A 539,874-nucleotide genomic window follows, 5' to 3' on the forward strand; every position below is an offset into this window, starting at 1 on the left:
TCTGCTTTCAAAGCCAGCGATTTAGCCCTGTGCTAAGCCCTGTAACTAGGCTCACATAAGGAAGTAAGGTTGGGAATTCAAACGGGAATGTCGATGAAGAGCGATACAAGGAAGTGATCAGAGATTGCCATTACCTGTGATTGATGGGAGTGGCAAAGTCAAGGAGGCCACAGGACTATCAATTTAACAGCTCTTCAGGTTATTTCATGGAGGAGTGAACTATCTTGATTGAATCTAAGACGTACAAATCAATGGGGTTCAAAGTCCAATCTCTGATCTTTGCAGAATTTACTGATATTTGGTCAGGAAAATATTTACATATCAGCTGTGGCTCAGTTGGTAGCAGGCTCCTCCCTGAATTACAAGGTTCCATTTTCAAATCTCACTCCAGGGCCTGAGCACAAAGATCCAGGCTGACAATCCAATGCAGTGAGCACTGTACTCATGGAGGTACCATCTTTCAGATCAGATGTTAAATCAAAGTCCCCGTATTTCCTCCTCAGGTGGATGTAAGATGTCCCATGCCACTATTTCAAAGAAGTGGAGATGCCGGCGTTGGACTGGGGTGAGCACAGTAAGAAGTCTTACAACACCAAGTTAAAGTCCAGCAGGTTTGTTTCAAACACGAGCTTTCGGAGCACTGCTCCTTCCTCAGGTGAATGGATTCACCTGAGGAAGGAGCAGTGCTCCGAAAGCTCATGTTTGAAACAAACCTGTTGGACTTTAACCTGGTGTTGTAAGACTTCTTACTATTTCAAAGAAGAGCAAGGAAGTTGTAATGTTTATATCTCAGACCCATGCAGAGGTTACATGTTAGCTTATACGTGGGTAATAGGTTTTATTCACAGTACCTTACAATGTTTGCTCCATGCTTACCACACTTGCTTACAGCAACTTATACATTTTGCTTATTTCCCTCTGGATCCACACCCAGGCTTAATAATCAAGCACAGTGCAGTAAGAAGTCTTACAACACCAGGTTAAAGTCCAACAGGTTTGTTTCAAACACGAGCTTTCGGAGCACGGCTCCTTCTTCAGGTGAAGCCCTGAAGGAGCCGTGCTCCGAAAGCTCGTGTTTGAAACAAACCTGTTGGACTTTAACCTGGTGTTGTAAGACTTCTTACTGTGCTCACCCCAGTCCAACGCCGGCATCTCCACATCAAGCACAGTGGGCATCAATAGTAAACAGGCTCACTCCACAGGAGTTATACTGGTGCCCTGGCCAATATTTATCCTTCAATCAACATCACGTTATCTGGTCATTCTCACATTGCTGTTTGGAGGAGTTTGCTGAGTGCATGCGGGTTGTCACCTTTCTTACATTACAGCAGTGACTAAACTTCAAAAGTACTTCATTGGATGCGAAGAGAGACAATCGGTGGTCATGGAACGCACTGAATAAATAAATGCAAGTCTGTCTTTCGTTTTCTTTCAGGACTGTTTAATTTCTTGGGTTAATCAAAAATAGAATCAAGACATAATTCTAATTTCAAATCATTGACCAAAGCCGTCCCCCTCCCCCCACAAGTATGTGTGGGTTAACACTGGCACCCCACCGACTTCCACGCCCATAGTTAACTTGTCTGTTAGCACTCACTAAATAAAAAGGATAACTAGCCTTTCACCTGCGGAATGGTTGAGTTACTAAGTACTGATAAACAGTAGCAGTTCCATCTCCAAGAAAATTCAGGAGATGAGTGAAGAAAATTTCAAGAGAAAATGACAAATTATTTGACATTGCTTGACTCTCCTTGTTACTAATATTCTTTCTGAAAACGGATTCCGTATTGCCTCGGTGTTTAAAAAAAACTCACTCATACACGCTGTTTTTGGTTTGATCTGCTGAAGGCCATTTTTAGAATACGTTTATAATAGATCAGCCTAAACTGGTTTTTAAATCCGAGTGTGTGTACAATTCAATCTTCAGCCAAGTCATGTGCTACTCCCAGTGTCGCTCCAAAGTTTCCAGATTCTGATTGGCTGTCATTAACTCCCCCGGAGGTCCCCCTTCCAACACCACCACAATCCAGAGTTCCTCTCAGAGCTCTCCTCTCCGGCATCTGCCTGCCCGCCTATGACTCTGACACTTAGAATGGAATAACTTGAAAAGAGTTGCGGCAGTCGGCTCACAGAGGTTGTCAGTGGAGAAGTCTGTCCCTCCCCTTTTTCCTCTTACAGACACCTCACCCAGAAAAGAAAGTAAAAGTCCCCGAGACAGCAGCAGGGGCTGTCTCAAGTCTGTTTTTTTACTGTTTTATAAAACTGTAGTCCCTTCATCAACTGAGCAGGAAGGCTATCACTGAAAGTTAAAGGGTACGTGGACTCTGCTTATTTATGTTATCTGCTCATTTTCCTTTATGATTATCTCAGGCTTGAGTGTTGATGACTGTTTTATTCAAATGAACTGGAGCAGCGGTTGCTGCTTATTGTACCCAAGAAAAAATCTCTTGTTAGAGAGGGCTCCCAGTGGCATGACATTTACACCTCTTGCTGCAGGCGTGTTTTCTGTTTAAGTAATAGAGAAATGAAATTAGGAGGCGTACAGGCTCAGAGTTAGAGACGAGAGAGGTGTCTGGCTTGCTGATTTCTAAGATGTAATCAAACAATTTTACATTTTGCTTATACTTTGTGACAATGATTGCGTTGTGTTGAACCTGTCTGCACCCCACCCCCTCCCATTGAAGTGATATTCGCAGTATTGTAGAAACAAGTTTAGAACTTAACCGTGCGAACAGCATCGAAGTTGGTCAGACGATCTGATTTAAGCAATTCCAGCCATATACTTCGGTACGTTTATAAATCTGCTGCAGTTATCTGTCGAACGCAGGGATTTTGAACTGGTGTCACCTCATGCACGGATATGCTTGCTAATACACCTCATACTACCGCATCTGTTTTAGCTGTGTCATGTTAGAGCTATCTCCGTTCACACAATATAGTTATAGCAACAAGACAAACAAGTGCAGCTGATGTTCAGCGGTAGCAAATAATGTTATAGTTTAGTGAGCAGAATCCATGTGATCAAAGTTCCTGTTCCTCTACAGTCTGCACACAGTAACAGTGGTCAGAGTTTTTTTTATATATATATAGAATAATTGACCCCAGTTACTAGACTGTAACTTAATCGAGGGAGTTCAGATGGCATCATAAAATGCAACAGTGTAGCCCAAGCAGTTTTTAAATGTTATCTGAAACCCCTACTAAAGTACTAATGTTAGCCTTTACCTGACTCCCGGGTATCCGGTATTTAAAGGGACACTAACTTAATTTTAAAGTATTTTGGCCTCTTCCCATTTGTTTAGAACTCCATTAGTACAACTATAGGTGGCGCATTGTGAATATTTTCTTTCCCCAGAATCTCTACAGTGCAGAAGGAGGTCATTCGGCCCATCGAGTCTGTACTGACCCTCCGAAAGACTCTTTCCCCCCCCCCCCCCCCCCCCAGGCCCTCTCCCACGGTGCCACCCCTAAACTTTTTATTTCACGGTCCCTTTAGCAAACATGTGGAACGTTGCCTTTTAATATTTGTTGAAACTTCCATTTTCTCCCTCATTTCTTAACTGAATGTCATCCCCAGAAAGGTATTTATTGTATCATACTTTCATTCTTTTGTGTTTGTTGAGAGAATGGTTTGCAGCGCACTTTTGGCAATAATTGCATGCATGATACATGTAATAAAGGGCTGTCTGAATGTACACTGCTGAACTTTATATCCATGCCATCACAGTTTTAAATCTATGTCAAGTTTTCCCGACTGGCTCATTAACCATGTGCTCAGACCTACGCTCTGAAATCGAAAACGTAAGCGTGTTCATGATGCTTCAGATGCATAGGTTGCAATCTGTTTTGCCATATGCGCCGTATCTGTTGGTGCCACATCCTTTGAATATGGCTGTAGATCCTGGTGGTTCTAATGGTGTGTGAAGGACTGACGAGTTACTGTGTGTGTGGGAGGAGCTGTTAGCCGAGCTCCAAAGGTCGTAGTAATTAGATTCTGTTCAATCTCTCCGAGGAAATGCCTGAGAGGAATTAATTACATATTGTTGTTGCAAGAAAGCAGTTTCACAGAGAGAGCGCCTGGAATGACTTTGGAAGCAATTCTGTTCACGTTTATATCCAGCGGAGCTGGGACAGAGAGTTCTCTGGGCGCTTTCTGTAAACTCCAGCGCTTGTCTCCTCTTGTTTAATTCAAATGCTTTGTGAGATTAATTTGTGGGGGAAAGGCTTAAAGACATTATAAAACGTCATGTCCTTTAGGCAGGGGATTCAAGTCTCAGCAGGACCATGCCTGCATCAGGGAAGTTTCAACTTTGGTGCCTGAGGATACAGTGTAACAAAAATAACTAGGTGAGGTTAATTAGATTCTGTCGAACAATCGCTCTGCAGTGTAACGTCTCATGCTGGGTTTTTTTCACTTTGGAATTTGTGATAAGAGTTGCGAAAGAAAACGATGAAAGTCTGTCATTCAGCCCATAGGTCGGTGCCAGAGTTTGAGCTGCACACAGACCATCTTGCACCGTATTCTATCTCGCCCTATCCATGGACAGTTAGCAGGCCAGGCAGCATCTGCGAAGATCACGGACAGGTCGATGTTTTATGGACAAGGACCCTTTTCCGGCAAAAAAAAACCTGAACATTTCCCAAATGTGAGGGTTGGGGAATGCACTTGTTGAGGGCAGTGAAAGGGAGCGTGCCTGTTACATTTCGGGGTCTCGGGGAAATCAACAAGAATGTTAGCTACCCGGAAGCGTCCTCGTTTAGAAACGTGACTTTGCAACCATAAATTGGGAGGGATGATGGCTAGGCAGGTCAGTCCCGAGTTAAATCCGGCTCTGGCCTTCATTTAAAAGCTGCCAGCTCTCATATAACGCAGAGCTGAGGCAGTTGAGCCTGGGGGAAAGACAGAGGGTCGAGGCAATAAGCAGAAGTGTACAAAGCTGCTGACAGCTTTCAGCTGCTGGGAAGGGAAGGGGGGGGGAATGCGGGGAAGGAGCTCACAACTCGTTTGCTTCCTTCCCCTGGACTGATTTTTAAAAAGAAACAGTGCTTAGGCCATACAGTGCCCTCTATATAATCTATAATCATTATTATTGTCACAAGTTGGGTCACACGTTTTGGGCAGTACGGTAGCACAAGTGGCTAGCATTGTGGCTTCACAGCGCCAGGGTCCCAGGTCCGATTCCCCGCTGGGTCACAGTCTGTGCGGAGTCTGCCTGTTCTCCCCATGTCTGCGTGGGTTTCCTCCGGGTGCTCCGATTTCCTCCCACAATCCAAAGCCGTGCAGGTTAGGTGGATTGGCTATGCTAAATTACCCCTTAGTGACCACAAAAAGGTTAGGAGGGATTATTGGGTTACGGGGATAGGGTGGAAGTGAGGGCTTAAGTGGGTCGGTGCAGACTCGATGAGCCGAATGGCCTCCTTCTGCACTCTATGTTCTATGTAAGTAGGCTTGCATTAACACTGCAACAAAGTTGCTGTGAAAAGTCCATCGTCACCAGATTCCGGCACCTGTCCAGGTACGCAGAGGGAGAATTCAGAATGTCCACATTACCAAACAGCATGTCTTTTCGGGACTTGTGGGAGGAAACCCACGCAGATACGGGAAGAATGTGCAGACTCCGCAGTCAGACAGTGACCCAAGCCAGGAATCGAACCTGGGTCCCTGGTGCTGTGAAGCAGCAGTGCTAACCACTGTGCTACCGTGCCGCCCATATAAGCTTCATTAGTATCACAAGTAGGCTTACATTAAAACTGCAATGATGTTACTGTGAAAATCCTCGAGTCGCCACACTGTGGCGCCTGTTCAGGTACACAGAGGGAGAATTCAGAATGCCCAATTCACCTAACAGCACATCTTTCGGGACTTGTGGGAGGAAAGCTGAGCACCCAAAGAAAACCCATGCAGACATGGGGAGAACGTGCAGACTCCGTACAGACAGTGACCCAAGCCGCGAATTGGACCCTGGTGCTGTGAAGCAACAGTGCCACCCAGCCGCCTGGGCATGCACAGTGCAAGCACAGTTTGTAAAGACTTGAGTTTTAATCGGCACCTCGAATCCAGTGTATAAGGTGTTACTTTTATTCTATCATCAGCCGTTATGTGTGTTTTAAGTGACCGGGCTACTTTTTTCAGTCCTGCCTGAATATCATTAAGCAGGGTGGTTGAGGGTTGAATTCCGCAGCCAGCTCATCCAGTTCAGACCACTACCCGTGCAAAAAAAGCCAAAAAAGGGTTGGAAAATCAAATAAGGGAATAAGAATGATACTGGCTCAACTAAAATTCAAAGAGGCACCAAAGAATGCTGAAGGGACAGGGGAAGCACAGCCCGAGATGCTTGAACCATATAGGAATCAGCAGGGTGGATGTGAGGAAGTGATTTGTGTGGAGGAGGGGAGCGGAGAGAAAACGGAGGAGGTGACTGTGGAACTGTGGAAATCTCTGGTCTAAACCTGACTTCAGGAGTAATTACTCCCCACTTGAAGCTATCCGTATGTTGTAGCCTGACACTTGGCTTCACCACAATCATTAACAGTCACAGGAAATGGAATGAGGCGTCTGATATCTCGAGTCTCACTCTGTTGAAGGACACAGATTACGGCAAAAATGTTCTGGATTGATTGCCGACTTCAATTATAAACTTGCTTCACAGCAATTCATAATGTGCTAAGAAGGACAAATTTGAATATATTGGGTTTTTTTTTTTGTTGCATTGATTTAAGAGAACTTGGAGAAATAAATGCAAATGAAATCACAACTTTTCTCATAGTATCCTAGAAATTGATCAGACTGAGGTTTAATGATTACCACTCCACAAAATCATAATTTAGGTTTCTAATGATCATGGTTTATAACCCCCTGGATGGAACATTTAGTGGCACCACGGTGGCACAGTGATGCTTCAGCGCCAAGGACCCAGGTTCAATTCCGACCTTGGTGACTGTGTGGAGTTTCCACGTTCTCCCCGTGTCTGTGTGGTTTCCTCCCAGAGTCCAAAGATGTGGTTAGGTGGTTTGGCCATGCTAAATTGCCCTCAGTGTCCAAAGGTTAGGTGGGGGGTTATGGGGATAGGGTAGGGGCATGGGCCTAGCTGGAGTGCAGATTTAATGAGCCAAATGGTAACACAGTGGTTAGCATTGTTGCTTCACAATGCCAGGGACTCTGGTTTGATTCCTGGCTTGGGTCACTGTCTGTGCAGAGTCTGCACGCTCTCCCCGTGTCTGGATGAGTTTCCTCCGGGTGCTCCGGTTTCCTCTCCCAAGTGCCAAAAGACGTGCTTGATAGGTGAATTGGACAATCTGAATTCTCCCTCGGCGTACCTGAACAGGTGCCGGGAGAGTGGCAACTAGGGGATTTTCACAGTAACTTCATTTGCAGTGTTAAAATAAGCCTACTTGTGACACTAATAAAGATTTATTATTAGTAAAAAATGGCCTCCTTCAGAACTGTAGGGATTCTATGATTCTATTGAACAGTTTTAATAGGATAATAACAAATAATCATACCACCTTTTCAGTTTGCTGAATAAGTGTGCTAAGTTTGGTAAGGTCAAGTGATGACATGTTGCAACAGTAGAGTAATGGCTTTTCAGTTTGACATGACCTTGCTGAAAGCTGACCGCAAATAAGACATTTCAAATGAATCAACCTTCAGAGGACGAAGGGTTAACATTCAACCTGACCACCAGGGTGTAAACATGGTCTTGCTGATCAACCATCCATTTGACACCTAAGTGGCAAGTTAAAAATCTACTTTTAAACCAGTCATAAAGTAGAATTGGATGATGTCCCATTTAAAGACTTGCAACTAATAAAAAGCACCTTTCACAACCACCAGATATCCCAATGTACTTTACAGCCAATTTCATACTTGTGGGATGTAGGCAATTCTGTAATATTGCCAGGAGAGAGAATTCTATGAAGTTTGCCTGACTTTGTAAAATGAGCTTCTATCATTATGGATGTTGAGGTTGCGAAACATTGATGTAATTGAGGACAGGAAATATTAAGTGGATCTTGTCAGTAAAAATAAATAGTCAGGCCTTTGAATTATTTTCACATGTAACTTAATAAAGTTTATTAATAAAGTTGTTGGCAAAAATTACGGCGTCAAAACTTCCTCTCCAACTCGGGAATTACTTGGAGCAGAATTTCCTGTTCCTGATTGCACTGTTGTTTAATCAACATTGATGAAGAGTGATGATGGCTTGCTGCTGGATAGATTTTATTCAACGGTGTGCACTCCTTAGCTTACTGTAGTATCACAAATTGAAGGCCCAGAGGAAACCTTCCTGGACTTTGTCAAAAAAGCCAACCATTTAGCACTGGTAGTCATGCTAAAATTGCCCTTTAATGTCCAGGGATGTGCAGGTTAGCTGGGGTTACGGTGATGGAGGAGGGGAGTGGGCCTAGATGGGTGCTCTTTTGGAGGGTCAGTGCTAATTCGATGGGCCAAATGGCCTCCTTCTGCACTGTAGGGGTTCCATAGTTCTATAGATTCGATGGTTCTATCTTTAATTGAAAAACTTCATATTACCCTGGCAATAATTCTCCCTCTGAAATCTTCAGGTACCTGTGTCGAGAATCAAAATGAGGAAAGTGTAATTCTGCAGGGCTGGGGTGGGGGAACAATTTCATTAGAAGCCTGTTTCTGCCATCGGGTGGCCCATGTCCCCCCCTGCTTATGGTCGGTGGCTGGCAGACTTCCATCGCTGCCCCAGCCTCTACCCTGACACCCCAATTGCCCACTATCCATCCCCCGGGCCTTCCATTCCCTCCCCGCCCTGAGATTGACCTTTTCATCCAGTCCTTGGACTTAGGCTCTGATGTCTTTGGGAAGTACCTCCTCTGTCCATAGCAGCTTGCTGCAGGGACGAGAGGGTTGTCGGACAATCTGAAGAACCTACTCCCAAGTGAGGGGCAAAAATCCCACCTGCAGCCAATTGATGCTCATTCAAGTATGTAAAGGTTGCAGGGCAGGCAGAGTCAGCAGGAATGTGTGCCCCGCTGACTCTTCGGATGGCAGGACGGGAAACCCCACCATCCAAAATATCCTGGCCTACATTTGTTGGTCTCTCGACCATTTCTGCAGTAATGTTCAATGAGTAGTAATAATGCATGAAATAACTTGCATACACAGCTGTCTCAGTATAATAATGCAGAGCATGATATTATTTTGGTATCTCTCAACCAATTATGTTGTGTTGTGACAGACATGTAAAAACTCTGAGAGAAATGTACACTGTTCCCACAAATAATCAAACTCCAACAGGGAGAACCGTGAATTGAATGAGGTGGAAATATCCAACACCAGGTGTTCTGTTAGTTAGTTATTCTAGTCAAGTTAAGGAATATGTCAGTCAATCAGAAGTGAGGAAAAGAAGCTCTGTATTGTACCATAGCTCCACAGCTACAGAGATCAGTTGTGTTTTGTTTCCTTTCTATACTAAGACCATCTAAGATTAAAGTTAGTAATGTTTGGTTAGCTGTTTCCTCATGTTGAGAGACGAGAACCAATGAGGTGCAGGCTGTTTGAATGCATATGCATGAATGCCAACTGAAGCAATAATTCATTGTAAAGAAATAGAGAAATGACCAGTTGAATAGCTGCACTGTTGACATTATACCACAGTAGCATCGACAATATTTTAGTTCCCTGACGTTGAATTATATGAGCTTGTCGAGTAGAGTTAAAGCTCTACAGAGGTGGGATAGTCTCCCATTATCTTTGTCGGACTGGGTCCAATGAAGATCTTGCTGAGACTTTGTTTTTATTTCCATATCTATGGAATTCCTTGCCCAGTGATGCAGTTGAGGCTCCTTCATTAAATGTTTTTAAGATAAAGATAGATAGCTTTTTGAAGAATAAAGGGATTAAGGGTTATGGTGTTTGGGCCGGAAAGTGGAGCTGAGTCCACAAAAGATCAGCCATGATCTCATTGAATGGCGGAACAGGCTCGAGGGGCCAGATGGCCTACCCCTGCTCCTAGTTCTTATGTCTCCCATTGTTCCTGCCCAATACCTTTTTCCGAAGGTTCGAGTGGCTTGTCTCCAGGACGGATAAGACCCCGAGGATTCGGAAGACGGTACTTCAGAGGGACAGATAGGCAGCGGGTCTTGCGCTGCTAAGCTTGCTATTTTATTACCGGGCAGCCAATGCCAAGGAGGTGTTGAGATGATGTGGGAGATCCAGGGGCTCTCTGTGTTCTGACGGAATCTGGGTCATGTAGAGGGACAAGCTTGGGGGCATTAGTAACATTGCCCCTCCTTTGGTGCTGGCAAGGTAATCAGTAAACCCAGTAGCGGTGTCTGTCCACGTTAAAAGTTTGGAGGCAACTCTGCCAGCATTTTTAGTTTGGAGCAGCCTCGAGACTAGTTCCCCTTTGTGCAATCACCTATTTGAGGCGGCAAGGCTGGATGCCAAATTTGGTGCATGTAAAGAGAAAGGTTTGGAAAGAGGGAGGGATTTGCCAGCTTGGAGGAATTGAAGGAGAAATTTGGGCTGTCAGGCTCGGACATGTTTAGGTACCTCCGGGTATGGAGCTTTGTTAAGAGGATGATCTTGGATTCCCCGGTGGTGCCGCCATCTTCCTTAGTGGAGAGGATTCTCCCCTGTTCGGGGTCCGAGGAGGGCAGTAAGTCTGGCATATATGAACGGATCATAGGGGAAGAGTTGAGTTTGATTGAAGGGTAAAGGCTTAATGGGTAGAGGAGTTGGGGTCAATACTGGAGGAGGAAGTATGGAGTGAGATGCTGCGGAGGGTGAATGCCATGTTGTGTGTGCGAGACTGAGCCTGATCCCACTAAAGTAGTGTTTCGCGCACACCTCACTAAGGCTAGGACGAGTCTTTTTTTTTGAGGTAGTGGAGGATAGGTGTGAAGACTGTTTAAGAGACCCCGTGCACCACGCACACATTCTGGTCCTGTTCCAAGCTGATGGGTGTTTGAAGGTCCTTTTTAGCACCATGCTGGTGACCCTAAATAATGAGCTGCAGCTCTGTCCTTTGGCGGCTATATTTGGAGTTTTGCATGTGCTGGATTTGTGGGGGGGGGGGGGGTGGCCTTGCCTTTGCCTCATTGGTGGCACGGAGGTGGATCCTATTGGGCTGGAGATTAACAATGCTGCTGAGTGCGCCGGCATGGCTAGGGGACTTAAGGGAGTTTTTGGACCTCAATGGTCAAATACACCGTGAGGGGGACAATTGAAGTGTTCCACCTGAGATGGCAGCCGTTTATATCGTATTTCAGAGAGCTGGTCTGTTAGAGGGAGGTAACGGGGCAGGGCAGCAGGGAGGGGGTTAAGTTGGGGGGGGGGGGGTTCTTGTTTCTTGGATTGAAGGGTCATTTTGGGGGGGGTTTTGTTGTGTGGTTAAGGGTTATTGTTTGTATGTTTTTGTAATTTCGTATAAAATGCTACAACTTTAATAATTCAATTTTCAGAAAAACAATATTTTAGTTCATTTTTGCCTGTGCAGATAGATTGTGTGTACCACAGAATGGTCTTTTTATTACCAGTTGCGAATTTGACCAACTCAAATTCCATTTAAAGAAGAGCAGTTAAGTGAAATATTAAGATTAGGTGATGATAGGTGCACAAAAGGTGCACAGGGGCTGGTTTAGCACACTGGGCTAAATAGCTGGCTTTGAAAGCAGACCAAGGCAGGCCAGCAGCACGGTTCAATTCCCATACCAGCCTCCCCAAACAGTCGCCGGAATGTGGCGACTAGGGGCTTTTCACAGTAACTTCATTGAAGCCTACTTGTGACAATAAGCGATTTTCATTTCATTTTCATTTCAAAATGGGCTGACTGGTACAAGTCTCGTGACAGACTAGCACTTCCTTCAGTTTATTGCTTGTCGCAAAAGATTACCTACAAATTCCACAAGTTTCAAACAGGAATGGACTTACTGCACAAACTCGTATTTATCGTGTTGGCCTGTTTATCAATTTCAGACTGCATCTCGGACACAAAAGCGGATGTCAGAAAGTTAGCTAGCAAAACGTTGCCAATCTCCAGAACTGGAACATTGTACAATGAAGATGTAATATATATTTATCAACAATGCAACTTCAAGGGACTTGTGAACAATTCAACAGGAAGAATCTTGGGTGTCTTGAATTATTCCCGTCACGTAGAAGCAAAGAAGGCTGCAGCACTACCAACTCGACATTTTATCAGCGTTTTCAAATAGCATAACATATTTGAAAATGCTTAAAAAATAAGATAGAACAGTGTTCATGGAATCATAAAATTTTGCAGCAGCATGGGTGGACGACATTTGATTCATTGTATCTGCTCTGGCTCATGGAAAGAGTCAATTAGTCCCACTCCCCTACTCTTTCCCGATAGCCTTGCAAAACCTTTACTTTCCAATAGATAATCATTATAATTATTAAATCTGCTTCCATTATCCATTCAGGTAAAGTAATCCAGATCATCATAACTCGAAGCAAGAAAAATCCTTATTTTCTCTAAAAATCATCTTAAATCTGTGTGCCTTTGTTTGCTGACTCTCGCTATATGTGGAAATAGAGCAAATTGCTCTATCCAAAGACCTCTGGTGAATTTTTCCACCTTTCTGGGAAAAATAAATTCAGGGGACGTGGTTTACGTCGTCACTATGGTGGAGTGCGGCCTGTTAGCGCCGGCAAGGCCTGCTCCACAGAGATCAGGGAACTCTTTTAAAATGCAGCACAGAAAAAAACATTAGAACATAAGAACTAGGAGCAGGAGTAGGCCATCTGGCCGCTCGAACCTGCTCCGCCATTCAATTAGATCATGGCTGATCTTTTTTGGACTCGGCTCCACTTTCCGGCCCAAACACCATAACCTTTAAACCCTTTATTCATCAAAAAACTATCTATCTTTATCTTAAAAACATTTAATAAAGGAGCCTCAACTGCTTCACTGGGCAAGGAATTCCATAGATTCACAACCCTTTGGGTGAAGAAGTTACTCCTAAACTCAGTCCTAAATCTACTTCCCCTTATTTTGAGGCTATGCCCCCTAGTTCTGCTTCCACCCGCCAGTGGAAACAACCTGCCCGCAACTATCCTATCTATTCCCTTCATAATTTTATATGTTTCTATAAGATTCCCCCTGCGTCCTTCTAAATTCCAACGAGTACAATCCCAGTCTACTTAACCTCTCCTCATAATCCAACCCCTTCAGCTCTGGGATTAACCTAGTGAATCTCCTCTGCACATCTCCCAGCACCAGTACGTCCTTTCTCAGGTAAGGAGACCAAAACTGAACACAATACTCCAGGTGTGGCCTCACTAACACCTTGCACAATTGCAGCATAACCTCCCTAGTCATAAATTCCATCCCTCTAGCAATGAAGGATAAAATTCCATTTGCCTTCTTAATCACCTGTTGCATCTGTAAACCAACGTTTTGCGACTCATGCACTAGCACACCCAGGCCTCTGTGCACAGCGGCATTTTTAATATTTTATCATTTAAATAATAATCCCTTTTGCTATTATTCCTACCAAAATGGATAACCTCACATTTGTCAACATTGTATTCCATCTGCCAGAACCGAGCCCATTCACTTAACCTATCCAAATCCCTCTGCAGACTTCCGGTATCCTCTGCACTTTTGGCTTTACCGCTCATCTTAGTGTTGTCTGCAAACTTGGACACATTGCACTTGGCCCCCAACTCCAAATCATCTATGTACATTGTGAACAATTGTGGGCCCAACACTGAGCCCTGAGGGACACCACTAGCTACTGATTGCCGACCAGAGAAACACCCATTAATCCCCACTCTTTGCTTTCTATTAAGTAACCAATCCATTATCCATGCTACTACTTTACCCTTAATGCCATGCATCTTTATCTTATGCAGCAATCTTTTGTGTGGCACCTTGTCAAAAGCTTTCTGGAAATCCAGATATACCACATGCATTGGCTCCCCATTATCTACCGCACTGGTAATGTCCTCAAAAAATTCCATTAAATTAGTTAAGCATGACGTGCCCTTTATGAACCCATGCTGCGTCTGCCCAATGGGACAATTTCCATCCAGATGCCTCGCTATTTCTTCCTTGATGATCGATTCCAGCATCTTCCCTGCTACCGAAGTCAAGCTAACTGGCCTATAATTACCCGCTTTCTGCCGACCTCCTTTTTTAAACAGTGGTGTCACGTTTGCTAATTTCCAATCCGCCGGGACCACCCCAGAGTCTAGTGAATTTTGGTAAATTATCACTAGTGCATTTGCAATTTCCCTAGCCATCTCTTTTAGCACTCTGGGATGCATTCCATCAGGGCAAGGAGACTTATCTACCTTTAGCCCCATTAGCTTACCCATCACTACTTCCTTAGTGATAACAATCATCTCAAGGTCCTCAGCTGTCATAGCCTCATTTCCATTAGTCACTGGCATGTTATTTGTGTCTTCCACTGTGAAGACCAACCCAAAAAACCATTCAGAATCTCCCTTCTCATCCTCTAAACTAAAGGACCAATATTTACCTTAGCCACTCTTTTTTTGTTTTATATATTTGTAGAAACTTTTACTGTCTGTTTTTATATTCTGAGCAAGTTTACTCTCATACTCTATCTTACTCTTCTTTATAGCTTTTTTAGTAGCTTTCTGTTGCCCCCTAAAGATTTCCCAGTCCTCTAGGGCAGCAGGGTAGCATGGTGGTTAGCATAAATGCTTCACAGCTCCAGGGTCCCAGGTTCAATTCCCGGCTGGGTCACTGTCTGTGTGGAGTCTGCACGTCCTCCCCCTGTGTGCGTGGGTTTCCTCCGGGTGCTCCGGTTTCCTCCCACAGTCCAAAGATGTGCAGGTTAGGTGGATTGGCCATGCTAAATTGCCCGTAGTGTCCTAATAAAAAAGTAAGGTTAAGGGGGAGGTTGTTGGGTTACGGGTATAGGGTGGATACGTGGGTTTGAGTAGGGTGATCATGGCTCGGCACAACATTGAGGGCTGAAGGGCCTGTTCTGTGCTGTACTGTTCTATGTTCTAGTCTCCCACCAATCTTTGCCACTTTATATGCTTTTTCCTTCAATTTAATACTCTCCCTTATTTCCTTAGATATCCACGGTCGATTTTCCCTCTTTCTTCCGTCCTTCCTTTTTGTTGGTATAAACCTTTGCTGAGCACTGTGAAAAATTGCTTGGAAGGTTCTCCACTGTTCCTCAACTGTTTCACCATAAAGTCTTTGCTCCCAGTCTACCTTAGCTAGTTCTTCTCTCATCCCATTGTAATCTCCTTTGTTTAAGCACAAAACACTAGTGTTTGATTTTACCTTCTCAACACAGAACACAGAACAGTACAGCACAGAACAGGCCCTTCGGCCCTCGATGTTGTGCCGAGCCATGATCACCCTACTCAAACCCACCCTATAACCGTAACCCAATAACCCCCCTCCCCCTTAACCTTACTTTTTAGGACACTATGGGCAATTTAGCATGGCCAATCCACCTAACCCGCACATCTTTGGACTGTGGGAGGAAACCGGAGCACCCGGAGGAAACCCACGCACACACGGGGAGGATGTGCAGACTCCGCACAGACAGTGACCCAGCCGGGAATCGAACCTGGGACCCTGGAGCTGTGAAGCATTTATGCTAACCACCATGCTACCGTGCTGCCCATCTGTATTTTAAATTCCACCATATTATGATCGTTCCTTCCGAGAGGATCCCTAACTATGAGATCATTAATCAATCCTGTCTCATTACACAGGACCGGACCTAGGACCACTTGTTCCCTCGAATCGTTCCATTACATGCTGATCTAGGAAACTATCGCGGATACATTCTATAAACTCCTCCTCAAGGCTGCCTTGACCGACCTGCCAATCGACATGTAAATTGAAATCCCCCATGATAACTGCTGTACCATTTCTACATGCATCAGTTATTTCTTTGTTTATTGCCTGCCCCACCATAATGTTACTATTTGGTGGCCTATAGACTACTCCTATCAGTGACTTTTTCGCATTACTATTCCTGATTTCCACACAAATGGATTCAACCTTATCCTCCATCACACCAATGTCATCCCTTACTATTTCCCAGATATCATCCTTAAATAACAGAGCTACACCACCTCCTTTACCATCCACTCTGTCCTTCTGAATAGTTTGATACCCTTGGATATTTAACTCCCAGTCGTGACCATCCTTTAACCATGTTTCAGTAATGGCCACTAAATCATAAGTCATTCACGATGATTTGCGCCATCAACTCATTTGCCCCATCAATGAAACCGCATCCCCACCCCCACCGCCAACAGGCATTGGGGTCTGCCTCCCCCAACAAAAATAACGTGAACATTGTACACAATGGGACTCCACAGAGGGTCCACCCCAGGGGTCCCCTGGCACAGGTTGGCACTGCCTGGGGGCATGTCCCTCGCCATCTGGGGGCTAGAACTACCTTAGTGTCCCCTTGATTGATTCCCGTTTTTCTAAACCTGTAGTAAATCTCCCCGATGTGAAGTCTCATTGGCTAGGTTTGAATATTCAGCGAGATGTGGATTATGTGGCGGGGTGCTCGTTAATTATATTATTTATTAAAATGTATTACAATGTGTTCTCACCCTTTGTGAGTGTAAACGTTGTTATGGCACCGTCAAGGGGTGTGGAAAACCCTCTTATGGACTGGCCTGATTAACACTACACCTCTGTATGCTTCACCCAATGCCTGTGTTTATGTAATTACTTTGTTGCTCTATTACGTATTTTCTTTTCATGTACTTAATGATCTGTTGAGCTGCTCGCCGAAAAATACTTTTCACTATATCTCGGTACACGTGACAATAAACAAAATCCAAATCCAATCCAAAATCGGGAAGTGAGATCTTCCCAGCAGGAATCCAGTTTCCCAATTATAACAAGATTTTATGCTCGCGTCGTCATTCTCGCTGACGGTGGACGAGGATCAAAATCACCAGTCATGTCATTTTGAGCACTCCTTTCAAATCTCCTGCAGTCTCTCTGCATAAGTCCTTCATCCCTTCAGCTGAATCACTCAAAGATCTGTTTCCTTAATCAGGCGGTGTCAGTGAAGAGTGGTGCTCACCGGGAATGCTGATCGAGAAATTGTGGGCCTGTGGATTTCAATTTTTTATTCCCAACCACTTAAATGAATGACTGGAAAATTATGGACTACAAGCCTGTCTTGACCATCATTGGATATGATTAAGGCCTGCATTGAGTATGTTTAAGGTAGAGATTGATAGATTCCTGATTAACAATAATGTAATGGGGATGGTGTGGGTAAAATGTATTGAAGTGTCCATTCAGCCATGATCGTATTGAATAGCAGAGCAGGTCGGTGGGCTGAATGGCCTATTCCTGTTCCTCGGTTCCTATTTCTTCACAAAGATACTGAAAATCTTATGATTAATAAGAATGCATCTGAATTATAGACTTGTTATTTCTTGGCTGAGATTCTTCATAAATTCATGATGAAAATGAAATTCTGCACTATGTTATATCCCTGTTATACATTTTTACTTTTAAATGTGTATTTTTTTTGCAGAATTTTAGATAAAAGAAAAGTGAATATTCGGTTGCTGGAAGTGTGGTTTTATATTTGTCCTTGGGGTGTGTGTGATGGCAATGATGCATTGATTGCCCTGCCTTGGTTGCCCTGAGAAGGTAGTTGTGAGCTTGCTCCTTTTAACCGCTGTGATCCCGTATTGCTGCTGTTCCATAATAACGTTAAGTGGACAATTCTAATATACTGGCCCAGTGACAAACCTATAATTTTAAGATAGAAAAAGGAAGTTAGTTTGATTTTCATTGTGCTAATAATGATGTGAAAGAATGCTGGGAATACTCAGCAGGGCAGGCAGCATCTGGAGTGAAACAACTGGAGTTAACGATGCATATCATTGACCTTTGGTCAGGAGGAGGTTAAATGAAAGAGGTGGTGACACATTTGGAGTCACCTTGACCAAATCCAAAGGCTGGCATTGTGCTTCACCATGTCCAATCATAATTACCATCAAAATCAAATTGGGCTTGAACTGCCACACTCCCACCAGGCTAAAGTCAGGCTAAATTAACTATAAGCTGAGCATCCTGTTGCTTAATATTTTAATTCTCCACTTTTTTTTCACTTTGACCTTTTGGCCTACTCCAATGTTCCAATGAAGTAAAACTCACACTTGATTCATTTTCCGACTTGTCTCTCAACAGTCTTTGGGATTCAACAGTGAGTTCAACGGTTTTAGTGCTGATGTCTGCCTCCATTTTGTGTTTTTTTTTTTCCCCCAGTGCATCAGTTTTTCTTGTTTCTTTCTTTATTCCTTTACTTTGCATTCAGATGGCTGCTATCCAACCATTTACACCTCAGCTGGACACATAGTTTGCCTTTTCCTTTACCCATTACCACAAAACCCTTTGTCTCTCCTGCCCTCCACACGTCTTCCTTTCTGTTCTTCCTCCCCTCCCCCTTTTCACTCACTCAAAATCTATTGCAATTTTATCCTTCTTCAGTTTTGATTAAGTCATAGTCGCAACCGGAAAGATTAGCACTGTTTCATTCCACAGATACTGCTGCTCTTTAAATTTCAGATTTCCGGCATCTGCAGTATTTTACTTTTGCATATTCAGAGCTGATGGATTAGTGTGTCAATCACAGAGACACCAAATGCTAACAGTACAGAAAGAGGCAATTCAGCCCATCAAGTCTATACTAGCTCTCTGAAAGAGCATTCTTCCTAGTCCCACTCTCCTGCCTCGTCCCCGTAACCACATTCTTTCTTGTCAGACAGCAGGCGAATGGAATTTTGTCCTTCATTGCTAGAGGGATGGAGTTTAAGACTAGGGAGGTTATGTTGCAATTGTATAAGGTGTAGTGAGGCCACACCTGGAGTATTGTGTTCAGTTTTGGGCTCCTTACTTGAGAAAGGACGTACTGGCACTGGAGTGTGTGCAGAGGAGATTCACTTGGTTAATCCCAGACCTGAAGGGGTTGGATTATGAGGAGAGGTTGAGTAGACTGGGACTGTACTCGTTGGAATTTAGAAGGATGCAGGGGGGATCTTATAGAAACATTTAAAATTATGAAGGGAATAGATAGGATAGATGCGGGCAGGTTGTTTCCACTGGTGGGTGAAAGCAGAACTAGGGGACATAGCCTCAAAATAAGGGGAAGTGGATTTAGGACTGAGTTTAGGAGGAACTTCTTCACCCAAAGGGTTGTGAATCTATGGAATTCCTTGCCCAGTGAAGCAGTTGAGGCTCCTTCATTACATGTTTTTAAGGTAAAGATAGATAGTTTTTTGAAGAATAAAGGGATTAAGGGTTATGGTGTTCAGGCCGGAAGGTGGAGCTGAGTCCACAAAAGATCAGCCATGATCTCATTGAATGGCGGAGCAGGCTCGAGGGGCCAGATGGCCTACTCCTGCTCCTAGTTCTTATGTTCTAATCCAATTCCCTTTTGAGTACCTCAATCCACACCCTCTCAGGATGTACATTCCAGGCTCCGACCACCCTCTGGATGATTTTTTCCCCCTCCTCATGCCAATTATTCCTTTTGCCAATTATTTTGAATCTGTACCCCCAAGTTCTCGATGTTTTCTTGAGTGGGAACAGTTGCTTGCTGCTTACCCTGACCATGCACCTCAGGATCTTTAATAGCTCTGTTAAGTCTCCTCTCAAACTTTTTTCCAGGGAAATAGTCACAGCCTTTCCAATGGGCATAATATCCCACTTTATGAGTATCAGATTAATACACAAAACTTCAGGTAACTCAACAGAGTGTAAAATATCAAAACTCTTTCTATGGATTTCAGGTGACAGCAAGGCAGGTGAATTGAGGCAAAATAGTTTCTTATGTAAAATTAATCATAGTGCATGTGGAAATCTTTACAATGGAGACATGCTGACTCCGCAGTCATCATGCCACTTTCCAGATTTTCCACCAGAAGGTGTCCTACGGCAGAGAATGTGCCTGCCTAAATATTTCAATAGCAGAGTTATGGTATCCAATGTAATTTCCATTTTTGCATGCTAGCAATAATGCACCGTGAGAATACCAGTGCATTCCCAATGTACAGGCTGATCGGAATGGTTGAGGGGTGGGGGAACTGGTTGGAAGCCGTGTGGGAACACTGCCTGCAGGCCACTGACTGTGTACAGAAAATAAAAATTGTTATCATGTGTGTAAACCTATGAAGAATGAGAAGCATTTAGACGAGTACTTGAAACCCAGAGCATACAAGGCTGCAGATCCAAGTGCTAGAAAATGGGGTTCAAATAGATAGGTATTTGATGGCTGGCACAGATACGATGTGCCAAAGGGTCTCTTTCTGTGTTGTAAAACTCTGACTCTTTAACTCAGTGTTCCATTGGTCCAGAGAGATTTTTGTAGATGGGATAATGGTGTCACCTGAAGTGTTAATGTAAGCCTACTTGTGACAATAAAAGATTATTTTTTTAAAAGATTATTATTATTATTAGTGGTTGTGTTACACTAAGATGTAATCATTAACCCTTTACATGTCTCTATATATAAATAGATAGAACATAGAACATTACAGCGCAGTACAGGCCCTTCGGCCCTCGATGTTGCGCCAACCTGTGAAATCCCTCAAGCCCATCTACACTATCCCCTTATCGTCCATATGCCTATCCAATGACCATTTGAATGCGTTTAGTGTTGGCGAGTCCACTACTGTTGCAGGCAGGGCATTCCACGCCCTTACTACTCTCTGAGTAAAGAACCTACCTCAAATTAAAGCTATGTTCCCTCGTGCTGTACATCACCATCCGAGGAAAAAGGCTCTCACTGTCCACCCTATCTAATCCTCTGATCATCTTGTATGCCTCGATTAAGTCACCTCTTAACCTTCTTCTCTCTAACGAAAACAGCCTCAAGTCCCTCAGCCTTTCCTTGTAAGATCTTCCCTCCATACCAGGCAACATCCTTGTAAATCTCCTCTGTACCCTTTCCAATGCTTCCTATAATGCGGCGACCAGAACTACACGCAATACTCCAAATGCGGCCGCACCAGAGTTTTGTACAACTGAAACATATCACTACAGCTCTGAATCCCCAACTGAGAGGAACATTAGCCAGGGAATTACGATAAGGGCTATCACTAACTCTTCACTTCACTGTTTCCATTGCTTTCCCAACCAATTTTGGTGTAGGACTGTGGAGGGAAATTCCAGCTTTGAAGTGTCCGCAGACACCAGCTCAGCCAGGATTTCAACATCTCAAAGGCCGTTATGGATGGGCAATAAATGCTGGCCTTGCCAGTGCCATCTGAATGATTAAAAAGGAACAATCACCCAGGTTCGTACACTGTAATGGTCACTTTTGCCACATTATACTCTTGAAAAGGAAGAAAATTGGGAGTTAAAAAATGGGGCATTACTCAATATTGCGTTTTGAACAATTGTGCTGTTCTTCATGGTTACATAGAATGTGTCGTTCAACGCAATATAATTAAATATATTGTTGGACATGGCAAGGTTTTCTGGCACAATTGGCCTCTATAATGTAGTCTATGGTTTTTATTTAAATAACTGTACAGTAGCTTCCGGTAATTTCCTATGAACCTTTTTGTTCTGCCACACAAAAGCTCCAATTAAAATACATAGGTACTGTTGTTAAACTCTTTTGAATGTTGTCTTTGAAAACAAAAATGGCTTTTCCTCCTAAAAGGTTGTTGAAGGGACAGTGTCCTGATTACTGTGGAGGGAGCACTGTAAAACAGTTTGACATTTGACTTCGATGTGAAACAACATGCCTGTCATGCTTTCTTGAGTCATTTCAATACAAGCTGTGTCAATGGATTGCAGTTTGTAACCGAGCAAGAAGGAAAGTTAGCGGAATGTAGTCGTAGTTTGGGATAATATAGTTTGGGGGGGATGGACATTTCTCTGTAGCCAGGAACAAGAATCCCAGCTGTGTTGCCTGCCCCGTGCCAGGGTTCAAGACATCTACTCCAGGCTGGGGGGGGGGGGGGGGGGGGGGGGGGCGGGGGGGGGGGGGGGGGGAGACTTACAGTAGGAAGGCGAGGATCCCATTCTTGTCATCCCTGTAGGTACAAATGACACAGGTAGAATGAGGAAAGAGATTCTGCAAAGAGAGTTTGCGGAGCAAGGCACTAAACTAAACAACCGAACCTCCCAAGGTTATAATCTCTGAATGAGTACCTGAGCCACATACAAATTGGCATAGGGTGCATATACGTGGCTCACAGACTGGTGTGGGAGAAGTGGATTTTGGTTCGTGGAGCACCGGCATCAATACTGGGGAAAGTGGGGGCTATTCCGTTGGGACGACCTACATCTAAATTGTGCTCGACCAGTGATCTTGCAAACCTCATGACTAGAGAAGTAAAGAGAGCTTTAAACTAAGTAGAGGGGTGGTGGTTCTGTAAAAGGGCTATGCAGGCTTACAAAGGAAAAGAATATGATAGCATTGTAAGGCAGCTACTTAGGTAATGATACCCAGAGTGTGACGGGAAGGGATAGAGTGTACAAACATTTTTATAAAACATCAACGAATAGGGCCAAAAGGAGAAAAAATGGTAACAAGGGAAAATTATTGGTTATTTACTTAAATGCATGTAGCATTCAGCACAAAGTAAGTTAATTTATGGCAACAATTTGAGGTTAATGGGTAATTATCTTATCGCCATAGCAGAGACAAGGGGCAGGATTCTCCGAACCCCGCCGGGTCGGAGAGTCGCCCGGGGCCGGCGTCAATCCCGTCCCCGCCGTGTCCTGAATTCTCCGCCACCTGAGATTCGGCGGTGGCGGGAATCGCGCCGGTCGGCAGCCCCCTGCGGCGATTCTTCAGCCCGCGTTGGGGCAAAGTCCTGCCGCTGTCAAGCCTCTCCCACCGGCAGGAATCAAAACCCTGGGGGCGGTGCCCCCACGGTGGGCTGGCCCGCGATCAGGGCCCACCAATCGGCGGGCGGGCCTGTGCTGTGGGGGCACTCTTTTGCTTCCACCTTCGCTATGGCCTTCACCATGGCGGAGGCGGAAGAGACCCCCTCCCCTCCGCATGCGCCGGGATGACATCAGCAGCCGCTGACGCTCTGGACCAGAGCATGCGCGGACTTACGCCGGCCGGTGAAGTCCTTTTGGCCCTGGCTGGCATGGTGCCAAAGGCCGTTCACGCCAGCCGGTGAAGCGCCAACCACTCCGGCGTGCGCCTAGCCCCTCAATGTGAGGGCTTGGCCCCTAAAGGTGCGGAGACTTACGCACCTTTGGGGCGGCCCGATGCCGGAGTGGTTTACGCCACTCCAACACGCCGGGACCCCTCCCCCCTCCCCCCGCCCTGCCGGGTAGGGGAGAATCCCGGCCATGGTTACAGGGAGATCAAAACTGGGAACTAAATATTCAGGGGTAAGTAACGTTGTGTAAGGGTAAGCAGGAAGAAAAGGGTGGTGCGGTAGCTTTGCTAAGATCCCCAAGGTGGAATAAGTATGATGGAAAGAGTTAATTTTGGGTCGGAAGATGTATAAACCATATGGCTGGAGGTAAGAAATAACAAGGGGAAGTAGTCATTGGTGGGAGTAGACTATAGGCACCCAAACAGTAGTTATACTGTAGTGATGGGAATAAATCAGGAGATAATAAAGGCATGTAGCAAAGTATTTTAATCATGGATGACTTTCATCTTCATGTAGATTGGGAAATCAAATTGGCGGAGATAGCTGTGAGGAAGAATTCACAAACTGTATTCAAGACAGTTTCTGAGAACAATATGTTGTGGATCCAACAAAGGATCAGGGTATTTTGGATTTGGTAATGTGGCATTTCATAAACAGCCTCAGAATAAACATCACCTAGGATGCAGTGACCATAACATGGTAGAAATTAGCAATCGATTGAGAGTGAGGAACCTGGGTCAGAAACAACTGTTCTACATTTAAATGAGGGTAGAGTTAGCTGGAGTGGACTGGGAAAGGGGTTTAACAGGAAACACAGTTGATCAGCAATGGAAGACATTCCTGAAAATAGTTAATGATGCTTACCAAAAATATATCTCAGCGAGGAAGAAGAATTCTAGGCAGGCAATCAATCAACCATGGTTAACCAAGAAGGTGAAGGATAGTATTAAACTGAAAGAATAAAAATAAAATGTGGCAAAAATTAGTGATAAACCTGAGGATTGGTAAAGTTTTTAAAAAGCAACAAAAGATGACGAGAAAAAAGGGGCGGAGATAAACTAACAAGTAACATAAAAATGGACAGTTTTGTCAAATATATAAAAAGGAAGAGAGAGGCCAAAGTGAACATGGACCCCTTAGGGAATGAGACAAAGGAAATAATAATGGGGAACTGGGGAATGGCAGAAGAGTTAAATAAATACTTTGTGCCTGGATTTTACAGTGAAAGTCACTAGTAACATTCAAAAATAAATAATCGACGGGTAGGAGCAGGGAAGGAAATAAATACATTAACAATCGCTAGGAGAAATAATGGGGATAAAGGCCAATCAGTCCACTGGATCTGTTGGGTTGCATCCTGGGATATTTTAGGAAGTAGCTGCAGAAATAGTAGAACCACTGGTAGTAATCTTCCAATTATCCTTAACTTCTGGAAAAGCCCCAGAGGATTGGAAAACTGCCAATGTAACACATTTATTTTTTTTAAAAAGTAACTACAGGCCAATTAGCTTAACGTTTGTCATTGAGAAAAAGTTAGTCTGTTAAAAAGGGTGTAATTGGAAATGCATAATATCATCAAGCAGTCAGGATGACTTTGTGAAGGGGAAATCATGCCTGACAAATTTATTAGAATTCTTTTTTGAGGTGGTAAGGAGCAGGGTAGATAAAGGGCTACCAATAGATGTAATATGCTTGGATTTTCAAAAAGCTTTTGAAAAAGTACCATGCAAAAGGCTAATTAATAAGGTAAGAGCCCACGATGTTGGGGGGCAGCATATTCACATTAGCTAACTGATAGACAGAGTTGGGATAAGATTAGTGTTTTCAGGATGGCAACCTGCAACTAGTAGAATGCCAAATGGAACCTTGTTGGGGCCACATTTATTCACAATGTGTATTAATGATTTGGATGAGGGAAGTGAATGCACTTTAGCATAGTGGTTAGCACTGCAGCTTCACAGCGCCAGGGACCTGGGTTTGATTTCTGGCTTGGGTCACTATCTGCACATCCTTCCTTGTCTGTGTGGGTTTCCTCTAGGTGCTCCGGTTTCCTTCCACAAGTCACGAAAGACGTGCTTGTTAGGTGAATTGGACATTCTGAACTCTCTCTGTGTACCCGAACAGATGCCGGACTGTGGCGACTATGGGATTTTCGCAGTAACTTCTTTGCAGTGTTCGTGTAAGCCTACTTGTGACACTAATAACTATTATTGTCTGCCAATTTTGCAGGCAATACACATAGATGGGAAAGTTAGTGGGAAGGATGGAACAAGAGACTACAGAGGAATATAGACAGGTTACATGAGTGGGTAAAAAGTTGGCAGATCAGGCACAGTACGGTGGTGCAATGGTTAGCACTGCTGTCTCACGGCGCCGAGTTCCCAGGTTCGATCCCGGCTCTGGGTCACTGTCTGTGTGGAGTTTGCACATTCTCCCCATGCTTGCATGGGTTTCACCCCCATGACCCAAAGATGTGTAGGGTAGATGGATTGGCCACGCTAAATTGCCCCTTAATTGGAAAAAATAAATTGGGTACTCTAAATTTATTTTTTTAAAGTTGGCAGATGGAATATAATGGAGGTAAATGTGAAGTTCTGCATTTTGGTAGGAAGAATAAAGGAGCTGAATATTATTTAAATAGAGAAGACGGCAGAAAGCTGCAGCACAGATGGATTTGGGGATCTTCATGCGTAAATCACAAAAAGCTAGTGTGCAAGTTCAGGTAATTGGGAAGGCAAATGGAATGTTGGCCTTTATTTCAAAAGAAATGGCGAATAAAAGTAGAATGGAGGATAAAAATAGGAAAGTCCTGCTAACATTATACAAGCACTAGTTCGACCACACCTGGAGTACTGTGAACCGTTTTGGTCCCTTTTATCTAAGACATACCGGCACTGGAGGCAGTCCAAAGAAGGTTCACTAGGTTGATCCTGGATGGGAGGATTTTCTTATGAGGAGAGGTCGAGTCGTTTGTACTCATTGGAGTTTAGAATAATGAGAAGTGACCTTATTGAGACACATAGGATTTTCAAGGGGCTTGGCATGGTAGACGTTGAGAGGATGTTTTCGCTTGTCGGAATCAAAGGGCCAAAGGGCATAATCTCAGAGTAATACCATTTAAGACAAAGATGAGGAGGAATTTCTCACTGAAGCTAGTGAATCTGTGGAATTCTCTACCCCAAAGAGCTGTAGAGGCTGGGTCATTAAGTATGTTCAAGGCTGAGATAGGCAGATTTCTAATCAGTGAGAGAATCGAACGTTATGGGGAGAAAACAGAAAGTGGAGTTCAGGATTATATCAGATCAGCCATGATCTCATTGAATGGCAGAGGAGACCTGATGGGCCGAATGACTCACTTGTCTTATGGTCTTATGCAAATGAAAGTTTCCTAGACATTTGCTTGGGCTGCATCTATTTTTCAGATGATGGTGTGTGAGCTCATTCCACACTGGAAACACACTGTTACCACTCGTGCCTGGCAGACCACTGACTGTGTATGGAATAAGCAAATCGTTGTCATGGCACCTCCTCTAACCAAGCTGTTCCAGTACAGCTACAACACTGCCATCGACTCAGCAATGTAGAAAATGGTGCGGGTATGACCTGTACATGCACGTAAGAACAAAGCTAGCCCAGCCAATTCATGCCCCATACACTCAACCCATCTGTAAAGTGATAGGAGTTTAAGCTCCTATCAAGCGGTACTTATCAATAACCTACTCACTGATGCTCCATTTGGGTTCTGCCAGGGTCATTCAGCTCTTGACATTACAGCCTTGGTTTAAAAATGGACAAAAGAGCTGAATGCCAGAAGTGACATGAGTGACTGCACTTGATAACAAGGCAGCATTAGACGAAGTATGGCATCAAGGAACCAAGTGAAACTGGAGTCGATGGGAATCGATGGAAAATTCTCTGCTGGTTGTTGAAGTCATATCTGGCACAAAGGAAGATAGCTGTGGTTGTTGGAGGTCAGTTATCTTAGCTCCAGGACGTCACTGTAGGAGTTCCTCTGGATAATGTCCTAGGCCCAACCATCTTCAGCTGCTTTGTCAATCACCTTCCTTCCATTATAAGGCCAGAAATGGGTATATTGGCAAAGTTTGCACAATTCTCAGCACCATTCATGAATCCTCAGAAACTGAAGTAGCCTGTGTTCAAATGCAACAAGATCTAGACAACATCCAGGCTTGGACTGACATGCAGCAAGCAACATTCGTGCCACACAAGTGCCAGGAAATGACCATCTTGGACAAGAGAGAATCTAACCACCTTCCTTTTCCATTCAATAGCATTGCCGTCACTGAATTATCAACATCCTTGGGGTCACCATTGAGCAGAAACTGAACTGGACTAGCCATACAAATACTGTGGCTCTAAGAGGAGGTCAGAAGCTAGGAATTCTGTGGCAAGTAACTCACCTCCTGACTGCCCAAAGCCTCTTGTTATGGGAGTGGCGTTTTCAGAACCCCAAAATGTATCATGGAGTTCAACCAACCTCTCCCTTTAATATATTGTTGCTTTTGAAGCACTCGGCTTGGTCTCCAGGTGTGGGATTACAATTATGGACACGTGGGTTTTTAAACACAAAATAATGTTTATTCCATGAATTCAACTTAACCTTTTTTAATAAACATTGGATCACTTAGTACCCCTTACTTCAAAGATAACCCTGAATAATACTTGCGGTTCAAGTAACATAAAAATGGACAGTTTTGTCAAATATATAAAAAGGAAGAGAGAGGCCAAAGTGAACATGGACCCCTTAGGGAATGAGACAAAGGAAATAATAATGGGGAACTGGGGAATGGCAGAAGAGTTAAATAAATACTTTGTGCCTGGATTTTACAGTGAAAGTCACTAGTAACATTCAAAAATAAATAATCGACGGGTAGGAGCAGGGAAGGAAATAAGTATATCAACAATTGCTAGGAGAAATAATGGGGATAAAGGCCAATCAGTCCACTGGATCTGTTGGGTTGCATCCTGGGATATTTTAGGAAGTAGCTGCAGAAATACGTAGTAGAACCACTGGTAGTAATCTTCCAATTATCCTTAACTTCTGGAAAAGCCCCAGAGGATTGGAAAACTGCCAATGTAACACGTTTATTTTTTTTAAAAAGTAACTACAGGCCAATTAGCTTAACGTTTGTCATTGTTAAAAAGGATGTAATTGGAAATGCATAATATCATCAAGCAGTCAGCATGACTTTGCTTGGATTTTCTTATCAAACAGAAACACATCAGTTTAAAGACATTACTATTATGAGTTTAAATCACCCAAATGATTCAGAGATAGTCTTTGCTGGCAGAGATCACCGCAGACCCAGCTCCCTGCAAACAGACACACCCAAGCTCATTTTCTTCATGCAGCTCTCAGCAAACCAGCCAGGCACTTTTCAGCTGCTCTCTCAAACTGAAACTAAAAGCAGAAGTGAGGTCAGCTCTCTCCCCCCCCCCCCCCCCCCCACCCTCTGACATCACTTCAGTAATATGAGCTGCTCCATTTCTTAAAGGTACATTGCTTAAACATCCATTTCTTAAAGGTACTCTCACATGCCTCGATGAGTGCAGCAACATTCCAGAAGCTGAACACCGTCCAGGACAAAGCAGCCCGCATGAATGGCATCCCTTCCACATGAATTCACTTCCTTTACCACCGGCACACAGTAGCTGCAGTATGCACCATCCACAAGATGAACTGCAAAAACTGACCAAGGCTCCTTAGAAAGCCCCTTTCAAACCCACGACTACTACCATCTACTACAAGGCAAGCCAATGCATGGGGACATCAAAACCTGTTACTGTTCATTCACTGTTGCTGGGTCAAAATATTTGATCTCCCTCCCTAACAGCACTGTGGATGTACCTACAACACATGGACTGCAACCATTCTAAGAAGGCAGCTCACCACCATCACCTTCAGGGCAATTATTTATATTAGCTGAGCCAGTGAAGCCCATATCGTCTGAATGAATAAAAAATAATTGTTCTGATTCCGGATGGGATATCCCCAAATTGTTATGCTGCTGGGTAAGAAGGGATTAACAGGCTCCCCTTCTTTATGACCCCCCCCCCCCCCCCCCCCCCCCGGCTCGGTTGATCTCAATAAGGTTCATTTAAAAAGGATCCCTTCCCTGTGGATACCATCTCCCAGTTCAAATGTATTTATGTTTTAGAAGGAGCCAATTTCACCAGGATTTCTTAAGTTAATAAAAGAATGAGGTGATTAGTGAATAAAATGTGAGAAGAAAATAATAAAATGCAATCTACCTTCCCAAGTTTAGAAATGAGAAGTGGGTCAAAAATAACAGTTTTTAAAAAAATATGGAAATCATTCTTTGGCTTGTCTGTGAGGAGTGGGTGGTGAAACATTGTGGCCATTAAGTTGGGTGATTCCAGTAGCACTGACCTCTGCAGTTGAGCAGTTTCCTTTGTGACTGGCTTTGCTGACTTGCGTCCAGCAATCAGTGAGCGTCTTTAGCTGCCAGCACAGAGGTACAATGTTCTTCTGTTTGTTATCTTCACAGCACAATGGGAATAGAACACCAGACTAGTACACAAAGACCAGAGTTGGAGTTGTTTTTTTTATCCTTTAGCCTTTTCCTTGTGTATTTCTGGAAGAGGAAAAGCACCAATGTGTCTTTCGACTAGAAACAGCTTTCTTTCAACACTCATCATGCCCACATGTTATGGACTCACATGAGATAAATAACTCACAGGGGATGATTTTTTTGCTGAGATGGTAATCAGCTTCCATTATCGCCAAAGGAAATTACAGTTCAGTTTTTGCATTGCATCTCCTCTTTTTAAATGCCTCTGGCTGATAAAGGGTGCAATGTCCCATTGTCTCTCTCAGGATTGAGCATAATCCAAAAAGGAATTCCAACAAGTGGTTAGTTTGCAGTCTCAGCCAATTGTTACCTGCCTGCCCTTGTTTAAAAATCACATGTCTTATTTAAAAGTTCAATTTTTCAGTATATAATTCAGGGTTATGATCCATTGCCATAATAAACCAAATAACACATTGGCCAGGTTTCCCTGTGATCACAGTGCCCACCTAAACCAATTTTTGAGTTCATTACCTGTGCATATCTGGGACTGAGCACTTTTCTTCAGACTCATTTCTATGTGTATCTGGAGGTTCATTTTCTCAGGCTCATAACAGCCAAACCTATAATATTTAAAGAAAACAATGGAAGCTGCCATGGAAAAGCTAAATGAATTTTCAGAAAATATTTACAGTGCAGAAGGAGACCATTCAGCGTATTGGGTCTGCTGCGACCCTTCAAATGAGCCCTGAAACCCTATAACCTAACCTGCACATCCTTGGACACTAAGGGTCACTTTATCATGGCCAATCCACCTACCCCATACATCATTGGACTGTGAGAGGAGCCGGAGCACCGGGAGGAAACCCAAGCAGACCCTGGGAGAACATACAAACTCCACACAGACAGTCACCCAAGGCCAGCATTGAACCTAGGTCCCTGGCACTGTGAGGCAGCAGTGCTAGCCACCGTGCCACCCTGTTTTGTTTTTTTTAGTTACCTAAATATGGACCAGGAGAGTGCTCCAAGATTGCTTCTCCCAGCTCTCCGTGCTTTTCTCCCATCGCAGAGCCCTCATTCTTCATTCACGCCCCAGTCTAAAATCAGGGCTAAAATCATGTTTGCTCACCTGAAACAAGGCTACTATGGTGCTAGCCTGTAGGATTCAGTCTGATCATACGGAACCGATTCAGCATGGTTATATCATCCAGGATAGGCAGTGTATTCTGGAGATTAGATCGTAGGCCTCAAAAATATGGTGCAAGTACAGCACTATATTTTGCCACTTGGATAGGTTTGCCCATCAACCTGAATCGATGTTTTGAATTGATTCTTGCCTTGAAATAATGATATTGTATCTATCCTGTGAAGATGAAGAAGGAGAAGAGTCAGTAGAGCCATTGGTGATCTACTAGGGTGGGATCAAGATGTTTTGATCTGCTTTCATTCAACATTTAATCTCAACCAATTTTGTCAAACATTTTTCAGTTGTTAAAGAAAATTATTCTGTTTAGGGCCAATACTCTGGATAATGTATAAATCAAGAGGAAAAAGATTATAGTTGACATGCTATGAGTCTTGGCTCCAGTTGATGGGATTTTGGCAAGCTTAGTTTATTATTGGTTGTTTGGGGACATGCTCTGTCAACACATTTTTGTTACAACTTCAGAAGTACAAGTTCTTTGGTTTACAATCAGAAAATAGGCAATCCGAAGGTAAGGTTTGAAATTTAGCATTTTTAAATGCAATCTTTTTTTGGATGTATTAAAATAGCAGAGCTATCCTATAGGTTTGGTCAAACAGAATGATTTAAAACTAATCTGCCAAATTTGCCTTGGGTATCATGTGATGCAATTTACACTTTCAAATGATATAGTGGAAATAATCTCCAATACCCTGCTTTCTGATTGTCGCCTGTGTAAAAAAAAAAAAATGCAAATGGAACTAGATATAAGTCACAGTAAATGTCACAGCTAATGATGAGAATTTGGGTTCATTTGGCATGGCTTTAAAGGGCCTGGAATTGAACTAGTTCAATTGAACGTGAAATGTCAAATATTTTTAATAATAGATTTAATTTAAAATTCTGAATGGTTTTTGCACATGGTAACAGCAAAAATGAGTCTGCTGTATCTGGTTATTAGGCAAGAGAGCACAAACTAAAGATCAGGGATTATTGTCATCAGCTCACTGAATTGCGTATGCAGATTGCACGGGTGTTGCTAGTAGTGTAATTGCTTATCCTGAAGGCAGATATGTGAATAAAGACAGCAATGTCATGAAATGCTCAGGTCGTATCTCCTACCTACTAAGCACAACACTTAAACCTCTAGTATAGAACATAGAACAGTACAGCACAGAACAGGCCCTTCGGCCCTCGATGTTGTGCCGAGCAATGATCACCCTACTCAAACCCATGTATCCACCCTATACCCGTAACCCAACAACTCTCCCCCCCCCCCCCCTTAACCTTACTATTAGGACACTACGGGCAATTTAGCATGGCCAATCCACCTAACCCGCACATCTTTGGACTGTGGGAGGAAACCGGAGCACCCGGAGGAAACCCACGCACACACTGGGAGGACGTGCAGACTCCACACAGACAGTGACCCAGCCGGGAATCGAACCTGGGACCCTGGAGCTGTGAAGCATTTATGCTAACCACCATGCTACCGTTCTGCCCCAAAAGGGGTACAGGGGTACTGCCCCGTACAGGCAGTATACATTATATGCATTCACGTTCTCATCAGTTCGAGTATGCTCATTATTACTATTTAGATGTCCACCCCCCCTCCCCACAGAGAGAAGAAAACTTGCAATCATCTAGCGCCTTTCACAACCTCGGTATGTCACAGAATCCCTTCAGTGCAGGAGGAAGTCATTCGGCCTATTTGAGTCTTCACTAACCCTCGAAGAGCACCCTGCCCATTCCCCACGCATTGATCATGGCCAATCCACCCAACCTGCACATCCTGGAACTGTGGGAGCCTTATTGTGAAGCACCTTGCAAGAATGTATTCGCTTTGAAGGGGAATTTCTGTTCTACTGAGACAGCCACTTTGTACACAGCAAGCTCACACACACAAGTATGAGACAATAGCCCAATAAACTCAGCAGGTCTGGAGGTATCTGTGGCGAGAGGAACAGAGTTGGTATTTTGAGACCGATAGAATGGAAACATTGGGCAGTATTCTTCTCCTCCTCCTCCCCCCCCCCCCCCCCCCCCCCCCCCCCTCACGCCGGGTGGGAGAATCTCCGGGGCACCGCGCGAAACATGCATTGCCGCCCCGACCCCCGCGCGTGATTCTACCCCCAAACCAGAGCTGCGGGAATTGCGCCGGGCCACTCGGAGCAGCGATTCTCCGGCCCACTTGGGCCGAGCGGCCAGTGGAAAAAAATGACAGTCCCGCTGGCATCGTCCACACCTGTCCACTGCCGGCGGGTACTCGTCGCGAAGGCTTGGGGGGGGGGGGGGAGGGGTCGCCTTCACCGGGGGGGGGCCTCCGAAGGGGTCTGGCCTGCGAACGGGGCCCACTGATTGGCGGCCAGCCTCTTTACCTTCCCCCCCCCCCGGGCCTACTTCCCCCCCCCCCCCCCCCTCTCCCCGGGCCTACTTTCCGGCACGGCTGGCCCCTGAACACCAACTCCATGTTGGGTTGGGGCCGGCGTGTGTAAGAAGTTCCCCGCCCATGCGCAGGATGGCGCAACCCAACTGCGCATGCGCAGGATTGAGCTGGCCCAACTGCGCATGTGCGTGTTGGCACGGAGCCCATTTGGCGCCGCGTAAGGAGGCTGGAGCGGCGTGAACAGCTCCAGCGCCGGGGGCCAGAATAGGTCATGCGCGGGCCCTGTTTGCACCATCATGGAACGCGACGGCGTTCACGACGGCGCGAACACTTGGCCTCAATATCGGAGAATTGCCCCCATTAACTCTGTTTCTCTCTCCACAGATGATGCAAGACCAGTTGCGCTTATCCAATAATCTGTTTTGGATGTTGCTTGAGAGATAGATGTTTTAGATGCTTATCACTACTGCACACATTCATCTCAGCATCCATACCTCATTTGTATTCCGTCATTGTTCTCTTTTTGGTGGTGTCTCGGTTTCTGAATTTTATAGCAAAGCCGGTCCCTTGACTCTCTTGTAGATTCTTCTTTTCAGTTTGTGTTCTTATAGGCATGTCAAAAATACAAGGAAAGGAAGCGGGACATTTTGCCTCCCAAGCCTCTTCACCATTCAGTGAGGTGATCATGATAGATCTGTGACCTAACTTCATATATCCACCGTTGTCCCAATCTGGTAATATATTTGGTCAATAAGACTCTTATCAATCTTGGATGTAAAATTAACATGGGTCGAGCATCAGATTCTAAGCATCTATCACTCTGAAGTTTTTCCTCATGTCCAGAGATATGCATGTTAGGAGGATTGGCCATAATCAATGTGCGGGTTACGGGGATAGATTGGGGGGAGTCAAGGCCGCACATCAAGCGTCACGCCATGCGCAGGTTGGACAACGCCAACCCGCGCATGCGCAGTTGGCGTCTTTTCACCCAGCCGCCCCGCAAGACGTGGCGGCTTGATCTTGCGGGGCGGCAGAGGGAAAAGAGTGCGTCCGTTACGGATGCACGGCCCGCGATCGGTGGGCACCGATCACATGCCTATGCCCCCTTGGCACGGCCGTGGTACTGACGTGCCAATCGGGCCCCCAGATGCCCCAAACGGGCATCTGGCGCCCGTTTCACGACGGCAGCGAGCAGGTGTGTTTGCTGCCGTGTTGAAACGGGCGTGAAGGCCCAGCCGCTCGGCCCATCGGCCTCGTGGCATGGGTCGGGCGTGGGGGAGAGAATAGCGGGAGGGCGTGAAAAATGTCAGGAGGCCCTCCCGCTATTCTCCCACCCGGCCTGGGGGGCGGAGAATCGTGCCCGGGATCTTTCACCTACAGAGGGCAAACACACTTTGTGTCATGCAATCACTGAATTAGTTACCTAGATTTTGTGTTTGGAGCTTAGAGTGGGAATGAACCTCCCTGGGTAAGAGTGCTGCTAGTGAGTCCCGGCTGACATGTAACATGCATTGATCAGCTATGGGGAGTGCGCTCAATACTTGCCCCTCGCTTGTTCATTGGAACTTGAGAAATAAAGAAGAACTGCAAAGGATATTGGATGGCACTAGCAGTTGTCTTGCCACACCCAGTTTATCTGCATGTTCAGGCATGGTTACTTGGCACCAACTGAAAATCAGTGACTTCAGAATCACAGACCAAATACAACAAAACAGCAATGAATGGCCCCCTGTTAAAAATCTTCTTAAAAGTCAGCAATGCAGTTGATTTGCGGTTCAGCAGGCAACAGTTGCAGAGCTGTGCCATTTTCTTCAAAAAGAACTGCAGACAATATCCAACATAGAAACAGACAACATCCTACATAGAAATTGTACAGGCAGTGGCTGCCAGGGTAACAGTAAAGATGCACTTTCACAGACTTAATTCATGAACACAAAAGCTATTTATTAATAAGAATTGTACAACAGCCGCATGGGCTGCAAACTCCACATGGACAGTGACCCAGGGCCGGCATTCTAACCAGGGCGCTTAGCGCCATAGTCCCAGTGCTAACCACTATGCCATGTGCCGTTCCTCACAGGATCAACATTAACAGGAACTCTAATAATGGGTACATCTTCTGACACAGGCGATTCATCACTTGTTGCTTCCACGGAGACATCAGTTAGTCAATGACCGGCTGAGCAGGTACTTCGATGTTTAACGGGTTTGAAAACATCTCTTAATGGCAGCACTGACTGCTGGAGCATCTCTCTACTCCTCAAGTGGTCCACATAATTATGAACGATCCGTCCCTCCATGCCCACTGGTATGAAAGGGGTCTGATCTTGGAGACAATAATTGCAGGGATCCAACTTGATCCACTGTCAATGTTTCTCACGTATACTGCTTCATTGAGCATAAATCTTCGTACTGTGCTATGTGAATCATGGCTTTCTTTCTGATTACTTTGGCTGACTTCTAAAGTTGCCACATTCCCAGATGATCATAGGCTGCTTTCCCCTTTTGAGGGGACAGGTAGTGATTTAGCCTAAGGGTCATCACACCTTGGGTGAGGCGCAAGACTGAGAAGGCAGGGCCTTCATGTACAACCTCAGGTGGTTCGGGAATTGAACCTGCGCTGTTGGCCTCATTCTGCATTACGAGCAACTGCCCCAGCTAACTGAGCTATACTAGCCCCCTTTCTACCTTCCCTGGAAAATTTGAAACAGGAGGCCCAGTCTCGTTCTGAGATGGTGGAACTCTCATTGTTGCATGTGGAATCGGACAATGGCTAAGGAGGAATTGTGAGAATTTGATCTCCCAAGTGTCCTCCTGACAGTTTCTTTAGGTCAGACTTGAAGGTTTGGACACCTCTCAGCTAGTCTGTTTGATGTTGGGCGGTAAAGCACAGTTCTAATGCATTTAATACCATTGAAAGCAGTGAAGTTTTGGAATTCAGCCCTTGTGAATATGGTTCCATTTTCTGATGCCATGACCTTGGGTAATCTATGAGTTGAAAAGCATTGGCACAATCTTTCGATAGTAGTGTGCGATGTAGGTGACTTCACCTCAATGTCCATTCATTTAGAGTGGAGTGTGCATCAAACACGAGCAAAAACATTATGCCCAGGAGCTTAGAGGGGGCTTTTCGTGTATGGCAGAGGGCGAGAATTGAGAAGATAGGGGACCTGTTTCTGGAAGGGAGCCTCCCTAGCTTGAGGGTGCTGGTGGAGAAGTTTGGGCTGGCACCAGGGAATGACTTCAGATATCTGCAGGTGTGGACTTTCTGCGCAGGCAGGTATCATCCTTCCCACTCCTGCCACTGAGAGGGATTCAGGACAGGGTAGTGTCAGGGGATGGGTGGGGGGGAGCGTCTCGGACATCGACATAGAACATACAGTGCACAAGGAGGCCATTCGGCCCATCGGGTCTGCACCGACCCACTTAAGCCCTCATTTCCACCCTATCCCTGTAACCCAATAACCCCTCCTACACGTTTTGGATACTAACGGCAATTTAGCATGGCCAAATCACCTAACCTGCATGCCTTTGGACTGTGGGAGGAAACCAGAGCACCTGGAGGAAACCCACGCAGACACGGGGAGAATGGGCAGACTCCGCACAGACAGTGACCCAGCAGGGAATCAAACCTGGGACCCTGGCGCTGTGAAGCCACAATGCTATCCACTGTGCTACCGTGCTGCCCTACATCTACAAAGAATTAATGGGGGCGGAGGAGACACATAGAGAGGAGCTGAAATGTAAGTGGGAGGAGGAATTGGAGGGTGTGATGGAAGACGTCCTATGGGCGGAGGAGCTGAGCAGGGTCAACGCGACCACTACATGCGCAAGGCTCAGCCTGATCCAATTTAATGTGGTGCACATGACATTGGCCCGAATGAGCAGATTTTTTGGGGTGGAAGACAAGTGTGTCAGATGTGCAGGTGGACCAGCGAACCATGTCTGGGCATGCCCAAAACTTAGGGGTTACTGGCAGGGGTTTGCAGATGTCATGTTCAGAGTATTGAAGACAAGGGTGGGGGGAGGGGTGTGGGGGGGAGGGGGGTTAGGGTAGCATAGAGTAGGGGGTTAAATACGCGAGCCTTGGAAGGATGGACGTCAGTGGTTGCCTCATGAATATTGTTCTTTGCACTCCATTTTTTTGTACAGTGGTTGTTTGTTATGCCAAATATACATCATTACAATGGTTGTTTTAAAAAAAAAAAAAAAAATTATGCCCAGGAATGGACCAACATAATCAATATGGGTTCATACCCATGGCTGGCCAAGCCATTCCCAAGGGTAGTGGGGCTGCAGCAGACAATCTTGGTTGCAGTTGGCACTTTTGGCAGTGCTTGACTAGCTTCTCAATATCAGCATCAAACCAGGCCATCATTCCTGGCATCTTAATTTTTAGAGATTCCAGGATGAACCCTGTGTAATTCAGTTAGGAGCATCTCTCTGCCTGGTACTGGAATAATTACGATTGCTCCCCAGAGTATGATGGCATCCTGACAGTTTATTTCATTCCTGTGTGGAAAGAATGATTTCAGTTCTTCATAAACTGGTTTATTTACCCATCCTATAAGTATTTTGTGTCTCGCTTTGGGAAAAAAGTGGATCTTGATTAGTCCACTTCCTGACATGCTTTGCCGAGACTGGCAATGCGCTGAATTAATTTAATGCCATGGCGGTTTTTGTGGTACTGGAGAACAGGTGATACTTCCTTGCAAGTGTAGGTGGCTAAGAGCATCCGAATTTGCTTTGTGCATTCCAGATCATTGCTTGAAAGTATATTCATAGGACAGAATTAACAGCCATCATTGAATTCTTGCCGAGGGGATCAGTGGGATAGACTTTAGACTTGTCCTCTTTGAAGAGACCCAAGGGCAGTTTGTGGTCAAAATGATGTGTGTACTGTACAAGTGCTGGTGGAATTTGTTGAAGCCAAAGACAATTGATTGCCCTTCCTTCTCAATTTGTGAGTAACCTTTGGCGGCCTCTTGAGAGGGTTCTTGACACATACCCTATCGACCTTTCAAAGCCGTTGTCTATCCCATGGGACAACATCGCACCAATACCAAATGGAGAGGCATCGCAGGTCAGTTTCAGTTCTTTAGATGGGTCGAAGTGTACTAACAGGTTTGAGGAATGCCGTAATTGCTTTACTCTGCTAAAGGTTTCCTTCTGAGCCTTCCGAAATCAACGATTATGTATGAAAGGGGATCAATATCATCGATAAGTTTGGTTAACCATCCCCAAAAGCGCGATTTGAGTTCAGTTTTGTTTGTGAGGCCAGGCACCTCATTTATCGTCTTGACCTTGTCATCTATGGTGTGCATTTCTTGTGCATCTACACAGTGACACAGGTAGATCACTTCAGTGGTTTGAAAGATGCACTGCTCATTCCTGAAGTGAACTCCAAACTCCTGAAATCTCTTTAACACCTCTTCTAAGTTTGCTCGATGCTCAGCCTCTGCCAATCCAGATATAAGGACATCATCAAGATATACTGCAGCCTGTGATAGCCCATGTTGCAGATTCTCCATTGTTGTTCAAATATTTTACATGCCAAAGTCACACCAAAAGGCAAGCATGTGTACTGGAATAGGCCATTGTGTATGTTTATTGTAACATACCCACAGGAAGCACCATCTAATTCGAGTTGCTGGTACATGTGACTCCTATCCAGCTTTGTGCAAGATTGACATCCTACCAGCTTTGCATACAGGTCTTCAGTTCTCGGAATTGGGAAAGTATCCAGGTTGGCCACCTGATTAACTTATAATCGATGTAAATACAAATTGTCTTGTCCGGTTTCAATACAGTATATGGACTACATATAGGTGCTGCTCAGTCTGAACTGAACCAGCTGGATAATGCCTAGTTCTTCCAACCTGTTTAACTCAGTACCCACATTCTCTCCTAAGGCATATGGTACCAATCTTGCACTAACAGATGGGGGTGTCGCCTCTGGATCCACATAAATCTTCGCTTTTAGCCCTTTGATTTTGCCTAATGTATCGCCCAAGACCACTCTTGTATTTTCTTTTCAGTTGAGGTAGTTCCCCTGCCCGCACTTGAAAAATCTCAGCCCAATTCATCTTGATTTCTTTAAACCAACCGTGGCCGAGAAAGTTCGGTCCTTCACCTGTCACTATTATTACTGAGAGCTGGGTAGATTGTTATCCGTAGTTTACAAGTATCATTGTGCTGCCTTTTATTTTTATTGCATCTCCATAAAAAGTGTTCAACTTGACAGAAATGCTCTTCAAGTTCAATGGTTGGACCCCCTCTCTTAGGTACTGAAATGTATGCCCACCCATCACTGTGGCTGATGCCCCTGTATCCACGACCATCTTAAGAGGCTTCCCATTTACCCCGAGCTTTACATTAATTGGGTCGATATTGCCTGTTTTTAGATTAAACAGAGAGTGAAAATCAGAATCACCGGTGCTAGGCTCTTCCACATTCCATATTGTAACATCTTGTAATATCTTAGTTGATCGATTACTCAGCAATCTTGACTTTGCATTATCAAATGTCCTCATTTGTAAAAACACTCATCCTCCTCCTCCTTTAACTGACATGATTCAGGAGTGTGGTTACCTCCACATCGGTAACATTTTCCTTTAAGCATTACTGACTAATTGCCTATTCTGTACCTTTTTGTTTCGCTGGTGGAAGAAATTTGTTCCCACTTTGTGGCTGCTGAGGCGGTTTTGGCACTTTTGGCTGGCTGCAGGTTCATGCCCTACATAGAACGCAGAAGGAGGCCATTCGGCCCATCGGGTCTGCACCGACCCACTTCAGCACTCCCTTCCACCCTATCCCCGTGACCCAATAACCCCTCCTAACCTTTTTTGGTCATTAATGGCAATTTATCATGGTCAATCCATCTAACCTGCATGTCTTTGGACTGTGGGAGGAAACCGGAGCACCCAGTGGAAACCCACACAGACACGGGGAGAACGTACAGATTCCACACAGACAGCGACCCAGCAGGGAATCGAACCTGGGACTCTGAAGTCACAGCGCTATCCACTGTGCTATCGTGCTGCCCAATTGTTGAACGATGCCATTTTGTATGTTCTGCAGCCCTTGTGCATCTTTTCCAGCACTTTCCAATGCCAGTGCTATCCACATTGCACTTTTAAAATTTATGTGGACCTCTGAAAGCAATCTGCATTGACTAGCATGGTTGTTCACACCACAGACTAACCTATCCTGAATCATGACATTTAAGGCAGCTCTAAAATCACAATACTCCCATAATTGCTTCAGTTTAGCAATGTAAGTCGCAATCAATTCACCTGGAGCTCTCATCCTCAAACTAAATTTGAATCTTTGGAGTGTGACTGACGGTTGAGGTTGCAATTGAACCTCCAATAAATCTACAAGCTCACAAAATGATTTGGAGTAGGATGCGTTTGGGGCTGAAACTGTGTATACGGTTACAGGTCTGAGTTCCACAAACACTTGAATTTCTTTGTTTCACTTTCTCTCCTGTTTTGTTTGCTTGGAAATAATACCCAAGGCGCTCGAAGTATTGTACTTCTCCGTGGAGGAGTCGAATGGGTCAATTTGCCCAAAGAGGGACACTCTGGGGAGTACTTATTTTTAGACTTTGATTAAAACTTTGACTTTGAGGGAGATCGAGAACCTAGTGGCATGGTTATAATGACGCTAATCTCTCCCTCAACGCCAGAAAAAATAAGGAGCTGGTTGCTGACTTCAGGAAGCGAAGTATCGTACACATGCCCTGTCTGCGTCAATGTTGCTGAGGTGGAGATAGCTGACAGCTTCAAATTCCTAGGTGTGCACATCAACCAGTAGTTTGTCCTGGCCCACCCACGTCGGCGCCATGACCAAGAAAGTACAAGAGCACCTAGACCTCCTCAGGAAACTAAGGAAATTCTGCATGTCCACATTGGCTCTCACCAATTTTTATAGATGTGTCATAGAAAGCATCCTATCTGGCTGCAAATCCAGCCTGGTATGGCAACTGCTCGACCCAAGATTGTAAGAAATTACAGAGAGTCATGAACACCACCCAGTCCATCACACAATCCCACCTCCCATCCATCGACTGTGTCTGCACCTCCCACTACCTTGGGAAATTAGGCAATATAATCAAAGACCTCTTCCACCCGGGTTATTCTCTCTTCCAACCTCTTCCATCAGGCAGCAGATACAAAAGTCTGAGAACACGCACTAACGGATTCAAAAACCGCTTCTTCCCCGCTGTTACCAAACTCCAGAATAACCCTTTTATGGACTGAACTGATCCCACACATCTTCTCTACTGAGTAGTACTGCACTCCATACGCTTCACCCTATGTCTATGTATTTACATTGTGCATCTATCGTATGTCCTATGTTTTCATGTATGGAACGATCTGTCTGGGCAATACTTATCACTCTACTTCGATACACATGACAAACCCAAATCTAATATAATCTAAATGGGATACTCAAGTGTTGGGCCAGAGGAACTGTCAGCTTAACTTGTCCTCATTGCCAGTTGTAAAGATGCACTTTCACAGACTTCATTAGTGAACACAAAATGGTATTTATTCATGAGAATTGTACAGCAGCCTCATGGCTGAAGCTTGCTCCCAAAAGGACCCTTTCTCACTATGGGGTCATTCCACATTCCCGAGTCCAAATTGGTCACCCACCCAGGCCAGGTAACCGTTACTCTACTGTGTTGCATTTAAAGGAACAATCACCACAGTGACCATCTGCCATTTGTACGCAGCGCTTTGCAAACTAGTTTGAAGATATCAGCAGTATCAGTTAACTGCCTCTCCACAAATATGTTAATAGGGGTCATTGCTCAGGTGGGTCAATTCTCTACCTTTTGTTTCTCACTCATCAATCAGCATGACCGAGCACCTAGAATCAACTGTATTGCCAATTTTCAGAAGTACAAGGAATCGTTTGTTGTTGCCTTATTTGTTGTGCTTCTGTCCATGTCTTGTGCCATAACCAGGAGTGAAGAGGGAGACAATTAAGATTTTGGGTGACTTGACTTCCCATTCGGACATATTTGCTGCTGTTGAAACCACACTCTGGCCATTCTCTGACGCACTTACGAAATCTTGGATGGTCCGACACCTTGTCACCCTGAAAGATAGCAGCCAAAGCTTTATCCACTCTAGCCATATAGTTGGTATGAACTCTCTGTATAAACCTTATGATGCAAATGAAATCTCAAAGCCCTGTTCCAAAGTTCGCTCAATGTGATCCCCCACCACCTTGAAGCCAGATCAGAGAGACTGGTAAATATTGAAGTCCAAATCCCTGTCGCCTGAAAATTCGATTGATGTGGCAAGTTGAATTCAGACCTCTGCAATGGCAGTGCTCTACGCCAGATGGCGTCCGATTTTCATGCACGTGGAGACAACCCTTTCTACGTGACAGCTCAGTTGTAGCTAATAGATTTATCCACACTGATGGCCTGAAGTTCCCAATATATTTTGGACAGACTCAAGTGATTTTCTACAGTGAATCCTGCTCAGACAACAATCTTAGTTTATATGGAGGCCTTGGCATCACAGCTGAGGAAGGAGCAGAGCTGGCCTTCCAACCAGCAGGTGTCTGCTTTTCTCTGGCTGAACCAGCACTACCTCTTCAGTCTGTCTCAGTGTTAGGCAATTTGTGGCCTGTCAGTCAGGGCTCTTGAGTTGGTTGTTGTCTACAGTGCAGAGGAATCACGCTGCAACAGTTCATTTCGGGTGCAGGATTGCGCTGCCATGAGATGACACTGTTCAAGCAGTACGCCCAGTACATTCTGGGTACGAAAGCACAGGGAGACCTTTGTGTTCATTGCCAGAGCGCACATGGATGTTGCGCTTCTTGCTATTAATTCCTTTGGCGGTTATCCACTTTGCTCCTGTCATTGGCTTGTTTTGCGTTGTAGTGGCTTGGTGAGGAAGGAGAATCAAGTGCAAAATCAAAAAATGCAGAGGAAGGAGTAGCAACAAAGGGAAAAAGCAGTGATAAGGACAGAATGGTAAAAGACTGTTGGGAGCTGCATTATTTTGTTACTCAACTGAAAAGAAGACCATTGTGTTTAATTTGCAATGAGGGGATAGCAGTTTTAAAAACAATACAAAGCGAACGGACATTATGAAAGATGTCATACCTCTCATAGGGCAACATTTCCAGTAGGTTCTGCCCAGCATGCTCTGCAGCTTCCAAATCTGAAGGAAGCCATGAAAACACAGCAGTTACTTAGACAAGCATTAAATGAGAGTGACTTTCGCTAGCTTTCGTATTGCTTTCTTACTTCCAAGAAATGGAAAATCATTCTCAGATGGTAAATTAGTAAAAGAATGCATCTACAAATCTGTAAATGTTTTATTTGCTGGGCTTAAAATCCAAGAAGAAATTATCAAACGTGCTGAATTGCGAAGAATCTGCACATCACAAAGTCCTAATCTAAGAGAACTTGAGGAGGACAAATCAACCAGAAGTCACATTCATAAAGTAAGTATAAATCTTTCATTTGTTTTTGTCATTTGAAGGTGATGACAGTTCTATTAATTTATAATTAAACATCTTCTGTAATTGGTTGAAATATTTGGCGTGTAGTAAATGTATTTTGGGGAGAATGGGATCAAAGGCTATGGGGAGAAAGCAGGATTAGGCTATTGAGTTGGATGATCAGCCATGATCGTGATGAATGGCGGAGCAGGCTTGAAGGGCCAAAAGGCCTCCTCCTGCTCCCTTTGTGGGGTTGTGGTTAATGCAAAGGCCCCATTTCCCTCATGCAGTCCATGAACATGATGGAGGGCCACTCATGCAGACCGATGACTAGCCTAAGTTGCTCATTACTGGCCTATGTCCTTTAGGCTGTGTGTAGCTGTACTGCTGCTGCTTGCAGACTTGTGAGAGAGGGATTCAGGGTGTTGTGAGATGCTGGATTACTCAAGACCATAATGCTGACAGGATAGTCTCCCAAGCCCAAAAGAGAGGAGTCACTGTCAACAGTGCTTTGATTGCAATAAGCTGTGTATGATATCCTTGTGCTGAATGTACGCCCGTGCGCCAGTGATTGAGCCATGGATAATTAATGTGAGAGAAACACAATAGTACCGGCTGTAAGTTGAAGAATGGGCCTCTCCTTTCCTCACTCCATAAATACTTTCATACACAATAATGGCTTCCTGAAAAGGAAATCAAGGAATTGTAAGTTCTAGATCCTCAACCAATACAAGTCTTATTATGATCCCAGACCAGACCCCAACAGTGGCTAGGATACTGGACCGAAACCCAATATTTTAGTTTATTTTGTGAGACTGTGTGGAAAGAATGATTTGCTCCAGAAGTGATTTGCATGAAAAAATTGGGCTTTGGTATTTCTAAAACAAAACTTTATTATGACTGCAATGTTAAACTTCTTAACTTCACACCTGAAAAACAACCGCTTACAATTACCCCTTAACACTACTATTCCATTTCCCATTAAACAACAAAAAAAGAAACATACAGCTCTCGGTCCAGCTTGAAATTCAGCAGGGAATATAGTAATCTTGGTCTTACAGAACAGCTTCTGGACCTTGTTAGAACGCCTTCAGACTCTGGCTGAATATCTTCAAATAGCTGCTTCAACTGAGTTATTTCAGCCTCTTCCTTGTCTTCGGACAAGACTGCTGTGCTTTCAAAATATTATTCCTCTTATTATTAAAACTACTGGAAATGAAAATTTCCTTTGTGGTCTTAAAAAAAAAAACTAGGGTCGCCAGATCAGACTTCGCTTCCAAAAGCCTCTCTCTAAAAACATCTCTCTTGGCTCCACCCAGCACTGACATCATCTCCCCAAGCTAGTAAACAAATTTAACTTTCATGGGGATGATAGCACATTAACTCCCCAGGGACTGTCCCCAGGCAAATCCCTATGCATTAGTCCAGACTGAAAAACACATTCCTTTGCCAATTACACGTTCTGGCTGCAAAAACCACCCAGGCTCTGCAGAACAAGATTTTGTTTCTTTAAAAAACGTGACCATTGCAGTCGGGCACATTTTTAACCCCAGGCTTTTAACCCTTACATTGCCCAACACATTTATAAACCAATTTTTCTAAAATCTTCCAATCTTCACAGTCTACTTCAATTTTTTTTTGGGGGGGAAGAGTTATTTTGTTCTGCACAGGAGTAAGAAACTCTCGAGATGCGAGAAGTTTTATAAAACTACATAAGTGACAGATGTGCAACATCCATTGGTGAATCCTGTGTGTCAATAAATGAACAAGTAAATAGCTTCTTAAGGATATGCTGTGTGAAGCACCTTTAAGATTTCAACATAACATTGTTTCAGATCGAAGTCGCAATGTGTGTTTGTTTTTCTGCTGCAGCATGGCCATGCATGCTAAGCAGTTAATGGGCTGTAAAGTTATTTGAATGTTTTGGAGCAGTAAATGATCAACAGACTATCAGAAAAGACTGTGACATGCATACTTGGGTGAACTACTTGGCACAGAATCCATAATTTTGTTTCACCGTGGCAGTTTTCTTCTGTTTTGCCATTTTGATCCATATTGCATTGAGGTCCCTGCCCGTGTCACAGACGACATTGACTCCTCTGTCAGCAACCCCCTGCTAAGCTTGTTGCATAAGTCACTTTTATGGACGTTGCACAGCATTCCCAATGAGAACAAGCTTCCTTCCCCTTAATTCCTGAGGTATTAGCTCCAATGCAGCAGCATCAATCGTTGAAGTGCGTGACTGGAATTTTCTACTGCAGACCCATACTGATCAACCCCAAGCCAGAATCCTGCAATTTTAAAGGCAGTTCAAGCCATTTATACAATCATAAAATGGTCACATCATAAAGGAGGCCATTCATCCTATCGTGTCCGTGCTGGTTCTCTGCGAGAACAACTCACGCAGAATCATAGAATCCCTACAGTGCAGAAAGAGGCCATTTGGCCCATCAAGTCTGCACTGATCCTTCCAAAAGAGCGCCCTCCCATCCCCATAACCCCGCGCAATGATCATGGCCAATGCACATCTTTGGATTTTGCGAGGAAACTGGAACACTCAGGGGAAGCCCACGCAGAGACACTGGGAGAACGTGCAAACTCCACACAGGCAGTCATCCAAGGAGGGAATCGAACACTGGCCCCTGGTGAAATGAGGCAGCCGTGCAAACCACTGCCCATAGTCCAACTCACCAGCATTTTCCCAATTATTCTTTTCGGATAATTATCTAATTTCCTTTTGAAAGCCACAATTGAATCTGCTTCCAACACACTGCATACAAAATGTGTCCTTTGTGTTGCGTTTGGTTCTTTTTGCCATTCCCCTGAAAACAATGCATGGCCTCAGCTGAGTAAATACATTCTTTTGGGCAGCATGCTGTGTGGGGCAGTGCTTGGGTGCAATCTGCATCATTTATAAACCCCAAATGTCAAGGATAAATGTTCATTCAATTCTACTCAGGAAAATGGACCACATTATACTGTTGACCCTGATTTGCAGGGCTTTCAAGGCTACTATTATCACAGGACACACAGTGTACCTTCCCAATACACTCAGTGGAATCTAATAGATAATACCGCAAGGTCACACACTCGTAACCACTAGTACAATTATTGCCTCAGCATCAGTACAAGGATATAAGATCGCTGGTCGCTTTTGGTTTTGCATGAAGCATTCCATGATCGGCCGCACATCACCTTGCATTGCAAGAAGGAAGCCTATTGACGAAGAGACTAAATAATCACAGACAGTAATTCAAGACTTTGAATCACTGCTGTCTATCTAGTCTATACAGCCAGAACTATACCTAATTCATGGTTTGTAAATAAAGTGGCCCATTTAGAGGATCCATTGGTTTGCAACTCGAATGATGTCGGTCTGGATTTTCTAATTGGCTTCACACAATTTTTGAGCTTGTGTCAGGAAATCCCAAATAGAAAAAAAGGCAGCAATCCACAATTCCAAATCTCTGCCCACCTTTATATCAGTCAAGGGCAGGCACAGCCTGCGATGTAAGATCCCAACAGAGTAAAACTACAGTCAAGTATTAATTTGAAGCTGGGGACACCTTAGGACATGCAAAACGTTCACACAGAATCACGAGCATGGGGACACCTTGGGGATGCAAAATGTTCACTCGATCATTAGCATGTTAAGTGGGCATCCAAGGTAAGTAGCCTAGGTCATTGAGTTGATTTAAAATAGTCAGGTTTGGCACAGCATGGTAATTACACTATTTGATTACTGACATCAGATATCACCTTTTATCCATGGTGCAAATACGAATTGACAATGCTATAATTTTTCAAATGATTGAAGGAATGTCAGCCTTTAGCAGGGCCCTATGAGCAGAATTATTCTCTTTCAATGTATTCATAATAGTCATAAAAAGCAGTTGAAGTTTTGAAGCCATTTTCTTTCCGCAATGAACAACATACTGCTGTGTTGAGTGCTTCTGAATACATTTGGTGTTCAAACAGTGGTTTTCATTGTTCTCTGGGTGAAGCGTGAGATTGAGATTTTCTGCAATCCTGGAATAAAGAGCAAATTCAAGCAGGGAAAAAGAAAGAAAGTGAACAAAGACATTGCTTGATATAATACAATTTCAATGCCCGTGTTTACTGTAGGACAAAAAGGATGAATTTCAGTTCTTCAAGGGCAAGGCAACCTTGACGAAAGTTCAGATAAGCTGAAAGATCGACTCATTCTTGCAGCTCGATTTTGTACCGTGCCAGGCAAAGTCGCTCTGCCTGAAAAATGTCAGGTAGCTCATAGCAAGGCTCTACGTGATCAAAAGGCCATTAAGCATCGGTATCCATTGCTAATGATGGAGCTGGGTCTGTAATAACGAGTGAACCTACATCTTGCCTACCATCAATCATTGGATAGTTTCCCACAGTGGCCAGCTAAAGTAATAAAAATCACACTGGAGTCATCCTAGCTGGATAATGCATGTCCATGGAATAAATGTTAAGCACATGTTGGGCTTTATAAATGACAAATGGTATCCACTGTTTACAAGTAACTCACTTGGAAATGGACCGTGTCACTTAACAACACTCATCATGTCCTTTATAGTTTTGTGAGGCTCCAATACTGTTTAACCCCTAATCCCCAAGAAGGTTTGTCACTTCTGAAGAAAGCTTCTCCTGCAGTCGACAATGCCAAAATTAAAAAATAATAAAAGCATTATTCTCCCATTTATATTTCCATTTTAAAAAGTAGCACCATTTAACTATCCAGAAATGCCTGGTTTTGTTTATGGGTAGGTCCCTGTTCCGTCCGTTAAAGGAGTATTGACGAGTGAATCAAAGAGCGAGTCAAAAGATCATTTCGAGTTCCATTTCAGACAGTGGAATAGTGACTAGAATGTGGTCACTAACCTTGGGTTGTCATCCAGTAGGGTACTCAACTGGATGGGAATTCTCACCTCCAAATCGGACGGTTGGTTTTGGGCACTTTTCCAGACAGCCCCAGCAAGCAGAGGTCAGAGCATCTGCTTTTGAATACTGGACTAATGTCCAGCAGAGCGACTTGTGTCCAATGTGTGTAGGCGTCCCCTGCAATTAAAGGATGCCTGAGTCTCTTTGGACTTGTAGTTCATATGATATAGGAGCAGAATTAGGCCATTTAGCCATCGAGTCTACTCTGCCATTTGACTTGGTTGCAGCCCTACTTACGAGACACTTCATTTCGGTAAAAATAAACTACAGAAGACCGCTTAATATAAGTGACTCAGGGCGGTCATGTGAAAAACATGATTTTGAACTGGTTTGAGGGAAGAATTGAACGTATTCACAGACTTTCACGGCATTTTGATTTATCGAAATGTAAGTGGTTCAAAGTGATAGTTCGATGAATTCAAATGAATGATTGTCCAGGCTAAATTTACAATAATCTCTGCCATGTTGTCTTAAATCCCACTAAATGTGATTTCCCCATATGACTTGAACCATGAGATTGCAGGACAAAAGAAGCAAATCACCTCATGGTGGCCAACGCAGGAATTACAGTGGCAACATTTCAGGAGCGGGTTTTTTTTTGATCCTCTGAACGCTTCACATAAATTAGCGTGGAAAAACAATATTAACAGTCGTTGGCCACACCAATTTAAAACCTTGCACTATCCCGAGAAAGAATGCAATCTTGTAGTAAGTGTATATAAGTGGATTAGAACATAGAACATAGAACAGTACAGCACAGAACAGGCCCTTCGGCCCTCGATGTTGTGCCGAGCCATGATCACCCTACTCAAACCCACATATCCACCCTATACCCGTAACCCAACAACCCCCCCCCCCCTTAACCTTACTTTTTAGGACACTACGGGCAATTTAGCATGGCCAATCCACCTAACCCTTAATACTTAATACATTCTTAATACATTGTCTGTCTTTCTGCAAGGTTGCATATCTTCATCTTTTCCACAGGGAATTATGATGGAAATTTAACCTCAATTTAAACCAAATTTAATGAATTTTTGTCTCATGTCCTTGCAGGCATGAAAAAGTGCATTTAAAGAATGGAGTTGTGATTTTATTTTTAAACAAGTTTCATTTAAATTTCTCTGGAGGTTGAAATTGCACTGAGCAATATCAATAATGGATTCATTAATTTTTAATAGAAGCAGAGGAATATTATATTAACATGGCACTGCATTCATTATAAAAATGGTACAGCACGATTTAAACCCACATGTACTGAAATGATTATGCTTCTAAAATAGTACAATGGAAACACTGCTGAGAGTGAGGTTCAGCACCAATGGTGGTGTGGAACGTAACTGCATTTAAGTTTTAAATTAGTGAGTCATGTTGTGAAGTTTGGAGTCAGGTCATGTAGGTGCCCCTTGACTCCGTCCTTCATTCTCCAGTTGTGTGCCACCTTCTCCTGCACAAAGGAGGGCAGAGTGTCATACAATGTGTTTTGGTGGTGTGGCAATCATAGTTGAATAGTGTGGAAACCATATCTGGGTGTGAGTCTTCTAGCAGTGAATAGTGGCCTAGGTTTTCCCACGGTCGATGTGGCGAGCCATTGGTTGACAGCAGAATCTTCCAGTCCCTCCAAAATTTAAGGTCTTTTGCATGGATCATCCATCCCACCTCATGAAACCTGCTTATGTTGTCTTGTCTAAATAGTAAAGACCAGGACAACCCATACCATCTGATTTTCTCCTTTGATCCTACGCAAGAGCAACTTGAAGTCCCTGCATGTCTCGATTGGTCAAAACACAGGTGTCAAAAAGTACCTGATGAATGGTTTGAACAGTTCCAAGGAAGGATGGTTGACATGAGGACACTGGAGTCATTAAATAAATGGACAGATGATGGAAGAGTTAGCATCCTGGAATGGGCAGATGTTGTGAGGGTTCTACAAGGGGTCAACTTAAGCAGGACTGCAAGATTCCACCAGCAGGAGGGGCCAGAAAATCCCACCCAGTGTTTGAGAGTGAGATGAAGCTATGAGTGTAAGGTATAAATCCCGATTGATGGAGGTTGTTGGTAAGCTAAAGTCATCATAGTCCCAGATGGCCATTGGCTACTTTTCAACTTTTTGAGGAGGAGAGCTGACTGGTGGTGACTTAACCTGAGGAGCAGCAAGTTGAGAAGTTGGGCATTCATGAATAACCTCAGCCGGTATGGGAATTGAACCCGCGCTGTTGGCATTATTCTGCATCACGAACCAGCTGTCTAGCTAAGTGAACAGTAGGTGAGTGATGGAAGTGTGGTCAATTAAGTACTGCCTGACCCCAGTGGTGCAGTCAACATTTGTGGCTGCTTTAACGAACCTTGATCTCTCATATGAGATCAGTGAATCTCTTGTGGTACTGGATCCAGAACCTAAGAATTAAACTGACCTCAGGAGTTCTCTGTTCTCCCTGCCTTTGTGTTTTGTGTCTGGAGGATTTTCTGGCCATCATTTCCCTTTCCTCCACTGCAGGTACGAGATATCTCTGCTCCTTTCCAGCTGCCCCACAACGGCTTCCAGTACAGCATTGGACAATCTTGGTGCATGTCCTCCCATAGTCGGCCAACGTTGATTTTGCACAGCACTATTCCAAATGATCTCAGCACCTTGAGATGCCACCATGTGCTGTCTCTTTAAGAGTTAGAGTTTCTTTAAGCAAATAATGATATCTGATATGCAGCCAACGAACAGCAGCGCAGTGAGCAATCGATGCAGCAGCAATCATTATAATGAGTGTTCAGCATGAGGTTGGTGTGCTGCTTATGTTACACTCCACAATCCCCCTGGCCATTTTCGGAGCCTATCGAATTTAGCCTCCCAAAGCACTTGTAAAAGAAGGATTGTAACCTCACATTTTAAAATGACTCCTCTTCAAACAGCTCTGCCATTCCTGTGTACCACTCCCGAAACAAAAGCACAAGTGACAATCATCTCACCTGCTTACATTGTCTTGTCTGAACAGTAAAGACATGGACAGCCCACACCATCTGATTTTTTTCGTTGGTCCTAAGCAAGAGCAACTTACAGTCCCTGCTCATCTCTCTTGGCCAGACACATGCAGCATAGATTAGAAAGTACCCTCAGAGTGATAAATCGTTGGCACACATTCCAAGGAAGGATAGTTAATCACACGGGGGTCATTAAAGAAACTCACAGAAGGAGGAAGAGTTGGTATCCTGGAATGGGCAGATGTTGCAATGGCACATCTGGAATTGGGAATTCTAAGGCATATAATTGCTGAAGTTAAACACCTGCATCACCACACATGATCTCATAGATTTGAACTTAACGTCAAAAGGCAAGTACAAGTTCAGACTTTTGAATCACTTGTAGAACAATCTGTACAAAATCGTGGGGGCTATTTGGGCCAAAGGATGAGAATAGATGCTAAAAGTGGTGAGCTAATAAAACGTGCCAATTTGAATATCTGGGTTTAGCGCACAATTTTAATCCTAATTGTTGTTTACTATAATTTGAACTTGCCTGGTTGCGCTGAACAAAAAATTTGCAGATTTAGTACTGTTCACCTAGCTCATGGCAAGGCCACAGAAATAGATCATAGATCATAGAATTTACAGAGCAGAAGGAGGCCATTCAGCCCATAGTGTAGACACTGGCCCCTGAAAGAGCACCCTACCTAAGCCCACATCTCCCCGTAACCTAACTTTACCTAACTTTTGGCCACTACGGGAGAAGTTAGTGTGACCAATCCACCTAACCTGCACTTCATTGGACTGTGGGAGGATACTGGAGCACCGGGAGCAAACTTACGAAGACACAGGGAGAACATGCAGACTCTGCACAGACATTGACCCAAGCCAGGAATCGAGCCCAGGTCCCTGCCGCCGTGAAGCAACAGTGCTTCCACGTGATACAATACTGCCCAAATCAACTAATGTATTATCCTGCATTCGGTATTTCTGTCACATGCCATTTTGTATGAAACATCACAAAATCGCAACTGAACAACTTATAAAAATACAGAAAAAGAAAGCGAAAAGCTAGTGATTTGGCATTGATTTCTTTCACCTTCGGATATTTCTGCCTCAAAGGAGATGAGACAAGTGGCTAACAATCCACAGAAGCTTTAAACACCAATACCTTTGTAACTATCTCAGGACGTGCCTATTGACACCATTTCCCCATGTGGAAAGGCTCGATCTGAACAGTGGACTTGTACAAACAGCAGCTCCTTCTCCACATCCTAGAGCACTTGGAAGCACACCACGGGACAGAAACTCATATTTTAAATTTATTTTTATGAACATAAGTCACAGCTGGCTCCCGGTAAGTGTGTGTCATAAACTCATTTCTTGAGAATAAATGTATCAAAAGACGATCAGCACAGACAAATTTAGATTCAAGAATGTCAGCAAATTGTGAGTTCAGCTTGCATTTGTAAAGAAGAACGAGAGAGGCTTTGCTTTTCATTGATGGAGAGTATTTATGCTTTGGTACTGCTCAGTTCAAAGTAGATTTCACTGTAAAGACTGTTGCCACATTGAAGAATACAGCTGTACAAGAGCAATGTTAGACTCATTGAAAATAAACAAGCACTGCAATTGTTGTTGGTTATGTTCCCTTTAGGATGCAGAGAGGATGTGAATCAATGCTTGATTTGCCACCGAATAAGTTGTAGCAGAATATTCATTGTGGGTGCGCTCTTGATAATGAGGAATAAGGGGCTTGATTCTCCCAAAATGGGGCTATGTCCCTATGCCGGTGTAAAAACACAGGTGTTGCACTCCCGAGTTTCCTGAAAAAAAACCAACCCAATTCACTTACCGTCAGGGGGCTAGCAGGGACCCAGAGTGCTTCACGCAGCTTTGGCTACGGATACGGGCCGCCGCACGTCCGGTTCTGAGTCCGCGCATGCGCACGGCGGCGGCCTCCAGCAGCTGCGTCGAGCACCATGGCGGACTCTAACCTCGATCCCACACAAATAAACTAGGCCCCCTCCCGATTGGCCGCGCGCCTGAGGATCCATCCGGCCCGATCTCTTTCCCCCAATCCCCACGCCCCCCCACCAGGGCGGCCACGGACTGAGTCCACAGCCACCACTCGAGCATCCCGACCGGCCATACCATGTTAGCTCCACGCCGTCGGGATCTCGGCTAGTCGGGAGTGGTGTATCGCTGGGCGGGCCTCTGGCAATGGCCCCCTAGCCGCACGGCCTAATTTGCGGACGCGTGGATATTCGAGGCCCATAGAATCGCCGGAATGGCACTGAGCCTGATTCCGGCGGAAAATTTGATTCCCCACCCCTGCACCAAACGCGATTTTGGCGCTGGGTTTTGTGGAGAATCCAGCCCAATAACTGTGAGAACTTGAGCGCAAAATGCAAGGCTGACACTCGTAATACGATAACGAGGGAATGCTGCACAGTCAGCGGTGCTGTCTTTCAGGTGAGATCTCGAACCACGGCCCCTCCTGCCATCTCAGGCGGGTGTAAAAGTTCTTCGGCATCATTTCAAAGAAAGCAGGGAAATTCTGCTGAGTGTCCTGGCAATACTTATCCCTCAATCAACATCAGGAATTAAAACAGACTGTTGAATCCTATTGCTGTTTGGAGGAGCTTTCTGTCTACAGCTTGGCTGCTACATTTCCTACAGTGACTACAGTTCAAAAGTACTTCATTGACCGGAAAGTACTTTGAAAAGTCCAGTGGTTTTGAAAGGCTCCATCTGAACATAGTTTTTTTTAAAAACTCTGCTTTGTGCTTCTGGTCAACAATAAAACTGTCACCAGTTGTGCAATTACGTTAATATGTGACCACATTAAGCATGAATCTTTTTACCATCAGTTGCCTGTTTATTGATTAGACAAGAAGACTGATCCTGTGATAGGCTGTTCCGCGTACAAAGCATTCTCAGCTGGGAATTTTCAGACTTGCTGCCTGTGACCTTCTCCTCATTTCGATCATGAGCTGCAACTCCACAATCTCCTGACCCCAGCTGCAGTCCCCAAGGGTGCTGCTGCTCTCTGGAAGCAGAAAACCGCAAAATGAGCCTGAAAACGTGACTCAAGTCCAAAATTTTCAAAGCTCACAAAAAAAAATTATGGCCCTGTTTCTTCAGAGATCGAGAGAATCACAAAATGGTTACAGCCCAGGAGGAGGCCATTTGCCCCATCATGTCTGTGCCAGCCCGCCGAATGAACAATTCGCCTAGTGCCATTCCCCCTGCCTCCTCCCCATCATCCTTTTCAGATTACGGTCTAATTCCCTTTTGAGTGCTTCAATTGAACTTTCCTCCACCACGTTCGGAGGCATCGTGGAGCCAGGTCTGATCATTCATCGGGTAATTGGGATGCTAAGTCACACAGGAGTCTCCCAAATTTCCATTCTGGTTTGTGCCCAATAACCGATTTCTCAATTGGACTGTGTGTGTTCCTACTCGGTGTCTTCCTTCCCCTAATCCTCACCATGCAGGTGGAGGAATAGGAGTCACACTGGGTAAGGACAGGTTCAACAGGGGTGCTGCCCAACAATGAATAACCTTTTTATGACCATGTCCGACGCTGAATGGAGAAGTCCAACAATGAAAATGTAGAATGTCAGCTGGCATAGCGGTCCTACTTAAAAAATTCTGTGTCAGTGAAAGAGTTACCATAGATATTTAGGTGAAGTATTGAAAGACTGTTGGCACCAGTGGAACAATATCCAGCATGAGACAGGTAGGAAAAATTTAGCAACATAATGATAATCATTATTGTCACAAGTAGGCTTACATTAACACTGCAATGAAGTCACTGTGAAAAGCCCCTGGTCGCCACCTTCTGGCACCTGTTCTGGTCACAGAGGTAGAATTCAGAATGTCCAAATTATCTAAAGGCACATCTTTCAGAACTTGTCGGAGGAAACGAGAGCACCCGGAGGAAACCCACGCAGTCATGGGGAAAACGTGCAGAATCCACACGGGTTCGATTCCCATTTGGGCCACTGTCTGAGACCCTGGAGCTGTGAAGCAACAGAGCTACCCACTGTGCTACCATGCTGCCAGAATATAAGCCAGAATATGCATACCTCAATGTTCATAGACTTGCCTTTATGTACTTGGCAGTTTCAAAGACCTCGATCTATAAAAGGTAAATTGACTTATTAGTCATACAACCACTAGTTGTCAGGGACAATAAAGTTTGATGGCATCTTTAATAGCAGAATGTTGAGGCGCTGAGAAACTGACTGTGTCCCAAAATGTAAAGAACAATAGAAGAGAATCCTAAACTAGAATGGGGCAATGAATCAAATCTGCCCAGTGCTGGATGAAGCAGTCTGAAAAACATTGAATGCCGGCTAGTGTGGTGAGAAAATCAGCAGACTTTATATTAATCAAAAGTTTACAGAAAATTGTGGGTAAAACCTCACCTCATAATTGGCTGTTACTCACACCAAACTCCATTATGCGCATGCATTCGCTGTTCAAAATAGGACAATAAACAACAGCATTTTAAAAAACTATACAAAGACCTGTTCCGTGAATGCACTGAGATCAGAGGAAAGTCAACTGCTGGTTAAAATCAATGGGTAGCACTGTTGCTTCACAGCTCCAGGGTCCCTGGTTCGATTCCCGGCTTGGGTCACTGTCTGTGTGGAGTCTGCACATACTCCCCGTGTCTGCGTGGCTTTCCTATGGATGCTCCGGTTTCCTCCCACATGTTCCGAATGACATGCTGTTAGGTACCTTTTCACGGTAACTTCGGTAACTTCATTGCAGCAGTGTTATTGTAAGCCTATTTGTGACAATAAAGATTATTATTATTATTATTATTATTATTAGAAAAATGAAGTAAATCCTCCGAATCTAGGTGAGGACAAATTTCAGTTGTGAGAACTGAGAGAATGAAAGTCTCCATGCACTGAACAAAATGACACGGCATAGAAAGCGGGTATGTTGAATGGCATTACAAAGAGATTGTTACTGGAATTAATACTCTGTAAATAAGTTACTTGGAGAACTGGAACTAGGTGTAGAAGGTGTTCAAGGATAAATTTGTATCAGAGAACTGGAACTAGGGGGGCAATTCTCCAAAATGGAGACCCAAGTGTTCGCGCCGTCATGAACGCCGTCGCGTTTCACGACGGTGCGAAATTAGCCCGGGTATGACCGATTCGGTCCCCCACAGGGGGCCAGCACGGCGCTGGAGTAGTTCACGGCGCCCCAGCCTCCCTTCCCAGCGGCAAATGGGCGCCGTGCCAACCTGCACATGCGCAGTTGGGCCTCGCCAATCTGCGTATGAACGGGGGGTCTTCTGCGCGCCGGCCCCGACTCAACATGACGTCTGTGTTCAGGTGCCGGCTGCGCAGCAAAGTAGGCCCAGAGGGGGGAGAGGCCGGCCCGCCGATCGTTGGACCCCAATCTCAGGCCAGAACCCATTGGAGCCCCCCCCTCCCCCCCCCCCTTTCCCCCCCCCCCCCCCCCCCCCCCCCCCCCAGGATCACTTTCCCCCGCCCCACAGGATGCCCTTTGAAACTTCACGCAGTGCCCGCCGGCAGCGACCAGGGGTGAATGGCGCCGGCGGGACTCTGTCGTATCCGCGCGGCCACTCAGCCTATCCGGGCCGGAGAACCGGCGGCCCCGCCGATTCCAGCGACGCGCGGCGCATCAAATGCGCCGGCGCAAATGCCGCCGATTCTCCGCACCTCAGAGAATTGCGCATCATGGCGCGGTTGCAGCGATTCTCCGACTCGGCGCGGGGCTCGGAGAATCACCCCCTCGGTAAGCGAGGATAAGGTAAGCGTGGATAGAAGGTAAGCGAGGATAAATTCATATCAGACATAAGGGTGAGAAGTATCAGTCAAAACAGCTTTGAAACTGAAAGGAGTAAAATGGAAGGTGGATGGGTGAATTATGGAGTATGTATCTAAAGTCACAGGTCATTAAAGTCAGTCTATGGACAAGAGGTTTACAAGTCACCAAGGAAAAGGTAAAGATATTCTCATTAAGTGTACAATGAACTTTTCTTTCGTGGAATGTGAGCGTTGGTGGCAAGGCCAGCATTTATTGCCCATCCCCAATTGCTCTTGAAAAGTTGATGGGGAGCTACCTTCATGAACAGCTACAGCCCATCTGGTGTAGGTTAACCCACAGTACTGTTGGGGAGGAAGTTCCAGGATTTTGATCCTGTGACAGTGAAGGAACAGCAATATAATTTAATTTTCGGGTGGTGTGCGGCTTGAAGGGGAGCTTGGATGGGTGGCGTTCCCATGCGCTTGTCTAACTGATAGAAGTTGCGGGTTTGGAAGGTGCTGTCAAAGGCACATGTTGTTACAATTCACCTTGTTGAGATGGTACACATTGTAGCTGCTGTGCAGTGGTAGTGGAGGGTGTAAGTTTTTGTGGATAGGGCGCTGATCAAGCGGGCTGCCTTGTCCCAGATGATGTAAAGGTTCTTGAATATTGATGGAGCTACAGTCATCCAGGCAAATATTACATCACAATCCTGACCTGTGCCGTAGAGATGGCACCTATGTGATTCAAACATTATTTACCTCTTATCAGCCCCAAGTTTTAATGTTGTCCAGGTCTTGCTGCAGGCAAGCATAGACTACTTCATTATCTGCGGAGTTATGAATGTTATTGAATACTGCAATCATCAGCAAAATGTCTGACCTTATGATGGAGGAAAGGTTATTGATGAAGCAGATGAGGATTGTTGGCCCTGAGAGATTCCGGTAGCGATGTCTTGGGATTGAGTTGTTTGCCCTCCAGCCACCATAACCGTTGCTCTAGGTATGACCCCCCAACCAGTGGAGAGTTTTCATCACTCAAATGATCTTCATGAGGGCTTAAGGAGATTAACTGTAAATGCAAAATAAATATTCATGTCTCCCACAGTTGGTGGGATTTGAAAGGCGAGATAGAATTTCCTCATATCATTAGTTTGAAAGTGATTCATTGCCATTATATATTACATAAATATTAGCCCACAGCTCATCAGAATACTTTTAGTCCACTGTTCAGACATGTGCACTGGCAGTGGTAGTATATAAATAGCAATTCAATAACATAAAGCAATTATAAAAGCTGCAAGCTTTGCTTTCTTGAGGAATCTAATTTACTTTAAAGAAACATTATTACAATAAATTTTCTTTGCGATTTAAAGCAATTAGATGTGGTAGTTTTTAATTTAGCAGATCCATGAGGTGGAACAGACTTTTCTAGGAATAAAATCTACCTAATGAAACAGATAGACAATATGAGCTGAACGTAACTAATTCGGAACCAAATTGCAGAAGTGTTGGTAATCTAAAACTGTCCAAACACAAAATTCAGCTTTGCTTCAGCTCTGCAGAAATGGAGTTTAACTCCAACATTTGCACCGTCCCTATTATCATCATCACAACTTGATGGTGTACCAATGTGTCATTAAGTATAGCCAACAGCAGTCCTCAATTCAATGGTTGCAACTAGGACAGGACAGTGCAAAGGAATTCTTGCCATTTTGTTCCTGTCTGTTTTCCACACCATTTCAAGACCTCGGCATGGTCCTGTCAACAGCACTAGGCAATTTGAGAATGAATTCTCAGTGTCACTGACTGATATCCAAATGCCTTTCTGCACCAGTTTTAAAACTTAAAGGAAGAACAGGCTGTGCGGTGAGTGATTGCCAAAGTGCTCTAATATTTCATTACTTTATCCTGTAACCTCACTTTGACATAGAGTTGAAATGCATGCCTATGTGTTTCAGTGGTGACTGCATTCAAATTGCCATGGGTGACTGAAATGATAATCAGCACCATTAACCAAAAGATAATTTCTGTGATTGAAAAACAGGAAATGCTGGATAAACTCTGCAGGTGGGGCAGCATCTGTGGGAGAGAAACAGAGTTAACGTTTCGGGTTCATATGATGCTTCTGCAGAGCAGTAGAAGAGTCATATTGTCTCCGGGCCTCACGGTAGCATGGTGGTTAGCATCAATGCTTCACAGCTCCAGGGTCCCAGGTTCGATTCCCGGCTGGGTCACTGTCTGTGTGGAGTCTGCACGTCCTCCCCGTGTGTGCGTGGGTTTCCTCCGGGTGCTCCGGTTTCCTCCCACAGTCCAAAGATGTGCGGGTTAGGTAGATTGGCCATGCTAAATTGCCCGTAGTGTAAGGTTAATGGGGGGATTGTTGGGTTACGGGTATACGGGTTACGTGGGTTTAAGGAGGGTGATCATTGCTCGGCACAACATCGAGGGCCGAAGGGCCTGTTCTGTGCTGTACTGTTCTATGGTCTATGGTCTCGAAATATTGGATTGGGGGGGGGGGGGATTTTCCACAACCCTCCTGTGCCCCCCACCACCGTGGTGTATTTCGCGGCAATGGGAGGCACTGGCCAGCAGTGGGATTGTCTGCTTTCGATGGGATTTCCCATTGAATCCACACCCCGCTGTCTGAAAACACACCGCGGGGGTTCACCATCAGCGGGGCGGAAAGATCCGGCTGCCGAGAACGGCCGGAAACTGCCTTCCAGTAACTCCAGCATTTTCTGTTTTAATTTCCGATTTTCAGCATCTGCAGTATTTTGCTTTTGTAACCATTTCTGTGCCTTGTCCTTTTCAAGCAGCACGCTGCTAAGGGTTATTCGAATCCTGGACTGAGCAATTTATTCATTAAGAGACAAAATGTAGACAGAAATTATTTTTACACTTGGGCTTCCAGAGGAGATGAAAGTGAGGCAGATGATGTAATATACATACAAACTGACTAAATCGGATTTAAGCATGTCTGCAAATCTCACTGAGATAGGTACATATATACATCTTGGATGAACTGATGATACTGATGTTGCATTCATGAAGTTCTTCCAAATCCATGAACATTTACCTGTATATTTAGGGTCCAAATCGTTTTGTTGTGCTCCATGTGTTGCCTTTTTCAAGCCATTCTTGCAGCATAGTGAGTAATGCTTTTAGGTGGTCAAAGAGATTTATTTTAGTTTCCGCTGATGTTTGAAATAATTATTTTTACTCAAAGAAAGATCCACTCAAAAGTCTTGTGCGCCATCATTGAAACTTATAAGGAAGGGTTGCCTTTTTATAAACCATATTGTGAGAGGTCAATGAAAGCTTTGAGCGGGTCTTGCTTGAGATTCCACTGGAAGCACCAGTACTTGTTTCCATTTGCATGGTTGTACATACGCTGTAATGTATTTGTGAGAGTCAACACCATGGGCTAGGTTTTATAGCCTGCCGCTAGGTTTGGTGGAGGAGACACGCAAAATACGTCGGGTGGCTAGCCAGCCACCTTCCCACCTATTCCTGACCCAGTCACTATAATACATGGGGGTGGGTAAGGTGCCCACTAGGCTTCCAGCCCTTAGGCCTATTTGAGGCCCTACTGGAGGCCTCTCAGTCCACCTCCATTGCCATAATACAATGCAATGCAATGGAAGGTGGGTGAGAGGGAGAAGCTTGTTTTGCAGCAAGGTTGGTGTGTGGGGGGGGTTACAGCTTTAGAGAGTGCCAAATTCACATTGAGCACGCCGCCATAAAATTGTACAGCCACTTTGTGCATCCTCACTTGGCTTCCAAAGCCGCACTCACACGTGCACACACACTCACACGCGCACACACACTCGCACGCACACACGCGCACACACACACGCATTCTCTTCTGTTGCTGCTGCGATTGCAAGAGCTGCTGCTAGGTCTCAGGGCAGGACTTCCTTTCACTGAAGGGTGGAACCCCAACCCCCCTCTCAGGCCAAACCACAGCATGTTATTGCTGTTTTGGCAGCAGATAGACTTTTCATAGAATCATAGAATCCCTGCAGTGCAGAAGAAAGCCATTCTGCCCATCGAGTTTGCACCGACCCTCTGTAAGAGTACTCACCCATGCCTACTCCCCCACGCCTACCCCCACACCCTAAACCAATAGCATCTTAACCTACCCACATCTTTGGACGCAAGAGGCAATTTAGCATGGCCAATCCACCTAACTTGCACATCTTTGAACTGTGGGAGGAAACGGGAGGAAACCCACACAGGCACAGGGAGAAAGTTCAAACTCCACATTGTCACCCAAGGTTGGGATTGAAACCGAATGTCTGGTACTGTGAGGCAGCATGCTAACCACTGTGCCACCATGCTGCCTCTGGTAGGGGTTGATTTAAAAATGATGTCCCGATCTCTCCCTGCACTGAGGAGTTCCGAAGCCAAGCTCCTCAGGCCAGGCAACGGGACGAAGTGCAGCCTAGGCAGGGTGTTAACCGCTGAGGCCCCGAAATGCAACAAAGTCCCGATAGATAGCATGGTGTTTCTCAGTGCTGTGAGTGCCAGGAAACACCCGGCTAAACATGCTCGTCACGGGACATTGTTGCAATTTAGTTAGATTGTGCCCATTGTAAATATCAAGCACATTGCTTTGAGGCACCTCAGTGAAACATACTGGACGGGATTCTCCGTCCCACCAGCCGGCCAAAGGGGTTTCCCATTGTGGGCAGCCCTGGGCGTGCGCGTTGCCGGCGCAACGGAGAATAACGTCAGCAGAAAATCCAGGAAATTGTGTACAATCAAGTTGAATTTTATTGCACCTTCCATAAATTTCAAGTGGAAATGTTTTGTAATGTACTTTTATACGTTTTATGAATAAAATATACTTTGCGTTAAAAAAAAACCTGCCCAGAAGCTGAAGCAGAATGAACATTAATGCCAACGGTTCATTTACAACTGTGAAAATGTGCTTGATTTCTGAAGGTTCTACTTTTCAAAATGCAGAGATCATTTCAATGATGTGGAAATTCAACTATTGATGCTTTCCACAGATATTATTACACTGTGATGGTTTCCATTGCCAGAAAATGTTTTTATACGTCCCTATAATTTACCAACAGTTACTAAAAACTTTAGTAGTTTATCGGGACAATACTGACAAACTTGTTGAATAGGATATTAATGCTGGCAGTCGTCATCCCTGCCACACAGTCATGTAATCTTGGTAGTTGTATATGTATCAGAGATACAATAGTTTAATGGTGCTCACTTAGAACAGGAATTTCCTGGTGGTGAGATTAGATAAGTCACAGCTTTTATCACTTTTATGTAAGCATTTAAAGTGTGAATTTTAATGCATCCTAAGAGCTTCAGGACTGCTGCGATCGTGTGTAGACAAAGGAACAGTGGCCCAATGCTAAATTCAACATTTCTAACAAGGTACAGTCCAAGATATTGAATACGTCTTGCTTATATTTGTGTATGTTCTCACACTCCACCAATACACATTTCCCTTTATTTCTTGTCAAAGAAATGCAGTTGTTCATTTTTCTGTCAGAGGATCTCTCGGTAGCACAGTGGTTAGCACTATTACTTTACAGCGCCAGGGACCTGGGTTCGATTCCTGGCTTGGCTCACTGTCTGTGCAGTCTGTACATTCTCCACGTGTCTGCGTGGGTTTCCTCCGGGTGCTCCGGTTTCCTCCCACAAGTCCCGAAAAACGTGCTTGTTAGGTGAATTGGACATTCTGAATTCTCCCTCAGCGTACCCGAACAGGCGGCAGAGTGTGGCGACAAGGGGATTTCCACAGTAACTCCATTGCAGTATTAATGTAAGCCTACTTGCGACCATAATAAAGATTTTTATTCTTATTTCGATTCCTATACTCCACCAATTGGAATTTCAAATCCATCCTGCTGTTCATCGTTCCCTCCAGCTGTGAAGAGATAGCTGTCAGGAAACTGACAGGCTCTTGAGCTGCTCAAACACTTACGCGGTCTACCGCCTGTTCACGCCGGCAGGATATTCCGGTCCCATGCTGACGCGTGGGTTTCCCGGAGATGAGAGGTGCAGTCACCGGGAAATCCCGATGACAACCAAGGGGCCAGTAAATCCCATAGGCGGGTCACTGAAAAACGCGCAGCCGAATGGTCAGTAAATCCCGTCCTTAAGATACTCTGCTAATCAGGGGGATATGGACAACAGTGCACCCTAAGATGGATATGCACAAGAGGCATTTGAATCATATTTTGCCTCTGTGCTCCCAACTCTTAGGCAGCAAAGTTGATTACGAGATGCAAAATTATTTTGTTAACAAAATGAGCAAGGCAAATGTTCCATCCCTCCGGGTTTCTGACATAAAGAGAATAGGCTTCTGCTGATTGACTAATGGCTCTCAATAGGACCATCAATAATAATAGGTTTGATTACTTGCTCGTACCCAATCAGTGTCTCAGCAGCTTGTGGCAGAAGGAAATCATTTCAGATAATGTTTTAATGGGAACAAGATTTCCTGCATTACCGGTTATTCAAATCACTTTAGAAATGGATACTTTGTGAAAGAAATTGTTTGGTACTGCGAGAAGGCAAGAACTGATGCAGATTCTGAAGAACGAGTAAGTGTGCTCGAGCTAAACATCCAATACCATTTGTCAACTGCAATACAATGTGATTATTCATCTTTTAGGTCGCAAAAGGCTGTGTTTCACAATGCTGCCCCAGGAGGGACATTGCCGCAAGATCCACGAACATTTATTTCTGCACTTTCACCAATTTGATCTCTTCTCCCCTCCCCCCCCCCTCAAAAGAAATGTCATTTTGCTTTGCAAAAAATGATGCACCAGGCTAGATTTGGTTTCAGTGGTGTCTAGAACGATGCTTTTCAACCGGTGTGCCGTGAGAACTCTCCAAAGTTTGCCGTGAGATTTTGTCCTAGGTCCTAGCAGTACCATTGCCTTTACCCAATCAACTTTCACATAACATTTTCAAAACGTAAAATGTGCCGATGAGGAAAAAAAAAATGGCAAAAGTATCCTTGCTATGATTGCTCTGTTTATTTCTTGCTTTACAACACACACACAAATACTTTTGGCAGGTTCCTGGTTATTTGTTCAGTTTGTGTGTGTGTGTGTGTGTGATTTAAAATGGATTGCTGTGGGTTTATTATTTTTTGCTTTTGTTTTTTTTCCTCCTTCACTTTTGCCCCTTTACCGCCTGGTCGTTCCCTCGGTTTCTCTCCGCTGCTGGTTCATATCTACTCCACCTTCCTGCCCGGTGGCTGGATCACCTCCTCCCGTCGATTCATTGCCCTCTTTCCGGAGTCACCCACCAAACCTCCATATGACGGTCGCTTTGATGCTTTTCTTCCATCCACCGCCGGCCCCCTTCCTCCGGCTGCCTCCTCCCAGTTGCTTCTTCTCCCAGGACGGGTTCCTCTTCTTCTTTGTGCTGGGGCTGGCAGTCAAGCTCTGTTGCTGCCGGCTCTCCCCCTCGTGGATGGATCTCCCACCACATTCCTCACCGCAGTGACCAAATTGGCTGCTGGTTGAAGCTCGGAGGTAAAGGCAGCCGAGTGACTGGAGAGGGCCCGCTCCATCACTGATCACTGGAGGAGCCGGGTCAGCCTGGTGAGAGCTCTGTTCAGCAAGACTGGCCCGATGCCCAAACAATTCCTCGGCGCCTTCAGGTCCAGCTCGTCCCTGTTCAGCTCACTAACAACAGAGTCTCAAGTAAATTTATTTCACATCAGGATTATTGTCCACCTGTTCCTGCATATTCAGAACCTCGCTCCTTTCACATCATGTGCCCCGCTCTCCCCCACCCCCTCACACCACCACCACCATTTATATTAATTGGATTCATATTGAATTTGTCTTTATTGCTGTTGTTCTTGTGAATTCCTCATTTATGGGTGTGTATAATTTATATCCTCTGACCAATGTTTCATGTATGGTTAAAGTCATATTTAAAATTGCTTCAACAATAGAGCTCTTTAATATTGGCTTATGTTTCTGGGAACAGAACTGCAGGGCCATTGGCATCCAGGTGTGTAAATGCTGTTTGCAAGGATATCTTGCAGCTCCTCTGGCACGTTGCTTCCGAGCGAATGAGCGAGAAAAGAAAGCGAGGTGCCTGGGATCAGAGACACATACATTTTTTATTTAGTTTTAAACAGGCCACTGGTTGGAGCTAATAAATGAAATTGCAATCTTCTAAAGTTTTAGCTGATGACAGATTATATTTAGTTTGTGGTGAACAGGTTTGCTGTGATCCACTTGCTGTTTGCTCCCCCTCTAACAGCAACAGCACTTTTTAAAACAAATTTAACATTTGAATGGTCTGAAGTGGCAAATATCCACTTGGAACCCGCCAAAAATGCAGCAGGTGCCAATGTTCCATCTCCACGGTGACGAGACACCCGCCTATTGATACAATTGGCCACTTTCTGCTCACCACGACATTGTGGGACATTTATGAGCAATCTGTTCAGCTGACAAAAAGTGTGTGCGCTGTGGAATTGTTTGTCTCATTGAAGCGTGCCATGTTACTGAAAAGGTTGGGTATGGGTACCACTGATCTATAAGGCCACAAGCTGTTTCTTGGGATTTACGATAACACTCTAGAATTGGTTGTATTCTGGCCATTCGTTTTTAGGCAGCAATTCAACATGTTTTATTTGCAATTAACACCGACTTGAGGACTGTCAAGTGAGACTGGGGGCTGAATCCCACGCAACCAACATCCTGGGGGTTACCATTGATCAGAAACTGAACTGGACTAGCCACATTAATAGTGTGGCTACCAGGGCAGGTCAAAAACTAGGAATCGTACAGCGAGTAACTCAACTCCTGACCACCACCCACCCCCCTCCCCCTGCCCCAAAAGCCTGTCCACTATCTACAAGGCACAAGTCAGGAGTGTAATGGAATACTCTCCACTTGCCTGGGAGGGCAGCTCCAACAACACAAAAAGCTCAACACCATCCAGGACTTGATTGCTCCCCCTTCCACTAACATTCAAACCCTCCACCACTGATGATCAGTGGCAGCCGGATGTACCATCTGCAAGATCCACTGCAGTAACTCACCAAGATTTCTTGGACAAACCTTCCAAACCCAACTCCATTACCATCCAGAAAGACAAGAACATCAGATACCTGAGAACCCCACAACCTGGAGGTCCCCCTCCAAGTAACTCAACACCCTGACTTGGAGATATACTGCCGTTTCTTCACTGTCGCTGGGGCAACATCCTAGAACTCCCACCCTAACAGCACAGTGGGTGTACCTGCACTTCAAGGACTGCAGCGTTTCAAGTAGGCAACTCACCACCACCTTCTAATAGGAAAGTAGGGATGGGCAATAAATGACGATCTAACCAGCGATGCCCACATCCTGTACATTCATTTAAAAAAAGTTATGCTGCAACCTGGCATCCATCGACCTGATCAGGAGACCACAGCCAGGCATCATTGAGCACTAGTCTGCACAAACGGGGACCGGGGGAACAGCACTTTGGATGGAGGGGGGTGTGTCTCCCAGGCGATTGGAGGTTCTGTGGGAAGGCTGGTATTCTGGTACTGCCAGTCTGGCACCCTGGCAGTGCCACCTGGGAGCCAACATGACACTGTTGGGGTGCCCAAGTGAATTACCAGGATGCCAGCCTGTCAGTGCCAAGCTGGCATTTTGCCCATCCAGGGATGCGGAAGGGCTCACGTACCCCCAACAGGTGAGTTTGGGCTTTGGGGGAGTCCAGATAACACGTCACAGGTTTGAGAGATCGGGGCGGCATTTAAAAATGGCGTCCAGATCTCTTCCTGCACTGAGCCCAGCGATGGCGAGATCCAGATCGCGACATCTTGTGAGATCTCATTAAATCTCGTGAGGCATTTCGAGGTGGCAAATCTTGCGAGAGCTCTGTCGCGACATTCCAAGTCGGGCACGATGAGGCCATTAAATCGCGTCCATGGTCTTTATTTATTCCCTCAGGAAACGTACAAAGTCCACCAGAAAAAAATAGCCAATTGCCTTCAACAAACTTAATGGCCTAAAGTCAGACATGTTACTTTCTCATGGTGGGCATGTTTGTATTCAAGTCTTTCTATGGATTAACATGGCCATGCTGCTGACTCACCTTGGGTTCTGTTACACTTTACCTGCAAATTCACACCTCCTCCTGTCCATTACAGGAGGTAAAGACCAATGCCACTATATAGACAACAATTCTAATTCAAATTCAGAAAGAGCTACTGATCAAATTTAAAATCAAATCAAATCAAAATTAAACGTTGTCAATTTGTGTAAACCACTGAGAGAGATGATGTAATTCCTGTAAACGCATAGCCTTTTGAGACTTGGGGGACGCGATTCTCTGACCCCCACGCCGGGTGGGAGAATCGCAGGAGTGCCGGGCGATTCCCGCCATGCCACCCTGGCACCCGAACGCGATTCTCCCACCCACCCCCAAAACGGCGTGCCGAGCTTTACGACAGGCCGCTCGGAGAATCGCCGCTCGCCGTTTCTACCGGTCGAGCGGCGAATCTCCGGCCCAGATGGGCCGAGCGGCCTGCCCAATCCGACCGGTTCACCCCGGCGCCAACCACACCTGGTCGCTGCCGGCGTGAACAGCGCACAAACGCTACATGTGCAGCCTGTGGTGGGGGGTGGTGGTGGGGGGGGGGGATCGAGCACCAGCGGGGTGCTCAGTAGAGGTCAAGCCTGCGATCGGTACCACCGATCGGCGGGCCGGCGTCTCTAAAAGACGCACTCTTTTTCCTCCGCCGCCCCGCAAGATTACTCCGACATGACTTGCGGGGCGCCTGCGGGGAGGACAGCAACCGCGCATGCGCGGGTTGGCGCTGGCCAACCTGCACATGGGCTGGTGACGTCATTTAAGTGCTGCCAGCCGCGTCATTTATGCGGCGCCGCTTTGACGCAGCGCCAAGGCCCGGCGTGCGAAATTGACACGGCGCCGCTCCTCGCCCCCTGGCGGTGTGAGAATAGGGGGCGAGGAGTGGCCTCCGACGAGTGAAACACTCCGGTTTTCACTCCGGCGTCGGCACTTAGTCTCCCGTTGGGACAATTGCGCCTGGGGTGTGATTTAATGCTCCCCCAACAAGTCCCATTTTGGGCACCTATGGCAGGTTTCTCGGTACCTGGAGTGCAGAGAACGAGCTAGCTATCGAACAAGACTTTTTTTTTGCCTCAGTCAAGAACACCCCACTGAGGCTGCACTTCCCTCACTGCCATTTTTAAATGTCACCCCGATCTCTCAATGCTCCACGGACTCCCCACTGGTTTCAGACCCCCCCAAAGCCGCAACTTCCCTCTAAGGGGGTCCTCAAGTCTGGGGGCCTCCGATTGCCTGGGAAACCGCTCCCCCCCCCCTCTAAGTGCTGTTCCGCCGGGTCCCAGTTTATGCGGACCAATGCTCAACTGCGCTTGGCTGGGGTCTCCTGATGAGACTGATCGATGCCAGGTAATGCCAAGGTGTCCAGGTGCCAGCAGGAGTGTCAGGGCACCACCCTGCCCAGAGCCTGACCACCAGGGGGCCTGCAATGGCCTGGGAAACTGCCCGCAGGTGCCGTTACGCTTGGTCCACGTTTGTGTGAACCAGTGGTAAACAGAGCCCTAGCGAGCTCTCCCAGGTGCGGGGCGTTCGTTCCAAGGACCAGGGGGTATCGGACTTGGACATACTTAAATGAGCCTAATGGCTCACTTAAATATATGAATCTGTGTCTCGTCCTGTCTTTCGCCTGGATTCTCCTTGCTCTCTGTTCCTGTAGATACTAAGTTTGTTATCGTATCCCGTGCTCTCCTTCCGGCTATCATTTCCCTGCCTCCCCCCAACCTCCCTGGTTCTCCTCTATTGTTCCCTGTCTCTTCACTCTTTCCCCCCGCCCCCTTCTGCCCTCTTCCCCCCCCCCCCCCCCCCTCCTGTGGTTCACCTTTCTTTCCTCTTAGGTTTAGCTGCCCCCCCCCCCCCCCCCCCCCCCCCCCCCCCCCCCCGCTCCCGGTCTATCTCTCCTTCTCATGTCTTGGCTACTTTCTCTTGATTCTTGGCTACCTGGATATTCCTCTGCTTGTTCGTTAGCCACAAACAGGTCCCGGCACAGTCGCGTGAATGGCTCCCACGTTCTGTGGAAGCCATCGTCTGACCCTCGGATGGCGAATTTGATTTTCTCCATTTGGAGAGATTCCGAGAGGTCGGACAGCCAGTCTGCAGCTTTGGGCAGTGCTGTGCCAAACAGGAATCTTCGGCGGGCGATCAGGGAGGCAAAGGCAAGGGCGTCTGCCCTCCTCCCCAGGAATAGATCTGGCTGGTCTGATGCCACTTTCGGGCATGGCTCCACCCTCATCCCCATCACTTTGGACATAGCCTCGAAGAAGGTTGTCCAGTACCCCGCAAGTCTGGGGCAAGACCAGAACATGTGGGCATGGTTGGCCAGGCCTCCTTGGCACCGTTCACATCTATCCTCCACCTCTGGGAAGAACCTACTCATACGGGTTCTTGTTAAGTGGGCTCTATGTACCACTTTTAGTTGCGTCAGGCTGAGATTTGTGCGTGTGGAGTTGGAGTTGACCCTATGCAGTGCATCACTCCAGAGTCCCCACCCTATTTCTATCCCCGGGTCCTCCTCCCATTTCTTTCTTGGTGCGTCCAGTACGGTGTCGGCCCTTTCTACCAGTCGGTCCTGCATGTCGCTACAGTTTTATTTATCTAGTATGCTTGCGTCTAGTTACTCTTCCAGTAATGTCTGTCGTGGCGGTTGTGGGTACGTCCTTGTCTCCTTTCGTAGGAAGTTTTTGAGTTGCAGGTACCTTAACTCGTTCCCCCAGGCTAGCTGGAATTTCTCTGTCAGTTCGTCCAGTGTTGCGATCCTGCCATCCGTGTATAGGTCCCTGACTGTCAGTGTCCCTCCGTCCTGTCCACACTTTTTGAAGGTGGCGTCAGTCGACGCTGGTGTGAACCTTTGGTTGTTGTGCTGGTGTGAACCTATGGTTGTTGCAGATGGGAGCTTTATCCGACATTTTGGTCAGGCCAAATTGCTGCTGTAGTTGGTTCCAGTACTGGAAGATGGCTATCACCACCGGGCTGCTGGATCTCACGTAACTTGATCATACCTGCGAGGCGTACCATGTGTCGCAAATCTCATGAGGTTACCAATCTCGTGCGTCACTGAGTTAGGTGCGATGAAGCCATTTGATCGTGTCCATGCATTTCTATGTTAATAAATGATGAGACTGAGCAGCCTTGGAGGATTTGCCAGATATTGGAATTTCAATTGGGAGAAAGGAAATTTATTTCTCACTACAAATATGATCTGAATATTGCCCCTAGCTGAGAAAAAGCAATGCTGTACTAGGTTAATACAACTGCTCAAAGATGCATTTCTTGCTATTTTGCTGTAGCCAAAGGCCGGAAACTTCAGACGGGATGCTCTAAACTGCAAGTAAGCTGAGATTCATCTTCACAGCCTAACAATTGCATATCTATCTGTCATGATATACATCCATGTATATAATGGAGTGCAGACAAGCAGTGATTGACACATAGGATGACCAGTAAGCACACAGAACACAGCAGCCAATCACCAGACAGGACACGACCACTGTAAAGCCAGAGGGCACCAGTTTTCCTGCTCTCTCGGGATCCAGCCTCGGAGACAGTCAGAGCTCGTGAGCAGCAGCCAGTGCAAACACCATGTGGTAGTCAGTAACTCTGGTCAGGCTAGCATCAGGTCTCCAGTAAAGTCAGCATAGTGTCAACCCACAGTTGGGCATTTAAAATACTTAGATGTTAAATAAAATTGTGTTGCATCTCATCAAGTGTTGGAAGTCTGTCTCTCGCTACACTGCATCAAGCGCAGTCCACATAGACCCAGTCTGCCCAACACATCACTATCCATCTATGTTTTTGGCAAATATGAACCCGTGCTTTGAGCTTGGTGCCCAATGTTATTTGATCATATTCTTGTGAAGTATTTTAGGAAGTACTGTGGGAGACTTTTATATGCCAAAGGTGCTGTTTAAATATAAGTTGTAGATGCTGTTTAAATATGAGTTGTTGTTGTTGACCCCATGATATGTCTTTGGCTTGACTGGGCCAGGCAGAAGTGGAGCAAACTCTCAGGAATTTTAAGATCATTGCCTTCAAAATTGTGAGAAAAATGAATGTTGGAGTAATGCAATCTTACACATGAACACCTTTCCAGAGCTGCTGTGATCAAATTCAAACCGAACTAAACATTTTCACATTCCCAAAATGGAGGCACTGATAGATGCAATTGGAAGTTAAAACAAGTTCAGAGGGAATGCAATTTTATCCCTTGGTGAGTAATGCTTGCCAATAATAAGTAGTTCAACAAACATATTTACTTACTACTTGAGGAAAGCTTTTGCAGATCTTTCTGCCCCTACCCCACCACCCACATCCTTTAATAGAATTTGGTGGGACCTGACACATGACCGTACCCCTAGACCACAGCCAATACCATTTATGGACAACAGCCAAATAATGGCGAGGGCAGTCCAGCACTTGCTCAATGTCTCCCACCCAAAAACAGAGATGACCAGTTTCTGCTTAGCACTTTCCAAAGTGGAGTAGATAGATTGAAATGGTGTCACCCCATCCCATGGCACTGTGATGCTGCTCCAACACACAATGTCACCTCTGTACCGATTCAGAATAATCCTTAACCCAACTTCCATATGGGACCAATCATCTTAAAGAATTAAGAGATCTCGTATAGCATAACGGAGATGGCCCGCCAAGCAGAGTCCTAATTTATGATGAAAGGCACATCTATTCATGTTGTTTAGGGCACTAGGATCATGAGGACTGGATGGTGGTAGTCAGACCATCTCCTTATGTCACTGTAGGTGTCCCAATTAAGGAAAACGAGCAAGGAGTTTATATAATCCAATATTTCAGATTAGGGGCAGTTCTTCGGAGAAATAAGATGAAAGATTATGAAAGTGTCAATGTGGACCCAATAATAAATGTGTTGAAGTACTCAACTATCTTTGGTTGACTTAAGTTGAATCAATGTTGAAAATATAAAAGGGTGGTACAAAATGCTGATTTAAACAGAATTGTGGACAATATGCAATTATTTCCACCCCCAGAGCTGCCATTAACTTAATTGTGATTTCTTGTGAAAATATTTTCCCATTACACATTCCAGCTTCATGTTCTGATTATTTGTTCTGTGGAGTGTTTTTAGTGGAATTCCCAAATGATCCATTAAACACAAAGGCTTATTTATCAAAAAAAAAGTCCGTTATGTTGGGGTAAACAAAATTTTATTCAGATGGAACTATTTGTACTGTCTGCAGTGGGTTTGCCAGTTGGATGCTTGGCAAGAATCAGTGATGTTAAATTAATCGCCTTAGCTCGCTCACCCAGAGATAGGGAATCCTCTCAGTCATTTGAACCGAGCAGTAGGGGGTGAGTTACACTCACAGCATAAACAACAAACTTAAGTCAGTTCATCTTATGGCACAGCATTGATGTTTTCATCTGAAAACATAAGAGGTTGAGTTTCTAGAACATTCAATTTGAAGTGTCTCTGTTCAGATCTGTGTTGGAGCCGGCATTTTCCAATAGAGAATGTTTTGGGGATTTATAGTTCCCTCAACACAATTCCCGATTGGGAAGTATGTTGGGTAATGGGGAGGAACGTCTTTGGGGATCTCAGCTCTTTAAGGCTGTTTTGGTTAAATACAGGGAAAAAAAAACATTGCCATCTATGGCAGGTCAATTTGTTCCTTCAATTTCACCATTGAGTTTTCACATTCCCACAGTGTGGAAGCAGCAAGTCTCATATAGCAACAGAAAACTGACAGAAGTCATCCCAAATCACTGCTAACTCATCACCTAGTGTCCAATTTTAAATGCCTTTAGCAGGTCCACACCCTCCGCTGAAGTTCAGAGGAAGAGAGCGAACCGAATTAAAATAAAGTCTAAATAATTTCTGATTTGGGTAATGAATCCTTTTTCAAAAAATATCATGGATGGTGAGGATTATCAGACTACGTTTTCAAATTTTCACCTTCAATCCCGTCAGTTAGGTGGACTTTCTTTATAGAGGATTGTGAACTGGTAGAATGTATTACTATCAAGAGCAAAGAATGCAAAATCTGTTGAATCATTGAAGAGTAAGCTGGATGTGTTCCAAGTTATCGAAGACCAAATGTTTGGATCAAGGATGAGATGGTGACAAAAATCTGTGTCTGGAACACACAACCCAGAGTCACTCCAATGAGGCAGTGATGCCAACAAGGTTACTTTCATTTCTAGGAGGTTTATTTTCTCAGAATGGTATTGAAGAGGAATTCATGCAACCTCCAACTTGAACTTGTGGGTGTTAGCTGGAAAGCATAAATGGGGTGATCACGTTCATGGAGAGTTTAAAGCACTTAGAATTTAGAACAGTACAGCACAGAACAGGCCCTTCAGCCCTCGATGTTGTGCCGAGCAATGATCACCCTACTCAAACTCACGTATCCACCCTATACCCGTAACCCAACAACTCCCCCTTAACCTTACTTTTTTAGGACACTACGGGCAATTTAGCATGGCCAATCCACCTAACCCGCACATCTTTGGACTGTGGGAGGAAACCGGAGCACCCGGAGGAAACCCACGCACACAGGGGGAGGACGTGCAGACTCCACACAGACAGTGACCCAGCCAGGAACCGAACCTGGGACCCTGGAGCTGTGAAGCATTGATGCTAACCACTATCCTACCGTGCTGCCCACTTACATTGCCGTCCTTTCAAATGTAACTGATCTGCATTGATTCTACACACCTATCTGGATTAAAGTTTTAGGAAAACTCAGTAAGTGAACTTGAAGTAGATGAAGAAACAAAAGGAAACAAAAAGAGTGTTGTCTCATGATTGTAATTACATTTCAATCCAGTGCATTAGATTTATGGCAATTCAGACATAAGTGAGGTATGAACCTTTTTATGTTGAATTTAATCAATTCTTTTATGCCAATTCAGCGAAACCTCTGCAACTCATTAGCATCGCTCACCACCAATACTGTACTCCCCTGTCATCTGGTAGCTCATGCAAATTGTCTGAGTCCATGCCAGTTCTCAACAAGCTGTAAATTTATGTCTAAAATTCTGTATGTCCATTCCTATCCACATGGATACCTATGCATGATCTGAATATACATTCATTCTTGAGTGTTACTATTCCATTCAGTTGTTTACAAGCAATGTTGTGCTTTGTGCATTTTTTCTATGTCAGATGATTATTTTTGTCACTGTAATCCTGTTTCCAAATATTAAAAACAGCTTTATATGAGCAAGTAGCAAAGTTACATTAGAAAAGGCACAGCATGCCAGTGTGTGCAGTTCCAAAGTCAAAAAATAACTTCCTATTTAAGGGAAGTTGGCTGTAAGATCTTGAGCAAGTTTAAAACAAACTTGATGAAAGAATTATGTCTCATTTCAGCTTCGGTAGAGCTTTAGAAACTGAAATTTGCTTGTACAATTTTTGAAGTATTTTTTATTTAGATAAAAGCTCTTGAAATATTTATTTATTAATTGGTTCTTGCTGCATTTAAACACGTGCTTTTGCTTTTCTTTAGTTAATATAGTCAGAGGAAGACAAAAACAAGAAGGAACCTCATAGAAGGAGCATGGATGTTCTCGCTGGAAAATGCCCCTCGGACATGGGCCTGAATTTTTACATGCACTTGGCAGGCCAGGAAGTGGGCGGGAAATGCATTCCCAGCCCCGGTTGGCCCAGTAGTGCAAATTCACACTGGCTGGGCAAGTGAGGGCCATCCAGCAGGAAATGCGCTCTGTAAAAATGCTGCCGGGAGGACGGGAGAGGGCAGGTGGCGAGAAAAAGGCTGATGCTTCCGATCTACTCACTCGGGGGGACAGCCACTGCAGGAGACGTCTCGGGGAGCTGCAGACCAATGAAAAATATCAATGTTTAAACTATACCACAAGTATTTTGGCAGTACATTGACTCAGACACACTTGTTAATATTATTTGAGCCCCGCGTTTAATCCCGCCCTGGATTGCAATTGCACCTTAAAATGTAAAAGCTGCCTTGCGAGTCGGCTTGCCTGCCATGGGTAAAGGCAGACGGTCAATGTAAAATCCCAGTCAACAGCTGTTTAATTAGGTTAAATTGGCTTCTTGATTGTGGGCGGGGGCATGTCCACCAAGTTTTTTTTATTCGTTCTTGGGATGTGGGTGTCACTGGCTGGGCCAGCATTTGTTGTCCATCCCTAATTGCCCTTGAACTGAGTGGCTTGCTAAACCATTTCAGTGGGGGATAGAATCAACTACATTGCTGTGGGTCTGGAGTCGCACGTTGGCCAGACCGGGTAAACATGGCAGATTTCCCTCCCTAAATGACATTCGTGAACCAGATTGGTTTTTACGACAATCAACAATGGTTTCATGGCTAAAATTAAGCTTTTTATTCCAGTTTTTATTGAATTCATATTTTAGCGTCTGACATAGTGGGCGCGATTCTCCACTCCCCACGCCGGGTGGGAGAATCGCGGGAGGGCCGGGCGACTCATGACACGCCGCCCTGGCACCCCCTGCGATTCTCCCCCCCCCACACGCTCGCAGAATCGCCGCTCGTCGTTTTTCCCGGATGGGCCGAGCGGCCTGATGTTCCCGACCTGTTCACGCCGGCGGCAACCGCACCTGGTCGCTGCCGTCGTGAACATGGCACCATGTGGCTTGTGGGGGGCAGAGAGGGGAGTGAGCACCACGGCCGTGCTCGGGAAGGGACTGGCCCGCGATCGTCGGGCCGGCGTCTCCAAGCGACGCACTCTTTCCCCTCCGCCACCCCGCAAGATCAAGCCGCCACGTCTTGCGGGGCAGCGGAGGGGAAGACGGCAACCGCGCATGCCCGGGTTGGAGCCTGCAGTCGTCGTGATGTCAGCCGCGCATGCGCGGGTTGGAGCTGGCCAACCTGCGCATGCGCGGCTGACGTCACTTAGGCGCCGCCGTTGCGTCATTCTCGGCGCGCCGCAAGCATCAAGGCCCGGCGGCCGAGATTTACGGAGCGCCGCTCCTAGCCCCCTGGGGGAGGGGGGGTGTGTGAATAGGGTGCGAGGAGCGGGCTCCGAGGCAGTCGTGAAACTCGGCCGAGTTCACAACAGCCTTCCCGATGCCGCGCGGGAGCAGGGAATTCTGCCCGGTGGGTTTCGAACCCGGGACCCGAGAGGATTACCCTGGGTTTCTGGATTACTAGTCCAGTGACAATACCACTATGCCACTGCCTACCTTTATATCACGCAAGGGTATAATGATGTCGAGACAGGTGCCCGGCGTCGTCTCAAGTGAATTTATGCACTTCCAGGTTGGGCACATGCTGGAATTTTCTAAGTAAAATCCAGGCCATGGGTTCTGCTCTTAAAAATTCCACTAATACCGCCATTTTTAACCGCCACTGCGTCTGCAAACCCCAAATCTGTGACACTAAGCTTTCTTCAGCACTTTTTGTTAATGAACTTGATGTTTACCAAGATAAAAGGATAAGGAATGGAACATAAAATCTATCTTTGTCACTAGTACCAGCACTGATCATTCCCAGGTCAGCCAAAGTAAGGCAGGGTGTAAAATAATGCTTACTTTCTCCCAGTATAACGTTCATGGCAAAAATGCTTATGCTTTAGCACATCATTGTCACAAGTTCTGCCACTGCAATTAAAATAGTTAGAAATCTGTTTCACTAACAGAAATCATACCTTATTGCAACTTATTCTAGTAGTCATCTTGTAATTTATATAAGGTAAGAGCCAAGCTACTCAATTCAAATACAGTATCTGTTTCAGAGTTTCTTAATGTCGAATTTGCAACAGAGAAACAGGCCACTTAGCCCAACTGATCAATGCCAGTCTTGATGCTCCACATGAGCGTCCTCCCAACCTACTTCCATCTAACCCTATCAGTATATCCTTCTCCATCCCTTTCTCCCTCACTTATCTAGCTTCTTTTTCTGATATTTGCCTCAACTACTCCTTGAGGCAAGAAGTTCCACATTCTAATCTGTGGTAAAAAAGTTTCTCCTGAATTCCTTACTGGATTTATTAGTGGCTGTCTTGCACACAAGATTGTAGATGTGAACAGCTATGCATTTCATGAACCTCTGCTTACCATTTTGAAGTCACTTGGCTACACTTTTAAAACTGATGATTTTGATGTGGAGCCCTTAAAGCAATATTGGATGATGAGAACTATTCAGGAGAATAAGACAAGCCATACCACTTCTCTGGTTTGTGAATGTTGCTGAAAACAGAGAGATGTGACTGAAGCCTTTCATCTCGTATTCATCAGGACAAATGTAAGAATACCAAATTTCAAACAATGACAATTTATACCAGAGGAGAAAAGGGTGCCGACTGACTGGCAAGTCAGCTCTGATTGACGAAGACATTGCCATGGAGAAAGAAATAGGGAACTCTAGACTCTCCAAGCCCCTGGGTAATTAAGAAAGGCACAAAGATTGAATATATTCATTTTGCTTGCAGGGAACAGATTCCTGCATATGAATGTATGTCGCTTTTAGCAAGCCGAAATGAGTCATATTACAAACCCGATTGATTTGCTTGAAGTTAATTGTTAGTTTGGCTATTAGCGCACTCAGGATTTTTCAGTAAGTGCTGCCCAATCGCAGAGTCACACCTAATATAAAACATTTTGTTTTGGGTTGAGTCTGTACTCACCCTGTAAAGAACAACAAAGGAAGATGTTATTTGATTTGATCAGCCGATCATTGGGATATATGACGTACGCAGCTGGCATCACACCAGCATTGAAATTCATACAAAATATTGCTGAATTGTGTTGGCAGTGGCTAGACCAGGAGGCATCCAGGAGTTTAGTGATTAGGCCAGCACCGGTACAGTTTGGGTGTGGGCCATCCAACTGCTAAGTTGGTGTGCTTCATGTCCATTTTATGTCAGGAACACAAACTCCATGCATATCAATTGCTACCCTTTTACCTTTACAATTCTGTCTCTACATTTTCTACATCTACTGTTTTTCAACTTTAAATTAACTGTAAGTAAATCGTGGTGCTTCTGAAGACTGAAATCGACTTCAGTAATCTCACTGCATGTTCCTCATCAACCAGAGACTGCATGGCTCCAGTTAGGAAACTGAGCCCCTGACATTAGAAACCGAATAAATCCCACCATGGAAATGAATCATACGTGCCAGCAAACTCCCAGATCAGTCTGTGTTGAGTTAGCTGATCCCAAACTAGGCAACAGTTGGGACACTGTTACTGGCCTCGGACCTTCAGGCTACCCAGAAGGAAAAAAAACAATTTGGATCAGAACTTTTATTTCCCAATGTTAGTGGGGTTTTTTCCTTCTGGGTGAGTGAAGGCAAAAGAAATCTAAGATTTCTCACACCTGATCATTGTGTGGGGTTGTCTGCTGCAAAGTGTGTAAGTATCGGCTAAGAACAGCTCAGCATTGTTTCTACATTCCTTCCATGATCAAGTGGCCTGGTGACACTCGTTTTGGTCTGCACACTCTCAAAGGTACTAAGGGTTACCAACATTTAAGTTCCGCTACTGCATCCTGTGTTGGTTTCCTCCGGGAATTGATGAGAGTACATATCCAGAAGTGCGATCAAATGTGTCAGTGAGTTTTGCTCCAGATTTAATCTACACTCAAAGCATTGGATGTCCTGAAATAGATATGTTTTTGTAAACAAATCACAGGGCAGTCGAAGAGAGAGATCTGGCAATGATTACAAGTTAGGTCATTAATTACTCCACACCTCATGCAGCCAAACAATCTTCCACAAAGTCTCACCCCATTCGGTAGCAGCACAATTTATTGATGGCACTGATATGATAAACAATACTGGAATAGTACTCTGAGCTGCACATTATTAGACCACATTGAGAGCACTGCAGATAAGCATGGTTTAAATATATTGAGAATGGAACAGCATTTAAGACTCAATTAACATTTGATACTTACACATTCTGATTACCTAAGGAGGCTATAATAGACCAGTGATAATTGTGCCTCTGCAGGACCATGGTGGAGATTATTAAATTCCACACGAGTAAGGGTTGCAAGTTGAACTTCTCTACTCTGCCCAGTGAAAGTATTGTGTCATATTAACAATTGATTCAATGGTATGCAGTAAATCCAGTGACCAGACTATGAGGTCCACGAAGAATCCAGCACATGTTTGTAGAGTCAAACAGAAAGTAATTTTATTTACAACAATAGGTACACAGCAGCGGTAGTTCACCACTGCTTCCTTCTCCAGCTGGTACCACACTGTCCAGCTCTATTGAGACAGCTGCAACTACTAGTGATTGCCCCCCCCCCCCTTCCCCCCCCCCACTGGAGGAGCTCATACTCTCCAAAATGCATCATGGGATAAACAATTGTCCCCAACCAATAGGATTCGGGCAGATTATAACACATTGACACTCACTCTTTCAGTTTAATATCAAAGTTGGTAAAATCATCACATTTTTATAAATAGGTAGATGTGCAAAGACGGCGGGAGCAATTCTTCCCAAAAATTTCCAACTGTGATCTCTGGCAGGAAATATGGTGTGATTCCCTTGGTGGGTCGGCGCAATCCAGATCACAATCCATCCACACTTAGAAACTTGTTTGGAGGTTGGGGTGATTTTCACTATGAACGAGGTGTGCAGGACAAAAGACATATCACAGGGGGCGGGGGGTCCCGACCATAAGACAACCCCCCAATCATTGTCATCAGGCCATTAGCCCCACCCCAATGTGAGTGACACCCCGCTATGGGGGTCGCTAAAGACCATCCTCTTCATACACCCCCTCTTCCCCCATTTGCCATGTTGGCACTGCCAGTGTTCCTGGGCAGTGCCAGAGCACTTTCCAACCATGCCCCTGACACCCAGGGATTCAATGGCCTCCAAGCCATCTGGTGTCCATTTTTGGGCTGGCTGGTGGGAACTTTTCAAGAGCCGGGTGAATTCAGCTGAAAGACGATTTGGCATACTTCATTTTAAACATGCTATGCTGGGCATGAACCAGATTACATTGACAGCTGGGGGGCCAGGAAAATCTCAAAATGCGTTCTCGCTTGCGCAAATCGCGTTTATGGCCCTCTCGCAAGTCTCTGGCCATAATATAATTTACACCTGTGTGCCGCAGAGTGGTCTCCAGTGTTTTGCATTGAAAGCCAGCAATGCTTCTTAGCCTCTCCCGGGATCTACTTGGCGTGCCATGCTCTTGCTCGAGCACAACGCGGCTAGTAGATCTTGTCTACCCTTGTCTTTGAATTGTGCAGCTCTCTTAATTGTTCAGGGCTTCATTTTCATTGGCTATTCATCTGGGTGATTTCAGTGTTCAGGGAGTGTCATTCTGTGGCATTTCTTGATTTTCCATTTCCTATGTTTGGGAAAATTGGAACTCTGGGGGTGATGGTTGCTCTGTATAGCTGTTGAGCTCCCATTCTTCCTGACTAGTCGACTGCAGTGAGGGATCAGCTGTTTATATATGCCTGGGGTCGCAGTGGTATATTTGGTTATGCACTTCCACTGTGTACGATCAAAGGAACAACTTCTCCTACACGTTCCAAGTTTCCACGTGGGCTTACTCCTGTTAACAGAATTGAAGATTTGTACCCTGACTGGCTCTCCAATCCTCAGCTCTGAAAATGGTTTGGCAGTGCAGTCTTGTCAAAATGAAATTTGCTTTACAGCCGTTTCATCTTGGATTTTTTAAATTCACGCCTGTTACTACTTCTGGTTTCAGGAGCCTTTTTTTTCCATTGGAAGAGTACTTTAAGTGAGGTGTGACGTTAGTCTTTTCGTTCATTCAGCTGGTTTGTTTCTCCGCTCAGGAATTGCCTGCTGTGCTAGATTTGCTCAATTTCTTGATGATTTCTTTGCCAACTTTGCAGCCTCAGTCTTTCCATTTGATTGGGATAGCGTGTAGATGATGTGTAGTGCTGAATTTCCCAATCCTTTTGTGAAGCAGCTGAAATATTTACTTGTGAACTGAGTGCCATTGTCACTCATCACAATGTCTAGAATGCCATAAAGACTGAAGTGTGCTTTCAGGCATTATACTATCTCTCCTGTCATTGGTAGTCTACAGTGAGAAGAAATCAGTTCCTGTATGGTGAAGGGGTTCCCAGCTTCATCCATTGTCTGTCTAGAATGGTATGCATCGTCAACAGATCTTGCACTTGGTACTTGTTACAAGCACCACACTGGCCAAGGGGGTCTTTAATTTCATTGCTCATGTTTGACCAGCAGAGCACTTATCTTGCCTTTCTCCGACTTGATGACTTGTGTGGATGTGCTTCAGTATCTCTCCTCTCATCTCTTTCGGGATGATGATTCTATTTACTTTGTAGTCTAAAGGCTCTTTCTGTTGATCCCCTTATTTCCTTTATTTATTTTGCTGTTATCATTTTGATCCATGGATGCTTCATGGACGTATATTGTTAAGTCGAGCAGAGGAAGTGAAGAATTCAAAAGGAGAACACCGCTAGCCTTTGGACAGCAGAAATTGGACTTTACGGCACCTGACAGATCGGTGGGACTCGCATCAATTGGCTGGCTGGTGACCAATGAATTGGCCAAAAGGCTGTATTCTGCCTGGTAACAGGTGGTGATTTGATCATGCCTAAGTGGGATGATTATCAGAGAGCCAGGGAGAGAACAATTTTGAGTCCTGGATGCTCAGACTCTCTTGCTCTCTCCCCTCTCTCTCTTTCTCTCTCTCTCTCGCTCTGCTCTCTCTCTCTTTCTCCAGAAATGCAGCTGTATTTCTGAAACTGCAGAGATCTGAAAGAATCTACAATGAAAACCATTACAGACTAAAAGTAGAAAACCTCTAACTGAAAGCCTTGAAAGAAGGTGAGCGAGAAACAACCATCTGAATCCAGGAGGAGAAAGAGGCAGATGTTCTGCCCTTTGCTTCCCTGGTAGCCCAGAGACAGATACTATTAGCATGGAGGGACTCAAAACCCCCGAAGTCGGAGACCTGGCTATCAGACATGGCTAGCTTTCTCTGTTTGGATAAAATCAAGTTCACCTTGAGAGGGTCACTGTTCGGGGTCGCCCGGAGGTGGCAACCGTTCATTGACTTCTCGTGGGGTTAGTTTAGCTCAGAGTAGGGGGTTAATAAAGGTGGGACCTGTAAGGGAGGGAGACGACTTTTGCACTATGTTTATAGTTTCATGTACAATGTTTATTTTGTTGTCTTAATACCAAAAATACCTCGATAAAATGTTTCTTTTTAAAAAAAGAAACAACTATCTGAAACAAAGCCCCTTATCTTTTTAATTTCATTATTATTTTTACACTGCTCTTCCTCTGTGCTTGTGTGTGTGTGTGTGTATGTATGTATAGAGAGTAGAGTTGGAATTAGATAATAGTTAACCTGCTAGATATTTAATTATAGTTACTGTTATTACTACAATTAATTGTGTTTAAATTTACAAACCTGGTGACTGTCATTATTGGGTAGCTAAGGACCAAAGACTTTGGTTGTTTTTCTAAGAATTATTTATTAATTTTAATTGTGTTGCAACTCTGTCAAGTGGGGCTGGAATTGACTGCGCACAAGCCCAGAGGGTCATAACAATACAAAATGCCATCTTGGGCTGTCAGTTCATCTCAATATGCCCAATATTCTCTTCCAGGGGTGTGCCGTGATGCTCTCAGGCCATTCTTCCATCTCTACTCTCTGTCGCGTTTGGAAAGTTGCTCCTTGCTGTCCAACAAGGCGCATATCTGTCAGATTCAATGTCTCTGCTGGGTGATAACCTTCAGATCAAATTGAGATTTTGCTTCACATTGAATCTGGACGATTTCAACTTCTGTTGTAACATCCTCAACTTTCTTCATGGGGAGTGCTGCACTTGAGAGCGTGTCAGCGATGTACATCTGCTTTTCTTGCTTGTACGTCATGTCCAGATGATATCTCTGCAAACAAAGTAACATTCTTTGCAGGCACTTTGTCACATATAGTAGCGGTTTGAGAAAAATGCTTTGAAGTGGTTTGTGGTCGGACTCCTCTGTTGCCTTGTCTCTCCCACTCAGATATTAATGAAAATGCTCACAAGTAAAAACAATAGCCAGGCACTCTATCTCAAATGCGACAGGTTGTCCTTGCTGCAATGGGGTTGCTCCAACATCTTACTGACAGCACATTGAAAGGTGACTTCAGCATTGATACTAAAGTAGTTAAGCACTGGCCTTGTTATCACTGGTTGTTTTATTTTGGCGCTTTCTGCTTCTTGTTCTCTACCCCAATACCACCGCCCCACTTTAACAGTGAGCTTGTATGAAGGTTCCTACTCTGACAAATTCGGCAAAGATTTTGCTTAATTCAACGATCCAACCCATGAATCCAACAAATCGTTGCATTGTTTTCACCTCTGATGGTTAATGTATCGCTGCTACAGCTCTCGCCTTGTCGTGATCAGAACAAAGACCATTTGCGGTCAGTACATGACCCATGTACTTTTCTTCAAGCACTTTTTTCGTGTTTAGTTTCTGGTTCTGCTGACGCGATTTCTCCACTCCCTCCCTAGCAGTGTAAGACGACGGTGTGGCTACTCTTCACAGCTATCCTGCTCCTGTTTATCATTTGCTGCTGGGTGTGAACTTGGTGCTCGGTGTGCGCTGTTCAACACTTAGCTTCAAAATTAATGGACCCAACTTTTGTGTATTGCTGAAGATCCTGTCTGAGTCAGGTGGGCTGCCAAATATAAAGAAGATCCAGTTGTGATGACAGCAGGTGGGAGGCGAAGGGAAATGGGACATTAAGTTCTGCACACTTGCTCCATTCTTGTCGAGTAGCATGGGCTAAAATCATCCCCATGTTTCTGTTCTACACCAGAATCTAAAACTCGTTACCAAAAGAAGTCACTGAGATGAATATCATGGATTCCATACAATGGGAAGCTAGATCGGTTCATGAGGGGGGGAAAGGGGAATAGAAGGATATGTTGATGGGGTGAGATGATGGGATGGGTGGTGGCTCCTGTGGAGCATAAACACAGGTATGGACCTGTTTCTGTGCTGTAAAATCTTATGTATTTCTCTGTTCTATGGGAAAATTCTTTGATGGGTCTCTTTATTTCGATCAAGTGGAAACCTCTGGGGATACGACTCATTTATGTCATTTTCTTAGAGATTCCACTGTTCGCCATTAGAAGTTACCTCGGGGCATGAGGAGGACTACTGTGCATCCTATATTTTATGTAGTTAATTTTTACAATGTGCAGTGTTCAGTGTATGTCATGAATTAATATACCATCTACTGCTCATCAACTTTAACAAGATATTTGCAAGTTCCCGAAGACAGCTGTGGCTCTCTTGTTTATACAGCACCCTTTACTGTAACATCTGCAAAACATTAGCAAATTTTACAATAAATTATTTATCTGACCACTGCAATATTTACTAATTTCTGTGGGGTCAAATCCCAGTTTTGGACAGCAGAAAGTCAGGCGTACAGGGACAGCATTCTTCACTTGCTGCAGGATTGAAAAGTACTTCAGTAAGAAATAGATCTCGACAGTTAATCACCTCGACCCTCGGAAGTTACCAGATCAAAGATTAGGATCACGAGTGCATGGTTTTCCATGTGGATTTTCCACAGAAACAGCCATGGGAGATAATACAGCTAATGCCATTAATAGGCTTGAAGTGGATCAATGAAATGAGAACTTGCATTTATGTAACTCATTTTACAATCCAGGATGTCCTTGCGTATTTTACAGCCTTTGAATTATTTTTTTGAAATGTAATCACTGTCATACTGCCGGAAATTAAAACGTCCTTGATGTGTTGGGCAGGCTCGATCGCTGTGGACTGCACTTGATGCAGTGTAGCGAGAGACAGACCTCCAAGACTTGATAAGATGCAACACGATTTTATTTAACGTCTTAACTATTATACATGTTCAACTGTGGGTTGACACTATGCTGAATTGACTGGAGACCTAGTACTAGCCTGACTAGATTTACGAGCTACCGCATGGTTTTTGCACTGGCTAGCTCAAGAACTCTGACTGTCTCGGAGGCTGGGTCCAGAGAGAGTGGGAAAACTGGTGCCCTCTGGCTTTATAGTGGTCGTGTCCTGTCTGGTGATTGGCTGCTGTGTTCTGTGTGCTTACTGGTCATCCTGTGTGTCAATCACTGCCTGTCTGCACTCCATTATATACATGGATGTATATTATGACAGTCCTCTTTAAGTTGGTCATGATAATTTCAGAGCTTCACTCCTCTTCTCAGCTGCGAAGGGGATGGAAATGAGAACTCTTCAAAATAACTTCAAAAATGCCGGGAGACCCCACTCCGGGGATCTACCCAGCTCGCTACTCTTCGCGAGATCTAACGTGATCTCGTGAGACTTCGCAACGTGAATCCCAATGTGGACGGGATCATTTTTTGGCAAATCCGCACATGAGAGCGAGACAGCTAGTCTCACTCTAATATGCAGTTCCCTGAGGTAACAGAGGCATTTGTATCTATTCCCTTTGCCTCGGAAACCTCAGGTGACCACCGTTCAGTACTGGTGGTCAGAAATGGGGACCAGGCGAAACGGCACTTGTGGGGGTCTCGCAGGCCCACAGGTATTTGCCCTCTGGGCAGGGTGGCACACTGCTACTGGCACCCTGGAAATGCCATTTGGGTGCCATCCTGACGGTGCCAAGGTGTCCAGGTGGCACTGTCAGCTAGCCGAGGCACTGCCAGGGTGCCAGGCTGACATTTTTTTACTGACCAGGATCAGGCCCAGGAGTGCCATGAGGTGGGTTGCAGGGGAGGGTGAGGACCCTCTAATAGGTGAGTTGGGAGTTTGTGGGGTTTGGGGGTCACGTCAGGAGTTTGGGATACCATTTTAAAATGGCATCCTGATGTCCTCCTGCATTGAGGAGCTCCAATGAAGGGGGATCCTCAGTACAGGAAATGGGACTAAGTGCAGCCTCGGCCTCGCATTCTTCGCTGAGGCCCCGTATCTAACCGGTGTGCATTAGGTAGTGTTCTGTTTGTCGGCTCTGTGAGTGCCAGGAAACACACAGTTAAATGCGCTCACTATGGGACTTTTGTTCCAATTTGGTTAGATCGAACCCTATGTCTAAACAGTCACCTGATGAAGGAGCTATGCTGCAAAAGCTAGTGATTACAAATAAACCCGTTGGACTTTTACCTGGTATTGTAAGACTTCTTACTGTAAACAGTCACATTCATTGAAAAACGTATCTATTAAAATAATTTCTCATCCAGCTTTCTAACAGCTCTCTCACTGGCTCTTCCATATTTCAAAATACAACCTGTATTTGAGATTGATTTTCCAATATATTCTGGAACAGCTTGGGTAAGAGAATAATTCTATTTCAAAGCAGAACTTCGTTAACACAACGAAAGCACACAGGCACAAACCACACACGTGAAGTACTTTTCTTCTGGGTTGTTGGCCGCATGTCAAGAGATTAATTCCCCATTCCTGGAAAATCCCAGATAACCCATGAAGATTGGCAACCTTGACACACACACACACACACTTAAAGACCATATCACGAAATGATGGAGAAAAATATATTCAGAGGTGATTGCTCTTGACTTCAAGGCAACATCTAAATGAGTGTGGCATCAAGGAGCACTAGCTAAAGTGGAGTCAATGGAAATTAGGGGAAAATTCTCCATTGGCTGGAATCATTTCCAGCATAAAGGAAAGTGGTAGTGATTACTGGAGGTCAATCACCTCAGTCCAGTTACATTGCGCAGGAATTATTCAGGGTAATGTTCTCGGCCCAACTACTGTCAGCTGCTTCATCAATGACATTCCCTCCTTCATATAGTCAGAAGAGGGGATCTTCGCTGATGATTGTACAATATTCAGCACCATTTGCGACACCTCAGATACTGAAACAGCCCATGTCCTTCTGCAGCAAAACCTGCACAACATTCAACTTTGGGATTGATAAGCAGCAAATGACATTCACACCACAAAATGCCAGGCAAAGATAATCTGCAACAAGAGAGAATCTAATCATATTTCTTTGATATTCCCATCACTGAATTATTAGCATCTTGGGGGTTACCATTGACCAAAACTAAACTCAGCCATATAAATACTATGGCTACAAGAGCAGGTCCAAACCCATGAATCCTGCAGCAAGTAAATCACCTCCTGACACCTCCCAAAGCCTGTTCACCATCGACAAGGCATGTCAGGAGCAACCCCGGGGCATAACATTTCAGCTGGAATCTAATTACATTTTCCTGAATATTTATCCATAGGTTTCCCCAGAATGGGTTACTCGACAGTCTTGTCTTGGCCCATCAAGCACAGCACCAAGTAAAGTTGCGATGCCCTACCAAACAGGAGGGAAGTAGGACCGGCCGGTCATACTTCAGCATCCCATAGACCAATATTAGCATGCTGCCTTAAAAATGTCCCCAGTGGGGCAGCACGGTGGCGCAGAGGGTTAGCCCTGCTGCCTCACGGCGCTGAGGTCCCAGGTTCGATCCTGGGTCACTGACCGTGTGGAATTAGCACATTCTCCCCGTGTTTGTGTGGGTTTCGACCCCACAACCCAGAGATGTGCAGGTTAGGTGGATTGACCACACTAAATTGCCCCTTAATTGGAATAAATTAATTGGGTAATCTAAATTTATATTTTAAAAAAACATCCCCAGTCTGCTACCTATTCTCTAAACCTGCGTCTATGTTGCATAGCTTGGGAGGCCGCAAAGGGGGAAGATCAGTAATGAAAGCAATTTTTAAAGCTTAAGAATGGCTGAATAAATGCAGAAAAAAATTAATAGTCAAACAAATAACTTCTGATTCCACTTCTCCTGTTATGAGGGGCAGTCTCTTTGATGTCCCACTTTTGATGATTTGCTGCTGTATCGAGAAGGAAATTAGTCTGTTTTAAATTAAGTAGTTCTACCTCCTGCTTCCATTTTTCAACCAATGCTTTGACGGCCCGAGAAGACATTTCCCCTCGTGAGATTCCTTCAAAAGATTTTGCTCACTTATAGGGAAACAGTTCAACTCTGGGCTGTAAAAAACTGTTCCTGAGCAAATCAAAAACACAACTGAGGGAAGGAACTTTCCCTCCCCCTACTGTCCCCTCTAATCAGTTTACTTCTAATTGCTCATGTTAGATTTCCTTTACTCTTATGGTGTTTATCCCAAAGCAAATAGCAACTGCAATTTTGGGCCACTAGTCGCAGAATAATGAGTAGACAATAAGTTCAAAAAATTAAAAATACAGCTTATGAAGAAGACTGGTAGACATTAAGAAAATATCTTGAAGCTCCAAAGAAGGACAGCTACACAATGTTCATCTGTGTATTCAACTGCAGTATCATTAAAAATGACCAGATTATCATCAAAGAATGTAGCACATCATTTAAAAGAGTTGATGACAAGAAATTTACGACTTATTTCAATCTTTTGTAGAATTATTTTTATGCAGTTTCCTGCGTTATTCATTGTCGGAGCTTAATAAACTTGAGACCTGAAATGGCAAGAACTACAAGATATGCAACTCAAATTACTATAAAATTTTCAAGATTAGGCTGGAGCTAACAGTTGAATATGGGTTTCTCTTCCTTTTAATGGGAAATTTGACAGGTCCAATATTGGGTGTTGGCTGTTAATTTATAGAAATTGCCTTGAGCCTGTAGTAAACTTGCCAACTTCTGCAACAAGTATCTGCATGGATTGGGTTAAAGGTAGGTCATTAGAAGAAATCACAGGAGGATAAATTACCTTATATGTATTACACACAATTCTAACCTTCAGAGCTTTGGGCAATAATTTGACAGCTCAACTCTCAAAAAGCATTTTTCCTTTCCCACGTGCTCCAAAAGCTGACTAGCAGTTTCTGCACCCGACATTATCCCTATTATAATCTCAATGTGTTGTTGATGTATTGCCTTCAATATCTTAAAACATAACCTGAACAACCTTGTATGACTCAGGTACTTCACATAGCATCTTTCACAACTTCAGTGTGTCCAAAATCGTTGTACAACTAACAATGTACCTTTGAAATGTAGTCACTGCTGCATTGTGAGAAACATAGCAATCAAGTTTCACACAGAAAATTGAGTGTTGGTCGAAGGATGAATGTTGGCTACAGCACTGGGAGAACTCTTCTCCTCTTCAAATAGTGCAACACAATCTTTTACATTTCCCTGATGGGGCAATAAGGGCCACATTTTAATGCCTCAACTAATAGACGGCTCATTTCTAACAATGCTGCTCTCACCACCCCCTCACCCATCAAATTATTCGCTCAAGTCTCTGAAGTGGGGCTCAAATCTATGACTGATTGACTGAAACAAGAGGGCTACCATTAAGGCCAAGCTGAATCTTGAATTACAAATCCACAGTATGTAATTCTTCGCGTGATAATCTTCCTTGTCTCTCAAAAATAATTCAAGGACTTTCTCATGTCACACTTCTTATACAACCAACTTTTAGCTATTAGTATTTTCACATTGCTGTTTTGTTTTGGCTTGACTAAAATATATCTTTGATTAAAGTGTAATCATATGACATGTATTTGTCACAATAGTACCTTGATCTACCTAATGACCTGGTTAAACCACTCGTAAGTGATGTAATAGCATGGTACAAATAATTAAATATCAACTGGAGTTTTCTTATCATGAATATGAAATGAATACTTCTCAAATTGTAACTTAATCATTGAGCGTGTCCCCAGCTTGAGGTACTCCAGCATTTTCTCAGCCACTTGCAACACAAAAATAGAAAAGTGGAAGATTCTCTGAGAAGATTCCAATCTCAAAAGAAAAATGTTGTACTTCCCATGCACATACTTAATATCAATGGCAATGTAGATGATTCCAACGTCAGAGGTCATGTTCTGGATAACTTTGGACTTCTTGCACAAATCTGTACCGATCATCGAGAATGCCACTGGGACAGGAGGAGGCAATAAAGGGGCATTAACCTCCCAGTTTTGTTTGATCTGAGTTTTCTCCTCACTTGGAATTATGAGAATTTATGTTGATGTCCCTCCTGACTTTCAAAGGTAGTCGCACATCTGGTGATCATCTCTAGTTCAACACATTTTAGGTATAAGCGTGACAATAAGCTTGTACGACTACATATATTACTTGAAACTCAATCCACATACATGTATGCATGCACATCAATTATTGATTAGGTGATCACATTCAAATTAGCCAAATACCTAAATATTTCTCCATTCTAATTCTAAAGAAATGAATGATCCTATGACTATGCTAACATTCTGGTCACCGGGCATACTGAAGCAAAGCCTTTGGCTTCAAACTATAATTATATCTTGCAGCTTGTTACCTCCCCCACTGCAGGTTGTGTTCACCCATGTTTGTCTGTTTTTCTGTAAATAATATATCTCAAAAACTAATGAGTGGATTTCAATGAAACCTGGTACACAGGGTGTGGCCCATGAGAGAACGAATTAGTTATTGGCAAAGATGCAGATTTGAATGCAGATCCTGGATTTTTTTAAAGATCCAATAACATTGGGACATGGGGCAAATTGATTCTTTGGTTTTCAAATTTTGTCCAATCTTCTGACCTGATCTTCACAGAATGTTTTCTCTTTCAATTTTATATTATCTTTTATTTCCTTAGTTACCACAGACGCTGCATCTTTTCCCTAGAGTCATTCTTTCTAACTGGAATGCAGCATTGCTGAGTGTTACGTGCAAATTTAATCAAATGCATTGTTATGGTTCGTCAATATTAATTACATTGTTGAAGTTTGTTAATGTCAATTGCATTGTTTAGGGAAATTGGGCAATGGCTATTTGAGCGCATTGAAATAGGGAATAGCTGGGACACTGGGGGAATATGAGGTGGGGTTGACACTGAACAAAGTTAATAAACCCTTTAAGCAAGGAAGGGCTCTGTGTAATGCCTTTGGCTTCACCAACCGCGGTGGATCCAGCTAACATGGGTATCAGAGGATGGTTGGCCCAAAGGCAAAGGTTGGAAACAAAGGTACCTTTTCAGACAGGAAATTGTAATTGGACTTATTTTGGAGAAAAATGGCTGAAACCAAGTGTATAAGTGGGTGGAAGTATGAATTTTCACCGTTCTGTGAAGCTGAACCTTCAGATCAATGGACGAAAAATGTGCACATATGGACATGGGTTACATCCTTAACGAAGGAAAAGTGAGGTATGGACTTGGCACTTTCACTTCCCACTAGAAGCAGGATCTGGTGCAAAGTATTTTCAAGCTGGAGGTTCATCATTTTGACACTGATGAGGATTTTGACAATCTCTTAAAATTTATGGACAAGAGGTAGGATTTTCCGGCTGTTTACGCAGGCGGAATATTCCAGTTCCAACTGGCGAACAGGTTTCCCGGCAACGAGGGGGCAGTCAATGGGAAATCCCATTGATCACTGGCGGGACCAGTAAATCCCATTGGCGGACCACCTGTGCCACCGAAAAACACGCGGCTGATTGGTTGGTAAATCCCGCCAAAATGTAAGAGGAAGTTGATCTGTTAACTACACACGAGAGACGTGGTCAGGCTTAAATAAATTTAGAAGGATGGATGGTTATTCCACAAGATATCAGGGAATTTGGCAGGTTATATAACAGTTTGCAGAAATTAGATTAGAAAAGCCTAAAAGGTCTGTGCAGAGAGGGCAATGCACTCTCTTAACAATAGCTTTCTTAAAGTCAATGGGGTGAATTTTACAGGGGTTGTATTCCTGTTCCCCACAGGGCCTGCTTTAAAACTAGGCAATAATGCATTGGGGGCAGATTTAACAGCATGGGAGTTTGACTTCCACCCACCAGGCACAGGAGGTCCTGCCCTTATGAGCTGTCGGCCATTCTGATTGGCAAGAAGTTGAGTAATGCCGACAGTACCAGAAGCAAGTAGCGCCACTTCAAAGCATGTCCGGGGCTAGCAGTTGAGGAGGGGTAGGGGTCATTGGCGAGAAGCGGGGGGGGAGGTGGCAAGGGGCTGGGCATATGAGTGTTAGAGGCCAGAGGAGAGTCACAAAGGGTGGTGGGGGAGGGTACTATCTTGGGGAGGTGCCCCTTATGAGCACAGTGGACTCTCTCAAAGGAGATACTTCCCTTCTGGCCTGCATTTTAGCCTCAACTACCCACTTTCTGCCCAATATATGACAGCCGAGGTAAAATTGTGTCCTTAAATGGCCTTTAGTTTCCAACTTGGCCTGGGGATAGTTGGTTACCATGCCTCATTCACCCATAGAACAGCTGCAGTGCAGAAGAAGGCCATTCGGCCCATCAAATCTGCATGCCCTTTAAAAGAGCATCCTACCTAGGATCGCTCCCCTGCCCTATCCCCACAATCCCACCTAACCTGCACATCCCTGGACACGAAGGGGCAATTTTATCATGGCCAATCTACCTAACCTGCACATGTTTGGCTATGGGAGGAAACCAGAGCACCTCGAGGAAACCTATGCAGACACAGAGGGAAAGTGAAACCTCCACTCCCATCATTTGTGAGATGACTCCGAGGTAGGCAGGAAGGTGGTGGGCCGGCAACCCACTTTACTTTATGGGCCCCACCCACCTTTAAATATATCAGCGAATGGGGACGAAGGGTGTGAAACACCCTCCAACTATTGCTTCTGCTTGAAAATCATCACTCTCACTCATTCTGCATCATTAGATAATTAGATCATTGGCTGTGTGAAATCATCCTAAAATGTTTGAAAGAAACAAAGATTTAGAAAAGTAAAATGAACCTTGTGAGTAAATTTAAGCTTAATATTTGTACAATGAAAGCATGAAAATTATCCTCTTCGTATTATCAGATTTTTAGATTGATTATATTTTTGCTCATAGAAGCACTAAACATTGTAAGTTGAAACAGGAGTATGCCATTTCACTCCTCCAGCATGCTCCATCGTTCAATTCGATCACGGTTGATCTAAACCTCAACTCCATTTTCATACTTTACTCTATATCCCTTGATATCTTTACCGAGCAAAAATCTACCTATCTCAGTCTTAAAAGCTCTATGTCCCAGCATCCATAGTAACCCTTGTGGTGGAATTGAGAGAGTGTGAAATTTCTACCACCATTTATCTGCAGCAAGTGCTTGCTGATTTCTATTCTGAATGGGCCAGCTCAAATTTGAAGATTATGTTCCCTAGTTTTTGATTCCCCCAGAGAGGAAGTAGATTCTCCATATCGACTCTATCAAATTCTTTTAATGTTTTAAATACCATGATTGGATTCCCCTTTAATTCCTGCACTCAAAATCATATCAATGAAATTTGCGCTCAGAATTTAAACCTCTAAGCCCCAACTTTATTCTTTTCTCAATCTTAATTCCTTCCGACAATCTGTATTTTCTAGAATATATATCATCTAATCTCTCTTTGGTGCTTTACTTCATCCAGTCTCTTCTTAGTGTTGATAATGTCCTACAGTGAATGAACTTGGCTTGCTGCCTACATTTTTCAAAGAACTTCAATGTGTCAGTAAATTATTTTGTACTATATCAAAAACAATATTGTTATGAAAGTTTAGAACTAGTTTAGATGTCAGGTTGTGTTTTTTTTTTGCATGGGGTCACTGATCTTTGAGAATAGGTGCATGCTGAATGCAGATTCCATGTAAGCATTCAAAAAAGGAGTTGGATGATGTCCAGGTTAGGATAAGTGAGGTTATGTCCCTCACGGTCTCTGTGATCTCCTGGAACATGGGAAAACTCCAGGGGTTAGAGAAGAACTTTGCTGAATTATTTTTCCTTTGAATTAGCCTAGTTTTATTTTAATTGCTTTTTATAGGAGGTGACATGGCTGTTGGTGGGTGGTGAGCATTGGGAATCACGAGCCTGAGTTGCAAATCGACTAGGATTAATGGACCAGCTGGACTTTATCTGCTATTGCCTTTATTCTGCCAGAAGGTGAAAGTTCAAACCTACCTCGATGTAGTTTGTGTGGCTCAGGGGAACTGGCCCCACCACCATAAATCTGAGATCCTAAGAGTAGACCCATTGCAATATCAAGTAACAGTGATTATAAGCGCTATAGAAGTAATTTCATCAAGTAAAATGCAGCAACATAAAACTGGATGTTTACTGATCAAAATACTAGAATTTTCTAGTTCTACTCTTACATTAAAAATCCCACGTCTTTTGCATCACTGTTCAGAAGCTTAAACAGTGCTAGCGTTATATCCTGTCTTCATTGCATTGTCTAGACAATTATTGTCTAGAATCACTTATTAATTTTAGTTCTGTAGACCCCCTTTATAATGTTAGCTTTAAAAGTCTTACAAAAGACCTTGTTAGATCTTTTGGTAAAACTTTTATAAAGCAAGTTAGTTTCTGTGAGCTTAGGAGGGAGGCATAACGTGTGCTTTGAATTAAAAATAATGTTGCACCAAAGAGTCTTGTGCAGAGGTTGTCTTGCCAATATTTGCATAAGTAGCAAACAAATATTGTCTGCTGCCTGAGCAGGCTGTATCTATTCATAGTAAATGAAACTACTATTATCTGGCACAATACATGTAAAAGAAAAAGATTTGAGTATAATTTCTCAGCATCACCCTCCCCTTTAACTTTTTTCATTTTCTCTACTGAAGGCAGTGACTGATGCTGAAAGTAGAATTCAATGACCGACATATTATGGCACCTAACGCAGCTATGTCGAAGCGGGAAGGTCTCAAAACCCCCATCGACCATCAGTCCCCGGGTAAACGTAAAGTCCTATTGGTCTACTGGCACGCTAATGCTCTGTAAGGCTGTGGAAAGCTGATTTATTTCTACTGCACAGGCCAGCAGTGCAGAGGCCACATGCGGCATTCCCTGCTGAAACCAGGCTGAGATAAATGAGCATGGCATCAGAGCAGAGATCAGACTAGAGAGTTGAATTTCGAACCAACAAAGTCACGTCCTTAAACAAGGGATGTGACCGACATTCCTGGCTTGTTACCTGAACATTTTTCAGGAGCCAGTTGACAGAATCAAAGATGGTGATCCCCGTTCCCTTTTGTGGTGATATGCCTGTGCACAGTTCTGCATATAGTTAGCAATGCGACCTCCAACCAACTGGTTGCGTTCAAGATCTACCATGTGACTCATTACACCTGCTAGTTGGTAGTAATACGTACAAGAAGATAGTCGCACTTAGAATAGCTCCAGGAGAATTCACTGAATTCATTTAATAGCCATCATCTGTATTGTAGTTCCTTAGTTATCTTTTACACATGTTTATTAATAAATCATCTTTATAGTTAAACAACTGTATGTTCTCTGCACATCCATACAACGGTTACATCGCAGAACACAACACCGATCTGGTGGCATAAATATTTTTTTGAAATGCGTTTCTTTCCTCCAAAAAGTTTTTTCCAGGAGAGTTGGGTTTCTAAGATTCAAAGTCAGGCCTTCATCAGACTTTTCCTGGTACTTTCTTTGGTAGATTCATGAAGTATATTTTCTGTATTAGACCACAGCAAGGAAAGAATGGAAACAATTTAACTCTGAAGATATTGTGACCCAAAGTGCATGAGTCTATGAAAATTACAAGTAAAGTACAGCAAAATAATGGTAGTTTGCAGAAAATAAACGTGCTCATTAATTGTGAGGGGCACAAATATAAGATGAGATAGTCACTAATAAATCATTCAGCAGAAACCTCTTTGCTGAGAGAGAGATTTCTCCCGCATGAAGTGGTTCAGAGAAGATCTAAGGGGCAGCTGGATAAGTTGCATGAAGGAAAAGCCTGTAAGATAGAGTTAGATTAAGTAGGTTGGGAGTAAGCTCGTGTGGAGCATAAACACTGGCATGACCATTTGGGCTGAACAACCCAGTTGAGTTATAAATTCCAAGTAATTCAATGTTATTAATGTTTTGATTGAAATTCTCCTGCTCTCTTTTTGTTTTTCACTTTAATTCCTTTGGTATCTTCCTAGTTTCAACTTTGGTCTGGTTTCCGACTTTGCTTTTGAGGTTCAAGTCAGGTCAGACATTAAGGACAATCCTGTACATTATCAGACATAAATCTGAAATATGAGTGCCAACCTGACTGAACTCTAATTTAAAAAAAAGAGAGGGAAGGTGCCCATAAAGTGTGTGGCAGCTTTGCTAAGTATGTTCTGCTGAGATACACAGGTGGTAGAGGTGTTGCTGTACTATTGAATAGCAGCAGGCCCCAGTTAGCATCTCCCACGAGTTCCTAAACCTTAATCTTGCTTCTCCTCAGAAGAGGTTCTGAGTAATACTTTAGTGCTTTCCCCGTAGTGACTGTGATGATCATGTGCCTTTGAGAGGCTGGACAGAGTCTTTAGAGCAGATTGTGTACCTTGATTGAAAAATATAATGTGGTGTGGGGGCAGAAAAGGAAAGAGAAATAACAAACTAAATCAAGTTTTCTTTTTTTTTAAAGTAAGGAAATAAAAAGAAACGTGTTCCTAAAAGATTTAATTTATTGAGATTCTTAAGAGAAATGGTCAGGACCCATTGTACAGGATTCTACCAAGTACGAACAGTCTGCCTATTGTAATCTATCTCGAGGAATAAACAGTTACTTATTGAAAATCTTTTATTCCATATCCAGTGGGTAAAGGGATACTATTAAATGGCTATTTGTATATTGTTACACTATGACCACAGAGCAGAAAGAGCAGCTTTATCTTTTTACAAGTGTAATGATTGGTCGTGGTGCAAAGTTTACTGAGCACCAGAGTTGAATCACACAGTCATTGCGGCAGCTAAATGCAGACTTGTTACCCTGTATGCTTCCCACAATGAATTATTTGTTTCTCTTTTAAATGGGTCACAAGATCGCTTTGAAGTGAAGAGATCACGTGCAGGTGTGCTATTGTCCGAACACCTGGGAAGAACAAAGTTATTCTTTCCAGCTGTTCATAGCAGGACTATTAAGATCAAAGGAAAGTGAAAGAAATAATGAGCTTAATGGCTTTCTATCTTGTATGGGTTAAGGAAGCAATGTTTAGAACCCATGTACAAGACAGGTAATGTCATGTACATATTATATGATGGATAGCAGACGTCATTGAGAAGGTATTTATGTGGTTTTTTAATTTGTGATGGAGTGAAAAGTTATGTGAAGGTCACTGTATAACAGTAAATGCCACTTAGAATTATATAATCTTTATTAATTTTTATTATTATTGTCACAAGTAAGCTTACATTAACACCTCAATGAAGTTACCGTGAAAATCCCCGAGTCGCCACATTCCGGCGCCTGTTCGGGTACACAGAGGGAGAATTCAGAATGTCCAATTCACCTAACAGCGCGTCTTTCAGGACTTCTGGGAGAAAACCGGAGCACCCGGTGGAAACCCACGCAGGCATAGGGATAACGTGCAGACTCAGCAAAGGCAGGAATTGAATCTACGACCCTGGCGCTGTGAAGCAACGGTGCCACCATGCCACCCAAGGAGCACCAAGGAGCCTATCGAGCCCATCACATAACGGGAAAGCAATATTAATTTATCAAAAGCATGGCTAAATGCTCAAGGAACCAGTAGATCCCCCCCCCCCCACCCCCCCCCCCCCCCATCCCCCCCCCCCCTTCCCCCACACACATACACCCAGGAGTCGTATCTTCCGGTGGTAGAGGCGGTTCGTCATTGGCTTTAGATGGGATCTTCGGGTTCTGCTGTCGTCTGCGATGTTTTGCATGACTCGCCCATCTTGCCATCAGAGAACCCACTGCGGAATCACCTTTGGCAGGACTGGAAGATCCCGCCAGTGGGTAGGGACAGGGAATCTACCCCCCCCCCCCCCATCCTCCCCGAAGTTTTTGAATTGGCCACTGTGCGAACAATGAAGGTCTGTGCACTCTTATCACCTCAGTAATCTGTGACAGCCTTTTAAAAGAGCTATTCCATTAGTCCCACTCACCCACTCTTTCCACATAAGCTGGAAATTCCTTCTTTTTCAAATACATTAATTCATTTCAGAACATTATTTTTGAATCTGCTTCCACCACCTATTCGGTCATTGCATTCCAGACTATAGAGTGCCGAGTAAGAAAAAGTTCCTCAACCTGTTCCAGTTTCTTTGCCAATTATTCTAAATCTGTGACCTCTTGCTACTGGCCTTTCTGCAAGTGAAAACCATTTCCCCAGCCAATTCTATCAAAACCCCTCAGAGTTTTTCAACACCTCTATTAAATCGCCCCCCTTAACCTCCTTTTGTCTGAGGAGAAAAAAAATCACCATCTCTAGTCTCTCCAAATAACTCAATTGCCTGATCTCAGGTACCAGTCTGAGAAACCAACTTTACTCTTCAACATCTGGTCAGAGGAACAGGAGGATGCCATTCTGTTCCTTGAGTCTGTTCTGTTGAGCAATAACTTCATGTTAGGCAATGACATTGTGTTATGGGACCAACTTCGAAACTTTCACTTTTTAAAGCCTGAGGTTGTGGGAGTTTTACAGTCCTGGAAAACAATGAGTTCAGTGGATATTTGGAGGAAGGCAGTTTATTTTGATCTCAGTAAAAATAAGAGTAAACCTCAGAGTCGATCTGACCCGAGCAATATCAATAAAACATATCAGGATAGAAAGGTTATGATAGAGGGAGAGAGATTAGAAGCTGGGAAATGAAAGGAGAAAGGAAGATGGCTGATCAGACAACAAGCTTCTCTTTATATCCTGCTCAGGTATGCCAGTGGTGGGGGGGGGATGATTTTCAGCCTGCGAACAACGTCAGAGACAACGGTGCCATGATGGAAAATCAGAGAATTGGGAAACGTGATTTTCTCCAGAGAGATCTCCTTGCCCGATGATTTATTTTTTCCCCACCCCTCTCCGACGATGTCACAAGGTCCACAAAAGATGGGAACTTCATTTAAATGGATGATAAGTTTTAGTATTATTAAAGGGTCTCCTTGTCACATGATCCCTCTCACTAAATATCATCACATCGGCGAGATTTACAACAGCTTTTTAAATATAGGATTCAGTCAAGGGGATCCCTCTGGGGGCGCAAAGTAAGTATAGCCCCCAGGAGAAGATGGGCATGCCCCTGGCAGTGCCAACCTGTGCCAGGGGGTGGTGCCATGGGTGAGCCCTTGTGGTATCCCCATGAGGAGCTGATTGGGGGGGAGTTTGCTTATGTGTGGTGGGGAAGGGAGCAGCCACTAATGGGGAATGCCAGTGATACTTCCATGGTGGTGGTTGAGGGGGGCTGGTCCCGAATGATTGTCCGGTTGTTGGGTGGGGTGGGGAGTTTCCGATGGTTATACGGAGGGCAAGGGTGTCCCTGATGATTGATTGTCTGGTTGCGTGGGGGGGGGGGGGGGGGGGGAGAAAGAGGTTGAACTGGGCACCTTTTAAAAATGGGCCACAATCTCTCTGGAGCCTGGAGCCGGGTGCCAGCTCTATCAGGCCCTACCAGAGTGATGCCGTTAAACACACCCAATCATTTATATTCTTTGTAGAGATGCGAGGTCTGGAGTGAAAACCGGTGAGTGCAACCAGAAAGCTACACGGCAGCTTTCAATATGAGCCTAACACTTTGGAGAAAAAAGATGGTAAGATCCCACCCAGGGACTCCTTAGATGTGGAATCTTCTTTAATTTGAAAAACAAACCCTCCTGACAGCCAACTGCAAACTGATGGCCTGTAAATGATTTGTCCACTTAGTCTCTCAGATGGGGAGATTTGCAAGCCGTGAGGGGATATGAAGGATGAGGGTGGGGGGGGGGAGAATCATAAGAGTTAACTTCTAGAAGGGAAAGTAAAGCAAATCTGACACCCTGAATCCCACTACCTTGTGGGACATCCTGCCCATGTGCCCAAAGATCCATGGGTCACGAATCAGCCTGTTCAGCTGCATGAAGACTCATGGCAGAATCTCATGACCCTGAGCTGGGTCTCACCTTCGAATACAGGGACAGCTGCTGCCGATGGTATATAGACCCCAAATTTGAGACCTTCTTAGGGGTAAGAAATATGATGGATAATAAGCTACAACACCAAGCAAAACTAATTTTTATTGCAACCTATGCGTGAATTGAAATGGTACATTAAACACATGGTATAAGCAGCATCCGCACAGAGATCAGAATTTAGTTTTGGGCAATATAAAGTATCTCTCATGAGCTCATTGCTCTTGAGGTATGATGTCAAACACACATGTTAAACAGATTTATATCTCACCATCAACATGCAGCCTTACTTGAGTCTCCAATGAAAGCCTGCAGAAAGGAGAACAGAAAGTTAGTAGTAATTTATTGACCCCAGATGCTAAATGCTCCACATGAGGCAGTGTAAAAGTATACCATGCCTTTAAATTTTCCATAAATTCATAATTTCTCTCCATCATGTCATAAATCAAATCCACACAAAAACAATTCCAATAGCAGTAAATTTCTTCATTGTAAACACTTTGGTACTCAATGCTAATTCATTAAACACTTGAAAATATTATGCCATTCCACAAATATGTCAAGTACACATTAAAATGCTGAATGACTATATTCATGCGTGCATTTGAGAGAATGTAAAGGCAAGCTTTTGAGGAAATGGAACAAAAAAAAACACCAAAAGGTCACCTCACAGAGATAAGCAGACTGTGAAGGGGCAAGTTTTTGAAGAAAGATGTTGCTTCAAGATAGAACCCTTTCCTATTGTCAAATCATCTTAAAGTGCTTCCTGAACAGTGAATTGTTTTTAAAGTTCTGTCATGTGACAGTATCCAGTTTGCAGACAAGGCCCAACAAACAGCAAAATATGAAGGACCAATTCATCCATTTTTTTGAGGCTGGTTGAGGGACAAATTTCCACCAAGGCATGAGGAGAATTTTTGAACTTGTGCTGTGGGGTCTTTAGGTGGACATTTAGTTTTGCTTCACATTTGGAACGTATCGAATGGGGTTAATTTTAACCTGAGGTGTTTGGGTGCGTCGACCCTTTTCATGTCATGCCCAATTTTACCCTGGAAAATTAAATCGGCCAAGGTGCTAAATCAGGCACTTGACCATAAAAAGAATCACGCAGAGACCACAGAAACTACTGACAAGAAATTTCCCAAACTTTCAACCAAAATGGGTCATTACAGACACCAAGAAAGGGACAAAGCGATATATGAAAGAAAGGTAATGTATCTGGCTAGATCATTAACACATCACCCAGGAAAAGCCTTGACCGAAAGTTTTAAGCTCGTCACAGATTCACCATGTTTTCTATATCCTTTGGTGTCCAACAGCTCCAGGAAACAAACTACTTGGTGTTACCTTTCCTGTACAGGGTTTAGTAATCCTGCATCATCAATAAACCTTAGGGCTATGCTTGGGGAACTTTTGATCCTGTTGGTAACTATATTTTAAGGGAATCATCTCCGATAGTATTTTCTGCAGCCTCCCAGTTGGCACAGATCTGCAAATGCTACATACGAGCTGATCTAGGCATCTTTGCCACCACATTAAAACAGAATTTTCCATTCTACAGCAAAGTTAAATTATGCCAAGTGACGCATTGGGAATACCATGCGTCTGTGAAAATTCTACAAATGATGAGTTGTGAAAATCCATAAAGCACAGACTCCGAGGAACCTATATGAATATGAGCTCTTGATGAGCAAGCTTTTTTATTAGCAACTATTTTTATTTATGTCAGTCAGGTAGGTACAACTGGATTCTACCATAATTGCAGTTCTACATAGACTCACCCCTCATGTGCTTCTGTCACACAAATGCTGATCGCTGCCTTCACTTATTCTCCAGGAGATGAAGTTGGCTGCCAAAATGCATTAGGAAAGCAGAGCAGTTGAATAGGCCACCAGCTTCAGACAAAGATTTTTTTGTTAACAATGAGCTTTTGTTTTGGGGCTCGCGAACAGTATATCAAACAGACATCGACAGGTGATGAAGCGCTTGTTTTATTTTTAGAAATTTGAACGTGTTTCAAACAAAATTGGGTCACACAGTTCTCACATTCCTGAGATTATACTTTGTTCCTGTTTCTGCTTTTTCTGTCTCCAACGGAAGTCCCCAAAAGCCAATGGAATTTCAAAAAAATCAATTCTATTTGTTTCTTATGGCCTTTGCATTCTTATGACTAATAATCAGATCTTAAAATGCCATTTTGGTTTCACCTAAGCATGGCTAGTAAACATTTGGTGGAATTTAAAAAACAATATTCTCCACCAAAATTAAAAGTGGCTCGAGAGATGGTTTCGGAGAGAGGGCTTAGATTCCTGACGCATTGGGACCGATTCTGGGGAAGATGGGAACTGTGCTAGCTGAGTGGGTTGCACCTAGCAGGATGGGGACCAATGTCCTCATTATTAGTCATGTGGGGGCGGGTTTGAATTCAAGTGGCAGGGGAATGAGAACCTGAGCACGGAGACACAAGAGGGGGACAGATATGGAAATGAGAGACGGAAAAGGGGAAGGCGGAGGAAATGAGGGCTGACAGCAAATAGGGCCACAGTACAAAAAAAAGTAAAAATAATTGGCGGGATTTACCGAGCAACCCGCAAGGGTTTTTTTGGCGGCAGAGGCGGGATTTTCCACCTGTTACAGACAAGTCTAAAGGTATTGTATATGAAGGCACAAAGCATTCACAATAATGTAAACTAATTGGAATGCAGAGGTAAAATATGATTACGGAGTCGTAGCTGAAGAGTGACCAAGGCTGGGAACAGAATATCCAAGGATTTTTGATATTTAGGTCGGACGGACAAAAAGGGAAAGGAGGTGGGGTCGCATTATTAAGGATTAAATCTGAGCAGTGGTGAGAAAGAAAAGAGGCTCAAAAAATCAAGATACAGATCGGTCTGGTGGAGCTAAGAAGCAACAAGGGGTGGAAAACATTGGGTGAAATTCTCTGTTTGGGAGACTAGGTGTTGACGCCAGGTATGAATTGCATACGGTTCGTGTTCCCGTAGGTGACACTGTTCGGTGAGAAATTCAGGTACAGGCTAATGGGTCAGCATTTTGCTGGTGCAAATTCTGAACAATTCCTGCCCAACGGATGTTCTAACCGCTGGGGCCGGAGTTAGCACCAAAGAGCCTGACAGCTGGAGCTGTTTTTAAGCACTCCACTTACTACACACTCACTGTAGCTGATGTCCAGAGGGGTGGCCTGGGTGGGCTCCTAGATGACCAGAAGCCTGCTGAGCATTTAAAGGACACGATAGCATTCAGCAATGTGAGCAACCAAGAACTTGGAAGTAGCACCAAAGGGGTGCGTTTAAAAGACAGACTGCAGCAATGGTGATCTGAGCCAGACCACCCCGATCCCAAGGAGACACCCCACGTCCATGGACTTGGCACCAAGTCACTACCCACTACTGCCCTGGCCTGAGCAGCCATTCCTCAGCAGGCCCGGCAGTTTTCAATGGTTTTTCTCTGGGTTTTTTTTAGCCTCTCGCTTCCCTTCCACAGCCATGGTGCCCAGTCCACGTTTGTCAATACTTGTAGTAATTCACGCTCGCTAGACTTCCGCCTGAGAGGGGCCCGGGGAGTGTGGGAAGAGTGCGGGAGCATGACATTGAGATAGGATCAGCCACGATCATATTGAATGACAGAACAGGTTCTAAGGGCAAAATGACCTATTCATGATTCAATGTTCTACGTTTCTGTACGTCTTAAAGGTCCAGTTGGTTCTGCTCATTTTAATATAAAATAAAAAGAAGAAAGAGAAAATGATAGAAAGAAGTCAGAATTTGTATCGTGCCTTTCACAAACTCTGGGTGTTCCAAAGCATTTTACAGCCAATTAAGTACTTTTGAAGTGTCATCATAGTTGTAATGTAGGCAATGCAGTGTGATAATAGCCAGATTATCTGTTTCCGTGATGTTAGTTATGGGATAGATATTGGCCAGAGCACCAGGAAGAGCTCCCCTGTTCTTCAAAATAGTGCCATGGGATCTTGTCCATCCCCCTGAGAAGGGAGCTGGGACCTTGGTTTCACATCTCACCTGAATAACTTCCTGGGCAATAATTGGGTTTGTAACCCAGTCATGATGTTCACCACATATATTAAAAACATGTTGTAGAAATTTTAACCCAAAAAATTGCTTTTTACAGATGCATTCTGAAAAACACAACCTCATTAAGCATTCTTCACTGCTGTACACTGATAATGTTGTAATTTACTGTGTGTGGAACCATTTCATCTATTTTGGTTCACTGGAAGAGGCGCGTAGTCTTTTAGGCAATAGTCTGTTTCGGCTGCTTTTCATTCCAGCATAAGTCCGCATAATTTGGTGCAGTCTGATTTATTTTTAGATTTTCAATCTTTATAAACCACCGGATTTTCCAGGCTGTGATATTGGCAATATTTAAGTGCACAACATGCATAATAATGTATTGTGGCTTAGGATATAATCACCATGTTTTTGAGTTTAAATTAGTGTGGAGTCCTAATAGAACAATCCAAAAAGCTAGACCTAAAGAGGTTGCATTGAAAAGGATTAGAGCTCAAGTCCGCATCATACAATTATGAAAGAATTGCGATGAAGACATTAAACAATATTACTGTTTCACAGCTTTGTGGTTTTATGTTTAACACTGGCCTCTAATAAATTTTAGAGATTCCAAACGTTATACTCCTGGCTAGATGGATATTAAGTCGAAATGTGTCTGGCCTTGGCAGAAACAGACAGGTCTAACTGAAAATGTGACTTCCGCCTCTTGCACAATGTTGGCTGGTCCCAACGTCGGATGTGAACTCAACATTATCCTATTTAATGATGACAGATTCAAAGCAGAAATATTGACCTGGATTTTGAAGTCAACAGTGAAAGTGATGGTGCTCGCTGTTGACGTCAAAGAAAGCTGACAATCTTTCAGGGATTTTCAGTGATGCCATTGAGTGCCAATGGTATTTAGACTTTTGTGGTGTGAATGTTCCTTACCACTTCTTAGTCCAAGCTTCAATATTGTCCAGATCTTGCTGCATGCAGTACAGACTTCTTCAGTATCCAATAAATTACAAATAGAACTACCAATTGTGTAACCATCAGTGAATTGCCCCTATGTCTGACCTAGGAATGTAATTGATGAAATGGCTGAAAGTGATTGGACCTAAGATATTGGCCTGAGGAACTCCAACAACCAAAGATACACGATTTACATAACACCATTTTGGTGCCAGCTTTATGGGATCTCTGACATCAATAATGGCGGTGTCATCAATTAGGCTAAGTAGCCAATCACACTGAAGAATCCTCACAGGCAGCAAACCAGGAAATGACGAGCAGGTTTTATCATTCACTTTTTTATGACTCTTGATGTCCTATCCAAAATATATCATAGAATCCCTACAATGCAGAAGAAGGCCATTTGACCCATCGAGTCTATACCGACCCTTGAAAGACCACCGTACCTGGATCCAATCCCCGGTCCTATTCTTGCAACGCCACCCTAAGGGGCAATTTAGCATGGCCGATCCACCTAACCTGCACTTCTTTGGACTGTGGGAGGTAACTCCTGAGCACCTGGAGGAATCCCACACAGACACTGAAAGATTCCATACAGCAGTCACGCAAGGTTGGAATCGAACCCAGGTCCCTGGCACTGTGAGGCAGCAGTGCTAACCACTGTGCCAATGTCCTGCCCTGTTTCCCCAGTACTGCACTGAACTGTCAGCCCACATTTTAGTGATCAAGTTTCTGGAGTAGGACTAAAAACCATACCTTGTAACTCTTGAAATGAACTTTAAAATCTACTGTTGTAGCAAAATGCATTTTGTGGAAGGTATACTCTTACAATTTAATTCAAACTGTGACTAACTTTTCAAAATATTGCTGGTCTCCAAGGATCTAGAGCAGCATGACCTCTAGGCATCAATATTATTTACAGTTGCTATGTGATTTTTTTTATGGTTGAAAAAGCATTTGAATCTTCCATAGTGATGAATATATTGCCTTCCTTGTTTGTGGATGAAATTTGGCTCAATATTAGCAATATCTGTCTCTAGCCAAGCTAAACGTCCCACTACCTACCATATCCAAACCTCTATAGTGTCAGTATGGTCCTTATCGCCAAGTTACACCTCGGTTTCTCCCTTAATACTTTTAGAACCTTTTCCTCCTGCAAATATTTCGCCCTGTTCCGTAAGTCTATCTAACCTTTGAAATCCGTGTTATTTTTATGTTACACAAATCCCAACCAAAGATTCTCCCCAAGATGTCCTCCCTCCTTGCCTCAAACAGTCTAGTGCACTGTATAACTCTTCATTCTTTCAATCTCCTCCTCAGCTCTCCTTGGCCTCTCTGCATTGAATTCAAAACCACACCTCCATTTTCCTTGGCCTGTATGTGCTTATAATTAAATATGGAAACATCAAACAGAGCTGTGGCTCTTTCATCAAAACCAGCTACCCATCCAGGTTCATGATCATAATTCCAGTTTCTTTTTTCCACAAACGATCTCCTCAGACCTATCTCCCTGCTCCCTCCATTTTCACTTGTAATATGTGTTGCCAGCTCACAAATTTTTGTCCTCAAGAAAGAGACCACGGGTGGAATGTTACCATAAGTGTTGGTTCTAGTGAGATAACCAATAAGAATCCCATCAACACGGATTCACCAAATATTGAGACTCTTTGACAATTTTTTCCCCATGTGATTCACCCTACGCTAGTGGCTGCTTCGCTCACCCAGGAAAACCTAATCTCTCTAATCAGTGGGGCGCTCCTTCTAAATGCCGCCCCAGCACTCTGCTGTACCTTTCCCATGTCCAATCAGGGGATGGCTGCCAGGAAGACAGAACCAAGATTTTAGGAGGGAACGCATACCAAACTCTTGATTGGCATGGATAGAGATGTGATATCCTCTACCTGCGTTCCCACAGATGTCCATCAAGCAAGGTCACTACCCAGACTTCAGAACAGTGACCACGACACCACACAACCCTCCCATGGCAATCGCTTGCAAGACGTGCCAGATCATCGACATGGATACCACCATTATGCGCAAGAACATCACCCACCAGGTACGCGGTACATACTCGTGCAACTCGGCCAACGTTGTCTACCTCATACGCTGCAGGAAAGGATATCCCGAAGCGTGGTACATTGGCGAGACCATGCAGACGCTGCAACAATGAATGAACGGACATTGCGCGACAATCATCAGGCAGGAATGTTCCCTTCCAGTCGGGGAACACTTCAGCAGTCAAGGGCATTCAGCCTCTGATCTCCGGGTAAACGTTCTCCAAGGCGGCCTTCGGGACGCGCGACAATGCAGAATCGTCGAGCAGAAACTTATAGCCAAGTTCCGCACACATGAGTGCGGCCTCAATCGGGACCTGGGATTCATGTTGCATTACATTCACCCCCTACCATCTGGCCTGTGCTTGCAAAATCCTACCAACTGTCCTGGCTTGAGACAATTCACACCTCTTTAACCTGGGGTTACCCCTATCTCTGGATCTGTAAAGACTTAATTACCTGCAAATGCCAGCATTCTAAGTATTGTCTTGCATCTTTGAATTTGTCTCTATATATGTTTCTGGAACATACCTCTTCTTTCACCTGAAGAAGGAGCAGTGCTCCGAAAGCTAGTGATTTGAAACAAACATGTTGGACTTTAACCTGGTGTTGTAAGACTTCTTACTGTGCTCACCCCAGTCCAACGCCGGCATCTCCACGTCATGACCACTCTGGGAGGCAGTGACCGCAATGGTGCAGAGCTGCACACCTTCACACACCCTTCACAACTCCATAGTGATCTTTCTTCCAGCCACCTCATGGATTCCCAACACTTCAAATGGAGCACCCCCCAACACCCCCATTCCTCATGTTTCCCCCAGTAGATAATCTGCTCCTCATAGTCCCGCTGCCATTCACGCCAATGCATCCCAGACCTCACCACTATCTGACCTGGCAGGACTCCCGCCTACACTTACCCCATCTGTCTCATTTGAGGACAAACTCGAGCACAACCAGTGTGAGCGGGCACATCCACGAGATGAGATGTCGAACGCCCTTTAAGAAGAGAGCCCTTGAGCTGGCAGGTGAGGAACAGGACCGCGTGTGTGCAGAGGGCAAAGTAGGGCAACAGATATAAGTGAGACCATCAACATATGCAGCCATAGTACAAGCTTCACATGAATTAACGTTCTCCTATCATTTATACCTCCATGACACACCAATGCCATCTCACTTCCCTTGCAAGACAATCAGTCGACACAGACCATCCTCGGATCCTCTGACACCACAGGCCCGAACAGGTCTGAGGGAGACATCTCAGAGACGCAAATCGAGGAGGCGTCACATCTGTCACCTGCACCCTCCACCAGCGCAGATACTCACACCTCAGTGGGATTAACGAGTCAGCAGGCCTCTGCGTTACGGACTGGTGAGCTCCACATAATTGAAAATCCACTGCAAGCAGAGGAAGGATCATCCCAGGGAACCAGCACATGGAGGGATCCGGTCATCCCAGAGATTCTGGAACTGCTAAGGCATCAGGAAGAAATAACATTATCCCTCCTTGGGCTGCAAGGCCGATTGGAGAAGTCCCATCACCTTCTGTCCGAGGAGATGATGCTGTCACTCCAACGCAGCGAGGCCAACACTGCGCCGCCTGCAGTGGAGACCTTGCAGTCCATGGTGGGAGATGTCCGTTCCATGGTTCAACTGACATTCATGGCTGAGGGCATGAGTCCAGCTTCAACTGCATGGTGCAGGGCTTCAACTGCATGGTGCAGGCCTGGCGGGAATCCATTACTGACAGCACCAGAGGACGGCGAGGCTTCTGGATCTCACTCTAGCTGCGCCTCTATCCCTGTGGACCCGGGGTATCCGGAGGGAAGAGGGCCGGCAGGAGCACAGTCCAACACCTTCCAACCAGCACACCCTGGGTTGGCCAGATCATCTGGTAACTCCTCTCTGTGAGCGATACACCTCCAGCTCCACACATCGAGGTGCAACACCTGTGCAGCCTAAAAATAGGCTTAGACACTCTAGCTGCAAGCTCTCCAGGGGACACCCATCAAGGTCACCTCAGAAAACAGGACATGAAAGCACCAGGCTGCCTCAACCTCAACTGGGGATCCTGAGGACACACCTAGATATACAGGGAGGGTGAGGCAGATTAGGAAATTATTGGCAACTAGTGGGCACTGATGAGGCAATAAGTCCACCATTTTGATATCGATCTGATATTAAACATCACTTTGTTCACCCATACAGATCCTCCCATGCTGTCATTTCAGGACGCCATGCTCCGCGAACCCTTGCTCACACTCAGTGCTTCATCCCTGTGGAGTGTGAGAATGACCGTGCAATATCTATCCCATATCCCGCACTGACGACACAGTAAGATGCACTACTGCTGGCAGAAGGCCCCCAATCTCCTATAAACAGAAGGTAGCTCTCCACCCCCCCCCCCCCCCCCCCCCCACCACCACCACCAAACAATATCAACACTCCTGCCTCTCATGTCTCCCACTCTTCTCTGGTGATGAAGATGCCAAGGGCTGACAAGTGTTGAGAGGCTGCCCAGCTGGACCCCCGAAGCGGCAGTCGAGCTTTGAACCCCTTGATGAGCCATCTCACTGGCAGGACACGTTCAGCTCTGTCAGGCAGGAGTCAGGCATATCACCCGAGGATGAGAGAAGCAGCGCTCTGTCCTCAATGCAGGTCATTGTTATTCTCCTTTAGCGCCCTGCCCATGAATGTTGGAACCATTACGAGTAGCTCCTGCAGGTCACCCCACCCTCCAAGATGCGAATACTGAACCCACCCCCATCCCGGCCAACCTGGATAGTAATTGCTACCCAGGTGCTCACCTCCAGTATCCCCTTCGGAGGTGCGTTTGGCAGGTTCTCGTTATCATAAAGCTGTTGAAACCGGCGATCAATGAATATTCAGTGAGTGGGTAAATCCCAGAGGGAGGGCTCACTATTTAATATTATATTATCATAGTATTAAAATGAGGTGTCCAGCCTTCCATGCTGCCAGCCAGGGACCTAGAAAATTAGAAATCGCTATCGCACCAGAAAGAACTGCGTTTTCCGATTCTCACCAAATTTTTCGTCCATGTCGCTGTTCCCACTGACGTCAAAAGTGGGCTCAAAGTCGGCCCCCATTTGTTAAATCCTCTCTGGTGGTTCTCCCATTACACCATCCTCACCAAACCAAACCTTTCCCAGTCTCTCCACTCTAACGCTGACCCCTGCCTATCTCTGCCCCGTTTCTCACTAAGCAGTTTGTATAACTTTCCTCCTGACCCTGGTGCAAATTGGCATTGTAAAGCGTTCCATTACCTCAAAAACTGGCTCCTTTTTAAAATGCAAATCCCCTTCCACCAACACCCCTTCCCACCCTCTCCTCAAAAAGCTTCTCAGCCCTAACACACCTTTCGTCTCCAAAACCATAAAATGATGCTGCACAAATGCAAGCTGTTTGTTGTTCAGTTAAAGGCAAGCTAAAATTTTTGTTCAAATATCCAGTTTTCATGTAACGTGCTTGAGAGGAACGATGAATAATCGATAAAGATTCATTTCTGAATTGGATTGCTCTTCTAGCTCAGATATGCTTGTGTAGAGTGCCATGTTCGGGTCTGTAACAATGGAAGCAAATTCTGACCCAGCAGGGACTTTGATACATCAGCAGTTTGGAATGTGAATTGCAGGACTCTTAACCATGTCTTGAGAAACTGTTCCAGTTGGCAGAAACCAACCGGGCTTTCAAAGGGGAATTGGATAAACACATAAAGAGAAAAGGAATTGAAGGGCCACATGGCAAGAACTGGGGAGTGGAACATGCCAAATTGTTCTTGCAGAGCGCCTGCATGGGCTCAACTGAATGTCCTCATTCCATGACATGAGTCCGATCTGTTCGAATGCTAAAAGTAGAAGGATGCTCTTAAAAAGCCTGTAGTTTTTGCATAGTTTTGCATAATTTTTAACCAAATGCTGTAATCATTGACTGTTCTTTATATCAATTAAGAATAATGTTCATCCAATGCACAATGTTTTATTCCAGAACTTAACTTCTATCCTTCAATTTCGGAGGGTTGATTTGTTTCACTTTCTGCACATTGATCCTCTATGGACAACATGAACCAAAGACATGTTGGATTGAATCAATAGTTCCCTCAACAGTTTTCTCCCTTCCCTAGTTTCCTTCCTTTTCAAATAGTACTGGCTCCTTGCTGGGTTACAGTTTCAACACCCCGCTCAAGCAGTCAATCTTTAGGGCAGCACGGTACCACAAGTGGATAGCACTGTGGCTAGACAGCGCCAGGGTCCCAGGTTCGAATCCCCGCTGGGTCACTGTGTCTGCATGTTCTCCCCGTATTTGCGTGGGTTTCCTCCGGGTGCTCCGGTTTCCTCCCACAGTCCAAAGACATGCAAGTTAGGTGGATTGGCCATGCTAAATTGCCCTTAGTGACCAAAAAGGTTAGCAGGGGTTATTGTGTTGCGGGGATAGGGAGGAAGCGAGGGCTTGGTTGGGTCGATGCAGACTCGATGGACCGTATGGCCTCCTTCTGCACTGTATGTTCAATATTTATTACAATTGCTAATTGGTTATTTTACGTGAACCTTGATGATGAGTTTCAGTTGACTCCTTACCACCAAGAGCATTAAAGCTGAGCATAATTCTATCCTCCGTTGATTATAGCAAATCTTCCGTCACTGAACAGCAATCTGGAACAGAACTTTTCTAACCCAGGTGGCAAATCTTAGGACCATTCCTATTCTTCTGGCTAAAATCAGCTAATTCTACAAAGAATGCGGGATCTTTCTAATCAATGGATAATCTTAGAGAGTCATGAGGAGAGTTAAATAATATAGAACTGTAGAATTCAGGAGAAATAACCAATGTATTAACTAACAAAAAATTATTTTAACAAGGCAGACATGGTGAAAGAATTGTGTAAATGTTATTTAATCTTTGTATTTATTAATGAGGCACTGTGGCTTTAAGTCAGAAGCAAAGAGATCATTAGTCCATGTTAAGTCAAGAAATTTATTTTCTGCCTTGGACAAATGTAGGTCACCTGCCACATTGCATTTCTATAGTACATCAGGATAATCTGCCCGTGGTCTATGCTTCCTACAGTGATATAAGCCATATCAAACAGATATACTTTAGTTTCAACAATCCATTTATAAATGAAGTGCAACTTTAATTTGTAAGGGGCACTGAAGCGATAGCCGAAGGCATATCCATAAATAACTTGCGCCAGTAATACAAAAGGAGTACACTTCCCATTTGAGGGACTGGTTAACCGCCCATGAGGTATGTGCTAATTTTTAAAATTTTGCTTTCAGCTATAGCTAGCATCTCGCCCAAAAGTAAGTTTCTTTACATGTTTTATTTTATGATTTTTCTTCAGAACAATCAAGTGTGTCGAGGCTGAATTAGGTCTGTGCAAAATGCCATCTCATTCAAGGTATGACATTGAATATTTAAATTGCCTTCAATTAATGAACATGTGCTCTGCGTTTAATGTTGAACTAACGTGTGCTTCTGTGTTGATGGTCTACCTTGCCTGTTTTCCCTGACTGTGGAAAACAAATTTTATTAGGTTTAAATGAGATTTCTCGTAGCATCTTTTCGTAGCCATAAAATATGTGAGAAAGATAAATCTGGAAAATGTATCAGCTCAAATTGCAAGATTTGGGAAAGGGGAGGCAGTTTTAAGAACATAAGAACTTAAGTACTAGGAGCTGGAGTAGGCCATCCGGCCCCTTGAGCCTGCTCCGCCATTCAGTGAGATCATGGCTGATCTTTTGTGGACTCAGCTTCACTTTCTGGCCCAAACACCATTAACCCTTAATCCCTTTATTCTTCAAAAACTATCTATCTTTATCTTAAAAACATTTAATGAAGGAGCCTCAACTGCTTCACTGGGCAAGGAATTCCATAGATTCACAACCCTTTGGGTGAAGTTCCTCCTAAACTCAGTCCTAAATCTACTTCCCCTTATTTTGAGGCTATGCCTCCCTAGTTCTGCTTTCACCCGCCAGTGGAAACAACCTGCCGGTATCTATCCCATCTATTCCCTTCATAATTTTATATGTTTCTATAAGGTCCCCCTGCATCCTTCTAAATTCCAACCAGTACAGTCCCAGTCTACTCAACCTCTCCTCGTAATCCAACCCCCTCAACTCTGGGAATCTCCTCTGCACACCCTCCAGCGCCAGTATGTCCTTTTCTCAGGTAAGTAGACCAAAACTGAGCACAATACTCCAGGTGTGGCCTCACTAACACCTTATACAATTACAGCATAACCTCCCTAGTCTTAAACTCCATCCCTCTAGCAATGAAGGACAAAACTCCATTTGCCTTCTTAATCACCTGTTGCACCTGTAAACCAACTTTTTGCGACTCATACAGTAGCACACCAGGTCTCTCTGCGCAGAAGCATGTTTTAATATTTTATCATTTAAATAATAATCCCTTTTGCTGTTATTCCTTCCAAATTGGATAACCTCACATTTGTCAACATTGTATTCCATCTGCCAGAGCCTAGCCCATTCACTTAACCTATCCAAATCCCTCTGCAGACTACCGGTATCCTCAGCACTTTTTGCTTTACCACTCATCTTCGTGTCGTCTGCAAACTTGGACACATTGCACTTGGTTCCCAACTCCGAATCATCTATGTAAATTGTGAACAATTGTGGGCCCAACACTGATCCCTGAGGGACACCACTAGCTACTGATTGTCGACCAGTGAAACACCCATTAATCCCCACTCTTTGCTTTCTATTAAGTAACCAATCCCTTATCCATGCTATTACTTTACCCTTAATACCATGCATCTTTATCTTATGCAGCAACCTTTTGTGTGGCACCTTGTCAAAAGTGATGTAACCATGTAAAATGCAAATGTGTGACCAATGTCCGGAAATAGTTATTTGTACAAAGAGTGGTTAATACTCCGATTGAATGTTTGGTGGAACAGTGGAGGTAAAAACATTGGAATTATTTAAACAGGAATCAAATGCTGGGAGAGCTGTAGGATTTTTCTGGATGAATGAACTAAGATGAATCGAATTACTTCCCTCAATCACATTAAACGTGTGATCTTGAAGATTATTCAATCAAACTTGGTTAAATTGATTCCCTGAAGCTGCAATTGATTATAATTTGTGACTTTCTGATAAACTTTTTTTTATGCCCGTGCCAGCTTAAACTTAATGCTCGAGTCATGTGAAGAGGTTTAAAGTCCAGCAGTAATAATTTAATAAAGACGATGGCTGGGGGTTTCTGGTCTCCCACCCACAGTGGGTATTCCCTCAACGGATGCAGCAAGCCATTGGCCACCGGCCGGATCTTCCCTTCCCACCAACGTCTATTCCATTTTGCATGGCTTGCCCGCCCCACCGCCAGTGAACCCGCTGCACAGGGCGACATTGGTGGAACAGCAAGATCCCATCGACAGGAAGGGCTGGAAAATCCCACCTGATGTTTTTAACCTATTCAATATCAAAACATTTAGGGCGCGATTCTCCGCACTCACGACGGGGCGGAGAATAGCGGGCGGTGCAAATTTTTACGCCGACGCTGGTCCGACGCCCTCCCGCTATTCTCCCCCCCCCCCCCCCTCCCTACGCCCGCCCCCCGACACGAATCGCTGCTCGCCGTTTTTTTACAGCGAGCAGCGATTCTCCCCTGGCCGATGGGCCGATTTCCAAGGCCTTTACGGCCATTTTCACGAATTTGAATACACCTGCTATACAGGTTCATGAAAACGGCGCCAAAATGCCGTTCTGCACAACCATGCCACCGATTGGCACGGCCGTGCCAAGGGTGGCATGGGACCGCGATCGGTGGGCACCAATCGTGGGCATCAGGTACTTACCCCGCGCACTCGTTGTTACTCCGCCGTCCCGCTGGATCAGTCCACGGGGCGGCTGAGGGGCATTACGGACCGCGCATGCGCGGGTCTGACGCATATGCGTGGATGACGTCATCTGCGCATGCGCAGGTTGGAGTCGTCCAATCCGCGCATGCGCGGCTGACGTCGTCATATGCGTAAGCCATCGCTAACTTTGGCGCGCGGGCTTAGAGAAATTCGTTACGCCCGCGATACCGTAGTTCACGGGGCCGCGATGCTAGCCCCGACCGGGGAGCAGAATCGGGTCCCGGGAGGGGGCGCGGAGGCTGCCGTGAAACACGGCCGTTTTCATCGCAGCCTTCACGACTCTCCGCCTTTGCGGAGAATCGCGCCCTTAATCTTTTACCTTCAGTTTTTTGGGGGGTATTTTGCAACATGCTTGAATTCCTAACCTTCGCACCACAGATAATGCATTGTTTCCGGGCCTACTGCATTTCCAATCAAATTTAATTATTAGCATTAAGGAAGTTATGTCACTCATTTATAAATCACTGGTTAGTCCTCATCTGGCATTTGTGCCCAATTCTGGGCACCGTACTTTCAGAAAGTGGTCAAGGTCTTGGGGAGGACATAGAGGAGAATGATACCGAGGATGTGAGAATTCAGTTATGTGGAGAGCTTGGAATTGTGTTCTTAGATCAGACTTAAAAGGAGTTTTCATAAGGTAAATAAGAAAATACCATTTCAAACAACAATCAGTAACTAAAGGAGACAAATTTAAGATAATTGGCGTAAGGACCAGAAAGAAGTTGAGAATTATTTTACACTGCTAATGGTGATGGCCCAAAGTGGACTGGGGAAGCAGATTCAATAGTGACTTTCAAAAGGGCATTTTATAAATGCTTGAAAATAAATATATTGCGTGGCCATAGGGAAAGATGGAAGGAGTGGGACTAACTGGATGGCTCTTTCAGAGATGAGCAGAGGAGTCAGATGCTCCAAAAATCCCATGATAATCTCAAGCTGCACAAGGTCGATTCTCCCTCTCTTATACTCCCTCTCATTTTCGGAGGTAGTATTTGACTCGTACTAGCACACATCGCAGTGAACTCCTTTTGAATATCAGCCATGGTGTACTTCATCTTCTTCCCCCTCCATTTGGCGATATCACCAAATAACAAATACCCGTCCCCCTTGTGCTGAGCATCACAATCAATCCCCCCACATAGAGGGTAAGACTGCTGCCAAGGAAAAGATTTCAGCAGCAAAATCAGGACATGCCACTCATCCTGCACAGGTAGATGTAATTGCTAAGACTAGATTACTTTGCGGCACAAATTAAATGGAAGATTTAGGATCTTTTGATCGCTATTTTGAAACTGGGAGAAACAATTATCAAATGGAATAATGATCAGCTCATTTCGAACAGTTGGCCACATGCTTGTTAGAGAGTGACAGGAGGCTCAGAAGAGGCAGAACTTTGAATCATCTAAAATAACTATATGGAAGATGAACTTGAAGGGAGAAAAACAGGATTAAACTTCAACAAGGACTGCCAGATGGCCTGTATCCATGCTGTAAATTGTATGTATTTCTATGGGGAAGGAACGATCTGATAACTTATTTGGAATGGTTCAGTGTTATGGATCACACGATGGTTCATTATATTCAGAGTTTTATTTGGGATGGAGCTCTGACTTTCTCAGCAATGCAAAGCACCTGCCTTGTGGCAGGATTGTTCTTCCAACAGGATAGGTGTGTTGAAGAGAGCTATTTCTCATTGCTCTTTTATTTATCTTCCGAAATGAGAGTCGTACACACCAATTTCATGGTAATTAGGATGCACTGATGTATCCTTTGTGGGTTAGAGGTCAACATCAATAGTTGTTTTCCAACGTCAGAATTGACTTCGCTGACATTTTAAACAGGTGTGCCTGTGTTTTCCAGTGTCTGCGATTATTTTACTGGAGACCTCAGGCATGTATCAAATTTCTATCTGGAGTTTATTTTCAGTCTTGAAAAATCCTGTTGATTTTTGCAAATTACTCAACGTTTCTTTCGAAAGAGCTGTCGGTGTGCGTTCATGTCTGTGAAATGCAACTTCACCTCATGATATTTTGAGACATTTTCTTACATAATTTGATAAAATAGTCATACACCATGTCCTCAAGTTGTGAAGAAATATAACGCAAGCCCATCCCTTAATGCTAATGGCTCACAACGTGTTGCAGTATGTTTTTTGTCACTACTATTCTGAGCAAAGTTGAACGTTTTGCCACAATTGTAAAACATTGAGAAGGCAGTAAGACTGATGAAGCCATGCTTTTTTTGGATGTCGACTTTGTTTTGTTCTCCTATTCTTAGTCTCCACCTGCCTTGGATCAAGGACATCTGATCTGTTCCAAGGCCTCCCAGCTAATGCCCCTCACAGCAACACAGGATGGGTCCAACTATTCTCTGTATCTTCCCACATCTGAGTTAAGAAATTCAATACTTACAAGGCACAGGCAGAAACCACTAATTTCCAACTCTACAGTGCAACATATTGGCTGTTCATCACGACTGTACGATGACCTGCTTTAATGAAGGGTCCCTATCATTTACCTACCTACAGCATGATGTCCATAAGACAGAAACCCCCTGGGCCTCATCTGAACAGGCCTTGTCACTCTGCCTCCAGATGTAGAAGTTGACTGGCAGGCAGGAGCAGAATGCCAGGTGACAAGAGGCTGCCACTCTTGACCCAAGTGCTCTTGGCACTCGGGTTTAGAGGCAGATCAAAGGAGCCTCGCGGTTGAGGAGAGGAACAGAAGCCTGAAGCCTGATGGGGAAGCAGCAATGCTTCCTCACACTAAAATGACAGTCGACAGGTCCTAATTTGCATTTAAAAGGTCAACCCTGTTGGATTCTAACAGTTTTTTTCCATCTAGCCTGCTCCGGTCCTGTTTAAAGACCGTGCAAGTAAATCCCATGGGCCATTTTAAGCACAAACCTATACTTTCTCCATTCCTTCAATCGCCCTACCCTCTCATTTTGTCAGTTTCAGCCTGCCAAGCAGGATTGCAGTTAGTCCTCAAATGTCACGACTCAACATATAAGAGGCAGAACAATTTTAATAAAGTGAAAGAACTGGCACGTTTGCCTTTTATCATCTCAGGATGCTCTGGAGTGCTTTACAACCAATTAAAATGGCTTCTGAGGTGTTGTCACTTGAGTCATGTAAGGAAGCATGGCAGGCAGTTTACATAAATAGCAATCATCTGTTTTAGTGATAAATATTAGGCAGAACACTGAAAGAACGTGCTGCTCTTTTTTGAATAGAGAGGAATTGAGAGGACAGACAGTGTGTCAACCTAATGTCTCATATCAGAAGATTGTGACTCCAACGGAGCAGTACTGTTCCTCAGTGTTGGTGTAGATTATATATACATACCACAGGCTGAACAATGAGGGTGGGTGGGGGGGAGGGGGAGGGGGGGGCGGATGCAGACAAAATGCCTGCCCTCCCACCCACTGTGACGATGTTGCCGTGAAGCTGATATGCTTTTACAACCTGCCCCACAGCCATAAAGCACTGCAGGGTGGACCCATGAGGGCAGAATGGAGATTCCACCCTTCATTGGGACATTCTGGAGCTGCCAGCCAATCCGATTGGCCAGCAGCTACGTCAAACTGGGAGTGCCAGGAAGCTGCCCAGTCTACAGGAGAAGAAAATATCTTTGGAGCAGCTAAATCCAGGGTCTTGGGACAGGAGGGTTTGGGTAGGTTAGGGAGAGGGGCAGAGTGGGGGCTTAAGGGAGAGAATAGGTAGGAAGAAAGGCACAGTTTAACCTAAAGGGGGCTGCCCCATGATTGGCAACGGGCAGCTTCTTAGCGCGACCAATGATGGTTCCTCCAGAATGTCTGTCCCAACTCCCTGGATTTAAGCATCTGAGTTAAGAAATTAGGCTTCTCACTGGCTGCCTACTCCCGTGTTTTATGGCATGAGCTGTACATTATTGGGGTCATTGGGATCGATAACAATCCTAACTAACCCTTGGTTATTAATTTAAATATGTGGTGAGCCAGCTGCTGATTTTGGCACCCACCTGCCCCCATATTATGCGGCAGAACAATGTGGGCAGAAGGGGGTGAGATGGGCACCTGCCCTATTTGATGTGCCCCTCCACGTGGAAAACACACCTGTTAAAGCCACTTAAAATTCAGCTCCTTATATCTAGGGTGCAACTTGTACCCATGACCTTGAGAAGCAAGAGCGCTATCACCTGAGTCAGGGCTAATTCTGGGTTCTCAGGCCAGGAGTCAAAAATTACAAGCAACAGTCATTGCCCCTAATTGACTTCCCAATTACCAGGCAGCAAGTATCAGTCTTTGGACATTTCAAAGTTAAATGTAACTTTTTTTTCAGCAACTAAGCACAATATACTTTGCTCCACACTATCAGTAACATTGGGCAGCACGGTAGCAAAGTGGTTAGCACAGTTGCTTCACAGCTCCAGGGTCCCGGGTTCGATTCCCGGCTTGGGTCACTGTCTGTGCGGAGTCTGCACGTTCTCCCCGTGTCTGCGTGGGTTTCCTCTGGGTGCTCTGGTTTTCTCCCACAGTCCAAAGATGTGCAGGTTAGGTGGATTGGCCATGCTAAATTGCCTTTAGTGTCCAAAAAAAGGTTAAGTGGCGTTACTGGGTTACGGGGATAGGGTGGAGGTATGGGCTTGGGTCCAAGGGCCGGTGCAGACTCGATGGGCCGAATGTCTCCCTTCAGCACTGTAAATTCTATGAAACCCATGTGTTATTTCAATAGCTCTCATATTCCTGTCTTTCTCAGCAGTGTACACCATGCTATGTAAAATGGGCAGCTGTGTTCTTCCCAGGTCTATTCCAGCACCAAGCGGATGTGTAAGAGCAGCTTACGAGACTCGTTCTTCCAATTTTCCATTCATCTCCATTGCAACTGCCATGTCCATGCTCTGTGAATAATAGCAACTCAAAGCATTAAAGTGCTCAATATTCGACCTTTAACTGATATCAGTTACTGTTGTAATTCACATCGCCTCGACAATTCATAAGCTGCGTGCATTCAAGCTCTAGTCAGTTCATCTTCAGTGCCACAAGATCCAATTTCTGTACAGATTGCCTTCAGCCTCACATTTAGGAGCTGAAAATGCATAAGGCATGTATTCAACTAAATCCTCAGTGCAAGGTTAACAAATTACCAGTGTACAATGTAACAATAGAAGTCCTTCACTAAAAGCAGGTCATTGCAAAACATGGCCCGTAGCAGTGTTCCGTGGACAGTTGATATATCAATCAGACACAGCAAAAATAATTTCAAACTACAGAGTTGTCATCTTCGAGAGGTGAACCTCAGCAAATAATAATTAGTGAGAAAACCAATCCCTGATTCTAGTTCTCTCACAGAAACATAGGAACACGAATAGGGCAGCGGGCAACATGGTAGCACAAGTGGTTAGCACAGTTGCTTCACCACTCCAGGGTCCCAGGTTCAATTCCCAGCTTGGGTCACTGTCTGTGCGGAGTCTGCGTGTTCTCCCTGTGCTTGCCTGGGTTTCCTCTGGGTGCTCTGGTTTCCTCCCACAGTCTAAAGATGTGCAGGTAGGTGGATTGGCTATGCGAAATTGCCCTTTGTGCCTGAAAAAGTTGGGTGGGGTTACTTGGTAACAGGGATAGGGTGAGGTGTGGGCTTGGTTAGGGTGCTCTTTCCAAGGGCCAGTGCAGACTCGATGGGCTGAATGGCCTCCTTCTGCACTGTAAGTTCTATGACATTTAGCCCCACAAACCTGTACCACCATTCAACAAAATCATGGTTGACCTGTGACCTAGCTATACGCAACCCCTTTGCTGCATATTCTTGAGAACCTTCGGATAATAAAAATCTCAATTGAAATTTACAGTATCAAATATGGTTTATGGGGTGGCATGGTGCCACAGTGGTTAGCACTGCTGCCTCACAGCTCCAGCGACCCGGATTCAATTCCGGTCTTGGAGGACCGCGTGTGTGGAGTTTCCACATTCCCCCCGTGTCTGCGTGGGTTTCCTCCGGGTGCTCCGGTTGCCTCCCACAGTCCAAAGGTGAGCAGGTTAGGTGGATTGGTCGTGCTAAATTGCCCCTCATTGTCCAAAGATGTGCAGATTGGGTGGGGTTACGTGGATAGGGCAGGGGATAGAGCCTAGGTAGGGTGCACTTTCAGAGGGTCAGTGGAGGCTTGATGAGGCGAATGGCCTTCCTCTGCATTGTAGGAGTTCTATGATTCTATTAAGTTCCAAGCATCTAACTTCCTTTTGTGTATACAAATGTTTCCTAATTTCACTCCCGAAAGGTGTCTCCACACATCTGCAAAAGTAATTTGCTCTTGGGTACAGACTGGAGATGTATGTATTGAGCATTATTTTAAGTAATTAGAAAATAGGATCATACTTCACAGAAGGAGACCATTAATTCCAACATGCCTATCCTTGCTCTTTGAGGGACCTATCTCATTATTATCACTCTCCTGCTCATTCCCCAAAACCCTGACAAAATTTCCCTTTTGCAGCACGGTAGCATTGTGGATAGCACAATTGCTTCACAGTTCCAGGGTCCCAGGTTCGATTCCGACTTGGGTCACTGTCTGTGCGGAGTCTGCACATCCTCCCAGTGTGTGCGTGGGTTTCCTCCGGGTGCTCTGGTTTCCTCCCACAGTCCAAAGATGTGCAGGTTAGGTGAATTCGCCATGCTAAATTGCCATTAGTGTCCAAAATTACCCTTAGTGTTGGGTGGGGTTACTGGGTTATGGGGATAGGGTCTTGACTTTGGGTAGGTGATCTTTCCAAAAGTTGGTACAGACTTGATGGGCCGAATGGCCTCCTTCTGCACTGTAAATTCTATAAGTTTAACTATAAGTTCAGGTATCTATGTAATTCCCCATTGGGCAGTTATTGTTGAATCTGCTTCCAACACCATTTTAAGCAGTGTGTGCCAGATCATTTTTTGCACAAAGGTCCACACTTTCAAACACAGCAAAATAACATCATTTACTGATGTAGAACATTTTAGAGGTGGCGAGGGAGCGTTTTTGTGATGACAACATAAATACTGAGGCTTACTGAACATATGCGACACTCCATTTAATCACAGTCATTACTACAGCACAGGTGAGACCATTTGGCCCATCGAGTGTATTCTGGCTCTCAATCCAGTCACTCCCATTCCACTGCTTTTTATATCTGAAATCATGGAAGCTTAGGGGGAGGCAGTGAAAGCGTGGTATGGTCACTGGACTAGCAAGTTAGAGACCTAAGGTAAGGCTCTGGGGACCAGGATTCAAGTTGAAAATTTTGAACTCAATAAATATTTGGAATTAACTGTCTAATGACAGCTGTAAAAATCCATCTGGTTCACTAATGTTCTTCAGGCAAGGAAATCTGCCATTCTTACCCATTCTGGCCTACATGTGACTCCAGGTCCACAGCAGTGCTGTTGACTCTTCAATGTCTTCTGAAATGGTTGAGCAAGCCAATCAGTTCAAGGGCATTTAGGGAAGAGCAATAACTGCAGACCCACATCCCATGATTGCATTTTTCAAAAATCTATTCACATTTTTTTTCAAGAACTATTTCTAACATCAGATATTACAAGTCATACACAATAATGTGTTTACAGGCCCGTGCTGATATAAAACAATAACTATTTTCGCTCTTTGACTTGGTTGGTTTGTTATTGGATTTCCAACAATTGCCCATAAATGAAAACAGAGCTGCAGCTTCCAGTGGTACACAATTTATTGCCATAGCGACATAAAACAACAAAGAGACTTCACTTTGGAAGTCATTTGAATTTTGACTTGAATGACCCATTCATTGGCACTGTTTTGATATAAACTACAGCAACACTGGTTGACCTGATTGGTAATTAGTAAGTGATCAGTGGATTAGTGACTAATATTTCATTTGTTGTTCCGTTAGTGACTAATTAGCAACAAGGATCCAATTAGCATTAACTGGGCTTTCATCTGTGCCTCATTAGCACATAAATCACCACACTGATTGCTAGATTAGTTTGCACACACTTGACAGACCTTTAGTTCATCCATATTCTCTAGAGGGCAACTATTAAAATCTGATATGGAGATACTATGAAAGTTTCAACTGATGTGAATTCCTGATTCCATTTTCTGATTTTGTGCAGAGTTTAGTTTTGTTTAACATTTATATTGGCATTATTCAGCGGAGTAATCCCCACTGAAATTAATTTCCTTTTGCAAATATTACTGACCATCGGTTTATTTTGTAAGGAAACTGTGCAAGTTGGATGGAGGGTACAGGGTGCGGGGCAAAATCTGAATCCAGTTTGCTTCTGCCCCTCAGACAGTGATACAATTGCATTTGTGTGGTGCCACTTCTGGGGGGGGGGGGTTAAGGATTTCATCAGAGGTTGTCACTGGATCCCTGAGCACAAGTGAGCAGAGCAGGATGGGGATCATGAAAATGAAATGAAAATCGCTTATTGTCACGAGTAGGCTTCAATGAAGTTACTGTGAAAAGCCCCTAGTCGCCACATTCCGGCTCCTGTCCGGGGAGGCTGGTACAGGAATCGAACCGTGCTGCTGGCCTGCTTGGTCTGCTTTCAAAGCCAGCGATTTAGCCTGGTGAGCTAAACCAGCCCCTACTCATGGGGTGAGTGTCACCAGAGTGGGTGTGGGGGAAGGAGGTTCGGAGACGTGGAAAGTGGCCCCCTTACCGATGCCAGGTACCTCAATCAGGCACTGAGTACCTGTGAATGAGACACCCCACCAGAGGCAAACCTGACGGTGTTTGTTGGGCAGTCTTCAGAAGGTGCAGGAGAGTTATGCGACTCTCATTTAACCCCTGAGCCATTGCTAAATTCTAATTGACTCGGGGATAATGGATATGATGTGGATCATAATGAGCTTAATTGACATCCTCCGACTTAATTGTGAGATGTTTTTTCCTGCCATTGTCAGATTGATAAACAACCTTCCATGCAAATTATTGGGCCAGCATCTTTGGTTCCGCCATAATGGCCTGGATTAACATCCGCCCTTGGTATGCTGAAAGTAGGTGTCAATCAACGTCAGGGCCTACCGAAGACCCCAGATATGGTTTACAAATGGTAAATTATTCCAGAGTGACCCACTATTCCCTGGAAGGGAAAGTAAAGACATTTTGGCATCTTTTTAGTTGACTTCAACAAGTTATCGTTTACCTGTTGTGGAGCACAAAGTTGTCATCCTGAGTTTCCTCGGCCTTGGCGAATGAATCTGCATGCTACTAATGTAAAAGAAACTACCCCATTGGTTAAATGCTGCACTCTCGGACTTGGTACAAGATCAGGCTGAGATGAAAGCAATAGGCAAAAGCTGGACTTGCAAGTACTAACCTTCTGTGAGTAGAATAGGGCCCCAGGATGCTTTTCAAGCATTAATCATATGCGGATCTAATCTCACCTCATACTTCACGAATTTAGATCATTTGAATCTGATTTCATTGATTTCAGATTCAATTTCGAAGTGTTCTGGCTGCTGTCAACATGGCCAGTCCAACTCCTGCATGCAAGTACATCAAAGTCTTGGCCCATTTCTGGGCCACTATCAGCATGAGGGAAAGAAATTAGCTTTTCATGTCTCTGCCAAGGCAGCAAGAAGTCTGTTTTACAAGCTGTATCTTGTTTTGTTAATAAAGTGTAACCTTACCACAGGCTTTCACATTTGCCAGAAATTGTGGGGTTTGCGTCACTGCCTAGAATTGCTTGCAAATGTCCAATCAAGGTAATCTTTTGTGTTTCTACATTCGTCATGTTTATAGTAGATAGTGCAGCTGTACGATAAGAATTTTAACATGAATATAAATTCTTACTTTTCATGACTTGTATAAAGCGCCCCACGTGTAATCTTTTTTCAAGTCCACACCACGGTTACCCATATTCTTTACCCTTTCAGTGAGGCGCTTCCAATTAGTCATCCACTTGCACTGAAAATGATTCAACACACCTTCATATGCAACATGTTGTACGCATACAGATGATACAGGAAAGCTAACATTCATGAACACGTGCATACATAGAAACATAAGAACAATGTGGTAATTGCTGAACAAAAGATTAAGTGAACATTTGTAGCAGAATATGCAGTTTATAGATTTCATAGAATTTACAGTGCAGAAGGCTTCAATTCGGCCCATCGAGTCCGCACCGGCTCCTGGAAAGTGCACCCTACCCAAGCCCACACCTCCACCCCATCCCCATAACCCAGCAGCCCCACCTAACACTAAGGCCAATTTGGACCCTGAGGGCAATTTAGCCTGGCCAATTCACCTAACCCGCACATCCCCGGACCGAGGGAGGAAACCGGAGCACCCAGAGGAAACCCACGCACACACGGGGATAACGTGCAGACTCCTTTTTTTTCTTTATAGATTCACTCCCATTTGACACATATTCATAGATTTCATACTCTTTGAGTAGTTAGTTTAACAGCAATCCGCTATCGCTTGGCACAAGGCCTTGAGTCGACGGCAGGAAGAGCCGGATTAGAGGGGTCTATTGTGTAATTCCATCAGAATTGGGCACCGACCTGGGTGGGGAACGACTACTTCAGCTCCACCTTCTACACTCTGTTCTTGTTATTTAGTGAGGGAGACTTCATATCATCTGTGGGCTGTCCTCTGATTCCGTCACTGAGGATCATATGGTGTAATTATGCCAGTGTGCCATTCTGGATGCTTGAATCTGCATCGTGGATACTGGCAAGGTATCCAGGAAGTTGAAGGTCATGATGACTTTTTCTATCTTCTTCTGTCTTCACAAAGGGAGACATGAATGATGTATCCTGAATAACACAAGTTTCAGTGAGGAGCTGAAGGAAGTTAGTGTTAATAAATAAATGGTTTGGGGGAAATTATTGGGATTGAAGATGGACAAATAGTAGATCCATTGTGGTCATTTTGCAAAGTTCTTTGGACTCTGGAATGGTTCATACAGGTTGGAGGGTAGCTAACATAATCGCTATTGTGTCATGGTAACACAGTGGTTATCACTGTTTCTTCACAGCGCCAGGGACCCGTGTTCGATTCCCAGTTTGGGTCACTGTCTGTGTGGAATCCGCACGTTCTCCCTGTGTCTGCATGGATTTCCTCTGGGTGCTCCGGTTTCCTCCCACAAGTCCCAAAAGACGTGCCTGTTAGGTGAATTGAACATTCTGAACACCCCCTCAGTGTACCCGAACAGGCGCCGGAGTGTGACGGCTGGGGGATTTTCACAGTAACTTCATTGCAGTGTTAATGTAAGCCTGCTTGTGACAATAATAAAGATTATTATTATTATAATTCAAAAAGTAAGGTAGACAGAAAACCGGGATCTATAGACCAGTGAGCCTAATGTCGGTAGTCAGGAAGTTGCTAGAGTCCATTATTAAGGATTTCATAGCATAACATTTGGAAAGCAGTGGTAGAATCAGACAAAGTCACCATGAATTTACAAAAAGAAAATCATGGTTGACAAATCTACTGGAATTCTTTGAAGATGTAACTTGGAGAGTTGACCAGGGAGAACTGGTGGATTTAGTTTATTTAGATTTTCAGAAGGCTTTCAACAAGGTTTCACACAGCAGATTACTATGCAAAGTTTAAGTGCATGAGATTGCAGGTAGTGTCTTGAGATGGATAGAAAGCTGATTAGCAGACAGGAAGCAAAAAGTTGGAATACCTTTTTCAAATTGGCAGGTAGTGACTAGTAGGGTACCGCAGGGATCTTTGCTCGGACCCCAACTGTTCACATTATATATTAATGATTTGGACAAGGGAATTAAATGTATTATCTCCAAATTTGAAGATGATACAAAGTTAGGTGGGAGGGTGAGCTGTGAGCAGGATGCAGAGATGCTTCAGCGGGATTTGGACAGGCTCAGTGAGTGGGCACATGCATGGCAGGTGCAGTATAATGTGGATATCCGCTTCGGTAGCAAAAAATTGGAAAGCAGATTATTATTTGAATGGGTATAAATTGAGAGAGGTGGCTACTCAGCAAGACCCCAGTGTCCGCGTGCATCAGTCGCTGAAAGCAAGCACACAAGTACAGCAGGCAATAAAGCAGGCAGGTAGAATGTTAGCGAGAGTTTGAAGTACAGGAATAGAGATGTTTAATTGCAGTTGTACGGGCATTGGTGAGTCCACATGTGGAGTATTGTGTGCAGTTTTGGTGTCCTTATCTGAGGAAGGATGTTCTTGCTTTGGAGGGGGTGCCGGGAAGGTTTACCAGGCTGATTCCTGGGATGGCGGGACTGTCATATGAGGAGAGACTCGGTCAGTTTGGATTATATTTATTGGAGTTTAGAAGAGAGAAGGGATCTCATAGAAACTTAGAAAATTCTAACAGAATTAGACAGGGTGGATTCAGGAAGGGGGGGGCGGGGAACTAGGGGTAAGGGGTAAACTGGATGTCAAGGTAAGTCAAAATTTACAACTTCAATCATGTAAAGGCACCACAACCAGACTGTGTTTTGCAGAGGTGGACAGATAAAGTGTTTAATAAGATAAGTTTTACAGTACCTATGCCATCACTAGCTATGCATTGAACAAAGATCGAAAATATACCCAGAACATTTCACCCAGAGAGCCGTGAATCAATGGAATTCACTGCCACAGAAAGCCGTTGAGGCTAAAACATTGTGTAATTTCAAGAAGGAAATAAATATAGCTCTTGGGGATAAAGGGTTCAAGGGATATAGGAGGAAAAGTGGTATCAGGGTATTGAACTTGATAACCCATGGTCATAATGAATGGTGGAGCAGACTTGAAAGGCTGAATGGCCTCCTCCTGCTTCTATTTTCTATGCATGTTTCTTCCAATGCCAGCAGATTGGCCAAGCTTGTGGGCAGCAGGAGGCGACTCAGGCTTCCGCATTGTCAATGAGTTAAGCCGAGGTGATGGGGGAAACGCTTTATCCTCTTTGAAAAAGATAATTGTGAAATGTCAGCTGTAGACATGTAGATGGAATTTTGTCAGCCCAAAAATAACAGCCAATGCATCCTTCCTTTTTGAACTGAGAATAGCATATTTACATGCCCGTCAAGGTTCCTGATGCATATGCTATAGGTCCATTATCCATCGATGCCATTATCCCATCGATGGGAAAAGACTGCTCCTACTCCATATGGAGAGGCATCACATGTTAATACCAGTTCTCTCTTGGCATCCTAATGAGCCAGGATGTTTGATGATAGTAACTGCTTCTTCGTCAAGACTTCATCAGGCGCAAGGGACACAGGTTCGATTCCCGGCTCGGGTCACTGTCTGTGCGGAGTCTACACGTTCTCCACATGTCTGCGTGGGTTTCCTCCGGGTGCTCCAGTTTCCTCCCACAAGTCCCGAAAGGTGTGGTTGTTAGCTGAATTGGACATTCTGAATTCCTCCTTAGTGTACCTGAACAGAAGCCGGAATGTGGCGACTGGGGGATTTTCACAATAACTTCCTTGCAGTGTTAATGTAAGCCTACTTGTGACAATAATGTCCATTATGGACTTTATAGAATACAAGTTCCCATGGTGAGCATGCAGACATGGGGAGAATGTGCAGACTCCGCACAGACAATGACCCAAGCCGGGAATCGAGCCTGGGTCCCTGGCGCTGTGAAGTAACGGTGATAACCACTGTGTCGCCCAATGATTTCCCTCATGGTCCCTGTGAAGTTTACCGCAAAAGCCTAGTTGGAAACAGCTGTCTAGACATATGTAAAATGCTCATCTGCTCCTTCAAATATGAAAAGCACAATTTTCTTATCAAAATAATTTGTTCAGTAAATCGAAATTGGCATTAAAGCAGCATATGTTGTTCCGTTATTTATTGAAACAGCAAGGAAATGTTTGGAGACCAGTAAGGGTGTACCTCCCTCTGGTTCGAACTTCTACTTGCCACAGGTTCACAAAAGCAAGAGTGGAAACTTCCCACATGGGGAAATATTGTAAACCATCAATCTATGCCCATTGCATTGAAGCCGATGCCCAACTTACCACTGCTATACTCATGTCACTGCCAGAGAAAACAAGATCAAGATCCACCTAGTTTCACCTTTACCATCCAGCATCTCCACATGTTGCAATAATGGAGTTCTGACTGTAATCATAGTAATCAATCTCTTATCAGTTAGTCTATAGGTATGAGGAAAATCCCAGTGATGAAGTGTTCCAGCGACCGTCGGTCTGCATCTCTCTCTATCTATCTCTAGAGGCGTTCATGGAAAAATATTTAAACATTTAAATACAACCAGTGAAAGGCACGCCTCCTCCATACTACCCCCCCCCCCCCCCCCCTCCCACACCCTCTCCCACCCCACTCCTCGAATCACCACAAAATATAATCGCAACCCTAAAGATGAGTGGATTGTCTGGATCTTTTAGGTAAGACGTGTTATGATATGGGCACAAAAGAAAATATGCTTGGGATTTTTGCATAGTAAAATTTTCCAAAAGAGAAATTCACCATGCTATGTGATTTCAATCCATTTTTTCATTGGCTTGCAATGGGAAAGGAATTGCGCCTTCAGATGAAGAAGGAGAATTGAGGGAAACAAAATAATCCGCTTTGTTCAATGTGTATGAGATCCCCCCCATGTCTGGTCATAGAGACGGGCATCAGGGATGAAGTAGAGTATTGTGCCCAGACAATCCTGAAGGAGGAGGTTTGGGGAAGCATGTGATATTTTCAACAAGAAATGGTAATGATGTTCTTTGATTCCCTATGAATGCAAACATCCATCAATCTCAGCATGTGGTGATTTGAGGAGTGTGGCGGGAGGGGGCGTAGCATGGAGGATGTGTGCCTTTCGCTGGTTGTATTTAAATGTTTGAATATACTTACAACTGGGCATCCACAGCCCTCTGGAGTACAGAATTCTGAGTGGAGAAATTTCTCCTCATCTCAGTCCTCAATGACCGACCTCCTTGGAGTTTCTGGACCCTCATTTTCGACATTGTATGGGAGGGAAAACAGGCTCTTTTCATCAACCTTGTTAAGCAAATGTTTCAATATGACCACCTCTCGTTCTTCTAAACTCTAGGGGCAGCACGGCAGCACAACGGTTAGCACTGTTGCTTCACAGCTCCAAGATCCAGGTTCGTTTCCCGGCTTGGGTCACTGTCTGTGCGGAGTCTGCACGTTCTTCTCGTGTATGGGTGGGTTACCTCCGGGTGCTCCGGTTTCCTCCCACCAGTCCCAAAAGACGTAGGGCGGAATTCTCCGCAAGGCCCAACGGCGTTGTGAAACCCGGAGAGGTTCACGACGGCGTTGGAAGCCTCTCGCGGCCCCCTACTCTCCCCTCCCCGGGGGGATAGGAGGGCCGTACCGGGAAATTTGGCCGCCGGGCCTTGTCCCTGGCTGCAAGGCCTAGCGCGAAAAGAATGATGCCGCGGCGCCTAATGACGTCAGCCGCGCATGCGCGGGTTGGGCAGCTCAAATCCGCGCATGCGCGGTTGCCGTCTTTCCCCTCAGCCGCCCCGCAAGATGTGGGGGCTTGATCCTGCGGGGCGGCGGAGGGGAAAGAGTGCGGCCCCTTGAGACGCCTGCCTGACGATCGGTGGGCACCGATCGCGGGCCCGTCCCCTCCCGAGCACGGTCGTGGTGCTCGATCCCCGATCCGCCCCCCACAGGCCCCACACTTACCTGGCGCGCCATGTTTACGACGGCAGCGACCAGGTGTGGTTGCCGCCGTCGTGAACAGGTCGGGAACGGCAGGCCGCTCGGCCCATCCGGGCCGGAGAACCGCGGGCCGCCGTGAAGAACGGCGGCCCGCGTTTCTCCGAGCGGCGTGTCACAAAACCGGACACGCCATTTTGGGGGGGGGGGGGTGGGAGAATAGCGGGAGGTGCGGGAGCGGACCTCCCGCTATTCTCCCACCCATCGTGGTTGCGGAGAATTGCTCCCGGAGTGCGGGATTCTCCGAGCCCCGCGCTGGGCCGGAGAATCGCTGCAACCGCGCCACGCCGGCATGCGATTCTCCGAGGAGCGGAGAATCCGTGCCATTTGCGCCGGCGCGTTTGGAGCTGTCTGTGGCTGGGCCGCCGATTCTCTGGCCTTGATGGGCCAAGCAACTGCGCGTAAACAGCAGAGTCCTGCCAGTGCCGTTCACGCCTGATCGCAGCCGACGGGAACACTGCGCGTAGGGTTGGGGGGGGCGGCCTGTGGGCGGGGAAGGGGGCTCCTTTACCGGGGGGGGGGGGGGTGTCTCCGATGGGATCTGGCCCGCGATCGGGGTCCACCAATCGGCGGGCCAGCCTCTCCAGCCTCGGCCCTATTTTATTACGCGGCCGGCCCCTGAACCTTCATGCCAAGTTGCGTCGGGGCTGGCGCGTTGAGGAAGTCCCCTGCGCATTCGCGGGTTGGCGTGGCGCCCACTTGGCCTCGGGAAGGGAGGCTGGAGCGGCGTGAACTGCTCCAGCGCCGGGCCAGAATTGGGAGTGCCTGCGCCCGTTTAGCGCCGTCGTGAAGCGCGATGGCGTTCGCGGCGGCACGGATACTCTGCCTCCATTTCGGAGAATCCCACCTGTTCTGTTAGGTAATTTGGACATTCTGAATTCTCCCTCTGTGTACCCGAACAGGCGCCAGAATGTGGTGACTAGGGGCTTTTCACAGTAACGTCATTGCAGTGTTAATGTAAGCCTACTTGTGACAATAAAGATTGAAGTACAAGAAAAAAATACATCTTGTTACAGTTGGTCAGGGCTCAGGTGAAACCACACCTAGAATGCTATGTGCAGATTTGGTCTTCATATTTAAGGGAGGAAATGGTTGCATTGAAGGCCATACAGCAAAGTTTCACTACCTGAGGGGGTGTCTTATGTTGAGAGGCTTAAATTGTGTCTGTATTCTTGGGGGTTTAAAAGAATGAGAGGTGATACATTGCAACATACAAAATTCTCAGAGGGTTTGACAGGGCAAACACTGAACGGTTGCCTCCTCTGGCTGGAAAATCTAGAATATGGGGAAACAGTCCAGGGGTAAGAGAGTTATCATTTAGAACTGCGATGAGGTGAAATGACAGAATCACAGAATACAGCACATAAGAGACCCTTCAGCCCATCAAATCTGCACCGACGCATGAAAAATACCTGACCTGTCTACCTAATCCCATTTGCCAGCACTTGGCCCATAGCCTTGAATGTTATGATGTGCCAAATAATCATCCAGGTACTCTTTAAAGGATGTGAGGCAATCCGCCTCTCCCACCCTCCCAAGCAATGCATTCCAGACTGTTACCGCCCTCTGGGTAAAAACGTTTGTCTCACACTCCCCCAAACCTCCAACCCATGATCTTGAACCTGTGTCCCCTCGTAACACACCCTTCAGCTGAGGGAAACAGCTGCTCCCTATCCACCCTGTCCATACCCTCATAATCTTCTTAACCTTGCCCTGTAATGTCTTAACTCAAAGGATTTTGAATCCTTGGAATTGTCTGCCTCAGATGGTTGTGGATACTCCATCATTGACTATATTTAAGGACTGAAAGACTGACCGAGACAGAATTTTGGTCACAGGGAATCCAGGGATACAGGGAATGGAAACGAAGGTGAAACTGGGAAGGAAGGTGAAACTGAGGCTTAAAGTCAGCCTTGGTGGTGTTGAATAGTGAAGCCGTCTCAATGGATTGTATATGTCTACTCTTGCTCCTATTTATGATGTTATGTCCTACTCAATCTCTTCTCAAAGGACAACCCTCTCAATGCAGGAATCAATCTTGCCACCACCTTCTCAAGGACAACTAATGTTGTCGCGTCCCACAAAGTAATTTTTAAAAATCAGGTGAACCTTCACTTAAAGTCCTCTAAGACAAGTAAATATAATTCCGAACACTCTTTGGGTAGAAACTGAAGTAATTCAGTTTTATGTAGGCCAATTCAGTGACATGCATTCAACTGAGGCCACCCAAAACTTTATTTGGTGTCCTAAATAAGAAGCAGTATTCAGTACGACCTCTGTGCTACATTGAGCACTCAGACAATGAAACATGCACTAATTAAGCACATACTGATGCATTTGATCCTGGTCTTAGTGTAAAGGTTAATAGAATAGTTATGCTAATGAGTGACATAGACCATAATGTCTCAGTGACATCAGGAGTAATGGGCTAGATGAGAGAGAGACGGAGAGAGAAACACATAGAGTCGGGTCTTTCCTATCTTATATGTAGGATGTAATCCTCCGGCCACACTGCTCCGGAAAAGCAGCTTGCTGCGGTGCAGCATGGCTGTTGAAAGGCAGGATACCCAGCTCTCGGGATCTACCAAGCGTGCAATGCCTCACAAAATTCAACGCAATCTCATGAGACGTTACAACGTGAATCCCGCCCACGAAGTGAGGGATCGCTTTTTGGCAAATCTGCAAATCAGAGCGAGGCACTAAGCCTTACTCTAATGTTCAGATTCCCGAGGTACCTGATGTCATAATATACACATCAGTATATCATGGTGCAGACACACACTGATTGACACACTGCATGACCAATCAACACACACAACACAGCAGCCAATCACCAGTTAGAGCACACTCACTATAAAGACAGAGGGCACTAGTTTTCCCGCTCATTCGGGGTGCAGCCTCTAAGAAGGACAGAGCTCACAGCTAGTAGCACAGATCTTTACCATGTGCTCAGAGTATAGACTGGTTAGGATAGGCATAGGTCTTCAGTTTAATCTAACATAGTGTCGACCCACAGTGAAAGTATGTTCAACAGTTCCTAGCTTAATAAAATAGTGTTGTACTATTTCAAGTTTTGGTAGCCTGTATGTGTTACTGCAGAGGTAAACGCAGCCTCCACAGATCCAGAGTACCCAGCACATCACCTGAGGCTTTGGGATTCACATTGCAGGGACGTGGGCGAGCGTCATTCGGTACTGGTCTCCACAAACGGGGATCAGACGGAACGGCACTCATGGGGGTCTCCGAGGGGTAGGGACACTCCCAGCTGCATTCCCTTTGGGTAGGCTGGTGCCCAGTCACCTTGGCTGTGCCAGCCTGGCATCGCGGTAATGCCATCTGGGTGCCAGCCTGGCACCGCCAGCTGGCAGGGCACTGCCAAGGTACCACGCTGACATTTTTTGCACATAATCAATAGGTCTGGGTTTGCCCAATGGTGGGTGTTGCGGAGTGTGGTGGGGGGGGGGGGGGGGGGTTGCCAGTGATCTTCCCATATAGCTTGCGGCCTGGCGGGTGGTTGGGGATTATTTTGGGGGCCTCCGGAGATCAGGACGCCAATTAAAAATGGCGTTCCGATTTCTCGCTACAACGGGGAGCTCCTATTCTCCACCAAATCGCGTTTCACGATTTTGCCGTCGGCCAACGGAGAATCGCACCTGAGGTCTTACAGGTTGGTACAGTGTTCCAATTAACAGCTTCACTATATGAAGTCACGTTGTTCTTTTTTTTTAGGAGTTCCCTATGTTTCGTGCAGAGCAGCATTCAGACCTTTATTCTATTGAACCTATCAATGCAGTGCCTTGTATATTGCTAGTTAACTATAAAGAGACTTCTAGGGAGAGTAACTTGATTGAGTCCACAGAGGATCATACTGCCAAAGCGTTGGTAGCATCTCTTTCCATGGGTGAAAGTAAATCGATGCGCACAGTTCAGCCTCAGCTAAAGTTTCCTTGCACTGCAGCTGTCCTTCAGTGCAGAGGACATGACACAATCTGCAGAGCTAGCCTCACACAGAGCAAAGTTTGGCACCATCTACAGAAAGAGAATGTCCTTTCAAGAACTCATCTTTTCTTTGTTTCCTGGAACGTCTACAGGAACCTTTGTTGTTCTTCTCATCCAGGTTTGTCAGAACCTCCGATCTCCAAAACCAATTTCATCTTCGATGCAGCAGTGAAAGTCTTCATTAGAGTTGAAGTTTCTGCTTCTTCTCAAGTTTTTTTTTTGCCCAACGTGCTTCGAGGGAGCAGAATATTCCTGAGAGGGTCTTAATTCTTTCTCTTCTCGTTCAAAAGAGTTAAAGTGCGGCTGTCCTTCAATCTTCTTTCTTGCATCAGTCTTTCTTTGGAACGCATTCCACAATCCTTCCAGTTAAACCGTTCTGAATTCTACACGCCAATTATCAGCCGCTCTTCAAAGTTATTGACCTATTTTTCTCTTAATGGTGTCCTCCAAGATACAGAGGGATTCCTGCATATCTGCAAGATGTCATGCCTCAGGGCCGAGCAAACATTGGGAGAATGAATCCCTCATAACAGTGACGTGTGGGGGAAGGATCGTCGATCTGTAGCTATAGAAATGCAATGTAAATAGATTGAAACATAATTTCATATTGTTGTTAGGAAGTAGATATATTGTGGTGGGGAGGTGTAGTGTAACAGGCTAATAGAATAGTAATGCAGTTGGTCAGTAGGACTTCACATAGAGTAATGCTCCTCTTCCATTTGCAATTGACCATACTGGAAGGAGCATAATCACATTCCACCTTTTGAACATGTTAAACAAGCGGTTTTCTGGGGACATTAGAATCAGCACCAGAAATAATCCAGCCCTTGCATAAGTGAGACACTCATCCAATTCTTTATTCCAGTGATATCAAAGAAAATGTGTCTGAATGAAGGGAAATATTCATGCTTAGCTGACGTGAACATTGAATTTGCAAATCCATGTCAGTCCATTTAAAACGAGAGCCATATACACCATGAAAGACTGATTCTAAGCAACCTGTTTTACTGAACATATTGCGCATACTAGGATTCCATTAAATTTAACAGCCAAATTGTAAATCTTATTTGCTGCTCATTTAACTCGAGAGTGAAATAGGATGCCTGTTTAGCTCCAGACACGGTTTCATTTGCCCAACACAGATATTTCTTTATAACAGCCCAATAATCATGTTGGAACGCTGTAGAACATTCAATAAAGAGCATGTTCCACTGATTAGACGTCTGAGAGTTAAAAGTAGCACAAAGGCCACATTGAAATTTGCTCAGACTACTGGTTATAGAACATCAGAAAATGCTGCAAAAACTCAGCAGTTCTGGCAGCATCTGTAGAGAGAGAAGCAGAGTTAACATTTCGGGCCAATGACCCTACATCAAACCAATTTTGACAGAAGGTCATCAGCCTGAATGTTAACTGTTTTGCCACAGTTGCTGCCAGGCCAATTGAGTGTTTCTAGCATTTGCTTTCAGATTTCCAGTATCCACAGTGTTTGCTTTTGTGCAGTGTTACTTGATCAGTTCTAGTTATATCACTCTTAAAAATGCTAATTTTGTCACTGGAGATCTGTTTCAGAAATGTTTTTGTAAGCTTTATAAGGTTAACTCCAGAACAGTTTGGATGTGTTGGAGCAGATGAGAGATGAGTCACTATTTGCCAAGTATATTTCCATATTAGTCCCTGAGCATGTGGGTTCACTTAATCTGCCATTCTGTGCTCCTTTTCAGTGAAGTGACAGCAGTTTCACACTCTGCTGGGCCTCATTGCTTTTCTCTGTCACTTCGGTAGCTGACGCCGTTCTGTTAAAAGCAGTTCTCACTTCAAATTACCTCAGCACATTTACTTTATTGAAGGCGGAGAATGATAGACTTTTGTTAGGTAAGGATACAAGGTATATGGAACCAAGATAGATAGAACAAGTTAAGACACAGACCAACCATGATCTAATTGGATGACTGAACAGGCTTGAGGGACTTAATGACCTACTGCAATTCCTGTTTTCCCCATCCAGATGCTGCTCTGCTCGACTACCCTAGTGCGTTGTCATTGACATGTTCACCTCCAGTCATGAGTCATTTACAGCAAAAAATGAGGCCATTCAGCCCACATGCCAGCTCCCCTCAGTACAATCCAGTTCGCCCTTGCTACCAGAACCTTGGGTAGGTTCAGCATATCTTCCCTATTTTTATACTCCATACGTCTCTTTATGAAGCCCAAGATCCCATATTACTTGATAATCATTCTCTCAATATGCACTGCCAGCTTCAAAGATTGAGATGCAGTCTTTAGAACTGTGACATTGGGCGTGGTTTAGTGGGAACTCTGCAGCCGAAAAGCAGTTCACAGTGGGGCAGTGTGGCCTATAGAAGCCTGGAGACCCCAGTCCTGGGATCTACCAGGCTCACAATGCCTTGTGAAATCTAACACGATCCTATGAGACTTTGTGATGTAAATCCTGCTCATTGTGGGTGTGATCACTCTCAGGCAAGTCTGCATATTAAAGCAAGATAACTAGTCTCACTTTAATATGCAGTTTCCTGAGGTACCTGAGGCGCCAGGATCTATCACCTTTGCACCAGAGACCTCGGGCAAGCACCGTTCAGTGCTGGTCTCCACAAATGGGCACCAGATTGAATGGCATTCATTGGGGTCTCCCAAGGAATCTGAAGCCCCAAGGTGCATGACCTTGGAGCAGGGTGATTCCCAGGCACCCTGGCACTCCCAGGCTGACACCCTGGCACTACCAGGCTGGCACCTTGGTGGTGTGACCTGGGTGCCAGCCTGGCACTGCCAAAGTGTCCAGGGGACACTGGCAGGGGCACTGCCAGAGTGGCAAGGTATCACTACCAGGGTGGCTTTATTGCATGGTGGTGCTCGGGCCAGGGGTGCCCTGCATGGGTGTTTGGATGGTGGGGGGCAGGGACAATCCCATAGGGACAATCCCATAGGGACAATCCCATTGGCAAGCAGAGCTCCTCAGTACACAAAACTGGGCTATGTGCAGCCTCTATCTTCCCATTTTTGTTTCTGAACTCTAACTCTGAACCTTGCCCCCTTCAGGGTATCTCCTCTTTCCAAACTGCATTAATCAGCATTACCACTCTACCTCTTTATTTCTCCTTCTCTTTCTATATATTAAGCACCCAGTCCTGACCATTTTTAAGCCACATTTTAGTTCTTGCCGCTACATCATATTTCCATACAGATATGTGCTTCCAGCTCACAAACCTTATTCAACACAGTGTGTTTCCATCATGCATGTAATCCTATCTTTGCTTTCCCTTCAGCCCTCCTTAGTCCGCTCTTATCCAATCTGAAACTTCTGTTTTCTATAGTACTGTCCAACACTCTCACTTACTCACCTTTTCTACTTCTATATGCTGGTGTCCATCCCCTGTCAATTTAGTTCAAACCCTCCCTGAACATTGTACTAAACCTCCGCACAAGACTATTGGATGCAGTCCTGTTTATGCAACATTTCCCTTTTGAATAAGTGCCTTCTGCACCAGAGCTAGTCCCAGTGGCCCGGTTTTGCAGGGCGCATGCGTGGACCCATGGCCGGAAGTGCCGTGCCCCGTATTGGCAGCAGGACCTGCGTGGTGCATGCTGGGGCCCTGCAAGCCCCCTTAAAAAGGGAGAATCACCCCAGACATTTTAGAACAAAGTCCAGAGTGCTTCGCACCCGTTTTCTGCCGGGCTTGGGGACATAGCTCTATTATTGGAGAATCCCAGCCCCTATGTGAATCAATAGTCACATGTGAACAAAGGTTTAATGGTCATAAGCAGTGCAAAATGTTCCAGCTTGCTAGAAAAAGCAACCATCACATCATGATGTGAGTAACCTGCCTGGTCATGGCTATATTCTCAGATTTCATGCAGATTATCTACATACCTCTCAATTCTACCAGCATTAAGGAAGGCCTACGGACAGAAAATAGTTGTATTTGAAACAAGTGTTTTCCAGCAGCTTCACAACCGTAGAGAATGGTCACAGTCCCCTGAATAGATTCCAGATGCTGCTGTAGTCAGAATAACCATTCGTGCTTGTGAGCTGTAGGCAGTGAAGAATCTTCTGGAACTTATTAATGTCATGATGTGGAGATGCCGGCGTTGGACTGGGGTGAGCACAGTAAGAAGTCTTACAACACCAGGTTAAAGTCCAACATGTTTGTTTCAAACACTAGCTTTCGGAACACTTTTTCTTCCTCAGGTGAATGAAGAGGTATGTTCATCAAAGATGCCAGACAATACTTAGAATGCGAGCATTTGCAGGTAATTAAATCTTAACAGATTCAAAGATAGGGGTAACCCGAGGTTAAAGAGGTGTGAATTGTCTCTAGCCAGGACAGTTGGTAGGATTTCGCAAGCCCAGGCCAGGTGGTGGGGGAAGAATGTAATGCGACATGAATCCCAGGTCCCGGTTGAGGCCGCACTCGTGTGCGGAACTTGGCTATAAGTTTCTGCTCGGCGATTCTGTGTTGTCGCGTGTCCTGAAGGCCGCCTTGGATGCCAAGGTCATCCCCACACCCCCACTACTTGCCTTCAAACAACTGCGCAACCTCAAACAAACCATTGTTTGCAGCTAACTACCCAGCCTTCAGAACAGCGACCACGACACCACACAACCCTGCCATGGCAATCTCTGCAAGACGTGCCAGATCATCAACATGGATACCACCATTATGCATGAGAACATCATACACCAGGTACACGGTACATACTCGTGCAACTCTGCCAACGTTGTCTACCTCATACGCTGCAGGAAAGGATGTCCCGAAGCGTGGTACATTGGCGAGACCATGCAGACGCTGCAACAACGAATGAACGGTCATCGCGCGACAATCTTCAGGCAGGAATGTTCCCTTCCAGTCGGGGAACACTTCAGCAGTTAAGGACATTCAGCCTCTGATCTCCGGGTAAGCGTTCTCCAAGGCGGCCTTCAGGACGAGCGACATCGCAGAATCGCCGAGCAGAAACTTATAGGCAAGTTCCGCACACAGGAGTGCGGCCTCAACCGGGACCTGGGATTCATGTCGCATTACATTCATTCTCAACCATCTGGCCTGGGCTTGCGAAATCCTACCAACTGTCCTGGCTTGAGACAATTCACACCTCTTTAACCTGAGGTTACCCCAATCTCTGGATCTGTAAAGACTGAATTACCTGCAAATGCTCGCATTCTAAGCATTGTCTGGCATCTTTGAATTTGTCTATATATATGTTTCTGGAACATACCTCTTCATTCACCTGAGGAAGGAGCAGTGCTCCGAAAGCTGGTGTTTGAAACAAACATATTGGACTTTAACCTGGTGTTATTAATTTCAGCCAGACATCTGTGCTGAATAGTCTGAAACCACTGCTTTAACAAAAACACTTGTTTAACGTGCTCAGTGAAAGCTCCTGCTTATTAACTTATTCCAAGCCACAGCGTGATCAATAATGTTTTTGCATTCTGATTGTCCGAAGAGGTGTGATTGGTCACGGTGGGCACGATCAGTTTGTAATTGGTTTCTCAAGGGTGATGGTCATATAGTGGTGCCATTTCCCATGGTCCTCTGACTGGCCCTCCAGTGTGTCAATTACTGTGGGACCCTCTAATGTCTACTGTGGGACCATCCCTCTTATTAAAGTTTGTTTCTGTTACTTTTTACTAAGACCAAATAATGTTTTGAACTCTCCCTTGCCCATTTGTTCAGGGTGTGGAAAATATGCTGTCACGCCCTTATGATTGATATCTTGTGCTCATCGTCTCAAAACCTCATTTAACTGGTATTAAATCAGACCCCTATCAGTGACTCTGTTTTCGACAAGTTATTTGGAGGTTGCTGTTAGTTCTTGGTGCTTACTTGGAATGAATGAACTTTACTTTTGAAACAAAGAATAGAGTGGTAAAATTGCTTTTCACCTTAAAACTAATAAAGAATTTTACAAAGTACTAACACCGTGCATGTACTATTAGAATATAAGTGTGAAGCGTTTTCATGTCTGCTTTTACTTGAGATAAGACAGCATGCAATGTCTAAGAATGTGGATTTGTTGGATGTCTTATTGATCTATAGGACTTCATTAAAACAGCCGCTTATGTTTTTTTCTGAGATAATATAGTATGTTTTTGTTCTATCTGTCAGTGCTTTGGTGTAAGTCAATTGAACTTGCAGAATAGAACATAGAACATAGAACAGTACAGCACAGAACAGGCCCTTCGGCCCTCGATGTTGTGCCGAGCAATGATCACCCTACTTAAACCCACGTAACCCGTATACCCGTAACCCAACAATCCCCCCATTAACCTTACACTACGGGCAATTTAGCATGGCCAATCCACCTAACCCGCACATCTTTGGACTGTGGGAGGAAACCGGAGCACCCGGAGGAAACCCACGCACACACGGGGAGGACGTGCAGACTCCACACAGACAGTGACCCAGCCGGGAATAGAACCTGGGACCCTGGAGCTGTGAAGCATTGATGCTAACCACCATGCTACCGTGAGGCCCCTAGTTTTGTAAGTTTACAAAGTTACAGAAATTACATATCCGTGTTTGAAAGTGATTGGTCTGCTAAACACAACACAGTACATTCATCAAACGGAGATTACAATTTAAAAGCACTACAGAGTTACAAAAACTAACTACAGAACTTAATACTAAACTTACAAAATCAAAGATGGTTACATAGTGTGAAATAAAGTGACTTCCTTTGCACATCACAAGTTAAACTGCACTTATTAATGCAGAAGTCTGAAAGTTTTAATACTTGTTTTTCTTTGGACAATAGGACTTTGGCTTTAGGGAACAGAGCTCATCACTTTAATTGCAAGGGAGTTGGATGGCTCCGTAGCAGTAATTGTTCAACCTTGACGTATTACATTACCGTCTTAAGGCCAGATGTTCCTTGTCCCTTGTCAAGTTTGAATGTGATGGTATGACCGAGTCATGTGATGAGCTTGTGTCCCAGAATTCCACATAAAAACAGCATTGGGTTGACATACTTCAATTGTGCGTAAACTAAGCTAATCATTAAACATCAATTTCCTAGGGGCGGCATGTGGCACAGTGGTTAGCATTGCTGCCTACGGCGCTGAGGACCCGGGTTTGAATCCTGGCCCTCGGTCACTGTCCGTGTGAAGTTTGCATATTCTCCCCGTGTCTGCGTGGGTTTCACCCCCACAACCCAAAGATGTGCAGGTTAGGTGGATTGGCCATGCTAAATTGCCTCTTAATTGGAAAAGAAATAATTGGGAACTCTAAATTTAACAAAAAAATCAATTTTCTGACATTCAATCTTAACTCCAAGATTATAGCCATGTTGTCAGACTACTCGTCGAAAATAAGTTTGTGAATGAAACAGAATCTCTTGCAGTGCTCAACACTGGCAGAATAAGATCATCCCATTCAAACCCCACCAGCTGTCCCATGTTCTAGTCCCTGATCCCATACCTCTTTCTAGTGCCCTTCAAGATTAACCTGATGGTAACATGCCTTTAGTGTTCTGATTTATCATCAGCTAAGCTTCAAAGAGAGGTAAGTGCAGTGACATCACAAGATTGAGTGATTGGAATGTATTTAGTGTTTGGAAAGCACTTACCTTTCTTTGATGTGATCAATGTTTATAAACATTGGGGTTTCACCACTGAAACGATTGAACCATAAAGGGAGATGAATGAATCAAAGCTGCAATGGTTTGTAGAAACTGTCAATCACTGAACACTACTAGAGTGCTATGAATGTTTTGTTGCAAATGGATCTGTGGAAACCAAACACATTTCACAGCTTTCCAGTGAGGAATGGAGCTTCAAGGTAACTGTTACAGCTGCAATTCCTCTCACTGCTTTCTGGGCTGCTCTCCAGCTTCCAGTCTGGGGTCTCTTTTCTGGGGGTGGATGTGGGGGTTCCCTTTTTTAGGAGTCCATGGGGTGTTCCCCTTACTTTAGGGGTCCCGGTGAGGAACCTCCTACTAGAGGAGTCCCTAGGGGTGGGAGGGGTGGGTCAGGTCAACCCTGTATTTGGGGGTGGGGGATCCCAGGCAATCCAGGAGTGGGGGCTGGTGTGCGGTGCGGGTGAAGGATGTTCGGGGCCGATTTTCGGGGGTTTTCGGGACCTCGCTATTGGGCTGCCCAGTCAAAGTGGATATCAGGATTACCTGGGAATCTCTCGTATTCCATACCATGCATAAATTTGCCTTGGGTGGAACACTGAATTGCTTCCTAGTTTGTGCTCCCAGGGATGTCGTCAACCAGTTGCAATTCAACTCCGGCAGTAGAACTCCGTCCCCCAAACGGCGAAACCAGCCCATAGACTTTTTTCTGCAGTGCGGAACTAAAGACGGCGGCAAGACCGCCTCCTCCGAGATTGGAGCACCATTTTTGAAGGGTGCCCAATCTCAAAGTTGGGTTGAGGGTCCCATATGCCCCCATCCACGGATATTGTGACCCCCCCCCCCTCCCCACAGACATGGGCAACACCCTCCATCCTCAACCCAGAGGAGCAACTTTCACCCCCCCCCATCACTAAACGTCCATGTGACCCCCCCGCCCCTTGCACCACCTAGGCATGAGGGTGACCCAGCCCCTCACCCATCCATTCTCGTGGGCATCGGGGCACGGCCCCCCACCCTCCAAATAAACATACCCTATATGGGGACGATGAGGTCCCCCTTCTTTCACTCCCCTCACCCTTCAAAACCCCTCTTCATACGAACTTAGCCCCCTCTTTCATAGGCATGACCCACCTCAGGCCACGTACCTTGGCAATGACACCCTAGCAGTGATAACCTGGCACTGCCAGGGTGCCAGGCTCTGCTCTCTCACCAACCATGCTCGTGTTCCAATGGTCTCTGAGCCCCCCAGTGTGGCCATCACATCTAAGTTCAGTTTCTGGAGGCCAGTGCTAATTTACACCAGTGTGAGGCCTCGCCGGGTGGCTAGTGAATACCGGGAGCCAGGGGAATGCAGCCTCGAATGGGCTGCAGATACTTACAGGAGCTTAATGACTCGGGCGACACAAGTTTGGTGCATTGCTCGTGTCTCGGCACTTGGCGCAAAAACCTTTATGCCTCTCCCGCTATGCACCCGGCATAATGGGAACAGTGTCAACCGCAATGAAGAGGGAAAATCATACCCAATGTGAACCAATGGTATATAGAAACTAAATGGCAGAATGATTTTGCGTACATAACACAGCATAAGGCAAGACATAAATGGATGACTTGAGTGTATTCATGAGGCACAATACTTATACATTTCCATTTCTATTCATTTATCTAAAATATAATTATCATTTACACATGTTTTGACATTTGTGCTGACATAAATATAATTACCAGAGTGCTTTCGGGGCTTGTTTGTGCCATTACATAAGAGTAATACAAAGGCTAATTCTGGTCACTCATAGGAGACCATCAACTCTAAATCATCAATGTAAAGTCCACTGGCTGGATTCTCCAATCCCCAAAGCCAAAATCGCATTTGGCGATGAGACGGAGAATCCCCAATGTCACGATGCTCCGTCCCCAAAAGCAGTGTACTCAGAGTATCCATGGCCTCCAAACATTGTCTGAGGCCCGCCCCGCAATGCTCTGCCCCCGACTGGCCGAGTTCCTGACAGCACGGGACACGTGTGGTCTCACCCATTGGGAACTCAGCGTTGCAGCTGCAGACTCGGTCCAGCCCCGCCACAGTCGGGGGAGGGCCTATCTGCGGGCAAAGGGGGACATATTCGGGGCTGGGGGCACTGTGGTGGGGCGGTCCAGGGCATGCGAGATGTCCAAAGGGGGGGGACTATATCGCGGGCCTTTTGTGAGTGGCATCTGCCATGAAGCACGGCGTAGCCGCTGCTGTGCGCATGCACGACCATGGACCCAGCAACTCTCCAGGCCGTATAGGCAGTTCGAGCTGGGAGCTCCACACTGCCTGGCTGTTAGCACACCCCCCCCCCCCACCCCCCCCGCCGGAACAGGGAATCTGTGGCCGCTTTGCGCCAGTTTGGAGAATCCAGCCCCATATACCTTGGGCGGAATTCTCCACTCCTGCGCGGCATCGGGAAGGCCGTCGTGAACTCGGCCGAGTTTCACGACGGCCTCGGAGGCCGCTCCTCGCACCCTATTCACCCCCCCCCCCCCAGGGGGCTAGGAGCGGCAAGCGTCAAGGCGGTGCGCCGAGAATGACGCGACGGCGGCGCCTAAGTGACGTCAGCCGCGCATGCACAGGTTGGCTGGCTCCAACCCGCGCATGCGCGGTTGCCGTCTTCCCCTCCGCTGCCCCGCAAGATGTGGCAGCTTGATCTTGCGGGGCGGCGGAGGAGAAAGAGTGCATCTTTTGGAGATGCCGGCCCGACGATCGGTGGGCACCGATCACAGGCCAGTCCCCTCCCGAGCACGGCCGTGGTGCTCACTCCCCTCTCCGCCCCCCACAAGCCACAAACAAAACTTTGACGCCATGTTCACGACGGCAGCGACCAGGTGTGGTTGCCGCCGTCGTGAACCAGTCGGGAACGTCAGGCCGCTCGGCCCATCCGGGCCAGAGAATCGCCGGTCGCCGTGAAAAACGGCGAGCTGCGATTCATCCGAGCGGGGGGTGGGAGAATCGCGGGGGTGCCGGGGCGGCGTGTCGTGAGTCGCCCGGCCCTCCCGCGATTCTCCCACCCGGCGTGGGGAGCGGAGAATCGCGCCCCTTGTCTAAGCAGAATACGCATTGAGATTTATTATGTAAGAGAGATTTTCATTGTGCACCTGTAAATATCGGTCTCTCTCTTTCTTGCTTGTGAGCTATACATCATATAACTTCCCATTGTATATCCTGTAATCGATTTGAGAACATGGCAACACGGTAGATTAAGTAAAATGACCCTCTGTACTTTGAATTTAAGTTTTGGGAATTGGAAATAAGCTTCAGCCAATGAGTTACGGCATTCACTTGGAAATTCACATACATCAGCAAATGATCACATCGTAGAGATTGGCTGGTATGGCAGAATCTGCGTGAAAAGAAAATAAAGCTTTTTAGTATATTTCACAAATGATAATGAATATTCAAAAGTGAATTTAGTGCAGTAATCAGATCTCAGTCCTCGGGCCTTGAACATAACTTTCTGAAGATTTTCTCTCATGGTTTCCAGAATATCTTTTGTTTGGACTATTATCCTCTAACTTGTGTATAAGTGTCCAATATCTTCCAATTATCACTGGAGCTTTTTCTGGGGTCCATTTTCAATGTTCATTACTGCAGCATTCAGAAAAAGCTTTTCTTTTTATTTCAATCATGGCTTCTAATGATTTCAGCATTTATTAGGTGTCATTCCAATGCATGTTTTGAGATCCAGTTATGTGCCAAGTTCAGGATCCTTGGCTTTTTGTAAACATTTAGACTTGTAATAAGTTGTTGATTGAACATTCGTCCTTATTCCAAACTGACGCACTGAAGCTCTGACAAATCACCAATGCATCTTCTACAGCTTCCCAAGAACAGGATTATGCACATTATAAATCAATGGTTATGCAACAAAGATACCCGAGTCCTAAATTATCTGCATCCTAGCCACTACGAAGGGTATTCTGAATCAGCACATTTAATTACTGGACAGGAAATGGCCTGTTGTGTTATGACACATAGGCCAGGATGGTCCCAGGTTTGATCTCCCATCTATGCTGCATTGGTTAATCTGAGCAGGAGTAGAGTGAGAACTGTTGGCAATGGGCATCAACAAGTCTGGGTTAGCCAGAGAAAAATCCTGTGCAGCCATCTCTGCTCCTAAGTGAATGATGGGTGAGGAACAATTGACCTTGTTGGTCCAATGATCTGTTGCCACGCCCAGTCAGACTCTGTCTTGAGCAATGGCCATTTGGATGTGTTACGATTTATCTATGAAACCAAACTCCAATATAACAAACCATCTTCAGGAAAAGATTCAAAAGTAGCATAAATTGGGCAAAATATGTAAACAGGTAGTCCAATGGGGATCAAATAAGAAGGAAAAATGGACAGCTTACATGCTTCAGATGCAATGCTTTAATAGCTAAGAATTAAATTGAAAAAGATTTAGCCAAAATGTATGCTGAATGGTTGCATCTTTTGTTCAGCATGAACGTGAGAATGTTTTGTTTTGAAATGTAACCAGGTGATTGACACTTCTGTCTTTCTGTAGTCATGTGATTATGCCATGAGGCTGCCACTGGAGGCAGACATCTTAAGATCAGTTCAATAAAGACACTCACTGAGACAAGACATTAATACATACCACTATCCTTGTAGATGAAACATTGAATACTGCATCCAGTTCTAGTTGCTTGGAAATAAGATAGACATTCAAGAACCATCAACTGATTGATGCAAGCATTAAGGGTCTGATTTGTAAAGAAAGACGAGAGGAAGTTAGATATGTTGACTCAGTGGTAGTGCTCACAAGGTACTTGGTCCAAGCTCTAATGTAGAAACTTGAGTACATAATCTAGGTGGGCAACTCAGTACTAAGGGAGAGCTGCATTGTTGGATGTACCATTTAGTAGACATTTTTTTATTAAACTGCGGCTCTCTCTGCCCTCTTAGGTGGAGAAAATCCTGTAGTTCAATTTAAGAAAGGGTTCTCCCATTGTCCCGGCCTTTATTTATTGCTCGATAATGTCGCTAAAGCAAATCATTTGCAAGTTTGCTGTCGCATTTTTCCACATTACAATATTAAGTACACTTCATTGGCTGTGAAGTGCAGTGTTGTGATGCTGTGAGAAATACATAATGGCCCAGATTTTGTGATCAGTGGTGAAATAGTGGCGCTCACTGCTGGCTCCTTCTGCCTGCTGTCACACTCTGCCAAATGCAGGGAAAACTGCACCTCTGTAACCACACCCAGATTTGGCCAACAGCACAGAGAACAGTCAACAGACATACCAGACACTTAAATACTATATTTAGGCCATCCTCGATCTGCTGCAGGAGGTCAAGAATTATGGAAAGTGCACTTAAGGCTTTAATCAGGTCAGCCATGATTGAATGGCTGAGCAGGCTTGAGGAGCCACATAGCCTGCTCCTGCACAGCTGTTCCTTATAATACAAACTAGCTAAGTAGGTGCAGCACACAAACAATTTGTTCTTTAAAATTGCAGTCATGTCTTACTACGGAGTAGGATTTGGACTTACACACTTAACTGCTTCCTGCTGAGCACCCAGTTACAGGCCTACCTTAAAATCACATCAGGCAAGTCTTGGGCAGCCAAGCAACAATTAAGATATTCCTCTCTTCCACTGACCTCACTCCCCTTCATTTTCCTCTTCTGCCTGACCATTTTGCAGGACAAGAACCGAGAGCTGCCAATTGAAACAATCTCTAGAATATTTACGATCAAACCCAAGGAACTAATTAGGTAAGTAATTTTTGATGAAACAAATAAGAACTTTAAAGAAAACTATATAGATTGTCTTGACCAAGTAAATGTGCATCATTAACTCACTTCACCCTTGAACTATAATGCAGCTGGTAAACGTATTTTCCTCCTGTGTTATGTGTGTTAATCACAAAGACAGGCTGATAGAAGTGTGCACAAAGCCCATCATGATGCATTGCAGAATATTTTGTCTACAATGGCAATCAATTAAAAGTTACAATTAGTCACTTGATAGTACAGAACTTGAGTATTGCTGAAAAAATGGACATACTACCAAAACCTATCATTTTGCACTTATTACAACTTATTCACAAGAACACCAAATGTCAGGACAGATTCACAAGAACACCAAACCTAAAGGGAACAACAAGTTATATTTTGAGACGAGGGTGCTGATTGTTTGACAGGGGGATTCTGATTAGTAGAAAAATTGCCATAGAGCATGCACCAGGGTACAGTTAACTGTAAAGCTTTTGTTGAATTGCAAACCAGACAGTTCGGCTCTGATTGGTCAAGGCATTGCCATGGGGAATGAACAAGAGAATGGTGTCCCCCAAGCTTTTGTTTAGTTGAAAAAGGCACAGTATGTGGACACGCTAACTTTCTCTGTACGTGAAAATACGTAACTTAATTTACACAAGCTAAGAGCCGTATATAGTCATTTACTGGGCCCAGTCCTTTGCAAATAGAAAGAGCATTCCACGCATTGTTTCTTTTTCATACTAAACAGAAAGTTGGGGAACAACCATTCCCTGGTTCATTCCCCATAGCAAATACCTTGACCAATCAGAATCGGCCTGTCTAATTTGAATTTGAACAAAGGCTTGGCAGTTAACTGTTACAAGGTGCATTCTCCATGTAAATGCCTCCACCAAACATTCCTCTGGCTAGCCAATCAGCACCAACTCTCATGCAGTTTAAATCGTTGATCCCTTTAAATTTGGTATTCTTACAATTCTGTCCTGATGATTACAAGACATAAATCTTTGACAGCCTGTCTCTATTCTTTTCAGGAATACAAAATTTGAAATCTCATGTCATGCTGAATGATATCAAAGTCTTATTCTAGTGACAGCTCCTCAGCTGCTGGCAAAATGAGTACACCCAGGGATTGGCATTAACCGAGCCATTTCATTTTAGCGGCTCGTCTTCTCCATTCCTGCTGAGTATCAAGTTAAAATTTCCCCCATTTCTTTGGTATCCATGTTCCTGGCAGCAGGAAAGTCTTGCAGATTCCTCAATCTCCTCTGGCAGTAGTCTTCCATTGTGAAAATTAGGATAACTACACTGCCCCTTATTTTGAACTTTTTGTTTGAATTCTGTGCAAGTTAACACCAGCCTACTGACCGCAAAGAGTGATGTAAACCATCAAACTGCAAAATCAAAGACCACAATATTAATGAAAACTGGGCTCATTTCCAAGCTTTTTATTAGTTATGAGGTGAGATGACTTGGAAAACAGTGAAATTTAAGCCTAGAGTGAGCTGAACAGATTAATGCTTGATGGAGGTCAAACCCAGCTGGTTGACATCTTACCTCATAATCATATATGGTTGGATCTTTAAAAGATTGACGCCTCTGTTTAGACACTGCCCTCTCGAGGATTGCCTGCACTGTAATGACATTGTATGATATCGTCTGTGACTCAAAAAGAAGCTGACACTCTATAAACGTATTTGTTTTAATGTTGAAAATTAGGTATTTATCCTCATAGAAGACTTATAAATCCTCTGGAGCCTGAACGAACAAGAGTGTAGTGTAACCAAAGGGGGCTTTGTTGAGCCCTCCAATGAGAACATCCAACAGCAGCCATTTTTTAGTAATAAGTCAATAAGAAGTTTTTGAAATAGAGACCGTGAAGGAAGGGTGATATAGTTCCAGGTCAGGATGGTATGTGACTTGGAGGGGAATTTACAAGGGAAAATCATGTATCTTTGTTGCTACCTGTAGGACATTGCAGATCGTTGTTTTAATATGTGATGCAAAATGGACTAATGAGTATTCTCTCATGTGAAACAAAGTTGGCCTTGAACCATACGATGTTCCAGCATTGAACCAAGCCCTAGCTTGATTAAATCTGTACGAACGTTTCTTTTTACGCGAACATGCAATCAAATACCTGTTTGCCCCATAACCTTTAGAAACATATCTTTTTTTTAAATGTTTTTTATTGAGTTTTCATATTTTATATCCAACAAATTACAAATTATTAGAAAAGAAAAAAAAACACGCAAAAATTAACATGTATATTTACAGGTAAGCATCTTCATAATAACAACTGTGGCCGCCCCCTTTAGCCGGCATATATATTTTACATTCCCCAATATGGCCGAGGCACATGTTTATGGGCATTTATTTACAGTTTGGTTTTGGGCCTTAGCTTGCCATCAAACCCCCATAATGAAACCGTAGCCCTCCCCCCCCGGCTACCTTCCCCCGATTCCCGTCCATTTTCCCCTGATTCTTGGCCACCCGACTATTCTTCCTCTTGTTCATTGGCCACAAACAGGTCCCGGAACAATTGCATGAATGGCTCCCACGTTCTGTGGAAGCCGTCGTCTGACCCTCGGATGGCGAATGTGATTTTCTCCATTTGGAGAGATTCCGAGAGGTCAGACAGCATGTCTGCAGCTCTGGGCGGTGCTGCTGACCGCCAGCCAAACAGGATTCTACGGTGGGTGATCAGGGAGGCAAAGGCAAGGGCGTCCGCCCTCCTCCCCAGGAATAGATCTGGCTGGTCTGAAACCCCGAAGACCGCCACTATCGGGCATGGCTCCACCCTCACCCCCACCACTTAGGACATAGCCTCGAAGAAGGCTGTCCAGTACTCCAAGTCTGGGGCAAGACCAGAACATGTGGGCGTGATTGGCCGGGCCTCTTTGGCACCGTTCACATCTGTCCTCCACCTCCGGGAAGAACCTACTCATACGGTTTCTTGTTAAGTGGGCTCTATGTACCACTTTTAGTTGCGTCAGGCTGAGCCTTGCGCACGTGGAGGTGGAGTTGACCCTATGTAGTGCTTCGCTTCAGAGTCCCCATCCTATCTCAATCCCCAGGTCGTCCTCCCATTTCATTCTTGTTGCGTCCAGTACGGTGTCGTCCCTTTCTACCAGTCGGTCATACATGTCGCTACGTTCCCTTTCTCTAGGATACTTGCGTCCAGTAGGTCTTCCAGTAGTGTCTGTCGTGGCGGTTGTGGGTACGTCCTTGTCTCCTTTCGTAAGAAGTTTTTGAGCTGCAGGTACCGTAACTCGTTCCCCCCAGCTAGCCGAAATTTCTCTGTCAGTTCGTCCAGTGTTGCAATCCTGTCGTCCGTGTGTAGGTCCCTGACTGTCAGTGTCCCCCCGTCCTGCCTCCACCTTTTGAAGGTGGCGTCAGTCAGTGCTGGTGTGAATCTATGGTTGTTGCAGATGGGAGCCTTGTCCGACATTTTGGTCAGGCCAAATTGCTGCCGCAGTTGGTTCCAGGATTGGAGGGTGGCTGTCACCACTGGGCTGCTGGAGTGTTTTTTTGGGTGGGGATGGGAGTACTGCCGTGGCGAGGGCCCGGAGGGAGGTCCCCATGCAGGAGGCCTCCTCCGCACGCACCCACTCGGCTTCTGGCTCCTGGATCCATCCCTTACTCGCTCGGCTGTTGCCGCCCAGTCGTAGAATTGTAGATTCGGGAGGGCTAGCCCCCCCCGGATTTTGTTTTTTGTAGGACCTTCTTTGGGATCCTAGAATTTTTAAACCCCCCCCCCCCAATACGAACGCCGTGATAAGTTTGTCCAGCGCTTTGAAAAAGGCCTTGGGGATGTAGATCGGAATGGATCTAAACAGGAAGAGGAACCTGGGCAGTACGTTCATTTTGATCGTCTGGACTCTCCCCGCAAGGGACAGTGGGAGTGTGTTCCATCTTTGCAGGTCCTTTTTTACTTTTTAGAAACATATCTAATGTCCTTTTAAATTACATTATGGAATCTGCATCAGAAGTTAGTGGCGGAAAATTTCCATTCCGTTGCATGAAGAATATTCTTTCTAACTTCCCCATTAATTCTTTTTTTGGAACAATCTCGAATTTCTACTGTTTTGCTCTTTTTATAATACTTTTAACGCAAGTGCTATGCAAAGACCTAATCAGGCAAACTGGATGCTGAGTCAGAAAAGGTGACAATACTCCAAATGGGATCTGACCAGGGCATTGTACAGCCTCAGAAGTACATCCTTGTTCTTGTATTCTAGCCCTCTCAACATGAATGCTAACATTGCATTTGGCTTCCTAACTGCTGACAGAACCTGCATGTTAACTTTTAGAGAATCTTGAAGCACTCCTAAATCCCTTTGTGCTTCTGATTTCCGAAGCCTTTTCCCATTTAGGAAATAGTACATGTCTCCATTCTTCCTACCAAAGTGCATAACCTCACACTTTTCCACATTGTATTCCATGTGCCACTTCTTTGTCCTTTCTGAGCCTGTCCATGTCTTTCTGCAGTCCCCCTGCTCCCTCAATACTACCTGTGCCTCTGCAGATCTTTGTATCATCTGCAAACTTCGCTACAGTGCCCACCATTCTTAGATTTCATAGAATTTAAGGTGCAGAAGGAGGCCATTTGGCCCATCGAGTCTGCACCGACTCTTGGAAAGAGCACCCATCCCAACCGCACACCTCCACTCTATCCCCAAAACCCAGTAACTCCATCCAACACTAAGGGCAATTTTAGACACTAAGAGCAATTTAGCATGGCCAATCCACCTAACCTGCACATCATTGGACTGTGGGAGGAAACCGGAGCACCCAGAGTAAACCCACGCACACATGGGGAGAACGTGCAGACTCCGCACAGACAGTGACCCAAGCCGGGAATCGAACCTGGGACCCTGGAGCTGTAAAGCAATTGTGCTAATCACTATGCTACCGTTCTTCTTCCAGATCATTAATGTTTATTGTGAAACATTGGTCCCAACACCGGCCCCTGAGGTACACCACTAGTTATTGGCTGCCATCCTGAAAAAGATCACTTTATTCCCAATATCTGCCTTCTGCCAGTCAGCCAATCCTCTATCCATGCCAGGACCTTACCCTTAACATCATGGGCTCTTAACTTATTGAACAGCCTCCTATACGGCACCTTGTCAAAGGCTTTCTGGAAATCTAAGTAGATCGCATCCACTGGTTCTCCTTTGTTGAACTTCCTTATTACCTTCTCAAAGAATGCTAACAGATTTGTCAGACATGACCTCCCCTTGATGAAGCCATGCTGAATCAGTCCTATTTTATCATGCACTTCCAAGTACTCCACAAATTCAGCTTTAAAAATGGACTCTAAAATCTTACCAATGACCAGAGTCATGTTAACCGGCCTATAGTTTCCTGTCTTCTGACTCCCTCCCTTCTTAAACAGGGGTGTTACATTAGCCATTTTCTAATCCTCTGGGACCCTCGCTGCCTCCAGTGATGCCTGAAAGATCAGCACCAATACCTCCACAATCTCCTCGGCTATCTCCTTTAGAACCCTGGGTGTAGTCCATCCAGTCCACATGACTTATCCGCCTTCTGACCTTTCAATTTCCCCATAACTTTTTCCTTAGTGATGGCCACTACACTCACTTCTGTCCCTTGATTCTCCGAGAGGTCTAGCATCCCACTGTCTTCCACCGTGAAAATTGATGCAGTTCTTTGTTTCCTATTACTACTTCTCCAGCCTCATTTTTCCAGTGGTCTAATGTATATTCTTGCCTCTCTTCCCTTTGATAAATTGAAAAGAAATTCCTATCTTCTTTTATATCACTAGCTAGCTTACACCCCTTTTTGCTCTTTTAGTTGTCCTCTGCTCTCTTTTAAAGGCTTCCCAATCCTCTGGCTTCACACACATCCTTGCCACCTTAGATGCTTTTTCTATTGCTTTTATGCTGTTTTGACTTCCCTTGCCAGCCATGGATGCCTCGTCTTCCCCTTAGCATGTTTCCCCCTCCTTGGGATGGGTTTCTGTTCAACCTCCCGAATAACCCCCAAAAACTGCCATTGCTGTTCCTTGCTAGGCTCCTTCTCCACTCAACTCTGGCCAGCTCCTCCCACATGTCTTTGTAATTACCTTTATTTAATTGTAATACCATTACATCTGATTCAAGCTTCTCCCTCTGAAACTGCAAGGTAAACTGGAGGGGAGCCCCAAAACAGCTTTCCCGCCAGCGAGATATTGCCGCTCAATTGTCCCTATACCCCTCCAATGATGTAATGGGGTTGCTACGATGGAAGATTGGGAACCCCATTACCACACATTTAAATCATAGTGGGTTTCCCGGATTATCACTGCACCCCCCCCCCCCCCACCCCCACCCTGCACGTGTGTGCGCACACACACACACACACATAAATTCCCCCCAAGTGGTATGACATCATATTGGTGAGGTTTACAACAGGAGCTGACAAACAGGGACCTTGCGTATGGTCCCCACCAGGGACGCACAGGTAAGTACAATCTCCAGAAGGGTGGGGTTCATGCACACACAGTACCATGGTACTGGGCCTGGCAGTGTCAGGGTGCACTGCTGGAGGTGCTGCCAGGGGAGGCTTCCGTTGTGGAGATTTGGAGTGGGGAGGGGTTTCCTGGAGGACTGAAGTGTCCCCAGGCCATTGAGAGGAGATGTGGTTCCGGAGTCCATGGGGGGAGGGGTAGCTGTGTTCCATCGGGTAGTTGTGTTTCTTTTTTACTGTTATCGTTTTCAGATCGGAGGCCTCTCGTAGGTCATGTGACCTGCCTCCAGGATTTCATTTGACAATGCATCAAAAAATACAGTGGGAAAAGCAGGCAGTTCAGCCTGCAGGTTGCACGCTGCTTTCCCTGTTCGAGCTGACAGTCAAAAAAAACGAGAAAATTCTGCCCACTGTTCCTGATTTGAGAAATGATCACGAGAGAAGGGGGAAAGCCAGGGCATGAATCAAAGTTTCTTCTCAATGAGGCCAACTAAATTAGTTTAAAAAGTAGGTTTTAAGAGTTTTTTGAAGGAAAATTTGTGGAATATTTAGTGTTATAAGGGTCTCGGGAGCCGTCTGAGCTCAGGGAGGTAGGTACAGCAAGGGGAACATGTCAAGACCACCCCTGGGCTTTACCCCAGCCTCCAGAGGAAATCAGGAAAACATGGATTACTTCTTCCTTCGAGGCTTGATGGTTTACCCTCTTTATATATATGTACACACACACACACACACACAAAGACAAACAACACAGAGGGGAAAGGATGGTTGAGAGGTAAATAAATTACTGATGAAAGTAAAAGGCTAAAGGATCTTTGAAGTGGGATGACTTCTTGTTCTTGTCTTTCTGAGGTTCAGCTTTCATTTCGGTACTTCTTCCTTCAAGGCTTGAGATGGTTTTCTTTGGCAAGGTTATCTATTTACTCTGCCTATTCGGGATCATTTCAAGTTTACATCATAGATGTGTCAGGCACTCACTGGTTTTATAACAATAAAGAAATGATTTACTTCAGCAGCAAGAGAGTGAGAGTTCCTTCTCCGTCCCAAGGTCTAATCACTGCTGCCAAGCTCACCCAGAAAGCATCACACAGGAACCAATCACTGACTATTGTCAAGCAGAACACTGTCCTTGCCCAACACACAAGTTGCCAGTTGGCCAATCGAAACAACTTCCTCCAAAATCGGTTACTAAGATTCACTTGGCGCCGATGAATCTGTTTGTCCTCTCCAAAATACAGGACCTGGAATACAATGTCCTCACTTGCAAGTTGCTTCAGCTTGAATGCTATGCTTAAAGGCACATTCCGATTATGGGTCCTTAGACCAAAAATAATAAAATAAAATGGGAACAAAGGAAATAACCAGGAAGGACTCTTCAACTTAGGTGGACAGTGAACCAGTGTCTATATCAATTAGGGGCTTTCCCCACATAAAAATCTGCTTTCCCCACCAGAGGCGTAATTCTGGGATTGACAAAGATGTACACGATACTCCGGTTTAGACTGGCCAAGTCTGATTGAACACATTCCAGGAAACTTCATCATACTACCTCCCACCTCCAACCACCCTACCATTTGTTGTCTGACGCATCCATTTGTATGGAGCATCACCTTTCCCATGCTAACTGGAAAGCAAACAAACCATTTGTTACCAGACTGGATGAAATTGTCAGATCAACCATCTTTATTTTGAAACTCTGATTTTTTAAAAACAATTACAATTTATTTTTAATGTACAGTTAACACTTTAATTCTTAGGATCTGAGACAATCTGAGAAAGTTGTCAACCCTGCTGTTTAGGTCCATCAGTCTTTAGTTTAGACTTTCATAGAGTGTATTTTGTGCTATTCTCCATGTGGCTGATGGTCTGATACGTTGTTACTCAGCACATGACTGCAGTATGACAGTGAATAGAGCACCTCCAATACAAGTATTTTATTTATTAAGTGTGGAGAGCAAAACTGCAAACGTTATTCCAGATGTGGTCTCACCAGAACCTTTTACAATTGCAGCAGGATTTCTTTATTGCTGTACTCCTTGCAATCCCCTTGTAATAAAGACCAACGTGCCTGTAGGGTAGGGTAAGAAGTCTGACAACACCAGGTTAAAGTCGAACAGGTTTGTTTCAAATCACTAGCTTTCGGAGCACTGCTCCTTCCTCAGGTGAATGAAGACGTAGATTCCAGAAACATTGGATTGGGTTTGTTTATTGTCACGTGTACCGAGGTACAGTGAAAAGTATTTTTCTGCGCGCAGCTCAGCAGATCATTAAGTACAGGGAAGAAAAGGGAATAAAAGAAAATACATAATAGGGCAACACAAGATATACAATGTAACTACATAAGCACTGGCATCGAATGAAGCATACAGGGTGCACTACTTTGGAGAAGAGCAGTGGTGTTCCACCACCCCACCCCTGTATCCTTTGCAATGGTTCTCTCTCAAAAAAATCATTAAAAACAGACAATCTGGCCATCATCAAACTGACTCCATTACAACAGTGACTACACTTCATTGGCTGTAAACTCTATTGGGATTAGCTGAGGTCATGAAAGATGCTATATAACTAAAGTAAGTCATTTTCCCATGCATAGACTTCATGAGGATCAGGCAGTCCAGAAAATATCAGCAGTTGCCACAGTGTCTGGATAACAAAATTGATTGCTTTGGTAACAGTATGGAATTTGAATTTCCAATTAACTCCCTAGGGGGCCTCACGGTAGCATGGTGGTTAGCATCAATGCTTCACAGCTCCTGTGTCCCAGGTTCGATTCCCGGCTGGGTCACTGTCTGTGTGGAGTCTGCACGTCCTCCCTGTGTGTGCGTGGGTTTCCTCCGGGTGCTCCGGTTTCCTCCCACAGTCCAAAGATGTGCGGGTTAGGTGGATTGGCCATGCTAAATTGCCCGTAGTGTAAGGTTAATGGGGGGATTGTTGGGTTACGGGTATACGGGTTACGTGGGTTTAAGTAGGGTGATCATTGCTCGGCACAACATCGAGGGCCGAAGGGCCTGTCTGTGCTGTACTGTTCTATGTTCTATGAAAGCATCAAGCTTGGAATTTGATTTAATTGAGCAAAGAGCCCATCTTGGACCCAGATCTCCCAGTCAGTGGCAGTGCTGGGTGCGTTACCACTGCCCGCGATGATATCTACAGCCCAATGGAACAAATCAGCTTCTAAGTCTGAGAGCCAAGGCAGTGCAGAAAACCTTTGTAACAGCAGTTGTAAAATATCTTCGATGAACGAGGAAAAAGATGGTTCCCAGATTTGATTATCAACTCTGTATTGTGTGGTAACTATAGCTACTTACTCAATTTGGATGTTGTTTGGGGAACAGGGGACTTCTTACAGAGTTCCAGTATCCTAGATATATTGTGTACCTAGGACTATGTTATATATAAACTGAGTGTTTAAAAATTCATATAGCTTAATTGCTTGAGAATAGAATAGTCCTGTTTGTGTGCATTTGCCTTTTCTTTACTGTGATAAATAGTCTAATAATTGTTACACTGTGACTTACATATTCATTCTCACTGGGGTTTCACTTGTCTCCTCACACCAAAACTATGCGCTCCCACTGACCGGTGTTCCAAGTTGTGGAACCCCTGCAGATAACATCAGTGTGATTCATGAGGGTCACTCCACAGGCAGGAAGGGTATGGGCAAGAGTACTAGGCAGGCAGAGCAGGGACATCCTGTGGTCATTTCCCTATCAAACAGATATACCACTTTGGACACTGTTGGGGGGATGGCTTCTCTGGGGAAAACAGCGACAGCCAAATTCATTGCATCACGGTTGACTCTGTTGCACAGGGGAGGAGTAAGAACATGGGAATGCAACAGTTAAAGGGGATTCAATTGAAAGGGGAATTAGCAGGCATTTCTATGGCCACAAACGACAATCTAAGATGGTTTGTTGCCTCCCTGTTGCTCAGGTCAGGTCCGAGTGGCTACAGCATATTCTGGAGGGGGGAGGGTGATTAGCAAGTGGTCGTGATACACATTGGTACAAACAACATAGGTTTTTTATAAAAGGGCTGAAGTCCTAAATACAGAATCTGGAGAGTTCAAAAGTAGTTTGAAAAGTAAGACCTCAAAAGGAAGTGATCTCAGGATTACTGCCTGTGCCACGTGCCAGTCAGAGTAGAAATAGCAGGATATATCAGATGCAAACATGACTGGAGAGGTGGTGCAAGGGGGAGGGTGTCAGATTCATGTGATATTGAGATTAGTTCTGGAGGCGATGGGACCAGTATGAACTGGATGGGTTACATCAGAGCAGGACCAGGACTGATGTCCTCGGGGGAGTATTTACTAGCGTGGTTGGGAAGGATTTAAATTAAAATGGCAGGTGGATAGGAAAGGCAAAGAGTCAGAGAGGGGGAAACACGAAAAAGAACAAAAGACAGAAAGGGGAACAAGAAAAGTAGTTGGCAGAGAAATCAAGCACCAGAATCACACCGGGCCACAGTGAAAAAGAATTTGAATAAGACGAGGAATGTTAAAAATATGAGCGTGAAGATATTGGGCTGGATTCTCCGCCCCGCCCTGCCACATTTCTGTTTCAGCACACCGGCGGGATGCTCCGTTACACCGGCCGGTCAATGGGGTTTCCCCATTGTGGGGCAGCCCCACGCCATCGGGAAACCCCTGGGCTGCTGGCAAAGCAAAGCATCCCACCGGCAGAGAATCCAGCCCATTGTGCCTTAATAAAAGGCAGAGAGTAGCAATGGAAGGGTGCTTTTCTCATTGGAGGAAAGTGACTAGTGGTGTTAGACCATAAGACATAGGAGTGGAAGTAAGGCCATTCGGCCCATCGAGTCCACTCCACCATTCAGTCATGGTTGATTTCAACTCCATTTACCCGCTCTCTCCCCATAGCCCTTAATTCCTCGAGAAATCAAGAATTTATCAATTTCTGTCTTAAAGACACTCAACGTCCCGGCCTCCACCGCCCTCTGTGGCAATGAATTCCACAGACCTACCACTCTCTGGCTGAAGAAATTTCTCCTCATCTCTGTTCTAAAATGACTCCCTTTTATTCTAAGGCTGTGCCCCCACGTCCTAGTCTCCCCTGCTAATGGAAACAACTTCCCTACGTCCATCCTATCCAAGCCATTCATTATCTTGTAAGTTTCTATTAGATCTCCCCTCAACCTCCTAAACTCTAATGAATATAATCCCACGATCCTCAGACGTTCATCGTATGTTAGGCCTACCATTCCTGGGATCATCCGTGTGAATCTCCACTGGACCCGCTCCAGTGCCAGTATGTCCTTCCTGAGGTGTGGGGCCTAAAATTGCTCACAGTATTCTAAATGGGGCCTAACTAGTGCTTTATAAAGCCTCAGAAGTACATCCCTGCTTTTATATTCCAAGCCTCTTGAGATAAATGACAACATTACATTTGCTTTCTTAATTACGGACTCAACCTGCAAGTTTACCTTTAGAGAATCCTGGACTAGGACTCCCAAGTCCCTTTGCACTTTAGCATTATGAATTTTGTCACCGTTTAGAAAATAGTCCATGCCTCTATTCTTTTTTCCAAAGTGCAAGACCTCGCACTTGCCCACGTTGAATTTCATCAGCCACTTCTTGGACCATTCTCCTAAACTGTCTAAATCTTTCTGCAGCCTCCCCACCTCCTCAATACTACCTGCCCCTCCACCTATCTTTGTATCATCGGCAAACTTGGCCAGAATGCTCCCAGTCCCGTCATCTAGATCGTTAATATATAAAGAGAACCGCAGGGATCAGTGCTGGAGCCTTTGCTGTTCGTAGTATATATCAATGATTTGGAGGAAAATGTAACTGGTCTGATTAGTAACTTTGCAGACGACACAAAGGTTGGTGGAATTTCGGATAGCGATGAGGACTGTCAGAGGATACAGCACGATTAAGATTGTTTGGAGGCTTGTGCAGAGAGATGGCAGATGGAGTTTAATCCAGACAAACGTGAGGTAATGCATTTTGGAAGGTCTAATGCAGATAGGGAATATACAGTGAATGGTAGAACCCTCAGAGTATTGACAGTCAGAGAGATCTAGGTGTACATTTACCAGGATGTTATCTGGTATGGAGGGCATTAGCTATGAGGAGAGGTTGAATAAACTTGGTTTGTTCTCATTGGAACGACGGAGGTTGAGGGGTGACCTGATAGAGGTCTACAAAATTATGAGGGGCATAGACAGGGTGGATAGTCAGAGGCTTTTTTCCCAGGGTAGAGGGTCAATTACTAGGGGGCATAGGTTTAAGTGTGAGGGGCAAGGTTTAGAGGACATGTACGAGGCAAGTTTTTTTACACAGAGGGTAATGGGTGCCTGGAACTCGCTGCCGGAGGAAGTGGTGGAAGCAGGGACGATAGTGATTTTTAAGGGGCATCTTGATAAATACATGAATAGGGTGGGAATGGAGGGATATGGACCCCGGAAGTGCAGAAGATTTTAGTTTAGACGGGCAGCATGGTCGGCACAGGCTTGGAGGGCCGAAGGGCCTGTTCTTGTGCTGTATTTTTCTTTGTCCTTAATGAGCTGGGCATTTTCTTTTTAAAAAATATATATTTTATTAGATTTTTCAATTTTTTACAAACAACACAACAAAGGAAGCAATAAACAATGCAAAACAGGTATAGAACAAGAATTATTGGAGATATAGGAAAAAGAAAATAGCTCAAACTCGATATACAAAATCCCTACCAGCTGACGGTACCTGGATCTTTGAGAAAGGAGTTAAACGGTTGCCATTTCAGGGACAATCTCTCAACGGAATCCCTGATGGTACATTTAATTTCTCCAAATGCAAAAAGGATATTAAGTCCCCTAAGCAGCCAGAGGCACAAAGCGGAGTGGGTGGCCTCCAACCGAGCAGTATCCGCCTCCAGGCTATCAATGAGGCAAAGGCGATAATGTCTACCACTACCCCGGAGTGAATTGCCAGAGAGTCCGAAACCCCAAATATGGCCACTAGCAGGTATGGGTGTAATTCTAATCAGAGAATATTAGACATTTGTGTTAAAAAAGGAAGTCCACAAGCTGGTGAGTCTGGGGCAGGACCAAAAGATATGTGTGAGATCTGCAGGGCAATCAAACAGCAGTCACGTCTGTTCACAACATTTGAGAAAACTCCGTTCATCCTTGCCTTGGTCAAGTATGTCCTATGTAGTACTCGGAACTGAATTAGGCTTAACTGGGCACATGAAGACATGGCGTTAACCCTGTATGGGGCCTCTCTCCAAGCCTTGCTTTTGAGTGTAGGGCCCAGTTCACTCTCCGATTTCACCCTCACCGTTCAATGGGGTGGGATCAGATGAGAGAATTGAAGTGTTGGCTAGTGTAGACTTGAGAGATGAACAGACACTTCCAACACAGATGAAGGTTCAACTCAATTTTATTAACTACTTCCAACTAACTAACACACGATGACTGTGGGTCTAAATGATGCTAACTTGAACTAGAGACCTAAGCCTTGTCCGAACCAGTTGATTCTCTCAGCACGTGTTGAGAGTCTGTGCTGGGCTGAGTAAGTTCCTGTTACACTCCAAGGCAGCACCCAGAATGAGCGGGAACCGTGGTGCCCTCTGCCTTTATAGTGTGCGTATTCTAACTGGTGATTGGCTGCGGTGTTTGTACATGTTGATTGGTCCCTGTGTGTGTCCATCAGCGTGTGTCTGCACCACGATATACTGGTGTATATTATGACAAGAATGTGGCCATGTAGGACTGAGATAGATCCCCCTGTCCTGCTGAGCAAAGGACAGAATCCTCTCCAGTAAGGTGGAGCCAGAGGAAAGGGAGGGAAGGCCTTGCGAATGAAATCGCAAGCTTGAAAGTCGTGGAAAATACTCGAGTTGGGTCGCTGAAATTTGTATGCCACTTCTCTAAAGCTGACAAGCCTCACCTCCATGAACAGGTTACCAAAGTGCTAGAGTTCCTTCAATTTCCATGAGTTAAATGTTGAGTCCAGCCCTGAAGGTAAGAAAAGGTGGTTGTTACAGATAGGGGCGGTGAAGACGAAGATAGGAATTTAAAATGTTGGCGGAACTGTTTCCAAATTCTAAGAGAGGAAGCGCACCCTACTTGAAGTCACGTGAGGCCTTGAATCTCGCGAGAGGCCTCTAAAATGGAGTCCACCAATCTCTGTTCTAATCTCTTCAGTTTTAGCACATGTGCGCTGTAAGAAAAAAATGGAAGGGGAGATGGAGTCGGACCTATTTAATTTAATATAGTCGTCAATAGTGGTGTACAAGCGCGCTCAAATTTTTTAGCGGCCAACTAAGTAGTATCCAACCTCCAAGGTGGACATTTGGTGGGGCCGGACTCCAGCAACAGATCAACAAAGTGTGGGGCATGGTCAGGGATTACAATTGCTGAGTACTCGGCCAAAATTACTCATGAGAGGAGAGCCCTATCCAAAATGTAAAAATCAATGAGAGAGTACATATGGTGAACATGAGAGAAAAAAGAGAAATCTGCATTTCCCGGTGATTCAAAAAAAAAGTATTTTTCGTGGACTGTTACACGAAGGTGGGCTGGATAAATCACCTCAAAGTTGACTCCATTCTTACACAGGTAAGATTTCACTTTGCTAAATGCAGTCCTTTCCTTGGCTAGGTCTGCACTCATGTCCTAGTATAATATGATAGAATGGCCTTCCCAAGAAAATGTTTGGTGCTGTCTTGCCCATCGAAGCACCAACTCCTTCTTAATGCCGTGAAACCTTACAATTACTGCACGAGGAGGATCTCCAGTGGGCCCGGTCCAATTCTGGGGGAAATGGAAGGATGTTCTCATCCACCATTTTGTGGACCAGGTCTGAGAAATACTAGTATGGGTGCAGCCTTCGATCCACTCTGGTAGCCCCACAACACAAACATTTGTCTTCTGGATCTGATCTCCAGGTCATTCAGCTTGGATGTTAAAGCCCTGTTATCCTTGATCATAGCTGCAAGGTCGGACTTCAAGGAGATGATCCTATCATTATGGTCAGACAAAGCTGTCGCCATGCCCTTGGTTGTGGCTCCTTGTGCTTCGATGGTCTGGATGGTGATCTCAAGAGCTCAACGAATGGAGGCCAAGGCCTCCTCGATCGATCATTCAAGATCCAAAGTCAAGCATTGTCAATATTACTTGAGCTCAACGGACAACATTCTGTTGAATGTTTTGGCCATTAGTGGAGTGGCTGGAGAAGAATCTGCCTTCAGCATCTTGCCTCCAGTTGACCCGTGAGAGGCATCAGAATGTGCTGTCAGCATTCGGGCCAATTCATATTGGGCCTTGCATCCCTTGTGCATCGCAGAGATGAGGGAACTCTACCTTGTTAATTTACAGGCTTTTTCAACAATTTGAAGATCTATGGCATTGGGAAAAAGGGTAGAAAGATCAAGTTTCCTATGGGAGTCATCTCGTGTGCTTCCTCCCCTCAAATTCCACCACTGGGTCAGGCATTATCAATAAGGGTAGCACGGTGGCACAGTGGTTAGCATTGCTGCCTCCAGCGCTGAGGACTGGGGTTCGAATCCCAGCCCTGGGTCACCGTCAGTGTGTAGTTTGCACGTTCTTCCCGTGGCTGCGTGGGTTTCACCCCACAACCCAAAGATGTGCAGGTTAGGTGGATGGGCCACGCTAAATTGCCCTTTAATTGGAAAAAAATAATTGGCGACTTTAAATTAAAAAAAAAAAGGCATTCTCAATAAAGTGGATAAATAAATTGTGCAAATAGATGCAAACAGGTATAATATAGTCTGGATTACAAAGACATGACTACAGGGTGACCAGGGAGGGGATATCAAGTGTATTCAATATTTAAGAAGGAGAGACAAAGAAGAAAAGCCGGTGTCATAATATACACACAAGTATATGATGATGCACAGACAGACATTGATTGACATACAGGATGACCAATGAACACACAGAACACAGCAGCCAATCAACAGACAGGACACAGCCATTATAAAGCCAGAGGGCACTAGTTTTCCTGCTCTCTTGGGATGCAGCCTCTGAGACAGCCAGAGCCCATGAGCAACAACACAAACATCTACCAAGTGGTAATAAGATAGTCTGGTCAGGTTAGCCTCAGGTCTCCAGTCAACTCAGCATAGTGTCAGCCCACAGGTTAAGTATGTTTAACAGTTGTTAGTTCAATAAAGTGTTTCTCCAAGTGTTGGAAGCCTGTCTCTCTCACTGCTATGGTAAACGCAGTCCTTGCAGACCCAACATACCCAACACATCAGCCGGTGGGCTGACATTGCTGGAAAATGGAAATTAATGCAATAGTGCGGAAAGATATTCGCTCCGACAATGTGGAATCTGTATGGATAGAGCTGTGAAACACTAAAGAGCAAATAAACGTTAGTGGGGGTTTATGTAGACCCCTAAACTGTAGTGGAGATTTTGGAAATGGCATTAAACAGGAAATGAAAGATGCATTTGATAAAGGGAGATCTGTCATTTTGGGCGTCTTCAATTTGCATTTGGATCGGGCAAATCAAATTAGTAACAACACTGCATATGAGGAATTCCTGGAGTGTTTACAGGATGATTTTCTGGACCAATAAGTTCAGAAACCAACAAAAGAACAGGCCATCCTTGCCTGGGTACTGTGTAATGAGAAATCTAGTTGTGCAAAGTCCCTTGGGGATGAACAACCATAATATGATAGAATTCATCATTAAGGTGGAGAGTGGCGTCGTTGATTCGGAGACTAGGGTCCTGAATCAAAATAAAGGAAACTACGATGGTATGAGGCACGGGTTTGATACGATAGATTGGGGATCGTTATTTAAAGGGATGACAGCGGATAGGCAATGGCAAACATTCAAAGCGCACAAGGGTGAACTGCAGCAATTATTCGTTCCTCTCTGGTGCAAAAATAAAACAAGAGTGGTGGCAAAATCATGGCTTACAAGAGAAATTAGAGATAGTAATAGAACCAAAAAAGAGGCATACAAATTGAACAGAAAAAAACAGCAGACCTGGAAGCAGTTTAGAATTGAGCAAAGAAGGACAAAGAATTGATGAAGAAGAGGAAAATAGTGTATGAGAGTAAGGTTGAGGGAACATAACTGTTTGTGAAGAGAAAAGGATTGGTGAAGACAGTTGTAGGTCCCTTCCAGTCAGAAACAGGGGAATTTATACTGAAGAGAAAAGAAATGGCTGACTAATTAAACACATGCTTTGGTTCTGCCTTCACAAAGGAGGACACAAATAATGTACCTGAAAAGTTGGGGAACAAAGGGTTTAGTGAGAGGTAAACTGAAGGAAATCAATAGGGAAATGGTGTTGGGTTAATCGATGGGATTGAAGGTTGATAAATCCCCAGGGCCTGATAATGTACTTTCCAGTGACCCTAGAAATAATGGATGCATTGGTGGTCATCTTCCAAGATTCTATAGACCCTGGAACAGTTCGTTCAAATTAGAGGGTAGCTAATGTAACTCTACTATTTAAAAAGGGAGGTAGAGCAAAAAGAGGGAAGTATAGACCAGTAAGCCTGATGTCGGTAGTAGGAAAAATGCTTGCGTCCATTATAAAAGATTTTATAGCAGAGCACTTGAAAACAGTGGCAGGGTTGGCATGGATTTATGAAAGGGAAATCATGCTTGACAACGCTACAGGAATTCTTTGAGGATGCAACTAGTAAAGTTGACGAGGAGGAGCTAGTGGATGTGATGAAATTAAATGAAAATCGCTTATTGTCACGAGTAGGCTTCAATGAAGTTACTGTGAAAAGCCCCTAGTCGCCACGTTCCGGCGCCTGTTCGGGGAGGCTGTTACGGGAATCGAACCGTGCTGCTGGCCTGCTTTCAAAGCCAGCGAATTAGCCCTGTGCTAAACAGCCCCATGATGAGAGCAGCAAAGATTTTCCAGATAGATTCCTGGGATGGCAGGACTTGCGTATGGGGAGAGACTGAGTTGGTTGGTATTATATTCCTGGAGTTTAGAAGAATGAGGGGGGAGTGTCACAGAAACCTATAAAATTCTAACAGGACAAGACAGGGTAGGTTCAGGAAGGATGTTCCCGATGGCAGGGCAGTCCAGAACCAGGGGTCGCATTCCCAACTTCTATCCCATCCTCGAAGACCTGAACACTGGGAGGTATGGGCCTATTTCAATCTGCATGGTGACTGTGAATTTTCATTCATTGTGTGCTGTACAAGCAACTTCTTTTACACAGGCTACACATATAGGACTGGTATAACAGGTTTGCGGCCACGATTTTTCACACAGGGAGTTAATGATGTCTGTGACATTGCTGAGAAAATTGTTGAGTGGGAGCTAGCCACTTTCCCACAGGGAAGGTGGAGAGAAATGCTTTGTTGCTTTCAGCAGATATTTATTATGCCACAGGGCTTGAAGAATAGCAGACGCAAAAACAAAAAGCTATGTTCGCCAAAGAAAGAATCCCACTTTATTCCCATTGCTGCATCTGAGAAATTGGGAAAATAAAACAACAGCACATTGTAATCAGCAGCTTCAGGCATTTACTGATCTGTCTGACTTCTTTCAGTCACCAATATTAATTGGTGGGGATGGCCCGATGATGAAGTGTTAGCACTGTTGCCTCGCGGTGCCAAGAACCCAGGTTTGATCCTGGCTCCAGGTAATTTTCCATGTGGAGTTTGCTGACTCTCACCCCCACAGCCCAAAGGTGAGCAAGGTGGGTGGATTGGCCACACTAAATTATCTCTTAATTGGAAAAAAAAAGAATTGGGTCCTCTAATTCTAAAAAAAAATCAATATTAATTGGCAATGACAAACCTGTTGGGTGAAAAACACCAAATTTGGCAATTTTCCTTTTCTACTTTGGTCTTTGGCCCTTGACGGCGAATACTGTAAAACCCTGAACAACAAATGTCTTGCGAAATTAGGTTATTTGATATGCTCAGAATTGCATTTGCAATTTCTAAGAGGCATTACAAGGAAGTCTTTTCAACGCATTTCTTTAGGGCAAATTTAATTACCCAGCATGGAGTGACATCATGATATTAGTACAGAGATCCCGGCTGAAACCGGAATCCCCGTTATGAGCCAAGTCTGGAGTTCATTAACTGAAATCTTTATATGTGACGGATGATACTTTCCTGAGCTGCAACCACAAATCCTTGCAAAACCACCATTTAATTATGTGTCCAGCGTATGTCAGAATGAAGGAAGCATCTAAATTCTTAATTCTGAGTTGTTAAATGTGTGTGTTTTAAGATAACAATTGGATGCATTTGTTCGATGCTTTATAGTTACAGCTCGTGGATCCATGATGACAACTAGATCCTACAAATGTGACTCTGGTGTGGCAATTATGGTGGCTTTATTGAGACATGGAGTGCACTTCTGAAGTGTTGTCTGATTGTTTCTGTCCTCAACTATCAGCCATTGTAACAAACATTGCTTCACCATGAATGAAAATGGGACCATAAATACTGAGCTTTTCTATTATTACACTAATAGTCAAACAAAGGCAGAATTAAAGATCTTAGGAGGGATTATTCGGCCAACCCCCCCCCCCCCCCCCCCCCCCCCAGCCCCCTCCAGCCCCCTCCCCGCTACCCCCCGCCCAACGACCGGAAATTCCTGCCCGAGGTCAATGGACCTATACATGGTCCCCGTCCCGTCCGTGGCAACCTTGCGGCAGGCACGGCGGAAGAATCCAACCCCTTCAATTTGGTTTGGTATTGCGAGCAAGGGAGAAGAGAAAGATCAGGCATAATTACTGCATCTAATCGCGATCCAGGGATTTTCCCCCTCCACCCACCCCCACTTGAAAGAATGCCTGTGTGGACATTAGGTGAGGATCCTGGGTTTGACTCATATTTGAGCAGCCTTATCATCTGTTATAACCCCAGCGGAAGTCACGGGATTGGAGCCATCAGGTTTCCCTTGTCCTCCGGGGAATATGAACTTCCCCGGTAAAGGGACGTTGTCCCCCTAGTATAAAAATCCTGGCTTGGGTGTAGCTCAGGGAAGGAGACCCTCCAGAGATTGGTGGTGGTGATTTGATTGTAAGTAATAATAAACCTCTCTGTGCTCCAACCTACGGCTTGTGCGTGGCTACATGCCTCTGATCTAACACTGACGATGTGGATTCCGTGAAGCTGTCATCGACACCGGTTGCTACGTGCCCGGTCTACCTCATCGGGCCCCACTGAAAGCCATCAACATGCCCATATCGGGAAGTTGGAGCCATTCAATGACTGGGAACAGTACATAAAGAATGCGATTATTGGTATGGAGCGCCAAACTGTAGCCTTGCTCAAAGTTTGTAAGGGCCCATGTACTGTATTATTTAAAAAGTCTAACCAACCCGGACACTTCACACATCTGTCATTCGCTTCCTGATAGCCTTGGTTGCGGAACAATTTGACCCGAAGCCACCACTGATAGTACGCAGATTCCAATTCTACACGGCCACCCAGGCCCAAGGCGAAGGTATTAGTGAATTTCTGGCTCGCCTCAGGAAACTAGCTGAGGCCCGTAAGTTCCGCCCAACCCTGGCTGATACAGGCTAGTACGTGGGATCCGCGATGTGGCTACGCAAAAACACTACTAGCCGAAGCTCATGTAGACCTCCAAAGAGCTGTGGAAATTGTGGTATTCAGGAAAGCGCCAACCAGGGAGTACAAGAAATCCAGGGAGTGGCGGTGCTCAGTGTAAGGCACCAAAATAGGCCTTATGCACAGCCCGCTAGGACCGAAGAACCCTTTCCTCCCAGCATTGGGACACCTACAGACAAGGACCGAGAGGCCGAATAAACCCCTGACCGAGAGGACCGAGACTGGGAGTATAATTACCAGCCTGCAGCAGGACGCAGGGACCCGGGGCACAGAAGGCCTCATGAGGAGCCACCCATCCACCCGTGACAGGACCCACTACATGGAGAATGATGACGACCACTTCCGACAAAAACATTGTGTAGCGGCACCAAAATACCACCCATCCAAATCTCACTCCAGGTGAACGGCCACACAGCCCGCTTGGAACTCGATGCAGGAACTGCCATGTCTGTCATTCGTCCAGATTCATCAGCTGACTCTCCAGGACACCAACAGAGGTTAGCGGCCTACTTGGGGAGCATTTCAAGATTGCGGGCGTGAGCATCACCCCCGTTGAATATGGCAGCCAGTCAGAAAATTTACCACAGGTCGTTGAACATGGGGGTGGCCCAAACTTGTTGGGGGGTGACTGACTCCAGCACCTCAGTTACAACCGGCAGTGGGTTTGCCAAATGCACCCACATGGCGCGGAAGACATATTGGCCAGATTTCCAACCGTATCCCAGGAAGGTTTGGGTGCCATCGGGAGCGGGGGGAGCCAGGCCGAAGCCCGAATAAGCGTGGACCTCACACCTCAGCCATGCTAGTTCCATGCCTGCCCCAATCCATATGACTTGCATCCCGAGGTAGATGAAGAGTTGGACTTGAAGAACTTGGGGATTATAAGACCAGTGCAATTTCCGACTTGAGTGGTGCCAGTTGTACTGGTAATGAAGCCCAATGGGTCAGTGTGTCTCTGCGGGGATTATAAAATAACATTAAACCGGGTATAATGCTTAGACTCTTATTGAGACCCCAGGATCGAGGATCTATACTACAAGTTCAGTGGTGGACGTACATTCACCAAGCTAGATATGGGCCATGTATATCTCCAGCTGGTCCTGGCCCGCGAGTCATAAGATTCGTCACAATCAACATACACCATAGAGCAGGCTCTACCCAGCTCCCATTCGGGGTCTCCTCAGCGTGCACAATATTTCAGAGGATCACGGCGAACATATTGCGGGCTTAACACCCGTTGAGGTCTACTTAAACGACGTATTGATAATTGGTTCATCCAACCTCTGCAACTTGGCAGAAGACCGCTTTGAAGAGGCTGGCGTCAATCTCCGCCGAGAGAAGTGCATCTTCCACGCAGCCGAGATGGTGTACCTTGGGTACCATGTGGATCGCCATGGTCTGCACCCCATGGGGAAGAAGGTACAGGCCATCCCCAGTTCCGGGGGGCCAACGGAAGTTTGGGCTCTTCTGGGGCTGGTCAACATTATGGAAACTTCCTCCCGGGATTAGTCACGACATTGGCTCCCCTCCATAAACTACTAAAGAAAGAACTCTGGCGTGGGGTGCCATGCAAAAAAGGAGGGTTCCGGCAGAGTAAAACAGTAGGTTCCCTGTTCCAGACTGCTTACTCATTTTGACCCATCTAGGCCTCTCTAACTGACCTGCAACGAATCCACTTATGGCGTCGGGGCCTTGCTAACCCGGGTAATGGAAGATGGTTCCAAGCGACCTATCGCATTTGCGTCAAGGACATTGGCCAGCGTGGAGAAACAGTACGCGCAGGTGGAGAAAGAAGGACTGGCTGTGGCATTCTGTGTAAAGGAAATCTACCAGTACACCTACGGACACCACTTCACCGTCCTGACGGACCATGCCATCTGGGGATCTTCAAGGAGGACCATGCGATTCCTCCCATTGCCTCCATCTGTGTCCAGCGCTGGGTGCTATTACTGGCTGCGTACGACTAGGTATTGGAACACCGCTCCGGGACCCACATACCGTAGGTGGCCACTTTGAGCTGCCTCCCGCTGCCCACTAAGCCACCTACTCCTACCAAGGCCGATAAGGTAATAGCTGCCCTCCATTTCATGGACTCACGACCGGTATTGGTATCTCACATCTATGGCCAGTCCCAGACCGACCCACAGCTCTCCCGCTTCAGGCACATTGTGAAGTACGGGGCTCAATACCGGGCTCGGCCTGAGGACCTGAAGGATTGCACGGGGAAGATGGAATAACTGAGCATCGAAGAAGGTGTACTCATGGGACACCCACATGGGGTTCCCAGAGCGTGGATGGCAGCGCTCTTACTAGACCTTCATAATGGACACCTGGGAGTGCCTAAAATGAAGATGCTTGCCTGGATCTACATCTGGTGGCCCGGCATCAACGCGGACTGTGAACGAGTAGCCCAGCGATGCCCCCAATGTCGGGTGCGCCAACGATTACCCCGGGCTGCCCCACGCCACCACTGGGAGTAGCCCAGAAGGCCTTGGGCCCGGGTTCATATTCGGGGGCAATGTTCCTCCTCCAAGTAGACGCTCACTCTAAGTTGTGCCGATGCACCCAGGCCACCATGGTAACACTAAACTGGATTTTCTGTACGCACGGAATCTCTGAGGCACTGGTGTCCAATAACAGCACAGAATTTACAAGCACGCTGTTCGCCTCCGCCAACGGAATGCGACACATGAGAACTGCTCCAGACCACCCGGCTTCGATCAGACTGAGCGAAAGAGATGTCCAAACATTTAAGCAGGGCATGAAGAAGCTGTTGGCTAGACCCTGGGATGCTCTCCTGCCACATTTTCTATTCTTCTATCGCAAGACACCGCATACAACGGGTGGCGCAGCAGCGGAACACATGATGGGCCCTCACCTCCACACTCGCCTGAGCTTGGTCATCACCGATCTGGGTGGCAGGGTCTGACAGAACCAGCACCAGTCTGAGATCAACGCCGGTCATCGTCCGCAAGCCCGCTCATGCGCCCACCACGACGCCGTGCACGTCCGAAACTTCGGCGATTTGGGCCGTTTGGGTCCCAGGTGTCAACGGGATACCAGGCCAATATCCTATATGGTCAAGGCACAAGGGCAGAAATCCAATCACCATGCGGATCATCTTCGAGGCGTGCCCTGCATGTCCCTGCTGAACAGCTCGCCCTCCCTGCGGTCCCAGCTCCACCAGGCTCGCCACTGGCCCGACCGCCTCCACTGCCATCACCACTTCCGTCACCACTGCCGTCACCACTGCCGTCACCACTGCCATCACCACTGCCGTCACCACTGCCGTCACCACTGCCGTCACCACTGCCGTCACCACTGCCGTCACCACTGCCGCCACCACTGCCGTCACCACTGCCGTCACCACTGCCGTCACCACTGCCGTCACCACTGCCATCACCACTGCCATCACCACCGGCTCTGGTCCCGGTTGTGGTTGCGGACAAAAGCTTCCAAACTGAGGATGCTGAGATGTTGGACGAGGATCCACTCAGCTTTGATTCGGAGACCGAAATGAACGTGCTGCCCCTGCCCGAGGCACCGGCTGCCGTGCCAACAACAATGCCTGAGGGTGGCACAGTGGTTAGCACTGCTGCCTCACAGTTCCAATTCTGGCCTTGGGGGACTGTGTGGAGTTTGCACTTTCTCCCCGTGTCTGAGTGGGTTTCCTCCAGGTGCCCCCGTTTCCACCAACAGTCCAAATATGTGCATGTTAGGTGGATTGGCCATGCTAAATTGCCCCTTAGTGTCTAAAAGATTGGTGGAGTTATTGGGTTATGGGGATAGGCTAGAGCAGGGGTGGGCAAACTACGGCCCGCGGGCCGCATGCGGCCCGCCAAAGGTATTTCTGCGGCCCACCAAGTCATTAAAAAAAAAAAAAAAATTTTTTTTTTTTTAAATTTTTAAAAAAAAATTTTTATTTTTTTTTTTTAAATTTTTTTTTAAAGTTAATGGGGGGGCTGTTGGGTTACTTACTGGTATAGGGTGGATACGTTGACTTGAGTAGGGTGATCATTGCTCGACACAATGTCGAGGGCTGAAGGGCCTGTTCTGTGCTGTACTGTTCTATGTTCTATGAGGCGCCCAGAATCATAACCGGGTGAAGTAATTATTTTACTTAATATACTATGCGGCCCTTTGTGAATTGTGAATTTCTGAATGTGGCCCTTGCACGGAAAAGTTTGCCCACCCCTGGGCTAGAGGCATGGGCTTAAGTTGGGTGCTCTTTCCAAGGGCCAGTACATACTTGATGCATCGAATGGCCTCCTTCTGCACTACAGGGATTCTATGAATCTAGTCTACCTTGTTGATCGTCACGCAAGCCCCATTCTCCAGTCCAGTACATGCCCCCCACGAGCCGACACAGAACGCGCAGGTCAAGGAAGGAGACCCTCTGGGGAGTAGTGGTAATTTGATTATATGTAATAATACACCTCTTTGTGCTCTAGCCTGCTCCTTATCTCGAATCTAACATCATCATTCGAGCAAGGATTTTATATCTGGGTCGAAAGCAGGGAAAGGTGTTGGACTGCAATAATTGCTTGGGAGTTGATGTTGAAGGCCTGGTCAAATTTAATGCCCAGGTCTCATGAACATTCCACTAGACAGCTGCCCATGCAGAATGGGCGGAAAGAATCAGTTGACCGACTGCCATTCTGCAAAGATCAGGCATCATAGATACTGACCAATGGCACTCCGGTAAGGAGGGGGAGGGGATTTGGTGGAGTGGGGTGTGGGAGGTGTGGTGAATGTACTTCATATAATTCACACTGTATAGTATTGTGTCCTTGTGGGCTCTGTCTGTGAGCCGTTGCACGGCTCTGCCCACAGGGGGAGATGAGGATCTTGTACAGGGCTCCACCCTCGGCTCCGCCCATGGCCCCTCCCACTACCGGAAGTATAATGTGCTGCAGCTGTGTGAGCCCTGTTCTTCTGCTTGCAGGCAGGCTCAGTTGTAAGTCTATTTAAACCACAGTTTACTTCCAATCGTGTCTCGAGTGAATTGATGGTCACATCAGGAGGTTGTGGGGATGTAGAGGGTGGTGGAGGGGGTCCAATAGGGAGCTTGAGAAAGCAGAGGCTGAATGTCCTTCTTTGCACTTGGAGGGTCAGCCTCCTCAGCACTCTGGAAAGAAAAATATTATGAAATAATATGGAAAAATATTTGGAATAATGGAATATCAATCTCAGGACACTAGTAAAAATCCAAGATATCTTCAGAATCTCTCATTATAAAAACAAAATTCACTCATCAAATACTCATGACCCCGATAATTGCTTCAGAATCATGAACTGATAGTCTGCAAAACATACTTTACAGCAGTTTAATATAATAAAGTGCATTTTTTAACTAGTTCGCAATGATCGTTTAACATGAAAAAAGGTTAAAGTTTAAAAACTTTTTCTGATGTCAATGCAGTCTCCAAGGAGATATTGTTTGCTGGCACTAGATCCTGCATGTTTCATACAATCGTGACCACAATTAGATGGATATTTTCACTCATCACTGGCTCAGCAAGATTTCTAAAGATCCCCAACAAACAAGTCAGTTCTCAAACTCTCTGTTGAAACATGAAGGCTCTGGCTGAGCGATCGCTTTGGAAGAAGACCTCCCGCAAAGCCCCTTCTCCAGAACATTTCTCCACAAACCCTGAAGGGTTGGTGATATCCCAAGTTGGCCCCTAGCCAACCAGCTGTGCGTCATTTAGCGGGACCTATGGACCTACAACAAGAGGAGCCGGCCGCATCTTGCAACAGAATAATTTGATAGAGTTGGCAGAGGATAACCTAGGTCACTGTGTTCTCAGAGGCACGTCTTGCATACTGGATCTATTATTGCTGAAAAAAGAATTTTCTGCCTCGGGGGTTTCTTTGTTTTTAATACTTTTATTAATGACAAAAGGCCCTATTAGGAGTCATCCTTATTACAGTACCTGGTGCCCAAATATTGCAACAGTTGTGTGACTTGAATCAGTTGATGGTTATTTTAACAAAGCAATTGGGAACATTGGTTTTCTCTGCAGTGCATCTGGACATTTTCTCAATGTGGTGAACATATTGCATTAACCATTCACCATGTATGTCACTGTATCACGCTTTTGCCCATGTGGGCTTCACCTATGAACCATTGTAAGATATTACCTGGAATGTATCATGTTGGTGCCTTTGTGGGCTCCGCCCCTGGCTCCACCCCTTGAGGGGAGGTATAAAGAGCAGTAGCCCTGTAGGCGGCTCTCAGTAGCAGAGCAGTCGCAGGCAGGCACTGTTCTAGTCAATTAAAGCCACAGTTTACATCCACTCTCAGTTTTGCGTAAATTCATGGTCGCATCAATTTAATCGACTACAACACCACAATGGAATCGGCCCTCAAACCTGACCAACTGGAACTCGACCTGCAAGCCGCGGAGGCAAAAGGGATTTTTTTGCACTGGCTCCACTGTTTCGAGGCCTACCTCTCCGCCTCCTCCTCGCCTTCCGTCTCTGACGATCAGAAGCTGAGCCTCCTCCACGCCCCGGTGAGCCATCGAATCTCTGTACAACTCGAGGAAGCCTCCACCTACACAGATGCTCTCGTGATGCTGAAGCACCTATTCGTAAGGCCAGTGAACGAAGTGTATGCCTGGCATCTCCTCACTACTCGCATCCAACGCCCCGGGGAATCGCTGGAGGAGTACCTACGCGACCTCAAAGTCCTTGCGCGAAGTTGCAACTACCAGGCCATTACGGCCGCTCAACATATGGACCTCACCGTCCGGTTCGCCTACGTGGCTGGAGTCAGGTCCAACTACATGAGACAGCGCCTGCTCGAGAACGGTGCCCTCGACCTGGAAGACGGTAAAGCTAGCCTCCTCCCTAGAAGTAGCGTTCCAAAGCCTCAACGCGTTCCCGTCTGATCACGCGACCCCCTCGTGGACCCCCGACCAGAGAGTACCCCAGGCCTGTGCAGCGCTGCCCGCCCAACACGGGGGAGCTACCCTGCTATTTCTGCGGCCAGCATCCCAGGCAGCGCTGCCCGCCTCACAACGTGAGCTGCAGCGACTGCGGTAAGAAGGGACATTGCGCTAAACTTTGCCTGGCCAGGTCCAAATCCTCAAAATCGCAGGCCCGACTCTCAGACTCATAGGCCCGCAGACCCAGCAGTGTGGCAACTTGCTTGCCAGCTCTGACCCCCCCCCCCCCCTCCCCCGGACGTGTCATCGACCTCGTGTTGTCCGTGGGGGTAGCAATCTTCAAGCCCGCACAATGCGTGCGACTCACGTGGGCTGCCATCTTGGCCATCCTCGCCCACGCGACCCCCCCACGTGAGACTCATGGTGATTGCCATCTTGGACTCATCTTCCTCGCCACCCGACACGTGCGACCGACGGGGGCCGCCATCTTGCCTGCCATCTGCAACGCCGCATGCCACGTGCAACCGACTGGAGCAGCCATCCTGGGACCACCCCAGCACCTCCGACCATGCCGGCTACCCTACCAGTCACGACCCAAACACCTCCAGAGCTCCATGATGACCGTCCGGGTAAATGGATACAAAATGCCTTGCCTGTTCGACTCCGGGAGCACGGAGAGCTCGCTCCCAATCTTCCCTGCACATCAAACCATCTCCCTCACTTCCGGGTCGCACTCGGTGCAGATCCGGGGATGTACTACCGCAACCCTCGCAATACAGGGTGCCGAGTATGCCGATTTTAAGTTTTATATGTACTCCCCAACCTAACATCAGGAGCCTAACTCTGAAGTTTGGCAGGCCCCTACACCCACTCACCGTATGTAGCCTCGTGACCCTATAGGTCGACCTTCCCCTGCTCTTCACAAATCTCACCGCCGACTGCAAACCAGTCACCACCAGAAGCAGGCGGTCCAGCATCCAGGACAGGACTTCTATCAGGTCCGAGGTTCAGAGACTCTTGCGGGAGGGAATCATCGAGGCCAGTAATAGCTCCTGGAGAGCCCAGGTGGTGGTCGTCAGGACTGGGGAAAAGAATCGGATGGTTGTAGACTACAGCCAAACCATAAACTGATACACGCAGCTCGAACGTACCCCCTTCCCCGGATCGCAGACATTGTTTAACCACACTACCGGGTGTTCTCCACGGTGGATCTGAAGTCTGCGAACCACCAATCCGCCCAGAGGACCACCACTACACAGCCTTTGAGGCAGACGGCCGCCTCTTCCACTTCCTCCGGGTCCCCTTTGGCGTCACAAATGGGGTCTCGGTCTTCCAAAGAACGATGGACCGAATGGTGGACCAGTACGGGCTGCGGGCCACATTTCCGTACTTGGACAACGTCACCATCTGCGGCCATGATCAGTAGGACCACGACACCAACCTCCAGAGATTTCTCCAAACCGCCCAAACCCTTAACCTCACTTATAACAAGGAGAAATGCGTTTTCCGCACAACCAGACTAGCCTTCCTCGGCTACGTTGTGGTAAATGGGGTATTATACCCGATCTCGATCCTCTGCGCCCCCTCCTGCAACTCCCCCTCCCCCACTGCCCCAAGGCCCTGAAAAGATGCCTCGGAATCTTTTCCTATTACTCCCAGTGGGTCCCCAACTACGCGGATAAAGCCCGCCCATCTTCCCACTGGCAGCCGAGGCCCACCAGGCCTTCAGCTGCATCAAGGCAGATATTGCCAAAGCTGCGATGCACGCGGTGGGCAAGTCCATCCCCTTCCAGGTGGAGAGCGACGCGTCAGAGGTCGCCCTCGCCGATACCCTTAACCAGGCGGGCAGGCCAGTAGCATTTTTTTCACGTACCCTCAATGCCTCCGAAATTCGACACTCCTTGGTCGAAAAGGAAGCCCAAGCCATCGTGCAAGCTGTATGGCACTGGAGACACTACCTCGCTAGTAGGAGGTTTACCCTTCTTACCGACCAATGTTTGTTAGCCTTCATATTTGATAATACGCAGCGGGGCAAGATCAAGAATGATAAGATCTTGAGGTGGAGGATCAAAATCTCCACCTATAATTGCGATATAGTATATCGCCCTGGGAAGCTCAATGAGCCCCCAGATGCCCTGTCCCAGTCACGTGCGCCAGCGGGCAAGATGACTGACTCCGGGCCATCCATGATGACCTCTACCACCCGGGGGTCACCCGGCTTCTTCACTACATCAAGGCCCGCAACCTGCTCTACTCCACCGAGGAGGTCAGAGCCATGACCAGGGACTGCCCAATCTGCGTGGAGTGTAAGCCGCACTTCTATCGACCGGATAAGGCCCACCTGGTCAAGGCATCCCGGCCCTTTGAGCGCGTCAGTATCGACTTCAAAGGGCCCCTCCCCTCCACCAACCACAACACGTATTTCCTCAATGTCATTGACGAGTTCTCCCGCTTCCCCTTTGCAATCCCCTGCCCTGACATGACCACGGCCACCGTCATTAAAGCCCGACATAGTGTCTTCACCCTGTTTGGTTTCCCCATGTACGTTCACAGTGACCGGGGTTCGTCGTTCATGAGCGACAAACTGCGTCAGTACCTGCTCGGTAAGGGCATCGCCTCAAGCAGGACTACCAGTTATAATCCCCGGGGAAATGGGCAGGTGGAGAGGGAGAACACGAAGGTCTGGAAGACCGTCCTCCTGGCCCTACAGTCTAGGAATCTCCCAGTTTCCCACTGGAAGGAGGTCCTCCCCGACGCACTCCACTCTATTAGGTCCCTCCTTTGCACGGCCACAAATGAGAACCCTCATGACCACCTGTTAGTTTTCCCCAGGAAATCCACCTCCAGGGTCTTGCTTCTGTCCTGGCTGAAGACACTGGAGCCCGTCCTACTCCTCAAACACATCAGGAGCCATACCTCCGACCCCCTGGTTGAGAGGGTCCAGCTCCTTCACACCAACCCCCAGTACACATACATAGTACACCTGACAGCCGACAGGATATGGTTTCCCTCCGGGATCTGGCACCCGCAGGTTCCGCTACCACAGCCACCCCAACTTACCCCACCCAACCTACGCAGCCCCTCCATGGCACCCGCATCCCCTCCCATCCTCCATTCCCCCTTCACCGAACCACAGGAATGAAGCTCCAGAAGACACGCTCCAAGAGTTTGCGTCTGTGCCCGCACCGGCGACTACCCATGCCCACACGGATGCGTTTGACACCCGGGCCAGCTGCGATACCAGAGCTTCTGCGTTCATAGTGCACGATCCGGGCGCTGGACAGGCTGAACCTGTGAACCCTTCACTCCCCCGCCGGACTTCAATTTTTTAACATGGGGTGAATGTGGTGAACATATTATATTAACCATTCACCATGTATGTTACTCTATCACGCAGTTGCCCATGTGGGCTCCACCTATGGACCATTGTAAAATGGAATGTCTGGAATGTATCATGTTGTTGTCTTTGTGGGCTCCGCCCCTGGCTCCACCCCTTGAGGGGAGGTATAAAGAGCAGTAGCCCTGTCGGCAGCTCTCACTAGCAGAGCAGTCGCAGGCAGGCACTATTCTAGTCAATTAAAGCCACAGTTTACATCCACTCTCAGTTTCGCGTAAATTCATGGTCGCATCACTCAATTCATTACATATCCAAATATAATGGTAACTTGCCTATAATTTTGATCAGGTGCGGCACACTGCACGCACCTTTTCATAAGGCCTGAGATGGCACTTTCAATTTGTGCTGAGACATAATTAAAAATTATTCAAGTGTGCAACTAGCGCTACAATTAGCTATTTTGTTGAGCAAGTAAGAAGTTGGACTGGGGTGAGCACAGTAAGAAGTCTTACAACACCAGGTTAAAGTCCAACAGGTTTGTTTTGAATCACTAGCTTTCAGGGCACTGCTCCTTCCTCAGGTGAATGAAGAGGTAGGTTCTAGACACATAGACAAAGTCAAAGATGCAAGACGATACTTTGAATGTGAGTCTTTGCAGGTAATTAAGTCTTTACAGGTCCAAATGGAGCAACTGTAGAGACGGATAATCACAGGTTAAAGAGATGTGAATTGTCTCCAGCCAGGACAGTTGGTAAGATTTTGCAAGCCCAGGCCAGATGGTGGGGGTAATTGTAATGCAACATGAATCTAAGGTCCCGGTTGAGGCCGCACTCGTGTGTATGGAACTTGGCTATAAGTTTCTGCTCGGCAATTCTGCGTTGTCGCGCGTCCTAAAGGCTGCCTTTGAGAACGCTTTCCCGAAGATCAGAGGCTGAATGCCCTTGACTGCTAAAGTGTTCCCCGACTGGAAGGGAACATTCCTGCCTGATGATTGTCGCGCGATGTCCGTTCATCCGTTATTGCAGCGTCTGCATGGTGTCACCAATGTACCACGCTTTGGGACATCTGTTCCTGCAGCGTATGAAGTAGACAACGTTGGCCAAGTCACACGAGTATGTACCGCGTACCTGATGGGTGGTGTTCTCACGCGTAATGGCGGTATCCATGTCGATGATCTGGCAGAGATTGCCATGGCAGGGTTGTGGAGTGTCGTGGTCGCTGTTCTGAAGGCTGGGTAGTTTGCTGAAAACAATGCTTTGTTTGAGGTTGCGCGGTTGTTTGAAGGCAAGTAGTGGGGGGGTGGGATGACCTTGGCAAGATGTTTGTCTTCTTCGATGACATGTTGAAGGCTGCGAAGAAGATATTAGAGTTTCTCCGCTCCGGAGAAGTACTGGATGACGAAGGGTACTCTGTCAGTTATGTCCCATGTTTGTCTTCTGAGGAGGTTGGTGTGGTTTTTTTTGCTGTAGCGCGTTGGAACCTCGTATGAATGAGATATGGCGCTCGACTCAGAAGACAAACATGGGACACAACTGACAGAGTACCCTTCGGCGTCTATTACTTCCTCAGAGCAGAGAAACTATGACATCTTCTTTGCATCCTTCCACATGTCATTGAATTGTGCCCGAGCCCACGAAGGAGCCGAAGGATAGAGGACAAGTGGCGCAGTGGTCTAGCCTGCCCAGAGATCCAGGGAGGCCATCATCCTCATCCGTTTCTCATAGGACGAGGCTTTGTCCGTCAGCTCAACTGCAACAACCCCCACTCCCCCATTCCCCTTGGTACACACCCAGTCCCCCTGTTTTCCCCTCCCTACACCCCCCCCCCCCCATGTTGAACCCTCTCAGAGTCTGTGTAACATCACCCAAGGGTGATGGGCCTGTGTTGGACTGTCAGTGGGTTATACAAGTCAGGAGAATGATGATAACCTGCTGTGAGGTTAGCTCTCGTTCTCCTCAGTTTATGCTGTTCTGCTGACGGCGTGCTCACACCCACCCTCGGACCGGGGTCTGCATTTAATTTTGGACCATTGTGCCCAGACAGTGGGGGGAGAGGAGGACAACAGGGCTGGGGGTGCAGACAGGCTTGCTGTGGAGATTAACGTGACAGAAACTTGGCATGCTTTAATGGTGAACATTGGACAATCCCATTAGCCCTAGCTACAGATAGTGATCACCCCCCAACCTCCCACCCCATGCCCACTCAGTGACCCTCAGTCCTCTTGACCTTACGTGGTCGACTGCTATGTTTAGGTGTCGCCCCAGGATGCACGTCAGATATGGAGGCAACCTGCTACTTTCCACGCCATATGGCCTTTCATGCCCTTGGCGGACGTCCTCTGGAGGGCCTGGAGCCAGAGGGCTCCAGACAACTTACCGGTGTCACAGGCATCGCCGTGTTACCCTGTTCTGCCTGCTGCCCTTGAGATACGCTGGCGTCAGGGGTATTTGGAAGAACTGGAGACCGCCATCGTCTCCTTGAGGGCAGGCCCCGGGTTGGCCTCCAGCGCCGCCTCCTCCATGACGATGCCCACAGTGCCTTGGGGGTCTCCATGGGATGGAGGGATACCTAGAGTAAGTGCCAGAGGCTTCTGCATCATCTGGCAGCACCAGTTTTGATGCCTTCCCCATGGTGATGACGCCCTCAGCGATGCGCCTGGACCACACACAGCAATGTCCATTGCGTCTGGGACACATCCCTCAGCAATTGGGACATGATGTCAAGGACTGCTACCACGGTCATCACAGACTTGAGCAGACCTTGGACACCACCACTCAAGACATGGACATCGTGCTCCAGCATTTCCACTGCGGACGACACCCTGGTGGTGTTACCCTCTGCGCCAGGCATTGTCGGCATCATCTCCTGCACCCGTAGCCTTTGGGACTCCTCCAATCATCAATGCACTCCCTGGGATGTTGCTGACATCTCCTCCTGAATCTCTCGGCTGTGACCTAGCATCCTCATCAGCTCTGGGATAAACTTGTGCAGATACTAGGCATCTGACTGGGACTCAGCAGAGTCCTGGGATCCAGCAGACCTTCGACTGCTGACTCCCTTGGATGTTCCTGCCTCCACCTGGTGTGTATCAGCAACCATATGTTGCTCACCAGATTGTGCTCTAGAAGCCCATCCACTTATGCACCCCCGAGGTGTGTGTCTCTCCGCTTGTGGAAAGTGTGGGTAACAGCTGTAACACCTCAATGGTGGTCTCCTCTGAGCTCCCCTCTGAGGTGGTCTCTTGGGTGGTGGCAGGGGGGGGAATAATTCCAGATAGCCCGGCCCCATTAGATGGAGAACCTGCAAGACAATGGACATGTGGTGGGTGAGAGGGAAGGATCATTTTGTCTGACATGAACATCTCACATGTCACTGTGGCGCAGGCCAACCTCGCTGTTGGTGACTGCTCTCTCCTCTGCCAACCCCGAGATCGCCAATGCCCGTTCTTCATAGGGGATGAGGAATGATCTTGGTACTCCACCCCCCACCATCTTGGCCCTCTCACGCCTATGGGCAATCTTCTCCTGCGGGGACAAAGAGAGGGCATTGTGAACTGCGTGCATGATGGATCAGGAGGGTCTATAGCAGGTGGTATGTGAAGGGTGGGTGCAAGGGGTGCTGGAGAACAAGCATGAAGATTGGATGTGGGTGCAAGGTGTCGGCCAGTGATTTGTGGGGTGGGGTAGGGTGGTGGTGGTGCGGGTTGGGAATTTGAGGTGTGGTGGGCAGAACTGATGCCAGGAGAGAGGATTGCAGCTCGGTGGGGGTCATTGGTCGTCTTCCGACATTACAGCCTGGTCCTCTTGGTGTTGTATCAATAGGTCGAGAAGCCTGTCCAGGTCAGCATCTCCAAAGTGAGGAGCAGGTCTGTGTCCTGCCATACTTGTGTGGTGACTGGAGTGAGTAATGAGGTAGCTTTTAAAAGTAATTTCCCCTTGGTAGTGGAAGGACGCTGAGGCGGGAGGCCCACATCCAGATTAACATATTTAATGAGTCAACCGGCTAATTTAAATATATCTACACTGGATTCCCCCGAGGCTTGGGAACGAAGGGTCCTGCCTGGGGCACCTCTCAATGGTGCCGTTTAGCGCTGGTTTACACAAACGGCACCATTGAGGTAAGTTGGGGCAGTGGGGAGGGTTCTGGGGATCTGGGGGTCCGGAAGCTGTGGCTGAGGGGGGTTGAAAGATCGGGGCAGCATTTAACAATTGCGCCCCGATCTCTTCATGCACTGACGAAGTGCAGCCTTGGCGAGGCATCCCTCACAGAGACATTCTCTCCACTGCAGGTACATTGAGAAACCCCATTTATAAACACCCTAAACGGGAATTTTTATTTTTTTATGTTAAATTTGGCTCGTGAGCATCTTTATTCCGCTGTCTCTGTAGCAGCGTGAAATATTTTAAACAGAGGACAGGCAGTCTACGGAACATTCCAAGCAGACAGCATTCATGAGCAATGATGACATAAAATCAGTATCTCGTACTTTCTACGTAATGCGTCTGTCTACAAAGTTTGGTTAAATTGTGCCAGAGATTCCTTAATTGATTGCATTTGCAGACAGAAGTACCAGTGCCTCTTCCCCCCCCCCCCCCCCCAGGCAGTCTGCCAGTTATGGAGTTTATTTTTGCGGAGATGCACAATACTTTCGCTTACTTCTGAGCCACAGCCATGTTAGAAACAGTAAATGAACTTCACACACAAATCACTTTCATAAACTCCAAAAATGTATTTCATCCCCTTGCTCATGATGTCCACACTAATTGCACATTAATTCCACCTAGTACAGTTGGATACTGGCTGCTAAAGACAGAAATACTATTTTAGAATGGGAAAGTTGGAAATAAATATTTGATACAGAGGCCCAGACAGAGCGCATGAAACAGATTAACTTTTGATGCAACTTGTTTGAAAGGCTGGCTTGAACCCAACTTTTGCCCCGCTATTTCTAATTTTTACCTGCAAGTGTTTTTACCTTCTGTCTGAGGAATTTGCACCACTCTTCCCAATTGGGTTGGATCACTTTAAATCCCTATTTGCTTTGCACAGAATTTTCCACAGAATTAACCACAGCTGTTCTCCCGGATAATCCTGCTGCTTAAAAGAGTGAGTACATCACCCATTCAAATAAAGAAGGATCCAAGTTCAGTATCCGATCTATTGTGAGCTCATTCAGCTCAGCATGGGTCAACGGTGAGGCACTAAATTTGACCTCGGAGCCACTGGATTAGGAAGAGCAGAAAATGAAGCCGGATCCCAACTCCTGAGGGTGATCCCGCAACATCTGCATAAAGTGTGCTTGCACACTGGTTGGGTAAGGGAAAGATCACCCGTGATGCCCCAAAGGTTGAATAGTCCCCTCTGCTTTATTAACATACATGATGATTGGCAAGCGTGAAAACGAACACGCTCTTCGCCAGGCATGTACTCGCCATTCGCTCTCAACTCCCTGGTGAGTCCATAGAAGACTTCTGGCAGGCCCTAATCCCACTCGTCCGGGACTGTGACTGTCAGGCCGTTACGGCTACCGAACATTCCAACCTTCTTACGCGCGATGCGTTCGCAACAGGGATTGGGTCAGACCTCATACGCCAGAGACTGTTAGAAGGGGCCACGCTCGACCTAGCTGAGACAAAGAAGCTAGCACCCTCTATGACTGTTGCCTCACGTAACATTCAGGCCTACCCTGCCAGCCACGCGGCCCAACCCTCCTACCCCTCATGGACCCCACAAATGCCCGCCCGAGAGGGGGCCTTACCCAGCCAGTACACCTGCGCCACATACCAGCCCACGCATCCCGGGGATCCCCGATGTTACTTCTGCGGCCAGCAGAAGCACCCTCACCAACGCTGCCCAGCCCGCGCTGCTCTTTGCAAGGCTTCCGGCAAAAAGGGGCACTTCGCCACAGTGTGCCAGGCCCGCGCAGTCGCCGCTATCGCCCCAGCCCCTCTAGTCTACACACAATGGGCGCCGTCATCTGCATCTCCCCGGACCACACACGGCCAGTGGGCGCCGCCATCTTCACTTCCCTGGACCATGCGCGGCCAGTGGGCGCCGCCATCTTCACCTCCCGGGGCCACATGCAGCCGGGGGGCGCCTCCATCTTATCACCCCCCCAGACAATGGGCGCCGCCATCTTGTCCAACCCCCGCAACGTGCGGCCCATGGGCGCCGCCGTTCTGCCCCCGTAGGATCTTCAGGCGCCGCCATCTTGTCTCACCCACGGGACATGGACACCGGCAGCATTCCAGGAACTGGAACCTGTACTACAGGTGCAACAGTGGTTTACCACATCCCCTATCTGTGGAAACAAAATTGGAAGGAGCCAAGAAACCAGCCCTTGTGTGCGATTCAGTTTTGTTCACTACTGGTGGAGGCAGTGGTGTAGTGGTATTGTCCCTCGGCTAGTAATCCAGAGACCAAGAGTCATTCCCTGGGGACCATGGTTTGAATCCAGCCATGGCAGATGGTGAATTTTTAATTCAATTTTTAAAAATCTGAAATTAAAAGTCTAGAGATGACCATGAAACCATCGTAGATTGTCCTAAAAACACATCTGGTTCACTAATAATAATAATCTTAAATAATAATCTTTATTGTCATAAGTAGGCTTACATGAACACTGCAACAAAGTTACTGTGAAAGCCCCTTGTCCTTTAGGGAAGGAAATCTGTTGTCCTAACCTGGTCTGGCCTACATGTGACTCCTGATTCACAAACAGTGTGATTGACTCATAAATGCCAGCAATGCCCACATCCCTTCAGCGAATAAAACACAGTGAGCCTGAATGTACGAGTGCAATATATACACGAGAGAAAAGTGCACATTTTATTTTTTTTAAGTTTTAGGCGAAACCTTTTCCGTGTTTGCCAACCAAAAAGACAAATCGCCGTGAGATATCTTGGGCGTGATTGAACTAAATGGAAACAAAGTCCCATAGCGAGCACATTTAGCTGTGTGTTTCCCGGCACCTGCAGCACCAAGAAGCACCCCGCTATTTAATGTTGCCCCAGTTAAATAGGGGGCCTCAGCGGGGAAGCCGCAGCCAAGGCTGCACGTATTCACGTTTTCTGCATCGAGGACCTCAGCTCGCTGGAGCCCCTGATGCAACCCCCCTCCCCCCAAAAGCTCCATCTCACTATGAAGGGGACCCCAGCCCCCCCCCCCCCCCCCCCCCCATCACCACCCCAACACCTACACAGGGCACCCCTGCCCAATCACTGCCATGCAAAAAACTGCCAGCTTGGCACCACCAACCTGGTACACTGGCAGTGCCACCTGGGCACTGTGGCAGTGCCAGGGTGCCACTCTTCCCAGATGGCATGCACCTGGGCGGGGGGGGGGCTCCAATCCCCTGGGTGACCTCCACAAGTATCCTTTTGTCTGGTCCCCATTTGTAGAAACCAGTTGCTCGCCCGAGGTCTTCAAGGTGAAGGAGATAGATCCCAAACCCCTCGGGTGCCTTGGGAAATTGCATATTAAAGTGAGTCGAGCTGTTTCGCTCTGATATGCAGATTTGCAAAAATATGATCCCGCCCACAATGGGGGGGGATTCACATCGCAACGTCTCATGCGATGGCGTTAGATCTCGCCAGGGCTAGCGAGCCATGTAGATCACGAGAGCGGCGTCTCCCGGCTTCTATCAGCCATGTTACACCACGCTGCCTTTCAGGCGCAACATGGCTGTTTGATCGTGACCCTCATTCAATAAGATTGCTATTATTACTGCAGAAGCTATGCATAGCTGTTCTCCGCCGCCACAGTCAATTAAAAGTTTTGTGTCAGGCTACCATTTTTCACTACACACAAGATAAACACAGATGTGGAAGGACATCTGGCCTCTCCCAGTTGAGCTGCCCAGAACAAAAGCCTGCAGTCCCCTGCACCATTTCATTAATTTGCCTCTTAAATTTCTCCTGGGGATTTTCATGTACATTTTCATAGATTATCTCCCTCATGTCAGCTGTAACATTGAGCAGCAGAAAAATGGCAGACAGGTGGGTAGGCTATTTCCATGGGATTTTCCGCATCTCCCTGTCAAAACTACAATGATTGAGCAGGAACATCCCACTGGAAATTTGATGTGCATTATTCTTCACTCTATCACTCTTAAAGTAGGATAGTCACCCAGTCCTAAGTGCTGATCAGACTTTGCACAAAAAACTCCCTGATAAGTGTGTGAAGTTTTACCTTGAAGTCTTGTTTCAGTTTTACCTCAGAGTGGAACTTTAAATCACCCTGATATTGGCTGGATCAATCCTCTATGTCTTGCAGGGCACCCGCGGGGAGGACGGCTACTGCGCATGCGCGGGTTGGCGCCGGCCAACCTGCGCATGCGTGGGTGATGTAATTTACACGCCGCCGGCCACGTAATTTATGCGGCGCCAAGGCCCAGCGCGCTTAATTGACGCGGCGCTGCTCCTAGCCCCCTGGGAGTGGGAGAATAGGGGGCGAGGAGCAGCTTCCGACGCCGGAGTGAAACACATTTTCACTCCGGCTTCGACACTTAGGGCGGAATTCTCCGCTCCCACGCGGAATTGGGAAGGCCGTCGTGAACCCTGCCGAGTTTCACGACGGCCTCGGAGGCCGCTCCTCGCACCTTAGTCACCCCCACCCGGGGGGCTAGGAGCGGCGCTCCGTAACTCTCGGCCGCCGGGCCTTGACGCTTGCCGAGAATGACGCGACAGCGGCGCCTAAGTGACGTCAGCCGCGCATGCACAGGTTGGCCGGCTCCAACCCGCGCATGCGCGGCTGACGTCACGACGGCTGACGGCTCCAACCCGCGCATGAGCGGTTACTACCTTCCCCTCCGCTGCCCCACAAGACGTGGCGGCTTGATCTTGCGGTGCAGCGGAGGGGAAAGAGTGCGTTGCTTGGAGACGCCGGCCCGACGATCGGTGGGCACCGATCGCGGGCCAGTCCCCTCCCGAGCACGGCCGTGGTGCTCACTCCCCTTTCCGCCCCCCACATGCCTCAAACGAGCATTTGCCGCCCATGTTCACGACGGCAGCGACCAGGTATGGTTGCCGCCGTCGTGAACCGGTCGGGAACGGCAGGCCGCTCGGCCCATTAGGGCTGGAGAATCACTGGTCGCTGTGAAAAACGGCGAGCAGCGATTCATCCGAGCGGGGTGGGGGAATCGCGGGGGGTGCCGGGGGGGCGTGTCGCGAGTCGTCCGGCCCTCCCACGATTCTCCCAACCGACGTGGGGAGCGGAGAATCGCGCCCATGGTCTCACGATGGGAGAATTTCACCCAATGTACCTGGTGTACTAATTATTCTCATGGCAACCAATTTCACTCCATGTTGAGAAAACAAATGGCACCTCCCCCAAAACCTATTGACTGTTACATTGAGAATGACATCTCTCTCTGCTCCACACCAGCCATGTATTCACTACACCAAAACAAAATAGCTGCGTAATTCAAAGGGGATGTTTCCTGCTCATTGTGTTAATTATTTATGCCCCCCCCCCCCCGTCATTCCTCCGGAGGTTTTGGCAGTGTTGTGACTGACCACACTTTGTGAGGTCACATGATTATGCTGTACATGTTGGTCTGTGGAAGAATTCACAGTCTATTTCTGAGCTCAGTATATAAATGAATTATTATCATTGCTGGACTTCTTAAATCCAATTGCCACTTTTAAAATATTTTCACTGATGTTTGCTCAAATTGCAATCAAAGTTCCAAAAATTATTCCCCCGATGCAGTATTCTTTGTGAAACAAATACGATCTCCAATTAGTCATTAAGCATCTGAATCTAATTTGTCCGTGGAGTCGGAACTGTTTGAATTCCTCTCTTTGGGGGTCAGTGACTCGAGCTTCAGTAATTGACTGCATCATTGGATGCCCAGGAGACACAGGAACTCTGAATGATTTTATGCATCTGTTTCCTGGATGAGCTCCTGTCTGCAAAGGGGTTTCTCGGTCATTAGGTTCTAAAGGGCACTGGATCTCACTTGAAAACATATCTCTTTCTTCTTTGATGGGCCTACATAGTCAGTACTTACAGAAAACAGAAGGTTTTCTTCACCCTGCTTTGCAGATTATCCAAAGACTGTTGTGCCTATTGCAATTCTGGCAGGTTTGCTGTGCTCTTTATTTTTGCGGATTATATTTATAATACCGATGGCTATATTTTATTTGCATTTATGTTTAGCCCAGTCTGGTACAGCACTGGAGCATATCGTAAATCAATCCTCTCCAGGAGAGGTGAAATAGTAATAGTACTGGGATTGAAATTTAAATTGCACTTTCCCCTTCACCCTCCACCATCCTGCCTCTCTTAGCGCCCCCCCCCCCACCTCCCCCCGGGCCAAATGTGTTGCTGCAATTAGTTCTCGAAAACTGGAGCTTTCCTTCGGTCTGATTTAGAGTGGTGAAGACTGCTTCTTTTGTTTTTACTGTGGAATCAATGGTTGCAGATTTAAATTTGAAAGCGTTGTGGAGGAACAAAGAAAAGTACAGCACAGGAACAGGTTCTTCGGCCCTCCAAGCCCATGCCGACCATGCTGCCCGACTAAACTACAATCTTCTACACTTCCTGGGTCTGTATCCCTCTATTCCCATCCTATTCATGTATTTGTCAAGGTGCCCCTTAAATGTCACTATCGTCCCTGCTTCCACCACCTCCTCCAGCAGCGAGTTCCAGGCGCCCACTACCCTCTGTGTAAAAAAAACTTGCCTCGTACATCTACTCTATACCTTGCCCCTCGCACCTTAAACCTATGCCCCCTAGTAATTGACCCCTCTACCCTGGGGAAAAGCCTCTGACTATCCACTCTCTCTATGCCCCTCATAATTTTGTAGACCTCTATCAGGTCGCCCCTCAACCTCCGTCGTTCCAGTGAGAACAAACCAAGTTTATTCAACCGTTCCTCATAGCTAATGCCCTCCATACCAGGCAACACCCTGGTAAATCTCTTCTGCACCCTCTCTAAAGTATCCACATCCTCCTGGTAGTGTGGCGACCAGAATTGAACACTATACTCCAAGTGTGCCCTAACTAAGGTTCCATACAGCTGCAACATGACTTGCCAATTCTTATACTCAATGCCCTGGCCAATGAAGGCAAGCATGCTGTATGCCTTCTTGACCAACTTCTCCACCTGTGTTGCCCCTTTCAATGACCTGTGGACCTAGATCTCTCTGACTTTCAATACTCTTGAGGGTTCTACCATTGACTGTATATTCCCTACCTGCATTAGACCTTACAAAATGCATTACCTCACATTTTTCCGGATTAAACTCAGTCTGCCATCTCTCTGCCCAAGTCTCCAAACAATCTAAATCCTGCTGTATCCTCTGACAGTCCTCATCGCTACCCACAGGAGGGAGGGGGAAATCACTCCAAGAATAAGACTGACTGACTTAAGTCAGACTGCTGTTTGCACTTTGTTTCTTGGCCAAAGAAAATATTGCAGTCACCAGCACCTGAATGACATTTGAGTAATAACGTTAAAAAGAGTCAAGTCAACGAAGGGAAATTTAAAAGGTTGCCTTACATCTGGAATTAGACTATCGCTGATTTGAAGCTAAAACAAAGTGCTGGTACTTCACTGAGATTTATTTATGCCATTTGGTTTAATTTGATTTGGTCGTCTTTTCACTGGTGTTCTGCACTTGTGCCAACACAAAGTCAGAAATGTGTGGCTTGTTTAATTGGACCTGGGAAGAAATGTTTTCTCTGGTCATTGCATGTTAGCAAGGTTGTAAACTTATCTTGAATAGTTCCTTTGATTATCATTACAAGCAAACTGTTTCTTTTTAGTCCATTGTCCAGTGCACGTAGGACAGCATTGAAGGTGTCGGATCTTTTTGAATAAAATTTCCCATACCCAAATGCTAAAATTTTGAGATGTGGGATGCTCATTACATCACACAAGTGTAAATGTGTCCTAAAAACAACTGTCTGCATGCAAATGTGCACAGGGCAATCAGGCTGTCATTTAAAAACAAGGCAGTGGTCAGTCTCATTGAGCACATTCGCAATTTGAAAATGATGCATAGAAGATTAAAGCATTTATCGCCATTTAATTTCAAAAACATTACAATGAAAGTTTTAAAATGAGGGCATTATAAGGCAATATTATGATTGTGAATTACATCTGAATATTTCTTGTTTACACATTAAGAAACTGATCTTGAAATCGCATTGCACGCAGGTTGTCTGAGATCGAGTGCAGTTGCAATATATAGCTGCAAATGTGGAGCTCAGTTTAACCTGCCAGTCCATGGTCTTTATGGCAACTGTCAGCCATGAAAAGTGAAGCTGTAAGTGCTCAACAAGGTCAGTTATTTTGCAATGCTGCAACATCATGAGTGTTGAAGAGTCCAATTCTCCAGCAACAATGCTCGCTATCGTTGGTGCAGATATAAATCACAAGGCCAGGCGATAAAAGGTCGCACACTTTTAAATCCTGAAACCAGGTGTGTTTTTCTCTTTGCGCTCTTCACTTTCCTCAACTACTGGATTCCTTTCAGCCTCTGACTCGGCTGATGTTGTGCAATTTTCCATGTTGATACCTATATCATCCCAGCTTGTGGCACTAATGTTTTCAAATCTCTCGTGCAACTATTATTAACTTTGAGCGTCAGTTGGGCCAGTGGCTTTGAAGTACTTCCAAGTTCTCCACGTGAAAAATCCTTTTGAATATATCCCATCTTCAGTGTGATTGAGGTGATAGCCACAAGAGAAATGAGAAGTTATTCAGTTTGCCAATTTAGCTCCCTCAAGTCCTTCGGTGTCAGTTACCTGATATTTAGAGCATGGCCAGTAGAATAGCGGAAATGTTTGACCTTCTCTTGTGTTACTATTGATGGTCCAGATGTTGTTAGCTTGCAGCAAACTGTACATAATGCACATTTGGTAGGTCAACATTGTGGTGTTCAATATTAATTTACTATTGAGAAGCTTTGACAAATCCAGACTCGCAACAATAGCTCCCTGTTCTCTCCACAGATTCAGTCAGTCCTGCTGAGATTGTCCTTCATTTTCTGTTTTTGTTCCAACTCTTTCATGTCATACAAACTTGGAAGCACATGAATAACATTGCTCCATTTGCTATCACTCTGCAACCTAGAAGGTCAATTTCGGATGCAGCAAATGCGTATTTCTCCTTGTTGAGTGCCAAAGTCGGTGCAAGTCAAGTCGGTGCCATTCATAACTGCTAATCATGATCTGTCTTCTCCCTTCCATGATTATGTCAAGTAGGCTGAGTGCTCTGCCAATGGCTGACAATAATAAAGAAACAATCTTGTGCAATGCGCTAGGTGCTGAACTTAGACCATTGGGCTTCTGTTGTACTGATGCACAGTTTCCTGAGTAACAAACAGTAAGATATTAGCTTTGCTCTGCTAGTGGTGTCTGAAGATAGCTTTGTCACTTGTGGAGCTTCATGAAGATATGGAGTCATGAAATGATGACAATAGTTCTTGAATCATTGCAAGTGATACATGTCTGGAATTATTGCTAGTTGACTGCCTTAAGGTTGATGCATAGTTTAAGTTTGCCATTTTTGCATTGCACCCTTTGTCCTTCCTCCATGGCCTCCAAAACTGGAACATCCACTCCCTTACCCCTGACCCTAAGGCCCCCAGCCTCACCTCCGTCAAAAGTCCCCGCAAAAGTCTGGCACTTCTGGGACTGCCAAGAGCTGCCAACCAATCAGATTGACAACACCATTCAAGGTCAAGACTTCCTGTCCCTTTGACAAACACCTCTCAAGGTCGAGACTTCCTGTTCCTAAGGACGGAAGTTCCACACTCACCTCATTAATGTCACCTCCAGCATATCATCACAGTGGCAAAACTCTTTAAAAACTCAGTCAGTTCCCGAGGAATACACCCGTTCCCCCACACCCAACCCCAATAAAATTCAACCTCCTAAGTCTGAAGATGCATTTCTATGATTCAGACTTCCACAGTCATGGCTTTTTCCAAATTAAGTTTTCATCCTCCATGAGGAGATATTTCCTAATTCACATAATTGAAGTTTTCTCAATCAGTTCATCAAGGTTAGTTTTAGTGCCAAATTTACACATGGAAGCCACTCGCCATAACGCTGCAATGTATTGTTTTATGGGTTGTTTTATGGGCTCACCATTTCCTTGACATCTCTGGCAGAATATATATTGTTTGATCATCGCACTTGTCTTTGGCCCGTAATATTTTCCAAGAGCACTTATGGCTGTGCCAAGTGTAGCTGTCTCTTGTGTAAGCTGCTTGAATATTTGCTGCCTTCCTGCTCCGTGTAAATGTATGAGTATTGTGGGTTGCTACTACATCCATACTGTCCATCCCCATAGAGAACAAGTAGGGCTTAACCCCAAAATGGCAGACATTTAAAGGGATATTTCAGAATGCGCAAAATAGATGCATTCCATGGGAAAGTAAAATTTCAAGGGGAGGATCCATCACCTGTGGTTAATTAAAACTGGTAAAGTCTGTATCAAACGTAAAGAAAAAGCATATAATTGCACAAAGGTAGGTGGCAGGTCTGAAGATTGGACAGAATATAAATAATAACAAAGAATAGCAAAAAGATTAATAAGGAGGGAAACATTAGAGTACAGGAAAAATATGGCTATTTATAATCCAGATTTAACTTGAATGAGTTAAAGTTTATCCATATGACTTAATATTGCTCCCAGTTGTTCAATGTACCTCCAAACTGTTTCTGGTGTGTTGACAAATGGTCCCAGCATACTTCCTCCTGCAGGCAGTAAATCGGGAGAACTGTTCATGCCAGGTATAAACTTGCTTTCTGTTTCAATTCAGCAACTGCATTATCTCAGGAGGAAACATTCGCTATTTAACCACAGAACTTTCCACAGAACCGTACCATAAAATCCGGCAAATCAATCATCCTCGCTGGCAACCAAGGATCCTGCTAGAATGACAACTTAAATAAAGCGATATTTTCCCCCGTCCACCCCAACTCCCCCTTTAACCTTGACATAAGCTGGGTTCGCAGACATTAGCAGCCTTCCAATATGTGGTGTGGAAAATCTATACCTGTGGGCCTAGATAAGTGGTTCAAATAGCAATGGGAAGTGGGACAGAATTGGGCCAGAGGCCTACCACCTCAACTCACTGGGCTTCTCTGTTCCTTTGATGTGGCTTCCACCTCTTCCAGCGCTGTGGTCGCTTTCTAATATAGACTCTTCACATCGCTGATTCTGCCTAGCTTTTTTTTTTAATCTCATGGGAAGGAAACATCAGTTGAACATGTTGCCCTGACATGGACACGAACAGGGGTTCAGGGGCTGACCTCAGTGTATAGTACTATCTGAGGCAGTACTGATTGCTTTCCTAAAAATCAAATTACAAGATTGAGTATTGGAGCGCAGCAGGATGTTTCTGTTGAATTCTTGTATCTCCAGGAGCAATATGAAGATTATGGTACTTCGCGCAAAATTACTTAGGATGCTACTTTGTATGTTTTGTTTCCTTCTTAACATGAATTATTTATATTTATTTGCAGCGATCAGATATTAATATAGTCACTTAGGCGAAGTGCAGCAGGACACTCTGGAGGCAGTCAAGGTGTTTCCTTCGTCCAAACATTTCTATTTAAAGTACATGTGTTCACCACACTTGGCAGCAATTCACTGTGCAATTGTGCTACAATTCATGTCCTAGCCCCTTCCTCAGCAGGTTTCAAAATGAAGCTCCTTCAATTTTCACAAGACCAGCTCAGTGACTAGGTAATGGTGGAAAATGGTAAGAGATTCCTCTAACTGGGGTCACCACAAAGCCAATTGATAGGTGGCGGAGGGTGAGGGGGCAATGTAGTGAGTAATATCTTAAACAACTTTTCAGGAAAAAAACAATCATGTCCGAACTGAAGTTTTCCACCATCTGTGCCAGTCGGTGGACACGCTGTTAATCGGGAATGCTTGCTTCAAGGAAAAATTTGTTCAGGCATTGATTCATTCTGTGCGCAGTCCAGTAGGAAAAACAATTGCTTTATGCAGTGGGGGAAGGTTAATACTGGATTGGTGGCTGGGGATACTAACTGATATACCTGGTGAAAAAATCACTCTGTACCCTTCGACTCTGGACTAATAAAAAGCTGATTGACATCTTTATTAAGTTCTTTATTGTGATTTTGCCACTTCAAACAGGCTTTAAAACGGAAAGGTACTGTGATTGATCCTACTGTTTAGTTCCTAATTGAGGCAAGTGAAGCTCATTAACCCTCGCCATCGCATTCACGCCAGTTTCAGTTTATGCCAGGAGTAAATATGTCACTGTATGCATGCAAGCAGGTCCAGTCCTTGGCAGCTCAAAGTTTGGGCGACCAACTTGTCCAGGTTTTGTTTTGTTCATTATTTCTTCTCAGGATTTGGAAACACTGATGGGCACACAGTCACTGCCCACTTCCAACCCAAGTGTTGACGGAACCTCTCCTTGAACTACTGTCATATTTGTAATGATGGCCTTTGGGCCTTGTCTTTGAACTGCTGCCATCCTTGTAGTGATGAGGTCCCAAAGTGGTGTTTGGTTGAGAATTACATGATCAGTATCTGTGAGAAAGCAAGATGTGTGTTCAAATCGGAATAATCTGTGGCTTGGAGGTGAGCTCAAGGGTGCCCATTTTCCCTCAACATTGCTACTCTTGCCCGCTGTACGAAGGAATGTTTATCCCAGCTGATTTATCAATAGATAAGAAAAAGTATTTTCCCTCCAAACTTCTTGTTCCAAGCACATGGGGCTGAATAATACAGGGAAACCACGTTGGCATGAAACCAAGCAGCCCCGTGGCAATAAAGCTACCGGGATGGTGAGGAGACAGGCTGCTGCTCTCCTTCAACCGGAAGAGGGATCGAACCTCGTACTGTTGGTGCAATTCTGAACCACACAGAAGCCAGCAAACCAGCTGAGCTAACTGGCCAGCCCCCATGGGAGTAAAGCATCTGCAGGGCTCATTAACATGGGACAAGTGGGTTCACACCCTGGAGCTGCCAGCCAATCCGATTGGCATTGGTCGTTCGCCTGGGTCTAGGATTGCTAGTCCAGTGACAATATCACTACGCCAATGCATTCCCTCATAGAAGCAACAGTTTGGACCAATGCAGGTTCAATGGAAAAATTACATGTATAATCTTGCTACTGAGGTTAAAAATTTAGGACTGTAACTTTCCACTGTTGGCACTTACACCGGTTGATTTTCAACTTTTTCACCAAGATGTGAAACTGGCATTCCAAATCAAAAATGCTATTGATGAGAATAAAATTAGGTGGTTTCTATAAAGCCAGCTGTAAATCAGGGCAGCTAGTGGAAAATCTAACCCCATGGTACTTCTGATGGCGGGACATAGTTAATATTACAAAATAGAGACATGGGGCTGAATTTTTGTTTGAAGGGAGGAAACAGAAGTCAGAAACCTGCCACCAGGAGAAAACTGGTTAAAGTTTCGATTTCAAGTGGGCGAGTCCTTCACTGAGTGGCTGCCTCCAGGAATTTGATGAAATGCAACCACATTGGGAAAATGGGAGTCGACTGGAAAATCCCACTCAGCCTCCTAAATGCACCTTTAACAAGTCGATGAACTTAATTGCCTGCCTGCCTCATGGAGGTGGGCAACCTACTTGGGGCCGCAAACCTATCTCTTCCAAAATATCTGATACACGGAATGACATCCTGCAGCTGACACAGTATCTGGTGCCAGTATTTTTCGATCCCCGCACCTTCCTTTGAGCTATCGAAGAACCCCCCTAAAATTCAGCTCATTGGGCTGGATTCTTTCGCCTTGCCAGCCACGAGATCGTCACGAGCGGGATGCGGACCGTGTAATGGTCCATTGACCTCGGGCTTAAATTTCAGGTTGCCATGCGAGTGCGGCCGGAGAATCCCGCCTATTGTGTCAGATTGAGAAATGCAAATTCAGATTGATCTATTACTAATCTGTTGTGGATTCACTGATGTGCATCAGGGTCAAAACTGAGGACACTACGATTGACTTCAATATTTGTTTTTAAAAAAGCAAAACATCAGCCAGAGTTTTTGTTCTTTATTAAAATTTTTCTTGATTTTTAAGGGGCAATTTAGCGTGGCCAATCCACCTACCCTGTACTTCGGGTTGTGGGGGCAACACCCATGAGTCACGGGGAGGATGTGTAAACCCCACATGGACAGTGACCCAGGGCCGGAATCAAACCCGGGCCTCAACGCCGTCTGCCACCCCCAAGAACAGGCCTGTTCTTGGTCACTCTGTAGGATTTGAAACGGGAACATGTTTAAAGTTAGCTCTGATTTTTTGCAATGATTTAACAGTCTTGCAAAATTCACTGTTTAGTCTAGTAAAGAATGAAGGATCAGAAGGTCCATGGAATTGAACCTCATTGTGGGGGAGTTCAACCCAAAGAAAGAAAATAAGGTTGGGGAAGAGATATTTGGAAAATAAAATGAGAATAAAATGCAGGTTTTGAGTCATATGTTCATATTACAAGTGGCACAATGGACAGGAAGTTCTGCACTCATACATGATTGTGGAGAAAGTGCTAATATTCTGCTTGCCATCTCCGCTTTACTGATAGGCAGAGATTGAAAGATAACACCTTGTCCCTGAGCATAATTGTCCCCACCCTATCATTCCAACAGCAGTTGGCAGCAGTCCATCAAGTCGGCATACGTTTTGTACATTAAAGACAAATGTGCATAATATGCATTTTCTGTAACTATCAATTCTTTTCACCGATCAGGTAGTCGCACGGATATAAAGGTTTTCACCTTAGGGTTCTGCTGTTTACAAAATAAAGACCGGACAATAATATAGGTCTGTAAATTCTGCAATTTTGAAACAGAGACACTTGTGCCGCTTGTAATACGAACAAATAGCACGTGCAAGGATAATAAGGCACTTTCAACAGCCTTAAAGTACCGGAGGTTGTTAGTTCCAAGAAGATTACTCATAACACTAATTGTACAGCTTAGAGTTGCTGGCTGGTCCAGCATTTATTTCCCATCTGTGGGTTTGATTTAACGGCCTTGTTGTGCCCAACTTGGTGGGCACAACAAGGCCTCTCGCCTGATTTGCAACGCTCAAAATGCCTCGCGGGATTTAATGGAATCACGCAAGACCTTTGCGAGACGTCGCGCTCTGGATCCCACCCTCCGCAATCCAGATCTGTATATTTAAATGAGCAAATTGATTGTGGAATTCTCCCCGCACCCAGGCCCTAACGGCTGCACCTGGGAGACCTCGCCAGGCTACCTTTTAGTTCTGGTTTCGACAAACGTGAATCAGTCGTAATGGCGTTTGCGGGGGGGGGGGTCTCTCAGGCCATTAGAGACCTCTGGGTGGTCAGGGGCAGAGCAGGGCGGCACCCTGGCACTCCATCTGGCATTCAGGCCACTTGGCTCTGGCAGCCTGGCAGTGTCACCCAGCCACAGTGGTAGGTTGCCAATGCAAGGGCCTGGGGGTGGGGTTCTTACCAGGTGGAGACGGGATGAGGGGGTGTTCCTGGGAGCCTCCCCGAGATTAGGGGGAGGTGGAGGAGAGAAAGGATTGGGGCAGTCTTCCAAAATGTTGCCTCAATCTCGGAGGAGCCTTTTGAACCTCGCCAGCAGGAAATTACTTTTCAGTGTGGCCTCGGCAGAGAGAAACTCCCGAGGCCAAAAGAAATGGCAAAATGCCGTTGAACAGCGGGATGTTTCTTGGCGCTGCAGCTGCCAAAAAACACCTGTTAAACATGCCCAAAATCAGACATAGGTTGAATTGCGCCTCTAATTTCAGAAAGTGGTGGGGAAGCAAAAGATTTTCTTGGACAAATTGAGTGACTTGCTTGGTCATTTCAGAGGGCAGTTAAGAGAATCAACCATGTTACTGTAACCCAAGAGACACATAATGGCCTGATGGTAAGGTAAAGGTAGCAAATTTCCTCCCCTAAAGGTAACCAGGGTTTTATGGCAATTTAGTAGTTTATCGTCATTTTTTTTTAGATTTCGGGGCGATTTTGCCATCGCGTTGCACTTGGCATCAATCCCATTGCATCGCAGGAGAGGCCCAAAACAGTCTTCACGCTGGATACAATACTGCGCTCGAGTCACCCAACCTGTGGCACCCAGCATGATCTTGATCATGCCCTCATGGGCGGCACGGTAGCACAGTGGTTAGCACTGTTGCTTCAGAGCGCCAATGTCCGATTCTCGCTTGGGGCACTGTCTGTGCGGAGTCTGCACACTCTCCCCGTGTCTGCTTGGGGTTGTTCCGATTTCCTTCCACAAGTCCCGACTTACGTGCTTGTTGGGTGATTTGGACAGTGTAACCGAACAAGCACCAGAGCGTGGCAGCTAGGGGATTTTCACAGTAACTTCATTGCAGTGATAATGTAAGCCTACTTATGACAATAAAGATTATTATGACTGGCCGTGATCCAGGTAATGATATTTGAGTGAGCCTACAGGCTCATTTAAATATGCGTGGCCGGATTGAGGCTGCATGCACACAGAGCATGGGAATCGCTGGCCACACCGGCAAGGCCTCACCCAGATGCCAATTAGTACTGGTCTTTACAAGAAAACGCTAGGCATGATGGTTATTCTGGGGGTCTCTGCGACCAGTGAGGCCTCCCCTCCTGGGTGGTCATGGACAGGGCAGGGCAGTGCCCTGGCACTCCTGCCTGGTGCCTGAGCATTCTGCCAGGGTGCCATCAAGGCATTGCCAGGGTAATGGGGCACTGTATGGGGGCCAGGCTGGCAATGTCAGGCCATCAGGTTGGCGCTGCCAAGGGCCATGGCCTGAGGAGAGCCATGTCCATGAAAGGGCAGTTGAGGGGGGGGGGGGTGAATGAAAGGTTGGGGGGTGAAGGCAGGTAATAAAGGGGCCTTATTAATGTTGGGGGGGGAGAGGGTGAAGGGGGGGTCCTGAAAGGGGGAGGGCCTGAAAGTGGGGGAATGAAAGGGGATGGCCCGAAAGGTAGGAGGGCCCTCACGGTCCTGTAGTGGTTGTGTTCAACTGGCACCCCAGTCTCTGAGGAGCCGGTCTGGCTGGCAAGTTTAGTTCCCCACTGCAGAAAAAATTTCCAAGCGTGGGTTTGATTGGTGAGAAACTCCCAAAGCCTCAAAAATGACAAAAGTGTGGTTGAATACAGGTCTAGATCTCACCCAAAGAGCCAGTTGGAAACACTCCACCAAACCCGCCCAAAATGGCACTTTGTCATTTTTTGGAACAATTGCGTCCTTCATCACAATCGTACAAGTGTGGCCAATAAATATTTTCACTGGCAGCTTGCACGATCATGTAAAAATATGTCTTAGTATTTTGCCTGTACGCAGTTGCACAACTATTCCCAGACAGAGAGGAAATGATTGGCAAATCAGCCTTCCAATCATTTTAAGTGAGTGAGATTGATTTTATGCTCATTATATAACTATCATCCACTCGCTGCACTTGCTGAAGAAATTGCCCTCTGTTTATCTGGAGATAGAACGATACAGCGCAGTACAAGCCCTTCGGCCCACGATGTTGCACCGACATGGGAAGTCAAAAACTAAAGGCCATCTAACCTACACTATGCCATTATTATCCATATGCTTATCCAATAAACTTTTAAATGCCCTCAATGTTGGCGAGGTCACTACTGTTGCAGGTAGGGCATTCCACGGCCTCACCACTCTTTGCGTAAAAAACCTACCTCTGACGTCTGTCCTATATCTATTACCCCTCAATTTAAGGCTATGTCCCCTCGTGCTAGCCACCTCCATCCGCGGGAGAAGGCTCTCACTGTCCATCCTATCTAACCCTCTGATCATTTTGTATGCCTCTATTAAGTCACATCTTAACCTTCTTCTCTCTAACGAGAACAACCTCAAGTCCATCAGCCTTTCCTCATAAGATTTTCCCTCCATACCAGGCAACATCCTGGTAAATCTCCTCTGCACCCGTTCCAAAGCTTCCACGTCCTTCCTATAATGAGGCGACCAGAACTGCGTGGTCATGGACCAATACTCCAAATGCGGCCGTACCAGAGTTTTGTACAGCTGCAACATAACCTCATGGCTCCGGAACTCAATCCCTCTACCAATAAAGGCCAACACACCATAGGCCTTCTTCACAACCCTATCAACCTGGGTGGCAACTTTCAGGGATCTATGTACATGGACACCAAGATCCCTCTGCTCATCCACACTGCCAAGAATTTTACCATTAGCCAAATATTCCGCATTCCTGTTTTTCTTTCCAAAGTGAATCACCTCACACTTCTCTACATTAAACTCCATTTGCCACCTCTCAGCCCAGCTCTGCAGCTTATTTATGTCCCTCTGTAACCTGCAACATCCTTCCACACTGTCTACAACTCCACCGACTTTAGTGTCGTCTGCAAATTTACTCACCCAACCTTCTGTGCCCTCCTCTAGGTCATTTATAAAAATGACAAACAGCAACGGCCCCAGAACAGATCCTTGTGGTACGCCACTCGTAACTGAACTCCATTCTGAACATTTGCCATCAACCACCACCCTCTGTCTTCTTTCAACTAGCCAATTTCTGATCCACATCTCTAAATCACCCTCGATCCCCAGCCTCCGTATTTTCTGCAATAGCCGACCGTGGGGAACCTTATCAAACGCTTTACTGAAATCCATATACACCACATCAACTGCTCTACCCTCGTCTACCTGTTCAGTCACCTTCTCAAAGAACTCGATAAGGTTTGTCAGGTATGACCTACCCTTCACAAAACCATGCTGACTATCCCTAATCATATTATTCCTATCTAGATGATTATAAATCGTATCTTTTATAATCCTCTCCAAGACTTTACCCACAACAGACGTGAGGCTCACCGGCCTATAGTTACCGGGGTTATCTCTACTCCCCTTCTTGAACAAAGGGACCACATTTGCTACCCTCCAGTCCTCTGGCACTATTCCTGTAGCCAATGATGACCTAAAAATCAAAGCCAAAGCCTCAGCAATCTCTTCCCTGGCTTCCCAGAGAATCCTAGGATAAATCCCATCCGGCCCCGGGGACTTATCTATTTTCACCTTGTCCAGAATTGCCAACACTTCTTCCCTACGCACCTCAATGCCATCTATTCTAATAGCCTGGGTCTCAGCATTCTCCTCCACAACATTATCTTTTTCCTGAGTGAATACTGACGAAAAGTATTCATTTAGTATCTCGCTTATCTCCTCAGCCTCCACACACAACTTCCCACCACTGTCCTTGACTGGCCCTACTCTTACCCTAGTCATTCTTTTATTCCTGACATACCTATAGAAAGCTTTTGGATTTTCCTTGATCCTACCTACCAAAGACTTCTCATGTCCCCTCCTTGCTCGTCTTAGCTCTCTCTTTAGATCCTTCCTCGCTTCCTTGTAACTATCAAGCGCCCCAACTGAAACTTCACGCCTCATCTTCACATAGGCCTCCTTCTTCCTCTTAACAAGAGATTCCACTTCTTTGGTAAACCACGGTTCCCTTGCTCTACCCATTCCTCCCTGCCTGACTGGTACGTACTTATCAAGAACACGCAATAGCTGTTCCTTGAACAAGCTCCACATATCCAGTGTGCCCAACCCTTGCAGCCTACTTCTCCAACCTACACATCCTAAGTCATGTCTAATGGCATCATAATTGCCCTTCCCCCAGCTATAACTCTTGCCCTGCGGGGTATACTTATCCCTTTCCATCACTAACGTAAAGGTCACCGAATTATGGTCACTGTTTCCAAAGTGCTCACCTACCTCCAGATCTAACACCTGGCCTGGTTCATTACCCAAAACCAAATCCAATGTGGCCTCGCCTCTTGTTGGCCTGTCAACATATTGTGTCAGGAAACCCTCCTGCACACATTGTACAAAGAACGACCCATCTAATGTACTCGAACTATATCTTTTCCAGTCAATATTTGGAAAGTTAAAGTCTCCCATAACAACTACCCTGTTACTTTCGCTCTTTTCCAGAATCATCTTCGCCATCCTTTCCTCTACATCCCTCGAACTATTATCATAGAATTTACAGTGCAGAAGGAGGCCATTCGGCCCATCGAGTCTGCACCGGCTCTTGGAAAGAGCACCTCACCCAAGGTCCACACCTCCACCCTATCCCCATAACCCAGTAACCCCACCCAACACTAAGGGCAATTTATCATGGCCAATCCACCTAACCTGCACATCTTTTGGGACATGTGGGAGGAAACCCACGCACACACGGGGAGGATGTGCAGACTCTGCACAGACAGTGACCCAAGCCGTGAATCGAACCTGGGACCCTGGAAAATATATTTAGAGTAACCAATTAAGGGGCACTTTATCGTGGCCAATCCATCTACCCTGCACATCCTTTTGGGGTTGTGGGGGTGAGACCCACGCAGACATGGGGAGAATGTGCAAACTCCACACGGGACAGTGACCCGGGGCCGGGATCATTAGGTGGCCTATAGAAAACTCCCAACAGGGTGACCTCTCCTTTCCTGTTTCTAACCTCAGCCCATACTACCTCGGAAGAAGAGTCTCCATCTAGCATCCTTTCCGCCACCGTAATACTGTCCTTGACTAGCAGCGCCACACCTCCCCCTCTTTTGCTCCCTTCTCTGAGCTTACTAAAACACCTAAACCCCGGAACCTGCAACAACCATTCCTGTCCCTGCTCTATCCATGTCTCTGAAATGGCCACAACATCGAAGTCCCAGGTACCAACCCATGCTGCCAGTTCCCCTACCTTATTTCGTATACTCCTGGCATTGAAGTAGACACACTTCAAACCACCTACCTGAACACTGGCACCCTCCTGCGAAGTCAAATCTGTGCTCCTGACCTCTATACTCTCAATCTCCCGTACCCCAAAACTATAATCCAGGTTCCCATGCCCCTGCTGAATTAGTTTAAACCCCCCCAAAGAGCACTAACAAATGTTACTGACTTTTGGTTTTTAGTTCGATTTGCTGTGGAGATTCTTTATAAAGTAGACTCTGTGGACTGTTTGATGCACTTCACTCTTTTAGCAGGCTCTGTTCGTTAAGGAAATGGACAGTTTGCTTTGAGTCTGGCTGTATGTTCAGCTCTGTCTCTAACTCACTGGCTGTCAGTGCAACTTATTAGCTGACCCAGTGTTGTTGGTAGAAACTCTGTTGTTTTATTCTTGATTATGCGTTAATAGTGCTGCATCTGTTTTTATACATTAGTGACTGCTGGTTTTTCCAAGGTAGTTAGAGGAGAAGAATTTAGAATTAATCATCAGAGAAAGAAGAAATGAGGGAGAAAGAAAGAGAGATGAAATGAAATGAAAATGAAAATCGCTTATTGTCACGAGTAGGCTTCAATGAAGTTACTGTGAAAAGCCCCTAGTCGCCACATTCTGGCGCCTGTTCGGGGAGGCTGGTATGGGAATTGAACCGTGCTGCTGGCCTGCCTTCAAAGCTAGTGATTTAGCCCTGTGTGCTAAACCAGCCCCTGGGTGTAACATGTAATGGTTGAATCACTCATCTAGATAATTTCACCATCAATCCTTCTTTGGTTTTTCTTATTTCACCACATTAATGTATTTGTTCCTTTATTTGGGGACTCTCATTGCTTCAAATCACCAAGAGTTACCTCTGGTTTCCTCTTCCTTTGGGTCTGTACTGAGGTTTATTTTGGTGTTTTCTCCTGATATTCTGGGCAATAATTGGGAACACACAACTTTAGTATATCAGAGGAGCATGTTCAACATCCTTACCCTGTTTGAAACACTTGAATGTTTAAAAATAATTGGAATGACCTTTGATCAACGTATTTGTTAATCAGTTCATTTTTGTTTGAAAGAACAAGTGGCAAAGACATCTATGGGAAGCATTAGAAAAGGGAATTGCTAACCAATGCACAGGATTCAAATTAACATCTGTAGGCATCAACAGCCCAGGGTGTATTAAGCAGCTTGTCATTTTGATTATTCGTGTTAATTTAGCTTCCAGCTCCCTTACATTGGTTCTACCCCTATCCAAAGTCAATTCCCCATTGAGGCCTTTAGAATATACTTGCGAAAAGAAATGTTTATATTTAGAACAACTTGAAATTAAATAGCGCATTGACAAAGTAACGCATTAATGTCAAGTTAAGCAAGCTTGCTACATTGAACAATTCCTTAATAGGCGACTCCGGGTATTAATGGGGAACTACACACTCCCACTTCAATGATAATTTACACTGTAGATGATGGAGACAGTCAATGGTTTTACATTTACATGGTGCAAATGCCAGATGGACAATTATTCTCAGGAATGTTATTGCTTTTAGATAAGATATGTGGTAAAAAGGCTCTTCCAATATTTGAAAAAGGGCTGGTTGCACTGTCATGAGGACAGGGCATGATCTACCTGCCACGTGACACCCGAACGGTGGCGAGGTGCAGCCGGTAAATGCTGGGAGATCGCTCTTCCAGGATCCACCCAGCTCGCCACACCTCGTGCGATCTCACATGATCTCACGAGGCATTGCGATATGAATCCCGCCCTTTGTGGGTGGAATCAGCATTTGGCAAGTCTGCATATTAGTGAGACAGCTAGTCTCACTCTGATCTGCACTCGCCTGATCTACCGGGGCCCTGGGATCTAATCTCTTCGCCTCGGAGAATTCAGTCGAGCCCGTTCTGTGCTGCTCTACATAAATGAGGGCCAAACAGAAAGGCACTTGGAAGGGGAGGGACAATTTCCAGGAGATTTGAGACCCTTTGAGCAGAGTGGCACCCTGGCGCTGCTGATGCCACCTGGGTATCATCAATGCCAGGCAGCCTGACATCCTGGCACTTGCACCTCCAATATGCCCAAGTGGTACTACCAGTGTGCCAGGCTGGCAGTACCAAGGAGCCAGACTGGCATTTGTCCCATGCCCAGGATCGGCCCAAGTCCCTGTGAGTTTGGGGGTGGGGGGGGTGGGTGGCCAAGGACCCCCTTGCAGGTGACTTTGGGGGGTTCAAGTCCATGTGGGGGGGGGCGATCAAGAGATCAGGATACCTCTCAGTGCAGGAAACGCGGCCCTGCTGAGACCCCTGGATTGCAACAAAGTCCCGATAAATAGCGTGGTGTGTCTTGGCGCGGCCGGCCAAACATGTTCATCATGGGACTCTGTTGCAATTTGGTTAAATCGCACCCATAGTCTTTTTTGGCCACCTAATTCAAAGCAAGCCTGATTCCACAGAGTTCTCTATCAGGAAAAAATAGCTTCTTTGGATGAATCTTGAAACTCAAAAATTAATGGATTGGGGTTGGGTCAAATCAGATACTACTTGCTTGTGCAATGGGCAATGGTAGTTGACTAAAGGGAACCAACCAATCCACAATCAAGAGACAGATCAGCAATTTAAATATTTTAATGAGGCTGGCAGCCTCTGATTTTACCTGTTTTGCATGTTCAATGGTGGCTTGCTGCGTTTCCTGTGCTTTGCAAAACCCTGCAGTTGAAGGAACATGAGGACAGCTTCTGGGATAAGGCAAATGCCTTTACATTACTGCTTGAGGGCCAGGAGGAGCAGGGGTATTTTTCACCTGCTCATCCCCACTGACCCCCCTCCCCCTAAGCTACCTATCTCCCACCATCAAATATCAAATCCCGATCCCATACAAAGGCTTAGGGGTCTGGGATTGGACCCATTCCCCTCCGTGTTCAGGGTTGTGAGCATGCAGTGGTTGGGAGAAATCCAGACATCTAGGGCGGGAGTGCAAAACAGGTAAAATCAGAGGCTGCCAGCCTCATTAAAATATTTAATTTGCTGAATAAAACACCGGAGTGTTTTACTCCGGCGTCGGTGCCCGTTCCCAGACCCCTATTCTCCCCTCTCCGTGGGGCTAGCAGGGGCGTCGCACGGTTTACGGGGGCGGGGCCTCGGTGCTGCGTCAGAGACCCGGCGCCGCGTAAAAGACCCGGCGCCTTGGGTCCAGGCATTGTGGAGTTGGGCCGCGCAATCTAGCGCATGCGCGGTAACCTCGCAGAGCGCTCCAGCCCCTCACCAACATGGCGCCGGGGTTCTCGGGCCGGCCGCGGAAGGAATAAGGCCCGGGAGGTGAGAGGCCGGCCCGCCAATCAGTGAGCCCCGATCGCGAGCCCCATCGGAGGGCCCCCCCGGGAATGGAGCCCCCCCCCCCCCCCCCCCCGGTAGAATACCGCCTCTAGGGCGGCATGGTGACATAGTGGTCAGCAGTGCTACCTCACAGTTCCAGGGACCCGGGTTCAATTCCGGCCTTGAGTGACTGTGGAGTTTCCTCCGAATGCTCTCGTTCCCTCCCACTGACCAAAGATGTGCAAGTTGGGTGGATTTTAGTGTCCAAAATGTTAGGTGGGGTGACTGGGTTACAGGGATAGGGTGGAGGCCTGGGCTTAAGTCTTTCCAAGGGCCAGTGAAGACTTGATGGCTAAACTCACCCCTGTTAATATTCAGGCCCACGTTTCTGATTCTAAATTTCTCATAGACTTGTACAATATATATTAAACCTACACGGCCATGAGAAAGTACATCACAGTGCCAAATAAGGACGCATTGGAGTTGGATATATTCAAAAAGGGGATCATACTGAGTGGAAGGATAGTATAGAAACAAGCATGATATTTAGAACTAATCACAACAGGATAAGCTGTTCAAATTGTTAATATTATAATAAATACCCAGTTCTGCATCAACATGAGGTCACCACAGACTTTCTGTAAGGAAGAATGGGTTTATAATGAGGGTGGTGCAGCAACACAATGCATGTTGTGTCAGAAGTGCATAACAAAAAAAATACCCTGTGCATTTGGGTATCAGGAAGCCAAGATCTATGTTGATATGATGAATAGAATAATATTGAAATAGGCTGTTTGGAATTCTTTATAAACTTATAACGTACTCAATCTGTTTAGTGGCAAAGTATTCACAAAAGTAATCCGAGTCTGTTGATATTTTTCAGATTTAAAAAATAAATAATAGCTTATGATAAGGTAAGAAGAAATTGCTTTGTAAGGACCAGAGATTGTTTTAAGTCAAATAATGCACAATGTATTATACTGCTGCTAAGCTAGAATAGTGACCCTTCAATGCCATGCAATACATTTTATGTAAATAGGACTTGAGGTCAGCTAAAGGTAAACTCCTACAGCAAACATTTTAAAGTCAGTGAGTTTGGCAACTGGTTGTAAATCCCTGGCTCAGTGTCAGTAGAGCTATCTCCCCCTCTCCATTTAAAAAAAATAAAGATTTTTTTTCTCTATGGCTACCATATGACAGTAAATGTCATAGGACATATACTGGGTCCAATATTGTTCCTCAAATATTGAAGTAAAGTCACTTCAACCCAAACTCTGCCGAAGTAAAACACTTCCCATGTCATATTGCAAGTGTAATGCCAACTAATAGCAAGTTATGACAGCATTGTACTTCACAATCATGCCCACTAGAATTGAGATTGCCAGAATTTATTTCAAGTGGGACTCTCGCACGCAGCAAAATCACAAGTTTCCCATCCAATCAGTTTTGGCTGAATTCCAAACAATTTCTCAAAGGTTCACTTTAAAGTACAAAGACCTGGGGCAGCATTTTGAGATCCCCCGCCAGTGTGTGTGCATGTGGCCTTAAAATTCCTTGGATAGCCTTCTCTGCCTGCCCTGACCACTCTCCAATTTTACACTGGGATGGAAGAGGTTTTAGCCAGCCCATCCATCTGCCCTTTCCCCAGCTGAGGTCTCTATGTGTCCATTTATTGACCATTCATGGGTCATTTCCCACCCAGCCTCGATTTGCAGGCTGGCAGGAGGTGTCCAAGGGTAGGGGAAAGCCCAAAACATAACTCTGTTGAGATCTCGGCTGGAAGGGGTGGGTCGGGTGACATCTCTATCAGCAGCCTCCTTTTAACATTGGATGTCCACCCCCTACCAAAAGGACTGTCCCCTGCAGGTCCTCCTCCGCATCCCTTCCCCTCCCCCAGCTTCTCCACAAACACCCCCACCCCCATCTGCCCTTCCCCCTAGGACTTTACCTCCCCTCCCCACCCAAGAGCCCTGAAACTTTCCTATCCCTTGATTCCCAGGATGTGGGTACTGGAAGCTGCTTGCAATCTTGTCCTCTGCAGCTTCTGGTGGTTCAGAGACTAGAGAGCTGCCACTAATCAGATTGAGCAGCTGCTCGCTGAGAGGGGACCTCCGCCCAAGTCAGCGATGTAAGTCCTGCCTCCAGCCAAGTAGTGCTTGTAGAAACATTAAACGGCTGCAATATTGACAACGATGCAATCTCCGTTGACTCCTCGGATGGCCGGAATGGAAACCCCACCATATTAAAAATCCTGGCTATGGCCAATAAAAGATGTCTATGCATTTTAATGGAAATATATGAGAATATTCATGTGACTGTATTTATACAAATACCACTATTCAGATTTTGGGAATAGTTATTTTTAACTCCAAGATATCACTTGAGCAATTTACAACACTGTCAAAATTTCAGAATTATCCATACTTTTTTTCCCAGTGATCCCTCTCCAATGAAAACATAAATAACCTGTTAGACATTCACCAATTTATGTAGCAATTAATTAAAAAATGAGAAATAGCTCAGGGCAAAATCACCAGGTGTTGCCAAAGGCTATCAGAGTGTGTTGAAGAATTCCCTGCTAAGAATACATCAACATATCTTAATGTCAAGGAAACGTAATCAACATTTCCTTTTCATCGATATATAGATATCAACATGTTTGAAGGTCATTCAACCCCTTGTCCAAAATTATAGGTTTCTGTTCTATTTGTACTTTTAGTAATTAATCAGTGAAGACGTTGATATATTGCCCAATTTGCTGACACTGTTTGCTCGATTTAATATCCTAAGGATAACAACTATAGCTAACCTCAAAACGTTGACCTTTATGGCATTGTTACCAGGTGCTGACATGTAGAGCATCAGAAGTTTACAACCCTTCAGCTGGCAGAACACCAACTATTAATTTTAATAGTTTTTTCAAGTTTCCACTTTGGGCTTGCTTAGGATATTACTCCTAAGTCTTTCCATAGAAACTGGTTTTTGCTCCATTACATGATCAGTTTTGTTTCGAAATAGTCAAGATTTGTCCATTGGAAACAGGAAGAAAGTGTTGCTTCAAAGTGCGATAGAGCCAAGCCAAATTAAACTGATCAGCGAACTATACTGTAGCTCTGCTTTGCAGTTTCAAATTTACTTTGGATTCTGTTCAACAAAAAACAAAATACTGCTGCCCAGGAAAAGCAACATTTCCTGCAAGCTTCAGTTATGTGTTATCAGCCGAATGGAGACAAAGAAGATTGTGTGTAAGTGGATCATTGAATGAATGTAATAATAATATATTATTGGCAATTGTCTTCCTTTCTGAACTGTCATCATAGTTTTCTTTGACCTCCGTGTTCAAGACTTCAGGCAATTCCATATCCAAAGACACACTTTTCCAGCAGTAAATGGTGATTTCTAAGACCTGCTAATAATAAATTGCAAATAGTACAGCCAGATTTTCTGGATTGGGCATGCCTGTTCATTAGACGAGTTTGACTAATTAGGTAGGAGGCCTTGTGGTGCAGTGGGTAGTGCCCCTACTACTAGACAAGAAGCTTCAGGTTCGGGTCCAGTGCCAGGACTTGTTGACCGCAGTTCAATGGGCTGATAATGAACTTGGAAATCCTTCCACCACTTACCCCACTTTCCCCAAAGGGAAAAAAAAAACAGTTTATGGGTGTGAAGATACTCGAACAAGGACAACTAATTGGGTTTCAGAATTTTCTGCCTGCAAAGCTCCCGGAAGTACAGTCAGATAACAAAACTGTGAGAGCATCTGACAACTCGATGAACACAGGAAAAATGAAAGCATCTCTTTATGCAATACGATTTAAGGATTGAGAACAGAGGAAGAATTAAAAAGAAGGGTGCGTTAAGGATCAAATTAGAGTGGCTGAAAGCAAATCACAAAGTAAAAGGAAACAAATATTCGATTAAGAGAAAGATTTTCAAAAAATGAAAGGAAAATAAAGAGAAAAAAGTTAAAGTTGATATTTTTGTAAAACAATTCACATCCTAAAGAAATTCCCGGGCGCACAAAATTCAAAATATAATGCAATAAAAATAAGTTTCTATGGAAGGATTTGAGAATAATGCCCCATTGGAATAATGTCCAGTCATAAATGGTTATTCTGTTTTTAATAGGGCACTATCAATTACTCAACTTCCAGAGCGCTTTTAATGGACAATTGATGTGCAAATGCAGTAACTTCATGAAAATCAATGAGAGGTTAAGTGTGAGATGCAATTTTAAAGACATTAATGGCCAAGTGGCCATTTTTTAAAAAAAAAAATTAATTTTAATTTTGAAAGGGCAGCATGGTAGCATTGTGGATAGCACAATTGCTTCACAGCTCCAGGGTCCCAGGTTCGATTCCCTGCTTGCACATCCTCCCCGTGTGTGCGTGGGTTTCCTCCGGGTGCTCCGGTTTCCTCCCACAGTCCAAAGGTGTGCAGGTTAGGTGGATTGGCCATGATAAATTGCCCTTCGTGTCCAAAATTGCCCTTAGTGTTGGGTGGGGTTACTGGGTTATGGGGATAGGGTGGAGGTGTTAACCTTGGTTAGGGTTCTCTTTCCAGGAGCCGGTGCAGACTCAATGGGCCGAATGGCCTCCTTCTGCACTGTAAATTCTATGATAATCATTCTATGAAAGTGGCGCAAAACAGCCTGTTGCAATTTGCAATTCATGCAGTATCTCACTTTAGGTTGCTGGATGATTTGAGCAGTAATAACAGTTGGAATTATTGAGATGTTTTTTGAAACAGGCAACCTGCCCTTTGTTTCTTAAAATTTTCCATATTTTATACTGTATTGAATGTGTTTAATAATACTCACAGCTGTGTTATATTTATTGTTGCATTTTCTATAATACAATGGGTAATCTGTGGAGAATTGCTTTGTTTTGCCAAATTAGGACCACAGAGAGTGTAAGGAGTTTCATTGATAGAACGTAGGCTCTGAATGTAATCCAGTCTGATACACATTTTATCTGGGGTTGGAATACCTTTTTTAGACAATCACCACTCAGGTCTGGTCACTGTGGGCCCATAACACAAAGCTGGGTCACCTTGGCAGTATATTAAGCAGTTAGCTATCCAATATCTGAGTGCCATGCCTACTAAGGGATGCTAATTATGAATTTGTCAATACTTAAAAATTGGACTCAAGCTGTTAAGATGGCTGCTGCAAATCATGTGACTTTTAGCATTAGGATAAACACAGTACCAAGTCTCCAGAAAATATCCAATTAAATATGGACCTAGGTGAGGATACCTCACAGCCAGCTGTGGAATTCACATATCTCATTGTTTAACGATGGGTCAACATCTAAAGGCCATGGAGTTTCTAGACTGTCGGTCTCCATGTTTCATATTGGACAAAAGAGAGGATTGAAACTCAATGGCCACTATCAACCCCCCATTGTATCACAATAGTCTCCCCCATCCAAACTAGACTGGACGGGCTCCTGAAGTGTTAGCCCAGCAGTCATGTGATCAAATCTGTTTCCAGGGACTGCACACGCATTACTCTAGGACCCAGCAGATCCATGAGCTCCATCAGATGTCAGTCAGTCTAAGAATCAGACTCTGAAACCAGCTGCCAGTTATCATGTAGCCTGCTATGACACCCTGGGCTAGTCAGTGGTCGATTCCAGCCCCACTGACCCTGGAGTCCCAACAAAAGTAAATTAACCAATAATTCGTGGAAAATTTGCAGAATATTTGGCTCCTTAACACTCAATAAGTTATAGCCAACAGGTTTATAAGTTGAACACCATAACTGTTTATTTATGACAGAAACAAATTTGAAATATGCAACAGTTATAACAGAATAATGCCCTTTTACCATCCCACCCTCTATCCAAACATACACAAGACAGGCAAGCATGGGGGGAATGGGATAGGGTAAAAATAACAAGGGTTTAAAATAAAGGGAAAGATGATAGTCCTTGCTTCTGATGGCGAAGTCTTTGCAGCAGGCCGTCCTCCCAGGACGCTGCATGCTCGTAGCCACTGATGTAATGTTAGTGATGATCTTCTAACAGGAGCATTCAGTCAGTACTCCCTGACAATAGGATTTCTTCTGGAGAGTCACTATAACTTTTGTTAATCTGGGCCCACATTCAAAGGATCAACTTCAGGCCTGTTTTCCTTAAGACTTTCTTTTCACCTCAGCCCAGCTCCAGACTAGGTTTTAAACTTAATTGGTATCCAATGTTACCAGAATTATGTCTAACCTTACTGAAGAAAGAACAGAGTTCTCCACACAGGATTTTCAGAGAGTTTAAAACATGAGAGAGAGACTCATAGAAACAGTGAAACAGCTCTGAGTTCAATAACAAAACTGAAAGAGAAAACAGTCACACAGAGGAAGGAACATTCCACAGAAAACCTGACCAATCGGCAGAGGCCATTGTCAAGACCTGGGATTCAAAACAGTCCATTAGCTGACAGCCAAGTCCATCAAGGTGAATCAGCACTGGTCCCCTCTGGAATCTGCTGATCAGAAACGTAAACAGCTGCAACCTGCCGTGCCTTAGGTCATAGGTCAATCCTCAGTTTACCAGCCACTCAAAGGTGAAGTCCATCTTAAAGGCATAAGTACATTAATTGTCCATGTACAAAAATTAAATAGTCAAAACAAAATAAAGGAAAAATGGGACAAACAAAGTTTAAACAAGAGGATCCTTACAAGCTGGTGTTTAACCTGTTCCAGTTTTAAAATTTACCTGTGAGCCAACCTCCTAGGTGCTTGGTTAAAAGAAACCCTGCCACCTGCTGTTTTACAAGACTCTCACTTCAACTTTATATCATTGAATCTATTCAAGAAACCACAGGCCAGCCACGTGGAAGATGGAACATAATAAATCAGAGATTGAATTAACTGTAATCTATCGTGTGTGTGTGTACATGTCTGTAATTCGGGGTACTTACTTTAGTTCAGAAAACTTTAAGATGGAATTATTCAATTGAAATATGCACTCCAAAGCTCAGAAAAGATGCACCATTTTCTTTGCAAAACATATTGGTTGGAACTATCCGGCCATTCACACCAGCAGGATCTTCCAGTCCTGACAACGGCGCACCCCTGCCACAGAGTTCAAGGCGTTGAGGGATGCATTCAATGGGAAACCCCATTGACAAACGCAGGACCAGAAGATCCTGCTGCTGGCCAACGATGGGTTTCGCGGCGGGTTGCGCAATAGATCCCGCCCATTTATTTCTAGTTAAGCAAACACACACAATCTGCAACAGTACAAACGATACTTCTGCTTAACAAGCCGTGATGATACTACTTGTGCTCTTTCCCCCGTAACATTTCTGGGAACTACAGTATTATAGCTAACACATCAAGCAGTTCATAGAGCTCAAATACTGATAATGAATTACAGACCTGTCCATTGCAATGAAAAGGATATATCTGAGTCCCAACTCCTGACAGATCTCTAATAAATTTCAGGTAGATCCTTGCACATGTTCTCAGGTGCCCATCAGCAGTTTTGGCAAGAAAGGAATACTTGTCATGTTGATTTATTGTTTGTTGGCTATATTCTGAATATAACATTTAGAATGTATCCCATGAGTTAATAACATTACTATGTTAATAAATTCCTTTATAATAAAACTGGACAAATACATGGTGGGGAATGAACTAAAGGCTGAAAGGGTGTACTACTGTACAATACAGGTTGAAAATCCCTTATCCAAAATGCTTGGGGCCGAGTGTGTGTCAGATTTCAGAATCTTTTGGATTTTGGAATATACTGTGCAGGTGCGGTGTGCGTTGGGAACTGCGCATGTGCAGAACCTTGGGAACTTCGCATGTGTGGTGCACGTTGGGAACTGCACCACACAGTGGGAAATGCACATGTGCGACGCATTCAAAAAGGTGCAAATTTCAGAATTTTTCAGACTTCGGATAAGGGATGCTCAACCTGTATATTGTACAATTGCATTAGATATGTGTTTAATACGGCCATAAGACCATAACGAATAGGAACAGGAGTGGGCTATTTGGCCCCACTGTTCAATAGGATCGAGGCTGATCCGACATTCCTCACATCCACTTTCCTGCTCTTTCCCTGTAACCCTTGAAACCTTTACTGATCGAGAATCTATCTGTCTCAGCCTTAAATATACACAAGGACTCTTTCACCACAGCTCTCTGTGACAAGGAGTTCCAAAGACTCAACCCTCCTGAGAAAAGAAATTTCTCCTTTTCTCAGTTTTAAATAGGCACTCCTTTATTCTGAGACTATGCCCTCTGGCCTAGACTCTCCCATGAGGCGAAAGATCCTCTCAGTATTTACCCTGTCAAAACCCCTTAAGAATCCTATACGTTTCAATGAGATCACCTCTCATTCTTCTAAATTCCAATGAGTAGAGTTTCAGGCTGTTTAACCTTTGCTCAGAAGACAATCCCTCCATAACAGAGATCATCCTAGTGAGCCTTTTCTGAAACAACGTCAATGAAATAATATCTGCCCTTAAATAAGGGGACCTAAACTGCTCACCTTGTCCAGTTGCAGCAAGATTTCCCTAATCTTATACTCCAACCCCTTGAAATAAGGGCCAACATCCCTGATTACCTGCCGCACCTTTGTGCTAGTTTTCTGTGTTTCATGCATAGGTATCCCCAAGTTTTCTCCATTTAAATAATTTAGTTTATTAACGTAGGGAGAGATTTTCTAAAACCATCCCTCCTTTCCAATAATGGTCAAGGTTTGGTAATACTGGAAAAACAGCCGAGAGTTCCAGATGCTAATTTTCAAATGCTGGCCATCCAGCATTTGGCGCATGAAAGTCTTGGATAGACCCAGGATGGGTGGGAAGTGATCCATAATTATGGTTCTTACACCACATCTTGTTGTCACTTACTGGAGCAAAATACAACACGTGTTTATCAGAGTGGTGGTCAACGGCTCCAGGTTTCTTGCAAAACCATTCCACTCACAACATCAGCTTTATGTATTTTGCCATGTGTATGGGATTTAGGTACAAGTTGGCAGAAGAGGCCGAAAGCAAGAAGCCACTGAATAACCTGATCAGAAATAATAGGCTGGATTTTGCGGGAGAGGTGAATCCACTGACCCTGAAGAAAGCTTCTCACAAAGATCCAGAGTTATCTGTGACTTGCTTTTTCACTTTTCCAACTGTTAATCTGAATCTGATGCCAAGCCAAGTGGATCTCTAGATATCCAGCAACAACAATATCAGCAAACAGGATAAGCACCCAATCACATTGAAGTATTCTCACAGACAACAAACCAACAAGTAAAATGCAATCATTATTCTTTACTTTTTAAAAAAAAATGTTTTATAGAGGGCAAAATACATGACATTAAGTATCGGAAACAAACTTCCAACAATATTTAGCGTGATTTAACCAAAGGAAAAAACGGAGTCCATTCTGGGCGGGATTAGCGGAGTCCTTCCTGGCCATTGTAATACCGGGAATGACCCCACTATCTTACGGCAATTTGGTTTATTTATGAGTCCTGGCAGAAAGCACCCTGCCGAGGCACACACAGCCACATTTCCTGCACTAAGGAGCTCCCAGGAAGAGATCATCGCCAATTTTCTGACCCCCCCGTCCCCAAACCATGCCCCAATTCACCTATAAGAGGGTCCTTGGAGGCCCCCTCCTCTGCACCCCACCTCATACGGTAAGGGTACCCTCCAGCCTGATCTCTGGCATGGACAAAATCCCAGCCTGGCAGTGCCCCTGTCAGTGCAACCTGGGCAACCTGACAGTGTCAGAGTGGCACCTGGGTGGCACTGCCAGGGTACCAGGCTGGCAGTACTAAGGTGCCCAGTGGCATGAGCAGTGCTAGGATACACGCTGCCCGGAGACCGGCTACCCGATGGCCTCCAATCACTTTGGACCTCCTCCCTCCCCCCCCCCAGTGCCGTTCCATCTGGCCCCCATTTGTGGGGACCAGTGCTAACCGGCGCCCGACTGGGGTGAGGCCAATAGATGCTGGGTAGCCGTTCGATCTGACGTCAACACGATTGAATGAGTTTCTAAACTCTGTTAACAGTGCGAGACTGGGTCCCACCCATTGTGGGCAACATTCGGAACATGAGGTCTGGTTAGATCTCCCGAGGCGTAATGACCATCGGGGATCCCGGAAGAGGCACCTTCTGGGATCTACCGGCCATGTCCCATTCCGATTCCAGCAGGGCACGGCCGGTAAATCATGCGCATGATTTTCAAAATACTTTTTCTGTTACAATAGAGAAATTCAACATTCCACAAGTATAACATTTTCCAGCATTGGAGTGATTTTTCAGCAGTAATCATGAACTTAATACATTTTTTTTTAGAAAATATTTTAACATATTATAATTTTAACAGTTTTAAACATCAGGTTTCAACCAGAACAAAACAATATAATCAACACACACCCCCAGTGACAAACTCCAGCCAAGATGGCTTACCACTCCCAGCCTCCCTTCCATTGGTTCTCCTGCCCTTACTTGCCCCCTCCCCATCTCTCCCTTTCCACCCTCCCCACCCCTGCTGACAGCCTAATTTTTCTTGACGAAGTCGATGAATCGCTGCCACCTCCGGACAAATACTTGCAACGAACCCCTCAAGGCGAACTTGATTTTCTCGAGCCTGGGAAACCCCTGCCATGTCGTTAACCCATACACCCGACTTTGGGGGGTCCGAGTCCCTCCATCCTAGTGGGATCCTCTCCGGGCCACCAGGAAGGCAAAGGCCAGGATGTCGGGCTCGTGGATCTTCCGACACGCCAAAGATCGTCACCTCTGAACTTGGTACCACCCTCACTTTTAATACCTCTGACATGACGTCCGCAAATGCCTGCCAGAAACCCCTCGGCATCGGACAATCCCAAAACATATGGACATGGTTCGCAGATCTCCTAGCACACTTATCCTCCAACCCCTCAAAGAACCTGCTCATCCGGGCCACAGTCATGTGTGCCCTGTGCACCTTAAATTGTATCAGGCTGAGCCTGGCACTCAACGAGGATGCATTGACTCGCCTCAGGGCCTCCTCCCATAATCCAGCCTCCAATTCTCCACCCAGCTCTTCCTCCCACTTTCACGTCACCGCCCCTATCAGGGTTCCCTCCCACTCCATTAGTTCCCTGTAGATTTCTGGAATGATCCCCTCTCCTACTCCTACTCTCGACACTACCTTATTCTGTAGCCCCTGGTGCGGCAGGTGTGGGAAGGTCGAAACCTGCTTCCGCAAATCCTTTGTAGATACCGGAACCCATTCCCACCTGGCAACTCAAGCTCCTCCTCCAGGCTCGGGAAGCCCTCCTCAATAAAAAGGTCTCCAAATCTCTCGATCCCCACCCACTGCCACCTCCGGAACACCCCATCCAGACCCCCCCCCCCCCCCCCCACGGAGCGAATCAGTGGTTACCACCGACGCCCCCAACTTAATACATTATTAAAAGCCCAGTTACATTTCATTCGACAAGGTAAAACTTTTTCAAGGCATTTTGAAGCGAGGCCGATAGCATAAAACGGCATGTTCTCGTTGGTTCAGTGATTTCTAATTGATTATAAATCTGGAGAGGTAGGTGCATCAACAGTGAAGCCTCTGGCAAGGCATAGCATACTGACAGCAACCTCTAGCTTTCTGTGTTTAACTGAGCATGCCTCATAACTGAGGACTCCAGAAGTTACTGTCAGTTTAAGAGGAGTAATGAGTAATGCTGGCAGCTTTGCAGTTAACACTGCTGCAAAATCTGGGCCGATCAATCATAAAGCTGCCATGGCTCACATGTTTCTTTCTTCTCCAGTTATAGGTGTGTAAAATGGCCAAGCATGAATAGTGTTCATTGGCAGCAGCGGACACCAAATAGTGTTTCCTGCTGTGGTGGAGGATTGTCCTTAGTAATGACCACAAGGAAATAACACTTTTAAAAGAAACATAGCACTTTTGACAAGTGGGCGGGTTCTTGTGTGTTTTTTCCCCTTCAATGTGATATTTCTGAAAACAATTAGAACTTTCAAAAAAGGAATTTGGCCCTCTCAAAGACGAAGAATATGCGGAAGCTGAGGAACATTGAAACATAGAAACAGCTGCACACACAGAGTGTGCTACTGTGCAATATAGTTTAACAAACCTGATAGTTCTATATACATGAAGTCCCTTCTGAGTTAATAGTTCACCTTTTCAGTTTTATAAATTTTTCAAAATGGTCAACATCATATTCATTAATGTTTCATAATTTATATCCGTGAAATGACTAGATGACGGCATAGAAATGATTAAAGAACCACTGATAGTTGTGATTGGCTGATTTTTGAAAGAAGGTGATGATTTCTCCTGTTATTCTAATCATGGAATAATATTTTAATAACGACACATTCCTGCCATTTGAAAAGAGTAATCACAGTGCCACTCCATATAGTGGGCTTATTCGTGCCATCACGTTTTTATTTCTGCTAATAGCGTCAGATGATGTGCCATTTATAGCCTGTTAATTCCCCCTGCCACTGACTGTGACTTATTAATCAAACAGGAGGTCTAACCCATACGTACCTTTCCCCAATACCATAGTATTGTGCGATGTTCTGCGCAAAGCTCAGGCTGATAGTACTAGACTTGCATGACTTTCTTTACTGATGTCCACAGAGATCAGACCACTTTTCCCAGCTTTTCTTCAGCTGAATTCAATGTGTGGCTCCATAGCTGAGAATGATAACTTAGCAAGCTGCGGACTACTTGCGGATCATGTGTATCTGCCCAAAATATCCATGCACTTAACTCAATGTAAGCAACAACTTTGTTATTGCCAAGAATGGCCATGGTGACTGGTTAGAGCTCACCAGTTTGGTGGTTTAAGTGGCTAGGATGTTAATTTGCCTTTCTAGACAGAGAGAAATGTAACCCATACCTGTTGAACAAAGTAGAAAAGTATTAACATAATGAGAGGGAAAACCTCAACATTGGGTGAAGTTCCCCTTTAAAAACCATCGGAGAGCAACAGTCAGAAAATACCATTGCAACTTCTCTGGACTGAATTCAGATCCACATGTGAATGGACAGATGTCAAGCCCACGGAACCACTCGGCTCTCCTCTGCACAATAAATGTTTAAGTGCAAGCAAAGAAAACTCACAACCCTTGTGAAAGCATACAATCCAACAATAAGATTACTTTTTTGGCGGTCAATTGACAAAGATGTTGAGTTCCTTTAACTTGTCAGACGCCAGCCAACTAACTGCTCACAGAAAGTGTGGGGCACATTTCGGGAGCCTGAGAATCAGTCACCTCGTGAGAAAGCGCTACTTGGGTAGGTTTGGGACTGTCTTGGATGTGTAGATTACGGAATGAAGCCAAATGAATTACACCACATCTCCTTCCAAAGTGTGACATCATTTGAAGCTGCATGATGGCTTACTAAAAAATTGTATATAACCAGCAAAACTGTTCAGGCTGGGAAGCAATTTCGAAATAACCTCTATTTCGAAAGATATTTGCACAGTGCTTTAATAGTGTGGGGTTATAAATTAACTGTTAAATTACCTGCATTTAGTTATTAAATTGAGTTTAGCAGTGAATTTCTTTGTTTGTTTTGTTGCTAGATTGTTTTCATTAGATCACTAATGCTGCAGATTATCTGAGCAGAGAAAAAGCCTTGTCAAAACAAATTTCACCTCCAGGCAATGCTGAGGAAAATAAGTTCAGGATTGTTGCCAACACAGTTTTTTGTTGTTCCAGCTGTTAACAGGTTGTAAAAATCAAATAATTTATTTGCAGTTAAGACATTCACGTTTTAAACCCACTTTAACGTCTCGCATTTGTAGTTTGACCTGAGATTCTGCACTAAATCCCATCCTCCAATTCCATGGAGGCAGTCTCCCTCCCTCCTCCCTTTCAATTAATACTGGCACTCATTCCTCCTCTACTCCCAAATACTCTTCCATCTTCCGACATAAGGATATGCCCCCAGTTTCTTCGTCCATCCCTCTCTACGTCTTTGCCATGTGTTTCTTTTCTATATTGCCTTTTATTTTCTTCCATTCCCTTTGAGACAGAAGTTCAGTCTCACTTTTACCTGAATTTGGCACTATTGCACTATTGTATCTCCCATCCCTCACTGCTAATTGTCGGGGATTGCAGCCCATCTATACTGAGGACAGGAGTTGCTCCCTCCAGTTTGCACTGGCTCCAATCAATGCACAGGTGAGAGGCACAGTGCCGAAAGGAGGCAGGAACCAAATCCAATGAAATTCCTGCAGGATTCTGGCAGGAGTAAGATTCGGAGAAGCGGAGTCTGAAATGCACCCATGTTATTCAGTGTATGCTCATTGGATCTACGCAAACACTGACTGCTACTTTTGCCATGTGGTGTGAGCCCTGTTTCTCCTCATATCACATTTCCATGCCTGAAGATCTGGAATATGTTAATCAGGCTGCATATGTGGGGGAAAAAATATCTTTCTGATGCGACCATCAATTCACACGAGACGGTTAGTAGAAGTGACCAGTGGTTTTAATAAGCTAGATCTGTGCCTGCCTGAGACTGCTCTGTACTGAGTGCCGCCTACAGGCTGCAGGTTTATATACCACCCCGAGAGGGCGGAGCCACAGGCGGAGCCCACAGGGGCATCAACATAATACAGTACAATACAATGGTGAAATGCAGTAGCAATACGTTCAATACATTCACCCCCTGTTTAAAAAGTCCAGCGTGGGTGAAGTGGGCTCACATATCGAGTCTGTCGAGCCTTAATTGTTCTCTGTGATCGCCTCAGCTCCGGCTTCGCTGCGGGCACGGGTGTTGGACTCGTTGACTCCGAGAACGTGTCATCTGGAGCTTCATCACGGTGTGTCGGCGATGGGGGAAGGGGGGGGGGGGGTGGAGGCCATGCCCGGGGGGGGGGGGGGTGGTGTTCAGGATCCCCAGAGAGGCAGCTTGTAGTCTGCCATGAGGAATTCAGTTGGTGGTGATAGGCGGTGTGGAGGGGAGCATTGGTGATGGTTGCTGGGGAACCAGCGGGTGCCAGATCCCAGAGGGAGACTGTATCTTGTCGGCCATCGTGGTGCGCCACATAGGCATGCTGAGGGTTGGCATGTAGGAGCTGGACCCTCTTGACCAGGGGGTCGGATTTATGGCTCCTCACGTGCTTCTGGAGGAGGACAGGCCCCGGTGTTGTCAGCCAGGATGGAAGCGAGACCCCGGAGATGGACTTCCTGGGGAAGACAAATAGACGGTCGTGAGGGGTCTCGTTCATGGCTGTGCAGAGGAGAGAATGAATGGAGTGGAGCGCGTCGGGGAGGATCTCCTGCCAGCGGGAAACCGGGAGACTTCTAGACCGTAGGGCCAGAAGGACGGCTTTCCATACCATCGTGTTCTCCCTCTCCACCTGTCTGTTTCCCCGGGGGTTGCAGCTGTAGTCCTGCTCGAGGCAATGCCTTTACCGAGCAGGTACTGACGCAGCTCATCGCTCATAAAAGAGGAGCCCCGGTCACTGTGGACGTAAGTGGGGAAACCGAACAGGGTGAAGATGCTGTGCAGGGCCTTAATGACAGTGGCCGCGGTCATGTCGGGACATGGGACGGCGAAGGGGAAATGGGAGTGCTTGTCAACGACGTTGAGAAAGTACACGTTACGGTCAGTGGAGGGAAGGGGCACTTTGAAATCGACGCTGAGGCACTCAAAGGGGCGGGAGGCCCTTGTCTGGCTGATAGAAGTGCGGCTTGCACTCCGCACAGACTTGGCAGTCCCTGGTCATGGTCCTGATCTCCTCGGTGGAGTAGGGCAGGTTGCGGGCCTAGATGAAGTCTAGAAACCGGGTGACCCCCGGGTGATGGAGGTCATTGTTCATGGCCCGAAGTCGGTCATCTTGCGCGCTGGCGCATGTGCCGCGGGACAGGGCATCTGGGGGCTCATTGAGCTTCCCAGGACGATACATAATATCCTAATTAGAGGTGGAGAGTTTGATTCTCCACCTCAAGATCTTATCGTTCTTGATCTTGCCCCGCTGTGTGTTGCTGAACATAAAGGCTACTGATCATTGGTTGGTGACGAGAGTGAACCTCCTAACGGCCAGGTCGTGCCTCCAATGCTGCCCAGCTTCCACAATGGCTTGAGCTTCTATTTCGACAGAGGAGTGTCAAATCTCGGAGGCGTTGAGGGTACGGGAAAAGAAGGCCACGGGCCTGCCTGCCTGGTTAAGGGTAGCGGCCAGGGAGACGTGTGACGCATCGTTCTCCACCTGGAAGGGGATGAACTTGTCCACCGTGTGCATCGCGGCCTTGGTAATGTCTGCCTTGATGCGGCTGAAGGCCAGGCGGGTCTCAGTCATCAGGGGGAAGATGGTGGCTATGATAAGTGGGTGGGCTTTGTCCGCATAGTTGGGGACCCATTGGACATAATATGAGAAGAACCCCAGGCATCTTTTCAGGGACTTGGGGCAGTGGGGAAGAGGGAGTTGCAGGAGGGGATGCATGCCGTCGGGGTCGGGCCCCAGGACTCCATTTTCCACGACATAGCCGAGGATGGCTAGTCAGGTTGTGCGGAAAACGCATGTCTCCTTATTGTAGGTGAGGTTGAGGGCTTGGGCGGTTTGGAGGAACTTCTGAAGGTTAGCGTCGTGGTCCTGCTGATCATGGGCGCAGATGGTGACGTTGTCCAAGTATGGGAACATGGCCCGCAGCCCGTGCTGGTCAACCATTCGGTCCATCATTCTTTGGAAGACCGAGACCACATTGGTGATGCCGAAGGGGACCCTGAGGAAGTGGAAGAGGCGGCCGTCTGCCTCAAAGGCAGTGTAGTGGCGGCCTTCCGGGCGGATTGGAAGCTGGTAGTGTGCGGACTTCAGATCTACCATGGAGAAAACCCGATAGTGTGCAATCTGATTCACTGTGTCCGCTATGCGGCGAAGGGGGTACGCATCGAGTTGCGTGTACCGATTTATGGTTTGACTATAGTCTACAACCATCCGATTCTTTTCCCCGGTCCTGACGACCACCACTTGGGCTCTCCAGGGGCTATTACTGGCCTCGATGACCCCCTCCCTCAAGAGCCGCTGGACCTCCGACTTGATAAAAGTCATGTCCTGGGCACTGTACCGCCTGCTTCTGGTGGCAACGGGTTTACAGTCGGAGGTGAGGTTCGCAAAGAGCGAAGGAAGGGCGACCTTAAGGGTCGCGCGGCTACATACGTAAAGAGGGGGATGGGGTCCGCCGAACTTCAGGGACAGGCTTCTGAGGTTGCACTGGAAATCCAGTCCTAACAAGAGAGGAGCGCAGAGATGGGGAAGGACATAGAGTTTAAAATTGGCGTACTCGACGCCCTGTATCGCGAGGTTCGCGACACAGAAACCCCCGGATCTGCACTGAATGTGATCCGGAAGCGAGGGAGATTGTTTGGAATGTGGGGAAATCTGGAGGGAGCAGCGCCTTACCGTGTCCAGATCGATGAAGCTCTCCGTGCTCCTGGAGTTGAACAGACAGGGCGTCTCGTGCCCAATGACCCGGACGGTCATCATGGAGTTCTTGAGGTGCTTGGGCCGTGACTGGTCGAGAGTGACCGCACCGAGCTGCGGGTAGCCAGCATGGTCGGAGGTAGCGGGGTGGTCCCAAGATGGCGGCCCCCATGAGTCGCATGTGTCGGACGGAGTTAAAGATGGCGGCCCCACGGATAGCACGAGGCGGATGACGCGTCAAAAGGGGGCAGTAGCGGCAGGCATGCAGCCAAGCTGCGGGGTCTGCGGGCCTGTGAGTCGGGCCTGCAATTTAGGAACTTTGGGTTGGGCCAAGCAGACTTTGGCAAAATGTCCTTTCTTGCCGCAGTCGCTGCAGGTCGCATTCCGAGCTGGGCAACGCTACCTGGGGTGCTAGTTCTGACCGCAGAAATAGCAAGACGGCCACCCGGGTTGGGCGGGCAGCTGCGCGGCACAGGCCTGGGACACCCTCAGGTCGGGTGATGGCCGCTCCTCCAGCGTCCATGAGGAAATCGCGTGGTCGGAGGGGGAAAGCATTTAGGCTCGGGATGGCTACCTCTAACGAGGTGGATAGTTTTACCGTCTCTTGTCGGTCGAGGGCGCCCTTTTTGAGCAGGCGCTGCAATAGACGCTTGACATAGCTGGACCGGACTCCAGCCACATAGGTGTCCCAGATGGCGAGTTTCATGCGCTGCGAGGCCGTGAAATCCTCGTAGTTACAGTTCCGAGCGAGTACCCTCAGCTCGCGTAGATATTCCTCCAGCGATTCCCCAGGGTGTTGACGACGTGTGGTGAGGGGATGCCGTGTGAACACTTTGTTCACCGGCCTCACGTAATGTCTTTTCAGGATCGCGACCGCATCTGCGCACGTGGTCGTGTCCTTGATTAGTAAAAAGATTCTGTGGCTCATCCGGCCGTTGAGGAGACTCAGCTTCTGTGCCTCGGTGACGGCGAGCAAGGAGGAGGAGGCAAGGGAGGCCTCAAAGCAGCGGAGCCAATGTGAGAAGATTCCTTTGGCTTCAGCTGCCTGTGGGTCGAGTTCCGGTCGATCAGGTTTGAGGGCGGCTTCCATTGCGATATCTTAGCTTATTAAATTGATGCAACCATCAATTCACATGGGACGAATAGTAGAAGTGAACAATGGTTTTAATAAGCTAGATCTGTGCCTGCCTGAGACTGCTCTGTACTGAGTGCCGCCTACAGGCTGCAGGTTTATATACCACCCCTGAGGGGGTGGAGCCCACAGGGGCATCAACATAATTCAGTGGTGAATTGCAGTAGCAATACGTTCACCACACTTTCTAAGATATTTCTTATGGCCAATATAACGTCCAGACACTCGGGGAAGCTGCCTTTCCAAGCAATTGCACAATTTCCTTTCAGGAGCAGCAGATACAGATCCTGCAGCTGTTCCATTCGTGCTGTGTATAAACAATGGAAATTGAACATTCAGAAAATTCCTCCTTCGCTGTCATCAAATTGTCTATTTACCTTAAGCAGAATTCCTCTCCTTTTTAATATCTTTTCCCCAAGCCTTTTTTCATACGTAAGATAAATTTTAGAAATGTATAATTTTTTATTCATTTACGGGATGTGGGTGCTGCATTTATCGCCTATCCCTTGCTCTTGAGAAGGTGGTGGTGATCTGCCACTGAAGCCCCTGAGATGTAGGTACACGCACAGTGCTGTTAGGAGAGAGTTCCAGGATTTTGTCCCACCAACAGTGAAGGAATGGCCATGTGTTTCCAAGCCAGAATGATGAGCGTCTTGGAGGGGAACATCCAGGTGGTAGTGTTCCCAAGTATCTGCTGTTCTTATCCTTCGCGATGGAAGTGGTCATGCGTTTGGAAGGTGCTGCCAACAAAATCTTGGTGAGTTACTGCAGTGCATCTTGTAGATGATACACACAGCTGCCACTATTCATCGGTGGTGGAGGGATTGAATATTTGTGGAAGGGGTAGCAATTGAGAGGCTGCTTTGTCCTGGATGGTGTCAAGCTTTTTGAGTGTTGTTGGAGTTACACTCATCCAGGCACTCATCCAGGCAAGTGGAGATTATTCCATTACACTCCAAACTTGTGCCTTGTCGATGGTGGACAGGCTTTGGGTAATCGAGCAGTAAGTTACTCACCGCAGGATTCCTAGCCATTGACCTGCTTTGATAGCCACATATGGCTGTTCTGGTTCAGTTTCTGGTCAACAGTAATCCCTCGGATGTTGATTGTGGGGGATTCAGCAATGGTAATTCCATTGAATATCAAGGAGCGATAGTTAGATCCTGTCTTATTGGAGATGGTCATTGCCTGGCACTTGTGTAACATGAATTTAACTTACACTTGTCAGACCAAACCTGGATATTGTCCGGGTCTTGCTGCATTTGGACATGGACTGCTTCATTATCTCAGGAGCCATGAATGATACTGAACATCGTGCAATAGCCTTATGATGGAAGGAATGTCATTGATGAAGAGGCATGCGGACTGAGTCAGGGCAGAAGGATTCTTTTTAGTTTGGGGATCATGATTGCCACAGACTTGGAGGGTCAAAGGGCCTGTCCCTATGCTGTACTTTTGTTTAAAGCAGCTGAAGATGGTTGGGCTTAGGACACTACCCTCAGGAGGTTCTGAAGTGATGGGATGATTAGCCTCCAATCACCACAGTCCAAACTGAGCATCCGTGAGCAGGTTATTGCAGAGTAAGTTCTGCTGATAGCACTGTTGATGACTCCTTCCATCACTTTGCTGATGATGGAGAGTAGACTGAGAGGGCGGTAATTGGCTGGGTGGATTTGTCCTGTTTCTTATGTGCAGGACATACCTGGGCGACTTTCCACATTGCCGGGTAGATGCCATTGTTGTAGCTACACTGAAACAGCTTGACTAGAGGTGCAGCACGTTCTGGAGCACACATCTTCAGTACTATTGCTGGAGTATTGTCAGGGCCTATGGCCTTTGCAGTGCCCTGTGCCTTCAACCGTTTCTTGATATCGCACAGAGTGAACTGAATTGGCTGCAATCTGACATCTGTGATGTTTGGGACCTCCGCAGGGGGCCAAGATGGATCATCCACTCGGCACTCTGGCTTATCAGAAATCAAATGCCAATTGAATATGCTCTGCCCACCCCAGCCCTTGGTTTCTCCCTCCTTATCTGAAGGAAGAGAAACATATCTCCCTTCCTGAAAGTGCTCACTGTTACCAATGTTCAATTGGGTACCAGCCGTCCTCCAATATCAGTATGAACCTGACAACCATTTAACCGCATAGTCATCAAAGCCAAATTTGGTTTTGGTCTCAGACAATATTCAGAAACACACATTTTCTAATGCATTACTAATTCTGCACAGAAACCGTAACTCTGATTTTTTTTTGTGCATTACCTGGGTCAATTTGGAGGGATATTGCAAGTGGAACAGGCACACGAGGCTGCAATGATGTATTTGCTTGAAGCAAAATCCTTCACTGCTCATTAAGTTGTGGGATGTCTATGCTGATCAATTAAATATCTTCCGGCCTTTGCACCAGTATGAGCTGCCTGCACTTTCAAGGAAAGTGAAAGAAAGACTTGCATTTGTGGAGCACCTTTCATGATCTCCAGGCAGCCCAAAGCACTTTGCAGCAAACGTAGTGCAGGAAATGCAGTGACAGTCCAGATTTGAGCGCACAGCAAGCTCCCATAAGAAGCAACGTGATATTAGAAACATCGAACAGGACAATTAACCACTCAAGCCTGTTCTATTATTCAGTGAGGTCATGGCTGATCTGCAACCTAATTCCATATACCTGTCTTTGCCGTGTATCCCTTAGAATTTTGGTAACTAAAGGCCCGCGTCTGCGCGGGATTCCTCCGGGTGCTCCAGAGGTTCCTCCTACAGCCATGCTAAATTGCCCCTTTGTGCCCAGGAATGTACAGGTTAGGTTACTGGGATTGGGCAGGAGAGTGGGCCGAGGTAGGGTGCTCTTTCAGAGAGTCGCTGCAGACCCGAGGGGTCGAATGGCCTCCTTCTACATTGTAGGAATTCCATAGATCTATGGGATTTAAGGGGAGGCGATGGCGTAGTAATATTGTCATTGAACTAGTGAAGTAGAGACCCAGAGTAATGTTCTGGGGACCCAGGTTCAAATCCCGCCACTGCACATGGTGAAATTTGAATTCAGAAAAAATCTGGAATTAAAAGTCTAATGATGACCATGAAACCATTGTCGATTTTACTAACAGCCCTTGTGGCCCACTGATGTCCTTTCGGGAAGGAATTCTGCCGTCCTTACCTGGACTGGCCTACACGTGACTCCAGGCCCACAGCAATGTGGTTGACTCCTAACCACACCCTTGAGGCAATTAAGGATGGGCAATAAATGCTGGCACAGCCTCGCAATGCCCAAGTCCCATGAACGAATAAAAAAAAATGATCAACCCGAGATTTAAAACTAGCATCAATTGCTGTTTGCAGAATAGAGTTACTCATCATTTGTGTGTAGCAGTGTTCTTACTTTCAAGACCAAATAAGTTGTATTTTTAGTCATTTGATTGATAGACAAATATTATTCAGGATAACTCCCCTCCTCCTCTTCGAATAGATATTTTACTTCCACCAAAGAAAGCAGACAGAGCCTCAATTTAATTTCTCAGCTGCAGCTCTCCCTGCACTGCCATGCCAGTCTAGAATTTTGTGCTCATGTCTCTGGAATGGCATTTGAATCTGCAACCTTCTGATTTACGGGCAAGTGTGCTATCAACTGAGTCACAGCTGACACTCTAGTGCATAATGGGTGAATTGCACAAGCATCTTCTATTCTGCCTAGAAAATGCACTTTAACAGTGATATCAGTGTTACTGTCTGTGCGGTGTCTGCACGTTCTACCCGTGTGTGCGTGGGTTTCCTCCGGGTGCTCTGGTTTCCTCCCAGAGCCCAAAGATGTGCAGGTTAGGTGGATTGGCCATGGTAAATTGCCCTTCGTGTCCAAACAGGTTAGATGGGGTACTGGGTTACGGGGATAGGGTGGAGTTGTGGGGGCTTAGGTGGGGTGATCTTTCCATGGGCCGGTGCAGACTCGATGGGCCGAATGGCTTCCTTCTGCACTGTAAATTCTATGATCTGTGTCTCTCCATGTAACTGTAGAATCTAAAAATTGGTAAGTCTCTGTTTTGCAGAAAGGTCGAGTCTCAATTTTGTTCCAAATTCTTTTCAACTAAGGCCCATAAAGCTACCAGAGATGACTCATCCCATCAGCCTGGGTTAACTTTGAACCCAAACCCCAGAGGTGAAAGAGCAGTATCCTAGCTACACCTCACCTCATCCCAGAATTGTATTTTGAACAGTTTCCAGGGTGCAATTCGCACAATGTTTACTCTCCGGTCTGTCAGCTTCACGTAAACACATGCCTTATCCAAGCATCATTCCGATCCAAGAGTACAATCTGAATCCATTAAACCACTTCCCTTTCACTCCTGTTCTACATAACTCTTGATCCAAACACAACACTTAAACACCAAATCCTGTCTCAAGATAAAACATTACTCAATTAGATGTTTTCTTTAAAGTTCATTACACCAAATGTAGTAAACTCCTGCCACCAGGACATAAGAGGATGAATTAATTTATTTTGTTTTAGAATCTATCTGTTGATTTTGTTAAATCCGCTGGATGCAGAGATTGGACACTGGGCTGTTTCTCTCCACAGTGACTGCAGCAGTTCACCACCACCTTCTGAAGGGCAAGTAGAAATCGACAGTAAATGCTGGCCTAACCAGCTATGCCCACATCCCATTAATAATTTCAAATAACCCCACATGACTGGGACGAGGATGAGTCGGTTCTTTGGGGGTGAAGACAGGTGTGTCAGGTGCTCGGGGAGTCCAGCGAACCATGCCCATATGTTCTGGGCATGCCCGGCGCTGGAGGAGTTCTGGAAGGGGGTGGCGAGGACAGTGTCGAGGGTGGTGGGATCCAGGGTCAAGCCAGGATGGGGACTCGCGATTTTTGGGGTTGGGGTGGAGCCGGGAGTGCAGGAGGCGAAAGAGGCCGGTGTGCTGGCCTTTGCGTCCCTAGTAGCCCGGCGAAGGATCTTGCTACAATGGAAGGATGCGAGGCCCCCAAGCGTGGAGACCTGGATCAATGACATGGCGGGTTTCATTAAGCTAGAGAAGGTCAAATTCGCCCTGAGAGGGTCGGTACAAGGGTTTTTTAGGCGGTGGCAACCTTTTCTCGACTTTCTGGCTCAACGATAGGGTACGGGGACAGTAGCAGCAGCAACCCGGGGGGGGGGGGGGGGGGAGGAAGGGGGAGGGAAAAGTTGGGGGGGGGGGCGGACGATGACTATGTTTGTTTGTTTAATTTAAATTTATTTTGAAGTTCTTTTGTTGTTCATTGGGGTTGGGGGGTGGGGGATGGGATACATGCGTCGATACGGTCTGGGGTGGTACGGTTATTATGGGTTATTTTGTTGCATTTCATTGTTTGTCGTTTTGTTTTATATTTTCTGTAAAAAATTCCAATAAAAATTATATTTAAAAAAAATAATTTCAAATAACACTGAGGGAGGAGATGGAGAACAATACTAAGATTGACAAATTTGAATATATTTTGGATTGGTCTTAATGTGGGAAACAAGTGATAGGATAGACAGTATCCTATGAGTATGTGTGAGTGAGGGAAGCTAATAGACATAAAGAAAGAGAGATAAAAATATTGCAAAAGTACAGTATGAATGTTGTAACCAAAATACTTTTCCTGTATATTGTTCATTTTTCCCTGTAATTCTTTCTTTTTGTATCTTCCTGTAAATGTTTACTAAGGGTCAATATATCCTAACTGTTCAATCATATCCATGCATTACATTGTTCAGTTAGTTCAATTGCAGGCAGCAAATCCATCAACAGAATGCAAGAAAAAAAAACTGTGCTGAGTCGAGTGCTGATTCTGGTTTGAAAACACTGACCTGGGTTTTTGTTCCTGGGTTTGGTGCGTAAAGTTGGGACAGATCCCAGCTCTGTGAACTTGTCATGGGGAAAAAAGAACGCCGGAAGTTTGGATTTTCATTTTGGTATTTGGGGGGGGGTAGTTGCAGCCTAGGGTGATCGAAGTCGGGCCAAATTGGAAGTGGGGCCCTCTGACCCCAGAATGAATATGCAGGTTGCCGGATGTGGAGATGGATTGTCTGGTAGACCTGCCTCTCCGTTCGTTGATTCCGTGATTTATGTTATTTGCAAAATGAACAGAACAAAGAAAAAACCTGCACAACCACTCAGCTCCCCCACACTCCCCATTCATGCCAACCTATGCAACCTTTGTAATTCCTTCATGAAAACAAATATTTACATTCTATGACCACGTGAAGCTTTCAATCAAACGACTCACTTAACAGGAACCCCACTGTGATAATATTACTTTGTTACATCAGTCATGCAGGCCAAACCCTGAAAGATGGGCTGTGAGGTCATTTGGGCAGTCTGAATTCTCCCTCCGTGTTCTCTGAACAGGCGCCGAAGTGTGGTGACTAGGGGCTTTTCACAATAACTTCATTGCGGTGTTAATGTAAACCTATTTATGACACTAATAAAGATTATTATTATTGTTGTAGCTATACTGGAATAGCTTGGCTAAGGGCGCAAGGAGTTCTAGCACATAAGTCTTCAAGGACTATTGCGGAATAGTGTCAGGGCCCTTTGCAGTATCCGGTACCTTCCGTCGTTTCTTGATATCATGTGGAGTGTTTTGAATTAGCTGCAGACTGACAGTTGTGATGCTGTGGACTTCCAGAGGAGGCCAAGATAGATCATCCACTCAGCAGTTCTGGCTCAGGAGTGTTGACTTATATTTTGCATGGAGGTGTTGTGCTCCTCCATCATTGAAGATAGGGATATTCGTGGAGCCTCCTCCATCCCCATGAAGTTGTTTAATTGTCGACCAATATTCACGGCTGGACGTGGCAGGACTGCAGAGCTTGGATCTGATCTATTTGTTGTGGGATTGCTGAACTCTGTCTATCATTTGCTGCTTGCGTGCGGTCCGTCCAATTTCATTCCTTTGTGCTTTCTTCGTAGTGGTTGAATGCAGCTGAGTGGCTTGCTAGGCCATGTCGGATGGCATTTACGAGTCACCCACATTACTGTGGGTCTGGAGACACATGTCGACCACACCAGGGAAGGACAGCAGATTTCCTTCGCTAAAGGATTAGTGAACCAGATGGGTTTTACGACAATCGACAATTGTTTCATGGTCATCATTAGAGTCTTAATTCCATATGCTCTATTGAGTTTAAATTTCACCATCTACCTTGGTGGGATTCAAACCCTGTTGCCCAGAGGATTACTCTGGATTACTGGTCCAAAGACAATACCATTGCACCTCTGGCTTCCCCATTTAGTGCCTTCTATGATCCCAGGATATCCCAAAATGTTTCCCGGGCACCAAAGTACTTGTGTCTTTACTGTTGTAATGTACAGAAGCAAGACAGCCAATTTGCACACAATAAGGTCTCATGACTAGATCATCTATTTTGCTGATATTGCTTGCGAATATTCACAATAAACATCAATGTTTTGAAGGGTCTAGAACAAGGGATCACCATCTCAAGATATGAGGTCGCCCGTTGATTCTGCGTTCAACTCCTGGAATGGAACTTGAACCAAAACCTTCTGATACTCAACACCAAAGTATTTAACAATGACATTTCATTCTAGTTCCCACATGATCTCTGGGCTACTCCCCCAGCGCGCGCCCCAACCAATTCCCCCTCCCTCCTCCAATAGGGAGCTTTTTCTCTTTTCTACTGATGTGTAATGTTGAGATAGCCGACTTGGAATTTGAGTTTGAGCATGATATCCAGGTGAAAGTTCAAACTCTCTCAAACGAGCTGGTTGCTCTGTCGGACTTTCTTCATCCAGGCTCCCTTAAATAGATTAATGAACTGATTGGTGCAGTTTCTCCAAAAGCACAAACCTGAAATAAAATTGAACTAAGAATCATTTGAAATTCAGATTTTTTTTCTTGTGTTCAACAGATCGAGTCAGTTCTTGTGAAACTGACCTAAATGTTTGGATCTTAAGTTAGCTCCCGGTCACTAGAGGAATTGCTGGATGCAGGGAACTGCAGCTACATGTAGGGACGATTGATAAGCGGGGCTGACACCCAACTGGTCGTGACAAAGGAAAAGTGGGAGGAGAACTTGGGGTTCAAAATAGAGTGGGGACTCTGGAGCGAAGCACTGCACAGGATCAACTTTACCTCCACTTGCGCAAGGCTCAGCCTAACGCAAGTTCTTCCCAGAGGTGGAAGCAGATGTGAATGGTGCCAAGGAGGCCCAGCGAACCATGCCCACATGTTCTGGTCTTGCCCTAGACTTGGTGGGTACTGGACAGCTTTCTTTGAGGCAATGTCCAAGTGGTGGGGATGAGGGTGGAGCCATGACCACAAGTGGCAGTCTTCGGGGTATCAGAACATCTCGATCTCTTCATGGGGAGGAGGGCCGATGCCCTTGCCTTTGCCGCCCTGATCGCCCACCGGAGAATCCTGCTCTGCTGGCAGTCAGCAGCACCGCCTAAAGCTGCAGACTGGCTGTCCGACCTGTCAGAATTCCTCCAACTGGAAGAAATCAAATTTACCATCCATGGGCCGGAAGAGGGCTTCCACAGAATGTAGGAGCCATTCACTCGGTTGTTTCACTATATGTTTGTAGCCAACAACGAGGTAGCCAAGGACAAAGAGAGAGTTGCCATGACAGAGAAGAGAAGAAAGGAGGGGGGGGGGGGAGGGGGGAGACCGGGGAAATAAGAAAGTTTAACCAAACCCAACAGGAGAGCGAGGGGTCACAGGGGAGAGCAGGGGGAGGACAGGTGCAACAACAATGGGACCGGGAGAGAAAAGAGTGGAAAATAATGGCAGGGAGCAACACACAGAGGACCACAATGGCTACACGGCAAGGACAGAAGAATGGAAAGAAGAAACGGAGATCAATCCGTGTAAATAGTTTAAACCAATCTCAATATAAATAACTAATGGCACTCCCTAGGTGCTCTCTTGCATAATTCTCATTGGTCTATTCGTATTTGTTTGTTATGTATGTCAGAAAATCCAATAAAAACATTTTTTTAAAGGTAGCTCTCGATCCTGCCTGCATGGCATGGATTTCTAGGTGCTGTATGTGACTTGCACAAAAGCACTTCTCGTACTGTATATGTACTGTTTATAGTAACTGAAAATGACTCTCATTGCATTTGTATCATGTAGCAAGATAAGATGACACTTTTGAACACGATATTTCCGGTAATTGTGAGATCAAAAGATTGAGGTGAAGTCACAGTGTTCGACTGAACCTATTTGAGGGCTGCTGTATGATGAAAATTAAAGCAAAGTTTTTTCAGAACCTATTAGACTCTTTATCTGGTTCTTGGAGTGTTCTAGGCTGCATATTCTGTAAAAACCCGCATATTCTGTAAAAGCCCATCAAGCCTATTTTATTCTCTATTGACAGAATGAATGCTTCAAAGTCAGAATTAGTTCTTTTGCTGCACCCAAAGATGTGCAGGTTAGGTGGGGGTACGGGGATAGGGCGTGGTCAACACTGCTGACTTACATCGCCAGGGACCTGGGTTCAATTTCAACCTTGGTTGACTGAATGTGTGGAGTTTGCACTTTCTCCCCATGTCTGCTTGGCTTTCCTCCGGGTGCTCTAGTTTCTTCCCACAGTCCAAAGATGTGCAGGTTAGGAGGATTGGCCATGCAAAACTTCCCCTTTATGTCTGAAGGTTAGTTGTGGTTACAGAGATAAGGTGTGGGCCAGGTTGTAGTGCTCTTTTAATGGGTTGGTGCAGATGGGCTGATTGGCCTCCTTCTACACTGGGGATTCTATGTAACCTAAACAGCCCGATTTTTGAATGAGATTCAGTTTCAAACTCTGGTTATAGGGTATTATAATGGAACGGGGGTGCGCCATTCAGCCCATGGAGCTTGTTCCGCCCTTCAATTCCATCATGGCTGTTCTGGACTTCTACTCCATTTAACTACAGTAACTCCATGGCTAAGTATCAACGTGGTGTGGTGGTATGAATAGGAGCACTGCCATTGGTGCAGAGCACTGGATTCCCATTGGCTCTGGCCGGTCATGTGACTGCTCACCAATTGGTCAAGAGGCACGTAGACCCCGCCTCCGAGACGGGGTATAAGTACCCAGAGTTCCCGGCGGTCGGCCTTTCTCTGTAGTCGACCACCGGGCTAACATCTAGCTGATTAAAGCCTAAGTTTGGACCTTCATCGTGTCTCGCGTCCAATTGATGGTACATCAATTCAATCAGCTAGAATTTTGAAATGGAGCTACGCATCAAGCCTGACTGCCTCCATATCAGCCCGCATGCTTCGAATGCGCCTGCAACCTTTAAACATTGGCTGGCGACTGCAGCCAGCAAGCCCACCAAGGAGCAGAAACTCCACGCCTCCAATCGTGCGTGGGCACGGCGGTATACTCAATGATTGAGGACGAAAACGATTATGACGCGGCCATGGATCTCTTAAGAGGACACTTTCTCCGGCCGGTCAACGAAGTATATGCATGGCATCCCCTGACTACAAGACAACAGTTCCCTGGTGAGTCCCTCGACGTTTTTTACCAGGCCCTCACGGCTCTGGGGAGAAATTGCGCCTGTCCCCAAGTTTCTGCGACAGAGCACATGGAACTTTTAATTAGAGACACTTACGTTGCCGGCATGCAATCCTCCTCTATCCGCCAGCGATTACTGGAAAAGGACGCCTCAGCTTAGCTGAGGCATGGACTCTCGCAACCTCCCTGGAGGTCGCCAACCTGAACGCCCGTGCATACGCTCCCGGCCACGCGGCAACCCCTTGGACTTAATGGCACGCGCCACCTCTGTCTTCCGCTGACCCCGACCCCCCCCCCCCCCCCCAGGCCTGCGCTGCGGGACGCTCCGACAAGCTAGCGGGGCCCTGCTGTTATTTTTGCGGCCTCTCTAAACACCCCTGCCCGCGCTGCCTGGCCCGCTCCGCTCTGTGTAAGAGCTACGGGAAGAAGGGCCATTACGCTGTGGTCTGCCAGACCACGTTGGTCGCTGCTGTATCGCCCCCCGGGCCCTCCCAGGGCCCAGCGCTACACATCGACCTCTCCGGTCCACCTCCCGGCCCCCGTAGCAGGCCCACGGTCCTCCCTACCCCCGCTCCCGGCTGCCCTGACAGGCCTGCAGACGCCCCTGACCCGGCCCCAGCCGCCACGAGGGTCCCACGGGCGCCGCCATCTTGGGCCCCGGACGCCACGTGCGGGTCCTGGGCGCCGCCATCTTGGGGCCCCGGCTCCACGTGCGGGTCCTGGGCGCCGCCATCTTGGGGCCCCGACTCCACGTGCAGGTCCTGGGCGCCGCCATCTTGGGCCAACACGGAAGGCCCTGCCAGCGATTACTCTGCCACTGAGGACGATCTGGAACTCTCGCCACGACTTGCTTCCATCACGCTCGACCAGTCGCAACCACGCACGCTCGCCAAGACAACGACGTCGATCCAGCTCAACGGGCATGAGACAAAATGCCTACTGGACTCCGGGAGCACGGAAAGTTTTGTCCACCCCGATACGGTAAGACGCTGCGTGCTCCCCATCCACCCAGTCAAACATAAGATCGAGTTGGCCTCGGGTTCGCACTCCATCCAGATCACCGGGTGCTGCATAGCGGACCTCACGGTCCAGGGGAGGGTTTTCAAAAACTACAAACACCTCATCCTCCCCCCGTCTATGCGCTCCGGCACTCTTGGGCCTGGATTTCCAGAGCAACCTGCAGAGCTTGACCTTCCAATTCGGCGGCCCTATTCCCCCCCTTACTGCAGCCTCGCGTCCCTCAAAGTGGACCCCCCTTCCTTGTTTGCTAATCTCACCCCAGATTGTAAACCTGTCGCCACTAGGAGCAGACGATACAGTGCCCAGGACCGGACCTTCATCGGGTCCGAGGTCCAGAGGCTCATAAAGGAAGGAGTCATCGAGGCCAGCAACAGTCCATGGGAGCCCAAGTGCTGGTAGTTCAGACTGGGGAGAAAAACCGGATGGTCATTGATTACAGTCAGACCATCAACAGGTTTACGCAACTGGACACGTATCCTCTCCCCCGTATTTCCGACCTGGTTAACAGGATCGCGAAATACAAAGTTTTTTCCACGGTGGACCTTAAGTCTGCCTACCACCAGCTCCCCATCCGCGCGAGTGACCGCAAGTACACCGCGTTTGTGGCAGATGGGAGCCTCTACCACTTCCTCAGGGTTCCATTCGGTGTCACAAATGGGGTCTCGGTCTTCCAACGGGAGATGGACCGAATGGTCGACAAGTACGGTTTACGGGCTACCTTCCCGTATCTCGATAACGTCACCATCTGCGGCCACGACCAGCAGGACCATGACATCAACCTTCAAAAATTCCTCCGAACCGCGAAACTCATTAATTTAACCTACAATAAGGATAAGTGCGTGTTTAGCACCGACCGTCTAGCCATCCTTGGCTACGTAGTGCGTAACGGAGTGATAGGCCCCGATCCCGAACACATGCGCCGCCTCATGGAACTCCCCCTCCCTAACACCCTCAAATCCCTCAAACGCTGCCTGGGCTTCTTCCCCTATTACGCCCAGTGGGTCCCCAACTACGCCGACAAAGCCCGTCCCTTCATTCAGTCCACCTCCTTGCCCCTGTCGATGGAGGCCCGCCAGGCCTTTAGCCGCATCAAAGCGGATATCGCAAAGGTCACGATGCGAGCTATCGACGGGTCCCTCCCATTCCAGGTCGAGAGCGACGTGTCCGATGTAGCTCTGGCGGCCACCCTGAACCAAGCGGGCAGACCCGTGGCCTTCTTCTCCCTTCTTCTCCACGCTTCCGAAATCCGCCACTCCTCGGTGGAAAAGGAGACACAGGCCATAGTTGAAGCTGTGCGATATTGGAAGCATTATCTGGCCGGCGGGAAGTTTACCCCCCTCATGGACCAACGGTCAGTAGCCTTCATGTTCGATAATGCACAGAGGGGCAAGATCAAGAACGACAAGATCTTGCGGTGGCGGATCGAGCTGTCCACGTACAACTACGATACCTTGTATCGTCCTGGGAAGCTCAACGAGCCTCCCGATGTCCTATCCCGCGGTACCTGCGCCGGCGCGCAGATTGACCGCCTCCGCTCCCTCCACGCGGACCTCTGCCATCCAGGGGTAACCCGTTTTTACCACTTTATCAAGATCCGCAACCTGCCCTACTCCGTTGAGGAGGTCAGGGCCGTCACCAGGGACTGCCACATCTGCGCAGAGTGCAAACCACACTTCTACTGCCCCTTTGAGCGCATCTGATCAAGGCGTCCAGCCTCTTCGAGCGTCTCAGTGTAGACTTCAAGGGTCCCCTCCCCTCCAACAACCGCAACACATTTCTTGACTGTTATTGACGAGTACTCCCGCTTCCCTTTCGCCATCCCCTGTCCCAACATGACCACAACAACCGTCATAAAGGCCCTCCTGTCCATTTTCTCCCTGTTTGGTTACCCCGCATACATCCACAGCGACCGGGGGTCCTCCTTTATGAATGACGAACTGCGTCAATTCCTGCTCAGCAGGGGCATAGCCTCTAGCAGGACGACCAGTTATAACCCTCGGGGTAACGGGCAGGTGGAGCGGGAGAATGGCACCATCTGTGAGACCATCCTGCTGGCCCTACGGTCCAGAGACCTCCCTATCCCCCATTGGCAAGAGGTCATCCCCGACGCCCTCCATTCAATCCGGTCTCTCCTCTATACCACCCCCTAATCAAATACCTCATGAACGTCTTCTTGTTTTCCCTAGGAAGTCGTCCTCAGGATTCCCTCTCCCGACCTGGCTGGCCACCCCCGGCCTATCTTGCTCCGGAAGCATGTACGGGTGCACAAGTCCGGCCCATTGGTTGAGCGAGTCCAGTTACTCCAGGCCAACCCGCAGTATGCATACGTGGAGTATCCCGACGGTCGGCAGGATACGATCTCGCTTCGGGACCTGGCACCCGCCGGCGTGCGGCCTTCCCCCCCACATCAACAGCTCCCCCCCATCACGATTCCCCCCAGCCCTCACAACCCAGCGCACAGATCCCCCCTTCCCCGATCACAGCGTCTCCACCACCAGCCCGGGGTATGGAGACACATCTACGACCGATGCTCCCGGAGTCAAGGACGACCGCCAGACCGACGTCACCGGCTCCACTGCGACGGTCCACCTGAATACCACGGGCACCCGACAGGCTGATCGTGTCCATCTGATGCAACCATGGGACTTTATTGGACTCTATTGTAATTTTGTTTGCACCCAACTGTATTCGTTTTGTTCACTCTTGCCACGAGCCAGTGGGCAGCCCCCATCTTCTCGATTGTCTCTACTCGTACCACCAGTCCTCGCCCCCCCCCCCCTCTTCCCCTTACAACACCCACCCCCTCCACAATGCTGCTGCCCCGACCCCGTACGCCTATCTCTGATCTAAAAAGTCAAGGAAAGGTTGCCACCGCCTGGAGAATCCCTGTACCGACCCTCTCAGGGCAAATTTGATCCTTTCGAGCTGAATATAGCTAGCCATATCGTTAATCCAAGTTTCAACGCTTGGAGGCCTCGCGTCCTTCCATTGAATTAATATCCTTCGTCGAGCCACTAGGGACGCAAAGGCCAGTATTCCGGCCTCCCTGGCCTCCTGTACCCCCGGTTCTACCCCGACCCCAAAGATCGCAAGCCCCCATCCTGGTTTGACCCTGGACCCCACCACCTTCGACACCGTCCTTGCCACCCCCTTCCAGAACCCTTCCAGCACCGGACATGCCCAGAACATATGCACATGGTTCGCTGGGCTTCCCAGACATCTGACACACCTGTCCTCACCCCCAAAGAACCGGCTCATCCTTGTCCCCGTCATGTGAGCTCTATGCAGCACCTTAAATTGAATGAGGCTCAGCCTCGCACACGAGGAGGAAGAATTGACCTTCTCCAGTGCATCCGCCCACGTCCCGTCTTCTATCTGCTCTCCCAGCTCCCCTTCCCACTTGGCTTTCAGCTCCTCCCCTGATGCTTCTTCCGCCTCCTGCATTATCTTGTAGATGTCTGATATCTTCCCCCCTCCGACCCAGACCCCGGAGAGCACCCTATCACTCGCCCCCTTACTGGGGAGCAGGGGGAACCCCTCCACCTGCCGCCTAGCAAATGCCTTCACTTGTAAATATCTGAACATGTTTCCCGGGGGGAGCTCAAACTTCTCCTCCAGCCCTCCCAGGCTCGCAAACCTCCCCTCTATAAACAGGTCCTTCAGCTGCCGTATGCCCACCCTGTACCAGCTCTGAAATCCCCCGTCGATGTTCCCCGGGATGAATCTATGGTTCCCTCTTATTGGCGCCGCCAACAGACCTCCCATTTCCCCCCTGTGTCGCCTCCACTGCCCCCATATCTTGAGGGTGGCCGCCACCACCGGGCTCGTGGTGTACCTCGTGGGGGGGAGCGGCCATGGTGCCGTTACTAGGGCCCCCAGGCTTGTTTTGCCACAGGACGCCCTCTCCATTCGTTTCCAAGCTGCCCCCTCCCCTTCCATCATCCACTTGCGCACCATTGACACATTTGCCGCCCAGTAATACCCCGGGAGATTGGGTAGTGCCAGCCCTCCACTGTCCCTACTCCGCTCCAAAAAGACCCTTCTCACCCTTGGGGTGCCATGCGCCCACACGTAGCTCATGATGCTACTCGTCACCTTTTTGAAGAAGGCCCTAGGGAGGAAGATGGGCAAGCACTGAAATAAAAACAAGAACCTTGGGAGGACCGTCATTTTGATTGACTGCACCCTCCCCGCCAGCGACAGCGGTACCATGTCCCACCTCTTAAATTCCTCCTCCATCTGTTCCACCAGCCTGGAAAAGTTCAACTTGTGGAGGGTCCCCCAGTTCCTTGCCACCTGCACCCCTAAGTACCTAAAGCTCTTTCCTGCTCGCTTGAAGGGGAGTCTCCCAATACCCTCTCCCTGATCCCCCGGGTGTATCACAAAAACCTCGCTTTTGCCCAAATTTAGTTTGTACCCCGAAAAGTCCCCAAACTCTGCTAATAGTTCCATTATCTCCGGCATTCCCCCTTCTGGGTCTGCCACGTACAGCAGTAGATCATCCGCATACAGCGATACTCGATGTTCCTCCCCTCCCCTAGTCAGTCCTCTCCACCCCCCTGAACCCCTCAGTGCCATCGCCAACGGTTCAATCGCCAGTGCGAAAAGTAGGGGGGATAGGGGACATCCCTGCCTGGTCCCTCGGTGGAGCCCGAAATACTCCGACCTCCTCCCGTTTGTCACTACACTCGCCGTCGGGGCCGAGTAGAGCAACTTCACCCACTTAATAAACCCTTCCCCAAACCCAAACCGTTCCAACGTCTCCCACAGGTACTCCCACTCCACCCTATCGAATGCCTTCTCCGCATCCAGCGCTACCACTATCTCAGCCTCCCCCTCCACTGCCGGCATCATAATTACATTCAGCAATCTCCGCACGTTCGTGTTGAGCTGCCGCCCCTTCACGAACCCTGTCTGGTCCTCATGGATTACCCCTGGCACACAATCCTCTATTCTAGCTGCCAGGATCTTTGCCAGCAACTTGGCATCCACGTTCAGAAGCGAGATAGGCCTGTAGGACCCGCACTGCACGGGGTCTTTATCCCGCTTCAATATCAGGGAGATCAGAGCCTGCGACATTGTCGGGGGCAGAACCCCCCCCTCTCGCGCCTCATTAAAGGCTCGTACCAGTACCGGTCCCACCAAGCCCACATTTTTCTTGTAGAATTCCACCGGGAACCCATCTGGCCCCGGCGCCTTCCCCGCTTGCATCTGACCTATTCCCTTGACTAGCTCCTCTAGCCCTATTGGCGCCCCCAGCCCTTCTACCAGCCCCTCCTGGACCCTTGGGAACCTCAATTTGTTTAGGAAGTCCTCCATTCCCCCTCTCCTCGTCGGCGGCTCAGACCGATACAACTCCTTGAAAAAATCCCTGAAGACCCCATTCACTTCTTGCCCCTTCTGCACTACCTTCCCGCCCCTCTCCTTCACTCCCCCAATCTCCCTAGCCGCATCTCGTTTGCGAAGCTGGTGTGCCAGCATCCTGCTCGCCTTTTCCCCATACTCATAGACCGCGCCCTGTGCCCTTCTCCACTGCGTCTCTGCCTTCCTGGTGGTCAGCAGGTCGAACTTGACCTGCAGGCTGCGCCGTTCTCCCAGCAGCCCCTCCTCTGGTGCCTCCGCATATCTCCTATCCACTTCCAATAGCTCCCCCACCAGCCTCTCCCTCTCCTGCCTCTCCTTTCTTTCTCTGTGCGCCTTTATGGAGATCAGCTCTCCCCTGATCACTGCCTTCAGGGCCTCCCAGACCATCCCCACCTGCACCTCACCCGTGTCATTCAAGTCCAGATAGCTCTCAATGCTCTTCCGGACCCTTTTACACACCTCGTCGTCCGCTAACAGCCCCACATCCAGCCGCCACAGCGGGCGCTGGTCCCGCGCCTCCCCCATTTCCACATCCACCCAATGTGGTGCATGATCAGAGATCGCAATGGCCGAGTACTCAGCTTCCCGTACCCTCGGGATCAGCCCCCTGCTCAACACGAAGAAATCGATTCTGGAGTACACTCTATGGACGTGGGAGAAAAAGGAATACTCCCTCGCCATCTGCTCCATGTACCCCCTCAGCACTTCTGCCGCTGCCGGCCTCCTATTGGTCCTTGAGCCCGATCTGTCTAGCCCGGGGTCCAGCACTGTGTTAAAGTCCCCCCCCCATGATCAAGCCCCCTGCCTCCAGTCCCGGAATGAGGCCCAATAGGCGCCTCATAAAACCCGCGTCATCCCAGTTCGGGGCATATACGTTGACCATCACCACTTTCTCCCCCTGCAGCTTACCCTTCACCATCACATACCTACCCTCCTCATCCGCCACCACCTCCTCCGCCACGAACGACACCCTCTTTCCCACCAGAATCGCCACCCCCCGGTTCTTTGCGTCCAATCCAGAGTGGAACACCTGTCCCACCCACCCCCTTCTCAGGCGAACCTGGTCCACTACCTTCAAATGGGTCTCCTGTAACATTGCTACATCAGCCTTCAGTCCCTTCAGGTGTGAGAATACCCTTGATCTCTTGACCGGCCCATTCAGCCCCCTCACGTTCCAAGTGATCAGCCGGGTCGCGGGACGACCCGCCCCCTTCCCCTGCCGATTAGCCATGTCCTGTTCCCTGCTCGCCCCGGGTCAACCCTCCCCTTCTGACCCGCTCCCCATGGCGATGTCCCCCTCCCCCCACCTCTCCAGTCCTCCACTTCCCGTTTCTGGTCTTTTCAGCAGCAACCCGGTGTCCCTCCCTAACCCCCCCCCCCCCCCCCCCCCCCCCCAGGCTAGGACCCCTCCTAGCCGCGATGTACCCTCCATCGTACTCCCGTAAGTCAGCTGGTTCACGCTGACCCGGCTGCTCCTGCCACACTCCGACTCCCCCCGGCTCGGGGGGGGGGGGAGGGGGGGGGGGGAGGGGGGGGGGGGGGGGGGGCCTCCCCCCCCTGCCACTCCTCCCTGGCCCCGCTCCAGCGCGGGAAAGGTCGCCATTGCTAGCCACGCCCCGCACTCCTCCCCTCCCCCCTCCTCTGCCCCGCGCGCGGGAAAACAGAGGAAAGCCCGCGCTTTCGCCCTGCCACACCCCACCCCGCCATCTTCAGTTCCACCCCCGTCCCCGTCCATGCCTGTAAAGAACCCCCCCTAGGAGCCCATATCCCCGATCTGCTCTCCCCCCCGTCCCGCCTCCCCAACTTAACATTATAAATAACAGATAGATAACAAATAACAATGTACTTAACAGTCGCCCTCTACCAAACAGCATAAATAACCATAAATAACCATGAATAACCACAATAACAATAACTAAGGGAAGTTGGCAAAGGGGGGAAAAAACATCAGAAGAAAAACCACAGCAAGAGTTCAAAATCCAAACACAGAATTCAGCTGAAAGTACCCGAGCGGCTACGGCCGCCAAGTATCCCCTGGGTCTAATTCGAGTCCAGTTTCTCTTCCTGTACAAAGGCCCACGCCTCCTCTGGGGACTCAAAATAGTGGTGTTGGTTCCTGTAGGTGACCCACAAGCGCGCTGGCTGCAGCATTCCGAACCTGATCCGTTTTGCATGTAGCACCGCCTTCGTCCGGTTGTACCGGGCCCGCCGCTTTGCCACCTCCGCACTCCAGTCCTGGTAGACCCTCACCGTCGAATTCTCCCACTTGCTGCTCCTTTCCCTCTTGGCCCACTCCAGCACTCTCTCACGGTCGCTGAGTCGCTGGAACCGCACCAGCACCGCCCTCGGGGGCTCATTTGCTCTTGGCCTCCTAGCCATGACCCTGTAGGCCTCTTCCAGCTCCAGGGGCAAAGGGACGGCCCCTGCCCCCATCAGGGAGCTCAGCATTTCTGCTACATATCCCGGGAGGTCTGACCCCTCCAGGCCTTCTGCCAGGCCCAAGATCCTCAGGTTCTTCCGCCTCATTCGGGTATCCAGCTCCTCAAAACGGCTCTGCCATTTCAGGTGGAGTGCCTCGTGCACCTCTACCTTTCCCACGAGGACCGTGGCCTCCTCCTCCCTCGCAGTCATCTCCTGCTGCAGCTCCCGAATCGACGCCTCTTGGGTCGCCTGGGCTCCCATCAGCCTGGTGGTCGTCGCATTCATTGACTCCAAGAGCTCCATTTTCAGCTCCGTAAAGAAGCGCAGGAGAGCGGCCTGCTGCTCCTCCGCCCATTTCCTCCATTCCTCGGGTGCGCCACCGGCCGCCATTTTGGTCTTCTTCCCCCGCTTTTTTTTGGGAGCTGCTGTTGCTTTCTTTACCACCCCACTCCGGGTACCGACCATAAAGTTGGTCTAGTTCTCTTCAGGGAGCCTTCCCCCACCGGGATTTGTCCTTAGAGCTTCGTTGGGGCCCTCCAATCGGCCCGAAAACACCTTTGTAGCAGGAGCAGCCAAACGTGCGACTTAGCTGGTCATAGCCGCAACCGGAAGGCCTTTCTCTTAGTCGACCACCAGGCTAACATCTAGCTGATTAAAGCCTAAGTTTGGACCTTAATCGTGTCTCGCGTCCAATTGATGGTACATCACTCAGTTGCGAGTATTTGCACCTCTCAGTCAATGATCATGGGTTCAAGCCCCCAGAGACTTGAGCTCAAAAGTTATCCTCAGAGTGTACCGAGGAAGTGTAGAGTTGGAGGTGCTATCTTTTGAATGGGATGTTACACTGACGCCCCATCTCCGTTTGCAGGTGGACATAACAAATCCCATGGTACAATCTCAAAGAAGAGCAGGAGAGTTAATCCCTGTATTTATCCCTCGATCAATATCAGTAATATCAGCCATGATCACAGAGATCTTTGCCCTGTGGAAATTGATTGCTGCATTTCCTATAATGGTGTATACCAAAATAGTTGAAAAAGCACTTAAGGTTGCCCTTAGGTTGTGAACGTACTACGTAAATACACACCTTTCATTCACGTTATTTGACATTCCCTTCCCTTTAAAAACCATCTATTGATCTCAAGCCTCATATCTTTGGTACCACAGTATTCTACGCTATTTCTGATATCAAAATGTGCTCTTTTTAGAGCCACTCACACACATTACAAATTGGGAGTTTACAACAAGGCTCCATTACTGTCAGTTTTCAGCGAAACAATCTCCAGTGGTCACAAGAAAGTCTTGTGTCTAATAATTATTGCGTGGATCATAAAATTATGGTTTAGGGATGTCAGCATTTCACATATTTATATGAAATTCTTTCCACATTATATGGTTGTGACGGATTTTGCATGGCTGAGAGGCCCATTAAGATAGTAAACTAATATCCCATGCTGTAAAATCAAGGGAAAGAGAGTAATTGATACCTGGGAGTGACTGCAAATAATAGCTCTGTGTAGAGATATCACCAGAAACCAAGAGGATGAAGCCTGAATATATAACTGTCATTTGAACTCTGAGATCTGAAAACTGCCCGTCAGATATACAATACGGTACAGAGCATCAGATCATTTTATTTTAGTTTTGAGTTTTTGTTTGCTAACAGTGGTTATTGTGGCAGATGTCAAGAGCGGGTGTGCTGCTAGTGAATGTTGACGGATTAATGATTTTGAAATGATCATTTCAAGCTTATGAAGAGTTAATCAACCGTTGATGATGAAGAAATAATACAGTCAAAGTGCATGTTGAAGAAAATGTACACCCCATTTTAAGACCGTTCGTAAATGCTGTCAGGAACCTTAAGAATAATCATAGGATTAATGTATGTATTGTTTTTGTGAACATTGACTGATTTATCAATTTTAACCAATGTAATCTTCCCTTTCCTGATGCACAGTTCAATGATTTATTGCAGTGAAGGTCACCAACAAATCTCTCACAAATGGAATTAGAGAGATAATCAGTTGAATAGACAGATTTATTGCCAGGACCATTGGAACGCATTGTCTCCATAGGACAATCACCTACTTGGCCTTTTTCAACGTGCATACAATCTGTTAACCTAATGTTAACTTTTATTTCTTCCACAATTTGAGCTAAATCTGTGCAGCACATAAAATATTCCTAAATACCAGAACAAATGACTCAATGCTGATTCGAAGTAAAAACCTCTTTTTTATCTGCTATTTACAGAGATTGTTTCCTTGCTGTTTCACACTCATGTGGGCAGTGCGATTATGATGTGTTTTGCAACACTTTTTATTATTAGTAATTCAAAAAATGTAACTGCGTAGATTTTTTTTTCACTTACGGCAAAGGAAATATTGCTACTGTCCCCCACCAGCAATATTGCTACAATCAATGAATTATATTTCAATTAGCACGGTGGCAAGATAAATGGATATCGCCACAGCTAATACTTGGATTGACGAGTGCTGACATAATTAAATAATGAATCATTAAATTCAATTTTAATGCCACATGTAATGAGTTTCTTAAGTGTCATTGTTGCTTCTCTTTCTCTCTCTCTGTCTCTTCCAGTTGGCTCATGAGAAACCGGACGGGCGAACGCTGAACGAGTCTGTTGAATCCTAAAGCTCACCTGCTGCACACCTTTGAAACACAGCAGGCAGCTCCATTCCCTAACAAAATTACTTCACGTCTGAATATCTCTTTGTGGATTGTGATGCCGTTTAGATGCTTTGACAGGCCTGCGTCTAGGCCATATGCCCAAACATTGAGAATGGATACTGACGCTTTGACTGCGGTGAACTTTGCATCATTTTCATGAGTAAAGAGTATAACATTGACAAGTGACATGTGATCCTCTGACCCAGAGAAGCCTTGACTGACACAGTTATAGCAGCTGCAACTTGACCACACGTCTCAATTGCGAGCCTCAAAAGGCTTGTAAGTGCCAAGCACTTAGATCCTACATCTGTAGTTACAACCTGACTTGTTCTCGGAAAGTACTGAGGATATTCAGATTTCTACTGAGAATGACACAGCTGGAACCCTCAAGGCCATTAATTTAATGGGTTAATGTAACCAGAGACTATTCGTCATATTGTGATAAACGGTCAGTAGACCATTGTGCCCCCACTCCACACCCTCGTGATTCTCTGCAATGGCAGCAACATACAGACTTGTTGTCAGCACTGTGAACTGTTATAACAGCATTATAATTGATCAACGCTTCCAGCACACTGTACATTACTGTAATGGGTCCTGCCAAGCCTTCCCGAACGCTGCTGGCATTGACTGCAACGTGGTCCACCATGCCGTCTGTTCAGAGCTGCTGAGTCATTCGTCCCTTCACTCATCCAGCCCGAAGGTCGCGGGTACGCAGGACATGGCCCACAAGTTTCTAACTGCTGAAAGCTTGGCCACTTCCTCTGACGTTGCTGCTGATGATAGTCATCAGCTTCTGCCCGGTGCCACCAGGATCAAAAAGGGAATGGGCGTGCAAGGTTTATCCAGTCTAAAAGACATCACCAGTGATGCCATAAACCTAGCCAGCGGCAAAATCAAAGAGTTTTCGTTTGACAAAGTGAAGTGCCCTGCCGGCCATGTGACCTTCAGGAAGGGAAGGAAAGTAAAACCAGATATGGCTAGCAGAAAATCTGCAGACTTTGATATCACATTTAACCATGTTGGCAGCAATGAGAACTGTCTGCCTTTTGGTTTTGCACAAAAAACAGCCATTGAGCAAAAAGAGGCAAACCTTATCACATTTCATGAACAAAGTATCAACGATGCCGCACAGTTGTACCTTCAAAACCTCACTGAAGATAACCTAATTGCCAAATTTTTGGAAAAACACAAAGCAGATAGTTCAGATTCAGGTGAGGACATAAGGATTTGCCTAGATATTCTACTGAAATGCTCAGAAGACCTGAAGAAATGTACAGATATAATAAAACAATGCATTAAGAGTAAGTCCCATAATAACAATGATAGTGATGCCAACATCAATCCAGATCTAATCTACAGAAATGTCATGGCAAGACTTTCAAGCTATCTGAAGAAGTTGCCTTTCGAACTTGAACATGGTTTATCTGGACGAGGTAATCAGCATGATCTTGCTGAACTGGTACACAGCCTACACAGTTTGCAGCAGATGCCATACCCTCCATTTGGGAATGACCAACCACCCAGGTATGAAGATGTTGTCCAGGCATCACCACCCCTATCTACCAATCTACCTCCAGCAGATACTCAAATTATTGATCGAGCTGCCAATGGCGACGGTCTGATACCTATTGAAAATGTTTATGGTCCTTCATATAACGGTCATCTTCAAGAGAATGGTATCCAACAAAATGGTTCAACTGCTATAAGTCAACCCCACGTACTACCTCACGTAAATTGCTCTGATAGCTTTTCCTCTCAAGATTCGTTCCTTTCCAGGAGAATTGACAGTACTTCCAAGGCACCTATGGAGCCTCTTTATATTCAGGAGGATTGTGACGTTGACAAGAGTTTGGAGCAGGAATCAAGAGGGACAGATTATTTAAATTTTGGAACGGCTGACAAAAACTTTCAGCCTCAAAAACAGGCCTCTCCGGTTGGTACTTGCAAGAGGGCAGGGTATGATGGGGTTGGAATTGGAGCTAATGTGGGTGAAAATAGATCATGTGTGCAGCCAACATCTGAATCTCCCAGCTTTTCCAATAATGTAAGTAGAAACCATAATTCCGCAGAACCTTCACTGACTAGATCAAAAACGAAAATAGAAAGTGAGAAGGCACACCAACAGGAAGAAATTGAGAAGCTACTGATGGATTTGGAATCCTTTTCTCAAACCATAAACACTAGGCAGGAATATGATTCTTCCAGGAACAATGATACTGACTTAAAGAATCACAGTCAACGACCAGGACAGGTTAATGTTTTGACCAATGAGTCAGGAAGCAAATGCTTGGAAGTGTCACTCGGAGAAACTGTGCCATTGTCTTCTCCCACAAAAGGAACCAATGTAAATAAAAATAACAAACCTGAAGAGGACGATGCAGCCCTGCTCTTACGCATCCTAGAGAGCATTGAGGGCTTTGCTCAGGAGCTGGTTGAACGGGGGAGTAGTAAAGGTATCTTGGCAAGAGAGAAAGAAGTAATGCGAATACTCCAAGACACGTTATCACAGGCTTCTGAGTCTTGCAAAACTGTGCATTCAGTACAGCTCGTCGCAACTAAAGATACTGGCTCGCACCTCTCAGTTCAACAGACACCAGAGGTGATCAAGGTAAGGCTCAAATTCTACATATTGACGTTTAATGTGATTCAGTTATTGCGTTAACATAATTTTGAGCAACTCCAATTATTAACGAGGGAAAATTAAATGGACTCCATCCCCTTAATCTTTTTTTAAATTCACAACTATTTTGTGTGATTCTCATTTTATGATGTATAACCCCACTCCTTTGGAAAACGTTGTTTTATTGCCCTCTCTGATGATCTTGTTTTCTGTCCTCTCTGACGATTTTGTAGCCCTCTGTAGTGAATTAACGAATTGCCTTGCTACCTCACTTGAGTACGTTACCCAATTTTGTGTTTCAAAACGAAAACTTTAAACTTGAAGGCAGGGTGTTATCCAATGTCGTTTATGGGGTAGCCGTGTCTGGCAAGTGGGAATGCTGCAGTCTTCCTGGAACATGCTGAAATTCTTTCCATTTCAGACCTGGGGCTCCTCATTTATTTATAGTCGCAAGATTCCTGCTGCAATTTATAGAATGCAGAGGTTCGAGCAATTGCTGTTCCATGGAACTGGAACAAATGGAAGAAGTTTAATCCACTGGTTTATTGTAGAATGTCACCTTGGTGCTAAAACTGAAAGGTTTGGATCGATTTTCTCTGGGCCATTTAGGATGGAAAGTATCCATTTCCACTTTGACATGCAGGAAAAAACATTTGCAAAGTAAGAGCCTTCCTTCAGCTTATATTCAAAAGAAAAGGATGTGCTAAGATATAAGAGAGTAGTTCAAACACACGGCAGTGGTGTTTAATTGTGGTTGAACAACTGCCCCAGAGACAATGGGAAAAGAATGAGTTAGCACGTGCCAAGCGGTTGATAACATGGCAGGGGTGAAATTGGTCATTGGAAGTTATGTAAACTGGGTGGTTTACATCTCGTCCAATTTTCTTTTTTATTGACTGTAGAAGATAGTCAGATGCAATAGTAACAAGCTGCTGACTCTCCAACGTTGGTTTTGCGTTGCCATCCTGTCGGCATTCCACATCATCCCACACATATCACCACATCGGGTGGATTACTTTCTAGTCAAGGTAAAATAATTCTCTCTCAACAACTGAAGCAAGGGGCTATGCTCAAGAGGGCAAGAGCAAAAAAGATCTCTGTATTCAAATTGTTGACTAATGTCAAATTTTAATGGTGTCCCACCACCCCCAGCCCAGCGGCAGGTTCCTGTGTGGTGGGACGGGAGAGCGCCACAAAACGCCATAGATATTGGTGGGACTGGAGGCCAATGGCAAGCCACCTCCATCGCCAGAAAACAGGCGACTACCCATGCACTGGAGTTTGGATGAGCGATTTAACGGCCGTGCTGCACCCAGCACGAATCCAGGCGCACCCTGTAAATTGCGGGAAAGACCGAAAGCAGGATACGTGCCAGGTGGAGATTAGTCTGCGGACTAAGTGGCCCGCTTCCTGTGGCGCACTGCAGAGGGTCTCCTGATTAGTGGTGGCCTGCTGTGCCACTCACAACCTGGCACAGCAGCTCAGCAACATACTGGAGGAGGAGAGACATGCAGCCTCAACTGAGGAGGATGAGGAGGAACCGGACCAGGAGGGGCTGGTGCACAGCCCAAGGAGGACCCATGGGAGCAGCTGGAGGAAGGAGGATAGGCATCGGCACAGGTCTGGCATGCCTGTAGGGCCAAAGAGGCCTTCATTCCTGTCCACTTCTCATGAGACGAGGCTATGTCTGCCAGCTCACCCACTTTCCCCTCTCCCATTGGCCACCCCATCTCCATGCTCCTCCCTTCCATTCAGCACCCCACCCCCACCCCCCCACTTTCTGTTCCACCCACCCGGTCTGCGTAGCATCACTCTAGGGTGATAGGCCTGTGACGGCACTGTCAGCAGGTCACTATACAAGACAGGAAAGTGATGATTACTCGCTGTGAGGTAAGCTCAGGTGCTCCTCAGTCTATGCCAAAGTTTGACTCCTGTCTTTCTGCTCACACCCATCATCCGCACGGGTCTGCATTGATGGCTCTTGCTGTAGGGCCACTGTGCCCTGGGGGTGTGAGGGAGGAGGAGCGGAGGGTAGCTTGGGGGTGGGGTGCAGGCCTGCCCATTGTGAAGAGTAACATGACAGAGGCTTCACATGTGTTGGGTGTAAAATGTTTTAATAGTGAACATTCAAAACCCTAATCGTCCTTAGCTATAGATGGTGCATGTCCCCCCACCTTCCCACCACCAGCACCCCAGTGGCTACTCAGTGATCCTCAATCTTCTTCATTACGTCTAGGTGTATCCCCAGGATGCACATCAAAGTGGAGGAAGCGTGCTGCATCTCGTACCCTGTGGCGTTTGATGCCCTTGGCAGACGTCCCCTGGGGGGGTACCTGGAGCCAGTGCATCACTGTGTCACCTTGTTCCTTCACTAACCTTGAGATGCGCCATTGTCAGGAGGGAGGTTTCGGGTGAGGTGGAGACCGCCAATGGCTTCCTTCGTGGAAGGCACTGGATCAGCCTGCAGCACTCCCTCCATCCGGACGGTGCCCATAGGACCATTGGGGTTTCGATGGGACGGAGGGGCAACTGGAATGAGCTCCAGAGGCCTCTGCGACATCTGGCTCTGCCACTCTTAGAGCTTCCACGTTGTCTGCACCATAGTGTTGACGCCCTCAGCGATGCTCCTCAGTGACAGTGCTGACACTCCTGAACTGACAGTGCGCCTCAGTGCCACACTGAGACGTGGTCCAGAGAGCCTCGGCAATGTCCCCCTGAAACAGCGCCTTGCTCTGCAGTGCCTCAGCAATGTCCACCTGAGTCTGGGACACATCCCTCAGCAGCTAGGACATGATATCAAGCCTTCATCCATGGTCAACTCTGACTGAGCCTAGCCTTGGACATTACAACTCATGACGCTGACCTCGTGGTGCAGATATTCCACTGCGGTAGCCACCCTAGTAGTGTTGGCCTCAGTGCCACACATTACCAGCATCATCTCAGGCTCCCGTAGCCTTTGGGATTCCTCCAATTGTCTGTGCACTCTCTGGGGTGTCGCTGACATCCCCTCCTGAACCTCATGCCCTAGCACAGGGGTGGGCAAACTTTTCCGTGCAAGTGCCACATTCAGAAATTCACAATTTTAAAGGGTCGCATAGTATATTAATTAATAGTCCCGGTTGTAACCAATTAGCGTGCGGCATATACCTCAGCGCTTCCCCCGGCGGCATCCTGCCTTTAGCCCTCTTTTTCTCTACTTTTCAAAAATGGCGCTTCACCCGGTTATGATTCTGGGCGTCTCATATAGAACATAGAACAGTACAGCACAGAACAGGCCTTTCGGACCTCGATGTTGTGCCGAGCAATGATCACCCTACTCAAGTCAACATATCCACCCTATACCAGTAACCCAACAGCCCCCCACCCCCATTAACCTTATAAAATATAAAATTAAAAATAAATTTTTTTAAAAAACAATTTTTTTTTTTTTTAATGACTTGATCTTGGTGGGCCGCATAAAGACCTTTGGTGGGCCGCATGCGGCCCGCGGGCCATAGTTTGCCCACCCCTGCCCTAGCATCTACAATGGCTCTGGGATGACCTTGGCCCGAGGCTAGGCATCTGACTGGGACTCTGCTGAGTCCTGGGATCCAGCAACCTCTGACTGCTGACTCCCTTGGATGTTCCTGCCATCTGATGTGCATCAGCAACTGTGTGGTGTTCATTAGATTGTGCCCCAGAAGCCTGCCCACTAATATTGTCCATACGGTGTGTTTGTTCGTGGAGGGTGGGGATTAAAACTGTGATGCCTCGATGGTGGTCTCCTTGGAGCTCTCCTCAACCCGAAAACAACTCATCAACTAACAAACTACCCCCCCCCCCCCCCCCAATTTTAGCTGCTGACTGAGGATAATTCCTTAAAGTGAGATATGAACAGACACCATGGTAGGGATTCTCCGACCCGGAATCCCCAGGGGGACGCAAGAATCGTACCCCACCGCCCCAATGTTGTGTTGTATTCTCCAGGCGCCTGCGGGATTCTCGCCATGCTGGTCGTGGGCCATTGACAACAGGCCGAGTGGCCGACGAGTATACCCGAGTCCCACCAGCGTGGGTTACACAGTACCCACACGGCGGGACCTGGAAGGTGAGTTTGCAGGGGCCGTCCTGGATGGGGGGGGGGGGGGGGGGGGGGGGAGATCTGACCCCGGGGGGGCCGACACGGTGGCCTGACCCACGATTGTGACCTACCAATCGGCGAGCGTGCTGGTTCGGTGGGGGCCTATTTTACTCCGCGCTGGGCCCCTGTAGGGTTCCACCATATTTCCCGGGGGTCGGCACGGAGAAGGGAACACCCACGCATGCGCGGAAATACGCCGGCCGTAGCGCGCATGCGCGAACTCACGCGGGCCATTCCGCGCTGGCTGGAGTTGCAGGGACCACACCGGCGCCAACTTAGAGGAAGCGGAGCATTCTCCATTATAAGAACATAAGAACATAAGAACTAGGAGCAGGAGTAGGCCATCTGGCCCCTCGAGCCTGCTCCGCCATTCAATTAGATCATGGCTGATCTTTTGTGGACTCAGCTCCACTTTCTGGCCCGAACACCATAACCCTTAATCCCTTTATTCTTCAAAAAACTATCTATCTTTACCTTAAAAACATGTAATGAAGGAGCCTCAACTGCTTCACTGGGCAAGGAATTCCATAGATTCACAACCCTTTGGGTGAAGAAGTTCCTCCTAAACTCAGTTCTAAATCTACTTCCCCTTATTTTGAGGCTATGCCCCCTAGTTCTGCTGTCACCCGCCAGTGGAAACAACCTGCCCGCATCTATCCTATCTATTCCCTTCATAATTTTAAATGTTTCTATAAGATCCCCCCTCATCCTTCTAAATTCCAACGAGTACAGTCCCAGTCTACTCAACCTCTCCTCATAATCCAACCCCTTCAGCTCTGGGATTAACCTAGTGAATCTCCTCTGCACACCCTCCAGCGCCAGTACGTCCTTTCTCAATTATCGGGGACCATTGACGCCGGAATGGTTGGCGCCGCTTTTCATGCCGGTGTGGGGACAGAGCCCCATTACTGGAGAATCCAGCTCTTGTGAAACCCCTCCTCATTCCATCTAAAGCTAAATTTAACCTTCTCCAGGCTCGGAAACTCCATTAAGTCTCACAGCCATAATGAGGCACAGGGTGGAGCAACCAACCTCCACTCCAATAGGATCTGCTTCCTCGCCACCAACGAGGCGAACGCTAAGACATCCACCCCTGTCTGGAGCACCGGAAAGTCCGATACCTCAAATATGTGCCCCAAGGTACTGGGTTCTAGGTTTAACTGTAACACTGTCATCATGGTGCTGATAGAGATGCCCCAGAGCTTCCTCAGTTGAGGCACGACCAAAGCATGTGCGCATGATTGGCCAGTCCTCTCCTGCACCTTTCACAAATGTCCTCAACCCCTTCGAACAGGTGACTTATTCTCAACCTTATCAAATGTATTCTGTGAACTACCTTCAATTGTACCAGTGTCAACCTCGCACTCGAGTTCAATGCATTTACGCGCTGTAGGATTTTGCACCACAGCCCTTCCTTAACCTCTCCTTCAATTCCTTCACCCACTTGGTCTTCACCACATCCAGGAATAGTGATCGGCTTCCATAATTTTCCCATAAATAGCCAAGGTAACTCCCCCTCTATTCCCAACACAGTCAACATCTCTTTCACTAAAGAAGAAAGGGGGGGGGGGGGAAGACTGGGAACGTAGGGAGGATCTTTTTTACAAAAGCCCACCCTGCAACTATCTAAAGGCCTCCCCCCTCGGGAACTCGTATTTCTCCTTCAATTCTTCAAACGTTGTAAAATGTCCTCCCAGGAACAAATCATTCAACATGATCACACCTTTTTCCTCCCAGTCTTTGAACCCAGCGTCTATCTTTTCCGGTTGAAACTGATGGTTTTCTTGGACTGAGGTCCCGGGTTCGATCCCGGCCCCGGGTCACACTCCGTGTGGACTTGCACGTTCTCCCTGTGTCTGCGTGGGTCTCACCCCCACAACCCAAAGGTGTGCAGGGTAGGTGGGATTGGCCACGCTAAATTGCCCCTTAGTGGGGGGGAAAAAAATATTGGGTATTCTAAATTTTTAAAAAAAGTTATTAACTTATACTTTAGATCCAGATCATCCAACATTCAAATGCCGAAAACTAAACCTCTAGTACAACAGCCAGCAGGCAGTAACCCTCAGTTCTGACATCAAATAAGATTTTGGATGATTGAAACAGATGGCCATGAAAAAAAAATGTATTTATACATCCCCTTTCACATCTCATTATGTAAAGTTTTGAGAGGGGGAGCAGAATCATCTTTTTCACTGTGCAGTCAGTAATCCCTGCACCATCTCCTTTTAGACATATAAATGCCAGTGTTAATAGCACATTTGCAAAACCAATCCCCTTCTCCTCTCGGATTGTTGCACACATTAACCCATCAAATCACTACACACAATAGTAGTAACCCATCAAATCACTACACTCAATAGTAGCTTTTTACTGACGCATAACACCATTGCATGTAGGATCAAAGGCCATCCATCCCTCACACAGGCTATTAAACTGCTTGAGGATTACTTAAGTGCATTAGCGGAAGAACTGTTCAATTTGGATCAAAGTCAGTGCAGAGATTCATGGGTTTGTGACAAGTAATGAGAGGAGGAAATCTTCCTGAAATTGGTGATTTGTTTGCTTTTGTACTTCATGAAATAAATCCCAGTGAAGATGGTTAAAAGAACATCACTTAGAACTGTATATATAGTTTGGCTTAAGCACAGATATTATAACAACTTCAAAGGAATGTTTAAGGATGGAGTTGTCATCACATCCAATAGAAGGTGTTACTCTGACATTATTAGGATTACTTGCTCTCTCCATGTTGATAGAATCATTTATTTCAGATATATATTACTGCAAATCGATGTCCACATTTAGCATGTCTCTTACTTGTAGGGAGAAACATTGAAAGTAAAATCTGAGCTAATCAGTTCTACTATTTTAAGCTCCACATAAATAACTGCAGTTGGAGTCATATTTGAACATCAGCCACCAGTTTATTCGAGGATCATATTCAGATTTCAGACTTTCAAACAAATTTAGAAAGACGTAAACTTCAAATGATTATGTTGAGTAATCCTTTAATCTTTTGCGTTATGTTTTTTTGGGTTTTCACTGTTAGCACGTTTAATGATATCGAATTGTTACAACGAAACACAAAGTTGACATGTTAATCACTTTCCCCTTCCAACTTTCAAAGTACACATCGAGATAACACCACTTAGGAACTGAACTGCCAGAAAATGAAAAAATGAAATGAAAATCGCTTATTGTCACAAGTAGGCTTCAAATGAAGTTACTGTGAAAAACTCCTAGTCGTCACATTCCGGCACCTGTTCGGGGAGGCTGATACGGGAATTGAACCGTGCTGCTGGCCTACTTTGGTCTGCTTTAAAAGCCAGCTATTTAGCCCTGTGCTAAACCAGAAACCATGGGAAACTTGCACTAATTCTCAGGTGGGTTGGCTGGTAATCAGAGAGAAAAAAAAATAAGTAAAGATTAAAGAACCGAATAAAATCTGCGGGATTCTCCTTTCCAGAGACTAAGTTCCCACGCCGGCGGGAAAACCGGCACGAACCACACCAGCGTCAACAGCCCCTGGAAGTGCGGAATTCTCCGCACTTCCAGGGGCTGGGTGATGCCGGAGGGGTTAGCGCCCCACTAGCCGGCGCCAAAGGGATTGCACGAGTTCACTCATGCACCAAAGGGCTGGCGTGATCTCACGCATGCGCGGAACCGCCGCCGTGTTTTGGCGCATGCGTCGGGGGGTTCTCTTCTCCGCGCTGGCCATTGCGGAGCCCAACAGGGGCCAGCACGGAAGGAAGGAGTGCTCCCACTGCACAGGCCCGCCTGCAGATCGGTGGGCTCCGATCTCGGGCCAGGCCACCGTGGTGCCCCCCCCTCCCCGGTATCAAATCTCCCCGTGTCCCCCTGAGGAACGCCCCAGCCAATTTACCTGGCAGGTCCCGCCATGTGGCCCGCTGTGTGGAACCATGTCTAACCCACGGCGGTGGGACTGGCCAAAAACGGAGGGCCGCTCGGCCCATCGGGGCCCGGAGAATTGCCGGAGGGGCTGCTGTGGCAAGAACCCCACCCCTGCCCGAAAACCGGCGCCGGAGAATATGGCAGCCGGTGGCGGGGTGGGATTTGCGCCAGCCCCTGGGGATTATCCGACCGGCGGGGGGGTCGGAGAATCCCGCTGAATAGCAGGCTGTTTACTGTCAGCCAGTATGGAGCAATAGGTCTTTGATGGCAGAACCTGAGCAATTTTGCTCTTACAACATCCATTACCCCACCAATTATACTACCTTTCTTTTTATTGAAGATAGATTGAGTGCAAAATGCCGTTGTTTGGGTGAACAAACTGGCATCTGCTGCACGAATGCATACTTCCACAAAATGCAATGCACACATCAGGGGCGAAATTCTCCGACCCCCAGCAGGGTCGGAGAATCGCCTGGGGCTGCCGAAAATCTCGCCCCCGCCGTGGCAGAGATTCTCCGCCACCCGGGAAGTGGCGGTGGCGGGCATCTCGCCACTCCGATCGGAGAGGCCCCTGCGGTGATTCTCCGGCACGGATGGGCCGAAGTCCCGCCGCTGGGAGGCCTCTCCCGCCGCCGAGGTTTGAACCACCTCTGGAACAGCGGGATCAGCGGCGCGAGCGGGACCCGGGGTCCTGGGGGGGCCGGGGGGCGATCGAACCCCGGGGGGTGCCCCCACGGTGGCCTGGCCCGCGATCGGGGCCCCCCACTCAGACTCCGGGCCAGTGCTCTGGGTGCACTATTTTCCTCCGCGGCCGCCACGGCCTTTGCCATGGCGGAAGCGGAAGAGAACCCCACGTCGCACATGCGCCGGCAGTGACGTCAGCGGCAGCTGGCCGCTGACGTCACTACCAGCACATGCGTCAACCGGCGAAAGCCTTTCGGCCAGCCCCGCTGCCGGGGGCGCCGGTTTTTTGTGCCAGTCTTCTGGTGCAAACTGCTCCGGCGCGGGGGTGGCCCCCAAAGGTGGGGAGAATTCCCCACCTTTGGGGAGGCCTGACCCCTGAGTGGTTGGCGCTACTCCCCTACGCCGGCACCCTCCGTCACGCCGGGTAGGGGAGAATGCCGCCCCAGATTGGTGAATGCATTTGTGAATGCACAGCTAGCATCCACCAACGATATGCATTTCTGCAACCGAGTGGCTATGGCAGATAGCAAAAACTACTCTCTCAGCACACAGAAACAGTGCAGGTTCACTTTCCCTTCCACCTTCTACAAAGCATCCAACTTTCATCTGCTGCTCCTGCATGAAACAGCAGAGATTAGAAACTCTAACAAGAGATAGTATCGTGCCCAATATCTCTTCACCTCACTAATATTGTGCTACTTTCCAAATGAGACGAGCAGAAAAATGAGAGTTAGGCTGTTAAATGTTTGGGGCTACCACAAAACTTCATTCTTATTGTTGAAGACTAAATACCTTAATTGAATCCCAGCAAGGGATTTTCAGTTTTCACATGGTAGACTCATGCTGGGCCAACTCTACCACAGTTGGAAACCTGTTGAGCATCACATACAATCAGAGAAAAGTTCATACTCATGACAAGGGTCAGAAATGACTTCACAGTCCTGGGTTAATTGTCACCTCACAGTCTCACCTCCCAACAACAGTGACAGAGGATCTTTCTATTGGGACTGCAATGTGATTTGCCTGGCTGTACATTTGGGTCAGATGATTCCAGCTCCATGGAGCCTTCAGAGTGAACGGGCCTGTTTTCCAGGCACAAAAATAGAGCAGGCAGACACCTCTACAACGGAGACAGGATTGCAGTCAGGAAAATACCTGACTCCAGATACCCTTCTCGACGATGAAAATCCAGTCACTGACAGTTCAGCATTTATTTTACTTCTTCACTGTATGGTTCTGATTCTTCTTCGTGAAGCACCTTAGAGCATATAAAAGGGGCTCTGTAAATGCAAGTGTTATAACCTCTATGAAAGGGGAGATCAACACCAACATGACTAAATTTGATTCTGGATTTATGCTCCAACATTGGTGACTCCACAAATAGCTTGACTGGAACGCAAACCTTTTTTTTTTAACAGCAAAAATATGGGAGTGAAAGGAGCTTTTCCATATCGAGTTGAATTCAGGCCACAAAGTTTAGGAGGACAGTTGCTGTAACCTATGATAACTCTCAGTCCCTCAGCAATCAGTGTTCGTCTGCCTTCAGTTAATGTCCAGTTTCCCACTGACCAGCAACCAGATTCCCTGGCCCCAGCCGAGTTTGAATTTTCATTGACCAAGTGCACGATAAAATTCAAGCGAAGTCACTAAGCGCAGACTATGGTAAAAGTTAAAATGCAATTGATTCACTTTCATGTTGAAGGACTAGAAACAGCAAATATAATTGTTGAATATAATTGTATAACCTGCAGCATAATGATAGCATTAATGAGCTGTATCCACTATCCAGCCTTATCCAGCTTTTCATTATCTACAGCTATTGCCAACAGTATCAACAAAACAAGCATTCTATATAATGTGATGGAGCTCTGTGCATTTGTCTACCTAATAGGAATCACTGAAAATCAATAAGTAATTAAATGAATTGTGGAACACTTTTTGAGACATTTCAATGAGCTATGCTCTGATGCATAAAGTGAAAGCTTTATTTCTCCGTGTAGTTCAATGACTGGAATCTGCCATCTACTACTCAAAAATTAGAGTAAAGCCTTCAGAGCTCAACGTGTGTATATTAACCTATAACTGGGTTTACATGATGATAAATCACTTGAGATTAATTTCCTTGGTTTGTGACACTCATGTTTAATTAGTAGCATTGTAATCCTATATTTATCAAGCACACACAAGTTGATCAAAATAGTCTGTATGTATTGTAGCTGCCTCTGTATACCACAAAGAAACATTGGTCGAGTAATCAATTAGACTTTTGCCGTCACTGTCAACTGTGCTGTTTCTAATGTTGACATTATTTAGCATTCAACGTCTTTGAACATTAATCCCAAATAATCAGGGATGGTTTGAAAGAATTCAAAAATCTCACGAACAATCATGACACGTGTACGAGTTCTACTGTGGATTTGATGGAAAGCAAAGTTATTTTACCATGCTCTACCAGACAGTGCATCTTGATGATAAATGTGACCACAAGTAAGATTAAGGCTCATACACAAGAGAAGTTCATGTTCTAGGACAATTTATTTATAAAGGTGCACTATTAAGTGGAAATGTCCTATCCTGGGTTTACAGCTTGTTGGAATTTATAAAATTCTCAATGACTCTGGCAAAGACCGATTATGCATTTTTCATTTGTATCAGCAATGTTCTCATTTTGATCAACTGCTGATCAAATTTGGAACGACAGGAATTAGATAATGCTACAGCCAAATTTAAATAGTCTCTTCCGATTAAAGCAATGCTGGTAACGACCTGAATTATTGAGTCAGGGCATAACCTGGATCTCATTCACTACCATGTTGAAATGTGTAAACGTGGCATAACAAATATTGTGTATATTTTGTATAGGAAGGTATATATTAGGAGAAAGAGGGTAGCAAGAGAAAGAGTAGGCCCACTGAAGGACAATGTGTGGAACCACAAGAAGTGGGTAAAATCCTTAATCCTTAATGAGTACTTTGTATCGGTATTCACCAGGGAGAAGGACATGCGGATGTTGAGGTCAAGGATAGGTGTGTGAACGATCTTGAGAACATCGATATATCAAAGGAAGAAGTGTTGTCTACCTTAACTGCATTAAGGTAGACAAGTCCCCAGGACCAGATGGGATCTATCCCAGTTACTGCGGGAGACAAGGGGAGAAATAGCTGGGACCTTAACAGATATCTTCACATCCATTTTGACCACAGGTGAGGTTCCGGAGGACTGGAGAATAGCCAATGTTCCCTTGTTTAGGAAAGTAAGGAGTCTTACAACACCAGGTTAAAGTCCTGCAGGTTTATTTCAAACACTAGCTTTCGGAGCACTGCTCCTTCCTCAGATGAATGAAGAGGTATGGCCCCGAAACATATACAGACAAATTCAAAGATGCCAGTCAATGCTTAGAATGCGAGCATTTGCAGGGAATTAAGTCTTTACAGATCCAGAGATAGGGGTAACCCCAGGTTAAAGAGGTGTGAATTGTCTCAAGCCAGGACAGTTGGTAGGATTTCGCAAGCCCAGGCCAGATGGTTGGGGATGAATGTAATGCGACATGAATCCTGCAACAACATGAATTCTGCAACTCACTGGCTTCATTCTGGATCACAACGTCTTCACCTTCGACATCCAGATGCACGGAACAGCCATGGGGACCAAATTCGCACCTCAGTATGCCAACATCTTCATGCACAAGTTTGAACAAGACCTCCTCACCACACAGGACCTTCAACCGACGTTATTCACGAGATACATGGATGACATTTCTTTCCTTTGGACCCACGGTGAAGAATCACTGAAACGACTACACGATGACATCAATACGTTCCATCCCACCATCGGACTCACCATGGACTACTCTCCAAAATCAGTTGCATTCTTGGACACACTCATTTCCATCAAGGACGGTCACCTCAGCACTTCGCTTTACCACAAGCCCACAGATAACCTCACGATGCTCCACTGCTCCAGCTTCCACCCTAAATACATTAAAGAAGCCATCCCCTATGGACAAGCCCTCCATATAAACAGGATCTGCTCAGATGTGGAAGAGCGTAACAGACATCTAGAGACGCTGAAAGATGCCCTCCTACGAATGTGATATGGTGCTCGACTTATCGATTGACAGTTCCAACGCGCCACAGCAAAAACACGCACCGACCTCCTCAGAAGACAAACATGGGACACAACTGACAGAGTACCCTTCGTCGTCCTTTCCCGGAGTGGAGAAACTACAACATCTTCTTCGCAGCCTTCAACACGCCATCGATGAAGATGAACATCTTGCCAAGGTCATCCCTACACCCCCACTACTTGCCTTCAAACAACCATTGTTTACAGCAAACTATCCAGCCTTCAGAACAGTGACCACGACACCACACAATCCTGCCATGGCAATCTCTGCAAGACGTGCCAGATCGTCGACATGGATACCGCCATTACACGTGAGAACACCACCCATCAGGTACGCGGTACATACTCGTGTGACTCGGCCAATGTTGTCTACTTCATACGCTGCAGGAAAGGATGTCCCGAAGCATGGTACATTGGCGAAACCATGCAGACACTGCGACAACGAATAAACGGACATCGTGTGACAATCATCAGGCAGGAATGTTCCCTTCCAGTCTGGGAACACTTGAGCAGTCAAGGGCATTCAGCCTCTGATCTCCGGGAAGCGCAAGGCGGCTTTCAGGACGCGCGGCAACGCAGAATCGCCGAGCAGAAACTTATAGCCAAGTTCCGCACACATGAGTGCGGCCTCAACCGGGACCTGGGATTCATGTTGTATTACATTCATCCCCAACCATCTGGCCTGTGCTTGCGAAATCCTACTAACTGCCCTGGCTTGAGACAATTCACACCTCTTTAACCTGGTTACCCCTATCTCGGGATCTGAAAATATTTAATTACCTGCAAATGCTCGTATTCTAAGCATTGTCTGGCATCTTTGAATTTGTCTATACATATGTTTCTGGAACATACCTCTTCATTCACCTGAGGAAGGAGCAGTGCTCCGAAAGCTAGTATTTGAAACAAACCTGTTGGACTTTAACCTGCTGTTGTAAGATTTCTTACTGTGCTCACCCCAGTCCAACGCCGGCATCTCCACATCTTATTTAGGAAAGGAAGCTAGGACATTCCAGCAAATAATAGGACGGTGAGTCTGACATCAGTGGTGGGGAAGCTTTTGGAAAAGATACTGAGGGACGGGATGTATGCACATTTAGAGGAAATGGACTGGTTAATGACAGGCAGCATGGTTTTTTTCCGGGGAAGGTTATTTCTCACCAACTTGATTTGAGTTTTTTGAAGAGGCGACAAAGAAAATTAATAAGGGAAGGGCTGTGGATGTAGTTTATATGGACTTTGACAAGGTCCCACATGGCAGACTTGTACCAAAACTAAAATCACATGGGAATCGGGGTGGACTGGCTCAATGGATACAGAGCTGGCTTGGTTATAGAAGACAGAGTAACGGTGGAATGGTGTTTTTCTGTGGCTAGTGGTGTTCTGCAGGGATCAATACTGGGACCTATTGTTTGTAGTTTATAAATGATCTGGAGGAAAATGTGGGTGGTCTGATTAGTAAGTTTGCAGCTGGCACAAAGATTGGCGGAGTTGCTGATCATGCCGAGGATTGTCAGAGGATACAGCAGGATATAGATAGATTGGTGACTTGGGCATAGAAATGGCAGATGGAGTTTAGTCCAAACAAATGTGAGATGATGCATTTTGGAGGACCAAATCTAGGTATGAATTATACTATAAATGGCAGAACACTTAGGAACATTACCATAGAGAGGTGTAGCCATCTGGGATGGCCACGTCCCGATTACAAAATGGACACTTTGCAAAGAATGCAGGGAAAATGGACAATACTGAGAAAGCACGCAGGTGCAAGGTTTGTCTGTTGATTGGAGCTGTAGCTCCCAGACAAGACCGATACTGCAAAGCCATTACCATACTAATGAGCCATCTCCAGGGACAAAAGGATAACATTTAAGTAAACGATACCAAGGCAGACACCCCGGCGCCAGAGGAGACTAGAACAAAGCAGGCCAACGGCCACCTAGGACCCGCCCAGCAATCAGGGTACCCACCCCTTTATTGGAGGAAATCGATAGGAACGATCAAGAAATGGCCCAATTAATTGGAACCAAGTTCAAGGCCCGCCCAAAAGCGTGCGAAGCCTCCTTTGGGTATAAGGAGGATCCCCCAAGAGAGAATCGCTCTCTTGGCCTTGGCACTCAGCGAGGAGAGACCTGCCTGGCAGCTTCACTAGAACAAGTAAATGCAAAGTCAACGCACGCTATGAGACAGAAGATCTCAGCTACTATTCCGTACCAGCTCAACCCCAGCAGCCTCAGAACCGGACTACGGCCATTGTTCCTCTGACTGAGTGGGCGCCTGAAGTTAAGTACAGGCTTTACTAGTAGTGATAGTTTAGTTGGTATAGAGTTTTGTGCATGAGTATAATTGACTGTGTGTAAATAAATGAGCATTGATTTCGAACTGACTAACTGGTGTATCTAGTCTTTGATCAGTATTCATTTTGGAACCTTGTGGCGGTATCGAAAGCTACCTGGCGACTCTTGAGCAAACGTAATTAGAATTAAGGAAGGCGACCATATTAACCGCCATAAACAGAGCCAATTAAAGAGAGATCATAAGAACATAAGAACTAGGAGCAGGAGTAGGCCATCTGGCCCCTCGAGCCTGCTCCGCCATTCAATTAGATCATGGCTGATCTTTTGTGGACTCAGCTCCACTTTCCGGCCCGAACACCATAACCCTTAATCCCTTTATTCTTCAAAAAACTATCTATCTTTACCTTAAAAACATGTAATGAAGGAGCCTCAACTGCTTCACTGGGCAAGGAATTCCATAGATTCACAACCCTTTGGGTGAAGAAGTTCCTCCTAAACTCAGTCCTAAATCTACTTCCCCTTATTTTGAGGCTATGTCCCCTACACAACGAACACAACGAGCAACAGAGGGATCTGGGCGTGCAGGTCCATAGTTGCCTAAAAGTGGCAACGCAGGTGGCCAAGGTGATTAAGAAGGCATGTGGCATTGAGTACAAGAGTTGGGAAATTCTGTTGCAACTATATAAAACATTAGTTAGGCCGCATTTGGAGTATTGCATGCAGTTCTGGTTACCACATTATCAGAAGGACATGGAAGCTTTGGAGAGATTTCAAAGAAGGTTCACCAGGACGTTGCCTGGTCTTGAGGGTGTTGGCTACGAGAAAACGTTGAATAAACTAGGATTGTTTCCACTGGAAAGACTCTGATAGAGATCTACAAAATGATGGGGCGGCATGGTGGTGCAATGGTTAGCACTGCTGCCTACGGCGCTGAGGACCCAGGGTCCATCCCGGCCCGGTGTGGAGTTTGCATACTCTCCGCATGTCCGCGTAGATGGGTCCACCCCCCCACAAGCCAAAGATGTGAAGGTTAGGTGGATTGGCCACACTAAATTACCCCTTAATTGGAAGAAAAAATAATTGAGTGTTCTAAATTTATAACAAATTTATAATTTATAACAAAAATTTATAACAAAAAGAGAGGTTTTCAAGATTATGAGAGGCATAGACAGAGTGGATAGTCAGAGGCTTTTTCCAAGGGTGGCAGTGTCAATTACAAGGGGGCTCAGGTTCAAGGTGAGAGGGGAAAAGTTTAAGGGAGATGTGCGGGATACCCTACTTAAGCCCACGCCTCCACCCTATCCCCGTAATCCTGTAACCCCACTAATCTTTTTGGACACTAAGGGCAATTTAGCATGGCTAATCCATCTAACCTAATCTTTGGACTGTGCGAGGAAACCGGAGCACCCGGAGGAAACCCATGAAGACACTGGGAGAACGTGCAGACCCTGCACAGACAGTGACCCTATCCGGGAATCAAACCTGGGACCGTGGAGCAGTGAAGCAACTGTGCCAACCATTGTGCTACTGTGTGTTAACGTTACATGAAAAATATTGTGTATATTTTGTATCGGGAAGGTGCTACTAGTTTATATTTGTAACATTGCTTAATGTTTAAGCAGCACCATTGATAGGGTCAGCGTTGCTATTGACATTTTAAAAACACAAATCTGGTGGCGTTACTTAATCTTTCTGCTGAGGCGTGATCTGTTTACATTTCAGCAGCACTTTAATATTAGATCTATTAGCAAGCCCACTGACGCCATTTATGTTGCTGAAGAAGGCAGCTGTTACTTGAGGAATTCCCGTTCTGACAGAGTGATGCTGCATCTTTGGGTCTTTTTTGGCTCAAGGAAACGAGCAGCATTGAATGGCAACACAGCTGAGTAAATGAAACACTGGAACTTGGATATATCTATTTGAAGTAGGTGTACCATAGCGGCCTGTGTCAATATGGAAGGCATTAATGTGTAATGCAGTGATCTTTGTATTTTGGTGATTTCCAATTGAGATGTGAATTTGAATGTGAACCAATTTTTGTTTACATTCATTGCAGTAGCCGTGTGTACTTTTATGGATTGCCTGAGGGCTGTTTTTACAATTTTTAACACGGCATTCCTCGGAATGTGCTCGAATTCTATTTTATCACGAAGTAATTACTGAAATGTGCCTGTCCCAATACTCTGCATGTTTGGTTTCAGTACAGGATAATGACAGTGCTCAACGTCGATGTGCATGTGATGTTCCTCTAAAAGACATCACTCATGAGCTGATTAAGAGGCCATTGTATGGACCATTTGCAGCATTGTGAATCCTGTTTATTTACCTCTAATGTGAAGCCCGGAGATTCCTCTAAACCTACAAAGGCTTTTGGTAATCTAAAAACAGAACCTGAACTGAATTAGCCTTTAACAGCTCGATCTCTTTACTATTTACTCGATTACCAAAGCCCATAATAAGCCAACTAACAGATTCACAGCAACTCTTTGCTTGCCTCATTGCAGATCTATCAAATCAAACGGATCTTCTGATTTGTATATAATGGGTGGCATTCTCTCGTCTCCCAGCGTTCGCTGGTGGCAGTTTTCTCTCTTCCCACCCCTTTTCATTAGGATTTCCCATTGTAGCCACCCCATCCCACCAGGAAACCGGCAGGCCGGGCTGTACTCCTGGCGGGAATAGAGAATTCCAATGGCTGGACAATTCCAGCCAATATTTATTGTGTTTAAGCTATAACAATTGTTATGTTTCTTAATATTTCCACTTGTTTTATTTTTTTTTAAAGTTCCAACATCTATCTTAATGCTGATCTAAATTACCCCCAGACGATTATATCAAAACCTCATTCCAAATCTGTGGCTGGGAACTGTGGAGACATTAAACATGTGTTCTCACTTCCACTTGTCATTAACTTGCTTCAAGACTCTTAAGTTAAAATGCATGGTTAATATGTGTCAGACATTAGTGAGATGTTATAAATCTCTGCTGACATATTCTGACCAGATGAGTACCCAAGGCTTCATTGCGAACAAATTATCTGGGCACTTCATTTTATGAATATCACAGTCAATATTTTTTTAAAGAGAATATTTCACAGTTTAACACATTAATATTTCTTAAACAGCCACGCGCGCCGACACACGCAAAACACCTAAAAGAACAGAAAAACAGAAAACAGCAGGGTGCCACTTCCACTCGCTCCCAAACTGACCCCTTCCCCTACTATCCCCGCCCTATTCCCTAATTACTCGTATACTAAGTTCCCTGTCCCTATCTAACATTGCCATGCCTCTTGTCTCCAGGCCACCAGGGAGGAGAAGGCCAGGACATCGCCCGCCCCCCCCCCCCCACCCCCCCCCCCCCCCCCTTCCCCCCCCCCAACCCGCCCCCGGCACCCATATCTTCCGATACCCCAAATATTGCCAGTTCTGGACTCGGAGTTACTTCCAGGACTTCTGACATAACATCCGCAAATCCCTGCTGGAATCCCCTCAATTTCGGACATGCCGAAAACATATGTACATGGTTCGCCGGGCTACCCCTACACCGCCCACATCTGTCCTCCACCTCCTCAAAGAACCTGCTCATCTGGGCCGCCGTCATGGGGGCCCTGTGGGCCACCTTGAACTGGATCAAGCTGAGCCTGGCACACGACGAGGATGAATTGGCCCTCTTCAAGGTATTTTCCCACAGTTCAATTTCCGGCTCTCCTCCCAGCTCCTCTTCCCACTTCCTCTTCACCTCTCTGATAGGGGGCCCTTCCCACTCCATCAACTCGTTGGATATCTCTGAAACGCTCCCCTCTCCAACCCCTGTTTTTGACATCACCTTGTCCTTTAGTCCCCTCAGGGAGAGGTGAGGAAAGCTTGGAACCTGCCTCCGTACAAAGTCCCACACCTGAAGGTACCGAAACCCGTTCCCAACCAGCAACTCAAATTCCTCCTCTAGTGCCTCCAAGGTCTGAAAGCCCTCCTCGATGAATAGGTCCCAAAATCTCTCAATCCCTGCCCGCTGCCATCTCTTAAAGCCCCCATCCAGTCCCCCCGGGGCAAACTGGTGGTTGTCACAAATTGGTGACTGCACTGAAGCCCCCTCCAATCCTCTGTGCTGCCTCCATTGCCCCCACACCCTTAGGGCTGTACCACCACAGGGCTTGTAGAGTACTAAGCCGGAGAGAACGGCAGAGGCGCTGTTAGTAGACCCTCCAAACTCGTACCCTTGCAGGATGCTGCTTCCACTTGCTCCTAAACCGACCCCTCTCCCACTACCCACTTCCTCATCATCGAAATGTTGGCCATCCAGTAATAGTTAATAAAGCTCAGGAGAGCCAAGCTCCCCTCTCCGCGACCCCGTTCCAGGAGTGCCTTCTTTACTCACGGGGGCTTTACCCGCCCACGCAAAACCCAATATTGTCGCGTTCATTTTCCTGAAAAAAGCCTTTGGGACAAAAATCGAAAGGCATTGAAAAAAGAAGTGCAGTCTTCGAAGGACTGTCATCTTCACCGTCTGGACCCTCCCAGCCAGCCTCAGCGGGAGCATGTCCCATCTTCGGAAGTCCCTTTTTATTTGACCAACCGCTTTGCCCAGATTTAACTTATGAAGCTGCCCCAAATCCTCTGGCATTTGAATCCCCAGATATCTAAAACTCCTCTCAGCCACTTTAAAAGGTAACTCCTTCAGTCACTTTTCCTGCCAAATGCTTGGATCACGAACATCTCGCTCTTTCTCATATTTAACTTGTAACCTGAAAATCAAAAGAGCCATTGCTAAGGGCTCTATGGCCAGGGCAAACAGTAATGGGGAGAGCGGGCATCCCTTCCTTGTCCCCCGACAGAGACTGAAGTATTCTGACCGGACTCGCTTGGTTCTTACATTTGTCACCGTAGCCTGATATAACAGTTGGACCCAATCCAATCCCTGCCCGAACCCCAACCTGCCCAGAATATCCCATAAGTACTTCCACTCCACCCGGTCGAAAGCCTTCTCTGTGTCCATGGCTACTGCCACCTCAACATCGCGCCCCTCCGCTGGTATCATTATAACATTAAGAAGCCGTCTAATATTGGGCGTCAGATGCCTGCCCTTCACAAATCCCGTCTGATCCTCCCCGATTACCTCCAGGACACAATCCTCTATTCGGGTGGCCAAGATCTTTGCCAGCAATTTAGCATCTACATTCAAAAGGGAGATTGGCCTGTATGATCCACAGCTCTCCAGGACCGTGTCTCGCTTCAGGATGAGAGAGATTGATGCCTGTGATAGCATTAGGGGAAGCACTCCCAGCTCATTTGATTCGTTAAACGCCTTGACCAGAAGCGGCTCCAGTAGCCCAGAAAACTTTTTATAAAATTCCACTGGGAATCCATCAGGTCCCGGGGCCTTACCCAATTCCATCGCCCCTAATCCATCTATCACTTCCCCAAGCCCAAATTGGTCCCCCAGGATTTCAACCAGCTCCTCATCTACCTTCAGGAACTCCAGCCTCTCCAGAAATTGATTCATACCCTCCTCCCCGACCGGGGGTTCTGACTCATATAGTCGACTATAGAATTCATGGAACACGTCGTTAACCACCCCCGGGTCCATCACTATCTTCCCCTTCATATCCTTTATTTTCCCTATTTCTCTCACCGCCTCCTGCTACCTCAGCTGATGTGCCAGCATCCTGCTAGCTTTCTCCCCATATTCATATATTGCCCCTTTTACCCTCCACAGCTGACCCTCCGCCTTTCCTGTGGAAAGAAGCCCAAACTCCATTTGAAGTCTCTGACGCTCCTTCAGGAGCTCCTCATTTGGAGACTCCACATATCTCCTGTCCACCTGTAAGATTTCTCCTACCAACCTGTCCAGCTACGCCCGTTCAGTCTTCACCCTATGGGCCCAAATGGAAATACATTCCCCTCTAATAATCGTCCTTAGTGCCTCCCACACCACCCCGTCGCGGTCTCTCCTGTGTCGTTGCTCTTTATATACCCCCGAATGGCCTCCCTCACTCACTCACAGATCTCGTCGTCAGCTAACAGTCCTGCATCTAATCTACACTGTGGCCGATGGGACTTTCCTGTGCTTACCCGCAGGTCTATCCAATGTGGCGCATGGTCTGACAGCACAATTGCTGAGTACTCCGTGTCCTTCACCCCCACTAACAGTGTTTTATCCAGTACAAAGAAATCTATCCTGGAGTATACCTTGTGCACATGAGAGTAGAATGAATATTCCTATCTCCTTAGCCTCCCAGATCTCCACGGATCAACCCATCCCATGTGCTCCATGAACCCCAGCAGTTCTTTCGCCATTGCTGATACGTTCCCTGGCCTAGAACCCGACCGGTCCATTCTCGGATCTCGGACCGTGTTGAAGTCACCCCTAATAACCAACCGGTGCGAGTAGAGGTCCGGGATCTTTCCCAGCACCTTCCCAATAAATGCGACATCATCCAGTTTGGGACATATACCATACCATTCCCTCCAGATTCCCGCTAACCGTAATAAATCTGCCTCCCGGATCTGCCTCTATCTTCCCCTCCTCAAATGCCACCCTTTTGTTGATCAGGATGGCCACTCCCCTTGTTTTAAAGTCCAGTCCCAATGGAATACCTGTCCGATCCATCCCTTCTTCAGACTAACTTGGTCTCCCAGCTTCAAGTGCGTCTCCTGTACAAATGGCCACGTCCGCTTTTAGCTGTCTCAAGTGTGCGAACACACGAGCCCTTTTGACTGCCCCAGTCAGTCCACGAACATTCCACGTAACCAGTCTGGTCAGGCAGGCTCTTACACCCCCCCCCCCCCCCCCCCCCCCTCTGTCGATCAGCCATGACCTTTCCTAGGACAGCCCTTAGCCCATGTCCTGCACCTCCCCTGGCCCGCCCCTTGGCAGCTACCACCATCTGGTCTCCATCTCCAACCTCCCACAGTCACTTCCTAATGTATGTGACATTACACCAATTTACTGGGAATTTTGGACCACAATCTGCCTGAATAGTAGACAGGAGGCATAGCAATGTTAGATGTGCTCCCTCAGCTACAAATGATGCCCATTTCCTACTGAGCTGCTAGTTTATTTTTCACAAACTTTGTTGACAAAGTTCAAGTAAAGTGCAACCAATTCATTCACCTACATTGTTTCATGTGAATGATGTTGGTATCCTTTCCCACAGTCCTTCCTTTCAATGCTGCTGTATTAGGGACAATCTCTATCCCCTAACTAACCTGTGTCATCCTCTAAATGATTACTCCGTCGATGTCATGTATGCAGGCTGACAGGCTGCTGGTTGCCAGTGGGAGAAATGTGGGATTGAGGTGGCCTTGTGATGAACTCAGCTACTCGCTCTGCTACTACTTGTTCCTGTGGACAGGCTGGCAGTGCCCACTCTCTGGCGCTTGCTCAGGACTGCTGAATGGGGCTGTCTTGGCTTGGCGCTGAGGTGAACGCTGACTTCAGTTATGCACCCACTGCTGGGAAATTTCTAATCTTTAACAGAGCACACTTGAAGGCGGCATTAAGGCCCATGAAGCTCCTCATCAAGGATTTGGCCCCAGTAGTTTGAAAACAAGTGGTACCTCTTTTTGTTTTGACCCCATGCATTCCTGAGAGATTTGAATCCAAGTCCTTTGGGTCATGGAGATCACATTGGCCCATCTGGCATCTCTTGTTAATCTTGCTGTGTCTTAATTTTTGAGAGTCCTACAGATCGTACAGACCAGTGCCACTTTCAAATGCTTCCTGAATCTGTGTGTCCTGAATTGCTCTATAAAGTCAGACATTGCAGTGCAGGTGAGGCCAAAGTAGCTGGAAGCACCCGATAAATCTGGACAAGCAGTTCCTGCCAGACGGTAGAACATTATTAACATCTCTCACCTCTGCCTGGCAGCTGAGGTCACAGGCAGGGACTCTCGAGGCCAGTCGGCAACCAGAGGGGGAGCAGGGAGGTCGGGGGTCAGGCAGAGTAAGAGATATTTGTGTTGGGGGGGGGGGGGGGGCGTTGGGGGGGGAAGGCCGCCATTCATGGCTGCTGGTGGCGGGGGAGGGGTGGTGCTGGCAGTTGGGATAGGGAGAAACTGAGGGCTTCCTTGAGGAGTCTGGGAGAGAATTTCTGTTTTTGTTGAAACGCAAGGAAGCTGAAACAAATATTTACATTGGGGAGATGGAAGTTCCCCCCACAGTCTCACGGCCTGGAAAATTTATGCAACAGCAGTAAACTTCAAATTAGGCTCCCAATCCTATCATTGTTTTGCTGGATCTCAATTTAAATAAGCATCTCATTTCCCATAATGTCCAGTAAAATTTATTATAGCGTAAAGGGTTAACATCAAAGGCATACTTTGCTGTATTAATGATGCTAGATCACATGACTGAGAGGTAAGATAGCTCTGGGAGGTAGAGAAACTCCAACCTCATGAAGTCCAAATGTGTAAATATTTGGTGCAAATAAAGAGTAATGTGAGAAATTATCAACTAGAGCAGTTTACCACGGGAGAATAGACAATCTCCAAAACATCTGTCCAGGCCCTGACTACACAACAAAACGTTTATTACACCTGACATGGGGGGGGCCAGAGAAATAAAATTAAACTTATTGTTGCTGACAAGCCTCCATTTTCCACCAATTTTTCCACACAAGCCCCCTTTCCTGCTCTCGTAGGTGAGAATGATGTTTAACTTATCGTCAGCTGTTAAGCTACTGTGACTTCTCCATTGGCAAGCCTCTGTGGGGTAGTAGCTCACACAAAAAATACTTGCCAAAAGCCAGGCAGGCTGCTCCTAAAAATATTTTTGAATGTACCATTAATGTGTCTCCACAGCAATTTCTGCGTTCGCACAGTCACATTACTTACTGACCTATATCGCACAGACTTTAGTGTTTACCAACCATAAAAAGGCCAATTAATTCAAACTTTGGTCTTTATAATGACAGAAGTTCCTGGTATTTAACTTTTTTGAATATTAGTTAAATCAAAATTAAGGGGCACCTAAGATAAGAATCAGCTTTATGATCGGTAAGCAACTCTTCAAGCCATTTTGCAGCTTCTCTAACTTGACCTGCAATGGAAGATGGATGGGCTCTTGCTAAAGAGGCTGAAGAAACCCTGCATAGCTTAGAATTCCACTGGAGACGCACTGTCGCCACTGTGAAAAATAAAACGTGCATCTTCTGAGGTCATTACTGGGTGCTGGAATACCTTCTGAGAATATGATCTGCTTCTGGCATGAGCAAGGTATGAAAAGTTCTGCTGGCAGCCTCTTACAGTGCCTTATGCCTATGATTAAACCTGACGTGTTAATCTCAGTAGTTAACAAGCAGCTTGTTGCGTGCATGCTAATCTGAGGGGCATTGCCCTCTTGACCTGTGCTTTAACTATGACGTTGACACGCTGGTTTTCAAAGTGTGAGCAGTTTAATTTTTCTTTCCATGAGCAAACCCCTTTGATTAGATATTAAGGCCATATTCCTGACTTGATATTTTGAAAGTGGCCTTTTAATCAAATTACAGTATACAATTATTGTAACATGGTGTTTAGGAGCCAGACTAAATGAAATATTGTTTTTTAAAAATAAAGACTTCTTAAAGCCAAATGCTGCTGTAATTGTCAATATTTGCAGCATTAGGTTTGGCAGATCAATAAACATTAATTAATAGAATTAAATAAATTGATACTCGACAGTGTTGGAATGTTGAATTATTTCAATGGATTATTTACAAATGTTGTGCCATTGATATCCCCATTCCGATTAAAACTGCTGCTGAAAGCCTCAGCCATGCATTTTTAACGTCCAGGATTGACTATGCTTTCATAGCTGGATTCCCGTCTTCGACCATCATTACTCCTGAACTCATTGAAAAATCTGCTACATATTTTCTGAACCACATTGTCCCGTTCACTCATCAGCCCTGTGCTCACTGATCTAACTTGGCTCTCAGTTCACCAATGCCTCAGTTTTTTAAAATAAATTTAGTATACCCAATTCATTTTTTCCAATTAAGGGGCAATTTAGCATGGCCAATCCACTTAGCCTGCACATCTTTGGGTTGTGGGGGCGAAACCCACGCAAACATGGGGAGAATGTGCAAACTCCACACAGACAGTGACCCAGAATCGAACCTGGGACCTCGGTGCCTTGAGGCAGCAGGGCTAACCCACTGCACCACTGTGCTGCCCACCAATGCCTCAGTTTTGACATTCTCCTCATCGTGTTCAAGTTCTTCCACAACCTCGCTCCTCCCGATCTCTGCAACGTTCCCTAGCTCCACGACCCTCCGATATCTCTGCAGTCCTCCAAATCTGGACTCCTGTGCATTCTCGCCACTGTTAATTGTGTCTTCAATCAATTGGGCCTTAAAATCTAGATTCCCTTCCTATAACTCTGTCTACTTCTTTCTCCTCCTTAAAACCCTCTTTAAAACATTTCTGTTTGACCAAGCTTTAAATCACCTGGTGCAATCCTTTGGTTCAGTGTTAATTTTTAATGGTGAATCTTATTGTTCTCCACATAAGATGCGAGGCAAATGCAAGTAACTGTTATTAATAATTTAAGAGATCTTCCAATTAAGACATATTTTGTTGATAATTAAAACTACTTTACAGAAGCAAGCAAGCAAAATGTATTCCAAATGCAATTCATTCTATGGTGGTGAAATTAGGCTTTGCATCCTTTGAAATTAGGAGCACAGTGGAAAACAGTATTTGAAACACTAATTGTGATAGTTTCTAGTATACAGGCAGAGCAAGAGTTAATGTGGTGAGACTGAGGAAACAATGCTGCCCATGTAGTGATGTAGAGAGTCACATTATGATAGTAAAGTAGCCATAGTCCCAGATGACCATAGGCTGCTTTCCCCTTTTGAGGGGGAGAGCTGACTGGTGGTGATTTAACCTGAGGATCACCACACCTTGGGCGAGGGTCAACGTTGAGAAGGCGGGGCTTTCATCAATAACCTCAGCCAGTATGGGAATTGAACCCACACTTTTGGCCTTGCTCTGCACCATAAACCAGCTATCCGGCCAACTGCTGCCTCATGCCACCGAGGACCCGAGTTCGATCCCGGCCCTGGGTCATTATCCGTGTTGAATTTACTAATTCTCCCCGTGTCTGCATGGGTCTCACCCCCAGAACTCATAGATGTGCAGGGTAGGTGGATTGGCCATGCTAAATTGCCCATTAAATGAGGGAAAAAAGCATTGACAGATTCAAGTTGAGGCTGGATGTATGCATGAGAGAGAAGGGAATAGGGGGGAAGATTGGGAAGAGAAATTTGAGAGTGGGATGAAGCTGATGTGGATTGTAAACACCAGCATAGACCACTTGAGATGAATGGCCTGTGATGTGGTGTTGTTGCTGTTTCTCTTCCCGCTCCTAGTGGTGCAGACTTTCATCTGTTTCCATAGCTAGCTTTTCCTTGAAAAAGTCACCAGAGGCTTAGTTAGCTCAGTTGGCTGGACGGCTGGTTCATGAAGCGGAGCAATTCTAACAGAGCTGGTTCAATTCCATACTGGCTGAGGTTATTCATGAAGGCCCCACCTTCCCAACCTCACTCCACACCTGAGGTATGGTGACCCTCAGGTTAAATCACTACCAGTCAGCTCTCAAATAAAAAAGGGATGAGCAGCCTACGGTCCTCTGGGACTGTGGTGACATTTGCATTTATAGATTGAGGGGTGCCACTTCGCATCAAGCATGGCTAACCAGGGGTCTGTCCTGCTCTTAGCGTCTGCCTTTGGCATGTTGGAGAATTTGCAGATTGACACTGAACCTGTTAACCACATTGTGAAAGCACCTTCCTTGGCTATCAGCTCCTGGGGTGAGACTCGAAACCAGACCTTCTGGCTCAGATGCAGGCATGCTCCACACTGCACAACAAGACCTCCTGTGATGTGGTGTATTCCTATGTAATATTTGGACGCTTGAAGCTAGTAAGTTTTAGATATTTTACAAATGCCTTTGCATTTCTTAAGATGGAGTTTGGTATTTTGCCTGCTCGTTGATGCTGTGATCCACTGTGCTTTTCTTATGATAACGGTTCTACAGATGGAAGGTGGCACATCCAGTGGGCTGCAGTGTGACATGATAATGGAGGAAAGAAGTCCGCTTTGACAAAGGGTCATCTGGACTCGAAACATTAGTTCTTTTCTCTCCCTACAGGTGCTGCCAGATCTGCTTGTCATAATACACACCCATGCACATCATGAGGAAAAACAAGCAGTGACAGACACCCAGGTGAGCCAATCAACATACAGGAAAGAACACAACCAATCACCAGACAGAACACCAGAGGGGGGCTTCCAACTATAAAACATGCGAGGCATCAGCACTCCGCCTCTTTCCACTGGTGACAACTGTAGCGACAGTCAGGGTGTATATATCAGTCAGCACCTTCTACACGTGGATCAGAGCTAGCCTGGTCTAGTAAGTTAGAGTTAGTACACTTTGAGTAGTAGAGTGTCAACCCACAGCCAGCTGCAGGGCCGGCTCAAGGTACCGGCAACTCGGGCAGTCGCCCGGGGCGCCATGTGCTAGGGGGCGCCATCAACGAGTGCGTGACCGGCGTCAGAGACCTACCGACAGAGAGACCGGCCCGCCAATCGGTGAGTCCCGATCATATACCAGGTCACTCCGCCCCCCCCGCCCCCGACCCGACCCCCCCCGCCCCCGTCCCCCCCCCCCCCGTCCCCCCCCCCGCCCCCGACCCCACGACGACGCCCCCGACCCCGACCCGATGCCCCGCCCCCCCCGCCCCCGACCCGACCCCCCCGACCCCCCCCCGACCCGATCCGACCCCCCCCGACCCGATCCGACCCCCCCCTGACCCGATCCGACCCCCCCCCCCGACCTGATCCGACCCCCCGACCCCCCCCCCCCGAAGAGCGCCGAAGTTCAGCTTGCCCGGGGCGCCAGCAACCCTAGGGCCGGCGCTGGCCAGCTGTGTGCATTGTTACAGAAGTTCAATAAATCGTATTGAACCAATGCCTACGGTTGGTGTATGCTTTACAGTTCATCTGCATCCTGTTGCAGTCCGTGTTACCCCAGAGTGAATAACACAACACTGCTGAGAATTTCCAGCATTTTCTCTTTGATGACAATGGCGGGTTGGTTGTATTATATTGGGAATCCACAGTCACTGTGATGGCTCACTGTTTATCAGTGGGGCTTCCCTTCTTTCCATTAAACGTTTTCTCACTTCAGGTTAGTTCTTTGGGTGTTGGGGATAATATTCAAGCGGCCTGCTTTGCGAGGGACTTTAATGGACTTTAATACTTTCTATGCTGCCCAGCATCTCAAAAATGATGAACTCATTTGTGTGTGCAAGACATACCCCTCTTACTTATGCGGTCAGAGTATGTAAGTTGCTACTGCATCTGGATAACTGGATGAATCGGATATCCTGAGGCCACTGGATGACTTATGGTTATGGAGGTCAAGAGGCCTCATTTCCTGCTTGTTAAGGTGTTGAACAGCCATTATTGCCTCTGAGGTCAGACAGTCTAAAGCTAATCCCCAAAAGGTGGGTGTTACGTTCCTGCTGAATAGAACTACGCTTCCTCATGTTTGGAATTTGTGCCAACTGTACAAACATTCCCTTACTTTAAAGGCTGGAACAGACAACACACAACGGCTTGTTCTTAGGTTATTAGGTTTCTAGTACACTGTAGCAGTATTTGAAGACAGGACGTTTAATACTGGGATACTTTCAACTTGAGAGGAGCCATTTGCAACTTCAGACCATTTCATTCCCTAGGGTGCAGCCGCAGGAGTGAATTTTGTCAATCTCTGATGAAGCTGTCAAAAAGCTAGCAATATATCTAAAATCTTCTATATTTTTAATCACCTGGGCACAGAGTTAAATCTTCATTACAGAGCATATATTCACTAGGAACTTCATTTAGTTAGAAAACTGCATGTAACCTATGCTCCCTTTAATGCTCACGTATAAAAGCAATCTACTCTGCACTACTCTTAAAAACTCTGCTGAGACCCCACTATTAACATGGTTTTTTTTTAAACTGAATTGAAAGATAAAACTCCTGTTTTCTCTCAGGAAAGAAGTAAATAAATCACTATTTGAAAAAGGTCAATGACTGACAGTTGTGCGGTGAAATTGGGGAATTTTCCTTGCAGTTGAAGTGAAACGCTCTTGCTTCTGAATCAGAAGATTATGGGTTCAATATCCAGCCCAGAGCCTGATCGCATAATCCAAGTTAACACTGGGACAGTACGAGGGATTGCTGCATTGTTCAGATACAGTACATCAAAGGAGATGTTTTGCCCTCACTGCCTGTCCAGTGGGTCAAAGTGGATGTTACAATATCAAAAGGACTGCCTCGGAGCACTCTTGTGTTCAGAAGGGATATCCCCTGGACTGTTGCATCCAGCAGTATAATTTTAAGCAAATGGATCTCGCTGTAGTGCTCAAGGAAATTGCAGTGCAGCTTTTATAAACAGGCACCCACCCAGACCAAGGTCACATCCCTCCGAGACCAGGAATCGGCTGACAGGCCATCAAATCCTTTCCGCACCTGTCACAGCAGCTCATTAATTCCCATGGTGACAGAGGCTCACAACGTGGATGCTAAATTAGAGCAATAGCTATAAATCATACATTCCTGCTGAAAATCTGCCAGAAAGGACATTTTTGGCAAGGGTGAAGCGTGAACAATCTGGTCAGAGATCCTACTTTGGAATAAGGTCGCTGCTGTCATCAACATTCATGCAGCGTGTAACCCCCCCACCGCTGCACCACTTCTCACCCAAAATATATTTAATTCTTCTCAAAGACTATGAAGACACAATATAGGAATACCATCAAAACTAACTCCCTTCAATGTATTTTGAAGAATATTTTTTCAAAATAGCATTTCCCAGTTGTACAAGTCAATGGATTCAAACCTAAAATAAATGTGCTTGAGGCATGCTTCACAGAGAAAACTTCTGTTTGCCCTACCAGCTAGTTTTCTTTTTTCTTCAAGCCTTGCAAACATAAAAATATATCATGACTTCATGCAAAGTGTTTGAGTTGAAAAGGTCAAGGACTCCAAACAACTGTAGACTGAACTGCTATTTTGTTTAGCAATAATGTCTCTTCTGAACGCGTTTATTTTTTTCGTGCTTTATTTCGTGGCTTGATAAAATAAAATCCACTCAACCGGGTATATTTTTTCTATTTATTCATAATCATTGACTGGGTGCAATACATTGCAGTGCTGGAGCAGTCAGGGCTCCTAGCCAAGTAATAAAAAATGAATAATGCAAAATCATTAGGAACAATGTAATATAGTTATTGAAATGGCAAGGAACAGGGCATCAAAAACAAAAGGTCACTCAAAAAAATGCTAGCTTTATTAGTTCCCAAGATTTACAGATTTAATGACTGACTTTAAGATATTTTATCATTATAATCTATGGGGCCCTGTTGTTTGACTTGTACACATTGAAATCACGTACAATTGCTGGAACAATGGAAGGAAAATTATATGGATAGCACAGTCAATAAAAATTGTGAAGACAGCTGATGGTCAATGTGATCTCCAGGAGCAGTTTTGAAAGATTATGGAGGTCTGAGAAGAATTTTCCACAGTTCTTCCTTTACCATATTGGGCCTGGAAATTTTCAGGTTTTTTTGCCTCTCTAGGAGATTAAATGAAATCTGGGATGATAGGAATTCAATGACAGAGTAGGAAGTGTCTGGTCTTGAAGATGGAACGTGTCTTGGGTGCAGAACAGGACTAATGGAGCAGCTGGTTTTATCTAGTCTTTTATTTTCAGATAATAGGATGATTTTAATTTTTGATCACGTCCTGGACCCCACTTGAACCTCTGTTGTATCCCCCTGCAATTGGGGGATGCTACCATTTGCCAATCCAATTTGATGCAGTTTGAACCCAAACAGTCATGCGTTGGAACAGTCAAAGGAGAATTAGCCTGAAAGGACTACGGAGCCACACCGGTCATAGATTTGACCTGCGATTTCCTCCCCAATTTTCAGCCGGACTGGTCCCAACCTAGTGCCAAAATGTGCTGAATGGCTTATAGGGCACTGTTCCCCTGTCCAGCCCGAACTTGACAATCTGTATCAACAATCTATTTTGCCACCTAGTGTGGGGTCAGCACAAGTGCACCTCATGAAAACAAGTGTACAAACAACCAAAAAAAATGATTTGAGGTCCACCAAAAACTCCAGGCAAGGGAGTATTATTATTTTACAGTGGTGACATTTTGTCAGTGGGAGCGTGTAAGCCTCCTTGTCGGAGAAGGGTGGCGGGAAGAACCAGGAGATGTGATGCAAAGCTCCCAAATCAGCACCCTGCCTTGGCACTCTGCCGGATGCTGGAGCCTCTTCAGTGGTCAGCTGCAGTTCTAGCTTTCCATAAACAGGCAAATTGTGTGACTGCCTTCTGACCTCGTAAATTTCGTGGGGGGGGGGGGGGGGGGGGGTCAGCAGCAGAGGGTGGAAATGGTTTTTGAACCCCCAAAGGTGCCTGAAAACTTTGTGAGCCAAATCTTGAGCTCAGAAAAACCCAACCTGCACAGTTTTTCAGCTCAAGAATTTCACCCATGTGTGCCTTCACACACCATTTTCGTTTTCCACACTGGGGTCGCAGGTTCACAGAGTAGTGCTGGAGTGCAGAGACAGGCTGGTTAGAGGTCTGGCTCAGTTCTCCAACACAGTATAGCAGGATTCAACATTGTTTAAGGCCTCCTAAATCTCATTTCTCACCTGCTGTAGACCCCACCCTCATCCCCATACCAGCTCATGTCCCCCCAGATCACTTATGCCACCCCAAGCAACCTCTATGCCTCATCTATCTTCCATGCTCCTTCAGGTCACCCACACCACTTCCCGGACAGTTTTCATGGAGTGGGTCGGTCTCCCTAATACGGGAGTCGGGTGTGGGGGGGGGGGGGGGGTTCCTGGGACAGTCTCTCAATTAAGTGGGTACCTAGGAGACCTCCCAATTCAGGGGGTCCCTGGGGATTCCACCATTAAGTGGTTTCATGTGGAGTTCTCCCATTGTGGGGTCCTGGTTGAGGGGGGGGTGCATTGTGGGGGGGAGGGAAGCCCTTGGATGGAATTTAGGGTCAACTCCCTTACCCCCTCGGCCCACTGTGTGGACCAGCACGTCAGGCTCACATTTGGCGAGACCTATAATAGTCCCCGCCCACGGCCTGCTGGGCCTGCTAAATGGATGCAAATGTTCATTAAGAACCTCGTTCCCGCCGCCAGCTGGGGGTCGGAGCATCGCGTTCGAATCCCAATTTTTTGATTCTCCGCCTCACGAAAAATGCTTTGGCCGTTTCAGGACGCAGAATTCACCCCATTGTGAATTGCCGCAGTTGTGTGCACGTAACCAGGAAATATAAGACCCATACATCCTTAGACAATCCCAGTTACCGGGGCTATTTACCAGCCCTGAAGTTTGGATGAATGATTGCAGTGGTAATAAAGAATACTCTTTAAAAAGGTGGTTGATGATTCCAGTAAAGAAACCACGGATGGAGCCTGATCGTAGATAAAATAAGAGCCACATGCCGGCAGGGGTCATCAATGACCAGAGCATTGGTCTGCTCAAGAGGTGTTTCAGATGTCTGGACAGATCAGGTGGTCCTCTCCAATTGCACTGTGAGCATCTCTTATGGCCATCACTAACTGTAAATTGCACAACCTGGCCCTCCAGAGAGGGGAAGCTCTATCAGAGGAGGAATTGATGGATACACCCTGGTCCTCTGAGGGCGGGTCCAATGAAGAGCAGGGTGAACCGCACCAGACAGCTATGCAGGGCAGTTCATAGGAGGGTCTGCGTTCCTGTGAGATGGAAGCTGCTCTGATATTTAGAAGATTCTAATAGGAGAGTGTCTCCAGCTCAGTAACAACTTCCTGGTCCTTGACAACTTCTCCTGTTAGCGCTCAGTCATGACTACCAGGATTGTGTAAGTGCAACATGAGTCCCCAGATAATGTGTTGCTGAGGGACCCACCTGAACTCAACTCCCAGAACAGCTGCTAAAAAATCCGATTCAAATCCATCACATCCACACAGAGATAACGCACAAATGAAGCCAGAGTCATGTGGGAAAAAAATCTCCTATATCTTCTCAATAACTCAAAATAATGTTCTCTACACAATAACTCCAAACAATGTTCAAATGACACAAATAAGAAAGGCACCCATATGTAACTAGTGTGAGGGCTACTTGATTCTGTTCCAGAAGCTGTGGTGTGGTGCTGTCCCCACATTGCCTTCCTGCATCTATTTTTCCTACTCCTGCACCTATTTTCTGGGGCTGGTTTAGCACACTGGGCTAAATAACTGGCTTTTAAAGCAGACCAAGGCAGGCCAGCAGCACGGTTCAATTACCGTACCAGCCTCCCCGAACAGGCGCCGGGATGTGGCGACTAGGGGCTTTTCACAGTAATTTCATTTGAAGCCTACTTGTGACAATAAGCCATTTTCATTTCATTTTCTATGTTTCTACTGGAGAGAAAGCGGGAGTGGGAACTTGCATGGTCAGCCATGGTCATATTGAATTGTGGTGCAGGCTCGAAGAGCCGAATGGACTACTCCACCTATTTTCTATGTCTATGCTGGATACTGCCTTTGACCTTTGACTTTGGTAGTCATCCTCTGGTTGCCCGAGGCCATGAGGATCCTGGAGTATTGAGAGTCTACTGCACAGTGGCAGACTGCCCATCAATCGACATAGCAGTTAGAGACATCGGTGCCAATGGCAGAGGGGCATCAGAAGTGCCAGGGACGGTGCCCCCCGATGGTATCAGCAGCTGTTTGTCTACCACCGTAAGATTTGGCCCCCTCTGCTTTCCTAAGGGACAAGGATCTAGATGTGACTCCAGGCTCAGACATAACAATCGATTCCTTGGGGTTATAGCCAGCGGTTGCTGTCGTTGAGCCTGTGGGGGAAACAAAAAGGAGAATTAAGGGCATCTTCCTCCTTTGAAGTGAGTTTGTAGGGACATGCTTCCTCATTGAAAACACTGGAATCATTGGGAATTGTTAACCAGTGTTTGAACCCTGGACCCTTAAACACAGTGAGACAGACTTTCTTCCCCAAATTCTGCAAACCCTTTCAATGTGCCAACCTGGCATTTTCTGCACAGGTTGCCCGGTGTGGGTGTTGGGGGGGGGGGGGGGGGGGGGTTGCTAAGGGACCCTCCCAAGTAACGTTTGAGCTGGGTGGAGGGGAGATCAGCAATCCTTTTTGGGAACTCTGAGATCGGGACGCCATTTAAAAATGAAGTTTCGATCTCTCGCTACAATGGAGAATTCCAGTGAGCGGAGCCTTGGCTGCGCCATTCCCCGTTCAGGTGCCTTATTCAAAGCGAGTCGTGTTGAATAGCCCTCATATGTTTCTTAGCACTGCAAGTGCCAGAAAACACATGGCTAAACACGCTCGCTTGGGGACTTTGTTCCCTTTTGGGAAGATGCCACCCCATTTGATAGCCGCAAATGAACATAGAAATGTTTCCATTAAATTCCACCCTTACAGTCTGATGCAAGGAGTCACCTTCAAACCTTGGGGCTGTGCTCGGTCTGGGGCACTCCTGACCTCTGGGCACCATCTTGGCCATCTGTGGAGAGGAAACAGAGTTAGAGGACTGATTTTCACTATCTCCCTGAACACTCGCTATTCAATCAGGGCAATGGATCAGCTGCATGCCAGTGTTCTTTCTTCCCTGGCAAAGGTCCCGAATACTTCAAAACTAACAGAGTATTCATCCACATTTAACACGAAGCCCTCGCCAACAGCAATAATTCATTGGAGTTTATATTCTTTCACAAGAAAAACTTATACAGCCAAAGAATGTTTTCTGATGCAGCTGTCACAGTCCTGTGCCTGGGGTGGCCGTGACCGACTTCCGATTCCTGTCGCTTCTGTCCCCGGAAGTCCCACCTTCCACTTACCAATTGGTGCGCTGACCGTCAGTCCTGCACATAATTCACTGGCTTCTCAGCAAACCACTGTTTAATCGGCCGCTCCACGCAGTATCCAGTATTCTCCGCTCCCCATGCCGGGTGGGAGAATCACGGGAGGGCCGGGCGAATCACGACACGCCGCCCTGGCACCTCCCGTGATTCTCCTATCCCCCCAAAAATGGCGTGTCGCATTTTTCGACACGCCGCTCAGAGAATCAGCGTCACCGTTTTTCACGGCGACCGGCAATTCTCCGGCCCGGATGGGCCGAGCGGCCTGACGAACCCGACCAGTTCACGCCGGCGGCAACCACAACTGGTTGCTGCCGTCATGAACAGCGCGCGACAGGTAAGTGTGGGGCCTGTGGGGGGGCGGAGGGAGGATCGAGCACCACGGACGTGCTCATGAGGTGACTGGCCCGCGATCAGTGCCCACCGATCGTCGGGCCCGCAAGATCAAGCCGCCATGTCTTGCGGGGGCAGCGGAGGGGAAGACGGCAACCGTGCATGCGCGGGTTGGAGCTGGCCAACCTGCACATGCGCGGCTGATGTCACCTCGGCGCCGCCGGCCACATCATTCCCGGCGCATCGCTTTGACGCAAACGTCAAGGCCGGGCGTTCGGAATTCACGAACCGCCACTCCTAGCCTCCTGGGGGGTGTGGGGGGGGGGGGGGAAAATAGGGTGCGAGGAGCGGCCTCCGATGCCGGAGTGAAACACTCCGGGTTTCACTCCGGCATCGGCACTCACTCTCCCGTTGGGAGAATCGCGCCCGCATCTTTCAAAGGTGGAGATGGGAATCGGCAATCCACACATTTCCAGAATGGACTTCTGCCCACTGCCAAGATATGTTAAAATTCAGCCCCTAGTATCAAAAGATTTTTTTTCATCAGCCATTTAAATCATAGTAGAAAAGAGGATAACAGAAGCTGAGAGGACAATTTGTAACATTATTCACTGCAATATGGTGCTTTCTCCATTGGGAGAAAGCTAGTCAATGTAAGGGTCAACTTGCCTTTAAAGGACAGAACCTATGATGAAACATTAAAAACACATCTATTACAATACAACACATAACAGTGACATCTGAAGGTGTGAAAACTCTTTACACTTACCTTTCAGAATTTTCCAGACTGTTCAGCAGTCTTTCCATTTTCTTCATGAACTCTCAGCTGGGGGTGACTTTAATGAGCTTCAAAAGCTACGCATTATCAGGCAAAAATGGTGTACAAGGAGAAATCTGATTTTTGTCCCTCATTTGAAATGGGAACCCAAGCACGACAGGGGCTGGTGTGCATTTTGCACACTAGGATCGCCTGGCACACAATAAGCCCGGAGGAAAATGGCATAGGTTTTCAAATGCAGAGAAAAATCAGCTTTTTTTAAAAAAACTGTGGCCATCCATGCACCAAAATGCGCCTTCACACCCAGATGAGGTGGGCCATTTAAATAGCAGTTTACTTCGGCAGGACTGTAATATCCTGCTGGGTGGGATGGACATCAAATCCTGACCAGAGTGTTTAGTGTAGTAAAACGAATGTAGTAACACAAGAGCATTATGAAACTGGATTTGACACTGAGCCACATAAAAAATGCAGGAAATGTTTATATGGATTATGTTATATGCCTGTTGCAGTCATGTTATTAAAAGAGCATAGAACATAGAAAAGTACAGCACAGAACAGGTCCTTCGGCCCTCGATGTTGTGCCGAGCCTTGTCCCAAATCAAGATCAAGCTATCCCACTCCCTGTCATTCTGGTGTGCTCCATGTGCCTATCCAATAACTTAGGTTAAGGTATCCAGATTATGGGAAGGGCTCTCCGATCCCCCAGCTGCGTGTTCCTCAGCGGCACGCTGTTCGCCCGCGATGGGATTCGCTACTCCAGCTTGTCAATGGAAATTCCCATTAAAGTTCCCTAGCGCCATCTGGAAACCTACAGGCGGGGGTGCATTGCAGGTAGGAACAGGACATCCCAACAGCCAGAGAGCTCCGACAATATGTCTGGTAAAATGTGATTAAGGGATTAACGGCGAGGCAGGCTGTGATGTCACTCATGGGAGGGGCTGGGTCGGTTCCTAGTTTTGTTTTTCAGACCCTTGCTCTGTCTGTTTTTAGTTTAATTTTAAAATTCTGCTCTGGATTCTGAGGAAAGGGAGGTGTGGTTCAATTCTGAAAGCTTCTCTCTGAAGGACTTTGTAAATAAACTAATCCACTGAATGTTAACTTTATTAATAAGTGTCATTTGACCTGTATGTGGATTTTGCTCAATTAAAATGTGGAAGTAGATGGGGAAAGTAAACTGAAAGACCTTCCTTTATTCTTTGTTTCAGAACTGTTTTAACTGTCTATTGAAAAGCATTTTTATCTTGGAAGTTAGAGGTTAAGCCTGTGTTAATAATAAAGTTTGTTTTAATATAAACAAAATCCCTATTTGTCAGTGAAGTATCCTTTCCTCACAGTTTACAAATTGAAAAATTGTCGGAGTTTCTCGACTGGTTCCCAAATATAAATTGGGGGTCTGATCCGGTGCCATAACATAAGTTTGAATAAACGTTATTGGTTACTTGCCAGCACAAGAGGGAATGATAAAAATAAATCATCACAGTCGCTCTTCTACCTTTTCTTTTGCCGAAAGTAAACAATTATTTGTCAAGTATGTTATCTTGCAGGCAGAATTCTTCATTGGAAAAGTGCCAAATTATCCTTCAAAATGGCAATCAAACCCTAAACTGCCATGATCTTTTCAATCACAATATATGGCTAAAGACTGGGGTTGGATTCTCCGTTTCAGCGGTTAAGTGCCAGCTCAAACGGAGAATTCGCGGGAGGTCTACGCCAAACCAATAGGCGCCGAACCCTCACCAATTCCGGGACTGGTTAGGGGCTAAGGGAGGCCACGGGTGAATCTCCTGCCTCCCGCTCCGAAAACGGACGGATGTGCACAGCTGATGACCTGCAGCGGTCGTACCGTACAACATGGCGCCGGCAGTGCGCAGACCCGACCCGCCATCCGCGACCCCCCCCCCCCCCCCCTTCACGGAGGTCCCGCAGGTAAGTGGCACAGATTCCAGCCGAGTGGGGCAGCGCTCGATACAGTCCGCAGCTGCCACTCGGGTTCCCGACCGCTGAGACTACCCGTGTCCCGCGCCGTCGGGGACTCAGCCCATTGGGGGTTGAGCATCACAGGAGAGCCTGCTGATGGCACATCAACAGCATTGCAACGCCATTGCAGAGGGGGTGGAGCATGACTGACCAGCGTCAAACCGGCAACGGCCCTGATTTGGGCGACGGGAGTTGATTCTTCGTCCGATTGCTGATTACGATATCAGCACCGGAGAATCCAATCCAACCAATAGTTTGGATTGTTCGCTCAGCCACCTGGAGCAGAGCAGCAAGAGGTGGGAAAACAAAGAGGTGATTTAGAGATTATTGCAAAATTTTATAGAGTCCCAAGCGAATCAGAAATATAGTTTTGTTACCTCACACAAGATTTTAAATGAGTAGATAATTCCTTGCAAAATACACAAACAGCCGAATAGGCATTTTCTCAGCAACTCCCCAAGAGAATTTTTAAAAAGTCAATGGGACTGTGGAGGCGCATTGATTCCATGTGACAATGTGTTTTCCATACATCCTTTCATACACAGTGGAGAAGGTATTTTTGAGAAAGAACCCTCACTGCAGAGGTACTATTACAAAAGGTTCTCCCCTCTACTCCCCTCCTCTCCCAGGTCAAGCGATGAAGAGTATAACAAGGATAAAACTTTACCATCATGTCATCAGCATTTGAAACAGAGGAATTTTTGCTACGAGATAATTGGAACTAACTAAAAATTGAATCAAAAGACTAAAAATTACTCTACAATATTTTAAAACTGGAAAACGTCATTGGTAAAGGAATGGAACATGTCACTTTACATCAATGCTCAAACGGGAAATGCAGTATTTCAAAGGGTTAGCGCATACTGTGAATTTAAATTTGGATAAAAGGGAATGAAAGAAAGAATGTAAAGCATTATAATCTGCTGAAAGAGGCAAACCAAAATAAACTAATCACACAACTGTACATATTTGATTCAAGGTCACAAACCACATCTGCTGAGCATTCTTATTGCGCAGCCAAGAAAATGTTTCAGCCTTGCACCTAAGGGAGAAACTGTCCAAATTATTTCATACAGGCAAACTGTGTCTAAATATGGAACAAAGCAACAAAGCACAGATCTGAAATTCTATACTGGCTCAGGAACACGTTCTGAAAGATCCTAACTGTCTGGTATGTAAACAGATTCTTTGAAATGCAAAAAATTAAAGTCAAGTCAATCAGAAAAAAAACAGAAATGTGCAATCACTTTGCAATGCATTCGTACTTTGTGATTGTTCAGAGCTATTGTACACTCTCTGAGCGTAATTCCTTTTCAAGAAATGAGGCCAGACACATTTAGGCTAATTCCTTTTGGAAACATCAGGAGGAAAAGAACCTAGTTGATCCTGATGAGATTAGATCGTCGTACGTTTAACGCACACCAGGTTTGGCTGAATTCTGACTGATTTGTGTTCCTGGAGCTGAACTTGGGAATTGTATGCATCCCTTTGCGTATTCTTTTACTATCACACCCCAAATGTGAAGTGATTTGGACTGAAAGAGTAAATTTGCCATAAATGGCAAAATAAATCCCTCACAGAGTGGTACAGGTAGGATTGCAAGTCAAAAAAAAGCAAGAGGAAATCGACAAATTGGATTCTGAGTTTCGCACAGGAAAGTTTTATTCAAATCCTCGTCAGTGATGAATCTGTAGAACACACTGTTTAGGAGTGCTGCATTGCAGGTTTAAACATCCAAGGATGTTTTTTTGTAAAATAGGGGTGGCACAGTGCTTGGCATAGCTGCCTCACAGCACCAGGAACTTGGGTTCAATTCCGGCGTAGATTTCCTTTGGGTGCTCCGGTTTCCTCCCACAGTCCAAAGATGTACAGGTAGGTGGGTTGGCCAACTAAATCGCCCCTTAGTATCCAGGGATGTGCAGGTTAGGTTATGGGGGTAAGGAGGGGGTGGTTGGGTGAGATGTTTGTTATAAACTGCTTATAATGAACAGTTTAAAAATGTTGCCGAATATATTTCACTGAGCTCCTCCTCCGGCACCCCCCCCCCCCCCCACAAAATCCGGACAGCAGAGTCGCTCAGAGGGGAAAGGAAATGCAACTCTCTAAGATGATACCTGGAATTGGGTGTTAGCATTACAAGGACAGCCGAACAGTCGTGTAGAAGGCTAATAGATTAAATGAAAATTATCGAAGGGTAGAGGGGTAAACATTGAAAAGTTACTTACACATTTTTGTGAATCAGTAACAAGACACCATCAACTTAGCGTTAGTACCAGAACCATAGAAAAGGAGACCAGAGATATTTTTTCATTCGGAGTATTAAAATACGAAATCTATTTCTTGGGTTGGCTGCTCAAACTGAATCATGTGTGGAGCAGGACCCTCAGTAGGCAAGCAAGGATTGATTTTATACCTGGCGAGTTATACCAGTTCTGGGGAGGACATCAGCGCTTACATTGTTGGGAATTCTGAGTCTGCTCAGTTGCAAGATTAACATTTTTGCTGTAAATGAATAATTACCAGTAAAACATATAATGGATAAACAGTGGCAAGAGGTCAATAAACTGAGTTGCAAACTGAAAAAGAATGAGTCAACTGAAATTCAGAAGCAAGTCTCCTATGTTATTTCAATATTTTGGCAAAATCTTCATGCTCCTAAGAAAGGTATCACATGCCATTGTTTAGAAATTTAGAAGTTTATAAATTTAGAACAGTACAGCACAGAACAGGCCCTTCGGCCCTCAATATTGTGCCGAGCCATGATCACCCTACTCAAACCCACGTATCCACCCTATACCCGTAACCCAACAACCCCCCCTTAACCTTACTTTTTTATTAGGACACTACGGGCAATTTAGCATGGCCAATCCACCTAACCCGCACATCTTTGGACTGTGGGAGGAAACCGGAGCACCCGGAGGAAACCCACGCACACAGGGGGAGGACGTGCAGACTCCACACAGACAGTGACCCAGCCGGGAATCGAACCTGGGACCCTGGAGCTGTGAAGCATTTATGCTAACCACCATGCTACCCTGCTGCCGCAGTGTTAGTGTAATGTCCAACTATAAATCTTGTGCCTGTGCGAATACTGTATCATAGTGTTATGTATTATAGTGTCACTTAACACCAGTTGAATTGCAGAACCAGAGACCATCATCCCGTCAACCAATCACAAACCAGAAACATCAATCAATTAGATTGGGCAGCACGGTAGCATAGTGGTTAGCACAATTGCTTCACAGCTTCAGGGTCCCAGGTTCGATTCCCGGCTGGGTCACTGTCTGTGCGGAGTCTGTACGTTCTCCCCATGTCTGCGTGGGTTTCCACCAGGTGCGCTGTGAAATGACTACACAATGACATCAATATGTTTCCATCCCACCATCAGACTCACCACGGACTACTCTCCAAAATCAGTTGCATTCTTGGACACACTCATCTCTATCAAGGACGGTTACCTCAGCACTTCACTTTACCGCAAGCCCACGGGTAACCTCACGATGCTCCACTTCTCCAGCTTCCACCCTAAACACATTAAAGAAGCCATCCCCTATGGACAAGCTCTCCGTATACACAGGATCTGCTCTGGTGAGGAGGAGCATAACAGACATCTACAGATGCTGAAAGATGCCCTCGTACGAACGGGATATGGCGCTCGACTCATCGATCGACAGTTCCAACGCGCCACAGCAAAAAACCGCACCGACCTCCTCAGAAGACCAACACGGGACAAAACTGACAGAGTACCCTTCCTGAAGCGGAGAGACTACGACATCTTCTTCGCAACCTTCAACACATCATCGATGAAGATGAACATCTTGCCAAGGTCATCCCCACACCCCCACTACTTGCCTTCAAACAACCGCGCAACCATTGTTTGCAGCAAACTACCCAACCTTCAGAACAGCGACCACAACACCACACAACCCTGCCATGGCAAACTCTGCAAGACATGCCAGATCATCGACATGGGTACCACCATCACACGTGAGAACACTACCCACCAGGTACGCGGCACATACTCGTGCGACTCGGCCAACGTTGTCTAACTCATACGCTGCAGGAAAGGATGTCCTGAAGCTTGGTACATTGGCGAGACCATGCAGACGCTGCGACAACGAATGAACGGGCATCGTGCGCCAATCACCAGGCAGGAATATTCCCTTCCAGTCGGGGCACACTTAAGCAATCAAGGGCATTCAGCCTCTGATCTCCGGGTAAGGCGGCCTTCAGGGCACGCGACAATGCAGAATTGCCAAGCAGAAACTTACAGCCAAGTTCCGCACACATGAGTGCGGCCTCAACCGGGACCTGGGATTCAAGTCGCATTACATTCACCCCCCCCACCATCTGGCCTGGGCCTGCAAAATCCTACCAACTGTCCTGGCTTGAGACAATTCACACTTCTTTAACCTGGGGTTACCCCTATCTCTGGATCTGTAAAGATTTGATTACCCGCAAATGCTTGCATTCCAAGCATTGTCTGGCATCTTTGACTTTGTCTATATATATGTTTCTGGAACATACTACCTCTTCATTCACCTGAGGAAGGAGCAGTGCTCCGAAAGCTAGTATTTGAAACAAACCTGTTGGACTTTAACCTAGTGTTGTAAGACTTCTTACGGAGGAATCGAAAGTTAGAGACATAGAGAAAAGGTTACAAAAAGAAAGATGATCATTTGCCTTATCTATAATCGTCTCGATGGGAGATCAATTATGAAATTTGATGTCACATCTCAATTATACCAAAACGGGAAAGTGTTTTCCAGTGAAAAATAATTGCGCCCGAACTTAAAATACTAATTAATTTTATTTTACGAGACATTACGATATAGTAGACAACTTGGAGCACTTCAATAAATATATATTTATTTCTGTCTGTTTTAATAAACATTGTAAAGCAGGATTTTTATTATAAGCACTAAGGTGAACTCTCAACACCACCAGCAAATTGTGCACACATACATAGCAATCTAGACAAGGCAAAGTGAATCTCCAATGTAACCCAACTGTGATCTGCACTACAACTTATGTTGCAGGTGTTGGAACAGAGGGACTAAATGACTAACAAGACCTGGCAACATATAAGTACAGAGTCAAATCTGATTTCAATATACAAATGGGCAGGGAAGCTTGAAACTAACAGCGTTTGATATCAATAGAGTAAAATTGTGTGTAATGGCATTTGTAGAAAATGTGTTATTCAAGATAAGTATTTCAATCAATGTAAGAAAATTGCATGCTGACTGCCTCATGCATTTTCCCACTGAGGATAATTGTTCCTGACTAAGAGACAAAGTTGCTGACCCCTTTTTACATAATGATTTAGTTATCTTGTTTGTACGAATATATCAGCTTCCTTGTCAAACAGATTGGATCCAACCACAACGTATAAATTATTCAGCTGCCTTTTTGCATTTACTTGTATTGTACAATTTAGTGACCGATTGCCGGCTTTATTGACTTATTGCTGAGCTTTGACAGTTTCTGGAATGTTTTGTGTTCGTTAGGTTATGAATGATCTTACCAGATGCTTCCACATGTGGCCAACACTTTCACCGAACTTTATTCTTATGGGATGCTGCAACACCTGTGGAAAACAGGCTGACTGCTCAGGGACTCTTTCTCATGGATGTTAAGCACTCTAAAGAACATAATTGATGTTTAAGGTCAAATATGTGGCTATTGCTCACCATAGACTATTTAGATAAATGTATTCATTCATCATTGAACAAATCCACTTATACTTGGAGTTAATAACCAGCAGCCATATTTTATGAACTTTCAATAGAGATTAGACTAGATGCACTGTGAACTTCAGCTTTTTGCGTGCCTTAGATTGCCACTATCCACTGACAGACATTATTGATGCTACATTAAGCAATTCACATTCGGATCTGACAGCCTTGTATCATCAATAAGCAGGTCAGAGTCATAGAGTCGATGCTGGCTCCCTGTAGAATTAACACACTCACTCTTGCGAATGACTACTTTCTCTTGGTATTCCTCGTAACTTTATACTCTGAGCGAGTCCCTTGAAAATACATCTGAGGTTTTACACTTGATCATAACGAGCATTAAAATCGGTATAGTATTGATTCCACACATGATTTGTCAGATGGAAGTCTTTCAGAGAGATGCTTTTGCGACAGCTAACCTGCTTGCTCAGTTTCTAGCATTGATCTTCAGCTGTGGGTATCTTTAGAGACATATTCTGGTGCCTTCATGTAATTGAAGGTAGCATGCTTAATCCTCTTCCAAAAACCCCTTTGCTCACTACTTCTATGCTATATTATCAAGGACTTCCGCAGAAATAAACAGTTGTCTCAGTTGGTTTAGGATATATAAAACTGAATCAGAGATGTACTGTATTTCTGGAGAAAGTAATACAGGAGGTAGAGCCACCAGACATCGTTACATCCAAGTTAATTTTAGAAGTGTTCTAGTTTTTATAGGAACTTGGTATTTTCCTAGCCCTGGTTAAGCCCACCCCACCAGCAACTTAGTTCTTTAAAGAGTGGGGCGCCATTTTTAAAGGCCGCCCTAGTCCCCAAAGGTTCATTATTACAGGAGAGTGGATGATTCAAGCTTAGAGGCCAGATAATAATGTGTAAATTAATTATAATGTTCCTGATGTTGAACGTCGGGAATCCCGTTAGGTTGCTGGTTGAGGGGGGTCAATCACATTTGTACGTTGGTGTGAAACGTAATTTGAACATCTTGCAAGAATTTAGAGTTGAACAACAGCCAAGAATAGCCTTTGTGTTTACATAGTGCCGTTCATTACTTCAGGATCCTCAAAGTGCTTCACAGCCAGTAACTATAGTCACTTACTTAAGAGACAAACAGGCAGCTGGCTGGTGCACAGCAGGATTCCACAAAACAGCAATGAGTTGAACATCCAGAACATACCAAATTCCCTGTTCCCTGAAAGAGTACAATGGTGATGAGCCCGAATGTAACACTGTATCTGGATGAAAGCATCTTCAATAGTACAGCACCCTTTCAGTACTGCATTCAGCTCCCCTCATTCGTAATGGGGCACAATCACAACCTGCTGCTTAGGGGAGGGGCAAAATAATAAACACACAGGGCCAAGAGAGCAGGAGAGAAAATACATCCTGATTCACAAGCATGAATAGCCCAGATCCTGGGAAGGAAAAAAAAAAGAGTAAAAACTTGCAGCACTTTTCACAGCCAAAGCACTTCATAGCCAATGAGATACTTTTGACATGTGCTCACTGTTTGGAGTCTATTTGTGTTCAGCAAGCTCCCACAAACTGCAATGTGATAATGAGCAGACACTCTGTTTTTGTGATGCTGATTGAGAATATTGGCAAGAACCCCCCCCCCCCCCCCTTCATTTCTTCGAAAAAGCGCCACAAGACCTTTTATGTTCACCCAAGCAGGCAGATGGTATACTGTCTCATCTGAAAGGCGGCATTTCTGACAGCGCAGCTCTCACTCAGTAATGCAGTGGAGTGTCAACACCAAACCTTGTGATTCAAAGGTGAAAGTGCGACCTAACTGGGCCACGGCTGACATCCTTGCATCATGATAAAATGGTGGAAATACTCAGTCGGGCATCTGGTGGAGAGAGAAACAGGAGTTGAGGTGGGTTAGAAAATCGAATAGAAACCCATTGAGGTGTCGGGGTTTATAGCACCTCTCAAAAAGTCTCCTGGGAAATAATAAAATCTGCCCCTGAGGATAAACAAGAAACAAATAGCTGCTTTTGTTAAAGATCGACCTGAATGCTTTAAAGGTTCAGTTTCTGTGCAAAGGAAGGAACAGTGCTGATGAGGTAAAGGTTTAGAGAGGGTTCTTCGAAGAATATCTCACTGCCAATAACCGTATCCACTGGTGGAGTGCAGTGATTGGCACGAGGTTTTGACCTGACACGACGAGGAGTGGTGATACTCAGCCAGAGAACAGGGAGGAACTTTAGGACTGCCCTTTGATACTATGGGTGCCAGTAGCATTTACAGTCTTGGTTTAAAGTAAGATTTACTTTTCTGTGTGCTTGCTAATTAGTGTTTGGTCTGTGTTGATTTTAGGTCATTACAATAAAAGTTTTTAAAAGTGTATTCTTATCCAATGGTTATTTCTGTCAGTGATGTGGGGCTTCTTTTTGAATCGTTATTGGTCTCTATGGCGATCATAACACTATGAACACATCTTAAGTAGAATTTCATTGGCGGTTGTTGCTCGTTTTGATCCCAAGAGCGTTGCCAATGCTGTTGCTAATATTAATGATGCTGGTGAACCACAAGCCTTCCCTTAAATCGAACAAATGGTCACACAACCAGTTAGTTAGTTCAAAAGATGGTTTATTTACATACACAAGGGTTATGTCGACATGCAAACACAATATCTACTACGACTTAAACTACACCTATCAGCTACAATAACCTGTACTTAACTTCAGGGCAACTGGTACTGTGCAAATGGATAAGGCTTTTATCTTGATTTCACTTGGCGGGTTTTTAAAAAGTGGCTCTGTCTCTGCTGGGCTTATCCGTCAGGTAGCGATCGTTGGTCTTGAACTTGGCTGGCCGTTCGTGCTACAATTGGGTTGGCACAGGCCGGATCCAAACGAGATAGAACACATGGCTGTGTCCCCTTTTATCCCTCTGGGATTTTGCGCTCTTTGGGGCGGTCCTTAACCTTGGACCCAATAGTTCAATAGGGCTCTGATCACTGTCTTCGATTTGGGCCAATAAAGGGGCAGGTGCCTAGGTGGTTAGGCGAGTCCTTAGCAGTCATTGGCCTTCATAGTTGGACTTTCTGAGTAAAAGGAGTGGCGCCAATCAGTCTGTGGCTGTACCGGTTTCTGGATTGGCGTTCTATTGTTCTGGGAAAATGGGCCATTGAAATGTAAATGAGCGGGATTTCGATCAGGCTTGGTTACCTGCATTTCAAATACACATAGGCTCGTCTCTGTCTGAGTCCTGGGTTTCCCACAATTCCCATGGTGCTTTGCAGGTGGCCATCTTGGATGGCTACACTGTAAAATGCTGATCAACATCCGGCAACCATGAAAGATGCTATACAAATGCAAGTTCTTTCTTTCTTTATCGTGCACTCATTTTAAAACTAGCATTGGGCTATGTGATGGTAGAATGTTCACCTGGAGTTCTGGTCCATCACAATACAAATGCCTGAGAATCCCAACTTAATGAGTTTGAGATCCTAGGTTGTACCATTGCTCAGAGGTGATAAGGAGAGGTCACAGTTGGTGAGAGGACATGAGTGGCAAAGGTATCCTGGGAAATTTTCAGCTACTCCAAATAAATGGTGCCAGATCCAATATAAAGTAAGGAGCAATCAATCTCCCTGGATTACCTACTGAGCCCAATGTGTCGGGGCGGATCAGAACATGAAGAGGAAGAAAATCTAATAAAATTAACTAAATTAAGTTGGATTGAAACTCACCAGGTTGGAATACAATATGTGGTCCACGTTACAGGAATTTTCCAGTATGGTTTAACCAAAAGATTTCATAAGAACATAAGAACTAGGAGCAGGAGTAGGCCATCTGGCCCCTTGAGCCTGCTCCGCCATTCAATGAGATCATGGCTGATCTTTTGTGGACTCAGCTCCACTTTCCGGCCCGAACACCATAACCCTTAATCCCTTTTTTCTTCAAAAAACTATCTATCTTTACCTTAAAAATATTTAATGAAGGAGCCTCAACTAGTTCACTGGGCAAGGAATTCCATAGATTCACAACCCTTTGGGTGAAGAAGTTCCTCCTAAACTCAGTCCTAAATCTACTTCCCCTTATTTTGAGGCTATGCCCCCTAGTTCTGCTTTCACCCGCCAGTAGAAACAACCTGCCCGCATCTATCCTATCTATTCCCTTCATAATTTTAAATGTTTCGATAAGATCCCCCCTCATCCTTCTAAATTCCAACGAGTACGGTCCCAGTCTACTCAACCTCTCCTCATAATTCAACCCCTTCAGCTCTGGGATTAACCTCGTGAATCTCCTCTGCACACCCTCCAGTGCCAGTACGTCCTTTCTCAAGTAAGGAGACCAAAACTGAACACAATACTCCAGGTGTGGCCTCACTAACACCTTATACAATTGCAGCATAACCTCCCTAGTCTTAAACTCCTTCCCTCTAGCAATGAAGGACAAAATTCCATTTGCCTTCTTAATCACCCAGGTTGCACCTGTAAACCAACTTTCTGTGACTCATGCACTAACACACCCAGGTCTCTCTGCACAGCAGCATGCTTTAATATTTTATTGTTTAAATAATAATCCCGTTTGCTGTTATTCCTACCAAAATGGATAACCTCACATTTGTCAACATTGTATTCCATTTGCCAGACCCTAGCCCATTCACTTAACCTATCCAAATCCCTCTGCAGACTTCCAGTATCCTCTACACTTTTCAGTTTTTTCCACGCATTTCGTCATACAGTAAACTGGATTGTTTCTTTTTTTTTTGCAAATCTTAATAAACCAGCTTTTATTTGTACCTTTGTACCACGAGTCCTTCCAACATGTTAAATTGACTGGATTTCATGTTAATTCTGAACGCTTTTATGCTGAAAGCTAGATGCTATTCATTATCAGCAAATCAATCCACAAAACTAGTTGAGGAAATTATTATATTCGGATCAGAAAATTGAAAAGGCTCTTCACAATAAGGTCACAGCCCACATGATCATTGTCAAAACACCAGATTGGTGAATTAAGACCACAAAAATCATTGCAGATGTTTTTCAGACTTGGTTGGAATTGTGCCAATCCACAGTGAAACCTGTCTCTTTGAAGGAATCTATAAGCCCTCCCTCACTCACTCTTGGCAACAGGATGCTGGAACTCCAGCTTCAACAGGAGAATCCAGACGTTTTCCTCCAAATTTAATAAATTGTGCAGCACAGTCCATGTAAAACAGATCTCTCACTTTTCTTGAAATGTGCAGGTCAGCTGAATCTTTAACCAAAGAGAAAAGGCTGGAACACCGTAACAGGTCTGGCAGCATCTGTAGGGAGGGAAATGAGCTAACATTTCAAGTCCAGATGAACCTTTGTCAATGTTAACTCTTTTCTCTCCCTACAGATGCTGCCAGACCTGCTGAGATTTTCTAGCATTTTCTCTTTGGTTTCAGATCCCAGCATCCGCAGTAATTTGCTTTTATTCAGCTGAATCTTTGTTGTGATCTGAAGGTAATGTTAGTTGTTGCTGGTACCTTTAGACTACCAGATTACTCTTTCACATATTGACGGAGCTGCTTAAAGTGGCAACATGAGTTAAATAATTGGACTGATCTTATTATGTGTGTTGGGATAATTTCTCCGTATGATTTTCTTGGATTGGTCAACCTGTCCCGATTAGCCACACCAAGCCAGTTTCGCATTGTGTATTTTTGTACTCTTGAATGCATATCAAAAGGATACAATTGGCTGTGATCATGTTCTATAATGGGCCTTAGAGTTTGCTGAGTGCCAGTATCTGGGTTAAAGTGCCACGCACTAAGCTCAAAAGTCCTGAGGCAATAGCATCTGCACCAGTGGAGAGATATGACAAGCCTGTCAGTTATCTGAAAGAACGTTTCACAGACCCAGCCAAATTGTTGCCAGCATTTCAGTTCAGGCTCAATACTTATGCCTGGAGCACGTAACTCTGAATTTTAACTTGGAGATTGTTCCACATAGTGTGTGATGATTTGCTGCTAGTATTCTACACCGACTTTTGGGAATTATTTTAAGAATGCTGTCTTGGGTGACCTCTCTATTTCAATCATCTCAATCACAGACAATGCCATTTTTAATTTCTTCCTTGTATATTTCACCATTCACATCCCCCTTCTCTCTGTGTCCACCTCTGGAAAGAGTTCCATCCCCAAGTCCCTTACAACAATACATACAAACCCCCAACTGTCCAGCCTTTGGTCTTTTGTTCACTACAATGTAACAAACATCTCAATCATATTTGCTCGCTTCCATCTTCGATTACTCCAGTAACCCTTACTCTCGACTCGCCTAGTTGTTTCCCTGGTACAGCTGGCATCTCCTTTCTATGGGGCAGTGGCTTGAACATATATAGAACAGTAGTGGCTTAAGCCATTTATCACCAGATCTAGTTGGACCACTATGTGCGCAACTGGGTCCTGCTCTCCTCTGTCAAAACACTGCCCAAATATACAACTTCCATTCTAGCACACAATCTATGCAATCGAAGAAAAGCGGGGGGTGGGTTGCCAATATCCTTCAATCAGCATTACAAAAACAGTGTCTGCTCATTATCACATTGCTGTTTGAGGAGCTTGCCGAACACAAATTGGTTCCAAACAGTAATAGTGACCACATGTCAAATGTACCTCATTGACAATGAAGTGCTTTGGTTGTGAAAAGTGCTGCAAGTTTTAACTTTTTTTTTCCTTCCCAGCATCTGGGCTATTCGTGCTTGTGAATCAGGAAATGTTTTCTCTCCTCCTCTCTTTGTTCCGTGTGTTTATTATTTTGCTCCTCCCCTCAGCATCAGGTTGTGATGCTGCCCTAAAACGAATGAGGGGGGCTGAATTCTGCCTCCTCTGGTGGTGCGGTGATCTTAAGACACAGAACACAGAACACAGAACACAGAACGATACAGCGCAGTACAGGCCCTTCGGCCCTCGATGTTGCACCGACATGGAAAAAAACAAAAAAAAAACTAAAGGCCATCTAACCTACACTATGCCCTTATCATCCATATGCTTATCCAATAAATTTTTAAATGCCCTCAATGTTGGCGAGTTCACTACTGTTGCAGGTAGGGCATTCCACGGCCTCACCACTCTTTGCGTAAAAAACCCACCTCTGACCTCTGTCCTATATCTATTACCCCTCAATTTAAGGCTATGTCCCCTCGTGCTAGCCACCTCCATCCGCGGGAGAAGGCTCTCGCTGTCCACCCTATCTAACCCTCTGATCATTTTGTATGCCTCTATTAAGTCACCTCTTAACCTTCTTCTCTCTAACGAAAACAACCTCAAGTCCATCAGCCTTTCCTCATAAGATTTTCCCTCCATACCAGGCAACATCCTGGTAAATCTCCTCTGCACCCGTTCCAAAGCTTCCACGTCCTTCCTATAATGAGGCGACCAGAACTGTACGCAATACTCCAAATGCGGCCGTACCAGAGTTTGGTACAGCTGCATCATGACCTCATGGCTCCGGAACTCAATCCCTCTACCAATAAAGGCCAACACACCATAGGCCTTCTTCACAACCCTATCAACCTGGCTGGCAACTTTCAGGGATCTATGTACATGGACACCGAGATCCCTCTGTTCATCCACACTACCAAGAATTTTACCATTAGCCAAATATTCCGCATTCCTGTTATTCTTTCCAAAGTGAATCACCTCACACTTCTCCACATTAAACTCCATTTGCCACCTCTCAGCCCAGCTCTGCAGCTTATCTATGTCCCTCTGTAACCTGCAACATCCTTCCGCACTGTCTACAACTCCACCGACTTTAGTGTCGTCTGCAAATTTACTCACCCATCCTTCTGCGCCCTCCTCTAGGTCATTTATAAAAATGACAAACAGCAACGGCCCCAGAACAGATCCTTGTGGTACGCCACTCGTAACTGAACTCCATTCTGAACATTTCCCATCAACTACCACTCTCTGTCTTCTTTCAACTAGCCAATTTCTGATCCACATCTCTAAATCACCCTCAATCCCCAGCCTCCGTATTTTCTGCAATAGCCGACCGTGGGGAACCTTATCAAATGCTTTACTGAAATCCATATACACCACATCAACTGCTCTACCCTCGTCTACCTGTTCAGTCACCTTCTCAAAGAACTCGATAAGGTTTGTGAGGCATGACCTACCCTTCACAAAACCATGCTGACTATCCCTAATCATATTATTCCTATCTAGATGATTATAAATCGTATCTTTTATAATCCTCTCCAAGACTTTACCCACCACAGACGTTAGGCTCACCGGCCTATAGTTACCGGGGTTATCTCTACTCCCCTTCTTGAACAAAGGGACCACATTTGCTATCCTCCAGTCCTCTGGCACTATTCCTGTAGCCAATGATGACCTAAAAATCAAAGCCAAAGGCTCAGCAATCTCTTCCCTGGCTTCCCAGAGAATCCTAGGATAAATCCCATCCGGCCCCGGGGACTTATCTATTTTCACCTTGTCCAGAATTGCCAACACTTCTTCCCTACGCACCTCAATGCCATCTATTCTAATAGCCTGGGTCTCAGCATTCTCCTCCTCAATATTATCTTTTTCTTGAGTGAATACTGACGAAAAGTATTCATTTAGTATCTCGCTTATCTCCTCAGCCTCCACACACAACTTCCCACCACTGTCCTTGACTGGCCCTACTCTTACCCTAGTCATTCTTTTATTCCTGACATACCTATAGAAAGCTTTTGGGTTTTCCTTGATTATGGACCCACACAATGGGCCTGAAAACATGCAGTCTAATTATTGACTTTCATGATCGCTGCAGCAAACAGTGTTGCATGTGCGAGGTCAGAGAGAGGTCGCTCATGTGGTGCATAAATGCCGGCTTTGGCCTGTTGGGCCAAATGGGCTGCTTTCGTTCTGTAGGATATGGAACTCTAACTCTGTAGCATGACATTGCTTACTTACAGGACAGAACAGGGGCCTCACGGTAGCATGGTGGTTAGCATCAATGCTTCACAGCTCCAGGGTTCCAGGTTCGATTCTCGGCTGGGTCACTGTCTGTGTGGAGTCTGCACGTCCTCCCCGTGTGTGCGTGGGTTTCCTCCGGGTGCTCCGGTTTCCTCCCACAGTCCAAAGATGTGCGGGTCAGGTGGATTGGCCATGCTAAATTGCCCGTAGTGTAAGGTTAATGGGGGGATTGTTGGGTTATGGGTATACGGGTTACGTGGGTTTGAGTAGGGTGATCATTGTTCGGCACAACATCGAGGGCCGAAGGGCCTGTTCTGTGCTGTACTGTTCTATTCTATAAACACTGTGCGTGCCTGCACTGCATTCAAGAGCCTCGTGATCTCTAATAGGGTTGAATGTTTTTCAAAGGCTGTGTATTCCTTACAAGGTCCTTACAATGCTACAGTCATGGGAATCCATTTGGGAGTTTTAGGTACATGTTCAAAAACGTCCGTGAAATCCGTTGGATCGCACCAACTTGGTGAGACTTTACACAACACACGGAAAGAATTCCAGAGACCTCGGCAGCAGAGGTGAGTAAAGGAGGCATTGAAATGGGGCAAGTTGGAGGAACACTGAGATCTCCGAGGGTAATAGAGCTGGAGGAGGTAACAGAGATAGGGAGGGGCAGAGCATGAGGATGAAAGTTTACAAGTGGAGTTGTTCGGGGCCCAGGAGCCAATGTAGGTCAGTGTCTGGGAAATTCCAGCTCAACACCTCTGTCCTTACTTTCTGTGGCAAAGCAACTCTATCTGCCTCTGGTGGACAGGGAGAAGGGTTCCATCAGGTAGTCTTCATTCTGCTATCTCAGCTGCGCTTAGACAACAGGGACTGCAAGTGACTGGAAGTGATGAGAACAGAGCAACAATATCCATCCAGAAAAAACATCCGAGCAAAATCTTCTGACATTACTTTTTTTTTATAAATGTTTTTTATTGGGTTTTGTACAAGTTATAGATACAGGTATATACCTTGCAAAACAAAACACATAGGCGCTAGGAAATACAACCGGACAGGAGTGGTCTTTCCTCCCCTCTCTTCTATTCTCTCCTTTTTACTGATCATCTAACTGGGGTGGAGGGGCACCTGAATGGTGTAAAAAAAGCTATTGCTTTTTACATTCTTTTGTGCAGTTGCCTCAGTATCGGCCATTGCTCCTTTCCCCTTCCCATTTTTTTGTTGCGTTCTCTCGCCGTGCTGCGGTTGCTGCCACTGTTGGCTTCCCTTGTGCTCTCTCCCCCCCCCCCCCCACCACCACCACCACACATTTGTTTGTTCTCGTATCTGTTTCCCCCCTCTGGCGCCCCTTTTTTATTCTCCCCCCCCCCCACCCTTCCCACACACCTTCTTCACTGCTGCCATCCATTCTTTCTTGCTGGGTTTTGCTACCTCACCTTGCTCCCCCTTAACCCTCCCTCCCCCTCTCGGGACCTCCCACGCTTTTCTCTTTCTGTCATGTCCTGGCTATTTCTCTCGGGCTACTGGCTACTTATTTATTTATGTGTCGGCCACAAAAAGGTCTCTGAACAGTTGGTGAATGGCTCCCATGTTTTGTAGCAGCCCTCTCCCAACGCACGGATGGCAAAATTGATTTTCTCTATCTGGAGAAATTCCGATAGGTTGGACAGCCAGTCTGCAGCTTTCGGTGGTACTGCTGACTGCCAAACGAGCAGGATTCTACGGTGTGCGACCAGGGAGGCAAAGGCAAGGGTCCGCCCTCCTCCCCATGAAGAGATCTGGCCAGTCTGATGCCCCAAAAACTGCCACTTTCGGTCATGGCTCCATCCTCATCCCCAACACTTTGAATATTGCCTCGAAGAAGGCTGCCCAGCACGTCTGGGGCAAAACCAGAACATGTGTGTGGTTGACCGGGCCTCCTTGGCACCGTTCACATCTATTCTCCACCTCTGGAAAGAACCTGCTCATTCGGGTTCTGGTCAAGTGGGCTCTGTCAAGTGGGCTCTATGTGCCACTTTTAGCTGCGTTAGGTTGAGCCTCGCACATGTGGGGGTTGGTTTAGCACAGGGCTAAACAGCTAGCTTTTAAAGCAGATCAAGGCAGGTTAGCAGTGCGGGTTCAATTCCCATACCAGTCTCCCAGAACAGCCGCCGGAATGTGGCGACTAGGGGCTTTTCACAGTAACTTTGTTTTAAGCCTACTTGTGACAATAAGCAATTTTCTTTTCATTTCATGTGGAGGTAGAGTTGACCCTGTGCAGTGCTTCGCTCCAGAATCATCCCACCCTATTTTTAACCCCAGGTCTACCTTTAATTTCCTCCATGACGTGTCCAGTTCGGTGTCGGCCCTCTCTCTATCAGTCTTCGTACATGTCACTACAGTTCCCTCTGCCTAGGATGTTTGCGTCCAGTAGCTCTTCTAATGGTGTCTGTCATGGTGGTCGTGGGTATGCCCTTGTCTCCTTCCGTAGGAAGTTTAAGCAGCAGGTATCCGAGTTTGTTGTCTTTAGCTAGTTTGAATCTCTGCGTCAGTTTGTCCAGTGTTGTGACCCTACCATCAGGTCTAGGTCCATGACTGTCCATGCTCCCCATCCTGTCTCTACCTTTTGAAGGTGACGTAGGTGAGTGCTGGTGCGAACCTGTGGTTATTGCAGATGGGGGCTTTGTCGGATATTTTGGTCACTCCGAATTGCAGCTGTAGTTGGTTCCACGTCTGGAGGATGACTATCACCACTAGGCTGCTGGAATGTTTCTTGGGTGGGGATGGGAGTGCCGCCATGGCGAGGGCCCAGAGAGAAGTCTCCTTGCAGGAGGCTTCGTCCTCGCGCACCCACTCGGTTTCTGGCTCCTTTGTCCATCCTATCACTCTTCCACTGTCGCTGCCCAGTGGTAGAATTGTAGGTTTGAGAGGGCTAGCCCTCCCCTGGATTTTGTCTTCTGTCGGACCTTCTGTGTGATCCTAGCATTCTTCTTCTTCCCCCCCCCCCCCCCCCGCCCCGGTCAGGTTCCATTTGTTGTTCCCCATCCAGCCATGAGTAATTTGGATCCTCAGGTAACGGACTTTGTGTCGGGCTTGTTTAAACGGCAGTCCCATTAATGCTGTCCCTCCCCTTGCGGGTTCACCAGGAAAATCTCACTTTTGCTCATGTTGAGTTTGTAGCCCGAGAAGGCACCAAACCCTTTCAGGAGCGTGATGATTCCTTCCATGCTGCTTTGTGGGTCCGAGATGTAGAGGAGCAGGTCTATGCTCTCTCCTTCCTCTTTGGATCCCCCTCCAGTTGTTTGCTGTTCTGAGAGCGATCGCTAATGGTTCGATCGCTAGGGCGAACAGCAGCGGGGACTGCCGGCATCCCTGCCTGGTGCCCCTGTGCAGCTGGGAAGTACTGGGAGCTGATGCTATTTGTCCATATGCTTGCCATGGGAGAGTTGTACAGGAGCTTCCCCCATGAGGTGGATCCTTTTCCGAGTCCGAACCGGTCGAGCTCCTCTATGAGGTACTACCACTTGACCTTTCCTGCGTCCAGGAAGACGATCGCCTCAGGTGCTCTGTCCCCGGATGGGGTCATGGTCACATTCAGCAGACGCCTGATGTTCGATGTTAACGGTCTACCTTTAACAAAGCCTGTTTGATCCTCTGTGACCACCTCTGATACGCAGTCTTCTAGCCTTTTGGCTAGGATCTTGGCCAATATTTTGGCGTCTACATTCAGGAGCGAGATGGATCTGTATGAACTGCATTCGATCGGGTCTTTGTCTTTCTTGGGTATTAGCGAGATTGAGGCTTGTGCTAGTGTAGGTGGCAGTGTGCCCCTTGCCAGCAGGTGCGGGGCCAGTGCTGTCGCGAATGTTTTTTCAAAGTCCGCCGGGAACCCGTCTGTGCCGGCGCCTTCCCCGCCTGCATGGAGCTTATACTCTCCATGATCTCTCCCAGTTCTAGTGGTGCTCCCAGGCCCCATTTTCTGTCCTTCCCCATGACTGGCATGTTCAGTCCACCGAGGAACTGTTTCATCCCCGCGTCCCCTGTTGGGGACTCTGAGGTGTACAGTCCCCAGTAAAAGTCCTGGAAAGTTCTGTTAACCTTGTCTGGGTCTGTTTCTAGAATGCCTCTGTTGTCCCTAATTTGCACGATCTCTGATGGCTACCTGCTTTCTCAGCTGGTGCGCCAACAGGCAGCTGGCTTTGTCCCCATGTTCCCATCGGGACCCCCATGTCTGACGGAGTTGGTGCACTGCTTTCCTCCTGGAGATCAGGTCAATGTCCATTTCTAGCTTTTTCCTCTCTGCCAAGAGCTCTATGGTCGGGGCCTCAGAGTATTTACGGTCTGGAGTCAACAAGCTGCTGCCTAGCCGCTCTCACCTCTCTATCCCTTCACGCTTTAAAGGTGATAATTTACCCTCTAATCACGGTCTTTAGCGCCTCCCAGAACGTGGAGGGTAAGACCTCCCCATTTTGGTTGTTTCTGACGTGACTCTTGAATCTTGGCCTGAACACATGTCATATTGAATTTAATTATTGCCTCTGGACCCCTTCTCTGCCACTCGTAGTGACCAGCAATCCCATTTGACATGCCCCAAATTAGTCTCAAGATCTGTCAGAAACTTGATGAATAATGGCAATAGAAGATGGTACGGGTGGGCTGTACCAGCGATTACATGCAAACAGTGACGTTTCAATGTCAGACATACTGGATTTGAGGGGCATGAATGCTTCTCCAGATAGAAATTTGGTTCATCTTCAATGACATACCCATCAACACCTGGTCATAGAATGGAACTGGCTGATTGCTCTTTTTGCGGTAATGAGGCACAACACAGGGAAACAGCAAAGAGGGGAAGGACATGGGGAGAAAACATTTGTAACAATTTGCATGCAGGTTCCCCATGTTGTTCATGTACTGTAAAGAAATTCCAAGATTAATAAGTACACCATTACTTATTTGCCTCATCAGTTGGTATGAAAAAACAGAGTAAGAAATAATAGTAAGTAATAAGAAATCCAATAAATAGACAAATTTTGATTGATTGATTTAATTTATTGTCACATGTACCAAAGTACAGTGAAAAGTAAGTTTCTATGGATGGAGAACGTACACAGTACGTACATAGTAGACAGAAGAATAATCAACAGGGAACATTGACATATGTAAATAGTACATCGACAGCGATTGGTTACAGTGTGAAACAAAGGGCCAACAAAGCAAATACATGAGCAAGAGCAAGAGCAGCATAGGGCGTCGTGAAAAGTGTTCTTACAGGGAACAGATCACTCCGAGAGGGGAGTCGTTGAGGAGTCTTGTAGCTTTGGGGAAGAAGCTGTTCCTATGTCTGGATGTGCGAGTACCTGCTGCCTGATGGAAGGGTCTGGAAGAACGCAATGCCCGGGTGAGTGGGTATCTGATAATGCTGTCTGCCTTCCTGAGGCAGCGAGAGGTGTATACAGAATCAATGTGGGGGTGGCAATTTTGTGTGATGCGTTGGACTAAGTTCATTACAGTCTGCAGTTTCTTGCGATCTTGGACTGAGCAGTTGCCATACCAGGCTGTGATGCAGCCGGATAGGATGCTCTCTATCGCACATTTGTAAGAGCCGATGCAGACATGCCAAATTTCTTTAGCTTCCACAGGATGGGCTTTCTTGACTGTTGCATCAACGTGAGTGGACCAGGACAGACTGTTGCTGATGGTGACCCCCCAGGAACTTAAAGCTATCGACCATCTCCATTACTTAGAGCATCAAATAAATATTCACGTAAGCTCCAACTAATTTGAACACACTAATTTGTGTAAATATTCATGTGTTTAGTTAGGGGGCTGGTTTAACTCAGTCCCCTCAAAGGGGAAAGAAGCCTATGATCATCTGGGATTATGGCTACTTTACTATATATTAACGAACTGTAAAGGTAAAGTCACCATAGTGAGAGCTGATAGGTGGTGATTTAGCCTGAGGATCACCACACCTCAGGCAAGGGGCAAGGTTGAGAAGGCAGGGCCTTCATCAATAACCTCAGCCGGTACGGGGATTGAACCCGCGTTGTTGGCCTTGCTCCGCATCACAATACAGCTGTCCAGCCAACTGAGCTAAACCGGCCCCCGTTATAATGAACATTGTCTGGGCACCAATCTAATTGTCGCAGTCTTAATCTCTGTCTCCATCCTGTGGTAGTAGCCTAAAATCACATCAAAATATTTACTTAAATACTGTGCAGCACAAAGCTTCACCAATAGGTGGCGCTTTTTCAAACCACCAGTGAGAAAGCTCAGAGCCAATGATTAACAGTGACAGAATAATTAAAATTCTGTTTTTATTACTTGACTTACACCAGTGTTTTTAAGCAGCATATTTCACAGTTATATCTGTTTATAAATAGTCCTGCGCGCTGCTTCATAATTAGTCCAATTCCATTTCTATTACATGGGAATTTTCAAATATTACCAGTATATTGGAGATCAAATTAGTTTTGGCAATTGTTTTGTGACCTTGGTGAACATTCAATCCTTTTGCCAAAAGAAGGGTTTTTGGGGGTTTACCCAACAGAAAAAATATAACAGTTGGTTTGTTCACAGGATTATAAGCTGCTTTGTAGATGATGACCAATGCACACTATTATTTCCTCTCCTCATGTACATCAGCACACACTTACATCCTGATTGTGAGACCTTGCAAAAGCAGGCTGCTGAAATGGAATAACAGATTCCCTGTGATGATGCATCGACATTCCCTTAATGTTCGCAAGTGTTTATGTTTTGATCAGAGTCTGAGATCTCTTGAGATCCACTCAATGTGTCAATTAAACAACTGGTTAAAAGATGTATAAGGTAAAGCTCGTAATCAGAAACTGAGTTATTGAGAGTCAAGTTGACCCGTCTTATTTTCCTTTTCCACTGAAGCCAAAACCAGCGCTGAGTCACCAAGATTAATATCAGCTTTTAAAATTGTTCTCAATCAGATTTAATCCAGTTCTTTTCCATTTACAGCCCAATGCTGTTTCATTAAGGATCCTAAAGTCTTTACAGGAATTACACTAAGTGATATTCATATTTAAATGTGTTTGCATGATTCCTGCCCACTACTTCAATCCAGTTGTTTTTTTAAATAAATTTTGAGTACCCAATTATATTTTTACCAATTAAGGGGTAATTTAGCATGGCCAATCCACCTACCCTGCACATCTTTGGGTTGTGGGGGTGAAACCCAAGCAGACACGTGGAGAATGTGCAAACTCCACACAGACAGTGACCCAGGGCCGGGATTCGAACCCTGGTCCTCAGCGCCCTAGGCTGCAGTGCTTCAATCCACTTGTTTAATCACTGGCACGGTGGCACTGCTGCCTCACAGCGCGAGGGACCAGGGTTTGATTCCGACCTCGGGTGACTGTGTGGAGTTTGTACGTTCTTCCTGTGTCTACGTGGGTTTCCTCCGGGTGCTCCGGTTTAATCTCTCTAACATGCTCAGGTAAAATAGTGGATGAAGACACTTTAGATAGGGAGATTAATATGCTGGTACGTCAGCATCACACAGCATTATTCACCCCAGCCGTAGTTATTCTCCATTCTTATTATTGAATTCTTTACTCAAAGAAGCTCCTATTGAAAGTCTGAATTTTATAGTGGGCATCAGGGCCCCAGCATCGCGATGAACAGTGAGTGCTGAGTCAGCACTTGCCAGCAGTGAAGGCTGCTTTACAACAGGCAGCTTCCCAATCACAAAAGCAGCAGCTCTGAAAGCTCATTAGTTTAGTATACGGGTGTTCGAGTAAGTAAGGGTCAATATGGGACAGGGGAAACAGTACCACCCGTATTATGACACAAAGAATTACATGATGGTAGACTGTGTTCACGGGAGATGCCGGCATGAGGGCAGCACGTAGCTGGGGCACTAGTTGGGGTAGTACCCTGGAGATGTGCATAGTTATGAGTTATTAATACGTAAGTTGTTTATGTTCAAATACACAAGCCTTCAGATGTCTTAGTGAGACACCAAACAACCTTACAACAGTCAGCACCACCTGAAGAGGTGGTCGTTGCTGAGGCATTGAAGAAACGCTGAGCTTCCAGCAAGTAAGTTAAATAAAGATGAAAAATTTATAAGTCTCAGGGTTGGAAGGGAAAACCGTTAGGAATGTTGTCTGGGCTGCGGGGCTGTCTGCGGCATGGATTCTCTGCCTCTTTCTGTGGCTATCACAGGGGAGCCACCTCCGTTAAGCTGGTGGCCTCCCCAAGTGACAGGGGGCCACACCTCTGTCGGCAACATGCTGAAGGTCCCTAATTAAGTCTCTAATTATGTTTATCAGTTGCCTGCCACCTAGGGGTGGGTAGCTGATATGCATTTGTTTCCACCACTGGAAAAATGCCCCATTGACAGGATCACAACGGAGAGCCGCCCTGATGTTTTTCCCCATTATTGTACCTGTGTCCCCTGCCATTCAACCCATTCGTTGGAGGAGCCAGTACAATTCAGGCCAAACATTTAGCCCAAACCAACTGCTGAAGTGATATTAAAGATTGCTTGAAATTTAATTTCAATTTATATTTTGAGACTGTTTACTTTACCTGTTGCCTTACAACAAAATCGGGGCGTGCGGTCGGGCGGAGAATAGCTCCCGACGCCAAAATCGCGACAGGCGCTGGTTTGATGTTGAATCGCGATGCTCTGCCTCCTCGGAAACAGTACACCACGCGTAGTTGCAACACCATTCGCATATCTGTTTTTTATTCTCCTCGTTTTTCACATTTTCATCCAAATTTACACCCACCAACAAACAATCCACGGTAACAGATACAATGTCAGTCCACTGGCCAACAATCCCTTCCTCCCACCAAACCCCAAACAACCAACAACATTTTACATACAAACGTCAAAGAAAAGTAATCAGGAATCCATTATTACCCCATACATAGTCACCAACAACGTACACAATTCAATCCTCCCCCCCACCCCACAGTGTTCAATGTCATCCAACTCCTGAAAGTGCATAATAAACAAAGCCCATGAATTGTAGAATCTTTCCCCTCAACTCAAGCTTCACCTTCTTGAGTGTTACAAACTCCAACAGATCCCCCCCGCCACGCAAGGGCACAGGGTGGAGAAGCTGACCTCCACCCCAACATTACCCGCCTTTGGCCGATCAACAAGGTGAAGGCTAAAACATCTGTCTCTGCACCCGCTTCCAACCCCGGCTGATCCAATACCCCGAATGTGGCTTCCAGGGGACCCGGTTCAAGCTTCATATGTACCAGCTCCGAAATCACCCTGAAGCCCTTCCTCCAATACCCCTCCAGCTTTGGACAGGACCAAAACATATGAACGTGATTTGCGCCCCCCCCCCCCCCCCCCCACCCTCCCACCCCCCCTCCATAACATTCACAAACGTTCTCTACCCCATCAAAGAGTTGGCTCATCCTCACATTCTGTGAGGTGCATCCTATACACCACCTTCAGCTATATCAGCCCCAACCTCATGCACAAAGTTGAGGCATTCATTCTCTGGAGCACCTCACACCACAACCTCTCCTCCATGCCCTCTCCCAACTCTTCCTCCCACGTTGTCTTAATCCCCTCCAGCTATGTCGTCTCTTCTCCCAGAATAACCCCATAAATCGCTGACACCACCCCCTTCATTCCCCCTGTCATTAGCACCTCCTCCAACAGTGTGGAGGCCGGCGCCACTGGAAAGCTCTGTGTCTCCTTCTTCGAGCAATCTCGGGCCTGCATATACCTAAACATTTCCCCCTGCCCCTCCTTCAGTCCCACAAACCAGCCCCCCAGAAACAAATCCTTTAGTGCTCTAACTCCCTTCTCCTCCCATCTCCGAAAACCCCCATCCCATTTCCCTGGCTCAAACCTGTGATTCCCTGAATTGGCATTTCCCTTGAACCCACCCCCAGCCTAGAAGTGCTGGCGCAACTGCCTCCAGATCTTCAACGTCACTACTACCACCGGATTCCCTGAGAATTTCCCCAGGCCATCGGGAGCGGCACTGTTGCCAACGCCCTCAGCCCCAACCCCCTGCACAGACTCTCCTCCATTCTAACCCACTGGGAGTCCCCCATCCCCTCTAACCTAGCTCCTCACCTTTTCCGCTTTCGCCGCCCAGTAATAATATAATAAATTCGGAAGACCCAACCACCTTGACTGCCGTCCTCTCTGTGACAGCACCTTCCTAATCCAAGCCACCTTTCCCTCCACCCCCCCCCCCCCCCCCCCCCCCATATAAACAAGGTAATCATTTTTTTAACCTCCTTGAAAAATGCCTTTTGCAGGAAGATCGGCAGGCACTGAAAAATAAACAAGAATCGCAGCAACACATTCATTTTAATTGCCTGTACCCAACCTGCCAGAGACAGTGGGAGACCAAGTCCGCCTTCACCTTTCCCACCAAACCAATAATGTTATACCTACGGAGACCCCCCCCCAATTCCATTACCTGCACCCCCAGATATCTAAAGTGAGCCCCGCCCTATGGAATGGTAGCCTCCCCTACTCCACCCCTGGCCGAGACACCACAAAAAAAAATCACTTTTATCTACATTTAGCTTATGCCCCGATAAAGACCCAATCGCTCGTGGAGCTCCAATATGCCACTCATCAACATACTCGGTTCCGATACATACAACAGCAAGTCATTGGCATACAAAGAGACCCTATTCTCTACCCTCCCCTCCCCCCAGCACTATCCCTCTCCACACCTCCGAACTCCGCAACGCGATGACCAACGGCTCAATCGCAAGCTCAAATAACAGGGGAGACATAAGACATTGATGTGACCATCAATTCGCTCGAGACACGATAGGAAGTAAACTGTGGCTTTAATAGACTTACAACTGAGCCTGCCTGCGACCAGACGAACTGAGGGCAGACTCACAAGGCTGCAGCACTTTATACTTCCGGTAGTGGGAGGGGCCATGGGCAGAGCCAAGGGTGGAGCCCTGTACAAGCTCCTCATCTTCCCCTGTGGGCAGAGCCATGCAACGGCTCACAGACAGAGTCCAGAAGGACACAATACTATACAGTGTGAATTACACGATGTACATTCACCACAGACATCCCTGCCTGGTCCCACAGTGCAAAGTACCCCGAATTCATATTATTCGTGCGGACACTCACCCTCAGCTCCCTATACAGCAATCTTACCCAATCTACAAATTGTGGTCCAATCCCAAACCGCTCGAGAACCAGCATCAAATATCCCCATTCTACTCCGTCAAACGCCTTCTCCACATCCAATGCCACAACCACTTTATCGATTGTTACGAACAGGGCGCTGCATGAGTGTTTTATGGTTCTTACCAGCTGTAATGGAGAAAAGCCAGGGGAAATCTGTGTCATTTAATAATCGAGAAGAGCACCATTAATGACAGACACACAACAGCTGGTACAAAGCAACAACATTTCACACCAGCAGTGCAACTTCTCCCATTTAAATTTCACCTTGCTCTGATGCACTTTAAGGCCAGCATATGAGATCAATTGTAAATCAAAATTTTGAAACAATTTGCATAACCCATGGCAAGCATAAAGCCATTGCCAAATACTCAGATTATTCAATAGCTTGTGCGCCAGTGTATCGTATTCCAGGAGATTCTTGTTAACCAAGGGTGTCAAGAAACAGGAAGTCAAGGTGGGTAAATGCAGTTGCGATACAGATCAGCCATGGATTGAGTGGCTGAATGGTCATATGATCCCAGTTTCTTCCACAAGTGTGTGGATGTAGGTTATATCCCCACCATTGAGGAAGCAAGCTAACAAGATTGTTCCATCCACAAGAAGTAAAATCAGAAGCGAAGTATCTGATGAGCTGGATGCCCAGCAGTTGGATAATGATAAAGATTTGGACTTACTATTAGATTTCTTGGATGGAATTTAGAAGAAGGGTGAACTAAATACAATGTAATGCAATACAATGGTGAATGGTAGCAGTAATGCATTCACCACATTCACAGCCCTGTTAAAAATTGAAGTCCAACGGGGGTGAAGTGGGCTCACAGATCGAGTCTGTCCGGTGCTTTGATCGTTCGCTGCGATTGCCTGAGCTCTGGTTTCACTGCGGACATGGGTTTCGAACTCATCACTGCGGGCACGGGTGTTGAGTTCGTTGACTCCGGGAGCGTGTCTTTTGGAGCTTCATCCCTGTAGGTCGGCGATGGGGGGAGGGGGTGTAGGCCACGTAGGGGCGGGGGCGGTGTTCGGTGTAGGGTGGGGGGGTAGGTGATGGTCGCAGGGGAACCGGCAGGTGCCAGGTCTCAGGGGGAGACTGTATCTTGTCGGCCGTTGTGGTGCGCCACGTAGGCATACTGAGGGTTGGCGTGAAGGAGCTGGACCCTCTCAACCATGAGGTCGGACTTATGGCTCCTCACGTGCTTTCGGAGGAGGACAGGCCCTGGTATCGTCAGCCAGGACGGAAGCGAGACCCCAGAGGTGGATTTCCTGGGGATGACAAATAGACGGTCATGAGGGGTCTCGTTCGTGGCCGTGCAAAGGAGACCTAATGGAGTGGAGCGCGTCGGGGAGGACCTCCTGCCAGCGGGAAACTGGGAGACTCCTAGACCATAGGGCCAGAAGGACGGCCTTCCATACCGTCGCGTTCTCCCTCTCCACCTGTCCGTTTCCCCGGGGGTTGTAGTTGGGAGTCCTGCTCGAAGCAATGCCCTTACCAAGCAGGTATGACGCAGCTTGTCGCTCATAAACGAGAAGCCCCGGTCACTGTGGACGTAAGTGGGGAAACCGAACAGGGTGAAGATACTATGCAGGGCCTTAATGACAGTGGCTACGGTCATGTCGGGGCATGGTATGGCAAAGGGGAAACGGGAGTACTCGTCAACGACATTACGAAAATACGCGTTGCGGTCAGTGGCGGGGAAGGGCCCTTTGAAATCGATGCTGAGGCGCTCAAAGGGCCAGGATGCCTTCACCAGGTGGGCCTTGTCTGGCCGATAGAAATGTGGCTTACACTCCGCGCAGATTTGGCAGTCCCTGGTCATGGCCCTGACCTCCTCGGTGGAGTAGGGTAGGTTGCGGACCTTGATGAAGTGGAGAAGCCGGGTGACCCCCGGGTGACAGAGGTCGTTGTGGATGGCCCGAAGTCGGTCATCTTGCGCGCTGGCGCATGTGCCGCTGGACAGGGCATCTGGGGGCTCGTTGAGCTTCCCCGGACGAAATACAATATCGTAGTTATAGGTGGAGAGTTCGATTCTCCACCTCAAGATTTTATCATTCTTGATCTTGCCCCGCTGTGTGTTGTTGAACATAAAGGCTACTGACCGTTGGTCGGTGACGAGGGTGAACCTTCTACCAGCGAGGTAGTGCCTCCAATGCCGCCCAGCTTCCACAATGGCTTGAGCTTCCTTTTCGACAGAGGAGTGTCGAATCTCGGAGGCGTTGAGGGTACGGGAAAAAACGGCCACGGGCCTGCCCGCCTGGTTAAGGGTAATGGCCAGGGCGACATGTGACGCATCGCTCTCCACCTGGAAGGGGATGGACTTGTCCACCGTGTGCATGTCTGCCTTGATTCGGCTGAAGGCCAGGCGGGCATCAGTCGTCAGGGGGAAGATGGTGGCTTTGATAAGTGGCCGGGCTTTATCCGCATAGTTGGGGACCCATTGGGCATGGTATGAAAAGAACCCTTGGCATCTTTTCAGGGCTTTGGGGCAGTGCGTGAGGGGGAGTTGCAGGAGGGGGCACATGCGGTCGGGGTCATGCCACCACATGCCACCACAGCTTACAGAGCACAAATCTGAGCCCAGTTTGAAGCAACATTTTTAAAATATGTATTCTACTCCAAACATATTCAAAAATACAAAAACATAATCTGAGAGACGTTACCCAGAACTCTCAACTTTACAATCTGTACAAGTTTCCTCTTTCCACGTCTTCCCCAGCCCACGATGAGCAATTCCTCAAACGTGGTCACGAACAATCCACACCGTGAATTCAAACTTAATCTTCTCCAACCGGTGGAAGTCTTACAGGTCCCCTAGCCTCCGACGGCGTTGTCGACCGCCATTCAGCGGACAATTCTTCACCAGGCGACCAGAGAGCGGAAGGCCACAACATCAGCATTCCTCCCCTCCACCAGCTCCGGCATTTCCGCTACCCCAAAAATTGACACCTTGCTAAATTCACCCTGCGCAACGTCGCACTCCACACTTCCCAACCTATCTCCCCCCCACCCCCCGCAACTCCTCCTCCCATTTTGCCTTGAACTTCACCACTTGTGCTTCCACCCGCTCCCCCAGCCACCAGTATATGCCCCCAATCCTACCCTCATCTTCCATGTCCAGAAGCAGCAACCGTTCCAAAAGGATATATTTCGGCAGCCCAGTAAACCTTTTCCACACCTTCCGTGCAAAGTCCCTCACTTGTAAATTCACTTCCCTTCGGTAGCTCTACCCTCTCCCACAGCTCTTCCAGACTTTCGAACCTTCTCCAAATATAAATCCGTCGCCCTCACCAGCCCCACCTCTCTGACCTCCAGTACATCCCACCCACCGTCCCCGGTTTGAACCCATGGTTCTCACACAACGGTGTTAGCACCGACATCCCCTCATTCCTAGATTGTCCCCTAAGAGCAGACTGTACAATCGGGCTCTCCGTATATCTCCTCGGTGCCAGCGGTAGCGCCGCTGTCACCATGGCGACAGTTGAAGGTTGGATCCTCTACAGGACTCTTCCTCCATCCTAACCCATTATAACCCCTCTCCTTGCCACCACCACCGCTTTGAAGCGACGGGTTTGAATCTCCCGCTGCTCATTTCCCATTGGGCGGGCTCCTGACCTCCGCAATAGGGAAGTTCATGCTCCATGAAGCCCATGGGGAGATCTATTGATGATTCCCCATGTCCTTCATGGCCACCATAACAGTTGTGAACAATTGAAAGCAGATTCTGTATTGATTCATTAGTATCAAGGGGAAATCTTTCAGGCACGAGGGGCCAGATGGCCTACTCCTGCTCCTAGTTCTTATGTTCTTTCGGGCATCTTCATGGTGCATCTTGCTGATTTTTTTATTGGCTGCTACTGTGGATTAAAAAGATTAGTGTAGAATTTAAACTGGGATTCAGGTTTGTGGGTCTTTAAAATGTATTGGTTTGTGTATTGAACTGAGTAGATGAAGAATAACTTTAAATCATCATTCCTATTTGGAGAGTATTGGGGCAACCTCTGCCCCGATCAATAAATGTTAGCATGAGACCACTCTGGCAGTGCTGTCTGCCCTTCACTGTCCCCGAGCACTCGGGACACCCTAATGGCCTGCCAAGGCCCCCGGAGTGGTCATCACACCTGCTCTCCACTTTGGAGACCGGTACTCGTTGGCACCCGAATGAGGCCTTGCAGGTGCTGCCGGTGATACCCAGGAACCAGTAGACTGTGGGCTCAAACCGGCCGTGCATACTTAGATGAGCCTAATTGCTTATTTAAATATGATTTAGGCCTTGATCCAGAGTTGGCTCAGTGTTGGTGGAAAGTCAACTATGCTCCCGCCGCAACAGGATCAGTGCCAGGCGCGATAGGATGGAAGAATATTGCCCCAGATGCTAATTTTGATGTTAGAGTTAAATACTAAGATGAAATAGCTTAAAATTTAAAGTGTTTTAAGGGAGAATAAAACACTAAAATAATTAAACCTGTGTAAATATATGTGTACTTGAGGTTCCATGCTGAGGTGACTCAAGAAACATGAAACTGGTCATTTTGACAGAGCTTCACATAATCGTCCTGATAGCTATAAAAATACCATCACAGTCCTGGAGAACCATAGGCTGCTCTCCCCTTTGAGATCTGACTGGTGGTGATTTAACCTGAAGGTCACCACACCTCAAGTGAGGAGCAAGGTTGAGAACGTGGGGCCTTCATGAATAACCTCAGCTGGCTTGGCAATTGAACCCACGCTGTTGGCATCGCCCCGCATCATGAATCAGCCGTCCAGCCAACTGAGCTGTACTGCAGCTGGTTTCATAATATTTCTGATGGTTTGAGAATGGGAAAAGAAATAAAAGTACTTTGGCTGCCAAAACTCTTGTTCTTGTGAGGCAATGGAGATAGGATTCTATTTGTCAAAAACATTACGTGTGCTTTCTGTAGATTGGGCATACTGAAAGAAATGTAACCATCGAATGTTAAGTCGACAATCCTTAGTTATGTACATTCTACCAAAACTGGGAGTGATAAAGGTTATGGATTGACCTTGCTGGCTTGAACCAAATGCTGCAGAGAAAGGAAACTCTAAAATTAAATGGATGGATGTAAATCTTCAGTTAACGGGCCTGGAGGGAAGGAAGGGCGTCTCATTGTAATGCTTTGTACCGAGTATGCAGGTCTTTGAATTTGGTTTGAAATTTTGTCTGTACATATATTCTCTCTTGTGTCAGCTGTGGCTCAGTTTGTGGTTTTGCCCCCACAACCCAAAAGATGTGCAGTGTAGGTGGATTGGCCGCGCTAAATTGCCTCTTAATTGGAAAAAATAATTGGGTACTCTAAAATTTTATTTTTTTAAATTTTTTTTTAAAAATGATCTCAACACTAGATGGCACCAGAGTAGTCTTTTCAAAGGCTGCGCCTCTAGTTATTCTCGGAGAAGGTTGTGAAAAAGGATAGTGAGTGCTTGAGAGAGTGTTGGTTGTACTAAAAAGATATTATAGATTTCAGTAACATCGATTTTATACTGTTGTTTTATTAGCTATTATTTAGTAAAGTGTGCAAACCATTTGAAGTAGTGTAAAATAAACTAGCTTAGTTTCAAATACATAGCTTGATGTTCTTTGTCAACAGTACGACTTTTAGCCATCTTGGATAACTATACAAGGATCATCACACCAGGTATCCTGGCCAATATCAGTCCCTCAATCAACATCACAAAACCAATTACCTGGTCATTGTCACATTGTTGACCACATCCGTAAATGTTGGCGGAATACGGAGGTTGGCCTGTGATGCTGACACAACTGAAGCAGAAATACACAGGCAATTGGTGATGCCATAAGAAAGTCCTTCCAAATGATGAGGTTCAGAATGAGGTATGTAGAGGCTCGTGCTGGATAACCTTTTTCCATCATTACTTTTGGAGAGGTACGACCTCAGTGCCATATTTATGACCACTGTCTCTGACCAGTGAGGGGTGGGACAAGCACCTGTGCCTTGCACAACTCTGCTTCTGCTGCCTTAGCTGTGTTGGCTTCACAGACGAATGTCGGTATTCTGCCAACATATATATGGATAGTGCTGGTTAAACAGGCACGACCTGCTGAGGTGGTAGTCCAGATAATGAAAACCTTTAAATGGAAATAATCTAAAGATGGATCTTGAAGATCGGGAAGCATCAACAACAGGGTCAATGACCGCTTAGTACATGCCTAGCCGTTGGCAACTTGTTCCATTGTGGGATGATCCTTGAAGAAAGATTGTTGATGTACTGTCTTGGAAACAAACGTTTCTTTGTAGTTTTTGTGGATGGATACTCTGTGTTTTGTCATTGCTGGAGGGCACTAGGTACTTATTTCTGTCAATTCCCACCAGTCCAACCCACAGTTTATTCAAAGACAACAGAAAAATGCAGGGCCATGGGTTCAAGCAGAATAATGGGATTTAATCAGGTAGCTTTGTCAAAGAACAGGCACAGTTACCTCCTTCTGTACCATATAAGGTTCTGTAACAGCCAATGTCATTGAGGGCAGTACGGTAGCATAGTGGTTAGCACTATGGCTTCACAGCGGCAGGGTCACAGGTTCGATTCCCGCTTGGGTCACTGTCTGCGGAGTCTGCACATTCTCCCCGTATTTGCGTGGGTTTCCTCTGGGTGCTCCTGTTTCCTCTGTTGCCTTTTTTTAACCTGCTATAAATATGGCAATCAATAAGGTTGCCCTTCTTTCTTTAGATATTGATATTATATTGCTCAGAGTCGCCAGGTATCAAATGATACCACCACAAGGCTCAACCAAATATCGATCAAAGAGCCAAACACCAGTTAGTTAGTTCACGATCAAGAGAACTTTATTGACACACAAGATTAATCATGCAACATAAACACTACTAGTTAAAGTACACCTATCAACTATGACAACCTGTACTTAACTTCAGGCACCCGGCTTAGGTCAGAGGAACAGTGGCCGTTGTTCGAATCTGGATCTACTGGGTCTGGAGAAGTAACAGCTGCTCAGCTGGGCTTATCCGCCTGGTAGCGAATGTTGAACTTGAACTTGCTTCTGGTGGTGCTGCAATTGGAGGTAGACGTTGCCGGGGCGCCAGGTCCAAGAGAAATCGAAACCATGGCGGTCTCTCTCTTTATCCTTGGGGAGTTCCGCGCTCTTTTGGGCGGTCCTTCGGTTTGGACCCCATTAATTGGGTAGTTCTTAATCACTGTGTTTGATTTGAGCCAATAAAAGGGGCGGGTGCCTTGATGGCTAGGCATGTACTAAGCGGTCATTGACCCTGTTGTTTCTGCTTCCCGAGTACAGGGAGTGGCGCCGAAATGTCTGGGATTGTATCGGTTACCCAAGTATCAGTCTTTTGTCTTACGGAGATGATCCATCAAAATGCTAATCGGTTGGGGGTTTCGATGCTGGCTGGATTCTTCGCTCACAAATATACATTCAGGCCCTGTGTCTGCCTGAATCTTACATTGTCCATATTTCCCATTATGCTTTGTGACCGTCCATGTTTCTTATTGTAAGTGGCCATCCCAGATGGCTACAGTCCGTCCTCTTGATCCTCAACGCGAAGCGTGAAGGATCACACTACTGAATCTTCTCCTGTTCTCTGATATGCCGGGTACCCACAATCAAGGACAGGTTCTATCCTACTCTGTCCTATGGGTTGAAACATTTACCTAAGTTTTCCCTCATACAACACATATCTCTAAAAAATCTAAGGGGGCACTATAACATTAGAACATACATTTCAGTCTCTTTACACAAAAAAGGGAACCTCTAGCTGTCCTTAACTAAACTACACTCATGCTGCTATCTAATAACCAAAGAACTTATATTACAGTACAAAAGAAACAATAGCAGCATCACGTTCCTACTTAACACTATGTCAATTTACAGAAAAAGTAATTTTATTTAAAAAACCACGGAAAAAGGGTTCAAAAAGAGTGTAGGGTCTGTTGAAATCTGAGAAAGGGGGTTCTGAGTGTGTATACTGGAGGGCGGGAGGCTCTTCTTTACCATTTCAGAAGTCTGATCATCAGGATAACACTGTAAAGTATAGCTATAATCGATAGGGCTTCTACTGTGTACGAAAGTGAATACCACTTATCATGTTATCACACCATCAGTGGCTGTGTCTATGTGTTATATAGTGTCCGGGCTAGGGGTATCATGTTGGGTGGTCATGTTTAGGGCTAGTGCGGTGAGGGGTATAGGGTCTGATAACGCGCGCAACTGTATTGATCCAATGACGATCATGATGCAGATCATCAGGTCCATCTTCATCTTGTCTGTATCCTCCTCTGTCGTCTGGTATATTTGTATCTTCCTGGGGGTACAAGCATAATACCTGTTATTATCTTGTTGTTTAATATCTCGTTTGTCTGTCTGTTTCTCCTTAACGTAAATTTCCCATTTAGAATCGTCACCATATGTGACTCCCTCATTTTTTTTTTAAAGCGACCATTTGGGAGACAAGACATCCGAAAAATAATTCTGTCACAATTCGAGCACTCTCGCAGCCTGTGTTTGATGGGCTCAGTGGGCGGACAATTTCTCCATCCAGTGCAAATTTGTTTCAACAAAGTGTTTTAACATTTAAATAGCAGGCGGGGGTCAGCAACCAAAGGGTCGCCGGAAAGGGAACAAAAGTTGTGGCAAAGTGCATTCTTTAAGCCACGTTTTTAAAAAAAACAGCAAAAGAGTTTTGAAACGAACTTTCCGAATGGGGTACGTATGAGAGGGACAAGAATGGGTGGAATCCCCAGGTAAGGTGGTGACCAGTGCCGTTGCTCCACTACCTAAGCTTGGCTGACCAAATACATCGGGGGTCCTCAGGCGGGGTGGAGGTGGGGGGGGTCAGTGCCGTTGCTCCACTGCCTGGGTGACCTTACAAGAACGGTAAGAATTTGAATATTTATGGACTTTCAACAAACTTGTCCCTTTAACTACATGTGGCGTCAAAGGAGTAGTCATAACCTTATCTAGAAATTTTCATGAGATTGACAAACAAAGTCGTACAAGAGAGAAAACATTCAACATTAAAAAAAGTAAAGAAGAAAGCGGGCAGGTTCCATCGAGGAATAGGACACCGTAAATCTCAATTCATTCCTTTCTCTCATCATCTGGACACCTCGGGGTGCCATTCCAAAAAGGGCCTCAAAGGGCCTCATGGTGGGAGTCAGACTCTGAGTCATCACCATCTCCCAGTTGCCAAACTCGTGCCTGGAGTTTCAGTGCCAAAGCGGCTTTGGCCGATGTGGGATCCATCTCATCGTTTCTTATCAGTCGATAAGAATTGTCGTGGTGCCATTGTCTCTTATCCTGTAGGGCGGTAGGGGCAAGGTGGGCGTCGCTATCGTCGGGTGGTGAGTCCGGTTCTGGTGACGGCAAATAAATTGTGTCTGAGGGACCGAACATATCGTGGTCGGTGTCACTGGGGCCATAGTGACTGGGACCTGGTCTGAAGTATCAAGGGCGTCCGTTGCGCTGTCGCTGTCGCTATCGCTAGTGGCCGAATCAAGTGTGAGGGTGAAATTGGACTCTGGGGGCGGAGTCAAGGTCGTGTCTGTGGACTTGCTGCCCTGGCTGGGGGAGGGCTGGATCGGGTTGTCAGTGGGCGGGTCTTCATTGTCTGCCATTGCCAGTGAGAGATGGTGTGAGTGGCTGCACTGCGTTCCATAAATCTTAAGCTGGTTTATATGGAACCATCCTGAGTTCCCGTTAGGATATGTAGTCTTGTAAACGGAGGGGCTTACTTTATCGAAAATTGAGTAGGGTCCTGCAAATTTGGGGGAGAGGAATGAACTAGGATTGTACAGATAGATCATGATTTGCTGTCCGACTGTCTACTCTATCGGGTGTACTGTCTTTTCAAAGTATGCCTTATTCTGCTTTCCTCTAGTGCCTAGTCTTACAGCTGCAGCGAGCTGTGCTGATTTAATATTCTCCATAATGTTTTGGACCGCTTTTTCATGGGTAAGGGCGGTGACTGCGAGGCTGGCCAAATCAAGTCTAAATAACTACTCTGTACCCTTCATGGATCATCCGGTCATAAAGGTGTAGGGTGTGTAAACATCAGTGCGAATGGGAGCATTGTGTTCCATGTCTAAGAGTTGCCTTTAAGGTACGATTCATGCGTTCTACAATGCCGCTGGACTGCAGGTGATAGGCAAAGTGAAACTTCTATTTTATTCCGAAAATCGTCAGGATGTTTTTCATTACTCTGCCTGTGAAGTGCGAACCTTGGGCCGACTCGATACTACGGGGAAATCGCCATCTAGGAAAAATTTGCTCAGTTAGAATTTTTGCCATGGCTTTGGTCGTGTTTGTTCTTGAAGGGAATGCTTCTGCCCATTTTGTGAAGGTGACGATGATGACCAACATATATTTGAATCCATTTCGGCAGGGGAGGTGGGGGGAGGGGGCCAATGTAGTCTAACTGCAAGTTCGACCATGGGCCATTAACAGGGCGGGTGTGTCTTAGCTGACCTTTCTTTGTATATTTGGCTGGATTGTTCTGGACGCAAATCAAACAATTCTCAATGTAATGGGTTACGTCGGTTTTTAAATTGGGCCATCAGCAGAGAGGTCTGAGGTTGACAAGGGTGGATTCAATCCCTTGGTTCGTGTCCGTTATTGAATTGGCAAATAATCTGGTTCCAATCCTGGACGGGGACCACATAAATATCATCCTTTAATACAATTCCCTCATGTTTCGTTAACGTGTCTTTAAACCTATCATAGGGAGCTGGGAAGTCTCCTTTTAAAATTTCCTTTAGCGTGTCATCTTCTTTTTGTTCCAGGGCCAAATCTTGAATATTGGTCTGTGAGACCTGGACCATGTGTACTTGGGCACTCTCAGGGTGGGGGGGTGGGGGGTTGCCAAAAGTGGCCATATCATGAGCCTGCTTTTGCTAGGGCGTCTGCTTTCACGTTACCGGGTGGGGAGGAACGATGGTGGCTTCTAACTTTTATGATTCCGTATTTTCTACCTTTCGCTGTCTGGAGAATGTGTTTTAGTAATGGCGCAGAGGGTAGGCGTCCGTCGGCGGGTATAAATCCTCTAGAGTCCCACAGGGGAAGGAATTCTGTCAAGCTGTTGCAGACATGCAAACTGTCTGAATATGTGTCAGCTGGGGTCGGGAATGAATCTGAGTGCTGCACAATGTAAGCAATGGCTGCTAACTCGGCTGCCTGCGAACCTAAATGTCCAGGCAATTTTAATGAGATTTCCTCTAAAGTGCGTCGCTGTGCGTCTTCTACATAAATGCCACATCCTGTGATCCTTTTTCCATCTAGAACTGTGGAGGAGCCATCTACATACATTTTTAGAGCTTTGTCTGTGGGCTGGGTCGTCTGTGGTCGGATGCCTGTCTTTTTTGGCACTGATTTGGGAACAAAGGGGCCAGTGTTGTGCTTGGTTGCAATGATCTCGCACTCATGTCGGGTTCCTGCATTGTGTAAATTGTCGGCCACAAACGTGTGCATCTTTGTCCTTTTTACCGTAATGTCCCGTCCTTGTAGGTGTAGGGTTCAGCGCGCTGTGCGAATTTGGTTTCCTGTGCCGTCTTTTAACCTACCATCTAATAGTAGCTGTGTCGGGGTGTGCTCGGTCAAAATGGTTACGGGGTTGAGTCCTGTTATGTATGAGAAATATTAGCCAGCCAAAAAAACTGCGAGAATGTGCCTTTCGCAGGCTGAAAAGCCCTGCTCTACGGGATCTAAAACTTGTGAGGCATAGGCTACGGTCTTAAACGATCATTCCTTTCCTGTAGAAGCACGGCCAAAAGGGTTCGGTCAATGGTCGTAACCTCTATTGCATATGGGGAGTGTTGGTCTGGTGCCTGTAAAGCGGGAGCTGTGATTAGGGCGCGTTTCAATGCATCTATCCGTGTGCTGTGGAAGCCATTTACATGTGGCCTGTTTCTTAAGGAGCTCGGAAAGTGGGGCTGCTTTTGTGGCGGAACCGTCTATGTGGTCCCTGCAATAACCGGCCAGTCCTAAAAATGACCGGAGTGCTGTAACATTTTAGGGCAGGGGCAATTTTACAATTTAATCAATCTGTTTCTGTTCTATCTCATGCTCACCATGCGTGATGACCGTACCTAAATAAGTGACCTTTTCCTGGAGAATTTGGGCTGTTTTGGGGTTAATTTTGCATCCAATTTCTTTGAGGAGCCCTAATAGTTCCGAAAGAAGCGAAATGTGCTCTTCCTTGGTGTCAGTCTGTAGGAGCAAGTCATCCACATACTGAACGAGGCATTCAGGTCGGGAGAATTTTGCTAATCCGTTCGCCAATTGTCTATGAAAAATGGAGGGGGAGTTGCGGAAGCCTTGTAAAAGGCACATCCACACGTACTGCTGTCCCTGGAGAGTGAACGCAAATTTGTACTGGCATGTTTCGCCCAATGCAATGGACCAAAAGCCATTGCTAATGTCCAAAACCATGAAATATTTTGACTGAAGTCCCTGCTTGAACATGGTCTTGAGACTTGTGGCAACGGTGGGGGCTGCCAACGGATTTACTTTGTTTAATTCCCTATAATCGATGGTCAGTCACCATGAACCATCTGGTTTTCTTACGGGCCAAATCGGGGCATTGTTCGTTGAGGCTGTGGGCCGAATTACTCCTTGGTCCAATAAACTCTGGATTACTTTAGCTATCTCCCCCTCGGTTTGCTGTGGAAAACCGTATTGTTTCTGGGGCTTAGGATCGGGACCTGTGATGTTGACCATTCTTGGAATCTTACCGCAATCGTGCTTGTGCTGGGCAAATTATGCTTTATGTTTCTTCAAGACTTCTCTAACTGTTTTGTCTGTGGTAATGATTTGTGGATCAAACCAAGTACTCTCCCACTGAGCTAATCCTGTGTGCGTAGTCTCCTACTGTGAGCATGGCGGGGGCTCGTGCTGCTCTGGCCATTTTCCACACATTTATTTACGGGGTCGAAAGAAAGGTTGTGTGAGCTCATAAAATCTATCCCGAAGATGTGCTGTGCTGTCTGGGGTCAATCTACCAAAACTACGTGAGTGTTTAGTTTTAATGTTACCGATCTGGATATCCACAGGGGCCATAATGTGTCCCTGCTGGAGGTGACCTGCAAAGCCACTAAGGGTGATGGTGTCCGTAGTGGGCCATATATCTCACTGGTACATCGTGGAGGAGTTTATCATGTTTCGGGACCCTCCTGTGTCCCAAAGGAACTCTACTGGGTGTCCCCGGACTGTGCCTGCAACTACCGGTCTTCCGGACTTGTCCCAAAGTCTATCGCAGACCCAAGTTGGGGAGTCCGAACAACGTCAATCAGTGCCGTTCATGGCCAAATTGTCTGCACGGGCGTTAACGCTGTGGATAGGTCTGGCATTGTTCCTGGGGGGGCATTTGTGGGCTGATTCCGTTGCTGTTTTGTGGGGGAGGGGGTGCATTGCATTCTCGGGCATACTGTCCCTCGTGTCCACAATTGTAGCATTCCTGCACATTAGGGTGCTGTGTGTTACTTCTACCTTCATTTACCCATGCGGGGTCTTGGTATGCCCTCACTGGATTCATGTTGGCGTCTATTCTTTCCTGCTCTGTCTTTTTCTGTAGGGATTGTTCCCAAGTTCTCGATAGTCGCTTCAGTACCCCCACTTCATTGTGTGCCGGGTCTGAAGGGTCGTAATTCGCACATGCCTTTTGTCCTGCCTCCGTGGTGTGGGAGACTAAAATACAGGTCCATTTGGCCGTATTGTCTGCAGATAAATGAGCGCGTGTTAAATCACCAAATACTGTGGTAAAGTGGAGCCAGAGGCGTCCAGCAAATGCTGTTGGATGCTCTCCCTTTTTCTGTCTACACCGGTTGAGTCCTTCTACTGGATCTCCTCTATTGTAGCCAATGGCATCTAAAATGGCTGTTTTCATATCTTGAAGGCTTCCTCCTCTGACATTTTGTGGGTCGGGAAGGGCTGAACTAACTGACGGGTCGAGTTTTCCTTCTTCCTGCTCATCCAGAATGTACATGAGGGTCTGTTGCCTAACTCATCCAGAAAAAGTGGTGTGGGTCTGACATAGAGTGAAATGTTTCTATTTTGTCGCGGGCATCTCTTAACTGGGTGATGGTTAGTGGGGTGGTGTACACAAAATCGGGTTGGTCTTCTGCTGTTACTCTACGCTGCGTGGTGATGGGATTCATTGGGTTGTGTGCTGCCTGTGCAGTCGGTGTTGCAGGTGCTTTCCTTTTCAGGGCCTGGGGGGCTCTATTCTGACTTTCTGTCTTGTTCACATATCGATGGACCGTTTCATTAAGTTCCTGCCAATCGGGGCCATCTTCCTGATCTAACTGAGGGCCAAAGGTATCTCTGAACTCATTCTGAACTGAGAGCAGTGATTGCAATCTTGCAATTTGCTGCCTGCACTTTGCATGGTCTACGAAACTGTGCCTCTGTTCCGTGGTGGAACTGTGGATTGCTCGTAGGGCTGCCTTTAAGTCCTCGCATTGGTGTTTCAACTGTTCTGCTTGGTTTTCTGTTTCCTCGCTTACCAAACCGATATTGCGTGTCCTGGTAGGCCTTATCATATTGGATCTGAAAGCTACTTAGGTGGGTGAGTTAAGATTGGTGTGCCTGTTTGACATCAGCATCTCCTCGTGCTTCACCGCTGGCTGCTCTCGGAGTTGCTCATTTACTTCCTCACACTCGCTAACATTTCCCTCTCTACTCCTCTCCTTCTCCTCAAGCTGTCTACCGAGCGTCCTCACGACCTCCTCTGTGCCTCGCAATTGTGCCAAGCAGGACACAATTACCATCGGCTTATGAACTCCCTGTTGAATTCCCTGTTGAAATAGCTTTGGCTGTATAGTCCCCCACTGCTAGCAACATTCAACTGATCTTCATGCAAAACTGGTATGCAGGAGTTGGTGCCACTTTTCAGCCAGGCCAGCAGATGGCGCATACGCTCTCTATCTGGGGAGCTTGGTAAGGGGGTGGGGCCATGAGTGACAATGGGCAGGACTGATCCCATCCGTACAGACTATCACATCATGCAATCTTTACACAGCTCTTGGACCCAGAGGGCGACGCGATTCCATGTCATTTGATTGTTCCAGGTGAATGAAAAAGTGTGACAGGAGACAGCTGTAGGAGACCTTGATAGGGAAAGTATTGGGGGAAACCAATGTTCTCAATAAAAGGAAACTGATTCCAATCAAATATCAGCCTATGCCATTTGCAAACATGGCACAGCATTGTGTGTTGGGTAATTTCCTCAAACAGCACAAACTCAGTAAATACACACGCGCATGCACCTCTCGAAATACCAACATGGACCAGTTCCACTGCTACGGTAGCATACTTTTCACCAAGTTAAAATGGGTTCAACAACTTGAGCACTAAATCTAGGCTGACGTTCCAAAGAAGCACTGAGGGAGTGCTGCATTGCCAGGCCGCTATTTATCAGTCTGCCCTCTTAGGCAAAGTCATAAGAAGAGCTGAAGAAGTCTCTTCTGGGAAGTAGTTGTACAGAATGCCAAACATATGCCCAGGCTATTGCAGAAGCTCGTTTTGTCTTTGATATGGGGATAGAGTACGGTTTCAACATGTATTTTCTTGATATTGGTGGTGGTTTTCCTGGTTCAGAAGACACCAAATTCAAATTTGAAGAGATTACAGCTGTTACTAATCCTGCACGGGGTAATTACTAAACTAAATCATTTGATAATGTATGACATTGCTATTTGCTGTGTACAAATTGATTTCACTGTTTCCTACAATACAACAGTGACTACATTTCCTAAGTGCTTAATTAGCTGGAAAGCACTTTGGATGCCCTGGAGTCATGAAAGGTGCTATATAAATGCAGTTCTATCTTAACTCTCCAACAATCATTGGACTCAACCAATATGCAGACACCTTTCCAAGCCCAGCGCTCAATATACTTTGCTGCCCTGAGTTCAAATTAGATCTGAAGACTTTGATGGATGGAGTTCATTTTGATTTATTAAAATGCAAATAAGGAAGTAGCATTAAGGAAGTAGCATTTCGGGATAGAGTGTATGTGTAATTTGAGATATGACAAGTAGGAAATGCAACATATTTGGAAGGAAGTGGTTACCTTGGACCTATAGTTCTCAAATCTCCCACCACTGGGGTTTTCCTCACCTCCTGTCTGAGTCCATTGTAGAATAACTGATGGCTATGGTTGCTATGATTAGTCAACAGTTTCATTATCATTATAGCAGGGTAGCATGGGGCAGCAGGGTAGCATGGTGGTTAGCATAAATGCTTCACAGCTCCAGGGTCCCAGGTTCGATTCCCGGCTGGGTCACTGTCTGTGTGGAGTCTGCACGTCCTCCCCCTGTGTGCGTGGGTTTCCTCCGGGTGCTCCGGTTTCCTCCCACTGTCCAAAGATGTGCGGGTTAGGTGGATTGGCCATGCTAAATTGCCCGTAGTGTCCTAAAAAAGGTAAGATTAAGGGGGGGGGCGGGGTTGTTGGGTTACGGGTATAGGGTGGATACGTGGGTTTGAGTAGGGTGATCATGGCTCGGCACAACATTGAGGGCCAAAGGGCCTGTTCTGTGCTGTACTGTTCTATGTTCTATGTTCTATATCATGCAACTACTAGGATGGTAGAAAGTGCAGCAATTATAATCAATGGTATTTCTGTCAAAGTTAGAGAACGCTGGAGGAATCTCTCGGGTTTAGTTATGGACAGTTTACATACGGTCGGGTTTTTCACTCTGAGTACTCCCCATTATCTTCATTACAACAGTCAACATCAGAGGAATATAGGTTTTCAAATGCTTCAAAGTCTCGGTCCTCCCCGTCTCAGGCACCTCCTCCAGCCCCACGACCCTCCATGATATCAGTGCTCCAATTCTGGCCTTTTGTGCATTCCCAGTTTTCATTGTGCCATTAATGACAACCTGGCCTCAGCTGCCTAGGCCCTAAGCTCTGGATTTCCTCTCTGAACCCCTCAGCTTCTTTGCCTCTAGATTCTCCTTAAAATTTACCCCTTTGACTAAGGTTTTGGTCACTTATCATACTATGTGACTCGGTGTCAAAAATTAGTCTGATGACGCTACTGAGAATCGCTGATACTAAAGGAGCTATACAAACTCGGGTATCTTTTATAGATTGTTCTCCTCAGACAGGAGTCTATCACAAGTGCAAGAAAGTCAGCCAACTAAATTCAACTTATTGGCGGCAGAGTGGCAAAGTCTCACAGCGCCAGGGATCTGGGTTCAATTCCAACCTTGGGTGACTGGGTCTCCACATGTCGGCATGAGTTTCCTCCGGTTTCCTCCCACAGTCCAAAGATATGCCAGTTATGTGGATTGGCCATGTTAACATAATTGTCCCTCAGTTCCAAATGTTACGTGAGGTTACAGGGCTAGGGCAGGAGAAGGGGCCTCTTTCGGGTGGCTGGTGCGTACTCGATGGCCCCATTGGCCTCCTTCTGCACTGTAGGGACTCTATGATTTTATGATAAAAACACATTAGTTGTGAATCCTGTAATGGCCACTAAATGCTGCGAGGGGCCGAAATGCTGCGAGGGGCCGAAAACGGGAATTGTGCCAGCGAAATTCCAGATCCTGATGTTTCCCCACCCATCCCCCTTCCGATGACATGATCAGGAAGGACGCAAGCCTGATTTGAATACCCTATAATCTCATTAGCGGGCTTGACATTGCTACTTCCGCACTCCACATATTCTCCCATTCTGTGAATCATTCCTGGTTTTCAAATACAATAAACAGTCATGATGGCCATGCCGGGGGCACGCAGGTAAGTATAGCCTCCGGGTGCCCTGGCAGTGCCAGGAATGGGCCCTCCGGGGATTCCCATTGCTTGAGGGTGGGGAGGGGGGCGCCAATGACTTTGGGCCGAGGTGGGGGAGTCATCCCAATGCCTTTGGAGAGGGGGCCTACTGATGAGACCATCAATTCACGCGACACGTGGTTAGAAGCGAACAGTGGTTTTAATCGTCTTACAACAGAACCTGCCTGTAATGAAATGAACTCTAGATGAACTGGCAGGCAGGCTCACAACAGCAACCTTTATACTTCCGGTTAGGGGAAGGAGCCATGGGCGGAGCCAAGGGTGGAGCCCAGTACAAGCTCCTCATCTCCCCCTATGGGTAGAGCCGCGCAACTACACATGGTCTAGTACAAGGTACAGGCTCAACACATGTTGTACAATACAGTGTGGGTTATTAGTGTTTATAATTCACCACATTCACCCCCTGTGAAAAAAATCAAGTCCGGCGGGAGTGATGGCTTACAAATTGAGTCTGTCCGGTGGTCGAGTTGTCTGTTGTGATCGACGGAGCACCGGGGTTGCAGCCTCTTCTGGTGGCTGGACGATCACGGTTGGTTGGGGTACGATGGCGGACTCCGGGGGTGATTCTGTCCGAGCTTCGTACCCGTCTGGTTCGACTGGGGACTGGGGACGCTGGAAGCTTGTGGGCGCGGGTGCACGGAACATGTGTAGCGACCCGGTAGGTGCGGGGCGTGGGGCGCGACAAGTTGGGTGGGGTGTAGTGTGAGGGGTACCTCGGCGGTGGTAGTGGTGGGATTCGATCCTGCTGGTGCTAGGTCCCAGAGGGATACAGTGTTCTAACGGCCGTCAGGGTTCTCTATGAAGGCGTATTGGGGGTTTGAGTGTAGTAGAAGCACTTTTTCTACGTGTGGGTCAGTTTTGGGTGCCCTGACATGCTTCCGGAGGAGTATCGGGCCCGGTGTCTTCAACCATGCTGGGAGCGAAGCCCCCGTGGTAGTGCCCCTGGGAAAAGCAAAGAGCCGCTCGTGAGGACTGGTTGGTGGCGGTACATAGGAGGGACCTAATAGCGTGGAGCGCGTTGTGGAGGACTTCCTGCCAATGGGAAACCGGGAGATTACTGGACCGGAGGAGGGTCAGTAGGACGGTCTTCCAGACCGTCGCATTCTCCCTCTCCACCTGCCCGTTCCCCCTGGGGTTATAGCTGGTAATCCTGCTCGAGGCGATGCCCTTGTCGAGCAGGTACTGACGCAGCTCGTCGCTCATGAAGGACGAACCCTGGTCGCTGTGTACGTAGCTGGGTAAACCAAACAGGGTGAAGATACTATGCAGGGACCTAATGACTGTGTGAGAGGTCATATCGGGGCACGGGATAGCAAAAGGGAAGCGGGAGAACTCGTCGATGACATTCAGGAAGTACACATTCCGATTATTCGAGGGAAGTGGCCCTTTGAAATCGATGGCGAGGCGTTCAAAGGGCCGAGAAGCCTTGACCAGGTGGGCCCTGTCTGGTCTATAGAAGTGCGGTTTGCACTCCGCACAGATCGGGCAATCCCTGGTGATGGCTTTTACCTCCTCAGTGGAGAAAGGTGGATTTCGGGCTTTGACGGAGTGGCCGAGCCGTGTGACCCCCGGGTGGCAGAGGTCATTGTGGATGGCTTTCAGGCGGTCGCTCTGCATGCTGCCGCACATGCCGCGGGACAGGGCATCTGGGGGCTCGTTGAGCTTCCCCGGTCGATACATGATATCGTATTTGTAGGTGGAGAGTTCGATCCTCCACCTCAGGATTTTATCATTTTTAATTTTGCCCCTTTGCAAATTGTCAAACGTGAAGGCAACCGATCTTTGGTCGGTGATGAAGGTAAACCTTCTACCTGCGAGGTAGTGCCTCCAGTGACGAACAGCCTCCACAATGGCTTGTGCTTCCTTTTCGACCGAGGAGTGTCGAAGTTCTGAAGCGGAGAGGGTTCGGGAGAAAAAGGCGACTGGTCTCCCTGCCTGATTCAATGTGGCTGCAACAGCGACCTCTGAGGCTTCGCTCTCAACCTGAAAAGGGACGGATTCATCCACTGCCCGCATGGCCGCTTTGGCGATGTCCTTCTTGATGCAGTTGAAGGCCTGGCGAGCCTCAGCCGACAGGGGGAAAAGTGTGGCCTTAAATAGTGGGCGGGCTTTGTCTGCATATTGAGGGACCCACTGGGCATAGTATGAAAAGAATCCCAGGCACCGTTTGAGGGCCCTGGGACAATGAGGGAGAGGGAGTTCTAAGAGTTCTAAGCGCATATGGTCCGGGTCGGGGCCCAGGACTCCATTTTCCACGACATAGCCGAGGATGGCTAGTCTGGTCGTGCGGAAAACGCATTTCTCCATATTGTAAGTGAGGTTGCGTTTCTGGGCCGTCTGGAGAAATCGATGGAGGGTGGCATCGTGGTCCTGCTGGTCATTGCCGTAGATTGTGACGTTATCCAATACGGAAACGTGGCCCGCAGCCCGTACTCGTCCACCATTCAGTCCATTGCTCGTTGGAACACCGAGACCCGTTCGTGACGCCAAAGGAAACCCGGAGGAAATGGAAAAGGCGGCCATCGGCCTCAAACGCCGTGTAGTGGCGGTCCTCCGGGCGGATTGGGAGCTGGTGGTATGCAGACTTCCGATCCACCGTGGAGAAAATACGATACTGGACGATCTGATTCACCATGTCTGCAATCCTGGGGAGGGGGTACGCATCGAGGAGCGTAAACCGATTAATGGTCTGACTATAGTCCACGACCATGCGGAATTCTTCCCCGGTCTTGTCGACCACCACCTAAGCTCTCCAGGGGCTGCTACTGGCCTCTATGATCCCCTCACGTAGGAGCCTCCGGACCTCGGTTCTGATAAACACCCTGTCCTGCAGGCTGTACTGCCTGCTGCGAGTGGCTACGGGTTTACAGTCCTGAGTGAGATTGGCACTGGCGGCGAGCAGTAAAAACGTGGCGCGCGTAAACCTCATTGACGGGCCTCAAATACATTCTGTCGAGTAGGGCCAGGACCTCTGTATATGAGCCGGTACAATTAAGGTGAGTAGGTATACGATGGCTCACCCTTGCGTGCAATAGGCCGAGTTTCTGCTCCTCCGTAGTTTCTGTAGTGCTTGCTTCAGCCAGGTAGGCCTTAAAACATCGGAGCCAGTGTGAAAAGATTTATTTCGCCTCTGCATTCTATGGGTCGAGTTCCAGTCGATCAGGTTTGAGGGCTGATTCCATGGTCATTCCTTACTGTTTCTTAAGACGATTAAATTGATGAGACCATCAATTCACGCGACACGTGGTTAGAAGCGAACAGTGGTTTTAATCATCTTCCAATAGAGCCTGCCTGTAACGAGATGAACTCTAGATGAACTGGCAGGCAGGCTCACAACAGCAACCTTTATACTTCCGGTTAGGGGAAGGAGCCAAGGGTGGAGCCCAGTACAAGCTCCTCATCTCCCCCTATGGGTAGAGCCGCGCAACTACACATGGTCTAGTACAAGGTACAGGCTGAACACATGTTGTACAATACAGTGTGGATTATTAGTGTTTATAATTCACCACACCTACACAGATGCTTGTGGGGTGGGGGGAGTGCCCTGATGGTTATAGGGAGCATCCTCCATGTCCGTGCAGCAGGGTGGGGGAAGGGAGAATTTAATTTTTGCGCAGATTGGAGCTCCCTTTAAAGATGGTGCCCCAATCTCTGTGGAGAAAGCCTTCCCAGCTCTATCAGGCCCTGCCCCGCCAGAGTGTCAGTGCAAACCACAGGCCCAGATTCTCTGTGCCCTAACTAGCAGAAAATCAGGAGTGAAAACGCAAACGTTCAGCTGGAGATGAATGTCAGTTTTCAGCCTGAAACTGACACTGACAAAATTTGGGACACCTTTTACTTTAGTTAATGATAGCACTCTGCATTGATTTGTATTTCTAGTAGTAAAACAAAGCCCTTTTTAGCAGGTTCAGCAACACAAACTACAAATGACTCTTGGTGTATGAACACTTTTAAAAAAATTTTTAGAGTACCCAATTTATTTTTTCCAATTATGGGACAATTTAGCGTGGCCAATCTACCTACCTTGCACATCTTTGGGTTGTGGGGGTGAAACTCACGCAAAGACTGGGAGAATGTGTGAACTCCACACGGACAGTGATCCAGAGCCGGATCGAACCTGGGATCTCGGCACCATGCGGCAGCAGTGCTAACCACTGCGCCACCTTGCTGCCCTGCGGCGGATGAACACTTATTCATATGATGTTGCTCTAACTGTGGGCAGCACGGTAGCACAAGTGGATAGAACTGTGGCTTCACAGCACCATGTTTCGCTGGGTCACTGTCTGTGCAGAGTCTTCACCTTCTCCCCTTGTCTGCGTGGGTTTCCTCCGGGTGCTCCGGTTTCCTACCACAGTCCAAAGACGTACAGGTTAGGTGGATTGGCCATGATAAATTGCCCTTAGTGGCCAAAAAGGTTAGGAGGGGTTATTGGGTTACGGGGATAGGGTGGAAGTGATGGCTTAATTGGATCAGTGCAGACTCGATGGGCCGAATGGCCTCCTTCTGCACTGAATGTTTCTTTTGTTCTTTTAACTGTAATTTCACCTGAATCGGGTTACACGGTGGCGCAGTGTTTAGCACTGCTGCCTCACGGTGCCAGGAAACCGGGTTCAATCCCGGCCCCGGGTCACTGTCCGTGTGGAGTTTGCACATTTTTCCCGTGCCTGCATGGGTTTCACCCCCCACAACCCAAAGATGTCAGTGTAGGTGGACTGACACACTAAATTGCCCTTAATTAAAAAAAAAAGAATTGGGTACTCTAAATTGATAAAGTTAAAGTAATTTTACCAGAAGAGTATTAACCCATTATTTCAACATTACCTGGAAAAAAAGTATTGAAGCCTGTCTGAATACAGACATAAATATTGTAAATTCAAACAGCTGGGAAATATATTAAATAAATCAAAAATTGACACCTTTTGGGAGGAGAGGGATGCAGGATATTCCCCATGCCGGAACATAAATCTCATACCCTGATGGTCTCCTTCAGGCATTTGTAAGTTCAATATTGCTGCAAATTGCCGCTTTCTGAATTTTCTTCTCTAATAAAAGTGATCAAATATATCTGCAGCTGAAATATGATCTCCCCATGTTCCTGTGCGTCCCTTCAACTGCATGTTACGTGAGGCATCTGATCCAGGTCTGCTTCTCGTCTGGCAGTTTTGCTGGGACTCTGTCAATGTTCTGTGAAGCAGTTTGAAGAACTAGTGCTGGCTTGATCTCTAAGGGCTGCTGGACAGGCAGCGGTGGAATACATGCATAAAAGTGTGACACAATAAGCTTTGGAAGCTTTGACATTTTTCTCATAAGTTCATGAGCAGATATAAAAGACATTTGCGACTGAGTGCCAGCAGTCAGCCTGCTGTGTTGAAAGTGCATGTCCTTGCCACTAAGCAGTAGGAAGTTATGTGTCTCCCATCAGAGGTCAGCGCTGCCCACCACAAGACAGCGCTCGGCTTCCTCAAATACTTCCTTGGTTAAGCATGGCTGGCAGAGCGAATAGAGTGTGTCAGTTTGTAATGTGCGACCTTTGTTCTAAGTATAAACACAACAGCTGTCATCTAATGATTTCAAGCACGGCGGGTTTAGAAACCTCCATTTTGTGGTGTTATTTCAGTAAAATTACTTTACGCTTGGAGAAGCTGAAGCTTGCAATTTAAAACTACGTCAGTAATGATAGTTTGCGAGGTAGGCCGAGCATGACTTGAAGCTTTTTATAGCTGCAGCAACAGTTTTTAAAACCCTTAAAGGGGAAGGCTCTTCCCTTGAACTATGGCTTAATTTAGCCATCATTTTGCGAGCCAAAATAACATTGTCTCTGTCTTCTGCCTTTTCACTTTTTATATTTTATAATTCTAGCTTCCTCCTCGTGGGATTAAGTATCTTAAAGAGGTACTGCCTTCATGCAAAACCTTCTAATTATTTGCAGGGAGCAAGAAGAAAAAAGGGAGCCGAGCATTGTTTTTCTCATCATGGCTTTACAGCCAAGTGACAAAGCAAATTATTTTTTGATCACGCTGTATGTTTGGAGGCATTTTTCCTGGACAATGATGCCTTTTTAAAAGTCCTGACACCAACATTCTGCAGCTGTCTGGCACAACTCTGCTGTACCTCTGGCAAAATCAAGCCAGGAGGATGGAAATTAAGCCAGTGATAAGCTCCGGCCTCACGCCGGAGTTTCCTCAGTGGCTTCTTTGGCAGAGGAGGGTTAGGGGTGTCCCCAAAGCACCGTGGAAGAGGTCGAACCTCCTTGCCGACTCGTGGGAGTCGCTGCTTTGTGACCGGCCCAAATGAAGAAGGTTAATTCGGGTAGACAGCAAGCATAATCAGGAAACTACGCAGAGGTGAAGTTGAGGAGTTGGAAGAGAGCGCACAACCCTCCAAACAATCCATCCATCCAAACCTTCAAGCCTCGCATGTGGCTCTGCAGGTCACGCATTGGACTTATCAGCTATCTAACAACCCATCAAACAGGAGTGGATGCAAGTCATTATCAATCCTGAGGGATGCCCAAGAGGGTGGAGGGTTGGATGGCAGGGATACCCAACCGTGGGAGTTTGCACGTGTGCCAAGTCAACAGTACAAAAGGACATCAGTCTACCAAATGGTGACATTGGTCCCCACCTGGATGTGGTCTGCTTATAATAATACAAGGACTGTAACCTCAAGAGAAAATATCAAGATGCTGTGAAAATTACGTTAAAGATGCAGCACCGTTCCCCCCCCCATCCCCCACCACTCCTTATTAAAAAATTAAAGTCCATTCAAGTGCCTTCAAGGGGGGGGGACAAATGACTGATCCAGAATCCATATTAAGCGTTAATGATTAAACCATTCAACAGGCAGCATCATCTTGCAAAAAGAAGCTTTTAAACTGGAAACTGATATCACTGTACAGTGGACAGACAGACTAAAGGGCAGCCAACCAGGTAAAATAAAAGACTATGCAAAGCAGAAACTGCTATACCTATTGAAATTTGCTACTTACCAGGACTTGGTGGTAGTGGAATGTAATTAACCAGAGTTGGCACAATATTCTGCAACTTGCACCATTGAAATGGCTCCTGGGTAAGTATCTGGGAATTGAACCTTATGGATCAGAAATATACACAGATGCTTTGTGCAAAGGTACAGCTGCCTGAACAGACTGCCCATAAATGCCAATTTCACATCTCCCATCTGTAAGGTCTGTGTCAGATCTTTAGCCCATCCAGTGTAGTGTGTTTCTTCTCTTCAATGCCGTAGCATGCCCCCAGCATGTTAGCAGGAATGCTTATTATACAATACCAGACTAATGTTGCATAACTAGAAGCTGTTAGAGGTGCCCTCAAAGTTTAATACTAAAAATAATCATGACAGCAGCATTTCCAGGGCATCTTCGATGCGTGAACTCAAGTAACTCAGCCATCATGAGTACAGATTCCTTCTTATCTCAATGCATAAATAGAGCAACAACTCCAGGAGTCTCTGGATATTCATGCTAGCATGAAAAAGCCCCCAAAGAAACAAAATATAAACCCAATTATATAATGTCCAAGGTAAGTGTCCATCAGGATTGCACTGGCCTCTGGTCTTTTCACTTAATTTGCGAAACAGATATCGGCTGCATATGTTGGCCAATGGACTTCATGACAGCAGGATGCACTGCAGAAATGTTACCCCGACTCCACAAGCATTTTGGAATCCATCTGATCTGGTGCTAGAGTTATACTTGAACCAAGACAGACTGGAGTTCTAAATCTGCATTGCACATAAGCACAATAGCATCAGATGAAATTATTTTAGTTTGTCCCTTCCGCCTGGTTGTCAGCCGTGTGCACCATGGGCAGAACCTACATTGAAGCTGATATAATCAGCAAGTTTACATACATGAAACAATCTGCAGAAAATAATTGTCTTTTTTAAAACCTGCAAAGAGAGAGGAATGAAACCATCCAGAGGGAATTTCAGAGTTCCCCAAAGCTGATTTGGGGAATTCCCTTTGAAGGTTCTCAGGTTAAGGGTTTACACAATTGCCCAGAAGTGCAAACCTCCCCTGTGCAATGGCCCCAGAACTGGGAACCATCTGAAAATGCGATTTCAAACATAAAAGTCAGACTGGTTATGACTGGATTATATCAATAGTTACTCAGGAAGTATTAGAAAGATTAAAACATCTTCTAACTTCTGGCATTAATTCACCCAGGAACACCCCTCAAACCCCGACTACTACCCCACCCCCCAAGGGACTACAACTGACAAGAACTCCCCAGCCCACAGGAATCCCCCATTCCACGGATTCTCTATCCCCCACAAGGCCTGACCTGATCTGATCTCTGACGCCGTTTCCCACCCCCCCCCCCCCCCCCCTCCCCCCCTCCACTCCCCGGGTCTGTCTCCAACACCCCATAACCTCCTTTTAACGCCCAGGCATGACCTAACTAACCTGACCTGAGCTGACCCATCCCGATATCGCCCCGCCCCTAGGCCCAATCTGACCTGTAGCCCAACCTCCAACTCCCCACACCCTCAACCTCATGCCTGATCTTTGACCCCCAATTTATGACCTACCTCTGATCTCTGACCATCTCAATCTCTGACCAACGCTCCGATCTCCAACCCCACCTCCAACTCCCCCCATCTCCGATCACCCTTCAATCTCCGAACACCCCACACCTCCAACTCTTCCAACCTCCCCAGTCTGACTCCCCCTGGCCTCAGCCCCCACCTCATGCCCGACCCACCGTTTCCCCCAAATTCCAAACACCCAATCTCCGACCCACCCGCGCCCTGATCTCAGAGCACATACAAACTTCAATGGAGTTCTAACTTACCTGTTTTCTGCCAACTAAAGCCCTTAAAAAGTGGGTCTTGTGTCCTTCCCTTCGACTCAGATGCCCTTCGAGTGAGGCGCTGACGTCATGCCTGGATCTCACTCTGCCTGAGTCAAAAGGACGGGTAAGGTAGGATTTATAATGAATTAAGGTAATAAATTGGGCATGGAGTAGTAATCCGACGCTGATTGTCACTCCAAGTGAATTCAGGCCCATCATTTTTTTAATAAGCACAAGGTGAGAAAATTAAGAAAGTTGTTAAACACCAAATTAAATGTTGTAAGGCATTTCCCTCAATCTCTTCCAAACTCGTTAATGCATCATGGTGCCATACCCAACACAATGTCAGAAAATCTCCAGAGTTGAATGTGATTCGTTAACAATTGCATTATCATTAGATCATGCGACACAATAGAAGACAAACTCAATGATAGTCAATATTTCAATTCTAATGAAAGATAAGACAGGCTGGGGCTGTTTTCTTTGGAATATGAGCAGATTTCATTGAGGTGGTGCCTAGAGCTAGTGGCTAGGAAGGATTAATAATTCCTAGCAGAGAGGTCAAAACGAGTGGGCGCAGATTTAAAGTATTTGGCAGAACAATTAGAGGGGAGGTGAGGACGATTTCTTTCAACCAGGGAGTGGTGGGGATCTTGAACTCACTACCTGAAAGTGTGGTGGAGGCAGAAACTCCTAATCACAATTAAAACGTCCGTTACTGTGCACTTGAAGTGCCGCAACCTTCTGGACTATGGAAATGGGGATGAGTCTGAATATCTCTTTTATAACCATGATATGGATATGCCAGCGTTGGACTGGGATGGACACAGTAAGAAGTCTTACAACACCAGGTGTTGCCTTTTTTCCTTTTTACTCTTTTACTCTGTCCTTTCTGTGGCTCTGTTCCAATAATGGCAATCAGTGAATTTGCCTTCTTTCTATGTCATCTATAGTCGGTTGAAACATGTGGTGGTGTCATCTATGTCCTAATGCTGAGAGTCAACATGTATCAAATGATACCACCACATGTTTCAACCGACTATTGATCAAAGAGCCAAACACCAGTTAGTTCCAGGTCAAGGGTACTTTATTAGAAACAATTAGTCATGCAACATAAACACTGCTAGTTAACTACACCTATCGACTAAGATAACCTGTACTTAACTTCGGGCACCCGGCTTAGGCCAGAGAAACAGTGGCTGCTGTTCGATTCTGGATCTATCGAGTCCAAAGGAGTAACTGCTGCTCAGCTAGGCTCATCTGTCTGGTAGCAAGCTTTGAACTTGTACTTGCTTCTGGTGTTGCTGCACTTGGAGATGGCCGTGACCGGGGTACCAGGTCCAAGAGAGAACAAACGTGTGGCGAACTCTTCTTCTTATACTTGGGGGTTTTCACGCTCTTTTGGGCGGTCCTTCAGTTTGGGCCCTACTAATTGGGTGATCCCTGATCACTCCGTTCGATTCCTAACCAATAAGTGGGCGGGGATCTGGATGGCTGGGCATGTCCCAAACGGTCACTGACCCCGTTGTTTACGCGTCTCCTGAACAGGGAGTGGCACCGAAATGTCTGGGACAGTACCGATCGCTCGAGTAATGTCCTTTGTTTTGGTGAGGGTGGGTCATCAAATGCTAATCGGCCCCATAAAAATGCTAATTGGTCGGAGTTTTGATACCGTCTGGACTGCTTCTTGCAAATATGCATTTCAGGCTCTGAGCCTGCCTGAGTCTTGGCTTGTCCATTTTACCCATTAGCCTTTGCGGGTTTCTCTGTACCTAGTTGTAAGTGGCCATCCAGGATGGCTACACAGGTTAGAGTCCAACAGGTTTGTTTCAAATCACTAGCTTTCGGAGCACTGCTCCTTGCTCAAGTGAATGGAGCAGGAAGGAGCAGTGCTCCGGAAGCTAGTGATTCGAAACAAACCTGTTGGACTTTAACCTGGTGTTGTAAGACTTCTTACTCTTTTACAACCAGGAGAGACATAATGGGCGTGATTCTCTGCTGCCCACGACGGGTCGGAGAATAGCGGGAGGGTGTCCCCGACATTTTTCCCGCCCTCCCGCTATTCTCCCCCCCACCTTCCCCACGACACGAATCGCTGCTCGCCGTTTTTTACGGCGAACAGCGATTCTCCCCAGGTCGATGGGCCGTGTTCCCAGGCCTTTACGGCCGTTTTTACGGCAGAAAACACACCTGCTTGCTGCCGTCATAAAAACGGCCGCAACATGCCCGTTCTGGGCATCCAGGGCCCCGATTAGCACGGCAGTACCACGGCCGTGCCAAGGGGGGCATGGGCCCGCGATCGGTGGGCTCTTTCTCCCTCACCCGCCCCGCAGGATCAGTCAGCGGGGCGGCTGAGGGAGATGACGGCCCCGCACATGCGCGGGTTGGAGCCGTCCAATCCGCGCATGCGCGGCTGACATCATCGTGCGCGTCAGCCGGCGTGACGCTTGGCGCGCAGACTTAGCGACGGTCGCTAAGGCCGCGATGCCGTGGTTCACGGTGCCCCGCTGCTAGCCCCGCCCAGGGGGGGGGGAGAATCGGGTCCCGGGAGGGGGCGCGGAGGCTGCCGTGAAACACGGCCAGTTTCACGGCAGCCTTTACGACTCGCCGCATTTGCGGAGAATCGCGCTCAATAGGTCAAATGGCCTCTTTTAAGTGGCATAAATTTCTGTGATCCTTTAATTCAATAACTGTGATCTTTTTCTCATCTCACAGTTCCTATATTGTGGTGTGGGACTGGGTGGTTTAATACCAATGTGGCATCAAACATGGATGCGACTGGCACAATAACACCACAATCAAATTGGATTATTCCTGTTTATAAATAAATACAGTCAGATTAAGAGAGAAATTAATATTGGCAATAATAGCTGACACATGTTTAATAGGCTCATATGTTAGTCCTTTGTTCGGAGATGGAGAAATGTCAAACAATATCAAGCATTCACCTACAATTGTTCTCATTGTCCAGGGGCTTGCCCATAGGGGGAAAGTGTAGCCAACGGCTCCTTCCAACCATTGCATTTCCGACATCTCCCTTGTGAATCACAAGCAATATGACCCACACTGTTGATTGCTTTTTGCTAAAATCAGCAACAGAAATTCCCAAATGACAGGGTTGTTTTCTAAACTAGTTTTCAGCCCTTTTGGCTTGATGCTACAATAATGTCATTTGGAAACAATAATAAGGGAACATCGTAGTATAAGGGTCTCGCACATAGAGAGTTAATGTGGGACTGTTTACACACAGTGATGTAAGAAGGCACATTACCGAGACCTAGGGTCATGGGCTGGCGAGCTGAGACATGTAGAGACCCAGACATGGAGTTTGCCCTTGCCTGTGTCCTGTACTGCACTACAAAGCCTTATTTAAGAGACAACGTTCTGTAACCAACGCCTTGCCAACATAGCAGCTTGGAATCAAAAACCCTCAACCTCACTAAGAGGCTGAAAGGCTAAGATAAATAAAAAGATTCCGTGGAAATTCCGACCTGAGAGAAACTCCCAACGGAAACTGCTGCGGGAAAGCCGCCAAGAAACTTTCCCGAGGAAAGAGCCTGGAAGCTGAGGGCAAAGCTTTTTACTGCAGCCATTGAATCTCCCATGGCCATCCAGTTTAGATCGCAGAGTCCACAGAGCTGGAAGGGATGAGCTAAAGTTCCAGGTTGCAGCCAGTCCTGAGAACTTTTTTCACTAATCCAGTGTCCGAAGCGTTGTTTGAATGAAAGCTAACACTAAAACCCTGGGCGAAATTCTCCGACCCCCACGACGGGTCGGAGAATAGCGGGAGGGCCTTCCCGACATTTTTCCCGCCCTCCCGCTATTCTCCCCCCCCCCCCCCCCCGCCCAACCTCCGACACGAATCGCTGCTGCCGTTTTTTTACGGCCGGCAGCGATTCACAGCTGATAGATGGGCCGAAGTCCCAGCCCTTTACGCTGTTTTTACGAACGGCAAACAGACCTGGTCTGGCCGTTCGTAAAAACGGCGGGAACAACTCGCTTTTTATAACCATGGCACCGATTGGCACGGCAGTACCATGGCCGTGCCAAGGGTGCCATGGGCCCGCGATCGGTGGGCACCGATCGCGGGCAACAGGCCCGATGCCCGCGCACTATTTCTCCTTCCGCCGCCCCGCAGTATCCATTCGCGGGGCGGCTGAGGGGCATCCCGGCCCGCGCATGCGCGGGTTTCGCACAAATACGCGATGATGTCATCCGTGCATGCGCGGGTTGGAGTCTTCCAATCCGCGCATGCGCGGCTGACGTCATATGACGCGTCAGCCGGCGCTAACTCCGGCAAGCGGGCTTAATGAAATTCGTTAAGCCCGTGATGCCGGAGCTTGCGGCGTCGGGCTGCTAGCCCCGACCGGGGACCAGAATCAGTTCCCGGTCGGGAAGGGGCGCGCTGGCGTCAAACCCGCCCGGGTTTGACGCCAGCCTTACGATTTCTCCCGTTTTGGGAGAATCGCGCCCCCTATTCCCGACTTGGAGCCTCAAGGTGTCATCCCCGCGAAAAAGAAAAAATGACTAAAACCTCTCGGGAACATCGCAACTGTCCAACTCAGAAAACAGCAAGCTCATGTTCAAATTCAAATGCCTCATTATTCAGAAAAGCAAACCGCTGAACAAAAGAAGTCAACAAAACCCAGACAGCGATTGGTTAAAAATCTTCCATCAAGCATTTTGTGGAGCCCCGCCGCCAGCACCAGCTAGGGTGGGAAATTTTTCATATCGCAGTGAACAGCGATGGCATCTTGAAAGCCTGTAACCTCTTAAAGCTGCGCCCGCAAGTTAAAAATCTTCAACATGAGTCACAATTCAACACGCCCAACTCAATCTCGACCAACGCAATGACCAAATCCACCAGGAAATGTAAGAAGTCTTACAACACCAGGTTAAAGTCCAACAGGTTTGTTTGGAATCACTAGCTTTCGGAGCATAGCTCCTTCACCACTCACCTGAGGAAAGAGCTGTGCTCCAAAAGCTCGTGATTCCAAACAAACCTGTTGTACTTTAACCTGGCGTTGTAAGACTTTAAGATTTCTTACTGTGCCCACCCCAGTCCAATGCCGGCATCTCCACATCATGACCAGGAAATGTGACTTCCTTGAGAAGCAACTTTTCACATAAGTGGAGTACATCAAGTTACGACCCTCAATTCCATGGTTAGAATCGAAGCAAGAGTTGTGAAAACTCAACCAACTGTACATCCAGGTACAACAAAAGGCAGAAAGGGACGCACAAAACTTTGGGCCTTGAAAGACTCCTTAAAGAAACAAAACATACCTCTGGAAAAACACTAAGGCCAGAAAAAGAACGAGTATTTTTTTACCAGCAAGTTATAGTTGACAATGCAGTGCCTGGAAGGTGAAAGCAACTTTAATAGCAACATTCTAAAGGAAATTGGATATACATGTGAAAAACAGAATAAATTTACTGGGCTGTGGGGAAAGAACAGGGCAGCAAGACTAATTGGATGGGTCTTTCAAGGTGCAGACTCCCTGGATCGAATAGCCTCCCTTGTTGTATGCTGCATTTCCTCAGCCTCAAAGAGGAGACACTGCTAGCAGCTGTGCCTTTCTCCACCAGTTAGCTGCTATTGTCTCAGGCTATGCTCCACCTTGTCCCGCGTGAGAATATCTGCAGAAGTGTACTAGCCCAGACAGCGGTACATGAAAACGGAGCAGAAGGGAATGCACAACGGTGATTAATTGATATTGTATGCAATATGAAATGGTTTTATTTAGAAATTTGATTTGGAATATTTACTTTGTGCTGGCTTTCACTTTTGCATTGGAGCCAACCATACACTGATGATCAGTGACCGAAGGAAAGTAAGGTTTGGGCTTGTTGGTGAATGAGGAATTGGAGTTGCAATTACCGTAATTGAACTTAGTTGAGTCAATCATGGATAGCGCAGCCTGAAAAGAAGCTATGTTTGTTGCCTCCTCCCTCCCCTCCTCCTCATTGTCCTCTTCTGCTAGTCGCCATACACCTGGTTGCAAGGGTTGTGCCCTCATGATGACCAACTTGTGCAGTATGCATCAGACTATCAGAAATCCTGACACCGTCGAGTACTGCAGGGCTCCTCCAGAGCAGACAACTCATTGGAAGCACTGTTTCATTCCCAATGGTCTCCTCTATCATATTTAATGTGGCATCAAGTGTTTCATTGCATGCATTCTGCCTATGCACCAGAATTATGTGCCATGTCGTCAAAGGGTAACGCTTGTCACCCAATAGTCATCCATTGGTTTGTCAGAAAGGTTGAATGGAGATGGCACAGCAGACTGCCAGATCACAATGGCATCATAATGGCCGTCAAGATAGTAAGCATTGACCTGCATTAAAACGCTGAGTATGGTTGCATACCAGCTGGATGTTGAAGGACTGAATGCCTTTCAGTTGTGATATGTTTCAGAGTTTGTATTTGGTCCCCGCAAAGTGGCATGTGTGCGGTCAATGGCACTTTGCAATCCTTGCAAAGCTGCATGCTCATTCCACCAAGTTCTCCTCAATACATTTGCCTGCCTTTGGCAACAATGGATGGAAAACTCTTACAAATATCACCAGGTCCAGCTTAGAAAGAACCGGACACACACAATTTCATAGCCAAAGTCACCGTCATGGTTCCCAGGTATCTGCTTCTCTTGTCCTTCTGGATGATAGTGGTCATGTGATTGGAAGGTGCTGTCTAAGGCGCCTTGGTGAGTTACTGCAGTGCATCTTGTAGAAGGTACACAAGGCAGCCACTGTTCGTTGGTGGTGGAGGGTTTGAATGTTTGTGGAAGGGGGAGTAATCAAGTGGGCTGCTTTGTCCTGGATGGTGTTGAGCTTTGAGTGTTGTTGGAGCTGCACTCATCCAGGTAAGTGGAAAGTAGTCCATTACACTTGTGCCTTGTAGATGGTGGACAGGATTTGGGAGGTTAGGAGGTGAGTTACTCGCCGTAGTATTTCTAACCTTTGACCTGCCCTGAGAGCCACAGTATTAATATGGCTATTCCAGATTCAGTTTCTGATCAATGGTAACCCCCAGGATGTTGATTTCATAGAATCTACAGTGCAGAAGGAGGCCATTCAGCCCATCAAGTCTGCACCCTACCTCCACCCTATCCCCGTGACCCAGTAATCCCACCTAGTCTTTTTGGACACTAAGGGAAATTTATCATGGCCAGTCGACCTTATCTGCACATCTTTGGACTGTGGGAGGAAACCGGAGCACCCGGAACAAACCCACGCAGACACGGGGAGAACATGCAAACTCCACACAGACAGTGACCACACAAGCAGGGAATCGAACCTGGGACCCTGGAGCTGTGAAGCAAATGTGCTGACCACTGTGCTACTGTGCTGCCCCTATTGCGGATGATTCTGCGTTGGTAATGCCATTGAATGTCTAGGGGCTGGAGGTTAAATCCTCTCTTATAGGAGATGGTTATTGCCTGGTACTTGTGTGGTGTGAATGTAACTTGCCACTTGTCAACCCAAGCCTAGACTGCTTCATTATTTGAGGAGTTATAAATGGTGCTGAACATTGTGCAGTCACCTGCAAATATCCCCACTTCTGACCTTATGAAGGAGGGAAGGTTATTGAAGCAGCTGAAGATGATTGGGCCTTGGACACTATCCTGAGGAACTCCTGAAGTGATGTCCTGAAGATGATTGACCTCTAACCACGACAACCATCTTCCTTTGTTCCAGATACAACCAGCCAGTGGAGAGTATTTTCTCTGATTCCCATTGACTCCAGTTTAGCTAGGGGTCCTATGTTATACTCGGTCAAATGCTGCCTTTATGTCAAGAGCAGTCACTCTCACCTCATCTCTGGCATTCAGCTCTTTTGTCCATGTTTGAGCCAAGGCTGTAATGAGATCAGGAGCTGAGTGACACTGGTGGAACCCAAACTGAGCATCCGTGAGCAGGTTAATGCAGAATAAGTGCCGCTTGATAGCACTGTTGATGACTCCTTCCAACACTTCGCTGATGATGGAGAGTAGACTGATAGGGCGGTAATTGGCTGGGTTGGATTTGTCCTGTTTCCTGTGTACAGAACACACCTGGGAAATTTTCCGCATTGCTGGGTAGATGCCAGTGTTGTAGCTGGACTGGAACAGTTTGGCAAGGGGGGCACAAGTCCAGAACTGTAATTGTGGCTGCAGTGGGTGGCAGATTTTTTGAGGGTGACTTTAGTGAAGTTCAGGCAGCTGACATGTTGTTTCTTGCTGAGGATCAGATCAGAGAATTGTTCCCTGAAGCATCCATGTCTGGTATTCTGCTGAAGCCCCTTTGTCCTTTCCTCCTTCTTCTATCAGCTTTTCAAGCTCAGCACTACCTCCATTCATGCTCTCAATCATGCTATATACAAAGGGTGTCTTATGAAGAAAGGTTGGAGAGGCTAGGCTTATAACTGTTGGAGTTTCAAAGAGAAAGATGCAACTTTATTGAAACATAAGGGTCGAGTTTCTCCCATCGGGAGACTAAGTCCTGATGCTGGAGTGAAAACTGGAGTGTTCCAATTACGCTGCGCTGCTCCTCGCCCCCTATTCTCCCACGCCCGGGGGGCAAGGAGCAGCGCAGCGTAATTGGCATCACCTGCACTTGCCATCCTCCCCGCGGGCGCCCCGCAAGAAATGTCGGATTGATCTTGTGGGGCAGAGGAAAGGAGGTCCTCCTTCAGAGAGGCCGGCCCGCAGATCGGTGGGCACCGATCGTGGGCCAGATCCCTTTTGAGCGCCCCCCCCCCCCCCCCCCCCCCCAGCGTTCCCACGCTGTTCCCGCCGGCAGCAACCAGGTGGGAACCTGTCGTATTGGGCAGGCCGCTCGGCCCATCCGGGCCAGAGAATCGCCGTTACAAACGGCGAGCGGCGATTCTCCAAACGGCCAGCCGTAAATCCCGCCGTGCCGGTTTGGGGTAGGTGGTAGAATCGCGTACGGGTGCCGCGGTGGCGTGGCGGGACTCGCCTGGCGCCCCACCCGGCGTGGGGGGGGGGGGAGAATTGCACCCATGATACTGAGGAGTCTTGACAGGTCGGATGTGAAAACAATGGGCACGATTCAGCAATTCGGCGTATATAGGCACAGCGGGTGAATCGTGCGCAAGCCCCAAATCGGTCCCTGCGAGGGCGCCAGGCCGTTTGCGAGCCACTCGATGCGCTCCACCCAGCGGAATCTCGATCTCGCCCTCACTGGGTAAGATCCAGATCTGAATATTTAAATAACCGGGCGCCGGATTCACCGAGCACCCAGGACTCACCTGTGGCACCTGGGAGATCTCACCAGAGCACCGGTTAATACTGTTCAATACAAACATGGTTAAGTCATGATGGCACCTGAAGGGATCTCCCAGTGCATTGGAGACCCCCGGGTGATCGGGATAAGACAGGGCGGCACCTTGGCTCACATCCTGACACCTGGGCATCTTGGCAATGCCAGGCTGGCACCAACATCTGGGCACCCTAGTAGTGCCAGGGTATCGGGAGCACTTCCAGGGTGCCAGGATGACACTGCCAGGGTGTCCAGGTACCAGTTTGGCACTGCCAGTGGTCAGGCCCTGGGGTGGGATCTTGCCAAGAAGGGAGGGGTGAAGGGGGATGGTTCCCTGGTGCTTACTCAAGTTTGGGGGGGTAAGGGGGTATCAGAAAAGCAGGTGGAGGTCTGAAAGGGGAGGGGGGGGATATCAGGGCTGTCGAACAAAATGGCGTGCCAATCTGTGCTGGCGAGCTTGGAAATCCCTCAAAGTGCAGCCTCGGTGGAGGGAAACCCCCGCAAGGCCAAAAGAAGAGCAAAGTGCGGTTGGGTAGCAGGTTGCATCCCGGCGCTGCAGCCACCCAAAATCCGAGCTGAACCCCGCCATTCAGCAGACTTTAATTGAGTCCGCTGAATCGGGCCCAATGTTTCATCTTCTGGCAGAAGGTGGATCTAAGGAACACTGTTTAAAAATAAGGGCAGTAAGAAGTCTTACAACACCAGGTTAAAGTCCAACAGGTTTGTTTCAAACACGAGCTTTCGGAGCGCAGCTCCTTCCTCAGGTGAATGGCGTGGTATCTCGCCATTCACCTGAGGAAGGAGCTGCGCTCCGAAAGCTCGTGTTTGAAACAAACCTGTTGGACTTTTACCTGGTGTTGTAAGACTTCTTACTGTGCTCACCCCAGTCCAACGCCGGCATCTCCACATCATAAAAATAAGGGGTCACCCATTTAAGACAGAGATGAGGAGAAATGTTTTCTCTCGGAGGGTCACTAGTCACTGGAACTTTCTGCCTCAAAAGGCAGTGGAACCAGACTCTGTGAATATTTTTAAGGCAGGAGCTAGAAAGATTCCTGATGAGCAAGGGGCTGAGAGGTAATCATGGGTCAGTGGGAATGTTGACGTGAGCTGGCAATCAGATCAGCCATGATGTTGGTGAATGGTGGAGCAGGCTCGAAGGGCTGAGTGGCCTACTCATTCGCATATTTAAATGTTTGTCTGTACATGCCCGGGAGCAAATGGTTCGTGCAGCTACTATCAAAAAATGCTCAATGCCATTTTGGAGGCAAAGCAACTTGTTGCGCCACTATACCAAGCACTAGGAGCTGAATTTCACTGCCAGTGTCACCTTATTTACCGCATCAAAACCTTGCTCATTTTTAATACCTCTGTTAAATCTCTCCTTAACCATCTCTGCTTTAAAATCAATTGCAGCTTTAGTCTCCTGATATAACGGACGACCCTCATCCCTGGTACCATTCTAGTGAATTTGCCTCACAGCTGCCCAGCTTGGACTCACTTGTGTGCATGCAGTTTTATTTATGAAGTAATTGGGGTGAAGGGAGGAAGGTGGGGGGGGGGGGGGGGGGGGGGGGGGGGTCTCCCGGTACCACGGGAAGTCAGCAAGTCCAAAGTCCGTGCTAGAGATTCTTTGGGTAACAGATTATCTGCCTCTGACTCCTGAATCATGCCAATTATTCCTACTCTTCAAGAGCCTTGGTGAGATTGTGACGCCTGAGTGCGTACATCAGTACAGCATATGCTGCACATTGATTCAGAGATTGAATCCATTGCCAAGTTCAGCCCAGAGTGGTGGCTGTTGGGTAAACTGGGCCCATCGCATGGTGGTAAAGGAATAGCTGGGGAAGCAGACCAGATTCTTAAAATTATTCAGGAGCATTATAAACTGAAAACGGGCCACAGGAAAACCCGATGTTGAAATAATCTTTGGGGAAAGTGTGAGCGAAGAGCCAAAGGGGTTGGACATGTACTCGTTGAATGCGGTTTGGATAACATCCAGGGAAACGCATCAACTTGTCGCTGTGGAGTGGAGCTGGCCTTGCATTTCAGCCGCTGATTGAAGTAATTGCCTGCTTTTTCATTTCTGTTGTGCACAACGTCCCAGCACTCGGTTGAATGTCTACTCCTGTGTGTTGGAAACAGATTTTAGCTGATCTTTTCCGTGAATATCTCTGAAAGCCTAGATCAAATGTACAGGCTTTCACGTCACAAAGCTGCTCGTAGAGGCAGGTGGAGATGGAGGGATATGGCTGGGGTCAAACACTCTGGTGTTAGGAATCTTGATGTATTTGATATCCAAACAGCTGCTGTTGATTGGTGGAGTAATCTGGGACTGCAGTTGAACTGAAATGTCAGGATTCTGTGCCAACAGCAAGTGTGGAAGTTATTTATACACTGGGCTGGGTATGAAGCGGAGCAAAAGAGGGAGGGAGGGGGAAGAAAGGGTGTGTTCGGACGTTAGTCTCCTACAGTGAATCAACTACTTGTAAGAAGATATCTATGAAATCAATTTGTTTCACCTGGTCAGATCTATGTCTGAAAAACAACCCTGACAATTTTCCCATAACTTTGTCTTTGGTTTACTTATTTGGAAAATTATTTTCTTTTCCGGTTTCTACTTTTTGTCATGATTTGTTCCATATGCCTTCTTGGGCAGTGCTAAGTCTGTTTTTCTTTGCGTTCTGCAACAGCCATGTGATTTATTGAAGTCCGTGCCTCACATTTTAAGTTATGAGTCTATTAGTGTAAACAGTGTCATAGCAGGTAAGGCTATTCTCGTGTCTTCTTCAGCGAGTGCTAACTTTAGCTCTTCTGGTAGAGGGTTCTTCCTTTCCCACAATGCACTTGTCAGAGTCCTGGACAGATCAATTGTCGTGAAGCCCTTCGTTCAAACAGATCGCATTGCAGAGCATGTTTCTGGGTACAACACAGCAGTGAAACATCAAGAGTCAGAGGCTCGAGTGAATGTCAGCAGTGGACTCTGACCTCGCTGGGGAGGTACAATGCATGGACATTGTCAGCCTGTGAGAATACAGGAAACAGTGTGGTCTTTCAAGAAGGAAATTCTTACTCTTCTCTGGAAACTGGGACCCGGAGTGCTTTTCAGTCTATATTTGCCACGTTAGGAAAGGACACAAGCACAAACACACGGAAGCATTGCTGAGCAAGGCTTTTCAAGATGATGATTAAGGAAACTTCTCTACGGAGGGACCCCGACTTACGAGGGGAGTTTGCTTTCCTCGCCCGTGGATGTGATTTTGTTTTGCCTTCACGATTCAAGAAGAGGTTGAAATCGTTCCAGCAAGCACAGGTTTGAAGTGTTCTCAAAAGCCTTGAATCTTGGCTCTGTTGCAGTTCAGACAGTGTCCCTCTCTGCTGGTAGCGAATGCCTTTAAAGAAAGCTATTTGCACTTGTACCAACAAGTTTATAAATAAACCCCTAGGATCTGGTTAAAAATGCTGAGCCTGATTCAGCCTTCAGAGTGGGGGGGGGGGGGGGGGGGGGGGGGGGAAGAAGAGAGAGAGCGAGAAGAGAGTATTTTGATTGCTACTTTTTTTTTAACAGCTTCTTTTGTCAGTTTTAACTTTAACCATATATAGACTTAACGCTTTACATAGTGCATGGAGGGAGGGAGGGAGGGTTGGGCTGTGTATCTCCTTACACTGGTATGGATGCTGCCTTTTATATGGAGATTTGGTGAATTGAAATACTCGTGTTGTATTGTATATCCCACTTTGTGAAACCGTCCAGTCCACTCAAACAAGATATTTCTCGAGAGTTGTCAGAACAAAAATGTTGCTGCCGATTTAAAGCAAAGCAAGAATCTAATTTTATTTGGGGAAAATGTAATTTAATGTATATGCGCAGAAACAGCTGCTGTGTTTTCCAAAGTTTCATATAAAGTACTTAACCCTTTGACAAGCTGTTTCAGCTACAACAGAGCCACACAAAAGCAGTTTGTTCCGGTGGTCTGTACATCATCCATAACTTACTTTTTGTCTGTTAAGTTATTGTATATTTTCTGGTGTTTTCTCTTCCATTTTACAAACAACATTATGAATCATCTTGCAGAAGGAGGCCATTTGGTTCATTGTGTCTGCACGGTTCATTGAAAGAGTTATCTCATTAGTCCCACTTGTCTGCTTTTTCCGCATTGCCCTATATATTTTTTTATCCTTTCAAGTACATACACAAGTGGCGTTTGAAATTTATTACTGAATAGCTTCCACCATCCTTTCAAACATCGTGATCCACATCGTATCTGTGTTACATAAATGAAATTCTCCTCATCTTTCCTCTGGCTCTTAATTGCTAATTAGTTAATACTGTATCCTTCAGTTACTGACCCGTCTGCCAGTGGAGTTAATTTTCCATTTTATATTCGTTCAGACATATACAATGTGGGCACGATGTCGGCCAATATTCAGTACCCATCCCTAATTTACTTGCCTTTTGATGTGCTAGGCCATTTTAGAGGGCACTTAAGAGTCAACCGCATTGCTGTGGGTCAGGAGTCACATAGGTCAGTCGGGCAGCTTTCCACCCCTTACGGTGCAGTGGTGGACAGGTGGGTTTTCCAACAATCTAGGAGTTTATGATCACCATTATCGGCGCTAGATTTTCAGACGAGACTTATTTGAATTTAAATTCCTCTAGCTGCCATGGTGGGGTTTGAACTCGTGGCTCTGATTCTTTCGTCCAGGCCTCTGGACTGCTACATAACCAATATGCTGCCGGAATGTGGCGTCTAGGGGCTTTTCACAATAACTTCATTGAAGCCTACTCGTGACAATAAGCGATTTTCATTTAATTTCATACCCCGTGACCCAGTTAATTTAAAAACTACACATTTGCAAACTTAATATCAAGTTAACAATTTCCTGGTAGGTTAGTAGGTTCCGGCCATCTCAGGAGGGTTTAGTACAAAGGTCTGTGAAACAGTAAAAATAATTTTCTATCTTCCGATTAGTTTTTCTTTACAATGGAAAAATGTGTTCAGGTGAGAACTTTCAGTTTAAAGCACAACATCGTAACGAGCAGAGCAAAAATAGCCTGTTACTCTTCCAACTGTAACAGCTGGCATGTATAGTATATAGACCACAAGGCGAGGATCATTTACAGATAAGATATTGTGACCAGAATTTGGCCAGGTTGATAGATTAAAATATCACATTTGCTTTAGGTTTGGGCCTTCAAACATTTGGATTTCCCATTGGGCATTGCCCATACAGTGGAAAATTACTGTTCCTACCAGAGGAGGCAGCAGAACACATAATTAGTAATAGAATGACATTGGCTAATGTGTGCCATGATAGGTATGCAATCCAGTTTGGGCTCCACACCATATGGAACATGTAACACATGTTAACCCAATGTGTAACACATAAATGCAGTCCGCATGCAATGTGTGACAGAATGTATCTAGTGCATGCCCCACTCTATAAAGAATGTGCAGCACCACAAATCATTTCTGGGCTCCACTCCATGGCAATTCGTCAGACTTCACCCAGGCTTCACACAATGTAGAAAGTGTAAAAAGGTGAATCCATCCTAAGCTCCTTAAGGAACAGACTCAATCCAGTAAGTGGAAATTGGGAACTGAACCCTGTGGGCGCTTTACTCTTCAGGGAATGTCTCATGAGGGAATTTAGAATGGAATTTGTCAAAGATGGAACTTGTAGTGCACGGAATCCAGTGTAAAGAAAAATAGACAATGTTTTACTGTCACCTGGCTTTAGTCTGATATGCCACTAGAATAGCAAATGGATCTGGGGGCGGCAGGGTGGTGCAGTGGTTAGCACTGCTGCCTCACGGCACTCAGAATATGGGTTCTATCCCGGCCCTGGGTCCCTGTCTATGTGGAGTTTGCACATTCTCCCCGTATTTGCGTAGGTCTCACCCCCATAACCCAAAGATGTGCTGGGTATGTGGATTGGCCACGCTAAACTGCTCCTTAATTGGGGAAAAGAATAATTGGGTACTCTAATTTTTTTTTTAAAGTAAATGGATCTGAGAGCAAACTTTTCCCGCCCCTCCCCCCAGCGGGATCTTCCTGTCCTTTCAGTGGATTTTGTACGGCTCACCACATTTCCCAGCTCCACCCCCACTGTGTCAGGGCTGTAGAATTCCATCCTTGGTCTTTCTTCATCTAGCAACACCTATGATTTGTGGCAAATGAGATTTCTTGGTGCACATTTCCCAGAACTCATTTATTGGATGCGATCTACCGGCCACGTCACACGGGGTGTGAATATGAGCGGGCCGGTTAGATAGCAGGAGAGGCCAAATTCGGGAACCACGCTAGGCGCCGATCTGTTTCCGATATAACCAGCCAGCTCCCGTTGGCAATATCCGGATCCTGCCGCGGCATGGAGAAACCAATAATCACCAATTACGGCTAATCTCCGTACCATTACCGGGAAGACCCCCTATCGAACGGCCTCCCGAGATCAGTACACCTATTTAAAAACACGAAGCCAGCGCAATGGCTGTTGTGGGAACCCAAGGAGGTGAGTAGACATCTTCAATATCAGGCAGTCTTCACAGGGGCATGGGGCCACCGCCACAGTGCTCAGGAGGGGTGGTGTGCCGGGCTCGGTCGGGGGTGGGGGTACCCAGCAGTCTTTGGGAGTCTAACCCCTTGGCTGGGGGATGGGGCTCAGCGCCCAAGGATCCACCATGCCATCCCCAGGATTGCGCATACTCAAGACAGGGGTAGTTCCAGCTGCTGCACGTCTGTCCCACTGTGCACCCCTGTGACAGAGCTCCCGTCCATGCTCATATGGTGAAGTTCACTTTAACCCCCGCTGACCATGGCGGCCACTGGACACACAGCTGAAGGCTATTGCTAATGGGGAAATTAGCAATTCTAGTACTGTGAGGCACTTCACAGATCCCTGGACACTTGCCCTGAACTTCTGAGGCATCAACATCACAGAGGCAGCAACCGACATTTGAACACACAAGAGCTGGGCTCAGCATTGGGGACAAGCCCACAACCAGAGGGTGTGTGTGGGCAGAGCAGGGAGGGAACCAGCACCCAGCCCAGGTAATGTTTCCAGGCAGCAGGTGTCGAGGGTACAAGATCTGGGGTCTGTGGCCCAGGTGCCACCGCTGTGGCCGGGGGTGTGTGTGTGTGCAGGATGTGTTGGATGATATCCTGAGGCATGGCAGGGATGTGAGGGTGGGGGAGGCCTGGGAGGCCCAAGGGTACCAGGATGGAAGCCTTAGCTGATTCAGTCTCACACCCTCTCCAATTCCATAAATATATTATATAATGGATGATATTGTGAACAACGGGGAAACTGCCCTCACGGTGTTACTGGCCAACCAGGCAGCCAGACGCCGGAGAATGTGGCAGCAGCAGTGTTGGCAGAGGCTAGAGGCAGTGGCCTACATGCAGGGCAGTGCCCCACACCCAGAAGACTCAGCTGCCCATCAGGTCAGTGGGAGACCCAGAAGGCGAGGCCGGTGATAGTCCAAGGTGTACATGCATCCCTGGTCCTTCGAAGAGATGACAGAGAGCATGTTTCATAGGAAGCTCTGCTTCAACAAGGAGATGGTGCGGCACCTGTGCCATATCCTTACGGACCTGGCTGCTCCTGGTGGCCGTCAAGGTCACCACAGCCCTGAACCTGTACGCTTCAGGATTATTCCACGGCTCAATCGGGGACCTCTGTTATATTCCAGCCAACCGGCCCCTAAGTGAACTTATGGATGCCCTTTTTGCCCAGGCAGTTGACTATATAAATTTTGACCTGGACATATCACATCAAGGTAGCTGGGTGGCAGGATTCTTAGCCGTCACCATGTGCCCCAAGTCCAGGGGGTAATAGATGGCACGCATGTCACCTTGCGTGCAAAGTGCAGTCCAGGAGTGCCCTTCATTGACAGGAAGAGGCTCCACTGCCGAACTTTTAACTCGTGTGCAACCACCTGAAGATCATGCACGTGTGAGCCAGGAAGTCCAGAAAAGGCTGCCATCGTTTGTAGAACCCTTGTATTGATCCTCTCAGGGCAAATTTGACCTTTTCCAATTTTATAAATCCCGCCATGTCACTGATCCAGGTCTCCACGCTTGGGAGCCTTGCATCCTTCCATTGTAACAGAATCCTTCGACGGGCTACTAGGGACGCAAAGGCCAGGACACCGGCCTCTTTCGCCTCCTGCACTCCCGGCTCTACCGCAACTCCAAAAATCGCGAGTCCCCACCCTGGTTTGACCCTGGATCCAACCACCCTCGACACCGTCCCCGCCACCCCCTTCCAGAATTCTTCCAGAACATATGGGCGTGGTTCGCTGGACTCCCCGAACATCTGGTGCACCTGTCCTCACCCCCAAAGAACCTACTCATCCTAGTCCCGGACATGTGGGGCCGGTGCAGCACCTTAAATTGGATGAGACTAAGCCTCGCACATGAGGAGGAAGAGTTGACTCTCTCCAAGGCCTCCGCCCAAGTCCCGTCCTCTATCTGCTCCCCAAGTTCCTCCTCCCATTTAGCCTTCAGCTCCTCCACTGATGACTCCTCCACCTCCTGCATTACCTTATAGATGTCAGACACCTTCCCCTCTCCTACCCACACCCCCGAAAGCACTCTGTCCATGATCCCTGGCATCTTCAAGGGACGCCCAGGATGGCTGGCTATTGACTCCAGTGCAGAGGCCAGTGACCGATGCAGAGACCCGACATAACGAGGCCCGTGTGGCCACCCAGACTGTTACTGAGCGGTGCATCAAACTGCTGAAAATGCGGTTCTGATGCCTCGACTGCTCTGGTGGTAACGTGCAGTACACATCCCCAGAGAGTCGCTGGCTTTGTGGTGCCCTGCTGCGCCCTCCACAACCTGGCACAGCAGTGGGACAACATGTCGGAGGGGGAGGAACATGCGGCCTTCTCGGAGGAGGAGGATGAGGAGAATTTGGAACAGGAGGGGCTAGAGGATGAGCACGGGGAGGACTCACGGTACCAGCGAGAGAGTGGGAGACAGGTGTCTGAGGCGAGGAACTGGCATGCCCGGAGGGCCATGAAGGCCCTCATCCTTACCTGCTACTCATAGGATGTGGCTCCATCTGTCATCTCTTTCACCCCCCTCCTCTTCGCACCCACCCGTCTGCCTCATACTACCCCCTCCCTTCCCCCTTCCGACCATTTCCCACCCACCACCTGAGACTAGGACACATCTCCCAGCAACTGGGAAATGCTGTGAAGCGCCTTGGCAATGCCCACCTAGACTGGGACATACCTCGGAATGGTCCACCTCATCAGAGACGCATACCCTCGTGACTCAAACATGCTGTCGAGGCGCTCCGCCATGGCTGTCACTGACTGAGCAACACCTTGTTCACCGCCACTCACAGTGCTGTCGTCGTGAACAGGCTTTCCACTGTGGTCACCACCGTAGCAGAGCTGGTGTCGGTGCCAGACCCCCAACTGCTGTCTCTCCTGGACGTTCCTGCTTCCACCTGATGTGCATCTGCAACTTTGAGGTGCTCACCACATTGTGCTCCAGAGGTCTGACCACTATTTTTGCCCACAGAGCTGTGTGTCTCTGCGCTGGTGGAGGGTGGGGATAACAACAGTGACGCATCGATGGTGGCATCCTCTGAGCTCTCCTCTGAGGTGTTCTCTTGGGAGCTGGGACCCACCCCAGATGGATCGGCACCGCCAGCTTGTGATCCTGCGGGAGAATGGACATGTGTTCAGTGAGAGGGAAGATCATCATTCTGGCATGAGCAACTCTCATGTGACTGGCCATATGGGTGTGTGCCGGTGGACACTCACCTCTGCGGACAGGCCAAGCTCGACGTTGGTAACCGATCTCTCCTCAGCTACCCCTGCAACCTCCAAGCATGCTCCTCATCGGGTGTGAGGACCCTGAAGACCAGCACCCCGCTGAAACCCATCGGTTGTGGGCCAACTGCTCTTGCAAGGTAACAGAGGAGGCATTGTGAGCCGCACACTTCAAGCATCACGGGTGGGGTATGGCAAGGGACAGGTGGGTGAACCACTGCTGGGCATGGTTGGGGTGTGCTGGTGGGTGCCAGGTTGTACTGGGGCATGTCGCGATATTGTACTGGGGGGGGGGGGGGGGGGGGGGGTGCCAGGTGCAAGGTCGTTGGGGGATGAACCTTTGGGCTAGCAGACAGGGCCAGTGCCATGGAGCTGAAGGCAACTCACCCTTGCGGCCCGATGGAGGTCGTTGAGCTTCTTACGACGCTGGGTGGCAGTCCTCCTGGTGACACTCCCTGAATTGACAGCAACTGCCGCTGCCTCCCAGGTGGCACTGTCTGCCCTATGGCTGACCCTCCTAGCCCCTCTGAGGAACAGGGTACCCCATCTGGACTTAAGTGCGTCCATCAGTCTGGCCGGGTCGGCATCTCCGAATCGTGGAGTTGGTCTGCGCGATGGCATGGCGGAGTGGTGTGTGGGGGTTGCTCTGCGGAATCGGTTTAAGTGCTTCTCCCCTCGTTAGTGCGGAGAGCTTCCGGGCGCAGTCCCAGCGAGTCAGTTGGCGGGGCCGTCATTTGCGGCGTAAAACTCGTGGGACATCATTAGGTGCCCTAATTAACGTTAGATACTGGTGGCAGCCTCACCGGGTCAGCTGTTGGGAAACACCCGGCATTTCCCCATCGCTACCACACTTAGAAGCGTTTCAGTGAGATCGCGCCCATTATATCTAATCCCTTTCTTTAACCACCTTGTTTGGTCAGGTCAATAGGGAACTGCTGATATAAATGTAATCCTAATCGATGTGAAACAAAATCACTGCTCATTAAGAACAAATTGCTCAAGGTTGCTAAGGGAACAATGAAGAATGAATGACAGTGCTGTACATATTGATCTTTGATACAGCATCATCCTTATTCTGTTTGAAATTTAAATTTAGCAGATGTTCACTGCTAGTTTATCCATCTCCATCCTTGCTATGTAAAAGTATATAACAAGTATACCGTTTTGGATACTGTTGCGGGGGACGACTTACCAGGGGTAAGCAATGGGGCACAGATCTCTGGCACAGAGTCTGTCCCTGTTGCTCAGAAGGGAAGGAAGAAGAGGAACAGAGCACTTGTCATTGGGGACTCCATAGTTAGAGGAACAGACAGGAGGTTCTGTGGGAACGAAAGAGACTCACGGTTGGTGTGTTGCCTCCCAGGTGCCAGGGTTCGTGATGTCTCTGATCGTGTTTTTGGGATCCTTAAGGGGGAGGGGGAGCAGCCCCAAGTCGTGGTCCACATAGGTACCAACGACATAGGTAGGAAGAGAGATGGGGATTTGAGACAGAAATTCAGGGAACTAGGGTGGAAGCTGAGAGCTAGAACAAACAGAGTTGTTATCTCTGGGTTGTTACCCGTGCCACGAGCTAGCGAAGTGAGAAATAAGGAGAGAGAGGAGTTGAACACGTGGCTACAGGTATGGTGCAGGAGGGAGGGTTTTGGTTTCCTGGATAATTGGGGCTCATTCTGGGGTAGGTGGGACCTCTACAAACAGGATGGTCTTCACCTGAACCAGAGGGGTACCAATATCCTGGGGGGGAGATTTGCTAGTGCTCTTCGGGGGGGTTTAAACTAATTCAGCAGGGGGATGGGAACCTAAATTGTAGTCCCAGTGTACAGGATGTTGAGAGTAGTGAGCTCAGGGATAGGGTTAAAAGTTCGAAAGAGGGCACCAGCAAGCAAGACGCTGGTTTGAAGTGTGTCTACTTCAACACCAGGAGCATCCGGAATAAGGTGGGTGAGCTTGCAGCATGGGTTGGTACCTGGGATCTCGATGTTGTGGGGGAAAGGCAATTATGATGCTATTCGGCAAGATTTAGGATGTATAGGATGGGGAAGGAAACTGCAGGGGATGGGTACAATCGAAATGTGGAGTTTTTTCAAAGAACAGCTACTGCGTGTCCTTGATAAGTATGTACCTGTCAGGCAGGGAGGAAGTTGTTGAGCAAGGGAACCGTGGTTTACTAAGGAAGGTGAAGCACTTGTCAAGAGGAAGAAGAAGGCTTATGTTAGGATGAGACATGAAGGCTCAGTTAGGGCACTTGAGAGTTACAAGTTAGCCAGGAAGGACCTAAAGGGAGAGTTAAGAAGAGCGGAGAGGACACGAACTGTCGTTGGCGGATAGGATCAAGGAAAACCCTAAGGCTTTCTATAGGTATATCAGGAACAAAAGAATGACTAGAGTAAGATTAGGGCCAATCAAGGATAGTAGTGGAAAGTTGTGTGTGGAATCAGAGGAGATAGGGGAAGCATTAAATGGATATGTTTCGTCAGTGTTTACACTGGAGAAAGACAATGTTGTCGAGGAGAATACTCGGGTTCAGTCGACCAGGCTAGATGGAATTGAGGTTCACAAGGAGGAGGTGTTAGCAATTTTGGAAAATGTAAAAATAGATAAGTCCCCTGGGCCAGATGGGATTTATCCTAGGATTCTCTGGGAAGCCAGGGAGGAGATTTCAGAGCCTTTGTCCTTGATCTTTATGTCGTCTTTGTCGACAGGAATACTGGAGGATAGCAAATGTTGTCCCCTTGTTCAAGAAGGGGAGTAAAGACAACCCTGGTAATTATAGACCTGTGAACCTTACTTCGGTTGTGGGTAAAATGTTGGAAAAGGTTATAAGAGATAGGGTTTATAATCATCTTGAAAAGAACAAGTTGATTAGCGATAGTCAACACGGTTTGTGAAGGGTAGGTCATGCCTCACAAACCTTATTGAGTTTTTTGAGAAGGTGACCAAACAGGTGGATGAGGGTAAAGCGGTTGATGTGGTGTATATGGATTTCAGTAAGGCGTTTGATAAGGTTCCCCACGGTAGGCTATTGCTTAAAATAAGGAAGTATGGGATTGAAGGTGATTTAGCGGTTTGGATCAGTAATTGGCTAGCTGAAAGAAGACAGAGGGTGGTGGTTGATGGCAAATGTTCATCCTGGAGTTCAGTTACTAGTGGTGTACCGCAAGGATCTGTTTTGGGGCCACTGCTGTTTGTCATTTTTATAAATGACCTGGAAGAGGGTGTAGAAGGATGGGTTAGTAAATTTGCAGATGGCACGAAGGTCGGTGGAGTTGTGGATAGTGCTGAAGGATGTTACAGGATACAGAAGGACATAGATAAGCTGCAGGGCTGGGCTGAGAGGTGGTGGATGGAGTTTAATGCGGAAAAGTGTGAGGTGGTTCACTTTGGAAGGAGTAACAGGAATGCAGAGTACTGGGCTAATGGCAAGATTCTTGGTAGTGTAGATGAACAGAGAGATCTCGGCATCCAGGTACATAAATCCCTGAAAGTTGCCACCCAGGTTAATGGGGCTGTTAAGAAGGCATATGGTGTGCTAGCCTTTATCAGTAGGGGGATTGAGTTTCGGAGCCACAAGGTCATGCTGCAGCTGTACATAACTCTGGTGCGGCCGTTCCTGGAGTACTGCGTGCAGTTCTGGTCGCCTCATTATAGGAAGGACGTGGAAGCTTTGGAATGGGTACAGAGGAGATTTACCAGGATGTTGCCTGGTATGGAGGGAAAATCTTATGAGGAAAGGCTGATGGACTTGAGGTTGTTTTCGTTGGAGAGAAGAAGGTTAAGAGGTGACTTAATAGAGGCATACAAAATGATCAGAGGATTAGATAGGGTGGACAGCGAGAGCCTTCTCCCGCGGATGGAGGTGGCTAGCACGAGGGGACATAGCCTTAAATTGAGGGGTAATAGATATAGGACAGAGGTCAGAGGTGGGTTTTTTACGCAAAGAGTGGTGAGGCCGTGGAATGCCCTACCTGCAAAAGTAGTGAACTCGCCAACATTGAGGGCATTTAAAAGTTTATTGGATAAGCATATGGATGATAAGGGCATAGTGTAGGTTAGATGGCCTTTAGTTTTTTTCCATGTCGGTGCAACATCGAGGGCCGAAGGGCCTGTACTGCGCTGTATCGTTCTATGTTCTTCTATGTTCTATGTTATAGGAAGGATGTGGAAGCTTTGGAAAGGGTTCAGAGGAGATTTACTAGGATGTTGCCTGGTATGGAGGGAAGGTCTTACGAGGAAAGGCTCAGGGACTTGAGGTTGTTTTCGTTAGAGAGGAGAAGGCTGAGAGGTGACTTAATAGAGACATATAAGATAGTCAGAGGGTTAGATAGGGTGGACAGTGAGAGTCTCTTTCCTCGGATGGTGATGACCAACACGAGGGGACATAGCTTTAAATTGAGAGGTGGTAGATATAGGACAGATGACAGAGGCAGTTTCTTTACTCAGAGAGTAGTAGGGGTGTGGAACGCCCTGCCTGCAACAGTAGTAGACTCGCCAACTTTAAGGGCATTTAAGTAGTCACTGGATAGACATATGGATGAAAATGGAATAGTGTAGGTCAGATAGGCTTCAGATGGTTTCACAGGTCGGCGCAACATCGAGGGCCGAAGGGCCCGTACTGCGCTGTAATGTTCTATGTTCTATCTATGTCTATTCTATGTGTTTAAGTGGTATGATTAAAGCTCATTTTATTTTTCATTTCCTTGGGCGTCTAGTGACGAGCACATTGTTTTGGTACTCAGACAGACGGATACAACTGTTTTCAACCCACAAACGCACCCATCATGCCACCAGGAGTATAACTGCCAATGTTCTAACTATTTGCAAAATAATTTAAGAGGGAGTCATTTTGTGGAGGTTTGTGGAGTATAATGTGGATAAATATCCGCATTGGTAGCAAAAATAGGAAGGCAGATTTATTTTTTAAATTTGGAATACCCAATTATTGTTTTTCCAATTAAGGGGCAATATAGCATGGCCAATTCACCTACCCTGCACACCTTTGGGTTGTGGGGGTGAGACCCACACAGACACGGGGAGAATGTGCATACTCTACACAGACAGTGACCCGGGGCTGGGATTGATCCCGGGTCCTCAGCACCGTAGGCAGGAATGCTAACCACTGCACCACTGTGCCGCCCTGAAGGCAAATTATTATTTGAATGGATGTAAATTGAGAGCGGTGGATACTCAATGAAGCCTTGTGTCCTCGTGCATCTATTGCTGAAATTAAGTGCGCAGGTACAGCAGGCAGTAAAAATGCCAAATGGTATGTTGGCCTCCATAGCAAGAGGATTTGAGTATAGGAATAGAGATGTTTTACTGCAATCATATAGGGCATTGGTGAGACCACATCTGGAATATTAGATGCAGTTTTGGTGTCCTTATCTGAGGAAGGATGTTCTTGCTATGGAAGGAGTGCAGCAAAGGTTTATCAGGCTGATTTCTGGGATGGTGGGACAGTCGTATGAGAAGAGACTAAGTCAGTTAGGTTTATATTTATTGGAATTTGGAAGAGTTAGAGGGGATATCATAGAAACTTCTAAAATTCTAACAGGATTAGACAGGGTAGATTCAGAAAGAATGTTCCCGATGGTGGGGAGTCCAGAACTAGGGGTCATAATTTGAGGATAAGTGATAAACCTTTTAGGACTGAGGGGAGGAGAAATGTCTTCATCCAGAGAGTGGTGAATCTGTAGAATTCACTACCACAGAAAGTAGTCGAGGCAAAAATATCGTGTAATTTCAAGAAGGAATTAGATATAGCTCTTGGGGCTAAAGTAGTTCAAGGGATATGGGGGAAAGGCAGAATCAGGGTATGATCATAATGACTGGTGGAGCAGGCTCATAGGGCCGAATGGCCTCCTCCTGCTTCTATTTCCGATGTATGTTTCGATGTATGTAACAATGTCAGCTTGGTTTAGTTTGTAACATTCTCACCCCTCGATCAGATAATTGTGGGTTTCAAGCCACATTTTAGAATTTGAGCACTTTATTAAGATCAACTTTAGTTGATCTTACCATCGGAAACATTCTTTCTGAATCTATCCTGTCTAATCCTGTTAGAATTTTAGAAGTTTCTATGGCAGCACGGTAGCACAAGTAATTTGCACTGTGGCTACACAGCGCCAGGGTCCCAGGTTCGATTCACGGCCAGGTCACTGTCTGTGTGGAGTCTGCACGTTCTCCCCCTGTCTGCGTGGGTTTCCTCCGGGTGCTCCGGTTTCCTCCCACAGTCCAAAGACGTGCAGGTTAGGTGGATTGACCATGATAAATTGCCTTTAGTGACCAGAAAAGTTAGGGGGGGCTTGGGTTACGGGAATAGGGTGGAAGTGAGGACTTAGGTGGGTCGGTGCAGACTCGATGGGCCGAATGGCCTCCTTCTGCACTGTATGTTCTATGTTCTAAAGTCGGGCTGGAGATCTGTCCCTCAGACAAGATGTTTAATCCAGGATCTTGTTTTGCTAGTTTTGGGGATTAAGGTGTTTAGTAACTATTCCGTGACACGGCTGAAGGAAGATCAGAGTTTTTCCTTTGTGACCTGCTGTTGCTGCCCTCGTACCAACCATTGGACTTCAACAGTGAGTCTTTGTGTGGGGCATTTTAATGGTCAGCATTGGACTCATGCCCGATTGTTTTTTCTCTTAAGAAGAGAGGCAATTGTTTATTTGTCCTTTTTAAGTGTTGTCCTTTTCAGCCAGAACCATTCAGACTGAGATTAGCTAATTCAGTTCACAGCAAGGATCAAACTTTAGATCGTTCCTGCTCCGCACAATTCAACATTGCACCATGGATGAAGTTTTCCATTGAGTCACCAGTAGATGAAAAAATGTTCCCCTCATCCCAGCTTTGAAATTTGTATGTCTAGTTGCAGTTCTAGGATGTAAAACATTGTGATTAATTTAGTGCACAATTGGACAGTTATCTATCATTACAACCATTTGAAATTCCTAATAAGTCCCTTGCTTCCTCAATTATTCAGTCTGCAGTTCATATAAACAGCATCTGGCATGTCCAAACATGAATTGGCTGTTAAGATCTTAGGTAGAGCAAATAGATTAATGCGTGTCATGTGCCTCAGTGGTGAATGTAAAGACTAACGTCCAAACAAGTTGTATTGCTGTGACAGTTTTATGGTAACATAGAACAGACCCAACATTCTACCCAAGACTAAAACTGAATACGTCCATAGACACAGCTTTGAGGCACCAAACAGAATCCCGAAATTAGATTAGCATGGAATTATTTATTGAATCCTCTTAACTACTCGACTCTGCTGTTGACAATTATTGCACCCACATTCACATATGTATGGTCCTTTTTCCATCATGCTGTTCAGAATATAGGGGCTGGTTTAGCACAGTGGGCTAAACAGCTTGCTTGTAATGCAGAACAAGGCCATCAGTACGGGTTCAATTCCCGTACCGGCCTCCCCAACAGGCGCTGGAATGTGGCAACTAGGGGCTTTTCACAGTAACGTCGTTGAAGCCTACTTGTGACAATAAGCGATTATTGTTATTATAATATAAAAAGACAGCTGTGAATTAATAATTAAGTGATAGCAGCACAATAAACCAATACTTGTAGCCTTGTATAACTTGTCTCAGGTAAGCGGGAAGCACTGGCTATGTACATTGCACAAAATGAGTAGAATCATAGGATGGTTACAGCACAGAAAGCGACCATTCATCTTGTACCCATGCTGGCTGTCTTCAAGATCAGCTCAGCAAGTTACTCTCCACCGCACTTTCTCCATAGCCCTGTAATTTCATTCTCTTCACACATTCTTCCAATTCCCCTTCGAAAGCCCCAGTCTCCATCCTCCACACAATCAGGCAGTGCATTTGAAATGCGAAACACTTTCAAAGATTTTGCTGCTCATGTCAATTTTGGCCCTTTTGCCATTAAATTCCTGTCCACTGGCTCTTGATCCTTCTGTCAATGGGAACAATTTTTCTACATCCACTTCTAGGTCCATCATGATTTTGACTACTCCTATCAATTATCCTCCAAGCTTCTTTCTTCGTGAGAACAAACCCAGCTTGTCCAATCTATCTATGTAACTGAAGTTGCTCAAGCATCAGATCTTTCGGCACCTTCTCACAGCCTTCTTAAAGTATGGACACATTACTCGAGGTGACGTCGCTCCGGAGTTTTATGATGGTTCACCATAGCTTTTATGCCTCTTTATCAAGCTCAAGATCTTGTCTGCCCTTTTAACTACTTTCTCAACCTGTCTTTTTTTTTTAATAAACAATTTTATTGAGGTAGTTTTTGGCTTTATAAACAGTTACAGACATCATCAGAAAGGAAGCAAAAAAGGCAAAAATGTGCAAACATCCACGTACTTTCAATTCTTCCATCGTACCGTATTGCACAAGCCCGCTCCCCTCCCACCCGTACTACCCGTCATATTTTCCCTCCTACTCTACTCTCCCCCTTCCCCCCCCCCCCCCCCCCCCCCCCACTCCCCTGCTGACGCTCACTCTCCCGCAAAGAAGTCAATAAATGGTTGCCACCTCCGGGTGAACCCCTGCACAGATCCCCTCAAGGCGAACTTAATTTTTTCCATCCCCAGGAAACTTGACATGTCCGCAAGCCACCACTCAGTCTTCAGGGGCTTTGAGTTTCTCAACCTGTCTTGCTACTTTCAACGATTTGTTCCTTTCGACTGTGTCCTGAATTCTATCTTGCCACACCTCATTCCTCTTACTATAGTCAACCTCTTCTCTGCATTGAATTTTATTTGCCACATGTTTGCCCATTCCACCAGCCTTTCTATATGCTCTTCTATCACTATCCACCTCACAGTTCATGATACTTCCAAGTTTTGTTTCATCTCCAAATTTTGAAATGTGCCTTTCCCACCAAGGTCTAGATCATTAATATATATCAAGAAAACAGTGGCCCTGGGATCCCTAGTACCCCACTGAACACCTTCCTCTGGTCCAAAATCAACCATGCACCAATATTCTTTCCTCCCTGTCACTCACCCAACTTTGTATCCATCCATCTTTCATTTGGGCTTCAACTTTGCGGACAAGTCAATTAAGTGACACTTTATCATGGGGGAGGTGGTGGCGTAGGGGTATTGTCACTGGACTAGTAAACCAGAAACTCAGGGTAATGCTCTGGAGACCTGGGTTCGAATACTGCCGCTGCAAATGATGAAATTGAATTCAGTAAAAGTCAAAAATGAAACCATTATCGATTATCATGAAAACAGATCAGGTTCACTAATGTCTTTGAGAGAAGGACTAACAGCAATGTGGTTGACTCTTAACTGCCCCCTCAAGGGTAATTGAACAAATAAATTTAAAAACACCTGTCGGAAGTCCATGTCAACCGCATTTCCTTCAGTAACCCACCCTGTTAACGCTTCAAATAAAATGCAGCCAGGTTTGTTAAATATGACTTGCCTTTAACGAATCCAGGCAGCCTATCCTTTAATTAATACACACTTGTCCAAGTGATTGTAAATTTTGTTCCGGATTAATGTCTCTGAAAGCTTTTCCACCATCAATGTTAAGCTGTAATTTATCTGGGTTTATCCTCTTTTGATCGAGGGTGTCACATTTGAAATTCTCTGGTATCACCCGTGTGTCTAAAGAAGATTGAAAGATTATGGCCAGTACCTCTGCAATTTTCATCCTTAATTCTCTTTGCATCATCAGATGAATTTCATCCAACCCTGATGAGTTATCAATTTGAAATATAGCCATTCTTTCTAATATCTCCGCTCTTTCGATCTTTAGCCATCCAGTATCTCAACTACCGTCTCTTATGACGTTGGCTCCTTCCTTGGTGAAGACAGATGGATAGTAGTTATTTAGTACCATGTTCCAAGATACAATCATCAGTGCATCTATATGGAGCAGGCATAATATTAACAGGTGAAATTCTTCATTTGGGAGACTAAGGGTGCAATTTAATGGAAAAATGTGTAAGTGGCATTTTGGGCGAGATTGGCGAGGTGTTTACACATGTTACACCTGATTCGTGTGCAGCCTCTGACATGTTAATCTTCGCAGCAGTCCTGCCTGCATCCACATCCCCTGTTGTCCTCCGCTTTCCCCGCCCCTCGGGCACAGTGGTCCAAGATCAAATGGACCCCGCATTTTGAGCAGTCCGATGCAGCACTCAATGATAGCACGAGTGACAACATGGGTATTGTTATATAGGGTTTCCACTTTGTTTCCGACCTCCGTACTGGTGTCACCAGCCAGGACCTCAGCGGATATTCCGGATCCACCAAGAACTAACCCGTCATCCAGGGGGTGATCGTCAAAGGTGCTGGGGATCTCACGGGCGGGATTCTCCCAGCCCTGGGCAGGGGCGGATCTACTATGAAACTAATGAAGCTTAAGCTTCAGGGCCCCTAATCCCGGAGGGGCCCCAGAAGCGACTTTAGTCCACATTGCTTAAAAATTTTGGGTCTACTGTATGAGAAGGGATTTAAAAAAAATATTAATATTAATAATATAGTGGAATTCAATACAAAATAATAGTTAAAATAAAAATTTAAAGGTGATTAAAGTACTATGTCGGCTAGCCGTAAATGAAAAAACGTTCAAATTAAGGATGTTTCATTCTAAATATATTTAATATAAAATAATTATAAATAATTTAAAACACTATTAACATTTATGACAGAAATACAAACAGTAGATGATGTGCCGTAACAAAAAAGGGGAGCCGTTGAAAAGGCAATCACAACGCTAACGTGAATTTTCAACGTGATAGCACTCGTGATAGTGATCTAGACAAGAATTTTTTTCAATAAAGTGTTCATAAGGAGAAAGGGCTTCAAGCACTCTTTAAAAATATTAACAGGTATGCAGACTATGTACCATGTGCAGCCCATTCAGTTAACCTTGTTGGAGAAAAGGCAGTGTCTACTGTACCTGAAGTTGTTGACTATTTTGGCATTTTGCAGGAGCTGTATGTTTTCTTTTCTGGATCTCTACGAAGATGGGGGATTTTAAACACACAGGGCAGTCTACATTTTTCTCTAAAGAGCTTAAGTGTAACTAGATGGTCTGCACACTATGAAGCAGTCAGGGGAATTAAAAATGGATATATGGGTATTTTACAAACACTCAAACATATTTTTGAAGACTCAGAAGAGAAGCCTGAATGTAAACGAGATGCAAAGAATTTATACCACAAGTTGGTAAAGCTGGAATATGCTATTTTAACAGTCGTTTGGGAAGAAGTGCTGGAGCGTTTCAACAAAACAAGTAAGAAACTCCAAACCCCTGGTTTTGATGTATTTGAAGGTTATCTTCTGCTATCATCTTTACTTTCGTTTGTTAAAGAACGCAGAGAAAATTCAGCCAATAGGATTGCACACTATGATTAAGAAGCAAAAGGTTTGTGTGAAGATATCACCTCAAGTTATTCGATGCTTCCAAACGCATTGTTACAAGGAAATTTTCAGATGGAACAAGTGGTATTGCTTCCTTGAGAGGAGCTGACAAATTTAGGATAGAAGTTCTATATCAACTCCATGACTGCTTGATAATCCAGTTACGCAAGAGGATTGACCCATATGAGCAGATTGCGAAAAGGTAAAAGTTCCTTTCAGAATTGGTGAACAATTCTGAAATTTAGGGCAGCAGGGTAGCATGGTGGTTAGCATAAATGCTTCACAGCTCCAGGGTCCCAGGTTCGATTCCCGGCTGGGTCACTGTCTGTGTGGAGTCTGCACGTCCTCCCCCTGTGTGCGTGGGTTTCCTCCGGGTGCTCCGGTTTCCTCCCACAGTCCAAAGATGTGCGGGTTAGGTGGATTGGCCATGCTAAATTGCCCGTAGTGTCCTAATAAAAGTAAGGTTAAGGGGGGGGTTGTTGGGTTACGGGTATAGGGTGGATACGTGGGTTTGAATAGGGTGATCATGGCTCGGCACAACATTGAGGGCCGAAGGGCCTGTTCTGTGCTGTACTGTTCTATGTCTATGTCTATGATGAGGACAGTATTAAACTTATAATATCGTATTACAAAGATGATACTGACCACAAATTAGTAAACGAGTGTTATCAGTTCAAAGAATATTTGTACCTTAGGAAATCCCAGAACACAGAAGAAAACATGCCATCTAAAATGCAATGCACAGAAGTTCTTCAGCTTATTTGTGAGCAACACCTAATTGAAGTGTTCCCCAATATTACTACTGCGCTTAAGCTGTACTTGACAATGCCTATCACGAGCTGTGAAGCAGAAAGGAATTTTTCAAAGCTATCCTTTATAAAGAACAAATTTTGGTCTACCATGACTGAAGAGCGCTTAAATTCTTTATTCATGCTGTCTCTAGAAAATGACATTGCAAGGAAGCTCTCATATGACAAAACTGTACGTGAATATATGTTGCTAGAAAAAACAGAAAAAAGAGTATTTTGTAAAATGTGCTTCCGGTAGTATGTATTCTCATAGGTGTCTAAAATAAAAGATTATATTGACTGTGGTCTCTTCTATGTTTTATTTCATCATTCTATGATGCATCATGAGTTTATATAACATTTCCATAATTTTCATCCCCCCCATAACTCGAAAACTATAAGGCATAGGATTTTTTTAATTCACACCAGTGACTTTGAGATGTGAGATAATCCAGTACAGCAATTTTAATCAAAATCTGAGATGTAGTGGTTAAATTTTTAAAACATTTGTGGTGATCTATCGTGGAACAACCCCATTGAAGAAGATGACAGTGGTTACCCAGACTTCATTACTGGTTGTGAAGGGGCCCCATGCGAAGGGTCGTGGACACTCTGCCGCGGGATTGGAGAATCCCGCCCCACATGTCACAGGATGTAACAGTCATGCACACTCCCTGGGAAGCATGCACACATGTGCATGATCCGGAGGTGGTGGTCGCACACATGCAGAACATTCAGGGAGTGGAACCCCTTCCTGCTAATGAAGGCCCTCCCTGAGCCCTGTGGTTCGGGCCTGCGGCATTGCGAGGTGAAGAATTTCCCCCAACGTGTTTTTGTTTCATCAGTGTAATAAAACACCTTTTATACTCATTGGCAACTTTCTCCAGTAAATCTAAAGACTGTGATAGGAGGGGTGAGAAATGATTGGAGGTAAGAGGGAACATCAAAGGTTGAGGAGAATCAGAGATCAGAAAGCAGATCAGAACAATCGATTGTGAGGCAGAAAGGGCAGTGGGAGGTCTGATCACAGGGTTAGGTGAAATAGATGAACTGGATCCAGCAGGTAAATTGAAAGGCATTCACCTCCTCGATTCAACAGTCCTTACCTCCTTGAAGCTAATAAGCTAACCCTGATTAGTTTGAGTTAAAGTTTAAACATGAGGAAGGCAGCCTTTGTCGTGTATGTTCAAATGGCCAACAAGCTTCCTGGAAGCAGGCTGGTTGCTTACCCACAAACCAATGCAATGTCCCCTCCACCATCCCATCTCTGCTAAAATGGAAAGTGGGCAGGTTGGAGTTGGGAATCAGGTTTTTAACATTTTTAGAACCCCACTGAACCCAAACCCACCAGTTTTTGGGTTTAAAACTGATGAGACCATCAATTCACGCGACACGAGGTTAGAAGTGAACAGTGGTTTTAATCGTCTTACAACAGAGCCTGCCTGTGACACAATGAACTCCAAATGAACTGGCAGGCAGGCTCTCAGCATCAACATTTATACTTCCGGTTAGGGGGGAGGACCTGTGGGTGGAGCCAAGGGTGGAGCCCAGTACAAACTCCCGTACACTCCCAGTGCATCTCCCCCTAGTGCCAGAGCAGCGCAACTGCTCGTGTGCCGAGCTTACAGAGACATAGTACAACATGTGTAATATAGTGTGAATTACGCTACTGTGATTCACCACAAAAACCCCCCACTATTCCTCCCCCATGCAGGCATTCTTCAAATGAAAGCTTAAACTGGGGAAATAACATTTGAAGGAAGTATTTGAAATTGAAGACCTTCTCTGCCAGCACAGATTAGGACACTGTAATGGGGTGTTTAAATTTCTAAAAGCGTATATTGAACCTGATGATGTCTAGAATCAGAGGTCATAAGGGCAGCATGGTAGCATCGTGGTGTGACTTCACAGCGGCAGGGTCCCCAGGTTCGATTCCCTGATGGAATGTCCGTGCGGAGTCTGCACTTTCTCCCCGTGTCTGCGTGGGTTTCCTCCAGGTGCTCCGGTTTTCTCCCACAGTCCAAAGACGTGCAGGTTAGGTGGATTGGCCATGATAAATTGCCCTTAGTGACCAAAAAAAAGGTTAGGAGGGGATAAGGTTGAAGTGAGGGCTTAAGTGGGCCAGGGCAGACTTGATCAGCTGAATGGCCTCCTTCTGCACTGTATGTTCTATATAATTACATGATTCAGTGTAAAGAAATTGGAGCAGAGTGCATGAGAAAATTCTTTACACAGATTTCCTAGATGGTGGAATTCACTAACTGGGTTGGTGGTTGAGGCAAATACTGAAGGTCCCAGGGGAGGGGAGGAGGTGGGACGGGTCACCCCCATACTTGGGGGTAGGGTGGGGACACCCAGGCAATCCAGGGGTGGGGGGGGGCTATTTGCAGTGTCGTGGCGATCGAGGCTGGTTTATGGTGTGTGGGTGGGGGCCACGGGAGCTCGCAATCGGGCCGCCCACTCAAGGTTTTAGCCCGATATCCGGATTCCCCCAGGAATCCATCATATTCCACACCATGCAGGGGGTGGAGCATGCAAAAACAGGCCCCACACCAGATTCCAACGGAAAAGGGGATTCTCCGCCCCATCACCAATTACGAAATCGGCGTTGGGGAATGGAGAATCCTGCCCAACGTTTCCCAAATGGAGAATCCCGCCCACAGAATCACACACACATAGAATCACATACGCACATGCACACACACACTACCCTACCGAGCCCAGAAACATTGAAGACAACTGTAATCGTCCAGCTGGTGTGTAAGTTGAATTCAGTTGATGCCATACAGTCCAAGTATCAAACCTTCAGTTCTAAATGGCTTAATGTCAGACAAAGTGCAGCATCATTTGTTACATGTCTACATCTCAAGTGACAGGAAATTCAGAGACAGAACCAGCCCTCTACAGTACTTCAGTCTCATTAGGCCCATCGTGTCAGCCTATTCCTACCCCACCAAAACCTTTCTTCCTATCTTGATGCCATACTCTCTCCTCTTGTCCTGTACCTTCCCACCTACATCCACAATTCCTCCGATGCCCTACATCATATCAACAAGGAGCTTCCAGCTCCTTGGCCCTAACCGCCTCCTGTTTACTATGTATGTCCAATCCCTCTATACCTCCAACCAGGGTGGGCTGAAGGCTCTCCGCTTCTTCCTCAAACAGAGGCCTGAACAATCTCCATCTAACACCACTCTCCTCCGTCTGGCTGAACATGTCCTCTCACTGAACAATTTCTCTTTTAACTTATCTCACTTCCTCCAAACCAAACGTGTGGCTATGGGTACCCAGATGGGTATCTTTATAGGATATGTGGAACAGTTCTTATTCCTTATTCCAGTCCTACTCCAGCCCCAACCCACAATTCTTTTATCGGTACGCCAATGATTGTTTTAGTGCCGCTTCATGTTCCCAACTGGACCTGGAAACATTTATTAATCACCTTCACATGGTCCATCTATGACACCTCACTTTGCTTCCTTGACCTCTCTATCTCCATTTCTGAGGATAAACTGTCCACTAATATCCATTACAGGTCCACCAACCACAGCTACCTCGACTACAGCTCTTCCCATCCCACATCCATCCCATTCTCCCAGTTCCTTCGCCTCCGTCACGTCTGTTCTGATAATGCCACTTTCCAAAATGGTGCTGCTGGCATGACTTCCTTCTTCCTCAATCATGGTTTCCCACCTATTGTGGTCGACAGAGTCTGATCCATCTCCTGCACTTCGGCTCTCATCCATTCCACTCCCTCCCAAAATCAGGATAGGGTCCCCCTTGTCCTCACTTCACCTCACCAGCCTCCGCATTCAAAGGGTCACCCTCGCCAGTTCTGCCGACTCCAGCATAATGCCACCACAAAGCATATCTTCCCCTGACTCTCCCTGCCAGCATTCCAAAGGGATCGTTCCCTCTGGTATACCCTGGTCTATTCCTCCATAACTCCCAACACCATAGCCTCTTCCCACGGCACCTTCCCATGCAATCACAGAAGATGCAACACCTGTCCTTTACCCCTCCCTCTCACCAAATAAGGGCCTAAACTAGGGGAATGGCCTTAGCCGGGTGATATTTCGGAGGGTCGGTACAGATTTAATGGTGCAATGGTTTTATAGCTCTAAAGAAGTCTTATTGCATTTGTATAGAGCTTTTGTCAGACCGCACATCGTGCATTGTGTACAGTTTTGGTCTCATTACCTTGATATACTTTCCAAAGAGAGGGCAACAAGGTTCATCAGACTGGTGCCTAGGATGGCAAGATTGTCCTATGAGGAGATATTCAGAAGACTGGACCTGTATTTTCTAGAATTTTGAAGAATGAGTGGTGATCCCATTGAAGTGTACAAATTTGTATTGGGTTGGACAGGGGAGATGTAGAATGGATGTTTCCCCCATCTGGGGTGTGTCTAGTACCAGCTTCAAAATAAGAGGTAGGTATTTCGGAATGAGATGAGGAGTAGTTTCTTCACTCCGATGATGAAGAATCTTTGGCATTCTTAATCCCAGTGAGTTGTGAAGGCTCAGTCATTGAGTATGTTCAGGACAGATATAGATTTTGACATATTAAAGATGTCAAAAGGATATGGGGATACTGCGGGAAAATGGTATTGAGGTAGATCAGTGATGATCTAGTTGAATGGTGGGCTAGGCTCAAGGGGCCGAATGGCCTACTCCTGCTCCTATTTCCTATTAATGCCATTGTTAAGTCAGCAAGGATTTTCACACACACACATCCACTATTAATACTATGCAATGGAATTTGTGCCTTCTCATTTCTGCAACTTTCTAATTACTGTTCATTCATTAAAGCCCAAATTTCTCTTGTTAATTAGATTACCTGTTCTGTTCAGAGTGTGATCAGAACCATGATAAATGATAGTTACCTTAAATGGAAAAGTCATGGCATACTTTCCAAGTGTGCTTAGCAACACACTTGGTAATGTTATAATTCAAATTGAAATATTATCATAACATTTCAAAACATGATTGCAATCCTTGCACAGATCAACATTGTGAAAAAGTTACACTGACCTCGTCTGGATTCCGCCTCTCCCCAAATCGTAAAATTTAGTTTCTGAATCCAACAACATGAGGTAACAACAAGGTCAAAAGAAGGAGTTACTGAACTTGACAATGAGAATGAGCAGAATTACTTTCAACAGATACTATAATTAGCTAAAAACACTTCTAAACATCTTTGTGATTTAACTCTGTTCATTAACACAACACTGTCACTGATTGACACAAGTACTCCTCAGTCAATTCTCCACACATCATCAGGACTTCCTGATTAAACCAATGTTTTGAGTTATTACTGAGGAGGGGCCTCAAATAAATGCACATTTTGTCTTTTAACCATCTTTGACCTTGGGAGTTTGGGTCATGCATGGCAGCATCACTTAACTCCCAGGAGACAGTTTGTGTCATATTGGCCGTGGTCGGGTAGCAGTGATCATAGCTACAGATAGTGACTAGTACAAGAAGATGGATTGCTGGACGAGAGGAACACACATACTCCAAAACGAACCAGCCCTGCAGCAGAGTCACTTCCTTTTAGAAAGGAAAGGATCCGAGACGCATACCATATCCGACCATTAAGATGAGTGAGGGCTTCAGAATCTAATTCAGACTGGCCACCACCTGTAAAACCAGTTACATCCTGCACTCACCACATCACGCAGCATGCATTTTGAAACACATAGGATCTGATACACTTGGATCAGACATGACTTTTTCCTTTAGATCAGAAAGCACCATAACGCTTTGAAATTGATCGGGTAATGCCAGCTGAGATTAGAAGGGTTATTCTCCCCTGGAACTGGAGTACAATATAGATATTAGGGCAAATAGCCCACTGATTAACAGCATCAAAAAGAGCCATTTGAATCTTGGGTTAGCACTGAGGTTGCGAAGAATTTAATTGAAAACACAAGCCGAAGGACCAAGGACCATGCTGCAGGACAGTCGCTAGAACAAAAAAGTCAGAGAATAAATAATAAGGTCAATCAAAAATCAGCACATGGCGGGTTTTAAAAGGGAAGGAAGAGAAGACTTGAGTTTCACAGTCATAACGGACTTGCCAAAAATGAGTTGGAGCAGGAGACAGTGCGAGGATGTGGAGAGCAGGAAGTCCATATAGGATGGAATATTTGAAGATTAGAAAAGAACAAAACAGTGAAGTTCAGAAGAGGAGCGCTAGCGATACTTAATTTAGATTCCGATGTTGCAGTAACTGACTGGTGTTGGGAATACTAATGGTTCCTGCACTGTTCAAACTATGGATTATTTAAAAATGGAGGAAAACTAAGTAGGTTCCTGTTGTGCACTCCACCAATTGTATCTGCTGCTCTCAGTTTCCAGAGGAGCGGGTGCAGGCTGGGGACCATTGCCCCTATCATGACGAGAAAAGCAATTGGGTTCATGCAAGGGTGACTGCTCTGAAGTTCTATTTTGAGCTGAAATATAACAAATTTTGAAGGCCTTTACAGGAGAATAAATGGATTCAATGGCATTTTCTCCTCTTTTGAAAAACAGGGACATTTGATAATGAAATGAAATGAAAATCGCTTATTGTCACGAGTAGGCTTCAAATGAAGTTACTGTGAAAAGCCCCTAGTCGCCACATTCCGGCGCCTGTTCGGGGAGGCTGTTACGGGTATCGAACCGTGCTGCTGGCCTGCTTTCAAAGCCAGTGATTTAGCCCTGTGCTAAACATAGAATCCCTACAGTGCAGAAGGAGGCCATTGGGCCCTTTGAGTCTACACCGACCCTCTGAAAGAGCACCTCGGCCTACTTCCCCACCCTATCCCCATAACCCTGCACATTGATCAAGGTCAATCCACCTAAACTGCACATCTTTGGACTGTGGAAAGAAACCAGAGTACCCGCAGGAAACCCCATGCAGACACACAGAGAACATGCAAACTCCACATAAGCAGTTACCCAAGGCCAGAGTCGAGCCTGGGTCCCTGGCGCTGTGAGGCAATGGTGTTAACCACTGTGCCACCCAGTCCAGAGGGGAGCCACTGTCCCCAGACTAGAAGAATTGAACATGTGTAGCCGAATAATCTTATTTCTTTCCAACATTTCTTCCCATTTAACTTGCGTCCAAGCAAAGTAACAAGAAAAAGAAGCCAAGCTCTGACTGATGCTATTGTGCATTGCTGTGTCAATGGGGAAGTGCTCCAGTTCTCTGACAGATCAGAGCATGACTGTTTCGGGAAGAAAATGGCTGTTTGAAGGTAAAGAACAGAGGAGCTCAGAAAGAAGCTAGGAAAAATAAGAGCAGGCCAACCAACCAAATCCCTATAAGTAAAATAATTTATATTCATAAAGATTTTAAGCCACTTAATTGGTAACTTTAGAACCAGAGTTAAATACTTACCCAATGTTGTTCTAGTGTCTTAATATTTAAACGAGGCTGGGGCCCTATTTGTAGCCCTATGTCAGCAGAGTTAAATTCTGACCATTTTATTTAGTTGTTGTACACAATTTGCAGTCATTTCTCATCAAGTCTGATTTCAATTTGAGACCAGTGTTAGATTATTCTATTCCATTTTCATGAATCTAGTAAATTCATGTGACAGAGAAAGTTACGCAGTGGTCACAAGTTCGAAGCAGCAGGTGCACAAATGGCTGAGTACAGCTGAAGGCACACAACCTAAAAAAATTAAGTCAGGCATTCAAAGCTCCACACGAAATCACTGGTGTAAGTGCATTCAGTCAGAATCGCTCTTCGTGGATAGAATACATTGATACTTCTGACTGGATGCGCTTTTTTAACTAAAGTGTGTCTGTTTCAGCGGGTGCTCCTGTAAATAAACATACATTTGAGTCCTTTTTTAAAGAAGAAAATTAAACTGTATTCTCACACCCTGATCAGACTCTTTCTCCAGAACTCAACGATACCTGAACTTTGTCTGTATTATTTACTTTTTTCTGATCTAACTGCTTGTGAGCACAAACACTTAGAATCTCGGGCGCAAGCGCAATGGGGGAGAAATTACTTATCATAACACCGCTTTAAAGTAATGCTGTGCAGACTGTATGGATTCCCCTGGCAGGCTGCTACCTCCTCAACACAAAAGGATTTCCTCAGTGATATCCATGGAAAAAGCCACGTGGCCTGTTTGGAGCAAGTGCTACAAAATAATATTACCCCTCCAATACAGTATCTTCAATTTTCTTTCCTTCGTTTAGGATTGTGTACATTTGGAAATTTGCTATTTAAAGTATGTACTGTCTCTGTTTCCCTTCTTTTAGTCTCTACAGCTGCTTGCTGTTTCTTGTCTCTGTAGTTCTGTGTTTACTCTTTGCTATTTCTGTTTTTTTTTAAGGTTTTCCACAGTGTCTTTTAGTCTTCTGGTGTTTCTATTTCTTTCCTTTCCCTTGTTTTTCCGTACTTCTTTCCTTGTTTCTTCGATGTGCCGCCCCATCCCCACCCAATTCTTGGATTTTCAACAGATTGGAATACTTCTACGGCTGGTAACATAGGAGCAGGAGTCGGCCATTCGGCCCCTTGAGCTTGCTACGCCACTCAATCAGATCATGGCTGATCTATACCTGCCCGCTATTTCCTGCCTTAGCTCCTGATAACAGATACCTGTTGATGCAGCCTCCATTTCCTCTAGCATCCATAACTGTTGATGCAGCCTCCATTTCCTCTTGCATCCATAACTGTTGATGCAGCCTCCATTTCCTCTCTCATCCATAACTGTTGGTGCAGCCTCCATTTCCTCTAGCATCCATAACTTCTTTTTGAGGCTGGAGTGGGGGTTTGTTTATCAACCAATGCCAAAAAATTATTTTCCGATCTAGTCATATGGAAAGGATGGGAGATTGGAGGGAAAATTACTGTTTTGTTTTTATGATCATATAAAGGCACCAATCGTTGATAAAGGATTGGTTTAACATTCTGTGGGATCATTTATTAAACCAACCATATGGGAACAGATATACGTGCATGGAAAGCTTGAAGACAGCAGCAGAGCTGTGTGTTCTATGCTCTGCTCACAGGCCAAAGTGAAGCGGAGACTGGATCACATGACACAGTTCCCTTTGAGTGATGACATACTTGTGGTGAATGCAATTCACACTAATATATATTATACCATGTCACTGAAAGCTCAACATATGAGCAGTTGCGTTGCCCTACCACTAGGGGGAGTTGCACTGGGAATGTACAGGAGTTTGTACTTGGGCTCCACCCTTGGCTCCACCCACGGCTCCTCCCCCTAGACTGACGTATAAAGGATGATGCCGAAGAGCCAGCCACCAGTTCATCTGGAGTTCATCGTGTTACAGGCTGGCTCTGTTGTAAGTTGATTAAAACCACTGTTCACATCCTAAAGCACGTGTCTCGTGAATTGAAGGTCACATCAATACTGCTATCCCTTAAAGACATATTACAACAAATCACTATCCCACACTCCAAAATGATGGCTTTCCTCAAAGCAAAATAGTGTCTGTGTGTGAAGCCATTGATAATTTTAATGCTTTAAAGATTGTAGTATCTACTTTGCACCAATCATAAAGCTCACAAAGCAAATATTTTGAATTCTTAAGGATTTCATTACTTTCTTTGAAGACCTTGAGGTTCAAGTCACACAGACATTCTATTAAATGACACAGAACACCTAGAAAAATTCCCCATACAATATTATTAATAAAGAAAGAACCATTTAAATCTAAAACAAATGGAAGGACAAGGACAAGAAGTTTTAGTTTAAAAATACTGGGTGTTAAATTATACAGGTTGCCTTGGTCCCCATCCCAGGCTAAAATGTCAGGGGAGAGGCCGCCCAGCCAGATTCCCAACACTGCACCCCCCCCCCCCCCCCCCACACACACACACAGCTATTCAACAGCTGATTGGCTGTTTAAAGACTGGGTGCAAGATTTCTGCCCCAGGACAGAGGTTCCACCTCCGAGAGATGCCAAAGTCAGAAGGCATCAACTCTCCCGTAATGGCAATGCCACCAGGAAAATGGTGGCCACATCCAGTACTGTACCTGAGACTTGAGGAAGCAAGTTGTGCTTGATCATGCTGTTAGTGTTTGGTGGTTTCTTTGGGTGCCAGGTTGGCAGGCCAAGTGAGGGGGCTGGGGTCAAGCCATGGGGAGAAGGAAACATGGGGGAGTGGGCATTTTGATGGATCCAGGAGGCCCATTTGGGACAGGCTCCCTCTCCTGCTACTAACCCACGCAAGGAAATCTTGTGGTTGCTGTTGGTTGTGGGCTTCTGATAGTGGTGGCAGAATGAAGACTTTAGCAGGCATTACTTGCCCTTGCCAATGGTAAACTTGCAGTAAGGGAAGGGTTGGGTGGGCTGAAGGCAGACAGGCCACCCACTGTATTTTAGGTGTCTCCCCCAACCCCCTTTCCCCTCTCCCCACTGCCTTTGAGCCTGCCAGCGGGGCAATGTAAAATTCAGCTTTGAATGTCTAACAATAAGATTCAAATTTTGCAATATGTAGAGATGATGAATATGTTCCAAACACTTGAAAGTTTTGTTCAAACTCAAAACATTAACTATATTTGACAGAGATGCTAAAATAACTTAAACTGAATGGCAAATTGTGGATTTGTGCCTGTACTTGGCACATTTCCAATTGACAACAAGAAACCTTGGTATAATACAGCTCCTTCTTTTGAATGAAGACACGTTCACATTCTAGTACTTTGCAGCTGAGGGAGAAGATTACTATTGCCTGCTCCGGTTCTGACATATTGGGTGAAATTTCGTGGAGGTGACTGGTCTTGGCTGCCAGCTAGACTGCTGGCGAGACCCCTGTTTTACTTCTTTTAGAGAAATCCATCACATCTTGTCCCAATCGGACACTTAACAGGCCAATGGCAGGAATTCTGCAGAATCAAGCCCCTTCCTCCCTCTCCCCCGCCAGATGCAGAGTTCTGCCCATCAAGAGCTGATGTCCGGTCAGAGATGGGAAGCTCCTTTGGACTCAACAGCCCCACTGGGAAAGTGGTGGCTACTACCAGTACTTTTCCCACCCAAGGCCTCGATTTGAGGAGAAATCCAGGCACATGTCAGTGATGGCAGATAAAGGGGGGGGGGGGGGGAGAGAGGGGTCTCAGTGTAAGGGGGTGAGCAGCAACAGAAATGAGGACAATGTGTGGCTCTCAGTGGGTCACCCCTTTCCTGATGCCAGAACTCTTGATAAGGTACTGAATTCCCCTCACCCCCTGACACGGACCCCCCTCCATGAGACTGCAAGCATACACACCAGGGTTTGCATGTTGTGCTCACTACATGGAAAGACCCTGCCTGCTGCTGGGCTAATGTCAGCAATGGTGAGACGAGGATCTTAAGTGGAGGTTATTTGCCCACTTAATAGTCTAAACTGGTGGCAGGGCAGGAGTGCTGTCCGGGAGCCTGCACTTGATAAGAGTGGAGGCAAGAAGGTAGTCGGGTGCATCTGTCACCCTCCCGCCTGATTAAATGACCCCCCCCACCCTCCTCAACCCCACCGCCAAACTAACCACAGGGAAGGACACAAAATCCCACCCAATTCTCACTTGGTGTACTAACTATCTATATCTCTGAAATAAACATGCATGTGCTGGTTCTTTGCTGTGGAAGGACTGATTGACACAGGATATTGTGCAAAAATTACTTCCATTACCACTGAGACCATGGGCTTGCCGGTAAAAAGGGAAGAGGTTATTTGTTAATAAAGTGTTACATGTTGGATTGCTGGAAATGGATGCATGTAAGGATGAAATATGCACAATAGCAAATAGATGTTATATTCCAAAGCTTCATGCTGTTCCACTCTCATTATGTCCTTGGACCCCAGGATAACTTGTTCAAGCTATCCAAATGGTCGACAGTTAGGAGGCTCTGCTCCAGTTCAGATTTCCCCCTCTTGTTATTCATGTCACAGTTACGCATGCAGACAGCCAGCATAGAGACATTGGAAGTTTGAGAAATACCTGTGGATTGAGACCCAAGTGCCCACCCTACATTCTGGCTACCGCTACAGTGCAGAAGGAGGCCATTTGAGCAGTACGGTGGCGCAATGATTAGCCCTGCTGCCTACGGCGCTAAGGACCCGGGTTCGATCCCAACCCTGGGTCACTGTCTGTGTGGAGTCTGCACATTTTAACCCGTGTCTGTGTGGGCCTCACCCCCACAACCAAAAGATGTGCAGGTTAGGTGGGTTGGCCATGCTAAATTGCCCCTTAATTACCCGGGTCCCTGGCGTTGTGAGGCAGCAGTGCTAACCAGTGTGGCACCGTGCCTCTTTGTTCATTGGTTTTCACAAGAGCCTTAGTGAAATCATTGATGTTGTATTACTTCTTCTCTGGATTTCCTCAAGTCCACGTCTCAAAGTTATCGAATTTTTCTTCGTCCTTTTCTGTCTTTATGTTGTCTCGTTTGTCCACATCCAATGAACAAATTTTTCAAAAAGGAAAATATCTACTAAGTTTACGAGCCACGTCCCGCCTGAATCAGAACGGGTGGAAGGTAGATCCCGGGAGAGGCCTCTTCCGGGATCCCTGTCAGTCGTTATGCCATATCCCATGAGATGTCGCAATCCAAATCCCGCCCTTTCACAGCGCTGACACCGGATCGAACGACCAGCCGACATCTATCGGCCTCACTGAGGAGACCACAATCGGGCACCATTTAGCACTGATCCTCACAAACCGGGACCAGGCGTAACGCCATTTGGGGGGTCTCTCAGGCAATCGGAGCCTATGGGTGGCTGACCTCCAGGCAGGGTGGCACCCCGGTATTGCTGGTGCCACCCAGGCACTTTGGCACTGACAGCCTGGCACCCTGGCAGTGCCACCTGGGGGTCACCCTGGCAGTGCCAGGCTGGCAGGGGCACTGCAAATGTGCCAAGCTGGCATTTTTCCCGCACCGGGGACCAGGCCTGGGGTGCCCTGCCTGGGTGAGGTGGGGTGCGGGAGGGGGGCCCCAAGGTGAGTTGGGGCTTTGGAGGCTTTGCATTGGGAGGTCGGGGCGCCATTGCAGGAAATGTGACTGAGTACGGCCTCGGCAAAACATTCTACACCGGGGATCGAAGAAAAACAAAATGCTGTTAGATAGAAGCGCCGGGAACGACCCTGCTAATCCCACCCAGAACGGACTCTTTTTTTTCCCCAGTTAAATGCCATCCCTCTAGTCCGGTGAAATTCTGGCCAGCCCTACTTTGGGAGACTACATCACGTTGTCAAACCGCTTTGTCATCCGCTACCACGTTGTTTGGCTGTCAGAGAGAACATTATGTCAACCACCAATCAGACTGGCCGGAGTTCCTGCTTGCCAAAACAAAAAAAAGGCTTCCTTGCTCTACTATTCTCATGAGAATATCACAGGCAATGTCTGAGATCAAAAGTGATCAGCACACTAAATCAATTAGTATCCAACTTTGAGCCTAGCTAAAACTAAGAAGCACTTTTTAAATAGCAGTCATAGCTATGCAGTTACATGATACTTCTCTCCAACAACTCCCCTCCCCCATTAACTTTAAGCTCCTATTGATGGCCTCAGTCCAAGCCAGGAGCTGGCTACGCTTAACTAATTAAGCTGACCCCATGAATTTTAGTGCTGGGGCCAGAGAATTTAGCCTGTAGTACATTTGCTCATAATGAGCTATTTCTCCCTTAGGGAAAAGCACATTTACTCCAAAATGATTGTCAGAAACGCAGTGCGCAGTTAACAAATAAAAACAGACAATGGAGAGACATCTTGTTAACATGTGGATTGTGGACAAAAAATTTTCACTTGTGATTTTCTTTTCAATGAATTGGCTGGTAGGAACAAAACTATATTTTTAGCATTTCATTAAATTAACAACTGCCACGTTTTTAGAAGAGTGTGAGCTATCCTGGAGGAATCAGCAAATGTGGAGGCTGCACAATCACTATAATTAAAGTCATTTTCAATATGTGACACCAGCCACATCCAGACTCATTGGGGTGAGGGGAGTTATCTTAAATTAATAGCAATCATAAGAAAATCTGGAACGATGCAATGGTACATTTTGGCAACATTCTCTCAAATGTAAAGAATTAATTAAATTTCATTTATGTACACAATCTCAGGACATCCCAAACTGTTTTGCAATCAATGAAGTCATTTCAAAGTGCAGTCACTGTTGTAATATAGAAAACGCAGCAGCAGCCGACACCCCCCATAGCAAGTTCCCACAAAATAACACTGTTTTAGCGATGTTGGTCCAGACGCCCAGCAGAAAGCCTACCTCTTGTTGTGGTAGTGCAGTGGGATCATTTATATTCACCTGAGAGGGCAGAGGAGCCTCGGTCTAAAGGCTCATCCATGGAGCATCCATACCTTAAAAAGCGGCAGACATGGGTTTCAGTTGTAATGTCTGATGTGTTGGCTTGTGTATGCTTGAGAGATGGCAGACACTTCCAACACAGATGAAGGCTCAACTCAATTTTATTAACTACTTCTAACTAACTAACACATGATGACTGTGGGTCTAAATAATGCTAACTTGAACTAGAGACCTAAGCCTTGTCCAAACCAGTTGATTCTCTCAGCACGTGTTGTGAGTCTGTGCTGGGCTGAATAAGTTCCTGTTGCACTCAGAGGCAGCACCCAGAATGAGCGGGAACCGTGGTGCCCTCTGCCTTTATAGTGTGTGTATTCTAACTGGTGCGGTGTTTGTACATGTTGATTGGTCCTAGTGTATGTCCATCAGTGTGTGTCTGCACCATGATATATTGGTATATATTATGACAATGTCTTTCATCCAAGTACATTCCACACACAATTTCTTTATTCGTTCATGTGACGTGGGCGTCGCTGGCTGGGCCAGCATTTATTGCCCATCCATTTAAGAGTCAACCACATTGTTGTGGAGTCACATGTAGGCCACACCAGGTAAGGATGACAGATTTCCTTCCCTAAAGGACATTAGTGAACCTGATGGTTTTTTACAGAATCGACAATGGTTTCGTGGGACTCGAACCCTGGTCCCCAGAGCATTATTACCCTGGATCTCTGGATTACTAGTCTAGCGACAATACCACTACGCCACTGCCTCCCCGACAATGGATGGAATATTACTGGCATGCTATTTTGAGCCCCAGTGTGGATAAAGTGGGTCCCGGGTCCATGTGGGCAAATAGCGAGACTGTAGTGGAGTGTAGGGTATTTTACTGGCAGTAGCGAAATAAGAAGCCTCCGCCAGGACTGATCAATTACAGGACCAGCAGCATGGCAGCCAACAATAGAGGTGGCTGCTGCACACGCTGCAAGGGACAGGAGTCGGTGCTGCCATGTGAGGTGCCCCGGAAGGATTGTGAGAAATTGTTTTAACATACCAGGGCCACACAAGCCCCAATCATCCAAGGGACAAAGTCTCAAGTGACGCTATTGGAGTCACGGTGGCAGCCATTTCCACTGAGGTGCTCTTGAGGGCCATTGCACACCATTAAAGTGAGGATCCCTTACCTGTAGGAAGCTGCTGGGTGGCCGCCGTGAAATACCTGGCAGTCTCCCCCGTTAGTCGGGGGGAGCACTATCAATGCTACTAAATTGCCAGCGGATGTGTGAAATGGTTATTAATAGGCCTATTAACTGGGCACCCACTTCCAGTCAGTGGGCAGCCAAATTGTTGCTACAGTATTCTCGCCTTTCAGAATCTGCCATGTCAACAGGAAGACATCAGGCTTAATCCCACCTGACACCTTCTGCAGAGATTGTTACACCTCCTGCCTCCTACTCCAACTGCAAAGTGCCAGTAAATGTTTGGCGTATGTATGAAGAGTCAAACAATTTCAAGGATGTTTATATTAGAGTAGTATTACCCGTATGTAGATACCACATAGTTACAAGCATATATCAAATGGAACATCAATTTATAAGGGGCCTGGACCTAGTCTTTGGCCTTGGGCAGTCCCACAGGGTCGAGGATGACTTGCTTCCATTCCGGGGAGGTGGGTTCTGTGGTTGCTGAATAATCCAATCCTGGACCCGCAGACTCTGCCACAGGTTTGGCAGGTGGTGCTTAATGGAGGTAGGTGGGTGGGACGCCCTGAATTCTGCGCTGTCTTCCTGCTGTTTACACGTGGCCTCTACATGCTCCACCCTGTGACGCTCGAGGTGTTTGGCGCCTTTGTAGATGCTACTCCTCCAGTTTGTGCGTTCTAAGGCGAGCATTTCCCACGTGGCGATGGGGATGTTGCATTTATTTAGGGAGGCTTTCAGAGTGTCCTTTTAGTGTTTCCTCTGCCCTCCTAGTGGTCGTTTGCTATTATGGAGCTCAGAGTAGAGCACTTGTTTCAGGAGTTTTGTGTCGAGCTTGCAGACACTGTGGGCCATCACAGCTGGTCAAGGGTAACCAGTGCCTCAATACTGGGAATATTGGCCTGGGTGAGGATGCTCACGTTGGTATGCCTATCCTGCCATTGGATTTTCCGGGTTTTGTGGAGGCAGCGTTGATGATATCTCTCCAGGGTGGCTGCTGTGTCTGCTCTGTGGACCATGAGCTTGGTGCTGGATTTGAGGTCTCGGTCTTCGAACACTCTGTTCCTCGGGCATCCGAAAACTGCACTGGCACATTGGAGTCAATGCTGGATTTCATCGTTGATGTCCGCTCATGCCGAGAGGAGGCTCCCGAGGTATGGGAAATCAAACTTCATTGTCCAGGTACTAACCATGGATCGTGATGGTCAGGGCGGCAGTTTTGTGTGACAGGAGACGGCTGGTAGAGAACCTTTGTTTTCCGAATGTACAGTCTGAGGCCCATTCCCTCATATGCCTTGGTGAATGCCTCGACGATGGTTTGTAGCTTGACCTCTGAATTTGCACACACACAGGCATTGTCTGGATATTGCAGCTTGATGACAGAAGTTGGGGTGGTCTTGGTTCTGGCCAGGAGGCATCAGAGGTTGAACAGTTTCCCGCTTGTCCAGTAGGTTAGCTTCACTCCAGAGGGGAGCTTCAGCGTGATGGGTCCTCGGTACTCGGACATTCGATGGTTTTAACTGTGCTGAAGAAGCCACGCACATCGTGGTTGTCGGCGAGTTGCTGAGTCTCCTGAACTCTTTCCATCCACCATCTGCTCTTTAGGTTGCAAGCCCTTCAGTTGCCTGTAGGCTTGTTTCCTCTTGCTTGAGTTTTGTTGGAGCTGCCGGTTCAGCGATGCCTTTTGTTTACCATCAGGGAGGTCCTGGATCTGCTGATCGCTCTCGTCGAACAGTTTCCTGGTCGAGAGCCCGAGCATCTCCTCACAGCCGCTGACTATGGTGGCTGTTAAGGTGGTCCAGGTGCTGAATGGATGGTCCACTGCACATCACAACCGTTCAGCAATACCAAACATATAGTTTTATGTTTATCCAACTGTGAAATTCCTTGAAAGCAATTCTCGAAAGGATTGCTTTGGTTTCTTTTTAAGCAAATTGGGAAACATCATTAGGTGCATGTTAAAATTCTCTTTTGAATGCGTATAGATATAGAATCATAGAATTTACAGTGCAGAAGGAGGCCATTCGGCCCATCGAGTCTGCACTGGCCCTTGGAAAAAGCACCCGACTTAAGCCTATGACTCCACCCTATCCCCATAACCCCACCCAACCTTTTCTGCACACCAAGGGCAATTTATCATGGCAAAATACACATTTTTGGACTGTGGGAGAAAACCGGAGCACCCAGAGGCAACCCACACAGACACTGGGAGAATGTGCAGACTCTGCAGATCTGAGCTGGGAATTGAACCTGGGACCCTGGAGCTGTGAAGCAACTGTGCTAACCACTGTGCTACCGTGCTGCCCCTCTGATTTGTAATTAACATCATGAAAACTTAAAAAATCTTACCCGAACATCCCTCATTACAACATACAAAATCAGAGCAGAATCCAGGAACAAAATCAGCATTCATATGCCAATATTGTACAATTAAACATTTTAATGGCAGCAGAGATATACTGATCATTTAAGGTGTCACCTTTCAAACAGGTTACTATTTACATATGGGTCGAATAGCATGTATGTGCAGCTAGCATATTGGAGGGCTATATCCACACATCAGGACACCATCAAAGGAGAGGAGTTATATTAAGCAGTCGTGGTTAGGCATGCCAAGCTGGAGTTTTAAAAGGCTGTGGGAGGAAAGGATCTACCCAGTGTTATTAGAGGAATGCTAAAACGCCTGACACTTTTAGTTTAGTTGTTTTTTTTCTGATAAATGTTGTAACGTGTTTAATTCCAATTCCTCTTTGCAGTGAACTACTTCTAGATATAGATAAGTTTATTTCAACGCAGGCATCTTTGTGGTACACTGGGGTCCTGAGAGGAAAGGGAGGGGGTCTCAGCTTCTTTGTTCAATCTTTCCTAGGCAATGAATGGAGCAGTGAGTAATGTGCTAGGAGATAGAAGGCGCTTAGTTGCAAGGCTTGTGGAAACTGGAAACTCAAATCTTACAGCCAGGATTCATTTTGTACCTGGTGCATGGCCTTGGTTTTAAAATTTTAACCCTTTGAGCACAGCAGTAGCATTTTCTGCTCCCAAGATCTTACCTGCAACATTGGCTCTTCACTGCAAGGATTGTCGATGGTTTCTGTGTATTTTCCTACTTATTCTTCATGATGTCGGTCTTTCAAAATCTACAGAAAGTCACTTCTGCAGATGCTATACGAAAGAAAAAAGGTGCGTGACAGTCTTTTAAAAGTTCTCAAAGGGTTAAAGTCTGAAGGAATCTGTGGAGCTTACTGTGTTGTCTTATATTCAGAGGGTACTGATTTACGATGCCTGTATAAGTTGAATTATTTTATTATGTGAAGCCCTGGGATTCTTTACTGTGGATGTGTGAGAGACTTTTCACCCTTTTAGCGTTGGGCTCATCGATTTCCATGGAGTGAATAAACAGAACCCTTTTTATTTACTGAGATCGTATTCCGTGCTTCTGTCCATTCTTCCGTGAAAACCTAAACTCAGGAGTTTTTGTTCCTTGTTCAGTAAAACAGTGTAGAATGTTTCTCAGGGTATTTGTCTCAATATCCAGGTCGGCTGGGCGATCAGCAGTCTGCCACTGGGACCACAGTTCTTACACGGGTGTGTGGCGCAGGCTGAACTGAGTTGCAGCAACTGATGCCTGAGGGTTTTGCGGATTTATTTCTCACTTTCAGCCTAACTCATACAAGCATTCACTCTCAAAACAGGAGCACTTATAATTTGCAAAGCTGCCTACCTCCATTGCTGCAGGGACAACAGTGTCCCTTACAGGTCCCAGAGATGACCTTTTATGTTGGTGTCATAGAATGTTTCAATTGAATTCTCTGCAATATAGGTTTCAGGTTAGCCAGCCAGGTTAATGCTAAATACTACCAGTGTCTTCATTAGGAAAGTGCATGTCAAAACTTTTTAAGTGGGGGAGAGAAGAGCAATGGCTTACACTCATCGCAGTGATATTAACACACGAGTAATGGGATGATTTCTTTGAATTGTGCTTTTGCAAACAAAGACACAGTTTGTACAACATAAAGTTTGTTAAAGAAACATTTGTTGTAATACTACATAACATTGGTCTTGTATAATAGTTAAAGCACAGAAACCAAGTAAATAGGTGCGCCGTTGTTAATATTCCACCAAAGCCTCCTCCCACCATACTTCATCTTGTCTTATCAATATATCCTTCCAATCCTTTCCCCCTCTTGGACGGATCTCGCTTCTCCTTAAATGTACCTATCCTAATTACCCGAGATGATCCCAAGTAGTCATGAGTTCCTCACTCTAACCATTCTCTGAGTAAAGACATTTCTCCTGAATTCCTTATAGGATTTATTGGTGGTGATTTTGTATTTATAACTCTAAGGCCTGAATTTCAGCTCCGGGGTCGGAGTGCAGAGTCAGAACAACACCCGGCTCTGCAAACCTGACCCAGAAAAAATTGTCCTGGAAGTTCGGATTTTTGATCAATGAAAATGTGAATTGTGGCGGGCGACCCTGGAAGTAGCTCAGAGGCTGCTGCAGCAGAGGCTGGCCAAGCGAAAGGCCAGCCTCGGTGCTCCGGCACTTTGTCAAAGATATGAAACCATGAACAAAACAAAAAGCGCCTTCATCCCTCATCCTACCCCCACGTGATGTCCACCCATCCCCATGGCTCCTTGTATTCCTATTACCAACCTCCAAGGGCCACTTTGCCAACTTATGTCCCTCTACCCATGACATGCCCTTTATAGCCCCAATGCCAACTTAGTGTTGTCTCATCCTAACCCATGCCCCAGCCTCACCGCCATCTATCCTTACATCTACCAAGCAAACTCATGCAGTATCCACCATGGGCTGACCTGAAGAATTATGCTGAGATTTTATCAAGTTCTTATGAGTCTATTGATGAATTCACTATTTCAAAGAAAAGCACTTGTATTGTAAAAAGCCTATTCACTACACTCGGCTTCATTAAAATCTCTTTGTTTTTATCGTCCCACTTAAAGACTTTATAAGCACTTTGAGCTGTTGGTCAAGCTGAACTGACAGGCACCCCACTGTGATAATGAAAGGTTGTGAAATATGTCATGCAGCACTAATCCTATAAGGCAAGCCCACTGGCCTATGTTAACAGACAGAATGAAATAGCAAATGTTTATTTATTTAAACATTTCAGACAGTTTTTCCAAATATTTAAGGGGAGATTTAATTCCCTTGACAGCTGAACAGTTTTCTTGATAGTTCCAATGAGCTTGACAGTTATAATGAGTTTATGAATTCCTTACTCAAATTCATGTACTCTTTTAACAATCCCAAAGGCTACCTTGCCTCACGCACCGTGCCTCACACAAAGGGCACTTTACATCACCCAATAGTGTCCCAGGACAATTCAAAAGTGTGTCCTAGCTCTCTAAAGAATTCCGTCAGCTTTAGACCTTTTCCTACCAGGCCTAAAGTACATAAGACATGTTTTGAACATCCCACTGGCCAAAATCCGATCTGGTTGAGGCAGCTGCACTTTAACATGTGTAGTTGCCCCTATGAAGCATGGGTGTGCAATTTGGAAATGGCTCCCATTATGCACCCCACCTCTTGACGAAAATAGCAGGGGAATTGGGTGTTGGGCGGGACTTGTAGATTTGTGCCTCTGCCGCCATTTTCGATGGAGTCTCTCCCTCTGCATGAGAACTCAAGCTCAAGATTTAGACTTACCCACAAATGGATACATCTTATCAACATTTACCCTATTAAACCCCTTTGTAATTCTAAAGTCAGCTATCTAATCGCTCTATATCCTTCACATTTCTGGAGAAAAGAACCTCCACCTGTTCAGTCTTTCTTAATGGTTATTACCAATTAGTTACAGGTTTATTTAAAATGTAAGGCATTTTTTATTAAAATAATCAAGAATACCAGTTAACAGTGCCATTAAGAATGGGCAACCCTCATAGGCTCACAAAGCTGGAGAAACCCCTGCCTTATATGGTCTCAGCTTAGGCAGTGGAAGTGTTGGTCTTGGCACCCATTTGGAAAGGGAAGTGAAGGGAAACTGGGCCAAAGTTCCTGCTGCGATTACTAGAGCTGATCATTGGGTGACGACAGAATTAAGATTGATAGTGACACCCAGAGGTTCACTGATCAGCCAACATTCAAAGAGCAATCTTCTAGTTCCTCCCCAAATACTCATGAAACTGGTGGCGCAACTAAGCCACCTCACCCGATCTCTGGGAAATCCAAGGGAATTACAGCACTAATTGGAATCAGGAATACTGCTCCAGGTCTCCTGGCTCCTGGGGATAGATTTAATTGCTATGCTTCACCCAGCAGGTTGGTAACCCTGCCCCCACGAACTGGCAGTCTCCACGACCGGCAGCCTCACCAAGAACGATGGCTTCTGCCGGTAACACACAGGCCTTCCCCAGGGATTATCATGTGATCGCTGGAGAAAGGCAAGAGACAGCAGGGTAGGGGTCATGAGGAGCAGATTGCCAGCCGGAGGAAGGAGGCAGGATCCACGAAAAAGCAGTGGAGTGACTCGCAGTGGCACACCCATCCCCACTTCCCAATGCTGGGTCCCTCATCCAGACATTGTGTGCTTTTTATTGAGGGACTTTCCACTACTAGCCACAAACAAACCCAACAGAACTTACTGGATAGCCTCCCTGCATGGTGATTCCCCTGCTTGCCATTAGTTGAATACCAATGGCAGCAGGATGAGACCCTTAAGTGGACATTATTGGCCCATTTAGAGACCTAATTTGGTGACCAAATAGATACAAACTTACTCCCAACCTGCCTGATTAAATGACACCCCTCACCTCGTGTGTAAAGGACGTGCATGAAGCAAAGGAGGGCAGCTGGGACAATTAGAACGGTATCCCAGAATAGGCCTGTGTTTTCCTAAGGTAATGGTGGAAGATTAAACAGGAAATTGAATGAGTAAATATTTCTGGATCCAGTTTTTTTTTTTTAAGCTATTTGATTATTTTATGTCCATGTGAACATAGGTATGTAATCATAACTAAAACTGGCCTGATTTTTATAGCAATGTGAAGGAATATGGTCCACTTTGACCATGTGACCATAAGATATAGGAGCAGAATTAGGCCATTTGGCCTATCAGGCCTGCTCCACCATTCAATCATGGCTGATATGTTTCTCATCCCCATTCTCCTGCCTTCTCCCCATAACCGCTGATCCCCTTATTAATCAAGAACCTATCTATCTCTCTTATTGACACTCAGTGACTTGGCCTTCACAGCCTTCTGCGGATTCACCGCTCTCTGGTTGAAGAAATTCTTCCTCATCTCAGTTTTAAAGAATCGTCTCTTCAGTTTGAGGCGGTGCCCTCAGGTTCTGCTCTCGCCTACTGGTGGAAACATCTCCTCCATGTCCACTCTATCCAGGCCTCTCAGTATTCTGTAAGATTCAATTAGTTCCCCCTCATCCTTCTATACTTGGGCAGCTATATATATGGGTAGCATTGTGGATAGCACAATTGCTTCACAGCTCCAGGGTCCCAGGTTCGATTCCGGCTTGGGTCACCGTCTGTGCGGAGTCTGCACTCCCTCCCCGTGTGTGCGTGGGTTTCCTCCGGGTGCTCCGGTTTCCTCCCATAGTCCAAAGATGTGCAGGTTAGGTGGATTGGTCATGATAAATTGCCCTTAGTGTCCAAAATTGCCCTTAGTGTTGGGTGGGGTTACTGGGTTATGGAAATAGGGTGGAGGTGTTGACCTTGGGTAGGGTGCTCTTTCCAAGAGCTGGTGCAGACTCGATGGGCCGAATGGCCTCCTTCTGCACTGTAAATTCTATGATATCTATGATACTTGATCAAATACAGACCAGAGTCCTCAACCGCTCCTCATATGACAAGCCCTTCATACCCGGAAACCTCCTCTGTACCCCCCCAAAGGCACATTCTTCCTTAGATGCACCTGCTTATTACATGCCTTTTCTATCTCCTGATTTATTTTCTGCCTCACACCCTGACTACTGCTAGGGGGTGTGTACATAACTCCCATCAGGGTCTTTTTGTTTTGTGATTCCTCAACTCTACCCACACTGATTCTATGTCTTCCAATCCTATATGGCTTCTTGCTATCGATTTAACTTCATTTCTTACGAACAATGCAACCCCACCCCCTTTGCCCATCTGCCTGTCCTTTCGATAGGACACATATCCTTGGATATTTAGATCCCAGCCCTGATCCCATTACAGCCACGTCTCTGTGAAACGTACAACATCGTACCTGACAAATTCAACGTGTGTTAAAAGCTAATTTTTGTTTCGTATACTGCGCGCATTTAGGTCCACCCCATCTTTCACCCCCTCCCCCTACACTAGTTAGTTTAAAGCCCATCTACAGCCCTAGTTAGCGATTCGCTAAGACTCTGGTCCCAGCATGATTCAAGTGAAGACTACCGCATCAAAACAACTCCCTCCTTCCCCTGTACTGGTGTCAATGTCCCATTTCTCTTACATCAATCTTTAAGCTACATATTTACCTCTTTTGACCCTGTGCCAATTAACTCGTGGCTCAGGTAGTAATCTGGAGATTATTACCTCGTTGGTTCTGCTTTTTAATTTAGCCCCAGCTGCTCATATACCTTCAGCAGGACCCCCCACTTGAATGGCTCCCTGCACCACGGTGCTGTTGTCAGTTTGCTCATTCTCCCCACAGTCTTTCATCCACACAGGGTGCAACCTGTCGGACAGGGAGGGACAGAGGCTCCTGCAACCCTACCTCCTGTATTCCTCTACCTACCTCACTCATAGTCACACCCTCCTGTCACTGACCACTGGCCGAATTGAAGGTAGTTAATCCATGGGGTGTGACTACGTCCTGAAACACAGCGTCCAGGTAACTGCCTCCCTAATGTGTCGCAGTGTCCGGAGCTAAGACTTCAACTCATCACCTCTGAGCCAAAGTTCCTCAAGCAACCAACACTTGCTACAGATGTATTCACCAGTACCCACAATTGGGTCCACCAGCACCCGCATCATGCAGATACAAACACACCGCCTGGCCCTGCATCTCTATTTTATTTAACTTCCAGCTGGTGTTTAGTCTTACTAATCTGTAAAATATTTCTTTTTACTTTTAATCTGAAAGTAATTTTAGAATGGGTAATACAAATTAGCAGTTACTTACCAGCCAATTAACTTACCATTTTCCTCTCATGTCACACCTGGATTGTTTTTCAAAATCAACTGGCTATCTAATGGTGTCCCTCACAGCTTCTCCGCTCTGACTCTCGCCTCCCGCTCTTATTAAATCTCAGCTTTGACTCTCAGCTCCCGCGCTTACTAAATCTCCACTCTGACTCTCAACACCCGCTCTTTTTAAATCTTTTTAAAGCTCTTAAGTGTGGGCTCCCCAGGGCACAAAAAAGGAACTAAATGTCATTGAATAGCGATGGGGAACCCGCTGGCAGCGCCGGCGGGAATGGTCCTGAAAAACCCACCACAAATGAACGTCAAGATATTTGGGGAGAATCGCGCCTGTGGTCTTGACCGCGTAGAAGGACTAGGGCAGCGGACTCATGGGAACACTGCCATCTGCAGGTACAACTCCAAGTCACTCACCATCCCGACTTGGAACTCTAGGGCGTAATCGAATGGCCTTGTCGCACCAGACTCGATAACGTGATGAGGCCGTTAAATCTCACGAGAGGCCCTCTTTGGATGAGGCCATTAAATCTCATGCAAGGCCCTCGTTGGACAAGATCCAGATTTCCATATTTAAGTGAGCAATTATGCTCACGTAAATATGTCAGGGCCCTATGCTCCCGAGTCCCGGGAACGAACGCCCATGCCTGGAAGATCTCACTATAACACCATTTAGCACTGGTCCACAAAAACATGGACAAGGCGTAAGGGTACCTGCGGAGTCACCCATTTGGTCAGGCTCTGGCAGGGTGGTACCCTGACACGCCTGCCATCCAGGCACCTTGGCACTGTCAGCCTGGCACCTTAACACTTCCACCCAACCACTCTGACACTGCCACCCTGGAACTGCCACAGTGCCAGGCCAGTAGTGCCAGGTTGCCCGTGTCAGGGATCAGGCCCGGGAATGCCTTGCCCTTATGATTTGGGGTGAGGGGGGGATCGAGGACGCCCTGACAGGTCGGTAGGGGTGTTTGGGGATCCCGGAAGTCTGGTGGAGATCTGGGGGGGGGGGGGGGGGGGGTGGGAAATGTTGAGATGGGGGGGGGGGGGGAATGTCGAGATCGGGGCGGCATTTAAATATGGCGCTTGAACTCTTCCTGCACAGGAAGCAAGGTAAGTACTGCCTTGGTTGGGTGTTACTCACCAAGGCCAAAAAGAACAGAGCCCTGATTGATAACAGGATCATTCTCAAGCGCTGGAGGCCCCAATAACATCCTGTTAAATGTGCTCAACATGGGACTCTTTTTTTTCCCCCCCTCATTATTCCATTCCTGGAAATATCATTGGATCAAAATCCTGAAAACACTAGGTGCACCTACACCCACATGAACTGCAGTGGTTCAAGAAGGTGACTTGTCACCACCTTCTCAAGAGCAGTTAGGGAGTGGCAGCGTGCTGGCCTCGACAGCGAGGCACACATCCCATGAAATAATATTTTTTTAAACTACAGACCAAGTACCAACCTGGATATTTGGCACATGTACAATGAAGCGGCAGTGTACCAGCGCAGTTTCAATGTGCAATACACCAGAATATAATACAGTATACTAAAATCATATGAATGGTTGAAAAGACTAAATTAGATTTCATTAAATAAATTAGAAGACCTGAAAATAATTTTCAGTATTAAGTTGTTGCAGCTCATCAACCTTGGCAACTCATGTCAGAAAACATAGGCCTTGAGGAGATATAAGTGGGAATAGAATCATTGCCTGCTGCTGCTGTACAAAAAATATCGGGCAGAGGTTATTGTCTGAAACTGCTGAACTCGGTATTGAGTGTTGAAGGCTGTAAAGTGTGTAATTTTAAGATGAGCTGTTGGTCCCTCAAACTTGCACTGAGCCTCGTCGGAAAAGTGTAGGAGGCCAAGGTCTGAGATGTCAGAGTGCGAGTGTGGCAGATGATTAGAATGACAGGTAAAATGATTAGAAGCTTGGGATCGCACCTGTGGATTGAATTAAGGTGTTCCCCAAGGTGTCTCCCAACTTCATTGGTCTCCCCAGTATAGAGAAAGCCCATCATGAGCAGCCTACTCAGTATGCTAAATTGAAAGGAAGTCAAGAAAATTGTTCATGTTGAAAGAGTGCTTGGGGCCCTGGATCATTGGAAAGAGAGGTTGGTTAGCTGTAGGGCAGGTGCTGCATCGCATGTACTTGCATGGAAAGATGGAGGGGGTAACGGAGGAGTGGAATAGCTTGTCACAGAGGGAACAGTCAGTTCGGAATGTTGAGGGGAGAGGAGGGAAAGATGAACTTCATGGAGGCACCATGCTGGAGGTGGCCGAGATGGTGGAGGATGGTTTGTTGGGAGCTGGTGGAGTGGAAGGCTAGGACAAGGGGGAATCCTACGTGTGGGCAAGAGCGGAATGCGCAAAATATTTCCTGCCAGGTTTGACATCTGCTACAGAGAAATAACACAATTATACAAACAGACAAAAGATTTCCCCTTCCCCTATTATGGAAATTGAACATTCGTAGAAAATTGGGTAGTTACAGAGAGATTCCTGTCTCACAAGAACAGATCTGTACATATTTTAACATGTTTCTCATCGCATCCACTTAGCAGCTCTATCTAAAATCCAATTTTTTGTTGGCCCAGATGTTTCACAGATACCGACAAGCTCAGGTGTCTAAATTAGTGTCAGTTTAGGGAGCACCAAGAGGCTTTTTTGATCATCACAGCGGAGCTCAATGTTGACCTCACTTGATGTCCACTTCTCAATAGGAATAACTAATTAACAATTTGGAGTAAGAGCCCAGAATCTCTTCTCCACCTCTCCCAAGCAAGGATTAAAGGGATTCAACTGTGATTCCTAATCGGTTCAGTTAAGTAGACACAGGCCAAGATTTGAACCTGAGAGTTCCTGATGCCTATCCTGGATTTTCATGGAATTGGGCTAAGTAGGGAGGCCTTTAAAAATAAAAGCAAATTCGGGCAGGATGGTGGCGCCGTGGTTAGCATTGCTGACTCAGGGCGCCGAGGTCCCAGGTTTGATCCCGGCTCTGAGTCACTGTCCTTGTGGAGTTTGCACATTCAAAGAACAAAGTACAGCACAGGAACAGGCCCTTCGGCCCGCCAAGCCCGTGTCGACCATGCTGCCCATCTAAACTAAAATCTTCTACACTTCCTGGGTCCGTATCCCTCTATTCCCATCCTATTCATGTATTTGTCAAGATGCCCCTTAAATGTCACTATCATCCCTGCTTCCACCACCCCCTCCGGCAGCGAGTTCCAGGCACCCACTACCCTCTGTGTAAAAATACTTGCCTCGTACATCTCCTCTAAACCTTGCCCCTCACACCTTAAATGTATGCCCCCTAGTAATTGACCCTTTCGCCCCCACAACCCAAAAGGTGTGCAGGCTAGGTGAATTGGCCACGTTAAATTGCCCCTTAATTGGAAAAAATGAATTGGGTACTCTAAATTTTTTTTAAATTAAACTTTTAAAAAAAATAAAAGCAAATTGCTGTGGATGCTGGAATCTGAAACCAAAGAGAAAATGCTGGAAAATCTCAGCAGGTCTGGCAGCATCTGTAGGGGGAGAAAAGAGCTAACGTTTCGAGTCCGATGACTCTTTATCAAAGCTTTAAACCCTTAAAAAATGGCAGGTGGCACCAGATTACAGGATCTGTCACCATTCCCGTTTCTGGCAGTTTGGGGTAAGGTAAGTCCAGACAGCCAGCCCCATGCAACATTTCAGCCCTTGCTAGATCCATTGTATCAATTACAGAGATGGAAGTCAACCCTCTCTACATTCCTATGCAATTTCGATGAAGTCGTGACCAACCTGTTAGAAGACATGGTTCATGGCGCCTCAGCAGCATTGTGAACTATGAGGGGAACCCTGATCCTGAGTCACCAAAAACAAAAGCCACTCCACATTTCTTTTGAAATTGCCGCTCTTATCTCATCATAAAGCTGCCAAACAAACCCAGCTAGGCATAGTTTTGATTTAAAATAGCTATTTTCCAGTTCTAACTTCTTAGTCTTGTGTAATTAAACACACAGGCATGGAAAAACCACATCAAAGAAAGTTAACTTATAACAAGGTAATAGAGGTATCAAATCAACCAGAGCTTATATTCTCCTCTGCAGCTGTGTCAACATGCCTGCTGAGCGAAGTAGAGTGGTCATTCCTGGAGTTCAACCAAGCATAATGAAGCCAATGTCTGTTTCTAATTATACAGTTTCCAGGTGGCCTCGTTATGAATGCATAACTACATACTGGAGACTGAGAAAGTAGGTATGGAGGATACATTGAGGAAGGGAAACAATATGAAGATAATAAAAACAGTATGCAAGAGTCATGGAAAAAGTGGGGGGCATGGAGGGTTGCACAGTGGAGAGGGTGGGAGGTATAAAAGCTTGGGGGCCTGACAGTCTTGATTACACCTGGACAGATGTCCTAGTAAATGGAAGTGGGTCATCTTCATGGGGGTGGCACAGTAGCACATTGGTTAGCACTGTTGCTTCACAGCTCCAGGGTCCCAGGTTCGATTCCTGGTTTGGGTCACTTTCTGTGTTGAGTCTGTACATTCTCCCCATGCCTGCATGGGTTTCCTCCGGGTGCTCCGGTTTCCTCCCACAGTCCAAAGATGTGCAGGTTAGGTGGATTGGCCATGTTAAATTGCCCCTTAGTGTCCAGTAAAATGGTTAGGTGGTGATATGGTGGAGGTGTGGGCTTAAGTGGGGTGCAAGTCAGGTCCAAGGGCTGGTGCAGACTCTATTGGCCAAATGGCTTCCTGCACTGTAAATTATATGATTCTATGATATGATCTTGTGCACCCATCTCTGCTGCTGCCGGGCCTGCCTTTGGAGGTGGCAGGCTCGATTCTACTCTGCGTGGCAGGCAGAGGCCTCCTTAATGAAGATATGTTTCCAGAGTCGGCAACTTACCCCAGCCACGCTTCTCTTCTTCTCTTTTTAAAAAATAAATTTAGAGTACCCAATTCATTTTTTTTACAATTAAGGAGCAATTTAACATGGCCAATCCACCTACCCTGCACATCTTTTGGGTTGTGGGGGCGAAACCCACGCAAACACTGGGAGAACGTGCAAACTCCACAGGGACAGTGACCCAGAGCCGGATCGAACCTGGGACCTCGGTGCTGTGAGGCCGCAGTGCTAACCCACTGCGCCACCGTGCTGCCCTTCTTCCCCTTCTCAACCATCCGACTCTATACCTATTTTTAATTGAACCAATGAAGTTACCAAAAAGTCAGTTCTGCAAGTGCCCACTCTTTCAAAGACACGCGACTTATAAAATACTTTGAGCATGAAATGTGAAGATGTTGACTTGATCTTAAATCATATATCACTATCTCTGCCGATTCAACAGTGCTGTGCCCTACGATGCAATCAGTGTGGAAGACTTCCTGAACCAAATGACTTGGTACCACACTTGTTGATGCATTTCTGCATTAAATTTCTAAGGAAGCACACAAATCAATATATGTACAGTGTAAAACAATGACAATCTCGCCAGGGGCAGCACGGTAGCATGGTGGTTAGCATAAATGCTTCACAGCTCCAGGGTCCCAGGTTCGATTCCCGGCTGGGTCACTGTCTGTGCGGAGTCTGCACGTCCTCCCCGTGTGTGCGTGGGTTTCCTCCGGGTGCTCCGGTTTCCTCCCACAGTCCAAAGATGTGCAGGTTAGGTGGATTGGCCATGCTAAATTGCCCGTAGTGTCCTAAAAAAGTAAGGTTGGGTTACGGGTATAGGGTGGATACGTGGGTTTGAGAAGGGTGATCATTGCTCGGCACAACACCGAGGGCCGAAGGGCCTGTTCTGTGCTGTACTGTTCTATGTTCTATGTTCTATAATGAAAGAACTAGAATTTATGTTTCATGTTCTGTTGTCTTTTACAGGTCCAAAGCAATAAAGAAAAGAAACCTGGCACTCCACCCCCCCCTGTGACAAACAATGCTCCCAGTCCCCCACCTTCAAACAAAGTTGTTGCCAGCACTCCTGTATCCATAAACATTCCACGCTTCTACTTCCCAAAAGGACTTCCAAGTGCTACCAACAACCACGAAGAAACTGTTGCCAAGATTCAAGCAGCCTTTGCTGAATTTGAGGATGAAAAGGCCGATATATATGAAATGGGCAAAATCACAAAGGTAGAAGAAAGCATATTTTAACCATAAATAATGCTCAAGTGTGCAGCATGGAGGCACAGTGGTTAGCACTGATGCCTAACAGCACCAGGGACCCGGGTTCAATTCCGGCATTGGGCGACTGTGTGGAGTTTCCAAACTCTCCCCATTTCTGCTCCAGTTTCCTCCCACTGTACAAAGATGCGCAGGTTAGGTCGATTGGCCTTGATAAATTGCCCCTTGGTGTCCAGGGATATGCGGGTTAAGTATGGTTATGGGGTTTGCAGAGATCAGGTGGGAGCCTGGTTAAGGTACTCTTTCAGATGATCGGTGCAGACCTGATGGGCCAAATGGCCTCCTTCTCCACAGTAGTGATTCTTTGGTTCTATGTTTTGTAAAAATTTACTTTCTCCCTTGTATCCATTTCACCTAGAATTCTGGCAGTGATGCGTATAATTGCTAGGTTACTGATCATGAGCATCATTAGGAATCCTGCCGTCCACACTATCACTGTCTTCCAAAGCAAAATATTGCCAACCAAACTTCAGTACTAGTTATGAGTTGTAATTTCAACTTGCAGCCCAATTGTTTTATCCCCCCGCCCACCCTAAATACAACATGAGAAGTAAATTCCTTTACTCCATTCCACCTTCAGGGAGTAGTGTTCAAAGGCTTGATGCTGGGTTACAATACTGATTGACCCTGCCACAATTTCTCCCCTCTAATAGGGCAGATCAATGAATTAAGAGAACTTTCAATTCATAAAATCTTGCGTTGCTGCAGTAGCAAGTTGTTGCAGGATTGGCAAGTGGATTTAGGTTCATAGTTGACATTGCACTATATTTGTGCCGTAAATTGCTGGAACATCCATCCAAGGTCAAATGTCGCGTATGCGATTTCACAGATGTTGTGCCCAATGGTTTATCTCTCTGATCAATGAAAGAAATGCCTCGCTTTTGCACTCATTCCAGGAAGTGAATTGAACCACAGCTTTCTGGATCAGCTGGAAAGTGCTACCAACTGAGCTAACCCCATTATATTCCAGTCATTATGTATAATGAAGGAAGTAAGTTGCAGTGCGGGGCACCTCATTCCTGCCTCATTAATTTCCATCAAAGGCAAAACAACTTCAATTGTAAGCAGGGCAGAGATCTGAGTCAATTGCAGGTGGATCTGAATTACCACCCATAACATTACAACTATTGTGTGTGTGAACGAGTGAGTCTGCCATTATCTGAAAAGAGTAAAGGTAGATTTGGGCCGAGACTCTATGTCAGAACAAGGGAGGGAGCAATACTGAATCCTCTGAACCTTAAGAATCTGTCATTTAACAAGTAGTAACCAACATTTTAAACCTTTGGCATTGGTGTGGTGGCCCAGTGATGCAGCCTAATGGGGTATCAACACAAGCCAAAATGTTTCACAAATCCCTTTTAACTGTAATCCTATATTTTTGACTATGAACTGTCTTCTTTCTCTCCCAGACATCATCATAAACAACAAATAAAGTAAAAAAAAAATTTTGAAGCTCCACGCTGAGACCTCTGCCATGCCTTTGTTACACTGCCACTACCCATTAGTTTCAGAATAGTCAACTTCATCAATGCCATTGATTCAACATCAGACTTTTATATAATTCAGAATCTCTTGCGTTAACTTGGTGAATGAACACTTTTTTCAAATACCTTGTCATCGTTTGGAATCCACAGTTTTTGCTGTATTTGAATCCGAATTAGAGGAATGAAAGATACATTTTAACATGTTAGGCAGATGGGGAAATAAAGCATTATCCTACCACACCTAATATCAGCTGGGCTCCAGTCAAAACCCCAATTTATTTTAAGTATAGCTGTGACTGTTTTATTCAAAGATTAATTGTTCCCCGCAGGCCCCTGTGTCAGGAAAGTGATATTTGAAGCTTGGTTTTGTTTTCCCAGGCATGTGGCTGTCCTTTATACTGGAAGGCCCCCATGTTCATTTCTGCTGGAGGAGAACGAACAGGATTTGCGTCTGTGCACTCTTGTGTAGCGATGTGGAGAAAGTGAGTATTAGCCCCGGCCTGCATTTAACTATTGCAATCAGCAGCAGCAATCGCACAAAGATGCATATGCCTCACTTACATACACAATGGAAAGCCTAGCGCCTTTCACAAGCTCAGCACATCCCAAAGTGCCTATTAAGCCCTTTTTTTGGAAGTGTTGTCATGCAGAAATGTGACTTCCAATTTGTGCACAGCAAGATCCCACAAACAGCAATGCGATAAGTGACCAAGTTAAATGCTTTCGTGATTTTGGTTGAGGGATAAACAAAGGCCAAGATATTGGCCAAACACCCCTGCTCTTTGAAAAATGCCTGCCGATGATTTAAATCCTCCTGAGAGAGAGCAGGTGGGACCCTTGTGTAACAAAATAAGACATTTCTGCCGATGCAGCGCTCACTCATCTGCACTGAAATATAATGGGGTTGGAGGTCATGAACTCTTACCCTGAGGCAAGATTAATAACCCTGAACCATGGCTAATCAAATCAAATAATATTTTTCCTTTTTTTATTTTGTACTATAAAATATAAGTCACTATTTTTACCTGGTATTGCACTGGTATTACCTGGTATCACGCTATTGCACTGAGGTATAAATTTGCCTTAATTTTGTTTTGAAAAGATAAGCAATCCTGAACTAAATTTATCTCATAGTGGGCATCAAACTAGTCCTTTCCACAAAGCTTTCAAGCAGGCTCTCGTCCTGAAACTGGACGTGTGTTAACGTTGAAAAGATCAATTCAACGCCGTTATGTTGGCTAATAACAATTTGTATTTACATAACATTATTAATAGAGAGAAACATCGCAAAGTGCTTCACAGAAGTGTAATCAGACCAAAATAGATACCAAACCAAAGATGGAGGTTTCCGGAGTGGTGACTATAAACTTGTGCTGCTCCTCTTGCATCTCCCTGATTTTATTCACTCCACCATTGGTCGCATGCTTTCAGCCAGCTAAGCTCTGGAATACCCTCTCTTACCCTCTGAGACTCTCTAATTCTGCCTCCTCCTTTAATGCGCTTCTTAAAACCTCCCTCTTTGACAATCTTTTGGTCACCAGTCTTTATATCTCCTTATCAGGATCGATCTCAAATTTTGTTTGCTGACATTTTTGTGAAGCGCTTGGCGCATGTTAAGGGTGCTATATAAGTGCAGGTTTTTGTTGGTGAGATGGGTCTTAAAGGTAAAAAGGAAAATGGCACGGTAGAGAGATTTAGAGAGTGAATTCCAGAAACTAAAGTTTAGATAGCTTTTTAATAAATTTAGAGCACCAGTTCATTTTTTTCCAATTAAGGGGCAATATAGCATGGCCAATTCACCTACCCAAATCTTTGGTTTGTGGGAGTGAGACCCACGCAGACACTGGGTGAATGTGCAAACTCCACACAGACAGTGACCCGGGGCCAGGATCGAACACGGGTCCTCGGCACCGTGAGGCAGCAGTGCTAACCACTGCACCACCATGCCACCCCAAAGTTTAGATAGTTGAAGGCAAAGACACCAGAGATGAAGTGAAGGGAACAGAGGATATACCAAAGACTTTTACTGTTCACATTCATTTCTTTTTAGTTCCCTTTTGTCCTTAATGTGGCTTTTCCTGATTCTTTCAGCTATCTGAGAAAGACTTTCATGTTATCAGTTTGGGCTGGATTGGAACCCCATCCTGGAATAAAGAATTGATTGTACCGTGTCCTCTGAGTCTGGAGGTCTCTGGTCAATTCAATCTCCAGTCAGTGCTGAGTTAGTCTGGAGATTTTCTTTACAGGGTGATTTGTTTTTGTGTTTTCCTTGAATTTGTCTTTTCTCTCCAGTCCCAGTTGATACTATATTAAACATGGCTTCTTCAAAGGATTTCCCAAGGCTTATTCCCTCAGTATATAGTTCTACTTTCTGTTTCCAAGTTTCACCTTAAAGTTACGGCTTATCAAAATTATTACGTTGGCACAGTGGTTAGCACTGCTGCCTCACAGCACAAAGGACTTGGGTTCAATTCCAGCCTCGGGTGACTGTCTGTGTGGAGTTTGCGCTTTCTCACTGTGTCTGAGTGGGTTTCCTCCGGGTGCTCTGATTTCCTCTCACCATCCAAAGATGTGCAGGTTAGGTGGATCGGCCATGCTAAATTCCCCCTTAGTGTCCAAAAGATTAGGTGGCAGTGATGGGGTGGTGGCGTGGGCCTCGGTAGGGTACTCTTTTCGAGGAGTCAGTGCAGACTCGATGGGCCGAATGGCCTCCTTTTACACTGTGGGGATTCTATGATGAGTCAAGGGATGCACAAATTTGAATTAATGTGAAAAGGTTTTCAAGCTAACATTAAGAAGCAATTATTTTTTACTCAAAGTTATGTATGTTTTGAACAAGCTTCCAGATCTGTTAGTAGAGGCAAAGGCAGGCTCTAAATGTAAAAATCAGTATTCTGTGAGAGTGTAGGGTAGAAGGCAGGTAAAATGCAATGGGCCAAATGGACTTTTCATAGTCTTGGCTTTGTCATAATGTTTCCCACTGGCTCAATGCAACTATAAAGGGTTCTGGAAAATTGGTTACAGCCTATAGTCACCGAGCAGTGAAGTGATACTGCACTTGTATTGCCCGTGCCATGTCCTTCACACAGGTCAGATAGCTCTCATAGCAATTTGAATAGTTTAACTCTAAGGCATATACAACTGGGTAATGAAAATGTTGCAAATTCTAAACCACCCTACTTAGTGGGAGTCAAATTACTTTAATAGACTGAGGTGTAAAGACAAATTTCACTTGCGGATATAAATCTTCCCTTTTACTTCTGGAAACTTGTTGAATTTGTTTTGGATCTATAACTTTTCTATCTGTTGGATGCAAGAGCTCCAGCTGAGCTGAACTGCATTTTAAATCCCTTTTGTAGTAATAAGTGGCCATAATACATGTTAATCTTATTCAAACAAACTGCAAGGCTGAAATGAGAAATGGAAGAATTTACACTGGTGCAGAAGAGATTTTTGAATTGACTTTAAGGCATGGGGAATAATGTAGGCAGCTTTACCTTGCATATGAATGTTACCAATTTAACTGATACACTCACTCGGGGTCAACTGTATAAAAGTAAAAGAAAGGCTTTTAATTATTATGTCTCAATGAAGTACTTTGGGCTGGATACTCTCTTTGGGCGACTGTGTGGGAACAGAGGCATTTTACACCTGTAAAAACGGCGCAAAAGTTGCATCGATCCTCCGTCTGGTGGGGGGCTAGTAGGCACGCAGCGTAGAGCCCCCGGCTCTAGCTGCTGGTACGGCCGGAGAATTGCCGGGTCCATGGCGGTGCATGTGCAGGGCGGTGGCCTGCAGCGGACACGCCGTGCAACATGGCGCCAGCCGCGCACGGACCAGGTCTGCCAAAAACTGCCCCGCTTTGGCCACGGTCGCCACCCTTGGACCACCTCCCAACAGTGCCCTCACCTGCCAACAGTGCCCAAAGCCCCCACTTCCCACGGATCGGCTCCCCCCCCCCCCCCCCCCCCCCCCCCCCGGACTGTGTCGGCACCGGATTCAGCGCGCAGCCGCCACGCCGGGTCCCCGCGAAAAAACTACACGGGCCCCACATCGTCGGGAGCTCAGCCCATCGGGGCGGAGCATCGGGGAAGGGCCTCAGGTGACATCCTGAGGCCGTCCCAACGGCATGTGGCGTACACTGTATGCTGTTTTTGAGGGGGCGAAGCATCGCAAAAGCGGCGCCGCACCCGATTTCGGCACCAACGGGGATTCTCCGGTCGATCACCAAAAGCAATTTCACCATCGAAGACCGGAGAATCCTACCCCTTGTTTTTGAAGTCTACTCACTGTTGTAATGTAGGAAATGCAGCAACCAATATTCACACAGCAAGCTCCCACCATTAGCAATATGATAATGACCAGATAAATCTTTCTTTTATGATGTTGATTGAGTGATAAATATTGGCCAGGACACGGGGAATAATTCCCCTGCCCTTCTTCAAAATTCTGTGATGCCATCTTTTACAACCACCCAAGCAGTCAGATGAGGTTTGATTTTTCATCTCAACTGACATTAAGTTTGTTTTTGGTTAATTAAAAGCCAAGATTTGATGATGACTAATAATTTGCTTTTACATAATTTGTCAAAACCTCCGACAGTAGGGAAATTCTCTGTCATGTGAGAAATCACAAAAGAAAAATAAATAATTGGGGCTATTTCTGTCAAAGGAACAGTGGAGACATTGGGTCGGAATTCTCCTGTCTTTGGGATTCTGATTTGGGTCGGAATTCTCCTGCCTTTGGGATTCTGATTTGGGTCGGAATTCTCCTGCCTTTGGGATTCTGATTTGGGTCGGAATTCTCCTGTCTTTGGGATTCTGATTTGGGTCGGAATTCTCCTGCCTTTGGGATTCTGATTTGGGTCGGAATTCTCCTGTCTTTGGGATTCTGATTTGGGTCAGAATTCTCCTGCCATTGGGATTCTGATTTGTGTTGGAATTATCCTGCCATTGGGATTCTGTTTTCCCGCTGGCAACGTACCCCTGCCCGCATGAGGTGGCTGCAATGGGAAATTCCATTGACAAGCAGCGGGAAGAGAGAATCCCGCCGTCGACGAATGGCGCGCCGCCGACAAACATGCGACTGGGGAACTGGAGAATCCAGTCCTTTAATATCATTGTTTAAAATGGTGATGGCATCATTGAATGATGCAGTGCAGAAATAGAACAATCAGAACATCATGTCGGTGTCCGATCTTTAAAAGAGCTATCTGATTATACCCCACACCTGCACATTCCCAGAACCGTGCAGATTACTTCTGGGAACGATTAGATATAAACCGACTAATCTGCTGTCTAGTATGACGACATTCATAGAATCATAGAATCCATACAATGCAGGAGGAGGCCATTCGGTCCATCACGTCTGCACCGACACTTGGAAAGAGCATCCTACCTAGGCCCACGCCCCCACCCTATCCCAGTAACCCCACCCAACCCGTTGGACACTAAGGGGCAAGTTAGCATGGCCAATCCACCTAACATCTTAGATTGCGGGAGGAAACCGGAGCACCTGGAGAAAATCCACACAGGCCCACAGGAGAATATGCAAATGCCACGCAGTCACCCGAGGCCAGAATTGAACCCGGGTAGGGCAGCATGTGGCGCAGTGGATAGCACTGGGACTGCAGCGCTGAGGACCCGGGTTCCAATCCCTGCTCTGAGTCACTGTCCGTGTGGAGTTTGCACATTCTCTCCATGTCTGCGTGGGTTTCACCTCCACAACCCTAAGATGTGCAGGCTAGGTGGATTGACCATGCTAAATTGCCCCTTAATTGGAGGAAAATATATATAATTGGTACTCTAAATTTATTTAAAAAAAGAATTGAACCCGGGTCCCAGGCACTGAGGCAACAATGCAAACCACTGTGCCACCGTGTCACATTAATCTTATGTTTAATATAGGGCAGAGTTGTTGGTTTATTTTTACACTGGTATGGGTTCTTTTACTGTCCCAGAGTAATAATTGCAATGGTTGTATCTTTCACAGAGTGCTGCAGAGCTGCCATGATGATGCATCTAAGTTTGTTTATCTTCTTGCCAAACCAGGCTGTAACTACCTAGAACAGGAAGACTTTATCCCACTACTGCAGGTCTGACCCCAATCTTTTATTTCAATGCAGTGTACTATTTTACAAAGCCTCACCTATTCGGTAATGGTCTATGAGCTATTTTTAAAATTCTGTGTGATTGGTTTAGAATACATGAACTGATTAGAACGACAGCCTTTAACCATCTAAGACATGGGCACAGAGCATAACCACAGAACACAATGTTAACCGAGTGAACCGCGAATCGACTGGGGAATGTGGTGAGAGTTCTGTTCAGCGGAGGTGTTCTTTCTGCTTTTAACACTTGTGATTTTCATAGGCTCAAGGCAGTAGCTAGAGCAGCAGATTTAAACAGTCTGGGGGACCATGCAGCATTAGAGCCTATTGGGGAGAATAAAGGACACCAGGCGAGCAAAGGAATGTGACACATAGTCAGCACAGTGAGTGCGGCAGACCAGATAAGTTACAATATTAAGTTTTATTGGTTAGTGGTTTTAGTTGCAAACAAATTGGCACATAAGGGAGAAGGAGCACCTGTGGTAGTATGACTAGGGGTATTACGGTACCTGGGAGTGTGAGCTGCCATTGGTGCAGAGGACTCGCTGCCCATTGGCCCAGGTATCGTGTGTCTCTCAGCCGATTGGCTAAGAGGAAGGTAGAATACCGCCTACGAGGTGGGGTATAAGAACCCGTGTTCCCCTGCAGCTAGCCATTCTTCTGTATGTCTGCTGCCGGGTCCACTTCTTGCTAATTAAAGCCTTTCGTTCGGACTTCATCTACGTTTCATGTCCATTGATTGTGCATCAGTACCTGGACAGTTTTGAAATTTGAGGACGCCTTGTTCTATCGACGGCACTGTGGCTACGGGGACAGCCATTGCGACTTGGGAAGGACCCACGGTAGTCTCTCTACACACATGGGCAAAATCCTGGAGGGTTGGGAAATGGCCTCGAATTTGGCACTGAAGTGGCTCAATTGACTGCCCAATGGGTGATGAGGTACCCACTACTGGTAATATGCCATAGTGATGGAAAACATCAAGCTCACCTCCTGATGCCGTTCTCTGCCACATCAGCAGTGCTGCTGACTCCAAGCCTGTTGTCAGTCACAGGGCTGGTAAAATTCAGCCACCCATGAAGGTAAAGATGGTCCGAAGGATAGCCAGAATGCTGACCATGGCCCTTAGAGTAGGAGGCTATGCAGAGGGAGGAAGGAAGGGAGTGTAATATGTTGTTGCATGGAGAGTCAATAATTAGAGGATGGATAGCATTGTTTGCCAGCAGAACTGTCTCATTAGTGATTAAGGATGAAATTACCTCTATGGTAAGAGAAAATATGAAAAGCGGTGAGCAGGCAACAAAGATGTTGCTTGCATAACCTCCTCCTCGTTGACTCCCGCTCGCTGCTTCCCTCTCCCTGAGAGGAGGCGCAATGGTGGGAGGTGGTGATCGGGACAGAGGCGGTGAGTAGGAGGAAATAGGCAAGGGACCAGGAGAGGAGGAGGAGAACTGGATGAAGGAAACACAAATGCCCATCAGTGTCATGCAAGTGGCATGTGGGCTACATAGTGAATGCTGTTGATCTAATGTAGGTGGACCCTAAGTCTCTTTGGACCTTCACTACTTCTAACTTTTCAACATTTAGAAAGCATCCTGTGCTCCACTTTGTAGGTCCAAGAGAATGTAGTGAAGAATTTTCCAATGTTCCATTTGGCCCTCACTATTTTTCTAGTGAATACCAATGACATGAAGCGTACAAAAAAGGCTTCTGAAATGCTGGCCTTGGTATCTTGAGCGTTAGAATACACTGGTTAGAAGTCATGCTGCAGGTATACAAAGCTCTGTTTGGGCCACAGCTGGAGGACAATGTTTAGCTCTGGACATATACCACACATTTAGAAGACTATACTGACCTTGGTGGGGGGGAGATTCCTTGGCTGCTGATCCTAAATCAAACGTCAAGATACACCAGCTTTGATTCTATTCCTTAGCATTTAGATGATTTAGGAGTGACTTGATTAAATTTTTCAAGATGGTAACATGAAGTGATGCAGAGTAACTATTTTTGCACGTTGAGGGATATAGTACTCAGGGCGGGAGTGAAATTAGGAAACACTTTCAAATGCGAAACAGCTTTGAACTTTCTTCTGTAAATAGATGTGAAGTCAATTAATAATTTTAAATCTAAGATTGATAGATTTCTGTTCTGAATGCAAGGAAACAAACAGGAATAGACTCTAGTTCCCCCTCAAACCTATTCCGTCATTCAAATAGGTCCTGGCTGACATTGAACCTCGGGCACTCTCCTGCCCAATAACCATATGCCTTGATTTGCTTAATGTTTAAAATTCTATCTATCTCAGCTTTGAATATACTCACTGAGTGAGGATCCACAGCTCTCAAGGGTAGGGAATTCCAAAGATTCACAATTCTTTGATTAAAGAAATTTCTCCTCGTCTTGGTATTAAATGATCGATCCTTAATCCAGCGACTATGTCCCTACCCCCTTGTGGTAGACTCTTCAGCCAGGGGGAAATAACCTCTCGGCATCTACCCTGCCAAGTTCCCTCAAAATCGTATTTATTAACCATAGGAATTAAGGATATGAGGCAAAGTGAGTCTATAGAGTTTGTTCAGAGATCAGCCAGGATGCCATTGAATAGCAGAACAAGTTCAAAATGTTAAACGGTCTCCTCCTGTTCCTATGTTCTTCTGTTCACATTGTGTTGGAGCCGACTATTCAACCTCTGCTTTGAAGCCTTGAACATGAGAAATCGACTGAAACAAAGGGAAGGCAAAATGCTGTAGGTGCTAGAAATAGGAAATAAGAACAGGAAATGCTTGAAACACTCAGCAGGTCCAGCAGCATCTGTGGAGAAAGAAGCAGGCTTAAGGTTCCAGGTTGATGTCAGTTCCGACCTGAAACTCTGTTTCCCTCTCAACAGATGTTGCCCGACCTGCCAGGCGTCTGAAGCAAACAGAAATAGTTTGCAAAGTGAAATTAACTGCTGCCTGAGGATTTATATCAGAAAGGAAAATTGGCAATATTGCAGATAGATTCCCCTATATGGTGCAAAGTATGTGTTGAATGTGAAGAACATCTACAGAGGTTATTCCCAGTTCTAAGATGCAGGGCCCTGCTGGATTTTAGATGAGGTTTTAGTGTGCTGTTGTTTGCTGCTCTTGAATCAAGTTGGGGATGGGACAAGTTTCCAATCGTCTGTTGAGAAAGTAAGTTTGATAAGGTGAATGCTTATTATTATATATTTTCCTATATTCTCAATTGACCCCTTTGTGCCTGCCTATAAGTGTGAAAGCTTATGGACGGAGCCAACTGTCATAATATACATCTATGTATATAATGGAGTGCAGACAGGCAGTGATTGACACACAGGATGACCAGTATGTACACACAACAGAGCAGCCAATCACCAGACAGGACACTACCACTATAAAGCCAGAGGGCACTAGGTTTCCCGCTCTCTCTGGACCCAGCCACTGAGACAGTCAGAGTTCGTGAGCTAGCCAGTGCAAACACCATACGGTAGCTAGTAAGTCTGGTCAGGCTCGTACTAGGTCTCCAGTCAAGTCAGCATAGTGTCAACCCACAGTTGAACATATATAATAGTTAAGATGTTAAATAAAATCGTGTTGCATGTTATCAAGTGTTGGAGGTCTGTCTTTCGCTACACTGCATCAAGTGCAGTCCACATCGACCCAGCCTGCCCAACACATCATCAGCTACATCTAATTTTCACTATTTAAAAAATGCAGCCTTCAGATTATATATCATTTATTATTACCAAATTTTTGTACCTGAGTTTGGAATTTGGTGTAGATTTGTGACCCGAACTAAAATGTGGGGGAGGCGGGGGGAAGGTGGGATTAGGCTATTGAGTTCAATGATCATAATGAATGGTGGAGCAGGCTCGAAGAGCCAAATGGCCCCCTCCTGCTCCTGTTTTCTATGTTTCTGCGGAACTACATGTTAAATATAATCCCTTTATGTCAAGTAGTGGGCCACGTGTGGCCCATCAAGGTTCTGAGTGTGGCCCACCAGACATTTTGTTGACTGTTGCCGACATGCAGAGTTGCCACATTCCGCTAGTTTCCATTTGCGTGATATTTTTCCTATCGGTAGAATTGAAGTGATCCACACGCAAAGCAAGGGCAAGTGAAGTGAAGTAGGTGCTTACTGCACACAGCATTGACTGTGAGAGCATATGTTCCCTCTGCGGCCAATCAAGCGTAAATATTTCTTTTGTTTTTACTACTTGAAGTTGATGACAGTTCTATTAATATATGAATGATTTAAGCATTTTCTATAACTTGTTATGAAATATCTGACGTGTATTAAACATATTCAATCTTATTCAAGGATCCTTGTTAGTGAAAATGCCTGATTTCAGTCATGAGACCCACCAAGTTGAAGGCAGGCCGCTCGGTGGCCCACTCACTAGCCTAGGTTGCCCATCACTGCTTTATGCAATTTATTGTCAAATCACTTTTCAACTATGCATTAAATTGCTGTCTGCTTCTGTTTCCCCAGGACATTTGGGACAGCAAAATGGGAAAATTAGTGTCATAATCAATATAGCTTTAATAACAAAGAACTTGGCACGTGCATCCGGAAACCAATTTAATAGCTCTAACCCCCATTGCATGAGCTAATTCAAACAGCTCTCTTTATAACCTCTTGAGGAATCATGTTGTGTTTGTGATGCAAATTAAATGTGATCTCTGAAGAATTTTGTTTACATGGTATGGCTATGTAAAGGATGGCAGGAGCCAAAAATGCCCAAAGTGCTGGCCACAGTGATTAATTGGCCAACTTTAGCAGGGTTCAGCCAAAATACTCATTGGCCAAAGTAAGTCATAACATTATAGCTTTGGACTACAGTCGACTTATGGTAGTGATTGAAAGGTGCTTTTACAAGATGATTAATGTAATTTTAAAATGATCAAGAGATCTCCGAAGACTTTTATCAACAGACAAAATTGATAACAGTCAACCGTCTGACAACTGAGTGTAAATAAGTGCAATCTTGATCATTTGTGATATGTAATTGGCGCACAGAGTTAGAGAATTGTAAAATCACCCCCTGGGTTCAGTGACAAACCTATCATGTTGACCTTTAGTACAGAGATTAGCCTTCCATTTGCAACAAATGATATGTCCCCAATTTTACTTTGCTATAATTTCCCGCAGCAATCTTCTCCGGTTGATGATGAGTTTATTGGAGCAAAAGTCTGTTTTTATTAAACCTCTGAAAACCTTATCTACAAAAAGAAAGATAACAGGCTGTGAGAAGTGGCATGCTGGAGTGTCAGTACACTGTCCCACAGAGGTGTGAGGTGAGCTCGCGCCTGAGGTTCTGTACAAGGTGTTGTCAGCTGAATCGGAGGAGGAAAATGATTGCAAAAATTATCCCGGCAGCCTTCTAGTAGCAGACATAATAATAATAATCACTTATTGTCACAAGTAGGCTTCAATGAAGTTACTCTGTGAAAAGCCCCTCGGAGCGGTATGAGCAAAACTGGATAGTGTCGGGTTCTGAGGTGATGCTATCTGTGGTTGAACAGCCTGCCATTGCGCATTTTCTAGGCTGATATATCTCGAATGACCACTGGCATGAGGCATTGGAAGCTTGCTAGCATCCCTCCATCTGTGCGAGATGGTACACGCAGCAAATCAAATCCGCTGGGGATGGGGCAACTTGATAGGGTGCATTTTTTGCTGATGGCTGAAGAGATCGATCCGCAAGAGGCAGGTTGTGCCACGGGCGCTGTATATGAAGTGCTTTTCCGGTATCCGTGTGAGTTGTCGTTTTCAGTATTGGTGCCCGTTGCCAAGTCGCTGTGGCCATTGATTGTCATGGTGGCACCCACAAGCCCACAGGTGATGTTGCTATTTTCATCTGCTGTTAGCCAGTGTCTACAAGGTGCGAAAACCAATGTTTGAGGCCTTCATGTCATGCTTGCAAGCATCTAGATCTCTGGGTGTCCTACTGGTTTTCTGCCTCCGGCTACCTCGCCACACAGAAGATTCTCGGGTCTACGTTCATCTTCCTTTCTGCTGGAACTGACTTTTAACCAATAAATTGTACTTGGGAGCCTGAAGGAAGCAGCAGATTGGAAGAAAAACACTTGCGTTAGTTTTATTGCAAATATTTTGCAGCTATCCTTGAACATGCTGTCCTTTTTTGAGAGTGTAGTGTCCCACATTCTAATTTGCATCTGTTAGTTTAGATACCTGTGAGAATATGCTGTCAGGGAGAAGGTGAGTGAATCATTGGAAAATAACTCTTGAATTGAATTCAACCCAGACGTTCAAACAGCATCCTCCCACATTTAATGAGATTGTGCAAGCATTTCAAAAGTATGAACACAATAAAAACTGCACACACATATGCTCATTCAAAATTAAATTCAGTCATTTGGATTTGCAAGGATTGCGTTTTTAATATTCTTTAAATTAAGCAGAGATCAAATTATTTAAATAGGCTTACTCGTGATCATATCCTAATGTTTGAGATTATTCAGTGCGGGGTTAAACCATGTTCCACCTGACTTGGGCCTGGGGCGCCACCTAGTGTCCTGATGAAGCAACTGAGCCAATTTAGGCACAAGCTAATATTAAGGGACTCTATAAAAAAACATAGAATCATGGAATCCCTGCAGTGCAGAAGGAGGTCATTTGGCCCACCAACTCTGTGAAAGAAAACCCTACCTTGCCCCACTCCCCTGTCTTATCCTCATAACCTCACCCAGCATGCACATCTTTGGACTGTGGGAGGAAACCGGAGCACCCGGAAGAAACCCATGCAGAAACTGGGAGAACATGCAAACTTCACATAGACAGTCAACCAAGGCCTGAATTGAACCCGGGTCCCTGGTGCTGTGGAGGTCTCAAACTGCGGGTGGGTCTTGGGATGATGTAAAAGGGGTCACAAAAAGGTCTCCAAAAATGATCCCCAAAGATCGCCTGATTTTCCCCATTTTCTCTCTGGATAAATCCTTGCTGCAATACAGTATATGACCACATGAGGCTGATATTAAGGCTGGTGTCGTGGACCTTCTTGCCTCCCTGGGTCACCGTCCAGTCACCGTCACTGACACAGCCTCCAGCAGCCAATCCCGCTTCTGCTGCAGCTGATAGGCCAGGTTAATTAGCACCTGCACCTACAACTGAAGAGTTTAAAAGAAAAAAGTCAATTATCTTTAAATTTATTTCCTGCAGATATTCCTTCTGCACAAAGTTTGTTTCCAGCAGTACTTTGTGATCTTTTTTCCAGGCTTCCATCTCCCACCCAAAACCAAGTGACTGCTGACTGGAATATGTTTCCACAAGTACCCCCAGTCAGCAACCCATAGCCGGAGTACTCCAATGTACAGAATTAGCAGATAATTCCTCTGTATCCTTTGGGGATTTCCCCACCTTTCAATTGGTCCATTGTCACAAAGCTGATTCATGCTTGCCCCATTCTGAATTCGACTCTGGGGCGACGGGTGTGGGTTGGGAAGTCCATTCTTCCCAGTCAGGGGGAAAATGAACCTGTTCAATACAGCTCATAGGAAGCACAGAGTCAATGATCACATAAAGAGAATGACTTTAGGGTCAATGTTCTGAATCAGATGCATGTTTATGTCTGCCACTGTTACCATTGTCAATTAACCTTGAATTTCTATCACTGTTGGTTGAATTTCTTGTTAATCTTGTTGATGTCTGTTGAATTTCTTCTGCTCTTAAACTTGTCAATCAGATCTGTGTTTAAAGTTGTGCTGTGTGTGCATGAGGGGTTTGATGTATATCCACATTATGGGAGGATGTGATAGCAGTGGAAAGGTTGGAGAGGAGATTTGCCAGTATATTGCCTGGGCTGGAGAATTTTAGTTACGAAGAGAGATTAGATAAACGTGGATTGTTTTCCTTCGACCAGAAGAGGCTGAGGGGGGACATGATCGAGGTTTATAAAATTATGAGTGGTATAGATATAGTAGATAGGAACAAGTGTTTCCCCTTGGTGGAGGGATCAATGACCAGGGGGCATAGATTTAAGGTAAGGGGCAGGAGGTTTAGAGGAAACGTGAGAAAAACCTTTTTCATCAAGAGGGTGGTGGGGTCTGGAACTTGCTGCCTGAAAGGATGATGGAGGCAGAGACCCCAATAACATTTAAGAAGTATTTAGATGTGCACTTGTGACAACAAGGCATACAAGGCTATCGGCTAAATGCTGGAAAATGGGATTAAGTGGTTGTTTTTGGCTGACAAAGACACAATGGGCCGAAGGATCTTTTCTGCTCTATTACTCTATGACTCTTAAGGATGCAGCATCTCACTCCAGATACCCTTCCTGGTAATGTGCTGAATCCTGTGAGCCAAGGATCATGTGAATTAGGAGCAGGGGTAGGCCATTTGGCCCCTCAGGCCTGCTCCGCTATCACGGTTGATCGGATTGTGGCCTCAACTCCACATTCCCACCTTTTTCTCCCCCCCCCCCCCCCCCCCCACACCCCACAGAAAGACCTTGGACCTCTTTGTTGGTCAAGAATCTATGAGGGATGTATTTATGTTTAAACAATCACCAAGATGCACTTCGGATAATTGCACACCGCAAGTCTGAAATTTTCTATCTGAATCCAAAAATCTCCTGTATGGATCCAATATGAGAAAGAAAATGACAGACCTTCGGAAAGCTGACAAAGTCAGGCGACCCAATTGCTCTCCATTCCAAGTAGATGCTCCAAATGCGCATGGTACAAAGTTTTCCCTTGTCGCTTGTAAATGGTTTTTTTCTGCTCCCTCAGTCAGATAACTAGGTAGCTTTTTCAGTATTTGCTATGCACAATCCTAGTGGAGTTCTACAACCTTCCAACAAAACTCATCTTCAGCAAACATGCACTTTTACTTCTGCATCCAATGAACTGCAGGATGAACCGGGACATTACTGCACGCGTTCTCAAAACCTAGAACATCTGAACAACTATCTCTCCACCTACAGGATAAACTGGCTCATAACTGGAGGGAGTAGGGGCCCAGCTGCATAAAAGCTGCAAATTGTCGTGTTCTTAGCTGCCTTCGAAGAGGTATATTGGATATCATGGGGGGTTTGAGAACATGGAGTGAGTCGGGTAGGTTGCAACCAGAGGTCTCCTATGTGAGTACCATCTGCTTATTCTTCAAACTTTCCTTCTGCTCACTCAGCAACTTTCACAGAATCATCATAGAATCTCTGCCGTGCAGAAGGAGGCCATTCGGCCCATCGAGTCTGTACTGGCTTTGGAAAGCGCACCTCCTTAAGCCCACACCTCCATCCTATCCCTGGAACCCAGTAACCCTACCTAACCTTTTGGACACTAAGGGGCAATTTAGCTAGACCAATCCACCTAACCTGCACATCTTTGGGCTGGGGGAGAAAACTGGAGTACCCGGAGAAAATCCATGTAGACGTGGGGAGAAAGCGCAAGCTCCACGCTATTACCCAAGGCTGGGATTGAACCAGGGTCCCTGGAGCTGTGAGGCAGCAGTGCTAGCCACTGTGCCACATGCCTTCCTGTACAAAGAAACCACGTAGGGACATGCCCAAAAATAACGCTATCGCTGTTTCTAGGCAAGTTGTGCACATTGTAACATATGCCCGGCGGAATGGCGGCATGGTGGTTAGCACTGCTGCCTCACAGAGTCAGGGGGCTCGGGTTCAACAGGTTCAATTCAGGCTTTGATTGACTCTGTGTGCAGTTTGTACGGTCTGCGTGGGTTTCCTCCGGGTGCTCCAGTTTCCTCCCACAGTCAACATTCATGCTTGACCACATGTCGCAGGCGGAACACCAAGCCCCACTAACTGTCATGACTAATCCTCTGTTAAATGCTAAATTACTTCCAATCAGCTGCCTTCTTAAATCCACGCTTGGAAGAGTGCCCCTCGCAGGCCTGGTGCTCTCCTAAAGTCCTGTCTCACTCCCTCTGGTTTTCTGGCTTGAGGAGGAAGGAGGGATGGAAACACTACAGCAACGTAATATTTGAGGCTATTCCATTCTTTGGCAGTGGGTCCTCCTAAATCCCCTTCCAAGTTGTGGCGACTGCACTGCTTTCTCCCAGATTGCCTTTCAGTACTATCCTCTGGTGAGTACTGGTAGCGGACCTGGGTAGAGTGGTCTTTTTGGAGGATCTGTGAACTCGATGGGCCGAATAGCCTCCTGCACTGTAGTGATTCTATGTCGCTCTTGTGTGTTTGTAGCTGACGACGACAACCAACTGACAGTTCTAAAGGCAAAAAAGAAACCAGCACCTCGCAGGACCGGGCATTACGTGTGTAAGCACTAACACAGCTACATCAACTGAGGACTCAAATAATGAATTTTGAGAGAGTTGTGAGGGCACACAAATATTGGTGATTTTGGAGAAATATGCTGGTTGAAAAGGCCAGCTTCATTCTTCCTCAGCCGCATCACGTTTGAATATTCTAATTATTAATCTGTCCAAAAGAATCTCTCACAATCCAGCTACGAGTGCGGACAGTGGTGAAGTCCGACCAGTTTTACAAGACTGCAGTCTTACTGTAGAATGCTTGTAAACTGTGACCATTAATAGCAGAGGCCCTTGTAATACAGATTTTCATTACCTTGGGCAATCACACAAGAATGCTTACAGTAATACATTAGGGGTTGTCTCAGTTGGTTGCACTGGCACAAAAGAAAGGATTTGCATTGATGTAGCATATTTTAATCATCTCAGCACATCCCAAAGTACATCTCATTATTTACTTTTGAAGTGTGGCAGCCATTTTACCCACAGCAAGGGGCCTACAAACCTCAGTGATCAGATAATCGGTTCTGTTGGTTGATGGTAATTTCAGACCAGGAGAGCTGCCCTACTTTTTTTAAGATAGTGCCTTGGAATCTGTTTGCATGGGAATGGGCAGTAATTTAGGAGTAGGGCAGCACGGTGGCGCAGTGGTTAACACTGCTGCCTCTTGGCGCCGAGGTACCAGGTTCGATCCTGGCTCTGGGTCACTGTCCATGTGGAGATTGCACATTCTCCCCGTGTCTGCGTGGGTTTCACCCCCACAGCTCAAAGATGTGCAGGGTAGGTGGATTGGCCGTGCTAAACTACCCCATAATTGGGGGGGGAAATAATTGGGTACTCTAAAAAAATTTTCTTTAAATAAATGCTCTGTGCCCACCTGTCACTGCCCATGTCCTTGCTCGTTGTGGAAATCTAAGAAAAATCCTGTTGATTTGAAATTCCTCCATCTGTTGAAGCACAGATTGCTCCACTTGGTTTTTCCTGGCAGTTTAATGAGACGTTCAACCCTCCGTATTCTATTATAAGGTTTATTTTATATTAAGTGACACAAGGTTGTTTTTATTTCCCTGAATTTTTTTTCTCCTCCTCCATAATTTTACTTTGCTAAAACTTGCCTGCCTCACTTCCACCACCACCCCAACCTATTAAACACATTGAAAAACATTTTGAAGTAAATTATTTAGCACGTCAACTTGAGAATGGTGTTTCTGACTACTTGTACAAATGTGACTAAGATATCCATCAATTGGCATGTTGTCGGAGCTAGAAATATGCAACTCAGGCATGTGATTGACCACTAATGCGAGCAGACCATTATCACAGGTTCCAGAATGCTGTAATGTAGTTAGGCAAACTGTCCTTTTTAAGTAGTCCTTCAATAGGGCTTTAGCTGCAGCGACAGATAACAGATCATCTTCCACAATGTTGCTGTGAAGTGCGTTAAATAAAACTCTGGACTGGTAGAATTTTCCACTGATCATATTACAGCACATTTCAAAGAGGAGGCTGTTCAGTTTTTGCTGGATGTGGAATCAAATATTCACATTTGCCAAAATATTTATTACATTCCGGTCCAGCCGTCCCTATGATGTTGATGACAGAAATGTTAAATGAAGAGGAGGAAATGCTGTGATTAAAATAGAAATTGTGATCCAGGAGAACGAAGTATAAAATTAGGAAGCTAGTACTGAATTTTGTCCGAATCGGAATAATCCATGTTGGTCAAATTCAGGTCAGTTCATTGTCCTGAATATTCTTATTTTAGATTTCAGGGGCGGGATTCTCCGGTCAACCCGCCACCTGTTTCTCGGCGGCGCACCATTCGCTGGCGACGTGAATATCTCTTCCCGCCGTTTGTCAATGGGATTCCCCATTGAAGGCATGCCACTGGGAATAGAGAATCCCCACGGCTGGAGAATTCCGGCCCATAAAAACACATGCTGGTCAGTTTAAGCACGTATAACCTCAGGATATTTTTTTACTCTTGCCTTCCTTCTTCCAGTAGTTTGTGTCCTATTTCCATGTGGAAAGATAAGTGCCTTTATCCTGGCCTGTGCCACCAATACTGTAAACTCCAGTAATGAGACTAGCAAGAGCAGATGCAGACAAATGTACCCCTGAGCCATTGCTGAGGAGCTCCTAGCACAACTCTCAACAAGTGGAATTATGATATGAGCTCATGTTCTGTTACGTCTTTTCATAGATCATCAATTTTTCATGGCAACCTGCTACCTTTGCTTCCGAATTTTATCACAGGCCTTTAGTCTATGAACTGGTAATCCAAAGTACAAACTACTGACTTGGAGATGCACATTCAAATCCCACTGTAGCAGCTGAGAAAATTAAATTAGTTTATTAAATAAATCTGGAATTTAGGAGAAAAAATGGCATCAGCAATGGTGACCATGAAACTCTAAAATTGTCATGATCACATGGAGGGCATCTTCCATCATGTCACGTGACCCTAGCACTGTGCTAAATGGGATAGATTCAGAGATCTAGCAGCATAAGGAGGAGCAGTCGGCTACCGATGGCAATAGACTCACTGCAGTCTGTAACACCAAAGTCCAGCATATCTCTTCCTCAGCCAATACCATTAAGCTAAGGGACTGAACCATGTTCAATGGGGACTGTGGCACAGCACATCAGATGCAGCACTAGGTATACCTTTAAGAGAGGTGCCACAATACAAGACCACGTGCATCCTATAGACCAAGCTAAGTGGTCTCACAATCAACAGACCAGGAAACATTTCTGCAGTCCTGCCACATCTAGTCATGAATGACAGTGGATATTCAAACCACTAACATAAGGTGGAGGCTTCTTGCACATCCCATCTGCTAATATTGGAACCCAGCACATCACTGCAAAAGATAAGACTGATGCATGTGCAACGATTTTCAGCCAGAAGTACCAAGTGGATGATCCACCGCAGCCTTCTCCTGAGGTTCCCAGCTTCACAGGAGACAGTCTTCAGCAATTTGATTTGCTTCACATGATCTTATGTAACAGCTGAAGGCAGTGGATGCTGCAAAGCGGATATCTGGCTGCAGAGCTGAAAACTTGAGCTCCAGAACTAGCCTCCGTCCAAGCTGTTACATGCAACTAAAACGCTGGCATCTACTTGACCATGTGGAAAATCAAAACCGGCCAATTTCCACCCCTCCGTTTACTCTCAATCATCAGAAGCACCTTGCAAAGGTTATTCAACAGTGCAATCAAGCAGCAGCAGATTTCACCAATTTCCTGCTCACCAATGCTCAGTTTTGTTTCTGCTAGAACAGGGGTGGGCAAACTGCGGCCCGACAAAAGTTTTTATGCGGCCCACCAATGAGGTGCCCAGAATCATAACCGGCATTTTTGAAAAGCCGCTGAAGTAAATGCGCTTATTCAATAAGCGCATTTACTTCAGCGGCTTTTCCCCGGCGGCTTTTCAAAAATGCCGGTTATGATTCTGGGCACCTCATTGGTGGGCCGCATAAAAACGCGCATAGTGGGTGGATGAGTGGGGCTGTCTCATTGGTCGGTTTAGTTGGGCGTGCGACCAATAGGAGTCCAGGTTATAAATAATAAGCCTTATTATTGTTTGTAACCTGGACTCCTATTGGTCGCACACCCAACTAAACCGACCAATAAGGCAGCCCCACTCATCCACCCCACTACGCGCGTTTTTATCGTTGACTCGGCCAGGCTGTGCTTCTGTCAGTGTTAAGGATCAGCACAAGCAACTTGACACCTGATTTCAACAAACTGGTAAATGACTGCAGTCAGATGCATCATTCTCATTGACATTGTTCTGTTACTTACTGAGTTACTTTGTTTTTCAAATAAATGTGCTTTTTTTTCTTTAAAGACCTTTTATTTTGGCTATTTAAAATATTAATTATTTTACTTAATATACTATGCGGCCCTTTAAAATTGTGAATTTCTGAATGTGGCCCTTGCACGGAAAAGTTTGCCCACCCCTGTGTTAGAACAACTCAACTCCCGACACCACTATAGTCTTTTGCCAAACATAGACAAAAGAGCTGAATTTCAGAGCAACTATCCTTGAAATTAAGGCAGCGCTTGGCCAAGTGTAGCACCAAGGACCCTAGTCAAACTGAAGTTAATAAGAATAGCAGGGGAGGCCAGAGTGAACTCTCCACAGGTTAGAGTCATAGCTAGCAAAATGAAAAATGGCTGTGGTGGTCTTTGGATGTCATTTAGCTCAGACCCAGAACATCACTGTAGGAGTTCCATATCATCCTCGGCCCAATCATCTTCAGTTACATCATTAATGACTTTCCTCCCATCACAAGGTCAGACATGCGTATGTTTCCTAATGATTGCACAGTGTTCAGTTCCATTTTGCAACTCAAACGTAATGAAGTAGCCTTTACCCATATCTGGGGTGGAGGTGGCACAGTGGTATTGTTGCTCGACTAATAATCCAGAGGACCAGAGTGGACCCAGGTTCTAATCCCGCCATGCCATATCAATAGACATCTGGAATTAAAACTCCAGTGCTGACCATGAAACCATTGCTCATAAAAGCCCAAATGGTTTACTAATGTCCTTTCGGGAAGAAAACCTGGTCTGGCCTACATGTGACTCTTAACCCACAACAATGTGCTTGACATTTAATATCCTCTGCAATGGCCCAGCAAACCACTCCACTGTATTCAAACACGACAAAGGAATGAAACCATCGACCTAGGCACCGGAACAACAACAGCAAACACAGCCCTGTCAACATTGCAAGGTCCTCTTTACTAACATCTGGGAGCTTGTGTTGAAATCGCGAGAGCAGTCATAGTGTCATTCAGCACAGAAAAGGCCCTTGGCCCATTGAGTCTGGGCCAGTCAAAATCAACCACTTAACTATTGTCATCCCATTTCCCAGCACTTGGCCCACAGCCTAAAAGGCCTTGGGATCGCAAGTGCACATCTAAATACTTATTAAATGTTCTGAGTGTCTTTGCCTCCACCACCCTTTCAGGCAGCGGGTTCCAGACTCCCACCACCCTCTGCGTAAAGTTTTTTCTCACTTCCCCTCTAAACCTCCTGCCCCTTACCTTAAATCTATGCCCCCGGTCATTGATCCCTCCACTAAGGGGAAACGTTTCTTCCTGTTTAGTCTGTGCCCATCATAATTTTTTAAGTATAAATTTAGAGTACACAATTATTATTTTTTTCCTATTAAGGGGCAATTTACCATGGCCAATCCACCTAACCTGCAAATCTTTGGGTTGTGCGGGTGAAACCCACACAGACACAGGGAGAATGTGCAAATTCCACATGGAAAGTGACCCAGAGCCGGGATTCAAACCCTGGTCCTCAGCGCCATAGTCCCAGTGCTAACCACTGCTCCACCGTGCTGCCCTGCCCATCATCATTTTACACATCTCAATCAAGTCTACCCAATCTCTCTTCATAACTAAAACTCTCCAGGCAACATCCTGGAGGTAAATCTCCTCTGCACTCTTTCCAGTGCTATCACATCCCTCCTGTAATGTGGGTTCCAGTACTGCACATAATACTCTAGCTGTGGCCTAACCAACATTTTATACAGTTCCAGCATAACCTCCCTACTCTCAAACTCTATGCCTCGGCTAATAAAGGCAAGTATAACATTCTTAACCACTGAATGCATCAACTCTGCTACCTTAATGGATCAGTGTACATGCACACTAAGGTCCCTCTAATCCTCAGTGCTTCCCAGGTTCCTGCCATTTATTATATATTCCCTTGCCTTGTTTGTCCTGCCCAAGTGTATCACCTCACACTTATCCGGATTGCATTTGCAACTGACCAGCCCATCTATACCCTCCTATAATCGAATGCTATCCTTCTCACTATTTACCATCCAATCAATTTTTGTGTCGTCGGCAAATTTACTGATCAACCCTCCTACATTCATATCAAAATCATTTAAGTAAACAGACTAGACATGGAATCGTACCTTACAGATAATATCCGAGACACCACCATCACCATTCCTGGATATGGCCTGCCCCGCCGACAGGACAGACCCAGCAGACATGATGGGAGGGAGGGAATTGCTCTGGGAGTGCTCAACATCAACTCTGGACTCGAGCATGGGCAAGGAAACCACCTGCTGATTACCATGCACTGGATCCCTCAACTGATGAATCCATACTCCTCAATGTTGAATGCCACTTGGTGGAAGCACTGAGGGTGAAATGGGCACAGAATTTACTATAGATGGGGGACGTCAATCAAAGAACAAAGAAAAGTACAGCACAGGAACAGGCCCTTCGGCCCTCCAAGCCTATGCTGCCCATCTAAACTAAAATCTTCTACACTTCCTGGGTCCATATCCCTCTATTCACATCCTATTCATGTATTTGTCAAGATGCCCCTTAAATATCACTATCATCCCTGCTTCCACCACCTCCTCCGGCAGCGAGTTCCAGGCACCCACTACCTTCTGTGTAAAAAAAAAACTTGCCTCGTACATCTCTAAACCTTGCCCCTTGCTCCTTAAATCTATGCCCCCTAGTAATTGACCCCTCCACCCTGGGAAAAAGCCTCTGACTATCCACTCTGTCTATGCCCCCTCATAATTTTGTAGACCTCGTATCAGGTCGCCCCTCAACCTCCGTCGTTCCAGTGAGTAGTACATTTGCACTGCCCCCTGCGACTGCCTGGGGAGGGGGCTTCAGTTGAGGAGGTCTGTGCAGAGGGTTCATCATGTGGGCTGGTGCCATCTCAGTGTATCGGGGAGTTGGGGGGTGATGTGCATGGCCTCTGTGGGGGGGGGGTGGGGGGGGGGGGGGGGGGGGGGGGACCCTCAGCAAGTTCCAGTTGCCCGGTTCTCATTTTAAAACAGCAGTTGTAAACCTCGCCGAGGTCACGTCAGGTCAGTGAGGGGGAATTCCTTTTGTAGGGGGAACAGTATAGCGGGGAAGCCCACTCATGATATGCTATTGTACTGAAATGAGGGTTCCTACCTTCACTGGAAAGGGCTGGGGAAAATCTGAAAACGAGATCCCACCGGCGAGATTCTCGTTTTCCAGCTCATAAGAACATAAGAACTAGGAGCAGGAGTAGGCCATCTGGCCCCTCGAGCCTGCTCCGCCATTCAATTAGATCATGGCTGATCTTTTGTGGACTCAGCTCCACTTTCCGGCCCGAACACCATAACCCTTAATCCCTTTATTCTTCAAAAAACTATCTATCTTTACCTTAAAAACATGTAATGAAGGAGCCTCAACTGCTTCACTGGGCAAGGAATTCCATAGATTCACAACCCTTTGGGTGAAGAAGTTCCTCCTAAGCTCAGTCCTAAATCTACTTCCCCTTATTTTGAGGCTATGCCCCCTAGTTCTGCTTTCACCCGCCAGTGGAAACAACCTGCCCGCATCTATCCTATCTATTCCCTTCATAATTTTAAATGTTTCTATAAGATCCCCCCTCATGTTGCCATTTGCGCTCATGGAGAACATGGGCGCAAAACCCCCTCCAGGAGAAACTTTGTTTCTGGTGGGGAAGTTCAAAGGCCAAAGAGAAATGACCTTAAAATGAGAGAGACAGGTCATTCAGGAGTGAAGTTCAGAAGCATTTTCTCACACAAGTGGTAGTAGGCATCTGGAACTGTAATCCCCACAATTTGGTTCTGGGTTAATTGGAGCTTTCAGAACTGAAGGTCAATAGACTTTAGTTGGGTGAAGGCACCAAGGGGTCAGGAACAATGGCAGGCAAATGGAGTATTGCTACAGATCATCCATGGTAGAGTTGAGCTTGAGTAAATGAATGGCCTCCTCCAGTTTCTTCTGTTTCAAAGTCGCCATGATCTACGCAATGCTGAGTGAAGGCAATGTTGATTTTGCCAGTTGACCATATTCAGGCATAAAGGCTAACTTTATGTTTTAAATGTCTTTCCCAGGATATCGTGGATACACATCCAGGTCTAACGTTTCTGAAGGATGCACCAGAATTCCATTCACGCTACATTACCACGGTAAGATCAGGTTGGATACATTTCAAGATGGGGCTCCTAAACTCAAGGGAATGATTTGAGGGAATCTACAGCCCCAAGGTGGACATCTGTCGATCTGGCAACTGTTTTCTCTATATTTGTAACTTATTTAAGTTGATCTATGCAATAAAAATAGTTTTCTGCAATGATAATATTTTGATATCTTTGGATTTAGACATTGACCTTCAGAGGCTAGGTTCCCAAGAATGTGTTAATATTTGCAGAGTTTCCCAATAGATTAAGGTTTGATAACTGTATTTTTTCAAATTTCATACTTAGCACTAGGCTGTGAAATAGTTCCTGTGTTCTGAAGCATGGTCTGATGATTATTTTTTAATTGTACTGTCACTTCACAATGAGGCTATTGTTTGGAAACAATCTGAAATTGAGTCTTCCATGCTATTGTTCAGAAAGATTTGAAAGGACTATATCAGTGAGTCAATGGGGAGCTTTTAGAGGAATAGTTTCTTAAGCATTCTTCTCCAAGGCCTTCACTGGTCACAATGCATTACATGGTACAGCCCTGATTACTCAATTGTGCTGTGTTTTAAACGATGGTTGAAGTAGGTTTGCATCACATTGTGTCCCTTGTTTGCAAACTCGGTAAAAGTACTGTTATCATGATGGCTCCACCCTCCACTTTTAAAAGTCAACAAAGAAAACTCTTTCCGTGACATCTGCAGGAAATTTTACAAGAGCAGCCACAAGCCTCTGAATATTGAGATTTGACCCTTTCACGCCCTAAAGGAGATCAGCTGTATGGGTTGATATAATTCACTTTCCCAGTGTGTGTGGCTGATCACTAAAGGCTTGGTCATTTTAATTTAAACACGCATTATACACACAGTATAACCCTCAGTGGTGCAGTGGTTAGCACTGCTGCCTCACGGCGCCGAGGACCCTTGTTTGATCCTGGGTTACTGTGTGGAGTTTGCACATTCTCCCCGTGTCTGCGTGAGTCTCACTCCCCGCAACCCAAAAAGATGTGCAGGGTAATTAATAATCTTTATTGTCACAAGTAGGCTTACATTAACATTGAAATGAAGTTACTGTGAAAACCCCCGAGTCGCCACATCCGACGCCTGTTCGGGTACACGGAGGGAGAATTCAGAATGTCCAAATTACCTAACAGCATGCCTTTCAGGACTAGTGGGAGGAAACCGGAGCAACCGGAGGAAACCCACGCAGACACGGGGAGAACGTGCAGACGGTTACTTGGCCACGCTAAATTGCCCCTTAATTGGAAAAAAGGATTGGGTACTCTAAATTTTATTTAAACAAAACACACATTATCAAAACAAAGTGGGAGGAAGAGTTGGGAGAGGATATGGCGGAGGGGTTCTGGTGTGAGGTGCTCCAGAGAGTGAATGCCTCCACCTCGTGTGCGAGGTTGGGGCTGATGCAGCTGAACGTGGTATACAGAGCACACCTCATGAGGCGAGGATGAGCCGATTCTCTGAAGTAGAAAATATGTCTGAACGTTGCGCAGGGGGGGGTCCCCGCTAATCACGTTCATGTGTTTTGGTCCAAAGCTAGAGGATTACTGAAAGGAGGTTTTTACGGTAATTTCTAAAGTAGTGCACGTGAAACTGGACCCGGGCCCCCAGGAGGCCATATTCGGAGTGTCGGACCAGCCAGGGTTACAAAGAACAAAGAAAATTACAGCACAGGGACAGGCCCTTTGGCCGTCCCAGCCTGTGCCGATCCAGATCCTTTATATAAATTTGTCACTTATTTTCCAAGGATTTGCGTTCTCTGTTCCCCACCCATTCATATATCTGTCTAGATGCATCTTAAATGATGCTATCGTGCCCGCCTCTACCACCTCCGCTGGTAAAGCGTTCCAGGCACCCACCACCCTCTGCGTAAAAAACTTTCCACGCACATCTCTCTTAAACATTCCCCTTCTCACCTTGAAATCGTGACCCTTGTAATTGACACCCCCACTCTTGGAAGAAGCTTAAATCCACCCTGTCCATACCTGTCAAAATTTTGTAGACCTCAATCAGGTCCCCCCCTCAACCTCCGTCTTTCCAACAAAAACAATCCTGGTGAACCTCCTCTGCACCCTCTCTAAAGCATCTACATCCTTCTGGTAATGTGGCGACCAGAACTGCACGCAGTATTCCAAATGTGGCCTAACCAAAGAACAAAGAAAATTACAGCACAGGACCTGCCGACTCTTGTACTCAGTACCCCGCCTGATGAAGGAAAGCATGCTGTATGCCTTCTTGATCACTCTATCGACCTGCATTGCCACCTTCAGGGTACAATGGACCTGAACTCCCGATCTCTCTGTACATCAATTTTCCCCAGGACTCTTCCATTGACTGTATAATCCGCTCTTGAATTGGATCTTCCAAAATGCATCACCTCACATTTGCCTGGATTGAACTCCATCTACCATTTCTCTGCCAAACTCTCCAATCTATCTATTTTTTGCTGTATTCTCTGACAGTCCCCCTCGCTATCTGCAACACTGCCAATCTTAGTATCATCTGCAAACTTGCTCATCAGACCACCTGTACCTTCGTCCAGATCATTTATGTATATCACAAACAACAGTGGTCCGAGCACGATCCCTGTGGAACAGCACTAGTCACCCTACTCCATTTTGAGACACTCCCTTCCACCACTACTACTCTGTCTCCTGTTGCCCAGCCAGTTCTTTATCCATCTAGCTAGTACACCCTGAATCCCATGCGACTTCACTTTTTCCATCAACCTGCCATGGCAAACTTTTTATCAAACGCCTTACTGAAGTCCATTTATATGACATCTGCAGACCTTCCCTCATCAATTAACTTTGTCACTTCCTCAAAGAATTCTATTAGGTTTGTAAGACATGACCTTCCCTGCACAAAATCATGCTGCCTATCACTGATGAGTCTATTTTCTTCCAAATGTGAATAGATCCTATCCCTCTGTATCTTCTCCAACAGTTTGCCTACCACTGAAGTCAAGCTCACAGGTCTATAATTCCCTAGATTATCCCTGCTACCCTTCTTAAACAAAGGGACAACATTAGCAATTCTCCAGTCCTCCGGGATCTCACCCGTGCTCAAGGATGCTGCAAAGATATCTGTTAAGGCACCATCTATTTTGTCCCTTGCTTCCCTCAGTAACCTGGTATAGATCCCATCCGGACCTGGGGACTTGTCCACCTTAATGCCTTTTAGAATACCCAAAACTTCCCCCTTATGTCGACTTGACCTAGAGTATTTAAACATCCATCCCTAACCTCAACATCCGTCATGTCCTTCTCCTTGGTGAATGTCACCCATTTCCTCTGACTCCACGCATAAATTCCCTCTTTTGTCTTTGAGTGGGCCAATCTTTTCTCTAGTTACCCTCTTGCTCCTTATAAACGAATAAAAGGCTTTGGGATTTTCCTTAACCCTGTTAGCCAAAGATATTTCATGACCCTGTTTAGCCCTCTTTATTGCGCGTTTGAGATTTGTCCTACTTTCCCGATATTCCTCAAAAGCTTCATCAGTTTTAATTCGCCTAGATCTTGTGTATGCTTCCTTTTTCATCTTAGCTAGTCTCACAATTCCAGCCGTCATTCATGGTTCCCTAATCTTGCCATTTCTATCCCTCATTTTCACAGGGACATGTCTGTCTTGCACTCTAATCAACCGTTCCTTGAAAGACTGCCACATTTCAAATGTGGATTTACCCTTAAACAGCTGCTCCCAATCCACATTTCCTAGCTCCTGCCAAATTTTGTGGTATTTGGCCGTTCCCCAATTTAGCACTCTTCCTTTAGGACCACTTTCGTCTTTGTCCATGAGTATTCTAAAACTTACGGAATTGTGATCGCTATTCCCAAAGTAATCACCAACTGAAACTTCAACCACCTGGCCGGGTTGGAAACAGGTGCGGAGGCAGATGTTGTAGCCTAGCCTTGTTGATCGCCCGAAGGCGGATCCTGATGGGTTGGAGGGCAACCTCTGTGCCCTAGCGTGGCGGGGGGACCTGTTGGAATCCTTGACTCTTGAGAAGGTTAAGTTTGAAGTGAGGGGATGGAGGGGTTCTACAATCCATGGGCATTATTCATTCTGCACTTTGAAGAACTGGATAACATCGAACATTAGTTTTGGGGGGGGGGGGGGGGGGGGGGGGGTTGCCGGGAGGGGGGCTGTGTGTGTTAATGGTGGCTATGGGTGATTCCTGATTCCTTTTTGTCATTTGTTTATGTGAACATGCGGGCTAATATTTGGGGTTTGGTGGGAGGATGGGATCGTTGTTATTGATTTGGGAATTGACATATTTGTTACTGATTATTGTTTATTGTTGGGGCGTGTAAATTTGGGAGAAAAAGGAGAATAGCATTTTTTTTTAAAAAAACATTATTTATTTTCTTTTGGTTCGCATGTTACCGTGAGTCTAAATTTAGTCTTCCGTTGTAGATTAAAATGAATGAAGTGGGTACAAATTCAGTCCCCAAATCTACAGGGATCCAGTTTTCACAGTAGAACAGTATTTATGGGAAGCGCGGTAGCACAATGGTTAGCACTGTTGATTCACAGCACCAGGGTCCCGGGTTCAATTCCCACTTTGGGTCACTGTCTGTGAGGAGTCTGCACATTCTCCCTGTGTCTGTGTGGGTTTCCTCCGGGTGCTCAGGTTTCCTCCCAAAAGTCCCGAAAGACGTGCTTGTTAGGTGATTTGGACATTCTGAATTCTTCCTCCGTGTACCCGAACAGGCGCCGGAGTGTGGCTACGAGGGGCTTTTCACAATAACATCATTGCAGTGTTAATGTAAGCCTGCTTGTGACAACAAGAAAGATAAAGATTATATTTGCCACTTGCACACCTAGGAGTAACTAATCAAAGGTAGTAATGGTGAGAGCAGCCTGTCCAGGAAATGCCTTTGTGAATGAGAGATCAAAGAATGGTCATAGCGTAGAATGAGGGCAGTTAGCCCATTGAACCTTTGCAGGCTCTCTGGAAACTTACCTCAGGTAGTCCAGCACCCCCATCCTCCCCTGCGATTTGTTCCCTTCATGCACTTCTCTATTTTCATTTTCAAAGGTTTGATTGCATCAACTTCCAGGCGATGCATTCCACAACATAACCGTTCACTGCATATGGTGTTTTTCTTCATATCATCTCTGGTCCTTTAGCCAGTTAACTTAAATTTGTGCCCTCTGATTCTTAATCCTTCCAGCAAGAGGAATGGTTTCTCTCCATCTACTCTGTCAAGACATTTCGTGATTTTGAATGTGTGTCAAATCTCCTCTTGACCTTCTCTGCTCTGAGGAGAACAACTTCATCTTTTCCAACCCACCCACTTAACTTAAGTCCCTCATTCTTGGAACCATTCTCATAAATCTCTTCTGCGCTCTCTGTAAGATCTTCCAGTTCTTCCTAAAGTGTGGTGCCCAGAATTGGACATGATACTCCAGTTATGGCAAATCTAGGGCTGGATTCTCCGTTTCTGCGGTTATGTGCCGATGATGGTGTGAGAACTATGGCGTTTTACAAGCCAAAATTGGTGCTGAACCCTCACCGATTCCGGGACCGGTGAGGGGCTAGCAGCAGCGCCGGGTAAAAGTCTCAGCTCCCATGCAAAAACAGCCAGAGAATGGCCAGGTCCGTGGGCGCGCATGCGCACGGTGACGACCTGCAGTGGTCGCGCCTTACAATGTGGCGCTGGCCATGCACAACCGACCTGCAAAATACGGTCCCACAGGATAACCCCTGCCCGTCCCCCCCAGCCCTCGGAGAAACCCTCCGGGCCAGTAGCATGGCTCCCGGACGACTGTGGCAGTGCTGGACACAGTCTGCGGCTGCCACGCCTGGTTCCCGACCATTCAGACCACACGTCACCGCACGGTCAGGAAGTTGGCGCATCGGGGGCAGAGCATCGGGAGAGGGCCTTCCAATGGTGTGCCATCGCCGTTCCAATGGCGTGCGGCGCGACGCGATGATGCCATTTTGAAGGGGGCGGAGACTTGAAAACCGGCACCGCCCCCGATTTGGGCATCGGAAGGGATTCTCCACCCGATTGCCGATTACGATATCCTTCCCCTAGTGTTTTTTTGATGTTGATAGGGTGTGTGGCCCAGCAAGAGGGGAGAAAATGGAAAATACGTATGTATAATAGGCACATAAAATCAAAGATAAATACAATATCGAAGTGCAACATTGATTATTGTTACACAAAAACTGGGTCGCAATATTTGCTGGACTGTGATAACCGGCATAATTTTTCTCTACCCTTGTTCTGATTATTTTCCGTGACATTTTGCTCTCCTATTCTAAACCAGGAAAATATTTGGTCCTGCTTTGCATATGTTGGTATTTGATGGTTTATTATTCAGCTTGAAGGCATATTGTTTAAACTACCATTGTTCCGAAGTAGTCTATCCTTCCAAAATTCTCTGAAGGTTAAAAATTAAACTTCATCCAAGTCCTGCCTTCCATAAATAATATTCCTTTGTTGAGCTGTGTGCTTGTTCTGCATTCTGTCTTTGTCTGTAACTGTCAGCCAGATGACTATGATTGATGAATGCAGGTCACGTAAATTGCATTCTGTAGCATTAGCCCAAGTACGATTCATGAATTGACATTGCCAAATCTTACCTTCCCTCCACTTTAACTTCGCTACTAGACAGTACCCTTGCAAACATACATATAAACATAGAAAAGAGAAGCAGGAGACGGCCATTTGGCACTTTGACCCTTCTCTGCCATTCATTATGTTCATGGCTGACCATCAAGTTCAGTTCCATGATCCCGCCTTCCCCATATTCCTTCATCCCTTTCGCCCCACAAACTATATCTAATTCTTTCTTGAAATTGCACGATGTTTTCGTCTCAACCACTTTTTATGGTCGATTCACCATTCTCCGGATGAAGAAATTTCTCCTCCCCTCAGTCCTAAAAGGTTTACCCCTTATCCTCAAACTATGACCCTTAGTTCTGACACCCCCACCATCAGGAACATTCTTTCTGAATCTACCATGTCTAATCCTGATAGAATTTTATAAGTTTCTATGAGATCCCCTCTCACTCTTCTAAACTCCAATGAATATAATCCCAACTGATTTAGTCTGCCCTCATATGATCATCCTGCCATCCAGGAGTCAGCCTGGTAAAACATTGCTGCACTCCCTCCATAGCAAGAACATCCTTCCTCCGATAAGGACCCCAAAATTTCACACAGCACGCCAGGTATGGCCTCACCAATGCCCTAATTGCAGTAAAACATCCCTATTCCTATACTCAAATCCTCTTGCTATGAAGGCCAACACAATATTTGTAGTGAATACACTACAAATTGGGAGGTTGGGAGCAGTTGGGGTGGTTGTATGGAGAGAGGTAGCTGGCATATTTGATCTTCCACGGGAGGCTACAGAAGTAGATCTGTCCCAGTGATTGTCAGACTGGATAATAGGCTATCAGTGGCAGAATTAAGGACCAAAGAAATAATTGTCAAAGATGCAGAATTCTGCCAATGTACTTGAGGAGTTCATGGTTAAGAAGAAGACTTCCTTCCACAAGATACCTCCAATAACTTGAGCAAATTCTCTAGGTGATGAGAATATTACTGGACTGAGAGTCAAACTCAAGTGCCTTCATTTGCAGTCCAGGGTGAGCCTGGGTTAACCTGTAGTTTAACACATAGTTGCCGTTCAGTTTCATGTGTGCTTTAATTTTAACATTATATTTAAATATTATGTGGTAAAATAGTTTTCCACCTGTTGACTATAGATGGAAGTTGCTATTGGTATGTTTCTTCTTACCCCCTTTCGAGACCGCCAGCCATCAGGAATTGACCACTAGAGCTGGGGTTGCCAATATCCCGTGACCTGATTTATCCTATATCTCCCTCCGTTGCCTTTGTAATGACGCGGCAAATTAAAAGCTGCTTCTTTAACACAGTGTGTTAGTTTCTGCCAAATGGTATGGATGTTTCCCGGTGTCCCCTAAAATGTAACGAGATCCACCTCAATGACACAAAACACCAATCTCAATAATGGAAGGGGGGGGGGGGGGGGGGGCAGGGGCAGGGGCAGAAGGATTTTGAGATCCTGGCATCAAAGAAAAATCAGATTCACGTGACTGTCCCCAAAAAAAGAAAAGAGCTGACAACAGTAACCACTTTTGTATGCATGAGTAAGTGCGAAGGATTTCCAAATTAGCATGTCATGGAAAGAGTGAGAGTGCTCCAAGGTGATCTCTATCCTATGATTCTCCTTATTAGGTAGATAGTGTGTTATTTGTTTCCTTGGTGTGCGAATAATGTTAATCCCTTTGTTAAAAAGTCATAGTGAGGTGATTTAAAATAGAATGGTAATTTCTCCTTCGAGGCCAGGCTTATTGAATGACGCTCGAGGCTGGCAAGGCTATCCTGTCTGTTTTATAGGATATCTGTCTATAAGCTGAAGCATGTAACTGTGCTGCCAATTTTCCCTTTCCCTTATCTCCTGGTAATAGGGGGTGTCTGATTTGTATTCACTTCTGCTGTAATGAGGGTTATTTATGGTTTGTCACCTGTTTACTTCCATAGGTCATACAGAGAATATTCTACACAGTCAACAGATCCTGGTCTGGCAAGATAACACTGACAGAGCTGAGGAAGAGCAACTTCCTGCAAGTATGTAAATCTTCCACGGGAGGCTACAGAAGTAGGTCAAGATTTGTCCCAGATTAGGGACCAAAGAAATAATTGTCAAAGTTGCAGAATTCAGGGCAGCACGGTGGCCTAGTGGTTAGCACAACCGCCTCACGGCGCTGAGGACCCGGGTTCGAATCCCGGCCCTGGGTCACTGTCCATGTGGAGTTTGTACATTCTCCCCGTGTCTGCGTGGGTTTCGCCCCCACAACCCAAAAATCTGCAGAGTAGGTGGATTGGCCACGCTAAATTGCCCCTTAACTGGAAAAAATAATTGGGTAATCTAAATTTATAAAAAAAAAGTTGCAGAATTCTACCAATGTACTTGAGGAGTTTGTGGTTAAGAAGAAGACTTCCTTCCACAAGATACCTCCAATAACTTGAGCAAATTCTCTAAATGAAACAAGAAGTGGCCATTTTACTACATCAGCTCCAATTGTTCCTTTGACCAAATGAAATTGCCCAAACATTGGTTCCACCACATTTATTAAAGTGTGTCAGCAATACAACTTAAACCTTGTCAAATAAAATAGATTCAAGAAGACAAAACCCCAATTGTAATTTCACGAATTCATTCAAATATTGTAATTAACCTAGTTACATTTTGGCAGTGCAATGGTTCCAACAGCTTAAAGCTTTTGATCCTCAATGTCCAGATTTGTCCTTTTGATTCATAACTAGACATGTCGCTCATGAAGAAAGCTTTCCTTGGTATTCAGTTCCCTTTTGCTATCTGAGTGGCCACAGTTAGAAATGTTATACAGCACCCTGCCAACAAAGGCACGAGCTGCAGAAATCAACATTGGACAAGCATCTTTATTGTCCATATTAGTGTGGGATTATTGATGCAGTCTAACAATTCAAATTCTATTTGAAAACATGCTGAGCGAGATGGTGCTGGAACCAAGGTTTTGTTTTTTAAAATGTTTTCCCACAAACCTGCTGGAAGTGTTAGCTAATGACAGGGACAGCAGGATTAGCACTGCTGGCAGAATCTTACCAGGCATATAAAGGAGGTTTGAAGGCAGGAGGATGGGGATTTTCAGAAACTCTTGCATCAGGGCAGCTCCTTGATGTGTTCCAGAGCTGAGTGGCTAATTATCAGCAATCAAGGGCCCACTTAAAAGCAAGTTGATGATGCTGCCAGAATTGGTACTAGCGGATGGGTCCCCAACTCAAGTAGGTGCCTGTCAGATTCCTGGAGGTAGACTCCTAGTGACAGGGGCGTCCCTTTACTCAGCACACACCTTGTCCCCATTCCATCCTTCACCCCCGCACCTCCCACTACACAACCACTTACCCCTGCACCTCCTCACTTTACCTTGGCCTCCCCCTGCCTCCCCACTCTCCCTCCCTTCCCCATGCCTTCCCCATTTCCCATCCCTACCCCAACCCACCTTGAGGCCTAGGTGCCGGAGGACTAAAGATACAGACACAGGTCATCCTGTGGAAAGCCCCCACCCCACCACCGCACTGATGCCTGGCAACCGTGGATGCACTTACTAATGCCAAACGTTCAAGTTATCTTGAGATGAGACTGCCAGCTCTAATTGGCCCACCCACCTATTTAAAAATAATCCCGCTTGCTAAAGCAATTACTTACAATTTGATATTGTTTAAAAAATGGCCGCCAGGAATTACTCACCAATCAGCTGTGCCCGTTGGTCCCACGTCACTTTCTGACCTGTGATGTCACCTCTGAAAGCTGCTGTTGCGAGCCCCGATGGTCTCCGTTGCAAGGCCACCGCTCGGCTCAGTCACAAAACTTCAATTGAAGCACTCTACAGCAGCCCAAAGTAGCACTCCAGTGCAAACAAATAAGCAGGATGAATAATGGGTACCAATATTGCAGTGTATTAGATTTCCAAAAGACATCGATAAGGCGCCCCATTACTGCACAAATTCAGAGCTGGAGAAGGCAAGGGCAAGGGGAGTCACATAGCTGTCATCAGGAGTCTGTACAATAGCTACCCAGAAGCTAGAAGTGGTTTTAATTCAGCTAACATTTTATGGGTAACTATTGATCTAAGGCAGCCAGAACCATCCAAAATTTGCAATTGAAATCGCATTTTCGGATGGTTCCCAGTGCAGGACAATTTCCCATTGGAAGTTTACACTTGCTGGGCAATTGCCATGCAATATCTACCTGGGAACATCCGGGATATTGTCCCCAGCACATCTTTAGGGCGCCCCCACCTGTTACATTGCCTGAAGTTACGGCTGGAGGCCTGAATTACTCAACCTCTCTTCATGACAAGCCCTGCATCCCAGAAATCGGCCAAGTGAACCTTTCCTAAACTGCTTCCTAGTCAATGATATCTTTCCTTAAGTAAGGAGACCAAAACTGTACGCCGTACTCTCTGTTCAGTCTCACCGATGCTGTGTACATCTGTAGCAAGACTTCCCTGTCTTAATACTCTAACCCTCTTGCAATAAAGGCCAACATTCGATTTGTCTTCCTAATTATTTGCTGTATACTAACCTCTCATGATTCATGTACCAGGACATCCAGATCCCTCTGTACCACGGAATTCCACAATCTCTCACCATTTAAATATTACTCATTGGAGTTGAGAAGAATGAGAGAATCTTATTGAATCGCACAAGATTCTGAGGGCTTGACAGGGTAGATGCTGTGAGATCATTTTCCCTAGAACTAGGAAGGCCAGCATAAAATTAACAGATCTCCCATTTAAGATTGAAATGAGGAGGAATTTCTTCTCTGAGGGTCCTGAGTCTTTGGCATTCTCTTCCACGGCGTACTGTGTAGGCTCAGTATTGGATATATTCAAAGCTGAGTTAGACAGATTTTTGAATGATAAGGGAGTCCAGGGTTATGGGGGACAGGCATGAAAATGCAGTTCAGGCTACCATCATATCAGCCATGATCTTATTGAATGGCCGAACTGATTTGATGGGCCAAATGGCCTACTCTTGCTCTTATGAATCAAACAGAAATAGAGATAGTGAAAGAAAGATTAGATTAAGAGAGAACAAAAAGAAACAAAAGAAAAGTAAGGATAAATGTAAAATCATATAATTTGACATTTTTTAAATCTCCAAAAATTCGCAAGCTGAAAGAATAAGACTTCATACTTTTACTTAATCACATTCTGAGCAAGAGATTGATTGGCAGTTACCAAAATAATCATGTTGTAAAAAAATGCTTACACTAACTAGACTTCGCTTTCTGTGATGAGTTTCGTGGGCATTTAGCTTACAAATGCAACAACTTCATGAAAATCCCAACTGGGGTTAAGTATGAAATGCCATTTTCACAAAGCAATGTAAATAAGCAAGCACCTTGTGGTGATTCACAGTTCACAAGGTGCGTCTTCCTCCTCACAAGTTACTGGCCAATTTGCACTTTAATGATGGCCAGTACCATTCACAATGCCAGTTGTTATTTTATCAAAGTCTAACCCATTGCACAAGCTTGTGATTCTCCACGGTTAGTTGTTTTCCAGCAAATTGAAATTGGTACAAAGAGGGTTCCACTGAATAAAAGATTGTTCTTTTGACCTTGGTGCTGCTTAACATCTGTCTGCCCAGGAAGCCGATCATTAATTTTGTTTTCATTATTCTTTCATGGGATTTGGGTGTCATTTGCAAAGTCAACATCCGTTGCCCATCCCTAATTGTCCTTGGTCTGAATGACTTGCTAGGCAATTACAGAGGGCAGTTAGTCAACCACATTGCTGTGGTTCTTGAGTCACATATAGGTTACACCAGGTAAGGACGGCAGATTTCCTTCCCTAAAAGATATTAGTGAAACAGATGGGCTTTTATTTATTTATTTATTTTTAATATAAATTTAGGGTACGCAATTAATTTTTTCCAATTAAGGGGCAATTTCGCGTGGCCAATCCACTTAGCCTGCATATCTTTGGGTTGTGGGAGCGAAACCCACACAAACACGGGGAGAATGTGCAAACTCCACACAGACAGTGACCCAGAGCTGGGATCGAACCTGGGACCTCGGCGCCCTGAGGCAACAGGGCTAACCCACTGCGCCATCGTGCTGCCAGATGGGCTTTTATGTCAATCAATGATAGTTTCATTTATAAGGGTCAGTGATGGAGAACTGAATGAAGGCAGCTGTCCTGTTGCTCTTGTAAAGAATGAGAGGCAAGAGAAGAAGGAAATCATTTCCATACATGTTCATCATATGAGAATGATAATCTTTATTATTGTCACAAGTAGGCTTGCATTAACACTGCAATGAAATTACTGTAAAAAGCCCCCAGTCGCCACATACTGGCGCCTGATCGGGTACACGGAGGGAGAATTCAGAATGTCCAATTCACTTAATAGCATGTCTTTTGTGACCTATGGAAGGAGGGAGGAAACTGGAGCGCCTGGAGGAAATCTACGCAGACACTGGGTGAACGTGCAGATTCCGCACAGGCCGTGACGCAAGCGGGAATTCAACCTGGGACCCTAGTGCTGTGAAGCAACAGTGCTAAAGTGCCGCTCACAGGCTCTCCAGGTGCCACTAGGGAGCACGATGCGGCCAGTAGATGGCAGTAGAAACCACCTGGCAGCCAGTATTCCTTACAAGATCTACCAGTACCTCGTGAGGTGCGCAATCAGGATCCTGCCCACAATGGGTGCGGCCAAGCCTCAATAGGCAATTTAGTGTGGCCAATCCACCTACCCTGCAAAGCTTTGGGTTGTGGGGGCGAAACCCACGCAGACACGGGGAGAATGTGAAAACTTCACACGGACAGTGACCCAGAGCTGGGATCCAACCTGGGACCTCGGCGCCTTGAAGCAGCAGTGCTAACTAATGCGCCACCTTAAATTTACGGAGGCGTACTCACCCAGGATCTACCGGCCTCTCAACCTCTAATGTCTTCCCGAGGGAGTCCCCAGCCGGGCGCCGTTCAGTACTGGTCCACTGGTCCCCACAGATATGGACCAGGCGGAACAGCACCCGCAGTGGGGGGAGGGGGGGTGGGTCTCCCAGGCCATCAGAGGCCCCTTTGTGGTCAGGGACAGTGCAGGCTGGCCCTCCCCCTTGAACACAGGCACTCTGACACTGCCACCCCGGTGCCCAGGTGCACTGCAAAGCTGATAACGAGCACAGCCAGTGTATCAGTTCCAGGGTGGTACTGCCAAGTGTCAGGGCCTGAGGGGGGGGACCATGCCCATGAAAGGGGGATGGGGGGGGTAAGAAGGATGGTGGGGTGCAGGGCGGGTATGAAGAGGCCTCAGGAAGGTTGGGGGGGTAAAGAGTGGGGGTCCTGGAAGAGAGTGGTGCTCAAATGCTGGATGGGAAAGCCTGAGAAGGGGGCCCTCAGCGACCCCATAGCGGGGTGACATCACTTCGGGGGCTGTGGCTCACATTGCCCTTGGGTGGTGGTGGGGGGGGGGGGGGGGGTGTATAGGGGACTCGCAAACGTACTTGGAGATCAGGGCGCTGTTTCAAATTGGCAGTCCGATCTCGGAGGAGCTGATTTGGCCAGTGAGTTCAGCTCCCCAGTGATGAAAATAATTCAAAGTGTGGGCTAAACTGGTGAGAAATACCTCAGCAACCAAAAAAGTGGCTAAGTGTGGTTCGATAGCGGTGGGGAACTCACCGACAGAGCAGGCAGGAAACTCTCAGCAAAACCCACCATAAATAACACTTAGAAACCTTTCAGTTAGATCGTGCCCTCAGAGTAAGTTGTCTGCCATAAGCCCAATAGGGGGTAGATGGTGGCTTACTGGTGGTATAGACTAGACCAGTGGCTCAGGCTAAATTCTCTGGGATCATGGGTTCAAATCCAACCACAGCAGACGATGGAATTTAAATTTAACTATTGAATAAAATCCTGGACTTGAAAACTAGTGACCATATTATCGATTGTTGTAAAAACCTATCTGGGAGCATGGAGAGAAGGCAAGCAGAATGCTTGCACAGTAACTTAGAAAGAGAGAGGCAGCTAGTGAGATTGCGAAAGTAAAGGATGGGGACGGGAGCCTGGTTGGAGACTCAGCAGGTGTGAATAAGGCATTCAAGGAGTTTTATAGTAGGCTGCACGGGTCAGAACCCCCAGCTGGGCCGGAGGAGATGAGGCAATTCCTAGGGGGGCTGAATTTCCCGAAGGTGGACGGGGGACTGTAGAAGGGCTGGGGGCCCCGATCGGGTTGGAAGAGATAGCGGAGGGTCTGAAGGCCATGCAGTCGGGTAAAGCCCCGAGGCCGGACAGGTACCCAGTGGAGTTCTATAAAACGTTCTCTGGGATATTGGGGCCGCTGTTGTTGAAGACATTCAAAGAGGTAAGGGAGCGTGGGTGCTTCCCCCAACAATGTCACAGGCCACGATTTCACTGATCCTGAAGCGGGACAAGGACCCGGAGCTGTGTGGGTCCTATAGGCCGATATCCCTATTGAATGTGGACGCCAAACTGCTGGCCAAAATGTTGTCCTCTAGGATTGAGGATTGTGTGCCGGAAGTTATTGGGGAGGACCATATGGGGTTTGTTAAGGGAAGGCAATTGGTGGCCAATGTAAGAAGGTTGTTAAATATGATCATGATGCCTATGGAAGGTAGGGAGGTGGAGGTGGTGGTCGCAATGGATGCAGAGAAGGCTTTTGATCGAGTAGAATGGGAATAACTATGGGAGGTAGTGGGACGGTTCAGATTTGGGCGGGACTTTATTGACTGGGTCAGGTTGCTGTATCAGGCTCCCGTGGCGAGCGTACAGATGAATAGAACAACATCGGACTATTTTAGGCTGCATCGGGGGACGAGACAGGGATGCCCTCTTTCCCCACTGTTGTTCGCGTTAGCCATAGAGCCGCTGGCAATCGCACTGAGAGCCGCAAGGGGCTGGTTCGGGGGGGGTGTGGAACACAGTCTTGTTTTCGCAGGCGACCTGCTCCTGTATGTATCGGACCCAGCAGAGTGGATGGAAGAAATCATGAGGATTCTGGGGGAATTTGGCCGGTTTTCGGGGTATAAACTAAATATGGGGAAAAGTGAGATGTTTGTGGGACTGGAGAGGCGACTGGGGGAACTGCCATTTAGAGTAGTAGGGGGAAGCTTTCGATACCTAGGCATCCAAGTGGCGTGGGAATGGGAATGGCTGCACAAACTAAATCTGGCCCGTCTAGTAGACCAAATGAAGGACGATTTTTGGAGGTCGGATGCGCTCCTGTTGTCACTAGCTGGGAGGGTGCAGACGGTGAAGATGACGGTCTTACCGAGATTTCGGTTCGTGTTTCAATGTCTCCCCATCTTTTTTAAACAGGTCAACAAAGAAATCACTGGCTTTGTTTGTGCGGGCAAGACCCCGCAAGTAAAAAAGGGGGATGCTTGAGCGGAGCCGGGGAGAGGGCGGGCTGGCGCTACCAAACTTCAGTAATTACTTTTGGGCGTTGAATATAGCCACGATCAGGAATTGGCTAATGGGGGGGAGGGTAGGCATGGGACCCTTTGGAAGCTGCTTCATGTAAGGGCACCAGCTTGGGGGCGGTGATAACAGCGCCTCTGCTGTTCCCGCCGGCACGGTACTCCGCCAGCCCCGTGGTGGTGGCGGCCCTGAGAGTCTGGGGGCAATGGAGGAGGCATGTGGGAGCAGAGGGAGCATCGGTTTGGTCTCCAATCTGTAATAATCACCGGTTTGCCCCGGGAAGGATGGACAGGGGGGGTATCGGAGATGGCAGAGAGCAGGGATTGAGAGGATGGGGCATATATTTATAGAGGGGAGCATTCCTAACCTGAGGGAGCTGGAGCAAAAATTTGGATTCGTGAGGGGAAACAAATTTAGGTACCTGCAGATGCGGGGGTCTGGCGGAGTACCGTGCCGGCGGGAACAGCAGAGGCGCTGTTATCACCGCCCCCTACATAGGCAGTTTCAACCTTCCCGCTCCTACCACCAAGGGGAATACAGGACAGGGTAGTTTCCAGAGTGTGGGTGGGAGAAGGGAGGGTCTCTGGCATCTACAAGGAACTTATGGGGTCAGAGGGGACGCATTCGGGGGAGCTGAAGCGCAAGTGGGAAGAGGAGTTGGGAGGAGAGATAGAGGATGGCCTCTGGGCATTTGTGCAGAGTAGACTCAACGCGTCCACAGCATGTGCCAGGCTCCGCCTGATTCAGTTTAAGGTTGTTCACTGAGCTCGCATGACAGTTGCCCAGATGAGCAGGTTCTTTGGTGTAGAAGATAGGTGTGCAAAGTGTGCGGGAGGGCCAGCATGTCCACATGTTCTGGGCATGCCCAAAGCTTAGGGGATTTTGGCAGGGGTTTGCAGATGTCATGTCCACGGTGTTAAAAATAAGGGTGGCACCGAGTCCAGAGGTGGCGATTTTCGGGGTGTCGGAAGATCCGGGAATACAGGAGGAGAAAGGCAGACGTTCTGGCCTTTGCTTCCCTGGAAGCCCGGAGACGGATATTATTCGCTTGGGGGACTCAAAGCCCCCGAAGACGGAGACCTGGCTATTGGACATGGCTAGCTTTCTCTGTTTGGAGAAAATCAAGTTTGCCTTGAGAGGGTCACTGTTAGGGTTCGCCCAGAGGTGGCAACCGTTCGTTGACTTCTTTGCGGAAAATTAATCGTCAGCAGAAGGTGGGGGGGTTACTTAGCTTAGAGTAGGGGGTTAATAAAGGTGGGACCTGTAAGGGAGGAAGACGGCTTTTGCACTATGTTTATAAATTCATGTATATTTCTTTTTTTTGTTGTAAAACCATAAATACCTCAATAAAATGTTTTTTTTTAACCCATCTGGATCACCATAGCTTTTGTGAAGGAAATCTGCCATCTTTACTAGGTTTGGTCTGTATGTGACTCCAGCAATGCAGTTGACTCTTAACTAGCCTCTGAAATGGCTTGGCAAGCCACTCAGTTCAAAGGCAATTGGGGATGGTCAACAAATGCCGGCCTTGCCATCAATGCCCACACCCCGTGAAAGAATAAAATCAATGGAAATTCCAGATTATAGAGCAGTGCAAAACCTCTATGGTGCCCAGCAATATTTGATGGGGAACAGTGTGTTTTGAGTGGGTGATATATAAATTTGAGTAGGTTCTTGAAGTTTCAGGGCTACTTTTAGTCTGACAAAATCCTACAATGGTAGATGTAATGAATAGTGTAATATCCCATGATAAATCTGACACTTACTTTAAAAGCAACAACCTGGGGCAGCACGGTGGCACAGTGGATAGCACTGCTGACTCACAGCGCCGAGGTCCCAGGTTTGATCCTGGCTCTGGGTCACTGTCCGTGTGGAGTTTTCACATTCACCCAGTGTTTGTGTGGGTTTCGCCCCCATAACCCAAAGATGTGCAGGGTAGGTTGATTGGCCATGCTAAATTGCCCCTTAATTGGAAATAAAATGAATTGGGTACTCTAAATTTAAAAAAATATATATAAAAATAAAAGCAACAAACTGAAGGCAGAGAAGTGATAAAGCAACCAATCAGCAAATGTTAGAGACCCAAATATTACAACAGCAATAAGATGATGAAATGGTTGTCCAGCAAAAACAGATGGGTCGGTCTTGCCAGTTGTCATCAATTTAATCTTTTACCTGATTCCTCGTTGTGCAGAATCAGTTATGCCTGATGTCATAACAAGGGCAGAATCAGTCTGACACAACCCAATGTTCCTGCCACTTTCTAACACTTCATCACTCCTTGATTTCCCTCAGACTCTTGTCCTCCTGGAGGAAGAGGATGATATAAACCAAATCACAGACTACTTTTCCTATGAGCATTTCTATGTTATATACTGTAAGTTCTGGGAACTAGACACTGACCATGACCTCTTCATTGACCAGAAGGACTTGGCCAGACACAATGATCATGGTGAGTAACTCTACAAATTACACATCAGTTTGTCTTAAGCTGTGTACACTTTAATTTCCCTGTCATTACCTTATGTTTAGTTGTTGAAGACTTTTGTTGATTAATTTAACTGTTGCAATCTCCATTTTATTTCCAATTGTTTAACTTGCCTTCTCTCTGCTCCAAATATGGAGACGGTGAGTCATGCTCAGCAGGCAGCTGCTCACACAAACACAGCCCCTCAGAACCTCACCTGAGATCGCTCTCTGGGCGCGATCTACCGGCTGCGTCAAGCCCGACCTGGAGTGTGACACGGCTGGTAGATGCCGGGAGAAGCCTCCCGCGGGCTTTCTGGCAGCCAGTATGGCTCGTGAGATTTACGCGGATCTCGCTAGGTGGCGTGATCAGGACACAGACCACAATGGACGCGACCAAGCCACGCATGCCTTGGTCGATTTTAAAACCATGAAGGTGTACTCACTCAGGATCTACCAGCCTCCCTGCATCTACCGCCCTCCACAGGGGGTCCCCAGCTTGGGACCACACTCTCTTTAATTGACTCTGCTTTTTAACCCAGGGAGAACATGGTGCTGGAAAAGGAGAGCTCCACATGCTTTATTTAAATAGACCAGCCGTGACTTCCTGATTATTCTTGGTACCAATGCCTTAAGGCTGGCAGCCAGCTGTCAGGAGCCACTGAATTGGGTCTTTTGAAGTCAGAAAAGTGGATTGTGAGAAGGGCAGTAGGGATCACAGTTGGAAAGTGTTTATATTTCTTTGTTTGCCACAAAGAGAAAAGATATGGAGGTGCCAACACTCTGGATTCATTAAAACATGATGAGAGGTTTTTTTTAAGAGGTGTTGCTGATACCATCAAAGATGAAGAACTGCAAAGTCCACACAAAGACCCTGCTGACGTCACTAAACATCACATGACGGTTTACCAGTGGGGATGTATTCTCTGTTACATAACAAAAGAGTATAAGAAGGATGACCATGGTAGAGATTACCAACTGGAGCCCAGAGGAGAATTCCTGCTAATCCTGATCCAGAAGAAAACATTAAAAATTTGTGCCTGTGGCGCTGTCTCTCGCTGGTGAGATTGGCAGCTGGACACAACCTATGCAACACAGTTAAATAAGGATCCAGTTGAATCTCCATGAAGCCCTCAAGACTGTGCTGCACATATCCAGTGAATATCACACTACCAACAGTTTAACCACCACCCCCCACCCATCCCTCCAATCATACCCCAATCGCATCAGAAATGGAAGAGCAAAATTAGAGCTATTAATTGAACTGCTTGATTTATTTCCAGAGGAAAGTAGCAAGGACAGAGGGTGGAATTCTCCCATTTTGAGACTAAGTGCAGTGGTGGGCAGCTCCAGTGGCACCTGTCCTACTGACCACAATGACAGGATCCCACACAAGATTATGGAACCTCATTAATTAGCCACAGGTGAGCTCTCTGCGATTCTCCTGAGGGCCAGGTGCTAATTCGTTTGCCCGCTCTCAGCTGATATATTTTCAGTATACTCCTATCACTGTCTCCCACCCATCTGTCTCCACATCCTGTGCAGGATGTCATCAACCCAGAGGGAAAAGGCTAGCTACCTCGAGGGGAAGTCTGTTCCTCAACCATCACCTGGGAGGTGCCCATGCCCCACTCCGACCTCCACCCACTGCCTTTGAGTTTTCATCCATCCCCTTCCAGTAAACAGTGTGGCATGCCTTTGACCCGCTTGCTTGTGTGTGCTTCCTGCAGCCTTGTTGGGGTCCAGCTTCCCACTCTTAGGTGTTCCCTCTGTTTTCCATTGTTATCTTCTTTATCTACCTCCTGTCTGCCATCGTGAGCCCTCACTTTACCCCCTCCCCCGCCTTCCACAACCTTCATTCCACATTGCCCCCTTGTCTTCAACAGACCACCCATCCCCTTACCTCCTGCCCCCACCAAACCCTCCTCGCCTTGCACTCAACACCTGGTCAAACTGTGGACCTTTGTTGTGGTGGCTACCAGAGTCCAGCAGCACAGTGCTGTCCAATAGACACTGGGGTAACACCGGTGCAAGGACACCGCTGTAGTCCCCAACCCCATGTGCAGTACTGATCCCAGTTGGTGACACAGGAGATTTCATGGGTCTAGCAGCATGGTGCTCTCCATGAAGACCAGCTCGGCCTGGAGATGGAAGACAGGAAGCAGTCTGCCCAGACAGAGTGGTGAACAGCAGATCAAAAGCAGCGCTGCACCACGGCAGAAAGACACTCAAAGTCTCTGGCGAACTGAGGACCATTTTGTACACGCCACTCTTTAGCAATTAGATTTGATCCCAATGTGATTTCTCGCTGGCGTGACATAAGATTGGAAGGACTGACAGGATTCCGGGTTAGCTGTTGTAATGTTCATTCATGAGATGCAAATAGCGCTCATGGCACCTGTCAGTGGAATGAACGACCCACCATTGGGAGAATTACAGCATGCTTTTATGCCAGTGGATTTCTGACTTCTTGACCACCACAGGCTGGCGAAGACAAGAGGGGCAATATGGAAGGAGGGCTGTGCAAAGAGGGGTGGGGTGAAGGGCGAGAGCTCACAATAGCATGCAGAAGGGCAAGGAGGTGGATGAAAAAGACGAATAATGGAACACAGAGAGATAAGTTGGGGGGGGGGAAGAGTGGCGGGGGGGGGGGGGGATGGGAACTGGACCTTTACAAGGCTGCATGAAAATCTCAGAAACAAGGGGGTCAAGGGGAAACCACATCATTTACTGGATGAGGATTGAAGACTCCAGAGGCGTTAGTTAGAGCTCCAAGTGGGGAATGGGCACCTCACAGATGATGGGCTCGGAGGAGGGAGGAGCGAGGTTGTTGAATTGTGGAACAGATCTCTTCTCTTCTTGAGGGGCTGATAGGCTTTTCCCTCTGGGTTGCTGACATCCTAAATGATCTGAGGAAGACTGGTAGGCTGGAGAGAGTGATACGAGTGTGCTGGATTGGTGTTTAAATATGGCGGCCGGACCTTTGAACCCACCTACTGAGGGCAGGCAGATGAATCAACTGCCAGTCCGCCAGGAGAGTCAGGTGTGAACTCACCTCTGCATAACTAATAAGGTTCCAAGCACAGAATCTGGCGCGGAATCCCACCATTCTGGTCGATGGGAGAGGCACCACTGGAGCTGCTCGACACCATACTTAGGCCGTAATTCTCCTGACTCACAACTAAGTGCGCCCACCAGCAGGAAACCCAGAGTGATTCCAACTGGCGCTAGGAGAGATCTTTTTTCCTTAAACGGGTTTCCATGCCATTCCACGGCACACTGGGGTCCATGCTGGAGGAGCTCAGGCTGGGGGTCTTTTCTGGGATGGGACTCCTTTGGCTGCTCTCTTTCCCCCCCCCCCCCCCCCCCCCCCCCAAACCTCTGCTGGGGATAGCAGCCGAAGGAGTCCCATCCCAGAAAAGACCTCCAGCCCAGCATAAGCCTAACTAGCCCCCACCTCCAGTGAAGCACACCCCTTAGCACCTTGGAGGCGGTAGTAAGAAGGGTACTTGCTCCCTTGCCACTCCTTGGACTGCAAACCGCCAGCTCCACATTCTTCAGGCCAATTCACGCCAGCGGGACTCTTAGCTTGGGCGGGCCTGGAGCATTCCAGCTGTATAATGATTAGGGCATCCTGCCTGTAAATTAGATGCTAAACTTCTCTAATGAATTATTTGCATTTTCCCGCTGGCCGTGAATGTCGGGAAACTCGTTATGGCCGGCAGGGCAGGCCAGGAGACTCTGGATTGGTTTGACGCCTGGCGCGAATCCCAATTTTGGCCGTGCGCACGATTCAGCAGGCTATTGCAAATCCTACAGCTAGCGGAAGGCCCCGGAGAACTCTGGCCTTAGTCTCAAAATGGAAGAATTATCTGCAGTTCTGACTCTAATTGGTTTTGATTGCATGGGCTATCTCACATAAATCCTCACATTGAATCTTGATGATGCAGCCTCAAGATTAACATTTTGGACTCATCATATTTTGTCTTTTAGCAGAGATCTCTTTGAAACCTTGGCCAAGTATGTGAGCATTGACCTATATCTCTTCTCATTTCTTTTTTCTATTTTTTTTATCAGGTATGACCTGATAAAAGAGACCAGGCAGATTTTACAGTGAATTTCTATCAGTTTTCTCCATTTATCCAATATTCCCTGTTTAATCATCATGCTGCAAAGTTAGGTGTGATGCAATAAAAGGGGTGAATAGTACCTTGTTAATAATATAACCTCCCATCAGGTCACATGACCACTATTATGAATGGGCTTATATCACAAACGTGTGTAATAAATAGGGAATTTTCCAGTCCTGCCTCACCTTCCTTGCCCCACCCCATGGGGAACCTGGCTGGTGAGCAGTTAAAATCACCCTGGAGCCCCCAGAAATCATTTTAATCCCAATTTTAATCTGCTGTACTGTATAGGTCGCACATGGTTCTTTTCTATTGCCTAGGCATGATTTGTGATACAGATGTGAATATTCTGTAGCCTTTCCCTTCCAACCTCTAGGTAGCATACATTGCTGGAAGCCATCGTATTGCAATGCTTGTTCAATCCCTCAGTCTGGGTGCTGGACCTCAGCATTTAATATCCATCCTCACTTGCCGAGTCATGTTTGGAATATGAGATGTTATACTTTTGCTTTATTTCTTTCTCCACAGCTATCTCAAATAGAATTATTGAAAGGATATTCTCTGGAGCAGTCACAAGGTACGGCAAACATCTTTGTTTTTAATAACTGAAAATTGATTTAGCACAGTTGCCACAGGGCGCCGGGGTCCCAGGCTCGATCCCGGCTCTGGGTCACTGCCTGTGTGAAGTTTGCACATTATCCCCGTGTTTGCGTGGGTTTCACCCCCGCAACCCAAAGATGTGCAGGCTAGGTGGATTGGCCATGCTAAATTGCCCCTTAATTGGAAAAAAATTAATTGGATACTCTTTGGGGGAAAAAAATGTTTTTAATTGATTTAGACATTCCTGGGGTGATTGATGCTTTATATATTAGCGTACAGATATGATTAACATGCTTGTGGAAAAATTTCTATTTGAAGGGAAACATTAACCCTTTTTATTTACCTAAGGAATGATATATTAGTATTGGAGGCAGTGCAACAAAGGTTCACTAGACTGATTTCTGGGATGAAGGTTTGTCCTATTGGAGAGATTGAGATACACTGGTACTATATTTTCCGGAATTTAGAAGAATTCCCGGTTTGGGTCACTGTCTGTGCCGAGTCTACATGTTCTCCCCTTGTCTGTTTGGATTTCCTCCGGGTGCTCCGGTTTCCTCCCACAAGTCCCGAAAGACGTGCTTGTTAGGTGAATTGGACATTCTGAATTCTACCGCTGTGTACCTGAACAGGTGCCGGAATGTGGTGTCTAGGGGATTTTCACAGTACTTCATTGCTGTGTTAATGTAAGCCTACTTGTGACACTAATAAAGATTATTATTAGAATGCGAGGTCATCTCATTAAAGGATATAAAACTCATCATGGACTGGATCAATTAAATGCAGAGAGGGACTCTCCCTTGGCAGAGTGTCTAGAACTAGGAAGTCAGCCTCAGAATAAGTGATTGGTCATTTCGGACTGAGATGAGATGAGATGAAATTTTTTCATTCAAAAGGTTATGAATTTTTAGAATTTTCTGCCCCACATGGTTGTGCTGGCGTTAAACATATTCAAGCCAGATATTGATCATTCTTTTGGATATAAGGGCAATGGGGATAACGGAGGAAGGTTCGAATGTGGTAGTAGGTCAGCCATGATTGTGTAGAATGGCATGGCTAATGGGCTGAATGGCCTACTTGACCTCCTATTTCTTCTGTGCTTATTTCAACAGAGGCATTAACCCATTTAAAATAACGGCCAAAGAGTTTCCCCACAAATACATTTAGAATTTATACACTAACTGTGCACAATGCAGTTTCACCCCTTTTATGTGAGGATTTGAAACGCCAAGCTCCGTGTGTATTGTGCAGAGGCTTCTGTGTGCTTTACATTATTGTGCTACCTGCAGCCCTGACTTCAGTGTTATCACTGACCAAGGAAATCAAATCGTACCACTGCCTCCCACTTCAAGTAGTGGCTTCATCAGTGTCCCTATTGCAAATAGAAATGGGACATGTTGATGACAAAGGAAAGGAATGCCAATTCGTCTGGCAGTCGCACAAGGCAGTGTGCCCCCATAGTGGCATGTGGGTCTGCTGCCTAATGATGAACCATGACCTTCAATTGGCTTTGCAGGCAGTAGTATTTTTGTTCAAACCCATCTGGCATGTGTCATTCATAAAATAATTTGGAAAGTATTTTCTGCACTGATCTGGTAAATGCAACACTTCCATTTTCAGGGGTAACTGTGTGCAGAAAGAAGGTCGGATGAGCTATGCTGACTTTGTTTGGTTTCTGCTTTCTGAAGAAGATAAGAAGAATCCCACCAGGTAATTTTTCTGATGAGATTATGAATGGGAGTTCCATCCCCTCTCTCACTTTATACATACAGTCCGTGAACCCTACCCCACCTCTCTGTTCTGCAGCATAATCTGAATGCTCCATCAACACAAGACAGCTGCATTTCTGTAGAATCCACTCTTTCTTCCTTCTAGGTCTGTCTTCAACAGACACCAGGCAATAGGGTAGGTAAGCTGTATGTACCTGATGCTCATAGAATGCCCCACTATCTCTTCAGCATCTCCTATGCCATAATCAGGTAGCCATGAAGAAAAACTTGTATGCAAACCAATGAGTCACCACCCTGTGTGAATTGAGAATTACACTGGAATCTAATGTCAGCAGAAAAATCAAAGACTACCATTCCCTTTCATTTTATTCTTTCTCAGAATGTGGGCATCTCTGGTGAGTCTTTACTCGCGAATCTATATTCCGATAGGAGAGACCTGGGTGGTTTAACAGATTTCTTTGTTAAGGTGTTAAATCCCTGAGAAGCAGCAGTAAGTAAGGTGAACAGCATGCCATATTACGCTACTAATTCAGTTGAGGATAAGACAGAAGGTATCACACCAAAACTTTGCAGTGCCACGCTCAAAATGCAGCTTGGGAACTGTTACCAACACAGTGGAGAAACATTCAATCAATGATCACAGTGCACATTAGAGCCATAACAATTGTAGCTGGACAGAGGAGATGGGGCGAAATTGTTCCCACTCATAAAAGGATCTAGAATAAGAGGGCACAGAGTTAAAGTGATATGCAAAAGAAGGAAGTGCACACAGTGAGTGGTTTAGATCTGAAATTTTAGGGCGGCATGGTAGCACAGCGGCAGGGTCGCAGGTTCGATTCCCGCCTGGGTCACTCTGTGTGGAGTCTGCACGTTCTCCCCGTGTCTGTGTAGGTTTCCTCCGGGCGCTCCGGTTTCCTCCCACAAGATTCAAAAGACATACATGTTAGGTGAATTGGACATTCTGAATTCTCCCTTAGTGTATCCGAACAGGTGCTGGAGTTTGGCGACTAGGGGCTTTTCACAGTAACTTCATTGCAGTGTTAATATAAGCCTACTTGCGACAATAATAAAGATTATTTTTTTAAATGCTCTGTGGAAGGGTGGTGGCGGCAGGTTCAATCAAGGCATTGGAGAGGGTATTAGATGAATATTTGAATAGAAACAATGTGTAGGAGTATTGGGAAAAGACAGGAGACTGACACTAAATCATAATGTTCATTCAAAGAGCACACTGCTGGCGGGTCCATAGAATCCTTCTGCCAGTGAACGGCCAGAGAATTCCGGCCAGTGTCTGTTATTGGAAGTCAGAATCAGTGGCTGCAACAGGAATCTTTTTCGCCGAATCCAAAGTTCTTGTTCTGCGAAGGCAAGCCGCTCGTGGTTCAGCTCATTTTGAAAGCTTGATCCACAAGATTGTATCATGTAAAGTGCAGGGCCGTCTCTTAATAATTTACATACCAACCCGTTAACATATGTGATCTCCAGCCTTTTCAAAATAAGGCTCAGGTTGCTATACAAGATTCTATCAAGCAATAAATGAGGGTTGTGCATAAGTGCCCTTTGTTAACCGGGAAATTACAAGGGGGTGATTTATAATAATGTGATTCTAGGTCACCCAGGGGTTATGGGCATCTTAGCCTTACATCTAGTTATTCATTTATTAAAATATTACCGACTAGTACAAGTTAGACAAAAGCGCTTTCAGTGATTTTGAGAGAGGGTGGCCGAGGAAAATTAAGATTTACTAAAGATTAAACCTTCCAATTGTCGTCAATGCAATCTGCTTCCCTTGCTCAAAGTTTGAAGCTCAGGACAAGTATATGATTGTGATTCACATAAAGGCAATGGTATTTTTTGTTACTTGCCAGTAATTTGTCCTTTTTAATGTATTTCATGATTAGTAATTGTAAAGTAATGAACACGTGCTTCCCTTTTTTAGCATGGAGTACTGGTTTCGAGCCATGGACATTGATGGGGATGGTGTAGTCTCCATGTATGAGCTAGAGTACTTCTATGAAGAACAGTGTGAACGCATGGAAGGAATGGGCATTGAGCCATTGCCGTTCCATGACCTCCTCTGTCAGCTGCTGGATTTAGTCAAGCCGGAATGTGAAGGTAAATAAATGTCGTAACACAATACAAGAGTGATTCCCCAGTCCAATTCTTCCAGCAAGAGAGCAAGGAAGCACATCTCAGAAAATTAATGGTCAAAAATCATGGATTATGTGGACATCATTTTCAACATGTGCCCCCTATTGACGGCCGTCTGCACTTGGAATGCTGGGAATCAGAATAATCTCTTATGAGAAGAGGCAAGAACTAACCTGGAAATAGCTAGGAACAATTAGCATTCTGCATCGCATTTCTTACCCCCTGCTATTTTAAAATGTGGCACCTTTGTATCACACTCCTCTCTCTGCTATTTTAAAATACAGCACCCTCACATCACACACTTCTCTGCTATTTTAAAATATAGCACACTTGTATCACGCTCCTCTCTCCCACTCTCTCTCTCTGCTATTTTAAAATGAACAGATACTGCCTTTACTAAAATAGCAGAGATTGGAATTTGTTAGAAGATAGTCAAGCACTTACAGATATTATCACTTGCATTGATTATTGGGCTCAGTTTTTATTACTAAACAACCCAAGTGTTAGCTCATTGGAGGGGGGGGGGGGGGGGGGGGGGCTCAGAGAGTCCATGCCTTATAGCAAATAAATATTGTGCTGACTTGCTTTTTAGCTTTAAGAAGCCTGTGTTGCTTTTTCAGGGAGTTGTCAAGAGCATTTGGTTCCTGGGGTAATGAGCCTACTCCGAAAGCAATGTTTTACTAACAGGTCATTGATAACCAGAAACATACCCCCAACCCATGGGCAACGGCACCCCACGCACACATGGACATTACCTCACAATGCCCCCAAAGTGAGGACACCTTGCAATGGGATTGCTGAGAGCCCCCCTTTTCAGGCCTCCCAATTGCTTCTTTAAGGGGCCTCCGCTCTCCAGACCCCCACCCTTAACTCCCACTAACCTTTAGGCGGCCCTTTCATGGGTATGGCCCCCATTTCATACCTCTTTTCATGGGTATGGTCCCCCTCAGGCCCTGACCGTTGGCAGTGCCACCAGGGCACCCTAGCAGTGCCAAGGTGCCCAGCTGACGGTGCCTGGATGCCAGAGAGAGCACGAGGGGGCTATCCTGTCCTGTCCCTGACCACCTAGGGTCTCCTATGGCCTGGGAGACCCCCCCGGTGCAATTACCCCTGGTGCAGGTTTGTATGGACCATACTAAATGTCACTCAGTCCAGGTCTCGCTGGGGCAGCCGTTAGTTCCCAGGCGCTGGGAGAATCCAGCACAGACATATTTAACTGAGCCATATGGTTCATTTAGGGTGACAGGGCAAGATCAAGATTGCAATGTCTCGTAAGGTTCGGTTGAATCTCGTGAGACGTCTTAGCGTAGCCAAGATTGCAAGAGGATTCAACGGCCTTGTCACGTCACCAAGTCGAGCGCAACAAGACCGGTAAATCGCAACATCGTCAAGGTAACTGGGAGTCAATGGGCTTACAGTGGATATTGTTCAATAGCATATTGTCAAAAATCTGGACAGAGAAGCTGGGAAAGGGAAGGTGACCATGTGAAAGCGAGGGAAGGTGGCAATTGGAAACAAAAGTTAATTTTGTTTTCCAATTCTTATTGAGAGCAGGAAACAGCTGAAACAATGGGATCTACCAAGGATATCCTGTTTTTTGGATCTTGTGAAGGAGGTAAAAGCATGTTATGTGGGGTTGTGGGCTATGATATTGGAGGCTGTGGATGAAAGATCTCCAGAAGAGGTCCTCAGACAGTCTCGGAAACAATGACTTGACACTCCACATAGTGGTGCATGGTCCAGAAAAATTTGGAAGTGCCAGACAGCTGGAATTCACACCACGTCGACACTGGGTCACCGAATAACAACAGCATAGAAGATATGGAAAGCTGAGAATTTGAGATGCTGATGTCATGCTTGCCATGAAAAATCAATTTGGTCCCTGCTCCTGACTACCACTCAAAGATTAGCAATGTTGGAGGTGCATATGTGACCATTGGATAAGACCAAGATCAAGTTCGGCAGTGATAGCTGCCTGAGTTCAATAGCCTACTGACAGCTTCTGTCAGAGTTTACACATGGAAAAGAACATTCTCCTGCTAAATCCTCCCAGTATCCCACCCAAATACACATACACTAAGTCCATATTTTCAGAAAACCTGATTTGTTGGCAAATTTCTGAACAACAGGTTGAAATAAGCAAGACTATTGTTGGGGCAGTGGCAATTTGGGTATGAAATGATATTTGTACTTTTAGTTCTTGTCTTCATCATTTATTGTTGTTACTGTTCTTCATTCCAGGTAAAATAACCATGCGGGATCTAAAGAGGTGCAGAATGGCTCATATATTTTATGACACCTGCTTCAACTTAGAGAAGTACCTGGACCACGAGCAGAGGGATCCATTTGCTGTACAAAAGGTAATGGAAGATGGGGCAGACAAGTAGTGTCATTTAACAGCACAAGCGAGGCAGTGGGGTCGTGGTATTGACACTGGACTAGTAATCCAAGATAAGATTTGGGGGCCCAGGTTTAGATTCCACCACGGCAGCTGGTGAATTCTATTTGTGTTATCTGGAACTTAAAGTCTAATAATGACTTTGAAACCATTGTCGATTGTTATAAAAACCCATCTGGTCCACTATTTGTCCTTCCTTTCAAGAAGGAAATATTCCATCCATACCTGGTCTGGCCCACATGTGACTCCAGATCCTCAGCTATGTGGATTTAAATGCCCTCTGAAGTGGAGGGCAGTTAGGGTTGGGCAATAAATTTTAAAAAGCTGAAACATTTACCTTTAAGTTCAAGGTAGAGTTAAGGGTCTAAGCATCAAGGCTGCCTCTGAATGTGCCAATCTGACGTGATGGGCTGTGCAAAGTCAAATAGCTTATAATAAACAATATTGTCGACAAGGAAGACTCACAGCTATTTGCTGCTGGCACAAGTGTTGGCACATTTGAACTCCAAACGTTTGTTTATTCATTTGGAGAGAGGAAATTGAAAGGGTAAATATAGACGACACAAATGGAACACCAACCAACATTATACAGAACGCCCTGTATGGTTTTACCATGGATTGATTTTGTTTGTCTAAAATTGGTCAGCATTCTGATTAACTATTCAATTCAACTGGATCAGGTCCTTTTCTGCTGAGGAAGGTTTTTCTAATAGAGCCAATGGAGCTGCAGAGAAAAGAAAGGACTGCACTAATAAAAACATAAATATTACACATTCAAAACTATATTTCACTCGGAGCATAAATTCAGTGTATTTAGTGGGACAGGCAGACAGTATATCAGTGGTAACCCATTAAACATGTCCAAGTGGGTAGCACAGTGGGTAGCACTGTTGCTTCACAGCTCCAGGTCCCAGGTTCGATTCCCGGCTTGGGTCATTGTCTGTGCGGAGTCTGCACGTTCACCCCTGTATCTGCGTGGGTTTCCTCCAGGCGCTCTGGTTTCCTCCCACAGGTCCTGCAGGACGTGCTCTTTGGTCATTTGGACATTAGGAATTCTCCCTCTGTGTACCTGAACAGGTGCCGGAATGTGGCAACTAGGGGATTTTCACAGTAACTTCATTGCACAATGTAAGCCTACTTGTGACAATAAAGATTACTCTTTTTTTTTAAACATCATGTCCACGACTCAGGCCCACTGACATTGCTGGAACTAAATATTGAGTAGAGGGTATAACATGTAACCAATTCAACAGCTCCCAGGTAAAGCTACATAGAATCATAGAAACCCTACAGTGCAGATGGAGGCCATTCAGCCCATCGAGTCTGCAATGATCCACTTCACCCTATACCCGTAACCCTATAACCTAACTTACACACCCCATGCTATTAAGGGACAATTTAGCAAGGCCAATCCACCTAACCTGTACATCTTTGGACTGCGGGAGGAAAGTTTAATGATGGCCGGAGCTTTTGAGCCTGTGGACGGCAAGCAGTTGAAATCTAATTCATAAGAATTAGGATCCAGAGTAGGCCATCTGGCCCCTCGAGCCTGCTCCGCCATTCAATAAGATCATGGCTGATCTTTTTGTTGACTCAGCTCCACTTACCCGCCCAATCACCATAACCTTTAATTGCTTTACTGTTCAAAAATCTATCTTTGCCTTAAAAATATTCAACGGGGTCGCCTCAGCTGCTTCACTAAGCAAGGAATTCCACAGATTCACAACCCTTTGGGTAAAGAAGTTCCTCCTCAACTCGGTCCTAAATCTGCTCCACCTTATTTTGGGGCTATGCGCCCGAGTCCTAGTTTCACCCGTCAGTGGAAACAACCTCCCTGCTTCTATCTTATCTATTCCCTTCATAATTTTATATGTTGCTATAAAATCCCTCTCATTCTTCTAAATTCCAATGAATATAGTCCCAGTCATCTTAGTCTCTCCTCATAAGCCAATCCTCTCAACTCCGGAATTAACCTAGTGAACCTCCTCTTCACTCCTTCCAGTGCCAGTACATCCTTTCTCAAGTAAGGAGACCAAAACGATATGCAGTACTCCAGGTATAGCCTCACCAGCACCCTATACAGCTACAACATAACCTCCCTGTTTTTAAACTCCATTCCTCCAGCAGTGAACGGCAGAATTCCATTCGCCGCCTTAATTACCTGCTGGACCTGCAAAGCAACTTTTTGCGATACATGCACAAGGACACCCAGATCCCTCTGCACAGCAGCATGCTGCAATTTTTTACCATATAAGTAATAGTCCATTTTGCTGTTATTCCTATCAAAATGGATGACCTCACATTTACAATATCGTACTCCATCTGTTAGGCCCTTGCAACTCACTTAAACTATCTAAATCCCTCTGCAGACTTTCAGTGTCTTCTGCACACTTTACCACTCATCTTAGTGTCTTCTGCGAACTTTGACGCATTACAATTGATCCCCAACTCCAAATCATCTATGTAAGTACAATCACAGCAACAGGGCCGAAGATCCTGCCGGGATAAAGGGCCGGAAAATTCTGGCAGATGTCTTAGAATAGAATCCCTTACCTCGTTGATTGAAGTCTACGTGCTTTTGTCTAGTTGAAAGCTTCCAAGATAAAGTTATTTGAAAATTCGAATGGGATTAAAGCTTCAGTGATTTCAGGACTTTTGACTTGTGTGAATATTTGGCCTTGTAGGTTTGGATAAGGAATCCGTTTTTTAAAAAATAAATTTCTTCAAACCATTTTGAACATAACACCAAAACAGCACAACATTCCCAATCTTAAAACTCAACCCCCTAACTCCCCCCACCCCGTCACCCTCGCAACTAATGGTGACCAGCTTCAGTAGAACCCCTCAATTGCTCTCCTCACAGTGTACTTGACTTTCTCGAAACTACATCAGATCCCCCAACCATACTACGCACAGGGTGGGGAAGCTGACCCCCATCCCATCAGCACTCGCCTCCAAGCAATCAGCAAGGCGAAGGCCGGGACATCGGTCCCCACCCTCGTCTGCAGCTCCAGCAATTGACACCCCAAATGTGGCCCTTAAGGGACAGGGCTCCAGTTCAATTTTAAGAATCGCCAACATGGTGCTGAAGAAGGAGACCCAGAACCCCACGAGCTATGAACATGACCAGAACATATGAACATGGTTCGCCGGACCTCTTCCACAATGCTCGCACTTATCGTCCACTCCCACAATATGAAGCTGTATTAAGCCAAGCATCGCACATGAGGACACGGCATTCACCCTCTGCAGGGCCTCACTTCTCACCCCATCGTCCATCACCAGCCTCAACTGCTCCTCCTACATGACCTTAACCCCCTCCACCGATACAGTATCTCCAGCCATAATCCTTCCATAGATACCCGAAGTACTCTCCTCCTCCGACCCTGCAAGCGAAAGAACCCTCTCCATCAAGAAGGTTTGGGGCGCCACAGGGAATGTTTTGCAAAATTACAAGCTTGTAGGTATCTGAACGGGTCAGACCGCAAGAACCCAAATTTCCACGACAACTACCAAATGTGGAGCATGACCCGAAATAACTATTGCCGAATAGTCCCGTTTCTTCACCCCTGGCAGGAGTGATCTCCCCATCATGAAGAAGTAAATCCGCAAATATATTTTATGCACTGTAGAAATTGAAAATGAAATGAATTCCCTATCCCCTGGATGCAGAAACCACCATGGATCCACTCCTCCCATTTCCTTCAAAACCACTGTCAATACCTTTGCTACCCCCGAAGGGATGAAGTCTAATTTGGGATTCAAAAAACAGTTCAACCCCCCCCCCCCCCTCCCCCCAAGCAAGATCAACTGTGCGTCTCCAAGTGTGGGATGGCAGACAACATCTTCTTCATAAATACCACATCATCCCAGTTTGGATCATACACATTTATCAGCACCACTGGCTTGTCTTCCAACATTCCAGTAATTATTATGTATTTACTGCTCTGATCCGCTACAGCCTTCACCATCTGAAACCAAACTCTTTTATTAATTAAAATTGCTACCCCCTGGGCCCTGCTACCAAAGCCCGAGTGCAACATCTGACTCGCCCAACCGTTCCGAAGCTTAATCTGGTCCCTCACCTGCAGGTTGGTCTCCTGCAAAGTCACCACATCGGCCCTCAAATTTAATCGGTGGTCTCTCACCTCCTCTCTCCCACTCAAATCAGCCATTTCCACCACAGACCCCTGATACCAGGGCCCACCCAAGGTGGCACCCAGCCCCACCCGCAGGATGAAACAAAGAAAAAACACCCTGGTCACCGCCAGCATGAACACTTCGCCCCCCCCCCCCCCCCCCCCCTCCATCCCAGAAAACCCCCAAATATTCCCCTCAAACTATTATCACTCATCACCATCCCCTTCACCTCACCATTCACACCTTATAGGGTCGTCAAAACTTGCAACAAGCCACATCCCCCTCCCCCCACCTTGCTCCCGTTCACTAGCCAACCTCTGCCTGCTCGTGAGGTAGCACCCCATCCCTCCCCGCCCGGGCCCACATCAAATGAGTAGCAAAAAAGAACCAAAACTTCCCCCGTCTTCTCCTTCTGCAAAGAAATATCCAAATCCCATTAACATCCCCATACACAAAGTGCTCGAATTCCTATCTTAATCAGTATTCAAACTTCCTCGCCCCCTTCCACTCCCCAAAACATTTACTCCCTCAATACAGAATCACAAACTTAAATTAACCATATATATATATATATATATATATATATACACACACACACAAAAAGGAAAAACGTTACAACATCCTCAAACAGTCCCATCCCAGCCACCATCAAAATACCATTCAAAACCCCTCAGTTCAATCCAGGTCGTTGTACTTTAATGAAAGCCTCTGCTTCCTCTGCCGTCTCGAACAAATGATCGCTGGAAACGTGCCTGACTCTCAGCCTCGCTGGGTACTCCACACCAAAATGCACACCGCTGTTATACAGCGCTGACCTCGCCCTATTGAAGGCCACATTCCTCTTTGCCAACTCTGCTGTGACATTTTGGTATATTCGCATATTGCTGCCTTCCCACCGCACCTAAGGAATCCATTTTAAAGATGTATTGAAACATGAAGTCACTGTGTTTGTTGTTGACCGTCGCCTTTTGTGTCTTGTAGGATATCGACAATGAAGGTCCAGAGCCTTCCGACTGGGACAAGTACGCAGCCGAAGAATATGAGATTTTGGTTGCTGAGGAATCGGCCAACGAGCAGTTACAAGAAGGGTAAGCAGCTGCAATGTGACATTAGTCATTCTATTTTTACCATGCAGCATTGGTAAAAACAATTCACCAGTGGCCTCAGGTCGTTGTTTTTGGGTCTTGGATTGGATGCATTTCCTGGCTACAATGACAGAATCTTGGTGGATTCAAACACTAAGGCCCTTGGTTCTTCACAAGGATTCCCTGAGCATGTTCTGCCTATCTTACAGCAGGAGGCAGAACCTCTGAGAACCTTCAGGGCCCCTTTCGTCTATTAAACCAAAAATGTTGTAATATCACATTTTCTTTGTTCAAATGAGCATGGAAATTCTCACATCCGATTTAGCATATACATCAGTGAGGCTTTGTGTGATATTTAATCGCAGGATTCATCTCTTTGATTACACTGTATATTACCTGAAGTGGAGATGCCGGCGTTGGACTGGGGTGAGCACAGTAAGAAGTCTTACAACACCAGGTTAAAGTCCGGTGAGGAAGGAGCAATGCTCCGAAAGCTAGTGTTTGTAACAAACCTGTTGGACTTTAACCTGGTGTAAGACTTCTTACTATTACCTGAAGAAAAGAGAAAATAATTAGTTTACTTCAATGCAATGTATACATAATTGGTTTTACTGACTTGGAATTTCGTTCAAACAGGATTATTCAAGGGAAAACAGATAACGTGATCCACAAATCTGCAAAATCAATAGCAGCACTAAACCTGGTCTGCTAAAAATATGCATATTTCATACCTTGATGGCTCAGTGAGCTACCGCAGGTCCAACTGAGACTGACATGTTGTGAAAGTCTCAGGATTAACCCTTGGTTTGTTCATTAGGTTCACCAACTTTGTCTTCAGCACCATCGGGGGAAGGAAAGAACAACGAGCATTAGCATCTAATGATTCTTGTGGAAAGAGAGATTGTGTGGACTTTTCGTCATAAGAGGATTAGCTATATAGTCAGACACTTTCAGGGATCAATTAAGAGTGTGTTCACCTGGACCAAGTAGTACAGTTGGTTGTGCGCAGGACAGATGAGGAGAAAATTAGGTGGCACAGTGGTTAGCAATGTTGCCTCACAGCTTCAGGGTCCCATGTTCAAATCCGGCCTCGTGTCACTGTCTGTGTGGAGTTTGCACTTCCTCTCCGTGCCTGTGTGGGTTTCCTCCGGGTGCTCCGGTTTCCTCCCACAGTCCAAAGATGTGTAGGTTAGGTGGATTGGCCGTGCCAAATTGCCGTTCGTGTCCAAAGGGTTAGGTGGGGTTACTGGATTACGGGGGAAGGGTGGAAGCATGGGTTTAGGTAGGGTGCTCTCTCCGGTGCAGACTATGGGCCAAATATGAATTCTGTGACTCCAAAAGGAAATAAATCCCATTGAAAACAACTGCGATCACTGAGATTATTCAGCTCCTCTACATATAGTCCAACCATGCTATTGGACTGCAGTTGCCATAATTTAGGTGGACTCACCAGAAATTACTCTAAATGTTGCGGGATTGATCTCCAGGATGGAAATCGCAACCCTCGCTGCCATTTGGAACAACTCTGAACTTGGGCTTAGGGACCATGAACTACTGAATACGCAAGCAGATAAAACAGGCTGATAGCATAGTGTCACATTAAGCATCTTAAAAATGGTGTTATCAGAACCAACCTGTGCACTAATAGACCATTTGTAAACATGGGTCATGATCTAACGGCCTCATTGTACCTGACTTGGTATGCAGCGAAGTCGGTAAATCTCGCGAGAAGCCTCTCTCGAAATTTACTACGTTCATTATGCCTCACGAGATCTAACAATCTAGATCCCACCCTCAATGGCGGGATCAAGATTTGCATATTCAAGTGAGTCGTTAGTCTCACTTGAATATGTCTGTGCCGGAGTTACTCATGGCGCGGGATCATACGGCCTTGCCTTGGAGACCCCGAGCGGGCACCATTTAGCACAGGTTTCCAGAAATGTGGACCAGGTGTACCGACACTAGGGGGGTCTCCTAGCCGATCGGGAGCTCCTGGGTGATGGGTTTTCCCTTGGCACCCCTGATGCCACATGAGCACCGTGACACTGCCCGGCAATCTCTTCCTGCATTGGCTAGTGTGGTGATATGCATCACTGTAAATACACAAGGGGTTAATGTAAGTACACGTAGACTAGATAGACACTAGAGGGAGCACCAGAGACATGACACACGGACATTCAACCAATAGGTCAGTAAGATAGGACACGACCAATGGGCATTCACGATACACACAGAGGTGACACCACCACAGGAGGGCATTACACCGACCCATATAAAAAGGATATAACACACATGATCCTCTTTCCAGTGGAGACACTCAGTGTGTACGCAGGGTTGATTAAACACATCACACCCACCACCTTGATTGTCGCAGACTGGTTCGTCAGTCTGAGTAGCTATAGCAGGATTAACGGGAGAGTCGAATCCAAGTAGGAGAATTGTTAACAGTTTTAATAAACGTGTTAAAGCTATCTCCAAGTCTGAACCTTCCTTTGTCAGAGTGCACATCAAGGAAGCAGCTCATGCTACGTCAAAAGCATAACAAAACAGCTAGCTGAGCTCGTTAGTGCAGGATATGAGCCTGAGTGTGGCAACGGTGGGGCATTCATTGCTGAGGCCCAGAAATGAAGCAGAGTCCTGTACAATGTCGGGTCATTCTCGGCACTGCAAGTGGAAGGAAACACCTGGCTAAACGCACCCAAAATGAGACTCTGTTTCATTTCCATTAAATCGTGCCCATGATGATGCTTAAATTAACACTTTTTAACAATGATTGACCACCCTCAGGTCTCTGCTCCTGTGTCCGCTTCATAGCACTATCAGGAGTGATGCAGAAGTAAACTATAGGGTTTGTTTTACCACAGACGTTGTATATTAGTGTTTTTAACCTAAAAATAGCACCACCTAGGTATTGTTGCCATTTGCAGTCCTCAATTGACAAATCTTGGGAAGCAAGATTAAAGTATAAAAATTTAAATACCCATCACAAAGATCTACTTTAGGTTTGCAGATGAGAAGTAATAAAGAGATTGACATATTTATGTGCTGTATACATTAATTATAAGGATGTTCCAGAGGCTAGTGGCTGCTGTGAATCAAGATATTAATGAAATGTCACAAGTGCTGCCACCTATTGTTGAAATAGAGACATTGCTAAAGCAGAGTCCCTTCCTCGGTAATACAGGTTCTCTCACTCAATCAGAATAAAACACATTGGACTGAATTTTATGGTCCCGTCACGGGAGGGGATGGGGCCGAAAAATGCGGCGAGTCATTCCAAATGTCCATTGACTTCGCCATGAGCAGAAAATCCCACGGGTGGAAATTTTCACCCATTGAATTCATTTCATTAGTGGCCGTTATGTTCTGCCCAGGGAATCTACGTCTTAGTGCAGAACTGTAAATGTCCTACAATCAGCACTGTGATTAGTCCCTTTTCTAAACTCTTTGAATGTAATATCATGAATCTCAAACAGATGAGAAAATATGATAATATTATAAAAGTAGCTGCAGGGAAATTATATGCAAGATAGGAGAGGGGTGGGGGAATGATCAGGAGGAGGGGGGTGGGATTTAGACTCAGGCACACCCCATTGAGGAAAGCAAGGTGATAGAATCTTACAACAAAGAGAGAGGCCGTTCATCCCATCAATGTGACCTTTCCCTCAGGAGGGGAGAATGATAAGTACACCTTACAGCAAAGGCTGAATTTTGTTTAAGCTCACCAAGGTAAAGGACATTATGACTGAGAAATGCAAAGCCTTGCCAATTTGGGGCATACAGTATCGGCATTCCATCTCAGGGCCAACTGTCTATTGTAGCCCAACATACAAATTGACAAGAGTCCTGTGGTTCAGCTTCTCTATCATTATAATAATCTTTATTGTTGTCACAAGTAGGCTTACATTAACACTGCAATGAAGTTACTGTGAAAATCCCCTAGTCGCCACCTCTCGGCACCTGTTCGGTTACACGGAGGGAGAATTCAGAATGTCCAATTCACCCAACAAGCACATCTTTCGGGAGGAAAACCATGCAGACACAGGGAGAACGTGCAGTGACCCAAGAGGGAATCAAACCTGGGACCCTGGCGCTGTGAAGCAACAGTGTTAACCACTGTGCTACTGTGCCGCCTACAGGGCTATGCAAACATTAATGAATACAAAATGAGTGGATCAACGGTGATTTAAGCAAAACTGAATAAAGGCCTCATGGGCAATGTCACACCCACACACACATGAGCACAACCCCCCCATCCAAGTGAGGACACGCTGCTATGGGGTCCCTGGATCATCCCCTCCTCTTCAGGCCCCCCCTCAAGCCACCTTACAGGAACCCCCTCCCCTTCCAGGACCCCTGTGCTTCACCCCAAGCTCCCAGAGGCCCCTATGTACCTGTTCTGTACACCCCTACACTTCAAACCTCCCCCTCCACCCTCCTTTCACAGACATGGCCTCCCTTGGCATGCCCAGCAGGCACCCTTGCACTGCCACCCTGCCAATGCCACCCAGGCACCTTGGCAGTACCAGAGTAGCGGTGCCAGCTGGACAGTATCAAAGCGCCCAAGTTCCAGGGGAGGGCCAGGGAGCGACCCTGTATCTACTCTGACCACCCAGGGTTCTTTGATGGCTTGGGAGACCCCCGGGTGCCGTTCCGCCTGGTCCATGTTTGCTGCAGCCTCACTGGGGAGGCCAGAGAATTGAGGGGGGTGGTTGAATGCCATGTAAGTTCGCCAAAGCCGGTTTAGTCCTGCCCCTCGTGGGCGGGATTCGGACTCCGACGCCTCACGGGACTTGGGTGAATCTCAATCTACCAATCTCTGCACTGAATTAACTCATCAATTAAGCATCCTCACCTCTCTGGAATGGCGAGTTCGAAAAATTCAGTCCTTTACTTGACAAGATCAGGTTAAAATGACAACCAAAGCGGATACAGTGGGTTTGGGGAGTTAAGTTGCTGCATCAAATTTATATACTCAGTTTCTGCCAGGTGGGCAGGGTTAAAATTGGCCCTTATTTACTCTGGGTGGATATATCGAACAATCAGTGGTAGGATTTGGTTGAATTCTGGTACAGTCTTTTTTCTTCTTCCTTGCAGCTCCTTTGAGGAAGACTACGAATCCGATGAAACATCCACCCCAGAACTCAGCAACAAGATGGACAAACTTGTCATTTCTGACCTTCCGACATAAATTCAAAGCTAGCTCAGCTGCTGGACAGTCAGAGTGACCAGTAGACACCAACTTTTAAGGACTGACTACTACCCGGTCAGACATGTAGAAAAAAAGAAATTGTTTATATCTTTTTTTTTGTTGAAGATATCATGCTAGATTTTATATCAGAACAAAAGAAGTACATGCTTACTGTGTGCAATGATTTATTCAAAATCAAAAAATACTGTCTGTTTGTGCAATATATCTTAAAATGCAGTGTTATGTATATGGATTTCCACTAGCTGACCCTTGCTGCATTTGTCCATGTTTAGTTCTAGCTTGTTTTTCTAATTCATCTCGATCTTTCTTCTTCTTCTCCACTTTTCAGGGTCACCTTTATGAACCGCCCTTTACTCAGTGCCTTACGAAGGCTTGGTAAAGTTTCTTTCCTCCTATCAATACTCCCAGGCTGTGATTTTCCAAAAAGAAAACATTACTCTCACTATCCAAATGCAGTTGTAGTTATATAGGCTGAGAATAGACCCAGCTGGCTGCACGACACCAGAATATCTTGCATTTATATCGCTCTTCAACATAGGAAGACATTCCCAAAAGATTGTCCCGGGAATATGTAATGAAGTACACGGAATTAGACCAGCCTGAGATGCGACATGGCTGGCATGAAGGAGATAGCTAATTTTCCTTACATTTACTGTATTTTTTCATTTGTGGGAGTTTCTACAAATTGAAAAATGTGTCTTATTTTCCTATAAGAGCCCATCAGTTGTTTGCACTATTTTCAAAGCATCCTCAAGAGATCTTTCTGGGCCTCTATCTTAGGCCCTTGTTTGGTACCTACGCTGCTCGTTTGCACTTGCTATTCCATTCAAATGTTTGCCTGAGCACTGAATCTGCATCTTCGATGCACTCCAGTTGCTGCTACTGTGGGGATCCATTCTTTAAATCAACAGTAGATTAATAATATTTATTACGACTGAGCAATTCCCTTTGGCCAAACATCTGGACAGTTTTCATTTATCAGCTGAATATTACAGGAGCAACAGTGGCCCACGTCAGTGGCAAAAAATGGTGACGTCATTTTGTGGCATTAACAGTCCACTTCAGTTCTCAATAAAGTCTGTAATTATGACCTTACTAAGATCAGTCTTAAAACCATCTGAATTCTACTCTGTTCCCACCTTGACAGCAAAAGGGTTTGGTTATCGAACAAGAATCTTATCCCTTCAGAGACCAAAGTCCTTAAAATTGTAATAAAAAAAAATGCATATAAAATTCCCAGCCACAGAAAGCAGAAATATGTAAAGCCTGTTTCTGAATGTTAAAGGAAATCTGTAAATGAAGTGAATTCTAGGTCACCAATGTTAAACAGTTAATCCAGAAGAGTGCATGTTATCAGCATTAAAACTTTAACATAAGGAAATTCATAGAAATCTTTCAATCAGTACTATTAACTTTTATTCCGTTCTCTACATTTTGATAACATCAGCCAGGCTATCATGACCATCTTTGCAGGCTCTTAGTGGTTTTTTAAAAAATAATTTTTATTCAAATTTTTCAACTACAAATTTTCTCCCAACAATAAAATAAACAGTATAAAAATAAACAGAAAGAACACTCCCCCACCCCATACAAAGCAATAAATTAATAATAATACAAAAAAAACAAGAAAGTAGCAGACAAACAGTCGCAAAAACAAACCCCCTTAACAGATCCCTAAACCCCCCCCCCCCCCCCCCCCCCCGCCGGGGTTGCTGCTGAGATTGACCACCCTCTAACCCTCCGCCAGAAAATCGAGAAAGGGCTGCCACCGCCGGAAGAACCCTTGTACCGACCCCCTCAGGGCAAACTTGACCTTCTCCAGCCTGATGAACCCGGCCCTGTCGTTAATCCAGTCCTCCGGGCTCGGGGGCTTCTCGTCCCTCCCATTCAGCCCCCTCACGTTCCATGCGACCAGCCGAATCTGGGAGGTCTTCCCCCTCCCTCTGCCCTGGTCAGCCATAACTCTCCCTCGGCTCACCACGTGCCCGAGAACCCCCCAGGTTCGTTCAGGGCTCTTAGTGTTTGGTCAGTTTTCTATTTTACGCAGGATTTTGATCTTCAGCATTTTTCCACTGACTATTCTATTCAAAGTTTTACTTGGTATTGAGCCTGCAGTTTTGGTGCCCTTCAATTGATGCCGAGTGATGGTTAGGCTGGGGTGCGGCGGGGAGGGGGGGAATCTAGTATTTCACTCAAAATCCAGTTCAAAGTCCTCACACCTCTCTGTGCTTTTTCTATGTTTCTCAACTTTAACAAATAATCATTTTGGTGTTACAAGCTGGAGATTTTTATTTGCAGCCCATGACGCACTCCAGTATAGGGCATCTGTTTGTTTCAGTAAATGACAATGAAGAAAGAAGCAGCTTGGCAACACCATACCAAATGGGGAAAGACGTTTTTATTTTCAAACCTTACAGTATACAGGCGGGAGTATAAATATTGATTGAAGGCTATGACGTCATGTTATTATATATGAATTAATTCTAGTCCACAATGTTCTCTTTTCCATCGTGTATCAAAAATACACTGAAGTGAAGACAGGCCGGAAATTGTCTCATTTTAAAAAAAAGTCATAGATATCAATATGAAGTAACTGAGTTAGTTCAACACCATAACTAACTTCTACTGGCTTTCCATTCTCCTTATATCCCTCTCAAGCCTCAATCAATATCTACACTATATTCCTGATGCGGTCAATAAAAGATAAGAACTGAAAATGCTGCAAGTGTACAACAGATCATTCAGAATCAACCCATTGGTGCCCCCGCCTCTAACTTACTTATTTCTATGCTAAAGATTCCTTATCATTCAGCTTTAGGACTATCCATACTTACTCTTGATTATAACCTGACAGAAATCTCTCCCCTCTCTCTTTCTCTCTCTCCAGGCTATTTTACCCTCGCTCTGCCTGAACATGAATACCATTCAAAACTATTTTCTATCCGAGAATATAAGTATTCTCCTATTGTTGCTGCCCAGATGTTGTGCCTGTTCTGCATATACAAAAAATTCTGCACCTGCAGAGGATCACTCAACCCAAAAGAATAATGCCAATTTTAACCCATGGGGTACATTTTCTGTAATTTTGGAGATCAATCTCGTGCAGTTTCTACAATGGGCCACCGATCCGCAATGTCTGGGCAGCAAGTTGAAAATCTCCGTCATAATATTTATTTTGCTTCACCTTAAAAATACCTTTTCCTTGTCACTACATAAGTAAACTCCAAAGATGTTGTATTATGGACATGTGACGAATATAAGATTTTGTGATGGTGACTAATGCAACATTTTTAGAATTAGCAACGGTGCAGTGCATTTATTTATTGAAAGGTCCTGCCTAAATAGGAAAATAAAAGTAGCTACTGTCAGAAATCCAATTGACTTTTCTTTACCTGAAATGTATTATTTCCTGGCCTGATAGCAGATTTGATATCGCAGAACAATTCATTTTTTTGCTTCATTATCTAACCATTGAAATGAAGTATTGCGCAATTCTGAAGTGGGGCATTACCTCAGTTTGTATCAAAGGGGCAAGCACAAAATGCCAAAGTATAAGTTCTGACTGAAAACCGGTGCGTTTCTCTTCAGAAACACAGCCGTGTTTTCCGACCAGATCTTCTGATCCTCTGTCGGACCCGATAGAGCCCGCAAGGTTGACTCAATAGAGTTCGGGGCACTACTTTTCAGGGCAATCCGTCCCCCACCCCCTCCTCGCCACATCAGGTGGCACTCTTTCTTCCCCCCCCCCCCCCATCCACCCATGCTGTTGTCAGCAAGCACCCCTCTCCCCACACCACACAAGGGGAAACCCCTCCCCCAATAGAGGATGATTACCACACCCACCTCAGGAAGTGCCACCTCATTACCCACTTCTACCCCCGACACTGACAGGACGCCAGGGGGCAATGCCCAGCCTCGGCCCTCAACCCGGCCTCCAGGCACCTCTGCTCCCCATGCGTGGTTGTCACGACTGGTTTTCATTTTCACTTACGGGGGGGGGGGGGGGGGGGGGGCATACCACGCAACCAGATGCTATGGCACAAAGCAGTTTCATTATATTTAAATTGATGTAAATTCATGAAAATCGTGGCATTTTGTGATATGATACTGTCCATGCACATTTTACTTGAAACACTGCCTTGTGTCTCATGTGGGATCCTTCACTTGCTGTTTACACACAGAAGGATGAAATTGCTGCATTTAAAGTTTGTGCTTCAATAAATGTAGGCCGGAATTCTCTGGCTGTTGGGATTCTCTTTTCCCGAATGCAGCGCACCCCCGCCCAAGGGTTTCCCAGCAGCATGGGATAGCTTCAATGGGAAATCCCATTGACGGGCAGCAGGAAGATAGAATCCCGTGTTGAGAAACAGGCAGAAGGGGGACCAGAGAATCAAGCTTTCTGTCGCAGCTGACAGGCAAACCCATCATCAGGGGTTTCCACATAGGATTTTTCAAGATTTCAGCTTGGTGAAATCTCCTTGAGAAGTTCCTTTGAAGTAAATTCACATCATCCATTTGTTTGGATTTTAACTTAAATTGCAGAAGTAGAAGAAACCTTTCCAGATTAAATGTGAATATTTATTCTGCATATATAGTTTATTAGTTAATGTTGCATCCTATGGTAGGACAGGAATATTTTAGTGGGGGCGGAGTCTGAGAGTAGTTTAATATTGGTAGGTTTTTGCTATTATGTGGCCCGATTTACTGCTTCATGTACCAAAATCTCCTAATGTTAGCAATAAATGGAAATTACCCGGGAATTTCCATTCAGATCATTGATGTGAAAACGTAACTGGCCGGCATATTTTGACGCCAATATTAACATTTAGTGGATTACTTACTGTTAGTGGAAACCACAACGTTTGTCGCATTACTGCAAATCAGACTATGTTAGAGCAGTGTTTTACATGGTTTTACAGAGGTTACAGTACACTTACATGTTGGCCAAAGACTATAAAAGTTCAGCCATTCTGAGAAATTATTCCAATTTAGTCATTCTGATCAGGTATTAATATATGGGGTGGGGTGTAAATTTCTGTGCGTGTAGATCTCATGCGCTGTGCTTTGGAATGATTTGAAATTCTCCCCCCCCTCCCAAAAGAACTCTGTTTCTTTTGTTACATTTGTTACAAAATGCTCTGCTTGTTTCGTATGTTGCAGTTTGGTGAAATTAATTTCCCTGTTACTGTAATTTTACAAGAAAGGACAGCCTGATCATTTTAGTTGCAGAATAGATCCCCATCTAACCAAATTTGGACCTGTTTGAATATAACCTAATCATGAAGCAGGAGAGCAGTGGTTCACTCAGAGACACGTGCTTGAGTAACGGTGTGCCCAAGGGCAGAGATTTGGATTATCTTTTCACAAATGCTTTGGAAAATATAAAATCTCTGACACTTTAATTCTTACAGGTTCTGTGACATCCTCGCACTCTCCACTTGAAATTGGGAGTTGCATGCAAATATTTTCCGAGATTGGAAGTTCAAGTGCTGCACAGGATGTGGTGGTTTCCTGCATCTGAAGCCACGGTTGAACGCAGGACACTTGCTGGCCATTAGACATTATGGAGTATTTACATAAAGCTTTTTATCAATATTAAATAGGAGCGGGATAAAGCCCCTGGTAAGCTAGAACACAAAGCCTGTGGTAAGAATGGATTTGATGGACTGAAAGCATGTATTCTTGGGCACTGGTTTTTGTATTTATTTCCACATATATGGACTAATTTATTGCATGTTATCTTTTGCACATGTCGGATAAACTATGAGCAGGCCACGTTCCAAATTCATCCTTCCTTAAACAATATTGCCTTGCAAGCCAAGAAATCCCAACTTTTGAAACTCACAATTATATTTGAAGGTGCCACGGTGGTGGTAGAATTTGAAGTTTTGGCCTGAAATGGTCCTGTGGGACAGCAGCCTTCAGAAGGTTAATATTTTGAAATGAACTACTTCACTTTGGCACTTGTAAAATAAGTAGGTTAAAAGCTCTGCTTTAAAATAACAGAGAAAGAAGTTTCAGACAACTGCATGCAGGGTAATTTCAGACTCTCTGGGCGGGATTCTCCGAACCCCCGCCGGGTTGGAGAATCACCGGGGGTCGCGTAAATCCCGCCCCCGCCGTCCTCCAAATTCTCCGGCCTCCCAAAAATCGGCCCGGCGTGAATTGTGCCGCCTGCCTCGGAGAATGGCGGGGACTGGCGCGACTCAATGGGCCCCGGGGCTGCCCGAATTCTCTGGCCCGCGATGGGCGGAAGTCCCGCCCGTTTTTTTGTCAGTCCCGCCAGCGTAAATTGGAGTTTGTCCCTTACCGGCGGGACCTGGCGGCGCGGGCGGCCTCTGGGGTTCTTGGGGGTGAGTGGGGGGGGATCTGGCCCCGGGAGGTGCTCCCACGGTGGTCTGGCCCACGATCAAGGCCCACCGATCTGCCGGCAGTCTGTGCCGTAGGAGCACTCTATTGTTCTGCACCGGCAGCTGTAGCAGTCCGCCATTGCCGGTGTGGAAACAAAGCCCTCTGCGCATGCGCGGGGATGACGGCAGCACACACTGGTGCTCCCGCGCATGCGCCAACTCGCGCCGGCCGGCGGAGGCTCTTCGGTGCCGATTGGCGTGCGCCAAGCCCCTTTCCTGCTGGCCTGCATGGCGCAAACCACTCCGGGGCGGGCCTAGCCCCTGAAGGTACGGAGGATTCCGCACCTTTGGGGTGGGCCGACGCCGGAGTTGCCCACCCCGCCGAATACGGCAGAATCCCGCCCTCTATCTTTGAGATAGAGAATAATAGATTTCTTGGAAAGATTACAGTCTAGTCATGAGGAATAGGTTGGAATCAGAAGCTCCCAAAACAAATCGTGTGTGGTCTATATATTGCCTTAATCCCAAAATGGGATTACAGCTTTAAAATAAAATCAGGGTGGGCAGCATAGTGGCCCAGTGCCGAGGTCCCAGGTTCGATCCCAGCTCTGGGTCACTATCCTTGTGGAGTTTGCACATTTCCCCCATGTCTGCGTGGGTCTTACACCCACAATTCAAAGATGTGTGTGTGGGGGAAGGGGGGGGAGGGGGGGGGGGGGAGGGGGGGGGGGAGGGGGGAGGGGGGCGGGGAGGGGGGCGGGGAGGGGGGGGGGGGTGGACTGGCCACACTAAATTGCCCCTTCATTTGGAAAAAAAATTAGGTACTCAGAATTTTCTGTCCAACCCGCTGCATGTTTTCCGGCAACGGGGAGGGGGTGTCCACCAGCGGGATCTTCCGTCTTGCCGTTATCAACGGATTTCCCGTTGAATCACCCCTCGTCGCCGGGAAACCCAAGGAGTAGTGCGCCGTTGGTGGGACCAGAATATCCCGTCAGGTGAACAGCTGGTAAATTCCGCCCATAATCACAGCAGATTTATTGAGATGCAAGGAATTCATTACCAGAGAGAAGAAGTGAACTCCACAGTCATCACTGAAACATGGGTTCTGAAGGTTAGAACTGAGGCTAACAGGACAAAAGGCTTCTCTCAACACGATAAATAATTTTGGACCGCTTCGACTGGGTCCGTGTCTACAGCACAAGCGCTTCACGATTTGGCACACTTGGTCACACTGATGCCTGGGAACTGGATGAATTCATGTATCTGTTGGAAGTTGAGGCATATTGTTGGGACAAGATCATAAGACCTAAGAGCAGAAGCCATTTGGCCCATCGAGTCTGCTCTGCAATGTAGAGGAATTTACAGCAACAACAAAAGTGGAATACTTTTCCATTTTCCAACCTTTTTGTTCATAAAATAATTCATTGAAATTACTTTTTTTTTTAAATAGAGCCTATATCTATAACTGTATCTATAACTTTGGAGGAAATGGTGTAAAATGCTATTATTCCAAAATGTCAGTTTACTATTGGCTTGGTAATATTAAAACAGCTATTGCACTTTGGTAACATGTAAAATGGCTCACTCTGTGTACTCCGTGTGACAAATTCCTAACTACATTTACAGTTATTATCCCGAGCAGACACTGGAAATCTCTCTCCCATATAAGCACTTCTGATTTGTTCACCCTAACTAAATTGTCTTTCATGATGAGGTATTGGCAGTTAAAATACTAAAAGTTTTACATGAGTGAATATGAGCTCGTTTAGCTCACTGGGCTAAATCGCTGGCTTTTCAAGCAGGCCAGCAGCACGGTTCAATTCCCGTACCAGCCTCCCCGGGCAGGCGCCAGAATGTGGCGACTAGGGGCTTTTCACAGTAACTTCATTGAAGCTTACTCGTGACAATAAACGATTTTCATTTTTCATTTTTTGTTAAAGGGTGACCAGAGCCAGAAGCTACAGAGTGAGAAGAATAGTTCAGTATCTCCTTGCTGAAAAAAGGATAATTTGTTTTGTTCTGTTGTCCAGAGTACAGAGGCATGAATAGTTAAGCACTGGTCTTTCTGCACAGTCAGTGAGTGATAGTGGTCTTCTTGCATGCTATCACCGGGGGGGGGGACTGACGTTTATTTCAACATCAAACTTGTCTGTTTGAATTGAATTAAAAACGGTATGAAAACTTTCAATGAAATCCCAAATCAAATAATTTTAACATTAAAAAAGGGTGCAAGATAACCTTTATTTAGTTGTGAAAAATCCTCACAATATGAACGTGTGGGTGGCACAGTGGTTAGCACGTGTGCCTCATGGCGCTGAAGGACCAAGGTTCGATCCCGGCACTAGGTCACTATCCGTGTGGAGTTTGCACATTCTCCCCACATCTGCGTGGGTCTTGCCCACACAACCCAAAGATGTGCAGGGTAGGTAGATGGGCCGCACTAAATTGCCCCTAAATTGGAAAAAAAATTATAAAAATGAATGTGATAATGTTATTTAGAAGGTGCCTTTTGAAATTTTCGCCATTGTGACTGAGAATGAAGCAAATGATCTCAGAGATGAGATGAGGTGATATTCTTTTCATGGCTTAAGTAACAGTGAAATTCAGCCTGGCTTAATGTGTGCTCAATTAAAATGAAAGAAAGTTTTGTTTTCTCCTCATCCCCAGTCAGGCGGAGTGACCACCAGTTGATGCAGAGTATGAACCCACACCGGCACACTAAACTTTTTATTGTTCTGGGTTAATGTCTTGTATGGATGGGGAATGAGTATTTCACTTTTGAACTGGGATCTTGAAGAGAATTAGCTCAAGCATAATTGCCGACTTACTTAAACAGGCCTCTTTTCGTTTTCTGCCCTCGGTCTCATAAAGTGAAACTTTCCCCCAAAGACTTGTCCTTTGACCTCTGCATTTCAATAAATTGTGCCTACTTGAGCCCACTGTCATGTGGTGTAATTTTAACCCGCCCTAGTTCAAAGAGGTCAGAAGTAGCAATCACGGTATCTCGCCGAAGCAGCACGAGGAGATTCACAACACCTGGCACAACTTATTTTCCTTTTGATTACTAATTGTGCAGCACCTTGTATGGGCATCTTTCTTGGATTGTGGCAAGGATTACATTTTCTAAAGTAAACACATTTGGGAGTTTGGATTGCACTAACACTAGTAGTGCTGTGGACCTGTATTGTATTCAGTGAAGCCATAGCTGGGGATAAGATTGCATCCTAGAACTCCTTTGGCACAGCTCTTCGCAAATCCTTATTTTCCTTCCATGTCCAATTAAAAGAGGAAGAGTAATAGTTTGTAACTTCTAAACGCATCTTATACTTCCATGAAATTAATCTTTTGTCAGATCACAGCCGGGATGTTTAAACCACTTGGGATTTTTTTGTTTTAAATAGAAGGAAAGTTGCAAAGCCAAATATGGAACATGTGACCCGAAATTCATATTCATTTCTTCTTTTAAAAAATAATACGGTACCACTTTGCACTGATTAGAAATTTAGCCCTTTTTGAATCTAGCTCCCTTTCTTGTTTGGTCCCATTGATTTGCACCATTAGTCAGCTATGACCATACCTCTCAACTGTCTCATTTTTAAGTGGGGCTTTAAAACAGTAAGGCGTGTTTCTGAAGAAAACAGCAGTGGCAATGATAATCACCAAAGCTGACAGAATTAGCCAGCTGGTTGGGTTAAAAAAAATGGTTCCACTGTCAGCCACATCTGCCCTTTCCACGCACTGCAGTTTGAGAGATATGGTTCAAACAAATTTGAAAACCTCCATCTGTATTTTTTTTTTCTGTCCTACAGTCTGTGAAACTCTTGTCAAATGTACAAAATATGGTACAACCTTTCTGTAGCTGCCATTTATTTCACGTTAACACTAAATATTTTTGAAACTGTGCCTTATTTATAACCCTAATATCTTAGATAATTAATGTATACATGTGCGTAGAAGAATTTGATTATCTTTGTAAGTAATGTAAAAAAAAAATTGTCAGCCAAAAAGTGTGAAATTTGTTTTGTCTATTCTGTGTGGTTTGCCAATGTAGAAACCTCAGCATTAGAATATCTGTAAATTTATACACTACCTTCCCTTGTTAGGGTTTTCTTTTTATAAAAAGAAGCAACGGAAAGTGACTTCAGAGATTGAGATTAATATTCAATTTATTCTTGATGATAAACTGGACAGATTTATATATTAAATATGAAAGGCTCCAGATTAGTCGAGTAACACTTTTTCCAGTGTTGATTATTTATAGCAATAGTTCTTCTGTTTTTTATTGTTAAAACACACTCATTATTCAGATGTGACACAACCTGTACCAAATGACTCGAGGTCTGAGATGAAAAACTGCCATTATTTCCACGGTAATTCTAGCTCTATGCAAACACATCGGATACATCCGTGAAAGTGTGAGCTACTGTATAGCAACTTAAAAACTGCTCAAAGATTTTTTTAAAGTATTATAACTGTTAATGATAAAAAACATTTTAGAAATGTCCTAAATGAAAGTTGTGTTTGTTGTTACGTTGTGCTTTTTTGATTGCTGAAAATAATCATGTGGTGTGAAATATGCTGGTTGCTTGTGTTAGCATGGCTTTACATTCGCAGAATTTGCTTTGGAATTTTGAAATTAAATAAAGACTTTCAGAGGTTAAAAATTTTCTTTCTAATTTAGGACCCTTTTTTTCAATTGTTCCATTTTTTAAATAGCATATGAGCATTGCTGGCTAGGCCAACATTTATTGCCCATCCCTAGTTGCCTTCGAGAAGATGGCAGTGAGATGCCTTCTTAAGATCATAGGACCATAAGATATAAGAGCACAAGTAGGCCATTCGGCCCATTGGGTCTGTTCTGCCACTCAATCTGATATAATCCTCAACTCCACTTTCCCACATAATCCCCATAACTTGATTTCCTTGCTGATTAAAAATGTGTCCATCTCAGCCTTGAACATGCTTAGCAACCCAGCCTCAACAGCCCCCTCGGTAAAGAATTCCACAGATTCACTATCCTTTTGAGAGAAGAATTTCCTCCTCATCACTGTCTTAAATGGACGATCTCTTACTCTGAATTATGCCCTCTGGTCCTAGGCTCTCCCACAAGAGGAAACGCCCTCTCAATATCTATCCTGTCAAGCCCATTGAGAATCCTCTGGGCATAATCGTATGAATAAATGGCAAAATGTCAGTCCCGGCGTAGTTAACGCTGTCACTCTAAGGTGGGGTCAGAAACCAGCTTCAAACAGTTCGGGGTGCTATCTTTAAAGACCAGCACTGCAGCAAAATGGCCCCTAAGCCATCTTGGAGGCCTCGGGGCTCTCCCTGCACCCTGACCCCTCCAACAGTCATCACCAGCAGATTTCTCCCCCCGCCCCCCTCCCCTCAAAGTCTACTCTCTTCCACCACAGATATATCTCTTGACTGCCTCACGTCTGGCCAGACTTGGTGTAAGATTCTGTGAGGTGGGGTGGGAATGTCTGGAGAGAGTGCTCGCTCATGACAATGTAATGTATTAAAATTGGGTTCCCAGGTCCTTGCGCCACGATTTTCACTACACTGGAGAGGGGGGAAATATTCCAAAATCATGCCGGAGAGAACCACGCTTTTCGATTCTCTCCGGATTTTGAGCCAGCGTCGAGTTTCTCACGGGGGGGGAAGAGAGGCTCAATATTGCCCCCTATATGTCTCAATAAGGTCACCTCGGTTTCTTCTAAACTTCAATGAGTACAGGCCCGACCTACTTAACCACTCCTCATAACAAAATCCCTCCAATATCCGGGATCAACCTAGTCAACCTTCTGTGGACTGCCTCCCATGCCAGCATATCTTTCCTTCATTCAGCAGACCAAAGCTGTTCACAGTATTCCGCTGTAGCCCCCGGGTTTAGGCTACACCCACAGTGCTGTTAGCAAGGAAGTTCCAAGATTTAGATCCTGTGACAATAAAGGACTAGCGATATATTTCCAAATCAGGATGGTGAGTAACTTGGAGGGGAACCTCCAGGTCATCTTCCAAGGTTCTGCATTGAACTATAGGAGGAATCACTGCTAAGCTAAATCCTGTCTTCATACATAGACTAAATTATGGGCATCGAAGAGCATAGGCACATTTCCCCTCCCTAGCCTGAAGCACTGTGGAGCAATTGCAATACCTCACTGATGCCCTAGCCTGAAGCAACTAAGTCAAATCTGAGATCTTCTGGTGTGTGTAATTAAGTCCAACACTGAATGGTGCCACAGTCCTCGTGAGTTACATTGTTTAATTTATTTATTTTTAAAATAATTTTTATTCAAATTTTCCAACAACAAATTTTATCCCAACAACGAAAAGAGAAAAACAATAACCCCTCCCCCCAATACAAAAACAATAAATTTACAACAAGAAAGAGTAACAAGCGTAGAACCATAAGAACAAACCCCCATAATGAACCCATAGTCTTTCCCCCCCCACCCCACCCCCCCCCCCCCCCCCCCCCCCCCCCCCCGGGTTGCTGCTGAAGTTGACCACCCTCTAATGCTCCGCCAGGAAACCAGAAAAGGCTGTTACCGCCGAAAGAACCCTTGCACCGACCCCCTCAGGGCAAACTTGACCCTCTCCAGTTTAATGAACCCGGCCATGTCGTTGATCCAGGATTCCGGGCTCGGGGGCTTTGCGTCCCTCCACTGCAAAAGGATCCTTCGCTGGGCTACTAGGGATGCAAAGGCCAGAATTCCGGCCTCTCTCACTTCCTGCACTCCCGACTCCGATGCTACCCCAAAAATAGCAGCCCCCAGCCCGTTTCCACCCTGGAGCTGACCACCTTGGACAAGGTCCCCGCCACCCCCTTCCAGAAACCCTCCAACGCCGGACATGCCCAGAACATGTGGGTGTGATTCGCTGGGCTCCCCGAACACCTGCCACTCCTGTCCTCTTACCCCAAAGAACCGGCTCCGCCTGGTCCCAGTCATTTGCGCCCTATGCAGCACCTTTAGCTGGATTAGACTAAGCAGTGCACAAGAAGAGGAGGAATTCACCCTCCCCAGGGCGTCCGCCCAGTCCCCTCGTCAATCTCCTCCTCCCACTTCGCTTTCAGCTCCTCCACCGAGGCCTCCTCCCCCTGCTGCATCACCTGACAAATTGCAGAGATCCTACCCTCGCCGACCCACGTCCCCGAGAGCACCCTATCCTGAACCCCCCCTTGGCGGCTATAGCGGAAACTCCACTATCTGCTGTCTAACAAACGCCCTAATCTGCATGTACCTAAAGGAATTCCCTATTATAAAGTAGTCCTCTAAGGCACAGTTTATTTGGGTCAGGCTTAACCACGTTTCCCAATAACCTTTCTGGATCACATTAGCATTACAATCTAACTCCATGGGCGCGATTCTCCGGCCTCGTTACACTCTCACTCAAGTGAAACAAGGCCAGTGAATAGCGGGAGAGGCCAAAAAGGAGATCTTCAAGGCCAGGCGCCAAACAATTTGCGATGCAAGTGGCCTGCTCCCACAGGCGAAATCAGGATCTCACCGTAACGAGAAACCAATTATCATCACTTATGCCCTATTTCCATACAATTACCAGGAGCCACCCCTTATCCAATGGCCTCCCATCATTCAGTGGCCTCCCCAGCAATGCTCACACTGGTACCGATTAGTACTCCTTTTGAAAAACATGAACCTCACAGAAGGGCTTCTGTGGGGAGCCAAGGAGGTGAGCAGCTATCTTTGCTCACAGGCAAAGAGCCCGGGGACACAGGACCTGCTGCCCCTGCGCTCGGTGGGGGCTGGGGGAAGCACGGCTGGGGGTGGGGGACCCTCTGCAGGGGTCGGCCACCATAGGAGGGTGGGGGGAGGCGCTATGGGAGCAACCGCTTGCAGCACCACCATGCCAACCCCTGGATTGTGTGTATCCTTTCCGGGGGCAAGCCTTGTCCCTGCCCATCTGCTCCAACAACCACCCATAAGCCCCACTAACTGCCGAGGCCTCTGGCCATGCGGCTGAAGGCTATTACTAATCGGGTATTATCAAACGTGGTTAAACACGTTGGCAGCAGATAGTGTGGGGGGGAGTGAAGCATAAGGTCTCGCTGTGTGCAGACGATTTATTGCTTTATATATCGAATCCACTGGAAGGTATTGGGGGATCATTGGCATATTGTAGGAATTTGGCCAGTTCTCTGGGTCTACGTTAAAGATGGGGAAAAGTGAAGTCTTCCCGATCCAGGCGAGGGGGCAGGAGGGGAGGATGGGTGAGCTGCCATTTAAGGTAGTGGGGGGCGTGTTTCAGGTATCTGGGAATCCAGTGGCGCGGGGATAGGAGCAGCTACATACATTGAATTTGGCATGAAGGGGGATTTTATGAGGCGGACATGCTCCCACTGTCATTGGCGGGGCGGGTGCAGTCTGTGAAGATGACGGTTCTCCTGAGGTTTTTAATTTGTGTTCCCGAACCTCCCGATTTTTAAACCAAAGGCTTTGTTTAGGAAGGCTAATGCACTGATCTCGGGGTTTGTGTGGGCGGGTAAAGCCCCATGGGTGAAGAGGTGCTGTTGGAGCGGAGACGTGTGGGGAGGGGAGGGCAGGCTGGCCCTGCCAGATTTGATGAACTATTACTGGGCTGCAAATATAGCCATGGTAAGGAAGTGGGTAGTGGGGGAGGGGTCGTTACGTGAGCAGATGGAGGCAGCCTCTTGTAAGGATTTAGCTTTGGGGCACCGTTGACAGCGCCTCTGCCGTTCTCGCCAGCCAGGTCCTCCACAGGTCCGGTGGTGGTGGCGGCCCTGAAGATGTGGGGACAATGGCGGAAGCACCTGAGGCTGGAGGGTGCCTCAGTTTGGGCACCGATCTGCGGGAATCATAGGTTCACTCCAGGTGGGCTAGACTGAGGGTGGCGGGGATTGAGTGGTTTTGGGACCGATTCGTTGGGGGCAGCTTTTCCAGCTTGGAGGGTCTGGTAGAGGAATATGAGCTGCCCAGCGGGAATAGGTTCTGGTACTTGCAGGTGAGGGACGATGTGAGGAAGCAGGTGCCGTCCTTTCCCGACCTGCCACCCCTGGGGTTGCAGGACACGGTGCTGTCGAAAACAGGGGTTGGTGAGGGCAGGCTGTCGGAGATCTACAAAGAACTAATGGATTGGGAGGGAGCCCCGATAGGAGAAGTCAAGCGCAAGTGGGAGGAAAAGCTGGGGAGGGAGCTAGAGGCTGGGCTGTGGGGGGAGGCTTTGTGGAGCGTGAACACATCCTCTTCGTGTGTGAAGCTTAGCCTTATTCAATTCAAGGTAGACCACAGGCACATATGACGGTGGCCAGGATGAGTAGGTTTTTGGTGGAGGATAGGTGTGGGTAGTGCGCGGATCATGTCCACATGTTTTGGGCCTGTCTGAAGCTGGGGGAATTCTGGGGGGGGGGGGTTGCTGATGTTATGTCTGAGGTGTTGAGGGTGAAGGTGGTCCCGACTCCAGGAATGGCAATCTTTGCAGCATCTGAAGACCCGGGAGTCCAGGGGGTGAGAGGAGCTGATGTGGTGGCCTTTGCCTCCCTGGTAGCCCGGAGAGGGATGTTGCTGCAATTGAGGGACTCGAGACCACCGAAACTGGGAGTGTGGGTGAGTGACCTCGCAGAATTCCTCAGGTTGGGAAAGATCAAGTTCGCCTTGAGAGGGACTGTGGAGGGGTTTGCCCAGAAATGGAAACCGTTTATCAGCAGGGGGCCTGGAAGAGGCGTTGGGGATAATGAAGGAGGTGGGGGGGTGGAGTTGAAGATATTTATTTGCTATGTGAATTCCTGTTTGTTCTCTTTGTGGTTCTGTTTGATGTAGATATGCAAATGTCTTAATAAAAACATTTATAAGAAAAGTAAGCACTTCACACAACCCAAATGGATTCCCGTGGGTGGGTGGGCCATGTAGGATGTGGGAGTCATTGCCAACATCCCAATCAGACTTTGATGCCTGGACACTGTGCCTGAACACTGCGGGAGGCAACACCGCACACACAGCAGCCAACATCCAAACACCCAGGGGATGGGACACAGCTCCGGGGACATGTCCATGGCCGGAGGGTGGGTGGGTGCCACAAGGTGGGCGAGATGCCTTGAGAGATGAGCCAAGGGTTCAGAGGTCAGATTGCACTGCAGAAGAAGGTGACAGATGTGTCATAATGGTTATGCACAAGGGTGTTTAATGTGTAATATAATTCCCCACTCTTTCGCTAGTACACCCAACCTCCCAACCTCTACCCCCGACCCACAGAGTCCTCCGTGACCCTCGATGTGCTTGGCCTTCCTAGCTCTACCACTACATCTATGTGTCAGGATGCACATCAGAGACGAAGGCAGCCATCTGCTTACCTCATCATGTGGCCTTCGATGCCCCTGGCGGGCGTCCTCTGGGGGCTCTGAGGACGGAGGGCCCCGGTGCACTTGTCGGCGGCAGCACATGCACTGCCGTGTCACCCTGTCCCGTGTGCTGACTGTGAGATGCAGCCTCATCAGAGGGGTGGAACACGGGGGATCTGGTGGCCATCGTCGCCACTCCATGGGCTAGGTCCGGGTTGGCACTCAACACCCCCTCCTCCCACTCGGTGCCCATAGGGCCCTGGCGTTCACCTCGGGACAGAGAGGCAGCTGGTCCAAGCCCCGGCTGCCTTTGCATCATCTGACCCTGCCACCCCTGGCAGCTCCCCATGGTCCGCACAATTATGTTGACGCCCTGGGCGTTGCTCCTCAGTGACTGGGGCATGCTCTGCAGTGCCTCGGCAATGCCCACCTGTAACTGGGACAAGCTCCGCAGTGCCTCGGCCAACCCTGTCTGAGAGCGGGACATGTCCCACAGAACCTCATCAATTTTCAGCCTGGTACCAAGTAACACCCCTCTGCGAGGCAGACATACCACCAAGACCCTCAGCCATCACTGACTGTGTGACACCTTGGATATCTACACTAATGGTGCCGACATCATGCACCAGGCTCTCCACTGTGGTCGCCACCCTAGCAGTGTTGGCCTCAGTGCCTCACAATTCCTTTTTTAAAATTTAGAGTATCCAATTCATTTTTTCCAATTGAGGGGCAGTTTAGCGTAGCCAATCCACCTACCCCGGCACATCTTTGGATTGTGGAGGCGAAACCCGCGTAGACACGGGGAGAAAGTACAAACTCCACATGGAGAGTGACCCAGGGTCGGGATCGAACCTGGGAACTCAGTGCCGTGAGGCAGTAGTGCTAACCACTGCACCACCGTGCTGCCCCTGGTGCCACGCAATCCTGGCAACATCTCCTGCGCCCGTTGCCTCTGGGACTCCCCCAAGCGGCTATGGATCTGCTGGAATCATACTGACATTTCCCTCTGAATGTCCTGGCTGCTCCCTATTGTCTCCATCAGCTCCAGGTAACTCTGTTCCACGGGCTCAGTATCTGGCTGGGACCCAGCTGGGTCCTGGGATCCAGCAGCCCTCTGACTGCTGCTTGCCTGGGGGTTCCTCCCTCCATCTGATGTACATCAGCAGTAGTGCGGTGATCATCAGATTGTGCCCCTGAAGCCTGTCCACTAACATTTCCCAGAAAGATACGTGTATCTTCTCTGGTGGAGGGTAGGGATGACAGCTGTGTCACAACTATTATGGTGGCATCCTTGGAGCTCATCTCCGAGGCGGCTGGAGAGGGTGCCACATGGGATGGGTCGGATGGAGGGCCTGCGGGAGAATGGACACGTGGTCAGTGGGAGGGATGGGTCAGTCAGTAAGGTAATAACAACTCACGTTTTGACAGGTCCCCTAGGTGACCCCAGTGGTTCCTCACCTCTGTGGCATCCGCCAGCCTCTGTGTGGGTGACCGATCTGTCCTCGGCCACACCGGTCACTCCAGGGCCCGCTCCTCGAAGGTGGTGAGGATTCTTAGGTCTGGCACACCACTGCCAGACTGGGCCCTCTCCCAGCGATTATGGGAGAGCTTTTACTGGGGAGACACAGAGAGGGCAGTGTTAGACACACCCGTGGTTCACAGTGGTAGGAAGGGGTGGTTTGAAGGGAGTGTTGCGAAGCGGTTGATGGGGGAGGGGGTGGAGGGAGGGTTGCTGGTGGCATGGTAAATTGAGGGGTGTATGCTTCCGTGGGGGCGGACAGGTCTCGGGTGCGGGGGCGCTGTTGGTGTCTACTCACTCATGCTGCCCGCTGTAGGTCGTTGACCTTTTTTCAGCACTGGAGGCCAGTCCTCCTGATCACACTCCCAGCACTCACAGCCACCGCCACCTCATCCCAGGCAGCACTGGCTGCCCTGTGGCGCACCCTGAGGGGGACAGGACATCCCGCCTGGCTCGCACAGAGTCTAGGAGCATCCCAAGGTCAGTGTCCCTGAATCATAGGTTCGTCCCCTTGGCACCATTATCGCAAGCTGACTGGGGTTGGCTGAGCAAGTGCAGCTTAAGTACTGTTTGACCTTGTTAGTGGGAGAGGAGGCTGGCAAGGGCGGTGCCGGTAAAATCGGCTGGCGAACCTTCATTTGCGGCAAGAAGCCCATGGGGCCTCGTTAAGTGGATTAATTAACATTGAATTGCGTTGCCGGTCTCGCTGAGCTGAGCGCCAGGTAATTCAAGGCAATTCCCGCTCGCTACAACACTTGGATATCTTTCCGGAGAATTGCTCCCCATGTTATTGCATACTATCTGAAATCAAAGAGAATTCAATTCAGGGCATTAAAGCTTCATTCAACAATTATGTTAATTCCATCTCTGGGCTGGTGTGACTTTTCTCATTTTTCACTTTACATCTGAGTTATAGAATAAATTTTGATACCAAGGCCTATAAGGAGATATTAGGCCAGACAGCAAAAGCTTAGTCGAAGAGTTAGGTTCTGAGGAGCATCTTAAGAAGGAAAGAAAGTTAGAGAGGTGGAGAGGTTTAGGGAGGGAATTTCAGTGTGTTGAATCTATAGGCAGCTGTCGGCATGACAACCAATGGGGCAGGAACTAAAATTGGAAATGTTCCAGAGATCATAATTGGCAGAGCACAGAGGTCTAGGAGGGTTGTAGGGTTGGAGTAGATTAGAGATAGGAAGGGATGAGGCCTTTGAAGGATTTGAAAACAAGGTTGAGAATTTTAAAATTGAGCCAGTGTTTGACCAGATTCCAATGTGAAGGGGAGTAGAGATAACCCCGGTAACTATAGGCCGGTGAGCCTAACGTCTGTGGTGGGTAAAGTCTTGGAGAGGATTATAAAAGATACCATTTATAATCATCTAGATAGGAATAATATGATTAGGGACAGTCAGCATGGTTTTGTGAAGGGTAGGTCATACCTCACAAACCTTATCGAGTTCTTTGAGAAGGTGACTGAACAGGTAGACGAGGGTAGAGCAGTTGATGTGGTGTATATGGATTTCAGTAAAGCGTTTGATAAGGTTCCCCACGGTCGGCTATTGCAGAAAATACGAAGGCTGGGGATTGAGGGTGATTTAGAGATGTGGATCAGAAATTGGCTAGTTGAAAGAAGACAGAGAGTGGTAGTTGATGGGAAATGTTCAGAATGGAGTTCAGTTACGAGTGGCGTACCACAAGGATCTGTTCTGGGGCCGTTGCTGTTTGTCATTTTTATAAATGACCTAGAGGAGGGCGCAGAAGGATGGGTGAGTAAATTTGCAGATGACACTAAAGTCGGTGGAGTTGTAGACAGTGCGGAAGGATGTTGCAGGTTACAGAGGGACATAGATAAGCTGCAGAGCTGGGCTGAGAGGTGGCAAATGGAGTTTAATGTGGAGAAGTGTGAGGTGATTCACTTTGGAAAGAATAACAGAAATGCGGAATATTTGGCTAATGGTAAAATTCTTGGTAGTGTGGATGAGCAGAGGGATCTCGGTGTCCATATACATCGATCCCTGAAAGTTGCCACCCAGGTTGATAGGGTTGTGAAGAAGGCCTATGGTGTGTTGGCCTTTATTGGTAGAGGGATTGAGTTCCGGAGCCATGAGGTCATGCTGCAGTTGTACAAAACTCTAGTACGGCCGCATTTGGAGTATTGCGTACAGTTCTGGTCGCCTCATTATAGGAAGGACGTGGAAGCTTTGGAACGGGTGCAGAGGAGATTTACCAGGATGTTGCCTGGTATGGAGGGAAAATCTTATGAGGAAAGGCTGATGGACTTGAGGTTGTTTTCGTTAGAGAGAAGAAGGTTAAGAGGTGACTTAATAGAGGCATACAAAATGATCAGAGGGTTAGATAGGGTGGACAGCGAGAGCCTTCTCCCGCGGATGGAGGTGGCTAGCACGAGGGGACATAGCCTTAAATTGAGGGGTAATAGATATAGGACAGAGGTCAGAGGTGGGTTTTTTACGCAAAGAGTGGTGAGGCCGTGGAATGCCCTACCTGCAACAGTAGTGAACACGCCAACATTGAGGGCATTTAAAAATTTATTGGATAAGCATATGGATGATAAGGGCATAGTGTAGGTTAGATGGCCTTTAGATTTTTTCCATGTCGGTGCAACATCGAGGGCCGAAGGGCCTGTACTGCGCTGTATCGTTCTATGAATCAGTGAGCACGGGAAAAAAATGGGTGAGTGAGTAGGAGGCATCAGCAGCAAGGTTTTGAATTACCTCAAGTTTGTAGAGTATAAAACATTGGAGTGTACTTGAATAATTAAGCCTACGGTCACAAAAGCATGGATGAAGGTTCCAACAGTGACGAGGCTGAGGCAAAAGTGAAATCGAAGGTGGAAATGGAGGTCTTGGAGAACGGCATGAATATTAGGTGGGAATCAAGCTCAAGTGAGCGACACAGGCAGAAAATCCACAAGAATCGGAAAACACGATTCTCGCCAGCAACATTGCGCCTACAAAGCTTCACGCCCACAAAGGGCAAGAATCTTATTTAAATACATTTTAATATCCCAGCCACATGATGCCCCTTACTGAATCTTCATGACGTCACATCGTGAGGTTTGCAACTGAAAATGGTTAATCAATCGAGGGGATGCCAGTACCAACCTGTACTGGGGGCAGTGACAAGGCCGGACCCTCTGGGGGGCCGGGTTCATGTTTGTTTTTGCTGGGGGGAAGAAATGCCCAATGCTGATGCTTGAGGTGGGGGAGGTAGTGAGCCCCCATGTTGATTGTGGTGGGGTGCGGTGGCGAGAGAACCCCAATGCTGATGGGGATGCTGATGGTGGTTGTGGGGGGGGGGGGGGGGAAGGCAGAGGGGAAGGAGAACCTCGATGATGGTGGCAGGGGAACCTGAGAAGCTTATGGGGTGTCCCCTGTGTCAGTGGGGGTGGGGTCTTGGAGGGGGTTTCTTTATGTGCTGGTTATGGCACCATTTTAAAGGGCACCCCGATCTCTGTGGAGACGGCCGATGAGAATGAAACCAGGTGAGTGCAGTCCCATCCAAAAGAATGAGGGTGAAGAGTGGATGGAGCATAATTTGATGGCCAACCGGATCAATGGCTTGCAGACAGTTTAAAGGAGATGAGGAGGGATGGTTTACCTTATTTGTCACAGTCACATAGGATGTAATTTGTTCTTTGGAAAAAAGCATTTTGGTAATATAGGTGGTTACATAGCTAGAAAGGGAAGTTGAATGGTCAATAGTTAGGTGCAGTGTTTTTCAAACGTATTTTCCCGGGACTCACTTTTACCAACTGGTCAACCTTCGTGACCCACGACCCCGAACTTCACAACACACCATTTTTGCTTACCATCAATGCAACAGGTGAGCCTGCTTGGTCCTCATAATCTTGCTTGCTTTGTAATTCAATGTTACATTTCTGCTAAGGACATCAGCTGATGAGTTAAGTTCTTGCTGCATCCATTGAGAAAAAACAAGAGGTTTGCCCTCGAACCCGCCATGCTTAGTCTTCAAATGCCTTTGAAGCTTTGAGCGTTTTAAATTTTTATATGCCAGTACTTCCCTGCACATAACACACATTGGCTTTCTCCCAATTATGTTGTAAAGTTGTAGAGTTGTACTAAAGCTCCTTGTACAGCAATAACATGTGCTGCCACTCCATTGCCATCCTTTAAAAACTGCCGAGGCCACAACCCCGCTCCCGTCCGGTTATAATAAAATGCAGGAGGGCCCTAAAAATTGGGTTTGATTGCCCCTGAAGAAACTCAAGAGCTTCGTAATAGCTCATTTTGGAAAGGCACGTGGTATCCCCACATGGTTTGATGTCTGTCAGCTAATGTGCGGAGTCTGCACGTTCTCCCCGTGTGTGCGTGGGTTTCCTCCGGTTTCCTCCCACAGTCCAAAGACGTGCAGGTTAGGTGGATTGGCCAGGCTGAATTGCCCTTAGTGTCCAAAATTGCCCTTAGTGATGGGTGGGGTTGCAGGGTTATGGGGATAGGGTGGAGGTGTGGGCTTGGATAGGGGTCTCTTTCAAAGAGCCGGTGCAGACTCCATGGGCCGAATGGCCTCCTTCTGCACTGTAAATTCTATGATTCTAATTCTATAATGCCACGCCCTCCCTACCTGATGTCATCTCACAAACCTTCAATTGCCGTGCATTTATGCATCATCAATGTTTTATGGCTTCACTATGCTATTTCACTTACTTTAAACATCATCCGCATCTACCGCTATTAAATATACATCAGCAAATCTGTACATCTTGAAACTTTGATTTAAATTTATGTTTAACATCCTACAGATCAGGGCAGATTTGAATAAGGATTGGATTCCAATGGTATTTTACACTGACAATGTACTGCATTGTTAGTTGTCAATAGTGCGAGCCCTTCTCACAGGCAATTCAGATTTCTCTTAGTTTCTCTAAATGCAGCACAGTGGTTTACAGTACCAAATGTAGGACAAAGTCCAAAATTAATCCAATTTGCCACTAGAAGTGGGATAAGAACCTGTGATTCAAATCGGTTTACCAAAGAATTAGTAAACCACCACTAAAGTTTTGTTTATACTCTGAATTAACAATTTTGATGAGGTACTTTAACACGGCTATAAATATTGTATAAAAAAGCTTCAAATTCACAGATTATTTAACAACCATAAACAGTAATCATGAAAGAATTCACTGCTATCATCAACTAGTAAACTGGACTAGACTGGATTAAATCCAAGGTCCATAAAAATGAAAATCTTCATATTGAACAGTAACGGAACTCTATTTCTGCAAACTAACCTGAGGGCCACTTATGGTGTCCACTCCCATCCCCTTTATCTATAAGCTGTCAACAGACTTCATGCATATGTGCCTCTGAAGTTCTATTCATGTTTTGCCCAGCTATGCGATTAACAGAACTGGAATTCTCTATCCTTTTCCAAAACAGAGAAGGCATTCTAGTAAATGTTCCAATTTGACCAAATTATCCCAGCACCAATACAATGAGTGGAAGTGTGCAATTCGAACTATTAGGCCTAAAGTGCTTGCCCTCATACTGTAGTTCCTAATAGTGGAGTTCCAAAGTGGTTCTTGGTGCAAGAAACCGATGCTGCATTTCCATATCTCCTGACTGTGTGATACAGTTTCTTACAGCATGACAGAAATTTTCTCCCTCAGCAAGGCATCAGTGTAATATTGAAATACTTTAACAGATGGACGGTGGTTAGCACTGCTGCCTCAGCACCAGGGATCTGGATTTGATTCCAACTTGTGTGGAGATTGCACATTCTCCCCGCCTTTACGTGAGTCTCCTCCGGATGCTCCCGTTTCCTCCCACCGTCTAAGGATGTGCAGTTTAGGTGGATTGGCCATGCTAAATTGCCCCATAGTGTCCAAAATGTTAGGTGGGGTTATGGGGTGGGGCTGTGGGCGCAGCTGGGGTGCTCAGAGTCGGTGCGGACCCGATGGGCTGAATGGCCTCTTTCTGCACTGTAGTGATTTGATGTTCTTTCATACATTCAGATGTATATTAGCAAATCTTCAATACTCATGAAAATGTACTATCTGGCAAAGTGACATTGCCACTTGCATCTTTTTCATAAACATTCTGGTTTTACAAAATCGTCAGACTATTCTTGTATTGCAGCAGCAGTTTGGGTCATTTTCTCAACATCTTTGGCCAATTATATGAAGAGAACAAGGCTGAAATAGAAACTTTCTCCATTCCAGCCTCTCAAAACAGCCGAGGGCTGACTGTCGCTGAATTTCCTGTTAAGATACAAAATGGGTTCACCCCATGTGCTTCGCCATAGCAACAGGAATGAGATCAGAAGCTCTCCATTATAAATTACAGACATGAATCCAAGCCAATCTTTCAGTGTTACAGCATTTCAGGGCTCCAGCATACTATCGTATGTATTTTAAATAACTATGCATTTCACACTGGATGTAACAATACATTGTGTGCAACTCTTTATTCTTAATTTATTTTTATCTTTTTACGTGTTACGAGTTTCTGGTACTCCAGTTCGGCCTCCAGTGTAATTTCCTTAATGTTTTGGTGATTTTTATGTTATATTTTTAGGGACAGCTAACAGCAGATCAAGTACATATAGGTGTGTGTCTGTATGTATGCATTCATTAAATTGAAATCTCCCATGAGATATGGTTCTGCAGTTGCAAATTAGATATTAATAAAGAATTATTATCAGAGGCAGGTATTTCCTGCAAAATTTTGTTACTTGCTCACTGTTTAATGCAGTAATTCAGCTTTGTGGTAATAAAACTCCTCATTTGTTACATGCTTCAAAATATTGCTGTTGTTTTCATCTACAATATTGAAAGTACAGCTAATGTTAACCATTAATAAAATCCAGTGCACTGCCCCTGCCAGCCCTGAGTTGACAGCAGCAGGCTGTTGTCATAGCAACAAGGAAAGCATTAGACAGATCTATCTCTGTTCTCTTCCAGCTATGTAAACAAGAATTATCTGATTACACTATCCAGGCGTTAGCTACTAATAGGTCTCCAGCTCCCCACAAAAGATACATCCTTCGTGTCACACACAAACTGCATAAAGCTTGCCATAAATATTGAAGAAAAAGGTTTTTTTCAATATTTTACGGGTAGTTTTCTTTTAACTGCTTAAAATCCAAACATGTCTCCCACTTTGAGTAATCTGCCATTTCGGCAAACAAACATGAGGGGCAATCTGGATGCTTTAATCGGAGATTCCACCTAAATGTACTTTAATAGTCAAAATGACCTATTCTCAACCTCTAGTTTTTTTTATGTCCATACATCATTCCTGAATTAAATTACACTTGGGCAGAAACATGTTGGATTTGTATGAAAATAGATAATTTTGTGTAATCTTTTTCTTCTCCCGAAGTAAATAGAGGCACACATTTGTTTTTAGCTTCCATTCAATGAAGTGTCACATCAAGTGACCACCACAAAACAGGTGGACTTGTATTCCAACATTTGTGATCTTATCTGGATTCAAACCAGCCCTTGGCATAGAATTAGCAGGATTTTGTCATTTCTGCAATTTTTTTTACAGGGTGGAAACATTAGCTGATTACAACTCAATTTGTACTATTGAACACAGACAAATTTAAAAATTTAATCAATTTTAAGTACTTTACAACAATATAGGTGAGTATCTGACTAAGTCATACTGAGGTGGATAATTATGTTTCTCACAGAATATCAAGAACATTTATATAAATTTCTTAGCCCATTCTATAATAGGAATTTTCTTTTTTTTTACTGCATGGCAAAAATATATATTCTTTAAATAATTTTGTTTTGATCTTTATGCCTCTCGCCCTGCAAATTATACATTTGTAAAATAAATGAAAGCCTCTCAGGATTGAGGAGTTGATTGGTTATTTAATGGTTTGTACCTTCAAACAATTACTATTTGTGTAAAAATAAATCCCATTGCACCTGACTCTTGTCAACTGCATTGTAAAGAAGTAACCAGCTGGGAGTTTTGCCAGGGAAAGTATTACCATGCTTCACTGGAATTTCCATTAAATTAATTCCCATTTTTCACAAGTTCATGAGAACAAGAGTCACTGGGTTACTGCAATTACTGTTAATCTTTTAAATGTATCTTCAGTCTTTATAATGTGATCAGCACCTTGAAAATTCCCTAAACAGCGATTACGTTTTAAATTTGCAGGAACAATCCATGTGGAGTATTGTTTTTTACAAGTGTGCCATGGTCCAAATAGGAATATTCCACTCCATTGCTTGAAACAAAACACAACAATTCAAGTAGCTTTTTTTAATTAAATGCTTGCTTCACAGTATGAATACTTATCGTCATCTCCAAGTTCACAATATCCTTGTTATAAAACAACTCAATCCAGTAGTATTAGCATTCGATCTATTCAACAACAAATTTAATTAACTATTTCTATATATATATTGATTCACAGAGGTAATATTTTGTAGCACCTCGTCAACTCACACTGAAAGGCATGCTGTTGGTAGCCGAGTTGGAGCCTTATATTAATCCTGACGCTTATCTATGTTTTTAGAGACTGACTGGCTGGAATAGGAGAAGCCTGGGAAGCAATAGCTCTGGTTAATGTGCAACACAAGTCAACGTGGAGTAAACGGCAGTTTCATGTTTTGGGTCTGCCTCTGACAATCTCTTGGTATAAAAGGAACATAGAAACAGGAATAGGCCATTCAATTTCTTGCGTGCGGTCCACCATTCAATTAGATTTCAGCTGATCCGTATAGTAACTTAAATTTCCCACCTGGAAGTAAAATAAAGTGTAAAATTCTTGGAAGGTTTGACAGGGTTAATGCTGAGAGACCACTCCCCTTGGCTGAGGTACCTAGAACTTTTGATCATTGTTTCAGAATAAGGTGTCAACCATTAAGGAGGGAAATGTGTTACAATTTCTCCACTCCGAGGATTGGGACTCTTTGGAATTCTCTATCCCAGAGGACCGTGGCTGCGTAGTAAGTGAATAAGTTCAATCCAGGATTATCCCAGAATCTCCAGGAATTGAAGATCAATCTTCAGCAAACTACTGGGGGCATCCTTGGAGAAAAATCAGATGGACATTAAAAACAATTGTTTTTTTCTGTCATTTTCTTTGAATATGTCTTGCCAGATATAAAAATACGCTAAAGGGGTTCGGTTGACATTAAAGCATCATCCAAATGGGTAATGAGATGTTTATGCTTTCCAATGGCATAGGAAGGCAGTGCGTCACAAGGATGGGCAGGTTGGCCGAATAATGGCTGGACTGTGGGGACTAGTCATGTGATGAAACAACCGGGAATGCATTAGATCAATTTCGATCAAGATTGGGTCGAACAGTTGATTTGAGGTGAAATATCAGAAACGGCCTTCTGAAATTGCCAAGTAGTTTTGAATGGCCATATAGTTTACTGTTGTTCCCATGCCTTACATTCTCACCATTAACACCCTTGTCTAACAAAAATCTTGTTTTGAATTTTTCAATTGACTTAATCTTAATGGCTATTTTCTTGTTGGGGGGGGGGGGGGGGGCAGGGAGAGGGATAGTGAAGTGTTCCAGATTTGCACAAACTTTTTTGTGCATAAGTGTTCCTTGACGTCATTTCTTATAGGCTTATCTCTAAATTTATGATGGGAGATGCCGGCGTTGGACTGGGGTGAGGAGCACAGTAAAAAGTCTGATCTGAGGAAGGAGCAGTGCTCCGAAAGCTAGTGTTTGAAACAAACCTGTTGCACTTTAACCTGGTGTTGTAAGACTTCTTACTGTGCTCTAAATTTATGAGAGTGGAGACAGTGGCATAGTGGTATTGTCACAGGACTAGTCGTTCAGAAGTCCAGATTAGTGCTCTGAGACCATGGGTTCAAATCCCACGATGGCAACTTTCGGCTTTGAATTCAATTAATAAATCTGGAATAAAGCCAGTCTCAGTGATGGTGACCATGAATTGATTGTTGTAAACATGCATCTAGTTCATTAATACCTCTTTTGGGAAGGCATGCTGTCCTTATCTGATCTGCTCTACATGTGACTTCAGACCCACAACAATGTGGTTGACTCTTCACTTCAAGGGCAATTAGGGATGGGTAACAAATGCTGGCCTTCCCAGCCATGCACTCATCTCATGAGAGACTAAAGAAAACCAAATAAGGTTATGACCTAATTTCTTCTGCACTCCCCCAAATGGGTAACAGTTTCTCTCTATCTGCCATATCAAATTATTTGCTCATCTAAAACACCTCAGTTAAACCTAATTCAAGCGAACCAAAGATGACTTATGCAATTTGTCCTCTTAAATTAAACAGTTTGGGACTTCCGGTGTTGGCCACGGAGGAGTAGATCGCACATTGGATAGCTCCCGCCTGTGACTGATTTTTGGACCCTTCCCTCCCGTTTTTTCCTGGATTTTATTGGATGAATTGGTGGAGAGTGAGTTGGTGAGGAGAAAGCTCCCTCCAGTGTCTGGAGAATTGGACCAGAAGTGGCCATGTAAGAAGACAAAGTTCTACAAGAAAGACGCGAGCAGAGCTGGCAACGCGGGAAAGCATGGCGGAGAAGCAGGGCAGCGGGGAGATGGCACAGTGGTCGACGGAGCAGTTGGTGAAGTTTTTTGAAGATTGTTTCGCCAAGTTTAAGAAAGACATGTTGGATCCCATCAAGGCTTCGATTGATCAGGTTGTGCAGAATCAAGAAATCCATGGACCTGCGATCCAGGAGGTGGATAAAAAGGTGTCGGAGCATGAGGAGTACCAAACCGTGCTGGAGACCAAGGTGGAGATGATGAATGACCGCCAGAATTGAAGCTGGAAGACTTGGAGAACAGGTCCAGGAGGCAGAACCTAAGAATCATCGGCCTCCCTGAGGGCAGTGAGGGATCGGATGCGAGGGCCTATGTGACGAACATGCTGGAGAAGTTGATGGGGGCTGAGGCATTCCCTCGGCCCCTGGAAGTGGTTAGAGCGCATAGAGCCCTCGCGAAGAAGCCCCGAGCGAACAAGCCGCCGAGGGTGATGGTGGTACGTATGCACCGATCCCTGGACAAGGAACATGTTCTGCGGTGGGCCAAGAAAGAACGGAGCAGGAGGTGGGAGAAATGTGAGCTGCGCATTTATCAAGACCTAGGCGCGGATTTGGCCAAGAGGCGAGCCAGGTTTAATCAGGCAAAACCGGCTCTCTTTAAGAAGGGGGTGAAGTTCAGGATATTGTACCCAGCGGTCTATGGGTCACATATGAGGACCCGGAATTTTACTTCGAAACACCAGACAATGCATTGACTTACATCAGGGAAAAAAGACTGGATGTGAACTAATACCACTGAATCCTTCGGGAGAGTATTGCAATGGCGATTTATTGACAATCACTTTTGTGCTGGTTTGAATAAGTAGTGTTATGGGTAATAAGGGGCTGTTTCAATGGCTAAAGTTAACTTTGTCTTACTGGGAGCTGTTACTGTTGTTTTTTCTGCGGTTGTTTTCCACAGTTTTTTCTGCTGTTTGTTTACTGAGGAATGAGATGCTTTGAATATGTATGTCCAAGTGGGAGGAGAGGTGAGAGAACAATGGGGAGACAGTCTGTTTGGTGCCATGGGTGGGTGCTATCAGGTCAGCTAGGTCAGCTGACTCACGGAAGCACAGTGGGGGGCGAGCAGGTGATAAGCGTGAGCTTGATAAGGGGGGGTTGGGTTTCTGGTGCTGTTACCAGGGGGGAGGTGGGAGATGCTTTGCTGACAGGGGAGGAACTGTTACTAGAGGACAAATGGGAGGTTGGGGACGGAGGATGCCCGAGGGGGCGCTCGAGAAGGCCGGGGATGCGAGCTGGAGGCAGGCCTAAAAAGGGTGATGGCTAACCGCTAGGGTGGTGGGGGGGGGGGGGGGGGGGGGGGTAGTTCCCCACCCAGGCTGATTACATGGAACATTAGAGGGCTGAACAGGCCGGTCAAGAGGGCTCGCATGTTCGCGCATTTGAGGGGGCTGAAGGCAGACGTGGCAATGTTACAAGAGACACACCGAAAGGTTACAGGCCAGACTAGATTGAGAACATAGAACAGTACAGCACAGAACAGGCCCTTCGGCCCTCGATGTTGTGCCGAGCAATGATCACCCTACTCAAACCCACGTATCCACCCTATACCCGTAACCCAACAACCCCTCCCCCCCCCCCCAACCTTACTTTTTAGGACACTACGGGCAATTTAGCATGGCCAATCCACCTAACCCGCACATCTTTGGACTGTGGGAGGAAACCGGAGCACCCGGAGGAAACCCACGCACACACGGGGAGGACGTGCAGACTCTGCACAGACAGTGACCCAGCTGGGAATCAAACCTGGGACCCTGGAGCTGTGAAGCATTTATGAAAGGGGAGAAAGGGGTGGGTTGGTTAAGTATTCCACTCAGGGCTGGACTCAAAGACCGGATGGCATTCGAGGCAAGGATCGTGTCAGACACGGTGGGGGGGGGGGGGGTAGATACATAATGGTGAGTGGGTAGCTGGAGGGGGTGTGGGTGGTAAAGGTGAACGTGTATGCTCCGAATTGGGACGATGTGGAATTTATGAGGTGGGAGTTAGGTAAGATCCCAGAGTCACATAACTTGATCATGGGGGGAGATTTTAACACAGTCATTGATCCAGAATTGGACCGGTCAAAATCTAGGACAATGAGGGATTGAAGGGGTTTATGGAACAGATGGGGGTAGTAGACCCATGGAGGTTTGCATGGCCAAGGGCGAAGGAGTTTTTTTTTTCTCACATGTCCACAAGGTACACTCTCAGATCAACTTTTTTGTTCGGAGCAGGGCTCCAATTCCGGGAGTGGTGGATACGGAGTACTCGGCAATCGCAGTGTTGGATCATGTACCACATTGAGTGGATCTACGGGTTAGTATGGAGAGAGGACAATGCCCACTATGGAGGCTGGATGTGGGGTTGTTAGCAGATGAAGTGGTCTGTGGGCAGGTGAACAAGTCCATCCAGAACTACCTGGAAACAAATGATACGGGAGAGGTCTCTGCAGCAATGGTCTGGGAAGCTTTGAAGGCAGTGGTCAGAGGGGAATTAATCTCAATACGGGCCCACAGAGAAAAGGTGGAGTGGGCTGAGAGGGATAGGTTTGTTGAGGAGATACCCCTGGTGGACAGGAGACACTCGGAAGCCCCGGATGCGGGGCTACTGAGGGAGCGGCGGAGGTTACAGGTGGAGTTTGGGCTGTTGACTACAGGAAAGGCAGTGGAACAGCTGAGGAAGGCAAGGTGGGTCGATCTACGAATATGGGGAAAAGGCAAGCAGAATGTTAGCGCACCAGCTCAGCAAAAGGTAGGTGGCCAGGGAGAGTAAAGATTAGAGGTGGGATCACAGTCCTGGACCCAGTGGGGGTGAATGAGGTGTTTAAGGACTTTTCTAGCAAATTATATGTCGGAACCCCCGGCTGTGTGGAGGGGATGAGGCAGTTTTTGGATCAGTTGAGATTCCCGCGGGTGGATGAGGATCTGGTGGACGGGCTGGGAGCCCCAATTGAGATTGAAGAAATAATGGAGGGGCTGGAGGGCATGCAGTTGGGCAAGGCCCTGGGGCCTGACGGTTATCCGGTGGAATTTTACAAGACGTTTTCGGAGATATTGAGCCCACTGCTGGTGAGGACATTTAATGAAGCAAGAGAAAAGGAGGTCCTCCCACCTCCCCCCCCCCCCCCCCCCCCCCCCAACAATGTTGCAGGCCTCGATTTCATTGATCCTGAAACGGGAAAAGGATCCGGAGCAATGCGGGTCATACAGGCCAATTTCTCAACTGAATGTGGACGCCAAACTGCTGGCGTCCACATGGCTAATATAGCCATGATTATATTGGCCACAAGGATAGAATTTTGTGTCCCGGGGGTGATAGTGGCAGATCAGACGGGATTTGTAAAGGGCAGGCAACTCACGGCCAATGTTCGAAGGCTTTTAAATGTTATTATGATGCCCTCAGAAGGAGAGGAGATGGAAGTGGTGGTCGCGATGGATGCGGAGAAGGCTTTTGATCGGGTGGAGTGGGATTACCTAGAGTGGGTGGTGCTGTGAAGATTTGGGTTTACTGAGGGCTTCATTGACTGGGTGCGGTTGCTTTATCAGGTACCAGTAGCGAGTGTGCATACGAACCGGTTGAGGTCGGGGTATTTTAAACTATGCCGGAGGGTCGAGCCAAGGGTGTCCCCTCTCCCCGCTACTGTTTGCTCTGGCCATAGAGCCACTGGCCATGGCGTTAAGAGCCTCTAGGAACTGGAAAGGGCTGGTTCGGGGGGGAGGGGGGGGGGGAGGGAGGGGGGAGGGAGGGGGGCGGTTTGGAGCACCATATCTCACTTTACGCAGATGACCTGCTCTTGTATATTTCAGACCTGTTGGAGGGGATGGATCCTCAGGGAATTTAGTCATTTTTTGGGGTATAAATTGAACATGGGGGAAAGCGAGATGTTGTGGCCTTTGCCTCCCTGGTAGCCCGGAGAGGGATCTTATTAATGTGAAGGGACTCAAAGCCTCCAAGTGCAGAGACCTGGGTTAGTGACATGGCTGGGTTTCCTCAGTCTCGAGAAAATAAAGATCGCCTTAAGAGGGTCAATGTTAGGGTTCACCCGGAGGTGGCAGCCGTTCATCGACTTTCTCGGGGAAAATTAAAAATTAAAATGTCAGCAAAAGCAGAATGCCAAAGGGTTGGGGGGGGGGGGGGGTGGGGGGGGGGGGCAGGCTGTTATTTTATGGTTGGGGTGTGTGAATATTGTGATGGGGGTGGAAAAGTTTATTGTAGCATATGTATGTTGCTGTTATTATTATAAAAATTGCAAATTCCCTAATAAAAATATATTTTTAAAAAAGTTAATCCATTTGGTCAAGAGATCCTGGACATTCCACTAGTGGTCAGCATCTTCTGTTCACGGGGTCCTGGGAAATTTGGAGATCCCATGCGTCTTCAAGGACCACCCTAGGATGACGAATTGGCTACTGGGGGAATAAGGGGTATCTGCTGAAGTCCTGGCTTGATGGCACGAGTGTGGAGGCCAGAAACTGAGGCGGAGACCTGATATAACAAAGCCCATGTTGTCACCCAGCCTTCCATTGAGGGGTGCATCGGACAGTTCAAAATGCAGTTCCAGTGCCTGGACCGCTCTGGTGGTGCACTGCACTGCCAAATTTGCTCTTCTATTTTTAGGCAACCAACGCGGAGAAGGTGTTGGATTGGTGCAGGGACCCAGGGCTCTCTAGGTTCACATGGAGTTCAGGATCATGAAGGGGACAGTTTGGAGGCATTGGTAACACCACCACTTGTTGGCACCAGCAAGGTACTCAGCGAACCCGGTGGTGATGTCCACACTAAAAATATGGAGGCAACACCACCGGCATTTCAAGTTGGAAACAGCTACAAGGCTGGGCTCCATTTATGCTAACCACCTGTTTGAGACGTCAAGGCTGGATACCACATTTTGAGCATGGGGAGAGAAGGGGCTGGAGAGATTGGGTGATTTATTCTTGGAGGGGCAGCTTGCTAGCCTGGAGGAGCGGCAGGAGACATTTGGGATGTTATGCTTGGACATGTGTTGGGACCTCCAGGAGGGAGCTTTGTTAAGAGTTTTTTTTTCCGGATTTCCTTGTGGTGTCACCATCATCCTTATTGGAGAAAATTCTCTCTTGCTCGGGGTTGGAGGAGGGCAGTACGTCTGGCATGTATGAACATATTGTAGGGGAAGAGTTTGGTCCTGCTCTAAGCAGGTGGGTTTCTGGAGGTCCTTTTTCAAGACCATTTTGGTGATCCTAAATATTGAGTTGGGGCCCTCCCGTTGCTGGCTATTTTGACGGGTTTATGGATCTGTGGGGACGAATGTCCTGCCCTTTGCCTCATTGGTGGTGCGGAGGCAGATCCTGTTAGGCTGGAGGTTGGCATCATCGGCAAGTGCTTCAGCGTTGCTAGGGGGTTTGATGGAGTTTGTGCACCTCGAGAAGATCAAATACACCTTGAGGGGGGTCGATTGGAGGGCTCTACCAGAGATGGCAACTGTTCATATTGTATCTCAGAGAATTGGTCACTGTTAGAGCGGAGGGCGTTGGGCGGAGGGTTGGGGGGGGAATTCTTTTTGGAGTTTTTGTTTGGTTAAGAGTTTTTGTTTGTGTATTTTGTAATTTGGTATAAACTGTTAAAAGTTTAATGAAAACATTTCCAAAAAAATAAGTTCAAGCAATAGTCTCAAAAGAACTATATAATTCTTCATAAAAAACTGGAACCTCTATGAATGATCAGAGTGAGTTAATTAAAATTTATCCCAGCATGCATTATTTGGAGGCCAAAGGAGCCAATAATAGCTCCAACATGGACAAATGGAAAGATTTTCCTCATTTTTGAAATTCGTCATCGAATGAAATTCTGTCAATGCCCAAGAACGTGGAGATATATACACAATCTAATAAAGACTATAATCAAAATAATATGACCCAGGGATGTATCAATAGGACTACATTTTGATCTGAATTGGACATTGGAGTTTCTATACCTTTAGACTCGCTTCTCCAATCTTTCAACGGTGCACTCAGAAACACCATTGATGCTCCCGGCCCCAGGTCACTGACTGTGTGGAGTTTGCACACTCTCCCCATGTTTACGTGGGTTACACCCCCACAACCCAAAGATGTGCAGGGTAGGTGAAGTGGTCACAATAAATTGCCTCATAATTGGAAAAAATTAATTGGGTACTCTAAATTTTTTTTAAAAGGAAACACAATTGATGCAATGCTCGATGTGAAATATTAAGCTGCGTTATTTTATGGACTGCAAGTGGACAAACAGAGAATGATTCAAAACACATTCTATTTACCCTCCTCAAAAAACATGGTTCATATGTTGATGGCATTACCTTTCGTTCTATACAATTTCAAATCGGAATTTCTCCCGGTTACATGCCACACCTTACTCTCCTGTATAAAATACTGACTGAGTGCCCTGAACCCAGTTCTTTTTTCCGTGCTTTCGCCATTTTGATCCCAGGAAGCATCCAATACCTATTTGTTCAGGAATTTACCAGCAAGCCTGTCATCTAAATCTTCTCCGCGTATATTCATTGCAAAATGCTCAACATTTTCAATCTTTGCAGAGATCTTTCAATATCTGGTCCAGTAACACCTAAAGATCCCTACTGTCTCAGCCCTGTGGTAGGAAATTGTCAACCTGTGTAAATTCACTTTATATATATTTTTTAAAAACACAGCAAAACATAACGTCATCCTTCCACAAAGAAAATGTGATCAGAAATCCTGAAACATCGCAATCCCACACACAAAAGCAGACAGTACTTAAAGGGAAACAGTTTGCACATTTGTGATAGGAAAGTAGTTTTTAAAAAAATCTTTGAACTGGTATAGCTGTCATTGAAAAGGCTAGTATCTGTTGCCCATCTCTAATTGCCCTTGAACTGAGTGGCTTACGTAGCCATTGAGGGAGGCAGACAAGAGACAACCTGTGCTGTGGGTCCAGAGTCACATGTAATGACGGCAGAGCTCCTTCCCCCAAATGGAGGGCATGATAAACCAGATGGATTTTTACAAGCAATACGTTTCATAGTTTTTTCTTTTACTTTATCAAAGTTACAAAGCCAGAGCTCAGAGTGTGGACAGGGGCAAACCCCTAATCCAGCCCCTTGCCTATTCCAAAAACCAATTTAAATTGAATCTAATTCATGGTTCCCACAAGAGAGACATACCAGATCCAGGCATTACACCTGACCTCATGCTCATCTTAGCCAAAAGACCGAGAAGCGATACGTTTCATAGTTACAAAGACTAGCTTTATAATTCCAGATTCATTAATTGCATTTAAATTCCACTAGCTACTGTGGTAAACCTGTCCCCACAGAGCATTAGTCTGGGCTTCTGGATTACAAGTTAAGGGACATTACCACTATGCCACCATTTCCTAATAAGGTTACATTTAAGCATACGGTGACATGTGATTTAATGTGATTGATGCTTGCATATTGTATTGATTAAATTAAGAAAAGATTTGCAAAACACTTTCACAAAAAGGCTAATCCTTTCATCGTGCTTTTTGTGATCTGCTTCAGAAGTACAAGACACAAACTACAAATGCCTAATTCTGGCAAAACTTTAGATATTTGGATATTGGATTTCAGACAGTTGGAGGGGTGGGTTGAACATAACTTGAAACAGAATTATTAGAATAAATAAAATTAAGGAGTGATTCAATCAAGATAGAAAGGGATAGGAACAGAAGTAATCCATTGAGCCCCTAAAGCCTGTTCTGCCATTAATTGAATGCTGCTACTCCGTATCTCAATTCCATCCATCTGCCTTGATTTCATCTCTGTCAAAATTCTATCAGTCTTAGATTTCGAGTTACTAAATAACTAGCATCTACTACTTTTTGTGGGCGTGGGTTCCATACTTTTGTCACCCATTGTGCAAAGAGGAGTTTTCTAAATTCTCTCCTGAAATGCCCGACTTTGATTTTAAGATTATGCGGGTCATGGTCCAGCAGAATACCTTTCAATCTATCCTAATGATTCATTTTAAAGTTCTAAAACCCCAATCAATTCACTCTCTGACATTTTGTACTCCAGATAGTATCAGCCAAATCCATCTTGATATTTTCTCATAAACTGCAACAACAACTTACATCAATAATAATAATCTTTATTAGTGTCACAAGTAGGCTTACATTCACACTGCAATGAAGTAATTGTGAAAATCCCTTAGTTGCCACAATCCGGCGCCTGTTTGGGTACACTGAGGAAGAATTCAGAATGTCCAATTCACCTAACAGCGCTTTTTCCGGGACTTGTGGGAGGAAACCGGAGCATCCGGAGGTAACCCATGCAGACACGGGGAGAGTGTGAAGACTCCGCACCGTCAGTGACCAAGTCGGGAAATGAACCAGGGACCCTGACGCTGTGAAGCAACAGTGCTAACCACCGTGCTACCGTGCCACCCTATATTTATGTAGCATCTTTCATCTAAAGAAATGTCCCGAAGCACTTCACAGGATTATTATGAAACAAAGTATAACACAGAGTCACGGAAGGAAATATTAGGCTAGATGACCAAAAAGAGGTAGTTTTTAAGAATTATCTTAAAGCAAGAAATTGAGATAGAGAGGCGGGGTGACGGAGGGAGGAAATTCCAGGCCTTGGGGCCTAAGCAATTGAAAGCATAGCCACTAATGCTGGAGCAATTAAAATTGGAGATGTACAAGAGGCCAGAATTAGAGGAGCACGGATAATTTGAGGGTTGCTGGGCTGGAGGAGATTACAGAGATAGGGGAGAGTGAGGCCATGGAGGAATTTGTGAACAAGGATGAGAATATTTAAATTGACAGGAAATCAGTATGTCTGAATGCATAGGGATGATAGGGAAAGGGGAAAGTTTACCATGGTCACAGTCACACAGGATATAATTTGTGACTTTGATTAGAACAATTTTGGTGCTATGGCATAGGTGGAGACTATTGGCGGGGATCCGACATGAAGGCTACGATTTTGTCAATAGCATGCCATTCTCGAAGCACTGATTGGAACGATGTGCCAATTCCACTTTCTCTCTTTTTGCCATATTATAAGTGCTACTGCCATACATGAAAAACACGTGCAATTTAGTGGTGGGACAAGCCTTTCATTGGTTAAACCTGCCTTCAACTGACATTGCTTTACCTCCAGGAAGCCTATTAAAGAGCCTTTTGGTCAAACAGGAAGGTTGTGCATCAATGCCATATTTGTTGGCGGATCATTCAAATGCCCCATCAGGCACCAGGTCTAACCATCGCAGAAGACTAGCCCCACAATTCAGCGAGCCTGGATCCAATGCAGGAAATGGATAAATGACCTGCTCCGGCTCGGCGCGGCTCGCGGGATCTAACGAACCCCCACCCTGCACCACATGCCGACACCCATACGGATCGCCATGGCCGGAGGTCCTGGCCACTGAAACCACCAGCTACTTGCCCCCTGGGCTGTATGCGACAGACTGTCTAACACTGTATATTTTTTGTTTCCTCCCTCACAGGAGAAGACCACCCATAACCGCTGGGAGTGGGAGAAGACCAGAAAGGGACCGCTGGACCTACGGATCCTCACTGGGGCAGAACTGTAGGCCCTGGACAAGGTCGGTGGGCCCGAAAAAAGGGCAGTCGCCGGTGTGGAGATCAGCTCATGTGCCACCTCCCCTCCCTAACATCACCCCCACACCACCCTTAACCCCACACCACCCTCACATCACCCCCTCCCCAAACACCCCCACCACCCCCACATCACCCCCCACCCCCCCCCCACCCCTTGCCGGCCCGTGGTCTAATCATGCGTCTTGTCTTGGGTTTTTAGGACCTGCTGGAGATGGGGCGACACCTTCTGGTATTCCCCACACCCAGCCAGAGCCCACCAGTGAGCTGAGCAGCGATGAGGATACTGACACGGAGGGGACCCATATACCCGAGACCCAGGACACCCCACAGCTCGAGCCGAGAATGGCACAGATTTCCCACCACAGCTGTCTCCAACATCCTCCACCATCCTCCACCGTTCCAGAGACACTTACCTCGATCATGGAGATGAAGTCGCAGAGCCAGGGTCTATTTGAGGGGTTATCGGTGAGCATCCAGCACCTGCAGGCACAGGTGGAGAAGTCCAACCGTGTACAGGAGCAGGAGGTGGTGCCAGCAATGATTGCCACCCAGGCCAACACTGCACGGGTGGCACCTGCGATTGAGGACTTGGGGGGCAAAGGTTTCGGCTATAGATCAACATGCCCAAGGTCTGGGACACTCTGCAGGCGGTGGCCTTGACCCAGGGCTGCACCTCACAGGCAACCATGTGCCCAGGCCACCTGGACACTGCAGCAGCGCTCCTGAGCATGGCCCAGTTACAGCGGGCCATGGCTGAGAGTGTCGGCGACATTGCTCTTGTGCTGGCCGAAGTGGCACAGATGCAGAGGGAGGTGGCCCAGTCCCAGAAAGTGGTGGCACATCTGCAGCATGATGTGGTGCGGGCCCAGATGGAGGCGGTCCACTCCCTGTGCTCCATGGCCGTGAGCATGCAGACCCTGTTCGAGATGGCAGTGGGCCTCCAGGACTGCCAGTGCCAGGTGGCGGAGGAGCCTCAGGGGTTAGCACCGCTTGCACGTCTATCTCATGGAGTAGCCCGGGGACCATCGGGCACCCCGAGGAAGGAAGAGGTGATGGGGTCCGTGCCACTGACACCCACCGGGGATGGAATGGCCAACTTACATGCATGAATGGTGAATGGTGGGAAGTGCTACTGATGGCAGGAGTCAGATGTTCTCAAATGCTGCAGAGCACCAGAGCTCACCGTAGAGCGGGTTGTCATCATCCTCCATCCCATGGACCAGGCTTGCTGTTACTGCCAGCTAAGGGCCGCACCCTACAGAGCGGCAGGTAGGAATCACAGAGAGAGTTGCAGGCGGCAGGGGAGGGGGCGAAGGGGCTGGGATTGGGTGTCTGCGCATTTGTCCAGTTTTCCCCCTCCCTAGTCGGTGAACCTGGACCCGATCAGAGCATCCAGTCCGTGTTGGCCCTGGCACACACGTATGGCCTCCTATGCCTGGCTGGGCCCCATGTCCTGTCCATCCTCACCCTCTGCTGCATCCTCTTTGTTGGACGAGGACTGGTGTTCATCCTCCTACACCAGCAAGTCTCCCCTCTGATGCGCGATATTGTGGAGGATGCAGCAGGCTGCCACGATGCAGGTCATCCTCCCAGTGTCATACTAGAAGGCCCCTCCAGAGCAGTCCAGGCACCTGAACCCCGTCTTCAGGATGCTGAAGCACGGCTTGATCATGCCGACGTGGGCCTCCAGGACTGCCAGTGCCAGGTGGCGGGGGAGCCTCAAGGGTTAGCACCGCTTGCACCTCTATCTCTAACCCTAATCCTAACCCGATACAACAAAGCCCATACTGCCCCTGGTCGCTGAGTGGGCTTTGTTGTATCGGGTCTCCACATCGGTCTGTGGCCTCCGGATACGTGTCTGATGTACCACCAATTGGACGCGAGGCACGATGAAGGTCAAACTCAGGCTTTAATCAGCTAGTTGTTAGCCCGGTGGTCGACTACAGAGAAAGGCCGACCACCGGGAACTCTGGGTACTTATACCCCGCCTCAGAGGCGGGGCCTACTTGCCTCTCAACCAATTGGAGAGTAGTCACATGACAGTCCCAACCAATCGGACGAGAGGCACATGACCAGTCAGAGCCAATGGGAAGCCAGTGCTCTGCACCAATGGCAGTGCTCATATCCATACCACCTCACTCCCATGCCCAACCAGGTTCAATGGGCTACATGGTGGCCCCGGTTCGCGCTGTGGACTCTGCCCCCACATGTCCTCCTCCCCCCCCGCCTGCTTTCCACACTCCAGGCCCCGTCGGTGCCCGGCTCTGTGGGGGCCTTGGCACTGGTGCCGGTCCCTGCTGCCAGGGTACTGTCGGCTGGCACTGGACTTGCTAATTGGCCCCCTCCAGTGCCCCCACCTTGGGTGGGCTGCATGATGCCTCACTGGTGGGTTCCGGCTAGTTGGGTGGGAGAGGGTGGTACGGCAGAGGGTGGGGTGTGCGGGTGGTGGGGTGGAATGCAGTGATGGTTGTGTGGAGGCACCCATTTGGCCGGTGTCATTCTGTCGAACCAGGGGCCAGGGTGGGTGATCAGTGGGGTGCGCAGCAAGATGGCTGCCTTGCAGGCTGAGGTAATGGCAGTCTGTGCCTGGGCACCGCCCCCGTCTCATGGGGGAGGGGGTCACCTTTCCCCCCCCCGTCACCATTGCCACCCACCCCCCCCCCCCCCCCCGCCCAGCCAGTGTCAGGACCGGCAGCCCACAGTTGCACCTCTCCATGTCGTACCTCCTCTCTCTCCCTCATCAGCCACGGCGCCGGTTTCATGAATTTTAAAAGCACAAGTGAACCTCGCTATCGGGAATTCGGGATGGGGCAGCACGGTAGCATGGCGGTTAGCATAAATGCTTCACAGCTCCAGGGTCCCAGGTTCGATTCCCGATGGGTCACTGTCTGTGCGGAGTCTGCACATCCTCCCCGTGTGTGCGTGGGTTTCCTCCGGGTGCTCCGGTTTCCTCCCACAGTCCAAAGATGTGCGGGTTAGGTGGATTTGCCAGGCTAAATTGCCCTTAGTGTCCTAAAAAATAAGGTTAATGGGGGTTGTTGGGTTACTGGTATAGGTATATGTCGGCTTGAGTAGGGTGATCATTGCTCGGCACAACATTGAGGGCCGAAGAGCCTGTTCTGTGCTGTACTGTTCTAAAAAGAAAATTCACCCCAGTAGAGGCAGAGAATTGCGGAGGTCCCGGAGAATACCGTGTCAGACCCGCTAATGATACATATGCCAATGACTGTTACTGTACACGCGGAGTGCAACTCATTGACGCCGCTGACGAAGCACCGGAGAATTGCATTTTGACGTGAAACTGGTGCCCGCCACGATTTTGTTGTCAAAACTGATTCTCCAGCCAATTGCATTTCCTGACTCCAGTATCGTCTGATGGAGAATCCCACCCACGAGGCTTTGTTTCAGATGGCTGTTTCTAGCACCTTTCTTCTCTTCAAACTTTGCTTTGAGTTCCAGGTTTTCACTGTAGATTCATTCAGATCTCTGCAGTTTCAGAAATATAGCAGTTTTTCTGGAGAGAGCACTCGGGAGAGAGAGCAGGTCCTTTCATCTGAGTGTCCAGGATTCAAACTCTGCTTTGCTTCGGTCTCTAGATATCAACCCACTCAGGCAGGATCTAATCACCACCTAATACCGGGCAGAATTCATTGGCCACCAGCTAACCAATCGAAATGAGTCCCACCCATCTCTCGGGTGCCACAAAGTCTGAGTTTGTCCAAAGCTAGCAGAGTGTTCTCTTTTGTAACTTTGGAATTCCTCATTTCCCCTGCTGCTTAAAGACAGATGTCCATTAAGCATCCATGGAACAAAAATGATAACAGTAAAAATAAAGAAAGGGGAAAGAAGGGAATCAACAGGAAGGATCTTCACAACTGTGTGGAGAAGGCAGACAGATGAGAGCATGATCATACATGCTTCGTATCCATTTCAATAATAATTGCAGTTTGAAGTGGTTAGCACAGCTGCCTCACGGCGCTGAGGTCCCAGGTTCGATCCCGGCTCTGGGTCACTGTCCGTGTGGAGTTTGCACATTCTCCCCGTGTCTGCGTGGGGTTCGCCCCCACAACCCAAAAATGTGCAGAGTAGGTGGATTGGTCACTCTAAAATTGCCGCTTAATTGGAAAAAAATAATTGGGTACTCTAAAATAAAAAAAAATAATAATAATTGCAGTTTGAGGGGAAAGGAAGATTATTTTGGATGGTGGAGTTAAGGTTGCGCACAATAGGCCCTTTAATGACATCTCCATATGTGTTTGAAGCAAACAAGAAAAAATGCTGCATGCAACCTTCCAAACCCTGTAGCTTCCACCCTCCACCTGTCACCCTCACACTTGCCCCCATCACACTTAATCAACACCCAACATTCTGTGTGTGACCCTCAGCACCCCAACATAAATAGACGCGACCCCACCCTTTGGGCCCATCATCTATCTTTCAGTCCAGGCCTGGAACCAGCCTCCCCACCGATCACCCCACCCGGGATGCTAGGCCTTTCTCTCCACCGCATCTCCCCGCTGCCAAACAACAACCTTTCAACACTCACCATTTTGTCCCACAGAGTTTAATATGGACAACTACTTAGTTTAGTCACAATTGCGCAAAACTGACTGGTGCGTACTACGTTTAAACAATTGCGGACCAGGTGCCATGAGATTCTCGTCATTGCTAACTTTATCACGAGGATAAGGCTGAATCAAAAACTGTTTCATGTTAATTGAGTATTTAAGTATGAATCTGCCTCAGGCTGGCATAATGTTTGACACACCGCAAATGTGCCACTGACTTTATCTCTGCGTTTTAAGCCACCAATGATAAATCAAAATTACGCTGCGCACTACATGCCACATTGCCCTCTCCTATGGTCTCCATAATGACCCCACCTAACCTACACATCTTTTGACACATAAGGGCAAATTTTAGCATGGCCAATCCACCTAACCTGCACATCTTCGGACTATGGGAGGAAACCGGAGCACCCAGAGGAAACCCACGCAGATAAGGGAAGAAAGTGCAAACTCCCCACAGACAATCACCCAAGTTCGGAATTGTAACTAGATCCCTGGCGCTGTGAGGCTGCAGTGCTAAGCACTGTGCCATGGTGCCACCCTAAGACTGCTTTAAGACATACTGTTCCACAATCAACACCTATCCAAATACAATGGCACTAGCAACACCACATGAGATAGAAGATCAAGGAGGTTGCCGTGATTATCGGCAGAAGAGTTTCAAAGAGGAGTGAGGAGGGAGGATAAGAGGCCAAATGACTCAGAAGAGAGAGAACATGAGTTGAAATGGAGGTTAAAATCACCAAGGATACAAAGTTGTTCAGTGCAGAGTTGGAGGGAAGGAAGCAGTGAAGATATTTCATTGAGAACATTTTTATGGTATTTGGAAGGACCATACAGAATGATGATTTTGGAAGCGAGATGAGAGGGGTGAAAAAAGGTGAGGTGTTAAAAGGAGAAAAAAGTGACAGAGGAGGTCAAACTAAGGTGAGATCCGGTGATACATGCCACATTACCATCACCGCGGTCTTGACCTTTGGAGCCCTGGTGACATACTGGTTAGGGATTAGGACTACTGTAGAGAAAAAAAGAGAGATTATTTGGACTGAACTGTCAGTTTCTATTGTAATTTATACATAATCCTATTATTCCAGGTGCATGGTAAATCCAAGAATTTGATGGTTATTGAAAGACACCATCTGCTGGTAACTAAATTCTACATGGCTGATGGCAAATTCCAGAAGGATGGCAATAATCCTGTGCCTGGAACCTTCCGAAACTCAAAGATTTTGAATGGTTTCACTCAGCAGAATAGTTACCTAGGAGGAGTTAGAAGGATTAAAGCCAGTTCCAGGTCCTGGGGAACTAAACTACTGAACACTCCCGTCGTCCCATCACTGGGCCCCTCGACAATGTTTTGACCACCTTCCCACGCCCCACCACCCCAAGGCTAACCCCAGCCCCTTGACAACCTTGTACCCCCGATCTCCACACCCAACTACCGACCAATTTCCACCACATACTGACAACCTGGCTACACCCCCAACTCCCCCGGCTACACCCCCAACACCCCCGAACACCCGACAACCCTCTATCACTGATCCCCTGACCTCCCGGCTATGCCCCATACCTCGCTCCTGGCTACGCCCCCAGGTCCCATCCCCGACTACCCCACTGATTTCCCCGACCTCTTGACTACCCATCCACCACCTTCCCCCACTCCCCTGCCCTGCCCCCATCCAACCCTATGTTTTAGTATCGATTTAGCATTACTTCATGGCTTTTGTATTCTATGCTTCCATTTATAAAGCTCACAATTCCATGTGCATTGTGAAATGCTTTGTTAACCTGTCTAGCCAGCTTCAAAGGTGCCTAGGGGCACTTTGTTCTTGCACCTCCTTTAATAGAGCACTATTTAGCATGCACTGTCTCCCTTCATTCTTTCTAGCAAAAATTATGCCTCACACTGATTTCTGAGTTGACTTGCATATGCCATGTGCTTGCCCTTTTCAAAAAATAATTTAAGGGATGTGGGCGTTGCTGGTTAGGCCAGCATGTATTGCCCATCCCTCGTTGCCATTCAGAAGGTGGTGGTGAGTTGCCTTCTTGAACTGCTGCAGTCCTTGAGGTGTAGGTGCACCCACTGCGCTGTTAGCGAAGAGTATCAGGATGTTACCCCAGCGATAGCGAAGCAACGGGTGATATATTTCCAAATCAGGGTTGTCTTTGAGGGGAACCTCCAAGTGGTGGGGTTTACAGGTATATGCTGCTCTTGTCCTTCTAGGTGGTAGTGGTCGTGGGTTTGGAAGGTGCTATCTAAGGAGCCTTGGTGAGTTACTGCAGTGAATCTTGTAGATGGTCCACACGGCTGCCATTGTTCATTGGTTTCCAGTCTGTGTTTTCTTTTCTTAAAATATTTTTATTCTCCTCATTTTCCACTTTTTCATCAAATATACAACCAACACAAGATAACCAACAATAACAAATACAATAGCACTCCCCCAACCAGCATCCCTTCAACTTATAAACCCAAACATCACCTCTACATCCCAAATACAAAACAAGAAAGACCAAAAGAGAATCCACGGTCAACCCATATACGGTAAACAATATACAACATACTCAACCTCCGCCCCCCCCCCCTCACCTCCACACACACTAGCCCCCCTCCCCCTAACCTAATGTTCGATGGCATCCAATTCTTGAAAGTGCAGGATAAACAATGCCCATGAATTGTAGAACCCTTCCATCCTCCCCCTCAACTCAAACTTCACCTTCTTGAACATCAAAAATTCCAGCAGGTACCCCCGCCAAGCCGAGGCACAGGGCTAATTAGCTGATCTCCACCCCAACAGGACCCGCCTTCGGGCAATCAGCGAGGTGAAGGCTAAGGCATCTGCCCTCGCACCCACCGGCAGGCCAGGCTGGTCCGACACCCCGAAAATGGCTTCTAGGGGTCCTGGTTCAAACCTCACATGCACCGCCCCCGAGATAACCTTAAAAACTTCCCTCCAATACCCCTCCAGCTTCGGGCAGGACCAAAACATGTGAACATGGTGTAAGAGTCTCCTCCCACAGCGCTCACACATGTCCTGCACCCCCTCAAAGAGTCAGCTCATCCTTGCCCTCGTGAGATGTGCCCTATTTTGCACCTTCAACTGGATCAGCCCCAACCTCGCGCACGAGGGTGAGGCGTTCAACCTCCGTAGCACCTCACACCACCCATCCACCCAGCCCATCCTGCATCCCCCGCCTCCAAATCTTCCTCCCACTTAGCTTTAATCCCCTCCAATGATACCTTATCCTCCCCCAGAATCTTCCCATAAATTGCCAACACCACCCCTTCTCCATTCCCCCTGTCGTCAATACCTCTTCCAACAACGTGGAAGCCGGTGCTATCGGGAAGATCTGAACCTCCTTCCCCTCATTAAATTGCTCCCAGAAACAAGTCCTTTAATACCCTAACTCCCCTTTCCTCCCATCTCCGAAACCTCCTATTCCACTTCCCTGGCTCAAACCTAAAGTTCCCCCTAATTGGCATCTCTCTTGACCCCGCCCACAGCTTAAAATGCTGCCTCCAGATCTTCAACGTCGCCACCACCACCGGACTCACCGAATATTTATCTGGGCCATCGGGAGCAGCATTGTTGCCAATGCCCTCAGCCCCAACCCCCTACACAGACTCTCCCACTGGGGCTCCCCGCTCTGAGTGTCTTCTTCAAGTCCATTATTATTTCCTCATTGTTTCCTGCATTTCCAAGTTTTGAATTATCTGCAAACTTCAGAATTGTGCTCTATACCCAAGTCCAAGTCTTTAACATAAGTAAAGACTGCAAGTGGTTCTCGTACTGAACCCTGGATATTTTATAACGTACTCCAGTCCAAAGAAACAGTCGCGACAACTCTTTTTTATCCTTTAGCCAATTTTGTATTCATGCTGCTACTGTCGTTTTTATCCCGTGGGGTTTCAATTTTGCCAACGAGCTTAACTTGTGGTATTTCATTTTGAAAGTCCATATGCAAACTATCAATTAATTGTACTGGTCTACTTCATCCTCTCTGTTACCTTGTTAAAACAACTCAATCAAGTTAGTCAAACAAGATTTATCCTTAACAAATCTGTGTTGGCTCTGCTTTATTAATCAATACTTGACCAAATGACTGTTAATTTTCTCCCAGAATATTGTTCCTAAAAACTTCCCCAATACTGATGATGTTAAAGTAATTGCCTATAATTGGCAGGTTTATATTTCTCTCTATTGAACAAGGATGTAAATATTTACCACCCTCAGGGCAGCACGGTGGTGCAGTGGGTTAGCCCTGCAGCCTCACGGCGCTGAGGTCCCAGGTTCGATCCCAGCTCTGGGTTACTGTCCGTGTGGAGTTTGCACATTCTCCCCGTGTTTGCGTGGGTTTCGCCCCCACAACCCAAAGATGTGCAGGGTAGGTGGATTGGCCATGCTAAATTGCCCCTTAGTTGGGAAAAATTAATTGGGTACTCTATATTTAAAAAAAAATATTTGCCACCCTCCAGTCTGGTATCACCCTTGTATTTAGGAAGGTTTGAGATTGTGGTTAGCAGTTCCGCGGGTCACGCCGCCGTAAATCAAATCACCTATTTAACGGCGTCAACCAGTCGCAATGGTTGATGCCAGCCAGCATGGAGGTAGGGGTCGGCGTGGGGTAGCCACCAGAGAAGTGACGGTGTGGCTGCAGGTGGTGGGGGGTGTCGCAGGAGCCGTTGGAGTGTGCGTGTCGGGGGGGGAAGAGGCTGGGGGATGGGCTTGGGGGGCTGGGGGGGAGAGGGGGTTGGGGAGGGTGCATGATGGAGATGGTGGGTGCGGGGGGGCGGGGGGGTGTTGGAGAGGGTGCATGACTGTGAGCAGAGGGGTGGGTTGGGAAGGGTGCGTGCGGGGAGGAGAGGGGGGCCGTTGGGGAGGGTACGTGCCGGGGAGGAGGGGGAGGTTGGGGAGGATGCGAGCCGGGGAGGAGGGAGGGTGTGTGCCAGGGAGGGGGGAGGGTGGGTTGGGGAGGATGTGCCAGGGAGGGGGGGGGGGGGGGGTTGGGGAGGATGTGCCAGGGAGGGGGGGGGGGGGTGGGGAGGGTGTGCCAGGGAGGGGGGAGGAGGGGGGGCTGGTAGGGCGAGTCATGGAGAGGGTGCGTGCCAGGGAGGACGGGTTGGGGAGGGTTGTGCCAGGGAGGTGGTGGGGGGGGGGGGGGGGGATGGTTGGGGAGGGTGCGTGCCGGGGAGGAGGGGGGGGTTGGGAAGGGTGTGCCGGGGAGGAGGGGGGTGGTTGGGGAGGGTGCGTGCCGACAAGGGGGGGGGGGGGGGGTTGGGGAGGGTGCATGCCGGGGAGGAGGCGGGGGCAGTTGGGGAGGGTGTGTGCCAGCAAGGGGAGGGGGGGGTTTGGGGATGGTGCGTGCCTGCGAGGAGGGGGGGGGGGGTTGGGGAGGGTGCATGCTGGGGAGGAGGGGGGGGGGGGCGGTTGGGGAGGGTGTGTGCCAGCAAGGGGGGGATGTTGGGTTGGGGATGGTGCGTGCCGGGGAGGAGAGGGGGAATTGGGGAGTGTGTGCCGGGGAGGAGAGGGGGGGATTTGGGGAGTGTGTGCCGGGGAGGAGAGGGGGGGATTTGGGGAGGGTGCGTGCCGGCGAGGAGGGGGGGGGGGGGGGGGGGGGGGGGGGTTGGGGAGGGTGCATGCTGGGGAGGAGGGGGCGGTTGAGGAGGGTGTGTGCTGGCGAGAAGGGGGGGGTTTGGGGAGGGTGCGTGCAGGGGAGGAGGAGGGGGGGGGGGTTGGGGATGTTGTCTGCCGGCGTGTCAGGGGAGGGCGAGTGATGGAAAGGGTGCATGCGGGGAGGAGGGGGGGGTGGTTGGGGAGGGTGCATGCCGGGAGGAGGTGGGGGCGGTTGGGGGGGCGGGGCAGTTGGGGCGGGTGTGTGCCAGCAAAGGGGGGGGGGGGGGGAGTGGTTGGGGAGGGTGCGTGCCGGGGAGGAGAGGGGGGGATTTGGGGAGGGTGTGCCAGGGAGGAGGGGTGGGTGATTGGGGAGGGTGCGTGCCGGCGAGGAGGAGGGGGGTTGGGGAGGGTGCATGCTGGGGAGGAGAGGGGGGCGGTTGAGGAGGGTGTGTGCCGGCGAGGAGGGGGGGTTGGGGATGGTGCGTGCCGGGGAGGAGGGGGGTGGGGGTCGGGGAGGGTGTGCCAGGGTGGAGGGGGGGTTGGGGATGGTGCGTGCCGGGGAGGAGTGGGGGGGGGGGGGTTGGTGAGGGTGTGCCAGGGAGGAGGGGGGGGGGGGGGTGGTTGGGGAGGGAGCGTGCCGGCGAGGAGGGGGGGGGGTTGGGGAGGGTGCATGCTGGGGAGGAGGTAGGGGCGTCTGGGGAGGGTGTGTGCCGGCGAGGAGGGGGGGGGGTGTTGGGGAGGGTGCGTGCAGGGGAGGTGAGGAGAGGGGTTGGGGATGCTGTCTGCCGGCGTGTCAGGGGAGGGCGAGTGATGGAGAGGGTGCATGCAGGGAGGAGGGGTGGGGTGGGGTGGCGGTTGGTTGGGGAGGGTACGTGTTGGGGAGGGGGGGTTGGGGAGGGTACGTGCCGGGGAGGGGGTGTTGGGGGGGATACGTGCCAGGGGGGGTTGGGGAAGGTGCATGACGGGGAGGAGAGGGGGTGCGGTTTGGGGAGGGTGCGTGCCAGGGAGGAGGGGGGGGCTTTGGAGAGGGTTGGTGCCTGGAAGGAGAGTGGGGGGTTCGGAGAGGGTGCGTGACGGGGTGGAGAGAGGGGGGTGCCTGGTAGGGCGAGTCATGGAGAGGGTGCGTGCCGGGGAGATGTGGGGGGATCCAGGGAGGGCGAGTGATGGAGAGGGTTCATGCCAGGGAGGAAAGGGGGTTGGGGAGGGTGCGTGCCAGTCGGCGGGGGGGGGGGGGGGGGGGGGGGGGGGGGGTGTGCCAGGGGTGAGCCGGGGAGGGTGAGTGATGGAGAGGGGGGGGTTATTCCAGGAGCCAAGTAGAGATCTGTCCGGCATCTCGCAGGCATCCGTGCACCAGTGCATCCATGCAGTGACAGACGCACTATATGCCATTGCGGACCGCTACATCCAGTTCCCTGTGCACTGGGCCAGCCAGGATACCAAGGCAGCGGGCTTCACTGCTGTGGCCAGGTTGCCCATGGTTCGGGGCAATCAATGGAATGCAGGTCGCCATGCGGCCACCTGCAGATAACAGGGCTGTGTTCATGAATAGGAAGGGGACCTATTCTATGAACATGCAGGTGGTCTGTGACCACCGCATGAGGATCCTGCACGTCTGCGCCCAGTACCTGGTCAGTGTGCATGACTTATTCGCATTGGCGCAATCTTTCATCCCCACCCTGCTGAGGGGCTGGTTGCTGGGCGACAGGGGTTATCTGTTGCGGTCGTGGCTGATGACGCCTATACGGAGGCCACAGAGTAACGTGGAGAACAGCTACAACGATGCCCATGCAGCGACCACAGGTGTGATAGAGGTGCTTTGGGCTGCTGAAGATGCGCTTCAGGTGCTGGACCGCTCTGTAGGGGCCCTCCAGCAACCGTCAGATAGGGTGGGCCGTATTGTTGTAGTGTGCTGTATCCTGCACAACATTGCCCAGCAGAGGGGCGATGTGCTGCAGGCAGAGTAGGGGGAAGGGGACGAACAGCAAGACGAGGCGCAGACCTCCCCAGATGAGGAGGATGGGGGCAATGGTCAGGACAGATGGGGTGGACATGGATGGGAGGCTGCCCAACCTACCGGCTGGGCCAGCGGGCACAGGACAGGCTGATAGCCGCCCGGTTCACGGACTAGGGGGGGCATGGGAATCACTGAGTATGGGCACAGACTGCACACCACGGCACCAGCCTACCACCCTCACCCACCCATGCAACACCAACCACCCTCACCCCCGTCACCCACCCAGCACTAACACCCTAAACCCCCCTCACCCACCCAGCACGCCCACCCACCCACCACCAACCACCCCCACCGTACCCACATGCACACCACCCCTCCATTGCACATCCACCTGCGGCACAACGGGCCGGGCTCACACGGTCGCCGGTGGAGGCGGGTCTATTGCAGGCCATGGAGGATGATGACAACCCGCCCTGTGATGAGCTCTGAGCTCTACATATTAATTTATTCATTGCATTTCTGTTTCTTGTGTTACAGTGAACCCATCTCCTGACACTTAACCATCCCTCCCTCACTTTCCTGTCAGTTGTTCCAAAGATCAAAGGATAGTTTGACCAGGTGGCAATTTTAAAAGTCCGGCATAAATTTTTAAAAAAGATTCTTTCATTGGACTTGAGTGTTATCGGCTGGATCTGCAGTTATTGCCCATTCCTACTTGTCCTTGAGAAGCTGGTGGTGAGTCATCTTCTTCAATTGCTGCAGTCCTTGTGGTGTAGGTACACTCACACTGCTGTGAGGAGGGGAGTTCCAGGATTTTAACCCAGTGACAGTGAAGGAATGGAGATATAGTTCCAAATCAGGAGGGTGTATGACGTGGAGGGGAACTTGCAGGTGGTGGTGTTCCCATGGATCTGCTGCCCTTGTCCTTCTTGGTGGTGGAGGTTGCAGGTTTGGAAGGTGCTTTTGAAGGAATCATCACTGCTGGGAGAAGTCATTGGCTGAATGCAGAGATAGTGACAATATGTGACTATGGAGGGAATGCCCAGTAAGCTAATCATTTGTCAAAGTGATACAGACATGAGTACATGTTGACATAGGCAGCCTGGTTCAAGGGGTTGTTTCCTTACATGGTTTCAGTGTTCAGGTGAAATGGCATTTCACTAAATATAGTGTGGTGTCAACACACTAAAGGCTGATGTCTCTGGGACAACTAGCCTTGAGGCTTGGATAAGTGTTATGGCAAAGGGCATTGTGCGCTGCACTTGTATATAAAACTAGATGTTAATGAAGTAAAATATAGAATGTACAGTATGAACAGTTAATTCAATAGTATAACAGAACAGACATATGTACACTATGTGCAAAATTAATTAAAGCAGGAAAATTATTTAAATCACAAAAGCATGTCACAGATAATGCAGAAGAGACTCCAGCTAACCTGTTATTCAAGTAATTGTATGGGTTTGTGTCCCAACAACTTAGTGCTGGAAATCTATTTGTGAAAGGCAGAACACAGATTGTGAACTTATACTCATTGACTGCATACAATAAGCTTGGATATCCAATATATCATTCATATTGTGAATAAATAATATCTAGATGATATGTTGCAAAGTTTATCATAAAGTTACTGTTGTACTGCTGATGATTTGGATTCTGTTGATTCAAGGTAAAAATGAAACTACCTTGACTGGCATCACCATACATAATATTGTGGTGATAAGAGTCAAATCATTGACAAGTTAGTGTTAATAATATATCTATCTCCAAAACAATCTTTGATGTTTCTGGCAAATAAGAATTAAATTGCAACGTGATCATCCGACTGACAGGACTGGTTTAGTTAATAAATCAAGATTTTTCAGATTGAGCCATATATGATAGTCTGAAACAAGTCTTTTTTTTTGCAAATTATAACATATTGGATGGAATTCTCCGACCATAAGCTTACAACTTGTTTCCTTTCAGCATTCACCCAACATTCAATAAGAACTTTTGAAAGTTATTGTTGAATCTGCTTCCACTGCTCATTTAGGCAGTGGTTTCCAGCAACTCGCAGGATAAGAACATTCCTCATGTCATCTATAGATTCTTTGTTATTAGTCTTGAATCTGTGTCCTCTGGTCATCCATCCTTTTTCCTCTGGAAACAATTTCTCCTTATTTACTCCATCAAAACTCTGTATGATTTTGTTCAGCTCTGTTAAAGCTCTGTCTAACCTTCTCTGCTTCAAGGAGACCAACCCCAGCTTCCCTCGTCCCCATGAACTTGAAGTCCACATTTCTGGTGCCATTCTAGTAAATTTCCTCTTCTCTTTCTCTCAGGCTTTGACACATTTCCTAATGCGTGGTTCCTGGAATTGGACACAATATTCCAGCAGAAAACTAGCCAGCGACTTATCAGGTTTTAATATGGTTTCCTTGCTTTTACATTGTCTGGGTGAGAGGGGCTTTGAGTGTGGATGCTGGGAACATGTAGGTTAGAGTTTTCCCTGCCCTTTGGAGGCTAGTTTGGGAGTGAGCAGAGTGCGGAAGTCCCAAAAACTGACGGCAGGTCCAGATCCTGATCTGATCTCATCTTCCTTTGGCTTTTCCCCTTGATAACATCAAAAGTGAGCAGGAATCCACCTTCAATCTGTCAGGTAAGTAATTAAGTGGTTGTTACAGCTGTTAAGAAGCCAATTCTGAGAAGCCTTACGCCTGAACATGTATCCCAATTTGTCAGCAATTCGGTAGGTCACAGGGGTGCATGTACAGCAGAAAGACCTTCCTTAGTGAAAGCCAGAATGAAAATGACAAGCTGGGAAGGCTTTGGTCAGTTACACTGAAGAGCTCCAATTCCCGGTATCCGGATGCCCATTGTATCTCCCTCTCTCCAAGTTTCAAGGAGAGAAAGCAGAGAGGTCTATGTCCTTGTAATGGCTTGTATGGAGTTGATGGGGTGATGGTGGGGGTGAAACACCATACGCTGAGGGCTGTCGTGTTAGGTACACTGGTCTAACACTGGCTGAAACTGGATGCAGCTTAGATCAGATACTCCAGACCTTGAAGTTAGTTCAATCAGGTTTCTTGAACTAATAGCACAGTTCTCTGAGTTCGACTCTCTGCTAACTTAAGTGTGGTTACTCTGTCTGACTGAACCAGACTAGTTCCTAGCCACGTGGTGGAGGTGTGTGATTGTAACAACACCCTTGACTGACTCTCTAGATGTTCATCAGTGGAAAGAGGCGGGGTGTGAGTGCCTTGTGTCTTTTATAGTCAGATCCCACCCCTGAGTGTCTTGCCTGCTTATTGGTCATGTCCTGTTCTCTGTGTCCATTAGCTGCTTGTCTATATATCATTATGTGTGTATCTGCATATCATGACAAGAGCAACTGTGAAGCATAATTACAATTGACAGACGACAAGTTTTGGTTGCTCAAATGGGAATGTGAAGTGCGTGCAGGGAGAAGAATAAATAGAGTTACAAGGTGTGGTGACCTATGAATTGCTGTTTAGGAGAATGGGTGTTGGTTTGGCATCTAAAAATATTATGACACTCATATTTCCCACGTGATGAATTTAAGAAATTGGTATATATGTTGTATTTTATGCATCTGGTGAGGTAATAGTTTTAAAAGCCTGGGTGAGGGTGTGTATCTATCTGCACAAGTAATATTTTTTGAAATCCTAGTTTAAAAGACAGGCAGACTTTGTGACTGCAAATGGTGCAATTAAGATGTCATGAAGGTGAGATCATCATTATTTCAAGCCATGTTTATGTTTAAAAGGAGAGGCCTAATGTGATTTTGTTATGCTTTCTGGGGATTCCCTTGGGAGTAGATGATTAGGGACATTGTGTTTAAACCTAAGTATGGGATTTGAGTGGGATAAAGATGATGTAAGTAATGGGAGAAGCCTGGTCTGTAAGCAGGCAGTTTTTAGGTTGTTTCTGGAAGTTGTAAACTGAACAGTTGCTTTTGCAGAATGCTGTCAGATTGAGAATTAGTCTGACAGACGGTGATCTGCAGGCTATTAACTGAAAGGATCACTCTCTCCCTCTCACTCTCCAAGCAGTCTTTCAAAGAACTTTCCTTCAGAGAACGGCAAGTAATCCTATGTTTGGAAACTTTATTTAAAAGTGGTTTTTGACCTGTGATGTGTTTTACTTGATTGGCGATAGAATTTACAGTGCAGAAGGAGGCCATTCGGCCCATCGAGTCTGCACCGGCTCTTGGAAAGAGCACCCTACCCAAGGTCTACACCTCCACCCTATCCCCATAACCCAGTAACCCCTCCCAACACTAAGGGCAATTTTGGACACTAAGGGCAATTTATCATGGCCAATCCACCTAACCTAACTTAAAGTGTTTATGTTTATTTTATTGTTAAGCATTATTTAGCTGGTAATTGTAAGCTATATTTCTGTGATGTTAAAATAGTTTAATACTCTGTTAATAATAAAGTTTGGTTTAATGCACTATATCCCTTTGGTGCATAGAAAATGACTGAAGTCCCTGTTCGGTATCCTAGCAATTGTTGGGGTCCGGTCCAGGGTCATAATGCCCATCCTCCTGAGGTCCAATGTCCTTTTGAAGCACATTCTCCAAGAGAAAGAACACTCCATCTGCTGACTTCTGCATGCATGCCTATATATGGTTGGAGAGGTTGTCCTTTTGCTGTCATTGTTGGAAGAGCTCCCTCCAATTCAGTCCCTCAGCAGGACCTCCACGTAGGAATGCGACATCTGGGAGCAGCATTTCCAGGTCTCCTCTCCAATCCTGGAGCACTATGGAGAGGATTACAGCATCAAACCTGGTTGGCATCAGGCTGCAGCCTCTAAACTCCAAGTGATGATGAGCTTTTCTGACACATTATATGGGTCCCTCGAATTAGGGCTCCTTCGTTTGAAAGCATGGGTACATCATCCCACGTTCCTTCTCTAATTCATGAGAGAACCTGTCAGGGGGATGGCAATTGGTTTGCTCAGGTAGGAGAAACTGCCAGCCATGTTATGCAGAGGGTCGGATACCAAAACTAAAAATTGTCCCACTATTGGAGCAGGTACTTAATTTTGGTCTCCCAGCTTATTTCCATGATTGTAGCATGGTCTCAACCAGATTCCATGCTGTACTCTTCTCCATAGTGTTGTCTGCGGCTTCTGCACAGGACGGGTGCAAGCAAATCACGTTCTCCTTTTTAAAGACATTGTCCTTATCAAAGAGTAGCTGCTCTAATGTAGTGAAGGCTACTGGATAATCACTGTAGATGATTCAAGGTGGAGGCAGATGTTGCTATATGCCAACAAGAGGGCTTTCCAATGCAATGCTGCTGCCCTGAAGGCACAGATGACAAGTGGAGTGAAACACCATACTTCTGTCTTGGGCAGGAAGCCTTCGACGCACATCATCAGAAGGAAGAGTATTTAGTCCCTATTGTGGAACCCTGAGGACAGCAGTACTGAAAATATTGAAAAACTTTGCTCGCGTTGTCAAGAGTGAACACATCTGTATATCACGCCCATCATATCACACACCTTTCACACACCTTTCACACTGCTTCACGTACCACATGCTACAGAAGCATACCCTGACATGCAGGACTGATCTCTAACAACCTTTCACTGCATACACACACAACTAACAGCAAATGAGCTATGCCAGAAGCACCTAAACAGTGATAAACAGGGTGGAATTCTCTGTTTTCTTCACACCGGCGGGATTCTACATTCCCACTGCAGTGAATGGAGACTTGGCTGGTGCGCCAAATTCTCTCTTCTCGCTGGCAGCGGTAATGAGGCGGATTTACAATGGAGGCTCCTGACCACAGTTACCATTATAGTTACGGTTAATCATCCCTCTTACTTTCAGGAGGTGGAACACAGCAGGAGGGAATGCCAGAAGATTGGCAGAGGATCAATACATGAGCATGTGTATTCTTCTGTTGTTCTTTATATTATTGCATGCATTGTTACCTTTTTAAACATGTATTTCATTCGAACCCTTTAAATGCGAGACAGTGGCATATTGGTGTTGTCGCTGACCCCGAGTAATGTTCTGGGGACCAGAGTTCAAACCCCGTCATGGCAGATGGCGAAATTAGAATTCAATAAAAATTTGGAAATAAAAGTCAAATGATGACCATGAAACTATTGTTGATGCTTGGGAAAAATCCATCTGGTTCATTAATGTCCTTTAGGGAAGCAAATCTGTCATCCTGACCTGGTCTGGACAACATGTGACTCTTAATTGTCCTCAGGGATGAGCAGTAAATGCTGGCTCAGCATGAATTAATTAAAAAATGATTTAAAAAGGTATTTTGAAAGACAGTTTACTCTCATTAAACATATTTGATATAATGACTGGTTCTTTCTAATAAACCAGAAAGGCGTTGAATTTTGATTGTATAGTGAGTACACGAGCCAGATATTCATTCACAATTGGAGACACAGGAAACAATCTAGGGTCCAACTGCGAGCCAACAACAGTCTTCAACACTGAGTCTGGAAGGAACAGACATGCTGCTCAAAGATCTTTTTTTTAAAAAACAAACTTACCTTGTTGAAAAAAATGCTGTTGACCTGAAACATTAACTATTTCTCTTTCTGCGAATGTTATCTATCAAGCTGACTGTTCCCCGTACATTCGTTTCTTATTTGATTTGTTTTAGTGACGGACTTCAGCAGACACTTTAAGGACCATGGTTGAGTGGCATACAGTCATAGAATTATCACAGCAGAAGAAGGAGGCTATTCAGTCTGTTAAGTTAATAGTTCTTCAGCTAATCTTGTTGTCTTGTCCTTTCCTGGAAGCCCTGCAATTTTTCTCTCTTCAGGTGCTTATCTTTTTGAAAACCACAACTGAATCTGCCTCCTCCATCAGGCAGCTCATTTCAGACCCTAATTATCCATGTTAAAGGGTTGTTTCTCATATTGCCTTTGGTTCTTTTACCTATCACTTTAAACTGTGGCCTTTGGATCTTAGCAGTTCTACTAACAAAACAGTTTCTCCCTATCCACTCTGTATACACCCTGATGACGTTTGAATACCTCTATTAAATCTTCACTCACCCCTCTCTTTTCCAAAGAGAATAGTCCCATCTTCTCCAAGCCAGCCACATAACAGAAGTCCCCTATCCATGGAACAATTCTTGTAAGTCTTTTCTGTGTCCTCCCTGGAGCTGCCCTAAATCGGAATACCCAGAATCGGACACAGTACTCCGGTTGTGGCCAGACCAGTGGTTCAAATCTTTTATCGTAACTTGCTTACTTTTGTACTCTGTATCCCTATTTATAAAACCCAGAATTCCACGTGCCATTTTATTTTGCTTTCTCAACCTGTACTGCCATCTTCAATAATTTGTACACCTCAAGGTTCCTCTGCTCTGGCATCTCCTTTAGAATTATACTCTTTGGTTTCTATTGCCTCTCCTCACTCTTCCTCCCAAAACACATCATATCACATAGCCCTGCATTAAATTTTATCTGATATTTTTATATTAAATTTTAACATGTCCACCTATGTCCACCACAGTCTGTCCATGTCTTCTTGAACTCTATCACCATCTTCCTCGGAGCACACAAAATTGCAAGTTTTGTGTCATCTTCAAATTTTCTAATTGCGCTTTGAACACTCAAATCTATGTCAATAATATATATCAGCCAGCCCGAGGAAAACAGAATCATCCTCCAATCTGAAAAACAATTGTTCACAACCACTCTCAGTTTCCTGTCACTAAGCCAACCTCATATCCATCCTGCCACTGTCCCTTTTATTTCATGGGATTCAGCTTTGCTGGCAAATTTATAATGTGGAACTTAAACAAAAGCCTTCTGGAAATCCATGGGCGCGATTCTCTGACCCCCCACGCCGGGTGGGAGAATCGCGGGAGTGCCGGGCGATTCCCGCCATGCCACCCTAGCACCCGCACGCGATTCTCCCCCCCCCCCCCCCCCCAAATGGCGTGCCGAGTTTTACGACAGGCCGCTCGGAGAATCGCCGCTCGCCGTTTCCAACGTTTGAGCGCCGATTCTCCAGCCCGGATGGGCTGAGCAGTCTGCCCAATCTGACCCGTTCCCGCCGGCGCCAACCACACATGGTCGCTGCCGGCGTGAACAGCGCGCGAACGCTGCGTGTGTGGCCTGGGGGGTGGGGGGGGGGGGAGAAGAGAGAGAGAGGATCGAGCACCAGGGGGGTGCCCACCAATTGGCGGGCCAGTGTCTCTAAAGGACCCAATTTTTTTCCTCAGCCGCCCCGCAAGATCAATCCTTCATGTCATGCGGGGCGCCCCCGGGGAGGACGGTAACCGCACATGTGCGGGTGACATCATTTAAGCGCCGCCAGCCGCGTCATTTATGCGGCGCTGCTTTGACGTAGGCGCCAAGGCCCTGCACGCAAAACTGACGCGGCGCCGCTCCTAGCCCCTGGGGGTGGGAGAATAGGGGGCGAGGAGTGGCCTCCGACGCCGGAGTGAAACACTCCGGTTTTCACTCCGGTGTTGACACTTAGTCTCCCGTTGGGAGAATCGTGCCCCATATATTTAATGCTTCTGAGGTGGTCTATGCCATCCCTAACCACTACCTTAACAAAACAATTCAATCAAGTTGGTGAAACAGAATTTGCCTTTAATAAATCAATGCTGGGTTCCTATAATTAATCTACACTTAGTAATCTTTATTATTGCCACAAGTAGGCTTCCATTAACACTGCAATGAAGTTACTGTGAAAATCCCCTAGTCGCCACATTCTGGCACCTGTTCCGGTACACTGAGGGAGAATTCAGGATGTCCAATCTACCTAACAAGCATGTCTGGTTTAAATGTGACTCCAGACCCCACAGCAGGGCTCTTAGATGCTCTGAAATGGCCTAACAAGCCACTCAGCACAAGGCCAATTCGGGAATGGGCAATAAATGTTGGCCCAGCCAGTGACACCCACATTCCATAAATGAATTTTTAAAAAACTTAGCCATGCTCTACCTCCATTCGTAGTTCCCTTTGAGCCTCTAATCAGTCCCACTCCTCCTCTTACTACTCTTTTACTATTGAAACGTATTGAGACAACTTCAGGATTCCCTTCTATGTTATCTGCTATTCTCTTCTCATGCTTTCGCTTTGCCTCTCACTTCCTTATTCAGCTGCCATCTGAACTTACTATTTTCTGTCTAGTTCTCATTTGTGTTATCAACCTGATATCTGCCACACAGAGACCCTTTCTCTGCTTCATCTTACTCTCGATCTCTTTCATCATCCAAGAAGTTCTACCATTATTTGCCTACCATTTCCTCTCATGAGAATGTACCTCGATTGTATTTAAACCATCTTCTCTTTAAAGGCAACCTATTTTCCCATTACACGGTAGGCTTTCAATCATTCATTAATATTTACATCAGTTTCATTCACAAACATTTGAAATTGGTCTTCCTCCAATCAAGTATTGTTACTCTATGTTGCTCCTCCTCCTGAAGCATTTGGAAGTGAATTTGGATCATTACACATAACTAATAACTTCTTGCATTTTGAGCATCAGCATTTTAACCCCTGTTTACATTACATGTGAAGTGTGTCTAATCCCACTGATTTACCAGACATCAAACAAACATTGATTATTTCAGTTGCTGCTGAACAGATATGTAATTTTTTGAAATGTCTTCATTTTAAGTTTACTCAATAGTTTCCTTAATAATGAATAGACAAACGTTAAAATTAATTGTATAGGGGAATTTAATAGAACCTTCAAACAGTGTTGTAACATTTATTTGGTTCCAAATGTTGAATTACAATACACTTCAATGGTCTAGAAAATGCACTGAACAAGTCACAATTTCTAAGTGCATCCCTGCAAAAATGCATTTGTGTATTTTACTATTTCCCCCCTGTAATATGGCTGAGGGAATATAGGTTGTAGCTACAACTTAAATTAAAATAAGTACATGGCTCATTGCACACACTATAACTGCTTCTTTTCATATCGTGTTTTAGTTTTCATAGAAAATCTAGGGCTAATAACAACCTTAAGATCCAATATAATGAAACATAATTTAACTTATAGAGCTATTCTTAAGCAATGGCTTTGATCACAAGCCATTATTTATGGCTTTCCTTCTTTCTGTTGTGCACTGGCTTTCTGAGCTGTTAGTCAACTTTCACTGCTTTTGAATATTGCCATTGAATTTTTGGGTCATAGCCTACAAGGCAAGCAGAGATATGGAAGAGAGGGTGGCCACGCAGCAACTGGCGGACTCTATTCTGGAAGTCGACAGAAAATACTCCGAGGTCCTACCCATAGAGCTGCTGGCGGAGAGGAAAGAGCTCCAAATGGACTTTAACCTGCTATCCACCAGGAAAGCAGTGTACCAACTCCGCCAGACAAGGGGAACCTACTACGAACACGGAGACAAGGCTGGTTGCCTACTGGCTCAGCAGCTGAGAAAGCAGGCAGCCACGAGGCGAGGGAAATAGCGCAGGTAAAGGAGAGCAGAAGCAGACTAGTAACAGAACCAAAGGAGGTCAATCGGGCATTTGAGACCTTCTACCGGGGACTGTACACCTCCGAGCCCCTTAACAGGGATGTGGGGGTGAAACAGTTCCTAGATGGACTGGAACTACCAGTTGTGGGGGAAGGCAGACAGGGGGAGCTGGAAGCAGCAGTAGATCTGAGAGAAATCATGGAGAGAAATCATTGAGACAACACTTCGGGATAACTAAAATGTCCCCCATGGCCCCCATCTGCGGCAATCACAGATTCCCCCCAGCCATGCTAGATACTACCTTCAAAAGATGGAGGTGGGATAGGGGCACACTGATGGTCGGGGACTTCTACATAGGGCGCAGACTGGCAACACTGGATGAACTGACGTGGAAGTGGAATCTAGCAAAAGGACAGGAAATGAGACAGCTCCAAATAAAACACTTCCTCCACAAAGGGACAGTAGGGTACCCCGGGACATCAGAAACCACACTACTAGAGGACCTGATAGGCACAAGCAATGAGAAGGGGGGGGGCTATGTGGAAAATATACGGACAGCTACTGGACAGAGCCCAAACACCACTGGGCGGGACAAGACAAAAATGGGAGGGCGAACTGGGGACAGAGGTAGGGTGGGGACTTGGCAGCGAAGCACTGAGCAGGGCTAACTGCATCTCCTCCTTAGCAAGGCTAAGCCTAATGCAGCTCAAAGTGGTGCACAAAGCACACCTGACCAGAACCCAAATGAGCAGGTTCTTCCCGGAGGTGGAGGACAAATGTGAGCTGTACCAGAGGGGCCCGGCCAACTACACCTACATGTTCTGGGCTTGTCCTAAACTTGCTGGGTTCTGGACAGCCTTCTCCGAAGCAATGTCCAAGGTTGTGGGAGTGAGGGTGATGCCATGCCCGATAGTGGCAATCTTTGGAGAGTCGGAGCAGACAGAGCTCCACATGGGGATGGGGGCCAACGCCTTGCTTTCACTTCTCGAATCACATACCGGAGAATCCTGCTCGGCTGGCGATCAACAGCACCACTCACAGCTGCAGCCTGGCTCGCTGACCTTTAGGAATTTCTCCACCTGGAGAAGATTAAGTACGCCATCCGAGGGTTGGAGGAAGGTTTCCTGGATACTTGGAGGCAGTTTGTCGGCCTGTTCCAAATCCTGTTCGAGGCCAGCAATGAGGAGTAAGTTAAGAATAAAAACCAAGACAGATGAGGAACCAAAGGACTGCGCAACCCGGGGGAGGGGGGGAGGGAGACGGAAGGAAACCACAAGAGAAGAGGGGGGGGGGGGGGGGCTACCCCCCCCCTTTCCTGGAAAATAAAAGAAAAGCAAAGCTGAAGCCAAAGGCGGGGGGGGGGGGGGGGGGGGGGGGGGGCACGACATTGGGGGGGGGGGGGGGGTCTACAGACTGATTCAGAGGGCAGCAATATGTACATAGGGCCAAGTTAAATGAAGGACAAAATAAACCTCTCCGTACAATAAAGTAAATTAGCGCGGGCAAGTTAAATTTAATGTATATATACACAACAGTTTATAAATATGAGAAATGCCGATAAAAAGATTTTTAAAAAAAGAATTTTGGGGCAAAGGTCTGACGGTGAAGCATAATGTCATTCAGGAGGGCGGCACGGTGGTGCAGTGGTTAGCACTGCTGCCTCACAGCGCTAAGGACCTGGGTTTGATCTTGGCCCCAGGTCACTGGCAGAGTGGTGTTTGTGCATTCTCCCCATGTCTGCGTGGCTCTCACCCCCACAACCCAAAAAGATGCGCAGGGTAGGTGGATTGGCCATGCTAAATTGCCCTTAATTGGAAAAAAAATGAATTGGGTACTTTGAATTTATGAAAAAAAAGGATGCCACTCAGGTCACATCATATGTGCTCTGCCTGAAGGCAGATGGGACAAGCAGCAATCGCAAGAGTAGCAAAGGGTCCTTGGCTCATAGTAATCTTCCCACATCTCTAGCATATGCCAGCTTTTTCATTTGCTAATAACTTCCTTCAATTTTCAAGCCATCCAACATTGATGACATTTCTTCCTTCCTCTTTTTTCCCCTTGAAATCTTTCCCCCAAATGTCTCTCTCAAGTCAAAATATGCCTCACGATGTGTCTGTCTCTGCCTTTTCTTAATTGTGTTCAACAAATTTCTTTGCACGTTCACTCTCCATAACACTTCATTATTTGTAACTATTTTCTGTCCAGCAGGTCATTTCTATTCTCCTCCAAACCCACATTTCAGAGGTACTTACAAGTTGGTCCCCATCTCCACAAGATCCAAGTCTCACATCCACAAAAATCAACACTCCAAATAAAGTAACTTTACAAGTCACTTGTTTAGTTGTTTATTCGGCTTTCTGACTAGCAACCATTTCTTCATACTAAGCATGGCCTTTCTCATTGCAATCCCTGATCTTACTTCTTGTTGCAGATATTAAATGTGCAGGTTAGGTGGATTTCTATCCTAATTGCCCCTTAGTGTTGTTATGGGTCGGGGGTTAGAACTCCAAAGTATATTATGAAGTCCACCTGACCTACAACCTTTATGTTGAATTTGGCTAGGATGAGCACAAGAGCCTTCCCTTCAGGCGTGATTCAAAGATCTTCCCAGATACTTTAATCAAGCAAGCTTTATTCTAAGAATTTAGTTAACATTTATATAAACACACAGCAAGATTTATTTTATCAATTACAAACATAAAGACACCACCCAGCTGCAATAATCTATGAAAAACATTTAATGAATTCCCCCTCACCTGTTCCAATTCAAAAACAAAATCCCATAAACCTCCTGTTCAAGGGCATGGCTCAGCACTCTGCATTCTCATTGAATAAGACTGTCTTTCCCTGAGATTCTGACCTCGCCTCACCAGCAGGTTTAAACCCTTCCAAAAAGCAAACTATATCTAAAGCCACCACCAAGGTGATTTTTACTGGAACAGATATTTAAAATGAAAATAGAGACAGGCCAAAACACTTATTTTCTCTGTCTGAGTGCACAGCAGCCAAATCTGAAAGCAAAAACAAAAACCTCACAGCTGCAGCTGAGCTCCACCCACAAAATGACATCACTGAAGCAATGTAATAAGACGAAAACCTTTCTTAAAGGGACAGTGTCCAAAAATGTTCAGGTTAGTGGGGTTCCAGGGATAGGGTGGGGAAAGTGAGCCTAAGTAGGGTGCTCTTTCAGAGGATCAGTGCAGACTTGAAGGGCAAAATGGCCTCCTTCTGCACCGTAGGAATTCTATGGTTCTATATTGTGCTTCCTAAATACTTGAATTCTTGTACCTGTTCTACTTCTCTTCCTTCTATGAATATTCCTTGGTGATTTTGAGATATGCTTTAGTTTACCAATGTTCACTTTCATTCCAAAGATCATGCCTGCCATTACTAGTCTATGAGACCTTGCAATCCTTCCTTTATGTTTGCAACAAATGCTTCGTCACCTACAAATCTAACCAATATTATCATTTGCTTGCAATCTTAATGCTGGATTCTGTGTCTTCAAATGCTTCTTTTGGATCATTGTTTCTGCATGGACACTGTAATGTTCTTTGATTGGGCTGATGTTGAATCTTGATATTGAGTGAACAAAGAACATTAGACTTTGCTTTATAAACAAAGTTATTTACTAACACTACACTAACGAATTACTAAAATGTCAAAGATCAATACTGTCGGAAATAATGGTCTAACACTACCTTACACTAAGATATGACATAGCTACTCTAATATGCGACTGCTACAAACTCCTAACACATTCTCCTGGAACACATGGGGCGCGATTCGCCGCCCCCCACGCCGGGTGGTAGAATAGCGGGAGGGCCTCCCGACATTTTTCATGCCCCCCCCACGCCCGAGTGCCGATTCTCCGAGGCCGATAGGCTGAGTGGCCTGGCCTTCACACCCGTTTCAACACGGCAGCAAACACACCTGCTCGCTGCCGTCGTGAAACGGGTGCCAGATGCCCGTTTGGGGCATCTGGGGGGCCGGTTGGCACGGCAGTACCACGGCTGTGCCAAGGGGGGCATAGACCCGCGATCGGTGCCACCGATCGCGGGCCATGCATCCGTAACGGACGCACTCTTTTCCCTCCGCCGCCCCGCAAGATCAAGCCGCCACGTCTTGCGGGGCGGCTGAGGGAAAAGATGCCAACTGCGCATGAGCGGGTTGGCGTTGTCCAACCTGCGCATGCGCGGCCGACATCATTGGCCGTGTCAGCCGGCGTGACGCTTGACGTGCGGCCTTGATGACCTAGCCCTGCCCCGGGGGGGGGGGGGGAATCGGCCCTGGAAGTGGGTGTGAAGGCTGCCGTGGGTCACGGCCTGTCCCACGGCAGCCTTTATGATTCTCCGCATTTGCGGAGAATCTCGCCCATGGTTCCTCTGGCTCACGTGTTTGCATACTCGCACCACCTGCTAGTCGGATGCTGGAACTACAACAGTTATACATATATTGTTATTTACATACAGATGATAATACAGACAATCTACATCTCATTGCATCACATCCCCTTTTCTTTGGAAATGTTTTTATTCTTTTTCAATACATTTGTAGCTTCAATGTATTTACATTTTTACTAACTGTTGATCTAACTCTGTATACATTCAAATAATCGGGCTGGTAATGTTCATAAATTAAATATATCAGGCTGTCTTTGAACCTGGTGGACCATCGTAGTGCTCGAGGTGAAGACGAGGTAGCCTGGTTATTTTCCGGTAAGATAACTTACTCATTGGTTGTTTCAGTGTTCGGTGTTTCTACGGCCGTGTGCGTCGTCTCAGGCATGTGAGGAGGAGCAACCCCACCATCCTGTCTTGATTGAAGAGTAAATGGTTGATTCACCTTGAGCTTCAGCAATGGTCTGCGATTGTGTCTCAATATTGAGCCTTGATCCGTGAGAATGCAAAGGAGTTGGGACCTCAGTGTTCACTCGTGAGAGAGACAGTGTGGGTATAGAAATCAAGGAGAAATAAAATTAGGGAGATTAACATAGACATAAATGAGGTTCTGAGTGGTCTGGCAGGCTTAAAAATAGACAACTGCCCAGGGCCAGACAAAATGTATCCCAGGCTTTTGAGTGAGGCAAGGGAGGAAATAGCAGGGGTGCTGGCAATAATTTTCAATTCCTCTTTAGTCACAGGAGGTGCAGGAAAATAGTCAGTTTGGTACCATTATTCAAGAAGGGAGGATGGGATAAACCAGGAAACTATAGGCTAGTCAGTCTAACACCAGTGGTAGGGAAACAATTGGAAGCAAGTCTGGGAGACCAAATTAATCTGCATTTGGAGAGGCAGGGATTAATCAAGACTCGTCAGCATGGTTTTGTTCAGAAGAGGTCATTAAACTTGATTTTATTTTTCAGTCAGGTGTGTAGATGGGGGCAATGCATTTGACATTTTGGATTTCAGCTAGGGTTTTGATAAGGTCTCATATGCTAGACAGACAGCGAAGGTAAGAGCCCATAGGATCCAAGGAAATTTGGCAAATTGGATCAAAAATTGGCTGAGTGGCAGGAAGCAGAGGGTGATGGTCGAGGGGTATTTTTCTGACTGAAAGCCTGTGTCCATAGTGGACCCTCAGGGATCAGTGTTGGGGCTCATGCTGTTTGTGGTTGATCAGTAAGTTTGCTATGAAAATTGGCATAAGCGTGAGGTGATGCACTTGGGCAGGACAAACAAGGAAAGGGAATATATGATAAACGGCAGAACCCTGGGAAGCACTGAGGATCAGATGAAATGAAATGAAAATCACTTATTGTCACAAGTAGGCTTCAATGAAGTTACTGTGAAAAGCCCCTAGTCGCCACATTCCGGCACCTGTCCGGGGAGGCTGGTATGGGAATCCAACCATGCTGCTGGCCTGCTTTAAAAGCCAGCGATTTAGCCCAGTGTGCTAAACCAGCCCCTTAAGGTTGTAGAGCAGGTGGATACAGTTGTTAAGAAGGCATATGGTATACTTGCCTTTATTAGCCCAGGCATACAGTTTAATAGCAGGGAAGTTATGCTGGAACTGTATAAAACATTGGTTAGGCCACAGCTAGAGTATTTTGTGCAGTTCTGAAATCCACATTTTAGAAGGGATGTGATAGCACTGGAAAGAGTGCAGAGGAGAGATTTACCAGTATGTTGTTTGGGCTGCTGAATGACAATTATGAAGATAGATTGGATAGACTTGAACGGTTTTCCTCGGAGCAGAGGAGACTGGGGGGCGGGGAGAGAGAGAGGGGACATGATTGCGATGTATAAATTTGAGGGGTATAGAGTAGACGGGAAGAAACGTTTCCCCTGGGTGGAGGGGTCAAAGATTTAAGGTAAGGGGTAGGAGGTTTAGAGGGAATGTGAAGAACAACGTCCCCGTCCCCCCAGCCCAGAGGGTGGTGGGAGACTGGAATGCTGCCTGACAGGATGGACAGTAAGAAGTCTTACAACACCAGGTTAAAGTCCAACAGGTTTGTTTCAAACACGAGCTTTCGGAGCACGGCTCCTTCTTCAGGTGAATCCTGATTCACCTGAAGAAGGAGCCGTGCTCCGAAAGCTCGTGTTTGAAACAAACCTGTTGGACTTTAACCTGGTGTTGTAAGACTTCTTACTGTGCTCACCCCAGTCCAACGCCGGCATCTCCACATCATGACAGGATGGAGGCAGAGACCCCCAAAACAAGAAGTCTTTAGATGTGCACTTGCGATCACAAGGCATACAAGACGATGTGCCAAGTGCTGGGAAATGGGATTAGAATAGTTAGGTGGTTGTTTTTGACTGGCCCAGACGGTTGCTCTCACGCTGCCTCTGCCTTCCTACCGAGAAACGTACCTGCAAAGAGACATGCGGCTCAGATCTGGAGAGGTTCGATTCACCTCCACGAATAGAAATGGCCGAAGAGAGGGATTCCCCCTCTCCACTAACCTGCGGCCTCTGCAGTCACGTATCCCTCCCCTCAGAATACATCTGCTCCCGCCTAGTGTCACCCGAGATGCCCAGGGCAGATTTTCTCTAAGTGAGAGAGAAATGATTTCCCACACTAAAGTACCGGATTGTACCGGGGAGTTAAACTGTTAAAATACAGGGATGATCCCCTTTAAATGAATAGGTGGCGGGAATACCATAGGTAGAGACGGACACTCAGGGTTGGACAGTACTGGTTTTAAAAAAAGGGTGAGATAGAATAGTTAGAAATTTTGGGGCAACCACGAAAACCTGCTTGTATTTGTGTGCGCGTGCAGAATTTAAGATCGTTAACCCTATCTTGTCCGGTTTAATGTTGAAAGCATTAGCTTGAAAACCAGTTCCATCGCGTTGTACGTCTCCGTGGAAACAGTGCGAATGTGATTACTGAGTCAATTAAAACACACAAACAGAATGACACCAATACGTTTTATTTTAGTTTAGCGTGTTGCCCTTTTAAGAAGTTTTGAAAATATTGCCATGTAAGTGACAAGTTTTACTCGGAAGCCCCGAGATGCCTGACAGAAATTCGAGTAGAACTGTTCGAAAAACATTCCACCTTATTTGGAATATGCGCAGTTTTAAAGTTAAAATTGGGAGGTTTAAGGGGAATGAACCTGTAAATTATAAACTAGAAATGTTGCTGTTGGCCCCGGGAAAAGTTCTAGTTAAACATCAAGACGCGTGTGGAAGTCTTTAAATCCTGATAAAAGGACACACACAAATATAACGCTCGGCAGTTTTAAATGGTCAATCGTGAGAAGTTGGACTCTGATTAATTGTTGTACCAGAAAAAGAAATTTTTGAAAAAAAACTCTTTACACGATTAAAATGGGGGTGGAACAAGTACAGTTTAATCTAAGACGCAAAATCTTTTCCTTTCGCGTGAAAGCTTCTGAGGATTCTTTGTTGTTACTTTTAAAAATTTTTTTAAAGTACCCAATTAATTTTTTCCAATTAAGGGGCAATTTAGCGTGTTCAATCCACCTACCTTGCACATCTTTGGGTTGTGGGGGCGAAACCCACGCAAACACGGGGAGAATGTGCAAACTCCACACGGACAGTGACCCAGAGCCGGGATCGAACCTGGGACCTCAGCGCCCTGAGACTGCAGTGCTAACCCACTGAGCCACCGTGCTGCCCTGTTGTTACTTTTAATACTTAATAAAAAATGTATAGGAAGTGGAAGGGTGAGAACATAATCTAAGCAAGCAGCGTTTGAAAGTGTTTAGATATTGGAATTTAAAAACAAATATCACAGGGTGTATCTGAGATGCGTCCATCTCAGATGCTATACTTTACTCCTGAAGACCAGTTAACTTTCTGCTGAAAGCATTTTTACCCCAAATCTCCACACCATTTTTGTTTTTTTCAACGTAACTTTTCCGTGAGCTACTTTGCAAGTCTTGATTTCGCTCTGCATGTAGGTGTGCATCTTGTGTTATTCTACCATGTGTATGGCTTCATCCTCTTTCTCACCTCCACCCCCCATCGATCCGTTGTGTAAGTAATCAGAGGCACTAATTAAGAACCTTTGAAATTATCTCGACTTTCTCTGTTCTTCTGATTGCAGAATTGTTCTGTACTGTATATAACAGCTTGTTTCGAAAATTTGTTGCGTTACCTGTAAAAGTTATAAAACGCTAATAATAAAATATAAAAACTGAAATGACAAGTAACCAACAAAAAATTAAGTACCAGGTCGATGATTCCTGTTCAGATGCATTCCTTTGTTAAACGTTCCTGTTAGTTTTTTCTGTAAATGTGTTAATATGGAATAATTTTGTGCTGTATATTTCTCATTTCAACTCCAGTTCTACCTCCCAAGGACACTTAACAGCCATCTGCAGTAGCAGCACAGATAGGTGTGCATCCGCCCCACAAGTACAAATATTCTTGCTGCTGCATTTATTAGCCAATCTCCAATGGTCCTGTCAAGCGGAATCTCTCATTCAAATGTAGCCGATGCCTTGTTGTTTTCACTACATTGTGTCCTGTCCAAGCTAGCAGTATACGTCTGTGAAGCTCTTAAATACCTGGTTGTAATTCTAAAATATAAATGTTATATAGAATATAAAATTGAAATGATTGACCAAATCTGACTCAGCAAGCCGGCCGAATGCCCTTCTTCTGCACTGTAGGAATTGTTTGATGCTATGGTAAAGTATTAGTAGCTTACATCCTCCCCAAGTGGGATGCCAGAGCTCCAGGAGAACCAGGGGGCAGAGGTCAGTGCAGTGATCATTACTAAGGAGACGGTTCTGGGGAAACTGAAAGGTCTGAAGGTGGATAAATCACTTGAACGGGATGGACTACACCCCAGGGTTCAAAGAGATAGCCAAGGAGATTGTGGAGGCATTGGTGATGATCCTTTAGGAATCACTGGAGGGATGGGTCCCAGATGACTGGAAAGTGGCTAATGTAACACCACTGCTTAAGACGAGAGACAGAAGATAGGAAATTTTAGGCCGGTTAGTCTGACTTTGGTCATTGGTAAGATTTTAGTGTCCATTATTAAAGATGAGATCGTGGAGTACTTGGAAGTGCACGATAAAATAGGACTGAGTCAGCAGGGCTTCGTCAAGGGGAGGTCATGTCTGACAAATCTGTTAGAGTTCTTTGAGGAAGTAACAAGGAAGTTAGACAAAGGAGAACCAGTGGACGTGATTTATTTAGATTTTCAGAAGGCCTTTGACAAGGTGCCGCATAGGAGACGGTTAAATAAGAGCCAATGGTGTTCAGGGTAGGATCCTGGCATGGATAGAGAATTGGCTGACTGGCAGACGGTAGAGTGGGGCAATAAAGGGGTCTTTTTGAGGATGGCAGCCGGTGACTAGTGGTGTACCTCAGGTATCGGTGCTGGGACCACAACTTTTCACAATATGCATTAATGATCTGGAGGAAAGAACTGAAGGCACTGTTGCTAAATGTGCAGATGATACAAAGATCTGTAGAGAGGCAGGTAGTATTGAGGAAGCAGACGGGCTTCAGAAGGACATGGACAGGCTAGGTGAGTGGGCAAAGAAGTGGCAGATGGAACACAGGTGGACAAGTGTGAGGTTATGCACTTTGGAAGGAGAAATGGAGGCATAGGCTATTTTCTAAATGGGAAGATGCTTACGAAATCAGAAGCACAAAGGGACTTGCAAGTACTTGTTCACGATTCTCTTAAGGTTAACATGGCAGTTCAGTTGGCAGTTAGGAAGGCAAATGCAATGTTAGCATTCATGCCAAGAGGGCTAGAATACAAGACCTGGGATGTACTCCTGAGGCTATACAAGGCTCTGGTCTGGTCAGACC

General features: G+C 46.4%; 1 protein-coding gene across 6 annotated transcripts; it reads left to right on the forward strand.

The window, feature by feature from the left end:
- The first annotated feature begins 2,074 nt into the window (after nt 1-2,074).
- ppp2r3a (protein phosphatase 2, regulatory subunit B'', alpha) lies at nt 2,075-470,117 on the forward strand. Of its 6 annotated transcripts, XM_038815671.1 has the most exons (16): nt 2,075-2,313; nt 112,654-112,710; nt 148,085-148,155; nt 247,815-250,515; nt 402,750-403,001; nt 404,915-405,018; nt 410,528-410,630; nt 428,785-428,859; nt 437,399-437,485; nt 447,139-447,295; nt 451,968-452,016; nt 453,657-453,746; nt 455,706-455,881; nt 458,159-458,277; nt 463,437-463,543; nt 468,638-470,117. In XM_038815671.1, exons 4-16 carry the CDS (start codon nt 248,401-248,403, stop codon nt 468,729-468,731), a joined length of 3,528 nt encoding a protein of 1,175 aa, XP_038671599.1. In that variant the 5' UTR covers nt 2,075-2,313; nt 112,654-112,710; nt 148,085-148,155; nt 247,815-248,400; the 3' UTR covers nt 468,732-470,117. The 6 variants fall into 6 exon arrangements, with proteins under 6 accessions (XP_038671599.1, XP_038671598.1, XP_038671601.1 ...); XM_038815670.1 differs by lacking the exon at nt 148,085-148,155; XM_038815673.1 differs by lacking the exons at nt 2,075-2,313; nt 148,085-148,155 and adding an exon at nt 112,430-112,556.
- Nucleotides 470,118-539,874: the final 69,757 nt, after the last annotated feature.

The sequence above is a fragment of the Scyliorhinus canicula genome, chromosome 13 (assembly GCF_902713615.1).
Source record: "Scyliorhinus canicula chromosome 13, sScyCan1.1, whole genome shotgun sequence".
NCBI classification, from domain to species: domain Eukaryota; kingdom Metazoa; phylum Chordata; class Chondrichthyes; order Carcharhiniformes; family Scyliorhinidae; genus Scyliorhinus; species Scyliorhinus canicula.

Bases quoted from the DNA above. Each gene is read 5' to 3' on its own strand.
- ppp2r3a (XM_038815671.1), top strand. From the start codon at position 248,401: ATGGCAGCAACATACAGACTTGTTGTCAGCACTGTGAACTGTTATAAC. The intron at 428,860-437,398 runs GTAAGATCAGGT...TTACTTCCATAG, and splicing joins ATTCACGCTACATTACCACG to GTCATACAGAGAATATTCTA. The intron at 458,278-463,436 runs GTAATGGAAGAT...TGTGTCTTGTAG, and splicing joins ATCCATTTGCTGTACAAAAG to GATATCGACAATGAAGGTCC.